The sequence below is a fragment of the Pristiophorus japonicus genome, chromosome 1 (assembly GCF_044704955.1).
Source record: "Pristiophorus japonicus isolate sPriJap1 chromosome 1, sPriJap1.hap1, whole genome shotgun sequence".
NCBI lineage: Eukaryota > Metazoa > Chordata > Chondrichthyes > Pristiophoridae > Pristiophorus > Pristiophorus japonicus.
The window spans coordinates 487,646,759-488,223,474 of NC_091977.1; the positions used below are offsets into that span (position 1 = coordinate 487,646,759).

The 576,716-nt window shown below is 45.5% G+C and overlaps 1 protein-coding gene, 1 long non-coding RNA gene and 1 other non-coding gene across 3 annotated transcripts; 2 read left to right on the plus strand and 1 right to left on the minus strand.

Moving 5' to 3' along the window:
* Positions 1-66,414: 66,414 nt before the first annotated feature.
* LOC139260261 (corticotropin-releasing factor receptor 2) lies at positions 66,415-270,266 on the minus strand. The gene is made up of 12 exons (XM_070876645.1): positions 270,149-270,266; positions 269,900-270,019; positions 188,613-188,698; positions 118,399-118,505; positions 116,661-116,778; positions 106,894-107,047; positions 106,520-106,580; positions 102,426-102,498; positions 93,736-93,821; positions 77,046-77,181; positions 76,827-76,868; positions 66,415-66,785 (listed from the first exon to the last, which is right to left on the minus strand). The coding sequence occupies exons 1-12, from the start codon at positions 270,264-270,266 to the stop codon at positions 66,645-66,647; spliced, it is 1,242 nt and encodes a 413-aa protein (XP_070732746.1). The 3' UTR covers positions 66,415-66,644.
* Positions 270,267-286,781: 16,515 nt separating this feature from the next.
* On the plus strand, positions 286,782-365,189 carry LOC139260269 (uncharacterized). Its single transcript, XR_011592755.1, has 3 exons — positions 286,782-286,860; positions 341,201-341,258; positions 365,129-365,189. It is a non-coding gene; the product is annotated as an uncharacterized lncRNA (long non-coding RNA).
* On the plus strand, positions 301,892-302,074 carry LOC139278697 (U2 spliceosomal RNA). The gene has a single exon (XR_011596337.1). It is a non-coding gene; the product is annotated as a U2 spliceosomal RNA (small nuclear RNA).
* Positions 365,190-576,716: the final 211,527 nt, after the last annotated feature.

The following is a 576,716-nucleotide window of genomic DNA, read 5'->3' on the forward strand; positions in this document are numbered from 1 at the left end:
CAGGCCAATATTTACCCCTCTACCAACATCACTAAAACAGATTATCTGGTCATTATCATGTTGTTGTTTGTGGGAGCTTGCTGTGCACAAATTCGCTGCTGCGTTTCCTACATTTCAACAGTGACTACACTCCAAAAAGTACTTCATTGGCTGTAAAGCGCTTTAGAACGTCCGGTGGTCGTGAAAGGTGCCATATAAATGTAAGTCTTTCTTTCTTTTGATGCTCTGGAATGAGTCATAAGAACATAAGAATAAGGAGCAGGACAAGAGTCAAACAAGGATGAGTAACCATTGAAAATAAAAAATCACCAACTAGAAAGACTTGAGGGCTGAAATTGCCCAGCAGCCCGTCCGGGGGCGGTAACCTTCTGGACTCGTGTCAGTTAACCCCGGGGCGGAGGTCCCGCCCCCGGCTCAAACATAAGAACATAACATAAGAAATAGGAACAGGAGTAGGCCATACGGCCCCTCGAACCTGCTCCGCCATTCAATAAGATCATGGCTGATCTGATCATGGACTCAGCTCAGCTTCCCCGCCTGCTTCCCATAACCCCTTATCCCCTTATTGTTTAAGAAACTGTCTATTTCTGTTTTAAATTTATTCAATGTCCCAGCTTCCACAGCTCTCTGAGGCGGCGAATTCCACAGATTTACAACCCTCTGAGAGAAGGAATTTCTCCTCCTCTCTCTTTTAAATGGGCGGCCCCTTATTCTAAGATCATGCCCTCTAGTTCTAGTCGCCCCCATCAGTGGAAACATCCTCTCTGCATCCACCTTGTCAAGCCCCCTCATAATCTTATACGTTTCGATAAGATCACCTCTCATTCTTCAGAATTCCAATGAGTAGAGGCCCAACCTACTCAACCTTTCCTCATAAGTCAACCCCATCATTCCCGGAATCAACCTAGTGAACCTTCTCTGAACTGCCTCCAAAGCAAGTATATCCTTTCGTAAATATGGAAACTAAAACTGCACGCAGTATTCCAGGTGTGGCCTCACCGATACCTTATATAACTGTAGCAAGACTTCTCTGCTTTTATACTCCATCCCCTTTGCAATAAAGGCCAAGATACCATTGGCCTTCCTGATCACTTGCTGTACCTGCATACTAACCTTTTGTATTTCATGCACCAGGACCCCCAGGTCCCGCTGTACTGCGGCACTTTGCAATCTTTCTCCATTTAAATAATAACTTGCTCTTCGATTTTTTTCCACCAAAGTGCATGACCTCACACTTTCCAACATTATACTCCTTCTGCCAAATTTTTTCCCACTCACTTAGCCTGTCTACGTCCTTTTGAAGATTCTTTGTGTCCTCCTCACACATTGTTTTTCCTCCCATCTCTGTATCGTCAGCAAACTTAGCTACGTTACACTCAGTCCCTTCTTCCAAGTCGTTAATATAGATCGTAAATAGTTGGGGTCCCATCACTGATCTCTGCAGTACCACTAGTTACTGATTGCCAACCAGAGAATGAACCATTTATCCCTACTCTCTGTTTTCTGTTCGAGGCGGAGCGCTGTCTCAGGGGCTCCACCTCGTTAGAGGCGCGCTCCCGAGGCATCAGAGCGGTGCTGAGGTCAGCGCCACAATGCCCCTCCCCTTCATTTAAAGTGGAGAGCTACTACGGACTCTGCGTGGGCCTTTGGTGGCCACCACGGGGCCATGAGGGCCAATCTCGTCTGGGTCAGCGGCCCGGCACGCAAAGAGGAGTGCCGTGCTGAATGATGGCGGCCCAGTCGTGACGAGGACTGCCATTATTGAGCCGATGGAAAAGTCGTCTAACAAAAAAAAATGTTGATTCTGGGCACACACAGCCTCCCCTTTAAGCATCTCCCCAGGCATATGTCAGCGCACCGCGCCAGTCCCATGTCCTGCGGGGCAATTTCCGTGACATGCACAGTGATGTCATCATTACTGGCTGTACGCCGGCCCGGGGTGTAAATTGCAGGGCATGCGCAAACTCCAAATTGACCCCAAAGTCTCGGGCAATTTCACCCCTAGCGCCACATGTCACCCGCCCTGAGCGAAAAGGCAATTGCGTTCCATTAGCGCCTACCGCCTGGGCTGGCAGGACCAAAAAAGGGGCAATTTTGGCTCCTTGATTTATACAGTCTCAGAAACTTGTCACAGCACTTCACTTACAATGAATTACATGGAAGAGCATTGACTGTTGTTAACCAGGGAAATGTAGCAGCCATTTTGCACACAGCAAGATTCCATAAACAGCAATAAAAACAGACGACCAGTTTCATTTTTTTTTTGTGGTGTTGTTTGAGAGAAGAATGTTAGCCAGGACACTGGGAGAACCTTTTGCTCTTCATCAAATACTGCCATTGGATCTGTTACATCCACGTGATTTACACAAACAAACAGACTTTGGGTTGTCAGCACATCCATTAGACGACATTCTGGGAAGGTTGATGAAGTTTGAAAGATATTATTTCTTCAATCTGTTTAGAAAGCTAACAATGTCGATAAGGAATGGGTTAAAGATAAGACAGCTGCCTGTCTAGGACTTGAAAGTCTGTGGGAAACTGTTGTCAACATCAAATGCTGTGGCATCGGTTTGTTTGAACTGTGGGAAAGAGGAGAGGAAAAATGTACCAGCAGCTTGTTTTTTGCCAGCGAGCATGATGTAAGAGCATCCATTCTAAAGTGAAAGGAGGAGACACTCCATGAGAAAGATCAGAAGAACACCAAGAAGGATGGCAACGTAGAATTAACACAAAGCAGAAGTATTTTGACCATTCCGAGTTTTGAGTTATACTACTGATTTAACGTTGTACATATCTCTATCTGTAAACCGTTGTGTTTTAATGTTAATAAAATGAATTGTTAGAAAAGCTTAAAACCTTGGTTGATCTTACCTCTGATTACCCTAAAGAGCAAATGCAGAGTTAAAAATACTCTACAGGTGTTTAAGCTGATTAAAGGATTTGATTTCTTCTGGTGTGAGAGTTTCAGCAATGTTGATTAAGGGATAAGTATTGGCCAGAACACCAGGGACAGGTCCTCTGCTCTTCTTCCAAATAGTGCCATGAAATCTTTTACATTTACCTGAGAGGGCAAACAGGGCTTTGTCTTAACTTCTCATCTGAAAGATGATACCTCCGACAATGCAGCACTCCCTCAATAGTTGCACTGGAGTGTCAACCTTGATTTTATGTTCAAGTCTTTGGAGTGGGACTAGAACTCACAACCTCTCACCAAGAGGCAAGAGTGCTACCACTGAGCTATGTCTAATATGGCTTAAATGGGTCGGATAGAATCCATGATGGGATAGGTGTGGAAGGAGATTGAATGGGCAGGTTAGAATGTATGACAAGGTAGGTGCGAAAGGAGATTGAACAGGCAGGGTAGACTGTACATGATCAATGGAAGGAGTTTAAATATGTGGCTTAGAATCCTTGATAGGGTCGACTGTAAATGGTCTGTGTAAGGAGGGAGCAAATGTGCCAAATGGCCGATTCACATTTCATGCTTTCTTGAACTCTGGAGTCAGTCAGATGGACTGAAAGAGTCTTTTCTGTTTTTTTATATTGCCACGTTCCCATGTTGCTTTTGATTTAATGAGACCTGTGATTTATTTTTATATACACTTGTTGTACATGGCATTATCATACATTAATCAGCCAAATTTGTCAGGCAATATGCTGATGTAATTGGAAAATGATTATTCTGCTATGATTGCTGATATTTCACATGGAAATTTAAATTCTGCTGTACTTCTATCTCGTTACATTCCCCTTCCCACTTCACTTTTAAAGGGGGCTGATTTTCATTGCCAACATAACAGGTTATTATACGAATATCGTGCTCTTCTGCTGAGCTTCACATGCAAGAAACGCATGTCGGCCATTTGGGTGCGCGTTTCCCATGATTTGCTATCCAATGGCATTGGCAGCCCTTGCCAAGTATCCACTCTGCCAGCTTGAGCCTGTACTGCATAGGGTGACAGGCTCTTCGATGGTCAGGGGTCATTATAGCGGAGCCCAATCCTGTGTCGTACCTGATATTTATACATGTGCTAGAGTCACCAGATAGCGATCAATAACAACAACAACATCAATATCATCGACAACAACAACTCACAACTTGTTTCCTACATTATAACAGTGACTACCCTTCAAAAAGTACTTCATTGGTGGTAAAGTACTTTGGGACAAGTAAAAGATGTTATGAGCAGTGAAGAAAGGCTTAGTCAAAGAGGTGGCTTTTAAGGAGCATATTAAAGGTAGAGAAGAAAAAGAATTTTAAATTTGTGAAGTGAGACATCATAAGCCAATGAAGGTCAGCAAACCTAGAAGTGATGAGTAAGCAGGATTTAGTGCAGGATAGGATACAAGCAGCAAAGTTTTGGATGAGCTTAAAATTATGGAAGGTGGGAGGAAGGAGAGTATTGGAATAGTCGAGGCCGGACGAAACATAAATGAGGGTTTCAGCAGCAGGTGGGCTGAGGCTGAGAGAAGATGGGTGCTGTTACTTAGGTGGAAGCATGTGTGATCAGAAACTCAGCATGGGGGCAAATAGGATGCCGAGGTTGCGAACAAGAGCGGGGAAGGGAATGGAGTTTGTGGCAGAGGTAAAGATAATGGCTTCAGTCTTTCCAATTTTTAACTGGAGGAAATTGTGACTCGACTAGGACTGCAGTCTGACAACACTGGGAGACTGGAGGACATAAGAACATAAGAATTAGGAGCAGGAGTAGGCCATACGGCCCCTTGAACCGGCTCCGCCATTCAATAAGATCATGGCTGATCTTCAACCTCAACTCCACCTTTCCGCCTGATTCCCATATCAATTGATTCCCCTAGAGTCCAAAAGCTATGTCTAAATTATCAGACTGCTTGTCCAACATCCAGTTCTGGATGAGCAGAAATGTTCTCCAATTAAATATTGGGAAGACCGAAGCCATTGTTTTCAGTCCCGGCCACAAACTCCATTCCCTAGCCACTCTATCCTTCTCCCCAACATCTGCCACACCCACTCATATCCGAACAATCATATATGATCGATGATTTCGAACATTGTCCTAGAAATAATGCTGGCCTAATGAAAATCATTGCAATGCAAATGTGTTGATGGTCATGAAATGTGATGTCTGTGATGATTTTGATAGCGGTGACCCTAGCAGCCCCTTCTCCTCTAATAACCTCATTTGTGTTTTGCAGTTCAGCCAGCAGCACGGCTCCAGGCAAGATCACAGAAGCCAGAGGTTGGGGGAAGGTGGGGGCGCAAGGCCCGACTCTCTGGACAATCCTACATCTGGTGCTGAGGAACTCCGATTCTTGTCCGTCAATCCGCTGGGTCTGTTGTCTATGGATGAAAGCGCCGACTTCGAGGAACCTGCATCGCCACGCTCCAGAAGCCATTCCACCCCAAGGCCATCTAGTGGTCCTCCGGTCATTCCCGCTTCCACTCTGGAGGTACCGGCCCCAAGCACCTCGCCACAGGGCAACCCATTTGTCCCCAGGACGCCGCGGACCCCGCGGAGGCATTGTGGACGCAGCAGGTCTGGTCCACAAGCGTCACATGAGAGCAGAGAGATGGTACAGTTGTCCAGGACGACTGTAGACATTGGTGACCAGCCCATCGAAGCATTGGGAGGCATAGCCCGATAGCTGCCCAACATTCCACGGATGGCGAAGGCCCTGGATGCGTTAGCCAGGAACACTGCTGGCACAGGCCTCCCAGTGGTCCCAGAGTATGGCACTCCACCCCAGGCTCTGCACCACCACTGCGAACGACAGATGAGAGCAAGGACCAAGATCCTGCTTCTGTATCAGAGAATGTTCCCCCCTTGGCACCTCCCGCTCCCGTACCCGCGCAACCACCGCCTCTGCCTTCATCCCCTGCAATGAGGCACCGCCTGAGGAGCTCCTTGGCCGGGCGCCGTGGAACGAGGAGGGGAAGGGGTAGAGGTGGGGAGAAGAAGGGGAGGGGGGAAGGAAAGTGAGGTGCATGTCCACAAGTGATGGCTGTGTTATATCTCCATCTGGGTGTATACAATTTGTTATAATGTATGGGGGAAGGGGACCAGCCTCCTGCTTTGCCTTTGTATTCTGTGTTGCTGGACATGTTGAACATTTGATTGATGTCAAAGGGGGAAATAGTGGGGCGTGGGCAGGGATTGGGTGTTTTTGCCTGTGATACTTATGATTTCAGACCAATGTTGGTATAAACATTTTTTTATTGATCATAACCTTGTTGCGCATTGTCTCAGATAGCTGGACCGTTAAGGTGATTCCTTAACATGAAAGGGTTAAATAAAACTTAACTTCAATCAATGTAAACTTTAACTGGCACCAAGGTGATGGGCACCATTGATGTCTGAGCTGCACACACACAGCAATGTATCAGGCTTTGTCACTCACAGCAACGTTCTTTCAGGTAAATCGTTCAGATATCAGCTCCTCATGTAAGAGCTTTGCAGCTATGTAGCCACCACAGGTCCTTTCCTGTGTTCTGGAGGGGTCGTGGGCATGGTTGCATAACCAGCCTGATTGTCTGGTCCTAGGTCAGACGTCCAGCCCCTCGTCGTCCTCTTCCTCTCTCTCCTAAGGTGGAGCATCAGTCCCTTCTGGCAATTCTTGGCTCCTTCTGATAGCCAGATTGTGCCGCATGGAGCACGTGACCACGAATTTACCTACTTGCTCAGGGTTGTATTGTAGCTGCCCTGCTGAGTGGTCCAGACATCGGAAGCACTGCTTAAGCACAGTTATTGTTTTCTGGACCACATTACATGTGTCTTTGTGGCTCTGGTTGTATCGCTTCTCGGCCTCCGTGTGAGTGTCATGCAGGGGGGCTCATCAGCCAGGTGGCTAGGCCATATCGGTTATCACCAAGCATCCAGCATTGTCCTTGTGGCTGACTCTGAAAGATGTCAGAGACAGTGCTCTCATGCAGGATGTGAGCCTCATCGAAGGTGCCTGGATACTTGGCATTCACTGCCATGAAGATCTGGTTATGGTCGACAACTAGTTGGACCTTCAGGGAGTGAAATCTTTTTCTGTTACGAAAAAACTCCGGGTCCTGAGAAGGTGATGTGAGTGAACTGTATAGCTCCCTGCACCCTGGGGAACTTAGCAATGCGGTAGAATGCTCCAGCCCTGTCAGCCCTCTGTGGTCATGGGGAAGCTGATAAAGTCCATCCTTTCGTGTACAGGGTCTCCGCGACCTGTCTAATGCAGCGATGGGTTGCATGGTGAGACAGAGGGCAAATCTCGACCGCGGAGGCCTGGAAGTAACCAGACGCATAGAAAGACAGTGCCTCGGTGACCTTGACCTCAACCAACATTGATCTCCTGATGTCAGGCTGCATTTGTGGCCTGATGAGCTCACAGATTTCATTGATCACCACCTTGTGGAAGCGCAGTCTCCAAAGGCAGGTGTGGTCGGACAGATTGAGGTAAAACCTCTTTTCCCTGTACATGTGGGGTGTGTATGGTCTGGCCCTCCTCCTCATTCTTGCATGTCTTAAATTGGGGACATAATGATGTGCATCACACATTGAGCCATCTTCACTCTGCAACATCTGCGTATTAATCGATGCAAACTGAGGAATGGCTGGCCCCATTGTAATGAAAGTATAATAGCGATTGATCAGAAGCAATAATTTCCTCACTAAAATACACCAAGAGTAAACCTCCAATAGTCCAGAGTCTGAAAATGTGTCTGTTGAGATGGTCACTTCACCTGAGAAGAACTCCAGAGTCAATGCAAACTCCCCCGAATTTGAATTAGCCTTTTGAATGAAGCGAACTGCGATTGTAAAAGTGGCTGAACCAGTCTGTTCGCAACATTGGTGTCATATTTGAACCTGAAATTAGCTTTCGACCACATATCCACAGCATAACTAAGACTGCCTATTTCCACCTCCATAACATCACCTGTCTCTGCCCTTACCTCATCCTCATCCGTGTCTTTGTTATCTCTAGACTTGACTATTCCAACGCACTCCTGGCTGGCCTACCACATTTTACTCCACGTAAGCTTGAGGTTGTTGTGTATCTGTAAAGCATGCACTCCCATGTTCCGCCACCAGGGAGCTCAACCCCTGAAGTCCCAAGGGATCCCAGCATCCCTTGGGAGCACTGTATATAAGGGGGCCCCTAAGGCCTGTTCCTCACTCTGGAGTGTCCGATTAAAGACTGAGGTCACTGTTACTTTAACCTCCCTGTGTGCAGCCTCATCTGTGTTCGGAACACAATAAGTGGCGACGAGAATACGAATCCAACGCAAAGATGCAGCAAACTGTGGGCATCCTGGAGAAGTTCTCGGAGGGTGAGGACTGGGAAGTCTATGTCGAACGGCGGGACCAGTACTTTGTAGCCAATGAGCTGGACGGAGAAGGAAGTGCTGCAAAAAGGAGAGCGGTCCTCCTCACAGTCTGTGGGGCACCGACCTACAGCCTCTTGAAGAATCTTCTGGCTCCGGTGAAACCCACAGATAAGTCATATGAGGAGCTGTGTACACTGGTTCGGGAGCATCTTAACCCGAGGGAGAACGTGCTGATGGCAAGATATTGGTTCTACACGTGCCAGCGATCTGAAGGTCAGGAAGTGGTGAGCTATGTCGCCGAGCTAAGGCGACTTGCAGGACAATGTGAGTTTGATGGCTACCTGGAGCAAATGCTCAGAGACTTTTTTGTACGGGGCATTGGCCACGAGACCATTCTACGAAAACTTTTGACTGTAGAGACACCGACCCTCAGTTAGGCCATTGCGATCGCACAGGCGTTTATGTCTACCAGTGAAAACACCAAAAAAATCTTTCAACACACCAGTGCTAGCAATGTTCATAAATTAACTGGAACTGTGTTCGCGAGCAGAAATGTATAGAGCAGAAACCACGAGTCTGCAACTGCCGGCAGGCCTCAGGTAACCCAGATGACTCAGAGTCCCCTACAAAGGATGAATGCAAGGCAATTCACACCTTGTTGGTGTTGTGGAGGCTTCCATTCAGCCTATTCATGCCGCTTCAAAGGGTATGTTTGCAAGAGCTGTGGAACAATGGGGCACCTCCAACAAGCTTGCAAACAAGCTGCAAGATCTGCAAAACCTGCTAACCACCACGTGGCAGAGGAAGGTCGGTCCATGGTGGATCAAAGCAATTTCGAGCCTCAGAGAGAGGAGGCAGATGCTGAAGTACATGGGATGCACACATTTTCGATGAAATGTCCACCTATAATGCTAAACGTAAAAATTAATGGCTTACCCTTGGCCATGGAACTGGACACTGGTGCTAGCCAATCCATCATGAGTAAAAAGATGTTTGAGAGACTGTGGTGCAACAAGGCACTCAGACCAGCCCTGAGCCCCATCTACATGAAACTGAGAACATACACCAAAGAGCTTATCACTGTCCTGGGCAGCGCAATGGTCAAGGTCACCTAAGAGGGCTCGGTGCACGAACTGCCACTCTGGATTGTCCTGGGCGATCACCCCACACTGCTTGGAAGGAGCTAGCTGGGCAAAATCCGCTGGAACTGGGATGACATCCGAGCGCTATCACATGTCGATGAGGTCTCATGTACCCAGGTTCTGAACAAATTTCCTTCCCTTTTTGAGCCAGGCATTGGAAACTTTTCTGAGGCGAAGGTATGGATCCACTTGGTCCCAGAGGCACGACCCATTCACCACAAGGCGTGAGCGGTACCTCACATGTTGAGGGAGAGAGTGGAAATCGAGCTGGACAGGCTGCAACACAAGGGCATCATCTCCCCAATGGAATTCAGCGAGTGGGCCAGCCCGATTGTTCCAGTACTCAAAAGTGATGGCACGGTCAGGATTTGCGGCGATTATAAAGTAACTATTAATCGTTTCTCGCTACAGGACCAATACCCACTACCTAAGGCAGCCGACCTATTTGCGACGCTGGCAGGAGGCAAGACATTCACCAAGCTTGACCTGACTTTGGCCTACATGACGCAGGAGCTGGAGGAGTCTTCGAAGGGCCTCACCTGCATCAACACGCACAAGGGACTGTTTATCTACAACAGATGCCCGTTTGGAATTTGGTCAGCTGCAGCGATCTTCCAGAGAAACATGGAGAGCCGACTCAGGTCGGTACCACACACGGTGGTCTTTCAGGATGACATATTGGTCACGGGTCGGGACATCGGCGAGCACCTACAAAACCTGGTGGAGGTCCTCCAGCGACTGGATTGTATAGGGCTGTGACTGAAGAGGTCGAAATGCGTCTTCATGGCAACAGAAGTGGAGTTTTTGGGGAGAAAGATCACGGCGGATGGCATTCGGCCCACAAACGCCAAGACAGAGGCTGTCAGGTATGCGCCCAGGCCACAGAATGTCACGGAGCTGCGGTCATTCCTGGGCCTCCTCAACTATTTTGGTAACTTCGTACCGGGGTTAAGCACCCTTTTAAAGCCACTACACGTGTTATTGCGCAAAGGTGAGAACTGGGTATGGGAAAAAAAACAAGTAATTGCTTTTGAGAAAGCCAGAAACATTTTGTGCTCCAACAAGCTGCTTGTATTATATAACCCGTGTAAAAGACTTGTGCTAGCATGTGATGCGTCGTCGTACGGAGTCGGGTGTGTATTACAACAAGCTAACGTTGCGGGGAAGTTGCAACCTGTCGCCTATGCTTCCAGGAGCTTGTCTAAGGCCGAGAGGGCCTACAGCATGATTGAGAAAGAGGCATTAGCGTGTGTGTTCGTGGTAAACAAAATGCATCAGTACCCGTTTGGTCTCAAATTTGAGCTCGAAACCGATCACAAGCCCCTCACATCCCTGTTTGCTGAAAACAAGGGTATAAATACTAATGCCTCAGCCTGCATACAAAGGTGGGCACTCACGCTATCAGCATATAACTATACCATCCGCCACAGGCCAGGCATTGAGAACTGTGCGGATGCTTTCAGTCGGCTACCATTGCCCACCACTGGGGTGGAAATGGCGCAGCCTGCAAACTTGTTGATGGCGGCGCAGCCCGCAGACTTGTTGATGGAGGTCATGGAAGCATTTGAAAATGATAAATCATCTGTCATGGCCCGCCAGATTAGGACTTGGACCAGCCAAGATCCTCTGCTGTCCCGAGTAAAAAAACTGTGTACTGCATGGGAGCTGGGCCAGCATCCCTGTTGAAATGCAAGAGCCAATCAAGCCATTCCAACGGCGAAAGGACGAGCTTTCGATTCAGGCAGACTGCCTGTTGTGGGGTAACTGCGTAGTGCTACCAAAAAAGGGCAGGGAGACGTTCATCTCGGATCTCCACAGCACACACCCGGGTAAAGTAATGATGAAAGCGATAGCCAGATCCCACGTGTGGTGGCCCAGTATCGACTCTGACTTAGAGTCCTGTGTACAGCAATGCAGCGTGTGTGCTCAGTTGAGCAACGCGCCCAGAGAGGCACCACTAAGTTTGTGGTCCTGGCCCTCCAGACCATGGTCGAGGATCCATGTCGACTATGCGGGCCCATTTCTCGGTAAAATGTTCCTGGTGGTGGTGGATGCTTTTTCAAAATGGATTGAATGTGAAATAATGTCGGGAAGCACCGCCACCGCCACCATTGAAAGCCTGAGGGCCATGTTTGCCACCCACACCTGCCTGACATACTGGTCAGTGACAACGGGCTATGTTTCATCAGTGCCGAATTTAAAGAATTCATGACCCGCAATGGGATCAAACATGTCACCTCGGCCTCGTTTAAACCAGCCTCCAATGGGCAGGCAGAGTGGGCAGTACAAACCATCAAACAGTACCTTAAACGAGTCACAGAAGGCTCACTCCAAACCCACCTGTCCCGAGTACTGTTCAGCTACTGCACGAGACCCCACTCGCTCACAGGGGTGCCTCCGGCTGAGCTACTCATGAAAAGGACACTTAAAACCAGACTCTCACTGGTTCACCCCAACCTGCATGATCAGGTAGAGAGCAGGCGGCAGCAACAAAATGTAAACGATGGTCGTGCCACTGTGTCACGGGAAATTGATCTGAATGACTCTGTGCTAAACTGTGGACATGGTCCCAAGTGGATCACGGGCACGGTGATAGCTAAAGAAGGGAGTAGGGTGTTTGTAGTCAAACTAGACAATGGACAAATTTGCAGAAAGCACCTGGACCAAACGAGGCTGCGGTTCACAGACTGCCCTGAACAACCCACAGCAGACACCACCTTCTTTGAGCACATAACACACACCCAAAGGATCAACGACACCACGCCGGACCAGGAAATTGAACCCATCATGCCCAACAGCCCAGCAAGGCCAGGCTCACCTAGCAGCCTTGCAGGGCCAACAACACACCAGCCCAGCGAGGGCACAGCCAACACACCAGAACAGATATTTGTATCGAGACGGTCCACCAGGGAAAGAAAGGCTCCCAACCGCCTCACCTTGTAAATAGTTTTCACTTTGACTTTGGCGGTGGGTGATGTTGTGTATCTGTAAAGCATGCACTCCCATGTTCCGCCAGCAGGGAGCTCATCCCCTGAAGTCCCAAGGGAGCCCAGCATCCCTTGGGAGCACTGTATATAAGCCGGCCCCTAAGGCCTGTTCCTCACTCTGGAGTGTCTTATTAAAGACTGAGGTCACTGTTACTTTAACTTCCCTGTGTGCAGCCTCATCTGTGTTCGGAATACAATAAAGGTGATCCAAAAATCAGCTGCCCGTGTCCTAACTTGCACCAAGTCCGACTCGCCCATCACCCCTGTGCTCGCTGACCTACATTGGCTCCCGGTTAAGCAAAATTCTCATTCTTGTTTCAAATCCCTCTATGGCCTTGACCCTCCCTAGCTCTGCAATCTCCTTCAGCCCCACAACCCCCTGAGATATCTGCGCTCCTCTAATTCTGCTCCCTTAAGCATCCCCCTTGTACTCAAACCCCTTGCAATAAAGGCCAACCTGCCATGTGCTTCCTAATTGCTTGCTGTGCCTGCATTCTAACTATTTCTGAATCTCTCTGAGCACCAACATTTAGTAGTTTTTCACCATTTAAAAAAATTCTGTTTTTCATTCTTCTTACCAAAATTAATACCCTCACATTTCCCCACATTGTACTGCAGCTGCCACATTATTGCTCACTCACTTAACCTGTCTATATCCTTTTGCAGGCTCTTTGGAGGAGAAATTCGTTTGCGCCTCTGTTGTGGGGTTATTCCAGGCCTTGAAAAAGTGCCTCCCATCCAAAAATGTGTGAGAATTAGTCGAAAAGCTGACCGGGGTGATAAATCAGCCATTGCACACCTGGGGGGGCGATAATGAAAGTTTGGTCATTACATTTTGCAGACCTGTTGTGTATACGCGGAACTCCGAATCAGATCCTGGGAAAAGCCGAGTCTTAAAAGCGCGGCATAGTAATGCACCCATTAAAGTTTTCAAAATCACTTGTTTTCAACCTGTACTGTTATATCTGTCTGCTGCTGCAAATTCGGAGGCTGAAGCATGTGCTCTGTGTAAACGTTACACTGACTGTGACCTCTGAGGGAAATGCTTCCTCATCCCTTTAAGTAGCCACCAGTTAACGACTCTGCAAGTCTGTACCCACTGTTTTTCCAGATGTTGTTATTGGTGGATGCTCAATGAGGCGCCGCACTGAATTTACCGACCGGGGCGCAAGTTTCTGCATTGCACGAGGAATACGTCATGATTGAGTGATTGTCAGCAGCCAGGCATTAATGGTTTGCGCCCCCAGTGAGCCTCTAATGAATTTTCGGTCGGGGCGCTAAAAGCTGCACTCCCGGTCGGTAACTTCTTGCACTCCCATTAACGCCCCTTCTGGCTGCTAACTGAGGCGTTAGACAACTGAAAATCCAGCCCACAGTGACCTCCTCACACCTTACTTTCCCACCTAGCTGTGTATTATCAGCCAACTTGGATATATTAAAGCTTGTAAATAGTTGAGGCCCGAGCACTGATCCTTACAGCACCCCATTAGTTACAGCCTGCCAACCGGAAAATGATTTCCAGTACTCTCTGTTTTCTGTCCATTAACCAATCCTCTATTCATGTTAAATATTGCACCCCCAACCCCATGGACCCTTATCTTGTGTAACATCCTTTTATGTGGTACCTTATCGAATGCCTTTTGGAAATCAAAAATACATCCACTGATTTCCCTTTATCTACCCTGCTAGTTGCATACTCATAAAACTCTACTAGATTTGTCAAACACAATTTCCCTTTCATAAAACCAGGTTGACTTGGGCTAATCATATGATTTTCTAAGTGCTCTGTTACCACTTCTTAATAATGGATTCCAGCAATTTCCCAATGACTGATGTCAGGCTAATTGGTCTGTAGTTCCCTGTTTTCTCTCTCCCTCCTTTCTTGAATATCAGGTTTACATTTGATACAATTCAATCCGCTCGCACCGTTCTAAAATCTAGGCAATTTTGGAAGATCACAGCCTTCATTATCTCTGCAGCCACTTCTTTTAAAATCCTAGGATGTAAGCCATCAGATCAAGGGGATTTGCCAGCTTTTTAGTTCCATTACTTTCTCAATTACTTTCGAACTGTCAACTGATATTAATATGGACACTGATTTAGTGATAAATTATTTGGAAAAAATTCTGAAGGACAGCATTAATCGTCATTTAGAAAGGGCACAGATTAATCAAGGGACAGCCAGCATGAATTGTTTAAGAGAAGATCATGTCTGACTAACAATTGAATTCTTTGAGGAGATAACAAGGAGAGTTGATGTGGGTACGGTATTTGATGTAGTGTATGTGGATTTTAGCAAGGCTTTTGACAAAGTCCTACATAGCAGACTAGTCAGAAAAGTAAAAGCCCATGGGATCCAAGGGAAAGTGACAAGTTGGATCCAAACTTGGCTCAGTGACACAAAGCAAAGGTTAATGATCGCAGGATGTTTTTGTGACTGGAAAACTGTTTCCAGTGGGGTTCTGCAGGGCTTAGTACTAGGTCCCATGCTTTTTGTGGTATATATCAATGATTCAGACTTCAATGTCAGGGGTATGATTAAGAAGGTTGCAAATGATTAAAAAATTGGCCGTATGGTTGATAATGAGGACGAAAGCTGTAGACTGCAGGAAGATATCAATGGTCTGGTCAGGTGGGCAAAAAAGTGGCAAATGGAATTCAATCCGGAGAAGTGTGAGGTAATGCTTGTGGGGAGAGCTAACAAGGCAAGAGAATACACAATAAAGAGTAGGATATTAAGAAGTGTAGAGGAACAGAGCGACCTCGGAGTGCATGTCCACAGATCTCTGAAGGAAGCAGGACCGGTAGATAAGGTGGTTATGAAGGCATATGGGATACTTTCCTTTATTAGCTGAGGCATAGAATAGAAGAGCAGTGAGGTTATGCTTGAACTGTATGAAAAACTAGTTAGGCCACAGCATAATACTGTGTACAGTTCTGGTCACCACATTAAAGGAAGGATGTGATTGCACTAGAGAAGGTACAGGAGAGATGTACGAGGATGTTGCCAGGGGTAAAGAATTTTAGTAATGAGGTAAGATTGGATAAGCTGGGGTTGTTTTCTTTGGAACAGAGGAGGCTGAGGGGAGATTTAATTGAAGTGTATAAAATTATGAGGGGCCTTGATATAGTGGATAGAATAGAGTGGTTAGTGATGGTCTGGAACTCACTTCTGAAAAAGTGGTAAAGGCAGAAACCCTCATCGCAGTTAAAAAGTACTTGGACATGCACTTGAAGTGTCGTAACCTACAAGGCTACGGACCAGGAGCTGGAAAGTGGGCTAAGGCTGGATAGCTTTTTTTCGCACGGCACAGACATGATGGGCTGAAGGACCTCCTTCTGTGCTGTAAATTTCTATGATTAATTATTTTACGTGCCTCACTCTCATACGTCCCTTGGTTCCCCACTATTTTTGGTACGCTTTTTGTTTCTTCTACTGTGAAGATGGATACAAGGGGGACGAAATTGACTATCACCCCAGTTGAGGGGTAACCTCTCCGGGGCACGACATTCAATGCCCGGCGCAGAAGTCCCTCTGGAGACGCCGCGTAGCGCTCCACGTAGTTCTTGGTTAGCGCCTTCGATCTCGCCCCGAAAGGAAGTTGAGCATGTGACTTTGCACTCCACTTCCTGTGAGGGGCGGTAACCCAAAGGGGAGGGATGCTGCAAGTTCTGCAGGCGCTTTTATGGCCGCCACTGGGCCACCAGGGATGGGAGGTGCTGTGGCCACAGCCCGGCAGTGAAACAGAGTGCCGTGCTGCATGATTGCGCCTGGCCCCCGCAACATCATTGGACAACGGCCTGACCGGTGAGGCGGAAAACAAAAATGGTGGCTTGTGGCGCAGTGCACCTCCTTTCCTGTCACACTCTGGTTCTTTTTACCTTAATCACTACACTAGTCCATTGCCTTAATTTTTCTGTTTAGATTTCTAAATTTCCCCTCACCTGACCACCCCTCAACTCTCCCTTTTTAGTTTAAAGCCCTATCTACAGCCCGAGTTATTCAATTTGTCAGTACACTGGTCCCAGCCTGGTTTAAGTGGAATCCGTCCCAACGGAACAGCTCCCTCTTTCCCAATACTGCTGCCATGCCCCATGAATCAAAACCCCTTACTCACACACCAGTCTTTGAGCCACTCATTTAGCTCTCTGATTTGCTTGTTCCTTTACCAATTTGCATATGGCTCAGGAAAAAATCCAGAGATTATTTCTTGTGAGCTTCTGCATTTTAATTTGGACGCTAATTCCTCAAACACTCAGCAGAACCTAATTCCTAGTTCTATCTATGTCGTTGGCTCCTACAGGACCACGACAACAGGAACCTCCCTCTCCCACTCCAAATTCTTCTCCAACCGCGAGGAGATATACTTAACCCTAGCACCTGATAGGCAACACAGCCTTTGGAACTCCCAGTCGTGGGTGCAGAGAACAGTATCTATCCCCTTGACTGTACTGTCCCCTACCACTACAACTATCCTTTTCATTGACCTTGACCTCTTGTGTGATGTTATTAAATCTCTTCCTGCATTTTGTACAGGTCCTCGGGGCGACACTGCTGGCATTTACCACAGTGGCTATCTGCTCCCACTGCAGTCTAGTCTGTTGCCTGGAAGACCTCCAGGCCCCCTGTGAAAACAGAACCTCTCTCCTGGAGTCGACCTCCTGGACTAAGGCCTCCAATGCTGCATCAGAGAACCTAGGTGCATGTTCTCTCCCCTGTTGTGCCATCATTATCACTTTCTTCTCCAACGCCCCAATTTAAAAAAGGAGGCAGACAAAAAGCAGGAAACTATAGACCAGTTAGTCTAACATCTGCGGTTGGGAAGATGTTGGAGCCCATTATTAAAGAAGCATTAGCAGGACATTTGGAAAAGCAAAATTCGGTCAGGTAGAGTCAGCATGGATTTATGAAGGGGAAGTCATGTTTGACAAATTTGCTAGAATTCTTTGAGGATGTAACAAACAGGGTGGATAAAGGGGAACCAGTGGATGTGGTGTGTTTGGACTTCCAGAAGGCATTTGACAAGGTGCCACATAAAAGGTTACTGCACAAGATAAAAGTTCACGGGGTTGGGGGTAATATATTAGCATGGATAGAGGATTGGCTAATGAACAGAAAATAGAGAGTAGGGATAAATGGTTAATTCTCGGGTTGGCAACAGTAACTAGTGGGGTGCTGCAGGATCAGTGCTGGGATCCCAACTATTTACAATCTATATTAACAACTTGGAAGAAGGATCCGAGTGTAACGTAGTCAAGTTTGCTGATGATACAAAGATGGAAGGAAAAGCAATGTGTGAGGAGGACACAAAACATCTGTAAAAGGACATAGACAGGCTAAGTGAGTGGGCAAAAATTTATCAGATGGAGTATAATGTTGGAAAGTGTGAGATCATGCACTTTGGCAGAAAAAATCAAAGAGGAAGTTATTATTTAAATGGAGAAAGATTGCAAAGTGCTGCAGTACAGCGGGACCTGGGGGTACTTATGCATGAAACACAAAAGGTTAGTATGCAGGTACAGCAAGTGATCAGGAAGGCCAATGGAATTTTGGCCTTTATTGCAAAGGGGATGGAGTATAAAAGCAGGGAAGTCTTGCTACAGTTGTACAGGGTATTGGTGAGGCCACACCTGGAATAATGCTTGCAGTTTTAGTTTCCATATTTATGAAAGGATATAGTTGCTTTGGAGGCAGTTCAGAGAAGGTTCAGAAGGGTTGATTCCAGGGATGAGGGGGTTGACTTATGAGGAAAGGTTGAGTAGGTTGGGCCTCTACTCATTGGAATTCAGAAGACTGAGAGGTGAGCTTATCGAAACATATAAGATTATGAGGTGGTTTGACAAGGTGGATGCAGAGAGGATGTTTCCACTGATAGGGGAGACTAGAACTAGAGGGCATGATCTTAGAATAAGGAGCTGCCCATTTACAACTGAGATGAGGAGAAATTTCTTCTCTCAGAGGGTTGTGGATCTATGGAATTCGCTGCCTCAGCGAGCTGTGGAAGTTGGGACATTGAATAAATTTAAGACAGAAATAGGCAGTTTTTTAAATGATAAGGGAGTAAGGAGTTATGGAGAACGGGCAGGGAAGTGGACCTGAGTCCATGATCGGATCAGCCATGATCGTATTAAATGGCGGAGCAAGCTTGAGGGGTCGTATGGCCTACTCCTGCTCTTATGTTCTTATGTTCTTATGTCCTCCCAGGTACTTCAATAGCCTGTTGCTGGCAGATGGCACTTCCTTTGTACGAGCTGCAGACTGCCTTTAGGTAGTGCCAGCTAGCTTTAACTGAAGCTAGCCTCGTATGAAGTTGGGCCCCCTGCAGAGTGTTCAGCCACTCAGAAGCACATTCAGCGCTGGTGTGAATATTACAATCATGCAGATCAGCAGGCAGCACGAAGTTTGTGTTCTGCCTGCAGTCCTCCGAATGGGGCGCGGGTTGAAAGCAGATTGAATCCCTACTTCCGTTTTCGAGCATTATCCAATTACTAGACCCATGTATTTAATTTTGATAAAGATGAAAGGGCCCTGACCAACAATGATATCTCTGCCCTTTGCTTAATGTTAGCAGTAAGTGCAGTTTAAATAAATAAAAAGCAGGAAATGAGAATTATTAGATTCAGTTTATGGGTCAAGTGACAAACCCTGAGGCTGAGTATTTCAATTGCAATATATTTGGAGACCTAAGTTCAAAAATAACTAAGCATCATGAATTAGACATGGCTGAATATAATATCATCAATGTCTGTAGGGGAATCCTGAATTAAGAAGTATTCATTACTTTTTAGTTCATTTGATTAATAAAAATTATAGGTGATCGTGTTCTCCTACTGGCTCACGCTACAGTGGGTTTTGTCAGTCACTTCATCAACCTGTGGTTCTCAATGCTGGATGTAATGCCCTGTGTTAACCTCACACAGCTGAGCATGCATTCAGCAGCTGCCTGGATCTCCCACCAGCGATATTTAAAGGGATCATCAACCACTCTCAGGTTAGTTGCTGATTAATTTCTAATGGCTCTGTGTAAATTTGTAGAAGTGTTTGCAGTTTCAAGAGTTATTTTTAAGTTGGTGAGGTGACAGGAAGTGGTGCTGCAATTGGAGAAGTCCTTGCTTCTGACTGCAAGGGTTCTGGGCAAACCACTTGCTTCCAATCATCGGTACTCTAGTTGTCATCCCCCTTGGCCTGCAGTGCGACAGGGAGATGGAGCAGAGGCAGCAAAGAAGAGGACAAGCTGCTCGCAGAGGGAGTAAGAGAATGGGTAGAAGGGCTCTGAGCAGGAGGCCTTACCCACCCTAGGGTCTTATCGCTTATCTCAACCTGAGCCAAGGGCAGTGTGCCTGCGCTTTACACAGTATGCTCACAGAACTCTGCCATCTCTTGCAACCAGACCTGCAGCCTCACACCAGGGCAAGGACAGCCCTGACAGTGGCTGTGACGGTGACTATGGCTCTAAATTTTTTTGCATCGGGATAGTTCTAGGCTGATGTCGGTGACATCTGTAATATCTCCCAGTTCGCCATCTGCTGCTACATAGAGAGGTGGCAGAAGCTCTTTATGTCAGGAGAGGGGACTTCATTGTCTTCTCTATAACCATAGAGAACCAGATGGAGCATGCACGTAGCTTTGCCAGGATAGTTGAGCTTTCCCGTGGTCCAACGCACCATCAACTGCAGGTATGTGGCTTTGCGGGCATCATATCTAAAGGCGAGATGTACCGCAACCTCAAAGGTTACCACTCGCTGAATGTACGGTTGGTGTGCGACCATGCACAGCACATCATGATGGCGAATGCCCCGTATCTTGGCAGTAGTCATGATGCTTTTATTCTGCGTCAGTCAGCTGTTCCCTCAGTCTTTGAGCCACCACGTCAAACCAGTGGTTGACTACTGGGCGACAAGGACTATCCGCTGATCATCTGGCTCATGACTCCGCTCTACAACCCAACCACATGTGAGCAGCATGTGTGCAATGTGGACCATGCTGCTACATGGAATCTGATAGAACAGACCATTGGAATTCGTAATCAATACCTCCACTGCAGGAGGGGGGAGAGGGGGAGGAGAGGGGGAGAAGTGGAGGAATAGGGGGAGAAGGTGGGAAGATGGGGAGAAGGGGGAAAGGGGGAAGGGGGGGAAGAGGGGGAGGAGGGGAGAGAAGAGGGGGAGAAGGGGGGAAAGGGGGGAGAGGGGTGAATGGGGAAAGGGGGGAATAGGGGGAGAAGGGGGAAGGGGGGAAGAGGGGGAGAAGGGGGGAAGGGGGGAAGGGGGAAGGGGGAGAGGGATGAAGGGGGGAAGGGGGGAAGAGGGGGAGAAGGGGGGAGGGGGAGAAGGGGGAGAAGAGAGGGGAGAAGGGGAGAGAAGGGGAGAAGGGGGGAAGAAGGGGGAAGAAGGGGAGAAGGGGGAAGGGGGGAAGAGGGGGAGAAGGGGGGAAGAGGGGGAGAAGGGGGAAGGGGGGGAAGAGGGGGAGAAGGGGGGAAGAGAGGAAGAAGGGGGTAAGAGGGGAAGAGGGGGAGAAGGGAGGGAGAAGGGGATAAGGGGAAGAAGGGGAGAAGGGGAAGAGGGGGAGAAGGGGGGAAGGGGGGAAGAGGGGGAAAAGAGGGGGAGAAGGGCGAAGGGAGGAAGAGGGGAGAAGGGGGAGAGGGGGAGAAGGGAGAGAGGAGGGAGGGAGGAAGGGAGGAAGGGAAGGAGGGAAGGAGGGAGGGAAGGAGGGAAGGAGAGAGGAATGAGGGAAGGAGAGAGGAGGGAGGGAGGGAGGAGGGGAGGGAAGGGAAAGAGAGAGGAGGGAAGGAGGGAAGGAGAAGGGGGGTTGAGGGAAGGAGAGAGGGGGAGGAAAGGAGAGGGGGGAGGGAAGGAGAGAGGGGGGGAGGAAAGGAGAGAGGGAGGGTGGAGGGAAGGAGAGAGGAGGGGAGGGAAGGAGAGAGGAGGGGAGGGAAGGAGAGAGGGGGGGACGGAAGGAGAGGGGGGGAGGGAAGGAGAGGGGGGAGAGGGAAGGAGAGGGGGGGAGAAGGGAAGGGAGAGAAGAAGGCTGAACGGCCGGGCCCAAGACCTCGGGCTGGATTTACAGGTAGGTGGCGTCGGGTCTTGGGGGGGGGGTCGCGGATGTCCGGGGGTGGGGGGGGGGGAGAGTTGTGGAGGTCCGGGGGGGGGGGGATAGTCGCAGAGGACCGGGGGGGGGAAGAGTCGCGGAGGTCCGGGGGGGGGAGAGAGTCGCGGAGGTCCGGGGGTGGGGGGCGGGTGGAGAGAGTCGCGGAGGTCCGGGGGGGGGTGAGAGCGGGGATCCGGTCGGGTGGGAGGAGCCTTATTCACGCAGCCACAGTGAGGCCTATCGGCCAGGTCGAGGGGCTGCGTGCTTCGGGCCCCTCCCACAGTTTTCGGCGCCTGGAGCTACTGCACATGCGCGCCCACTGTAGCGCGCATGTGCAGAGGTCCTGGCACTGTTTTCAGAGCAGGGACCTGGCTCCGCCCCCAACAGCTCGTGCTGCGCCATGCCCAGCTCCAGAGGACATGCAGGATGCTGGAGAATAGGTAAGTTTTTTTTAGGCGCACTTTCTGGCGCGAAAAACAGGCATCCAGGTCCGGGCTGCACCGTTTTAGGCGCCGCCCGAAACTTAGGCTCAGAGAAACATAGAAAATAGGTGCAGGAGTAGGCCATGTGGCCCTTCGAGCCTGCACCACCATTCAATAAGATCTTGGCTGATCATTCACCTTAGTACCCCTTTCCTGCTTTCTCTCCAAACCACTTGATCCCTTTAACCATAAGAGTCATATCTAACTCCCTCTTGAATATATCCAATGAACTGGCATTATCAATTCTCTGCGATAGAGAATTCCACAGGTCAACAACTCTCTGAGTGAAGAAGTTTCTCCTCATCTCAGTCGTAAGTGGCTTACCCCTTATCCTTAGACTGTGTCCCCTGGTTCTGGACTTCCCCAACATCGGGAACATTCTTCCTGCATCTAGCCTGTCCAGTCCCGTCAGAATTTTATATGTTTCTGTGAGGTCCCTCTCATCCTTCTAAACTCCAGTGAATACAGGCCCAGACAATCCAATCCCTCCTTATATGTCAGTTCTGCCATCTCGGGAATCAGTTTGGTGAACCTTCGCTGCACTCCCTCAATAGCAAGAACATCCTTCCTCAGATTAGGAGACCAAAATTGAACACAATATTCCAGGTGAGGCCTCACCAAGGCCCTGTACAACTGCAGTAAGACCTCCCTGCTCCTATACTCAAATCCCCTAGCTATGAAGACCAACATACCATTTGCCTTCTTCATCACCTGCTGTACCTGCATGCCAACTTTCAATGACTGATGTACCATGACACCCAGATCTCGCTGCACCTCCCCTTTTCCTAATCTGCCGCCATTCAGATAATATTCTGCCTTCGTGTTTTTGCCCCCAAAGTGGATAACCTACATTTATCCACATTATACTGCATCTGCCATGCATTTGCCCACTCACCTAATCTGTCCAAGTCACCCTGCAGCCTCTTAGCCTCCTCCTCACAGCTAACACCGTCACTCAGCTTAGTGTCATCTGCAAACTTGGAGATATTACACTGAATTCCTTCACCCAAATCATGGATGCATATTGTAAATAGCTGGGGTCCCAGCACTGAACCCTGCAGCACCCTACTAGTCACTGCCTGCCATTCTGAAAAGGACCCATTTATCCCGACTCTCTGCTTCCTATCTGCCAACCAGTTCTCTATCCACATCAGAACATTACCCCCAAAACCATGTGCTTTAATTTTGCACACCAATCTCTTGTGTGGGACCTTGTCAAAAGCCTTTTGAAAGTCCAAATACACCACATCCACTGATTCTCCCTTGTCCACTCTACTCGTTACATCCTCAAAAAACTCTAGATTTGTCAAGCATGATTTCCCTTTCATAAATCCATGCTGACTTGGACCGATCTTGTCACTGCATTCCAAATGCGCTGCTATTTCATCTTTAATAATTGATTCCAACATTTTCCCCACTACTGATGTCAAGCTAACCGGTCTATAATTACCCGTTTTATCTCTCCCTCCTTTTTTTAAAAGTGGTGTTACATTAGCTACCCTCCAGTCCATAGGAACTGATCCAGAGTCAATAGACTGTTGAAAAATGATCACCAATGCATCCACTATTTCTAGGGCCACTTCCTTAAGTACTCTGGGATGCAGACTATCAGGCTCTGGGGATTTATCGGCCTTCAATCCCATCAATTTCCCGAACACAATTTCCCACCTAATAAGGATTTCCTTCAGTTCCTCCTTCTCACTAGACCCTCGGTCCCCTAATGCATTATAAGTGTGCTATACCTATATAAGCAAGTGTTGTATACATAGGCAATTTCGCAGACCCTCCTAATACTGATTAGTTCACTACCTTCAGCATAATTCTGACCAATTTGCAACTCTTACAATTTATCCCTTACAATTCCCCCCTAATGGCCTTTGGCTATATGCCAAAAATAGGCCTTTTCCCAATTAATTCCTCATGGGTGAGCTTCCAGGGTTGTCCTTTCACTTGGGTAGCGATACTTCCCGAGCTGCAGGATCTACCTGTTGGTTTTCCCATCAAGGTTATACTAAGTAAGTCCTTTCTGCCGGACTGTCTGATTTCCCTTTATTCAATGTTTTAACTATTGTACGGGCTAGGGCCTGCCTCTTACGTCGGTTACACCTTTTTACTGGATAATACTAGCAAGATGAGTTCCCTTGCACTGCAACCAGTACATTTAGTCTGTAGTGTCCTTACACACTACTATAAATTCACACGAGGCACATTCTGCAGACAAGGTCACTCTGTGACCCGATCCTTTATTCACAGGACCAAGAAATTATGACCCTGCGTGGGACCTTCTTTTATATACCTGGATGACCAGGTGAGGAGTGTCTCCCACAAGTTCACCCCCTGTGGTCAAGGTGTGTATTTCTTAGGTGTACACAGTATGCTGTGTTGTTACATGAAGGTTACATACATGACATCACCTCCCCCCAACGTCTTATGGAGTCAAAGATTAATTCTTTCAGATGGTCAATGCTCTCTCGTGGAGCGCAGCAGTTGGGGCTCTGATTGTTGAGCCTTGGCATGCGTCTCTGTCACCTGTGGTGATTCCGGCTTGTCCAGGCTGGCCGCAAGGACTGTGCATGCTGCTGAAAGTTCTTGTGCTCGTTCACTGACGGTGGTTGGGCAGCATCTCATAATCTTCCTCAGGTTCTTCAGTATCCATGCTGAACCTTTTTTTTACTTGGTCCAGATGCTTGCGGCATATCTGTCCATTGTTAAGTCTGACCACTATGACCCTATTCCCCTCTTTGCCAATTACAGTACCCTCAAGTCACTTGGGCCCCAAAGCGTGATTAAGAACAAATACAGGGTCATCGATTTTTATACATCTCCCCTTTGAGTTACAGTCAAGACACTCATTTTGGGACTGGCGCTGGCCCTCAACAATGTCTGACAGGACTGGATGAATGAGGGGCAGCCGAGTTTTAAGTGTACATTTCATGAGTAGTTCCGCAGGCGGCACTCCCGTGAGCGAATGTAGTCGGGACCTATAGGCCAGCAGGAGGCGCGATAGGCAGCATTGAAGGAAGGGTCCTTGAATCCAGAGCATGCCTTGTTTTATGATTTGGATTGCATGTTCCACCTGGCCATTGGAAGCCGGCTTGAACGGTGCTGTCCTGACATGTTTGATGCCATTACCCGACATGAACTCCCGGAATTCATAGCTAGTGAAACACGGGCCATTGTCGCTAACCAGTATGTCCGGCAAGCCGTGGGTTGCAAAGACCGCATGCAGACACTCCACAGTGGTGGATGTCGTGCACGAATTCAATATGATGCACTCGATCCATTTCGAGTACGCATCAACAACAATGAGGAACATTTTTTCCTTGAACGGGCCCGCGTAGTCCACGCGAATATGTGACCATGGCCTGGTGGGCAAGGGCCACAGGCTGAGAGGGGCCTCCCTGGCGGCATTGCCCAGCTGGGCACACGTCGTGCACCTGCGAACACAGTGTTACAGGTCTGAGTCAATTCCCGGCCACCATACATATGACCGGGCAATGGCTTTCATTAGCACGATGCCTGGGTGCTCGCTGTGGAGTGCCATGATAAATGCTTCCCTTCTCTTCTGGGGCATGACTACCCGGCTGCCCCATAGTAGGCAGTCAGCTTGGATGGAGAGCTCATCCATCCGTCTGTGGAATGGTCTGACTTCCTCGGGGCATGTTCCGTGTGCGGGCGCCCAATCCCCAGTCAGGACACATTTCTTAATCAAGGATAGGAGGGGATCTCTGTTGGTCCAGATTTTGATCTGGCGGGCTGTGATGGGGGAGCCTGCGCTGTCAAAGGCATCAACAGCCATGACCATCTCAGCGCTTTGCTCCGCTGCCCCCTCAGTGCTGGCCAGTGGAAGCCTGCTGAGCGTGTCTGCGCAATTTTCGGTGCCTGGCCGGTGCCATATGTTGTAGTCATATGCGGTCAGCGTGAGAGCCCATCGCTGTATGCGAGCTGACGCATTGGCATTGACAGCTTTGCTGTCTGACAACAGGGATGTTAACAGTTTGTAGTCTGTTTCTAACTCGAACCTTCTGCCAAAAGGTACTGGTGCATTTTTTTCATCCCGTAGACACATGCGAGTGCTTCCTTTTCAACCATCCCATATCCCCTTTCTGTCTGGGAGAGCGACCCAGAGGCATAAGCCACAGGTTGGAGTTGGCCCTCATCATTACTCTGCTGCAACACGTACCCAACCCCAGAGGATGATGCATCACATGTCAAAACCAATTTCTTACAGGGGTTGTACAGGGTCAACAGCTTATTAGAACAAAGCAGGTTCCGCACCCAATTGAAAGCCCGTTCCTGACAGTCCCCCCAAAAACAATTGCAACCCTTATGCAGGAGCAAGTGTAGCAGCTCCAACAATGTGCTTAAGTTCGGCAGAAAGTTCCCGAAATAGTTCAAGGGTCCCAGAAATGAACGCAACTCCGATGTGTTGCCGGGCCTGTGTGCACAACGAATCGCCTCCATTTTTGATTTAGTAGGCCGTATCCCGTCTGCAGCAACCCTCCTGCCCAAAAACTCGACCTTTGGGGCCAAAAACACACACTTGGACTTCTTTAGTCACAGGCCTACCCAGTCCAGTCGGCGTAGCACCTCCTCCAGGTTGTGGAGGTGTTCCTCAGTGTCTCGATCCATGATAAGGATGTCGTCCTGGAATACGATTGTTCCAGGGATGGATTTGAGCAGGCTTTCCATGTTCCTTCGATAGATAGCGGCCGCTGATCGAATGCCAAACAGACACCTGTTGTAGACAAACAGCCCCTTGTGCGTGGTGATGGTGGTCAGTAGCTTGGATTCTTCGGCCAGTTCCTGGGTCATGAAGTGAGGTCCAACTTGGTGAACAGCTTGCCGCCTGCCAGCGTGGCAAAAAGATCCTCCGTTCTCGGAAGCGGGTATTGGTCTTGTAGTGACACTCGGTTGATAGTGGCCTTGTAGTCGCCACAGATCCTGACCGAGCCATCCATTTTAGGACAGGGACGATGGGGCTTGCCCAGTCGCTGAATTCAACGGGCAAAATTATGCCCTCTCTTAGTAACCTGTCCAACTCACTCTCAATTTTCTCTCGCATCACATACAGCACAGCTCTGGCTTTGTGGTTTACTGGTCTGGCATCCGGGGTGATGCGTATCACTACTTTGGTACCTTTGAAAGTCCCGACACCAGGTTGAAATAGTGACTCAAATTTCTGTAGGACCTGTGAGCTTGAACTTCGCTCCACAGATGAAATGGCGTGCACATCCCCCCCATTTCCAGTTCATCTCGGCTAGCCAGCTCCTCCCCAAAAGCGCGGGACTATTTCCCGGGACAATCCAGAGTGGCAGCCGGTTCTCTGATCCATTATGTGTGACCACCAACATTGCACTGCCTAGCACTGGGATGATCTCTGGTGTACGTCCGTAATTGCGTGTCAATGCGTTCTAGTTTGGGTCTGCTAGCTCTGAGTGGCCATAGTTTCTCGAATTGTTGGACACTCATAAGTGACCAGCTGGCTCCTGTGTCCAGCTCCATGCCATTTAATAGGACTTTTATCATCATAGGTGGCGTTTTGGTATATGAGCTGTGGATGTTTGCCACATGAACCCACTGAACTTCAGCATCCATTGCTTTGTCCCAAGCATCAACCTGCCTTGCAGACCTCTCTTGTGGTTCATCTGCCTCGTAAATTAGCCTCGCTGCGGGCTTCCTGCACATTCTGGCTAAATGTCCACTGAAGTTACAATTTCTACAGATAAATTGTTGAAACCTACAGGTTTTTGCAGCATGTCTGCCCCCACACCTCCAGCATGAGCTGAGATTCTTGTGAACAAAAGAGCTGTTACCAGGCATTCCTCTCTGATTGTCTCTTTGATTACTCTTGAGCACTCTGTTAGTGAGTGTCAATGGCCCCATCCCGGGACGTATTGTCCACTGTGATGGTGTAAATATCCGTTCAACCTGCCATTGTCTCTGTTGAGGACACATTCTAGAGCCTGTTGCTGCCTGAGTGGTATCGAATTGTCCTTGCCTGCCTGCGAGGTTCTGAGTCGCGTTTACAATGTTAAATCCCTGATCCATCGCCATGTTGGAAGCAGAATTGCGCGCGTATATTATCTTGGTTTCCTCCTCCCCCGCCGTGAAGCTTTGAGCCATCAACGTCGCCGCTTCCAAGGTCAAGTCCTTGGTCTCAATTAGCTTTCTGAAAATCCCGGCATGACCAATGCCCTCAATGAAGAAATCCCTTAACTTCTCCCCCCTGCAGGCATCTGTGAACCTACAGAGGCTGGCCAAGCGCCGAAGGTCCGCAACAAAGTCCGGTATGCTCTGTCCTTCCCGACGTCGGTGTGTATAGAATCAGTGTCGGGCCATGTGTATACCGCTCGCCGGTTTGAGGTGCTCACCGATCAGTTTGCTGAGCTCTTCAAAGGTTTTGTCCGCTGGCTTCTCGGGTGCGAGCAGGTCTTTCATCAGCGCGTATGTCTTAGGTCCACAGCTGGTCAGTAGATGCGTCCTTCGCTTTTTAGCCGCTGCCACTCCCAGCCAGTCCCTCATGACAAAGCTCTGCTGGAGCCTCTCAACGAAATCGTCTCAGTCCTCACCAACACAGTACCATTCCTCTGTGGTACCGGTGGCCATTCTCGTGAGTCGTTGATTCCCGTTTCTCGTCGCCAAATGTAGTGTCCTTACATACTACTATAAATTCACACGAGGCACATTCTGCAGACAAGGTCACTCTGTGACCCAAACCTTTATTCACAGGACCAAGAAGTGATGACCTTGCGTGGGACCTCCCTTTATATACCTGGATGACCAGGTGAGGAGTGTCTCCCACAAGTTCACCCCTGTTGTCAAGGTGTGCATTTCTTAGGTGTATACAGTATGCGGTGTCATTACATGAAGGTTACAGTTACATGAAGGTTACATACATGACATAGTCCAGCATAGTTCGTGTATGAATCCTTTCTAGCCAACATTTTCTCGGTGTTCGAATTATGCCCCGCCTGGGGTATCCTCTGTTTCTTCTATCTTTTCTCCACTTGGGGTTTTCTCTATTCTGCCCCACCTGGGATATCCTCTATGTCATCGAATGGTGTCCAATTCAGTCGAGTTTGTTCCTCTTTCAGTTCGAGTATCGGTTTTCCTTGTGGCCCGATGGCCTTCGCATAACCTCCTCAGATAATGTCTATCATTGTCCCATCGATCTTTCCTCTTTAAGCTCAGGGGTTATAATAAACCCATTTATATCTGTCTCGTCAAGCGGAGTAAAGCAGAAGTCAATATCCATAATGGTGCATGAGGTGTTCCTTTCTTCATTTCAGTTGCCGTGGTGCTCATACATCAATCTCCATTTCCTCGCGAAACAGTGATAATTTAGTAGTCCTGTGTTAGGGGGGTGATACTCAAGGTGCATCTGTCCACTTGGTCATATCCACAGTCATCTTTGGTTATTCGTAGTGGATCTCGACATAAAGCAACTTGGTTATTTTTATAACAATCATCTATGCTGAGACTCTTAGTACTGTTTTCTCTTCAGTTACATTTCTGGTTTGTCATGCAACCACACGCAAGTTTCTCCTACATTGTTTGTTTGCTACAGAGGATCTCCCTTTGTCACATCATACTGTGGTATAGATAATACATCAAGTGTTATCCAATCCATTCTGAAGCTGCTCTAAGTTATGTTGTATTCCACCTAGCAACCATGCTCCGTATCCTGTAGATAATAGTTCTGTCTGTATGGTTTTACTCATGTTTCGTTCTGCACCACTTATTGAATTTATAGTTCTAATTCCCTTTCTGTGCCATTACCCAGTTGTGCCTGTACCTTTTCAATATCCTCATCCCTTTTCAGCAATCCCTGTAAGGTTCATGTTAGGTCGTTAACTCGATCATCTATTGTGTGTAAGTCTATAATGTTTACCGTCGCAACTCCCGCCGGGTATCCCACCGCGTATCCTGCCGTGTATCCCGCCGCATATCCTGCCGTGTATCCTGCCACGTACTATTTCTAGTATCCCTCTTTTTCCCCAGTCTCGCTTTTTACCTGACCCTCTTTCCACATTAAACTTCATGGTTTTTGATTCAGGGCCTTTAAGTGCTCACCGGGTCAGGTTTCTATACAGATTTATAGTGTTTAAATTTAGGAAAACAATAATTATTCATTGACGTACCCCGAAGTATATCTTATCCTTGGTCTGCCTTATCAATCCCCCTTTTGTCCCAGCATTGATAGTTAGACACGTTTGTGGTGCTGGGGGTGTGGTGGTCAGACTCTGGTAGTGCTCACTGTTGCTAAAGTAATGGTTGGGGCCGTGTTGGTGGGTCTATCTCGGGGGATATCCCTCCACTGCCATTCATAGATGTTGAGTGAAATCTGTACCCCCTTCCCCCGGGTGCAGTATCTTTGTCCCTCCTGATTATAAAACACACTGCGGTCTTATTCCCACCAATTATGGTCCCGTATTACTGGCCCATCCCCAATGTTGTTTCGTTTCTTTGTTATGTTGTTTTATGCTGTTATTTAAGTCTACCGTTGCTACATCCGTCACCATCAGTGTTTTTGATTTTTCATTAAACTAATGTCGACCGAATCCCTGTAATACAGGCCTTGTCGTCCCTCAGCCTGTTGTCCTTGATATGAGGCTACGTTACCCCACATTGTTTCCACAAGCACTAGAGTCCTGCAAAAAAATAATATTTCCTGGTCGTCACTGGTTAGTTAGTGACCATGCTTTTTTAACTGGGTCCAGTGTTTCCACTTGCTGATATCCCTTATAACTACCATAACTTACCATTATTATCTGATAGGGTCCAGTCCATTTGGGGTATTTGGACCTTCTGGTTCCTTAGTGTCATTCGCTAAGTCCTTGATTATTTGCTGATCTCTAGCCTGTGCCTTTAAATCATGTAACTGCTTACAGAGTTCCATTACAAATTTCCATATCCTGTCTTTATATGGTACTACCTCCTCGCTTCCTGAAACCAAGGCTTCTGGCAGTCTCATTGCCCTTCCGGTCATTAGTTCAAAGGATATCAGTCCTGTCGTCCAACTAGGGGTTGCCGTGAGCTCCATTAGTACTCGGGGTAACATCTCTACCCACCATTTTACAGTTTCCTCGATTGTTTTAGCTAGGGCTACATTTAAGATCCTATTCATTCGTTCCACCAATCCAGAGGATTCCGGATGGTATGGAATATGGAACTTTTGCCTAATCCCTAGTAAAGCGCAGGCCTGTTTCATCACCTTCCCTGTGAAGTGGGTACCTTGATCTGAGTCCAGCTGCAGTGGCATGCCCCATCGGGGTATTATTTCTTCTGCTAGGACCCTGGCCATGGTTTCTGCTAAACAATTTCTAGTGGCAAAAGCTTCTACCCATTTCGTAAACTAGCCTATTATAACTAAGCAGTATGTCTTCCCCTTGTTGCTGGGTAACGGTCCAGTAAAATCTATCTGCAAGTTTTCCCAGGGTCCTTTCGGTCGGGGCTGATGTCCCATTCTGACCTTTACTTTCCCCCCTGGGTTGTATTTTGTGCATGTCACGCACCTTCTACAGTGATCATCTATATCTCTACCTATTCCCTTCCACCACCAGCATCTGGACATCGAGCTTATCATGTTGGTTTTACCTGTATGGACATACCCGTGATATTAATTTAATAGGCTCCCCTGGATGCATTCCGGGGAGTCACATGGCTGGTTAGGTCCACAAACACGCTAATGGATCTGTCCACTCCTTGCATGCTGGAAAGGGTGGGCTCCAAGCTCTGTGGAAAGCCCTTTGCAAGGTTAGTGCCAGACTCCTCCATGCTCCTTGGCACCGTACTCAGGCTTTCTGACAGCCCTGTCAATGTAGCAAGCATTTCATTGTGCATACCAATCATAGAATCAAAGAATGGTTTCAGCACGTCGAACCCATGTGGCTCGCTGCAAGAGCACGTCAGCTCGTCCCACTACCACACCCTTTCCCCATAGCCCTGCAATTTTTTTTCCTTCAGGTATTTATTCAATTCCCTTTTGAAAGCCATGATTGAATCTGCCTCCACCACCCTGATCTTGTTGTAAGGTTTTGACTCATTCTAGGCTGAGCCTGAGGAGAGTTTTTCTCCAGCGCTGACCTTGATCTACATTTGAACTCTCTACACTTTCAGGCTGTTCGTTTGCCTGGCTTACACTCAGACTTAAATTCTAACTTTCTCTTGGATTTGTTTCTGGTACATCTGTTGTAGGATTTTCTACGGATAGTCGTAACAAAACTATCTGACTCAGAATAAATTGAATCATCTCAACTTTCACTCCTTCGACATCTGTAGGTAAAATATGATCAATGTGAACAAACCTAACTTTTCCATGATCAAGCATCTTGACCAAATATGTGTCCACACCCCCATATCTTCACTACACTTCCTGGTAACCACTTTAAACACCTATGGTGATGGTTCTTCACTCTAATCTTTGATTTAACTTCACACTTCTCTCTCTAACTTTACCTTTATCATGACTCTCTAGGACAAAAATTTAGTCCCACCAGAAAGCTGGCGCTCCTACCTTTTTTAAAGAGTTTTTACTGCCGTTTCGGAAGAGGTCTCCTCTTTCGTGAAATTCACCTCTTTTTTTTTCTATCGGTCAGGAAGTTGGTCATAAAGGGGGTGGAAGTGTGGTGGTAAGTGCTGACGAGGGGCGGAAGTGAAGGCGGGACAGACTCTCCGCCGCTGTCACTCAGCAGCGGAGCGGTGATGACGCCATTGCGCGTCTACATCACCACATATCTCATCGCTGTTAAAGGGGAGAGAATTGGCAATCAGTCCCGATCGGACACTGGACCACCAGGGAGGGTTTCAGCCGGGCCAGTGGCCTGGCACCCAAGAGGGAGTGCCAGGCTGCCTGTTGGCGGCCCAGCTGACCCCGGGGGCACAATAGACCGGCCAACATGGAAGTCGGCCGGCAAAAAAAATAAAAAGACAACTTTGGTATTGGACCCTCGCCTTTATTGGCCACTACACAGCCAGGGCAGAGAGAGAGAATACAAGGCACGCCATCAGAAAAAGCTGTTGGGGGCATGGCTCAGCAGCAATAAGATTTTGCTCACTAAATTTCGCGGGAGGTGGGGGGTCCTGGCAATGCGCACACTGATGACGCACACACGGTCGGTTAACGACCGCCAGAAAACTCCCTGATCTGAATTTAGCTTGTGACGGCCATTTAACCAGAAATCGATGGCCAGTCGACTGAATTTCAGCCCGTCTTTCTGCCTTGATTGTTTCTCTTGTACTGACTGTGCCAAGTTTGGCTTTAACAACAAGAACCTAGTTTGTGGCTGCTACTTGAAAAACAACTCTGCCAGTTTTCTACTAGTAGTGGTATGAGGAGTATTCTGATATGTAATCAGAAAATTTGTCAGTTTGTGGTCCAACAACAACTGACGTTTCTTTGGATTTGGATCTAGCATTTGCTTGAGTACGTTTGATAATTTGTACTGTGCACTTTGCTACACCATTTGAATCAAGATGGTACAGTGGAACTTTGGTATGTTTCACACTGTTTCTGCTCATGAACTGTGTGAACAATTCTAAACAAAATTGCGGCCCATTATCAGACACAATTTCTTCTGGGAGGCGGTATGAAAAAGCAATCTTCACAAATTGTCTAGCCTTTTGCTTGTTGTTATCTTCTTCATTGGAAACACCTTTACCCACTTCGAATGACTATCACTATGAACAATTGCTATCCTTCTCGCTCATTAAAATCTACACATAACGTTTGCTACATCCTGGAAGGCCATTTCCATAACTGTAATGGTACTGATGGTGGTTTGTTGCTCACCGATTGACATGTTGTACTCTGACTGATAATGTACTCTATATCTTTATCTAAACCTGGCCACAATAAATAACTGCATGCAAAACTCTTGGTCAAGCACATTCCCAGGTGCTGATCCTGAAAATCACTTAACAGTTTAGACCAGAACATATTTGGGATAACCACGCTTGATCCCCACATGATACAATCTTTATCCATTGACAATTCATTCCTACAAATGAAGTATGGATGAATATCTTCCTCTGATACCTGGTTTGGTCATCCATTTGCTATGTAATCATACACCTTTGACATAACTGGGTCACGTTTGGTTGCTCTACCAATTTCTTCAGTTGTGGCTGGCAGCTCATCAATGTATGAGAAATGGAACACTTCTTTCCTATGGGTGTAACTTGTGATGGGGCTGTCAACCTGGACATAGCAACAGCATTAATGTGATCATCTAATCGTCTATACTCAATGTCATACATATATGCTGACAGAATCAAAGTGCATCTCTGCATTTGGGCTGCAGCTAAGGTTGGAACTGGGGACTTTGGTTAGAGGATTGCTGTCAGAGGCTTATGGTCAGTAACAATGGTAAACTTATGACCAAACAAGTATTTGTGAAACTTCTTGACCCTAAAAATCAATGCCAAAGCTTCCCTTTTGATCTGCGCACAATTCCGCCCACTGGCACTGAGAGTGCGTGAAGCAAAAGCACTTGGTTTCTCCTCCTCACTATCTACTACATGTGAGATCACTGCCCCAAATCCGTATGGAGAGGCGTCACATGCTAGCTTGATCTCCTAAGATACTTCATAGTGAACTAACATGGTACTCTCTACTAACTGTCTTTTACACTCTTTGAATACTGTATCACATTCTTTTGACCACTTCCAAAAGACGTGTTTTCGCAATAGCTCATTCAGTAGATGTAACATTGTAGCCAAAATTGGGAGGAACTTTCCGTAATAATTCAAAAATGATTGCAGTTCAGAGACATTCTTGAGTGCATTTCTGATTGCATCCAGCTTTTCCTTGGTTGGATGTTATCCATCTTTGTCTACTCTGTGCCCTAAGTACTCCACTGAGTTTTGAAACATTTCATACTTGTGAGCAGTCACTTGTACTCTGTGCTTCTCTAGCCATTTGAGTACTTCATTCAACACCTCATCATGGATTTGCCTGTTTGGTGCTAAAATGAGTATGTCATCCAAATAACAAACTACCTCTTGAATCCCTTGCAAAATGTGGTTCATCAACCCCTGGACTATGTCAGGGGCAGAAGACACTTCAAATGGTAGCCTATTGAACTGATGATTATTTATAGTTAAGCATGACTTGGATTCTACATCTAACTCAAGTTGTAGGTAGGCATTTGTCAGATCTAACTTTGAGAAGATCTGGCCACCTGTCAATGTTGTGAACAGATCTTCCACATTTGACAACACACTAAAATTACACTCTAGAACTTGGTTTACGGTTACCCTATAATCACTACACAACCTTACCTTACCATCTGACTTAGTTACAACAACAATGGGTGTAGCCCAATTACTTAGGTCTACCTTGGAGATAATGTTCTCAGTTTCTAGTCTTTTGAGTTCTTGCTCAACTTTCTCCTAGAGTGTGTACGGTAAGCAGTGCTTGCAGTAAACTGGTCTTGCATCCTTCTGCGCTCTGAGGCCTTGGTTCGGACTGCTGTTTTGCAGAACACCTTCGGATACTGCTTGATGACATCAACTTTCAATGCAAATTTTGTTTCCACACGAGAAATCTCATTTCAATCCAGCTTCAGTGATCCCAACCAATTTCTACCTATCAAGGCAAGCTTGTCTTCTGCCACTAGGATGAGAAGCAAGCTCTGAAATTGATCCTTGTATTTCACCAGTATGGTGATACATCCTACCACAGGGATTTGCTTTTCTTCGTAGCCTCGCAGCTCTACCTTCGATTTCTTCAGTCGAAAATTACGCAACTTGTTGAGATATAGCGATTCCGGTACTATGCTCATACATGCACCAGTGTCGATTTCCATGGTTATCCTGCTTCCTGCAATATCTACTTAGATGAGAATACTTCATGAATTGTTATTAGGTACCCTTGTGCTCCTGATGATGTGTGTGTCCAGAACCTCCTCGTCCTGTTGCTTCTCTTCAATGCGATATAGTCTCTGGCGATTTCTACTTATAGCATTGAACATCGATTTATCTTCAGTCGGCATGCCTTTGTAAGATGCCCAGTTTTCTTAGAGAAGAAACACCCTGCGTTCACATGTGGACAGCTTTGAGCAATGTGTTGTCCCAGACACCGATAGCACGACTTTAATGTATTGTTACCTTGGTCAGTTGCTGAGGCCTTGGGACCCAACTGCCTTTTACTTTTAATCTGCAGCCGATTCACCTCGGTTGTCTGACGACTAGAAATGGCACGAAATTCTCGGGAGTATTGGTCAGTCATATCCATCGATATAGCAATCTTCCAAGCTAAATCAAAAGTCAAGTTAGGGGTTGTCAACAATTTTCTTCTGATTGCTTCATTTTTCAACCCAAAAAGTGGTCACGCAATGCTTGGTCCTGAAATTTTCCGAAATGACAGTGAATGGATAGTTTTTTTTAAAGCTACAATGTACTCACTGATACCCCTGTCAATTAATTGATTTTGTATTCAAAATGATAACTTTCACAATTTCCAGGGGCTCAGGACTGTAATGCTGTTCTAACTTGGTTGGAATCTCCATCCGTGTAGTGACCTTGGCTTGATAGGAAGAAGCACATTTTTCAAGGTTTCATACACCTTGGGGCCTGCTTCAGTCAAGAAAATAGCCAGTTTTCTTTTTAGAACCATCTGGTTACTGTTTTCATCATCGGGATTTCGATGATACGATACACAATGAAAAACATTTCTAGCTGCTCCACATATGCTCCGAAAGTCTCTCGGTTGTGATGGAAGTCACCCAAGCACCCTATTATTCCCATAGGTGCGGCCATCTGGACTCTCACAGTTCAGCCAAGTGTGCTTGTAATTTACCTTGGATTTTTTTTAGCTGTTCTGCAAAACAAAGAACCTCTCAAAGTCTCTCTGTCAGTTGGCAGAAACATCCACCAACAAAAATTTCAGCTAGGGAATCCGGAAATCCTGTTCTCATTTGCTAATGTGATACATTCTTACGACACCACAAGTACACAAACACAAGATGGCTTCAATCTGTTATTATGTAATCTTGTCACATGACCATTTTATTATTGTACATCAGGAGTTGCATTACCATAGTAATCCACTAGGTGGAGCAGTAGTTCACTAGGTGGAGCTCTATTACAATGACGTTCAGCAATTTCCAGGAGCTCAGGACTGTAGTGCTGTTAGAACCGCCTTCAGTGGTGTGACCTTCAGCCTGACAGGAACAAACACATTTTTCAGGGTTTCATACACCTCGGGGCCTGCTTCAGTCAAGAAAATAGCCCGTTTCATTTATAAAATTGCTTGGTTACAGTTTACATCATCGGGGACTTCGACCATACTATTCATGGTGAAAAACATTTTTAGCCGATCCACATATGGTCCACCGGTCGCAATGGAACTCACCCAAGTGCCCTATTATTCCCATAGGCATGACAATCTGCAGTTCGTGTGGTGAAGGTATTCCCACAGTGCCGTTATGAAGGAAGATCCAGGATTTTGACTCTGCAGCGATAAAGGAACGGCAATATACTTCCAAGCCAGAATGGTGAGTGATTTGGAGGGGAACTTGCAGGTGATGGTGTTCACATGTGCCTGCTGCCATTGTCCTTCTAGATGGTAGATGTTGCGGGTTTGGGATATGCTGCCGAAGAAGCCTTGGCGAGTTACTGCCACGGTACTTCGATGATGGAGAGATTGAATGTTTAAGTTGGTGGATAGTGTAATAATCAAGCGGGCTGCTTTGTCCTAGATGCTTTCGAGCTTCTTGAGTGTTGTTGGAGCTGTACTCATCCAGGCAAGTGAAGAGTATTCCATCACACCCCTGATTTGTGCTCTGTAGATGGTGGAAAGACTGTGGGGAGACACTCACCACAGAATACCCAGCCTCTGATCTGCTCTTGTTGCCACAGTATTTATGTGCCTGGTTCGGTTAAGTTTCTGGTCAATGGTGATCCCCAGGATGTTGATGGTGGAGGATTCGGCGATGCTAATGCCATTGAATGTCAAGGGGCTGTGGTTAGACTCTTGCTTATTGGTCATTGCCTGGCGCTTGTGTGGCACGAATGTTACTTGCCACTTATCAGCCCAAGCCTGAATGACATCCAGGTCTTGTTGCATGCTGCTGCTGATGGCCCACAGTGCCTCATGGATGCCCAGTTTTGAGCTGCAATATCTGTTCTGAATCTATCCCATTTAGCACGGTGGTAGTGCCACACACTTTGGAGGATTTCCTCAGTGCGGAGACGGGACTTCATCTCATAATGACTGTACAGTGATCACTGCTACCAATGCTGTCATGGACAGATACATCTGCGGCAGGTAGATTGGTGAGGACAAGGTCAAGAATGTTTTCTCTCATGTTGGTTCTCTCACCACCTAGTACAGGTTCAGTCTGGCAAGTTATGTCCCTCAGGATTCGGCCAACTCAGTCAGTAGTGGTGATACCTAGCCACTCTTAGTAATGGACATTGAAATCCCCCATCCAGTGTACATTCTTTGGCCTTGCTAATCTCAGTGCTTCTTCCAAGTGGTGTTCAACATGGAGGAGTACTGATTCATCAGCTGAGGGAGGGCGGTAGGCAGTAATCAGCAGGAGGTTTTCTTACCAATGCTCGAACTGAAGCCATGCGACTTCATGGGGTCTATGTTGAGGACTTCGAGGACCACTCCCTCCCAACTGTATACCACTGTGCCACCACCTCTGGTGGGTCTATCCTGTCAGTGGGACAGGACATACCCGGGGATGGTGATAGAGGGGCCTAGGACATTGGCTGAAATATATGATTCCGTTGCTTGACCAGTCTGTGGGACAGCTCTTCCAATTTTGGCACAAGTTCCCAGAAGTGAGGAGGACTTTGCAGGGTCGACTGTGCTGGGTATGCCGTTGTCGTGTCCATAGCTGGTGCTGAGCGGTCTGTCCAGTTTTATTCTTATTATTGTTTTTTGCAGGGGGTTGTACTGCTGAGTGGCTTGCTAGGCCATTTCAGAGGGCAGTTAAGAGTCAACCACATTGCTGTGGGTCTAGAGTCATATATAGGCCAGACCAGGTAAGGATGACAGATTTCCTTCCCAAAAGGATATTAGTGAACCAGATGGGTTTTTACGACAATCCGATAGTTTCATGGCCACCATTACTGATATTACCTTTTATTCCAGATTTAATTAATCAACTAAATTTAAATTCCCCAGTTATAGTGGGATTTGAACTCACATCTCTGGACCATTAGTCCATGCCTTTGGATTAATAGTAACACAACCACTATGCTACCATTCCTAAAGAGGGAATTCTTGTCAGGGGAATAGGTAGAATTCTATCCTTTCACTTCTGAGATATGAGCTATTGGTTAGAATGCAATTTAGTTTGACATAATGGCAGCAGGAGAATGGGATTAGAATCATGGGGAGAGACTTGATGGACCAAATGGGATGCTTGTGCACTGCAGCATTCCATGATTCTATAGTGAAACATTTCTCTCTCTCTCTATGAGTTTCAGTTTGGGTAGTCTATAACCCCATTACTATTTGCGATTGCTCGACAGTGAAAACTACCCATAATTTAAGAACATAAGAAATAGGAACCGGAGTAGGCCATATGGCCCCTCGAGCCTGCTCCACCATTCAATAAGATCATGGCTGATCTGATCATGGACTCAGCTCTACTTCCCCGCCCGCTCCCCATAATCCCTTATCCCCTTATCGTTTAAGAAACTGTCTATTTCTGTCTTAAATTTATTTAATGTTCCAGCTACCATAGCTCTCTGAGGCAGCGAATTCCACAGATTCACAAGCCTCTGAGAGAAGAAATTTTTCCTCATCTCAGTTCTAAATGGGCAGCCCATGATTCTAAGATTATGCCCTCTAGTTCTAGTCTCCCCCACCAGTGGAAGCATCCTCTCTGCATCCACCTTGTCAAGCCCCCTCATAACCTTATACATTTCAATAAGATCACCTCTCATTCTTCTGAATTCCAATGAGTAGAGGCCCAACCTACTCAACCTTTCCTCATAAGTTCTCATCGCTGGAATCAACCTAGTGAACCTTCTCTGAACTGCCTCCAAAGCAAGCATATCTTTTTGTAAATATGGAAACCAAAACTGCACGTAGCATTCCAGGTGTGGCCTCAACAATACCTTGTACAGCTGTAACAAGACTTCCCTGCTTTTATACTCCATCCCCTTTGCAATAAAGGCCACGATTCCATTGGCCTTCCTGATTACTTGCTGTACATAGAAACAGAGAAACATAGAAAATAGGTGCAGGAGCAGGCCATTCAGCCCTTCTAGCCTGCACCGCCATTCAATGAGTTCATGGCTGAACATGAAACTTCAGTACCCCATTCCTGCTTTCTCGCCATACCCCTTGATCCCCCGAGTAGTAAGGACTTCATCTAACTCCCTTTTGAATATATTTAGTGAATTGGCCTCAACTACTTTCTGTGGTAGAGAATTCCACAGGTTCACCACTCTCTGGGTGAAGAAGTTTCTCCTCATCTCGGTCCTAAATGGCTTACCCCTTATCCTTAGACTGTAACCCCTGGTTCTGGACTTTCCCAACATTGGGAACATTCTGCTTGCATCTAACCCGTCAGAATTTTAAACGTTTCTATGAGGTCCCCTCTCATTCTTCTGAACTCCAGTGAATACAAGCCCAGTTGATCCAGTCTTTCTTGATAGGTCAGTCCCACCATCCCGGGAATCAGTCTGGTGAATCTTCGCTGCACTCCCTCAATAGCAAGAATGTCCTTCCTCAAGTTAGGAGACCAAAACTGTACATAATACTCCAGGTGTGGCCTCACCAATGCCCTGTACAACTGTAGCAACACCTCCCTGCCCCTGTACTCAAATCCCCTCGCTATGAAGGCCAACATGCCATTTGCTTTCTTAACCACCTGCTGTACCTGCATACTATCCTTCTGTGTTTCATGCACAAGTACCCCTAGGTCCCGCTGTACTACAGCACTTTGCAATCTTTCTCCATTTAAATAATAACTTGCTCTTTGATTTTTTTCTGCCAAAGTGCATGACCTCACACTTTCCAACATTATTCTCCATCTGCCAAATTTTTGCCCACTCACTTAGCCTGTCTATGTACTTTTGCAGCTTTTTTATGTCCTCCTCACACATTGCTTTTCCTCCCATCTTTGTATCGTCAGTAAACTTGGCTACGTTACACTCGGTTCTTTCTTCCAAGTCGTTAATATAGATTATAAATAGTTGGGGTTCCAACACTGATCCCTGCGGCACCCCACTAGTTACTGATTGCCAACCAGAGAATGAACCATTTATTCTGACTCTCTGTTTTCTGTTTGTTAGCCAATCTTCTATCCATGCTAATATATTACCCCCAACCCTGTGAACTTTTATCTTGTGCAGTAACCTTTTGTGTCAAATGCCTTCTGGAAGTCCAAATACACCACATCTACTGGTTCCCCTTTATCCACCCAGTTTGTTACATCCTCAAAGAATTCCAGCAAATTTGTCAAATATGACTTCCCCTTCATAAATCCATGCTGACTTTGCCTGACCAAATTTTGCTTTTCCTAATGTCCTGTTACTGCTTCTTTAATAATGGACTCCAACATTTTCCTAAACGCAGATGTTAGGCTAACTGGTCTATCATTTCCTGCTTTTTGTCTGCCTTCCTTTTTTGAATAGAGGCACTACACTTGCAGTTTTCCAACCTGCTGGGATCGACCCAGAATCCAGGGAATTTTGGTAAATTACAACCAGTGCATCCACTATCTCTGCCGCTACTTCTCTTAAGACCCTAGGATGCAAGCCATCAGTTCCAGGGGATTTATCTGCCTTTCATCCCATTATCTTTGGAGCTAGTTAAAAAAGAAAAAAGAAAGACTTGCATTTATATAGCGTCTTTCACAACCACAGGATGCCCCAAAGCGCTTTACAGCCAATAAAGTACTTTTTGGAGTGTAGCCACTGTTGTAAATGTAGGAAGCCAATTTGCGCACAGCTACCTCCACAAACATCAATATGATAATGACCAGATAAGTTAATACTCACTGAAAAGCCACATGATGACCAGTATAACAGATGTGCAATAGTTGGCACCCTTCTGGCATTGGAGGGATTATAATAATATTTACTGCTCACACCAAAACATTTTAAAGCACTTCACAACAAATTATTTCTTTGAAGTGCAGTAACCATTGATATTTAGGCAAAATAGCAGTACTGATTGAGGGAGGAATGTTGGCCGGACAGTTGGCTAGGTTGGGTAATATTGTTGGGCAAAGTTGTGCTTTATCCATTGCAGTGCTTTATCTGACTTTGGTGTTCTTGATACTGACACTGGACAGAAAACCATGATTTCCAGATATAAGCTTCCACCAGGCAAGCTCTTTGCTGGGAGCATGCATTCATAAAATCCCAACTGCTTCACTAATGTCCTTCAGGGAAGGAAACCTGCTGTCCTTATCTCGTCTGGACTATATGTGACTCCAGTTCCACACCAATGCGGATGACTCTTAACTTCCCTTTGAAGTGGTCTAGCAAGCCATTCAGTTGTATCAAAGTTTCAAGAACAAGTCCCACCACCACTTTCTCAGGACAACAGAGTAATAAATGCCAGCTTTGCCAGTGACGCCCACATCCTAAGAATTATTATTATAAATAATAATAATAATAATAAATACGAATTAACAACATCTGGGATGGTCTTGATAAGTTAGTGGAGACAAAACTCAAGTCATTCGAGAGCTAGTTAGAAACATAGAAACAGATAAAATAGGTGCAGGAAGAGGCCTTCGAGCCTGCACCACCATTCAATATGATCATGGCTAATCATGCAACTTCAGTACCCCATTCCTGCTTTCTCGCCATACACTTTGATCCCTTTAGCCGTAAGGGCCACATCTAACTCCCTTTTGAATATATCTAATGAACTAGCCTCAATAACTTTCTGTGGTAGAGAATTCCACAGGTTCACAATTCTCTGAATGAAGACGTTTCTCCTCATCTCAGTCCTAAATGGCTTACCACTTATCCTTAGACTGTGACTCCTGGTTCTGGACTTCCCAACAATGGGAACATTCTTCCTGCATCTAACCTGTCCAATCCCATCAGAATTTTATATGTTTCTATGAGATCCCCTCTCATTCTTCTAAATTCCAGTGAATATAATCTTAGTCGATCCATTCTTTCTTCATATGTCAGTCCTGCTATCCCAGGAATCAGTCTGGTGAACCTTCGCTGCACTCCCTCAATAGCAAGAATGTCCTTCCTCAGATTAGGAGACCAAAACTGTACACAATATTCAAAGTGTGGCCTCACCAAAGCCCTGTACAACTGCAGTAAGACCTCCCTGCTCCTATACTCAAATTCTCTCGCTATGAAGTCCAACATTTGCTTTCTTCACCGCCTACTGTACCTGCGTGCCAACTTTCAATGACTGATGTACCATGACACCCAGGTCTTGTTGCACCTCCCCTTTTACTAACCTGTCACCATTCAGATAATATTCTGCCTCCCTGTTTTTGCCACCAAAGTGGATAACCTCACATTTACCTACTGCATCTGCCATGCATTTGCCCACTCACCTAATCTGTCCAAGTCACCCTGCAGCGTCTTAGCATCCTCCTCACAGCTCACACTGCCACCCAGCTTAGTGTCATCTGCAAACTTGGAGATATTACATTCAATTCCTTCGTCCAAATCATTAATATACATTGTAAATAGCTGGGGGCCCAGCACTGAACCTTGCAGTACCCCACTAGTCACTGCTTGCCATTCTGAAAAGGACCCGTTTATTCCGACTCTTTGCTTCCTGTCTGCCAACCAGTTCACTATCCACATCAATACATTACCCCCAATACCATGTGCTTTAATTTTGTACACTAATCTCTTGTGTGGGACCTTGTCAAAAGCCTTTTGATTATCCAAATATACCACATCCACTGGTTCTCCCTTGTCCACTCTACTAGGTACATCCTCAAAAAATTCTAGAAGATTTGTCAAGCATGATTTCCCTTTCATAAATCCATGCTGACTTGGACCAATCCTGTCACTGCTTTCCAAATGCGCTGCTATTACGTCTTTAATAATTGATTCCAACATTTTCCCCACTACTGATGTCAGGCTAACCGGTCTATAATTCCCAATTTTCTCTCTCCCTCCTTTTTTAAAAAGTGGGGTTACATTAGCTATCCCCCAATCCATAGGAACTGATCCAGAGTCTATAGAATGTTGGAAAATGACCACCAATGCATCCACTATTTCTAGGGCAACTTCCTTAAGTGCTCTGGGATGCATACTATCAGGCCCTGGGGATTTATCAGCCTTCAATCCCATCAATTTCCCTAACACAATTTCCTGACTAATAAGGATGTCCTTCAGTTCCTCCTTCTCGGTAGACCCTCAGTCCCCTAGTATTTCCGGAAGGTTATTTGTGTCTTTCTCAGTGAAGACAGAACCAAAGTATTTGTTCAATTGGTCTGCCATTTATTTGTTCCCCATTATGAATTCACCTGATTCTGATTGCAAGGGACCTACATTTGTCTTCACTAATCTTTTTCTCTTCACATACCTATAGAAGCTTTTGCAGTCAGTTTTTACTCTCATATTCTATTTTCCCCTCCTAATTAAGCCCTTTGTCCTCCTCTGCTGAATTCTAAATTTCTCCCAGTCCTCAGGTTTGTTGCTTTTTCTGATCAATTTATATGCCTCTTCCTTGGATTTAACACTATCCCCAATTTGATGCTGTAATGAGGCAGGCTGTATTTTCCATGGAAGGATGAGTTAGATAATCATTTGTATATTATCAGTTTGCATAAGTTAGTCAGAAAAGCAGCCCATCACATCAAACCTATTTTTAAGGCATCCAACCATTTTATTAAGAATGGCTTTGAAGCGGAACTTTCACAAAAAATTGACAGAAGCTTTCAAATAATGTTAATAGAACACATTCATGACAAGCCATTCACTGAATAACATTGAAGTACGAGCTGTGACTCATTTGTACAATGTTTATGGAACAAAATCGCAAGTCTTCAAACAAATGTTTTTGCCAAGAACATTACGCTAAAGATAGTGAAATAGCGAAAAGGATTTGATACAAGTCTGCATTTATATTTATTGAAAATGAAACAAAACCAGAAATGATTGGCATAACATTCAGAAACATTGCAAACTCTTAAAGGAGCAACTATTTTTCCAATGTTCTCCCTTTCACTGCTAAAGGCATTGGACTATTCTGTGTTACAGATTTAAAGGCTCCGACAGACCATGGGTAATTCACTCAAGATCCCATTCTCCATTGATGAGTCTTGACAGGAATTGTTGAGTTGCTGGTTGACCATGGGGGGATGGGAATTATCAGAACCAAGCCTGCTTATGCACTTATTTGACACCCCTTTTCAGCAGGGGTTACTGAAGAATAATAAAAGATGGTAATCTTGGTGGTTTTACCTTAGCCCAGGACAGTAGGAATATAGGAACAGGAGTATGCCATTTAGCACCTTGTGCTTGTTCCACTATTCAGTAAGATCTTGGCTGATCTGCAGCTCAATTCCATTTAGCCATTTTTTCCTCCATATTTCTTATACCCTTATCTAACAAAAATCTGTCTATATCAGTACTGAAAATTTCCATTAACCCAGCATTCACAGCCTTTTGGGGAGAGAGTTCCAGATTTCCAATATCCTTTGTGTGAAAAAGTGCTTCCTAATTTCACTGCTAACTGGCCTAGCTCTAATTTTAAGATTATGCCCCCTTGTGCTGGATTCCCCCATCAGATGAATTACTCCCTATCTACCGCTTTAATCCATTTAATTATCTTAAACACCTCAATTCGACCATCCACCCAATCTTCTAAACTCAAGGAAATACAAGCCCAGTTTAAGCAACCTCTCTTCATAATTTAACCCTTTTAACCTGGTATCATTCTAGTGGATCTGTGCTGTACCCCCTCAATAATATATCCTTCCTGTGCGGTGCCCAAAACTGAAACCAGTACTCCAGATGGGCTCTGACCAAGGCTGCCTACAACTGAAGCATCAATGTCTCCTTGAGATAAAGGTCAACATTCCATTAGCCTTTTTGATTTCATTTTTTACTTTTGCAGTATGGACAATTATTACACCCTTGTTGCTACCCAAGACTAAGAAAGTCCCAGGTTCAACAATATGTCAATGAGTTACTACATTTAGCTAAACATAGGGAGAAATCAGCCAGGGCACAGATTCCCGAATGATGTCCAGCGACCTTGTTGAAAAGTGCACAAATCACAGGCTAGGCTAGCATCCAGCTGGATTGTAATGGCCTGCACAGCCAAATAGCTTGGCAACTGTAATGTATGCACCTGTGAGTATCTTAGCCAGTCACAAGTCTCAATAAAACCCTAGTCAGTTGGGTCTAGGTCATCCACGATGAGGTATGCAGTTGCAAGCCTAGTGGATGAACGATTCTCCGCAAGATCCTACAAATCCCCTGGGAGGACAGGCGCACCAACATCAGCATGCTCGACCAGGCCAACATCCCCAGCATTGAAGCACTGACCACACTCGATCAGCTCCACTGGGCAGGCCACATAGTTTGCATGCCAGACACAAGACTCCCAAAGCAAGTGCTCGACTTGGAGCTCCTTCATGGCAAATGAGCCAAAGATGGGCAGCGGAAATGTTACAAGGACACTCTCAAAGCCTCCCTGATAAAGTGCGACACCCCCACTGACACCTGGGAGTCCCTGGCCCAAGACCGCCCCAAGTGGAGGAAGTGCATCCGAGAGGGCGCTGAGCACCTCTAGTCTCAATGCCAAGAACATGCAGAAATCAAGCGCAGGCAGCGGAAAGAGCGTGCTGCAAACTAGTCCCACCCACCCCTTCCCTCAACGACTATCTGTCCCACCTATGACAAAGTCTGTGGCTCTCGTATTGGACTGTTCAGCCGCCAAAGAACATACTTCAGGAATGGAAGCAAGTCTTCCTCGATTCCGAGGGACTGCCTATGATAATGAGGGATGAACTGGTAATGTGTAGTGCGATTGTTAAACCTTTGTTAATAAACCAACTAGTTCTTAATAGCAATGTGTTGCTATGAATTGTTAGGCAAAGAACCCATGAAGCAAACACATTACAGCAACATTCATTGTTTTAGTTCACACATAAGGAATGTAGCTTGGATGAAGAATTGGAAAGCAGACAGCACCAACAAAACCACACCGCTGCAGGAAAAAGAATGACTCGCATTTATATAGCACCTTGCACGACCACCAGGTATCCCAAATCAATTTACAGCCAATGAAGTACTTTTTGGAAGTGTTGTCTTGTTGTTATAAGCTAGCTAAGCAGTCAATTTGCACATGGCATGCTCACACAAATAGCAATGGGATAATGACCAAATAATCTGTTTCAGACGTTGAGGGATAAATAATGGCTAGTACACTGGGGATAACTCTAATGCTCTTCTTTGAAATAGTGCCATAGGATCTTTTATGTCCAACTGACAGAGCAGAGACATCTCATTGCAGTTTAACATTTCATCCGAAAGGTAGCACTCCCTCAGTACTGCACTGGAGGGTCAGCCTAGATTTTTGTGCTTTGGGGTGAGATCTGAACCTCTGACACAGAGGAGAGAGTGCCACCACAGCTGACACTGTAAGCTTCAAAAGCTAGAAGGACTAACCTCTGGGAGGAAGTTGTGGCAGAGAGAAATGTAATTGGAATGCTATGCTGCTTGAAATTAATTTCTCTTCAAAAATAATTAAATTAACAGATTACCAACAGATTATTGTTAAAATTGCAATCTTAGTAAAGTTTCCCAGTATAATCTGGGTATTGTACCTGAGAATCCATCTTCCTAAGTCAAGATGACTCACTACCACATCAGGCAGTGCATTGACCCACTAATCCATCAGAGGAGCTTATAACAACAAGAACAATTTGTATTTATATAGCACCTTTAATGTAGTAAAACATCCCAAGGCGCTTCACAGGAGTATTATGAGACAAGAAATTTGGTACTGTGCCTCGAAAGGAGAAATTAGAGCAGGCGACCAAAAGCTTGTTCAAAGTGATAGGTTTACAGGAGTGTCTTAAAGCAAGAAAGAGAGGTAGAGGTGAAGAGGTTTTGGCAGGGAATTCATTTTGCTTAGAGCCTGGACAAGAGAAGGCACGGCCACCAATGATTGAGCGATTATAATCGGGATGCTTAAGAGGGCAGAATTAGAGGAGTGCAGATATCTGGGGGGGGTTGTGGGGCTGGAGGATTTTACACATTTAGGGAGGGGTGAGGCCATGGAGCGATTTGAAAACAAGGATGAGAATTTTGAAATCGAGGCGTTGCTTAACTGGGAGCTAATGTAGGTCAATGAGCACAGGGGTAATGGGTGAGCAGGACTTGGTGTGAGTTAGGACACGGGCAGCCGAGTTTTGGATCACCTCAAGTTTACAGAGGATAGAATGTGAAAGGCCAGCCAGGAGTGCTTTGGAATAGTCTAGAGGGAACAAAGGCATGGATGAGGGTTTCAGCAGCGGATGAGATGAGGCAAGGATGGAGACGGGTGATATTACGGAGGTTAAAATAGGCGGTCTTGTGGACGATATGGGGATGAAAGGTCATTTCATGGTCAAATATGACACTAAGGTTGCGAACAGTGTAGTTCAGCCTCAGACAGATGTTGGGTAGAGGGATGGAGCCAGTGGCTGGGGAACAGAGCTTGTGTCGAGGACCGAACATAATGACTTCGGTCTTCCCAATATTTAATTGGAGAAAATTTCTGCTCACCTGAAACTGGATGTCGGACAAACAGTCTGACAATTTAGAAACCATGGAGGGGTCGAGAGAAGTGGTAGTGAGGTTATGTTAATAAATTCAGTAGCTGTGAACATAAGAAATAGGAGCAAGAGTAGGCCATAGAGCCCCTTGAGCCTGCTCCACTATTCAATAAGAGCATGGCTGATCTTCAACCTCAACTCCACTTTCCAGCCTAACCCCCATATTTTGAGTGTGTCCAGAATAGTTTCTCCAACAATATGTCCTAGAGGCAATAAGCGGGCAAGCCATATTAGAATTAGTAATGTGTAATGAGCCAGATTTAGTTAACAGCCTAACTACGTGAACATTTATCCGATACAATGATCAAGTTCAAAGTAACGTTTGAAAGGGAGAAATGCGAAACAGCTACTAATTTCTAAACTTAGGTAAGGCGGACTCCAACGGAATGGGGCAGAGACTCTTCAAATTAAACTGGGAAAATTTGTTAATGGGTAAAATTACAGAAGATCAGTGGGAAATGTTTAAAAAATAATTTAATGTGATACAGAACCAGTTTATACCCCTGAACAACAGCCATGGACAACTAAAGAGGTAAGGGACAGCATAAAACTAAATGAAAGAGATTCAGAAATGCAAAAAATAGCACAGATCCTGATGAATTGGAAAGATACAACGCACAGCAAAGGGTCACAAAACAGACAGTAAGAGCTACAAAAAGGGAGTATGAAAAGAAACTTCTATCAAAATCAATACGAAGAATTTTTATAGTTACATTAGGAAAAAGAGGGTAATCAGGAGCAATGTTGGCCCCTTAAAAACCTAAAGTGATGATTTTGTCAATGACAATGGGGAAATGGCGGGTATGTTGAATAATTACTTTGTGTCGGTATTTACAGTAGAAGAAGAGGATAACATGCTAGAAATCTGAAACTACCATTGAATCAGGGACAGGATCTCAATAAAATTAATGAAGTAAAATAATGGAACTAAAGAGTGACAAATCCCCAGGGCCAGATGGTTTCCATTCCAGGATTTTAAAGGAAGTAGATGAGCACACTGCAGATGTACTAACTATAATCTTCCAAAGTTCTCTAATTCAGGAACCGTCCCTTTAGATTGGAAAATTGCGCATGTCACTCTGCTTTTTAAGAATGATGAGAGGTAGAAACCAGGGAATTATAGATCAGTTAGCCTAACATCTGTTGTGGGAAAATTGCGAGCATCTATAATTAAGGATAGGGTGACTGAACATTTCGAAAATTTTCAGTTGATCAGAGAGAGACAGCATGGATTTGTGAAAGGTAGGTCATGTCTGATAAACCTGATTGAATTCTTTGAAGAGGTGACTAAAGTAGTGGACAGGGGAATGTCTATGGATGTTATTTATATGGACTTCCAAAAGGCATTTGATAAGAGACTGTTGTCTAAGGTAGAAGCCCACAGAGTTGAGGGCAAATAATTGACCTGGTTAGGAAATTGGTTGAGCCGCAGGAGACAGAGAATAGGAATAATGGGTAGGTACTCAAATTGGTAGGATGTGACTAGTGGTGTCCCGCAGGGATCTGTGTTGGGGCCTTGACTTTTCACAATATTTATTAACATCTTAGATGATGGCATAGAAAGTCATATATCCAAATTTGCCGATGACACCAAGATAGGCGGCATTGTAGGCAGCGTAGATGAAAGCATAAAATTATAAAGGGATTTTGATAGATTAAGTGACTGGGCAAAACTGTGGCAAATGGATTTCGATGTAAGCAAATGTGAGGTAATCTACTTTGAACCTAAAATGGAGAGAACAGTAATATAAAAGCAAAATACTGCAGATGCTGGAATCTGAAATAAAAACAGAAAATGCTGGAAATTTCAGCAGGTCAGGCAGCATCTGTGGAAAGGAAGCAGAGTTAATGTTTTGTGTCGATGACCCTTCGTCAGAACTGGAGAATGTCCAGAAACACAGATTCTTAACAAGCACTGAAAGGGGAGGGGAAGAAAGAACAAAAGGGAAGGTCTGTGATAGGTTGGCAAACAGGAGAGATTAGAGAGACAAAAGGGATGATGGCCCAAATTCAAATGATAATGCCAGGAGTTGGAAAAACATTAGTCAAAATAGGGTCTGAATGGCGCGATAATGACCAACTGCCATTAGAGACAAAGATAAAAAAGAAAGAAACAGGCTCTGAGGGGGGTGGGGGAAGGGAGCCAAAGATTGGTAGCGGTTACGCTCTGATATTGTGGAACTCAATGTTGAGTTTAGAAGGCTGTAAAGTGCCTAAACGAAAGATGAGGTGCTGTTCCTCGCATTAAGCTTCATTGGAACAGTGTAGGAGACCGAGGACGGAGAGGTCAGAGTGGGAATGCAGTGGAGGATTAAAGCGACAGGCGACCGGAAGCTCAGGGTCACACTTGCGGACTGAATGGAGGTGCTCCGCAAAGCAGTCACCCAATCTACACTTGGTCTCCCCAATGTAGAGGAGATCACATCGTGAGCAGTGAATACAGTATACTAAATGGAAAGAATTACAAGTAAATCGCTGTTTCACCTGGAAGGAGTATTTGGGGCCCTGGATAGTAGGAAGGGAGGAGGTAAAAGGGTAGGTGTTGCATCTACATACCATGCCATACTTTCGAAATGGTAAATACCTAAAAACAGTAGATGTCCAAAGACACTTGGGGTTCAGGTACATAGATCATTAAAATGTCATGAAAAAGTAAAGAAAATAATCAAAAAGGCTCATGGAATGCTGGCCTTTATATCTAGAGGACTAGAGTACAAGAGGGCAAAAGTTATGCTGCAGCTATACAAAAACCTGGTTAGACCATAACTGGAGTACTGTGAGCAGTTCTGGGCACCAAAGCTTAGGAATGATATATTAGACTTGGAGGGAGTGCAGCATAGGTTTACCAGAATGATATCGGGACTTCAAGGCTTAAGTTACAAGGAGAGATGACACAAATTCCCTAGAATTTAGACGGTTAAGGTGTTTTCGGGATGTTACGGGGAACAGACAGGGTAGATAGAGAGAAACGATTTCTGCTGGTTGGGGATTCCAGGGCTAGGGGACATAGCCTAAAAATTAGAGCCAGACCTTTCAAGAGTGAAATTAGGAAACACTTCTACACACAAAAAAGGTTGGTAGAAGTTTGGAACTCTCTTCCGCAAACGACAATTGATGCTAGATCAATTGTTAATTTTAAATCTGAGATTGACAGCTTTTTGTTAACCAAAGGTATTAAGGGATATGGGGCAAGGGCACCTGCCTTTGGAGTAAGATTGCAGATCAGCCATGATCTCATCAAATGATGGAACAGGCTTGAGGGGCTGAATGGCATACTCCTGTTCCGAAAATTCTCTGTTTCCCTTAGAGTCCAAAAATCTTATCGATATCAGCCTTAAATATACTCAATGACTGAATTTCCACAGCCGTCTGGGGTATAGAATTTTAAAGATGCAAAACCGACCGAGTGAAAAAATTGGCCCTTATCTCAGTCCAAAATGGCCGACCTCTTATCCTAGGACTATGCTGTCCAGTGCTAGACTCTCCAGCCTCGAAGTACCTACCCTCCAGACCATACCTGGAATACTGTGCACAGTTTTGGTCTCCTTATCTGAGGGAATATAGAAACATAGAAATTAAGTGCTGGAGCAGGCCATTCAGCCCTTCGAGCCTGCACCGCCATTCAATAAGATTATGGCTGATCATTCAACCTCAGTACCCCTTTCCTGCTTTCTCTCCATACCCCTTGATCCCTTTGGCCATAAGGGCCATATCTAACTCCCTTTTGAATATATCTAACGAACTGGCATCAACAACTTTCTGCGGTAGAGAATTCCACAGGTTAACCACTCTCTGAGTGAAGAAGTTTCTCCTCATCTCGGTCCTAAATGGCTTACCCCTTATTCTTAGACTGCGAACCCTGGTTCTGGAACTCCCCAGCAATGGGAACATTCTTCCTGCCTCTAACCTGTTCAATCCCGTCAGAATTTTATATGTTTCTATGAGATCCCCTCTCATTCGTCTAAACTTCAGTGTATATAAGGCCAGTCTCTCCTCATATGTCAGTCCTGCCATCCCGGGAATCAGTCTGGTGAACCTTCGCTGTACTCCCTCAATAGCAAGAACGTCCTTCCTCAGATTAGGAGACCAAAACTGAACACAATATTCTAGGTGTGGCCTCACCAAGGCTCTGTACAACTGACCTCCCTGCTCCTATACTCAAATCCTCTAGCTATGAAGGCCAACATGCCATTTGCCTTCTTCACCGCCTGCTGTACTTTCGTGCCAGCCTTCAATGACTAATGTACCATGACACCCAGGTCCCGTTGCATCTCACCTTTCCCTAATCTGTCACCATTCAGATAATATTCTGTCTTCCTGTTTTTGCCACCAAAGTGGATAACCTCATATTTATTCACATTATACTGCATTTGCCCACTCACCTAACCTGTCCAAGTCACCCTGCAGCCTCTTAGCATCCTCCTCACAGCTCATACCACCATCCAGCTTTGTATCATCTGCAATCTTGGAGATATTACATTCAATTCCTTCAACTAAATCATTGATGTATATTGTAAATAGCTGGGGTCCCAGCACTGAACCCTGCAGCACCCCACTGGTCACTGCCTGCCATTCTGAAAAGGGCCCATTTATTCTGACTCTCTGCTTGCTGTCTGCCAACCAGTTTTCTATTCACATCAATACATTACCCCCAATACCATGTGCTTTGATTTTGCACACTAATCTCTTGTGTGGGACCTTGTCAAAAGCCCTTTGAAAGTCCAAATACACCACATCCACTGGTTCTCCCTTGTCCACTCTACTAGTTACATCCTCAAAAAATTCGAGAAGATTTGTCAAGTATGATTTCCCTTTCATAAATCGATGCTGACTTGGACCGATCCTGTCACTGCTTCCCAAATGCGCTGCTATTTCATCTTTAATAATTGATTCCAACATTTTCCCCACTACCGATGTCAGGCTAACCAGTCTATAATTCCCTATTTTCTCTCTCCCTCCTTTTTTAAAAAGTGGTGTTATACTTGCCATAGAGTCAGTGCAATAAAGGTTCACTAGATTGGGAGGGTTGTCCTATGAGGAGCGGTTGAGTAGCTTGTGCCTATGCTCTCTGGAGTTTAGAATGAGAGGTGATCTCATTGAAACATATAAGATTCTGAGGAACATTGACAGGGTAGATGCTAAGAGACCATTTACGACTGAGATGAGGAGGAATTTCTTCACTCAGAGGGTTGTGAATCTTTGGAATTCTGTACCCCAAAGGGCTGTAGATGCTAAATCATTGAATATATTCAAGGCTGAGATCGATAAGATTGTTGGAATCTCGGGGAATCAATAGATATGGCGATCCGACAGGAAAATGGAGTTGAGAACATAAGAATTAGGAGCCATGGGTGCTGAAATTCTGATGTCCCTGGTCCATACGAAGTTTCTACAGACCCGGGAAGGCATCGGAAAAACTGGTTTTCAGCATGCAATGCGCATGTGCTGAAATCCGGCTTTTCTAATCTGTCAAGTTTCTGGCGCACATATCTTGCCCAGCAAATGTCCTCAAAAATCTTGCACCTGAAAAAGCAGGCATATAGCCCACTTTTACAAGCACAAGTGTTTAAAAATACATTAAAACATTTTAAAATAGTTATAAAAACGCATTTTATTGTTAAAAACCCTCCCCACTATGGTAAGTTTATTTTAAGGCATAATTAAAAAAACTTTTTAAAAAGTCGGGAAAATATATTTTTTTATAAGAACTTTATTTTAAATGAATCTTAAATATGTAGTGTATTTTTCTATTTTTTATTGGTGTTTTGTGTTTTTGGGGGGTTTCTCATTCATAATAATGGGAACTCCAACTTACGGCGTTCCCATTATTATGAATGAGAAAATACTGTGCCTTGATTGGCTGCCCAGAGCCATGTGACTTCAGCTCCAACATACGGACGCCCCAACGTGCACGTGCACGTGCTCTGATGCGTAGGGAGTGAAGGCCTCAGGATCGAAAATTCGAGCGGGCGCAGCAGGAACAAGTAGGTGCGCATCTTCTTTTACTTTTTCAGTCGATTGCCCACGGGAAGACCTCAATCGGAATTTCAGGCCCAATATTATCTTATTGAATGATGGAGCAGGCTTTAGAGGCCAAATGGCCTACTTCCACTTCTATTTCTTATGTTCTTACAGGACAACCCTCTCCAGGAATCAATCTAGTGACTAAAACTATACACAGTATTCCAGGTGTGTCTCACCAAAGCCCTGTATAATTGCAGCAAGACTTTCTTACTCTTGTAGTCCAACCCCCTTGCATTAAAGACCAACATACCATTTGCCTTCCTAATTGCTTGCTGTACCTGCATGTTAACTTTCTGTTTCTGAGACCCAAATCCCTCTGAATATCAACATTTAATAGTTCCTCACCATTTAAAAAATATTGTTTTCTATTCTTCCTAACAGAGTGGATAACCTCACATTTCCCCACATTATATTCCATCTGCCACCATCTTGCCCACGTACTTAATCTGCCTATACACATTTGCAGACTCTTTGTCTCCTCCTCACAGCTTACTTTCCCACCTAGCTTTGTATCGTCAGTAAATTGGATACATTACACTCAGTCCCTTCATCTAAGTCATTAATCTAGATTGTAAATAGCTGAGGCCCCAACACTGATCCTTGTGGTACCCCACTACTAACAGTCTGCCAACCTGAAAATGACCCGTTTATTCCTACGCTCTGTTTTCTGTCCTTTAACCAATGTTTGATCCATGCTAATATATTACTCCCAACCCCATGATCTCTGATCTTAGCTGTGCAGAAGCTGTTCGGCAAGTGCCGATTAGGTGGCTTGGAACAGTCTTACTGAGCTGTACATGGCTCACCACTTTCACTCCCTCTCACATTTCCACTCACATTTGGTTGCAACACAGCAGCAACCAAACTCAATGCAAAATTCAAGGACAGTGTCTCATCTTTCTATGGGCATGCTGTAACCCTATGGTTTTAACATTGATGTCAGCAGCTTCAGACCTTAGCTGTCCCCCAAGTTGCTGCCCATTTGTCCTGTTCACATTCCATCATGCTCCCTTCCATTCAGGAGCTATTCAACTCACCTTTGCCCTTTCTCATGTTTTTAGTGCAGTCTGACAGAGGTGACTCTTTTGTATTAATCCGCACTCTTCACCTTGTTCCACTTAAAAAAAAACATTTTTATGCTATTCAATTCCTTATCAGGCCCTTTTTCCACTAGTATTTAATATATTTTACTGACATCCTTTATCTATTGCTCTCCTTTCTCCTCTTGTATTGGTTATTCCTACAAAGCAGCTTTAAAAACAAATCTCAGGGTGTGGGAATCACTGGCAAGACTGGTATTTATTTCCCATTCTTAGTTGATCCAAGAAGGTGGTGGTGGGACTTGATCTTAAACCATTGCAGTCCATGTGGCGAGGGTACTCCCACAACGCTGTTAGGTAAGATTGTGACCCAGCGACTATGTTATTCTTTGTAACGGTTTGATACAGCTGAATGGCTTTAAGAGTCAAACATGTTGGTATGGGACTGGAGTCACAATTAGACCAGTCAGCTTTCCTTCCCTAACGGACATTAATGAACCAGTTGTGTTTTTACAATATTAAGATAGCTTCATAAAAACAAAGGAAATGGGGTAGGCCATTTGGCCCTTCGAGCCTGCTCCCGCATTCAATAAGATCATGGCTGATCTTCTAACTCTACATTTCTCCACTATTCCCATATCCCAAATATCCAAATTTCTATCAATCTCTATCTTGAATATACTCAACGACTCAGCATCCACAGCCCTCTAGGGTAGAGAATTCCAAAGATTTACAACCCTTTGAGTGAAGAAATTTCTCCTCATCTTAATTCTAAATGGCCAACCCCCTATTCTGAGACTATGACCCCTAGTTTGAGATGTCCCAGCCAGGGGAAACACCTTCCCTGCATCTACCCTGTCAACCCTGTAAGAATTGTATATGTTTTAATGAGATCACCTCTCCTTCTAAATTCTAAGAAATATAGGTCTAGTCTTCTGAATCTCTCCTCATAGGACAATCCCCCATCCTAGAAATCAGTCCAGTGAACCTTCATTGCACTCCCTCGAAGGAAAACATGTCCTTCCTTAGGTATCCGGCCCAATGGTCACTGATAATCCGGAAGATTCAAATCTCATAATTGCAGTTTGAGAATTTGAATTCAGTTTGAAAAATCTGGAATAAAAATCAGATTGTTGTAAAACAAAGACTTGCATTTATATTGCACCTTTATCGACCTCAGGATGTCCCAAAGCACTTTACAGCCAATGAAGTACTTTTGAATTGTAGTCACTGTTGTAATGTATGAAACACGGCAGCCAGTTTGCGCACAGCAAGCTCCCACAAACAGTAATGTGATAATGACCAGATAATCTGATTTTATTATGTTGAATGAGGGATAAATTACAACAGTGACTACACTCCAAAAGTACACTCCAAGTCTTTCTTTTTTCTTTTATAAATATTGGCCAGGAGACCGGGGATGCCATAGGATCTTTTACGTCCACCTGAGAGAGCAGACGGGGCCTCAGTTAAACATCTCATCTGAAAGAAGGTACCTCTGACAGTGCAGCGCTCCCTCAGCTCTGCACTGGAGTGTCAACCTACAGTTTTGTGCACAGGATGGAAACCTGCCATCCTTACCTAGCCTGGCCTACACGAACGTGGTTGACTCTTAACCGCTCTCTGAACTGGCCTAGCAAGCCACTCAGTTGTATCAGGGCAACTAGGGATGGGCAATAAATGTGAGCCTTCCCAGTGATGCCCACATCACGAGAATGAATTTTTAAAAAGTGGTATCAGCTTTTTTTTTTAAACTGAATGCAAATTCTCAAACTGCAATGGGATTTGAACCCACACTGTCTGGACTATTATCCAGCCTTCTGCATTGCTAGTCCAGTAACATAACCACTACATTTACCCAACTTTCAAGTTGTAGAAACTTAGCTTGTACTCCCTTGAGTATAGGAGATTGAAGGGTGAGCTGATTGTGGTTTTCAAACTGTTAAAAGGATTCGATAGGTTAGATACAGAGAAACTCTTTACTCTGGTGGTGGAATTGGAAACGAGGGACATAATCTTAACATTAGAGCTGGGCCATTTAGGAGTGAAATAAGGTAGTACTTTTTTTACACAGAGTAATTTAAAACTCGGGAATTCTCGCCCCAAAAAGGCTATGGATGCTGGGAAAATTGTAGATTGATGGACTTTTGCTAGCTAAGGGTATCAACTAAGGCGAGTAAATGGAGTTGAGGTACAGATTAGCCATGATATAATTGAATGGGGAGAAGGCTCAAAGGGCTGATTGGCTTTCTCTTGTTGTATGTTTCTTTCTTTCTAGCTCCAAATGAGGGTCTCTACCCAAAATGCTAACTTATCTTCTCTCTTTTCAGATGCTGATAGAGCTGTTTGGTACCTCTAGTACCTTCTGTGATCATTTAGTGACACCCACCTGTTTGGAACTACCTTGACAACAGCTTAGTAGTTTTTGTTAACACCTAAACCATTATACCTGTTGCTATTGTAGCAACCCTACCTTTGCTGCTATTTAACAGCTTACCCCCACCATCTTTTTTTTCCTCCTGACGACATGCCCTCCAAAGAGCTGTGAAACACAAACATTCACCTTTTAACTTCCATCTTGTTTGCCATTAGACTTGTTATTCCCTCTCCCACTTTTTGAATATTCTACAGTGGGTAATATGGAAGATGTTTCCTTGGTGTCCGAGTCAAATGATCCCTGCTGAGAAACCTTCAGCAGCTTACTTATCTGAGGCAACCATTTTCTATTCTGCCTGGTGCAAAAAGCAGGGAAATATAGAAAATTGGCAAAAGAGAAACTCCTTGGAAACAAATCTGAGGATTAATCCGATACAAATGGGTTCAAATCATGCTGGACAACATTAGTTAATTGTATGACATTTCTTTACTCGTCTATTACAACCAATCACTAATATCGCACAGTGCAATTGAACTGGTAATTTAAAAACATCTCCACACTTGTTTGCTCTATAAAGAATATTAAAATCTTTCCATTATGAAATTTTTAAATACTTTATATTTTTATATGATTCACATATAGATTTTGCACATATATTACAATCAAAAATATATATCTGTCTCATGAGAGACCTCCATTCTTCCGTCTTCCTGATCACATGTAGTAAGGGCAAAGTCAAAATTACACAACAAACAAGTGGCTTACATGTCTCTCGAAAACACAATTGTAGTGAATAATTTGACTTTGACTGTCAATGTATAACTGGAGGATACAGATTTAAAATAAGCCAGCTTAGAATAAACGGTGGCTGGGAATTTCCTCGAAGCCACCTCCGCTATCTCCCCGTAACTTCGCCAAAAGTGGGCAGAAACCCCGCTTTCGTGCACAAGTGGGCTTTCCAGCAAAGACAATGGGAGAACAGGAGCGGCTCTGAGGAAATTCCTGGCCTTTGTTTTTCCACAGAGTAGCAGCATTATGTAACTGGACGCTCAGCAAAAAGCAGTTGAGGCTGTGTTGCTAACTCCTTCAAAAAGGATCTGGATAAATATATCATAGGGAATGTTATTGGTGGTACCAGGGATAAGTATAGACTGAGATGGTGAAATGCTCCTTAGAACGCAATGAGTACTGTGTTATTTGGTCAGGATTGAACACCAATCGGCTAATTTGAATGGTGAAGGTATGATTGGAGGGGTGGGAGGGGATGAATATTGTGAAATTGAACTTGATTATTTGGGGGTTGAGAGATATTTAATGTAGGAATTTCCTTCTGGAGATTAACTGGGTATGGTAGCATCCATAATACATGAATTCTACATGGTTTGATGAAAGTGCTGCCTTGAGGTGCAAATGACCTTTTTCCATTTGATAAGAAACCAAGTCAGGGTTACCCAACACCAGAGGTATTGAGAATCTGTTCATTTTTTTTTAACTTCCACTTTTTCGGGGGTGAATGTTTGTGCTTGTAAGGTCTGTATTTCAAATGGGAAGGAGCGTACTCATTCTTACATTTCCATCCAGAGCCAGGCAAGGATTACATTTCACCAATCATCACTATCGGTGATCACAAGCTTCAGACTGTGGACAGATTCTCCTACCTGAGAAGCACCCTGTCTAGCGAGGTCCATAATAATAGAGAAGCATCCTGCAGAATCACCAAAGACAGCTTAGTACCATGAGCACCTCTGTGACAAGAGAGGTATCAGCCTGCAGACCAAGCTCAAAATATACAGAGCTGCCTTTCTGACGACCCTACTTTATACCTGTGAAACTTGGACATGTCATGCCATATTAAGAAACTTAGTGGGTGGGGGTGGGGGGTGGGGGGAGAATTGCATCCCAATTCCTCTGCGGGGCGTGAGCGGGATGGAAACCTTTTTGCTCTGGGACAAAAATGGGTCGCTGCACATGGTGATGACGTTGTCATCGCTGGCACAGCAAAGTGGGGCGCTATCGGTTGCCACCGCCACTAAACTGCCGTGGAATTTACCGTGAGCCGTTAGCAGCGCTACGCTCAGGTGAAACATCATTTGCGCCCTGTTAGAGTCCCCGGGGCGCTCATGGGAGGCGCAAACCACCCCAATTTCTCCCCCTTAATCACTTTCACCTAAGCTGCCTGAGATGATTAATGATGATCAGATGGCAAGACAAAATGCCTGACACAGTTCTTCAAAAAGCTGACGTGCCAAACATAGATGTTCTGATCATGTGATGGGAATGTTTCATGAACGAATATCAAAGAAGATCTTTTATGGTGCATATATAATTGAAAAACAATTTTGTGGTGGTCAGCAAAAGCAGTGGAGAATATGTGGGCAAATGGAGTTGAAGTACAGATCAACCATGATCTAATTGAATGGTTGAGCAGGCTGGAACAGCTCAATGGCCTACTCCTATTTCAATGTAAAAGCGTGCCTGAAACAGTGCAAAATAGACATCCATTAGTGAGAACATGTTAAAGATAAGAAAGCGCAGCAAAAACCCATCCACCAAGGCACTCCTACTATGAGGCCTGTTGCATTGCTGATGCTCAATGTAAATGCCAGCTGAGAAAGTCTCGGCTGAAAAAAATCAAAATTCCCAACCTGTTGTATACGGGAGCCACTGTTCAAATTGTGGATGCTCATTCTGAGCAAAAATTGGTCTTATCGGTCTGCTAAAAATTAGTTGATATTCTGGCTGTATTCTTCGATATCAAAGGACGAACGATGAAAATTTAGAATGAGAAAAGAATTTTAAAATTGTCTAAAGGGGTTAAATGCCCTGCTCCTATGTACCTCTGTAAACTTGACCTGACAGTTGGTGTGAAGGCTTTGAGTGAACATGGAAATACTCCATGGCCAATACATTTGACATTTAGCTGGACAGCTTAACAGAATTATCCGGATACTCCATTATTTCAGATGGGGTATGCTCCTGCCTGGATTATGTTACTCCACACATGCTGTCAGAATCCCAGACCATATACACCATCCTTCTACATTAACACATTACTCTCCGGGTATCTGATGGTGGATTATGAACACCTGCTGCAATATCACAGTAGTGGATAGTATTCCACACTCCACCATTCCATTAGACAGCTGTATTTGGAAATAATGGATTAAGTATGTATGGACAGTTTTCACATCCAGACATACCAGACTGAAATAACCGATAGTATAAGAATTGATCAGTAATAACCGGCAGTACAAGAATTGATCAGTAATAACTGGTGGAAACAAAGAAACATAGAAAATAGGAGCAGTAGTAGGCCATTTGGCCCTTCGAGTCTGCACCGCCATTCAATATGATCATGGCTGATCCTCTATCTTAACACCATATTCCCACTTTTTCCCCATACCCCTTGATGCCCTTTGTTTCTAGAGATCTATCTATCTCCCTCTTAAATATATTCAGTGACTTGGCCTCCACAGTCTTCGTGGTAGAGAATTCCACAGGTTCACCACCCTCTGAGTGAAAAGATTTCTCCTCATCTCGGTCTTAAATTTCCTACCCCATATCCTGAGACTGTGACCTCTTGTTCTAGACTTCCCAGCCAGGGGAAACATCCTCCCCGCATCCAGTCTATCCAACCCAGTCAGAATGTTATACTTTTCAATGAGATCCCCTCTCATTCTTCTAAACTCTAGTGAATACAAGCCTAGTCGACCCAATCTCTCCACATACGATAATCCTGCCATCCCAGGAATCAGTTTGGTGAACCTTCGCTGCACTCCCCCTATGGCAAGTATATCCTTTCTTAGTTAAGGAGACCAAAACTGCACACAATACTCTAGGTGCGGTCTCACCAAGGCCCTGTATAACTGTAGTAAGACATCCTTGCTCCTGTACTCAAATCCTCTTGCAATGAAGGCCAACATACCATTTGCCTTCCTAACTGCTTGCTGCACCTGCATGTTTGCTTTCAATGACTGGTGTACAAGGACACCCAGGTCCCTCTGTACATCGACACTTCCCAAACCATCACCATTTAAATAATGGTAGTATAAGAATTGATCAGAAAAAGCCATGGGAAGCAAATAAGTTGGAAAACCATAAAACATGAATGGAGATAAGACAATCATAAAGCAGTATTGAAATCTACACTGCTCAGTCTAATTCCAAAGCAAATATGCAGCACAAGGAATGATTTTGGAATGGAGTAATCCTTAATGGCTCAGTTGGTATATGTGTTCCCATTGTCCATGTATAATCAAGCCAGCTAGACCAGGAAAGTCCCAAGTCCAATTCCTGGTTTGTGTTGAGTTAGCTGATCTTAGCTCGGCCCTTGATTGGGGTACTACATGGCCTCAAAATCGTTTGGATCATTTAAAATCAGCCATGTTCCTGATCACTGCCCAAAAATTCCGACTGGAAAGTGCACATAAGAAATGGATTAGCATTAGGTTTAGCTGTGATGCTTCTCACAGTTAAATAGCCATCAACATTTACTGTTTATTCTGACAGGTGAAGAACAGTCACTTAGGTGAGGTACTCGGTATGAGTCAGGCATGAGTCAAATTTTTTTAAAGATTATTGCTGCTGATGAGGTCACTTTGCTAATGTATCATATGAGTGGCCTCTTACTTTTGTCCAAATGCAGTCTTGAAAAATCTATTGAAGTCATGACCATTTTCCAGTAGCTTCTGCTGAAAAGTGTACTCGTGACCCCTATGCGGTCTGTTGATACTCATGACTGTGTCCACTTGGATGGCAACTGAACTAGTGCTACCATACCCTAGCTTGGGTCAGGAAGGAGGTTATTTTAAGAAAGGAAGGGATTATATTGAATAACAAAGGTTGGAGTGTGATCTTGGTACTCCAATAACATTGTCAAACAATTCAACCTTCACTCACGGTTATTTTCTTTGATTTTTGTTATGCATATATTTTCTTTGAGATCAAACCATCTGTATGAATCCTTTCTTCTTTTTAGGAGTTATTTTGAGCCTATTCATATTCTATTTAAAAAAACACAGCCACAATCTGATCAATTCTATATAATTAAATATTTTTTCTAATTTTTGCAGAGAAACATAGGCCCAGAAATTCGTCTCGGGCGGTGGCGCAAAATGGGTGTTATTGGATCAGCTGCCAGGTCCACAATGGAACTGAATATCAGGCACTGAGTATAACGGGCAACCGATCCATACTGCTGTTCTGCACCACCACCCAAGACAAATTTCTAGGCCATATATTTAGAAACACAGAAGTCATTCAGCCCCTCAAGCCTGTTATGTCCTTCCAATAGATCATGGCTGATCTGTACCTCAACTCCATTTATTCAAATTTGGTCCATATCCTTTGATACCCTTACCTAATAAAAATCAGTGAGGCTAACAGATCTTGATGTTATGATTTAAGTTTCAACTGGTGCTTAGAACAGCCCTCTACGTCCACAAAATTCAAACAGGACAAATCACCAATTACAAAATATAAACACAAATAGGACTGGGTTTCCAAGGTTTTGAGGGTCAGATGATCATGACCCAAGGTCACATGTGGTCTATTAGCTGCAGGTTGGATATTTCTCACCTATAACGCATCTAGGTTACACACAGTCCAAAATGTTCAATTCTACTCATTTAAATATTTATAAAGGCAACATGAAACTGTATGGACAATTCAACAGGATCTCTCTAAGCAGCTATTAACAGCAATCCCTGGCTAATATTCTTGCATAAGTTTATTCCTCCAGTGTTGTGGGGGGTGTCCAAGCTGAGGGGCCATAAATATAGGATAGTCACTAATAACTCCAATAATGAATTACTCAGAGAGTGATGACAATCTGCAACTCACTACCACATGCAATAGTTGAAGTGAATAGTAGAGAGGCCTTTAAGGAGAAGTTAGATAAGCATATGAGGGAGAAAGGAATAGAAGGATATGCTGACAGGGTGAGATGAAGCAGGGTGAGAGAAGGCTCATGGGGAGTATAAACACCGGGATAGACCAAAGTTGGGTCGAATGGCCTGTTTCTATGCTGTAAATTCGATGTAATAAATATGTTCAAGACTTTACTTTGTGTGATGAAGATGGGATTACCGTTTAAATTCTCATTGTGTTTTTCTAGCACTCAGTTATCTATAGTGATTTTCCTTCTCGTTTAGGGAAAACTTGGTGAAGGGCTGACAGCCCATCATGCAGAACATCATCAAACATGACCTTTTAATTGATTTTGGAATGGAGTGGAAGGTCAAACACTCGAGGAAACTGCTCTCTTCCTTCGATGCCCCCCAGGTATGGAATCATGACATTCTGCCACTGTAAGACATTTGGGCTAACTGCCCTGTCAAACAGAGGTGAAGGCCCATAGAGCCAGACAGCGGCAAGAACGAAAAAAGAAGACCGTACATTTATATAGTTCCTTGTCACATCCGCAGGACATTCCAAAGTGCTTCAGGTCCAGTTAATTAGTTTGAACCTTTATGTAGGAAAACGTGTTATCTGTTTGTGCACAGCAAGATCCCACCAACAGCAAATTAGACGAGTGACCAATTGATCTGTGTTTTAGTGGAGTGAATGTGGGAGAAATGTTGACTGGGACAGAAAACGAGATGACAATTACAAGTAATGAACAACGCATCCCAAACTTAAGTTTTTAATTTGTGTGTAGATTGGAGAAGAAAGGAAAGATTGAGTGAGAGGAGGTTCACTACTTGATGTTCTGCGAAAGAAAGTTAGAATAGGAGACAGTGATGAGTCCTAATTTCAACACAGCCAGGATGCAGGGGGCGAGAGTGTTTGCAGTTTTTAAAGTCACACTCAATCCCAGCACTTTGGGATGCCCTGAGGATGTTTAAATTAGCTTCAATAGGAATTGGCCGATTTCAATGTGGATCACTGGATTTGTAAAGTGTAGATGGGCACTGGAGCATGATCATAGTGCACTCAGTGTTAACCTTTGCAACGTCCCATCAACTCTTCATGAAACTGTGCTATAAATGTAAGAGAATTCTGCCTAAATATCCTGACAATGTGGGGCGGTGGCGCAGATATTGTTACAATTATTAACATATATGACAAGCCACTTTTAACATGTAGCAATGCTTAACTGTTTCGGGTTAGATACTTCAACGAGAGTGGAAATGACACTAAGCCATAAATGAGAAGCCGAAGCTCACATTACAAGATGTTTTGATAAGGCGTGAACTGCCTCTGTAGTAGTCACTTTTAGGGAATGGCTGTACAGCAGGTAGTCTTTATTCCCAGGTGATTGTTATATTTTTCTGTATCTTGTTAGCTGCCAGACCTTGGTGTGGTCATTTCATGCGTCCTCCAAACTGATGTTAACCAGGGTCTGATCATTTTGGCTAGGCCTCAACATTCAGTAACCGGATTGTGGATCAGTTCAGTTCAGTTGATCACATCCGTTTCAACATTGTGGTCAGGCCAATAGCTGTAAAAAATGGGTTCTAGCTGGGTGTTCCAGAGCTTGAAGAATCTAGTGATCCTGTGTCTTGGAACGTACAGAGACAGATCAACTCCAAATATTGACTCAGGTAGGTTAATTGATAATTAACCAACCATGGTACAGTATACGATATTACATATTACACTATTCATCAAAATAAAACCCATTGGATAGATTAGAAATTGTCTTCTTTCAGTGTTATTGTTTTGTGCAAGACATGTTGTAGTTAGCACTGCAGATGTGATGCACACTCTGCTCCTTCTTGGTTCATAGAACCCAATGACCCATCTATTTTCAAAGTTCTGGACCAATGATTTAACACCAAATTCGTTTCGCCCTGTAGGTACCATAGACAGGGTTTTGTTTCATTTCACTGCTGGATACATGTCATTTGATAGATCAGGTGTCGTTTTTATACATGGGTTTTGCTGCATCCAGCAGGCAGCTTAGACAGGATTTGTTGTATGGCTTGGGGGGTTGGAACAGATCTTCATTCCTTCAAAGCTTCTTTCAGTGACACTGGATTAATGTTCTGAACCTTGAGGATTCTTCTTGGTGACATCAGAAGCCAAGATTTGTTTTCTTCTGCTGCCTCCTTAATCTATAGATTCCCAGGTGACAATTCAAGGTAAGTTTTCATCGGGAAATACGAGAGATTGGTGATACAAGATGAAAGCCTTCTTTCTTGCCCTGAGACTGTGACACGCCCTAAGTCGGAGCTGGACAATAGAAATAGTTAATGTGCTGCAAAAGGCATCTCAGTCACCACAGGGTCGATATTAATGCAGCTTCACGCTCCCTGCTTTGTTATTTCTGTGCTGCATGCTGAGAGGAAAATTACAGTCTGCTCTACTCCTTGTTTCCCGTTTTGTTTCCTAGTGGTGAGTCTTGCACCTTCGGCTTCTCTAGTTCACCGTCGCATGTTTTAAATGTGCACAGCAATCCACAAACAAACAAATAACCTCAGTGTTGAAGGGTAACAGAGTGAAAAACTTAAAAAAAAGACGGCTCCGTTTCGTAGAGTCAGACACCTGTTGTCTGTTTTATGCTGTGAAAGCTGATTCTTGTAGGTGAGGTTGGTATGGACATAGCCCTTGCAACTCGTACTCTGAGAGCATGGTTGTCTTGCCATCGATGCCACCTCTTTCTTGTAGCCGAACGTACCTGAAAGCAAATGGACAATTTCATTCACATGTTGGCACAGCTTGACATTTTAGCTACTCGGCACTTAAAGGAACTTTTACGATTTGGTTCTTGGAACACTGGGTGTAGAGATCAATGCACATAACGCACAACCTGCATGATTTTTGTTGCATTCATACTCTGTTTATTTGGTACAGCTCACTGGACAGGCATTAGGACCCTGCGGGAGCTATTCACAGTTGCTGTACTCATGCTGGTTCATGCCAGTTTGGGGCTCCATTTTGGGTTGTTATATAAAGCACATGGTTTAAGTTACTTTTCTCCTGGCTCAGTTTGTCTGTTATTTATGCATACACAACAATTTTCAGTCTGTGCAAGCTCTATGCCGGGAAACCTAAATTGTAAAATTCACCCCTTTGTTTTTTTCCATGCAATTTTTCCATCTCTCCATCGTTGTCATCATGTTTCAACATGCCCTTCTTCATGTCTGGTGACTGGGTTTGGTGAGTCTGTTAACTGCACCACAGTCACTACAAACGTGGACTTTGTTTGTTATGTGATCCCATTCATCAGGTGGAGTGAGCTCACCACTTGCCCGATGAATTGCATTTGAGGCCTGAACCACTTTGATGGTCAAGGCTTTATTAAAATATTCTCAGCGAGCTGTCCATGCATTTTGACTTCTAACAAACAGCTCGGTCCGAGGTTGGGGGTGGGGATGGGAAACCAGCGGCTCTTGTGCGGAGCCAAGCTGGCAGTATTTAATTAAAGGGGGTCAGGTGATTGTGAGGGGAGGCTTCGGAAGGTACAGCAGCGGGTGAGACTAGGAGGAGCATTAAAGCTGTTCTTGGTTCCACAAATATTGTTAAAAGAACTATGGCGAGGAACAGGTGACTTTGGACCTATGGTTCCATAGCTCTCCACCACTGAGGGTTTCCTCAGATCATGTCTGGATCTGTTGATTAGTCAATGACTCCATTATCATTGTATCATGCGACTACCAGAACGGTAAAAGGTTAACTAGATGGACCTTGGCTTTTTTCGTGTAGCAATTCCTGGGTTCCTACCTTGGAGCCTTTAAGGAACACTGGTTAGGCCGCACTATGTTCAGTTCCACTGGTTGGGATTTGCGTAGCACAACAAAATTACATCATTAAAATGCAAAGGACTCAAATTTGCATAGATTAATGAAGCTCCTGCCTTTTTCAAGCGGGAGTGCTGGGTGACTAATTTTTAGCCGACTCCAAAATCATGACGGGCTGGTGTAAGCTGGAATGGAGTGGTGAATACTGCAGAGTGATTTTGGTCACTGCCTTCAGCTATCTAGGTCCTAAGTTCTGGAACTTCCTCTGTAAACTCCACCGTCTCATAAGAACATAAGAAATGGGAGCAGGTTGTAGGCTATACGATCCCTCGAGCCTGCTCTGCCATTCAATAAGATCATACCTGATCTTTGATCTCAACACCATTACCCACCCGATCATCATATCCCCTGATTCCCTTAGAATCCAAAAATGTATTGATCTCAATCTTGAATGTACTAAATGACTGAGCACCACAGCTAACTGGGGCAGAAAATTCCAAAGATTCACAACCCTGTGAGTGAAGAAATGTTACCTCATAACAGTCCTAAATGGCTGACCTCTTATCCTGAACCTCCTAGTTCTAGACTCTCCAGCCAGGGGAAACAACCTCTCAGCATCTACCCTGTCAAGCCCTCTCAGAATCTTATGGGGGCGATATTGGGCTCCTTTGGGCCTCTCGTTCGCGCCTCAGGGCAGCGCAAATGGGTTTGCGACCGCACGCGGCGAGATTTGCGGTTCCCGCTAAATTCGGTGGGAGTTTTGCGGCAGATGTACAGCGTTGTGCCCCGATCTCCTTTGCCCAGAGATCATGACGTCATCGCCGTGTGCATTGCCCCAAATGGGATGCTACCCAATTTCACCCCCTATATGTTTCGATGAGATCACCTCTCATTCTTCTAAACTCCAGAGAGTATAGGCACATTCTACTCAATTCCTGCTCGTAGGAAAGCCCTTCCATCCTAGGAATCAATCTAGTGAACTTTTGTTGCACCGCCTCTAAGGCAAGTATATCCTTCCTTAGTTACGGAGAACAAAATTGTACAAAGTGTTCCAGGTGTGGTTTCACAAGAGCCTTGTGCAATTGCAACAAGACTTCCTTACTCTTGTACTCCAATATCCTTGCAATAAAGGCCATGTGCCTTCCTAATTATTTGCTGTACGTGCATGTTAACTTTCTGGGGCGAAATTGGGTCACTCCCAGTTTGGGGATGGTAATCTAGGCGTCGCGGGACTTCCTGCACCCGACACAGAAATACTGCCCCAGCCTCGGAATTCAGGTTTCCGACGCTTACAGGAAGTGGTGCGCAATGCTGCGTGCTCCACTTCCTGTTGGGGCAGTGCCCGGGGGAATAGGCGGGCAGAATTATAGAATCATAGAAATTTACAGCACAGAAGGAAGCCATTTCGGCCCATCGTGTTTGCGCCGGCCAGCAAAGAGCTATCTTGGTCCGTAGCCCTGTAGGTTATGGCACTTCAAGTGCACATCCAAGTACTTTTTAAATGTGGTGAGGCTTTCTGCCTCTACCACCCTTTCAGGTAGTGAGTTCCAGAACCCCACCACCCTCTAGGTGAAAACATTTCCCTTCAAATCCCCTCTAAACCTTCTACTAATTACTTTAAAACTATGCCCCCTGGTTGTTGACCCCACTGCTAAGGGAAATAGGTACATCCTATCCACTCTATCTAGGCCCCTCATAATTTTGTACACCTCAAATAAGGTCTCCCCTCAGCCCCCTCTGTTCCAATCCAAAGAAAACAAACCCAGCCTATCCAATCCTTCCTCATAGCTAATATTCTCCAGTCCAGGCAATATCCTCATAAATCTCCTCTGTACCTTCTCGAGTGCGATCACATCTTTCCTGTAATGTGGTGACCAGAACTGCACGCAGTCCTCCAGCTGTGGCTTAACTAGTGTTTTATTCAGTTCAAGCATAACCTTCCTGCTCTTGTACTCTATACCTCGGCTAACAAAGGCAAGTATTCCATATGCCTTCCTAACCACCTTATTTGCCTGGCCTGCTACCTTCAGAGATCTGTGGATATGCATTCCAAGGTCCCTTTGTTCCTTTACACTTACCAGTGTTCTACCATTTAATGTGTATTCCTTTGCCTTGTTAGACCTCCCCAAATGCATTACCTCACACTTCTCTGGATTGAATTTTTTCATTTGCCAGTTTTCTGCCCAGCTGACCAGTTCATTGATATCTTCCTGCAGTCTACAGCTTTCTTCTTCATTATCAACCACACAGCCGATTTTTGTATCATTTGAAAACTTCTTCATTATACCCCATACATTGAAGTCTAAATCATTGATATATACCACAAAAAAACAAAGGAGCCCTGTAGCACCCCACTATAAACAGCCATCCAGTCACAAAAACACCCATCAATCTGCTTCCTGCCTCTGAGCCAATTTTGGATCCAACTTGCCAACTTCAATTAAAGGGGAGTGCCACTGCAATCCCTTTGGCAGCCGTCACTGGGCCACCAGGGATATCCTTGACCGGGCCATCAGCCCGGCAACCAAAACAGATTGGCGAGCTGCAGGAGGGCGGCCTGGTCAAGGTGAGGGCTGCCATTGTCTGGCCGACTGAAAAATATGGCGGCCCACGGTGCAAATGGCCTCATCTTTAAGGAGAGCCCCGGCAGCAGATATCATCCACCGGCGCCATCCTCCCCGCCCACCAGCCAATTTCCCTCATGTTGCGCAGAGGGGTCTGTGCAGGCAGTGAGGGATTGGCACGCACGGCGATGACATCATCGTCATGCGTGCGCCAGCCTGGGGCACGGCGCTAACAACACAACGTCCCCCAAACCTTTGGGGCAATTTCCCCGGAGGCACTATCGACCCCTCCCCCCGGGCGATAACCTTGTTGCGCCCCATTAGCGGTCCCCGGAGGCGGGAATGGGGCTATCAAAAAGGGCAATTTTACCCCTTTTCGATAATAGGATTAATGACATTAAGGTCCTCACTCTCATTAAACCCAACCCCACTATTTCTGTTGTGTATTTTGTGTCTTCTACTGTGAATCGCCAAGTCTAGATCCAAAAATGGAGCACAGGTCAAAAGCTACCCCAATAAATTCACAATAAGAACCATTTATGTTCTTTCAGCCTGGTAAAGCCAATATGGTCAATTTGTGGCCTTTACCCTCATTACTAAATCTAGTAGCTAGTAGATCAAAAATATAATACATTTGCGATTGGAAGCTCAGATACTTAGGTTAGCAACACGTCAATGACCACATACATAATTAATAATTCTTCTAACCACCACAATACTCTATTTACGTCAGGATAAGATGCTTCCTATACTGTATAAACCATTGGTGCAGAACACTGGCTAATGTGAAATATTGTTTTAGAGCCAGCGTGCTAGATTGGTTATACAACTTGAGGACAAAAGGTAGCAGTAAAGGGTATTCTAATCAATGATAAATGGAGTAGAGGACATAAGTACAACATTCACAATCTTCAATCAAGGTTAGAGAGTAGGAGAAACCCTATTTTCTCCACAAGACAGTAAATATGTGGAAAAGACTACCAGGATATTATTGGAATCACCCCTTTAAAAAGGTGTGATACACGATTGGGACCTCTTGATTTCTGTTGAGGAGGATTGAAGGTCATAGCGGGTTTAATAATACTGCTAGATATTTTTAGTAGAGGTAGAAGAAGGAACTTAATCTTCCTTAAAGTAGTTCAAAGATAAAGGTGGAGAAATTGCGTAGCGCCCTATTTGGGGAACTCTTTTGCAGTACTGCAAAAGTATCGCCAGGCACTATGCGAGGGATTCCGACACAAACTTCTGGTTTAGCACTCCAGGAAGGAAGTGGAGCTCTAACTGAAGCGCTACCACTTTCCTTGGAGTGCTAAAGCTGGCAAGAGGGGCTTACGTCTTCAAAAAATTCAATCAAGTTAGTCAGACACGACCTTCCCTTAACAAATCTATGCTGACTGTCTTCCTAATTCGAGATTTACCCTGTCCCGAGTTATAGCCTGCCAACTCGAAAATGACCTGTTTATTCCCACTCTCTGTTTTCTGTCCATTAACCAATCCTCAATCCTTGCTCGTATATTACCCCCAATCCTATGAGCCCTAATTTTGTTTAATTACCTCTAGTGTGGCACCTTATCGAATGCCATCTGAAAATCCAAATACATCACATTCACTGGGTCCCCCTTATCTATTCTGCTAGTTACAACCTCAAAAAACTCTAACAGATTTGTCATACGTGATTTCCTGTTCATAAATTTATTGACTCTGCCCAATCCTATTATTATTTTCTAAATGCCCTGTTACCACGTCCTTAATAATAAATCCTAGCATTTTCCCTACTACTGATGTCAGGCTATCTGGTCTGTAGTTCCCCGTTTTATTTCTCCCATCTTTCTTAAATAGTGGGGTTTCTACCTTCCAATCCATGGGAACTGTTCTAGAATCTGTGGAATTTTGGAAGATGATAAACCAATACATCCACTATCTCTATAGCCACCTCTTTCAAAACCCTAGGCTGTTAGCCATCAGGACCAGGGATTTATCAGCTTGCAGTCCCATTAATGGCTCCAGTACCCTATATTTTTTTTTACTAATACTAATTTCTTTCAGTTCCTCATTCTCGCTAGACCCTTCTTTCTTCACTATTACTGGGAGGTTTTCTGCATCTTCTTCCATGCAGACAGACACTTTGAGTGTGAAATTGCGTACCGTCCCGGTTGGGGCTGGTAACAGCTGCGAGGCGGGACTTCCTGCGCCAGGTGCAGATGTCCTGCCCTGACAGCTAAATTGGGCTTACTACCCCCGAGAGGAAGTGGAGCACAATATCTTGCACTTCACTTCCTCTCGGGGGTGGGTCCGGGGCGCGAACCAACACAAATTTTCCAGCGCTACGTGGAGGCACATATTGTTGGTGAGAAAACAGGGCCCTCCCCTTCCATTAAAAGGGAGGGCATGCTGTAGACTCTGCGGCCACGATTTTACTTACTGATCCGCGGGTTTAATGCAGAATTCAGACCGCTGTCAATCAGGGTCCACCTCCAAACCCGCACTCGCAGGGCTGGGAACATTCCAGTCTACATTAGGGAGAAAAGTACCATGGAGCGGGGTGCCGTAGCAGCAGCCTTACACAGAAGCGGAGCGCCGGGCTGCAACATCGTGGCACGGACTCCTTGATATGGCAAGGCAAACATTTTTAACATTTTTAGCGTCGCACCTCCCCATTAATTTTTGCCCCATGAGCGGCCAAAAGGGGTGGGTACCCAAAGCGGTACGCGCCACACGAAGCTGTCGTGGACATTGCCCACGGCAGCCTCACGGGACACTACCAAGTTTTCATTCCGGGGCGAAAACAGGTAGCTGTGCACGGTGATGACCTTGTCATTGCCGACGTATCGGCCCAGGACGCTACCGGTTAGCACATCATTAAACTCTCACGGAATTTCGCGGGATTCCCCCAGGGGCGTTAACTGAAGGTGCAAACGACTTGACTTTTTCCCCTCAAAAATGTGTTTAATTTCTCTGCTGTTTCCTTATTCCCCATTATAATTTCTCTTGCCTCAGCCTATAAGGGACCCACATTTACTTTCACTAATATTTTCCTTTTTACATACATATAGAAGCTTTTACAGTTTGTTATTATGTCTCTCGCTAGTTTACTCTCATAATCTATTTTCCCTTTCTTTATCAATTTTTTGGTCCTCCTTTGCTGAATTCTAAAATCCTCACTGATCTTTTTGGCAACATTATAAGCTCTATCGCGGTGCAACCCATCCACCTTGAACAGTTCCCTCCTGCCCTAGAACTAGTCACAATACCCCAGCAATCTGAAGTCCTCCCTCCTGGGCCATTTCTCCAGCCATGTGTTAATCTGTTTCATTCCTATACTCACGAGCGCGTGGCACTGGGAGTAATCCAGAGATTACTACCATTGAGATCCTGTTATTTAATTTCCTTCTGAGCTCCTGTAACTCTACCTGTAGGATTTCATAGAATCATAGAATGTTAACTGCACAGAAGGAGGCCATTCGGCACCTTTAAGCCTGTGCCAGCTCTTTGCAAGGGCACTTTATCTAGTTCCACTCCTCTGCCCTTTCCCCATAGCCCTGCAAAACAATTTTCCAGGTACTTATCCAATTCTCTTTGAAAAGCCATGATTGATTCTGCCTCCACCACCCTTTCAGGCAGTGCATTCCAGATCCTAACCACTCGCTGCGTCAAAAAGTTTTTCCTCATGTTGCCTTTGGTCCTTTTACCAATCACTTTAAATCTGTGTCCTCTGGTTCTCAACCCTTCCGTCAATGGCAACAGTTTCTCTCTATCTACTATGTCCAGACCTCTCATGATTTTGAGCACCTCTATCAAATCTCCTCTCAACCTTCTTTGATCTAAGGAGAACAACCCCAGCTTCTCCAGTCTATCCACATAACTGAAGTCTCTCATCCCTGGAATCATTCTCGTAAATTTCTTCTGCACCCTCTCTGAGGCCTTTACATCCTTCCTTAAGTCCGGTGCCCAGAATTGGACACAATACTCCAGTTGAAGCCGAACCAGTGTTTTATAAAGGTTCATCATAACTTCCTTGCTCTTGTACTCTATGCCTCTATTCATGAAGTTTGGGATTCCGTATGCTTTTTTAACCACTTTTTCAATCTGCCCTACCAACTTCAAAATTTTTTGCACATATACCCACAAGTCTTTCTGTTGATGCACACCCTTTAGAATTGTATCCTTTATTTTATATTGCCTCTCCTTGTTCTTCCTACCAAAATGCATCACTTTGCACTTTTCTGTGTTAAATTTCATCTGCCACGTGTCCGCCCATTCCATCAGCCTGTCTATGTCTATCACTATCCTCCTCACTGTTCACGATACTTCCAAGCCTTGTGTCATCTGCAAATTTGAAATTGTGCTCTGTACACCCAAGTGCAAGTCATTAATATATACCAAGAAAAGCAGTGGTCCTTGTACTGACCCCTGGGGAACACCACTGTGTACCCTCCTCCAGTCTGAAAAACCACCATTCACCACTACTCTCTGTTGCCTGTCACTTAATCAATTTTGTATCCATACTGCCACTGTCCCTTTTATTCCATGGGCTTCAACTTCAATCTCAACCCTTTTCCTTCCTATGTCATTGCCTCTCACCTGGATGGCAACTTTTAACTATTCCACTTCCCCCTTCAAAATGTCCTTCACCCTCTTAGTGATGTCCTTTACCCTGGCACCGGGAGGCAACGCACCATGCAGGACTCACGTCGGCTGTTGCAGAAATGACCAATGTTAATGAAAGTCAGAACATACTGCTCCAGAGCAAGATGGGCTCTGATGGGTTCACAATGTGCCCCACCTAGTGCTATAGACGGTGCTAATTAAATTTAAGGGGCACAGGGTGGTAGAATCGGTAGTGTGCTGGTCTGGATGGTTCAGTAGGCTTCATCCTGACCGTTGACCTCTGGCATCTAGATTTGAATCCAAGCCACAGTTTTCTCTTTCTACTGATAGTGTGGGGCCTATTTGAAATGTGTATGGTAAGTTTCAACCCAGCTATATTTGAACTGGAAGTTCTTGCTCCTTAGCATGTGATGCCTCCCTGTGCCATTCATCATTTTTTGCCACACTGTGTGGGTAGGCTTCCTATACTGCTCTTCAACTAGCGATAACATGGGACATTGCTCCATGTTCCAATACAAAATTTGCCAAGAAAAGTTCAAAGTCAGTGGGGTTTGAAAACAGAACCCATAACAATGGAATTTTGTATTGTGTCGGCACTAAAATATATGACATATATATGAGAACCAGCCTCCACTAATGGAAATGTATAATGTGCAAGTCAGTTCCCATTTTGCTTTCTTATTTTACATATTCCTGATCTATAAGCCCCGATTTTAAGCTAACCCAGCCGGTACCAATGGGATAGGTTCAGGTCGGACGCATGTTTTTGAAGTCAAAGGAGTGTAAAATCTGGAGGGTATAAAACGGACACCCAGCCTGTTTCCGCCAGACAGGTTGGGTTAAAATCGGGACTATAATCTTTGAAAACTTAGTGGGTAGTCAACAGTGAGAATGATTCATCTATTTAACACAGGCAAGATCTTGAAGCAACAAGCAGTAAATGTCAATTTGTGGTGCTTCAATGTTAGAAATAGCCAGGTAGGTCTCAAGAGATTTGTTCTGTCATTACATTTAGATTGCTTCTTGTGAATGTTCAGTAATATGATTTGCAAAATTGTAAGATACAGAATGTCATGAATAATTGTATTTTTTTCCTTTATGTAAATAGAGCTCTCAACCTCTCACTGGCAGATCATTGAGGTCCATGAAGTCTGTAACACTTCATTTCTAATTCATCATTTTTCCTTAGTGCACCTGAAATAACACAAAGTGGTTTTCACTGTTCTTAAGAACTTGATAAGTCAAGAATAAGCACTTTCCTTTTTTATCCTACCATAGATCAAAGTACACTGTCAAGGATGCCCTCCCTCCTGCATGCAACCTATGTTGAATCCAAGACTCATCTGACTCCTAATCTTATTTTTTGTTAGTACCTTCATATTGTGGACTTGCCCTCCCTCAGTCTTCCCCTTTTCCACACTTTTAAAACATAAATTTGATGTTAACTAACTACCAGCTGATATTTTTCCATCATCTTATCTTCTATTCTTTTCAATCTTACACTATGGCCATCGGCTGTCACCTATGTTTCAGAATAATTTTTAAAATTGTTCTAATTTAGTTGAAACGCATTTGAGCTCAGATATGACTGTTGGGTCATTACTGTGAGCAGACACACACGGACTGTGTTGCCTTGGTATTCCTTTGTATGCCATTTTATTACAGGCATTAAGTCGTTTATTGTAAGTGTGTTAACTCCTCTGTTTGGCATTTCAGTGAATTGAAAGGTTGTAGTGAAATGCTGCTTTAAAATTATTAATAGTCATTGCTCCAGTCAAACTATTTCAGAACAGAAGTCTGACTTACCTCACCATTCAGGAAGCAGTAAAACACAGACACGAAGAAACCCTGTAAAACACAACGGTGTCTATTTGAGTCCGAAAGCAAATTGTGACAGTAACTCTTTGCAAACATTTAAGTTACATAATGCTTCAGGAAAAGAAGATCGAATTTGCAAATTAAGCTGTCATATTGCATTAGGCCCACGGTTAATGAGCTGTCAGTTTATCTGGCTAGATTACCCACCTGAAAGGACTGCAGAAATGAATTGAAGTAGATGAAAACAATTTGTGAGATGTCATCTTCGCCTGGATTGACGAAGAACAGCATGTAAGTGATGCCAAGAAGGGGTAACAGAACTAAAGTTGCCTTCACTGCTTTCCTGTAGGACAGATGGTGAAAAGAGAGAATTAGTGTATTTATTAAAAATGAAGGTGAAACTGATTGATAAAATAATAATATATTTCTGGGCACAAGTCAGCTTGAATTAGTTGGGGTTGTGTAAGGCTGTATTAGATACAGTACGGAACAGTTTAGCTTAGCATTGATGCTGCAGTTACAGTGTAAATGCCACCTGAATCATACGCTATGGTCATGACAGGACAGCAGAACCAAGCTAACTGAGACTCCCTGGAGAAGAGAATCTCACTAAGCTTCGCCGGAGTCAGTTTGGAACTTGGAACCCGACTCCTGCTCCATATTTAGCGTTGGTGAGAAGTAATTGGTGCTTTTCACCCATACTAAATCTGTTAAGTGTGAATGCCCCTTTAGCTTGGCTCAGTTAGTAACACTCTCACCTCTGAGTCATCACACTACATAGTATTGCATAGGTTATATGGCACAGAAACAGGCCATTTGGTCCAACCAGTCCACGCCAGCATTTACGCTCCGCTCGAGCCTCCTCCCGCCTTTCCTCATCTAAATCTATCAGCATAACCCTCTATTCCCTTCTCCCTCATAAACTTGTCTTGCCTTCCCCCTAAATGCATCAATACTATTCGCTTCAACCACTCCCTGTGGTAGTGAGTTCCACATTTTCACCATTCTTCGGATAAAGAAGTTTCTTCTGAATTCTCTGTTGGATTTCTTGGTGACTATCTTATATTGATGATCTCTGGTTAGGCTCTTCCCCGCAAGTGGAAACATTCTCTCTGTATCCACTCTATCAAAATTTTCATAATTTTAAAGACCTCTATTAGGTCACCCCTCAGCCTTCTTATTTCAAGAGAAAAGAGACTCAGCCTGTTCATCCTATACCCTCGCATTTCTAGTATCATAGTTGTAAATCTTCTCTGTACCCTCTCCAATGCCTCTATATCCTTTTTATAATGTGGTGACCAGAACTGTACGCAGTACTCTTAAGAACCAAGGTTAGATACAGGTTTAGCATAACTTCCCTACTTTTCAATTCTAACCCTAGTGCCTGGTTTGCCTTTTTTACGCCCTAGCTAACCTGTGTTGCAACTTTTAGTGATTTGTGTATTTATAAACATAGAAACATAAAAACATAGAAATTTACAGCACGGACGGAGGCCATTTCGGCCCATCGAGTCCACGCCGACCAACCAAGAGCTATCCAGCCTAATCCCACTTTCCAGCTCTTGGTCTGTAGCCCTGTAGGTTACGGCACTTTAAGTGCACATCCTAGTATTTTTTTAAATGTGGCGAGGGTTTCTGCCTCTACCATCCTTTCAGGTAGTGAGTTCCAGATCCCCACTACCCTCTGGGTGAAGAAATTTCCCCTCATATCTCCTCTAAACCTCCCCCCAATTACTTTAAATCTACATCCCCTAGCTGTTGACCCCACTGCCAAGGGAAACAGGTCCTTCCTATCCACTCTATCCAGGCCCCTCATAATTTTATACACCTCAATCAGGTCTCCCCTCAGCCTCCTCTGTTCCAAAGGAAACAGACCCAACATCTCAAATCTTTCCTCATAGCCAAAATTCTCCAGTCCAGTCAACATTCTTGTAAATCTCCTCTGCACCCTTTCCAGTACAATCACATCTTTCCTGTAATGTGGTGACCAGAACTGCACACAGTACTCCAGCTGCAGCGTAACTAGTGTTTTATACAGTTCAAGCATAACCTCCTTGCTCTTGTATTCCATGCCTCGCCTAATAAAGGCAAGTATTCCATATGCCTTCTTAACTACCTTATCTACCTGGCCTGCTATCTTTCTGTATTCCAAGATCCCTTTGTTCCTCTACCCCACCTAGACTCCAAGTAATGTGACTTCTTTATTCTTCCTACCAAAATGTAATACCTCACATTTATCTATGTTGAATTTCATTTGCCCAGTCTGCAAGTTTATTAATGTCCTCCTTCAATTTGTTGCAGTCCTCCTCAGTACTGACTATTGCCCACAATTTGATGTCATCTGCAAATTTAGAAGTTGTGTTTATGATTCCAAAGTATAAATTGTGAACAACAGTGGTCCCAGCACTGATCCTTTAGAAACACCACTACCCATCTTTTACCCTACTCTCTGCTTTCTGTATTGATGCAAACTAGCTATCCATTTTGCTACTTATTCTCTGACTCCACATTCCCTGACCTTGTTCATCAGTCTATTATGGGGTACCTATTTGAAGTCCTTGTGAAAACCTAGATAAATTGCATCTACTGCATTACCATTGTCTACTCTCTGTTACTCTTCAAGCAAGACTTTCCCTTTTGGAAACCATGCTGACTATTCATTATTACATTTTTGGTTTCTAGATGTTTTACTATTTTCTCCTTTAGTAGGGATTCTATTATTTTTCCTTCCACCGATGTTAAGCTGACTGGTCTACAATTCCCTGGACATGTTCCATCCCCCTTCTTAAATATAGGTATTACATTAGCTATCCACCAGTCCTCCAACACTGTGTCAGTTCAAACCCCACACCAGGTTCTGTAGTACATAAAAACTAGGGTGACACTCCAGTGTATACTGAGGAAGAGATGCATGGTCTGAGGCATGGTACTGAAATAACACATTAAGCTGAGGTCCTGTTTGCCTGTATTGGTAGTTCACGTGGAGGGTAAAGGTCCTTTGGCCCTACATGACGAGCAAGGAGTTCTTGTTTTTTGGTCAGCATTTCTCCCACTACCAATGCCACCAAACAGATCATTCATCTCATGCCCAAGAATTTTAATTGACCACATTTAAATCTTTATCAAGGAAGGGCCGTAGAACAGCCAGACAGGTACGCAGTTATAGTGCTAATATTAGTGGACTAGTAATCCAGAGACCTAGATTAATAATCCGGTGAATGCAAATTCAAATTCTACCATGGTAAAAATTCTCGGCATCAAAAGTCGGTATAAGTAAAAGTGACCGTAAGCTTGTCGGATTGTGGTAAAAACCCGATTAATGCCCTTTAGAGAAGGAAACCTGCCATCCTCACCCAGTCTGCCAAATGTGACTCAAGTCCCACACCCAGTGTGGTTGACTCTTAAGTGCACACTGAAGTAACCTAGCAAGCCACTCAGTAACCATCACCTTCTCAGGGCAATAAATGCCAGTCTTGCAAGCGATGACAACATCCCGTGAATGAATAATAATAAAAAATATGTTTTCTTGTGTATTAAATGTAATTCTGATTTTTACTACTCTCTCTTTGCAGGGGTATAGGAAGCAATTTGGTTCCAAGATGAAACACCTTGGCTCAGAGCTTCTCCCACTCTGCTGCCGTAACTTTTCCAGGTGAAGCTCAAGCAGTGGAGTGAGAACAGCGTTGGCCCTTGTAATGGGAGATTGAATGGAGTTGATTTTCTGAGGAAGAAATCCAATAGCTAAGGCAGACAGATCTACAGTACTACAAATAGCTGTTGAGCATTGACTCGCCAGCCTACATCACTTATGATAGTCAATCTGGTGAACCTGTTACTGAGGGCTGGGATTCCACCCAGCTCCAGATAGCCTGGCAAGCTAATGCCATAACAGGTAAGGTGAGGAGCTATCAGTTTTCTGCACTGGTAAGCTTGTTAAACTTCAGCAGTACATCTGTGCCCACTTGAGAGTTCCTATGCCTTGCCAACCTGTGCCTAAGTTCTCTGGACTTAGCTAAGGGCGATGTGTCCCTTCACATGAGAGTGTACACTTTATATCGGACAAACATAAACTCCACTTATGTTCATTTTTTACGAGTTTGGTTTGAAGACCAAAATGGTATTGTGTTTTCATCTGTCTCTCGTGCATGAAGTATGAGTTTGCCCAATTGCTCTGTGCAAGACGTGAGTTCAATCTAATGGGCTGCTATTTTCCAATGAGGCAACCAATTCCTTAATACAGCAATTGTTTTTGATGATATCTCAAATTTTTCTTGCCAAAAATGTTCTAAGCCTATCTCCCTTAAATGTATTCAGTCAAATTAAATTTGCTGGCAGCTTTGGGTTGTGTGAAATGCCTGCTGTGCTAATATTTACTTGCATTTATTTTTCATGCTCATCAAGGTGAGGGATAGTACGGTTAGAAAATATAACAGTTTCTATTTAAGGCATATACGCCGGAGATTTCCTTCAGGTTCTCTCGATCATCCAGCAGAAGATCGGAAGAAACCTAGATAGACGCATAAAGGGGGCTTCTGCCGATCTTCCACTGAGCTTATGGCGCCCGTTTGGAAGACCCCCCCAACTTTAAAGAAATTCCCAGCACCATGTCAGCATCGAGCACTCCCAGAACAGGTATAGCATGGTCCGATGTAGAGAAAGACTCCTTCTACTCTGCTCCTACCAATGTATTTCAGTCCCAATCTCAGAAGAGTTCCTTGGCAGCATTCTTTTCCATTCTTCACGTCGACCATCCTGTCTGAATCACATTTCCAATTAGTGCCAGATTAAAAGCAGTTTTGTGCTGTAAACCTCTGGATGGTCCAATCTTATTTTATATAAGACTCAATACGCAGCAGAAAGAGAAGACTTTCATTTCATCCATGTGGCCAGATTTGAACTCAAGTCGCAGAAATAAAAGGCTAGCAACTAACCCATTGCTCCACCCTGTTCTGCCAAATTCTTAATGTAACATAGCACCCCTCATGAGGGTTGGCACAAATGAAAGTTGTTCATGGGCTGAAGCTTCCTTCAGTACACTGTCAACAAAACTGAAATCAGCCTTTTCGGTTTCCAACAGCACTGACACATCTCTAGATTGCTATTATGGACACAGTACTGTAGCAATTATTAACTTATAACTCAGAGGTCATGAGGTCAGCTCATGTTTATAAAGAAAGACTTGCATTTATATAGTGTCTTTTACAACCTTAGGATGGCACAAAGCACTTTATATAGCCAATTCAGTACTGTTGTAATGTAGGAAATATGGCAGCAAGATACCACCAACAGCAATTAAAGTGACCAGATAATCAGTTTTAGTGATGTTGGTTGAGGGATAAATGCTGGCCAGGACACCGAGAGAATTCCCCTGCTCTCGAAATAGTGCCATGGGATCTTTTGTGTCCATCTGAGAGGGCAGTTGTGCATCGGTTTAACATTTCCTTTGACCTTTGACAGTGCAGCACTCCTTCACTACTGCACTGGAATGTCAGCCGAGAATTTGCATTCAAGTCTCTGGAGTGGGACTTGAATCCTCAACCTTTTGACTCAGAGGCAAAAGTGCTACCATTATAGCATCTTAACTATCACCCCAAGGCACATTACAATGGGGAGAAAATGCTTGGAAAGATTAAGGAAGTGGACTGAATGAGACATGCTTTAAAAAGCCTTTGAAAGAAGGGAAAGAGGTAGCACAGCCGTAAGTTTTTTGGCTATATATAGTACGATGTTGCAGGGGCATAGTGGCTGAAGGCTGGCCTCTGAAGGTAGAGTTGCGAGAAGGGGGACAATCCAGAATCATGCTGGGCATACAGTTTGAGAAGATCACTCAGGTAAGGGTGATCAAAATTGTGACGTGATTAGAAAATAAGGACAAAGATCTTGAAGTTGATATATTGTGGTCAGGGAACCATTACAGTTTGAATGACAAATGTGTGGAACTTTGTGTGAGAGGAGTCAGACAGCAGAGCTCTGGGTGAAGTGAACATTGTAAAGGGTGAAAGAGGAGAGTGAGAAGGATGGAATTCTAGACATAAATCCTTGGGGTAGTCAAGGATCGTATTCAGCTTTATAGCAATGGAAAGTCAGGGAAACACAAGCGGGCAATGTTCCAGATGTGGAAAAATACAGTCTTCGTGATTGAGGAGATTGGAGTGAGAAGAGTAAAACATTGAGACTGCGTATTACCTGGCTTAGTCTAAGTGGAACACCAGGGAGTCTTTTTTAAAAATGTGTTCTCTGAATGTGGGCAACATTTTAATGCTCATCCGTAGTTGTCCTACAGATAAATAAGGCATTAAGAGGCAATCATGTCATGTGGAAATCAGTCATGTATAAGCTAGACCAGGTAGGGGTGGTATAGCCTCTGCAGTGTCGTTCCATAACTGCCTCCTTGGAAGATAGACCTCCCACATTCCTCTTTTCTTAGAATCATAACCATTCTAGAATATTCCAGCATAGAAAAAGAATCTAGTCTGCACAGGTGTTTTTCTCCAAAAGAACCACCTAGTCTAATCCCACTCATTTCCTCTTTTTCAAGCTGCCATCCAATTCCCCATGAACTGCTGTTGGGAAACATTCTGCTGCCACTATTGGCATTTCTCCATAGCACCATGTCAAAATTGATCATTCAACCAGGGCATGGGTTCTTCTGTGCAATATAGGTAGAATAAGTTTATGATTTCACTATACACACACACGGCAGAAATCTTCCCCTCTGCACAGGGAATCACTGGGGCAGATCTAGCATCCTACCACTCTCTCACTATGGCGACAATGGAGTTTCAATATACTCCGTCACCGTACCATCTTGCCCAGTTGCTTTTTAACAGAGAAATCTTCTGCAGAAATTAATGGGAGAAATCATGAGACATTATCGCTAAACTAAAACTCTAAACATAATGGACAAGCCCTAAATGGAGTCTATTGTTTGACTGAAAATTTTCTGTTACTTGGATGTTAAACGGATTGGCAGCACTAACAGAGTTCATTGGAAGGCAGTACATCATTTATAGTTCACATCACTCCCTCAAAAACATCTCATGTCTTTGAAGTGTTGATGCTTTTAATATTCTGCTGAGGTCAACTTATTCACACCTTAAGCGATTTACATAATACATTCAAACTTCAAGAGATGTACAAAAATGAGGAGGATCATTCAGAACGATGGCATGTTCAATATGAATCTCAGTCAACCTATGACTTTGCTCATCCTGCTGTGGACCAGCATGTGTTATATCTGGCTCCATTAACCTCATGAATATTTTTCATTAAATTGAATTTGCTGAGTACTGAATGTGCATTGCAGTTCTGACGTTGTGGGCATGTTTTCTATAAAGTGGAAATCTAAATCTCTGATAAGCATCACAACCAAAGAAAGGAGGGAGATTAAAATTAGGTCAATGAATGCATATGATTTTCCAAACTAAGGGATGGTATGAAATTCCCAATAACATGCTCAAGATCATTGCCATCACTAGCAAAGCCGGGATTTATTGCCAATCCCCTAGTTGCTCTGAGTAGCTTGCTGGGCCATTACAAGGGAAGGTAAGAGTCAACTACGATGGTGTGGGACTGGACTCACATATAGGTCAAACCAGGTAAAGACGGCAGATTTCCTTCCCTAAAGGACATTAGAAACATAGAAACATAGAAAATAGGAGCAGTAGTAGGCCATTCGGCCCTTTGAATCTGCACCGCCATTCAATATTGTCATGTATCCAGACATGTTTACTGCTTGTACTATTACATATGATGTGCCACCAGAGGGCACTACTATGGGAAACTTGTACATCAGCTGTCTGGTTACTAAGGTATACCACCAGAGGGCACTGCAGTGGGAGACTTGCAGGTTAACTGTACAGGTGTGCCAGGTCTATCATAAAAGGCAGGCCACCATGTGTGATCCTCACTCTGGAGTTATATTAAATGGACTAAGATCACTACAGTTCAAATGCAATACATTGCCTCATAGAGTCATTATCAGAGCATCCAAAGACATAACAATTGGCGACGAGATTACGGACTTTCACGCGAAAATGGCTAACCTTGGTACGTTGCAGCAGTTCGCCGATGGTGATGATTGGGACGCCTTTGCGGAGAGGCACGACCATTTCTTCATAGCAAACGACCTGGCAGACAACAATTCAGCCACACTGGCTGATAAGCTTAGAGCTATCCTGCTAACCAGTTGTGGGCCCAACCGTCTATGGTCTCGTCAGGGACTTGTTGGCACCAGAGAAGACTTACGAGGAGCTTGTAATGTTGCTCCGAGAACAACTCAAGCCCAAAGAGAACATCCTCACAACCAGACACCGGTTTTATACCCACGATGGCCCGAGGACCAGGAAATCGCGAAATATGCTGCAGACCTCAGGAGGCTGGCGGCACCGTGTGATTTCGGTGAACACCTCACCGAAGCGCTGCGGGATATCTTTGTCATCGGAATCGGCCACGAGGGCCTTCTTCACAGGCTACTATCTGTGGACACCACAGTCACACTGCAGAAGGCCATCACCATGAGCCAGGCATTCATGACCTCGACCTGCGGCTCGAGGCGGATGGCTCATCCTCAGGACTCAAACCCAGCAAGTACTGTACACAGATTGGCATCTTTTAGAGGCTGGACTGTAGAACGTGAATCTCCTCAGGGGAGAGAAAACAGGCCCCCAAGTCCCTTAACTCAGAGTCCTCCCATGGGAGCTAATCGAGTAGCATCATGCTGGCGTTGCGGAGAGAATCACAGGGCTCACCAGTGCCGTTTTAAGGACTGTGTGTGCAAAGGCTGCAGCACAAAGGGATACCTGCAGTGAATGTGTAAAAGAAACATGACTCACTGTGTTATTGAAGTATCTGCAGATGGCCAGGAAGCCAGCATGGATTATGAAACGATAGTCAGAGAGGCAGCTCAGCCCCACGATGAGGTGTAAGGTATGTTTACCTGCACCACAGAATGTTCCTCGTTGAGGATGGAAGTCGAGGTAAATGGCGTTCCAGTCTTCATGGAAGTGGAGACAGGGCGAGCCAGTCAGTAATGAATCAAGAAGCCTTTGAGAGGCTATGGGACAATCAAGCCGAACGACCCAAGTTGGGCCCGGTTCAGGCAAAGCTGCGCACCGACACCAATGAACTATCGTTGATAGTGCGGATGTAAAGGTACTCCATGATGGCGCGGTGCACAAGTTACCACTGTGGATTGTTGCAGGTGATGGACCAATGCTACTCGGAAGAAGGTGGATGGAGAAGATCCACTGGAGCTGGGAAGATTTCATCCCTCCAGCGATCGATGTTCCCTGCGCTCAGAGGCAAAACAAGCTCTCAACTGAGGTTGGATCCGGCACCAGAGAGCAGACCAGCACAGCACCCGAGGCACAGACCACTCAGCACGACTGCGTGGAGATGATCCAGCTGAGATGACACAAACGCATCTTCCAGGCTCCAGTGGCAGGACTCCGGAGGAAGAAAATTGGATCCAAAGGCGACTTCCCAGCTTCGGTGTCAGAACCAAGGGAGAAGAGGATCATAGCAGTCGACATCGTGGATAGAAGATGGCGCCCAAACCACGAGGTGAAGTGCTGAAGAAAAAGATGGCGGCGGCCAGACCACGAGATGCAGCGCTGATGGAGCAACATGTGGTACCAAGCGAAAAAGATGGTTGGGGTAAAGAGAGCAAAGCCCTCTTAAAGGAGGCCTGCAACACACCACAGTTAAAGGGACAGGTCCACATTCTCAATCAATGTAATAGCAACTGTGAGTTAAATGTAAAGCTTGTAATTGATGATCAGAGTTTTATACATGTAATAAGCAAAGAAAAGTCATGCGATTGCGATCGGAGCTACAGTTTATCTACAATGAGCAATGAAACATTGTGCGGTGTAGAATTTCAACTGAATTCGGTTAATGTAGCAGGCAAACACCCATCGGGAGCACACAGGTCCATCGAGCTACCCAATGCTGTAGCCTGAGTCTCTGGGACCAGAGTGATGCACCATGGAGTGTGGCCACAAGCAGCCAATATAGACAAGCTGCACAGCAAGCGATACCCTGCCCCTGATCGGCTACACCTATCAGGCACCCGATGGCACCAACTGCCACAAGCCTGAAAGAGCAAACCGCGCTAAGGCGCAGCCCCCAGACCCTATCGCCAGGCTACACCTGGGAATGAAGGGTCACCTACAATGGCTCTCCCAAATGGGACCAGGACCAGCCAGGATCCCAAACTAAATAACGCCCAAGCAAGCGAGTCAGCAGTTCCCTGTGCACTGCCAGATGACTGCTCCTGAGGGAGCAGCAGCGACCCGGGGCGCAAGGAAAGGACAGGGAGATCACAGGCATCTGTGAACCTGCCCGACGCTAGGAGCAACAGCAAAGGCCCCGAGAGCAGGCAACTTGAGCCAACCGGGTTCCCACTGCCAGCACTGGGCAACGCGTCGTCACCAGGCTACCTGGGCACCATCCAGCAGTTCTAGTATTAGTTTTTCCTCATGTACCAGTCCTGACACCAGTACTGATTCCAAGTATGTATCAAGAATGTACCTCACCAGTCAAATGTACTTGCCTCACAATTGAACCACAAATGTAATGATGTAAATGCAATTGTTTTTTTCTGGACTTGAATGTATATGAATGTAATGAGCCACTGGCATAATCCACATGTGGGGGGGGGGGGGGGGGGAAGAGAATGGAGTGGTCATGGACTCAGAAACAGAAACCACCAGCACCTCTACTGCCAACGAAACACCACCTACTCACCCAAGATGGAAATGATCCTCCAAGGGTCAACCAGATAGAGCTAAGCCCAGAGCACAGTCAATGCATGAAGGCGATTTGCACTAAGGACTTAGGGAAGAGTGATGTCATGTATCCAGAGATGTTTACTGCTTGTACTAGTACATATGATGTGCTACTAGAGGGTACTACTATGGGAAATTTGTACACCAGCTGTATGACCACTAAGGCATGCCACCAGAGGGGCACTGCAGAGGGAGACTTGCAGGTTACCTGTACAGGTGTACCAGGTCGAGTATAAAAGGCAGGCCACCATGTATGATCCTCACTCTGGAGTTATATTAAATGGACTAAGGTCACTACAGTTCAAGTGCAATACATTGCCTCATGGAGTCATTATTGGAGCATCCAAAGACATAACAAATATGATCATGGCTGATCCTCTATCTCAACACCATATTCCCGCTTTTCTCCCATACCCCTTGATGCCTTTGTTTCTAGAAATCTATCTATCTCCCTCTTAAATATATTCAGTGACTTGGCCTCCACAGCCTTCTGTGATAGAGAATTCCACAGGTTCACCACCCTCTGAGTGAAAAGATTTCTCCTCATCTCGGTCCTAAATTTCCTACCCCGTATCCTGAGACTGTGACCTCTTGTTCTAGACTTCCCAGCCAGGGGAAACATCCTCCCCGCATCCAGTTTATCCAACCCAGTCAGAATTTTATACTTTTCAATGAGATCCCCTCTCATTCTTCTAAACTCTAGTGAATACAGGCCTAGTCGAACCAATCTCTCCTCATATGACAGTCCTGCCACCCCAGGAATCAGTCTGGTGAACCTTCGCTGCACTCCCTCTATGGCAAGTATATTCTTTCTTAGGTAAGGAGACCAAAACTGCACACAATACTCCAGGTGCGGTCTCACCAAGGCCCTGCATAACTGTAGTAAGACATCCTTGCGTCTGTACTCAAATCTTCTTGCAATGAAGGCCAACATACCACTTGCCTTCCTAACTGCTTGCTGCACCTGCATGTTTGCTTTCAATGACTGGCATACAAGGACACCCAGGTCCCTCTGTACATCAACACTTCTCAAACCATTTAAATAATACTTTGTCCTTATGTTTTTTCTACCAAAGTGGATAACTTCACATTTATCAACGTTATACTGCATCTGCCATGTGTTTGCCCACTCACTCAACCTATCTAAATCACCTTGCAGCGTCTTTGCATCATCCTTACAACTCACAATCCCACCTAATTTTGTGTCATCAGCAAACTTGGAAATATTACATTTGGTTCCCTCATCCAAATCATTTATATATATTGTGAATAGCTGGGGCCCAAGCACTGATCCCTGTGGCACCCCACTAGTCACTACCTGCCACCCCGAAAAAGACCCATTTATTCCTACTCTCTGTTTCCTGTCAGTTAACAATTTTCAATCCATGCCAATACATTATCCCCAATCCTATGTGCTTTAACTTTGCACATTAACCGCTTATGTGCGACTTTTCCAAAGACCTTCTGAAAATCCAAATAAACTACATCCACTGGTTCTCCCTTATCTATTCTATCGGTTACATCCTCAAAAAACTCCAGTAGGTTTGTCAAATAAGATTTTCCTTTCATAAATCCATGTTGACTTTGTTTAATCCCGCTGATATTATCTAAGTGTGCCGTTATCACATCCTTTATAATAGACTCCAGCATTTTCCCTACTACTGATGTCAGGCTAACTGGTCTGTAGTTCCCCGTTTTCTCTCTCCCTCCTTTTTTAAATAGTGAGGTTACATTTGCTATAATGAACCAGTTGGGTTTTAAGACTTGGTTTGTGGAAGCATTTTTGCTGCCACCCGCTTTTTATTTCCAGATATTTTTAACGTGAATTCAACTTCTCAAACAGCTACTGTGGGATTTGAATTAATGTTCTCTAGAGTACTAGTTCAGCAGCAAGTGGCTATGATCCGGAATGCAGTGCCTGAAAGGGTGGTGGAGGCAGATTCAATCGTGGCTTTGAAAAAGCGAATTGGATAAGTACCTGAAGGAAAAAAATTTGTATGGTTACGGGGAAAAGGCTTACATAGAAACATAGAAATATAGAAAATAGGTGCAGGAAAAGGCCATTCGGCCCTTCGAGCCTGCACCACCATTCAATAAGATCATGGCTGATCATTCCTTCAGTACCCCTTTCCTGCTTTCTCTCCATACCCCTTGATCCTCTTAACCGTAAGAGCCATATCGAACAACCTCTTGAATATATCCAGTGAACTGGCATCAACAACTCTCTGCGGCAGGGAATTCCACAGGTTAACAACTCTCTGAGTGAAGAAGTTTCTCCTCATCCCAGTCCTAAATGGCCTACCCCTTATCCTATGTCCCCTGGTTCTGGACTTCTCCAACATCAGGAACATTCTTCCCGCATCTAACCTGTCCAGGCCTGTCAGAATCTTATATGTTTCTATGAGATCCCCTCTCATCCTTCTAAACTCCAGTGAATAAAGGCCCAGTTGATCCAGTCTCTCCTCATATGCCAGCCCAGCCATCCCTGGAATCAGTCTGATGAACCTTCACTACACTCCCTCAATAGCAAGAACGTCCTTCCTCACACTAGGAGATCAAAACTGAACACAATATTCCAGGTGAGGCCTCACTAAGGCCCTGTAGAACTGCAGTAAGACCTCCCTGCTTCTATATTCAAATCCCCTAGCTATGAAGGCCAACATACCATTTGCCTTCTTTACCGCTTTCTGTACCTGTGTGCCCACTTTCAGTGATTGATGAACCATGACACCCAGGTCCCCTTTTCCTAGTCTGCCGCCATTCAGATAATATTCTGCCTTTGTGTTTTTGCCCCCAAAATGGATAACCTCACATTTATCCACATTATACTGCATCTGCCATGCATTTTCCCACTCACCTAGCCTGTCCAAGTCACCCTGCAGCCTCTTAGCGTCCTCCTCACAGCTCACACCGCCACCCAGTTTAGTGTCATCTACATACTTGGAGATATTACACTCTATCCCTTCATCCAAATCGTTAATGTATATTGCAAAGAGCTGGGGTCCCAGCACTGAGCCCTGCAACACTCCACTAGTCACTGCCTGCCATTCTGAAAAGGACCCGTTTATCCCGACTATCTGCTTCCTGTCTGCCAACCAGTTCCCTATCCACATCAGTATATTACTCCCAATACCATGTGCTTTGATTTTGCACAACAATCTCTTGTGCGGGACCTAGCTATGAAGGCCAACATACCGCCTGCTGTACCTGCATGCCCAATTTCAGTGATTGATGAACCATGACACCCAGGTCTCATTGCACCTCCCCTTTTCCTAATCTGCCGCCATTCAGATAATATTCCGTCTTCATGTTTTTGCCACCAAAGTGGATAACCTCACATTTATCCACATTATACTGCATCTGCCATGCATTTGCCCACTCATCTAACCTGTCCAAGTCACCCTGCAGCCTCTTAGTGTACTCCTCACAGCTCACACCGCCACCCAGTTTAGTGTCATCTGCAAACTTGGAGATATTACACTCAATTCCTTCATCCAAATCATTAATGTATATTGTAAATAGCTGGGGTTCCAGCACTGAGCCCTGCGGCACCCCAGTAGTCACTGCCTGCCATTCTGAAAAGGGCCCATTTATCCCGACTCTCTGCTTCCTGTCTGCCAACCAGGAGAAAGGACGGGCAAATGATGTTGAGGTACAGATGAGATATGACTGAATTGAATGGTGGAATAGGCTTGAGGGGCTGAATGGCCTAGTCCTGCCCCTATGTTCCTAAGGATCCTTCAGGAAATTAATTTTGGAAATCTTAACCCAGTCCTTAAAATGGACAGCACAAAACAGCCTATAATTCGGCAGCTGATATGAAATTCTGAGGCTTTCTTTGAGAGTTGTAAGATGGCTGCTGCGGTAAATGAAAATGTCACATGGAGGGGTTGCTTTTTGAGGCTATGGCACGTTGCTAGGAAACAGTAGAAGAACTTTACAAAGTATCTAACCTGCACTGTTCCTCGCCTGTGATGACATTATGTACTTGTTGATGTTATAGAGTTGGATTTTTAGAAAGCGTTTGACAAGGTCTGTGGTTAATGGCCAAGGTAAAATATCATAAATAAAGTATGATGTTTGATGGATAGTTGGCTTAAAAACAATAAAAAGAGGGTAATCGTAAGTGCAAATTTTTCAAGATGGAAAGAGATTATGAGTGGGACATCCTTTCATAACTCAACTGCATTGCGGAGCCCTTGGTACTTCTAATATATAATAATGATCTGGATAAGGAAATAACAAGCGCTGATAGTACTGATAATAGAAACCAGAAATAAAAGTTGCATTCAGCTTCAGCACAGATATTAATCACCTTGATCAGTACAAACAAGTATACTCTAGGGATACAAGGTTTGCTGTACTTATCAATGGTTCCAATTTGTCACACCAAAGAGAAATTGGGCTCAGTGCCTAGATAATGGCTGCGATTTCACCAACGGTGGTGAGACTGGTGCGGCCGGCATTGGTGGCATGTGGGGAAGGCGCTCCCGGCTCCATCCACCCTCTCAACACAATCTTCTCTTGATGGGGCTTGTTAAGCCCACCTTCTGAGGTTCCCAGCCAATTAACAGGGAGCAGGTCTGACAAGCACTGCACAAAGGTGCACAGCTGCACCCGGGCTCTCCCGTGACTCCCTCCAGATGCTTATGGAGTGAGTCCCAGCATGAAGGGAGGTTCTCTTCCCTTCCAATGGGCAGAAGAGTACCTCCCAAGGACACCAACGCAGCCTGGTTGCACAGGAGGGCACAAGCAGGAATGTTGTCAGGAGGAACTGGCTGCAGTGGCGCAAACCTCTCAATTATTTCAGTACATCACGAAACATTACTGCAAAGCCACACTCAACCTCATCCTGCTGTGCCACTCATCACATCTCCATCACTCAGCCTTCCGTACCCTACCCCTGCACATCCTGACTCACAGCAGCTTACCTTGCACCTCTACCCAGCCCTCTCCATCTTCATTATCACATCCTCATCTCAATTGCCATCCCTCACACTCACCCTCATTCCAAGTGCAAGCATACCAACTAACAAAACACAAGGGTAGGCACTTGAGTATTTTAGTCAATGTTCATGTAGAGTTTCTGCTAATGTGTTGTCAAACATTGAAATCTTTCTTTTGAATAACTTTGTGTTCTTGGACTGATGTGTGCACCTTTGGAAGTGGCTTAATGAGTTGTAGTGAATGGTGAGACATAAGGGTACCCCCCACAATGGTGATGAGTGTGAAAGGAATGGCTTGGGCACTGCAGGGATGCTTTATGGTGCTGGTGTGGGGTAGTGCCAACCTGGTGCATAATGTGGCAGCCAGGGTGTACAGCCTTAAGTGAAGGAAATGTGGCCATAGTGAGGTCATCCCTGGTGTCCCAGGCAGCAATGTGGCTGGATGCTGATGCCCTGTGTCCTGTGCAGCATCAGGTGATTGCAGAGAAAGTTGGTGCTGTTGTAGGTGATACTGGTGTGTTTAGTGATGTTGGAGCTGATCGTGGTGAGATTCTGAGGACCAAGGTGAGATTTTTTCGAGGGCACTGATGCTGCTAGAATAGATGGCAGCTGAAGTTGATGACAGAAGCGATCTGTGGTGAGAGAGGTTGCTCCCAGGATGTGACAGTGGATAGAGATTTCACTGCAAACTCTTCTAAACTGCATGCAGCTCAAAAGTATCTTCCAAATCCTGAAGGCTTCATTCAGCTTCTGAGATTGGAAAGTGAATAGCTGTGAAATGGTAGCTTTTATACCACTTCTACAGCTGTCAACTAGTCAAAGCAATGGAGAGTCACTGAGCACCCGACACACTTACCTGGTGTGAAACCTGGGGGAGGACAAACTCATTAAAAACTTAGCAAAATGGTAAGTGCCGGGTAAAATTCATTTAAATTACCTTTAAAGTGCCTCTTGACAATCTTAATTGGCTGGCCCGTCGCTTGGTGTCAGGTCTGTGATCCGCAGACAGACCCGACACTTGAGAAACTGACAAGGAGGCGGATTCAGAGCAGACTTCCGACCCGCTGTCAATCACGGCCATTTTGACAGCGGGCCCGCCTCCAAACCCGCACTCGCAAGGCTGGTAAGATTCTGGCCAATGGCTGCCTTGGTTTGATTTACCTGTACTGCATTGTCTCGGATGTGGTCGATGCCCTCAGCTTAGTCATCAGGATCCTCACAATGTTGAAGAGAAAGACAAAATTAACCTGCTCAGAAAAAGATTGGCATAAGTACATCTTATACTAAAAAATTAAGGCCTTACACAATATGAATATTAGCATGTGAACCAGACTGTTTGCAACTTTGGTGTTGTATTTGACCCTGAGATGAGCACCCGCTTTCACCTCCACAACATTGGCTGCTTGCACCCATGCGTCAGCTCATCTGCCACTGAAACCATCATTCATGACTTTTTTATCCCTAGACTTGATTATACCAATGCACTCCTGGCTGGCCTCCCATTTTCCACCTTGCATAAAGTTAACGTCATCCAAAATTCTACTGCCCATGTCCTAACTCACACCAATTCCTGTTCACCCATCACCACTGTGCTCGCTGACCCAGTTGAGATTTTAAAATTCTCTTTCTTGTTTTCAAATTTCTCCATGGCCTTGCCCCTCCCTACCTCTCCAGCCCTAAAACCCTCTGAGATTTCTGTGCTCCTCCAATTCTGGTCTCTTGCACAATCCCGATTTGAATCACTCCAGCATTTGCGGATGTGCCAAGTCAGCTGCCAAGTCCGTAAGCTCTGGAATTCCCTCCCTAAACCTCTCTGTTGTTGTTGTTGTTGTAAGCACCTTAACTATCCTCAGGACATTCCAAAGCTTCATTACTTTCAATTGTAGTGACATTGGGACCGAAATTGCCCACCGCTGGCAACGGGGCGCACGCACCCCGTTTCTAGTGTTTTTACAGGCGCAGTGGATGAGGTGGCCTCTTGAGTGAAATTCCGCTCTTTGGCTTTTTTTTCCGGCGGTCCGGAAGTCGCTCATAATGGGGGCTGATATGCGGCGGTGAGCACACTAGAGGGGCGGAAGTTGGGCCGGGGTGTAGTGTCCACCTCTGTCACTCATCACAGTGCCACGTCGCCACAGCTGTCCCCTTCACTTAAAGGGGAGAGCCTTTCGATTTTTAAAGTTCGATCCACTGGGACACCAGGGAGCGTTTCGACCGGGCCAGCGGCCTGGCATCTAAGAGGGGGTGCCGGGCTGCCTGTTGACGGCCCGGCCGAACCCGGGGGCATAATTGTTGGCCTGACAAACCAGTCGGCCGACAAAAAAAAACATGGTGGCAGCGGCAGCAGATCCTCCCCTTTAATGGGAGCCGCACCGCTATGTTAGAAGGTCTCAGTCTCACTGCTTAGAAAAGCAGCTTTTGACACCGCCTGGCGGGAGGAAGATTTTCTCGGTGGAATTTCGCCGTTGGGGGGGGAACATCGTTGGTGCGCACTCTGATGACACACTTAGGATAGCTTGTCAGCACCGGAACAGTAAGGAATGGAGTGGGTCACTGCCGGGATACCGCAGGAGAGGAATTTTGATAATGGCGGCCAGTACACAAAAAATCGGTGGCCATTGCACTCCGCAGCGTGGCTGCTGCTTTCCGGTGGTAACAGGCCTTAAGGAAAGGGGCAATTTTGGCCCCATTGTGTTACAGCCAAATGCAGAAGTCAATTTACATGCAGCAAGGTCCCATAAACAACAAAGAAGTGGTGTTGCCTTGGGCCTCGTCAAAATAATCTGAGCAACCTGCTGATATCCACCGCACCTCCACAGGCAGCTCATCCGTCTGCAGTATTGGCCTGCTACTCCTGGCTCCACATCAACATTTTTATTTTACTTACCTTTTTTGGTGGTGGCCTCAGCTGCCTAGGCCCTAAGCTCTGGAATTCCCTCCCTAAACCTCTCCACACCTCTACCTCCCTCTCCTCTGTTACGTTGCTTCTTAAAACCTACCTCTTTAACCAAGCTGTCCTAATATCTCTTTATGTGGCTTGATGGCAAATGTTGTCTGATAATGCTCCTGTGAAGCACCTTGGGTTGTTTTATTACGTTAAAGGTGCTAAATAAATGTAATATTTATAAATAAAAGATGAAATAGCAGCGCATTTGGAAAGCAGTGACGGGATCGGTCCAAGTCAGCATGGATTTATGAAAGGGAAATCCTGCTTGACAAATCTAGAGTTTTTTGAAGATGTAACTGGTAGAGTGGACAAGGGAGAACCAGTGGATGTGGTGTATTTGGATTTTCAAAAGGCTTTTGACAAGGTCCCACACAAGAGATTGGTGTGCAAAATTAAAGCACATGGTATTGGGGGTAATGTACTGATGTGGATAGAGAACTGGTTGGCAGACAGGAAGCAGAGAGTCGAGATAAACGGTTCCTTTTCAGAATGGCAGGCAGTGACTAGTGGGGTGCCGCAGGGCTCAGTGCTGGGACCCCAGCTATTAACAATATCCATTAATGATTTAGATGAAGGAATTGAATGTAATATCTCCAAGTTTGCAGATGACACTAAGCTGGGTGGCAGTGTGAGCTGTGAGGAGGATGCTAAGAGGCTGCAGGGTGACTTGGACAGGTTAGGTGAGTGGGCAAATGCATGGCAGATGCAATATAATGTGGATAAATGTGAGGTTATCCACTTTGGTGGCAAAAACACGAAGGCAGAATATTATCTGAATGGCGGCAGATTACGAAAAGGGGAGGTGCAATGAGACCTGGGTGTCATGGTACATCAGTCATTGAAAGTTAGCATGCAGGTACAGCAAACGGTGAAGAAGGCAAATGGCATGTTGGCCTTCATAGCTAGGGGATTTGGGTATAGGAGTAGGAAGGTCTTACTGCAATTGTACAGGGCCTTGGTGAGGCCTCACCTGGAATTTTGTGTTCAGTTTTGGTCTCCTAACCTGAGGAAGGACGTTCTTGCTATTGAGGGAGTGCAGCGAAGGTTCACCAGACTGATTCCCGGGATGGCAGGACTGACATATGAGGAGAGACTGGATCGACTGGGCCTGTATTCACTGAGTTTAGAAGGATGAGAGGGGATCTCATAGAAACATATAAAATTCTGATGGGACTGGACAGATTAGATGCAGGAAGAATGTTCCCGATGTTGGGGAAGTCCAGAACCAGGGGACATAGTCTAAGGATAAGGGGTAAGCCATTTAGGACTGAGATGAGGAGAAGCTTCTTCACTCAGAGAGTTGTTAACCTGTGGAATTCCCTGCCGCAGAGAGTTGTTGATGCCAGTTCATTGGATATATTCAAGAGGGAGTAAGATATGGCCCTTACGGCTAAAGGGATCAGGGGGTATGGAGAGAAAGCAGGAAAGGGGTACTGAGGGAATGATCAGCCATGATCTTATTGAATGGTGGTGCAGGCTCAAAGGGCTGAATGGCCTACTCCTGCACCTATTTTCTATGTTTCTATGAACGTTGTTGTTATTGCTTTTGTTACAGTTGGAGAACACTAAAATCTCTAAATACAAAAAAAAGAATTAAAAAGTTAGTGGTGTTAGCTTTTAAATGAGTCACTAACTTGAAATAATTTTTGTTATTAAATTACAGTGAAGCAAATAAATTTCATGCTCAGATGCTCAGTTTTTTTTCCATCTCAGTCATCATTTATAAAAGCTTTTTCTGCTAAGGTCAATCCAAACGGATTTAGTGTCAATTAGAGTCTTTTGTGTCAATGCTAAGTAAACCTAGAAGTAGGGAAGAGGTTTTTAAATGATACTCCAATTACAACTATTTTATCCACCCTCACACAAAAAAGAATTATATAGGATTGCATAGGATATACGACACAGATATAGATTCGGCACAGCCAGTCCATGCCGGCATTTATGCTCCACTCGAGCCTCCTCCCGTCTTTCCTCATCTAAATCTATCAGCATAACCCTCTATTCCCTTCTCCCTCATATGCTTGTCTAGCCTGCCCTTAAATGCATCGATACTATTTGCTTCCACCACTCCCTGTGAACATAAGAAATAGGAGCAGGACCATTTGGCCCTTCGAGTCTGCTCTGCCATTAAATAAGATCATGGCTGATCTATGGTAGCAGGTTCCATATTCTCACTACTCTTTGGGTAAAGAAGTTTCTTCTGAATTCCCTATTGGATTTCTTGGTGGCTATCTTATATTGATGGCCCCCTAGTTATGCTCTTCCCCACAAGTGGAAACATTCTCTCTGTATCCACTCTATCAAAACCTTTCATAATTTTAAAGACCTCGATTAGATGACCACAACTGTACGCAGTGCTCTAAGTGTCGTCTAACCAAGGTTCAATACAGGTTGAGCATAACTTCCCTACTTTTCAATTCTAACCCTAGTTCTTGGTTTGCTTTTGTTAACGGCCTTGCTAACCTGTGTCGCTACTTTTAGTGATCTGTGTATTTGAGACCATTGTGGAACTTTGCCTTTTAAATCAAAGTTAATTGAAGTTTAAAGCTCAACAACTGAGTTTCAACTATTCCTCAGTTATCCATGAGCCTTCCGTAAACAATAGAAACACTGGGGAGACCAACTGTACAGAGTCACTGCACCCCAGCAAGGTCAACAAAATGCAGTCCATCATTGTAAATCGGCACAATGGTACTCCCTCCCACATTAAGCACAGATCTTTCTAAATGACAGCTCATCTCACCACTGTTCCATTCCACTAACTCAATGCTTTGTTCCATTCTGTCTGATTTACTGTTTTAATAAATCACATTGAAGAGCCAGTCAACATCTTTCTCAAAGACTTTCTGTCACTTATACATATACAACATCAATTTCTATAAGAATTTGTAAAAGAAAAGAGAGGGGAACTGAGTAGTACAGTGGACTACATACGGATTCAAATAAAATCCCTATTCTCTGAAGCACCCTCCTGGAATGAGGAATGCATAACCACAGGGGCAGTTTAAGCTAAAGCAGGAACATTTAAAAGTGAACTAGAGAGACACTTGAAGAAGAAAGATACTAAAGGGGAAGTACAGGGAATTGGGATTAGAGTAGATAGTTGAGTAGAGCTCGCACTGACACAGAAACAATGAACCTAACGCCTCCTTCTGTGCTGACATTTCAATGATTCACATCTATGTTAGGCTATGGAGAAATGGACAAAGATTCTTTTGCATGTTTCTTCCCCATGATCACGACGGGCATTCCTGTCAATAGCACAGGTGATGATGTGGAGGTGGCACCCAGGTGTAGTGGTGAAATGGTAATTCCAAGTTAGTGATGCAAAAGTGTGGTTAAAATGTTTTCCGTATAATTTTTCTCCTCTAACAATGGGCAGGTGGGTTGAGTTTTAGAATGGCCAACATAAAGAGAGCATCAGATGTCAGCTGGCAGTGCTTGATAATAAAATCAGTTTGTAGGGTCAGCCAGCCACTGTGTGTACTGCTCAGTTGTGATACCTTTTGAAGTGAAATAGGTTTTAACCCCTCGGGGTCCTATTCTTGCTTGGCACCATTCCGCTTACTCAGTGGGTGTCCCTTCCAGGGTACCAGTGTATGTCTGTTCCGCGGAGGAACAGGAGGAGAAGTGGAAACTGTTGGATGGCAGGCAACATTGCAGGAAGAGGGCTCCTATCCACATCTACCCAGCCAACCAAGTTAATTTTCCACAATGCAATTATTTGGACCTCACAGGCTTAGCTTCACAAGGGAGACTGTGGCTGAGTTGTGTAACAGTTGGGTAGTCATGGTGCTGCCAATGGCAGTGAAGGTCACAGCTGCCTTGAACTATTTCGCCTCAGCCTTTTTCCAGTGGGCCGGTGGGGGCATCAGTAACATTAATCAGTCTACAGTGCATCGCTGTATAAAGCAGGTGACTGATGTATTGTTTGCCAGAGCAAATTCCATCACTTTCCCCACAGGCAAGAGAGGACAAAGGGAGAAAGCAATAGTTTTCTTTTAAATGGAAGATTTCCCTTCTAGGTGTAATATATGATGTGCAAATGGCTCCACGTTTTCCAATAAACAGCAGTTCCCCATACATTCAACATTCTGCTTGTGTGTGACCACCAGCACAGATTAATGCACATTTCAGAAGCATCCTAATACCAATATATCATGGTGCTGCATGAAAGAAGGCTTGCCATGGTGACCATCAGCCAGAAAACCCGATTGGTCACACCTGCCAGATGTCACCAATCATGTCACATACTGTAGTACCTGGTAACAGCTACAGGATGTGTCATCACAGGATCATAGCAGGTCTATACTGCTGCTAATATATACCAGATAGCTGGCACAAGGTGCTTCCTTTCTGTTCATTTTTATCTGTCACTTCTTAAGGCCCTGTCCCTTCATGCCCTGTCAAAGGGTTAAGTATAATTGGGTTCTGATGACTTTCGAGACTTTCTAAAAGCTTTGAGAAATTTGTCCACCCCCCGGCCCCCGTTATGACAATCCCCTTAACAACACCACCAACTTGCATTTATTTAGCATTTTTAATGTAGAAAAATATCCCAAAAGGATCACTCAAAAATGAGGATGCTGAGTAAAAGAAGGAGAGTTGAGGAAGGTGATCAACAGTTTGCACAAACAGATGGGTGTTAAGGAGTATCTTAAAACAGGAGAGAGGTGAAGATTCAGAGGGGTTTGTGGAGGGAATTCCAGAGTGTGAGGCCTAGGCAGCTGAAGGCATGTCTGCCAATTGTGTGGTGAAGGAAGAGAGGATGCACAGAGGAAAGTGATTTGGATAGTTGTGGTTGTAGGGCTGGAGGAACGTACAGAGATCGAAAGGGGTGAGGCCATGAAGGGATTTAAACATGAGGATGAGAATTTTATATTTCGGGCCTCTTGGGTGCTGGGGGCTGGCCCGGCCGAAACCCTCCCTGGCGGCCCAGTGGCCACCAGGAAAGTGGCTGCAGAGTTCCTTTAATCAATGCTGCACCACACATATACCCCTCTGTCGCCTCCGATACTGCCCCGCATAATTTTTGGATTCAAACATCCCAATTCCGGGACATTTAGCTGCCCATCTCGCCAGGCGCTAAATTTTTATTTAATTCAAATTGTGCATCCCAAACAGACCACGAGGCTATTTCACCCCAACGGTGTCGGAAGCTCAACTTGGAGTCAACTAGGCCACTGAGATTGTGAACAATCTGGTTGAGCCTGAGACAGTGCTGGGGAGGGGTGATGGAGCTGTTGTAAGGGTATGGCGTTTATTCCGGGGGCTAAAGTTGATGGCTTCGGTCTTTTCAATATTTGCCATTCGCCTCCCAAGCTATTGTTTCAGTCTAAACCAAGCTGTTCCCAACTGGCTGTCCTATTCGACCCTGAGCTGCATTTCTGACCTGATATTCTCTCCAGCACAAAAACCATGGGCTTCCACCTCCATAACATCACCTGATTCACCTCTACATCTGCTGCTGAAACACACATTCATACCTTTGTCACCTTGACTCGACTATTCCAGTGTTCTTGTGTCCAGGCATCTACCCTCCACCCTTAATTCATTAACCTCATCTAAAACTATGCTGCCCGTAAACATATCCATTTAATTAAAATTTTCCTTTCCCATCACAAGTGTGTTCCATAAGAACATAAGAACATAAGAAATAAGAACAGGAGTAGGCCATACGGCCCCTCAAGCCTGCTCCACCGTTCAATAAGATCATGGCTAATCTGGACTCAGCTCCACTTCCCCGCCCATAACCCCTTATCCACTTATCATTTAAGAATCTGTCTATTTCTGTCTTAAATGTACTCAATGTCCCTACTTCCACAGTTCTCTGAGGCAATGAATTCCACAGATTTACAACCATCTGAGAGAAGAAATTTCTCCTCATCTCTGTTTTAAATGGACAGCCCCTTATTCTAAGATCATGCCCTCTAGTTCTAGTCTCCCCCATCAGTGGAAACATCCTCTCTGTATCCACCTTGTCAAGCCCCCTCATAATCTTATACGTTTCGATAAGATTACCTCTCATTCTTCTGAATTCCAATGAGTGGTGCACGCAGTATTCCAGGTGTGGCCTCACCAATACCCTGTATAGCTGTAGCAAGACTTCCCTGCTTTTATACTCCATCCCCTTTGCAATAAAAGCCAAGATACCATTGGCCTTTTTGATCACTTGCTGTACCTGCATACTATCCTTCAGATTGTCCTAGGGGCATAGGAATTTCTAGATGAATAAAGACCAAGGTTCATCTAGTGCACCTTGTACCACCCTGGTAGCGCTTGATACAATGATAATGGAGTTTTTAACTAATCATGGCAGTCAATGTCTATCAATTCACGTACAAACCAGAAATGACATGAGGAAAAACCCCAGTGGTGGAGAGCTTTGTGAACCATAGGTCCAAAGTTTCCTGTTCCTCCCAAGCATGCTACACTTACCACATGTCATGTCACAAATTATTTATATACTATATCCCAAAATGTTAATGTCCTGGTCTGTACCTTTGTGTGTGTATAACATAAATATGCTGATCCATGAAATGTGAGTCCTATTCGCACATTCAGGCAGTATTAACATTGCTTCATAACCTTTGAGGTACGACTTGCATCAATAGAGGAAAATCAGCAACTGAGTATCACATATGAAAGGGCTTTATTCCCCAGCACTAATTCCCTCATCTTGATGAGTACATGAGTCTCAGGGGGAAAAAAAACAATCAGAATTAATCTGTGCTGCACACTAACAATTATTGTACTTAACAAGAAATAATAGAACCAATTTTTGGAAATCACACTTCTGTCAGGACAAACATGGTGAGCACACCCACAATTTCCCTATACCAGCAGGTGAGGCCCCAAACAGGACTGCAATTCAATTAAATCTGCAATGCTGTATTTACACACTTACCAGCAGTACGAGTATCACTGGGCCCTGATAGATGTAGTCCATATACTTCCCTGGTGCTTTTCCAAACCAGCATCTGTAAACATCAAGACTCATGTTAATTGGCTTTGTTCTAGCACAACCACTGTGTTGGCAGTCTGAGTTATTCAGATGATTTACAGTAACAATTAAAAAAAATATATATGTGATACAAAGTTGAAGGCGATGGCAGAGAAAAAGCTCTAATTATTTTCTGTACTGTTACTTATTTAAGTACGTCATTATTCCCATGTACTTTAATTACAGAAGTGGGACCTTCTGTCGGTACTTTGCAGATGAGGCTAAAATGTTTCAAATAAATCCCCCGCACCATTCAATTACAATGGCTGGCAGTCAAGTTCCAAACCACAGTAACTAGACTCAAAAGCAACTAAACATTATCCAGAACTCCCTAATAACCTAATTTGTGAAGGCACCACCTAGTTTTGGGCTAAGCAAGAAAAGTCCCGGTCTGTGCTGTTAGATGATGTAAGTCAGGGCAGCAGTTGGGTTAATATGGTGGACCTGGAGTGCATTTGGGTTGAGCAGGGGAGAAGTCAGCTAGAGTCCCTGAATGCTCACATGTGCGCGTGGTGGGTGGAGAATAGGATTGGGTACAGTTGTTATGACCATCATGGTTAGTTAGCCTGACACTCGCTATCTGGGTTTGCACATGAAGAATCAGCAGTCGGGTGAGGTACCATGGTGGAACCATCCTCAAGTAATAGACAGCAACTGGGAGAAAACTGCCAAATAAAAATAAAACCTGATGATGCAAGAACAAAACTGACACTCATTAAATGAGCAGTTGGAATTACCAATGATTCCATTCTCTTCCCAGGCCACTGTCTCAGGTTGAACCAGACTGTTCGCAACCTTGACATCCTATTTAACCCTGAGCTGAGCTTCTAACCCCATCACAAAGACCACCTACAACTACTTCCATAATATCACCGTCCTCTGCCCTGCCTCAGACCTCAGCTGCAGGAACTTTCATCCTTGCCTTTGTCACCTCTAGACGAAACTGCTCCAATGTTTTCCGGCCTTGCCTTCAATTTTCTATTAACTTTAGCTCATCTACGACTCTGTTGCCCTAGCCGATCCTGCCCCAAGTCCTGTTCACTTATCATCCCATGCTTGCTGACCTACACTAGCTCCCAGTTTCCCAATTTAAGATTCTCATGCTTATGTTTAACTCCCTTCAATGACCTTGGCTCTCCCTATCTCTGTAACCTCCTTCAGCCCTGTAACCCCCCCCCTCTCCCCCACAATGATCTGTTCTTCTAACTCTTGCCTCTTGTGCATCCCTCCTCCCTTCGCCCCACCATTGTCAGCTGTCTGCACCCCACACTCTGGGATTCTCTGCCTAAACACCTCTGTCTCTCCACCACTTTGAGCAAGCTTTTGCTCACCCCTTCCTTATACCTACTTCTCTACCATCAAACCCCATCTCTCCCCTAACAGATTCATTGGCTGTTTATCTCATTGCTGATTGTGAGATGTAGCTGGTGAAGAATGGCAGTTATGCTTGGCTGTATAACAACAGGTGTACAACAAAATGTAATTCATTGCTTGGAGTGCAATAAGATGTTTAGATGATGTGATAAGGTGCTACATAAATCTAAGTTTTTAAATTACATATTTGGCATTTATCTTTGCAGAATACGGCTATCTCCTCTCAGTAATTTCAGTTGACAGGGTGTTTGACTATATGTGTGCATGTGTATGTACATTTATATGTATATGTGTATCTGTGCATGTATGTGTAAATGTAGCATTTGTGCATAGGGGTGAATATATATGTATATATGTACATATATCTTTGAATGCATATATGTCTCTTTGCCACTGGGCCAAAACCCTGGTACTTCCCATCTGACAGCATTAAGGGAATACCTTCACACGTGGACTGCGGTGGTTCAAAAAGAAAGCTCATCACCACCTTTCAAGGACAACTAGGGATGAGCAATAAATGCCAGCTTTGCCACATCCGAAGAACTAATAATTAAAAAAATGTATGTAGATGTGTGTAATCATGGATATGTGTAAATGTGCATGATTAAGTATACATCGATGTGCGTACGTGTCTGTGGACGTTAGTGTGCGTCTGTGTGCTGGAGGATGGGGGTCAATTTTCTATTCAAACTGAAGTCAGCCCATCAAGACCCAAACAAGGAGTGGCAGAACACATGTGTGCCAAACTGGAATTTTGACAGGTTGGCTGTTTTCAAAAAGAGACAAACACATTTTATTATCAACACTGGCATTATCTGCCCTGATGGTAAATGTGGAACTGAGCTCTAAACATTAGGAAAATCTCAGATTTGAGCGCTGATGTATACTGAGTTAACTAATCTCAGTCCGCATGCACACCCTTCTGACACTCAGGCCCCGACAAGATCAGCATGACGTAGTTTTTTGTGGGTGGAGGCTTTTATCCATCAATGGAGTCCTTGATTCTTCTACTGTCAGCATATCTCCGACCTGTAGAATTAGCTGATTGGGGTCTCAATGAGATATGAATCATGGTACCAGAGCCCTGAATGTCCTCGGATTTCCGGCCAATGAGCCGCCCAAACGTCATCAGACAAGCAGTAGATGTATGTGCATAAACGGAGGTTCCGCCACACTTAGGACAAAGTTACAGCAGCAGAATGTCCGAGGAATTTCACAGCAAAGGTTAGCGCAAAGATTTCTTTCGCAATCAGTTTAGAGTAAATAGCTCCAGTTAAAGAACCAGTGCCAACCGGTACAGCCTTTCTTCTAACCTGGGGAACATCTATAATTCTATATTCAACAGGTAGGATTTTCGACCTCAGCGCTCCTGGTATGTGCCAGGAAAAGGGGCAGCTCCAGCCGAATCATTTTCCGGCCATTCATTTTAATGTTCAGAATACTTACACTCACTGAGAAATACCTTGCTGACACTTACCCAGGAACATCCTGTAAATACTGACACTCACCTGGGAACATCCTGCAAATACTGACAGTAACTCAGGAACATCCTGTAAATACTGACATTAACTCAGGAACATCTTGTAAATACTGACAGTAACTCAGGAACATTTTGTAAATACTGACACTCACCCGGGAACATCCTGTAAATACTGACACTCATCCAGGAACATCTTGTAAATACTGACACTCACCCGGGAACATCTTGTAAATACTGACACTAACTCAGGAACATCTTGCAAATACTGATACTCACCCGGGAACATCTTGTAAATACTGACACTAACTCAGGAACATCTTGCAAATACTGATACTCACCCGGGAACATCTTGTAAATACTGACACTAACTCAGGAACATCTTGTAAATACTGACACTCACCCGAAACATCTTGTAAATACTGACACTCACCCGAAACATCTTGTAAATACTGACACTAACTCAGGAACATCTTGCAAATACTGATACTCACCAAGGAGCCTCCTGTAAATACTTACACTCACTCAAGGACATCCTGTAATACTGACGTACACCCAGGGTAGAGAATTCCATTATTTTGAACCAGCAACAATGAATTAACTAATGGCCATTTAGGCGCGAAACCAGAGGCTGGTAGCCAACTGTGGAACCAAACTGCAGTAAGGGAGTCCACGGTCTGTGTCCTCACAAACTCCACAGCCTGTCCTCATCCAGTTCCATAGGCCCTGTGTGCGCCACAGTGAAAACTTTATAAGCCTCATTGTCTAATTCCTCCATGGCCTCAACCAGCCCACCTTTGGAAACTCTTCTGAAGTAGGTTCCTGTCTTCGACAGTTTTCTTTCAAAAGCCACTTTACCTTTGGAGGTTTCTATTTTCTACGTTAAAGGAACTATATAACTAGACGTTGGTATTGCTGCTGCTACCTATTTCTTGGACTGTGCTTTTGATCTCCTTCAGTCATCCAGCTCTTGCTTCAAGATCTGACCAGATCTTGGAAGGCTGGAATGCACATTCTATGAAAGGAGGGAGGTTTGACAGATTCATTAGGTTTTTCTTTAACGCTTTTCTCACCTTAAAAAATAACCTAGAAACAAACAGTAATATAAAACTCACAAATTCACTTGACTTCTTAATGTAGTACTTACTGTTCATTTTCATAATATAACTTGCCTATGGCCCAGGCTACAATGATGGGACAGGGGATACCTGTGGAAGAACAATACCTCCGTGAGTTTAACTGAATGAATGCAGTTTCGAAAAATGGATTTTGGCTGTAAATTGATTAATTTTGTATATAGCAGAGCTCCTGTGACAATCGGAGGATGGGCTGCCTTACATAATAGATGTTATCAACAAAGTGTGATGTGGAAAGTGCGACAGGAAGTGTGCCAATTACAGAAAGTGCACGCCATGTGCAAACTAGATGTGTTTGTCTGTATATGTGTTTAAGAACTTAGGTCAACTGCATCTGTGTGATGATTGCTGCCTCAGTCAGACCTACAAAAAGTCCCTGACTTACACCATCCAATGAACAGGAATATCCATTTGCGCAGTTTGTCTGTGGAGTAGGTCATCACTATAGCTGTATGGAGATAGCACCCCTCCACAAACATCCAGAAGAAATTAGTCACCACAAAGTAGTTGAAGATAGTTGTGATAAGACGGCACCAGGGCTGAAAAAAAAGATTGAATAAGTAGTTACACACATATATATATATATAAAACAACAAGAATAACATCGCAGGGTAAATGTCGCAAGGCTTTGCTTTCGACATGGAAGCCCACTCAACCGAGCTGCAGATTGGAGAATCGGGCATGGACGTCAGCACGCTTAGTTTGCGGCACTCTCTGCAGTGCTGCAAACTGGGGGTGCTTATCTCCATGCCCCGTTCTCCAATATGTGCTTCTGTCGTGTAAGGTTCCCATGTCCGGAGCAAAGCCTGGCAATAGTTACCATCAGCTCCAGACCGCATTACAGCCTTGGTCCAAACATGGACAAAAGATCTGAATTCCAGAGGTGAGAAGAGAGTGACTGCCCTTGACATTAGGACAGCATTTGACTGAGTGTGGCATCAAAGAACCCTAGTAAAACTGAAGTCAATGGAAATTGGGGAAAACTCTTCGAGTGGCTGGAGCCATACCTAGCACAAAGGAAGATAGTCATGGTTATTGGAGGTCAATCATCTCAGCCCCAGGACATCGTTGCAGGAGTTCCTCAGGGCAGTGTCCTAGGCCCAACCAGCTTCAGCTGCTTCATCAATGACCTACCCTCCATCATAAGGTCAGAAGTGGGGATGTTCGTAGATGATTGCACAGTGTTCAGTTCCACTCACCACTCCTCAGATAATGAAGCAGTCCTTGCCCGCATGCAGCAAGACCTGGATGACATTCAGGCTTGGGCTGATAAGTGGCAAGTAACATTCACATCACACAAGTGCCAGACAATAACATAAGAACATAAGAAATGGGAGCTGGAGTAGGCCATTTGGCCCTGTGAGCCTACTCCACCATTCAACAAGATCACGGCTTATCTTCAACAAGCGAGAGTTTAACCACTGTCCCATGGCAGTCAATAGCATTATCATTGCTGAATCCCCCACCATCAACATCCTGGGGTCACCATTGACCAGAAACCTAATTGGATCAGTCACATAAATACTGTGGCTACAAGAGCGGGTCAGAGGTTGGGTATTCTATGGAGATAGTCTCACCTCCTGACTCTCCAAGGTCTTTCCACCATCTACAAGGCACAAGTCAGGAATGTGATGGAATACTCTCCACTTGCCTGGATGAGTGCAGCTCTAACAACACTCAAGTAGCTTGACACCAGCCAGGATAAACCAGCCCGTTTGATTGCCACCGCATCCAACATCGTAAACATTCTCTCCCTCCACCACCGGCGCACTGTGACTGCAGATTGCACCATCTACAAGATGCACTGTAACAACTCTCCAAGGTTTCTTCGGCAGCACCTCCCAAACCCGCAATCTCCACCAACTAAAAGGATAAGAGCAGCAGGCACATGGGAGCACCATCACCTCCAAGTTCCAGCATGTATTGGCCATCCCTAATTGACCTTGAAAAGGTGATGGTGAACCGCTGCAGTCCATGTGATTAAGGTACTCCCATAGTGCTGGGGAGGGAGTTCCAGGATTTTGACCCAGCGACGATGAAGGAACAGCAATATATTTCCAAATCAGGATGGTATGTAATTTGGAGGTGATGGTGTTGCCATGCACCACTGCCCTTGTCCTTCGAGTGGTAGAGGTCGCGGGTTTGGGAGGTGCTGCTGAAGAAGCTTTGATGAGTTGCTGCAGTGCATCATGTAGATGGTATACATTGCAGCCATGGTGCACCGGTGGTGGAGGGAGTGAATATTTAAGGTAGTGAATGGGGTGCCAATCAAGCAAACTGCTTTGTCTTGGACGGTGTCGAGTTTCTTGAGTGTTGTTGGTGCTGCACTCATTTAGGCAAGTGGAGACTATTCCATCACACTCCTGACTTGTGTCTTGTAGGTGGTGGAAAGGCTTTGGGGAGTCAGGAGGTGAAACATTCACCGCAGAATACTCATTCCTAATTGCCCTTGAGAAGATGGTGGTTAGCCACCTTCCTGAACTGCTGCAGTCTGTGCGGTAAAGGTACTCACACAGTGCTGTTCGGGAGAGTGCTCCAGGATACCCAGTCTCTGACCTGCTCTTATAGCCATATTATTAGTGTGGCTGACCCAGTTACGCTCTAGTCAATGGTGACCCCCAGGATGTTGATGATGGAGGATTCAGCGATGGTAATACCGTTGAATATCTATGGACGGTGGTTAGACTCTTGCTTGTTGGAGACAGTTATTGCCTGGCGTGAATGTTAATAGCCACTTATCAGCCCAAGCCTGAATGTCATCCAGAATTTAACTTTACAGGATGTCATGGTGGGATTTGAACTGATGGGGAAGAATTTTAACTCCAAAAAGAAGTTGGATTGGGGTCGGGTGGGAGGTTAATGCATTAAAATTCTGAATCACGACCCCGACCCGCCATTTCCAGTTTTAGCGGAGGCAGGACAGTGGGCGGGCGACCAACCTGCTCCCTGGAGATGGGTTGGCACTTTAAATATGATAATGAGTCTACGTGCCTCATGGCCTTCTGAGCACCCCGCTTCAGCCCTCAATCACCTTCTGACCTCTTCCTTCCGGCCCCGGTCACCTTTCAACCTCCCTCTCCAGGCCCCAATCACCTTCCGACCTGCCACCTTCCGGCCTCCAATCACCCTTCGGCCTTACGACCTCCGCCCCTCCAGCCCCTGATCATCTTCTGACCCCCCCACTCTGGTCCCCAATCACCCTCCTGCCTCCAAAACCCTCTCCTGCCTCCGATCCCCCCTCTGGCCTCTGTACCCCCACGACCCACCTGGTCCCTCCCCTCCCTTCTCTCTGCAGTGTGGCGCCACAAGCCTACCCGCCCAACAGCCAGCCAGCTTTTCTCTCTGGCTGACTGTGGGTGAAAAAATAGTGATTTTAAATGCTAATTAGGCCCTGCCGTTAAATTTGGCAGGGCCTGAGGGAAACCCATTTTCCCATGTTTCCCAACTGCTTTCCATCTCCTCCTGCCTTCAAATTAAATTTCCGGCCACGACCTCTGGGTTGATAGTCCAGTACCATAACCATTACATTTACAATATTATCACACTTAGGGTACAGATTTCCCCTGTATGTTAACCGTAATAAAATTCTAAAGCTGTTTTTTATGATTTGTCTTCAAGATAAAGTTGTATTTTTCCCCACATGTAGCTGAACACCAACCTTAGAAGAAAACGTACTAATCCAAGTCAATGTTTTCATTTCTCAAACCAGTCAACCAGTCAACCTCGTGGCTCCTTTGACATAGATTTACAATGTACAACACAGAAGCAGGCCATAGTGGGGAACCAAGGGGTTAATAAGAGTGGGGAACTTAAAGTAATTAATATCAACAGAGAAAAAGTACTTGAGAAACTAATGGGACTAAAAAGCCAACAAATCCCCTGGATCTGATGGCCTACATCCTCGGGTTCTAAAAGAGGTGGCTGGAGAGATAGTGGATGCACTGGTTTAGATCTTCCAAATCTCAAAAAATTTGAGAACAGTCCCAGTGGATTGGAAGGTTCAAAATGTAACCCCACTATTCAAGAAAGGAGGGAACTACAGGCCGGTTAGCCTGACATCAGTCATCGGGAAAATGCTGGAATCCATTATTAAGGAAGTGGTTACAGGCCACTTAGAAAATCATAACAAGATTACAACATGGTTTTATGAAAGGGAAATCGTGTTTAACAAATTTATTTGTTTTTTGAGGATGTAACTAGCAGGGTAGAGAAAGGGAAAGCAGTGAATGTAGTATATTTGGTATTTCCAAAAGGCATTTGAAAAAGTGCTACAGAAAAGGTTTCTAAGCAAGATAAGGGCTCATGGGGTTGGGGAAAATATATTAGCATTGATGGAGGATTGGTTAACAGACAGAAGACAGAGAGTAGAGATAAAGGTGTAATTTCCTGTTGGCAGGCTGTAACAAATAGAGTGCCGTGAGGATCAGTGCTTGGGCCTCAGCTATTTATAATCTACATGAATGAATTAGATGAAGGGACCGAGTGCAATGTATATAAGTTTTCTAATGATATAAAGCTAGGTGGGAAAGTAAGTTGTGAGGAGGACACAAAGAGCCTGCAAAGGGATATAGACAGGTTAAGTGAATGGGCAATAAGGTGACAGATGGAGTATAATGGGGAAATTTGAGGTTATTCACTTTGATAGCAAGAATAGGAGAACAGAATATGTTTTCAATGATGAGGAACTATTAAATGTTGGAAATACTCAGCAGGTCAGGCACCATGTGTGGAGAGAGAAACAGAGTTAACATTTCAGATCGATGACCTTTCATCACAACTTGAAAGAGTTAGAGATGTAACTGATTTCAAGCAAGTGCAGAGGCCAGGAAATAGGGGAGGGGAGGAAAGAACAAAAGGAAAGGTCTGTGATAGGGTAGAAGGCAAGAGTGATTAAGTGACAAAAGGTATGAATGTAAAAAGCGAAAGGAGATGGTAATGGGACAAGTAAAGAAACAAAGGATGGGTCTCGAAGAGGTGTAAATGGGAATGGCAGAATCATCAACAGCTGCCATCTGAAAAGATAGGAGCAGAGTCTGTATGTAAACAGTCTGTATGGTTTATATCTGAAACGTTAACTCTTTCTCTCTCTATACAGATGCTGCCTGATCTTCCAGCATTTTCTGTTTTTATTTCAGATTTCCAGCATCCACAGTATTTTGCTTTGTATTAAATGTTGGTGTTTAGAGAGATTTAGGTGTCCTTGTACAGGAAAATTAGCCTGCAGGTACAACAACCAATTAGAAAGGCGAATGGCAAATTGGCCTTTATTGCAAGGGGTTGGAGTACAAGAGTGAGCAAGGCTTACTACAATTGTATGGGGTTTTGGTGAGACCACACCTGGAGTACTGTGCACAGTTTTGGTACTTGCCTTAGAGTCGGTGCATCGAAGGTTCACTAGATTGATCCCTGGGATGAGGAGGTTGTTCTATGAGGAGAGATTGAGTAGATTGTGCCTATACTCTCTGGAGTTTAGAAGAATGAGAGGTGATCTCATTGAAACATATAAGATTCTGTGGGGATTGACAGGTTAGATGCTGAGAGTTTGTTTCCTCTGGCTGGAGAATCCAGAGCTAGGAAGTATAGTCTCAGGATAAGGGGTTGGCCATTTAAGACTGAGACGAGGAGTAATTTCTTCACTCAGAGGGTTAGGAATCCTTGGAATTCTCCAACCCAAAGGGCTGTGGATGCTGAGTCGTTGAGTATATTTAAGGCTGAAATAGATAGATTTTTAGACTCTAGGAGGATCAAGGGATATAGGATCGGGTGTGAAAATGGAGAAGACGTCGAAGATCAGCCATGATCTTAATGAATGGTGGAGCAGTTTCGAGGGGACGTATGGCCTACTCTGCTCCTAATTCTTATGTTCTTGTGCTCTTATTTGATCCAACTGGTCTATGGCGGCGTTTATGCTCCAATCGAGCCTCCTCCCATCCTTCCTAATAGAACTCTTATCAGTATAACCCTCAGTTCCCTTCTCCCTCATATGCTTATCTAGCTTCCCCTTAAAAGCATCTATTATTCATCTCAACTACTCCTTGCAGTAGCAATGTTCCACATTCTCAGCAGTTTCTAGGCAAAGAGGTTGCTTCTGAATTCCCTATTTGATTTCTTGGTGACTCTTTTATATCGATGGCCTCTAACTTTACTCTTCACCATGAGTGGAAACACTCTCTCTGTGTCTACTCCATTAAAACCATTCATAATTTTGAAAACCTCTATTAGGTCACCCCTCAGCCTTCTCTTTTCTTGAGAAAAGCGACCCAGCCTAGGAGCTTACTGCCAATTTTGACGATATTATAAGGAGTTTATTTATCACAGGCCCAATAGAAAATGAGTTGGGAGTGTATAAATTAATTTCACTGATCCCCTTCTAGCCTATAGAAACATAGAAACATAGAAAATAGGTGCAGGAGTAGGCCATTCAACCGTTCGAGCCTGCACCACCATTCAATATGATCATGGCTGTTCATGCAACTTCAGTAACCAATTCCTGCTTGCTCTCCACACCCCTTGATCCCTTTAGCTGTAAGGGCCACATCTAACTCCCTTTTGAATATATCTAACGAACTGGCCTTAACAACTTTCTGTAGTAGAGAATTCCACAGGTTCACAATTCTCTGAGTGAAGAAGTTTCTCCTCATCTCGGTCCTAAATGGCTTACCCCTTATCCTTAGACTGTGACCCCGGGTTCTGGACTTCCCAAACATTCTTCCTGCATCTAACCTGTCCAATCCCGTCATAATTTTATATGTTTCTATGAAATCCCCTCTCATTCTTCTAAATTCGAGTGAATATAAGCCTAGTCGATCCAGTCTTTCTTCATATGTCAGACCTGTCATCCCAGGAATCAGTCTGGTGAACCGTCGCTGCACTCCCTCAATAGCAAGAATGTCCTTCCTCAGATTAGGAGACCAAAACTGTGCACAATATTCAAGGTATGGCCTCATCAAGGTCCTGTACAACTGCAGTAAGACCTCCCTGTTCCTATACTCAATTCCTCTCGCTATGAAGGCCAACATGCCATTTGCCTTCTTCACCGCCTGCTGTATCTGCATGCCAACTTTCAATGACTGATGTACCATGACACCTAGGGCTCATTGCATCTCCCCTTTTCCTAATCTGTCACCATTCAGATAATATTCTGCCTTCCTGTTTTTGCCCCCAAAGTGGATAACCTCACATTTATCCGCATTGTACTGCATCTGCCATGCATTTGCCCTCTCACCTAACCTGTCCAAGTCACCCTGCAGCCTCTTAGCATCCTCCTCACAGCTCACACTGCCACCCAGCTTAGTGTCATCAAAAACTTGGAGATATTACACTCAATTCCTTTGTTTAAATCATTAATGTATATTGTAAATAGCTGGGGTCCCAGCACTGAACCTTGCAGTACCCCATTAGTCACTGCCTGCCATTCTGAAAAGGACCCGTTTATTCCTACTCTTTCCTTCCTGTCTGCCAACCAGTTCTCTATCCATGTCAATACATTACCCCCAATACCATGTGCTTCAATTTTGCACACTAATCTCTTGTCAAAATCTCTTGGGACCTTGTCAAAAGCCTTTTGAAAGTCCAAATACACCACATTCACTGGTTCTCCCTTGTCCATCCTACTGGTTACATCCTCAAAAATTTTTAGAAGATTTGTCAAGCATGATTTCCCTTTCATAAATCCATGCTGACTTGGACCGATCCTGTCACTGCTTTCCAAATGCATTGCTATTACATCTTTAATAACTGATTCCAACATTTTCCCCACTACCGATGTCAGGCTAACTGGTCTATAATTCCCTGCTTACTCTCTCCCTCCTTTTTTAAAAAGTGGGGTTACGTTAGCTACCCTCCAATCCATAGGAACTGATCCAGAGTCTATAGAATGTTGGAAAATGACCACCAATGCATCCAATCACTTCTAGGGCCACTTCCTTAAGTACTCTGGGATGCAGACTATCAGACACTGGGGATTTATCGGCCTTCAATCCCATCAATTTCCCTAACACAATTTCCTGACTAATAAGGATTTCCTTCAGTTCCTTCTTCTCGCTAGACCCTCGATTCCCTAGTATTTCTGGAAGGTCATTTGTGTCTTCCTTAGTGAAGACAGAACCAAAGTATTTGTTCAATTGGTCTGCCATTTCTTTGTTCCCCATTATAAATTACCTGATTCTGACAACAAGGGACCTACATTTGTCTTCACTAATCTTTTTCTCTTCACATATCTATAGAAGCTTTTGCTGTCAGTTTTTTTGTTCCTTGCAAGCTTACTCTCATACGCTATTTTCCCCTGTTAATTAAACCCTTTGTCCTCCTCTGCTGAATTTTAAATTTCTCCCAGGTTTGCTGCTCAGGTTTGCTGCTTTTTCTGGCCAATTTATACGACTCTTCCTTGGATTTAACACTATCCTTAATTTCCCTTGTTAGCCACGGTTGAGCCACCTTCCATATTAAATGTTGGCCAGGACACTGGGAGAACTCTCCTGCTCTTCTTTGCATAGTGCCATAGGGTTGTTTATGTTCACCAAAGTAGGCAGAGACTTGGTTTAAACTCTTATCCAAAAAATGACAGCTCACACAGTGCAACACTTCCTTAGTACTGCACTGAAGTGTCAGCAGAAATTATGGGCTGGATTTTCATGGGGAAGGTGGGTTGGGGGCAGGGGGCGCTCCGAGTGGGGGCAGGAAACTGGGAGAACGGGTTTCCCGCAGGCCCTACCGACAGAGTGCCAAGGCTGGATTTGCATCTGAAGCCTCTGTTTCCTGCCCGCAGCCAGCCAGCCTCTCCATCTAGGCTGCACAGAGGAGGGAAGGAGGGATTGGGGCCGGCTGAAGGTGACTGTGTTGCTGTAAATGGCATCTATGGGGAAATATAGTCAGAGCTTTAAAAAAAAATCAGATTCAAAAGTTCTCTTTTTAAATATGCACTATATCATTGTCAGATACTTACATGAAGATACAGTAATTCTGTTCAAATGAAGATTGAAAAAAATGTCACAATGGTTCACGGTGCCAGCCTCCAGAGGATCGGAGGAGGCAAGAGATCGGGGCCTTCGAGGGATCGGGGGCGGGGAGTGAGTAAGAGATCGGGACCTCCGGAGGATTGGGCTGGGGGGGGATATAAGAGATCGGTGCCATTGAGGGACTGGGGGTGGGGAGAGAGACAAGAGATTGGGGCCATTGAGGGACTGGGGGTGGGGGGAGAGACAAGAGATTGGGGCCGCTGAGGAACCAGGGTAGGGTGGGCGGTGGTGCAGGGGGGCGGGATGGCGGGGGGGGCGAGGGAGGCAAGAGATCGGAGCCAGCAACAGGAGGATCGGTTCGGCCTCAACATCATTGGTCGGAGGTGGGGGGTCTGGGAAAGCAATTGGAGGCCTCGTGAGGAGGTCTCTGATCATAGCAGGGTGTGTTAGGCAGGGACCCTGGATCCAGGAGGTAGTTGTAAAGGCATTCCTGGATGCAGCAGTCCCTGCCTTCCAGGGTTTTATGAAGAGTGTAAAACCCGACCAGATGCAGTTAAAAACAAAATGGAGGTTAAAGAAGAGACTTCTAGCCTCGTTGTAATATTGAAATTGATGTCCTGCCGCCTGGGAATGGGTTATCTGTGCACCCGTATCCCGCCACTCCCTGTCCCGCCTCTATTAAAACCAGAGCTGGGCGGGCTGGAGGTTGATTCAGGTCAGGATTCTGATTTTTAACAACTTAACTACCACACAATCCAAACCCACCCGTTTTTCAGGTAAAAAATTCCCCTCTATATGCTCAAGGGGGCCTTAAACCCACAACCATCTGACTCAGAGATGAATGAGTTGCCTTGAGCTAAAGCTCACACCTCCTGAGGCTCCATGGTGGCCCCAGGGCCTCACAACATCTGTCCTATTATTGTGTTTTGTGCTGATGAGGGAAAATGATCTACTCCAAGGTCTACAATAATGTGGCTATGGTCATCGGGAGGTCAGGAATCCGGGATGGTTGTTTTTTCCCTTTTCTAACGCAGTGACGAGGCCAATTGTGGCACTTCTACTACTGGCCCCTCCTGAGATCAGCTAACTTGGTAAAGACCAGTGATCGTCCTGGTCTGTAATGCCCAGTTACATGTTAGTCAGGCACTTACCAACTTAAGCCAATGACTGACTGAATTCTATTGCAAGAGCTTACCTCATTGTTCTCGTGTATCTGATGGTCGATCATTTGCAGCAGGAACCACATGGCGTTCCTCAGTATGAAAGTGGTTATCAGGTTCCAATGAATTATATTTCGAAGGCATCTGATGCTCCTGTGGCAGCCAACACAAAGAAAGAAGGAGCAATTAAACCAGTGCCAGGTTTCTTGAACACACGGTGTAAAGGTTAGGCATGGTTATTGAAATGGACAATATAAAATAGTTCATGAGACATTTAAAGGCATTTCTGAAGAGAGGTAAAATTGATGGATATGATGGAGGCTACATCAGTGAAGTTGAGCTCTCACAAAGTGGGGGTTTGCTGGGTTCAAAGGCCATTTCCCATTTTCTAATCTTCTGCTCTAAATGGATAAGTTGGATTTTTTTTGGCAGAAAAGCCATCATCCTGTTTTCACCAGATCAACCATTCCCTTCCAGTAAAACCCAATGACTGTCAACTTTAAATATCAAGTATTGGGAAAGTGGGTGGCGTAGTGGGATAACTAAACCTTGGTCGTTCATGTGTTGGGCTCCGGATTCAAGCTCAGCTCCGACTGATGGGATGACAATCTCTTCTCTCCGATGGCTGCGAGGGAGGTTGGGGAGAGGGCTTGTCAAATGAGCGAGGAGCAGTTCTAGAGGCCAAGGGAGGCTGGGGGTGGGCGGGGGCAGGGGTCTGGTGACTAAAGCCGCACTCTCCGACTGCCTCCTTATCAGTACGAACTACGAACAGTGGGCTGAAGCTGCCCAAAGTCCCCATCAACTGTTCGCACTGTTAACAACTACGGGAGGCAGTGGATTTCGGGCAGTTTCAATCAACTGGTACGTTTAACATGAGATCGAGTCAACCTCTGCTACAATCTCTTGGTTCTGCTTGTGTCTCTGTTGTTCTGATAATGTTGACTGGATGTAGCCATATGGGAGAAGAAGCTATCTGTTAACTTGTGAGATACAGATAATGAAGATCTATGTACATGAAATTAAATCATATTTCTGTGCCCAACTGCATAGTTACAGCTTGTACCAGCTTGGTCTCGCACTTGTTGAACTCTTTGATTTACTTTGTTGTACGAATGCAGCTGATAACTGAATTTAAAAAATTTAAAAGGCAGATCTCATCTGTAGTGAAGCTCACTCTCCTCAAGAAGAGAAAACGCATGAATGGCGCGATGATTGTGAATGTAAATCATTGTGGATGAGACTTATACAATCTTCCAGCACAGAGGGAGGTCATTTGGCCCATTGTGTGAAAAATCCTGTTCCCTGTCCTGGAAGGACAGAGATGCAGAATTAATTAATTGACAAGTTCAGTCGGGAATGGCTCTTCTCTCAGTAGAGGAATGCAGAATACAGGGACAAAGACGCATTTTCAACTAAGTTGGTTAAAAACAAATCTAGAAGTAAAATCTTCACACAAATGGGTGCAAGAGTATGGAATGCATCAACCCAGAAGATTATAGATACAGAATCAATTGAGCTGTTTAGAGGGGAGGTGGATAGTTACTTAGGAAGTAAGAGTATTAAAAAAAAGGCGATGGGAATTGGGATAAGTTGTGGCAGCTAACAAAATGCAGGGCAAACTGGATGAGATGAATTAATCTAATCCTGTTCTATGTTCCAATCATGTCGTCAGTCAGTGAGATCAGGTTAGGTGACTAATTGTGAACATTCTAACACACCTTGTTGTTGGTTATTTAATAAAGTAATTTCAGGTCCACAGTGAAGGTTACATACCTCAAGCACAGGAAGAGTATAAAGGCGACAATGAGGGCTCCAACGGAAATACAGTGACCCAGATAGTTGATGATCAGGGCGATCTTGTAGTGGAGCTGGTATTTCCTCTGAAAAAAAATGTAAAAAACAGTCTTTTTCCTGAAGTCATTTTTAATAAAGCTCTTGACCATTGTGGTGGGATTGGTCAGTGTGAGGAGCCTGAGGGAGCAACAAACTAGCAAGACAAGGCCCGAAACATTTTGACTCTCAGGACTTATTTAAATATTCAGGCTCTGTCTCTCGTCTGAATCAGGCAGGGATAATTTCTCTTGCTGGTGGTGATGCCATCATTGAAGCCCCGTGAGTCAGGTAAGTGATGAGGTAGAGATTCCAGAGGTGATCGGGGAGAGAGGGGAAATTCCGGGACAAGGGAAGCTCAAAGGAACACTCTTGCTCTTCCTTGCCCACAAGGATACTGAGAAAAACATTTTAAACTTACTTTTCTGGTCCTGCTTTGACCCTCAATCTAGCTTGCAGCAGGTTTAGCCTGGCGGGAATACCATCAATGATTCCCCCAGTCAAGCCCTGCCATCGGAGCCGAATCTGCATATTTAAAGGAGGACGCGCCGGTTTAGGGCAGTTTCCTTGCCTTGCACCAGTCAGATCAAGACGGCAAAGAGGTGGGTAAGACCCCATTCCATTTTAACTGCCCCCCCTGCCTGCCTGATTTCTGCTGGGCGGAGGAGTTAAAACCGTGGCATTAGTTTCTGTTGGAATCTCTTCTATGCATCTCTACCTGTGTTTCTTTCTAAATGTATTCATTCTTGGGTTGTGCCATCACTGGCAAGGTTGGCGTTAATTGCCCATCCCTTGTTTCTCTTGAGGAGTTGGTGATGTGCCTTCTTGAATCAATTTTTTCAATCAGTGTGTTTAACTGATTTGCACTAAAATTACATTGTGTGGTATTGATAAACATTAATCTGTTAATTTGAAAATTCTCTTTCCATTACTTTAACGAGGATGCTAATCTGTGTTAATCCCTTAAGTGTAATACCCCTGAGGGACAGTGACCACTCAATGACAATGTTTAACATAATCTGGTTGTCAGAATACTCAGGACTAGGAACCAGACACATAGGCCGGGATTTCGCCAACAGAGGCGAGTTTGATACGGGCGGCATTGGTGCAGTGTGTGAAACCCACTCCAAAGTGGAGTCCGCCCTCTCCCTTCAATCTTCCATGGCTGGGGCTTGTTAAGCCCGCCCTGCGGATTTCCCGGCCAATTAATTGGAAGCGGATCTGATGCTGTCATCTGATGACATCATCTGATTACGTCATCAGTCGCTGTCCTTAAAGGGACCATGCCCAACTTTTTTTTGACAGTTCACCTCTCAGCAAACTCTACTGCAAACACTGCACAAAGGTGCCCATCTGCACCCAGGCTCTCCCATAGCTCCCTCCAGATGCTTATGGAGGGAGTAACAGCACACAGGGAGGTTCTCTTCCATTCCAAATGATGGAAGAGACCTCTCAAGGAGACCAATGCAGCCTGGTTTTTCATTGCACATGAGGGCACAAGCAGGGATGTCGTCTGGAGGAGCTGGCTGCAGTGACGCAAACCTTTCAATAATCTCAATAAATCACAAAACGTTCCTGCAAAGCCACACTGAACCTCATCCTGCTGTGCCATTCATCACATTCCCCCTCACTCTGCCTTCCCTACCCTAACCCTGCACATCCTTACTCACACTTGCACCTCCACCCACCCCCCTCTCTCTATCTATCTACATTATCAATTCCCCATTTCATTAGCGACCACATCCTTGTCCAATCATACCAACCAACAACACACAAGGTTAGGCACTTGGGTCCTTTAGTCAACGTTCATGTATAGTTAATGTTGATGTGTTGTCAAGCATTGAAATCTTTATTTTCAGGACTTTGTTTTCTTGGACAGATTTGTGGGCACCTTTGGAAGTGCTTAATGAGTTGTCGTGAATGGTCAGACATTAGGGTACCCCCCCGCAATGGTGATGAGTGTGAAAGGAATAGGGTTGGACTTAGCAAGGTTGCTTTATGGTGGGGCTGTGGGATGGTGCCAACCTAGCGCATCATGTGGTAATCAGGGTGTACAGCGTTAAGTGAAGTAATTGTGTCCATGGTGAGGCCATCCCTGGCGTCCCGGGCAGCAATGCGGTCGGGTGCTGATGCCCTGTGTCCTGTTCGGCATCAGGTGATTGCGGAGAAGGTTGTTGTTGTTGGTGGTGATGCTGGTGTGTTTAGTGATGTTGGTGTTGGGGCTGATCGTGGCGGGATTCTAAGGACCAAGCTGAGATTTTTTCAACAACACTAATGCTGCTGGGATAGATGGCAGGTGAGGTTGCGATGACAGAAGTGCCCTGTAAATGGTAAGAGACAATGCTCCCAGGAGGTGACTGTGAATAGTGTAGAATTTACCAATATCTCGCAAAGATTCCTGGTACCTTTCCCCATGCAGAGAAGAATCCCTTTCTGGTCTTTTAAAATGAGTTTAAAGGGGTAGACAAAGCCGGCAGGGGATAAAAGTGGATGCATTCATGGGGACCCCCCCCCCCAGTGTTTGGACTCATAGGAAAGGGAATTCAAAATGGACCTAAATTGCTGGTCAGTAACACCCCAGTGGAGCACCAGGCATATGTACGGGCACACCTTGCAGCATTCGCCACCCACAAACATGACTGTGGCAGGGTAACGAGGGTGAAAGTTAGTATAGAAGGGGACCCCATGTCCTGACCACAAAAGCAATATAACTTCCCCAGGGAGGCAGAGGCAGACCTGACAACAGCGCTGGGATCACTGGTAGAGCAAGGGGTGTTAAGACCGATAGCTACCCATGTGAACTCTCCACTGTGGCTGGTTAAGAAACCGGACAACTCATGGAGGGCCACCGTGGACTATCGAGTACTAAATAAGAATATCCCTGCTGTGTGCACCCACCGTAGCAGCCGTAGCGGACCTCATAGGGAATATTCCAGCATCCGCGACCACTTTCATGGTACTGGACATTTCAAATGGGTTCTGTTCCATTCCTTTAAAACGGGAGGACCAGTACAAGTTCGCTTTTACCTTCAAGGGCCAACAAGACACGTGGAACTGTCTTCCCCAGGGCTTCCACAACAGCCCCAGCATTTTTCACCAATGCATGGTGAACTGTTTAAAGGGCTTTAGCAGACCCCAGCAGTTGGTGCAGTATGTGGATGACCTGCTCCTGTTTACCGATCAGGGGGAGGAGCATGGCCCACTGCTGGCTGAGCTGCTGGAGCTGCTAAAAGAAGAAGGGTTTAAAGTAAACCCCAAGAAGGCACAGATCGGCAAGAAGGAAGTCAAATTCCTGGGAAAGGGCCATAGACAAGATTAGAAGGGAGACAGTACAGGAGTTACCAGCCCCCAACACAGTGACAGGGATAAGATCCTTTCTAGGGCTCACCGGGTACTGTAGAGATTTTATTGAGGATTATGCAGCCACCGCAGCCCCTCTGCTCAGGCTCCTACACAAGAGTGTAGAGTGGGACTTGGATGAGGGTTGTGAGGCAGCATTTAATCAGCTCAAGAAGGACTTGCAGACCGCGCCAGCCTTAGGAGCGATAGATGTAGGAAAGGAGTTTTTCCTGGAGGTGGCAGCCAGCGGGGACAGCCTGAGCTCAGTGCTGCTTCAAGAACGGCACGGCCAGCTGAGACCGGTGGTTTACTCCTCCAGGATCCTCACAGATGTGGAGAAATGGTACTCCAACTGTGAGAGACACCTCCTAGCCACACATTGGGCAGTGAAAAGATCCTTGATCTTCACGGGAGGGTCTCCTCTAACACTCCTAACCCACCACACACCTACTCAGATGCTCCTAGATGGGAGGTTTAAGGATGGGACGGTGAGCAGTGCCCGCATTGCTCGCTGGACCCTGCTCCTCTCCCAGATGGACCTCAGAGTAGAAGGCCCCCGTGAGCCAAGACTCGCAGCCAACCTAATCTACCCAGGGAAAGCCCACAGGTGCTCCATAGAAGGGGTATGGGAGGTGAACATCGCCCTTCGGGCGGGGTTACACCCTACAAGCTGGGACATCTACGTGGACGGGTCCAGCACAGTATCTGCTGGCGAGCAACTCACCAGATGCGGAGTCTATGACCGAAGGGCAGTTATTGCCCTGGCAATCAAGCACCCCAGCACCATGAGCGCCCAGCATGCTGAACTGTCTGCCGTAATGTACATGGTGACCCACCCCGAGGAATTCCCTACCCCATACTCGATTTGCTCAGACAATATGTTCACCTGCAATTCATGTACGGAGTACCTGGCTATCTGGTCCCATCGCGGATACACGTACGCTGACGGGAGACCCCTGGCAATCAAGCCACTGCTGGAGAAAATCATGACAGCGGTGGGGGAAGAGGGAAAGGTCTACATACATAAGGTGAAGGCCCATTTAAAAACCGAACCCCGCGCAGAGGGAAACCAACAGGCTGACAAACTGGCCAAAGAAGGTGCCCGCACGCGAAAGTTCTGGGACCCTATGACACCGGCCGCATAGCAGCGGTCAAGAATAAGAACAGGGCAGCAGAGAGTACAGGGATAGCTTTGGCCCCGGACTTAAAAACAGTTCAGGCACAGGACCCGGTCCTGAAAGCTGTCCTGAACGCGCTAGCTAGAGGAGAGAGAGTAGAAGGTCCGTACGGCACAGCAGCCATTACCGTTAAGGAAGGCATGCTGTTTAAAGAGGGACAATGGGTCGTGCCACAGCAGCACCAGAGGGAATTCCTAAAACTGGCCCGTGAGGGTCCAGGAGCGGGACACCCCGGGCCTGAGACCACCTGGCAACGGGTGGAACAGGCAGGATGGTGGTCGGGACTCAGGGAGGGCGTCCGCGAGTTCTGTGCGAACTGCCTGGTGTGTGCTGCGAACAACCCTGACCCCCAGAAAAGGAAGGTGTCCCTAGGACACGTCAGCAGGGTAGAGGGACCATAGCAGTCAATCCAAATTGACTACATCGGGCCCCTACCCACCGCCCAGGGAGGCTGCAAATACTGCCCAGTCCTGGTGGACGTGTTCTCAAAATGGGTTGAAGCCATCCCCTGCCGAACAGCCACCGCACTAGGGACAGCTAAGATTCTAGTGAGGGAAGTGTTCTCCCAGTGGGGACTCCCACAGTATGTGGAGTCGGACCAGGGGAGCCATTTCACCGGGCAGGTAATGCAGGCAACCCTTAAGGTACTCGGCATTGAGGGGAAATGGCACGTTGCCCACAATCCACAGTCATCGGGTATTGTGGAGCGTTTAAACCGCCCCATTAAAGAAAGGCTGCGGAAGGAAACGGGAGACTCACCCCAAAAGTGTGTGGAGGTCTTACCGTTGGTCCTAATGGCGATCCGAGCCAGCCAGTCAAAGAGCATGGGGTATTCCCCATATGAGCTCATGACTGGCCGAATCATGCAGACCCCCACCCATGTCCTAGCCCCGGTGCTCACAGAAGGTCAGCTCAGAGAGGTGAACCGGGACCGGTTTGTCAGGAACCTGTTTGAACACCTCAGACAGATTCACTGGCAGACTGCTGGTAACATGGGCAGACAGCATCGGAGTAACCGATTGCTGCTAGAACCCAGCACACACCACGAATGGGAGATAGGGGACCAGGTCATGGTGAGGAACTATGCTCAGGTAGGGGTTTTTGAATCATTATATATGGGGCCATACAGCATTGTCGACAAGGCAAGCCCGATGGTCTATGCCATAAAGTTGCCCCGCCGTACTAAGTGGTTCCACATCAACCAGTGCAAGCTGTACAACCCAGGGTACAGCCAAGCACAGAGGGCAGCCGGGAGGGGTGAATCATCCTCAGGACAGGGACCCTCCGTTGGCCGCCCCCGACGGTGGAGGGCTCACAGGGAATGTGGCAGGCTCAGAAACCATGCCCATAGGGGCAATGAATTGCAGTACTGGAGGGGCTATCCCACCCATTGTTTGGGATTCGGACGCACCCCCAGTAACCCAAGCCCTGAGAAGGACCCTCCATACACCACGGCCAAAGATACCGTGGTCACCGGCATCTGAGCCTCAGCAATTCTACCCTAGGAGAAGGGCAGCCTGACAGGGAAGGCCAAAGGTCAGAAGTACAGCGGCCGCTCAGAGTAGGGACCCCCAGCCAGCCGCCTCCAGCGGTGAGGGACTCACAGGAGCAGTAGCAACAAGTTGTCCCAGAGACAAGGGTCTCCAGCTCACCGGCTGCGGGGAAACCCTAGCATCCAGTCGGCTATCAGGCCGCACAAGGCATGGGCCTGACAGGGATTAACCAGGCCACCCAGAGACGGGTGGCGGTTGTACATAGCTCCAATTATTAGTTTAAGGCAGCTGACTGCACCGTTTTACATTTTAATTTTAGTTTAGAATTGAGGGTGATGTTGCAGTAATGTTTAGGTGATTGTTTTGAGTTTGTCTTGTGTGTCAGCCAGCCTGAGAGCAGTTCTCAAGGGCAGGATCCAGACATTACCGGGTGATGGACAAACCTCAGGAGACCAATTGATGTTGTTTAATTTTAATCTATGTTCTTCCTTCTGTAATGTGGTTGTACGTTGCCTACATGCTGGTGAATATAATGTAATTGAAATGAAATGTAACTGTGCTGAAATGCAATTGTAGAGATTGAACCCCCTCCAAGCTGGGAGGGTGTAAATGTTAAAAGTTTGTACCTGTGAAGGAAAAAGTGTGTATCTATGGTGATGGTGCAGAAGTGTAATGCATATTTTGGGTATTAGTTTAGTTAATTTATGGGGAAGGTTATCTCTTGGGAGTCAGGAACTTTGCTCACCTGGAAGATGATACCATAAGTCATATGGTATCACAGGGGGGAATGTAGAATTTACCAATATCTCGCAAAGATTCCTAGTACCTTTCCCCATGCAGAGAAGAATCCCTTTCTGGATTTTTAAAATGAGTTTAAAGGGGCAGACGAAGCCTGCGGGGGATAAAAGGGGATGCATTCATGGAGACCCCCCCCCCCCAGTGTTTGGACTCATAGGAAAGGGAATTCAAAATGGACCTAAATTACAGAAGCCTGAGATCCCCTTAAAATCTATGGGAAGGAGCATATCAATTTTAAGATACTACAACATTTTGGCTGCGAAAAAGAGTTACCGAATACAGGAGGTGGGGCTAATCTCTGTGAAGCAAATTCGTGTATTAAGGATCCCAGACGGTCTGGGGGAACTATGCAACACCAATTCACCCCCAAGAGACAATCTAATTACCCAATCAAGCACAATGGAAATCATGGGCCCAACTAGATGGTCAGGAAACTGGACAATCCTAAAACAATACAAAATCAGTGATAGCACATTCTCACACCCTAATCGAGTTACACTGACAAAGGAGACATTTGAAAATCAATGGATAGAACAGTTTAAACAAAGCCCAAGAACTGATTTGGCGCAAAGATAAGGAAGCCTGTTTTAGTATAATTGAAGCCTGTTCTGGCAGTTAGGGGTGCTTCTAGAGACACTATTAAGTTAGCAGTCTCGTTGCATAAGTTCTACACCAGCCTCGAAAAGTAGGACCCCGAAACATTGGCGAAAGGAATCTCTAAAACCTAGAAGGACAGCACCACAACAGCAAACAGGCTTTGAAAACGACTATCGGAAAGTTTCTGACCATCGCGACCAATCAAACAGTCAACCGGAACCAACCTGACAAAACCGAAGAAAAACCAAAGATTTTTCCACTCTACGAGCTGGTCCTATGCTACCTAGGGGTACAGACTACAGAACGTGGACAACTAAGGCGAACCCCAGGAACAACTAAGGCAACTAAGGCAGACAGTGACTAGTGGGGTACCGCAAGGTTCTGTGCTGGGGCCCCAGCTGTTTACATTGTACATTAATGATTTAGACGAGGGGATTAAATGTAGTATCTCCAAATTTGCGGATGACACTAAGTTGGGTGGCAGTGTGAGCTGCGAGGAGGATGCTATGAGGCTGCAGAGCAACTTGGATAGGTTAGGTGAGTGGGCAAATGCATGGCAGATGAAGTATAATGTGGATAAATGTGAGGTTATCCACTTTGGTGGTAAAAACAGAGAGACAGACTATTATCTAAATGGTGACAGATTAGGAAAAGGGGAGGTGCAACGAGACCTGGGTGTCATGGTACATCAGTCATTGAAGGTTGGCATGCAGGTACAGCAGGCGGTTAAGAAAGCAAATGGCATGTTGGCCTTCATAGCGAGGGGATTTGAGTACAGGGGCAGGGAGGTGTTGCTACAGTTGTACAGGGCCTTGGTGAGGCCACACCTGGAGTATTGTGTACAGTTTTGGTCTCATAACCTGAGGAAGGACATTCTTGCTATTGAGGGAGTGCAGCGAAGGTTCACCAGACTGATTCCCGGGATGGCGGGACTGACCTATCAAGAAAGACTGGATCAACTGGGCTTGTATTCACTGGAGTTCAGAAGAATGAGAGGGGACCTCATAGAAACGTTTAAAATTCTGATGGGTTTAGACAGGTTAGATGCAGGAAGAATGTTCCCAATGTTGGGGAAGTCCAGAACCAGGGGTCACAGTCTAAGGATAAGGGGTAAGCCATTTAGGACCGAGATGAGGAGAAACTTCTTCACCCAGAGAGTGGTGAACCTGTGAAATTCTCTACCACAGAAAGTTGTTGAGGCCAATTCACTAAATATATTCAAAAAGGAGTTAGATGAAGTCCTTACTACTAGGGGGATCAAGGGGTATGGTGAGAAAGCAGGAATGGGGTACTGAAGTTGCATGTTCAGCCATGAACTCATTGAATGGCGGTGCAGGCTAGAAGGGCCGAATGGCCTACTCCTGCCCCTATTTTCTATGTTTCTATGTTTCTAAACCCCAGAGTTGGAACTGTCAAAAGGGGATAGGTGAGCATAGCCCCTGAACCCCCCAGAGCTATAACTTAGTAGTTAGGGGAATTGGGAGGGGGGGGAGGCTGGGCTAACTTGCGTAAATGTATCTGCATTCTCCTCTTTACCCCATTTAGAGTTTAAGCTGTATTCTTGTCCCCACAGGCTGTAATTTGACATTTTATTCAATGTGTTGTACCCCTCAGTGTGTATTGGTATTAATATTGTGTATGTTATTAAAGGTGTGCCTTTTTGCTTCTTTTTAAACACAATAAATCCATACCTGCTTCCTACCTTGAAACCGATTGTCTGTCCAAGTCTGTCACAGTCCTTTCATAATTCCAGTGTCAGGAATCAAGGGTGTGGGAGCGATTCGGAACTGCTCATATAAGGTCAGAAGGGAAAGCTGACCCCCTGAAAACCAGCCCTTACAATAGAGAGGTCACTGCAAACACTTTCAAATTGCATACAGCTCAAAAGTTGCTTCTAAGTCCTCAAGGTTTCAGATTCTGACATTTTAAAGTGAACAGATGTGAAATGGTAGCTTTTGTACCACTTCTGCAGCTGTCAACTAGCCAAAGTGATGGAGAGTCACTGAAAACCCGACTCCACTTCCTTGGCGTGAATCCCGAGGGACAGCAAACCTGTCTGCTTTTAAGCCTCTTAACTAGCATTTAAGCACCTTTTAATGACGTTGCCTGTCCCGCCGCTATCTATCGGGTATGCTATCCGAAAGCAGATCTGACAACTGGGAAACTCACATGGAGGCGGGTTCAGAGCGGGATCCGAACCTACTGTCAATCAGGACCATTTTGACAGCGGGCCACCTCCAAACCTGCACTCGCAGGGCTGGGAAGATTCCGGCCATAAATTTAAAAGGGCTTAATGAGGAATGAACTGAAACAAGTATATTGGGGAAGATTACAACAACACTTCAGTAGAAGACAAGTGAAACACCTTTAAAGCTATAATGCTAAGCCTGCAGAAAAATACCTTCCCTAAACAAACAAGCTCAGAATGATCAACCGTTATCCTAAAAATTAAAAGTATGATAAAAAGAAAAAAATGGCCTGTACAAATTCTGGAGGAAAAGGGGTCATTGAGATAAATATAAGAAAATCAAGAATTATGTTAAAAGGGTGCACAGAGAGACAGAGTCCGATTGAAAAAGCCAACAGTAGCTAAGGCTAAGCATAACAGCAAAACATTATTTTAGTAAGAGGACAGTCAGAAAGGATACACGAAGACTTGAAACTGAGGACAGTAATTATTCAGAATGACCACTTTCTCTTGGTATTCACAAGAGAAGACATAAGCAACATGCCCTCTCCAAACAAAAATATCCCAAGCAATATTCCCTCTCATTTTTAGTTGTACTGAGTGGGCCACAAACTCCTTTGAGCGCAACTTTTTTGTCCACGGGCAAATTTTACAAGAACAACCAAAACCACTTAAAGCATAAATACAGGCAGTTCAAGTAAATAAGGTTGATATTTATTGAACATGACTTACAGTTACATCATGCTGGAAATGTCTCCCGTCTGTCTTTCTCCATTTTCCAATGATGGAAAATTATGTCGCGGTTGACAAGGCACCTCTCCTCTGACAGATGGTATATGTGGCTTAGTCAATGCTACAGGAAGGTGTTCATTGGCCATGCTCCATATATATGATCAATAACCCAATCTGCATCATAAATTTGCCCGTCAGAAAGCATTAGGTGCTCATTGAGATTAAATCGATTGATCAACTTCACCCCAGACTGTGTGTGTTTATCTGGCCACGATGGGCTGTGCCCACTGGTTTTGTGATCTTTAGTTGTTCTGGGCCTTTATGGGTCATTCGGCTCAAAGTTGAGTCCTGGGGCATTGAGAGTGGCTGAATGGAGATAACTCCCGAGTTTCGCTGTAATCCAGGGCTGTCAACCAGACGCTGTAAGGGCCCGATCACCAGGGGCGGATTGGGAACTTAAACAGTCTTGGAAAATATTCTGAAAGTTGCCCTTGTCACCCAGTAGTCATATAACCTCATTGTCAGTAACCTTATTCCTACTTACTCAGTTATTGTGATGGTCATTTGTAGACAAATTGCAAAGAACTCAAGATTTTATAATAGTTTTATGAAATGTATTTATAAATACTGCTTACTGTACAATTGCATGTACTGCTTATTTACAAAGCAACTGGAAACATTAATTAAACAAAAATAGCACCATATATAAACACCAAACTGAAAATCAGTATGTATGACATTATCTGAAAATAATAATAATACAATTGTCAGGTTATTGTAGATACAGCTCCTTGCGTAACAATGAACTTTTCAATGATCCATTACAGGGTATCAATTATCAGGGTCCATACGATGTAGAATGTTGTCATAGATTTAATCATTATTTTCAACAAGGAAAATGTGTGCATCCGACTGTACAATACTAACTGTGACCTGTGCCACAGGGCTGATTAAACTGTGACCTGCAGAAATAGATGCTTAAAGTTGATAATTTTGCAAATGATGGATGGAGACTGTCCTCAATCAGGCGGAAAGGCTTCTTGTATCTTATCGACTTTATTCACCTGAGCCAAATGAAATGATTCTGCACCGATGGCTCTTAGAGCTTGGTTTTATTACACACATAATGCGTCTCCTTCCCTCACTGCCTGCTGTCAGTGTTGATAGTAATCTGTAATGTTTCTATCATTGAGTTGATTTTGAGCTATTTTCTTTTTAGTGATTGGATAGAAATCTCCAGTTGGGATTTTTGGTGTTTAATGTAAATGAGATGTTTCTAATTCGGCACGGGCTCGATGGACCGAATGGTCTTCCGTGCTGTAACCATGCTATGATTCTAAAAACCAGTTGATTTGACCTTTCTGGTTAAAATTGACACAGATCTTGTACACCTTTAGCTGCACGTACACCTTCCTTGCTCTATTTGCATTAACAGAAAGGAGACACCCAATTTTTCTGAACAAGCAAGGTCACTGCGAAGCGATTGGCAGCTCTACTTGTAAAAAATCGATGTTGGGAATAGAATACCATGCAGTTCTTCAAGTTAGATTCAAGTTTAGTAACAATGAGATTTGTGAAAAACGATGCCCCTTGGTTTCAGGGTCGGTTTAGGATGCATTCTGTGTAACAGGTACGTGCAAATCAGTTTTACTATTTTAAAAACATGTTGCCCCAACAAGATTTGGCACGTACTCAGTTTTCAAATGTACAATGTCGTTTTATTTACCGTGTTTGGATTTTATGCAAATATCTTTCAGCTGCCCCACTTTTTATTTGCCAAAGAAGGAAATCGATTGAAAGGGGTGAAGCGTTTGTGGACAGCTGCTACGTGCAGGTTACTGAGGGTTGAGGTTTGCTGCGTCTTCGCATGCGCTGTAACCCTAGCAGGACAGCCTAGAGATCGATCTGCAATTGTTTGAACCGTGTCCTAGCAACCGTGTGCATCCTGAGCAAGCTCCTGGCTGCTAGGGAAGGATGCAGACATTCCACAGATATTGCTACATGCTGCCGTTCTGCCTGGATACAACTTTCTGTCACTCGAGTCTTTGGCTCAATCCTCTGAACAGCACCACAAAGCAAAGCATAATTGCATCCAGGCATGAGCTGAAAGCACAATCAAATGAAATATTAATGGTACATGATTAATGCTTGTGTAAAGAAAAAAAAATGGTCTATTTTCCAGTCTTTATGGGACTATTTTTACACATATTCGCTGCCAGGACCACAAAAAAATTGGGTTGGAATGGATTAACAACCAGAAACGAATGGTGATGAATTGTTTTAACTGAGATTTACTTTGTTTAATTGACGTAAATTTGTGTAGAGACATGTCTACGTGCAAAGAAAATAAAAGGACAGGCGTTGGGATAAGGAGGCTGGTGCAGGGATGTGACATTATTCATACAGAAAATCTCCAGTAACGGCTTCTCTTCCCACTCCTGCACTGTTACCTCTGGTGTCCCCCAAGGATCTATCTGTCCTTGGTCCCCTCTTATTTCTCATCTACATGCTGCCCCTTGGCGATATCATCCGAAAATACGCAGTCAGTTTCCACATGTACACAGACGACACTCAGCTCTACCTCTCCACCACTTCTGTTGACCCCTGCTTGGTATTAAATTATCAGATTAATTGTCTGAATCCAGTGCTGGATGAGCAGAAATTTTCTCCAATTAAATATTGGGAAGACGGAAGCCATTATCTTTGGTTCCCGCCACAAACTGCGTTCCCTAACCACTGACTCCATCCCTCTCCTTAACACCAATCTGAGGGTGAACAAGACTGTTCGCAACCTAGGTGTCATATTTGACCCTGAAATGAGTTTCCAATCACATATCCACGGCATAACTAAAACCGCCTTTTTCCACCTCTGTAACATTGCCTGCCTCCAACCCTGCCTCTGCTCTTCTGCGGCTGAAACCCTCATTCATGCCTTTTTTACCTCTACACTTGACTACTCCAATTCATTCCTGGCCTGCTTTCCACATTACACAGTACGTAAACTTGAAGTCATCCAAAACTCAGCAGCCCGTGTACTAACTCACCCCAAGTCAAGATCATCCATCACCCCTGTGCTTTCTGACCTACATTGGCTCCCAGTTAAACAACACCTCGATTTCAAAATTCTCATCCTTGTTTACAAATCACTCCATGGACTTGTCCCTCCCTATCTCTGTAATCTTTTTCAGCCTCACAATCCCACAAGATGCCTGCGCTCCTCAAATTCTGGCCTCTTGAACATCCCTCATTATAACAGCTCAACCATCGGTGACCGTGCCTTCAGCTGCCTGGGCCCTAAGCTCTGGAACTCCCTCCCTAAACCTCAACACCTCTCTACCTCTCTTTCCTGATTTAAGATGCTCGTTAAAACCTACCTCTTTACAAAAGCTTTTGATCATCTGCCTTAATGGCTTGGTGTCAAATTTATCTGTTTGTCTGCAACACTGTTGTGAATGAAGTGCCTTGCGACGTTTAACTATGTTAAAGGCGCTATATAAATAAAAGTTATCATTATTTTTAATAATAATTTATCTCCCGGCCTTGATTCAAGTGCAAGTGTTCCAACCTGATTTTCTCACCCAGACCGTGAGCATGAGGAAAATAACCAGACCACCAGAATAGCCCAGAAGCTTGGTGATAAAGCAATGTTCAATCATTTGCCGATCTCATCTCTATGATAGCCTACACCTAGTTCCTATCGGTCCACCGGGAATTCTCCCACCACTCCAGCTCACAGCTCCTCCATTCACAGCTGCATTTCTCCCCTTTCGCTCTCTCCAGGCGCTCGGGCTTTGGCCGCTGGTTTTTAATGCTTGGGCCGTCCAGCTCACTATTGTGTGAGATACCTTACAGATTGCTGCGCAGCCATGCACCTTAGAGGAAAGATTGATCCCAAGTATAGTCCTGTTTGGTGTATATATGTGTTTGTGTCGATTTGTCGATATATATATATATGTGTTTGTATGTGTTTGCATATGTGTGTGTGTATTTTTCTTTCGGTCCTGAGATATGTGCACTGCTGGCAAGGCCAGCATTTATTCTCCAGCACTAATTGCACTTGAGAAGGTGGTGGTCAGCCAGCTTCTTGAACCCCTGCACTCCCTGTGGTGAAGGTTCTCCCACAGTGCTGTTAGGGAGGGAGCTCCAGGATTTTGACCCAACCACGATGAAGCAATGGTGATATATTCCAGGTTAAAAAGGTGCGCGACTTGGAGGTGATGGTGTTCCCATGCGCCTGCTACCCTTGTCCTTCTAGGTGGTAGAGGTCACGGGTTTGGGAGTTGCTGTTGAAGAAGCCTTGGCATGTTTCTGTAGTGTATCTTGTAGATAGTATGCAATGCAGCCACCGTGCGCCGGTGATGGAGGGAGTGAATGTTTAAGATGCTGGATGGGGTGCCAATCAAGCGGGCTGTTTTGTCCTGGATGGTGTTTAGCTTCTTCATTGTTATTGAAGCTGCACTCATCCAAGCAAGTGGGGAGTATTCCATCACACTCCTGACTTGTGTCTTGTAGATGGTGGCACGACTTTGGGGAGACAGGAGGTGAGACAATCACTGCAGAATACCCAGCCTCTGACCTGCTCTTGTAGTATTTATGTGGCTGGTTCAGTTAAGTTTCTGGTCAATGGTGACCCCCAGGATATTGATGGTGGTGGATTCAACGATGGTAATTCTGTTGAATGTCAAGGGGAGGTGGCGCGAATGTTATTTGCCACTTAATAGCCCAAGCCTGAATGATGTCCAGGTCTTGCTGCATGCGGGCATGGACTGCTTCTTTATCTGAGGAGTTGCAAATGGAATTGAACACTGTACAATCAGTAGCGAATATTCCCTTATGACCTTATGATGGATGGAAGGTTGTTGATGAAGCAGCTGAAGATGATTCTGAGGGATGAGATAATTGGCCTCCAACAACCACAAACATCTTCCCTCCCTAAACCTCTCCACCTCTATCTTTCTCCCCTCCTTTAAGACACTTCTTAAATGTACCTCTTTGATCAAGCTTTCGACCACCTGTTCTAATTTCTCCTTATGTGGCTCGGTGTCAAATTTTGTTTGATAACGCTCCGATGAAGCACCTTGGGAAAAGTTTTACTATGTTAATGGTGCTACATAAATGCAAGTTGTTGTTGTTTATATGTAAGTGTGTGTTTGCTTATATATGTATGTGTTTATGTTTATGTGTGTGTTGGATATATGTGTGTATGTTTCATTTGCTTGTGTGTGGGAGCAAGCAGTTGAGAGACAAGAAAGCTTGTTCAGCATCTGCCATGGATGCTGGTGAAAGTCTCGATTCTTCTGTTGTTATGTTCTTGTTGTCAATGGGCTTGTTATGTTGCTAGATGACAGAAATTGCTCAAGCATTGTGAAGCCCATTAGTAGATTTCGTGTTGATTCCTGCCAGCCGGTTGTGCTGCCACTGTTACTGAGCTAATAAGTGAGTCTCTGTATTTCTGTAGAATGAAAGTTTCTATCTGTAAAAATTATATTCTCTCTAAATTTATTGGGATACATTGTCTGATTAATGTTACGAAGGCTTAACACAGTCACATTATATTATCTAACCTGTTTCCAGTTTAGTGCCTTTGTAAAAATAGTCCACACAGAAAGATAATACACTAAGGGGCCAAATTTGGTCAAGGCCTCCGTCTGCCCAAGTGCCGTCCAAAGTGCTGTCGATGGCTGCCGAGGTACCGGACGGTACTTTGGGCGGGATATTCATCGCCAAGGTCCCTCGAAGGTCAGCCAGCGGCAAATAGATGACGTACGCCGCCATTCTCGGTGGCAGAGGCGCTTGCCGCCCAAGTGCCGCCGAGGATGGAGTCAGGCCCACGGAGGGTCGAACACCTGAAAAAAAAATTATCATTAAAAAAATGTTATAACTATCGGAAGACCTTTGGGGACTCCATCCAAGTAAGTCGCTATGGAAAAAAAAATATATAAAATGTTCACTAGGCTTTTTTTCAGGATCTTCATACTTACCGTCGGGGACAGACCAGCCCTCAGCCAGCGACCCACCCCCGTTCTGGCGCTAACTCCCGCCCACATGAATGTCGGAGCTCGGCGGGCGGGAGGTCAGTTGCGCCACTCAGCCGTCCGCTGACGTCAGCGGGCGGTTCACGGCGGCTCTCCCCTCCCGCCGGCTCCAGGCCACATCGAAAGTGGCGCTGGGCGGATGTTACAGAGGAATGTCGGCGGCAGTGGGCGGTACGTTGATCACTTTCGGCTCCTAAGTGTTCATGTGCGATTTTCGTGAATTGGAACATTCACCCGATTTCCACTCTATTCAATGTATTTTTTTGCTTTCTCTAGCCCAGTGATGCTCATACCATTATTATTCTACCACTGCTTGGGTTAAGCTCAGCAAGGTTGGCACAGACCAGACATTGAACTCTGCATTGTCCACTTACTAACTAAACCACTGAGTGACTCTCCCAATGAATTATTTTTAGGTACTCGGTGCTATGCCCGAGTCAAAAGGGTGAGTATTTTGCCAATTGCCAGTCATCTATGAATGCCTCTCTTGTGCCAGATATGAGAGTGGCACTGGTGACTGGTGGAGAAATTTACTGGGCTGTGGGGGAGGAGCAGGGGAGTGGAACTAATTGGATAGTTCTTGTAAACAGCCAGCAAAGACATGATGGGCAAATGGCCTCGTTCTGTGCTGTATGATTCTATGACTCTATGTTAGATTTTCCTTCCCTTCCAGTGGGGAGTAGCTCTGGACCTTCCTTGCATTTACATACTCTGGGGATGTTGAAATCTGGAATTAGTTGAGGCAGAGACCATTGCATCTTTTAAGGGAAGAATAGATTATTATTTGAAGTCGAGGAAGATACAATGACACAGCAGGCCAGTAGAATTAGTTTTGAGTTGTTATAGCAAAGAACTGGCACACATATGAGGCTGATTGAAAATATTCTGAGGAGCAATCACGGTTAAAGAGCTGGGGCCACAATGGGACAACTCCAGAATTTGGAGCAGGGTAGAGACCATGATAAAAAAAATGAAGGGAGGATATCTATGAATATATTGAGAGCATTGTAATTAAGCCATGATAGTAGGACAAGGTGGCACAAATTCAAAATAATAAAAGGCAGATTGAGGCCCCATGCCTGGAATTTCATCTTTACACAATGAGTCAACTCCTTGTGGAATTGAAATCCGGATAGAATAATGGAGTCAAAAACCCTAGAATCATTCAAAGAAAAAACTGGTCATCGACCTGAAACGGTAAGTTTGTTTCTCTCTCCATAGATGCTGTCTGACCTGCTGAGTATCTCCAACAGTTTCTGTTTTTATTTCAGATTTCCATTGTCCATGGTATTTTGCTTTTATATAAATATAGGCTCTTTCTTTCATCATATCACAAAATTGGTGACTTGAATACCAGGACAGCTTAGTGTTAAACTAGTTGGTAACAGATTAATCATGCTCTGCTACTTCCATGGAAACAGGCCCATTGGGATATACAGAGAAAAGAAAAGTTAAATTTTTTTTAAGCTAATAAAAACAGCAGTGTAAACTATTAATGTTTGTGTATTATTTCTCCTTGAATTATTTTATCTCGTCACATTTTGTTGAATGTTTGTGTTAATTGAACTGTGGCTGTCTATCCAAAAATAATATAACATTTTCCTCCTTTGTGCCTCCAGTGTAAGCACTGGGCACACCTAGGTCAATATAGAAAGAAAAAAAACTTGCATCTGTATAATGCCTTTCACAACGTCAAGCTGTCGCAAAATGCTACACAGCCAATGAAGGATCTATCTTTGGCCCCCTCCTATTTCTCATTTACATGCTGTCCCTCAGCGACATCATCCAAAAACAACACATCAGTATTCACATGTACGCTGGCAATACCCAGCTCTACCTCACCACCACTTCATTCGACACTTCCACTGTCTTTAAGTTGTCAGACTGCTTGTCTGACATCCAGTACTGGATGAGCAGAAATTTACGCTAACTAAATGTTGAGAAGACCGAAGTCGTTGCCTTCTTCCCCGCCACAAACTTTGTTCCCTAGCCACGGACTCCATCCCTGTCCTTGGCAACTGTCTGAGGCTGAACCAGGCTCTTTGCAACCTTGGTGTTGTATTTGGCCCTCTGATGAGCTTCCAACCACATATCCGCACCATCACTAAAACCACCTATTTCCACCTTCGTAACATCGCCTGACTCCACCCTGCCTCAGCACATATGCTGCTGAAAACCTCATCCATGCCTTTTTTACCTATAGGTTTGATTATTCGAATGCACTCCTGGCCATCCTTACACTTTCTACTCTCCGTAATCTTGAGCTCTTCCAAAACTCTGCCTCCCATGTCCTGACTCGCAGCAAGTCCTGTTCACCCCTGTGCTCGCTGATCTACATTGGCTCCCGGTTAATCAATGCCTCAATTTCAAAATTCTCATCCTTGTTTTCACATCCCTCCATGTCATCACACCTCCCTATCTCTCTAATCTCCTTCAGCTCTACAACCCACCAAGATATCTGCGCTCCCCAATTTTGGCCTCTTGAGTATCCCCGATTATAATCGCTCCACCATTGTCAGCCGTGCTTCCAGCTGCCAAGGCCGTCAGCCTTGGAATTCCAAACCTTTCAGCCTTTCTCTCTCACTTTCCTCCTTTAAGACACTTCTTTAAAACTGCCTCTTTGTCCAAGCTTTTGGTCATCTACCCTAATATCTACTTATGTGGCTCGGTGCCAAATTTTGTTTGATAATGTTCCTATGAAGTGCCATTTGGATGCCTTCCATGTTATTTTTGTTGTTGTTGAAGTGCACTGATCATAGAATCATAGAAATTTACAGTATGGAAGGAAGTCATTTCAGCCCATCGTGTCCATGCCAGCCAACAAAGAGCTATCCAGCCTAATCCTACTTTCCAGCTCTTGGTCCATAGCCATGTAGGGTACGGCACTTCAAGAACATAAGAAATAGGAGCAGGAGTAGGCCATTTGGCCCCTCGAGCCTGCTCCGCCATTTAATAAGATCACAACTGATCTGATCCTGGGCTCAGCTCCACTTCCCTGCCCGCTCCCCATAGCCCTTCATTCCTTTATTGTTCAAAAATCTGTCTATCTCCACCTTAAATATATTCAGTGACCCAACCTCCACGGCTTTCTGGGATAGAGAATTCCACAGATTTATGACCCTCTGAGAGAAGAAATTCCTCCTCATCTCAGTTCTAAATGGGTGACCCCTTATTCTTAAACTATGCCCCCTAGTTCTAGATTCCCCCATGAGAGAAAACATCCTCTCTGCATCTACCTTGTCGTGCCCCCTCAATATCTTATATGTTTCAATAAGATCACCTCTCATTCTTCTAAACTCCAATGAGTATAGGCTCAACCTGCTCAACCTTTCTTCATAAGTCAACCCCTCCATCTCAGGAATAAACCTAGTGAACCTTCTCTGAACAAACTCCAATGCAAGTATATCCTTCCTTAAATAAGGAGACCAAAACTATACGCAGTACTCTAGGTGTGGTCTCACCAATACCCTGCACAATTGTAGAAGGACTTCCCTGCTTTTATACTCTATCCCCCTTGCAATAAAAGCCAACATTCCATTTACCTTCCTGATTACTTGCTGTACCTGCATACTAACATTTTGTGTTTCATGCACAAGGACCCCCAGATCCATCTGTACTGCAGCATTTTGTAAACTTTCTCCATTTAAATAATAATTTGCTTTTTTCTTTTTTTGTCAAAGTGGATAACCTCACACTTTCCCACATTATACTCCATCAGCCAAATTTTTACCCACTCACTTCAAGTGCACATCCAAATACTTTTTAAATGTGGTGAGGGTTTCTACCTCTACCACCCATTCAAGCAGTGTGTTCCAGACCCCCACCACCCTCTGGGTGAAGACATTTCCCCTCAAATCCCCTCTAAACCTCCTACCAGTTACTTTAAATCTACGCCCACTGGTTCTTGACCCAACTGCTAGGGGAAATAGTTCCATTCTATCCACGCTATCTAGGCCCCTCATAATTTTATACGCCTCAATAAGGTCTCACCTCAGTCTCCTCTGTTCCAAAGAAAACAAACCCAGCCTATCCAATCTTTCCTCATAGCTAAAATTCTCCAGTCCAGGCAACATTCTCGAAAATCTCCTCTGTACCCTCTCTAGTGCAATTACATTTTTCCTGTAATGTAGTGACCAGAATAGCACACAATACTCTAGCTGTAGCCTAACTAGTACTTTATACAGTTCAAGCATAACATCCCAGCTCTTGTATGCTATGCCTTGGCTAATAAAGGCAAGTATTCTGTATGCCTTCTTAACCACCTTATCTACATGGCCTGCTACCTTCAGGGATCTGTGGACATGCACTCCAAGGTTCCCTTGTTCCTCTGCACTTCTCAGTGTCCTACCATTTAGTGTGTATTACCTTGCATTGTTAGCTCTCCCCAAATACATTACCTCACACCTCTCCGGATTTAATTCCATTTACCACTGTTCTGTCCACCTGACCAATCCATTGATATCTTTCTGCAGTCTACAACTTCTTCTTCATTATCAACCCCACAGCTGATTTTAGTATCATACTAGAATCATAGAATTATAGAAATTTACAGCACAGGAGGGGCCATTTCGGCCCATCGTGTCCGTGCCGGCCAATAAGAGGCTATCCAGCCTAATCCCTCTTTCCAGCTCTGGGTCCGTAGCCCTGTAGATTACAGCATTTTAAGTGCGCATCCAAGTATCTTTTAAATGTGCTGAGGTTTTCTGCCTCTACCATCCTTTCAGACAGTGAGTTCCAGACACCCACCATCCTCTGGGTGAAGAATTTTCCCTTCATATCTCCTCCAAACCTCCCCCCACTTTAAATCTATGCCCCCTGGTTGTTGACCCTTCTGCCAAGGGAAACAGGTCCTTCCTATCCATTCTATACAGGTACCTCATCATTTTATATACCTCAATTAGGTCTCCCTTTAGCTGAGGAAGGACATTCTTGCTATTGAGAGAGTGCAGCAAAGGTTCACCATACTGATTCCTGGGATGACAGGACTGACATATGAGGAGAGACTGAATTGATTGGGCCTGTATTCACTGGAGTTTAGAAGGATGGAAGGGCATCTCATAGAAACAGATCAAATTCTGACAGGACTGGACAGGTTAGGTGCAGGAAGAATGTTCCCGATGTTGGGGAAGTCCAGAACCAGGGGACATAGTCTAAGGATAAGGGCTAAGCCATTTAGGACCGAGATGAGGAGAAACGTCTTCACTCAGAGAGTTGTTAACCTGTGGAATTCCCTACCGCCAGTTCATTGGATATATTCAAGAGAGAGTTAGATATGGCCCTTACGGCTAAAGGGATCAAGGGATATGGATTAAACGCAGGAAAGGGGTACTGAGGTGAACGATCAGCCATGATCTTATTGAATGGTGGTGCAGGCTCGAAGGGCCGAATGGCCTACTCCTTCACCTATTTTCTATGTTTCTATGTTTCTGTTTAATGAAAACAGACCCAGCATCTCCAATCTTTCCTCATAGCCAACATTCTCCAGTCCATGCAACATTCTTGTAAATATCCTCTGCACCCTTTCCAGTGCAATCACATCTTTCCTGTAATGAGGTGACCAGAACTGCACACAGTACTCCAGCTGCGGCCTAAACAGTGTTTTACACAGTGCAAGCATAGCATCCTTGCTCCATGCCTCGACTTACAAAGGCAACTATTCCATATGCCTTCTTAACCACCTTATCTACCTGGCCTGCTACCTTCAGGAATCTGTGGACCTGCACTCCAAGATCCCTTTGTTCCTCTACACTTTTCAGTGTCGTACTAATTAATGTGCATTCCCTTGCCTTGTTAGACCTCCCCAACTGCATTACCTCACACTTATCCAGATTGAATTCCATTTGCCACTGTGATATATACCACAAAAAGCAAGGGACCTAGTTCTGAGCCCTGCCTACGAGCCAATTTTGGATCCAACATGCCACTTTGCCCTGGATCCCATGGGCTATTACTTTCATGACTAGACTGCTTTGTGGGACTTTATCAAAAGCTTTGCTAACATTCATATACACTACATCAGACGCACTGCTCTCATCGATCCTCCTGATTACCTCCCCAAAAAATTCAATCAAGTTAGTCAGACACGACCTTCCCTTGACAAATCCATGCTGACTGTCCTTGATTAATCCATGTCTTTCCAAATTAAGGTTTATCTTGTCCTTCAGGATTTTTTCCAATAATTTTCCCACCACCAAATTTAGGCTGACTGGCCTGTAATTACTCGGTCCACCCCTTTCTTCCTTTTTAAACAAAGGTACAACATTAACAGTCCTCCAGTCCTCTGACACCATACCTGTTGTCAGAGAGGATTGGAAAATGATGGTCAGAGCCTCTGCTACTTCCTCTTTTGCTTCTCTTTACAGCCTGGAATACATTTAATCCGGACCTGGGGATTTATCCACTTTCAAAGCTGCTATGCCCCTTAATACTTCCTCTCTCACTATATTTATCTCATTTAATATTTCACACTCCCCCTCTCTCATTGCAAAGTCTGCATCTCCCCTCTCTTTATTGAAAACGGATGCATAGTATTCATTAAGAATCCTACCCATGTCTTCTGCCTCCACACACAGATTTCCTTTATGGTCTCTAATAGGCCCCACTCTTTCTCTAGTTATCCTCTTGCTCTTAATGTATTTATAAAACATCTTCGGGTTTTTTCCTGATTTTACTTGTCTGCAAACCTCTTCATCATAGAAGGCCTTCATCTGCATATGTTTTAATCATGCCCCTTACATTCAAGTCTAAATTATTGATATATACCACAAAAAGAAAGGGACCTAGTTCTGAGCCCTGCAGACCCCCACTGGATACAGCCTTCCAGTCACAAAAACACCTATCAACCATTACCCTTTGCTTCCTGCCTCTGAGCCAACTTTGGTCCAACTTGCAACTTTGCCCTAGATCCCATGGGCTTTTACTTTCATGGCCAAATGCAATGTAGGATACTCAGCAACTAATTTGCAAACACAATGAGATAATGACCAGATAATCAGTTTAAAGTCTCATCCAAAAGACCGATATTGCAGCACTCCCTAAATTCTCATCATAGGCAGTCCCTCGAATCGAGGATGACTTGCTTCCACGTCAAAAAGTTCACAGGTGTTTCAATGAAGGACCCAAAATTCCAGGTCTCGATTTAAATCTTGATGGGTGGAAGATGCCTGTGCGTGGATTTTTTTTAACGTGTGGTGGCCATTGCACACCAACCACCACACAGGCTTGACAGAGCTAGGGCTTGGTCCAGTAACAAGGATTAACCAAGACGACTGGAGACCAGCTCTGCTGCACGGACCTAGTGCACACACATATCACAGCGTGTATTACTAAACCTATTTTCTGGAAATGGTTACCATTTTAAACCAACTTATGGAACTTTTACCTACATCATAAAGCTGCAACAGCAGCGCCACAGGAAACAAAACCTGGGCAAAATAGGCAAGATGCAAATTGCCCACTAAATGCTCAAAACGAAAAAAATCTTACAAGAACTCAATTTTCTTCACTTTGCCAAGACACTTAGAACTTCAGAAGCTTTATGCAAGAAATATTTTAGGCTGTGAAAGTCCAGACAGCCTCTTTCTTGAAGACACCTAAATAATACAGTGGAGTATCAGCCTCAACAGCGTCGGGAACAATATCCTCGTGGGGAGTTTTGCTAGTGCTGTTGGGGAGAGTTTAAACTAGCTTGGCAGGGGGATGGGAACCTGAGAACAAATTTAAAAGGGAAGGAAGTAAAGCAGAAATTGCATAGCAAGAATCTAAAAAGCGAATCTGTAAGACAGAGGAAACAAGGCTTAGTATGTAGTAAGCAAGGAGGTATATACTTTAATGCAAGGAGTATAGCAAATAATGCGGATGAGCTAAGAGCACAGGTAGACACTTGGGAGTATGACATTATAGCCATTAGAGAAACATGGCTGAAAAAGGGGTAGGTTTGGCAGATCAATATTCCTGGCTACAAGATAGAGAGGGGGGTAAAAAGGCGGGGGTGTGGGAGTCACGGTACTGATTAAAGAAACTATTACAGCAGTGAGGAGGATGATATGTTAGAGGGATCATCAAATGAGGCCATACTGACCATGTATTATAGACTCCCAAACAGTGGGAGGAAGATAGAAGAGCAAATATGTAGGCATATTGCTGTGAAGTTCAAAAACCATAGGGTAGTAATAGTAGGGGATTTTAACTATCCAAATATTGATTGGGACAAATTTAGTGTGAAGGGTATAGAGGGTGCAGAATTCTTGAAATGCATTCAAGAGAATTTTTTTAGTCAGTTTGTAGCAAGCCCAACACGAGAGGGGGCAGTCTTGGATTTAGTTTTGGGGAATGAAGCTGGGCAGATTGAAGGGGTATTAGTAGGAGAGCACTTGGGTGCCAGTGACCATAATTCAGTCAGATTCAAGTTGGTTATGGATAAGGACAAGGATAGGCCTGGAATAAAAGTTCCAAATTGGGGAAAAGCTAATCTTGCTAAGTTAAGGAGTGATTTGGCCATAGTGGACTGGAAACAGGTACTTGTGGGTAAATCAGTGTCACAACAGTGGGAGGCATTCAAGGAGGAGATCCGGAAGGCTCAGGCCAAACATATGCCCTTAAAGAAAAAAGCTGGGAAAACATAATTCTAGAGCCCCCTGAATGTCCAGGGACTTACAGGGGAGGATTAAGAAAAAAAGGGACGCTTATGTCACATACCAACGGCTAAATACCATAGAATCTTTAGAAGAATATAGGCAAAATTAAAAAGAATATTAGGAATGCTAAGAGAGAGCACGAGAAATTCTTGGCCAGTAAAATATATTAAGAGTAAGAGGGTAACTAAAGAAAGGTTAGGGCCTATTAGAGACCATGAGGGTAATCTTTGTGTGGAGGTGGAAGGTGTTGGTAATGTTTTTAATGAATACTTTGCATCTGTTTTCACAAAGGAAAGGGGCAATGCAGATACAGCAGGACTTAGGGGTACTTGTGCATGAAACACAAAAGGATAGTATGCAGGTACAGCAAGTGATCAGGAAGGTATCTTGGCCTTTATTGCAATGGGGATGGAGTATAAAAGCAGGGAAGTCTTGCTACATTTACATAAGGTATTGGTGAGGTCACACCTGGAATACTGCGTGTAGTTTTGGTTTCCATATTTACGAAAGAATATACTTGCTTTGGAGGCAGTTCAGAGAAGGTTCACTAGGTTGATTCCGGGGATGAGGGGGTTGACTTATGAGGAAAGGTTATGTAGGTTGGGCTTCTACTCATTGGAATTCAGAAGAATGAGAGGTGATCTTATCGAAACGTATAAGATTATGAGGGGGCTTGACAAGGTGGATGCAGAGAGGATGTTTCCACTGATGGGGGAGACTAGAACTAGAGAGCATGATCTTAGAATAAGGGGCTGCCCATTTAAAAAAGAGATGAAGAGAAATTTCTTCTCTCAGAGAAGTTGTAAATCTGTGGAATTCGCTGTCTCAGAGAGCTGTGGAAGCGGGGACATTGAATACATTTAAGACAGAAATAGACAGTTTCTTAAATGATAAGGGGATAAGGGGTTATGGGGAGTGGGCGGGGAAGTGGAGCTGAATCCATGATCAGACCAGCCATGATCTTATTGAATTGCGGAGCAGACTCAAGGGGCTATATGGCCTACTCCTGTTCCTATTTCTAATATTCTTATGTACTTATACTGCTATTGAGGAGGAGTGTGATATTCTGGATGAAATAAATATAGTGAGAGAGGAAGTATTAAGGGGTTTAGCAGCTTTGAAAGTAGATAAGTCCCCAGGCCTGGATGAAATGCATCCCAGGCTGATGAACGAAATAAAAGTGGAAATAGCAGAGGCCTTGACCAGCATTTTCCAATCCTCTTTGAATCTGGGCATGGTGCTGGAGGATTGGAGGGCTGCTAATGTAGTATCCTTGTTTAAGAAGGGAGAAAGATCCTATCAGCCTAACCTCAGTGGTGGGAAAATTATTGGAAAAAATCCTGAAAGACAGGATAAATCTACATTTGGAAAGGCAAGGATTAATTACAGACAGTCAGTACGGAATTGTTAAAGGAAGATCGCGTTTGACTAACCTGACTGAATTTTTTGAGGAGGTAACCAAGAGGGTCGTTGAGGGTAGTGCATACGATGTAGTATATATGGACTTTAGCAAGGCTTTTGATAATGTCCCACATGGTAGACTGGTCATGAAGGTTAAAGCCCATGGATCCAGGGCAAAGTGGCAAGTTGGATTCAAAATTGGTTTGGAGGTAGGAAGCAAAGGGTAATGATTGATGGATGCTTTTGTGACTGGAAGGGTGTTTCCAGTGGGGTTCTGCAGGGCTCAGTACTGGGTCCCTTGCTTTTTGTGGTATATATCAACGATTTAGATTTGAATATAGGGAGTATGATTAAGAAGTTTGCAGATAACACTAAAATTGGCTGTGTGGTTGATAATGAAGAGGAAAGTCATGGGCTGAAGGAGGATATCAATCTAGGGTCAGGTGACAGAGCAGTGGCAAATGGAATTTAATTCAGAGAAGTGTGAGGTGATGCACTTTGGGAGACTAATAAGGAAAGGGTATACACATTAAGCGGTCGGTCACTTAATAGTGTAAATGAACAAAGGGACCTTGGAGTGCTTGTCCACAGATCCCTGAAAGTAGCATGCCAGGTGGATAAGGTGGTGAAGAAGACATACGGAATGCTTGCCTTTCTTGGCCAAGGCATAGAATATAAGAGCAGGGAGGTTGTGCTTAAATTGTATAATACTTTGGTTAGGCCACAGCTGGAGTACTGCATGCAGTTCTGGTCGCTGTATTATGGGAAGGACGTGATTGCACTAGAGAGGGTGCGGAGGAGATTTACTAGGATGCTGCCTGGAATGGAGAATCTTAGTTATGAGGACAGATTGGATAGGCTGGGTTTGTTCTCATTGGAACAGAGGAGGTTGAGAGGAGACCTCATTGAGGTGTGCAAAATATTGAGGGGCCTGGATATAATGGATAGTAAAGGCTTATTTCCATTGGTGGAGGGGCATAGTTTTAAGGTGGTTGGTGGAAGGTTTAGAGGGGATTTGGGTGGGAGAGGGGGCTTCTTTACGCAGAGGGTTGTGGGGATCTGGAACTCGCTGCCTGGAAGAGTGGTGGATGCAGAAATCCTCACCACTTTTAAGAGATGGTTGAATGGGCACTTAAAATGCCGTAATCTGCAGGGTTACGGACCTAGAGCTGGTAATTGGGATTAGACCGGATGATCTTTTGTTGGACGGCACAGATATAATGGTAAGTACTGCAGGGAATCGAATACGGCCAAGGTGATCTCCTGGATTAGTTTCGATTGCCTGGATGGGTTGGAGAGGAATTTTCCCAGATTTTTTCTCCCTAAATTGGCCTGGGTTTTTATCTGGTTTTTGCCTCTCCCAGGAGATCACATGGCTCTGGTTGGGGTGGAGTGTAGACTGTTTCAGTATAATGGGTGTCACAGTTGTATGAGGCAGACTGGTTGATCTGGGTGCTCTTTGCCTTTCCGTCATTGTTCATAGGTTTATATGTAACCTTTAGGGCTGCTGACCAAGGGCCGTGTGGCTCTTCGTCGTCCGGCGTGGACACGATGGGCCGAAATGGCCTCCTTCTGTGCTGTAAATTTCTATGTCTCTATGTTTCTATGTCTATGTACTTAAGTTTCTGGAGTGGGACTTGAAGCTCACAGCCTTCTGACTCAGAGGTAAAGAGTGCTACCACTGAGCCACGACTGACATCTAGTATAGCACAGGTTAGATGTAGAGTAAGGATTCCTTCTACTCTTATAACGGGTCTTTACCTCAAATTCTGCTGTGAGCTGCACCCACTAAGAACTTGAGGGGAACTTTTTTCCAATTGGTGCTCCTGGTGCAGAGAGTCACTTTTTGGGAGTGCATATTGAGTACCCACGCTCTACCATTTTCCATCCAAATTTCTATACTCAAATTCCTAGTATGAACTCCCGGCAAGTGAAACTCTGATGTGGGAGTGTTAATTCATAAACTTACATTTTACATTGACATGGGCTCGCTCTTACTTGTTTAATTTAGGATCCCTGCAGAGGGAAGATTTTTTCAACCCATCAGACTGGGCTTGGTTCAAATAAAGAACGGGAAGAACCGAGAGACAACATTTGCCCAAACACAAATATTCTTTTTGAATTTAAGATAATTCAAAACTAAAAATACCCAGACCTTTTGGATAAGCGAGACATTTTTACCTAAGTGCCTAAGGATGCCTCTCAAGTAAGTTGGGGCATGTTCAATCACATCCTTGGGTTTATCCAAATCACAAACAATTGATCAAAACATTTATAATGTCTGTTAGAAGGAATTACTTTCATGTTGAGACTAGTTCTGTCATATTTTATTTCAGAGAGATTATGATGTGCTACATGAATTTATTCACATGCAGATTTATTCATGGATATGAGGTAAATTTCTTAATTACTTCTTCCTATATTTTACTGAGAGGCAGAGATTAGTCAACTTATGACAGTTATTTCAAGTATTTTCAACTGATCTGCATGTTTCAGTTCTTTAGGAAAAACATAAATAACCAAGCATAGGAACATAGAAATATAGGTACAGGAGTGGGCCATTTAGTCCCTCGAGCCTGTTCCTCCATTCAATTAGATCATGGCTAATCTGTGACCTAACTCCATATACCCACCGCCTTTGCCCCATATCCTTTAATATCTTTGGTTAACAAAAAGCTATCAATCTCAGATTTAAAATTACCAATTGACCTAACATCAATTGCCATTTGTGGAAGAGAATTCCAAACCTACCACTCTTTGCATGTAGAAGTGTTTCCTAATTTTGTTCCTGAAAGTCTGGCTCTAATTTTTAAACTATGCCTCCTGGTCCTAGACTCGCAACCAGCGGAAATAGCTTCTCTCTATCTAACCTATCAGTTCCCCTCAATAACTTGAAAACATTGATCAAATCACCCCTTAACATTCTAAATTTCAGGGACTACAACCCTAGTTAGTGCAATCTCTCCTTGTAATTTAACCCACTACTGCTACAGGTTGATACCTTGAGATCATTTGGACATCTTTGGTTATGCTTTGTTTGCACTGTGGCTTCCTATAGCATGTCTAGGTTTGGCAGATGGTTTGTTATATGAGGATATCTTCAACTGATGTTAAAATCACAGCAGTGGACTTAGTGCTGTTTTTTGTATCCTGTTGCCATCTTTCTGCCATCTGACTCAGATGGTAACCTTATGAATATATTTAAATCATTGCCTATTACATAGTTAGGACCCCAAAGCCATTTTTATGGCCTACTGGGCAGAGGGTCCACTGTGGAAGCTATGCTCAGTTGGCCAATAAGTGAAGGCTCTCAAAAGGAGGAATTCTCCTCTGGGCCACATAAAGATAATCTGGACTGCTGCTGCCCTGGGCTTCCCCTGCCCCACCTACAGTTGTGAACTCCTTTCAGGACTCACCTTTCTACAGCCCCAAATCCAGCGAGCTGCATTGGCACTCCCATTTGGGGAGGACAGCAAACATATATTGGAACTCAATCTAACGACATGGTAACTTGTGAGAGCAGAAAGTCGCAAAGGGATATTGATGAGATTAAGTGAGTGAGCAAAACTGTGGCAGATGGAGTTCAATGTGGGGAAATGTGAGTTCATCCACTTTGACCAAAGGAAGATAGATCAGAGTAATTTCTATAAATGGTAAAACTGTGAAGAAGCAGAGAGATTTAGGGGCCCATGCACAGAAATGAGTAAAAGCTACTGGACAGCTACAAAAAGTAATTAAAACGGCTGTTGGAATGTTAGCCTATATCTCAAAGGGTTTGAAGTACAAAGGGGTGGAATTTATGGTACAGTTGTATAAAACTCTGCTTAGACTGCATCTGGAGCACTGTGTACAGTTCTGGGCATTGCACCTCAGGAAGGTTAGCCTTGGAACGGGTGCAGTGCAGATTCACCAGAATGATACCGGGGCTGAATTAGGAGTACAGGTTACATGGACTAGGCTTGTAATCCCTTGATTATTGAAGATTAAAGAATGATCTAATTGAGGTGTTTAAGATGATTAAAGGAATTGATAGGTTTCGTAGAAATAAACTATTTCCTCTGGTGGGGGAATCCAGAACAAGGGCGCATAACCTTAAAATTAGAGCGAGGACGTTCTTCACTCAAAGCGTAGTGGAAATCTGGAACTCACCAAGAAACTGTTGTGGCTATAAAAACAGAAAATGCTGGAAACACTCAGCAGGCCAGGCAGCATCCGTGGAGAGAGAAACAGTTATCGTTTCAGGTCTGAGACCCTTCGTCAGAACTGGAAAAGTTAGAGATGTAACAGATTTTAAGCAGGTGCAGAGGCAGGAAAAGAGGGGAAGGGAGTAAAGAACAAAAGGGATGGTCTGTGAGAGGGTGGAAGGCAGGAGTGATTAAATGTTGCAAATGGGGATGGCAGAATCATAAACAGTTGCTGCCTGAAAAAATAGGGGCAGAAGTTATGGTCTGAAATTGTTGAACTCGAGTTGAGTCCAGAAGGCTGTAAAGTGCCAAATTGAAAACTGTTCTCGAGCTTACGTTGAGCTTTGTTGGAACAGTCTGGAGAGATCAGAGTAGGAGTGGAGCAGAGACAGGCAACCAGAAGCTTGGGATTACCCTTACAAACTGAACGAAGGTGTTCCGCAAAGCGGTCACCCAATTTGCGTTTGGTCTCCCCAATGTAGAGGAGACCGCAAAGTGAGCAGCGAATACAGTATACTAAATTGCAAGAAGTACAAGTAAATCACTGTTTCACCTGGAAGGAGTGTTGGGTCCTCTCTAGGACACCAACACAGCCTGGATGCACATTGCACAGGAGGGAAAAAGCAGGGATGTCATCAGGAGGAACTGGCTGGAGTGGCGCAAACCTTTCAATGATCTCAGTTGATCCCGAAACGGTACTGCAAAGCCACACTCAACCTCGTCCTCCTGTGCCACTCATCACATCCCATCACTCTCAGCCTTCCATACTCTACTCTTGCACATCCTTACTCACACCAACTAACCTTGCACCTCCACCAATTCCTCTCTCTATCTACATTATCACATCCCCATCTCACTAGCCACTGCTCACACTTAACCTCATTCTATTGCATGCATGTCAACTAACGAAACACAAGGGTAGGCACTTGAGTGTTTTAGCCAATGTTCATGTAGAGTTTCTGCTAATGTGTTGTCAAACATTTGAAATCTTTATCTTGGACAGACTTGTGTGCACCTTTGGAAGTGGCTTAGTGAGTTGTAGTGACTGGTCAGACATAAGGGTACCCATGAGTGTGAAAGGAATGGCTTGGGCATTGCAGAGATGCTTTATGGTGCTGGTGTAGGGTGGGGCCAAACTGGTGTATCATATGGCAGCCAGGGTACACAATGTCAAGTAAAATAAATGTGGTCATGGTGAGGCCATCCCTGGCATCCCGGGCAGCAATATGGTCGGATGCTGATGCCCTGAATCCTGTGCAGTATCAAGTAATTGCGGATATGGTTAGTGTTGGTGTTTAGTAATGTTAGTGTTGGGACTGATCGTGGTGAGATTCTGAGGACCAAGGTGAGATTTTTTCAAGGGCACCGATGCTGCTGGAATAGATGGCAGGTGAAGTTGAGATGACAGAAGCGATCTGTCAATGGTGAAAGAGGTTGCTCCCAGGAGGTGAGAGTGGATAGAGAGTTCACTGCAAACTCTTCCAAATTGCTTACAGCTCAAAAGTGTCTTCCAAATCCTGAAGGCTTCAGCTTCTGAGATTGGAAAGTGAACAGTTGTGAAATGGTAGCTTTTATATCACTTCTACAGCTGTCAACTAGTCAAAGCAATGGAGAGTCACCGAGTACCCGACACACTTACCTCGCGTGAAACCTGAGGGATGACAAAGTTGTTAAAAACTTGATAAAATGATAAGTGCCTGGTAAAATTAATTTAAGTTACCTTTAAAGTGTCTCTTAGTGATCTTAATTGACTGGCCCGCTGCTTGGTGTTGGGTCTGCGATCCGCAGGCAGACCCGACACTTTAGAAACTGACAAGGAGGCAGGTTCAGAGCGGACTTCCATCCCGCTGTCAATCACTGCCATTTTGACAGCGGGCCCGCATCTCAACCCGCACTCGCAGGGCTGGGAAGATTCCGTCTGTGAAGCATGAGGCACCAGGTAAAAAATTAACTCTCTGCCTTATTGGTCTCACTGAAATGTGCAAGTATCTGAGCTGCTGCATGACCTGCATGAGCATCCTCAGAAGGACTCAGCTCCTCCGAGGAATCACCATCAGTGACCTCCACCGACTTCTACTGTATGCCTGCCAGAGATTAAAAGATATGTATTGGTCCTGGCAAGGTAAGAATATGTGGCATATTATCATTATGAAGATATTTTACTCGTTGAAATTAAGTTAAAATGACTGAGTGCCGTATGATATGTGGGTGGCTTTTATTTAATTGCGTCACCAGGTAGTTGGGAGCTCCCCGTCTCCCCATCTCCAACTGCCAGGGATGACAAAACTCTACTGATCTCCAGTGCTTCCTATTCTGTGCTTGTCAGTTGCAAGATGTTTGGAGGGTCCCCTCGTTCTCCCCCTTTTCCTGGTGTTCTGTCCTCTCGTCTTCTGCAAGGAGGGTAAGAAGAGATGTATGAGTGAATATAATGGGATGTGTTCATCTGATAGATGGGGTGCATTTGGTGAGGGTGACTATGAGGGAGAGGTGTGACAATGCATAAGATTGACAGTGAGTGGGAGTGGTAGTGGTGGATGGATAGATGGTGATGGGAGGAAGTGCATAGAAAGAAAAGGATGGGTGCACCTGCAAGGTAAGTGGATGTGAGGAGGGATATGCTGGAGTAAAAAAGATTTGCATGTATATAGCGCCTTTCATAACTACTGGACCTCTCAAAGCGCTATACAGCCAATGAAGTACTTCTGGTGTGTAGTCACAGAATCACAGAATCATGGAAAGTTACAGTATGGAAAGAGGCCATTTCGGCCCATCGTGTCCTCACCGGCCGACCAGGAGCTATCCAGCCAAATCCCACTTTCTAGCTCTTGGTCCGTAGCCCTGTAGGTTACTGCACTTTAAGTGCACATCCAAGTATACTGTAAACGTGCTGAGGGGTTCTGCCTCTACCACCCTTTCAGGCAGTGAGTTCCATACCCCCACCCCCCTCTGGGGGAAGAAATTTCCTCTCCTATCTCCTCTAAACATACCCCAATTACTTTAAATCTATGCCCCCTGTTTGTTGATCCCTCTGCCAAGAGAAACAGGTCCTTCCTATCCACTCTATGCAGGCCCCTCATAATTTTATACACCTCAATCAGGTCTCCCCTTAGCCTCATCTGTTCAAAAGAAAACAGACCCAGCACCTCCAATCTTTCAACATAGCCAAAATTCTCCAGTACAGGCAACATTCTTGTAAATCTCCTCTGCATCCTTTCTGGTGCAATCACATATTTCTTGAATTGTGGTGACCAAAACTGCACACAGTACTCCAGCTGCGGCCGAACTAGTGTTTTATACAGTTCAAGCATAACCTCCGTGCTCATGTATTCCATGCTTCGACTTACAAAGGCAAGTATTCCGTATGCCTTTTTAACCACCTTATCAATCTGGCCTGCTGTCTTCAGGGATCTGTGGACCTGTATTCCAAGGTCCCTTTGTTTCACTACACTTTTTAGTGTTGTACCATTTAATATATATTCCCTTGCCTTGTTAGACCACCCCAAATGCATTACTTCACACTTATCCGGATTGAATTCCATTTGCCACTATTCTGCCCACCTGACCAGTACATTGATATCTTCCTGCAGTCCGCAGCTTTCTTCTGCATTATCAACCACACAGCCTAGTTTAGTGTAGTCTGCAAACTTCTTAATCATACCCCCAACATTTAAGTCGAAGTCATTGATATATACCACAAAAAGCAAAGGACCCAGCACTGAGCCCTGTGGAACCCCACTGGATACAGCCTTCCAGTCACAAAAACATCCATCAACCATTACACTTTGCTTCATGCCTCCAAGCCAATTTTGGTTCCAACTTGCCACTTTGCCCTGGATCCCATGGGCTATTACTTTCATGACCATTCTGCCATGTGGGACCTCATCAAAAGCTTTGCTAAAATCCATGTACACTACATCATACTCACTGACCTCATCGACTCTCCTGGTTACCTCCTCAAAAAATTCAATCAAGTTAATCAGACATGACCTTCACTTGACAAATCCATGCTGACTATCCTTGATTATCATAGAATCATAGAAATTTACAGCATGGTAGGAGGCCATTTCGGCCCATCGTGTCTGTGCCGGCCAACAAGAGGCTATCCAGCGTAATCCCACTTTCCAGCAGATTAATCCATGTCTTTCCAAATGTAGTTTTTTCCTGTCCTTCAGGATTTTTTCCAATAATTTTGCCACCAAAGTTAGGCTGACTGGCCTGTAATTACTCGGTCTATCCCTTTCTCCCTTTTTAAACAAAGGTGCAACATTAGCAGTCTTCCAGTCCTCTGGTAATGCACCTGTAACCAGAGAGGATTGGAAAATGATGGTCAGAGCCTCTGCTATTTCCTCTTTTGCTTCTCTTAACAGCCTAGGATACATTTAATCCGGGCTTGGGGATTTATCCACTTGCAAAGCTGCTAAGCCCTTTAATACTTCCTCTCTCATTATGTTTATCTCATCTAATATTTCACATTCCTCCTCCCTCATTGCAAAGTCAGCATCGCCCCTCTCTTTTGTGAAAACGGATGCAAAGTATTCATTAAGAATCCTACCCATGTCTTCCGCCTCCACACACAGATTTCCTTTATGGTCTCTAATAGGCCCCATTCTTTCTCTAGTTATCCTCTTGTTCTTAATGTATTATAAAACATCTTTGGGTTTTCCCTGATTTTACTTGCCAACATTCTTCCATGCTTTGCTTTCCTGATATCCTGATCTCCCCTGCACTTCTTATACTCCTCTAGAATTTTTGTAGTGTTGAGTTCTGGTATCTGTCATAAACTTCCCTTTTTTTCTTTATCTCACCCTGTATATTCCTTGACATCCAGGGGATCTAGATTTGTTAGCCCCACCCTTTTTTTAAGGGAACATACTTGCTCTGTACCCTCAGGAGCTCCTCCTTGAATGCTTCCCACTGCTCTGACACGGATTTACCATCAATAGCCGTTTCCAGTCCACTTTGGCCAAATCCCATCTCAGTTTAGCAAAATTGGCTTTACCCCAATTGAGAATTTTTATTCCTGGTCCCCTTTTGTCCTTTTCCACAACTACCCTAAATCTTAATGAATTATGATCACTAGCACCAAAATGCTCTCCCACTGATACTCCTTCCACCTGCCCCTCTTCATTCCCCAAAACCAGGTCTAGAACTGTCCCCTCCCTTGTTGGGCTTGTTACATACTGGCTAAATAAGTTCTCCTGAATGCATTTTAGGAATTCCACACCCTCTGTATCATTCACACTACAGTTTTCCCCATTAATATTAGGGTATTTGAAATTCCCCACAATTACAGCTCTATAGTTTTTGCACTTCGTAGCAATTTGCCCACATATTTGTTTTTCTATTTTCTTTTGACTGCTTGGGAGTCTAAAGTACAATCCCAGTAGTGTGATCGCCCCGTTTTTGTTCTTTAATTCAACCTATATGGCCTCGTTTGATGGCCCCTCTAACAGCTTCTCAGAGCTGTAATTGTTTCTTTAATCAATATTGCGACCCTCCCCTCCTTTTTTACCCCCCTCTCTATTCTGTCTGAAAACTCTGTAACCAGGAATATTGAGCTGTCATACCTGCCCTTCTTTCAGCCATGTCTCAGTAATAGCTATAACATCGTACTCCCAAGTGTCAATTTGTGCTCTCAGCTCATCTACCTTATTTCCTATACTCTGTGTATATACCATTTAGTATTGCCAAATTCCCCTGTTATCTATTTTCCAGCCCTTGTTTCCTCTGTCTTCCAAATTCACTTTCTACTTCTACTTCTCTGCTGCTCAATTCCAGCTTTGCTTCTTTCCCCAATGAATCTATTCTCTGGTTCCCATCTCCCTGCCAAGCTAGTTTAAACACTCCCCACTGTTGAATTTGTGGGAAAGTAGGTTTAACACGGCAGCGTGAGTGGGTGGGGTGATGCGCACAGTAGGATGTAGGTGAATGTGCCACTGTACTCATCTTTCCTGAACTACTTAGTACATTAAAATTCTTTCTGCACTGAATCCAGGAGTGTGGCATCAAGCTCCTGTTGCTGACCTCCTCCGTTACTTCCTACAAAGTCTTCTTGGTCTCAGCTACAGGCTTCTTCCTCCCATTGATAGGCAACTTGTCGGACTCTCTCGGACTCCTCAGAGTAACTGCAGCACATCACTGAAATGGGCGCAGTCTTTTCTTTAACTTGCATGAAGTCAGATTCGTCCCGCCAATCGGGCACTTGTCAATCGGAGTGTCCCTTTAAATACTGGAGTTGAGATCGCATCATGCGGGCCCACATCACGCCCGCTGCCGCTGATTGGACGAGAAACCCGGAAGTAAAATTATAAGGAAGTGGCTGAGTTAAAAAGCTATTGACAGACGCGGTGCACTTACTTCCAGGTTTCCCGTGCACTATCGGATCTCCGGCCCCCCCCTCACCAACTCCACAGGTCACAAAATTAAAATCAGGACATATGACTCTATGTCAACATCTTATTCAAAAGGCAGCACTTCCAATAATGCAACACTCCTTTTGTACTTCACTGGAGTGCCAGTCATTCCTTATATTGGGATCAAACTCACTGGATCAGAGAGAAGGGTATTACCACTAAGCCAAGCTGATACTGAAATAAAGTAATTCCTTGTCATACCTTGTTCACACACAGCACATTGTGTGGCTGTCCCATTACATTGCAAGAGCAATCCAAAACTAATCACAATAGAATCATGAAAGTTTACAGCACAGAATATGAAGCACTGTAAGCTAACAGACTGTAATTGTAAATATTATTTTTTCAGTTATTAATAAAACTTCATAATAAGTTGAGGTGATAATTATATGAAAAATGATCATGAATAGGAATATAGGTCCCAAGTTTGCACCCACGGTTAGAATGGCTCACCTCTGGGAGGTGTGCCGACTTTTTAGAACAGAAACACGTCTATTATTTACCTTCATATTCTTCATGTAGCAGCACCAATGTAGGGCCCTGGCATTGTGCAGCAGAATGCGTGGGAGGCGGAGCCAGGTCCTGGCGCTAAAAACAGTGCCGGGAGCTCTGCACATGTGCGCTAGAGTGTGTGCGGATGTGCATTAGCTCCTTGCCCTCAGATTCTGTGTGCGTGTGCTGCAGGCGTGTGGGAGGACCTCAAGCACGCCGCCCCTAGCCCTGGTCGAATGGGCTCCCCGCCATGACCTGCAAGAGAATGGGCGGCAATGTCCGTCATCGGAGACAGGAGATCCCGGTAACAGAAAGCCAAACAAAAGAGGAAGAAGGAGCAGGCAAAAGTGACCATCAAGAAGGAAGATGAATGAGGCCATCGAGTTTTCCTTGGGACTGTCTCAGAGATGTTCTGGGGGGGGGGCGGTGGTGCGGGGGTAGCAGGAAAGGAAAAAGATCGGGGGCAAAACGTGAGTAGGATGGGACCGGGGCTCCCCCCTCTCCCCCTCCTCCCCCCCTCTCTCCACCCTCCTCTCTCCCCTCCTCCTCTCCCCCCTCCTCCTCCTCTCACCCCCTCCTCTCCATCCCCTCCTCCCCTCTCCCTCATCAGCGGCCCGCTGCTTTCCCTTCACATAAAGGTACAACTTCTATTTTTTATTAGTTAATGATAGATTGATTGCTTATTACTTTGGTCTTGGTGCTTTAGGTGCAACGTTCCTTCTATTTACATTTGTTAACTAATTGCTTATTACTTTTTGTGCTTTATTTAGTGCTTTATAAGTCTTGGTGCTTTCCTTGTATTTTTTATTTGTTATTGAATGCTTATTGTTGTGCTTTGTTTAATGTTTAGTGCTTTAAATGTACTTATGCTTCTTTAATGTTGTTGTGAGGCTGTTTAGTGCTTTGGAAAATCCTCCAACTTCCCTTCCCGCCGCCCCCCCATCTCTGGCTACCTGCGCTTGATTTCTAAAGTGTCAGCAAGGTTTTTCTGAGCATACAAAAGTGGACACATACACTGGCCTAAGTTAGTTTGGAGCAACTATTGGCTGCCTAAACTTGCTTAAATGGCCAAAACAGACGTAAGTGGCTGGTAACGGCCCCTTTTGAAAAAAAAACTTAACTAAAAAGAAACTGAATTAACTCACTGAAACTGGAGCAAACTAAATGTAGAGAATTGCAATTTTTAAGATATTCCAAAAAAAACTAGTTGCTCCAAAAAAATAGGAGCAACTCCTGTGGAAACTTGGCCCCCTAGGAACTGGAGCAGGTCATTCAGTCATCAAGCTTGCTCTATCATCTTGTACTTATGGCAGCCCCTTATCTTTTGAATCTTAATCCTCTACATTTTTCATACAATGTATTAGTTATATATTAGGTCAATGTCTTCTTAATGCACTGGTACATGTTACATTGAAGCATCGTAAGAGATTTAGGCAGTAGAAGACAATGATTGATTTGTCCCATTCATCCAACCTTGCATCAAATCACCTTGATGCTTTTCTAAACCAGGAACTTGACTAGTCTCTTTCTGAACCCAGTCGGAGCATCTTCTTCTACCGCAGTTTAATTTTCATAATTTAAGAACGAAAGAAATTGCATTTATATAGTGTCTATCACAACCTCAGGACGTCCCAAAGCGTTTTACAGCCAATGAAGTACTTTTGGAGTATAGCCACTGTTGTAATGTAGGATACAAAGTATGACTGCCTAGCTTCAGCAGTGGGTATACCAACATATGGTCAGATGTACTGTTCAAGCTTGGCTAACCAGATATGATAAAAATTCAGTGTTCTCTTTTTCAGTTTGATTCATTATAATGAAGAACCCACTCAAGCTGGTAATGAAATTTAGAAACTGTCAGTTGTATAGCAATGGGTGAACACTAATTCTGCCTTTCAGTAATGCTACTCTGCCTGATCTGTGTATAGGCTTGGAGTGTCATGAAGCATTATGGGAATACTGTTATAATAACTCTCTGAAGTGTTCCCTTATTCGAAACTTAAATTGACATAACCGGATAAGTTAGAATGTTTAAAACACATCACTGTCACTGTGCTCTGTGTAGCATAGATTATTTTCCCTTTGTTTCAGCATATTTCCTTGTTGATTTTCCTATACATTTCCTGATGCTGTTCTCACGGCTTTTCTCTTTCTCATTCTTCCTCCTCCCTCATTCTTTTCTCTTTTCTTATTTCTTTTTTCTTTTCTTCTCTCTCTCTTCTCCTTTGGACAATCCTTTTCCTTTTGCTTTCCACACCCCTTTCCCTCTCTCTTTTCCTTCAGCTAATCCTCTCTTTTTAGTTCGTCACACACTTTTCCCTCTCTTTTCTCCTTTGACCATCTCCTCTCTTTGCTTACCACATGCCTTTATCTCTCTATTTTCCTTTAGCCATATCTTCTTTTGGTCCCCATATCCCTTTAACCTCTCTGTTCTCCTTTAGCCATTCTCCTATTTTACCCACACTATCTTTCCTCTTTTCCCCCCTTCTCCCTTATACATTCTCTCCTCCTCTCTCTTGGTCCCCTTTTCCTACTCTGTGTTTCTTTCTCTTCTCACTCTCCATTTTATTTTTTTCTTCTCTTTTCCATTTTCCCCACTCCAATTTTGGGGAGAAGTGTTCTTTGGTGTGAGCGACTTAATGAAATTGACTTTCTTGCCTTCACTTGGCCTGCCCAGTTTGCCAGAGCCCATTACTGATTAGATGGTGACCAATTATATCTTTATAAGGGAAACAAAGCAGTGCCTGTTGGAGGCTCACAACCTGTCTGTATCTGAAAATAATTGAGGCGTGTCTATAAACAAGTTCCTTAAACACAATGCTGGATCAGCCCAGCAACAAAAGTGTATTTTTAGGCACAGCTCTTGGAGCTGTGTACAATAAAGATGTGCCTGTAAATGGAAAATCATGAAGGTCATCAGTTTTCTGTGCTTCCGACCCTGTTTAAACCTTATTTTTTAGATACCGGGAGAAAAAATGCCTGTTATCTAGAAATGTAATAAAATCTGGTTCCCACTTTCCCTCACTTGCAGTGCAATACACATTCATAAGGTACCTCACAAGAGGCTTGTTAGAAAAAATACTGGTGTAGTATACATCAACAATTTGCATTTATATAGCGCCTTTAATGTAGTGAAACATCCCAAGGTGCTTCACAGGAGTATTATAGGAAATGCAGTAAAATAAGAAGAAAGTTGATTGATGGATCGAGAGTAGGGTAAATGAATGTTGTTTGGATTAGAGATGGGCTGAATGTGGTATATCCCCAGGGGTCAGTTCTTTTTGGGGTTTATTTTTGTTCTTGATATATATAGTTGATCTGGACTTGGGTATAGGGGGCATTGAGAGTTGGCAGTGCTGCCTGATGACATTGATTCATTTTGTCAATTCCTTTCATAATTTTGAAATCTTCAGTTAGCTCACTCTCAACCTGCTATTTTCCAAAGCAAACAAGCTTAACTTCCATAACCTTTGCTCATAACTTTGATTCTTGATACCTGAAACCATATTGATTACTGGTCCCTGTAGACCCTCAATGAAAGTGACATTTTTCCCACGATTTATGATCAAAACTACAAAAATTAAGCCAGATGAGTTCTGACTGATGTCGTACAGAGCAACATCTTTTGATATTCCATCTTGTGAGGCTGGGGCTAAACTTTGACTTTGATACTCATGAGTCTTTTGGTCTTGCGAAGGTACTGATAACACCTGGTTGCCCGTGTCTACATCCTTTGATTGTACAATCAGCTGCATTGTTCCCTTGACGAAATGTACCCATGAACTCTGATTTTTTTTTTTCTGTTCATAAGACTAGTTCTGTGTCCTGCATGGGCAAAGCAAAACATGCTGTTTAAAATATAACCGTTGCCTTCTACTCATCCATGCCCAAGAGCAATATCCTACAGTAAATAGCAGTGTTCCCCTAGCAACCACACAACCATTATTGAACTGGAGACTTAACCAGCCAATTAAAGTGGGCCCTGAAGCCACACCAGCAGAAACAACAGAGCCAATGATCTCTCTGCTTCTTTGAGAGAAGGTCAAAAGCTCTATGACATTATGAGCTCTACATACTGCATCACCTTAAGTCATGTTGAGTCTACCTCATTTTGAAATACTATTTAATGAACTCTTGAAGCTGAAAGTCTGTCTTTCGTATTATTTCTGTTCTGACCCATCGTTTACGAACATAAGAATTAGGACCAGAAGTAGGCCTTTTGGCCCTCGAGCCTGCTCCGCCATTCAATAAGATCATGGCTGATCTGATCACGGTTCAGCACCACTTCCCTGCCCGCTCCCCAACACATTTTACTCCCTTATTGCCCCAAAATCTGTCTATTTCCACCTTAAATATATTCAATGACCCAACCTCCACAGCTTTCTGGGGCAAAGAATTCTACAGATTTACAACACTATGAGAGATGAAATTCCTCCTCATCTCAGTTTTAAATGGGCGACCCCTTATTCTAAAACTAAGCCCCTAATTCTAGATTCTCTCATGAGTTGAAACATCCTCTCTGCATCTACCTTGTCGAGCTCCCTCATTATCTTATACATCTCAATAAGGTCACCTCTCATTCTCCTGAACTCCAATGAGTACAGGTCCAACCTGTTCAACCGTTCTTCATAAGTCAACCCCTTCATTTCAGGAATCATCCGAGTGAACCTTCTTTAAACTGCTTCCAATGCAAGTATATCGCTCCTTAAAAAAGGAGATCAAAACTGTGCACTGTACTCTAGGTGTGGCCTCACCAATACCCTGTACAGTTGTAGCAGGACTTCTCTGCTTTTATACTTTATCCCCCTTGCAATAAAGGTCAACATTCCATTTGCCTTCCCAATTACTTGCTGTACCTGCATACTAACTATTTGTATTTCATGCACAAGGACCCCCAGGCCCCTCTGTACTGCAGCATTTTGTAACTTTTCTCCATTTAAATAAAAAATTGCTTTTTGTTTTTTCTGCCAAAGTGGATAACCTCACACTTTCCCACATTATATTCCATTTGCCAAATTTTTGCCCACCCACTTAGTCTATCTATATCCCTTTGCAGATTTTTTGTGTCCTCCTCACAACTTGCTTTCCCACCCATCTTTGTATCATCAGCACATTTTGCTACATAACACTCAGTCCCTTCATTCAAATCATTAATATAGATTGCAAATAGCTGAGGCCCCAGCACAGATCCCTGTGGTACCCAACGAGTTACTGTTTGCCAACCAGAAAATGATCCATTTACTCTAACTGGCTGTTTTCTGTTAATTAGTCAATCCTATATCCATGCTAATATATTACCCCTAACCCCGTGAACTTTCATCTTGTGCGGTAACCTTTTATGTAGCACCTTATCGAATGCCTTCTGGAAATACAAATACACCACATTCACTGGTTCCCCATTATCCACCCTGCTCATTACATCCTCAAAAAACTCCAGCAAATTTGTCAAACATGATTTCTCCTTCATAAAACCACTAAATTTTGCTTTTCCAAATGTCCTGCTACTGCTTCCTGAATAATGGACTCCAGCATTTTCCCAACAACAGATGTTAGGCTAACTGGTCTACAGTTTCCTGTTTTCTGTCTGCCTCCTTTTTCATAAAGAGGCGCTACAATTGTGGTTTCCCAATCCGCTGGGACATTCCCAGAATCCAGGGAATTTTGGTAGATTACAATCAATGCATCCACTATTTCTGCAGCCATTTCTTTTAAGACCCGAGGATGCAAGCCATCAGGTCCAGGGGACTTGTCCACCTTTAGTCCCATTATTTTATCGATTACTTCTTCTTCATGACAGTGACTATTTTAAGTTCCTCCCTCCCTATAGCCCCTTGATTATCAATTATTGGGATGTTTTTAGTGTCTTCGAACGTGAAGACTGATACAAAATATTTGTTCAAATTCTCTACCATTTTCCTGTTCCCCATTATTAATTCCCCAGTTTCATCCTCTAAGGGACCAGCATTTACGTTTGCCACTCTCTTCCTTTTTATGCATGACAAAACTTCTGGAAATTTTTGAGGATGTTGCCAGCAGAGTGGACAAGGGAGAACCAGATGATGTGGTGTATTTGGACTTTCAGAAGGCTTTCGACAAAGTCCCATACAAGAGATTAATGTGCAAAGTTAAAGCACACGGGATTGGGGGTAGTGTGCTGACGTGGATTGAGAACTGGTTGGCAGACAGGAAGCAAAAAGTAGGAGTAAATGGTTACTTTTCAGAATGGCAGGCAATGACTAGTGGGGTACCACAAGGTTCTGTGCTGGGGCCTCAGCTGTTTACATTGTACATTGTAGTATCTCCAAATATGCAGATGACATTAAGTTGGGTGGCAGTGTGAGCTGCAAGGAGGATGCTATGAGGCTGCAGAGTGACTTGGATAGGTTAGGTGAGTGGGCAAATAGAAACATAGAAACATAGAAAATAGGTGCAGGAGTAGGCCATTCGACCCTTCGAGCCTGCACCGCCATTCAATGAGTTCATGGCTGAACATGCAACTTCAGTACCCCTTGATCCCCCGAGTAGTAAGGACTACATCTAACTCCTTTTTGAATATATTCAGTGAATTGGCCTCAACAACTTTCTGTGGTAGAGAATTCCACAGGTTCACCACTCTCTGGGTGAAGAAGTTTCTCCTCATCTCGGTCCTAAATGGCTTACCCCTTATCCTTAGACTGTGACCCCTGGTTCTGGACTTCCCCAACATTGGGAACATTCTTCTTGCATCTAACCTGTCTAAACCCAGCAGAATTTTAAATGTTTCTATGAGGTCCCCTCTCATTCTTCTGAACTCCAGTGAATACAAGCCCAGTTGATCCAGTCTTTCTTGATATGTCAGTCCCGCCATCCCGGGAATCAGTCTGGTGAACCTTCGCTGCACACCCTCAATAGCAAGAACGTCCTTCCTCAAGTTAAGAGACCAAAACTGTACATAATAGAAACATAGAAACATAGAAAATAGGTGCAGGAGTAGGCCATTCGGCCCTTCTAGCCTGCACCGCCATTCAATGAGTTCATGGCTGAACATTCAACTTCAGTACCCCATTCCTGCTTTCTCGCCATACCCCTTGATCCCCCTAGCAGTAAGGACCTCATCTAACTCCTTTTTGAATATATTTAGTGAATTGGCCTCAACAACTTTCTGTGGTAGAGAATTCCACAGGTTCACCACTCTCTGGGTGAAGAAGTTCCTCCGCATCTCGGTCCTAAATGGCTTACCCCTTATCCTTAGACTGTGACCCCTGGTTCTGGACTTCCCCAACATTGGGAACATTCTTCCTGCATCTAACCTGTCTAACCCCGTCAGAATTTTATATGTTTCTATGAGGTCCCCTCTCATTCTTCTGAACTCCAGTGAATACAAGCCCAGTTGATCCAGTCTTTCTTGATAGGTCAGTCCCGCCATCCCGGGAATCAGTCTGGTGAACCTTCGCTGCACGCCCTCAATAGCAAGAATGTCCTTCCTCAGGTTAGGAGACCAAAACTGTACACAATACTCCAGGTGTGGCCTCACCAATGCCCTGTACAACTGTAGCAACACCTCCCTGCCCCTGTACTCAAATCCCCTTGCTGTGAAGGCCAACATGCCATTTGCTTTCTTAACCGCCTGCTGCACCTGCATGCCAACCTTCAATGACTGATGTACCATGACACCCAGGTCTCTTTGCACCTCCCCTTTTCCTAATCTGTCACCATTCAGATAATAGTCTGTTTCTCTGTTTTTACCACCAAAGTGGATAACCTCACATTTATCCACATTATACTTCATCTGCCATGCATTTGCCCACTCACCTAACCTATCCAAGTCGCTCTGCAGCCTCACAGCATCCTCCTCGCAGCTCACACTGCCACCCAACTTAGTGTCATCCGCAAATTTGGAGATACTACATTTAATTCCCTCATCTAAATCATTAATGTACAGTGTAAACAGCTGGGGCCCCAGCACAGAACCTTGCGGTACCCCACTAGTCACTGCCTGCCATTCTGAAAAGTACCCATTTACTCCTACTCTTTGCTTCCTGTCTGACAACCAGTTCTCAATCCATGTCAGTACACTACCCCCAATCCCATGTGCTCTAACTTTGCACATCAATCTCTTGTGTGGGACCTTGTCGAACGCCTTCTGAAAGTCCAAATATACCACATCAACTGGTTCTCCCTTATCCACTCTACTGGAAACATCCTCAAAAAATTCCAGAAGATTTGTCAAGCATGATTTCCCTTTCACAAATCCATGCTGACTTGGACCTATCATGTCACCTCTTTCCAAATGCACTGCTATGACATCCTTAATAATTGATTCCATCATTTTACCCAATACCGATGTCAGGCTGACCGGTCTATAATTCCCTGTTTTCTCTCTCCCTCCTTTTTTAAAAAGTGGGGTTACATTGGCTACCCTCCACTCCATAGGAACTGATCCAGAGTCAATGGAATGTTGGAAAATGACTGTCAACGCATCCACTATTTCCAAGGCCACCTCCTTAAGTACTCTGGGATGCAGTCCATCAGGCCCTGGGGATTTATCGGCCTTCAATCCCATCAATTTCCCCAACACAATTTCCCGGCTAATAAGGATTTCCCTCAGTTCCTCCTCCTTACTAGACCCCCCGACCCCTTTTATAACCGGAAGGTTGTTCGTGTCCTCCTTCGTGAATACCGAACCAAAGTACTTGTTCAATTGGTCCGCCATTTCTTTGTTCCCCGTTATGACTTCCCCTGATTCTGACTGCAGGGGACCTACATTTGTCTTTACTAACCTTTTTCTCTTTACATATCTATAGAAACTTTTGCAATCCGTCTTAATGTTCCCTGCAAGCTTCTTCTCATACTCCATTTTCCCTGCCCTAATCAAACCCTTTGTCCTCCTCTGCTGAGTTCTAAATTTCTCCCAGTCCCCAGGTTCGCTGCTATTTCTGGCCAATTTGTATGCCACTTCCTTGGCTTTAATACTATCCCTGATTTCCCTTGATAGCCACGGTTGAGCCACCTTCCCTTTTTTATTTCTATGCCAGACAGGAATGTACAATTGTTGTAGTTCATCCATGCGGTCTCTAAATGTCTGCCATTGCCCATCCACAGTCAACCCCTTAAGTATCATTCGCCAATCCATCTCAGCCAATTCACGCCTCATACCTTCAAAGTTAGCCTTCCTTAAGTTCTGGACCATGGTCTCTGAATTAACTGTTTCATTCTCCATCCTAATGCAGAATTCCACCATATTATGGTCACTCTTCCCCAAGGGGCCTCGCACAACGAGATTGCTAATTAATCCTTTCTCATTACATAACACCCAGTCTAAGATGGCCTCCCCCCTAGTTGGTTCCTCGACATATTGGTCTAAAAAACCATCCCTTATGCACTCCAGAAAATCCTCCTCCACCGTATTGCTTCCAGTTTGGTTAGCCCAATCTATGTGCATATTAAAGTCACCCATTATAACTGCTGCACCTTTATTGCACGCACCCCTAATTTCCTGTTTGATGCCCTCCCCAACATCACTACTACTGTTTGGAGGTCTGTACACAACTCCCACTAACGTTTTTTGCCCTTTGGTGTTCTGCAGCTCTACCCATATAGATTCCACATCATCCAAGCTAATGTCCTTCCTAACTATTGCCTTAATCTCCTCCTTAACCAGCAATGCTACCCCACCTCCTTTTCCTTTTATTCTATCCTTCCTGAATGTTGAATACCCCTGGATGTTGAGTTCCCAGCCCTGCTCATCCTGGAGCCACGTCTCCGTAATCCCAATCACATCATATTTGTTAACATCTATTTGCACAGTTAATTCATCCACCTTATTGCGGATACTCCTTGCATTAAGACACAAAGCCTTCAGGCTTGTTTTTTTAACACCCTCTGTCCTTTTAGAATTTTGCTGTACAATGGCCCTTTTTGTTCTTTGCCTTGGGTTTCTCTGCCCTCCACTTTTCCTCATCTCCTTTCTGTCTTTTGTTTTTGCCTCCTTTTTGTTTCCCTCTATCTCCCTGCATTGGTTCCCATCCCCCTGCCATATTAGTTTAACTCCTCCCCAACAGCACTAGCAAACACTCCCCCGAGGACATTGGTTCCGATTCTGCCCAGGTGCAGACCGTCCGGATTGTACTGGTCCCACCTCCCCCAGAACCGGTTCCAATGCCCCAGGAATTTGAATCCCTCCCTGCTGCACCATTGCTCAAGCCACGTATTCATCTGAGCTATCCTGCGATTCCTACTCTGACTAGCACGTGGCACTGGTAGCAATCCCGAGATTACTACTTTTGAGGTCCTACTTTTTAATTTAGCTCCTAGCTCCTTAAATTCATTTCGTAGGAACTCATCCCTTTTTTTACCGATGTCATTGGTACCAACGTGCACCACGACAACTGGCTGTTCTCCCTCCCTTTTTAGAATGTCCTCCACCCGCTCCGAGACATCCTTGACCCTTGCACCAGGGAGGCAACATACCATCCTGGAGTCTCGGTTGCGGCCGCAGAAACGCCTATCTATTCCCCTTACAATTGAATCCCCTATCACTATCGCTCTTCCACTCTTTTTCCTGCCCTCCTGTGCAACAGAGCCAGCCACGGTGCCATGAACTTGGCTGCTGCTGCCCTCCCCTGATGAGTCATCCCCCTCAACAGTGCTCAAAGCGGTGTATCTGTTTTGCAGGGGGATGACCACAGGGGACCCCTGCACTACCTTCCTTGCACTACTCTTCCTGCTGGTCTTACATTCCCTCGCTGGCTGTGGACCCTTCTCCTGCAGTAAGACCAACTCGCTACACGTGATACTCACGTTATTCTCAGCATCGTGGATGCTCCAGAGTGAATTCACCTTCAGCTCCAACTCCGCAACGCGGACCGTCAGTAGCCGGAGGTGGACACACTTCCCGCACATGTAGTCGTCAGGGACACTGGTGTTGTCCCTGTGTTCCCACATGGTACAGGAGGAGCATATCACATGACCGAGCTGTCCTGCCATGACTTAACCCTTAGATACACTTAAATTGCCGACAACAATGTTAAAAGTTACTGACTAATAAAGAAAAAGAAAAACTACTCACCAATCAGCAGCCAATCACTTACCACGTTGGCTGTGACGTCACCTTTTGATCTCTTTCTACTTCTTTTTTGCCTTCTCTCCCAGCTGGAGCTGCACCGGTACGCCTCTCTCGACTCCCGCCTCTCTCGACTCTCCCCGGACTGCTGAGCCTTTTATAGGCCGCTGCCTCTCTCGTCTCTCGACTCTCTCGACGCTCCCCGGACTGCTGAGCCTTTTATGAGCCGCTGCCTCTCTGGACTCCCGCCTCTCTCGACGCTCCCCGGACTGCTGAGCCTTTTATAGGCCGCTGCCTCTCTCGACTCCCGCCTCTCTCGACTCTCCCCGGACTGCTGAGCCTTTTATAGGCCGCTGCCTCTCTCGACTCTCGACTCTCGACTCCCGCCTCTCTCGACGCTCCCCGGACTGCTGAGCCTTTTATAGGCCGCTGCCTCTCTCGACTCCCGCCTCTCTCGACGCTCCCCGGACTGCTGAGCCTTTTATAGGCCGCTGCCTCTCTCGACTCCCGCCTCTCTCGACGCTCCCCGGACTGCTGAGCCTTTTATAGGCCGCTGCCTCTCTCGACTCCCGCCTCTCTCGACTCTCCCCGGACTGCTGAGCCTTTTATAGGCCGCTGCCTCTCTCGACTCCCGCCTCTCTCGACGCTCCCCGGACTGCTGAGCCTTTTATAGGCCGCTGCCTCTCTCGACTCCCGCCTCTCTCGACGCTCCCCGGACTGCTGAGCCTTTTATAAGCCGCTGCCTCTCTCGACTCCCGCCTCTCGACTCCAGGTGTGGCCTCACCAAGGCCCTGTACAACTGTAGTAACACCTCCCTGCCCCTGTGCTCAAATCCCCTCGCTATGAAGGCCAACATGCCATTTGCTTTCTTAACCGCCTGCTGTACCTGCATGCCAACCTTCAATGACTGATGTACCATGACACCCAGGTCTCGTTGCAACTCCGCTTTTCCTAATCTGTCACCATTCAGATAATAGTCTGTCTCTCTGTTTTTACCACCAAAGTGGATAACCTCACATTTATCCACATTATACTTCATCTGCCATGCATTTTGCCCACTCACCTAACCTATCCAAGTCACTCTGCAGCCTCATAGCATCCTCCTCGCAGCTCACACTGCCACCCAACTTAGTGTCATCCGCAAATTTGGAGATACTACATTTAATCCCCTCGTCTAAATCATTAATTTACAATGTAAACAGCTGGGGCCCCAGCACAGAACCTTGCGGTACCCCACTAGTCACTGCCTGCCATTCTGAAAAGTACCCATTTACTCCTACTCTTTGCTTCCTGTCTGACAACCAGTTCTCAATCCACATCAGCACACTACCCCAATCCCATGTACTTTAACTTTGCACATTAATCTCTTGTATGGGACCTTGTCGAAAGCCTTCTGAAAGTCCAAATACACCACATCAACTGGTTCGCCGTTGTCCACTCTACTGGAAACATCCTCAAAAAATTCCAGAAGATTTGTCAAGCATGATTTACCTTTCACAAATCCATATTGGCTTGGACCTATCATGTCACCTCTTTCCAAATGCGCTGCTATGACATCCTTAATAATTGATTCCATCATTTTACCCACTACTGATGTCAGGCTGACCGGTCTATGGCCCCAAGTTTCCACATGATTTGCTCCTGATTTTTTGGAGCAACTGGTGGAGAACGGAGTATCTTAGAAATCGCAATTCTCCACATTTAAGTTTTCTGCAGTTCTAGTCAGGTAGAACAGTTTCACTTTTGAACAGAATTTTTTTTTCAAAAGGGGGCGTGTCCGGCCACTGACGCCTGATTTGAAAGTTTCCACAGTGAAAACGTACTCCAAACTAACTTAGAATGGAGCAAGTGAAGATTTTTGTCGGCTTGAAAAAACCTTGTCTACACATTAAAAAATCAGGCGCAGGTTACAAATTAGGCGTCGGGAACGAGGTGGGGGGGAGGGGGGGGGGAGGGGAAGCCATTACATTCGACAATAAATCCTTAGTTATACTTATACAAATATTATACAAATAAATCCAAACTGAATAAAAATTTATAAGCAAAGAAAAGATTAAATAAACCATGTTCCTATCTGTGTGAAAGTGCTTCAGGCAGGCCTTTCAGGCAGCCGTTTGCCGTCGGGACCGACCGATGGCAGGGGGAGAAAGCTGCTCAGTGCTGATCATGGAAGGGCAATGTGGTTTTAATAAAAACTGTAAAAAATTGAACAGCTACAAAGAATTTGAATTGGCTCAAACAAGTGCATGTGTCCCGTTTATCACAGTCTATCTTTAATTACAGAATGCACTCCCTCACCCTCACACACAGAAATATCAAGAAAATTAAAATATAAGCCTTTGCAAGGGTTCAATAAACACATTTTCACTTTTTCTGCAGTACTTTTTAAAATGGCCGAGTGCCAAAGTTTACTTCAGACTGCGCGTGTGCGAACGCTCCAACGCGCACGCGCAGGGTTGCCGGCACAAAAAAAACTCATTTAAATTGTACCCGCCCCCTCCTACTTACAAAATCGGCGCAAGTGGTAGGCTCCGCCCCCTGTGCGCCGCGCCAAGCAGACATCGAGCTGCAAAGCGTTCGAGAATAGCGCGTTTTTTTTCAGGCGCCGTTTTCAGTGCGAAAAACGGGCACCCAGCTCGGAGGGGCGCCTGTTTTGCCGCGTGTGGAAACTTGGGGCCTATAATTACCTGTTTTCTCTCTCCCTCTTTTTTTAAAAAGTGGCGTTACATTGGCTACCCTTCACTCCATAGCAATTGATCCAGAGTCTATGGAATGTTGGAAAATGACTGTCAATGCATCCGCTATTTCCAAGGCCACCTCCTTAAGTACTCTGGGATGCAGTCCATCAGGCCCTGGGGATTTATCGGCCTTCAATCCCATCAATTACCCCAACACAATTTCCTGACTAATAAGGATTTCCCTCAGTTCCTCCTCCTTACTAGACCCTCTGACCCCTTTTATATCCGGAAGGTTGTTTGTGTCCACCTTAGTGAATACCAAACCAAAGTACTTGTTCAATTGGTCTGCCATTTCTTTGTTCCCCGTTATGACTTCCCCTGATTCTGACTGCAGGGGACCTACGTTTGTCTTTACTAACCTTTTTCTCTTTACATATCTATGGAAGCTTTTGCAGTCCGTCTTAATGTTCCCTGCAAGCTTCCTCTCGTACTCTATTTTCCCTGCCCGAATCAAACCCTTTGTCCTTCTCTGCTGAGTTCTAAATTTCTCCCAGTCCCTGGGTTCACTGCTATTTCTGGCCAATTTGTATGTCACTTCCTAGGCTTTAATACTATCCCTGATTTCCCTTGATAACCACGGTTGAGCCACCTTCCCTTTTTTATTTTTACGCCAGACAGGGATGTACAATTGTTGTAATTCATCCATGCCATCTCTAAATGTCTGCCATTGCCCATCCACAGTCAACCCCTTAAGTATCATTCGCCAATCTATCATAGCCAATTCACGCCTCATATCTTCAAAGTTACCCTTCTTTAAGTTCTGGACCATGGTCTCTGAATTAACTGTTTCATTCTCCATCCTAATGTAGAATTCCACCATATTATGGTCACTCTTCCCCAAGCAGCCTCGCACAACGAGATTACTAATTAATCCTCTCTTATTACACAACACCCAGTCTAAGATGGCCTCCCCCCTAGTTGGTTCCTCGACATATTGGTCTAGAAAACCATCCCTTATGCACTCCAGGAACTCCTCCTCCACCGTATTGCTTCCAGTTTGGTTAGCCCAATCTATATGCATATTAAAGTCACCCATGATAACTGCTGCACCTTTATTGCATGCACCCCTAATTTCCTGTTTGATGCCCTCCCCAACATCACTACTACTGTTTGGAGGTCTGTACACAACTCCCACTAACGCTTTTTGCCTTTTGGTGTTGTGCAGCTCTACCCATATAGATTCCACATCATCCAACCAAATGTCCTTCCTAACTATTAGTCTCCTCTTTAACCAGCAATGCTACCCCACCTCCTTTTCCTTTTATTCTATCCTTCCTGAATGTTGAGTACCCATGGATGTTGAGTTCCCAGCCCTGATCATCCTGGAGCTACATCTCTGTAATCCCAATCACATCATATCTGTTAACATCTATTTGCACAGTTAATTCATCCACCTTATTACGGATACTCCTTGCATTAAGACACAAAGCCTTCAGGTTTGTTTTTTTAACACCCTTTGTCCTTCTAGAATTTTGCTGTACAGTGGCCCTTTTTGTTTCTTGCCTTTGTTTAATCGGCCTTGCTCTATTGCTTTTTACCTTTCTACCATCTGTTTCTGACTCCATATTACTTCGCCCTATCTCGCTGCATAGGTTCCCATCACCCTACCATATTAGTTTAAACACTCCCGAACTGCATTAGCAAATGTTACCCCGAGGACATCAGTTCCAGTCCTGCCCAAGTGCAGACCGTCCCTTTTGTACAGGTCCTACTTCCCCCAGAACTGATTCCAATGTCCCAGGAATTTGAATCCCTCCCTCTTGCACCACTGCTCAAGCCACGTATTTATTCTAACTATCCTGCTCCCTCTACTTTGATTAGCATGTGGCACTGGTAGCAATCCAGAGATTACTACCTTTGAGGTCCTACTTTTTAATTTAACTCCTAGCTCCCTAAATTCAGCTTGTAGGACCTCTTCCCGCTTCTTACCTATATCGTTGGTACCTACATGTACCACGACAACTGGCTGTTCACTCTCCCTCTCCAGAATGCTCTGCAGCTGCTCCGAGACATCCTTGACCCTTGCACCAGGGAGGCAACATACCATCCTGGAGTCTCGGTTGCAGCTGCAGAAACTCCTATCTATTCCCCTGACAATAGAATCCCCTATCACTATAGCTCTCCCACTCTTTTTCCCACCCTTCTGTGCAGCAGAGCCACCCACGGTGCCATGAACCTGGCTGCTGGTGCCTTCCCCTGGTAAGTCATCTCCCCCAACAGTATCCAAAACGGTATATCTGTTTTGGAGGGAGATGACCGCAGGGGACTCCTGCACTACCTTCCTGCTCTTGCCTTGTATCTTGGTCACCCATTCACTATTTGTCCTCACCCTTACCTGCGGAGTGACCAACTCATTAAATGTGCTATCAACAACATTCTCAGCATCGCGCATGCTCCAGAGTGAGTCCATCCGCAGCTCCAGTGCCGTCATGCAGCTGGACACACTTCCCGCACACATAGTAGTCAGGGACACTGGAAGCGTCCCTGACTTCCCAAATAGCACAAGAGGAGCATGACACAGGTCCGAGTTCTCCTGCCATGACTTAACCCATAAATTAATTTACTTACTAAAATTTACTTAAACACCAAACAGCTACTTATTGGTTGGCTGCCAATTAAACCAATCTAAAAGTCAGTCTAAAAGAGAGTTATACTTACCAGTCGAACAGCCAACCACTTACCAGCTTGGCTGTGACGTGGCAGATGAAGTATAATGTGGATAAATGTGAGATTATCCACTTTGGTGGTAAAAACAGAGAGACAGACTATTATCTGAATGGTGACAGATTAGGAAACGGGGAGATGCAACGAGACCTGGATGTCATGGTACATCAGTCATTGAAGGTTGGCATGCAGGTACAGCAGGCGGTTAAGAAAGCAAATGGCATGTTGGCCTTCATAGCGAGGGGATTTGAGTACAGGGGCAGGGAGGTGTTACTACAGTTGTACAGGGCCTTGGTGAGGCCACACCTGGAGTATTGTGTACAGTTTTGGTCTCCTAACTTGAGGAAGGACATTCTTGCTATTGAGGGAGTGCAGCGAAGGTTCACCAGACTGATTCCCGGGATGGCGGGACTGACATATCAAGAAAGACTGGATCAACTGGGCTTGTATTCACTGGAGTTCAGAAGAATGAGAGGGGACCTCATAGAAACGTTTAAATTCTGATGGGTTTAGACAGGTTAGATGCAGGAAGAATGTTCCCAATGTTGGGGAATTCCAGAACCAGGGGTCACAGTCTAAGGATAAGGGGTAAGCCATTTAGGACCGAGATGAGGAGAAACTTCTTCACCCAGAGAGTGGTGAACCTGTGGAATTCTCTACAACAGAAAGTTGTTGAGGCCAATTCGGTAAATATATTCAAAAAGTAGTTAGATGTAGTCCTTACTACTCGGGGGATCAAGGAGTATGGCGAGAAAGCAGGAATGGGGTACTGAAGTTGCATGTTCAGCCATGAACTCATTGAATGGCGGTGCAGGCTCGAAGGGCCGAATGGCCTACTCCTGCACCTATTTTCTATGTTTCTATGTTATATACTTGTCGAAATATCTGTTTTTGTATTTCTATCTAGTTTACTTTCATAATCTCTTTATTATTTTTATAATCGTTCTTTACTTTTTTTTAAATGTTTCCCAATCCTCTGGCCTCCCACTAATCTTGGTCACTTTGTATGCCATTGTTTTCAATTTGATACCATCCTTTATTTCCATAGTTAGCCATGGATGGCTATACCTTCTCTGAATGTCTTTCCTTCTCACTTTAATATATTTTGTCGAGAGTTATGAAATATCTCGTTAAACATCCACCACTGCTCATCAACCAACTTATATTTAATCTGTTTTCTCAGTCCACTTTAGCCAACTCTGCCTTCATACCTTTGCAGTCTCCTTTATTTAAGCTGAGGACACGGTTTGAGATCTAACTTTCTCACCCTTCAACTGAATTTGAAATTTAACCTGCTATGATGGCTTTTTCCTAGATCCTTTACGAAGAGTTAATTTATTCATTCTGTCTCATTACACAGTATCAGATCTAAGATAGCCTGCTCCCTGGTTGGTTCCGCAATGTACTATTCAAGGAAATTATCTTGGATACACTCTATGAACTCTTCCTCAAGGTTACCTTGGCCAATTCAGTTTGTCCAATCAATATGAAGATTAAAATCGCCCATGATTTCATGGCACCATGGCTGGTTCTGTTGCACAGGACGGCAGGAAAAAGAGTGCGAGAGCGATAGTGATAGGGGATTCAATGGTGAGGGGAATAGATAGGCGTTTCTGCGGCCGCAACCGAGACTCCAGGATGGTATGTTGCCTCCCTGGTGCAAGGGTCAAGGATGTCTCGGAGCGGGTGCAGGACATTCTAAAAAGTGAGGGAGAACAGCCAGTTGTCGAGGTGAACATTGGTACCAACGACATAGGTAAAAAAAGGGATGAGGTCCTACAAAACGAATTTAAGGAGCTAGGAGCTAAATTAAAAAGTTGGACCTCAAAAGTAGTAATCTCGGGATTGCTACCAGTGCCACGTGATAGTCAGAGTAGGAATCGCAGGATAGCGCAGATGAATACGTGGCTTGAGCAGTGGTACCGCAGGGAGGGATTCAAATTCCTGGGGCATTGGAACCGGTACTGGGGGAGGTGGGACCAGTACAAACCGGACGGTCTGCACCTGGGCAGGACCGGAACCAATGTCCAAGGGGGAGTGTGTGTTAGTGTTGTTGGGGAGGAGTTAAACTAATATGGCAGGGGGATGGGAACCAATGCAGGGAGATAGAGGGAAACAAAAAGGAGACAAAAGCAAAAGACAGAAAGGAGATGAGGAAAAGTGGAGGGCAGAGAAACCCAAGGCAAAGAACAAAAAGGGCACCTGTACAGCAAAATTCTAAAAGGACAAAGGGTGTGAAAAAAACAAACCTGAAGGCTTTGTGTCTTAATGCAAGGAGTATCTGTAATAAGATGGATGAATTAACTGTGCAAATAGATGTTAACAAATATGATGTGATTGGGATTACAGAGACGTGGCTCCAGGATGATCAGGGCTGGGAACTCAACATCCAGGGGTATTCAACATTCAAGAAGGATAGAATAAAAGGAAAAGGAGGTGGGGTAGCATTGCTGGTTAAAGAGGAGATTAACGCAATAGTTAGGAAGGACATTCGGTTGGATGATGTGGAATCGATATGGGTAGAGCTGCAGAACACCAAAGGGCAAAAAACGTTAGTGGGAGTTGTGTACAGACCTCCAAACAGTAGTAGTGATGTTGGGGAGGGCATCAAACAGGAAATTAGGGGTGCATGCAATACAGTTGCAGCAGTTATAATGGATGACTTTAATATGCACATAGATTGGGCTAACCAAACTGGAAGCAATACGGTGGAGGAGGATTTCCTGGAGTGCATAAGGGATGGTTTTCTAGACCAATATGTCGAGGAACCAACTAGGGGGGGAGGCCATCTTAGACTGGGTGTTGTGTAATGAGATAGGATTAATTAGCAATCTCGTTGTGCGAGTCCGCTTGGGGAAGAGTGACCATAATATGGTGGAATTCTACATTAGGATGGAGAATGAAACAGTTAATTCAGAGACCACGGTCCAGAACTTAAAGAAGGCTAACTTTGAAGGTATGAGGCGTGAATTGGCTAGGATAGATTGGCGAATGATACTTAAGGGGTTGACTGTGGATGGGCAATGGCAGACATTTAGAGACCGCATGGATGAACTACATCAATTGTACATTCCTGTCTGACGTAAAAATAAAAAAGGGAAGGTGGCTCAACCGTGGCTATCAAGGGAAATCAGGGATAGTATTAAAGCCAAGGAAGTGGCATACAAATTGGCCAGAAATAGCAACGAACCTGGGGACTGGGAGAAATTTAGAACTCAGCAGAGGAGGACAAAAGGTTTGATTCGGGCAGGGAAAATGAAGTACAAGAAGAAGCTTGCAGGGAACATTAAGACGGATTGCAAAAGTTTCTATCGATATGTAAAGAGAAAAAGGTTAGTAAAGACAAACGTAGGACCCCTGCAGTCAGAATCAGGGGAAGTCATAACGGGGAACAAAGAAATGGCAGACCAATTGAACAAGTACTTTGGTTCGGTATTCACTAAGGAGGACACAAACAACCTTCCGGATATAAAAGTGGTCAGAGGGTCTAGTAAGGAGGAGGAACTGAGGGAAATCTTTATTCGTCAGGAAATTGTGTTGGGGTAATTGATGGGATTGAAGGCCGATAAATCCCCAGGGCCTGTTGGACTGCATCCCAGAGTACTTAAGGAGGTGGCCTTGGAAATAGCGGATGCATTGACAGTCATTTTCCAACATTCCATTGATTCTGGGTCAGTTCCTATCGAGTGAAGGGTAGCCAATGTAACCCCACTTTTTAAAAAAGGAGGGAGAGAGAAAACAGGGAATTATAGACCGGTCAGCCTGACCTCAGTAGTGGATAAAATGATGGAATCAATTATTAAGGATGTCATAGCAGCGCATTTGGAAAGAGGTGACATGATAGGTCCAAGTCAGCATGGATTTGTGAAAGGGAAATCATGCTTGACAAATCTTCTGGAATTTTTTGAGGATGTTTCCAGTAGAGTGGACAAGGGAGAACCAGTTGATGTGATATATTTGGATTTTCAGAAGGCTTTCGACAAGGTCCCACACAAGAGATTAATGTGCAAAGTTAAAGCACATGGGATTGGGGGTAGGGTGCTGATGTGGATTGAGAACTGGTTGTCAGACAGGAAACAAAGAGTAGGAGTAAATGGGTACTTTTCAGAATGGCAGGCAGTGACTAGTGGGGTACCGCAAGGTTCTGTGCTGGGGCCCCAGCTGTTTACACTGTACATTAATGATTTAGACGAGGGGATTAAATGTAGTATCTCCAAATTTGCGGATGACACTACGTTGGGTGGCAGTGTGAGCTGCGAGGAGGATGCTATGAGGCCACAGAGTGACTTAGATAGGTTAGGTGAGTGGGCAAATGCATGGCAGATGAAGTATAATGTGGATAAATGTGAGGTTATCCACTTTGGTGGTAAAAACAGAGAGACAGACTATTATCTGAATGGTGTCAGATTAGGAAAAGGGGAGATGCAACGAGACCTGGGTGTCATGGTACATCAGTCATTGAAGGTTGGCATGCAGGTACAGCAGGCGGTTAAGAAAGCAAATGGCATGTTGGCCTTCATAGCGAGGGGATTTGAGTACAGGAGCAGGGAGGTGTTGCTACAGTTGTACAGGGCCTTGGTGAGGCCACACCTGGAGTATTATGTACAGTTTTGGTCTCCTAACTTGAGGAAGGACATTCTTGCTATTGAGGGAGTGCAGTGAAGGTTCACCAGACTGATTCCCAGGATGGTGGGACTGACCTATCAAGAAAGACTGGATCAACTGGGCTTGTATTCACTGGAGTTCAGAAGAATGAGAGGGGACCTCATAGAAACGTTTAAAATTCCGACGGGTTTAGACAAGTTAGATGCAGGAAGAATGTTCCCAATGTTGGGGGAGGCTAGAACCAGGGGTCACAGTCTAAGGATAAGGGGTAAGCCATTTAGGACCGAGATGAGGAGAAACTTCTTCACCCAGAGAGTGGTGAACCTGTGGAATTCTCTACCACAGAAAGTTGTTGAGGCCAATTCACTAAATATATTCAAAAGGGAGTTAGATGAAGTCCTTACTACTGGGGGGATCAAGGGGTATGGCGAGAAAGCAGGAAGGGGGTACTGAAGTTGCATGTTCAGCCATGAACTCATTGAATGGCGGTGCAGGCTAGAAGGGCCGAATGGCCTACTCCTGCACCTATTTTCTATGTTTCTATGACTTTTGAAACACTACGGAAGACTGTCTTGGACATGTTTTCAAGACTTCACCAACACTCTATCAACATTTATTCTGGAAATTTTCTGAGGACCTAACCTACAATAGTAAGTGTTATGCTACTGTACCTTATTGGACACCTTATAGGATTCACCAGCAGAAAGGGAGTGCTTGGTCATCAGCATTTTGCGAGGGGTTCCCCTGCAGCAGGAATGGGAAGAGGACATGAGGCCAGGCAGAGCAGCACCAGCTACTGCAGGAGAGAGGGACAGGAGGGACAGGAGGGTGAGGTGGAATCCTTCCCCCCTGCAGGTACAGGACATCCCTCCTCCACCAGGCCCTCCAGTGCCGCATATGAGAACGTGTGCACCCTCTCACTTGGTTCCTGAGACATCCTGAAATGTGCCGCTCTTAGCCAATGCACTCCATACCTTCAGTGGAAGTGGGGGACTAGATTCCACATACACTGCTCCACGACAATTGCGTCTAATCAGCACTTGAGTGCTAAATCTTCAAATGTCTGATTTAGCACATTAAGCAAGTTCAAATTATGGTAATTGTAATGTGTTCATGGGTTCTTTGCTTAATAATTCATAGCAACCCATTACTTTTAATAACTAATTGGTTTATTAACAAAGGTGTAACAATCACAATCCACATTATCAGTTCCATTCACTCGGCTCACATAACTCACTGCATAACTCACTGTGGACGACCTAGACCCAACTGACTGGCATTTTATTGAGTCTTGTGAACATCAGGTAATTGGCTAAGCCACTCACAATGCAACAGCTCTGCAAACCTGTGAGCATACACACAGGAGCATACATTAAAGTAATCAGCAATTAGGACCAAAATTATATTCGATATCGAAGCTTTCAAACAACGTGTCTTATTAGCACAGCACCCATTTAGAACTTGTCTTCACCCTTTCACAAAAAAAAACCCTTAGGTCTGATCTTTAAACAGTAGGTGCACCTCACATTGTGATACACAAGTGACTTCATCTCAGACACATACCGGCTTATGCACCTAATTCATGGAAGTAAGATAGCTTGTCTGGGGTCAAAAGTATTTGTCAAAAGTTCACCTTTTCTTTTCAATGCCACACCTACTCATGATAGACAGACCTCATTAGATAGATTTCTTTCAGAAAATAATATTTAGGGATGAAGTATTTGAGTAATTTGATGGATGGTATGTGCTAAGTGTAGCTAGCTTGGGAGGAACAGGTGACTTTGCAGGGAACAGGGGCTAGAACCTTATCGCCGAAAAATGGGTGTTATTTCCGGCGTTGGCATTAAAAAAGGGTTTTCAGATCGCCGGCTTCTCATCCAGTTTACCTAGTTTACATTTTTGAAAATGGGCATTACTGTGAGCGTAATCAAATGGGCGGTAACGTTAAATTTTTTGACCGTCTGCCGTAAAGTGTTGCCGTCCTTAGCAACGCATGGCAATGCAAGATTCCTGCCATTCTGGAGGTCAAGGGTCACCATGACATGCACAGAAGCGGAGACAGAGAGAGAGGGAGCTCAGAGGGACTGAAGGCGTGGCTGGGTGTGGTGTGGCTGCTTTGGAACGAAGGAGGGAGAATTTATGGCTTCACAGCAAGTAGGCAAACAAAAATTAGCTATTACCAGCCACATATTTGACCGAATCTGCCCTATAATGGAGAGAGAGGAGAAGGCATCACAATACACTGTGGAGACTGACTCTGGAGAGATGAGCACATTGGCAGAAGAGCCAGGAGGTTCTCGGATGAGGCAAATGCCACCCTCCTGCAGGAGGTTGAGCTACACTAGGGTGATTTGACACAGGGAGGGTGTGGGAGGCCCACCCCAATGGTATACCACAGGATATGGACCGAGATACCAGAGGTGGTCTCGTTGGCGCCCAACGAGGTGCGTGAGGGCAACCAATGCCGCAAACGATGGAACGACCTTGTGGGATCCGCAAGAGTTAGTATTACGTTGATTTACATGTACTTATGTATTTATATAATTTGATTTGTAACAGTCATGAGTGACTATCAGCAGCTATGAGGTCTTGCACTTTTACCGGGAATGTCTTTACTCAAAGCTTGTTGTTGTAGAGATTAGATATATATATATAAAACTAGGCATTAGGCACCTGCTGGATATTTAAACTCATATAAGACTAAAGGTGGCCACATACAAAATGGCTGCCCAGGCATGATGGGAAATCAGGTAGTCAAGCTGTGAACTATTGACTGAGCTCTGACTGAGCAATAACCCTGTGAGGCCCACTACCAGGAATGCCTTGGAAGCAGGATAAGAATAATAAACCAATTAATTCCCCAAGAAGAAAGAGATAAGAGAGAAACTATCTCCTGTAACAAGGTCATTAATCAGCCCGAGCTGACAATAACCGAACATGTAGTTCCTGAGACACCAGGAGAATTCTATTGGGTTAAAAGAACCTATATGTAATCTATAATCGTTGTGACTGGATTGTGTCCAGCCGTGATGGGCTGAGTAACTGTATTGAACTGTTGTAAAACATATAAAAATCCATGTAACCCTTTGTTCTGCGGAGAGAAGCCTGGATTCAGTCCTGAGACTTCCTCCCCGCTGAGCGTTAATAAAGGCCGCATCTGCCGTTGGAACTGACTCTGAGTGTTGAGTGATTCTTCTAAGAAAACATTCACGCTAACAGTGGCGTAGTCGACGGGATTTCCCGGAGTCGCTAGACGCCCTTGGAAAAACCCGGGTGAGTATAAAAAACAATTTTTAAGTATAAAGGGTGCGAAAGGTGGAAGCTGGTTGATCGACACGAGGAGGTGGTCTAATATCTCAAACGCCTAGCCTGAGCCTGAATTAAGAGGACTTTTGTCCCACGTGACGGCCAGGAACCAAGTAGGCATAGGGAACACACTTGGACCGTGGGTTCGTGATACCGAGAGACATCTTCCGGACCCAGTAGTGCAATTTGAAATACCCCGGGGTAGAACCAAGCGGTGTACAGTGGCTAACGGAATCCAAATCTGTGAACAGGGTCGGAACAACGGGCCGAGCGGTGGTAGGTAGTCGTTAAGGAGGTGTAGAGCACTGCGGGAAATTGCTTAAACGCGTTTTAAGAATTGTATAAGTTTGTGTAACAGCAGAACCTGTGACCTGACAGTAGCTAGGAGACGGTCTACTCCAAGTTACGCTAGGAAGGAAGCGGACCTTTGAGAGTAGATTCCTAACGGTTCTAGTCCTACCCAGGAATGGCCATGAAAGCAAGTAAACTCGAGTGGGGACCAGAAGGGTCCCTTACCTGCCATCTGGCGGAAAAGCAAAAGAAACTAATGGAGAAAATGATTAGAGCAGGGTGGGACCTGCCAGCAGCACAACGGGAATGGTGGGTGAAGGAACGAAAAAAAAAAAACAATACAGGTAGTCCACTACAAAAGTTATGTGAGGAATTATTTAGATAAAACTACGAATTCCCTGAAAGGTCATGGATCCAAAAAATTAATAGGAAAGAAGAGAGACTGTTGTAAATGTCTGGTCGTTGTGTGAGAGTCCCTGTGTGATTTTGTGACTGCGGAATGAATTTTTCTGAAAGCCTGGTTGGAAGAGGAATGCAAGTGTCTGTTTATTTTAGCTAACCCTTTGTAGTGTTGTCCTGCATGTGGGAAGTTTTAAGACATTTAAGTTAGAAACGCAGGTGTGGATTTATTCGGATGATAAGTTACGGAGCTAGGAAAGTAAACAAACGTATAAAGGATAGGTTTGTTGAGCAAAAGATTTATTTGACACGCTCACTTACTTGCCGAAAGAAAACATGCAATGATCAGGTCAAACTTCTGGGCGAGTGGCGAGCTATCTGCAAAGGTGCAAAAGGGACTTTTGGAAAATGTTAAAAACAGCAAGCTTTAGTAACGACTTTGAAACTGGAGCATTTTGAGATAACGAAAGGCAGCCCTCAAACTCTCAAAGCTGGACTCCATTTCAGTTATGGAGAAAAAGATAAAGACGCCACTTTGAAAGTAAACAAATAATTTTAAATTAACAACTTTATGGAGTTACGAACCCTCCGTGTAAAATACAAGACCTAATTTGAAGAAAGAAAAAAAAAGATGTAACGGACTAAATGGAAAAAGACATAACTTACTAAATACTAGTTGATGTTTGCTGTGAAAAAGATATTGGTTTAATTAGAAGAAAAAAAAAATTGGAAGAGGTAAAAAACACTCTACATGGATTCGAATATTAAATTATGAGAAAGTTTCAATGCAGTTTGAAAAGATTTCCAAAATGGACAGTGTTTATCAAGAAAAGTCCTGAACAGTCTAAACAAGCAGGAGGGTTTTGAAGATAACGAGGAGAAAGAGAGAAATTTAAAAAAAAACAAAATTGAATTTCAGTGAACAAAATTGCTATTGTATGTGTGGCCACTGTGGTCTCGTTTTAAAACAATTAAAAAAAAAAAATTCTTTGGCAAGTACTTGAATTAGAAATTAAGAAAACATTGGAGTTTACTCTAATGATTTATGCTGTTTAACGGATTCCTAATTTCAAAGCCAGTTTTGAAGGCACAAAGACTTTTTTTTTTCAGATGATTACGTGAAGTCACGTAATGACATCAGGTCTTCTTACAAACCTGGAAAGGAGTTAACCCTTTCCATTGACAGCCGTTTTATACTGAACATTATTAATTTGGATTTCTTAATAGAAAAAAAAGACTCACCTAACAGAGGAAACAAAAATAAAAACAGAACTAGCTTATGTAATAATACTTGCCTGATACAATAAAGAAATAGATACTCAATAAAAACAAATTGAAGAGTTAAAAGCTAAGATAAACAGGCTGGAAGAGATAACGGGACTAGACGGATAGTGCAGTGCGCAGCCATAGCACCATCACCTATGGCAATAGAGCCAATGTACCCCACGGTGGGTAGGTGTAGTCCACAAACCCAACCTAACGGTAAAGCAGACAGCAATGTTTGGAGGAATAGCTTCAGGCTTGGTCATAATAGGAGTTTGGGTAATATTTAAGTGGGTAAAGACACGGGCGCACGCCCTACAGATTCAGCTCGAAATGGTTCGATTGTAACCTTGTGCTTCTGATTTTGCAGGGTGACCAGGACACTCGTAGAGCAAAAAAAACTTAACCCCTGGTGACGACCAGGCCGTCTGTTTAAAATTACAGATAATACTTACCGGAATGGGAATACGAACGGCGCTACTCGTAATATGGATAGCCCTGCGACATGCACGTACCCTGGGCAACACCGACGGACAGCAGAGCACGCTGGAAATAAACAACTACATGAACTATGGAGTCTTGTTTAATTTAACCGATGGAATGTGCATCCCAGCAGCCAAGGACTGGAGCAAGGACAGGACTTATTTTAATGCATGGTTACAAGTGAATCCTAATAAGAATCCTAATAAGAATAAGAGTATGTGTACAGTGCTCCACGGGTATAAGGAGCAGCTGCATTAAATGGAGGGATGTCAAAGGGCCCGATGAATGTACTTTCGGCATAATTTGCGCGCCTCCGGGACAATCCCAGCAATCGGTCATCCGCAAGAAGGGAATGGGGCTGTGTGGGTATTACAAGGAGGCGGGGGCGGCTGCAATATCATTGTATATATGTTTCTCACCCCCTCCGACACCGCGCCCCATAAAAACCACCCCATAACTACTAAGGGACCAGAAAATAGGATTGTAATGTACAACGAAGGGGAATTATTGTATGATAATGTTAAACATGAAATTGTGCCAGTTCTGATCAATATCTCAGGCATCCAGATGCCGGAATACTGCACCGAACAGGCAAAGAAGATGTACAATGTTTTAAGTAAAGTTGTAATGCAGCAGGCTGCCGATGCAATGGGTGCCAGTAGATTCTGGGGACAGGGGTTAGCCCCCAGGATGAAGAGGGAAATAGTTAATGATGTTGCCACCGTTTTCAATACAGGGACCTCCGTAGTAAACTCGATAGATATACAAGGGTTAAATGAGAGGGTGGAACAGCTTAGAGGGGTGATGAAGGGGTTATTAGAGAGGGTGGAGCAAAATCAGGAAGACCAAGCCAACCTAGGAAAGGAGGGTGCCGAAATCCAGTTGGATGGCATCTCAGTCCTGGAGGCTCATGCCAAAACTATCAATCACCTCATTGATAGAGAAAAAGAAGATACGGGAAAGCAAAGACAGGGGCAACTCTGTCATGCTTATGGTCTGTGGATGGTGGAACAGATCCGCCACAATCTCAACCAGATCCAACGCGGGGAAGTACCCGATTGGATAGACAGTTCACATTTAGCTCAGTTGGCTAACCAAAGGGGGACACTGGATAATTGTACTCTGAAGGGACTGACCCGGGTATACCCAGCAATTCCAGATTGCCAGATGGGTAGGACCACTGGGATAGGGATAGTCTTGATGATCCCTATAGCCACGCCGGACTCAAGGCCATTCCCCCTATACCAACTAGAGAATATCGGAGTAATACGGGAAAATGTCTCCATACGCTACTACCTGACCACCACCTCTGCCGTTCGTCGAAACAACAAACTTACCGGGATTTCCCTAGCAGATTGCAAGCAAAAGGGGGAAATCACAGTATGCCCTCACCCGGTGGGCCGAGGTGAGCTAGACGAGTGCGAATTTAACCAAACCGACGGGTGTGTACTAGAAATAGTGCCCGCACACAGGCACTTCGCGAGGGCAGGCTACGGAGGGAAGGGAAGATACTGCGTCTCTACCACAGAGCGTTCATACCAGTATAATGACCTGCAGTGCCCTATACCACAGCCAAACTTTTGCTTTACACCACTACGACCTGTCGCGATCGGGCAAGCGCATATCACCCAGGTTAGGCGCCGGAAGCCTGAAGTTATTGAGGTAACCGATCAGCTCCATGATCATTTGTAGGATTATGACGAGCCAGATCAGGTCCCTATCCTACATCTAACCGAAGTATTACGAGAATTGAGGCTCAGAGTGGGTCAATCCGTAAAGTTATATCACCAACTGCAAACTAAAATCAAAGTACTGGAAGAAGATATCGATGTAGACTTACAAAGTCAGAGTTGGTGGAGAAAGGTCTTGGACTGGGGAATAAATTTCACACATACTGGTAGGGATACAATTGATCTTAGCGATAACATGGGGCATAATGGCCTGCCAGGCATGTAGACACCACGCACAATGAAGAGGGACCAAGGACCGATTCCCGGATACTAAACAAGCCTGTCTAATAAAGGGGCAGGAGGATTTGGCCTTTGTCAATTTGATTTAAGCAACCGGGACTCCTGAAACCGCGTGACTGGCCAGCACGTTGAGGCAGGGAGTACTGGGCCGTGCACAAAAATCTAGTAAAGGTCGAACGGTCGGTTAAAAGGGGACTAGGACTAGTCCCTTTACCGAAAGGGGGAATTGTTGTAGAGATTAGATATATATATATAAAACTAGGCATTAGGCACCTGCTGGATATTTAAACTCATATAAGACTAAAGGTGGCCACATACAAAATGGCTGCCCAGGCATGATGGGAAATCCGGTAGTCAAGCTGTGAACTATTGACTGAGCTCTGACTGAGCAATAACCCTGTGAGGCCCACTACCAGGAATGCCTTGGAAGCAGGATAAGAATAATAAACCAATTAATTCCCCAAGAAGAAAGAGATAAGAGAGAAACTATCTCCTGTAACAAGGTCATCAATCAACCCGAGCTGACAATAACCGAACATGTAGTTCCTGAGACACCAGGGGAATTCTATTGGGTTAAAAGAACCTATATGTAATCTATAATCATTGTGATTGGATTGTGTCCAGCGTGATGGGCTGAGTAACTGTATTGAACTGTTGTAAAACATATAAAAATCCATGTAGCCCTTTGTTCTGCGGAGAGAAGCCTGGATTCAGTCCTGAGACTTCCTCCCCGCTGAGCGTTAATAAAGGCCGCATCTGGCGTTGGAACCGACTCTGAGTGTTGAGTGATTCTTCTAAGAAAACATTCACGCTAACACCTGTGGTCACGGTGTTCGTCTTTAGGTAAAGAATGATAATAATCATAATAATCATGATTACATCTGTCGGTTATGTGTTGTATTAGTCTCTGTGACAGTACCTAACAATGATATCACGCAATGATCCCATGCCATGTCGTCCTGTCACCTTTTACAGAAGAAGCTATCGACGATGAGGTCTGTGCAGAGGCGAACGGGAGGTGGGGCCACCAGTCCGCAGTGACATCACAGAGATGGAGGAGCGAGTGCTAGCACTCGTGGGGAAGCACCCCCGGACAGCCACGGACGCATCTGCAGACCCTGAAGTGATGCCACGTGAGTAAAGCTTACACCATTGCATCATGTTATGTCTATAGATGCCACACCCACTCACATCCGAACAATCATATGTGATAGATGATTTCTAAAAGTGTCATAGAAATAATGCTAGCCTAATGAAAATCATTTCAAAGCACAATGTGTTGATGGTCATGAAATGTGATGTCTGTGATGATTTTGATAGCAGTGGTGCTTTTGTCGTGCATATGCTGTGTGTAGCGCTGGACTCACCTCGTCACCCTAGCACCCCTTTCTTCTTTAATAACCTCATTTGTGTTTTGCAGCTCAGCCAGCAGTGCGGCCCCTGGCAAGACCACAGAGGCCAGAAGGTGGGGGAGCGGGGCGGGAGTCGGCAGACAATCCTACTACATCTGGTGCTGAGGAGCTCCGATTCTCGTCCATCAATCCACTAGGTCTGTTCTCGACGGATGAGAGCGTGGAAGAACCTGCATCGCCACTCCAGAAGCCATTCCACCCAAGGCCATCTAGTGGTCCTCTGGTCATTCCCACCTCCACTCTGGAGGCACCGGCCCCAAGCAACTCTCCACAGGGCAGCCCATTTTTCCCCAGGACGGTGCCTACCCTGCGGAGACCTCGTGGATGCGGCAGGTCTGTTCCACGAGCACGGCATGACAGCGGAGAGATGGTACAGTTGTCCAGGAGGACTGTAGATATTGGTAACCAGCTCATCGAAGCTTTGGGGGGCATATCCCGACACCTGGCCACCATGAGTACATTCCGTGCATGGCGGAGTCCCTGGATGTAATAGCTAGGAACACTGCTGCCACAGGCCTCCCAGTGGTCCCCTAGCATGGCACTCTACTCCGAGGTTCCACACCACCACTGTGAACGACAGATGAGAGCAAAGACCAAGATCCTGCTTTTGCATCAGAGAATGTTGCCCCTTCGGCACCCCCCGCTCCCATAACCGTGCAACCACCGCATCTGTCTTCATCCCCCCCAATGAGGCACCACCTGAAGTGCTCCTCGGCAGGTGCCGTGGAGTGAGGAGGGGAAGGGGTAGAGGTGGGGAGAAGGAGAGGGCGGAATGAAAGTGAGGTGCAAGTGTACAGATGATGATTGTGTTATATCTCCATCTGGGAGTATGTAATTTGTGGCAATGTATGGGGGCTGGGCACCACGCTCCTGCTTTGTCTTTGTATTTTGTGTTGCTGGACATGTTGAACATGTGATTTATGTTAATGGTGGAAAAAGTGGGGTGTGGGCGGGGGTTGGGTGTTATTGGCTGTGATACTTATGATTTCAGACCAATGTTGCTATTAAACTTTTGTTATTGAACATAACCTTGCTGCGCATTGTCTCAGATAGCTGGACCGTTACACACTGGTGATTCCTTACCATGAAAGGGTTAAATACAACTTTACATCAATCAACGTAAACTTTAACTGGCACCAAGATGATGGGCACCATTGATGTCTGAGTTGCACACAAACAGCTGTGTGTCAGCGTTGTCACTCACATCAGCGCTCTTTCAGGCAAATCTTTCCGATAACAGCTCCTCACGTAAGAGTGGGATTTAACAAATGCCAGGCACACCATTGGTGTTCGTTCTGGTTAATTCCACTTTTTGTGGGCAATTTTTTGAGTGAGCGATATTCTGGGCAATATGTGTGCGAGGTAGTGAAATTGACGATGTGCGATCTCCATGGCCGCTAGTTTGGGTAAATATGCTCTTTACGACAAAAAACCGTGGGTAGGTGGTAATATTGAATCTCGGCGTTAATTCCGTACAGAAAGTAACGCTGGGTGATATTATGGCCGTTGATTTCGCCCATTCTGCTGATTCCGCCCAAAAAAAGTGGGCAGGCGGTAATATTTTTTCCTGCCGTTAAGCACATGGGGAAAGTAACGCTCGGTGATAAGTCTCCTAAAAAAGCACGGCAGTTTCCATTTTGTGCCAAAATGGGTGATATATGGGCGTTATACATCATTTCAGTGGTAAAATGAGCATTAAGTGGGCGTTAAGCATGCAAAAAAAGTGGAGGTTCTAGCCCATGGCTCCCAAAGCTCTCCACCACTGAGGGTTTTCTCGTGTCAATTCTGGATCTGTAGACTAATTGATAGAGATTAATTACAGTTATTAGTCAACAACTCCATTGTCATTATATCATGCGACTACTAGAATGATAGAAGGCAAACTGAATGAACCGCTGTCTTTCTTTGTCTCGCAATTAATATGTTCCTATGAATTGGGTCCTCAGAGACCAAGCTTCCTCACCTGAAGATCCATGGGGTGTCCTTTATGAGGACTGTAACAACTACAATTATGGGAAGGTGATGTATTTCCAGCATGGGGTGCATGAAATGTTAGGTCATGCTCAGCACTCTGCTCTTCAATCACAGCCCTTCTGCAATAGGAGATGGGAAAGGTGAGGAGGCGGGGGGTGGGGTGGGGTGAACGGGAGGAAGAATTGAGCACTGAACTCTTCCTCTGTTGGCAGTCAGCTCAACAGTGGAATAGATGAAGGTTGGGAGCGGGTCACCCAACCCCCTCCTTGGCTGTAGATGTTGGGCAAGGTCTGCAGGTGATCCGGAAGTTATAATGACAAGAGGGATATGTATCCTTACATAGAAAAAAACAGATACATATGGTTTGAGGTAAAAGACAGTGCTACTGTTAACAATGACTTAAGAACATAAGAACACAAGAAATAGGAGTAGGCCAAACATCCCCTCGAGCCTGCTCCACCATTCAATAAGATCATGGCTGATCATCGATCTCATGACTTTTTATAACTAGTAGACAAGACTAACCTTTTCCTCTAAGATGGGCTCACAGTGGGAGTAATTGATTCTAGAGGCCCATGTTCCATTTTCGGTACATTCTCTGTACACACTTCCTATAAAAGCAAAACAAAACAAACACTTGGTCAGGTCTTAACTGTGAAATAAAATCTTCATGAAAATAAATTGGTTGCAAAGCAAAAAAGGGTTCATTGTGATAGACAAAGGGTATGCTTCTTTTGGTAAATTTAAACATTTTGAAGTGTGTATTCACTATTGTGATGTAGGAAATGCAGCAGCCAATCTATGCACAGGAGGCTCTACAAACAGCAATGAAATAAATTACAAGGTCATTTATCTTCGGCATTGGTTGAGGGATTAATGTTGGTCAGGACTCCAGGGAGAACTCCCAGCCTCTTTTTCGAATAGTGCCATGGTAACTTTTACGTCCACCTGTGATGCCAGATGGACCTCAATTTAGTGTCTCATCTGAAAGACGGCACCTCTGACAGTACAGCACTCCCTTAGTACTCCCTTAGTACTGCACTAAAGTGGCAGCCTAGATTATGTGCTCAGTTCCTGGACTGGGGTTTGAACTCAGAACCTTCTCAGCTACCACTGAACAAAGGCTGACACGTCTACCTGGTTTGCCTCATTAATGTATAATTTCTTCAGAAAAATGAGTGATGATCGGCAACCCTATTTTCTTTTCCATAAGAAAATCTGTAGGAGCGCAAATGGAACGGCCAATTCGCTATCGGCTATTTTGCACTGCCACCCAAACCAAATCTTTTCTTTGACTCTTTTCAACCTTTAACCATGGCCCTTCACGCCGGTGGACTTGTTCACTTTGTAAGTGACAAATAAGTAGAGGTAAAAAAAAAATTTTATTTCTTAATTTTTCTCAAAAGCAATGTAGAAATCTTGAGCTAAGCAGAATTTTCATCACGGCATTACATTTCTCTGAGAATGAGTGCTTATCAGGATTAAACTACTTATATTTCACGCAGTAGACTGTTCTTCATAGATACCCTACTGATCACTGCACTTTATAGTAGAGCTTAAATTAATTCATGCTTTGAAAACATTTCAAATTCTATTGCAACAGGAATATGGCAAAGCATTGAAGAAGCCAATGATTCTAGGGCTGACTCCACCTGAGAGTCAAAGAGCCATGGCAGCCGAGGTAAAATGATTGGCATCAATCAGCATGTTACTGCTCAGAAGATTTCCACAGTTTTCTCTTTGTAGCATTATGGCAAACTAGTGTATAAAGATCACAAATGGGGTCATTTTCAATTTCACTACCTGAGTACTAATTTGGCAGAGTGGATCGCCCACTCTTTATAGAACCTGCTCCATTTTTGTTCCACTGATGAAACGAAAATCGGGCAAGTTCTACAATGGTCTAATTACCCCTGGATTTATAATTCAGTCAGGTTTCTCACCCTTAATTGCCATCCAGCATCTCCCTCTGGAAAGAGTAAATCTCAGGATAGGTCGCGATTGGATTCAGCTGTGTGTGCTGATGCTTACTGTCAAGCCTTACAGATGACGAGTTGCCATTTGAATGCCATACTAGAAGCTAGCAGCTGTGAAGCCGCCCTTCCATTAGTAGGCAGAACAGAGAGAAAAAAATTCTCCACAGAAATGAGGGAAAGCGTCATAGTATTCCTTTAAACTCAGTGGATCAATGGAGCACTTCACAATGCATCAAACGTAATGCCTGCCGGCTGTTTCTGTCAGTGCACATAACCTTTACAGCTCTACAAGGTCCCAATTCAGTGACCCAAATGCAGTTAAATACAATATTCTATTGACTAAGACTTTCAGTCATCCATAATGTCAATTAAGCTTTGCCGAGCATATGACAAAGTTAAATCTAAATTGTACTTTGTCCATAACTAATGATGGACAATCAAACAACGTCACATTGGAGGTAGAGTACATGGCCCGCTGGAGAATAAAGTAGTTTTTTGGGCTCACGATATTTGAAATGGCCATTTTGGAAGAGGTAGCAAAGGGCTTCCAAATGGCCTGGAGGCTGCACCAAGTGCGAGTCAGTGCTTTTGAGTGGTGGGGGCAATCAAAATAGCCGAGAAAAAAAATTGCTGCTTTAACTTTTTTTAAGGGGTTAATTTTAACCTAACCAGCCTGGCAGAAAACTGATGGGATTGGATTGGCATTTTACATCCCACCCAATTTTACATTTTATTGAAGTCACCCGCTTAATGTCCGATGATGCTTTGCTTTGCCTTGCAAGGCACCAACAGAAAGAAAGACTTGTATTTATATGGTGCCTTATATCTCATATTTGGGCGTGCACTGACTATTGTTATGCAGTAAAAAGCAGCAACCATTGTGTACACTGCATGATTCCATAAACAGTGCTAAGCTGAGAAATCAGCGAATATGTATTTTTGATGCTGTTGATTAAGGGCTGAATGCTGGCCAGGAAAAGAGGAGAGCTTCCTGCTCTACTTCCAATACTGTATAATTTTTTGGGCACACGATATTTGAAATGGCCATTTTGGAAGAAGTAGCAAAGGAATTCCCAATGGCCCGGAGGCTGCACCAAGTGCGAGTCAGTGCTTTTGAGTGGTGGGGGCAATCAAAATAGCCTAGGAAAAAAATTGTTGCTTTAACTTTTTTAGAGTATTTAATATCTACCTTAATAGGTAGACAAGGCCCTGGTTTAAAGTCTCATGTAATCACCACCACCTTTTGGCAATGTAGCACTCCCTCAGTAGAGCACTGCAGTGTTAGTCTAGATTGTGTACTCAAGTCCTAAACTCATAACACAAAAATAAATCAAGTATCGGGCCTATCCATGTTCACCCTGTCATTAGAGAATGCAACCATGTACACCACTCGTCTTTAACGGGTATGATCTGATAGCCATTACAGAGACATGGTTGCAAGGTGACCAGGACTGGGAACTAAATATTCAGGGGTATTTGGCAATTCGGAAGGACAGACAGAAAGAAAAAGGAGGTGGGGTAGCTCTGTTAATAAAGGATGGGATCAGTGCATTAGTGAGAAATTATATTGGCTCAGAGGATCAAGAGGTTGGGTGGAGATAAGAAATAATAAAGGAAAAAAGTCGCTGGTGGGTGTAGTCTACAGGCCTCCTAACAGTAGCTATACGGTTGGACGGAGTATAAAACAAGAAATAATGGAGGCTTGTAAAAAACGAATGGCAATAATCATGGGTGATTTTAATCTTCATATTGATTGGACAAAGCAAATTGGCCAGGGTAGCCTTGAAGAGGGGTTCATAGAGGATATCTGAGATAGTTTCCTTGAACAGTACATTGCGGAACCAACCAGGGAGCAGGCTATCTTAGATCTAGTACTGTGTAATGAGGCAGGATTAATAAATGATCTCATAGTAAAAGATCCTCTCGGAATCAGTGATCATAATATGGTTGAATTTCAAGTTCAGTTGGAGGGAGAGAAAGTTGATTTTCAAACAGTGTCCTAAGCTTAAATAAAGGAGACTACAAAGGTATGAGGGCAGAGTTGGCTAAAGTGGACTGGGAAAATAGACTAAAGAATCGGATGGTTGATGAGCAGTGGCAGACATTTAAGGAGATATTTCAGAACTCGCAACAAAAATATACCCCAATGAGTAGGATAGACTGTAAGAGAAGCGATAATCATCTGTGGCTAACTAAGGAAATAAGGGAGGGTGTCAAATTGAAAACAAAGGCATACAATGTGGCCAAGACTAATGGGTGGCCAGAGGATTGGGAAATTTTTAAAAGCCAGCAGAGAACGACTAAAAATATGATTAAAAGAGGGTAGATTATGAAAGTAAACTAGCACGAAATATAAAAACAGATAATAAGAGTTTCTACAAGTACATAAAAAGGAAAGGAGTGGCAAAAGTAAATGTTGGTCCCCTGGAGGATGAGACTGGGGAATTAATAATGGAGAACAGGGAAATAGCAGAGACATTGAACAAATATTTTATATCGGTCTTTACGGTAGAAGACACTAAAAACATCCCAATAGTGGATAATCAAGGGGCTATAGGAAGGGAGGAACTTAATACTATCACTATCACTAATGTAGTATATTGGTAAAATATTGGGACTAAAGGCAGATGTCCCCTGGACCTGATGGTTTACATCCTAGGGTCTTAAGAGAAGTAGCAGCAGAGATAGTGGATGCTTTGGTTGTAATCTACCAAAATTCCCTGGATTCTGGGGCGGTCCCAGCAGATTGGAAAACTGCAAATGTAACGCACCTATTTAAAAAAGGGAGACAGAAAGCAGGAAACTATAGACCAGTTAGCCTAACATTTGTCGTTGGGAAAATGCTGGAGTCCATTATTAAGGAAGCAGTAGCGGCACATTTGGAAAAGCATGATTCAATCAAGCAGAGTCAGCATGGTTTTATGAAAGGGAAATCATGTTTGACAAATTTGCTGGACTTCTTTGAGGATGTAACGAGCAGGGTGGATAAGGGGGAACTAGTGGATGTGGTATTTGGATTTCCAGAAGGCATTCTATAAGGTGCCACATAAAAGGTTACTGCACAAGATAAAAGCTCATGGGGTTGGGGGTAATATATTAGCATGGATAGAGGATTGGCTAAGTAACAGAAACAGAGAGTCAGGATAAATGGGTCATTTTCCAGTTGGCAAACAGTGACATAGGGATCAGTGCTGGGTCCTCAACTAGTTACAATCTATATTAATGACTTGGAAGAAGGGACTGAATGTAATGTGGCCCAAGATTGTTAATGATACAAAGATGGGTGGGAAAGCAAATTGTGAGGAGGACACAAAAAATCTGCAAAGGGATATAGACAGGCTAAGTGAGTGGGAAGAAATTTGGCAAATTGAGTATAATGTGGGAAACTATGAGGTTATCCACTTTGGCATAAATAATAGAAAAGCAAATTGTAATTTAAATGGAGAAAAATTGCAAAGTGCTGCAGTATAGCGAGATCTTGGGGTCCTTGTGCATGAAACACAAAAAGTTAGTGCGCAGGTACAGCAAGTAATCAGGAAGGCAAATGGAATCTTGGCTTTTATTGCAAGGGGGATAGAGTATAAAAGCAGAGAAATCCTGCTGCAACTGTACAGGGTACTGATGAGGCCACACCTAGAGTACTGTGTACAGTTTTGGTCTCCATATTTATGGAAGGATCATCATCATCATAGTCAGTCCCTCGGAATCGAGGAAGACTTACTTCCACCCCTGAAGTGAGTTCTTTGGTGGCTGAACAGTCCAATATGAGAGCCACAGACTCTTGTCACAGGTGGGACAGATAGTCGTTGAGGGAAGGGGTGGGTGGGACTGGTTCGCCGCACGCTCTTTCCGCTGTTTGCGCTTGATTTCTGCATGCTCTTGGCGTTGAGACTCGAGGTGCTCAGTGCCGTCTCGGATGCACTTCCTCCAGTTAGGGCGATCTTGGGCCTGGGACTCCCAGATGTCAGTGGGGATGTTGCACTTTATCAGGGAGGCTTTGAGGGTGTCCTTGTAGCGTCTCTGCTGCCCACCTTTGGCTCGTTTGCCATGAAGGAGCTCCGAGTAGAGCACTTGCTTTGGGAGTCTCGTGTCTGGCATGCGGACTTTATGGCCTGCCTAGCAGAGCTGATTGAGTGTGGTCAGTGCTTCAATGCTGGGAATGTTAGCCTGAGTAAGGACGCTGATGTTGGTGTGCCTGTCCTCCCAGAGGATTTGTAGGATCTTATGGAGACATCTTTGGTGATATTTCTCAGCAACTTGAGGTATCTACTGTACTGTACTCCATGTTAAGGAAGGATATACTTGCATTGGAGGCTGTTCAGAGAAGGTTCACTAGGTTGATTCCGGAGATGAGGGGGTTGACTTATGAGGATAGATTAAATAGATTGGACCAATACACACTGGAGTTCAGAAGAATTAGAGGTAATCTTATTGAAACTTATAAGATAATGAGGGGGGCTCGACAAGGTGGATGCAGAGAGAATATTTCCACTCATAGGGGAAACTAAAACTAGGGGACATAGGGCTCAATTTTCCCGAGTGATTTGCGCCATTTTTTTGGAGCAGGTTGCTCTTTTTGGCCTAAGTTGAAAAACCACAGTTTCCCCAATCAATTTGCACCAGCATAACTCAGTTAATTATGTTTTTTTTTGGTCAGTTTTTTTTTAGCCAAAGGGGGTGTAACCAGCCACCTACGGCAATTCTGGCCATTTAGGGAAGTTTGGCCAGCTCAGAGTTACTCCAGTTCATCTTAGGCTAGCGTATGTGGTCTCTGTAGAAAAACTTTCTGGAGAATTAAGGAAATTGGCGCAGCAGATGCCCGGACACACTAAAAGAATTGAAAAACACATAGCAGCAACTTACCTGCAACCCTGTCCGGTCCCATTCTCTTCATAGACACACACACGAGAGAGAGAGAGAGAGAGAGAGAGAGAGGGAGAAAGAAAAATCCGAGGACCGAGAATGGGACCGGACCTGGAGAATGGGGACCAAGAATGGGACTGGACTGCCAAACCCTTTGGGCGGGTTGAAGGTAAGTTGCTGCTAATTGTTTTTCAATTCTTTTAATGTGTTGGGAGCTGGCTGTATGCTTAATTTTGCAGCCTGAGCTCGCATTGTGTCCCTGGTTACAATCTTTTTGGCACAGATCAAGGCTCCACCCCCAAAACTAAAGGTCGGGTTACGCCACGCCAAAATGAAGAAATCCAACGGGGAAACTAAGAATATATTTTTTTGCCGTACTTAGTCCGTGCTTAGGGGAAAATTGATCCCATAGTCTTAGAATAAGGGTCCGCCCATTTAAAACTGCGATGAGGAGAAATTTCTTCTCTCAGAGGGTTGTAAATCTATGGAATTCTTTGCCCCAGAAAGCTGTGGAGGCTGGGTCATTGAATATATTTAAGGCAGAGATAGACAGATTTTTGAGTGATACGGTAATAAAGGGTTATGGGGAAAGGGCAGGTAAGTGGAGTTGAGTCCATGACCAGATCAGCCATGATGGAGCAGGCTCGAGGGGCCAAATGGCCTACTCCTGCTTCTATTTCTTATGTTCTTATGTTCAACCAGTACTACTGCTAAATTCTTCTGAGAAAACCCGTACCAATTTCAAGAAAAATACCGGCAAATTCCTCCTCGGCTATTTAAGGCAATCATTTTAATGATTCCAGGGTTTTTTCCCCCTCCACTATTGTTTCCATTGCGTTAACTCTTTGTATGAAGAAAAAGATTCCTGATAGCAATCTTAAATTTTCCTTTAATACAAAAGCAAAATACTTCGAATGCTGGAAATTTGAAATAAGAGCAGAAAATGCTGGAAATACTTAGGTCAGGCAGCATCTGTGGAGAAAGAAACATAGTAAACATTTCAGGTTGATGGATGACCTTCAGTCAGAGCAAGACCTGAAATGTTAACTCTGATCCTCTCTACACAGATGCTGCCTGACCTGCTGAGTATTCCCATCATTTTCAGTTTTAATTTAACATTCTCCTTTAAATGTCTAAAACTGTGTTCCCTTGCCTTACCTGTGTAATTTAATTTGAAATAATATTTCAGATTTACCTTTTTCATTCCTTAAATTATCTTAAATATCTTTAAAAGGTCACCTCTAAGATGCATCCTTTACAGGCTGAAAAACATGTTTTCCAGCCTTTCCTCTCAACTCAGACCTCGAACACTTGGGATTGGCCTTGTATGTAAAATTCGATAGAGTTCTGGAGATTTGACTCCTTTGCAGAATCTGTCCTTTGGAATTTTTTTTAAGTTAGAAAGAATCCTTGAGTTGACAAATGGGGCATAGTCAGCAGAAGGAAAAGGACTAAATGGTCTATACTTATTCCAATGGGCGCCTTTTTCTCCAGTTTTCCAAAGGTGCCTTGTCTAAATGGCATTTTCAAGTGTGGGCCGAGGCAGGGAAAGATAAAGTTTACAAAATTTGTTCTTCTGATGCAGGGCCTCAATGAGAGGAGCGATTATCGGGAAATCTTGGGCACGCTCTTCAAGATTTCCAATTCATTAATTTTAATGGTTAGAAAATCGCAGCGAACTCATGTGTGAGTCCTGATATGTGAGGCTCTACACAGAAATGAGCAATCGTAAAAGTTACCCTCGAGTGTTGACAGGCTAATTGACCTTGGACGTTGACACAACAAGCACACACAACACAAACACATACTTTCCTACTCTAAAATGTTCAAATTATAACAATTTATTGTAGAGGCACCATAGCTTGAAATAGTTGAAAGTCAACTGTCTCGCTGAGAAGTGACAAACTCATTGGCAAGCATTAGCCCACACATCATTATTCGATATGGAATGAGTAGCTTAACCACGTTCACCTTCCCTACTTAAGAATTATTTCTGAAACTTGCAGTTTCTCCTTTCCTCTCCTTTTCATGCAGAATTATGTCAGCTTCTGTCAGTTTGTAGTGCTCCCACCTTATTTGACGTTTTCAAGACTGAGCTTTGAAGATTTCAGTTGGGAAAGGGCATCAAGGGATATGGACAAAAGGCAGATAAATAGAGTTGAGGTGCAGACCAGCCATGATCTATTAGATTGGTGGAAAAGGCTCCACTGCAGGATTTGAGCATATAATCCAGCATTTCAATGTAGTACTGAGGTGTGTGTTGCCAGAAATGCAGATTTTTGGATGAAATGCTAAACTGAGGCTCTGTTGCCTGTTCAGTTAGATGTAAAAAATCTCTCAGCACTATTCAAAAAGGACTTGGGGCCCAAAATTGATGCATTCACCGGCCACTGCCGCCGACTGCTGCCCACTGCCACCGTCATTCCTCCTCGGGTTCCGTCCAGTGCCAATTTCGATCTGGGCTGGAGCGGACAGGAGGGGAAAGCCGCCGGGAATCCGTCAGCGGATGGCCGAGTGGCATAAGTGGACTCCCACCCACCAAGATGCCAGATTGGTGTGGGCAGTAGTCTGCACCAGGACAGGGGTGGACCGCTGCGAGGAGGCTGCTTTATCCCCGACGGTAGGTATGAAGAGCTGACAAAAAAGGCGAGTAAACATTTTTAAGTTTTTTTTCTTTACAGTGACTTACCTGTATGGGGTCCCCTGAGGGTGTTCCGATGATTTTTTTTTAATGTTTTTTTTTTTTGCAGGTCTTCGACCCTCCATGGGCCCAACTCCATCCTTGGTGGCACTTGGGCGGCAAGTGCCTTTGCCGCCAAGATTGGGAGCTCCTGCCGGCTACCGCCCAGATTGGTGGCATAAGTCCCTCATTTGCCACCCGCTACCCTTTGAAGGAACTTTTTTGATGAAAACCCTGCCCAAAGTACCGTCGGGTACCTCGGCGGCCATTAGCGGTCCTTTGGGCAGCACTTGGACGGGCAGGGGCCTTCACCAAATTTGGGCCCTTGGTCCAGGTCCTGTGTTCCAAATCAGAAGTTTGTGGGTTCAAGTCCCACTGTAGCACTTGAGCACACAATCCAGGCTGGCACTTCACTGTAATACTGAGAATACTGTGTCTGGGCAGAATGCCAAAGAATTGCTCCAAAAGCTATTCCCAGTTGCTGTAAATGGTACTTAGATTTTCCACACACTTCAGGCTCACAAGCTCCTCACTTCTGCCTGTCTCATCTATCCTGGCAGTAGCTGTACCTTATAATTCAGTGTCTACCTTGGCCCTTGTGTATTGTGAGCGTGAAAGCAAGAAATTCAGGGGTCAGCACTATTCCCTCAGCCAAGGTCGCCAAAGATAGATTAGTCCTGAATTTCCACATAATTTTTGGCACTTTTCTGCGCAAACTTTGGAACTCTTTGGAGTGGAAATTTGGCCCCGCCTCTGTTGCAGTGCTAATCCTGGCGGGGCGGTAAATTTTGCGCCGGGAAATAGTTTGCGTCTCCAACTGCAAAATTGACCTGCTGGGCCTTGAGTGTGGAGCGGAGAGCTAAGGGAGGTGTTCCACACCTCTTTTATAGGTGGTCCCACTAGGGGGCGCTGTGGGATGCTACGGGTCGGGCAAGTTTCAAATTTTGAGCCGGTGTTGCAACCAGTGGCGTTGCACACTGTCTCGCCTCTCCCAGGTGGTACTGCCCCACGCCCCTGCAAACACAGCACCAAATGTCCCAGCGGATTTTTGTCTTGGACAGCAAAATGGCATGGTACATATTTCCTCCAGATTTACACCCAAAATTTGTCCCCAGACCCCGAGTTTCCTAATGCAAGTCGGCCCTTCTCACAATCCATGTTGAGTCCCAAATGACGATATTTTATTTCATTACGATATATTAAAAGGGCCAGTGAAACTGCACTCCTGAAATTCAATAACAGAGGGAAGGTAAGGTGTGGAACTATTGTTTATTGGGGAATTATGTTCACTCATACCACAGTTGGATGAGTCAATCTAAAGGCACTGTCTGGGGTGTCTCCTCCTTTCCACTTCCTCTTTTTCTGCCTCCCCTGCACCTCCTCCTCAGCCTTTCGCTGCATGCCTGGTGTTAAGGGCTGTGCCCTCATGATGGGAGAGGTTGTGGAACATGCAGCAGACCACAACGAGGCACCCTGGTGCAGGGCTCCTCCAGAGCGGTCCTGTCAGCAGAAACATTGTTTAAGGAGTCCAATAAGAGCATAAGAAATAGGAACAGGAGACGGCCATTTGGCCCCTCACGCCTGCTCCACCATTCAATAAGATCATGGCTGATCTGATCATGGACTCAGCTCCACTTCCCTGCCCACTCCCCATAATCCTTTACTCCCCTTATCCCTCAACGATCTGTCTATCTCCGCCTGTTCTGCCCTATCAAATTCTGTGTGGCAGCATGGTTCTCGTTGTGCGTATGCTACCAACAAGTGGTTGGATTGCGTAGCAGAGTGATGGGCCAGGTGACCAGCAGATAGTTCTTGTTGCACAGAAGCCAGCTAATGGTTTGCCTTGGTGGTGCAAAGACTGAGAGAGCAGCGTACTGGAGCAGAATAAAAGCATCATGATTGCTGCCAGGATGCCGGACATTCACCATCATGATGTGCTGAACACGGTCACACACCAACTGCACATTCAGCGAGTGGTAACCTTTGCGGCTGTGGTACATCTCAGTATTTAGACACAATGCCCGCAAAGCCACATGTGTGCAGTCAATGGTGTTCTGCCCCTTGGGGAAGCTCATTATCCTGGCAAAACCACATGCACGCTCCACCTGCTTCTCTCTGGTGAGAGAGGAGACAGTGAAGTCCACTCTCCTGACATAATGAGCTTCTGTCACCTCACTTATGCAGCAGTGGACAGCAAACTGGGAGATGTTACAGATGTCGCCTGCTCCAACCTGGAAGTATCCCGACGTGAAGAAATACGAGCCATGGTCACCTTCACAGTCACTGGAAGAGCTGGTGTGTGGCTGCAGTCTGCTTGACAGAGGTGACAGAGTTCTGTGAGCACCTTCTTCGTAAATTGCCCTCGGAAGACCATAAGTGGGTATGGCCTCATGCTGAGAGCACTTCTCCCCCTCCTCCTCTCTCTGAGAGCAGCTTGTCCTCTTCTTATCTGCCTCTGCTCTATCTCCCTGTCATGCTGCAGGCCAAAGGGGATGCACTAAAGCAGCCATGACTGGGAACAAGTGGTCTGATCAGGACCTTTGAAGTCAGCAGCAAGGACTTCTCCAATTGCAGCACCGCTCCCTGTCACTGCACCAACTTTAAACAACTCTAGAACGCTGCAAACATTTCCACAAACTTACACAGAGCCTGTAGAAATTAATCAGTAACTGAGCTGAGAGTGGTTAATACTAAAGCAAAATACTGCGGATACTGGAATCTGAAATAAAAACAGAGATGGCTGGAAATCTCAGCGGGTCAGGCAGCATCTGTGGAGAGAAAAACAAAGTTAACATTTCGGGATGACGACCCTTTGTCAGAATTGACGAAGGGTCGTTGACCCGAAACATTAACTTTGTTTTTCTCTCCACAGATGCTGCCCGACCCGTTGAGATTTCCAGCATTCACTGTTTTTTATATGAAAGTGGTTAATGATCCCTTTATATAGGAAAATAGGAACTGGAGTAAGCCATTTACACCTCGAGCCTGTTCCACCATTCAATGAGATAATTGTTGATCTGCGACCTAACTCCATATCCTTCAATACCTTTGGTTAACAAAAATCTATCAATCTCAGGTTTAAAATTAACAATTAATCGAGCATCAATTGCCAATTGCGGAAAAAAGCTCCAAACGCCCACCGCCCTTGGTGCATAGAAGTGTTTCCTAATTTCACTCCTGAAAGGGCTAGCTCTAATTTTCAGATTATGCCCCCTCGTCCTAGGCTCACCAACCAGTGGAAATAGATTCACTCTATCTACCCTATCTGTTCCCCTTAATATCTTGAAAATTTGATCAAATCACCCCTTAACCTTCTAAATTCCAGTGAATATAACCCTAGTTTGTGTAATCTCCCCTCGTAACTTAAGCCTTGAAGTCCTGATATCATTCTGTTAAACCTATGCTGCACTCCTTCCAAGGACAATATATCCTTCCTAAGGTGTGATGCCCAGAACTGCTCAGCCTACTCCAGGTGTGGTTGAACCAGGGCTTTGTATAGCTGCAGTATAACTTCTACCCCTTTGTATCCTATTCCTCACGATTTAAAGGCCAGCATTCCATTAGCCTTTTTGATTATTTTCTGGACCCCAAAAGGGTCCAAGTTGAAAGATCATTATAGATTTTAATGGTCTATGCACCTGAACCCCTATGTCTCTTTGTATCGCCACTGTGTTTAGCTTTTCATCATTTAGAAAAGTTCTATCCTTTTTAGGTCCAAAGTGGATGACCTCACATTTGCCAGTGGAGGTCCAAAGAGACCATGGGGACTTAGATCATTGAAATCCATTTGTCATAGTTTTGGCCATTCATTTAATCTATCAATATCTCTATGTAATTTTATGCTTCCATCTACACTGCTTACAATACCGCCTATCTTTGTGTCATCGGAAAATTTGGATATATGGCTTTCTATCCCATCATCGAAGTCGTTAATAAATATGGTGAATAGTTGAGGCCCCAACACAAATCCTTACGGGACACCAATAGTCAATTAGAGTACCTGCCCATTATCCCTACTCTCTGTCTCGTGCCGCTCAGCCAATTTCTTAACCAGGTCAATAATTTGCCTTCAATTCCATGGGCTTTGACTTTAGCTAACACTCTTTTAGGAGGGACTTTATCAAATGCATTCTGTTCCATATAAATACCATAGACATTCCTCTACCCTCTTTTTCCTAATATAATTTTAAACAAATTTTGTGTTGATTTTGATATCCCTTGAAAGTTGCTTTTCATACTCCCTTTTTGTAGCTCCTATTATCTGTTTTGTCACCCCATGTTGTTCTTTGTATCTTTCCCATTTTCCAGGATCCATGCTATTTTTTCCATTTTTTATGCTTTTTCTTTTAGTTTTATGTTGTCTCTTAACTCTTTAGGGGCTAGAACCTCCACTTTTGTGCTTAGCGCCCAAAAATGGGCGTTATTTCCGGCGTGGGCATTAAAAAAGGGTTTTCAGATCGCCGGCTTCTCACCCATTCTCAAAGCACCTAGTTTACATTTTTGAAAATGGCCGTTACCGCGAGCGATATCAAATGGGTGGTAGCATTACATTTTTTTGACGTTCTACTGTAAAGTGTGGCTATCCTTAGCAATGACATGGCAACGTTTAATTCCCGTGATTCAGGAGGTCAGGGGTCATCATGACATGCGCAGAAGAGGAGACAGAGTGAGAGGGAGCTCAGAGGCACTGAAAGCGTGTGTGATTGTGGTGTGTGCTTGTCTGGTTATTGTGGGAGCACGACGAGATTCACCAGTAGCAAAATGCCTACTAAGCACCAAGAACATTGTTGGCACCGAGTTTTTGTCCAACAAAAAAGATATAACATGGAAGGGATGGAGGAGGATCTGGAGCTGGTAGCCAGGAACACTGCTGCCACAGGCTCCCAGTGGTTCCTGAGCGCTGCACTCCACCCCTCGGTTCTGCAACACCACTGCGAATGGCAGATGAGAGCAAGGACTAAGATCCTGCTCCTGCATCAGAGAATGTTACCCCCTCGGCACCCCCCGCTCCCGTACCCTTGCAACCACCGCATCTGCCTTCATCCCCCCCCCCAATGAGGCACCGCCTGAGGAGCTCCTCGGCCAGGCACCGTGGAACAAGGAGGGGAAGGGGTAGAGGTGGGAAGGAGAGGGCGGAAGGAAAGTGAGGTGCTTGTGCGCAGTGCTGTGTTATATCTCCATCCGGGTGTATGCAATTTGGTACAATGTATGGGGGCTGGGGACCACGCTCCTGCTTTGCTTTTGTATTCTGTGTTGCTGGACATGTTGAACATGTGTTTGATGTCAATGGAGGAAAAAGTGGGCTGTGGGTGGGGGTTGGGTTTTATTGGCTGTGATACTTATGATTTCAGACCAATGTTGCTATTAAACTTTTATACATAATCTTGTTGCGCATTGTCTCAGATACCTGGACCGTTACACACTGGTGATTCCTTACCATGAAAGGGTTAAAGACAACTTAACATCAATCAACGTAAACTTTAACTGGCACGAAGGTGATAGGCACCATTGATGTCTGAGCTGCACACAAACAGCAGTGTATCAGCATTGTCACTCACATCAGCGCTCTTTCAGGCAAATCTTTCCGATAAGAGCTCTCACATAAGAGTGGGATTTAACAAATGCCAGCCACACCGTTGGCGTTCGTTCCGGTTAGTTCCACTTTTTGTGGGCGGTTTTTTGAGCGAGCGATATTCTGGCCGATATGTGTGCGAGGTAGTGAAATTGACGAAGGGCGATCTCTGTGCCACTAGTTTGGGTAAATATGCTCTTTATGACAAAAAAACAGTGGTGGGCGGTAATATTGAATCTCGGCATTAATTCTGTGCGGAAAGTAATGCTGGGCGATATTCTGGGCGCTGATTTTGCCCATTCTGCTGATTCCGCCCCAAAAAAGTGGGCGGGCAGTAATATTTTTTCCCGGCGTTAAGTCCATTTGGAAAATAACGCTCGCCGATAAGTTTCCTAAAAAAGCCTGTCAGTTTCCATTTTATGACAAAATGGGTGATATATGGGCGTTATATGTCATTTCAGCAGTAAAATGGGCGTTATGTGGGCTAGTGCTGTTGGGGAGGGGTTAAACTAATATGGCAGGGGGATGAGAACCTATGCAGGGAGACAGAGGGAAGTAGAATGGGGGCAGAAGCAAAAGATAGAAAGAAGAAAAGTAAAAGTGGAGGGCAGAGAAACCCAAGGCAAAAAGGGTCACATTACAGCAAAATCCTAAAGGAGCAAAGGGTGTTAAAAAGACAAGCATGAAGGCTCTGTGCCTCAATGCGAGGAGTATTCTGAATAAGGTGGATGAATTAACTGCGCAGATAGCAGTTAACGGATATGATGTAATTGACATGGCTCCAGGGTGACCAAGGCTGGGAACTCAACATCCAGGGGTATTCAACATTTAGGAAGGATAGGCAGAAAGGAAAAGGAGGCGGGGTGGCGTTGCTGGTTAAAGAGGAAATTAATGCAATAGTAAGGAAGGACATTAGCTTGGATGATGTGGAATCTGTATGGGTGGAGCTACGGAATACCAAAGGGCAGAAAACTCTAGTGGGAGTTGTGTACAGACCACCAAACAGTAGTACTGAGGATGGGGACAGCATCAAACAGGAAGTTAGGGATGCGTGCAATAAAGGTACAGCAGATATCATGGGCGACTTTAATCTACATATTGACTGGGCTAACCAAACTGGTAGCAATGAAGTGGAGGAGGATTTCCTGGAGTGTATTAGGGATGGTTTTCTTGACCAAGGAACCAAATAGAGGGCTGGCCATCCTAGACTGGGTGATGTGTAATGAGAAAGGTGAGGCCCCTTGGGGAAGAGTGACCATAATATGGTAGAATTCTTTATTAAGATGGAGAGTGACACAGTTAATTCAGAGACTAAGGTCCTGAACTTGGGGAAAGGTAACTTCGATGGTTTGAGATGTAACGGGGAAGGTGGCTCAATCGTAGCTAACAAGGGAAATTAAGGATAGTATTAAATCCAAGGAAGAGGCATATAAATTGGTCAGAAAAAGCAGCAAACCTAAGGACTGGGAGAATTTTGTAATACAGCAGAGGAGGACAACGGGTTTAATTAGGAGGGAGAAAATAGAATATGAGAGGAAGCTTGCTGGGAACATAAAAACTGACTGCAAAAGCTTCTATAAATATGTGAAAGGAAAAAGATTAGTGAAAACAAATGTAGGTCCCTTGCAGTCAGATTCAGGTGAATTTATAATGGGGAACAAAGAAATGGCAGGCCAGTTAAATAAATACTTTGATTCTGTTTTCAGGAAGGAAGACACAAATAACCTTCTGGAAATATTAGGGGACCGAGGACTGAGGAAGGTGGAACTGAAGGATATCCTTATAAAGCGGGAAATTGTGTCAGGGAAATTGATGGGATTAAAGGCCGATAAATCCCCGGGGCCTGATAGTCTGCATCCCAGAGTACTTAAGGAAGTGGCCATAGAAATAGTGGATGCATTGGTGATCATTTTCCAACAGTCTATCGACTCTGAATCAGTTCCTATTGACTGGAGGGTAGCTAATGTAACACAACTGTTTAAAAAAGGAGCGAGAGAGAAAACGGGTAATTATAGACCTGTCAGCCTGACATCAGTAGTGGGGAAAATGTTAGAATCAATTATTAAAGATGAAATAGCAGCGCATTTGGAAAGCAGTGACAGAATCGGTCCAAGTCAGCATGGATTTATGAAAGGGAAATCATGCTTGACAAATCTTCTGAAATTTTTTGAGGATGTAATCATTAGAGTGGACAAGGGAGAAGCAGTGGATGTGGTGTATTTTGACTTTCAAAAGGCTTTTGACAAGGTCCCACACAAGAGATTGGTGTGCAAAATTAAAGCACATGGTATTGGGGGTAATGTACTGATGTGGATAGAGGACTGGTTGGCAGACAGGAAGCAGAGAGTCGGGATAAACGGGTCCTTTTCAGAATGGCAGGCAGTGACTCGTGGAGTACCGCAGGACTCAGTGCTGGGACCCCAGCTATTTACAATATACATTAATGATTTAGATGAATGAATTGAGTGTAATATCTCCAAGTTTGCAGATGACACTAAACTGGGTGGCGGTGTGAGCTGTGAGGAGGACGCTAAGAGGCTGCAGGGTGACTTGGACAGGTTAGGTGAGTGGGCCAATGCATGGCAAATGCAGTATAATGTGGGTAAATGTGAGGTTATCCACTTTGGGGGCAAAAACACAAAGTCAGAATATTATCTGAATGGCGGCAGATTAGGAAAGGGGGATGTGCAACGAGACCTAGGTGTTATGGTTCATCAGTCATTGAAAGTTGGCATGCAGGTACAGCAGGCGGTGAAAAAGGCAAATGGTATGTTGGCCTCCATAGCTAGGGGATTTGAGTATAGGAGCAGGGTGGTCTTACTGCAGTTGTACAGGGCCTTGGTGAGGCCTCAACTGGAATATTGTGTTCAGTTTTGGTCTCCTAATCTGTCATCCTGAGAGAGGACAGAAGGTTTGTGCTCCCTGGAGCTACTGCCACTCTCCCGGGTGGCGCTATTGAGGGAGTGCACGAAGGTTCACCAGACTGATTCCTGGGATGGCAGGATTGACATATGAGGAGAGACTGGATCAATGGGCCTTTATACACTGGAGTTTAGAAGGATGAGAGGGGATCTCATCGAACTGTATAAAATTCTGAAGGGACTGGACAGGTTAGATACAGGAAGAATGTTCCCGATGATGGGGAAGTCCAGAAGTAGGGGACACAGTCTTAGGATAAGGGGTAGACCATTTAGGACTGAGATGAGGAGAAACTTCTTCACTCAGAGAGTTGTTAACCTGTGGAATTCTCTGCCGCAGAAAGTTGTTGATGCCAGTTCAATGGATATATTCAAGAGGGAGTTAGATATGGCCCTTATGGCTAAAGGGATCAAGGGGTATGGAGAGAAAGCAGGAAAGGGGTACTGAGGGAATGATCAGCCATGATCTTATTGAATGGTGGTGCAGACTGGAAGGCCTACTCCTGCACCTATTTTCTATGTTTCTATGTTAAGCATGCAAAAAAAGTGGAGGTTCTAGCCCTAGACGTCCATAGCTGTTTCATTTGGGAAATAGAACTCTTGCACCTTAGGGGTATCAACTGGTTCTGTATTGCATTAAATTCCTTTTTGAACACCTCCAACTGATTTTCTGGCACTTTTCGCATTGACAGATTTTCCCAGTTTACTCTGTTTCATCATATTGACGTCAACCTTACCTAAATCTAGAATCTTAGTAGCTGCTTTGCGTTTCTCCCTTTCAAACTCTACTTTGAACTCAATCATGTTAGGCAGTTAACTAAATCTGGCTCATTACTCATTACTACATCTAATATGGCATGCCCCCTTGATGGTTCTATTGCTGGCATGTTTAGCTGTTAAGACAGGGCATTATTCTCAGTGTTGAGGACGAAAATGGCAGTGTTGGCATCAAATCAGCATTGCACGCTGATTGACATCAGGATCTGTGTTCTCTACATACTTCTCGTGCAAGATACGTCCAGCATGGGCCACACTAACATTGTGCGTGCAATGCTCGACCCAAAGCTGCCCCCATAGCGCCCAATCAAATTTCTAGGCTATTATGTTTATTCAGAGACACCACAAAGTGGCATGGTACAGGAAATGGAAAATATAGTCGGGTAGTGCTCATCTCCTGGAGGTGGGGTATATTGCTGGGGGAGACTTTTACTTTTGGTCTAACCTGGATGTAAATCTGTGATACTGCGTAACTAAAACAATTCTATTCCTCAGCACTAATATCCCTCAATTTAGTGAGCAGAATATTTACAAAACAAAAAGATATAAATAACCCTACTGTAATAGCTAGAACAGAATAAAACTGAAATATTCATCACTCTATTTTTGTTTAATCTACAAGATTTATGCAGACCCATGACAACCATTTGGATCTCATCTAAACATCACATGGCTCCTGTCTTCAATGTTTCGTCTTTTACCATTCCTGATTCCACACTTGTCTGCTTCCTGTTTTCAAATTGGGGCTATCATAAAATCATAGAATGGTTACAGCACAGAAGGAAGCCATTCGACCCATCAAGCCTGTGCTGGCTCTCTGCAAGAGCACCTCAGCTAGCCCCACACCCCCGCCCTTTCCCTGTAGCCCTGAAAATGTTTTTCCTTCAAGTACTTATCCAATTCCCTTTTGAAAGATAAGATTGAGTCTGCCTCCACCACCCTTTCAGGCAGGGCAATCCAGATCATAACCATTCGCTGCGTAAAAAAAAATGTTTCCTCATGTCGTCTTTGGTTCTTTTGCCAATCACCTTAAAATGTGTGTCCTACGGTTCTCGGCACTTCCACCAATGGGAACAGTTTCTCTCCATCTACTCTGTATAGACACATCATGATTTTGAACACCTCTATCAAATCTTGTCTCAACCTTCTCTGCTCTTTGAAGAACAACCCCAGATTATCCAGTCTATCAGGTAACTGAAGTCCCTCATCCCTGCACCCTCTCTAAGGCCTTCACATCCTTCCTAAAGTGCGATGCCCAGAATTGGACACAATACTCCAGTTGAGGCCGAACTAGTGTTATATAAAGGTTCATCATAACTTCCTTGCTTTTATACTCAGGGTTATATTTTCGAGTTTTTGCGAAAACAGTAATTTTATGCCAAAATTACCGTTTTCACTGCACTACCGTTTTCAGGCCTCACTTTCAGCCTTTACTCATCGACAAAATCGGTGTTGTTACGGCAACTTTAGTCCGAGGCCAGTAGTGCTGTGAGAGAGGCCTTGGGAGGGGGGAATAACAAAAAAAATTGCAAAAAACATTCACAAAACATTCAAAAAACACTTACCTACTAAATCGCTGCAAAATAATTAAAAAATAAAGACTTTAACTTGCCGTTTTGTATGTCATTATACTTACCGCTGCTGGAAGGGCTGTACTGACAGGTTTGACCCTGTCGTGTTCCAGGCATGGCGTACAGGTCCAGAGGGAGCTGAAAGTACGATGGCAAATCAATCGGCGGCGTTGCACGTCATTTCACATCGGCGCTCCTATCCCCGGCGGTACGTGAAAGCGCTGCCGCAAAGAGTTCACCGAGGATCCCGCCAACCGGGTTTTCGCCACAGAGGGTCAAATTGCGGCGAAAATCCGGTTGCAAAGTCGCTGAAAATCTCAGACTCTAGGCCTCTATTAATGAAACGCACAATTCCGTATGCTTTTTTAATGCTTTCTCAACCTGCCCTGCCACCTTCAATGATTTGTGCACATATATCCCCAGGTCTCTCTGTTCGTGCACCCCCTTTAGAATTATACCCTTTAGTTTATATTGTCTCTCCTCGTTCTTCCTACCAAAATGTATCACGTCACACTTTTCTGCATTAAATTTAATCTGCCACATGTCCGCCCACTCTACCAGCCTGTCTATGTCCTCTTGAAGTCTATCACTATCCTCCTCACTGTTCACTATACTTCCAAATATTATGTCATCTGCAAATTTGAAATTGTGCCCCGTATGTCATTCTGTATGTGCCCTGTATGTGCCCTATATGTCAAAGTCATTCATAGATATCAAGAAAAGCAGTGGTCCTAGTCCCATCCCCTGAGGAACACCACTGTATACATTCCTCCAATCCGATAAACAACCGTTCACCACTACTCTCTGTTTCCTGTTACTTAGCCAATTTCATATCCATGAACGTTCTGGCAAGCCTATTGTGTGGCACTTTATCAAATGCCATTTGGAAGTCCATGTACACCACATCAACCGCATTGCCCTCAGCAACCCTTTCTGTTACCTCATCAAAAAGCTCAATCAATTAATTAAACACGATTTGCCTTTAACAAATCCATGCTGGATTTCCTTAATTAATCCACACTTGGCCAAGGGACTATTAATTTTGTCCTGGATTATCATTTCTAAAAGCTTCCCCACTACCGAGGTAAAACTGATTGGCCTATATTTGCTGGGTTTAAGCTTACACCCTTTTTTGAACAAGGGTGTAATATTTGCAAAGCTCCAGTTCTCTGGCACCAGCCCCATTTCATAGAAACATAGAAAATAGGTGCAGGAGTACGCATTCGGCCCTTCGAGCCTGCACCACCACCCAATATGATCATGGCTAATCATGCACTTCAGTATCCCATTCCTACTTTCTTTCCATACCCCTTGATCCCTTTAACCGTAAGGGCCACATTAACTCCCTTTTGAATACATTTAACGAACTGGCCTCAACCACTTTCTGTGGTAGAGAATTCCACATGCTCACAACTCTCTAAGTGAAGAAGTTTCTTCTCATCTCGGTCCTAAATGGCTTACCCCTTATCCTTAGACTGTGACCCCTGGTTCTGGACTTCCCCAACATTGGTAAAATTCTTCCTGCATCTAACCTGTCCAATCCCATCAGAATGTTATATGTTTCCATGAGATCCCCTCTCATTCTTCTAAATTCCATTGAATATAAGCCTAGTCGATCCAATCTTTCTTCATTTGTCAGTCCTGTCATCCCGCGAATCAGTCTGGTGAACCTTCGCTGCACTCCCTCAATAGCAAGAATGTCCTTCCTCAGATTAGAAGATCAAACCTGTACATAATATTCAAGGTGTGGCCTCACCAAGGCCCTGTACAATTGTAGTAAGACCTCCCTGCTCCTATAATCAAATTCTCTTGCTACGAAGGCCAACATACCATTTGCCTTCTGCTTTCCAAATGCGCTGCTATTACATCTTTAATAATTGATTCCAACATTTTCCCCACTGCCGATGTCAGGCTGACCGGTCTATAATTCCCTGTTTTCCCTCTCCCTCCTTTTTTAAAAAGTGGGGTTACATTAGCTACCCTCCAGTCCATAGGAACTGATCCAGAGTCTATAGAATGTTGGAAAATGACCACAATGCATCCACTATTTCTAGAGCCACTTCCTTAATACTCTCGGGTGCAGACTGTCAGGCCCTAGGGATTTATTGGCCTTCAATCGCATCAAATTTCCTAACACAATTTGCTGATTAATAAGGATTTCCTTTAGTTCCTCCTTCTCGCTAGACCCTCAATACCCTAGTATTTCCAGAAGGTTATTTGTGTCTTTCTTAGTGAAGACAGAACCAGAGTATTTGTTCAAGTGGTCTACCATTTCTTTGTTCCCCATTATAAATTCACCTGATTCTGACTGTAAGGGACCCACATTTGTCTTCACTAATCTTTTCCTCTTCACATATCTGTAGAAGCTTTTGCAGTCAGTTCCAAGGAGGTTTGAAAGCTTATGGCCAGTACCTCTGCATTTTCCACCTTTACTTCCCTCAGCATCCTAGGATGGATCCCATCCGGTCCTGGTGACTTATCTATTTTAAGTGCAGCCAGTCTTTCTGGTATCTCCTCTTTATCAATTTTTATCCCATCCAGTATTTCAACTACCTCTTCTTTCACTATGACTTTGGTGCATCTTCTTCCTTGGCGAAGACAGATGCAAAGTACTCATTTAGTACCTCAGCCATGCCCTCTGCTTCCATGCGTGTGTCTCCATTTTGATTCCTAATCAGCCCCACCCCTTCTCTTACTACCTGTTTATTATTTATATATGCCTATAGAGGACTTATGGATTCCCTTTTATGGTAGCTGCCAATCTATTCTCATAATCTCTCTTTTATGTTAATGCAATATTATATTCATTGACAATAGCATAGAGGAGGATTACTGGATTATATCTACTGTGTCTCGCTCTCTCTCAAACGAGGAATGAGGCAAGCTTGTCCATTGGTGGGCTTGGTATTGGACTAAAGAAATAACATGCATTTATATAGCGGCTTTCATGACCTCACAATGTCCAAATGCGCTTTAGAGCCAATAAAGTACTTTTGAAGTTTAGTCACGATTGACTAGATAATCTGTTTTAGTGATGTTGGTTCAGGGATAAATATTAGCCAGGACACCGGGGAGAACTCCCATGCTCTTCAAACAGCGCCAAGGGATCTTTTACATTCACCTGAGAGTGTATACAGGGCCTCCATTTAATGACCATCTGATTTACTTTTGGGAGCCATTAAAGATAAGCAGGATCCCATTAAGGTTGAACTGGCTCTAAGATGACATAACTGGTCATAACCCTCTGTTGCATACACAGTAATGCAATAACCAAAGCAGGAAGATCCACAGTACTCCAGAGCAGTTAATGATTGTCCAGCTGTCTGGCTCACCAGTGGAACTTGGAACAACAGACCTCCCAGGGGGTTTGGAATTTTCCCCCACTTAGCCTTAGCTAACCCCGCAAGCCCTAGTGCCCCAGTGGGTAGGTGGACAATCAGGGGGTAGTAGCTCTGAAAAATTGTAGCTGGTTAAAGCTGCTAAAAGTATCCTTATTCACTCTCAGGAATCCCTAAACCTGCACCTACGTTCTCTGGAATTGGGTTAGTCGGATGTGTCCCCATAATGTGCACTCCGTATTGAACAAACAGAAACCTGACAGATGGGTGTACATTTCTTACGAGTTTGATTTGGAGACTCTTGAACATGATGGTGCGTTTCTGTGCATGTCAGACACCTGGCTAACCTAGAAATAGTAAGTGCATTGGTGGTCATTTTCCAACATTCCATGGACTCTGGATCAGTTCCTATGAATTGGAGGGTAGCTAATGTAACCCAACTCTTTAAAAGCAGAGGGAGAGAGAAAACGGAATTATAGATCGGTTAGCCTGCCATCAGTAGTGGAGAAAATGTTGGAATCAATTATTAAAGATGTAATAGAAGCGCATTTGGAAAGCAGTGACAGGATCGGTCCAAGTCAGCATGGATTTATGAAAGGGAAATCATGCTTGACAAATCTTCGAAAATATTTTGAGGATGTAACTAGTAGAGTGGATGAGGGAGAACCAGTGGATGGTGTGTATTTGGACTTACAAAAGGCTTTTGACAAGGTCCCACACAAGAGATTAGTGTGCAAAATTAAGGCACATGGGATTGGGGGTAATGTATTGACGTTGATAGAGAACTGGTTGGCAGACAGGAAGCAAAGAGTGGGAATAAACGGGTCCTTTTCAGAATGGCAGGCAGTGACTAGTGGGGTACTGCAAGGTTCAGTGCTGGGATCCCAGCTATTTACAATAACATTAATGATTTAGATGAAGGAACTGAATGTAATATCTCCAAGTTTGCAGATGACACTAAACTGGGTGGCGGTGTGAGCTGTGAGGAGGATGCTAAGAGGCTGCAGGGTGAATTGGACAGGTTAGGTAAGTGGGCAAATGCATGGCAGATGCAGTATAATGTGGATAAGTGTGAGGTTATCCACTTTGGTGGCAAAAACAGGAAGGCAGATTGGTGACAGATTAGTAAAAAGGGAAGTGCAATGAGACCTGGATGTCATGGTACATCAGTCATTGTAGGCATGCAGGTACAGCAGGCAGTTAAGAAAGGAAATGGCATGTTGGCCTTCATAGCAAGAGGATTTGAGTATAGGAGCAGGAAAGTTTTGCTGCAGTTGTATAGGGCCTTGGTGAGACCATACCTTGAATATTGTGTGCAGTTTTGGTCTCCTAATCTGAGGAAGGACATTCTTGCTATTGAGGGAGTGCAGCAAATGTTCACCAGACTGATTCCCGGGCTGGCAAGACTGACATATGAAGAAAGATTGGATCGACTAGGCTTATATTCACTGGAATTTAGAGGGGATCTCATAGAAACATATACAATTCTGATGGGATTGGACAGGTTAGATGCAGGAAGAATGTTCCCGATGTTGGGGAAGTCCAGAACGAGCGATCACAGTCTAAGGATAAGGGGTAAGCCATATAGGACCGAGATGAGGAGAAATTTTTTCACCCAGAGAATTGTGAACCTGTGGAATTCTCTACCACAGAAAGTTGTTGAGTCCAGTTCGTTGGATATATTCAAAAGGGAGTTAGATGTGGCCCTTACGGCTTAAGGGATCGGGGGTATGGAGAGAAAGCAGGAATGGGGTACTGAAGTTGCATGATCAGCCATGATCATATTGAATTGTGATGCAGTCTCGACGGGCCGAATGGCCTACTCCTGCACCTATTTTCTATGTTTCTATGTTTCCATGTTGGCTAGCCTGGGTCTTTTGTGTCTTGAGAAGACTGTGGGGTGATTTGATAGAAGTATTTACAATTATGAGAGGTTTTGAGAATGTGGATTCAGATGAGCTTTCCAAAATTCAAGACAATACAGTGCTGATTTCAAATTAAGGGTGACAAAGGTAAATGAGAAATCCAGACAATTTATTTTTCAGTAAAGGATGACAAGCATGTGGAACAGACTCTCAGCAAAAATGGTGGGCACATGAAACATGACATGGTTCAAAACAAGATGAGTTAAGTTGCTACCAGCACAGAGGATTCAGGTTTATTAGATTTGGAAATAGATCGTGGTAAACTGGTAGGATTTTGAATAGGAACTCTGCTGCATGTATCCTAACTTGCAGCAAGTCCTGTTCACCCATCACACCTGTGTTTTCTGACCTACATTGGTTCCCAGTCCGGCAATGCCTCAATTTTAAAATTCTCATCATTATTTTCAAATCCCTCCATGGCCTCGCCCTTCCCTATCTCAGTAACCTACTCCAGCCCAATAGCCCTCCAAGGTCTCTACGCTTCTCCAATTCTGGCCTTTTGAGCATTCCCGATTTCATCACGCAACCATTGACAGACATGCCTTCAACTACCTAGGCTCTAAAATCTGGAATTTCCTCTCTAAACCTCTCCTCCTTAAAGACGCTCCTTAAAACCTACCTCTTTGACCAAGTCTTTGGTCTAATATCTCCTTATATGGCCCAGTGACAAATTTTGTCTGATTATACTACTGTAAGGGGCTGTGGAACATTTTACTATGTTAAAGACACTATATGCAAGTTGTTGTTGTAGATGGACTAATGATCTACTCCTGACTGAAATTGTTATTTGATACTAAGTTATGACTGAGAGTTATAATTAAAAAGAATGAGACAGATTTCATGCTAATTGACACATATGGAATGGGGCTCACATTTCAGATTGAGATGTATTGGATTAGGTTAGGTGTCGAATTCAAAATGACTGGATTTCATTCTGCATGAGTAACAGTTGATGCATCTGTCAGAAAATCTCAAATCAGGCCCAATCTCAATCTTTCTGAGCCTTGGATTCATTTTCCTTCACCAGCAATTTCTACAAATGTAGGAATAGAACATGGGAATGTAAAAAATTCAGAAGAGACCATTGCTGCCCATCAGACGAGTGCCATAGTCCAAAAAATCCCATACAATACTTATTTTCTTATTCCTCTCAATCACTTTTTTCTACCAAGTATCTGTCCAGTTCCCCTTTGAATTTGTCAACACTATCTGCTTCCATTGTCTCACTGGGCAGTATGTCCCACATATTCACAGACCTTCATGTGTCGTTTTTTAACCTAAACTGTATGTTCAACTTCCTACTTCTGAGCTGGTGGTTGTACCCTCTCCTTATTGAGTTTGCAATTATGTCAAACATATTATTTGGCTTCAGTGGCATTACAACCCTTCCATACCACAGTAAGATCTCCCCGCGTCTCTTCTTCTCCAGTGTAACAATGCCCCACTACCACAGCCTTTAACTAGAGCTTTGACTTTTTGCAGTTCAATAGCTACAAGCCTTGAAAGTTAAATAGGCACCATGTTCCTCAAAAAAGTTTGGCAAATATTTGTTTTTGTTTGTTTGTAAACACATGATGTGATGATAAATCATGCATGCTCCCTCATGGTACTCTGAAAAATGTCATGGTCAGCTCTCCTGCCTTCCAGACCAACAATTAAGTTTGTTAAATATTTATTATTAACTATTTAGTGTTATGGATCTATATTCACCAGGGACTGGTTGATACTGTCCAAAATCATTCCACTTATAGGAGACAAGTTTCGGCCTGAGTTGCTACTGTTTTTTTGGAGCAACTGGTTTAGAATGGAGTATCTTAGAAATTTGAATTCTCGGCATTTAGTTTGCTCCAGTACTAGTCAGTTAGAACAGTTTCACTTTGGAACAGAATTTTTTTTTCAAAAGGGGGCGTGTCCGACCACTTACGCCTGTTTTCAAAGTTTAGGCAGTGAAAACTTAATCCAAACTAACTTAGAATGGAGTAAGTGAAGATTTTTGTATGTTCGAAAAAACCTTGTCTACACTTTAGAAAATCAGGCGTAGGTTACAAATTAGGCGTAGGGAACGGGGGGGGGGGGGGGGCGGGGTTTAAAGGGAAGTTTACAAACATTAACACTTCAGTTTTACAAATAAAGAGCCATCATCAATAATAAATGATTAAATACATCAATAAATCAACCAATAAATCAATCAAAAAAATTAATAAAAAATAAAAAAAATTTAAAAAATCAATAAATAAAACATTTTTTACTTACCGACTGCAGCACCGGAAGCCCTCCAACAGCATGCTGGGATGGCCCCCTGAGTGTGTCTCTGTCAGTGTCTCTATCTCTCTGTCTGTCAGTGACTGTGTTTCTGACAGCGAGGGGAGGGGGAGAAGTGGGGTGAGAGGGGGAGGTGGAGAAGGGGGGTGGGGGGGGAGGGGGAGAAGGGGGGTGGGGGGGAGAAGGGAAGGAAGGAGGAGGGAGGTAGAGGGGGGTGGGGTGGGGGGTGGGGGTAGAGGGGGGTGGGGAGGAGGGGTGGGAGCAGGAGAGGAGGGGTGAGGAGAAGGGGGGAGGGGAGAGGGGGGAGAGGGGGGGAGGGGAGAGGGGGAGAAGGGGGGAGGAGGGGAGAGGGGGAGAAGGGGAAGGGGGGGAGAGGGGGAGAAGGGGGAGAGGGGGAGAAGGGAGAGAGGAGGGAGGGAGGGAAGGAGAGTGGAGGGAGGGAAGGAGGGAGGGAAGGAGAGAGGAGGGAGGGAAGGAGAGAGGAGGGAGGGAGGGAAGGAGAGAGGAGAGAGAGAGGGAAGGAGAGAGGAGGGAGGGTGGGAAGGAGAGAGGAGGGAGGGAGGGAAGGAGAGAGGAGGGAGGGAGGAGGGAGGGAAGGAGGGAGGGAAGGAGAGAGGAGGGAGGGAAGGAGAGGAGGGAGGGAGGGAAGGAGAGAGGAGGGAGGGAGGGAAGGAGAGGGGAGGGAGGGAAGGAGAGAGGAGGGAGGGAGGGAAGGAGAGAGGAAGGAGGGAGGGAGTGCGGGAGGGAGGGAAGGAGAGAGGGGGAGGGAAGGAGAGAGGAGGGAGGGAGGGAGGGAAGGAGAGAGGAGGGAGGGAGGGAGGGAAGGAGAGAGGAGGGAGGGAGGGAGGGAAGGAGAGAGGAGGGAGGGAGGGAGGGAAGGAGGGGGGGGGAAGGGAGAGAAGGAGGCTGAACGGCCGGGCCCAAGACTTCGGGCTGGATTTACAGGTAGGTGGCGTCGGGTCTCGGGGGGGGTCGCGGAGGCCCCTGGGGGGGTGGGTGGGTGTGCGGAGAGTCGCGGTGGGGGGGATGGGAACTGTCGCAGGCGGGGGGGGAGTCACGGAGGTCCGGGGGGGGGGGGGAGAGTCGCGAAGGTCCGGGGGGGGAAGAGTCGCGGAGGGGGGGGGGGAAAGAGTCGCAGAGGTCGGGGGGCGGGGGGAGAGAGAGTCGCGGAGGAGGGGGGGTGGAGGTCGGGTCGCTGGGGGGGGGGGGGGGAAGAGCAGGCCCAGTGAGGCCATTCGGCCAGGGCTAGGGGCTAGGTGCTTCGGGCCCCTCTCACAGTTTTGGGCGCCTGGAGCTACTGTACTTGTGCAGAGGTCCCGGCACTGATTTCAGCGCAGGGACCTGGCTCCGCCCCCCCCCACAGCTCATGCTGCGTCGCGCCCAGCCGCAGAGGGCCTGCAGGGAGCCGGAGAATAGGTAAGTTTTTTTAGGCGCACTTTCTGGCGCGAAAAACTGGAGTCCAGGTCCGGGCTGCGCCATTTTAGGTGTGGCCCGAAACTTGGGCCCATTGTAACATAGGAAATCTAGCATATGATTCTAAAGGGGCCAGATAAAGCTGATCATGACAAGCTGTTTCATATTGTCCAGAACATTTGGACTATGCTTGAAGGAGGATAAATTCAAAACGAATCTGCGGAAACAATATTTCAGTGAGCGAATGATAAACCTAAGCAACAATTTCTCTAGGGTGATGATGGAAGCAGTTAGTGTTGATTCATTCACATGCAAATTAGATAGATTTATTTCAGAAAATAATATTTTGAGATAGAGTAGATCAATAATGTGAGGATGACATGTGATAAGTGTGGCATGCTTGGGATAAACAGGTGACTTTAGATCTATGGTTCCTGAAGCTTTCCACCACTGTGGTTTTCCTTGCCTCATATCTGGGTTGGCTGTAGACTAATTATAGAGATTGATTGCTATGATTAGTTAACAATTCCATTATCATTGTACCATCTAAATACCAGGACAATAGAAGACGAAGTAGACGGCCCATAGTCTTTGTTCAGCTAGCAATTCCGATGCTCAGAGGAACTACAAATGTATTGTACTCAGGTAATTCGCCCACTGAAGAACTGCCATAGCTAATCGGCCCAGAGATAGATGATAGTTTGATCGCCCATACTCCCATAACAAACAAGAGCCTTCAGGGTTTTCTGAAGTACTAAAGATCCTCTTGTAACAACATTTTGTAAGGATGTCACAAAATTCATGCCGATTTGTGACAGGCAAAACAATAACAAAAATCTTCACAGAGTCATTACACGTACACGTACAACGCCTAATGCAAGTTTTTTTTCAAACATACATGGGTAGAAATTGGACCTTGCTGCAGCCATGTTACAAGAAAAATGAGAGTAACAAAACCTAATTTTTGTACAGACATTCTAAGTATGCCTGAAAAACATCTGACCCGAAAGTGGGTCAGCTTTCATGTGTTCAGGGTGGCAGCCTAAAACAGGCTGAGGGGCCTAATGCCTGTTGTGGGCCCCCTCAGGTTTTCCAGACATGGATGCGGCCTAGTTAGTGGCAGCGATGGTGCAGGCAGGTGCTGGCAGCTTGCCCAAATTATTGAAATGAGGCCCAAGGCCGAATGTCGGGCTGGTCTCGGGACTCCTGAAAATGGGTCCCCCAAAAATAGGCCCAAATGATTTTGTGCCTCACAATATCTTCACCACCAATAATCTGAGCCAACTTAAATTCCATAAAAATATGGCAGGGAATGCAAATATATCAGTTTAATTGCATGGGTTATTATCGGGGCTGTAGTTCAATACTACATGTTTTTACTTACCTTTCTGGTAGCAGCCACTAACTAGGCCGCATCCATGTCTGGAAAACTAGGCCCCTCATCAAAATATGCATGGGATCTAACGCCTGGATTCTGGGGGGGTCCCAGCAGATTGGAAAACTGCAAATGTAACGCCCTCTTTAAAAAAGGAGGCAGACAAAAAGCAGGAAGAAGACCAGTTAGTCTAACATCTGTGGTTGAGACAATGTTGGAGTCCATTATTAAAGAAGCAGTAGCAGAACATCTGGAAAAGCAAAATTATGTCAGGCACAGTCAGCATGCATTTATGAAGGGGAAGTCATGCTTGATAAATTTGCTGGAGTTCTTTGAGGATGTAACAAACAGGTTGGAAAAAGGGGAACCGTGGATGTGGTGTATTTGGACTTCCAGAAGGCATTTGACAAGGTGCCACATAGAAGGTTACTGCACAAGATAAAAGTTCACGGGGTTGGGGGTAATATATTAGCATAGATAGAGAGTCTAACTAACAGAGAACAGAGAGTCAGGATAAATTGTTCACTCTCTGGTTGGCAACCAGTAACTAGTGGGGTGCCGCAGGGATCAGTGCTGGGACCCCAACTATTTACAATCGATAATAATTACTTGGAAGAGGGGGCTGAGTGTAACAAAGCCAAGTTTGCTGATGATACAAAGGTGGGAGGAAAAGCAATGTGTGAGGAGGATACTAAAAATCTGCAAAAGGACATAGACAGGCTAAGTAAGTGGGCAAAAATTTGGCAGATGGAGTATAATGTTGGAAAGTGTGAGGTCATGCACTTTGGCAGAAAAAAAATCAAAGAGCAAGTTATTATTTAAATGGAGAAAGATTGCAAAGTGCTGCAGTACAGCGGGACCTGGGGGTACTTGTGCATGAAACACAAAAGGATAGTATGCAGACACAGCAAGTGATCGGGAAGGCCAATAGTATCTTGGCCTTTATTGCAAAGGGGATGGAGTATAAAAGCAGGGAAGTCTTGCTACAGCTATACAAGGTGTTGGTGAGGCCACACCTGGAATACTGTGTGCAGTTTTGGTTTCCATATTTACAAAAGAATATACTTGCTTTGGAGGCAGTTCAGAGATGGTTCACTAGGTTGATTCCGGGGATGAGTGGTTTGACTTATGTGGAAAGGTTGAGTAGGTTGGGCCTCTACTCATTGAAATTCAGAAGAATAACAGATGATTTTATTGAAACATATAAGATTATGAGGTGGTTTGACAAGGTGGATGCAGAGAGGATGTTTCCACTGATGCGGGAGACTAGAACTAGAGGGCATGATCTTAGAATAAGGGGCCACCCATTTAAAACAGAGATGAGGAGAAAGTTCTTCTCTCACGGGTTGCAAATCTGTGGAATTCGCTGCCTCAGGGAGCTGTGGAAGCTGGACATTGAATAAATTTAAGACAGAAATAGACAGTTTCTTAAACGATAAGGGGATAAAGGGTTATGGGGAGCGGGCGAGGAAGTGGAGCTGAGTCCATGATCAGATCAGCTATGGCGGAGCAAGCTCGAGGGGCCGCATGGCCTACTCCTGTTTCTATTTCTTATGTTCTTATAATAGTTACTGTAGAGGCATTCAATCAATCCATCGAACTATACTGGCAACTCTACTAAATACAGCAAAATAATGAGAGAAAACTATCCGAACATATCAACATTGAGACAGATGCATCTAAATGTACCAGTACCTGGACAGAAATGGAGCAAAATGTGGAGACAAAAGAGTGGTCTGCACAGAGTGGACTAAATCAGAGTGCAGCCTAAACAGAGTGTAAAAGTTGGGAATTTGGAGATACTGGGAATTTGGTGTAGAGGGGGAAGAAGGTACCGTTTTTTGCAGTGGAGATGGTGTGCCACAACAGCATGATGTGGGAGTTTGCGGAGAGCATTGCAATCCCAGAAAACCAGTTCTGCAGTAAATGTCTGAAACTCGAGGAACTTCACCTCAGAGTTGTTGAGCTGGAGTTCAAGGTGCAGACATTGCGGGGCATCAGGGAGGGGGAAAAGATACCTGGACACTTTGATCCAGGAGGGAGTCACATCCCTTAGGTTAGGTCGTGGTGCAAATGTGGTTAGTGGTCAGGGACAGGAGGATATGATTGTGAGCCAGGCAGGTAAGGGGACCGCAGGTGCAGTGCTTGAGGAGCCTCACCCTTTGCCCTAATCCAACAGGTACAAGGTTCTTGCTGCCTGTGTGGCTGAGGGCAATGTCTGCAAGGTGGATAACCAAACTGACCATGGTACTGTGGTACAGGAGGCCATTCAAGTGGGGAGAGTGAAAACAAAAGTTGTAGTGGTATGGGACAGTACATTCAGGGGGATAGCTACTGTTCTCTGCAGCCGTGACCATGCGTTCCGAAGGCTGTGTTGCCTTCATTAGTTGAAACTCCTATCTGCTGTCCTAGTTATTTCATTCGCTGGGATTAAGGATATCTCCTTACAACTGGAGAAGGACCTGGAGTGGGAGGGGGAGGATCCAGTTGGTATGATCCATGTAGGAACCCATGACATAGGACATCGAGGAGGCGGAGCGGCAACGTGGGCAAGCCTATAAAAGGTCAAAAGTCGCCGGAAGACCAGCTGGTGCAGGGAGAGAAAGCAAAAAAGAAGTAGAAAGAAATTGAAGGGTGACGTCACAGCCAAGGAGGTAAGTGATTGGCTGGTGATTGGTGAGTAGTTTTTCTTTTTCTTTTTCTTTATCAGTAGATAACCTTTAGCATTGTTGTTGCCAAATTAAGTTAATCTAAGAGTTAAGTCATGGCAGGAGAGCTTGGACACGTGTCATGCTCCTCCTGTACTATGTGGGAAGTCAGGGACGCTTCCAGTGTCGCTGATGACTACATGTGCAGGAAATGTATCCTGCTGCAGCACCTGATAGACCGCATTGCGGCACTGGAGCTGCGGGTGGATTTACTCTGGAGCATCCGCGATGCTGAGGATGTCGTGAATAGCATGTTTAATGAGTTGGTCACACCGCAGGTAAAGGGTACACAGCCAGATAGGGGATGGGTGACCAACAGGAAGAGCAGTGGAAGGAAGGTAGTGCAGGGGACCCCTGTAGTCATCCCCCTGCAAAACAGATACACCGCTTTGGGTACTGTTGAGGGGAATGACTCATCAGGGGAGAGCAGCAGCAGCCACGTTCATGGCACCGTGAGTGGCTCTACTGCACTGGAGGACAGGAAAAAGAGTGGGAGAGCTATAGTGGTAGGGGATTCCATTGTAAGGGAAATAGATAGATGTTTCTGCGGCCGCAATCGAGACTCCAGGATGGTATGTTGCCTCCCTGGTGAAAGAGTCGAGGATGTCTCGGAGCAGCTGCAGGACATTTTGAAGAGGGAGTGTGAACAGCCAGTTGTTGTGGTGCATATAGGTACCAACGATATAGGTAAAAAACAGGATGAGGTCCTACAAGATGAATTTAGGGAGCTAGGAGCTAAATTAAAAAGTAGGGCCTCAAAAGTAGAAACTCAGGATTGCTACCAGTGCCACGTGCTTGTCAGAGGATAGCTCAGATGAATATGTGGCTTGAGGAGTGGTGCAGAAGGGAGGGATTCAAATTCCTGGGGCATTGAAACCGGTTCTGGGGGAGGTGGGACCAGTACAAACCAGACGGTCTGCACCTAGGCAGGACTGGAACCAATGTCCTAGGGGGAGTGTTTTCTAGTGCTGTTGGGAAGGGGTTAAACTAATATGGCAGGGGGGTGGGAACCGATGCAGGAAGAGAGCGGGAAGTAGAATGGGGGCAGAAGCAAAAGATAGAAAGAAGAAAAGTAAAAGTGGAGGGCAGAGAAACCCAAGGCAAAAAGTAAAAAGGGCCACATTACCGCAAAATTCTAAAGGGGCAAAGTGTATTAAAAAGACAAACCTGAAGGCTCTGTGCCTGAATCCGAGGAGTATTCATAATAAGGTGGACAAATTAACTGCCCTGATGGCTGTTAACGGATATGATGTAATTGGCATCACGGAGACATGGCTCCAGGGTGACCAAGGCTGGGAACTCAACATCCAGAGGTATTGAACATTCAGGAAGGATAGACAGAAAGGAAAAGGAGGTGGGGTGGTGTCGCTGGTTAAAGAGAAAATTAATGCAATAATAAGGAAGAACATTAGCTTGAATGATGTGGAATCAGTATGGCTGGAGCGACGGAATACCAAAGGGCAGAAAATGCTAGTGGGAGCTGTGTACAGACCACCAAACAGTAGTGGTGAGGTTGGGGACAGCATCAAACAAGAAATTAGGGATCCGTGCAATAAAGGTACAGCAGTTATCATGGGTGACTTTAATCTACATATTGACTGCACTAACCAAACTGGTAGCAATGCAGTGGAGGAGGATTTCCTGGAGTGTATTGGGGATAGTTTTCTATACCAATATGTCGAGGAATCAACTAGAGGGCTGGCCATCCTAGGCTGGGTGATGTGTAATGAGAAAGGACTAATTAGCAATCTTGTTGTGCAAGGCCCCTTGGGGAAGAGTGACCATAATATGGTAGAATTCTTTATTAAGATGGAGAGTGACACAGTTAATTCAGAGATTAGGGTCCTGAACTTAAGGAAAGGTAACTTCGATGGTATGAGACGTGAATTTGCTAGAATAGACTGGCGAGTGATACTTAAAGGGTTGACGGTGGATAGGCAATGGCAAACATTTAAAGATGACATGGATGAACTTCAACAAGTGTACATCCTTATCTGGAGTAAAAATAAAATGCAGAAGGTGGCTCAACCGTGTCTAACAAGGGAAGTTAAGGATAGTGTTAAATCCAAGGAAGAGGCATATAAATTGACAAGAAAAAGCAGCAACCCTGAGGACTGAGATAATTTTATAATTCAGCAGAGGACAAAGGGTTTAATTAGGAGGGGGAAAATAGAGTATGAGAGGAAGCTTGCTGGGTACATAAAAACTGACTGCAAAAGCTTCTATAGATAGGTGAAGAGAAAAAGATTAGTGAAGACAAACGTAGGTCCCTTGCAGTCAGATCAGGTGAATTTATAATGGGGAACAAAGAAATGGCGGACCAGTTAAACAAATACTTTGGTTCTGTCTTCACGAAAGAAGACACAAATAACCTTCCGGAAATACTAGGGGACCGAGGGTCTAGTGAGAAGAAGGAAATCCTTATTATGTGGGAAATTGTGTTCGGGAAATTGATGGGATAGAAGGCCGATAAATCCCCGGGGCCTGATAGTCTGCATCCCAGAGTACTTAAGGAAGTGGCCATAGAAATAGTGGATGCATTGGTGATCATTTTCCAACAGTCTATCGAATCTGGATCAGTTCCTATGGACTGGTAGCTAATGTAACATCACTTTTTAAGAAAGGAGGAAGAGAGAAAATGGGTAATTATAGACCTGTTAGCCTGACATCAATAGTGGGGAAAATGTTGGAATCAATTATTAAAGATGAAATAGCAGTGCATTTGGAAAGCAGTGACAGGATCGGTCCAAGTCAGCATGGATTTATGAAAGGGAAATCATGCTTGACAAATCTTCTAGAATTTTTTGAGGATGTAACTGGTAGAGTGGACAAGGGAGAACCAGTGGATGTGGTATATTTGGACTTTCAAAAGGCTTTTGACAAGGTCCCACACAAAAGAATGGTGTGCAAAATTAAAGCACATGTATTTGGAGTAATGTACTGACGTGGATAAAGAACTAGTTGGCAGACAGGAAGCAGAGTCGGGATAAACGGGTCCGTTTCAGAATGGCAGGCAGTGACTAGTGGGGTACCGCAGGGCTCAGTGCTGAGACCCCAGCTATTTACAATATACATTAATGCTTTAGATGAAGGAATTGAGTGTAATATCTCCAAGTTTGCAGATGACACTAAGCTGAGTGGCGGTGTGAGCTGTGAGGAGGACGCTAAGAGGCTTCAGGGTGACTTGGACAGGTTAGGCAAATGCGTGGCAGATGCAGTATAATATGGATGAATGTGAGGTTATCCATTTTGGTGGCAAATACACGAAGGCAGAATATTATCTGAATGGCGGCAGAATAGGAAAAGGGGAGCTGCAACGAGACCTGGGTGTCATGATACATCAGTCATTGAAAGTTGGCATGCAGGTACAGCAGGCGGTGAAGAAGGCAGATGGTATGTTGGCCTTCATAGCGAGGGGATTTGAGTATAGGAGCAGGGAAGTCTTACTGCAGTTGTACAGGGCCTTAGTGAGGCCTCACCTGGAATATTATGTTCAGTTTTGGTCTCCTAATCTGAGGAAGGACCTTCTTGCTATTGAGGGAGTGCAGCGAAGGTTCACCAGACTGATTGCCAGGATGGGAGGACTGACATATGAGGAGAGACTGGATCAACTGGGCCTGTATTCACTGGAGTTTAGAAGGATGAGAGAGGATCTCATCGAAAGATATAAAATTCTGACGGGACTGGACAGGTTTGAGGCAGGAAGAATGTTCCCGATGTTGGGGAAGTCCAGAACCAGGGGACATAGTCTAAGGATAAGGAGCAAGCCATTTAGGACTGAGATGAGTTCTTCACTGAGAGTTGTTAACCTGTGGAATTCCCTGCCGCAGAGAGTTGTTGATGCCAGTTCATTGGATGTATTCAAGACGGAGTTAAATATGGCCCTTACGGCTAAAGGGATCAAAGGGTATGGAGAGAAAGCAGGAAAGGGATACTGAGGTGAATGATCAGCCATGATCTTATTGAATGGTGGTGCAGGCTCGAAGGGCCGAATGGCCGACTCCTGCACCTATTTTCTATGTTTCTATGTTTCAGAACCGGCTCAAAGAGCCAAATAGCATATTCCTGTTTCTATTACTTATGTTCTTATGTTCTTAAAACTATCTCAACATATCTGGAATTGTATCATAAATACAGCAAAATCCAGAGATAATTTCAATTAAAAATACCACCAACTGTACTAAATATAGCATTAACACAGACAAACTAAGGTAAATATTCCAGCAACTGTGTTCAATGTACAAAAATAGAGTCAAATCCAACTAATGTTTGCATCTGTAACCAAATGTAACACAGAGACAAATGTGTCCAATTGTACACAAATAAGCAGATAACAGTTCAATGGCCGCGATTTCGCCAATGATGCGAGTTAAGGGCGGATGGAATTGGTGGCGTGTGGGGAACGCCCTCCCAGCTGCAGGCCGCCCTCTAAAAGCAATCTTCTGATGATTGGGCTTGTTAAGCCCGCCCTGTGGGGTTCTCAGACGATTAACAGGAAGCTGGTTTGATGATGTCATCTGAAGATGCGTTATCAGCCAATATTCTTAAAGGGACCATGGCCAACCTTGTTTTGACAGTTCTTTTGTCAGTGTTCTCCAACATTGAGCTGCTGCAAACACTGACAAACATTGCACAAAGTTGCAAGGCTGCACCCAGGTTTCCTCCAGATGATTAGAGGAAGTCCTCTACCCTTCTAATGGGCGGAACAGACCTCCCCAGGACACCAATGCAGCCTGGTTGCACATTGCACATGTGGGCACAAGCAAGGATGTCATCAGGAGGACCCGGCTGCAGTGTCACTAACCTTTCAATAATCTCAGTAGATCACAAAAAGTTGTTGCAAAGACACATTCAATCTCATTGTGTTATTCCACTCATCACTCCCCATCACTCTGATGTCCCTACCCTACTCCTGCACACCCTTACTCACACCAACTATCCTTGCACCTCCACCCATCCCTCTCTCTCTATCTACATTATCACTTCCCCAGCTCAGTAGCCACTCCTCACACTCACCCTCATTCTGTTCCAATCATACCAACTAACATGCAAGGTGTGATATATTCACAGAGCACAAGCACACAAAGCTTCCTAAAATGAATACAGCTTTGGAAGTCTCTGGAACTTCCTGGTTCTTCTAAGCTGACTGCTTATTCCCTTTAGTTGCAGTAACACAACAAGTCCACATTAACAGTGTGAAGCTACAACATTACAAGCTTACAGACATTACACAAGGGTTTTAGTCAATGGTCATCAGGTGCAGTGTCCAGAACCCTCGGGACCGAGGCCGTTCCGGATTCTGTGTTTTTCCAGACTTTGGATCGTCTTTCTGACGTCACAAATCCGGAAACACCCGAGCCCAGGTTCGGGTATTTCCGAATTTCAGAACATCAGAAAGGGGGTGTGGCTCGCCGAGCAGCTGTTCAGGCTGCCGGCCCCGTCGATGAGGTCGTCGGGTGGGGCCCCGCCGAGGAGGAGCTGTTCGAGTGGGGCCCCGATGAGGAGGAGCTGTTCGGGTGGGGCCCCGATGAGGAGGAGCTGTTCGGGTGGGGCCCCGATGAGGAGGAGCTGTTCGGGTGGGGCCCCGATGAGGAGGAGCTGTTCGGGTGGGGCCCCGATGAGGAGGAGCTGTTCGGGTGGGGCCCCGATGAGGAGGAGCTGTTCGGGTGGGGCCCCGATGAGGAGGAGCTGTTCGGGTGGGGCCCCGCCGAGGAGGAGCTGTTCGGGTGGGGCCCCGATGAGGAGGAGCTGTTCGGGTGGGCCCCGATGAGGAGGAGCTGTTCGGGTGGGGCCCCGATGAGGAGGAGCTGTTCGGGTGGGGCCCCGATGAGGAGGAGCTGTTCGGGTGGGGCCCCGATGAGGAGGAGCTGTTCGGGTGGGGCCCCGATGAGGAGGAGCTGTTCGGGTGGGGCCCCGATGAGGAGGAGCTGTTCGGGTGGGGCCCCGATGAGGAGGAGCTGTTCGGGCGGGCCCCGCCAAGGAGGAGCCGTTCGGGCGGCCAGGCGAGGTAAGGGCAGCGACGGCGAGGCGCGGGGCGTTGAGGCGAGGCCTGAGGTCAGGTAGTGGTGTGACCTCGAGGTCAGCAGGGTCGGTGGGTCCGGATTCTAGAACATTTACCGATTCCAGACGACCCTGCCACCAATCGGTCCGGAGTCCGGATTCTGGAACATTCCAGATTCCAGAACTCCAGATTTTGGTCGCTGCACCTGTATAGAATTTCTGCTAATATATTGTGAAACATTGAAAACTTCATGTTGAACATTTTGTGTTCTTGGACAAATTTTTGTGCACCTTTGGAAGTGGCTTTGTGAGTTGTCGTGAATAGTCAGTCATAAGGGAACCTTGCACAATGGTCATGAGTGTGAAAGGAATGGCTTGGGCATTGCAGGGATGCTTTATGTGATGATGTGGGGTGGTGCCAACCGAGGGCATCATGTGGCAGCCAGGTTGTACAGCATTAAGTGAAGTAACTGTGGCCATGGTGAAGCCATCTCTGGCATCCCGGGCAGCAATGTGATCGGGTGCTGATGCCCTCGGGCTGAAATTCAGGTGCACCAGAAAGCTGGCGCCCTAATGAGTTTTTAACTGGTACTTACCGCTGGAACTCTTAATGCGGTGAGTAGATCCATTTTCAGGACTTTGAATTGGGGCAGGCCTTAGACTCAAAGCCAGGCTGACTGGCTGAAAATGGGTGGGTTGGGCCATCCGCCGCTGTCACCCAACCATATCGGAGGACACTCACTGACGTATTTCCCTCTTTCTTGCAGGAGAAGATGTCACACAATAGGCAGCATCAGCAGGCAATTGGAGGAGGACAAGTGCACCTGCATGTTTTAAGCCCCAAGAAGGAGACAATCCTGGCAACCATGGGAAAGGGCATCGCTGAGGCCGTGGCCACTGGCGGCACTGTAGGCGTCGATGATTGGGGTAACAGCATACCTAATCCTCCTTCTCTCTTCCCACTTCTCCCTTCTCCCTCATCCCATCATCTCTTATGACTCACAAGCTGAGGATGGTGTAAGCACATATTTCTTACTCTCTCCTCCCCCTTATAACAATCTAACCCTTGACCCTTTTTCACTTTCGAATCATAGAATCAGCTTAGTGACTGCCACTGCGTGTACTTTAGAGGATAGGACAGAGGCGGGATTTGTACATGGTGAGTCACTGGGCCCAAGTGCGCAGGAGCCACGGCACGGGGAGAAGGCGAGGTCACACTCTAATTCTGATACCAAGGAGTCAGATAATGACTTTGATTGGCTCAGCTGCAGAAGAAGGCTCAGGGACGCACACAACCAAATGTTTGGTGCACTGCGAAGCCTACCAGAAAACTTGTGCATAATGTCAAGGAACATGGAGGATTCCACCTCCAACTTGATGCAGCGCTTTGTGCAGAGTTTTGAGCCAATCCTTTCTAACATGGAACGCATGGTCACTTCCATCAGTACACCTGTGGAAGCCACCATGATTCAGCGTCTGATGACTGATTTTATAGTTTCCATACAGCACACAAACTCCGTCGGGAGTGCACACATTTGGACATCATTATAGAGCTTAGGTGGCTGCATAGCACTTAATAAACGGGCGCTACTCAGCCCAATTAAATCCATTTATAGAATCGTACAGCACATTCAGTCCACCAGGTCTGTGTCAGCACTTTGAAAGATCCTAGTCCCACACTTCTGTTCTTTCCCCACAGCAAATTTGTCCTTTTCAAGTATTTATTCAACCCTTTTGAAAATTAGTGTTGAATCTGCCTTTCAGGCAGTGCATTCCAGATCATAACAATTTGCTGCGTAAAAAAAAAAAGCACCTCATTTCCTCACTGGTTCTTTTGCCAATTATCTTAAATCTGTGTCTACTGGTTACCAAGCCTCCTGCCAATGGAAACACTTTCGCCTTATTTACTCTATCGAAACACTTTGGTGAGAAAGTTAATTTGAGGCGAAATAGGTGTATTCCAGGGGTTGTTCAGATGATTTCTGGTCCTGTACATTTCCATATTCCTATGTTCCTAATGCATCTTTGCATTCCTTTATCGTCTCCTTTTCGATTGCATCCCCTAGAAATACAAGTTGTTGTTACTTCTACTATTAACCATCCTCAGCTGGCTTTTCTGTAAATCACATTCTGACTTTTTGATTCCTTTTAGAACTTTTCCCTCAGCCTTAATTTTAGCCACCATGACTGCAGTCTCATCAAGAGCAAAGCCGATCATTTATTTTTTATTTTAGCAGGCTCTTGAGACCAGTTATTCTGCTGATGTTTGACTGAATAGACTCTTGCTGCTCCAAGAACTGGAGCTAAATAGCTTAAAAGCTTATCTCATTGATTTACAGGACTTTACTAAAAATTTAAAAAAAACATGGAAATAATGCTTGAATGTCACTTTAACTGTGGCCATATTATTTCCCGAACCTGTTGGATATCTTTAATCCTCTCAGGCATTAGATGTATTTTTTTCCTACTATATTCCATCCCTAAACCTCTCCGCTCCCTCCTTAAATTTCTCCCTCTCTCCTCTTTTAAGAGCCTCCTTAAAACCTCTTTGACCAAGATATTGGTATCATGTCCAATATCTCGTCCATTGTCTCGGTTTCAACTTTTGTCTGATTATACTGTACTACGTTAAAAGCACTCTATTAATGTAATTTTGTTGTTGCTGTTGTATTCCGACACTGCCCAGTACTTACTTGATATCACAACATTTTAATCAGAAGCCCGTCACAAGGTAGGCACACAGGAACATGTAGGAGTTTGGGTTACATTGCTACAGTCCCGAATTCTCTGACCTGTGATCGCATTCCGCTGGGAGTAGAGAAATGTGGAATCGCTGCTGTGGGGTCAGCTGATCGTGTGCCATTCCTTTTACATTTGCAGTTTTATTTACAAATTTAACAGAATGCCCATGCACAATTTTCAGGCAAGTAATTTGGGCAGGTTGAGCAATAACAAAATGTTATCAATTTATCAACTGGTGCCGAGGCCTACAGCAGAACGCTTCATGACATTAGTGTTACGTCGCACAACTGTGAGGTCATGATCTCCACCAAAATGAGGAAAGCAGCTCTCCTCTGAGTGTGCTAGTTCCCAGGACTTAGGCAGTGGAAACAGGAATGGAGACCCATATCACCAGGGCCTAGAATTTCCTCAGCTGCTGTTACTAGACCAGATGTGCGATGAAAGCCCAGTTTGCACACCTAAATGGGGTTTCTGTTGCACTTCCGGTGAAGTTACAGCAATGGAGTAAGTGCAGCTCTGAGGAAACTCTGGGACCGGGTCCCTACCTCATTTTCTGGGGCATCCCTGGAATGGGTGGGAGCATCGAACTACCAGATGTAAATGACGTGGGAGTCAGGTAATACCTCCCATACTATTTTCAAGCCTTCATGTTTGGCGGACGCCAGGGTTGCAAAATGCCCATGGAGACCAGGTGTTAGGCGCTGCTTATTCACATCATTGGACCTGTACAGGGGCAACCAGCAGCATTCCTCGGGCCTCAGCTAAGAATTTTTAAAAACAGTTTCATTAGCAGGCACAGCGGGATGGCACAGCGGTTTGGCAACAGGCCTCCATTTCACCCCGAGTTGCACTGTTACAGGCCTGTGAGGATTGCAGCAATTCACATCCTACCACCTGCTACTGTGAGGGAGAGCCAATTCCCGGCAGTGGTACAACAGAATTCTGGGCATTGAACTACAGAAAGGACATATTGCAGACCAGACCAGAATGAAGTTGGGGTTTAGGGGATGAAATTACGAAGACAGGTTGCTAAAACTTGGCTTATATTCCCTTGAGTTTAGAAGATTGAGGGGTGATGGAATCAAGGTATTTAAAATGATAAAGTGATCCAATAGTACATATGAAGTGAAACGATTTTTTCTGTTGAGGGAATCCAGTACAAGGAAGCATAATCTTAAAACTAGAGCCAAACCAGTCAGGAGTGAAATCAAGAAGCACTTTTTTATGCAGAGTAGTGGAAATCTGGAACTCTCTCCCAAAAAGGCTGCAGTTGCTTGGACAATTGGAGCTTTCAAGACTGAGATCAATAGATATTGATCTCAAACTTTTCCAGTTCTGACGAAGGGCCACAGACCTGAAACATTAACTCTGTTTCTCGCCACAGATGCTGCTTGACTTGCTGAGATTTCCAGCACTTTATGTTTTTATATCAATAAATATTTGTTAGGTTAGGGTATCAAGGGATGTGCAGCTAAGATGGGTAAATGGAGTCAAGGTACAGATCAACCAGATCTAATTAAATGATGGAGACTTGAAGGACTGAATTGCCTACTCCTGTTCCCAATGTTTCTATATTCCATCATGCCTGTGCCAGCTTTCTGAGAGTGCTATCCCTTTTCAGGAAGGCGAATGGAATGTTGGCCTTCATTGCGAGAGGGATGGAGTACAAAAGCAGGGAGGTCCTTCTGCAACTGTATAGGGTATTGGTGAGGCCGCACCTGGAGTACTGCGTGCAGTTTTGGTCACCTTACTTAAGGAAGGATATACTAGCTTTGGAGGGGGTACAGAGACGATTCACTAGGCTGAATCCGGAGATGAGGGGGTTACCTTATGATGATAGATTGAGTAGACTGGGTCTTTAATCGTTGGAGTTCAGAAGGATGAGGGGTGATCTTATAGAAACATTTAAAATAATGAAAGGGACAGATAAGATAGAGGCAGAGAGGTTGTTTCCACTGGTCGGGGAGACTAGAACTAGGGGGCACAGCCTCAAAATACGGGGGAGCCAATTTAAAACCGATTTGAGAAGGAACTTCTCCCAGAGGGTTGTGAATCTGTGGAATTCTCTGCTCAAGGAAGCAGTTGAGTTAAGCTCATTGAATGTATTCAAGTTACAGATCGATAGATTTTTAACCAATAAGGGAATTAAGGATTACGGGGAGCGGGCGGGTAAGTGGAGCTGAGTCCACGGCCAGATCAACCATGATCTTGTTGAATGGCGGAGCAGGCTCGAGGGGCTAGATGGCCTACTCCTGCTCCTAATTCTTATGTTCTTATGTTCTTATGTATCTCATCGAAATGTATAAAATTCTGATGGGACTGGACAGGTTAGATACGAGAAGAATGTTCCCGATGTTGGGGAAGTCCAGAATTAGGAGACACAGTCTAAGGATAAGGGGTAAGCCATTTAGGACTGAGATAAGGAGAAACTTCTTCACTCAGAGAGTTGTTAACCTGTGGAATTCCCTACCGCTGAGAGTCCTTGATGCCAGTTCACTGGATATATTCAAGAGGCAGTTAGATATGGCCCTTACGGCTAAAGGGATCAAGGAGTATGGAGAGAAAGCAGGAAAGGGATACTGTGGTGAATGTTCAGCCATGATCTTATTGAATGGTGGTACAGGCTCGAAGGGCTGAATGGCCTACTCCTGCACCTATTTTCTATGTTTCCCTGTTTCTATGTTTCTATGTTTGCTGTAGCAGAGCATCTAACAGTTAGATTTGCTCCACAACCTTTAGCTCAAAAGTTAGTGAAAGTGCAAGCTGATAACAGTGCAGCAAGGGAAAACAGGGAATTTGCGACCTGAGTGAAAAGGACAACCAATGAAATTTAAGGATTGGGAAATAAACAGCGGAAAGACTGAGTAGGAGGGTGAATTAAAGGGAGCAAATTCAATGGTAAATCAGGCACAGAAAGAGAAATAGAGAGGGGAAAAAAGATTGGATTGAGAGAGAAAAAATACTTATAATAGTAAATTTTCAGTGCCAGAGAGATTGATTGTCAATCATTAACACTCATCGCATCGTTAAAAGGATACTTATGCTTGTAATTACTTTCCTTAAATATCTGCAACAGTTTTAATTCATGTATACCGTGCAAATACAGCAACTTCATGACATTCAATGCATGTCAGTGGTGAGGTCAACAGCAAAATACCTTTGTTCGGAACTTATCTGAACGCTAAGGGAGTCAAGGGTTATGTGGAGCGGGCATGGAAGTGGAGTTGAGGCCAAGATCAGATCAGCCATGATCTTATTGAATGATGGAGCAGGCTCAAGGGGCCAGATGGCATACCCCTGCCCTTATTTCTTATGTTTTTATGCTCTTATAGGAAATTGGAGCAGGAATAGGCCATTCGGCTCCTCAAGCCTGCTCTGCCATTCAATAAGATCATGACTGATCTTCTACCTCAAGTTTGTTGTGAAGCTAATGGCAGAGGCATGCAGCTCAGACAGAAACTTTTGGATATTTGTATTTAACCGTGCATCTGCTCCTCGCCTGAAGTTGCTGTACCATTCTCATCATGATTATTTTGACAGCAATATCTGGCCCGTCGTCTTTCATGGCCTCAGGACATCCCAAAGTGATTAATGTTCAATTAATTACTTAGATATATACTTGAAAAGGAAAAATTTGCAGGGCTATAGGGAAAGAGCAGGAGAGTGGGACTAATTGGATTGCTCTTTCAAAGAGCTGGCACAGGCATGATTGGCCGAATTACCTCTTGCTCTGCTGTTCCATTCTATGATTCTAAGTGTTGTCATTGATATTTTTCAGGTGAAAGTGGCAGTCAATATGCGCACAGCAAGGAACCAACAAATATTACCGAGGTGAATAGCCAGCTAATTTGTTTCGGTGGTGTTGGTTAAGGGATGAATGTTGGACACCATGAGAACTCACTTGCCCTTGATTAAAGGAGTGCCATGGCATCTTTACGTCCACCTGAACAGACAGACGAGCTATCAGTTTAATGTTTCATCCAAACGACTTCACTCCTAACAATGCAACAATTCCTCGGTGCTGCACTAAAATCTCAGCCGGGATTATGGGGTAGGATTTCTGCAGCAGTTTCCATGCATTTTTGCAGCCGATCAGGAGAAATACCCTTCCCCTTGGGAATGAAAGCTGCAGGTGCTAAAGTCCTCGTGCTGGGTTTCAACCACATGATCTCCTAACTCAGAGGTGATAGTGCTATCAACTGAACCAAGCTGATACATCCAAATTATTGATCTTAATACTTTCAATATCAGAAGAGATTCTGCATTGTGAATGATTGTAATGTGCTGGTTTGCAGAGACTGTTCTGGCTCGAGAAGTCTGGCAAGTAAGATGCATATTGGTTTTTTTTTGGTATGAATGATAGGTTACTTTACGACACAATAGATTATCAGGAAGAGTGTTTGACAACAGGTAACTCCTATGAGTTTTGTTGATGAATGTATCTGCTGTGAAAACATGTCATACTGTAATTATGGAGGTGAACCACTCAGAAGCAAAAGGAAACGATATTGTAAAAAAAATGAAAGGCTTGCATTTATATATCGTATTTCACAAACTGAAGACCTCCCAAAGCGTTTTACAATCAATTAAGTACTTTTGAAGTGTAGTCACTATTATAATGTAGGAAACTCAGCAGCCAATTTGTGCACAGCAAGGTCCCACAAACAGAAATGGGACAATGATCAGATGATCTGTTTTGTTTAGTGATGTTTATTAAGGGATAAATATTGACCAGGATACTGGAAAAACTCACCTACCCTTCTTTGAATAGTGCCATGGAATCTTTTAATTCCATCTGAGAGGACAGATGGGACCTCAGTTTAACATCTCATCCAAAAGGCGGAAGTCGATATCATGGACTTGTTATTGTCTTCTACACAGTGCCTTGTTTTCAGCAACTGGCATCATCTCAGCTGTGTTGACACGTTACAGTTACACAATGATCAGACACCTACATTTCATCAATTACCAGAACTGGGAGTCTCAACAAGCTATCAAGAGCCATTGAAAGCCCTCGAATGTTAATGACTTTAAATGTTAATGCCGTGATGACTAAGAACATTTTGTGGATGACACAATTTGCAGAATGATGAATGGTGAGCACAGTTGTATCAATTTTCATTTCTCCTCTTCTGAAGGAGCTGACTTTTGCTGGCCTACGGTTCTGTGGGAGTCATCAGCCTTCTGATATCTCACCCAATTGGCCATTGATCATGTACAGTATGAGCTTTGACAGTGTGTGTTAGTGGGCTATTTTACCATCGGGAAATATCACGAAGCAGACATACACACTATCAAGTACAGGTTACTGAATGGTGATCAGAAGCTGGGACACTGGTTGATTTTTCCATTCATTGGCCAGAAACGTTATACCCAGTGTTGGTTCTCCCTCTATAAGAATTACTTTAGTTCGGTCACAGTCCACCTATAAATGGGACAGCCATGAAATGATTTTTAAAATATTAGTTCCGGGCTATGACCCTGACCAGGACAGGCAGGTGGAGCGCAACACTGCTGGTTGGTTGACTGATATGGCCATAGTTACTACGGGTAAGATCGACCATGCGGCAGGGTCTTCAGTATGTATAGGGCATGGAAACTCTGAGAATCACCACCAATTTCTCTGATCTTTAGAGTCACCACTAATTTCTCCTGGTGGCCTTGCTGAATACTGCCTGGATATCCCTTCTTGGTACTGGCGGACTCTCTTTTGATAGCGAAGATCGTTATAGGAGCCCACCATATATGCAAACAAACCCTGGCCCATAACAATGGATGAGGGTGTTTATGGGGTTTAGGTAGCATAAGACCATCCCATCCTGCAAGTTCTGAAATTGACCTTTATATTTCACCGGTATGGTGATGCGACCTACCACAGGAATTTTCTCTCCCAAGTAGCCTCGCAGCTCTATCTTGGATTTCTCCAGTTGGAAATCACACAATTTGTCATGATATAGTGACTCCGGTACTACACTCACGGATGCACCCATGTCAATTTCCATTGTATCTTGAATCCCGCAACATTTATGTGGATTTTGATGCTTTCCGAATCTCTGTTCCGTTAATCTCGTGCTCCTGATGACGTGTAACTCTAACATCTCCTCGCCTGTTGTTCTTCTTCCATGCTTTGTAGTCTCTTTGGATTTCTACTCATAGCTTTAAACGCTGGATTCATAGCTTTAAAACTGGTTTACCCTTCAGTTGGCATGCCTTCGCAAGAAGAAACACTCTGCATTCACGTATGGACAACTTTGAGCAATGTGTTTTCCCAGGCACCTATAGCACGACTTCGATGCTCTGTTGGAATTTCCAGTTTCTGAGACTTTGGGACCCCACCGTCTTTTACTTTGAACCTGCAGGTGATTTACCCCTCGGTTGACTGACGACCGTAATTATTATTTAATTCTCGGGAATATTGTTCGTCCATGCCTATCGACCGCGCTGTCTGACAAGCAATCTCAAAAGTCAAGTCATCCATCGTCAATAACTTCCTTCTGATCGCATCATTTTTCACTCCACAAACAAAACGATCCCATAGTGCTCGGTTTTGAAAGTTTCCAAAATTACATTGCATCGACAGCTTTTTTAATGCTATGATGCAATCACTGATACATTCATCAGCCTTTTGATTCCAAATCCCGAAACGATAGCTTTCAGCAATTTCTACTGGTTTGGGGTTATAGTGCTGCTCCAGCTTTATTAAAATCTCTTTAAGCGTTGTGTCCTTTGGCTCGTCAGGCACAAGCAGATTTACAAGGTTTTCATACCATGTCGAACCTGCCACCGATAAGAAGATCGCTTTCTTATGTTTCAACCAAGCCTGGTTCTGGACTGCATTGTCTGGAACTTCGATTATGTTATTTGCAGTGAAATACATTTCTAGCCGATCCACATACGCTTTAAAATGTTCCCGCTCGTGTCTATATTCCCCCAAATGTCCCAATACACCTGCGGGTGCTGCCATTTTAATCTCTAGCTGTTCACACCGTGTGCTGTATTTTACCTCGGATTTTGTAGCTTTTTTCCAAAGACAGAAACTTCCAAAGTCTCTCTGTCGGCTGGCTGAATCCTTCCCTAACAAATTTTAAGCTTTAAATCATCCGAAAAATCCCATCTCAGTCGCCCAATGTGCAGAACACAGCTTCCTAACATGGCAGGCAGCTCTCTCGGAAGTCTCTGGAAATCTGTCTGGTTCTGTTTATTATTAACCCTGCATTTGCAGTACATAATACATCCATACCCAGTGTGGAGCTACAAACATTACAACCTTGAAACATTACAATTCTTAAATTCATATTGCTAAACATCCTTAAATTCACATCGCTATATATGTACATCTGCCACCCGTCTCCGGGTAGTCAGGTTAATTCCTGCCTTCTCTCTTTCTTCTTCTCCCGCTGGGCATCCAGTGAGGTCGGTGATAGTTCGGTCTGCACCGCCTAACCCTAAGTACCCTGACCAGATGTGGGTTTGAGTCCCACACTATCGGGGGAACGTCCCCTCCGGTGCTGCAGCACACCGCTCCTTTGGGGGTGGCTGCCTGATTCCTTTCTTCCCCTGGGGGTTCTGCCTGGTCGAGGGCTATGGGCTGGGGACTCTCACTTGGTGGCTGTTCCACTGTTATCTCTTTTGGGGGGTCCCTTGTTGTTTGAGGTTACTGGCTGGGTGCCCCTGCTCGCAGCTGGTCTCTGACATTAGGTGCCCTTTTGTGGCTGGTCCCTCTCCCGGGGCTGAACCATTCAAATTGGAGCGCTGATGACCACGGTGTCTTTGGCCATGGTGTGCAAGGAGTCCTTCTTAAGGCTCCGGCTGCTGGGGGTGCGTCTGAGTCCCAAATGGGACAGCTCCTCCGATAACACAGTTCACCGCTTCTCTCGGTATAGTCTGTGGGTCTGCCACGTCCCCTGTGGGATTTCCACAGTCAGGGGCTGTTGGCTGAGGGTCCCTGTCTTTAGTGCGGTTCACAGTTTTTGGCTGTCCCTTACGTTGAGCTGCTGCCCCTGGGTTGAAAAGTTTGCACTGATTTATGTGGAACCACTTTGTTCGGCGGGGCAATTTTATGGCATAGACCATGGGGTTTGCCTTGTCGACAATGTGGTACGGTCCCATGTATAGTGCCTCAAAGACCCCTACTCTAGCGTAGTTTTGTTGTTGCAGTACTATCCATTGCTCCCCCCTGAACAGCATGCCTTCTTTAATGGCAATTACTGCGGCGCTGTATGGGCCGTCTATCCTTTCCCCTTTAGCTAGCATGTTCAGGGCAGTTTTGAGGACGGGGTCTTGGGTCTGGACCATTTTTAGGTCCGGGGGCAAAGCTATCCCTGCCTTCCCTGCCGTCCCTATCCTGCCCCTGACTGCTGCGATGGGTCCTGGCTTGTACAGATCCCAGAGCTTGCCTGTGCAGGCCCCATGCTTGGCTACCATGTCAGCCTGCTGGTTTCCCTCGCTACGGGGTTCTGTGGTGGAATGTGCCTTCAACTTATGTATGTAGATATTCCCTTCCTCCCCTATGGCTTTCATGGTCTTTTCCAGAAGGGGCTTAATTGCCAGGGGTCTCCCGTCTGCGGTGGGACCAAATAGCCAGGTATTCCATGCACGAATTGCATGTGAACATACTGTCCGAGCAAATCGTGTATGGGGTATGGAATTCGTCGGGGTGTGTGACTACATACACCACCGCAGACAGTTCAGTATGCTGGGTGCTCATAGTGTTGGGGAGTTTAATTGCCAGGGCAACGCCTGCCTCGGAGATATAAACTCTGCAGCCTGTGAGTCGTTCACCCGCAGATACTGTGCTTGAACCGTCCAGATAGATCTCTCGGCCTGTGGGGTGTAACCTAGCCTGAAAGCCTATGTTAATTTCCCATACCCCTTCTATGAAACACCGGTAGGCTGTCCCTGGATAAATCATGCTGGCTGCGAGTCTTGGCTCGCAGAGACCCTTTACCCTTAGGTCCATTTGAGAGAGGAACAAAGTCCAACGAGCAATGTGGGCACTGCTTACTGTCCCGTCCTTAATTCTCCCGTTCAGGAGCATTTGGGTGGGCATATGGAGGATAAGGAGTGTGATAGGGGACACCCCCCCGTGAAGATCAGTGATCTTTTCACAGCCCAGTGAGTGGCTAGGAGGTGCCGCTCACAGTTGGAGTATCCCCTCTCCACGTTCGTGAGTATCCTGGAGGAATAGACCACTGGTTTCAGCTGGCCGTGCCGCTCTTGGAGCAGTACTGCGCTCAGGCTGTCCCCACTGGCTGCTACCTCCAGAAAAACTCTTTACACCCATCTATGGCCCCTAGAGCTGGTGCGGTCTGCAGATCTTTCTTGAGTTGGATAAATGCTGCCTCACAACCTATGTCCCATTCCCACTCCACTCCCTTGTATAGGAGTCGGAGCAGAGGGGCTGCTGTGGCTGCATAATCCTCAATGAAATCTCTGCAGTACCCGGTTAGTCCTAGAAAAGATCTTACTCCTGTTACTGTGCTGGGGGCGGGTAACTTCTGCACTGCTTCCCTTCTAGCTTTGTCAATGGCTCTCTCCCCTGCGCGCACAGCCAGTCCCAGGAATTTTACTTCCTTCAGGCCGATCTGTGCCTTCTTGGGATTTACTTTAAATCCCTCTTATTTTCGCAGCTTCAGCAGCTCAGCCAGCAGTGGGCCATACTCCTCCCCCTCATCAGTGAACATACTGTACTAATTGTTGGGGTCTGCTGAAACTCTAAACAGTTGGCCATACACTGATGGAAAATACTGGGGCTGTTGTGGAAGCCCTGAGGGAGACAGTTCCAAGTATATTGCTGTCCTTTAAAGGTAAAAGCAAACTTGTACTGATCTTCCCTTCTTAAAGGTATGGACCAGAACCCGTTGGAAATATCCAGCACCATGAAGGTGGTCGCAGAGGCTGGGATACTTCCAATGAGGTCGGCGACAGCAGCTACAGGTGGGGATGTTACAGTTGAGTACTCTATAGTCCACCGTAGCTCTCCAGGAGTTGTCCGGTTTCTTAACCGGCCACAATGGAGAGTTCACATGGGTAGCTATCGATTTCAATACCCCCTGCTTAACCAGCGAACCCAAGGCTGTTTCCATGTCTGCCTCCGCCTCCCTGGGGAAGTTGTACTGTTTCTGCGGTCGGGTCATGGGATCCCCATCTATGCTAACCTCGACCCCATTTATTCTCCCACAGTCGTGTTTGTGAGTAGCAAAAGCTGCAAGGTTTTTCCTCACATACTCTTGATATTCTACAGGGGTGTTACTGACCAGTGATTTAAGGTCGTAATCCTCCTTTGGTTTCATGGTGCACACCGTCCTTTTTCCTGTTTTCCTGGGATAACCATCACTTCACTCTCCTGGCCCGTACAGACTGACCCCCAAAGACAGTGGTTTCTTACATCCACTAGGATCCCGTGGCCTAGGATGAAGTCAGCCCCTCAGATCTCTCTCCCTTCCTGCTCCCATTTCATCAGGACACAAGTCCACTTAGAGTGGAGTGTACCTAAATGAATGGAAGTGGAACAGAGAACGAGCCAGTCTGTTCAGTGCCTGTGAAACCCACCAAGCTGTAGGAGACCCCGTTAGACAGAGGTGAGGTGGCGGAGTTAGCTGCATAGACAAGGGTGCTTGAGGCACTGGTGTCCAGCAGGTAAGTCCCTTTCACCTTTTCCACCTCCATCTGTACGGTCGGTCTCTGCCACGCATCATACTCGAGGGTATACAGGTGAACAGGCTGTGCCTGCCCTAGTCACGGTTTTGGTTAGCAGGGAGCTGATGGGATTTCGGTACCCGTGGCAGTGGCTACCTTTCCTGGGCCATCTAACATGGCTCGGAGCGCAGTTAAAAAGGTCTCAAACGAGTGGGGAGGGACTGGCTTATCGCTCTGTCTTTTGGGCAGGGGCTGGAGAATTCTTTCCTGCACTATTCTTCCAAGGATTTTTATAATCCCTTCTCCAGTGCCCACTCTTTCCGCACCCAAAGCAGGTATGTTTTGTATCGGAGGAGTTGCCCCCCTCATGGCGCCATTCCCTCTCGTCTTGGTTAGGTCGGATTTCGTGAACCCTTCCCTTTTGTGGGTGCTCTTCTGTCCCTCTGCCCTTTCTGTAAGCTAGGGTCAGTTGCCTAAGCACTCCCTGTTCTGTGGCTTGGGGATCTGGGGATCTCTGGGGTCGAACCAGGCCTCAGCCTTGGTTCTTATTCTGGGTAAGCTGTTAGCTACTAGGCTTCAGAGCCAGTGTGCTAATTTGTCCAGGTTTAAGTGATCCCTGTCTATGTCCCCACTACAGGCGCTTTTGTACACCGGCCACAGTCGGTCTGCGAAAGCCTGTGGGGTTTCTCCTGTGAGCTGTACCGTTTTCTTTACTCGAGAGAAGGGACTCCCGTCATTGCAGCCCATAGCTTCTAAAATGTCTTTCTGGACGGCAGCAAGTGTTTTCTGTCCTCTTTTGCTCTCAGTAGAGAGGGAATGGTACAGTTTGCTGTCTAGAGATAGGAGAAGCAAGCATCTTTGCCATTTCTGCATCATCGCACCCATTAATATCCCCTGCCTGTTCCACTTCCACAAAGTGAACCGAGGGGTCTCCCTTTGGAGTTTGCTTTTCCAGGTGGCTTATCATAGCCCTAAGCTGGTGGGGAGTGTGGGGGACCACAAACTGACTTTCCAGGGGCCCTGGACCCCCGTTAAGGGTGGGCAGACCAAACTTCTGTTGCCGGACCGGGCACATTGGCCCTGGTTCTGGCTCTCTCTGTTCTGGCTCGCCTCCCTCTCCTCCCTGCGGCCAAGCCGAGATGAAACTCGATGCTACAGGTGGTGGTGGTTCACTATCCCTGTCCGCCCCGCAACTGATTTGCCCCTCCTGCTGCTGAACCGGTGTAGTCACCGGTGCCACAGGTAGTGGCCAGGTAGTTTCTTCCTTCTCTTCCAGGTTTACCTGGGGCATACCCGGGCTTATTAGGCATACCATGCCTTTTGCCTTGGACAGAGCAAGGTTTAAACTTTTAATTTGTTGCTGGCAGGGACCGTGGTCTCCCGATTCAAACCCAAAAGATGTGCAAGCAGATACTTTATACGCTGCTTGCACATCTTTTAATCTTCTCTTGAGCTCTTTTACTTGTCGGGTGATGTGAGTGCTTTCCCCCCTCGGTGACTTTTCATTACTTTTGGCTTTGGTAACCTGACATTGAAAATAGTCCTGACTGTTTTTAAACCTTTCCATTATTTGGGTCCTTTCCTGTTTTAGCTTACGGAGTTCTCCTGATAATCTTTCTTCTGACATAACCCTTTCCTGATCGTTCTCTGCGCATTCCCATAACTCTGCCTGTAATGTTTCATTCATTCTGTCTAGCAGTTGGACCTGTCGCTGTAGACAGACCAATCAAATTGCTTTCTCTACTGCTTCTTTGTGATCTTTACTTGCTGTCCACTGGGCTGCAGCGTCAGCCGGACGCTCAGCGCGCAATAGACTAAGCACCCATTCCTTAGTTACACTGACCTTCTTATACACATAGGAGGAAATCCTCTCTTCCATTTTGGTTCTTTGCCCCAAACCAGCACTCTCCACATCACACCCCGTGTACCAGAGTCCTGCCACGGTCACCATTTTGTAAGGGGGGGTTGGTGTGCTGTGTGTTTGTGGTCTCTATGAGGGGGTCAGGTTCCCTTCTGACCAACTTGAGCGGTTCTGTACTCTGGATTTATTTGGGGGGGGGTGGGGTGACAAAAGTGCAGAGGACACTGGTTTGATGCAAAAAACTTTGGTTTTATTACAATCAAAGTAATACAGGCTTATTATTCTAATAAGAAAATACACGGCCAAACTTACAATCACTCTAATAAAAAACAATACAAGGAAAGGTACAAGGTCAAACTTAAAATCACTCCAATAAAGAACAATACAAGTAAAGGTACAAGGTCAAACTTAAAATCACTCGAATAAAGAACAATACAAGGAAAGGTATAAGGTCAAACTTATAATCACTCTAATAAAGTACCATACACTACACATTCAAAGGGGATTTCAGTAAAATTATACCTCCCACCTCCCAATACCTAATTCTAGCTAGGTTAGGCTCCAGGGCAGGGACTTATGCTTACCAATCTTTTTGATATTAATGGTAAATTGTGATGTTCTTCCTTCCTTCAGGACTTCCAAGACTTCGAGGCTGGAGAAGTTAGTTTTACAACTGTCGCGTTGGTTTCTCTCCTTGTCTTGATGAGGTAGTAGCAACCATCTCTCTCCTCTCTCTCTCTCTCCTCTCTTCTCTCTCCTCACTCTCTCTTCTCGTCTCACCTCTGTTACAAACAGTGGCCAGTTATACGATTTCAGTGTTCTAATCTTGCCGCCCAATCTGTTCACAATCCTTTGTATAATTTTGGTGGGTTTGGTTCTTCTTTGTAATATTTTGTCGGGCTCGTTAAAGTTAATATGTCTTGAGTGGGTTGATGTTCGAAAAACTGTTTCTTGATGGAAATATTAGCTTAGCAATTGCAATGTCCTTTTGTGCTTAGTCTTTCGCATACAGGCTGGATTGGGCCTCTTTTAATGTGTATGCTGAAATGGTTTGTCCAGACCCAAGTTGATGGGGAGCCACCTCTGGGTGATTTTGTGATGGTATTGTCTCTTGTGGAAGAAGATTTCCAAATACTCATTCTTCCAGACAGGTTACCTCAGTCCTCACATCCAGATAGTCCTAATAATCAAGTGGGCTTCTATTGTTCCCTAGGTCCGCCTACAGACTTGAATTTGTCTTGTAAAAGTTCATAATTCTATTAAAGTTCGTAGTTTCTTCCATAAGCACTTTAGAGTTCCAAACTTTTCGGTAGATAGTCCCAAATTAAATTTCCTTTCGAATGAGCCCAAACACAGGGTGGTTCTGGTGAATGTTTCTCTCTGCAATGTTCTCCACTTGTCTGGATGAGTGCAGCTCCAATGGCACTGAAGAAGCTCAACACCATCCAGGACAAAGCAACCCGCCTGATTGGCAACCCATCCACCACCTTAAACATTCACTCCTTACACCAGCGGTTACTGTAGCTGCAGTGTGTACCATCTGCAAGATGCACTGCAGCAACTCGCCAAGGTTGTTTTGGCATCACCTCCCAAACCCGCAACCTCTACCACCTAGAAAGACAAGGGCAGCAGGGGCATGGAACACCACCACCTTCAAGTTCCCCTCGAAGTCATACACCATCCCGTTCCTTCATCGTCGCTGGGTCAAAATTCTGGAACTCCCTCCCCAACAGCATTGTGGGGAGTACTTTCACCACATGGACTGCAGTGGTTCATGAAGGTGGCTCACCACCACCTTTTCAAGGGCAATTAGGGATGGGCAATAAATGCTGGGCTTGCCAGTGATGCCCACTGCTGAGATGGAGGAGGAACATGGTTGAAAGTCCATTGATGTTGCAATGCAGTTTCTTTTTATGACTATCTGAAGCTCTTGCTATCGTACAGGCCACCATGTTTATAATAACTTTTATTTATTTAGCGCTTTTAACGTAGTAAAATGTCCCAAAGCGCTTCACAGCAAAACAGATCAATTTGACAAGATCCACAAAAGAAGAAATTAAGGCAGACATCCAAAAGCTTGGTTAAAGGAGTAGGTTTTAAGGAGCGCCTTAAAGGAGAAAAGAGAGGTAGAAAGGTGAGGAGGTTTAGGGAGGGAGTTCCAGAACTTAGGGCCCAAGCAGCTGAAGGCACAGCCACCGATGGTTGAGCAGTTTTAATGAGGGATGTTCATGAGGGCAGAATTTGAGGAGCACAGACATCTTGTGGGTTGTGAGGTTGAAAAAGATTACAGAATTAAGAAGGGGCAAGGCTATGGAGTGATTTGTAAACAAGGATGAGAATTTTGAAATCGAGGGATTGTTTAACCAGGAGCCAATGTAGGTCAGAAAGCACAGGGGTGATGGGTGATCGTGACTTGGTGCAAGTTTGGACACGGGCTGCTGATTTTTGGATGACCTCAAGTTTTTGTAGTGCAGAATGTGGGAGGCCGGTCAGGAGCGAGTTGGAGTAGTCAAGCCTAGAGGTAACAAAGGCATGAATGAGGGTTTCAACAGCAGAAAAACTGAGGCAGGGCAGAGGCGGGCATGTTACGGAAGAGGATATGTGGCTGGAAACTCGTTTCAGGGTCAAATATGACACGTAGGTTGTGAACAGTCTTGTTCCCCCTCAGATTGATGCTAGGGAGAGGGATGGAGTTAGTGGTTAGCGAACGCAGTTTGTGATGTGGACCAAATATAATAGCTTCGGTCCAGATCCTTCATGCACAGCCGAGGTTTCAGAGACACGGCACTCTGCCTCCGAGTCGGCTGTAGTGCGGACGAGACTGTCATCTATCTCCTTCAGGATTGCCCCTTTGCAAGGCAGATCCGGAAGGAGATGCAGTGGTTGCTGTCGAGATTCATCCTAAGCAGCTCCGTAACACAGGACTCTGTGCTCTGTGGACTGTTCCCAGGGGTGCACGCCGAGCCAGACATCTGCTGCTGGAGAGCCATCAACTCGGTGAAAGACGCACTTTGGTCCCGAAACTTGCTGGTCTTCCAGAGCAAGGAGATGTCCACGGCCGAGTGTTGCAGACTGGTGCAATCCAAGGTCCAGGAGTACGTACTGAGGGACGCACTAAAGGTTGGTGCAGTTGCCGCAAAGGCACGATGGGGAAGAGCCACAGTTTAAGGCCCTTCCGCCACGGTAAACCCAGGGGATGGAACAGACGCCCCTCGGGCTGTACTTGTTAATCTGCTTGTATACATCGAAAAACACCTGTGTTGTCTCTGCACTGCTTAGTAACTTGTAAAGAAATGTAAATGTATTCGCATCCGTTTCGTGTACTACTTTCATCTGCAGAGTGCTACATGTAACGTGATTCGTGATCGGTATTGAAATGTATCCTGGAATGTAATGTAAACCTGTTCTTATCTGCTCCATGTAATACCCTTATTTGCACAGTACTACATGTAATGTGATTTGTGGATTATACTAAACTGTACCTTGAAATGAAATATATGCTAGTGCATTGTATGGAACTGCTGTCAGCATCCAAATTGCATGGAATTGCTGACCGCAATGTACTGAACTATTTTCCAATGTCTTGAATAAAGTATATTTCTGAAACAAAAAAAATATATATTTAATTATACTGCAGGGTGTAGCTACAGCAATTGAGCCACTCTCTTTCTTTCCCTCCCCAGTCTCTCTCTCTCTATTCCCTCAGTCTCTCTCTCTATCCCTTAGTTTCTCTCTCTCTCCCTCCCCAGGCACTCTCTCTCTCTCTCCCCATAGTCTCTCACTCTCCCCCAGTCTCTCTCTCTCCTCCAGCCTCTCTCTATCCCCACAGCCTCTCTCTCTCTCCCCCAGTCTCTCTCTCTCTCCCCCAGTCTCTCTCTATTCCCCCAGTCTCTCTCTCTCTCCCCAGTCTCTCTTTCTCTATCCCCCCAAAAGCCCGAGAAGCAGCTCCAGCAGCAGCTCCACATGATTCGTGGTTCGACCCCACTTCCGGCTTCCTCGTATGTCGCATTGTGCATGCGCAACCGAATTGAGCGCCCATGCGCAAAAGGGGGGAGGAATCTAATGCGCGCATGCGCAGAAGGACACACAAAAAACAGTGTAACTATTTGTACTGCACTTTATTGACAGGCATGCGTCTGTCAAGCTCCCCCCCCACCCATGCTGCGCCTGTCAAGCCCCGCCCCTGTCAAGCTCCGCCCTCCCCCCTCCCGGTCCCGAATCATTCCCTCCACGTGGTGCCAAGAAGCAGGACCTGAGGCCCGAGATTCCGTTGAAGCCCCGACTCTCTCCCCCCCCCCCCGACTCTTTCCCCTCTGATTCTCTCCCCCCGACTCTCCCCCCCCCGAATCTCTCCCTCCTGACTCTCTCCCCCCCGAATCTCTCTCCCCCGCTCCGACTCCGACCCCTCTCAGGGGGCCAAGAAGGCCAGTGTGCGGCCGAGAGTGGAGGCTGTGGGATGAGAGCGGTGGCGAGAGGCCAAGAGCAGCGGCGGGGGGTCAAGAGTGGCGGCCATGGGGCCGAGAGGGAGGGGGAAAGAGAGAGAGAGAGAGAGAGAGATAGAGAGAAAGACGAGAGAGGCTGGGGGGAGAGAGAGAGGCTGGGGGGAGAGAGAGAGACTGGGGGGAGAGAGAACGACTGGGAGAGAGGCTGGGTGGGGGGGGCGGTGAGAGAAGTTTGCAGATGATAAAAAAATTGGCCGTGTAGTTGATAATGAACAAGAAAGCTGCAGACTGTAGGAAGATATTAATGAACTGGCCAGGTGGGCAGAACAGTGGCAAATGAATTCAATCCGGAGAAGTGTGAGGTAATGCATTTGGGGAGGGCTAACAAGGCAAGGGAATACACATTAAATGGTAGGACACTGAGGTGTTGAGGAACAAATGAACCTTGGAGTGCATGTCCACAGATCCCTGAAGGTAGCAGGCCAGGCAGGTAAGATGGTTAAGAAGGCATATGGAATACTTGCCTTTATTAGCCGAGGCATTGAATATAAGAGCTGGGAGTTTATGCTTGAACTGAATAAAACACTAGTTAAGCCGCAGCTGCATGCAGTTCTGGTCACCGTATTATAGGAAAGATGTGATTGCACTAGAGAGGGTACGAGGATGTTGCGTGGACTGGAGAATTTTGGCTTTGAGGAAAGATTGGATGGGCTGTGGTTGTTTTCTTTGGAACAGAGGAGGCTGAGGGGAGACCTGATTGATGTGTATAAAATTATGAAGGGCCTGGATAGAATGAATAGGAAGGAACTATTTTCCTTAGCAGAGGGGTCAACAACCAGGGGGCATAGATTTAAAGTAATTGATAGGCGATTTAGAGGAGATTTCAAGGGAAATGGTTTCACCCAGAGGGTGGTGGGAGTCTGGAACTCATCACCTGAAAGGATGGTGGAGGCAGAAACCCTCACAACATTTAAAAAATACTTAGATACGCACTTAAAGTGCAGTGACCTACAATGGCTGCGGACCAAGACCTGGAAAGTGGGATTAGGCTGGATAGGTCTTTGTCGGCCGGAATGGACACAATCGGCCGAATGGCCTCCTTCCATGCTGTAAATTTCTATCATACTATGATTCTATGACTCTACCCAAGTGCCTTTAAAAAGAACATGCTAGATTCTTTGCCAGTACAATACGCCTTTAATATTAACGTCCACCTCTTGATTATTTGTAAAATCTACTCTGGTCACTTTAATTATAGATTAGCACAGTCAAAATATGTCATTACATGTTTAAAAATAAGCCAAACGACCCTCAGGAAGTTTCACACCCATTAGTCTTACATAACTCAGGCTCTCCACTCGGATTATATGGACAGAAAGTGCATTAACCCTTCATAAGCTTCGATTGTTTTGTGTATTGTTCAGTTCATTATAGGCTCTGCATTTATGGAAAAAAGATCAATGGAGCTTTTATTAGCCTGAAGAAAATTAATTAAGAATGGATTATGGAGGGATTTCTTAGGTATTGTAATTGGCTGCCATATCCCTTCAGCCAATAATATTCTGGGATACAGTATATGAGTAATTTGAGACAGGACATTTGGTGAGCGCAGCAGGCTTGGGATGAACGGGTGACTTTGGACCTGTGTTCCCAAAACCCTCCACCATTGGGGTTTTCATTGTGTCTGGGTCTGTTGTAGACTAATTGATAAGAGACTGTTTACTATGATTAGTCAATAACTCCATTACCATTATATCATGTGACTGCCAGGATGGTAGAAGACGAACTCGATTGGCCTTGGTCTATATTGTTGTCCAGCAATTCCTATGTTCCTGTCACTTCAGTTTGTCGGCATATTCACTGCAGAACAATGTGTTGCTCACTTATCATCTCCTCCACAGTCCCTCTAGTTAGGACTTTCTTTTAGTCCATGAGAATTAATAATAAGAAAAGACTACTGAGTCCAACAAACCCATTCTTTCTTCACAGATGAACCCCATTTACCCACTGCCTTTGTATCATGTCCCTCATTTTATGCAAAACTGCATCTAATATCTTGAGCCTATTATTGAAATGCTCATTGGGGCTGATTCCATAATGGAGCACTCCTATTGAACAGGTACAGAAGGTTTGGGCCTGCATAGTCACAGGTTGCAGCCGGTGATTTCCCGACCAACATGCCTTGCGAGTGTTAATCCTCACTGGCACTCACTTGCTGAATCAACCTTATACTGTCCACTTCCACCGCACTTGGCTCAGTTGTGGCTTCCTTCGTGATCAAATAGCTCACTGTCTAGATTGCACATGAAGAATTACCCTCTTGGGTGAGGAGCCGAGAGGCTGGTCATTACCTGTTTTCCAGCAAGAGGCAATACTTCAGGCGAGGAAGAGGAAAAAAAGCAAGAATTCTTTCTTTACCAAAAAACAGAAAGAAGTAAACTCGGTGAGTGTAATGGTGGAGGTTGTGCATAGGGATTAATGTAGAAGATGGATTAAGTGCGTATATTGACACATCAGCTGAAAGTAAGCAGTACCTTTGGTTTCTTTACTGTTGGAGTAGAACAAAAGGGGCCACAATCTCTCTGCAGCACAGCAAGCACATATTAAAAACCCTGAAAGCATATCTACTCAGCACTCTCATCATCATCATCATAGGCAGTCCCTTGGAGTCAAGGATGACTTGCTTCCACACTAAAAATGAGTTCTCAGGTGACCGAAGAGTCCACTGCAGAACCTATAGTCTCTGTCACAGGTAGGGCAGACGATGGTTGAAGGAAAGGGTAGGTGGGGTGCCTCGGTTGCCGCACACTCCTTCTGCTGTTGACGCTTGGCATCAGCTTGCTCTCGGTGAAGAGACTCGAGGTGTTCAGCACGTTCTCAGATGCTTTTTCTCCATTTTGAGCGGTTTTGGGCCAGGGATTCCCAGGTGTCGATGGGGATGTTGCACTTTTTCAACGAGGCTTTGAGGGTGTCCTTGAAGCGTTTCCTCTGCCCACCTGGGGCTCGCTTGCTGTGACGGACCTCTGAGTAGAGTGCTTGTTTTGGGAGTCTCGTGTTAGGCATGCAGACGATGTGGCCCGAGCAGCGGAGCTGATCAAGCGTGGTCAATGCTTCGATGCTGGGGATGTTGGCCTGAGCGAGAACACTGACGTTGGATTTGCAGGATCGTGGGGAGGCATCATTGGTGGTACTTTGCATACTCTTACTGTCCTCCTTCCATCTTTCCGCAGGACCTCCCTCCCTGGGTTTCATAGGACTCAATGGCGGCCTCACAAACTCGCTGTTGGCCCGTGCTGCGCCGCTCCTGGGCCACGACACTGCTGTTAGTTCACGTTGCTCCACTCCTGGGCCACAACCCTGCTGCTTGCCGCTCCCGACCTCCGGGCCTCGTCGACCGCAAGACCTCCCGCTGCTCGCCGACTTCCGGGCCTCCCGCTGCTCGCCGACCTCCGGGCCTCCCACTGCTCTCCAACCTCTGTGCCTCCCTCTGCCGCCCGACCTCCGAGGCCTCCCGCTGCTTGCCGACATCCGGGCCTCCCGCAGCTCGCCAATCTACGGGCCTCCCGCCGCTCGACGACCTCTTCTGGCCCTCCCCACTGCCCACCGACCTCTTTTGGGCCCCAACGCTGCTCGCATCAAGGGACACCAACCATTCCGTTACCTGGGATGACATGACGTCCGATTTGCCATCCGCTTTGCCTTCATCGCACTCTCAGGGTGGCTCACGCTGTTCCCTCCGGTGACTGAGCTGCTCCTCTTTATCCCCGCTGCTCCTCCAATAGTGTTCCCAGGGTCGGGGGGTCAGCGCTGTGTGCTGGGGCTGGACTGCTCCTCTTCCATTATAAAGTCTTTAACCGTCGAAGTACTGTTAACATGCGTCCAATTCACAGTGTTTGACAGTAACAACAGACATGTTGGTTTTCTTCTTTGCTGTGGCTGGGTGCACGCTCAGTTCTCAGACACAGTGAAGAGGAAAAGGTAATGGTGACTCCTTATGTCTCCGCACCGAATACCTGCCCTGGGATTTCCAAAATAGGTGGTAAGCCAGTAAGCCAGATTAGTGAGGTGGTATTCTGGCCCTGCTACCTCACCTTCCTCTTTGTCTGCCCATGGACACCCAAATGCAGGTGTGCACCTCCATAAAGCTAACAATGTGGCTTGCACCAGGACCCTCCGCAAACTGAAAGGTTATGCAGGGATTCTGGAATACCTCACTGATTCAAGGTGGATACGGATTAGTGAATTTACCCTCTCTTCCTTCTCCCCACCCAACTCCATACGATCTTCAGGCCTCAGGGCCATCATCTATTGTTCATCAGGCCGATTAGGCCTGCGGCTATTCTCCTGTTTCCATTCTCCACTGATAGCACAAGACCCTATCAGGGGTGGGCCTGTGCTAGGAGGGAGCTTGGACAGGGAAGACTCAGAGGTTGTCCCTTTGTTAAATCTAAAATATTCCTGCACTTAAAATTACAAAGCAGAGCCAGATACTTGCTTGAGTTTGATCAAGCACACTTGCCAAGAAACGAAGCAATATGGAAACCCTATACATCAGCTACAAGTGATAGTTACCTGCCACATATTCCATTTACTTCCAGCAGGTCTTGATATCTCTGATGACTGAACACCTGCTTCACCTAGCTTCCAGCAACTGCTGTAAATTAAATGCAACATTAGACCCTGCTAACATCTTCCCATTAATCACATCGCCTCCCCCTTCCTTCCTCCCTCTGTGAGATGACAGCCAGTAAATGAATGTCGATGTAACTTCAGAATGCCTGCCTTGTTTCACTGCGGTTAAACTGTGTGGCTGAGGGAAACAGTTGTCATTTCAATCTTCCGAGGGGCCCCTGGAGAACGTTGTAAATGGAGCTTATCAGCTATCAGTACATATCTGGGCAGTGAAACTGACTGAGAATTGGAAAGCGCGGACCATGCTCGGGAGATGTGTAAAGCAAATCAACACTTGGATGGAGATCAAAAGAAAAATGAAAAAAGTAGTGCAGATATGTGAATAACTGAAGCAAATTTACCACTTATTACAATCAATACAGGACACTGCACATTAAACTCAAATTAAGCCCAATTTCAGTTGTTATGGAGGTTAACTACAACTCCTCTGGGAATGAGCCGTCTAGATCTTTATCGCAAACCAAAATTGAATCCAAGAAGTTATTTCTAACAACAGAGCTTTCTGTTGTAACTTCAAAGTCAAGAGCACTTGATTGCAAAACAGCTCATTGAATCTTTTGTAACTCATTACGAAGGCTACAAATTGCATAGCGGTAGACAGGACTGTCTTGGTTCTGATGCCACTTATGGTGGAATAGCCCAATGACAAACAGCATTTTTGCTTATGCCTGTGCCTTATAACATAGAAGCATTAGTTATTAAGATCAGTCATGTTTTGAATTGATGTAAATCATCGCAAGATCACAACACAGACGTAGATAAGGATGCCCATTTGTCTTAATTCATCCATCCAGAAAGATCCCCTAGTTCCCCTTATTACTGCATGCAATTAAATAATTCCAGCGGTTTTGCCTCCACAACCCAACATGGAAATGCATTCCATGTATTGATCACTATTTTTGTGAAGTAGAAGCTCCTGATATCAGTCCTAAATTTGCCTTTCACTTGTTTGTTTCTGTGTCCTAATCAAATAGTTTAGTTTAATGTAATTTTCTGGAACAACATTTTCCATACCATTTTCTATTTTATAAACCTCTGCAAGGTGATCGCAACAAGAACAACTTGACTCGATATAATAGCATTAATGTAAAAAATCATTAGAATTGCAAGATAAAGAAAGACAAAGGTCTATCTAGTTCATCTTCTACCAGTTGTGAATGGGGGTGAACAATTAAACAACTAATGGGAGAAGGAGGCTCCATGAACATCCCCATCCTCAATGATGGCAGAGCCCAGCATGCGAGTGCAAAAGGCAAGGCTGAAGTATTTGCAACCATCTTCAGCCAGAAGTGCAAAGTGGATGATCCACCTTGGCTTCCTCCTGAGGTCCCCACCATCACAGAAACCAGTCTACAGCCAATTCGATTCACTCCACGTGTAATCTAGAAACGACTGGATACAGCAAAGGCTATGGGCCCCAACAACATTCTGGATATCGTGCTGAAGACTTGTGCTCCAGAACTAGCTGCATCTCTAGCCAAGCTGTTTCAGTATAGTTACAACACTGGCACCTACCCGACAATACAGAAGATTGCCCATGGTTTAAGGCGATTGTCAAAAGAACTATAGGTGACATAAGGAAAAACATTTTTACGCAGCGAGTGGTTAGGATCTGGAATACACTGCCTGAAAGGGTGGTGGAGGCAGACTCAATCGTGGCTTTCAAAAAGGAACAGGATAATTACCTGTAGGAAAAAAAAATGCAGGGCTACGGGGAAAGGGCGGGAGAGTGGGTCTAGCTGAAATGCTCTTGCAGAGAGTGGGCACGGGCTCGACTGGCTGAATATCCTCTTTCTGTGCTGCAACCATTCTATAATTCTATGATTCTATGAAAGTCCTATCCACAAAAAGCAGGATAAATAAAATCCAGCCATTTACCACCCATCAGTATATTCTCAATCATCAGCAAAGTGATGGAAGTTGTTGTCGACAGTACTATCAAGTGGCATTTACTCACCAATAACCTGCTCACCGATGCACAGTTTGGGTTCCACCGGGACCACTTAGCTCCAGACCTCATTACAGCCTTCGTCCAAATGTGCAGAAAAGAGCTGAACTCCAGAGGTAGGTTAGAGAGACTGGCTTTGACATCAAAGCAGCATTTGACCATATGTGACATCAAGGAGCCCGAGTAAAACTAAAGTCAATAGGAATCAGGAGGCAAACTCTCCACTAGCTGGAGTCAGACCAAGCACAGAGGCAGATGGTTGTGGGTGTTGGAGGTCAATCATCTCAGCCCCAGGACACTACTGCAGGAGTTCCTCAGGGCAGTGTCGTCAGCCCAACAGTTATCAGCCGCTTCATCAATGACTTTCCCTCCTGCATAGAGTCAGAAGTGGGGATGTTCGCTGATGATTGCAGTCTTCAGATCCATTCGCAACTCTTCAGATAAAGAAGCAGTCCATGTCCGCATGCAGCAAGACCTGGACAACATTCAGGCTTGGGCTGATAAGTGGCAAGCAATATTTGCACCACACAAGTGCCAAGCAATGACTATCTCCAACAAGAGAGAGTCTAACCACTAGACATCAACAATATTACCATCGCCAAATCTCCCACCATCAACATCCTGGGGGTCACCATTGACCAGAAACTTAACCAAGCCATAAATACAAGAGCTGGTCAGCGGTTGGGTATTCTGCGGTAAGTGTCTCACCACCTGACTTCCCAAAGCCTTTCCACCATCTACAAGGCACATGTCAGGAGTGTGATGGAATACTCTCCACGTGCCTGGATGAATGCAGCTCCAACAACACTCAAAAAGCTTGACACTATCCAGGACAAATCAGCTCACTTGATTGGCACCCCATCCTTTACCTTAAACATTCACTCCCTCCACCACCATGCACCATGGTTACAGTGTGTACAAGATGCACTGCAGCAACTTGCTAAAGCTTCTTCGCCAGCACCTTCCAAAGCCGTGACTTCTACCACCTCGAAGGACAAGGACAGCAGGCATATGGAGCACCACCACCTGTAAGTCCCCCTCCAAGTTACACACCATCCTGATTCGAAAGTATATCACCATTCCTTCATTGACACTGTGTCAAAATCCTGGAACTCCCTCCCAGACAGCATGGTGGGAGTATCTTCACCACACGGACTGGAGCTGTTCAAGAAGACGGTTCACCACCACCTTCTCAAGGGCAATTAGGGATGGCCAGTAAATGCTGGCCTTGCCAGCGATGCCCACATCCCAGAAACAAATAAAAAGAAATCCTGATAATTACATGAAACAATGATAATAGAGTTGTTGACCAATCAGGGCAATCAATCTCTATTAATTAGTCTACAACAGACCCAGACACATGAGGAGGAAAACCCCCAGTGGTGGAAAGCATTGGGATGCATAGGTCCAAAGTGACTCATTCCTCCCAGATATGCTACCTATCGCGTGTCATGTCACAAATGACTCATATTGTGTATCCCAAAATACACCTATTGATGATCCACCCCAAGGTGCTTCATAAATACAGTGGATGTTAATTGGACGTTGATCCAGGAAGGGACAACTTGGACTAGAAATCATGGTTTTAAGAAGATTGTTAAAGATGGAGAGTGCTGAGCAGAGGCAGTAAGGTTTAGGGAGGGATCGCCAAAGAGTTGGACTGAGATGGCCACAGGTGCTATCACCACTGGTGGGGTAAGGAGAGGGGGATGCTAAGAAGGCCAGTGTCAGAAGAATTGAGTGTTCAGGAGGATGTATTTACCAGAGATTGCTGAGACAGTGTGGCGCCAGGCCGAGGAGGGATTTGTAGATGGGGACATGAATTCTGCATTGAATGTGTTGTGGGGACAGGGAGCCAATGTCAGTCAGAGAGGAGGAGAGTGTACTTAAGAGTTTTGTACAAGTTACATTTTATGAAGGATGGAGGATGGGAGGATGGCAAGGAGAGTGTTAGAATAATCAATGCTGGAGGTGATAGAGACATGTATGAGGGTTTCAGCGGTAGAAGAGCTTGAGGTAAGGTTGGAAAGAAGAAATGTTACAGAGATAGATTTAAATGCTGCACTCTACCGGGGAAGATAAGTATCATTATACATTGGGGGCGGCAGCAGGGCTCTGACATTGCGGGGAGGTGGTCTGACCTTGTACTGGGTGATTCGGCCATCGTGGGGGATGTGGACATTGTTGGGTGGGGCGGGGGGAAGTGAATCGGGCATTGTGGAGTGAGGGGGTGAATCGGACTCATTAGAGGGGTGGGGGGAGGGGGGCAGTTTCGGCCGAACACAGGAAGGGTGGGAGCTGGCTAATATCAAGGGGTTTGGGTTGGGCTGATCGCAAGGGTCCAATTACGTGAAGTTAAGCTTCTTTGGCCTGGGTGAAACATTCCTGCTCTTTCCAGTCCACAACCAGTGCAGTAATCGCACTTACCCCATGGATCCGGGATTTCTCGCTTCCTTTTATCTACCGGGGTTCCCGAGGCCCGGGCCCCCATGCAATAAAACTAAAAATACAGATAGAATAGAGGTCCGCAGCTGCCTTAAAGGATTTTACTGACTGACCTACCTTCTGGGAGTGGGTTCGTCACCCGTCACTCTTCCCCCGACCTGCCTCCGTTAAAAACTGGAAGTGGGCAGGCTGGGGTCGAGTTTGAGAAATAAAAATTTGTACCTTCCCACCCACCCCCAACTACCCATTCTTTAGGGTTAAAAGTCCCCCTGTTACCTCTAAAAAATACTCCACATCCTATTTTTAATTCTTCTTAGCCAATCGTGCGTTCGGGTTTCACTTTTCTCAAAATCCAAATAAACTCTAACACTAGAAGCTGCACGATCTATTTTATCTGTAAAGTGATTAAATAATATCCTGCGTCTTGTGTGTGCCATCCATAGGGACAAGTTATAAATGGTATCTCCATGGTTACAGCTCCCAAAGCCCGATAGTCATTAGAGCCTAGTAATTACTATTGCTGATATTTGATTATATTTTGTATTGTTGAACACCATTAACGAAAGAATGAACTTGCATTTATCTGGCACCTTATCATATCCACAATGTTTAGAATCATAGAATATGCCCATTGTGCCTGTGCTGGCTCTTTGAAAGGGCTATCCAATTAAACTCACTCTTTCCCCATAGCTCTGTATTTTTTTTTCGATGTAACTATTTGTACTGCATTTTTTTTGACAGACAGGCCACAAACCCCGCCCCCTGTCAAGTTCTGCTCCCTCCCCCGCCCCCCCCGCCACTTCCCGGCCCAAATCATTCCATCCACGTGGTGCCGAGAAGCAGGAGCTGACTCTCCTCCCCGGCTGGCGTGGGGCTGAGAGTGGCCAGCGGGTGGCGGTGGGGCGGGCGGAGAGCACCCAGCAGGGGCGGGGGGGGGGGCCGAGAGCACTCAGCGGGCGGGGGGGGGGGCCGAGAGTGGCCAACGGTGGGGGGGTCGAGAGCAGAGGAGGGGGAGGGGGCCAAGAGCACCCAGCGGGGACGGGGCCGAGAGTGGCCATTGGGGGGTGGGTCCCGAGAGCAGCCAGCGGGGGGAGGGGGGGGGTGGTACCGAGAGCCGCCACCAGGTGGTGGGGGGGGAGGGGGGTGTACCGACAGCGGCCAGCAGGAGGGGGGAGGCTGGCTGAAAGCGCCCAGCGGGGGTGGGGGGGGGGGTGCTGAGAGTGCACTGCAGGGTGGGGGGCCAAGAGTGGTCAGCAAGGGGGGGGCCGAGAGCAGCCAGCGGGGGGGACATGAGAGTAGCCGGCAGGGGGCCGATAGTGACAGTCCTGGGCCCGAGAGTGACAGAGGGGCTGATAGCGAGAGAGAGGCCAGAGGCGGGAGAGAGAGCGACTGGGAGGAGAAGAGAGAGAGAGACTGCGGGGAGAGAGAGAGGCTGGGGGGAGAGTGAGAGAGGTTGAGGGTAGAGAGAGAGACTGGGTGGGGAGTGAGAGGCTGGGGGGAGAGTGAGAGAGGCTGGGGGGATAGTGAGAGGCATGGTGGGGTGTGGGAGAGTCACGGGTGAGGTTTGGGGGAGACGGATCACGCTCTTCCAACCCCCTACAAAAGACATCGTTGGACTGGATGATGTCCAGAAGTCACAACATTGTCACTATTCAGCCTGACATCGGTAGTGGGTAAAATGATGGAATCAATTATTAAGAATGTCATAGCAGCGCATTTGGAAAGAGGTGACATGATAGGTCCAAGTCAACATGGATTTGTGAAAGGGAAATCATGCTTGACAAATCTTCTGGAATTTTTTGAGGATGTTTCCAGTAGAGTGGACAAGGGAGAACCAGTTGATGTGGTATATTTGGACTTTCAGAAGGCTTTCGACAAGGTCCCACACAAGAGATTAATGTGCAAAGTTAAAGCACATGGGATTGGGGGTAGTGTGCTGACATGGATTGAGAACTGGTTGTCAGACAGGAAGCAAAGAGTAGGAGTAAATGGGGACTTTTCAGAATGGCAGGCAGTGACTAGTGGGGTACCGCAAGGTTCTGTGCTGGGGCCCCAGCTGTTTACACTGTACATTAATGATTTAGACGAGGGGATTAAATGTAGTATCTCCAAATTTGCGGATGACACTAAGTTGGGTGGCAGTGTGAGCTGCGAGGAGGATGCTATGAGGCTGCAGAGTGATTTGGATAGGTTAGGTGAGTGGGAAAATGCATGACAGATGAAGTATAATATGGATAAATGTGAGGTTATCGACTTTGGTGGTAAAAACAGAGAGACAGACTATTATCTGAATGGTGACAGATTAGGAAAAGGGGCGGTGCAACGAGACCTGGGTGTCATGGTACATCGGTCATTGAAGGTTGGCATGCAGGTACAGCAGGCGGTTAAGAAAGCAAATGACATGTTGGCCTTCATAGCGAGGGGATTTGAGTACAGGGGCAGGGAGGTGTTTCTACAGTTGTACAGGGCCTTGGTGAGGCCACACCTGGAGTATTGTGTACAGTTTTGGTCTCCTAACCTGAGGAAAGACATTCTTGCTATTGAGGGAGTGCAGCGAAGGTTCACCAGACTGATTCCCGGGTTGGCGGGACTGACCTATCAAGAAAGACTGGATCAACTGGGCTTGTATTCACTGGAGTTCAGAAGACTGAGAGGGGACCTCATAGAAACATTTAAAATTCTGATGAGTTTAGACAGGTTAGATGCAGGAAGAATGTTCCCAATGTTGGGGAAGTCCAGAACCAGGGGTCACAGTCTAAGGATAAGGGGTAAGCCATTTAGGACCAAGATGAGGAGAAACTTCTTCACCCAGAGAGTGGTGAACCTGTGGAATTCTCTATCACAGAAAGTTGTTGAGGCCAATTCACTAAATATATTCAAAAAGGAGTTAAATGAAGTCCTTCCTACTAAGGGGATCAAGGGGTATGGCGGGAAAGCAGGAATGGGGTACTGAAGTTGCATGTTCAGCCATGAACTCATTGAATGGCGGTGCAGGCTAGAAGGGCTGAATGGCCTACTCCTGCACCTATTTTCTATGTTTCTATGTTTATGTTTCACTTCAAACTCAATAAACCTGTTAACAATCCATACACAATGCCTGCCACATCTATGGTGGTGGTGGTGGTGGTGGTGGGGGGGGGGGGTGAGCGGAGGGGGGAATGGATGCACTTGGACTGGGGTAAGGCACTTTGGCTGGGGGAGGGATGAACTTGGACTGGGGTAAGGCACTTTGGCTGGGGGAGGGATGAACTTGGACTGGGGTAAGGCACTTTGGCTGGGGGAGGGATGAACTTGGACTGGGGTAAGGCACTTTGGCTGGGGGAGGGATGAACTTGGATTGGGGTAAGGCACTTTGGCTGGGGGAGGGATGAACTTGGACTGGGGTAAGGCACTTTGGCTGGGGGAGGGATGAACTTGGACTGGGGTAAGGCACTTTGGCTGGGGGAGGGATGAACTTGGACTGGGGTAAGGCACTTTGGCTGGGGGAGGGATGAACTTGGACTGGGGTAAGGCACTTTGGCTGGGGGAGGGATGAACTTGGACTGGGGTAAGGCACTTTGGCTGGGGGAGGGATGAACTTGGACTGGGGTAAGGCACTTTGGCTGGGGGAGGGATGAACTTGGACTGGGGTAAGGCACTTTGGCTGGGGGAGGGATGAACTTGGACTGGGGTAAGGCACTTTGGCTGGGGGAGGGATGAACTTGGACTGGGGTAAGGCACTTTGGCTGGGGGAGGGATGAACTTGGACTGGGGTAAGGCACTTTGGCTGGGGGAGGAATGTACTTGGACTGGGGTAAGGCACTTTGGCTGGGGGAGGGATGAACTTGGACTAGGGTAAGGCACTTTGGCTGGGGGAGGGATGAACTTGGACTGGGGTAAGGCACTTTGGCTGGGGGAGGAATGTACTTGGACTGGGGTATGGGACTTTGGCTGGCCCTTGCTGTCTTCTGGGGAGCTCTGTCCTCTGTCGCTTCAAGAAGTCAAAGTGGATCGAGTTACAATTTGCAAAGTCAGTGAGACCTTGGGATAGGCGGTTGCAGTTACACATTCCTGTGAAATTTCAGGGTGTGGCTTATCCTCCAAGGGGACCAATCATAGACAAAGGGTGGAGCATGGTGGCCATTTTTGCAGTACAAATCAGCTCGTCCTTTTATTGCCCTTCAAGTATTTATCCAATTTTCTTCTGAATATTACTCTCGAATCTGCTTCCACCACCCTTTCAGACAGTACATTCCTGATCACAACCTGCTGTATAAAGAAAATGTTCGCATGCCGCCTCTGGTTATTTTGACAATCACCTTAAATCTGTAACTCTCCTGCCATTAGAAACAGTTTCTCCTTATTTACTTTATTAAAACCATTCTTGATTTTGAACACCTCTATCAAATATCCTTCTCTGCTCTAAGGAAAACACCCAGCTTCTCCAATCTCTCCACATAACTGAAGTCAATCATCTTTGGTACCATTCGAATAAATCTACTCTGCACCCTCTCCAAGGTCTTGACACCCTTCCTAAAGTGTGGTGCTCAGAATTGAACACAAATCCATCTGAGGCCTAACCAGTATTTATACGTGAAGCATCCTCAGTCCTTCACAGAGACTGTTGCTATGGAGGCAAGTGTGGTAGCTAATCCCACAATTATAAATGAAATGAATGGCTAGTTAGTTTGCTTTTTGGCTGAGCAAAGAATGTTGCCCAAAGACACTGGGGGATCTCAGTCCACTTCTGCAAGTCGATCTTTTACATCCATCTGTGCAGGCACAGCCTTGGTTTAATGTCGCAACTGGCAAAACACATTCCCCTGCCAATGCTGCATTCTTTCACCACTGCAGTTCTTGTGGTGGGACATGAACCTGCCCAATCAAAAGGCAAAGGTATCACCACTGAGTCAAACTGACAGACTGAGGCATAAGATGTCCAATGCATCTACTAATATCAACATCAGTGCATTCTAAGCTCTATCACCCCATACTTGGCCCTAACAATAAGATTTACAGACAAAAGTAATGAGTAATTGCTGCATCAAGCACAGGCAAAACAAGACATGACTTATCTTGCTTTGATTCGCTTCAACTGAGATTGAACTCAATCTCTAATCCTGTAGCCTGCTGCTACCAAGCACTTACTACGACTGCAAGGTGATATTTTGCTCTATATGAATCTTTTCCGCATAGACAATTTCTATTTTCCACTAAACATTAGTGCAATATTTTTGGCCCTTTATTCTTCTGTTGCATAAAACTGAGTTATTTTCCTTCCAGTTCTCTTTACCTCCTGACAGCACTAATTATTACTGGGGTAAAATGTCAGTTTCGTTCCAAAGACAGAATACATAATCTAGGCTGACACTGCAGTGCAGTACCAAGGGAGTGTTGCACTGTTGGAGGTGCCGTCTTTTGAATGTGGTGTTAAACCGAGGCCTCATCTACCTCTCAGGTAATGCAAAAGATCCCACACCATTATTTGAAGAGCAGGGAGCTCTCCCAATATCCTAGCCAATATTCATCGCTCAATCAAAACATATTAACTGATCATTCATCTCATTGTTGATTGTAGGACCTGGTTATGCTCAAATGTACAGAGCAACACTAACTACACTTCAGATGTTTTATTTCAATTTTGTTCATTGTTGGGATATGCCGTCACTGGCAAGACCAGCAATTATTGCCCATCCCTAGTTGCCCTTGAGAAGGTCGTGGGCTTTCTTCTTGAACCGTTGCAGACCATGTGGTGAAGGTACTCGCACACTGCTTTTAGAGCTGAAGTGCTTTGGGCCGTATTATGGATCTGAAAGGTGCTATATAAATGCAAGTCTGTTTGTACAAGTCACATGGTGCTTGCTGCCCTCCACTGCTTCACTCAAGTAGCCATCCACCATATGCGAGTCAATACAGTGTATCAGCAGTTTATTCAACTGGGGGGAGCATCACTGCTGAGCATGATCCTGTTCTCACCCAACATCCAAATGCAAACTTTCCAGCAGGAGTCATTGGATAGAAATCAGGAGCAGGAACCCAGACTGATTTTTCCACTCGCTAACCCATCAACAAGATGCATTTGTTTTGCACCATTAATGTAGCAGAATATTCTGAGGCAAGTAATTTTTTAATAAAAGGAACAGATGTCAAGCCATCTCATTGTACATTACTTATAGGATTGTTGGTACAGGTAAGCAAAAGACTGGTTGAAAACACAGCCCTGAGGCGTGGAGGGAGCGGGAAGGCCAAAAGTGGCCAAAGAACCCGGCGAGGGTGGAGACATGGAAGTCCTACCAAATTTAACAGCACAACCTAATTTTATTTCTTTTTTTCCATTTCCCACCTGGCAGCCAGCCAAATAAACTGGCTGGCCAGCTGCTGTGTGGGAAAGCAGGATGCCATAGCCGGGGACCATTGGGACAGTTCCTGTGATCGCAGCAGGGGAACGGGCTGCAGATGGGGCTTGTGGGGGGTAGGGGGAGGCAATTGCCGATCGCGGCAGGGACTAGAGCAACACTTTCAGCAGAAGGAAGGCTGAAGGCTTCCTGGAGGGGCCATGGCTTTTCCTGGACCACAGAGAGTGTTATAAAAGGCATCTCCAGCCTCCATTCTCCTGCCGGGTTTCCCGAGCCCTGGGAAACTCGTGTGGCAGCAATTAAATTTAAATCAAGCTTCCAATTGCACTATGAGAGCCTGATTTCAATATGTTAATGAAGTGTCACACCTCTCCAAGATGGATCACTTGCATGCCATGCTATCCTCCATCATAAAAATGGTGGCAGGCGCAAACGCACGGGTTGGGGGTCGCGGTTTCTGTTTTTTAGTGTTTAGCCCGCCCTTTGACCTCCTCCCACTCATTAATATATTGAGCCCCATAGGTATTAATAATACTTTTAAAGGAAGTGAGAGAACTAGAGAGGTTTACGGAGAGCGTACTTAACAGAAAAACTGAGAGAGCGCAAGGCTATGACACCAATAATGGAGCAAATGGGGATAAGGATTACAAAAAAGGCCAGGAGCGCTGAAACTAATTGTTCCATCCCAACTGGGACCTTGACTGGGATCAGCCAGCTCAACACAGATCTTTCAGTAGAAAACTCCTGGACATACACGAGTGACCTCCTTGAGTGCTACAAACTCCTATAGAGAATCAATCTAGGACCCTCCTGGTTTGCATGGGTCACAGCCACACTGGTCGGTAAGCAAACAACTGAACAATAACAACAATTTGTATTTATATAGCACCTTTAACGTAGTAAAACATCCCAAGGCGTTTCACAGAAGTGTTACAAAACCAAAAAAAAATTTGACCCCGAGCCAGATAAGGAAATTTCGGCAGATGACCAAAAACTTGGTCAAAGAGGTAGGTTTTAAGGAGCGTCTTGAAGGAGGAAAGAGTGGTAGAGAAGCGGAGAGGTTTAGGGAGAGAGTGCCAGAGCTTAGGGCCTAGGCAGCTGAAGGCATGGCCACTGATGGTTGAGCAGTTATAATCAGGGATGCTCAAGAGGACAGAATTTGAGGAGCACAGATATCTTGGGGGATTGTGAGGCTGAAGGTGACTACAGAGCTAGGAATGGGCGAGGCCACGGAGGGATTTGTAAATAAGGATGAGAATTTTGAAATCAAGACGTTGCTTAATCGGGAGCCAATGTACGTCAGCGAGCACAGGGGTGATGGGTGAGCGGGACTTGGTGCGAGTTAGGCTGCCATCAAAGATCTCAATACAGTTTAATCCTGATTATTTGATGTCTTTTGCATGAATAATAATTGAATTATGTGATCATTTGAGTTAACTATTTTCAAATTGAAACAAGTCAGTTGTATAAACCTTTTTCATAGGGGCATTTGTTTTTTTGTCACAAATAATACATTTAAACACTTCACATTTCCTTTGTATTTTCCACTCTAGCGTTATGTTCCTGTGCACACCTCCAGTCCTCCAACACTGACCTACTTCTCATTTTCTGGTCCCTCCATTCCACCATCAGCGGACACTCCGTCAGCCACCTTGTCCCTCCCTCTGTATCTTCTTCTTGTCACCTCTCGCCCAGCTTTCAAATATCTCCAAGTGACCTTCCTCCTCTTCATCAATGTTTCTGACCCTTTTGACCCAAATTCCTTTACTTTCCTCCACTCAGTATTCATTTCCCTGTAAAGCACTCTTTGCTTGTAACGAGAGCTATAGAAATGTCAGCTGTGGACGGCCGTGCTGTGCAATGGATTTTTTTCCCCTTAAGGCACGCACCTTTTTATAGTCCCTTCAGACTAATGGTTAACTACAATGCAAAGTTCACCTTAGAACAACTGATACCTCAGTCTGAATACCTGTCCAATGAATATTTCTGCAGTATGAGCTGGTTTTAAGCTCCTTCCTCCTATGTCTCAGTTGGTGAAAGGAGGAACTAATTGAGTAGACTAGGAAGGTCACAGGTTTGATTCTCAGTTTGTGATGTTTAGTTAATCTCAATTAAGTGCTACATATATTCTCGGTCCCCTGAGCCCAGGAAAAAAATCAGCCAGATGTCCCACTCCTGATCATTATCCAATAGCCTCTGCTGTATGTGGATATTGGATGAAAACAGGATCAAGCTCAGCTGTGATGCCATTCCCCCAGACTTGAACAGACTGCTAACCTCAAGCTCAGATCACAAATATCGAATGGGTACAGAAGTGTACTGGCTAGTAATTCAGAGAACATGAGTGCAAATCCCTCCAAAGTCATTTGAGAATTTGAATTCAGTTTTTTTTAAATCTGGGAATAAAAAGCCTGTATCAGTAAAAAGGACATTGAAGCTGCCAGATTGTTGTAAAATCCCAATTGGTTCATTAATGCCCTTTAGGGAAAAGAACCTGTTGTCCTTATCCTGGTCTGACCTATATGTGACTACAGTCTCACATCAAAGTGATTTACTCTTAACTGCCCACTGAAGTGGCCAAGCGAGCCACTCAGTTGTATTGCCTCATGCGGAGCATAATCACTGGCATGGACCTGTTCGGCTGAATGGCCTGTTTCTCTACTGTAAATACTATGCAAGACCGCTATACTGTAACGGTTTAAGAAGCAGGCCCACTACTACCTTTTCACGGCAATCAGAGATGGACAATAAATACTCGTCTTGCCAGTAATGCCACATCCCGAGAATTAATAATTTTTAAAAATATCCATGGGCAATATATGTCACCCATTGAGTATACCTCAGCAGGAGTCAACATCTTCAGGAGAGGAGAAAATTGGCAAAACAAATTAGTGAGCAGGATTTAAAGGGGCAGTCCACTTCTTAACAAAAATCTATCCATCTCAATTTTGAAGATTTCAATTGTCCCAGTATTGTTCAAATGAGAGTTAGATTGCCTGTTCCACAACATTCTCTAGCCCAGTACTGGGGGAAGGACTTTGAACAAATGGCAATGCCTCTAGAATGAAATGATAGATTATGTAGCATTTTCCTTGTGATAGTGAACCCGTCTCCATTTTCTCCCTAACCATCCAGCTGAACTAATTATGTCTGGCTCAATTATCACAGCAGTCTGATAGTTCCATCGCCCATTAGACAGCACAGAAAATCTGCAGTACACCGAGATCCCACATGCAATGTAATATTCAGATTTTTATTGTTGTCCTAATTATAAATATGTCAAATCAAATGTGTTGTACCAAGTGTGACTGGAGATGTAATGATGTTATCACCATAGTGGTTGCATCCTTGCGGACTTCAAATGATCGGGTTTTTTTAAAGTGATGCTGGGGTTGGATGCAGCTCCACTAGGTTATTTGAAATGTCTAGAGGGCACTTTTTGAAAATTTAAAATCAAAGAACGAGCTTAGATGCCAGGAAGTAATGCTTTTCACAGAGAGTTATCACCATCTGGAATAAACTGCCAAGACATGCATTCAGTAAAAAGTTCCTGCAGTCTTTACAGCAGATACTTGATGAGAGACTAGCACATTTCCAATTATAGAGGGTAGGCTGTTAGTTATTTGTGATTCCGAGGAGCTTTGGACAACCGATATGTCCTTGAGCTTTGCTTGATAACCTTGGTGAATCAGATGAACCTGTTAGAGCTATTCCTGAATTGGCCTTATGTTTTTGTTTCCTCTGTGTGTTTGGTCTCTCAAGTAATTACGTAGTATGGGGAGGGTAAATGGTGTGAATGGTTGTATTGTTATTTTAAAGGGATGGGTATGATAAGACCATATGGTCTTTATTCATTATTATGCAATTGGTCTCGGCACCACTAGCTTGGGGGAGTTGAGGGAAAAATCAGCCAACCATGTTAATCCTGCTATAAAGTGTGTCTGGAGCTCTCTCCCCCAAAAGGCTGTTAAGGCTAAGTCAATTGAAACTTTCAGGACTGAGGTTGATAAATTCAACCATTCACACCCCATCTCGACTTATCTTTTGTTTCCTAACTTGTGCCATTACAATCTCATTCTTGCCCATCATCTCTTTTGTCTCTTAAATCACACTTGCCTTCCACCCTATCTCAGACCTTCCCTTCTGTTCTTTCCTCCCCTCCCTCTTTCAGTGCCCCTGCACTTCTTTAAGAATCTGTTACATCTCAAACTTTTCCAGTTCTGACGAAGGGTTACAGATCTGGACAGAGTGGATAGGAAGGGCCTGTTTCCCTTGACAGAGGGCCAACAACCAGGGGGCATAGATTTAAAATAATTGGAGGGAGGTTTAGAGAAGATATGAGGGGAAATTTCTTCACCCAGATGGTGGTGGGGGTCTGGAACTCACTGCCTGAAAGGGTGGTAGAGGCAGAAACCTTCACCACATTTAAAACATACTTGGATGTGCGCTTAAAGTGCCGCAACGTACAGGACTACGGACCAAAAGCTGGAAAGTGGGAATCGGCTGGATAGCTCTTGGTCGGCCGGAGCGGACATAATGGGCCAAAATGGTTTCCTTCCGTGCTATAAATTTCTATGATTCTATGATTCTAGACCTGAAACATTAACTCTGTTTCTCTCCACAGATGCTGCCTGACCCTCTGAGATTTCCACCCTTTTCTGTTTTATTTCAGATTCCAGCATCCGGAGTCATTTGCTTTTGATAAATTTTTGTTAGGTAAAGTATCAAGTGATATGGATCAAAGCTGGGTAATTGCGGTTGAGGTACAGATCAGCCATGCACTAACTAAATGGCAGATGAGGCTTGAGGAGCTAAATGCCCTACTACTGTTCCTATGTGGAGATCGAACGAGGACAGATCAGGCTCGATTGTAATGTAGCCCTGTTGAAATAGCCTGCCAATACTGAGTGTCTTGGCTCACACATCCAGGAGATATTGAAGTTAATTATATAGCATTGTGTTATTTGGCTCTTTTAGTTTATCTTACGAGAAAAAACCTCAGTCCCTCCATCACTGCATCCTAAACAGTGGTATTAAATTTACCTTTCATCAGTCTGAACCCACACACCTGGTCCCATAATCACAGTTTCATTTGAAGTACTATTGTAGATTCACCGGAGGGAGGGGATGAAATTGAAGCATAAAATGTGCTCATAGCAAACTGGCAGCCTGTTTTACAACGTGCCCGATTTTCATTTTCATTTATGTCAATGAAAGTAAAATCGGGCACACTGTATAAAATGGGCTGTGGATTCGCGACTGGCAGAGACCAATTTTATCCTGACTTTTGTATGCCAGTTACTATCTTGTATGATGTGCCCCCTCATTCTTCTCCTTTATGAGCTTGAAGAACCCAAGATTTTCGAGACTTTACTGATCTTCAATGCTCTGACACTGGGAAGTCTAATGTTTTGTTCAGGGCAACCAGAATGTAATTGTTGTTTTGTCAGCAAACTTTGCAAATTTTACACTTCTGCTCAAAATTCTAATAAAATGAGAACTGGTGTATGATATTTGTCTCGTGATGTTATTTTCGAATAAAATAAAAATAAAAAGCAGTCCAATAGCTACACTATAATGTGACTGCATCAGCACCCCATAATAGACATTATAGCCTAGTATATAATTGCGCCGATATTAGAACAGGAATTTACTCTCAATTACTGCCCCTTCTCTCTGTTCCTCTCTCAATTTCTCTCTGCCAGTCTCAATCTATGTATCACTCCCTTGACTTAAAGATCTCACTCTCATATGAATTTCCTCCGTCGGCTATTTTAATGTAGTCATTCGCTCATTTAAATAAAAGCCTGCATTAAAGTAGCAGGCAAAGCAACATCATATAAAAGTGGTAACTGTTTACCCATTCATTTCTAGGGTCACATCTACTGCAGTGTTGATCTTTCATGGCCCCAGTTTCTTACTGTACGTGCCACCTTTAGTGTCACTGTTGTTGCTCCTGGTGGACCGCTACAGTGTTGTAACCGTGCCAATGTTCTTGCCTCGAAATGCACACATGGCAAATTGTCTTGGCTGGTGAGTAATTAGCCTCTCGATGCCCAACAGGAGTTGGCAATTTGCATCCTTGTCCATTATCATCCAAACACACTCAGAATTTACGTTAAAGGGAAACCATCACTGTCCAACATTGGGAGCAGCTTGCAAATATCACACACAAATGACATGCTGACACTTTCATGATACAGTGCACATAGAATCATACAGCACAGAAGAAGGCCATTTGGTCCATCGTATCTGTGCCGGTTCTTTGAAAGAACTATCAAAAGTCCCTAATTGTCATCCCCCATCACCCCCCCTCCCATCCCCCCACTCTTACCCCATTGCCCTAGTAATGTTTCAAGTAATATACCTAATTCCCTTATGAAATTTACTGTTGAATCTGCTTTCCCCAGCCTTTCAGACAGTGCATTCCAGATCATAACAACCTGCTATGGTTAAAACAAATCTCTGCTCATCTCCCTTCTGGTTCTTTTGCCAATCATCTTAAATCTGAGTCATCGACCCACCAGCCGTTAAAATAATTTCTCAGTATTTACCCACTTGCCATGAAAATTGTTTCTCAGTATTTACTCTTGTGAAAAGACATCATAATTCTGAACACCTGCGTTAAATCGTTATGAAGCATTTCTAAGTGCAAATCACATCTTCACATTTAGATAGTAAAAGCACAGAAAAACCTTTGGCAAACAAACTTTGGGGGCGACGTCGCCCCTTTAAGTGAACCAATAAAAGAGGATTCGGTTCCAGCCCATTGATTTTCAGTCATTTTAACGGACAGCATATCCTCGGGAAGGAATTATACCTTTCAGCAGCACAGAGAGCAGACCATCTGGATCTCGCTTTCCCTCCTCCCTTAAAGCGGCACTACCCATTCACTCGTTACCAACTCGAACTTTACACTATTTTCATATTTAAAAACACAAAATGTCGTTTTCACAAACTGAATTTACACAGATTCAGAAACATTACAGTGGAAGACATCATTAGCTGCAAGCTCAAAGCGAACCCCGAGAAAAATCTACATTACTCATAGAAATTTAAAAGCATTAAAAAAAATCTCCAGTTCTGACTAAGGGTCATCGACACTTAACTCCGTTTCTCTCTCCACAGGTGCTGCCTGACCTGCTGAATACTTCCAGCATTTTCTGTTTTTAAATTATATATTATTTTTTAAACTGTGCTGTTAACGGAAGGACGAGCCAAGATGGAGCATGAAATCATCACAATCTACATGAGTCTACACATTTGCATTTAGAGAGCATTATGTTAATGAAAATTTCTGTTACTTCACAATCTTTTTAAACAGTTCTTACTTGTGGTATTGTACTTGATCCCATTGAAGAACTCGGGACAAGGTCTCGCCACAAGCTGTCCCGCTGTAGTCCTCGGCCAGCAAGTTCCTATTTGATCGGTTGTTGAGTTGCAATACACACCTTTGGAGGAGGTTATAAAAATAAACATATAGAATTAAAAGGAGAAAGACTAACAGGAAGAAAAAAATATATAAGCTGAAAGTCCACAAGTTAAATCTACAATTTCTTGCCCGGGTCAGACTGTCTTACCCGTGAGATCCACAAAAGGGACAGGATCCGTTTCATAGAAATGGTCCTGGAAAGCGTCTATCAGGCTGCAGTTGGGATCAAACTCGTCGATGATGATCTGAAAGATTGTAGAGTCCATGGTGCAGCCGGTGTGTGTGTGTGGGGGGGGGGGGGGGATTCCTTTCGTTGTTGCAGTTACAGCGGCTCCCTCCTTCTCCCCTCTCCTGAGATGTGCGAGAAGCCTCTTGGTTTAAAGCCTCACCTCTCCGTTGGATTCGCAACACTCTTTGGCCAATGGGAATGCTGCAGCTGCCTACGCCTTACCAAATATATCGCTAATTTGAGTTTTTTCGCACTATGAATTTCAGCCTCTATATTCACCTATCGACACGTCAGTCCATCCCTTATCTTCCTTAAACATATTGTGTATTCCTTGGTCTTTCCGTTTCTATCTCTTTCAGTTCTCCCTCTGTCTCCCTCTCTCAGGCTCCCTTTCTTAACCCCTGTCTGTTTCTTTCTCTCTGTCTTTGTTTTGCTCCCCTTCACCCTATTTGTTTATATTTGTTTCTTTCTCCCTCACTTTCTTCACTCTCTCTCAGGCTTTCTCTATTTCCTGATTCTGCTCTGGCTATTACTCTATTTTTCAGTCTCTCAGTTATTGTCTCCGCTGCTGTGTCCCATTGTCTCTTTGTCTCTTGCTCTCTCTATATTTTTCTCAATCTCTTTTTCCTGGTCGTTCCTCTCTGTTTTAGTTTAGGTCTCTATTGCTCTCAATCTGTCTCTTGCTCTCTCAGTGTCTTGCTGTCTATTACTCTGTCAGTACCTCTTTGCCTCTTATTCTCCCAGTATCTCTGTCTCACTTTTGGTATCTCTCTGTCTCTTGCTCTTTCTTGGTGTCTCTCTTTTAGTATCTTTGTCTCTTGCTGTCTTGGTATATTTCTCTCCCTTGCTCTCTATCTGTATCTCTGCCTCTTACTCTTTCTCAGTATCTCTCTCTTTCTCTCTCTATTTCAGTATCTCTGTCTCTTGCTCTCAGTATTTTTCTTACTCTGAGTCTTTGTCTCTTTCTCTTGCTATCTCTTGTCTCTGTCTTGTTCACTCAGTATCTCTGTCTCTTGCTCTCTCTCAGTATCTCCCTCCTTGCTCTCTATCTGTGTAGCTCTGTCTCTTGCTTTATCTCTGTATAGCTCTCCTTACTCTATCTGTATCTCTCTCTCTGTCTCTTGCTCTATCTCTGTATATCTCTCCTTGCTCTCTATCTGATTCTTTCTCTCTGTCTCTTGCTTTATCTCTGCATATCTCTCCTTGCTCTCTATCTGTATCTCTCTCTCTGTCTCTTGCTCTATCTCTGTGTCTCCCTCCTTGCTCTCTCTTGGTATCTCTCTCTCTTGCTCTCTATTTGTATCTCTCTCTCTCTCGGTATCTCTGTCTCTTGCTCTGTCTCAGTATCTCTCTGTCGCATGCCGTCTGTCAGTATTTCTGACTCTTACTCTCTCTCGGGATCTATCTCTTGCTGTTTCTCGATATCCCTCTGTCTCTTCCTCTATTCTGTTAGCTCTCTGTCTATCCCTTTCACTTTAGTAGTTGCACTCTCATCACTGCCCCCACCTGCTATTGGTAACAGTAATTATGATTGCTAACCCGTGTTACAGACCATTTCCTAAGCAACACAAAGCCAGCAAAGCACTGGAGGCTGCTCTAAAGCTTCACATTCAGCTTGACTGATTATTTAAAAACAAAACCCATTGTGTGCTGCTTACAGACTAGAAATATAAATCTATTTGGAATGAGGTCTCGATACCTGATGCCAGAAGGCTGCTCTAGATTTAAGCTGAATCCAGTATTCCATCTCCAGTCCTTCACAGTAGGAAAAGCATTGGTTGGAGTATAACATTTATTGTGGGAAAAAAGAACAATAATTTATCAGACTCAAACAGAACCAGGGTACTGGATTTGTGAAGCCTCCATTGGAAGGAATGCCTTTTGGGCAAACCTCCTGTTGTTTGTTACAGCAAGCCAGCTGGCTATTTCACCCAGATAACAAATACAACTTAACTCCGACAAACACATCACAGACCTGTCAATAACATTACAATTGGATAAGAGATCATTCCAGGCTGATAATTTATACACAGTTTAGTAAATGGTGTTGAGTGCTCTGATTTTCTATTTGGTTTAGGATTACCACACAAAATACGTTAATTGGACCAGCTCTTGAAAATTGGATCTTTGGGTTAGAATGGAATTTAACAGTGTGTCAGCCGTGGCTCAATTGGTATAACTCTCGCTTCTGAGTCAAAATATTGTGAGTTGTGAGCACAAAATCTAGGCTGGTACTTCAGTGTATTATTGAGAGACTGCTGCATAAGAACATAAGAACATAAGAATTAGGAACAGCAGTAGGCCATCTAGCCCCTCGAGCCTGCTCCGCCATTCAACAAGATCATGGCTGATCTGGCCGTGGACTCAGCTCCACTTACCCGCCCGCTCCCCGTAACCCTTAATTCCCTTATTGGTTAAAAATCTATCTATCTGTGACTTGAATACATTCAATGAGCTCGCCTCAACTGCTTCCTTGGGCAGAGAATTCTACAGATTCACAACCCTTTGGGAGAAGAAATTCCTTCTCAACTCGGTTTTAAATTGGCTTCCCCATATTTTGAGGCTGTGCCCCCTAGTTCTAGTCACCCCTACCAGTGGAAACAGTCTCTCTGCCTCTATCTTGTCCACCCCTTTCATGATTTTAAATGTTTCTATAAGATCACCCCTCATCCTTCTGAACTCCAACGAGTAAAGACCCAGTCTACTCAATCTATCATCATAAGGTAACCCCCTCATCTCCGGAATCAGCCGAGTGAATCGTCTCTGTACCCCCTCCAAAGCCAGTATATCCTTCCTTAAGTAAGGTGACCAAAACTGCACGCAGTACTCCAGGTGCGGCCTTACCAATACCCTATACAGTTGCAGCAGGACCTCCCTGCTTTTGTACTCCATCCCTCTCGCAATGAAGGCCAACATTCCATTCGCCTTCCTGATTACCTGCTGCACCTGCAAACTAACTTTTTGGGATTCATGCACAAGGACCCCCAGGTCCCTCTGCACTTCAGCATGTTGTAATTTCTCCCCATTCAAATAATATTCCCTTTTACTGTTTTTTTTCCCCAAGGTGGATGACCTCACACTTTCCGACATTGTATTCCATCTGCCAAACCTTAGCCCATTCGCTTAACCTATCCAAATCTCTTTGCAGCCTCTCTGTGTCCTCTACACAACCCGCTTTCCCACTAATCTTAGTGTCATCTGCAAATTTTGTTACACTACACTCTGTCCCCTCTTCCAGGTCATTTATGTATATTGTAAACAGTTGTGGTCCCAGCACCGATCTCTGTGGCACACCACTAACCACCGATTTCCAACCCGAAAAGGACCCATTTATCCCGACTCTCTGCTTTCGGTTCGCCAGCCAATTCTCTATCCATGCTAATACATTTCCTCTGACTCTATCTATCTTCTGCACTGTTGGAGGTGTTGATATTCGGATGCGACATTTAAGCTCTCTCAAGTGGACATAAAAGATCACATGGCACTATTTTGAAGAAAAACAGGGGAGTTCTCCCTGGTGTTCTGGCCAATATTTATCACTCAACCAACACCTAAAAGCAACTTATCTTGTCATTACCAAATTGCTATTTCCGGACCTTGCTGTGTGCAAAAAGTCTGCCACATTTTCCTTCATTACAACAGTGATGACACTTCTGAAAAGGAATTAATTGGCTGTAAAATGCTTTGGGATATCCTGAGGTCTTTCTTTTAACTGGAATGAATGGCTAGTTTCTGTGATGATTTACTGAGTAAATGCATCATGTTTGATGTGAAACTGTGCATACAAAGCAGCTGGACCCCAGGTTTGATTGGGCAATAGGAAGGAATATATGATGTACACAATTTGATACAAATTTATTTGGCATACTCTTATGATGTACACAATTTGATACAAATTTATTTGGCATGCTGTCAGGGGATGAATTCAGAGCATAATTTATTTGTTACCATTTTGATTTTCTATGCAGATCTGTAGGTTAGGAAACACTCATAATGTGATGTCTACAAGACTGCTGTCTGCCCTTGAGTCCCAAGGATTCTGACCAGGGGAGGGAGTTAACAGAGTGGCTATTTCGCACCTACGGTTCAAATTGCAGGCAACATCTTTATCCAGGATGGATGTCAAGTTAACAGATCTCAGTTCTTCTTAGGCAGACCCTCGTACTGAGGATGACTTCCTTCCACACCAAAATGTTCAGTCAGGTCCTGAACTACATGTTGAGGGTGGAAGATGCCTGTGTGTGGATTTTTTTAACGTGTGGTTGCCATTGCACACCAGCCACCACGTAGGCTTGACAGAGCTAGGTCTTGGTCCAGTGAAAGAATGAATAGAAGAACCCTCAAAACCTTCCTGAGTAAAGCAATCCAGGGAACCGGACAGGCATACTCCACATCAGGAAGTCTTGCTTTCTTTCTTACCTATATTCATATTTAAGGAATGACCACTTGGGGGAGATATTGGATAACTACTGGGGTACGCAGAATCCTTTATTTATATAGCACCTTTCATGTAAGGGATATGCCTGAAAATGCTTCGTAGTTAGTCATAAGAAACACAAATGCTGAGCCAGGAAGGGAGAGATCAGGAGGGGTGACTAGAAACTTGGTCGAAGAGATAAGCTTTGAGAAATGCAGTGAACCAAACTGTGCTGAAGACAGACGCTTTGCCAAAATGCACTGTGCTAGTTTACATTACTACCACATTGTGCTACCAGGCGATGGTGTCACTTTTGCAGATGGCTGGACTGGCTGCAATCTGCAAAAGTGATACCATCGCCTGGTCGGCACAATGCAGTAGTAATGTCCCTCTTTAGTGATGTTAAAGAACTAGTTCATTCTGCTAAAAAAAATTAACTGTGGGAGAAAGTGGCTGTTTGTATTAAATGGAAGGACTGGTTCCCTGCAATACGACTCAGATAAGTGATGACTAATGAGTCCAATATGCCCTGAAGTGGCTGCAACACTAAAAGGATTTCGATCAGCATCTGTTAATTTTCACTCTGACACCAAATCCAACCTGATATCATAATGCGATTTAAAATAAACAACAGCAAACAGAATGTAGGACATAAACATCTTAAAGAAATATATCCAGAGATTGGGAGACACTTCAGCAGATGATGGTAGATAGGTAGTAACAAAATAGCTCTGTATATAGATAGAGAAAAGATAGAGAGATAGATAGATATTGATAGAGGTAGATTGGTAGATAGATAGGCAATTAGAAATAGATAAAGATAATTCGATAGCTAGCGATATAAATATAGAGCGATAGATAGGTAGATAGAAATAGATAAGTAGATAAATAGAGATATATATAGAGCAATAGTGAAAGATACAGTTGGAAATAAGCACAATTTGCAATGGATATAGAATAAAAAGAGGTAGAAGTAGATGCCAATAGAATCCTAGAATCATTGAATGGTTACAGCACAGAAGAAGGCCATTCGGCCCATCGATTACATGCCAACTCTCAAATAGTCCCAATCCCCTGCCCTTTCCCTGTAGCCCTGCAATTGTTTATACTTCGGATACTTATCCACTTCCCTATTGAAAGATAAGATAAGATTGAGTCTGCCTCCACCACCCTTTCAGGCAGTGCATTCCAGTGCTTAACCACTCTCTGCGTAAAAAAGTTTTTTCTTATGTTGCCTTTGGTTCTTTGCCAATCACTTTAAATCTGTGTCCTCTGGTTCTCGACCCTTTTGCCAACGGGAACAGTTTCTCTCTGTCTACTCTGTCCAGACCCCTCATGATTTTAATCACCTCGATCAAATCTCCTCTCAATCTTCCCTGCTCTAACGAGAACAACTCCAGCTTCTCCAGTCTATCAATGTAACTGAAGTCCCTCATTCCTGGAATCTTTCTTGTAAATCTTTTCTGCACCTTCTCTAAGGCCTTCACATCCTTCCTAAGTGTGGTGCCCAGAATTGGACACAGTACTCCAGTTGGGGCCAAACTAGTGTTTTATACAGGTTCATCATAATTTCCACACTTTTGTATTCTATGCCTCTATTTATGAAGCCCAGGATCCCATAAGCCTTTTTAACTGCTTTCTCAACCTGTCCTGCCACCTTCAACGATTTGTGCATACGTACCCCAGGTCTCAATGCTCGTGCATCCCCTTCAGAATTGCACCATTTAGTGTATATGTCCTCTCCTCATTCTTTCTAGCAAAATGTATCATTTCACACTTTTCTGCATTAAATTTCATCTGCCACATATCCACCCATTTCACCAGCCTGTCTATGTCTTTCTGAAGTCTATCCCTCTCATCCTCACTGTTCACTATACTTCTGACCTTTTGAAATTGTGCCCTGGAATCATTCTTGTCCATCTTTTCTGCACATTCTCTAAGACCTTCACATCCTTCCTAAAGTGTGGTGCCCAGAATTGGACACAGTACTCCAGTTGGAGCCAAATGTGTTTTGTACAGGTATATAATAAAGAAACATAATAGTGGTACATAATTGATTGATTGATACAAGCAGATATAGGTAGATACAGGTAGAGAGTTACATAAATAGAGAGACACATATACAGAAAGCTGGATAAAACTTTTTAACAGTAAGATGGATACGGTTGCCTAGATTGAGTTGGAGATAAATGGATATAAATAAAGCTGTGTACAGTTAGACACAGAAAGCAAAACATACACAGAAAGATACAAATAAAGCTTCAGAATAGATAATTGGCTATAATCACATATAGATAGATGTAAAAGTATTGGCATAGGCGGTCATAGAGACATACACAGAAAGATTGAGACACAGATAATTAGATGAGATAGATATTAGTAAATGTGCAGAAATAGATAAATGGGAGATCCAGAAATAAATGGACAAATAGCGAAACAGAATTAAAGGTACAACAGATAGACATATAGAGCTGGAGAAAAAGATACAAAGATAAGTATATAGACCTGGACAGAGGCAAATTGATATATAGAGGATGATAGCAATATATACAAATTAGGTTATGTATGGAAATAAGCAATGACTGCATCAATATACCAAAACAAATAGGTAAACAGATAGTTAAATGTAGCGGGATGAATAAAATGTATACAGATTGACATCGTGGACCATTTCCCATACCTCGGGAGCCTCTTATCAACAAGAGCATACATTGATGATGAGATTCAACACCGCCTCCAGTGCGCCAGTGCAGCCTTTGGCCGCCTGAGGAAAAGAGTGTTCGAAGACCAGGTCCTCAAATCTACCACCAAGCTCATGGTCTACAGGGCTGTAGTAATACCTGACCTCCTGTATGGCTCAGAGACATGGACCATGTACAGTAGACACCTCAAGTCGCTGGAGAAATACCACCAACGATGTCTCCGCAAGATCCTACAAATCCCCTGGGAGGACAGATGCACCGACATTAGCGTCCTTGACCAGGCCAACATCCCCAGCATTGAAGCACTGACCACACTTGCTCAGCTCCGGTGGGCAGGCCACATAGTCCGCATGCCAGACACGAGACTCCCAAAGCAAGTGCTCTACTCGGAACTCCTTCACGCCAATCAAGCCAAAGGTGGGCAGAGGAAACATTACAAGGACACCCTCAAAGCCTCCCTGATAAAGTGCAATATCCCCACCGACACCTGGGAGTCCCTGGTCAAAGACTACCCTAAGTGAAGGAAGTGCAACTGGGAGGGCGCTGAACATCTCAAGTCTCATCACCGAGAGCATGCAGAAATCAAGCGTAGGCAGCGGAAAGAGCGTGTGGCAAATCTGTCCCACCCTCCCTTACCCTCAACGACAATCTGACCCACCTGTGACAGGGACTGTGGTTCTCGTATTGGACTGTTCAGCCACCTAAGGACTCATTTTAAGAGTGGAAGCAAGTCTTCCTCAATTCCAAGGGACTGCCAATGATGATGATGACAGATTGAGCTATAGAGAAGTAGACACATAGCGATAGAGAGATAGATACAGGAGGGAGCCTCATCTGTACATGTCAGGAATTTAGGTGTGTGCAACACAACTTTCCAACTGTCACTTCAGTGGTCAGAAAGTTGCCGGAATTTCTGCTATGGAAACCCTATGAGGGTCTCTAGCGACATCAAAAAGTTGGAAAATTACCCGAGAAACACATGAAGGGAGCAGAGACTGATAGGAGCTTGAATATGTGTGTGACAGAAAGAGAGAGAGAGAAAGTGAGGAAGAGACAGAGACACAGAGAGAAAGTGAGAGAGGCAGATAGAGAAAAATTGAGAGAAAGAGAGACAGAGAGAGAGATGGTAAATTCCTGATGCAGCTAGCACCGTCAAAATTAACTGTTGCCATAGCAAACACTGATACAGGCATTCTGTCACATGCTGGCTGGGTTGTTGGCACGTCTTGTCCCTTCGTTCTATTATATTTAATAGTTCCACTATCTGTAGGAACCAGCAGAATGAGCGAAACAACTTGCTTCAATTACTCCCATTACCATCTCCTTTTGCTTTGTACAATCATATCTTTTGTCATTTAATCAATCCTGCCTTCCACCCTATCACAGACTTGTACTTTCCTCGCGTCCTTCTTTCCCTGGCCCTGCACTTGCTTAAAATCTGTTACATCTCTACATTTTCCAGTTCTGACGAAAGGTCATCGACCTGAATTGTTAACTCTGTTTCTCTTTCCACAGATGCTGTCAAACCTGCTGAATAATTCCAGCATTTTTGCTTTTATTTCAGATTTCCAGCATCCGCAATATTTTGCTTTTGTATTACTGCTTCATTTGCGTCTATTTTCTGATGATCCAAGGTGATTTCATTTATTAACCCCATACAGATAAGAGCTAATGAGTTTCTTCTTTGATTAGCCTGCCTCAGTCAGGCTGGCGGTTTACAGCAGCTTACCATAACTTCAACCAAAGCATTACTCTTTTCTGCTTGTCACAGTGCTGTAATGATTTTTCCAGTCTTTGGACTCAGCACTTGAAATTGCAAAGAAGGCTGGGCTGGTTTTACCATGAAACTGCAGCCCGATATTTGGAATAAGCAATGAGTAGCTGTGCCGAGCCGAGTTATGCAGACCAGGATGGATCCAGGGTCAACCTCGAGTTGTGCTAAGTTAACATGTCTCAGGTAAAGTCTCTACAAATGGCCTCAGTGCAGTCATCAAGTGTCTGCATGCAGCAAGACCTGGACAATAATTCAGGCTAGGGTTGATAAGTGGCAAAGTAACAGTCACGCCACACAAGCGCCAGGCAATAACCATCTCCAACAAGAGAGTGTCTAACAACCTCCCCTTGATATTCAACAGATTTTCATTGTCCAATCCCACACCATCAACATCCTGGGGTTCACCATTGACCAGAAACTTAACGGGACCAGCCACATAAATGCTGCTCTAAACCATCCAGGACAAAACAACCTGCTTGATTGGCACTGCATCCACCACCTTAAACATTCACTCCCTCCACCACTGGTGCCCCATGACTGCAGTGTGTACAAGATACACTGCAGCAACTCACCAAGGCTTCTTTGACAGCAGCTCTCAAATCCGTGACCTCTACCACCTCGAAGGTCAAGAGCAGCAGTCGCCTGGGAACACCATCACCTCAAAGTTCCCCTCCAAGTCATAGAAAGTTCTGACTTGGAAATATATCGCCATACCTTCATTGTCGCTGGATCAAATTCCTGGAAATCCCTCCCGAACAGCGCTGTGGGAGTACCTTCACCACACAGTCTCACCAATGCAAGAAGGCGGCTCACCACCAAATACTCAAGGGCAATTAAAGATGGTCAATAAATGCTGGCCTTGCGAGCGATGCCTACATTCCGTGAATAAATTTACAAAATGGTATTGCTGGCATAAGGAAATTAAAAATCATTCAGGGTCCCTGCACCTGCTCCCTGTCCAGTGATACCCATGTGTGGGAGCAGGGTTACTGACTAGTAATTGAGAGCAGGGGTCAATGGATAGAGATCAGGAGCAGGGGGAACTGGATAGAGATCAGGATCAGGGGTCACGCAACGTTCACTGGTTAGTGATTGGGAGCACGAGCCACTGGATAGTAATTGACAGCAGGGGTCAGTAGGTAGTGCTTGACATTAGGGATCACAGAAGAGGCCAGGAGCAGGGGTCAAGAGATTGTAACTGGATGCAAAGGTCAATGGATAGTGATTGGGAGCAGAGGTCACTAGATATTGATTGATCAGGGGTCACTAGAAAGTGATTGGGAGCAGGGGGTCACTGAATAAAGTTGAGGAACAGGGATCACTGGATCAAAATTAGGAGCTGGAGTAACTAGATGGAGATGGGGAGCAGGGGTCATTGGATAGAAATCAGGCGCAGAGGTCACTGGATAGAAATCGTTAGTAGGGTCACTGAATAGTTATTGGGAGCAGGGTCTTTAATCAGATATGAGCCACAAAATATGAAATACTGGGAGATGTCTACTTGTCAGCTTAATGACTCTGATCCATTTCCTAAGGTTAATTATAATTGCATGCACTGATCTTCTCTTCAGTACAATCTATATATTATACAAATATATATAAAATTGTATATATGGACAATATATGGGGCTCAATTTTGCCCAAGCCCATTTTTTGCGTATTGCCAGAGTTCCGCCCATTTGTTTTCTAGGCCAGAAATGCGGCAAAAATATTTGTCCAAAGTTTCCTTGCTGTATTTTTCAAATTTGGCGATGTGCAGCCTGTCCAGTCACCTGGCATGCGCAGAAAAAAAAGGAAGTTTTTGCCGTGGTCCCAATAGGCGCGTATGCGCAGTACAGTTCTGGGTCTGCAATCGGCCATTTTTAAAGAGCCAGTTGTGTGTGTGAGAACGTTGAGTGCTGTGTGAGAGCATTGGAAAAATCAGAGCAGCAATACAAGATGCAACGGGGTGCAAAGACCAAGAATTTCTTACAGGATGAAGTGGAGGCACCAGTTACTGTGATTGAGGCCTGATGGCACGAGCTGAACAGTAGCAGAGGTCACATAGAAGCTCCACACAAAGAAATGAAGAAACACTGGAGCCAAGTTACAGAAGATTACTGTGCAATGGTGACCACCACGAGATCTGGAGGCCAGTGTAAAAAGAAGTGGCAGGACCTTGGTCAAGTAGTTAGTGTAAGTAATATTTTCATTTATTCAATGGAATTGCAATTGTAAATGTGATCAGCTGCATATGTCCCACCCAGCAGAAAGACACCCTCTCTAAAATGTTGCATTTTCATCTTTGCAGAGGAAGGTGGCACATAACAAAAGGGAAAGAACGCGAACAGGAGGAGGCCCGGCAAATCTATACCTACTGACACCCCTTGGAAGAGAGGGTCACTGCTTTGATGGGTCCTGCCTTTGGAGAAAAGCAACCACCACTGCACAAGCTGGACCCATACTCGAGGGAGACGGTAAGTCCTGCAAATTCCACAGTCTGGCTTTGCTAAATGTTAAGTACTGCACGGGCTAGCCATGCTTTGATTCCTGGGGACGTCTCTGTCAGCTACGCTTCGGTTGATGCAATGTGCTATCATTAATCGTGGTCCTTCAAATCAGCCTGCTGCCTGCGCTGTGTGAGCCTACTCATGCTATCCACCCTGCCCCCTCCTCTGCTGTTATCCATTTGTCTGTTCTGTTATATTTTGCAGAACTTGAGGCCAACCCTGATGATGCAGAAGATTCAGACGTGGACGAGCCTGAAGAGGACCACATCGTACAATCCCACACTCCAGACCAAGAGCATGGGGGTGAGAGTGAGGGGGAGGGGAGGGGATGGAGATGGATGAAGCCCCCACTGTTTTACTGATTTTGGAAGAGGTGCAGGTGCCGCCCATTGAGGTGCCAGCTCCTTCCGTGACTAGTGGTTTGAGTGTTGATGGGACATTCCATGGTTTCCTACTGTCCGAGGATGAGGGTCCCAGTGGTGGGGTGCAGCGAGGCACACCCAGGGCCCCACCGTCCGAGGCATTGGGTCCCAGTGGTGAGGTGCAGTGAGGCACACCCAGGGCCGCACCGTCCGTGGTTTTGGGTCCCAGTGGTGGGGTGCAATGAGGCACACCCAGGGTCCCACTGTCCGAGGCTGTGGGTCCCAGTGGTGGGGTGCAGTGAGGCACACCCAGGGCCGCACCGTCTGAGGTTTTGGGTCCCAGTGGTGGGGTGCAATGAGGCACACCCAGGGCCGCACCGTCTCAGGCTGCGGGTCCCACTGGGATGCTGCGAGCCACACCCGTGGGAAGGAGGGGAAGGAGAGCTCAACCATGCTCTCCTGAGGTGCAGGATCTAACAGATGTGCTTCAGATGATGACAATGAACTTACGCGATCATCATCAGTTGGGTGGGTGATGAGGTAACGGGACTGTCGAGAGAAGTAACAGCAATCTCACGAGAAATGGGAACGATGTCTGGGACCATGAGGGAATATCTCAGTCAGCTAAAACCATGTCAGTGACAATGAGAGAAGGAATGTCACAGGTAGCTGATGGGCTGCCAGTGAACATCAAGGAGGGAATGTCAGAGATGGTGCAAACACTATCAGTGAACATGAGGGAGGGAATGTTGCAGATAGTTGAGACACTTTTGCTCAACATGAGGGAGAGAATGTTGCAGGTCGTTGAGACACTGTCAGGGCGCATGAGGGACGACATGTTGGAATCAGCTGCTGCAATAAGGGAACACACCCAGACCCCACGCCCATTGACAGAATCAACTGCCACTCCCACGCCAATCCCCACACCAGCCTCTGAAGAGCCCCAAGTCGGGTATCTCCACATTGCTGCCTGGGCCTTCCACATTGCTGCCTGGGCCTTCCACATTGCCACCTGGGCCCTTCACATTGCCACCTGCCCCCCTGCCTCGCCCCCCCCCAATAGGTGAGCGCTACCCAAGATCTTAGAAAGAATAAGCTTGGTACCAACTCCAGAAACGCTGCGCCACGCCTGCGGGCAGGGGTGGTGGAATCACCAAGAACAAACGCGGCGGGCGGTCTTAGAATAAAGTGGAGGAGAGATGGGTGCAGCCTTCTTTTGCTGCTGCTGCTGCTGTTGTTGTTATTATTGTTACTGTTACAACTGTTCTCAATTTAAAAATTTCTTGTAAGTTATGTAAATTTACAAGTTTAAAAGTTAGTGAGTGATCTTAAAGTTTTTAAGTGATCTTAGAGTTTGTAAGCAATCTTAAAGTTTGTAAGTGATCGTAACTGAAAACTTTAAAGTTTGATACAAGAATAATTTTTATTAAAGTTAAGTTAAGTACAAAGAACTGTTTGTTAAACTTTTGAATAAAATATATTTTACATTAAAACTGAATCATTTCCATTATTTGCTCGATTATTAACAAAACATTTGAAGTGAACAAGAATAATTTCCATCATTTGTTCCATTAGTACAACACAACATTACGGAACAGATCCAAACATGGTAAACATGGTCCATGTGAAATAGTTGTCGCTGAGCCTTCAGGCAACAAATCGTTCACGGATGAGCTGCTGGTGCAAGGCTCGAACAATCGTTAAAGGGGCACGATGGCCCGCCCTCCTCCACCGTCGTGCTCCAGGTTCAGGTAGTTGCATGGCTTCCTCATTCTCGTCCTCGTCCTCCTGCTCATCATCTGCATCTTCCTCATCATTATCATCAAACACTCTCACCGGAGGTGGATCTTCCCCTATTGGCTGCTGCTGCCTCATGATGGTTAAGTTATGCAGCATGCAGCCCTCAACAGTGAACTGACCGACAATCTCAGGGGAGTACAGCAAGTAGCCTCCAGAATGGTCCAGGCATCGGAAATGTTGTTTCAAGATGCCAATGGTCCTCGCTATGATGCTGCATGTTGCAATGTGCGACATGTTTTATTCCCGGTCAGCTTCCGTCCGGGTTACGCGTAGGGGCATCATGAGCCAGGTGGCGAGGCCATACCCTTTGTCTCCCAGTAGCCAGCTCTGCCCTTCTGGCTGCTGCTTAAACATGGCTGATATAATGGTCTCGCATAGGATGAATGCATCATGGGTGCTCTCAGGGTATCTTACATTGACTGACATGATGCGATGCATGTCATCACACACGAACTGTACATTAATGGAGTGGAATCCTTTTCTGTTCCTGTATATCTCAGAATCCTCCAAAGTTGCTCACAAGGCGATGTGAGTACAATCAATGCAGCCCTGTACCTTTGGGAAGCCAGCAAACCTGGAGAAGCCCACAGCCCCGTCACGTATTGCCTGGGCGGTCATGGAAAACATTATGTAGTCATTCCTCCAGGCATATAGTGCAGCTGTCACCTGCCGAATGCAGACATGTGTTGCATGTTGAAGAATGGCGCACATATCCCCAGTTGTAGCTTGAAACGATCCAGAGGCATAGAATGAAAGTGCAGCTGTAACCTTCACTTCAACTGAGAAAGCAGTCCTCCTGACGCTTCTAGGTTGCAGGTCTGCTTTCACCAACTCACAGATCTCAGTTACAACTTATTTGAGGAAACGCAGCCTTTTGACACAGTCTGCATCTTTCAGGTGCAGAACGCCTGTCTCGATATATCCCACGTGGGTAAGGCCTCTTGCCCAGCACCCTATGTGCTCTGAAGTTCCTCATGCAGTGACATCAAATCATTTGTCTCCTCCATAGCACCAGGATGCAGAACACTCACATAAGGTATGCCATTGTCACTATTGCCTCTATGGTTAAATTTTATCTTTGCAAGAAGCCCAAAAGACAGGAAGGCAGGCAGGACAGGTTCTTTGTTGTCTCTCCCCAAGGTTTATATGGACCACACCGAGGTCTCAGCAGTCTTCTGACTTCTGCCCACCCCACTCCCGGGCTCATTGCAGTTTTGTGATTTCTCCACCCCAGGGCTCATTTCTTGCCTAGTGCAGTCTTCCAATCACCACCTCCGACCCCCCACCACCCACCCCCGGGCTTGTTTTGCAGCCGAGCCCCGAGTCCCTGTGTCCGGGCACAGGGCCGATTCTGCCGGCCGGCACTACAACCCTCCAGCCCTGTTTGAAGATGTTTGGTGGTGACGTGTGAGTAAAAAAAAGAAAACTTCAGAATCCATGAAACTTCCATGTACTCAGTTGAAAGATAAAAAAATGTCATCTTTATTATGGATATTTAAAGTGTTTTTGACTCCCTCTAAAAACTTCGATGAAAACGATGGCGTCTTTCAGTGTCGATTTCTCAATGTGCACTGCTTTCTGTTAACTCACCAGAAGGTTTTTCGAGAGTGGTCAGATATGCCGACCTAGCAGAATTTTAATTTTGGCCAAACTGTGAAAAATCATCAAAACTGGCGCAGACATGGGAGAATGCCCCGCCCCCAGGACATCAAAAAAAAACTAACGTTAAAAAAATCGTAACTAACTCAGTTACGCCAGTGCAGATTCCTGGGAGAAACTTTGATTTAAATACCTACGCCAAAAAAATGGCGCATGCCAAAAAAACGGCGCAAATGACCCGGGAAAATTGAGCCTATGGACAATCTGGACAAGTTGAAAAACACAATTTAAAAAAAATATTTTCGATGTAAAAAAAATCGAGAAAGTCAATTTACAGGAAAGATCATTTTAAATCAGCGCTAGCTTTTCCCCCCCTTAAAATCCCCTGGAGCACAAGAAAAGGCATAGCCGTGCATAATATGGATTTCCTATGAAGCCAGGAAATGCTATTTAGAATTAAATTATTCATTACTATTAACTGAATACTTGAAATTTAAACAGATCAATTTTTAAAATTGAAAGGTCACTGGACTGTGGTCAACAAAAACTCAACAATCAACAAATTAAACTTGCAACAAATCGATGTATAGGAAACTTTCGTTTAGCCGGATCGCTCGGGGATTCGGCAATTCCGGGTAAACGAATCTTCTGATAGGGCGAGTTTACATTTTAAAGTTAATATTTGTATAAACTGTATATTTAATAACTCATTGGAAATCAAAATTCCCACGGGTATGTTAGTGATCGCCTACTTAATAGTCACTCCATCTGAAGTAACTAATTGCAAGAAGAGTTCTGAGTGGTTTCAATATGAGAATGTGCGAGGCAAACGGTTCATGCGTGACAATCATTTCTGCAGAAGTAAAGGGGTCGAGTTGCCATTATGCATGTACTTCCCCTGGACTGTAATCACGGAGGGATGAATGCCTCACTGGGACAGTTGCAGGTGGCCTCGAGGAGGAGATTGTCTAGCTCCGGGGTTCCGGAGTGCGCTCTCCGGGCTGTGTTCTGTGTCTGGAACTCAGTGCCGGCACTGCCCCCGTTCCCAACGTCAGCGGCAGCCGCGAGAGACAGCGGCTGCAGCATCGCGCAGACACACACACACCAGCAAAGCAAGGGCAGAGGAGGGTGAACTTGTGTATTCAGTTTTTAGATTTTTACGGTAGATTTTCTGAGTCCTTGCTCATGGTGAGTGTCACGTTGTGCAATTGTTAGTGATTTTGCAACAGGAGGATCTGGATATGATATATGTCGAAGTGTTGCGTGCAGGGCCGCCAGCCGGCGAGAAGTGGCGACGCAATATTTTAAATTCCATTACGGCGGGTTTTCCGTTAAATCTGTATCCGGCTAAACGAGAGTTTCCTGTATTATAATACTGCCTGACCTCCTGTGGTGTTGCTCATGGTGAGTCACAGTATAGCGTGGTTTTATAATTGGGAGATTATCAACAAAGTGTGACGGTGAAAGCGTGATGAGAAAGTGTGACAGGTAATGAGTGCAACATTTAGACTTTTTAATAAATCACAGATTTAGTCATTTTCAACAAATTTAAAACCGCCAGACAAACAGTAATAGATATCAGAAACAGCATGGATCTTTTAAAAAAATAAATGTTTCAGTTTCTTTACTGAGATGGTTAACTTTTGCTAATGTGATCAGTCATAGAATCACAGAATTTTGCAGAAGCAGGAGGAGGCCATTTGTCGCGTCAGTTCTTTGTTACAGCAGTCCAAAACTTTTTCCACTCTATGCCTTCTCCCCAGAGCCCTGCATCTTCATTGCACTGATATGTTTGCTTTGGTGACCTTTATCTCAAGGGGGTTGGAATACAAACTGGAGGAAGTTATGCTGCAATTGTATAGAGCCTTGGTCAGACCCCATCTGGTGTATTGCATTCAGTTTTGAGCACCACAGCTCTGGAAGGAAATACTGGCCTTGGAAGTGGTGCAGCGCAGAATCACCAGAATGACATCAGGGTTTTGGGGGTTAAATTACGAGGACAAGTGGCATAACCTTGGCTTGTTATATTCCCTTGAGTATAAAAGATTGAAGGGTGAATTGATCGAGGTGTTCAAAATGTTAAAAAGATTTGATAGGGTGTAAACGACACCCATGTTCTCTATCAGCTGAAAGGGACTGGCTTATTCAATGTTAAGTTTTGCACATCTGAAAATGGATGCCACACCCCTTAAAGGGGTCGCATACCCAAAAAACAAATAAGAGAAAACATTGTACTGCACTCTTCAAAACAACTGTTTCCTCTGGTGGGGGATTCAAGAACAAAGGGATATAAACTTCAAATTAGGGCTAGTCCATTCAGGAGCAAAATCAGGGAGCAATTTTTCATACAAGGTGTAATTGGAATTTGGAGCTCTCTACCCTTGGCTGTGGATTCTGTGATAATTGGAGCTTACAAGACTGAGACAGAGTTTTGTTAGTTAAGGGTATCAAGGGATATGGAGCAAAGGCAGATAATTGGAGTTGAGATACAGATTAGTCATGATCTCATTGAATGATGGAGCAGTCTCGAGGAGCTGAATGGACTACTCCTGTTCCTATATTCTTATGAATTGCAGGACAAAGGAACGGTACACCTAAAGCTTGCAATTAATAAATAATGATGAATCAAGGCTCCATGAACATTCGCATCCTCAATGATGGCGGAGCCCAGCAAGTGAGTGCAAAAGACGAGGCTGAAGCGTTTGCAACCACCTTCATCCAGAAGTGCCATGTGGATGATCCATCTCAGCCTCCTCCTTCGGTCCCCACCATCACAGAAGCCAATCTTCAATCAATTCAATTCACTCCATGTGATATTAAGAAATGGCTGAGCGCACTGGATAAAGCAAAGAATATGGACCATGTCAACATTATGGCTGTAGTGCTCCAGAATTAGCCATGTCTCAAGCCAAGCAGTTCCATTACAGCTCATCATCATAGGCAGTCCCTCGGAATCGAGGAAGACTTGCTTCCACTCTTAACGTGAGTTCTTAGGTGGCTGTACAGTCCAATATGAGAACCACAGTCTCTGTCCAATACAGCTCTTGGTAGTCTGTCGTATCCAACAAAGACGTTGATGTGCTAATCATCAATGGCATGTGTCTTCAAGTGACTGTATAGGCCAATTCTGGATGCACATAGTCTCTTGCACATCGGACAAGGGAAGTTAGATGTGCCTGATGCTGACAGTACTGCCAACTGATGTTGTTTATCTCTAGTGTCCCGCAGGCGTTGACATCGGCTTTCTTCGAAGGTCTGGCAAGCAGTCCTCATGAGGGTTTGCCACTGGATTTTATTAGTTGCTGTATTCTCAAGGTCCTTTGGTCGGATGCCACAGTACTGGAGGTTAGCCTTGATGCAGTCTTTGTAGCACTTGTGAGGGGTGCCCCTGGTGTCTTCGACCTTCACAGAGCTCGCCGTGAAGAAGCTGACGAGGGATCCTTGACTCATCCATGCGGATGACATGACCGGCCCACCGGAACTGGGCTCTCTTGATCATCACCTCGATTCTAGTTGATTGTGCTCTCTCCAGAACCTCAAAGTTTGACACCCAGTCTTGCCAGCGTATGTGGAGTATAGACAGGCATCTACCCGACAATGTGAAAAACTGCCCAGGCATGTCCTATCCACAAAGAACTGGACAAATCCAATTAAGCCAATTACCGTCCCATCACCCTACTCTCAATCACCAGCAAAGGGATGGAAGGTGTCGTTGACAGTGCTATTAAGCAGCACATACTCACCGGTTTGGGTTTGGCCAGGACCACTCGGCTCCAGAGCTCATGACAGCCTTGGTCCAAACATGGACAAAAGAGCTGAATTCTAGAGGTGAGGTGAGAGTGATTGCCCTTGTGATCAAGGCTGCATTTGACCGAGCATCAAGGAACTCTAGTAAAATTGAAGTTAATGGGAATCAGGAGGAAAATTCTCCACTGGCTGGAGTCAGGCCGAGCACAAAGGAAGATGTTTGTGGTTGTTGGAAGCCAATCATCCCAGCCCCAGGACATCGGCGGGAGCTCCTTAGGGCAGTTCTAGGCACAACCATCTTCAGCTGCTTCATCAATGACCTTCCTTCCATTAGAAGTGGGGATGTTCACTGATGATTGAACAGTGTTCATTTCCATTCACAACTCCTCAGATAATGCAGCAGTCCATGCCCGCATGCAGCATGACAACATTCAGGCTTGGGATGATAAGTGGCAAGTAATATTTGAATCTCACAAGTGCCAAGTAATGACCATCTACAAGTCAGAGGTTAGCCACTGCCCCTTGACATTAAACAGCATTACCATCACCGAATCTCCCACCATCAAAAATGATGGCGGGAGATCGAGGCCCTGATAAAAGGACGCGGGGAGTCGGAGGAGCAGCACACGCTGGGAGATCGAGGCCCTGATAAAAGGACGCGGGGAGTCGGAGGAGCAACACATGCTGGGAGATCGAGGCCCTGATAAAAGGACGTGGGGAGTCGGAGGAGCAACACATGCTGGGAGATCGAGGCCCTGATAAAGGGGCGTGGGGAGTCGGAGGAGCAACACATGCTGGGAGATCGAGGCCCTGATAAAGGGGCGTGGGGAGTCGGAGGAGCAACACATGCTGGGAGATCGAGGCCCTGATAAAGGGGCGTGGGGAGTCGGAGGAGCAACACATGCTGGGAGATCGAGGCCCTGATAAAGGGGCGTGGGGAGTCGGAGGAGCAACACATGCTGGGAGATCGAGGCCCTGATAAAGGGGCGTGGGGAGTCGGAGGAGCAGCACACGCTGGGAGATCGAGGCTGAAAATAAAACAAAGAACTAAAAAGAAATTGAAGTGTGACATCACAGCCAAGTGGGTAAGTGATTGGCTAGTTGATTGGTGAGTAGTTTTTCTTTTTACTTTATCTTTTTTGTTTTTCTTATCAGTAAGAAACCTTTGGCATTGTTGCCAAATTAAGTTTATTTAAGGTTTAAGTCACAGCAGGTGAGCCCAGACCCGTGTCATGCTTCTCCTATGCTATGTGGGAAATCAGGGACGCTTCAAGTGTATCCAGCTGCAGCTCCTGTCAAACCGGCACTAGAGCTGCGCATGGATTCACTCTGGAGCATCCGCAATGCTGAGGATGTTGTGAATAGCATGTTTAGTGAGTTGGTCATACCGCAGGTAAAGGTTACTAAGGCAGATAGGGAATGGGTGACCATCAGACAGAGCAGGAGTAGGAAGGTAGTGCAGAGGTCCCCTGCGGTCATCTCCCTCCAAAACAGATATACCGCTTTGGGTACTGATGGGGGAGATGGCTCATCAGGGGGGAGCAGCAGCAGCCAAGTTCATGGCACAGGAGGGCAGGAAAAAGAGTGGGAGAGCTATAGTGGTAGGGGATTCTATTGTAAGGGGAATAGATAGGCATTTCTGCGGCCACAATCGAGATTCCAGGATGGTATGTTGCCTCCCTGGTGCAAGGGTCAAGGATGTCTCGGAGCGGCTACAGGGCATTCTGGAGGGGGAAGGTGAACAGCCAGTTGTCGTGGTGCATATAGGATAGTTAAGATGAATACATGGCTTGAGGAATGGTGCAAGACGGAGGGATTCAAATTACTGAGACATTGGAACCAGTTCTGGTGGAGGTGGGATCAGTACAAACTAGACGGTCTGTACATGGGCAGAACAGAAACCAATTTCCGAGGGGGAGTGTTTGCTAGTCCTGTTGGGGAGGGTATAAACTAATATGGCAGGGGGATGGGAATCTATGCAGGGAGACCGAGGGAAGTAAAATGGGGGCTGAAGCAAAAGGTAGAAAGGAGATAAGGAAAAGTGGAGGGCAGAGAAATCAAAGGCAAAAATCAAAAAGGGCCACATTACAACATAATTCTAAATGGACAAAGAGTGTTAAAAAAACAAGCCTGAAGGCTCTGTGTTGTATTGCGAAGAGCATTCATAATAATGTGGATGAATTAACTGTGCAGATAGCTGTTCACAACTGACGGCTACATGTGCGGGATATGTGTCTTGCTGCAGCTCCTGACAGACTGCATTGCAGCACTGGAGCTGCTGGTGGATTCACTCTGGAGCATCCGTGATGCTGAGGATGCCGTGAATAGTACATTTAGTGAGTTGGTCATACCGCAGGTAAAGGGTACACAGACAGATAGGGAATTGGTGACCAACAGGAAGAGCAGTGGAAGGAAGGTAGTGCAGGGGTCCCCTGCAGTCATCCCCATCCAAAACAGATACACTGTTTTGGCTCCTGTTGGGGGGGGGATGACTCATCAGGGGAGGGCAACAGCAGCCAAGTTCATGGCACTATGGGTGGCTCTGCTGCACAGAAGGGCAGGAAAAAGAGTGGGAGAGCTAGAGTGGTAGGGGATTCTATTGTAAGGGGAATAGATAGACATTTCTGCGGCCGCTATCGGGACTCCAGGATGGTATGTTGCCTCCCTGGTGCAAGGTCAAGGATGTCGCGGAGCGGGTGCAGGACATTTTGGAGGGGGGGGGTAACAGCCAGTTGTCGTGGTACATATAGGTACCAACGACATAGGTAAAAAACGGGATGAGGTCCTACAAGACGAATTTAGGGAGCTCGGAGTTCAATTAAAAATTAAGACCTCAAAGGTAGGAATCTCAGGATTGCTACCAGTGCCACATGCTAGTCAGAGTAGGAATTGCAGGATAGCTCAGATAAATACGTGGCTTCAGGAGTGGTGCAGAAGGGAGGAATTCAAATTTCTGTGACACTGGAACCGGTCTGGGGGAGGTAGGACCAGTACAAACCAGACGGTCTGCACCTGGGCACTTCGGAAGCAAGGTCCTAGGGGGAGTGTTTGATAGTGCTGTTGGGAAGGGGTTAAATTAATATGGCAGGAGGATGGGAACCTATGCAGGGAGACAGAGGGAAGCAGAATGAAGGCAGAAGCAAAAGATAGAAAGAAGAAAAGTAAAAGTGGAGGGCAAAAAAATCCAAGGCAAAAAGCAAAAAGGGCCACATAACAGCAAAATTCTAAAGGGGCAAAGTGTGTTAAAAAGACAAGCCTGAAGGCTCTTTGCCTCATTGCGAGGAGTATTCGTAATAAAATGGACGAAGTAACTGCACAGGCAGCAATTAATGAATATGATATAATTGACATCATGGAGGCATGGCTCCAGGGTGACCAAGGCTGGGAAGTCAACATCCAGAGGTATTCAACATTCAGGAAGGATAGACAGAAAGGAAAAGGAGATGGGGTAGCGTTGCTGGTTAAAAAGGAAATTAACGCAATAGTAAGGAAGGACATTAGCTTGGATAATGCGGAATCTGTACGGCTAGAGCTGCGGAATACCAAAGGCAGAAAATGCTAGTGGGAGTTGTGTACAGACCACCAAACAATAGTAGTGAGGTTGGGGACAGCATCAAACAAGAAATTAGGGATGCGTGCAATAAAGGTACAGCAGTTAACATGGGCAACCTTAATCTACATATAGATTGGGCTAACCAAACTGGTAGCATTACGGTGGAGGAGGATTTCCTGGAGTGTATTAGTGATGGTTTTCTTGACGAATATGTCGAGGAACCAACTGGAGGGCTGGCCATCCTAGACTGGGTGATGTGTAATGAGAAAGGACTAATTAGCAATCTTGTTGTGCGAGGCCCCTTGGGGAAGAGTGACCATAATATGGTAGAATTCTTGATTATGAAGGAGAGTGACATAGTTAATTCAGAGACTCAGGTCCTGAACTTAGGGAAAGGTAACTTCGATGGTATGAGACGTGAATTGGCTAGAATAGACTGGCGAATGATATTTAAAGGGTTGACGGTGGATAGGCAATTTAAAGATCACATTTCAACAATTGTACACCCCGTCTGGAGTAAAAAGAAAATGGGGAAGGTGGCTCAACCACGGCTATCAATGGAGATTAAGGATAGTGTTAAATGCAAGGAAGAGGCATATAAATTGGCCAGAAAAAGCAGCAAACCTGAAGGCTGGGAGAAATTGAGAATTCAGCAGAGGAGGACAAAGGTTTTAATTAGGAGGGGGTAAATAGAGTATGAGAGGAAGCTTGCTGGGAACATAAAAACTGACTGCAAAAGCTTCTATAGATATGTGAAGAGAAAAAGATTAGTGAAGACAAACCTAGGTCACTTGCAGGCAGATTCAGGTGAACTTATAATGGGAAACAAAGAAATGACAGACCAGTTGAACAAACATTTTGGTTCTGTCTTCACGAAGGAAGACACAAATAACCTTCCGGAAATATTAGGGGACTGAGGGTCCAGTGAGAAGGAGGAATTGAAGGAAATCCTTATAATGCGGGAAATTGTGTTAGGGAAATTGATGGGATTGAAGGCCGATAAATCCCCGGGGCCTGATAGTCTGCATCCCAGAGTACTTAAGGAAGTGGCCCTAGAAATAGTGGATGCATTGGTGATCATTTTCCAACAGTCTATCGACTCTGGATCAGTTCCTATGGACTGGAGGGTAGCTAATGCAACACTACTTTTTAAAAAAGGCGGGAGAGAGAAAATGGGTAATTATTGACCGGTTAGACTGACATCAGTAGTGGGGAAAATGTTGGAATCAATTATTAAAGATTAAATAGCAGCACATTTGGAAAGCAGTGACAGGATCGGTCCAAGTCAGCATGGATTTATGAAAGGGAAATCATTCTTGACAAATCTTCTGGAATTTTCTGAGGATGTAACTAGTAGAGTGGACAAGGAGAACCAGTGGATGTGGTGTATTTGAGCTTTGAAAAGGCTTTTGACAAGGCCCCACACAAGAGATTCGTCTGCAAAATTAAAGCACATGGTATTGAGGGTAATGTACTGACGTGGATAGAGAACTGGTTGGCAGACAAGAAGCAGAGAGTCGGGATAAACGGGTCCTTTTCAGAATGGCAGGCAGTGACTACTGGAGTGCCACAGGGATCAGTGCTGTACAATATATATTAATGATTTAGATGAAAGAATTAAGTGTAATATCTCCAAGTTTGCAGATGACACTAAGCTGGGTGGCGGTGTGAGCTGTGAGGAGGACGCTAAGAGGCTGCAGGGTGACTTGGACAGGTTAGGTAAATGGGCAAATGCATGGCAGATGCGGTATAGTGTGGACAAATGTGAGGTTATCCACTTCGGTGGCAAAAACACGAAGGCAGAATATTATCTGAATGGCAGCAGATTAGGAAAACGGGAGGTGCAACAAGACCTGGGTGTCATTGTACATCAGTCATTGAAAGTTGGCATGCAGGTACAGCAGGCGGTGAAGAAGGCAAATGGTATGTTGGCCTTCATAGCTAGGGGATTTGAGTATAGGAGCAGGGAGGTCTTACTGCAGTTGTACAGGGCCTTGGTTAGGTCACACCTTGAATATTGTGTACAGTTTTTGTCTCCTAATCTGAGGAAGGACATTCTTGCTATTGAGCGAGTGCAGCGAAGGTTCACTCGACTGATTCCCAGGATGGCAGGACTGACATATGAAGAATGACTGAATCGACTTGGCTTATATTCATTAGAATTTAGAAGAATGAGAGGGAATCTCATAGAAACATGTAAAATTCTGACGGGATTGGACAGGTTAGATGCACGAAGAATGTTCCCGATGTTGGGGAAGTCCAGAACCAGGGGTCACAGTCGAAGGATAAGGGGTAAGCCATTTAGGACCGAGATGAGGAGAAACTTCTTCACTCAGGGAATTGTGAACCTGTGGAATTCTCTACCACCCAAAGTTGTTGAGGCCAGTTCGTTAGATATATTCAAAAGGGAGTTGGATGTGGCCCTTACGGCTAAAGAGATCAAGGGGTATGGAGAGAAAGCAAGAATGGAATACTGAAGTTGCATGATCAGCCATGATCATATTGAATGGTGGAGCAGGCTCGAAGGGCTGAATGGCCTACTCCTGCACCTATTTTCTTTGTTTCTATATTTCTATGTTTCTATGACCAGATACTTATCTGGACCAGCCACATAAATACTGTGGCATCAAGAGAAGGTCAGAGGCTGGGTATTCTGCAGTGAGTGACTCACCTTGTGACTCCCCAAAGCCTTTCCATCATCTACAAGGCGCAAGTCAGAAGTGTGATGGAATATTCTCCACTTGCCTGGATGAGCACAGCTCCAACAACACACAAGAAGCTGGAAACCATCCAGGACAAAGCAGCCCGCATGATTGGCATTGCATTTGCCAGCTTAAACAGTCACTCCCTCCACCACCGCCGTATCATGGCTGCATTGTGTACCAGCTACAAGTTGCACTGCAGCAACTCGCCAAGGCTTCTTAGTCAGCCCCTTCCAAACTCATGACTTCTACCATCTAGAAGGACAAGGGCAGCAAATGCATGGGAACACCACCATCTTCAAGCTCCCCTCCAAGTCATACACCATCCTGACTTGGAAATATATTGCCATTCCTTCATCGGTGTTGGGTCAAAATCCTGGAAAACCTTCCCTAATAGCTGTGTGAGTACCTGCACCACACAGATTGCCGCTGTTCAAGAAGGCGGCTCACCAACACCTTCTCAAGGGCAGTTCGGGATAGACAATGAATACTGGCCTTGCCATTGATGCCAACATCCCGTGAATGAATTTAAAGAAATATTGTCTTATAAGACTAAAATATTTCACAGTGTATTAGTGCAGTGACTTTGTTTTGTCGGCGACTGTAGTGGGTATTCTGCACTAGCAAAGAGATGATGATCATTTACATAGAAACATAGAAAATAATTGCAGGAGTAGGTCATTCGGCCCTTCTAGCCTGCACCACGATTCAACATGATCGTGGCTGATCATTCACCTCAGTACCCCTTTCCCGCTTTCCATTCCCCTTAATCCTTTTAGCTGTAAGGGCCATATCTAACTGCCTCTTGAATATATCCAATGAACTGGCATCAACGAATCTCTGCGGCAGGGAATTCCACAGGTTTAGATGAGAAGAGACTTCTTCACCCAGGGAGTGGTGGACCTGTGGAGTTCTCTGCCACAGATAGTTGTTAAGGATGTCAATAGTAAGAACGTCCTTCCTCAGATTAGGAGACCAAAATTGAACATAATATTCCAGCTGAGGCCTCACCAAGGCCCTGTACAACTGCAGTAAGACCTCCCTGCTCCTATACTCAAATCCCCTAGCTATGAAGGCCAACATGCCATTTGCCTTCTTCAGCGCCTGCTGTACCTGCATCTCAACTTTCAATGACTGATGAACCATGACACCCAGGTCTCGTTGCACCTCTCCTTCTCCTAATCTGCCACCATTCAGATAATATACTGCCTTTGTGTTTTTGCCCCCAAAGTGGATAACCTCACATTTATCCACATTATCCTGCATCTGCCATGCATTTGCCCACTCACCTAACCTGTCCAAATCACCCTGCAGCCTCTTAGCTTCCTCCTCACAGCTCACACTGCCACCCAGTTTAGTGTCATCTGCAAATTTGGAGATATTACATTGAATTCCTGCATCCAAATCATTAATATATATTGTAAAGAGCTGGGGTCCCAGCACTGAGCCCTGCGGCACTCCACTAGCTACTGCCTCCCATTCCGAAAAGGACCCGTTTATCCCGACTCTCTGCTTCCTGTCTGCCAACTAATTCTCTATCCACGCCAGTACATTACCCCCAATACCATGTGCTTTGATTTTGCACACCAATCGCTTATGTGGGACCTTGTCAAAGGCCTTTTGAAAGTCCAAATACACCATATCCACTGGTTGTCCCTTGTCCACTCTACTAGTTACATCCTCAGAAAATTCCAGAAGATTGGTCAAGCATGATTACCCTTTCACAAATCCATGCTGACTTGGACCGATCCTGTCACTGCTTTGCAAATACGCTGCTATTTCATCCTTAATAATTGATTCCAACATTTTCCCCACTACTGATGTCAGGCTAATTGGTCTATAATTTCCTGTTTTCTCTCTCCCTTTTTTAAAAAGTGCTGTTACATTAGCTACCCTCCAGTCCATAGAAACTGATTCAGAGTCGATAGACTGTTGGAAAATGATCACCAATGCATCCACTATTTCTAGGGCCACCTCCTTAAGTACCCTGGGATGCAGACAATCCGGCCCCGGGGATGTGTTGGCCTTCAATCCCATCAATTTCCCCAACACAATTTCCCGCCTAATAACGATATCCTTCGTTCCTCCTTCTCACTAGACCCTCAGTCCCCTAGTACATCCGGAAGGTCATTTGTGTCTTTCTTTGTGAGGACAGAACCAAAGTATTTGTTCAATTGGTCTGCCATTTCTTTATTCCCCATTATTAATTCACCTGAATCCGACTGAAAGGGACCTACGTTTGTCTTCACTAATCTTTTTCTCTTCACATATCTATAGAAGCTTTTGCAGTCAGTTTTTATGTTCCCGGCAAGCTTCCTCTCGTACTCTATTTTTGCCCTCCTAATTAAACCCTTTGTCCTCCTCTGCTGAATTCTAAATTTTCCCAATCCTCAGGTTTGCTGCTTTTTCTGCCCAATTTATATGCCTTTCCTTGGATCGAACACTATCCTTAATTTCCCTTGTCTACCACGGTTGAGCCACCTTCCCTGTTTTATTTTTACTCATGACAGAGATGTACAATTGTTGAAGTCTATCCATGTGATCTATAAATGTTTGCCATTGCCTATCCACCGTCAACCCTTTAAGTATCATTTGCCAGTCTATTCTAGCCAATTCACACCTCATGACGTCGAAGTTAGCTTTCCTTAAGTTTAGAACCATAGTTTCTGAATTAACTGTGTCACTCTCCATCTTAATAAAGAATTCTACCATATTATGGTCACTCTTCCCCAAGGAGCCTCGCACAACAAGATTGCTAATTAGTCCCTTCTCATTACACATCACCCAGTCTAGGATGGCCAGCTCTCTAGTTGGTTCCTCGACATATTGGTCAAGAAAACCATCCCTAATACGCTCCAGGAAATCCTCCTCTACTGCATTGCTACCAGTTAGGTTAGCCCAATCTACATGTAAATTAAAGTCGCCCATGATAACTGCTGCACCTTTATTGCACACATCCCTTATTTCTTGTTTTATGCTGTCCTCAATCTCACTACTACTGTTTGGTGGCCTGTACACAACTCCCACTAGCGTTTTCTGCCCTTTGGTATTCCGCAGCTCCATCCATACCGGTTCCACATCATCCAAGCCAATGTCCTTCCTTACTATTGCATTAATTTCCTCTTTAACCAGCAACGCTACCCCGCCTCCTTTTCCTCTCTGTCTATCTGTTAATCTGTTTTTGGTTGGATTGGATGAGGGAAGAATGTTGGCCAGAACTTGAGAAAAACCTCATTCATTTTTGAACAATGCAGTGGGAATTGTGCTGTCCTGCTGAATCCTCAGAAAATGAATACCTTGGATTAATGCCTCAACTGAAAGACTCGTAACTAATGCAGAATTATTTAGCCAGTCATGTTTTAAATGAAATGTGCAGTAAATATGAAGTGAAATATACATAGAAACATAAACATGCATAAAACTGGTCAAGTTTTTCAATCTAAAATCTGGGCTGTAATTTAAGGACATACATAACAGTGATGAAATACACATGTATATCTATACACTGCACACACCTGAATATACACATCCATAGGCACATTATGGGCTGAAAACTGCCCAGGAGTTGCTCCGTTTTTTTCGGACCAACTTGATTTTTCTGGAGTATCTTAAAAATCCCCATTTTGCACATTTAATTTGCGCCAGGGTAAGTGAGTTAGTTAGGATTTTTTTAGTTTAGTTTAGTTTTTTCAAAAGGGGGCATTACTAGCCACCTACGCCCATTTTGGCCATTTAGGCCACTTTGGACAGCTAATAGTTACTCCAAACTAACTTAGGCCAGTGCATGTGGCCAATTGTGACCACACAGAAAACCTTTGTGGAGAGTTAAGAAATCAGTGTAGGTAGGTACATCGGAGGCCAGCAGAACTTAATGACTTGACTAAAGAATGTGAATAGGATCAAACAGCTATACAGGACATCATATGACAAACTTCCAAAGTTAATTTATATACAACAGAAGAATTCATGGAACCTTAAACGACTAAAATAAAAGAAGTAGAGACAAAACATATTTACATAATTTTTTCAAAATATCCAAATAAAAATTAGAAATACCTCCTGCTTGTAATTCTTACGTTCTTATGCTCTCCCAGCCGCCTAAGCTCACCCACCATCATAGAAATATTTTATACCATATAGCCAGGAAATGTACTTTGTTTTATGCTTTTAAATATTTTGAAAATTCAAGCAAAGTTATTCCACCAAATGTAATGTCCAAGAATTGATTATGATGTATTTGAAAGTATTTTCTATTAACATGGTTAGGAAAGTATTTTCATCAACAGGGTTAAGGAAAGTCTTGAGTAAGCTCATTAAAATTACTGGCTACACAGTTATCACCCGCCCCCACCCCCAACCCAGGGATCAGAATTCCCCCCCAGGATCAAAACTCTTCCAACCCCGACCCAGGAGCAAAACTCTTCCCCCCCGGATCAAAACTCCTCCAACCCCGGATCAAAACTCCCCCCACCCCGGGATCAAAATTTCCCCCCCCTCCGCCATCCCCGCCGCCCCGGCTTGGGCCCCGCACCAACCTGCTTGTTTTAGCCTTCTAGCCCGGTAAGGCAGCGGGCCGGCCTGTGCGGCAGGCCACTCGGCCCGGGATAGGGCCGGTATACATCGGGTCCCAAACTGCAGCATGCACACAGAGGCTGGGGCCAGGAGCTACTGTGCATGCGCGCGCACTCCAACGCGCATGTGCAGAGCTACCGGCACTGTTTCTGGTGCAGGGCCCTAACTCCACCCCGCAATCTACTGGCCATGCCACGCCAAGCCCCAGGAGAGGCAACACAGTGGCCAGAATCAGGGGAGATTTTTTTTGCCGCCATTTTCAGCCCACAAAGTGCACCGAAAAAAGGGGTGAGCCAAATTTGAGCCCATTGTGAGGGCAGCAGAGGCTGCTGAAAAGATGTGACAATTATAGACAGCACCAAACGAAAGGGGCATAGAGTTGTAGAATAAAGGGATCTTTGGACCTCATCACTGCATTCTAGGAAAACCTGAAGGGGGAGTCACAGAATTCTGGGAAAATAGGTCCCACAGATAAAAAACTGGACAAGGGCCTGTTCCACATACTTACCGACAGCCAACATTGGAGCTATGAAAGTCAAGGGAATCAGTTTATTTGAGAAACTAGCCATGCAAGCCACGCCAAGGACTAGATTTTACACTTTTAAGCATATCGCCCAAAAATGGGCATTATTTCCGGCGTGGGCGGTAAAAATGGGTTTTCAGATTGCCGGCTTCTCACCCATTCTCAAAGCACCTAGTCTTCATTTTTGAAATTGGGCGTTACTGCGAGCGATATGAAATGGGTGGTAGCGTTAAATCTTGATGACCTTCTGCCGTAAAGTGTCGCCATCCTTAGCAACAGCATGGCAACGCTCGATTCCCGCAATTCAGGAGGTCAAGGATCATCATGACATGCATAGAAGAGGAGACAGAGAAGGAGCTGAGAGGGACTGAAGGTGTGTGTGGGTGTGGTGTGTGCTTGTTTGGCTGTTGTGGGAGCCATGAAGGAGATTCACCAGCAGCAAAAAGCCAACTAAGCACCAAGAACATAGTTGACACAGAGGTTTTGTCCAACAAAATGGAAGGGATGGTGGAGGCCCTGGAGCTAGTAGCCAGGAACACTGGTGGCAGAGGGCTCCGAGTGGTCCCAGAGCGTGGCACTGCATCCCAAGGTGCCGCACCCCAATTGCCAACCACACATGAGAGCCAGGAGCAACATCTTGCTTCTGGCTCGGAGCACGTTCCCACCTCGGGACTGTCCTTTCCCGTATCTGTCCAAGCAGCAGTTAAGCTGTCATTCCCCCGCACCACCCTCCCCCCCCCACCCCGCCCCAATGAGGCATCACCTGGGGAGCTCCTCGGCCAAGCAGCTTGGAGTCAGGAGTGAAAGGGGAAGGGGTAGAGATGGGAAGGAGAATCGGGGGTGGGGGAGGGTTGGTTTTTACAGAAATACTGATGATTTCAGACAACTTTTCAGTTTAAATGTTTTTTATTTAACAAAACCTTGTTGCGCATTGGCTCCGATAGCTGCACCGTTATACACTGGTGATTCCTTAACATTAAAGGATATAATTACACTTAACTTCAATCAACTTAAACTTTAACTGTCACCAAGGTGATGCCCACCATTGTTGTATGACCTGCACACCCAGCAGTGTGTCAGGCTTGTAAATAACACCAACGTTCTTTCAGGCAAAGTGCTCATTGATGAGCTCCTGATGTAAGGCTCTTGCAGCTATCATGCCACCATGGGCCCTTTTATGCGGTCAACAGGAGGGCGGGGGCATGGCTTCAGCATCAGCCTGATTGTCTGGGCCGATGTCAGCGTCCGCCTCCTCGTCCTCCTGTTCCTTTCTCTGCTGAGATGGACTGGCAGACTCATCAGGCAATTCTTGTCTAGTCCTGATAGCCAAGTTGTGCAGCATGAAGCACAACACCATGAATTGAGCTACCTGCTCTGGGTGGTATTGGAGCTCACCTCATGAGTGGTCCAGGCATCTAAAGCGCCACTTCTCGGCCTTTTGGCTAAGATCAAGTGTAGTATCTGTTCTTAACAGTTTAATATCCCCTATGGTATTGGACATGATATTGAATTGATTTTTGGACAGGGAGCTGGATTAGGGGCATGCCCCGTCCACTCCATGCACCGACCTGGTATTGCAATATTTCCAGGAACGGTGCAACTTCGCCTCTCGGCCTTTTGGCCTAAGATCAAACACATTGGCGCAAAGTGATCTTTGGCGTTAGAGTTGATCTGGAACGAAATTGGATTTAAAAAAAAAAATCTAAAGCGCCACTTAAGCACTCCAATAGTTTTCTCCACGATATTGCGAGTGGATCTGTGGCTCTTGTTGTATTGCCTCTTGGCTTTGGTGGGTTATCAGCAAGGTGGCGAGACCATATCCCTTGTCACCAAGCAGCCAGCATTGACCTTGGGCTGATTGTTAAACAAGTCAGATGCATGCTCTCACGCAGGATGTGAGCATCATGGATGCTGCCCGGAAATTTAGCATTCACTGCCATTATAATTTGCTGGTGGTCGACAACGAGTTGGACATTCAGGGAATAGAATCCCTTGTGGTTCTTGAAAACCTCAGCATCCTGAAAAAGTGCCTGCATCGCGATGTGCATACAGTCTATTGCTCCCTGCACCTTGGGGAAGTTTGCAATTCTGGAGAATCCTGGAGCCCTCTCACTCTGTGCTTCCCTGGTCATAGGGAAGCTGATCAAGTCCCTCCTGCATGCGTACAAGGCTTCAGTGACCTGTCTAATGCAGCAATGTGTGGCATGCTGTGACAGACTGCAAACGTTGCCAGCTGAGGCCTGAAAAGAACCCGACGCATTGAACGACAGTGCCACGGTGACTTTGACATCGACGGACAATGCAGTACTGATGGTGCTGGCAGGCTGCAGATCTCCATTTATCAGCTGGCATAACTCAGTGATAACCTCTTTGTGGAAGCGCAGTCTCCGAAGGCAAATGGTGTCAGGCAAGTTGAGGTAAGACTGCTCGTCCCTGTACTTGCGGTGGGTATAACATCTGGTCCTCCTCATTAATCTAGAACGTCTTACATTGGGCACATAATGTTGTGGAGCATACCTTCAGCCATCTCGAGTCTGCAGCATGCAAACTGGTCATCAAGAGAGGGTGAGAATGGACAGGCCCCATTGCAATAGCTCTCTGTTTTCCACCGATTGGTCACAATCAATGAACGTCCCGACGAAGACACTTATTCAATTCCAATCGGTCACAGTATGGTCAAGATGTTTGTACAGATGTTCACATCAACTCGAATGATCTCCAGAGTACATCCGAACTCTCCCGAGGTTGAAGCACAGCAACCTTTTAAAGAATGCGACATGTGATCTAGAACATGGCGTCCATAACACTGTGATTATTTCAGAACAGTTCCACTTTTTCCAGATGTTTTTTTGGGCGAGCGATATTGAGGGCGATATGTGTGCGAGGTGGTGAAAGTGACGGTGGGCGATCTCCTGGGTGTTAGTTTTGCCAAATGTGCTCTTTATGACCAAAAAAAATGGGCGTGCGGTATTATTGAATCTCGGCGTTAATTCCATGTGGAAAGTAACGCTGGATGATATAATTGGCGTTGATTTCGCCCATTCTGATGATTCCGCCTAAACAAAGTGGGCGGGTGGTATTATTTTTTTCCCAGCGTTAAGCACATGGGGAAAGTAATGCTCAGCGATAAGTTTCCGAAAAATGCCCGTCAGTTTCCATTTTGTGGCTAAATGAGCAATTTATGGGCGTTATATGTCATTTCAGCAGTAAAATGGATGTTAAGTGGGCGTTAAGCATGCAAAAAAAGTGGAAAATCTAGCCCCAAGAGCTTCTAAGAAGACATCAAAATGAGGTTCAAACTGAATAGTAAAAGTTCCAAGAGTACGTTGACAACACATGGGCATACTCTATCATCTACACTTATCTTAAAGAATAGTGCAAAAGGTTACTCACTGTGCTTAGATATTTGGAACCAAGGTTCAAATCCAATCTAGACCAATGGTGTACAAGTCTCAGTTGCGTGTTTGAAATCTCAATATAGTGGTTGCAGACTACAAAACTACATCTAATTTAACACCAAAGTGGTCACAGCTGGGAATTGGAGAAATATCAGACTGATCCTCTTGTGAGGCTGGAGTAGAGGGAGCTTTACTTTGTGTTTAACCCTGCTACGCCTGGCCTCGTCTGAATGCTGACACCAGCAAAATGTTTCCTCATGTTGCTGAGCACAAAATTAAAAAGTGAAACATAAATCAATGCACAAATGGGTTTAAATAATCAGCAAACTCAAAGTCACCTTGTTGTTAGAAGCATTTGCAATAAATCAGTGCATGATCAACATTACAGTCTAACCAGGAGCTTTGTCGAGGTATGGAAGTGCTGGCAGTGGGACAGCCCCAAAGTAGCTTGAGGAATCAGACCTTTCTAAGTATGGACCTGGATTCTTTGTTGGTTTCTTTGTCAGAATGTGAGACTTACACCCACCATATAGTGCCATGAGATAAATATATTGCTCAAATGGGCTCACCAATCAAAATGTTGATGCCCCCCAATATCCAACAGAGAATATTACGGTGAAATTTTCAGTGTTAATGTGTAATTGATATAGGAAGGCAACCTGTCATTAATTCTAAAGTGTTATAAATCCATTTAATTTTACTGTTAATGCGCATAGGCCTATTTATGTTGGCAAACACAATCTACGTTTGATTGTTATTAATACTTGTTTTCATTTTCTTACTAAAACAATAACTTACATTCCAGGATCTCTGCCATATTCTCTGTAACATCCATAAATAACACCAAATTATTTTAGCTGCTTGATGTAACTACCGAATAAGGCATAATTGAAAATGATCAAAAACGAAGGTAAGCGTATGGGAGTTCTTTTCTGTTCAAAGTACTTTCTAGCTCCACATGAAAAATTAGAATGGGAAACATCATGTTTCTAATTGTAGGGCTGCTTGAAATGGAAGGTGATCCATTTTCTAATTACTAATGTTCTTCATCTTGATGAGCTTAAAATACATGAATTAATATTACATTGGGATTCTTTGTTCTTTTTCCCCACAATTTACTGCTTTCTCGAAGTGCCACGTGCTAGTCAGAGTAGGAATCGCAGGATAGCTCAGATGAATACGTGGCTTGAGGAGTGGTGCAGAAGGGAGGGATTCAAATTCCTGGAATATTGGAACCGGTTCTGGGGGAGGTGGGGCCAGTACAAACCGGACGGTCTGCACCTGGGCAGGATCGGAAGCAATGTCCTAGGGTGATTGTTTGCTAGTGCTGTCGGGGAGGGGTTAAACTAATATGGCAGGGTGATGGGAACCCATGCAGGGAGACAGAGGGAAGTAGAATGGGGGCCAGAAGCAAAAGATAGAAAGAAGAAAAGTAAAAGTGGAGGGCAGAGAAATCCAAGGCACATTAGAACAAAATTCTAAAGGGGCAAAGTGTGTTAAAAAGACAAGCCTGAAGGCTCTGTGCTTCAATGCGAGGAGTATTCAGAATAAGGTGGACAAATTAACTGCGCAGATAGCAGTTAACCGATATGATGTGGGGTACCGCAGGGCTCAGTGCTGGGACCCCAGCTATTTACAATATACATTAATGATTTGCATGAGGGAATTGAGTGTAATATCTCCAAGTTTGCAGATGACACTAAGCTGGGGAGAACGCTAAGAGGCTGCAGGGTGACTTGGACAGGTTAGGTGAGTGGGCAAATGCATGGCAGATGCAGTATAATGTGGATAAATGTGAGGTTATCCACTTTGGTGGCAAAAACATGAAGACAGAATATTATCTGAATGGCGGCAGAAAGGGGAGGAGCAGCGAGATCTGGGTGTCATGGTACATCAGTCATTAAAAGTTGGCATGCAGGTTCAACAAGCGGTGAAGAAGGCAATGGGGGCAGAAGCAAAAGATAGAAAGCTAGGGGATTTGAGTATAGGAGCAGGGAGGTCTTACTGCAATTGTACAGGGCCTCAGTGAGGCCTCACCTGGAATATTGTGTTTAGTTTTGGTCTCCTAATCTGAGGAAGGACATTTTTGCTATTGAGGGAGTGCAGCGAAGGTTCACCAGACTGATTCCCGGGATGGCAGGACTGACATATGAGCAGAGACTGGATTGACTGGGCCTGTATTCACTGGAATTTAGAAGGATGAGAGGGGATCTCATAGAAACATATAAAACTCTGACGGGACTGGACAGGTTAGATGCAGGAAGAATGTTCCCAATGTTGGGGAAGTCCAGAACCAGGGGACATAGTCTAAGGATAAGGGGTAAGCCATTTAGGACTGAGATGAGAAGAAACTTCTTCACTCAGAGAATTGTGAATCTGTGGAATTCTCTACCACAGAGAGTTGTTGATGTCAGTTCATTGGATATATTCAAGAGGGAGTTAGATATGGCCCTTACAGCTAAAGGTATCAAGGGGTATGGAGAAAAAGCAGGAAAGGGTTACTGAGGTGAATGATCAGCCATGATCTTATTGAATGGTGGTGCAGGCTCGAAGGGCCTCTTGGCCGACTCTTGCACTTATTTTCTATGTTTCTATGTTTCTATGTTTCCTGGTGAAGGATTTTATGGACAGTATCTGAGCAAAGTGGCAATGTCAATCAACTTTTTTACTCTGGAGATTATTACAGCCCTTTCACAAGTTTATGATAGGAATTGATGAAGCAGGCCTTTAGCCCATCCAGATTCAGGTGTCGACCATGGCACAGTGGTGGAATTCTCATGTCTGAATTAGGAGGCCGTGATTTCAAGCCCCACTCCAGGCTCACACTTCCATGCAAAACTGAGGAAGTGTAGTACTGGCAGAGATGTGGTCTTTTGGATGAGACGTTAAACTGAGGCCCCATCTGCCCTCTCAGGTGGTAAAAGAGCCCATGGCATTATTCTTCCTGTGTCCTGGACAACTATTATCCTCAACCAACATCACTAAAACAGATTAGGGGCGAAATTGCCCTGCGCCCCGTTTGTAGGTGGTAACCTTCCGGGGCCGGGACGTTTATCACCCTGCCCGGAAGTTCCACCCCCGGTGCAGAATTCAGCCCTTCCCTCCCTCAATGTAGGCGGAGCACTATTGGAGGCGGTCTGTGTCCATGGAAGGGTGCTCCCAGGGGCGCTGCATTCAGCGGTGCAGATGCTCTGTGTAGCACTGACACGGCAGAATGCTCCTCCTCTTCAATTAAAGGGAAGGGCCACTGCAAGCTCTGCAGTCCCTCTGACGGCCACCTGGGATGCCCTCAACTGGGCCAACAGCCCGGCACCCATAACCGAGTGCCGGGCTAAAGGATGACGGCCCGGTCGAGGTGAGGGCCGCCATTGTCGGGCCAACAGAAGAGTCAGCCGACAGAAAAATATGGCAGCCCATGGCGTTAAAGGCCTCCCCTTTAAGGGGGCGCCCTGGTGACGGATGTCTGCCAGCTTTGCGAGCCATGAAGCTGGCGGTGACATCAGCCAGCGCCATCCTCACCACCCACAGGGCAATTTCCGCCGTGGGCCGCAAAGACGTGAATGCGGGGCGGTGAGGGGTCGGCGTGCACGGCAATGATGTCATCGCATGTGTGCACCAGCCCGGGGCGTAAATTACAGGGCAATTTCCCCAGAGGTACTAGCGACCCCTTCCTTTGGGTGATAACCTCGTTGTGCCCCATTGACGCCCCCTGGAGGTACTAATGGGGCTATAAAAAAGGACAATTTTGCCTCCTTTATCTGGTCATTACCTCATTTCACTTTGTGAAACCTTCCTGTGTGTAAATTGGCAGCTGCTTTACCTACATTACAACAATGTATTTAATTGTTTGTAAAGCACTTTACAATGTCCCGAGGATATAAATGCAAATTATTTCTTTCTTTCACCCATCCATAAAATGACTGCAGCTTAACTATCAAAATGCCCAGCTGTTTCTTAAATGATTCCAGAGTTCTTTCCTCCTCCTTTACTCCACACAAATTTGACTTCACGATATTCTTTCTCTGAAGAAATCATCTTGACCATGGTCTTAAATTCAGCTTACACCATTAAGCTAGGAGCTAGAAATTGTGCAGAGCCCCGTTAGTTGCGATAACTTTTTAGGGAGTGCAATAGTATCGATGGGCAAAAAAGATTTGCTGCAGCCGAGAACTTTTGCTTTCGTGCTCCAAAAGGGAATTGGAGCGCTAAAACAAGCGCTACCACTTTCCTTAGAGCACTAAAGTGTGTGAGAGGGGCGGTAGCAGCAGAGTGCTGAGCAATGTTTGGTGCAGCACTGCCGTTCTTACAGCCTCCTTCCCTCGCTTAAAGGGAAGGGCCAATGATAGGTTAAATGAATCTTCATGCTGTCTCTGTTGGGCCACGGCATCTGCGCTGCGTGCATAGCAGCCCCAAGCAATCAGGAGGCACCAGAATGGGGAGATAAATCAATTTTGCCTGAGCTGACCACCACTGCCTTTAATTAGCGTTCCCAAATGGCCAGCCGAGGTGACAACGCCTCCTGTGGCTGCCGTTGTTAATGCCCGGCGATGTTGCAGGGGGCGGGAGCGAATATTACAACCGGGGCGATAATAGGACTCTATGCACCGATGACATCATGATCTACGGGGCGCAAGAGAGCGTGGTGGTAAGTGTTAGCAAAACCACCAGGGAAGTTCGTGAGTGTCGGTGAATTCGCCGCACCTGGTCGGTAACCCTTTAGTGCCCTGTTACCGTCCCCGGCAGATGCTAATGGGAGGCACAAACCAGACCAATTTCTGCCCCCTTGTATCGAAACTTGGATCGAGCATGGTTACACCACACTTGGAATATTGTATGCAGTGCTGGTTGCTATATTATAAAAAGGGATATAGATGCACTGGAGAGGGTGCAAAAATGATTTTCAATGATGACACCAGAACTGCTAGATTATACCTATTGCAAAAGCATGTAAAAAGACTTGAGGGGTGACCTCTTTAAATTTATGAAAGATTTTGATAGGGTAGGTAGAGTGTTTCCACTTATGGAGAAGAGCAAAACTAGAGTTCATCAATATAAGATAGTCACCTAGAAATCAAATAGGGAATTCAGAAGGAACTTCTTTACTCAGACAGTGGTGAGAATGTGGAATGCGCTACTACAGGGAGTAGTGGAGGCGAATTGTATTTAAAGGGAAGCTAGATAAGCATATGAGGGAGAAGAGTGTTATATATGACTCCAGGATATAGTCAATGTATTCACTAAGGCATATGAAAGCATGGGCCTTATGCTTAACATCCGTAAGATAAAGGTCCTCCACCAGCATGTCACCGCCGCTCAGCACTGCCCTGCAATCATCAAGATCCACGGCGCAGCCCTGGACAACGTGGACCATTTCCCATATCTCGGGAGCCTCTTATCAACAAAGGCAGACATTGATGCGGAGATTCAACATCGCCTCCAGTGCACCAGTGCAGCCTTCGGCCATCTGAGGAAAAGAATGTTTGAAGACCAGGCCCTAAGCTCATGGTCTACAGGGCTGTAGTAATACCCGCCCTCCTGTATGGATCTGAGGCATGGACGATGCATAGAAGGCACCTCAAGTCGCTGGAGATATATCACCAACGATGTCTCCGTAAGATCCTGCAAATCTCCTGGGAGGACAGGCGCACCAACATCAGTGTCCTCGACCAGGCTAACATCCCCAGTTTTGAAGCACTGACCACACTTGATCAGCTTCGCTGGGCAGGCCCCATAGTTCGCATGCCACATACGAGACTCCCTAAGCAAATGCTTCATGCGGAGCTCCTTCATGGTAAACGAGCCAAAGGAGGACAGCAGAAACATTATGAGGACACCCTCAAAGCCTCCCTGATAAAGTGCAACATCACCACTGACACCTGGGAGTACCCTGGCCGAAGACCGCCCGAGGTGGAGAAAGTATATCCGGGGTGGTGTCGAGCTCTTCGAGTCCCAACGCAAAGAGCATGAAGAGGCCAAGCGCATGCAGCGGAAGGAGCGAGCGGCAAACCAGCCCCACCGACCCTTTCCCTCGATGAATATCTGTCCCACCTGTAACAGTGTCTGTGGCTCTCGTATCGGACTGTTCAGCTATTAGAGAACTCACTTTGGGAGTGGAAGCAAGTCTTCCTCGATTTCGAGGGACTGCCTATGAATGAAAGAGGACATGTAAACCTGTAAATACCATGTTTAACCACCAGAGGGCTCTTCCCCTGGAGTCCCAAGTGATCCCACAATCACTTGAGAGCACCTGTACATAAGGAGGCCTCACAGACTGGAGAGGCACTCTGAGACCTGTAATAAAGGACTACGGTCACACCTTACTTTGAGCTTGCAGTATCTGGTCTGATTCTTTATTCAAGACATAACAACTGGCGACGAGATACAGATGACAAACCCCAATGCAACAATGCAGAGAACCATGGGTATCCTGGTGAAATTTTAGGAGGGAGATGATTGGGAAACCTTCATAGAGCGACTCAACCAATACTTCGTGGCCAACGAGCTGGAAGGAGAAGCGACCACTGCCAAACGAAGGGCGATCCTCCTCATCGTTTGCGGGGCACCAACGTATGGCCTCATGAAAAATCTGCTCGTTCCAGCGAACCCAACAGAGAAGTCATACGATGATTTGTGCACACTGGTCCAGGAGCATCTAAACCTCGGTTCTACACGTACAAGAGGTCTGAAGGCCAGGAAGTGGTGAGCTACGTCACTGAGCTAAGACGTCTTGCAGGACATTGCGAATTTGAAGGACACTTGGAGCACATGCTCAGGGACTTCTTTGTACTTGGCATTGGCCATTAAGTAATACTTTGCAAACTTGTGACTGTAGAGACCCCAACCGTGAGTAAAGCCATAGCAATAGCCCAGGCGTTCATCGCCACCAGTGACAATACCAAACAAATCTCTCAGCACACGAGTGCTGCTGCAAGTACTGCGAACAAAGTAATGCTGTTTTCGAATTGTAATGTACAGGGCAGGACTTACATGCCTGCAGCTGCATGCCTGCAGATGTTTCAGAGTCCGCCATCAAGAGTGGTGAATGCAAGGCCATTAACACCTTGTTGGCGCTGCGGGGGTGATCATCGTTTCCATTCATGCCGCTTCAAAGGATACATTTGCAAGGGCTATGGAACAATGGGACACCTCCAACGTATGGGCAGGCGAGCTGCGAACCCTGCTAATCCTGCAAACCACCATGTTGCAGAGGAGGACAGATCCACGGTGGCTCACGACAAACCAGAGCCTCAGACTGAGGAGGCAGAGGTATATGGGGTGCACACATTTACCAAAAAGTGTCCCCCGATAATGCTGAAGGTTGAATTAAATGGACTCCCGGTGTCAATGGAGCTGGACACAAGCCAGTCCATAATGAGTAAAAACTTTCGATAAATTGTGGTGCAGCAAGGTCTCAAGGCCAGTCCTGACTCCCACTCGTACTAAACTGAGAACGTACACAAAGGAACTGATTCCCGTAATCGGCAGTGCTACCGTAAAGGTCTCCTACGATAGAGCAGTGCACAATTTACCAGTCTGGGTGGTACTGGGCGATGGCCCCACGTTGTTCGGCAGAAGCTGGCTAGGAAAGATACGCTGGAACTGGAACGACGTTCAAGCGCTCTCGTCGGTAAACGACACTTCATGTGCCCAGGTCCTAAACAAGTTCCCCTTGCTGTTCGAACCGGGCATCAGGAAGTTCCAAGGAGCAAAAGTGCAAATTCACTTGATTCCGGGGACACGATCCATCCATTACAAGGCAAGAGCAGTACCTTACATGATGAGAGAGAGGGTGAAGATCGAGCTGGACAGGCTGCAACGAGAGGGTATCATTTCGCCGATCGAATTCAACGAGTGGGCCAGTCCGATTGTTCAAATCCTCAAGGAAGACGGCACTGTCAGAATCTGTGGTGATTACAAAGTAACTATCAGTCGTTTCTCCCTGTAGGATCAATACCCACTACCAAAGGCAGATGACCTATTTGCGATGCTGGCGAGAGGAAAAATGTTCACGAAGCTGGACTTGACCTTGGCCTACATGAGGCAGGAGCTGGAGGAATCATCAAAGGGCCTCACCTGCATCAACTCGCACAAAGGTCTCTTCATTTACAACAGATGCCCGTTTGGGATTTGATCGGCTGCAGCGATATTCCAAAGGAACATGGAAAGCTTGTTGAAGTCGGTCCTGCGCACTGTGGGCTTCCAGGATGACATCTTGGTTAGAGTCAGGACACCGACTGCAGAACCTGGAGGCGTTTTTTAGTCGACTCAACCATGTGGGGCTCAGGTTAAAATGCTCAAAGTGCATTTTCCTGGCCCCTGAAGTGGAGTTCCTAGGGTGAAGAATCATGGCGGATGGCATCAGGCCCACCGATTCGAAGACGGAGGTAATCGAGACGCACTGAGGCCACAGAACGTGATGGAGCTGCGGTCATTTCTAGGACTCCTGAACTACTTTGGTAACTTCTTACCAGGTCTTAGCACATTGTTAGAACCACTGCACTCTTTACTGCGTAAAGGAGATGAATGGGTATGGGGTAAAAGCCAAGAGAATGCCTTTGAGAAAGCTAGGAAACTGTTATGTTCAAACAAATTGCTTGTGCTGTACGATCCATGTACGCGTTTGGTACTAACATGTGATGCGTCGTCATACGGTGTCGGGTGTGTATTGCAACAAGCTAATGAATTTGGGAAATTGCAACTGGTTGCTTATGCATCAAGAAATCTGTCTAAGGCTGAGAGGGCCTACAGCATGATTGAAAAAGAAGCGTTAGCGTGTGTTTATGGGGTATTGAAAATGCATCAATATCTGTTTGGGCTCAAATTTGAATTGGAAACCGACCATAAGCCACTTATATCCCTCTTTTCTGAAAATAAGGGGATAAATACGAATGCATCGGCCTGCATCCAGAGATGGGCATTCACTTTGTCCGCATACAACTACGCCATCCGCCACAGGCCAGGCACAGAAAACTGTGCTGATGCTCTCAGTAGGCTGCCATTGCCCACCACGGGTGGAGATGGCACAGCCCGCAGATTTAGTTATGGTAATGGAAGCATTCGAAAGTGAACAATCACCTGTTACCGCCCAACAGATTAGAACCTGGACGAGCCAGGACCCTTTACTGCCCTTAGTATAAAGCTGTGTGTTCCACGGTCGTTGGTCCAGTGTCCCGTTAGAGATGCAGGACGAAATAAAGCCGTACCAGCGGCGCAGAGATGAAATGTCTATACAGGCAGACTGACTCCTATGGGGTAATCAGGTAGTGGTGCCAAAAAAGGACAGGGACACCTTCATTAGTGACCTCCACAGCACCCATGCAGGCATCGTAATGATGAAAGTGATAGCCAGATCCCACGTGTGGTGGCTCGGTATCGATGCAGACTTAGAGTCCTGCGTACACAAATGTACCACATGTTCACAGTTAAGCAATGCACCCAGGGAGGCGCCACTAAGGTTATGGTCCTGGCCCCCCAAACCATGGTCCAGGGTCCATGTTGACTATGCAGGCCCATTCTTGGGTAAAATGTTCCTAGTGGTTGTAGATGCATACTCCAAATGGATTGAATGTGCACATCTGCTGCCACCATTGAAAGCCTCCGGGCCATGTTTGCCACGCATGGCCTGCCTGTCATCCTTGTGAGTGACAACGGGCCGTGCTTCACCAGTGCCGAGTTCAAAGAGTTCATGACCCGCAATTAATCAAACATGTCACATCTGCCCCATTTAAACCAGCGTTCAACGGTCAGGCAGAGCGAGCAGTGCAAACAATCAAGCAGAGCTTGAAGTGGGTAACTGAAGGCTCACTGCAGATTCGCCTATCCCGAGTCCTGCTTAGTTACCGCACAAGTCCCCACTCGCTCACTGGGGTTCCCCCCGCTGAACTTCTCATGAAAAGGACACTTAAGACAAGGCTTTCATTAGTCCACCCTGATCTACACGAACAGGTAGAGAGCAGGCGGCTTCAACAGAATACATATCATGATCGCGCAAATGTGTCACGCGAAATCGAGATTAATGATCTTGTATTTGTGTTGAACTATGGACAAGGTCCCAAAGTGGCTCCCCTGCACTGTTTTGGCCAAAGTGGGGAGTAGGGTGTTTGTGGTCAAACTTTCAAATGGACTCACCTGCAGGAAACACTTGGACCAAATCAAACTCAGATTCACGCACTATCCAGAACAACCCACCTTTTTCGACTCTCCAACACACATACAAGTGGCAACTGACCCAGCGGTTGACCACGAAACAGAACCCATCAACCGCAGCAGCCCAGCAGGAATCACCATGCCCAGCAGCCCAGCAAGGCCAGCTGCACAGCAGCCCAGCGAGGGCCTAACAAATGACTCACTAAAACCAGCATTTGCACTGAGACGATTAACCAGGAAGAGGAAGGCCCCAGATCAACTCACATTGTAACTAGTTACACTATTGACTTTGGGGGGCGGATGTGTTGTTTTCTATGTAAACCTGTAAATACCATGTTTAACCACCAGAGGGCTCTTCCCCTGGAGTCCCAAGTGATCCCACAATCCCTTGGGAGCACCTGTATTTCAGGAGGCCTCACAGGCTGGAGAGGCACGCTGAGACCTGTAATAAAAGACTATGGTCACACCTTACTTTGAGCTTGCAGTATCTGGTCTGATTGTTTATTCAAGAGAATAGAGGGTTATGGTGATAGGTTTAGATGAGGAAGGATGGAAGGAGGCTCGAGTGGAGCAGAAACGGTGGCATGGATTGGTTGGGCCGAATGGCCTGTTTCTGTGTTGTATGTTCTATGTAATCCTATGTAATTATATGTAACCTATACTAATGCCATGGTTTAGTTCAAGGCAGTTCTCTAGATTTAACTTTTACATAAGAACATAAGAGTATAAGAAATTGGAGCAGGAGAAGACCATTTGGCCCCTCGAGCCTGCTGAATAATAGCTGCCTCAAGCCATTGTTATGTTGTGTCCCCTGAATCTTGAAACCATGTCCACTTGTTCTACTTCTTATATTCCACTCAGATCAATTTTTATTGATTCCTTTCATGATTTGAATTATTTGTATCTAATAGACCCTTTATTCAGTGAATACTCTAAGGGCTAGAACTTCCACTTTTGAGCTTATCACCCAAAAATGGGTGTTAGTCTGGCATGGGCGGTAAAAAAGGGTTTTCAGATCACCGGCTTCTTGCCCATTCTCAAAACACCTAGTTTACATTTTTGAAAATGGACGTTACCGTGAGCGATATCAAATGGGCGGTAGCGTAAATTCTTTTTGACCTTCTGCCGTAAAGTGTGGCTGTCCTTAGCAACGGCATGGTAACGCTCAATTCCCGCGATTCAGGACGTCAAGGGTCACCATGTCATGCGCAGAAAAGAAGACAGAGAGAGAGAGAGAGCTCAGACGGACTGAAGGCGATGCTGGGTGTGGTGTGGCTGCTTTGGGAGGAAGGAGGGAGACTTTACAGCTTCACAGCAAGTAGGCAAACAAAAAGTAGCGTTACCAGCCACATATTTGACCGAATTTGGCCTATAATGGAGGGAGAGGAGGAGGCATTACAGCAAGCTGTGGGGACTGACTCTGGAGAGAGCAGTGAGGTGGAAGAGGAGCACATTGGAGGCTGCAAAAGAGCCAGGAGGTTCTTGGACAAGGCAAATGCCTCCCACCTGCAGGAGATCGAGGTCACACTGGGGTGATTTGACACAGGGAGGGCATGGGAAGCCTCCAGAGAATATGGATCGAAGACTTACCAGAGAATATGGATCGAAATAGCAGAGGTGGTCTCATCGGCGACTAACGAGGTACGTGAGGGCAACCAATGCCGCAAACGATGGAACGACCTTGTGGGATCCGCAAGAGTAAGTATTACATTGATTTACATGTAATAAGCATTTATATAATTTGATTTGTAACAGTCTTGATGACTATCAGCAGATGTGAGGTCTTTCACTTTTACCGGGAATGTTTTACTGAAAGCCTGCGGTCACGGTGTACGTCTTTAGGTAAAGAATGATAATAATCATAATAGTCATGATTACATCTGTCGGTTAAGTGTTGTATCAGTGTCTGTGACAGTACCTAGCAATGATATCACGAGGCGAACGGATGGGGGGGCCACCAGTCCCCAGTGACATCACTGAGACGGAGGAGCGAGTGCTTGCACTCATGTGGAGCAGCCCCTGGACAGCCACGGACGCATCTGCAGACCCTGAAGTGATGCCACGTGAGTAAAGCTTACACATTGCATGATGTAAAGTCAATAGATGCCACACCAACTCGTATCCAAACAATCATATATGATAGATGATCTCTAAAAGTGTCATAGAAATAATGCGGGCCTAATGAAATTCATTGTAATCCACAATGTGTTGATGGTCATGAAATGTGATGTGTGCGAGGATTTTGAGAGCGATGGTGCTTTTGTCATGCATATCCTGTGTGTAGCGCTGGACTCAGCTTGTCATCCTAGCACCCCCTTCTCCTCTAACAACCTCATTTGTGTCTTGCAGCTCAGCCAGCAGCACGGCCCCAGGCAAAGCCACAGAGGCCAGAAGGTGGGGGTGTGGGGCAGGAGTTGGCGGACGATCCTACTGCATCTGGTGCTGAGGGCTCCGATTGTCGCCCGTCAATCAGCTGGGTCTGTTCTCGACGGATGAGAGCGCGGACATCGAAGAACCTGCATCGCCACGCCCCAGAACCCATTCCACCCCAGGGCCATCTATTGGTCCTCTGGTCATTCCCGCCTCCACTGTGGAGGTGCCGGCCCCAAGCACCTCTCCACAGGGCACCCCATTTGTCCCCAGGACAGCACCGACCCTGTGGAGGCCTCGTGGATGCAGCAGGTCTGTTCCACGAGCGCGACATGACAGCGGAGAGATGGTTCAGTTATCCAGGAGGATTGTAGACATTGGTGACCAGCTCATCGAAGCTTTGGGGGGCATATCCAGAAACCTGGCCACCATGACCAAGTACACTCCGCACACGGCGGAGTTCCTGGATGCGATAGGCTAGAACACTGCTGTCAAAAGGCTCGCAGTGGTCCTCGAGCGCGGCACTCCACCCCTAGGTTCCTCACCATCACTGCGAACAACAGATGAGAGCAAGGACCAAGATCCTGCTTCTGCATCAGAGAATGTTGCCCCCTCGGCACACCCCCACTTCCATATCCGTCCAACCAATGCATCTGCCTTCATCCGCCCCAATGAGACACCGCCTGAGGAACTCCTCGACCAGGTGCCGCAGAGCAAGGAGGGGTAGAGATAGAGGTGAGGAGAAGAAAGAGAGGGGGGAAGGAAAGTGAGGTGCATGTGCGCAGGTGATGGCTGTGTTATATCTCCATCTGGGTGTCTGCAATTTGTTGCAATGTATGGGGACTGGGGATCACGCTCCTGCTTTGCCTTTGTATTCTGTGTTGTTGGACATGTTGAACATTTGATTTATGACATTGGTGGAAAAAGTGGGATGTGGGCAGGGATTGGATAATATTGGCTGTGATACCTATGATTTCAGACCAATGTTGGTATTAAACTTTTGTTATTGAACATAACCTTGTTGCTCATTGTCTCAGATAGCTGGACCCGTTACAAACTGGTGATTCTTTACCGTGAAAGGGTTAAATACAACTTAACATCAATCAACGTAAACTTTAACTGGCAGCAAGGTGATGAGCGCCATTGATGCCCCTGAGCTGCACACACACAGCAGTTTGTCAGCATTGTCACTCACATCAGCGCTCTTTCAGGCAAATCTTCTTGATATCAGCTCCTCACGTAAGCGTGGGATTTAACAAATGCCAGCCACACTGCTGACGTCCTTCCTGGTTAGTTTCACATTTTGTGGGCGCTTTTTTGAGAGGGTGATATTCTGAGTATGAGGTGGTGAAATTGACAGTGGGCGATCTCCATGCCCGCTAGTTTGGGTGAATTAGCTCTTTATGACAAAAAACAGTCGCCGGGTGTTATAATTGAATCACGGCGTTAAGTCTGTCAGGAATGTAACGTTGGGCAACAATATGGGCGTTGAAATTGCCCATTCTGCTGATTCCGCCCCAAAAAAGTGGGCGGGCGGTAATATTTTTTCTCGCCATTAACATAGAAACATAGAAAATAGATGCAGGAGTAGGCCTTCGAGCCTGCACCACCATTCAATAAGATCATGGCTGATCATTCACTTCAGTACCCCTTTCCTGCTTTCTCTCCATACCCCTTGATCCCTTTAGTCGTAAGGGCCATATCTAACTCCCTCTTCAATATATCCAATGAACTGGCATCAACAACTCTCTGCGGTAGAGAATTCCACAGGTTAACAACTCTCTGAATGAAGAAGTTTCTCCTCATCTCAGTCCTAAATGGCTTACCCCTTATCCTAAGACTGTGCCCCCTGGTTCTGGACTTCTCCAACATCGGAAACATTCTTCCTGCATCTAACCTGTCCAGTCCCGTCAGAATTTTATATGTTTCTATGAGATCCCCTCTCATCCTTCTAAACTCCAATGAATATAGGCCCAGTCGATCCAGTCTCTCCTCATATGTCAGTCCAGCCATCCCAGGAATCAGTCTGGTGAACCTTCACTGCACTCCCTCAATAGCAAGAACGTCCTTCCTCAGATTAGGAGACCAAAACTGAACACAATATTCCAGGTGAGGCCTCACCAAGGCCCTGTACAACTGCAATAAGACCTCCCTGCTCCTATACTCAAATCCCCTAGCAATGAAGGCCAACATACCATTTGCCTTCTTCACCGCCTGCTGTACCTGCATGCCAACTTGATGTACCATGGCACCCAGGTCTCATTGCGCCTCCCCTTTTCCTAATCTGCCACCATTCAGATAATATTCTGCCTTCGTGTTTTTGCCACCAAAGTGGATAACCTCACATTTATCCACATTATACTGCATCTGCCATGCATTTGTCTATTCACCTAACCTGTCCAAGTCGCCCTGCAGCCTCTTAGCATCCTCCTCGCAGCTCACACCGCCACCCAGTTTAGTGTCATCTGCAAACTTGGAGATATTACACTCAATTCCTTCATCTAAATCATTGATGTATATTGTAAATAGCTGGGGTCCCAGCACTGAGCCCTGCAGCACCCCACTAGTTATTGCCTGCCATTCTGAAAAGGACCCGTTTATTCTGACTCTCTGCTTCCTGTCTGTCAACCAGTTCTCTATCCACATCAGTACATTACCCCCAATACCATGTGCTTTAATTTTGAACATCAATCTCTTGTGTGGGACCTTGTCAAAAGCCTTTGGAAAGTCCAAATACACCATATCCACTGGTTCTCCCTTGTCCACTCTACTAGTTACATCCTCAAAAAAGTCTAGAAGATTTGTAAAGCATGATTTCCCTTTCATAAATCCATGCTGACTTGGACCAATCCTGTTAAGGCTATTGGGAAAATAACACTCGGCGATAAGTCTCCTAAAAATGCCCATCAGTTTCCATTTTGTGCCAAAATGGGCGATATATGGGTGTTATACGTCATTTCAGCTGTAAAATGGATGTTAAGTCGGTGTTAAGCATGCAAAAAAAGTGAAGGTTCTAGCCCTAAATCTTTTTAAAGCTTCAACATCACACTTATGTTTCAGAATCATCTTAATTTCTCTTCTCTGCTTTTTTAAAAATCTTAAGTTTGTGTGCCTTTCAGAGACCAGAAATGGAGACAGCAGCACTGATTTCCCCCAACTGGGTCCTCTCAACATTAGAACATAAGAAATAGGAGCAGGAGTGGGCCATACCACCCCTCGAGCTTGCTCCGCCATTCAATAAGATCATGGCTGATCTGATCCTGGCCTCAACACCACTTCCCCGACGCTCCCCTTAACCCTTGACTCCCTTACCTTTCAAAAATCTGTCGATCTCCACCTTAAATACATTCAATGACCCAGCCTCCACAGTTCTCTGAGGTCGAGAATTCCAAAAATACACCACCCTCTGAGAGAGGAAATTCCTCCTCGTTTCTGTTTTAAATGGGCGACCCCTTATTCTGAAACTATGCCCCCTAGTTCTAGATTCCCCATCAACCCTGTCAAGCCCCCTCAGAATCTTATACATTTCAATACGATCACCTCTAAGTCTTCTAAACTCCAATGTGTATAGGCCCAACCTGCTCAACCTTTCCTCATAAGTTCACCGCTTAATCTCAGGAATCAACCTAGTGAAACTTCTTTGAACTGCCTCCAGTGCAAGTATATCCGTCCTTACATAAGGAGACCAAAACTGTACGCAGTACTCCAGGTGTAGTCTTACCAACGCCATGTACAGTTGTAGCAGGACTTCCCTACTTTTATACTCCATCCCCCTTACTATAAAAGCCAACATTTCATTTGTCTTCCTAATTACTTGCTGTACCTGCATGCTAACTTTTTGTGTTACATGTACAAGGATCCCCAGATCCCTCTGTACCACCACAGTTTGTAATCTCTCCCCATTTAAATAATAATTTTGCTTTTTTATTTTTCCTACCAAACTGGATAACCTCACATTTTTTCACATTATATTCCATCTGCCAAATTTTATCCCACCCATTTAGCCGATCTATATCCCTTTATAGATTCTTTGCATCCTCCTCACAACTTGCTTTCCCATCTATTTTTGTATCATCTGCAAATTTGGCTACATTGCACTCGATGTCTTCATCCAAGCCAGTAATATAAATTGTAAATAGTTGAGGCCCCAGTACTGATCCCTATGGTACTCCACTAGTTACAGTTTGCGAACCTGAAAGTGACCCATTAATCCCGACTCTCTGTTTCTGTTAGTTAGCCAATCCTCTATCCATGCTAACATATTACCCCAACCCCATGAGCTCTTATCTTGTGCAGTAAACCTTTGTGTGGCACCTTATCGAATGCTTTCTGGAAATCCAAATACACGGCATCTCCTGGTTTCCCTTTAACCACACTGCTCGTTACATCCTGAAAAAACTCCAAGAGATGTGTCAAACATGATTTACATTTCATAAAACCATGCTGATTTTGCTTGACTGCATTATGATTTTCTAAATGTCCCGCTACTACTTCTTTAATGATAGATTCCAGCATTTTCCCAATGACAGCTGTTAGGCTAACTGGTCTATAGTTTCCTGCTTTCTGTCTCCCTCCTTTCTTAAACAGGGGCGTTACATCTGCAGTTTTCCAATCCGCTGGGACCTCTCTAGAATCCAGAGAATTTTGGTAGATTACAACCAATGCATTCACTATCTCTGCAACCACCTCTTTTAAGACCTTAGGATGCAGGCCATCAGATCCAGGGGACTTGTCCACCTTTAGTCCTATTAGTTTACCGAATACTTTTTCTTTAGTGATAGTGATTGTTTTAAGTTCCTCCCTCCCTATAGCCCCTTGATTATCCACTATTGGGATGCTTTTAGTGTCTTCTACCGTGAAGACCGATACAAAATATTTCTTCAAAGTCTCCGCCATTTCCCTGTGCTCCATTATTAATTCCCCAGTCTTATCCTCTAAGGGACCAACATTTACTTTAGCTACTCGTTTCCTTTTCAGATACCTGTAAAAGCTCTTACTGTCTGTTTTTATATTTCTTGCTACTTTACTCCCATAAGCTACCTTCTCTCTATCATTTTTGTTGTCATTCTTTGCTGCTTTCTAAAAATTTCCCACTCCTCTGGCCTTCCACTCTTCTTCGTAACATTGTATGCCTTTGTTTTCAATTTGATACCATCCTTTACTTCCTTAGTTAGCCATAGCTGGTTCAACCTTCTCTTAGATTCTTTCTTTCTCACTGAAATGTAATTTTGCTGAGAGTTATGAAATATCTCCTTAAATATTTGCCACTGCTCATCTACCGTCTTATCCTTTAATCTACTTTCCCAGTCCACTTTAACCAGCTCTGTCTTCATACCTTTGTAATTATATTTATTTAAGTTCAGGACACCAGTTTGAGAACTAGCTTTCTCATCCTCAAATTGAATTTGAAATTCTACCGTGCTATGATCACTCTTCCCCAGAGGATCCTTCACTACGAGATCATTAATTAATCCAGACGCGTTACACATTACCAGATCTAAAATAGTCTGCTTCCTGGTTGGTTCCACAACGCATTGTTCCAAGAAACCATCCCGCATACACTCTATGATCTCTTCCTCCAGCCTACCTTTGCCAATTTGATTTGTCCAATCAATATGAAGATTAAAATCACCCATGATTATTGCCCTTCCTTTCTTGCAAGACTATTATTTCTTGATTTATACTTGCCCCACAGTGTGGCTACTGTTTGGGGGCCTATAGACTCTCATCAGTGACTCCCTACCCTTATTATTTCTTATCTTCATCCAAACTGATTTCTATATCTTGATCATCTGAGCCAATATCATTTCTTACCACTGCACTGATCTCATCCCTTATTAACAGAGCTACCCCCACCTCCTTTTCCTTTCTGCCTATCTTTATGAAATGGCAAATACCCCTGAATATTCAGTTCCCATCATTGGTCACCTTGCAACCATGTCTCTGTAATGGCAATCAGATCATACCCATTAATTTCTACTTGTGCCGTCAACTCATCTATCTCATTACGTTGAGATGCTGCGCGCGTTCAGATATAGAGCTTTTAATTTTGTCTTATGTTTATATGCTCTGTCCCTTCCTGTCACATTCTGGTTATCATTACCCCTATTGGTACCCTGCACTTTTGCCTTCTCCTTTCTCTTTTTACATTTCTGCTCATCGGAACCCTCGCCCGCACTATTTAATTTAAAGCCTTATCTACAGCCCTAGTTATTCGTTTCACCAGGACACTGGCCCCAGCCTACCTGAAATGAAGCCCATCTCAATGGAACAGCTCCGTCTTACCCCAGTATTGGTGCTAGTGCCCCATGAATCGAAACCCATTTCTCTCACACCAATCTTTGAGCCACCGTTTATCTCTCTGATCTTATTTACCCATTGCAAATTTTCATGCCATTTACTATCTTAAGTACTATTTGACCCTCAGTTGCCTCCTCTCAAGACTGAAAAGCCTGAGTTCCTCCAGTCTTTTTTCTTAGGTCAATTATTAGTCTTTTAACTGAAATCTTAAAGATAAAAAATGAAAATTTCCTACCCTATTGGAATATTGGGGATCGTCTCTTCCAGACCACCGCTGAGGAGAAGACCACTGCTCCCATACTGGCCCTATTCAGTTTACTGAGAGCAGCCATGAATTTAAACCATCCTGGGATTCAATGTGGATCAGCCATTCCCAGATATATCCAATCTCACGAAAACATGCAGCCAAGCTAGATGTGGCTAATTGCATTTTTGATTAGTAAATGAAAATTGAGCAACAGACATCGTCATTGGACATGTGACCTCAATACTTATATTTGGACGACATATACATGTGAACTGTTGTGTATCTGTAAAGCATGCACTCCCATGTTCCGCCAGCAGGGAGTGCATCCCCTGAAGTCCCAAGGGATGCTGGGATCCCTTGGGAGCACTGTATATAAGCCGGCCCCTAAGGCCTGTTACTCACTCTGGAGTGTCTTAATAAAGACTGAGGTCACTGTTACTTTAACCTCCCTGTGTGCAGTCTCACTTGTGTTAGGAACACAACAACTGGCGACGAGTACACGAATCCAACGCATAGATGCAGCAAACTGTGGGCATCCTGGAGAAGTTCTCAGAGGGTGAGGACTGGGAAGCCTATGTCGAACGGCTAGACCAGTACTTTGTAGCCAACGAGCTGGACGGAGAAGGAAGCGCTGCAAAAAGGAGAGCGGTCCGCCTCACGGTCTACGGGGCACCGACCTATAGCCTCATGAAGAATCTTCTGGCTCCAGTGAAACCCACAGATAAGTCGTATGAGGAGCTGTGTACACTGGTTCAGGAGCATCTTAACCTGAGGGAAAGCGAGCTGATGGCGAGGTATCGGTTCTATACGTACCAGCGATCTGAAGGTCAGGAAGTGGCGAGCTACGTCGCCGAGCTAAGGTGACTTGCAGGACAATGTGAGTTTGATGGCTACCTGGAACAAATGCTCAGAGACTTTTTTGTACTGGGCATTGACCACGAGACCATCCTACAAAAACCTTTGACTGTTGAGACACCAACCCTCAGTAAGGCCATTGCGATTGCACAGGCGTTTATATCCACCAGTGATAGCACCAAACAAATCTCTCAGCACACAAGTGCTAGCAATGTTCATAAATTAACTGGAACTGTGTTTGCGAGCAGAAATGTACAGGGCAGAAACCACGAGTCTGCAACTGCCAGCAGGCCTCAGGTGACCCAGATGACTCAGAGTCCGCAACAAAGGATGAATGCAAGGCAAATTCACACCTTGTTGGTGTTGTGGAGGCTTCCATTCAGCCTATTCATGCCACTTCAAAGGGTATGTTTGCAAGAGCTGTGGAACAATGGGGCACCTCTAACGAACTTGCAGATGATCTGCAAGCTCTGCAAAACCTGCTAACCACCACGTGGCAGAGGAAGATCGGTCCATGGTGGATCAAAGCAATTTCGAGCCTCAGAGAGAGGAGGCAGATGCTGAAGCACACCGGGTGCACACATTTTCGACGAAATGTCCACCTATAATGCTAAACGTAAAATTGAATGGTTTACCCATAGCAATAGAACTGGACACTGGCACTAGCCAATTCATCATGAGTAAAAAGATGTTTGAGAGACTGTGCCACAAAAAGGCACTGAGACCAGCCCTAAGCCCCATCCACACGAAACTGAGAACGTACACCAAAGAGCTTATCACTATCCTGGGCAGCGCCATGGTCAAGGTCACCTATGAGGGCACGGTGCACGAACTGCCACTCTGGATTGTCCCTGGCTGTGATGGCCCCACACTGCTTGGAAGGAGCTGACTGGGCAAAATCCACTGGAACTGGGATGACATTCGAGCGCTATCACATGTCGATGAGGCCTCATGTACCCAGGTTCTTAACAAATTTCCTTCCCTTTTTGAGCCAGGCATTGGAATCTTTTCTGGGGCGAAGGTGCGGATCCACTTCGTCTCAGTGGCATGACCCATTCACTACAAGGCACGAGCGGTACCTCACATGATGAGGGAGAGAGTGGAAATTGAGCTGGACAGGCTGCACTGCAACGCGAGGGCATCATCTCCCCAGTGAAATTCAGCGAGTGGGCCAGCCCGATTGCTCAAGTACTCAAAAGTGATGGCACGGTCAGGATTTGCACCGATTATAAAGTAACTATTAATTGTTTCTCACTACAGGACCAATACCTGCTACCTAAGGCAGACGGCCTATTTGCGATGCTGGCAGGAGGCAAAACGTTCACCAAGCTCGACCTGACTTCAGCCTACATGACGCAGGAGCTGGAGGAGTCTTTATAGAAACATAGAAAATAGGTGTAGGAGTAAGCCACTTCGAGCCTGCACCACCATTCGATAAGATCATGGCTGATGATTCACCTTAGTACCCCTTTCCTGCTTTCTCTCCATACCCCTTGATCCCTTTAGCCGTCAGGGCCATATCTAACTCCCTCTTGAATATATCTAACAAACTGGACTCAACAACTCCCTGCAGTAGAGAATTCCACAGGTTAACAACTCTGTGTGAAGAAGTTTCTCCTCATCTCAGTCTTAAATGGCTTACCCCTTATTCTTAGACTGTGACCCCTGGTTCTGGACTTCCCCAACATCGGGTAAGCATCACACCAAGCAGCATTTTACTCACTGAACCATACTTGGGGAAAAAAGTACATTTCTTTCTACATCCAGAATGATTTCAAATTCAAGTTTTTATCATGTTGGATCACAAAAAGAAACTCTGCACACAATACCGAATATTATACGAAGTTGCGAGTCGAGCCATAAAGATGCATTATGCAGGTTAACATATAATCAGTGTTTCATCAGCTGAGAGTGCTGTATGTCCATCAAAACTGGTTACTTAGCTTCCTTGATGGCTCAGTAACTGAGCACCTGAACCATACAAACCAGGACGACTCCAGGTTCAAGGTTCAAGGTTCACTCCCCATTCTGTGCGGAGTTAGCTGACTTCAACCATGGTGGTAACAGTGACTATGGCATTCACAGCTTGGAGGAGGCACGGTGGAATGGTCCCCACTCCAGATCACTATCTAATGAATCATGCTAGAAAAGCCCATGAGTGGCTGGCGATTGAGGACATGATTGGGCTTTGTTGTGGTAATCTGGATAGCACATGAAAGGCCCAAACCTTTAATCGTTAAGAAATTGCTGGATGCTGTGATAGGAAGGGCACTGCATTTTTTAATTTTAGATGAATGAGCCAGGAAGGACTAAACTATCTTCATTAGTATCTTGCGATTTTGTAATGGCTCCCACAATGGAGTAGCCTGCCGATCACTCATCGTCAAGCTTCAAATAAGAATAATGTTCACTTGGGTGAAGTACTACCAGGAAATACTGATGCCAATGGAACTGTACTCCAGCAAGGAGCTAACACTTTCAGGAGAAAACGGGGTGGGAAGAAAATTCATGAGAAAATTCACAAAAACAAGCTTGTTACTTCGATATATAGTCTGTTGTACCAATTAAAAATACCTTGTGCTTGAAAGATATTCATTAGAAAAATATATAGACTAATTTAATTGTGACAAATCAAGGCATTATGAAATTTTCAAAATATTTAACCACTGTATTTTAATCATTTTCAACAATATGTAGATAAAGCCTATTATTATATTTGTAATATTTTAAATTTTATATTGAAGATAAACATTTAATTAAGCAAGTAAATAACAAGCATTTTTTATCCACAGAGTTTGGGGGGGGGGGGGAGGTAGGGAATCAAAATTTATCCCAATGGATACAAGAGAAAATAATTATCCTTATCTTCAGCCAGCAGACATTTTTCAGCATGTAGATCAGGATTCAGCCTTAATGGTAGTGTGAGATAAAGTACTTCTGACACTTTCTATGATATAGCCACTGAATGTTCAATATTTTGACCAGAATGCTGATCACCTTACAACTCTGCTATTAACACCCCTGTGTATTTTTAGCTTATTTATTTTTACGATATTTGAGGCATGATAGGAGGTTAAGAGGGTAAAAAAGGAAGATGACTTCGGTGTTTCGAGGTACTGGGAAGTCAGTCACGGTCATTTATAGGTCACGATAATACAAATGAGTGTTTTTGAGTTCACTTAGTTTGAAGGGCCTCACCTGCATCAACACACATAAGGGACTGTTCATCTACAACAGATGCCCATTTGGAATTCGGTCGGCTGCAGCGATCTTCCAGAGAAACATGGAGAGCCGACTCAAGTCAGTACCACACACGGTGGTTTTTCAGGACGACATATTGGTCATGGGTCGGGACACCGCCGAGCACCTACAAAACCTGGTGGAGGTCCTCCAGCGACTGGGTCGTGTAGGGCTGCGGCTGAAGAGGTCGAAATGCGTCTTCATGGCAACAGAAGTGGAGTTTTTGGGGAGAAAGGTCACGGCGGACGGCATTCGGCCCACAGACGCCAAGACAGAGGCTATCAGGAACGCGCCCAGGCTAGAGAACGTCACGGAGCTGCGGTCGTTCCTGGGACTCCCCAACTATTTTGGTAACTTCCTACCGGGGTTAAGCACCCTCTTAGAGCCCCTACATGTGTTATTGCGTAAAGCTGAGAATTGGGTATGGGGAAAAAACCAAGTAACTACTTTTGAGAAAGCCAGAAACATTTTATGCTCCAACAAGTTGCTTCTATTGTATAACCCGTGTAAAAGACTCGTGCTAGCATGTGATGCGTTGTCGTACGGAGTCGAGTGTTTATTACAACAAGCTAACATTGTGGGGAAGCTGCAATCTGTTGCCTATGCCTCCAGGAGCTTGTCTAAGGCCGAGAGGGCCTACAGGATGATTGAGAAAGAGGCATTAGCGTGTGTGTTCGGGGTGAAGAAAATGCATCCGTACCTGTTTGGCTTCAAATTTGAGCTGGAAACCGATCACAAGCCCCTCATATCTCTGTTCGCTGAAAACAAGAGGATAAATACTAATGCCTCAGCCCACATACAAAGGTCGGCACTCGTGCTATCAGTGTACAATTATACCATCCGCCACAGGCTAGGCACCGAGAACTGTGCAGATGCTCTCAGTCGGCTACCATTGCCCACCACGGGAGATGGAAATGGCGCAGCCTGCAAACTTGTTGATGGTGGCGCAGCCCGCAGACTTCTTGATGATGATGGAAGCGTTTGAAAATGATAAATCACCTATCACGGCCCGCCAGATTAGGACCTGGACCAGCCAAGATCCTCTGCTGTCCCGAGTAAAAAACTGTGTACTGCATGGGAGCTGGGCCAGCATCTCCATTGAAATGCAAGAGCTAATCAAGCCGTTCCAGCGGCGAAAGGACAAGCTGTCCATTCAGGCAGACTGCCTATTGTGGGGTAACTGCGTAGTGCTACACAAAAAGGGCAGGGAGATGGTCATCTCGGATCTCCACAGCACATACCTGGGCATAGTAATGATGAAAGCGATAGCCAGATCCCACGTGTGGTGGCCCGGTATCGACTCTGACTTAGAGTCCTGTGTACGGCAATGCAGCTTGTGTGCTCAGTTGAGCAACGCGCCCAGAGAGGCATCACTAAGTTTGTGGTCCTGACCCTCCAGACCATGGTCGAGGATCCATGTCGACTATGCGGGCCCGTTTCTCGGTAAAATGTTCCTGGTGGTGGTGGATGCTTTTTGAAAATGGATTGAATGTGAAATAATGTCGGGAAGCACCGCCACCACCACCATTAAAAGCCTGAGGGCCATGGTTGCCACCCACGGCCTGCCTGACATACTGGTCAGTGACAACGGGCCATGTTTCACCAGTGCCGAATTTAAAGAATTCATGACCCGCAATTCGATCAAACATGTCACCTCGGCCCCATTTAAACCACCCTCCAATGGGCAGGCAGAGCGGGCAGTACAAACAATCAAACAGAATCTCAAACGAGTCACAGAAAGCTCACTCCAAACCCGTCCGTCCCAAGTACTGCTCAGCTACCGCACGAGACCCCACTCGTTCACAGGGGTGCCCCTGGCTGAGCTACTCATGGAAAGGACAATTAAAACCAGGCTCTCGCTGGTTGACCCCAACCTGCATGATCAGGTAGAGAGCAGGCGGCAGCAACAAAATGTAAACGATGGTCGCGCCACTGTGTTATGGGAAATTAATCTGGATGACCCTGTGTATGTGCTAAACTATGGACATGGTCCCAAGTGGATCGCGGGCACAGTGATAGCTAAAGAAGGGAGTAGGGTGTTTGTAGTCAAGCTAGACAATGGACAAATTTGAAGATAGCACCTGGACCAAACGAGGTTGCAGTTCACAGTCTGCCCTGAACAACCCACAGCAGACACCACCTTTTTCGAGCCCACAACACATACCCAAAGGATCAACGACACCACGCCGGACCAGGAAATTAAACCCATAACGCCCAACAGCCCAGCAAGGCCAGGCTCACCCAGCAGCCCTTCAGGGCCAACAACACGCCAGCCCAGCGAGGGCACAGCCAACACACCAGAACAGACATTTGTACCGAGGCGGTCCACCAGGGAAAGAAAGGCTCCCGACCGCCTCACCTTGTAAATAGTTTTCACTTCAACTTTGGGGGGGTGTGATGTTGTGTATCTGTAAAGCATGCACTCCCATGTTCTGCCACCAGGGAGTGCATCCACTGAAGTTCCAAGGGATCCCAGCATCCTTTGGGAGCACTGTATATAAGCCAGCCCCTTAGGCCTGTTACTCACTCTGGAGTGTCTTAATAAAGACTGAGGTCACTGTTACTTTAATCTCCCTGTGTGCAGTTTCATCTGTGTTAGGAACATAACATGAACTTTAACATTTTTGTGCATTTGTTGGTAAAGTGGTAAAATGAAAAGCAGAGTGTGTGAGTATTTTTTGATTGTTGTGTGTGCTTTACTTTCTTGGGGCTCAATTTTCCCAAGCCCGTTTTCTGGCGTATTGCCAGAGTTACGCCACATATTCGAGGCCAGAAATGAGCCAGAAATATTTTGCCAAAGTTTCCCCGATCTATAATTCGAATTTGGCACTGTGCAGCATGTCCAGTCGCCTCCGAGGGGGGTGGGGTGGGGGGAGTGGAGCCTGCTGTCTGCGCCAAAAAACAATGCCATACCTTCTGAGCAAAAAAGTTACATTTTTGACATCGTTCCAATGGACGCGCATGCTCAGTACAGCTCGGATTTGGCAATCAGCCATTTTTAAAGAGCCCGTTGTGTGTGTGTGAGGAGTGCTGTGAGAGCATTGGAAAAATTGGATCTGCAGCAACACAAGATGCAACGCGGAGCAAGGACCAAGAATTTCTTACTGGAAGAAGTGGAGGCTCCAGTTACTGTGATTGAGAACACATGGCAGGAGCCTGATACCAGCAGAGGTCGCATAAAAGTTCCACCAAAAGAAATGAAGAAACGCTGGAACCAAGTTGTAGAAGATTACTGCGCAGTGGTAAACACCTCAAGATCTGGAAGCCAGTGTAAAAAGAAATGGCAGGACCTTGGTCGAGTAGTTAGTGTAAGCAATAATTTAATTTATTCAATGCAATTGTAAATGTGACCAGCTGTATATGTCCCACCCAGCAGAAAGACACCCTCTCTAAAAAGTTGTCTTTCCATCTTTGCAGAGGAAGGTGGAATATAATAAAAGGGAAAGAACTTGAACAGGAGGAGACCCGGCAAATCTGCACCCACTGACACCCTTGGAAGAGAGGGTTGCTGCTTTGATGGGTTCTGCCTGGGAAAAAAACAATCAGTACTGCACAAGCTGGGTCCACACTCAAGGGAGAGGGTAAATCGTGCAAATTCATCGTAGTCCTTCAAATCGACCCGCTGCCTGCCCCCTCCTCTGCTGTTAACCATTTGACTGTTCTGTTATCTTTTGCAGAACTTGAGGCCAACCATGACAATGCAGAAGAAGATTGAAACGAGGATGAGCCTGAAGAAGAGAACATCTTCCAATCCAACCCTCCAGACCAAGAACATTGCAGGGGGGGGGGGGGTCGGAAGGGGAGGGGCTGAAACTGGATGAAGCTTCCACTGTTGTACTGAATTTGGAGGAGGTGCTGCTCATGGAGGTGACAAGGTGACAGCCCCTTCCGTGACTAGTGGTTTGAGTGTTGATGGGACATTCCACGGTTTCCCACTTCCGAGATTGGGGGTCCCAGTGGTGTGGTGCAGCAAGGCATTCCCAGGGCCCCACCGTCCCAGGCTGTGGGTTCCAGTGGTGTGGTGCGAGCCACACCCATGGGAGGAGGGGAAGGAGAGTTCAACCACGCTCTCCTGAGATGCAGGATCTAACAGATGTGATTCAGATGATGTCATAGAGTGCGGAGAGCATTGACGTTACCCGATAACTCCTGGACACCATCAGTGGGGTGAGTTATGAGGTAGCGGGACTGTCGGGAGAAGCAACAACACTCGCATGAGAAATGGGAACAATATCCAGGACCATCAGTGAGGGAATAATGGCCATGAGGGAAGGAATGTCAGAGGTAGTGCAAACCACATCACTGGCTATGAGGGAAGGAATGTTGCCGTTGAGTGTTGGTGGGACATTCCATGTTTCCCACTTCCAAGATTGCGGGTCCTAGTGGTGAGACACTGTCAGGGTGCATGAGGGACGGCATGTTGGAATTAGCTGCTGCAATAAGGGAACACGCCCAGACCTGCGCCCATTGACAGAATCAACTGCCACTCCCACTCCCATCCCTACACCAGCCCCTGAAGAGCCCAAAGCTGGGCCCTCCAACTTGCCACCTGGGCCCTCCAACTTGCCGCATGATGATGACGTTCCCCCAACCCTCAAGAAGTGCGCAGTACCCAAGATGTTACATAGAAACATACAAACATAGAAAATAGGTGCAGGAGTAGGCCATTCGGCCTTTCGATAAGATCATGGCTGATAATTCCCTCAGTACCCCTTTCCTGCTTTCTCTCCATACCCCTTGATCCCTTTAGCCGTAAGGGCCATATCTAACTCCCTCTTCAATATATCCAATGAACTGGCATCAACAACTCTCTGCGGTAGGGAATTCCACAGGTTAACAACTCTCTGAGTGAAGAAGTTTCCCTTCATCTCAGTCCTAAATGGCCTACCCCTTATCCTAAGACTGTGTCGCCTAGTTCTGGACTTCCACAACATCGAGAACATTCTTCCCGCATCTAACCTGTCCAGTCCCGTCAGAATCTTATATGTTTCAATGAAATCCCCTCTCATCCTTCTAAACTCCAGTGTATAAAGGCCCAATTGATCCAGTCTCTCCTCATATGTCAGTCCTGCCATCCCGGGAATCAGTCTGGTGAGTCTTCGCTGCACTACCTCAATAGCAGGAATGTACTTCTTCAGATTAGGAGACCAAAACTGAACACAATATTCCAGGTGAGGCCTCACCAAGGCCCTGTACAACTGCAGTAAGACCTCCCTGCTCCTATACTCAAATCCTCTAGTTATGAAGGCCAACATACCATTTGCCGTCTTCACCGCCTGCTGTACCTGCATGCCAACTTTCAATGACTGATGAATCATGACACCCAGGTCTCGTTGCACCTCCCCTTTTCCTAATCTGCCGCCATTCAGATAATATTCTGACTTTTTGTGTTTTTGCCCCCAAAGTGGATAACCTCACATTTACCCACATTATACTGCATTTGCCATGCATTGGCCCACTCACCTAACCTGTCCAAGTCACCCTGCAGCCTCTTAGCATCCTCCTCACAGCTCACACCGCCACCCAGTTTAATGTCATCTGCAAACTTGGAGATATTACACTCAATTCCTTCATCTAAGTCATTAATGTATGTTGTAAATAGCTGGGGTCCCAGCACTGAGCCCTGCAGCACTCCACTAGTCACTGCCTGCCATTCTGAAAAGGACCCATTTATCCCAACTCTCTGCTTCCTGTCTGCCAACCAGTTCTCTATCCACAATCAGTACATTACCCCCAATACCTTGTGCTTTGATTTTGCACACCAATCTCTTGTGTGGGGCCTTGTCAAAAGCCTTTTGAAAGTCCAAATACACCACATCCACTGGTCTCCTTTGTCCACTCTACTAGTTACATCCTCAAAAAATTCCAGAAGATTTGTCAAGCATGATTTCCCTTTCATAAATCCATGCTGACTTGGACCGATCCTGTCACTGCTTTCCAAACGCGCTGCTATTTCCTCTTTAATAATTGATTCCAACATTTTCCCCACTACTGATGTCATGCTAATCGGTCTATAATTACCCGTTTTCTCTCTCCCTCCTTTTTTAAACAGTGGTGTTACATTAGCTACCCTCCAGTCCATAGGGACTGATCCAGAGTCAATAGACTGTTGGAAAATGATCACCAATGCAGCCACTATTTCTATTACCACTTCCTTAAGTACTCTGGGATGCAGACTATCAGGCCCTGGGGATTTATCGGCCTTCAATCCCATCAATTTCCCGAACACAATTTCCCGCCTAACAAGGATATCCTTCAGTTCCTCCTTCTCACTAGACCCTCGGTCCCCCAGTACTTCCGGAAGATTATTTGTGTCTTCCTTCGTGAAGACAGAACCAAAGTATTTGTTCAACTGGTCTGCCATTTCTTTGTTCCCCATTATAAATTAACCTGAATCTGACTGCAAGGGACCTACGTTTGTCTTCACTAATCTTTAGAAGGAATAGGCTTAATAGGAATAGGAATAGGAATAAGCTTGGTATCAAGCCCAGAAACACTGCGCCACCGCCTGTGGGCAGGGGTGGTGGAGTGTCCAAGACTAAGCACAGCGGGCGGTCTTAGTCTAAGAGGGATGAGGGATGGGTGCAGCCTTTCGTTGCTGCTGTTGTTGCTATTATTGTTACTGTTGTAACTGTTCTCAAATTAAAAGATTTTTGTAAGTTATGTAAATTTACAAGTTTATAAGTGATCTTAAAGTTTTTAAGTGATATTAAAGAGTAATCTTAAAGTAAATTTTGATGCAAGAATAATTTTAATAAAGTTAAGTTAAGTACATTGTAAACTTTTGAATAAAATATATTTTACATTAAAACTGAATCATGTTTCATTAATACAACACAACATTATGGAACAGCTCCAAACAGTAAACATGTCCATGTGGAATAGTTGTCGCTGAGCCCTCAGGCATCAGTAAAGCGTTCACGGATGAGCTGCTGGCGCAAGGCTCAAGCAATCGTTAAAGGAATACAATGGCCTGCCCTCCTGCACCATCGTGCTCCGACCTCAGGCACTTGCATGGCTTCCTCATCCTCATCATCCTCCTCCTCCTCTTCCTCCTCCTCCTCCTCCTACTGCTAGTCACCTGCATCTTCCACATCATTATCAAAAGCCATTCTCACTGCAGGTGGGTCTTCCACTACCAGATGCTGCTGCCCCATGATGGCTAAGTTATGCAGCATGCAGCACACAACAGTGAAGTGACCAACAGTCTCAGGGGAGTACAGCAAGTAGCCTCCAGAATGGTACAGGCATCGTAAATGCTGTTTCAAAATGCCAATGATCCTCTCAATGATGTTGCGCGTCGCAATGTGTGACATATTGTAATGACGGTCAGCTTCCTTCCGGGTTACGCGTAGGGTTGTCATGAGCCAGGTGGTCAGGCCGTACCCTTTGTCCCCCAGTAGCCAGCTCTGCCCTTCTGTCTGTTGCTGAAACATGGAAGATATAATGCTGTCGCGTAGGATGAACGCATCATGGGTGCTGCCAGGGTATCTCGCATCAACTGACATGATGTCGTCACACACGAGCTGCACATTAATGGAGTGGAAGCCTTTTCTGTTCTTGTACATCTCGGAATCCTTCAAAGATGCTCGCAAGGCGATGTGGGTACAGTCAATGCAGCCCTGGAGCTTTGGGAAGCCAGCAATCCTGGAGAAGCCCACAGCCCTGTCATGAATTGCTTGGGCGGTCATGGGGAACTTGATGAAATCATTCTTCTGCGCATACAATGCAGCCGTGACCTGGTAAACGCAGGCATGTATTGCATGTTGAGAGATGGCGCACGCATCCCCAGTTATAGCTTGAAACAATCCGGAGGCCGAGAATGAAAGTGCAGCTGTAACCTTCACTTCAACTGACAAAGCCGTCCTCCTGACGCTTCTAGGTTGCAGGTCTGCTTTCACCAACTCACAGATCTCAGTTACAACTTCTTTGCAGAAACGCAGCCTTCTGACACAGTCTGCATTACTCAGGTGGAGGTACAAACGCCTGTCTTGATATACCCGAGGTGGGTAAGGCCTCCTGCCCAGCACCCTACGAGATGTTCCTGATGCGATGATGTCTAATCAATTGTCTCCTAAGTAGCACCATGATGCAGAAGGCTCGCACAAGATATGGCATTGTCAGTATTGCCCCCATACTTAAATTTAACCTTTCAAAGAAGCTCAAAATTTACAGGAAAGCAACATAAGAGAAAGAAATGTTGGCCAAACTGCAAATTATTGAAAAAACCGGCGCAGACATGACGTCAAACAAAATTGACCTAGAAAAATCGTAACTAAGTCAGTTACGCCGGCATAGATCGCAGGGGGAAGCTTTGAAAAAATTAAATACGCCAACAAAAGCAGCCTGCTCAAAAAAAGGCACAAATGACTGGGGAAAATTGAGCCCATTGTTGCTGGTTCTTGGTTATCTGCTAAAATGGTGTATAACACCAGTGAAATGTAGAGGCATCATTTTGATGGTCAAAGTACCACTGCCGAGGAGTTGCACTAAGATGAATTCAAACTTTGGTCATCATCATATCATATTTTCACAATCTTCCCTGCCGCAAGGCTACACATGATTTGGCATTATCATTGTATTTGACAAGGTCAGTAGGACCTAGACAGGAATTGACAGCAGAGCAGATGGTCCATCATTTGTGACTCGCCACCACAGTCGCACGTCACCAGGGTCAATTTTGATTTTTGGATCATTACGGCAGCAAAGAGACCCTTGCAGTTTTGACGTTTGGACTGCGTTTAAGTTGGGTAGGTAAGCTGCAGGGCGCCAAACAGTTGTCCCCACACAGCTCATCAGATTGAAGACTGGAAATTGGACTAGTGCTGCTGCCAGCAAGCAAAGTTGCTGGAGGGGGCATTGGGGAGGAGCCGTGATCGCCAAAGGTGGGGTCTTCAGGTCGGCAGTGGCCCAGATTATTCTTGAGGGCCCCAGAAGTGCACTCATGCTTCTCTGAGGCCCACAAAAATAATTGACCACGTATCTTTCGTGGACCTCTTTTCTTCCATCACCCATAGGACTAATCAAAACCTGCACAGTGTACGCATCGCTCATTTCCTATCTAAAATGGTAATTGGGCTCCTTTTTATGTTATTAGACCTCAATTTCCAAAATAAAAGAGTCTATTGCATCAATCAGCCGGATAAACCTTTAAAATAGAGCTGGTCACGTCTTCAGTGCTAAAGGTGCGAGAAGTCGACTGACCTCATTTTGAGGCCATTATTGCCCTGTTCAAGCCAGGTGAAGGCATTCAAAATCAACCCCACTCTGTTACTGTCATTGAAACCTGTTTCCACATCACTACGTTTGAACGACTCGGACCAGTGCGTAAGTGGTTGAGGCATTGCCAGATTGGCCACAGTTCAGAGGCTTCAGCTGGGAGATGGTGATTGGGTTCGATATCCAGACAACGTGATTTGTTCTGTATAAGCATTGTCCAGGTGATAAGTCTCCACTGTTTCAGACTAAAGTCAAAACATGCTTCCTGCACTCCATCAACTCTCTCGACTTCCTCTTGGAGAGAGTTGATGGAGTGCAGGAAGCACGTCTCGACTTCAGTCTACTCTGAGCAGGATGGTGCTGAAACAATGGATGGTGAGGATCATTAGATGGTCTCTTTCTTTCAGCTCTGGCTACGGTTGCTCTTCGTATGTCTAGAGATGCAATACCCGGCAGCCAGTAAAGATCATCTACCTTGGTAGGTTTAAGGCAGCCAGTAACGCAATAGCAGTGGACATTAAGAACTGAGTTCAATTTGTTTGCTTGGGCGCACATTCCTATACAGAGCAAACATATTTGGCAGCAGAAAAACAGAGTGCTCGAGCTGTAGTCCTGATAGTGTTTATATTAGTGCCAGATTTTGAGTGAGGCAGATTTTCTCGGATGTTATTCTAAGCTCCAACTTCAGCTTTGGTCCTGATTATGTGTTCCTTGTAACACAAAATGTGATCCAGTGTCACCAAGGTCGACAGGGTTTATTGCCGTATCACTTAATATATCATTCCCGGTTGGCTTCTCTATTATGAAGGAAGAACCCACAGAACTGATTCTTATCCAGATTGGCCTCCAGTTATTTGAAAGTGTAGTTTTATGTCAGGCCAGCTAGGACGTCACTCAGAGTTACATTGATTCTATCAAAAGTTTAGCTTTGACCAGGAACACAAAGATCCTCTGCATATAGGAATCTTCTGGCATCAGGATGGATATATTGGTCATTGGATAGAGTAGCATTGATGCTAGCACGCTACCTTGAGGATCCCCTTCCATTGCCTGCGTAGCTGCATTTTCTAACCACATAGTTTCACGGAAAATGGCAATTCGTTAATAAAATTCTGATAAACTCTGTGAGATAAACATCCTTCATTATATTGAAAACCGTCCACACAAGTATGCAGTGATTAACAGTGTCATAGGCAACTGACAAGTCAACAAAGGCAGCTCCAGTTGTTCTGCTTTGTTCAAATGCATTGACCTAGATATTCCGCAGTGACGATAGCAGAGGGCCTCAGCTAAGTAAGGAAGTGGAGTGGGAGGTGCGACTGGGGCGGGCTGATTGGGCCGGGAAGGTAGCAGTGGTCAGGGGAAGGAGTGATCATTGAGAGGTAAGTAATGGTGGCCGGGAGTGGGAGATTGGTGACGGCAGCGGCCTACGTCCTTTTAATGTTGGGTCAATAGGAGGACTCCTGCTCCTCTGGTTCCACCTTCCGGTAAATATATTTAAAAAATTTAACTTGTTGATTGCGGCCTCATAGGTGATGTATTTAAGGTCCACCTGTTAAGCCACTTGTAGGCCTGGTTTCACTAGGTGCAGCCGGCACTGGCTGCCTCAGGGCAAACTAATCTTGCATTGCTGCCTCAAACAGGTGTTAGGCCCTTAATTGCATATGAAAAGGGCCTAATGCCAATTTTTTGGCCTTTACCAATATGGTGGACACCACACTTCTGGCTCCTAATGAGCATATTCTTCTTGACTGCCATATTGGAGGTTTAGGAGACCGTTTTTATCTCAAAAAACAGGCGCTGCATAGCCAAATTTCTAGGCCACTGTCAATATGCTAGATCAGCATATACAGGGCTTTGCAGGCCAGAAACATGACTGTTCTGCAATAAACTGCTGTTCCATATGGGTTCAAAATGAGATGTTGAAATAACTTATATACATGACAAAATAGCAAAATAGGGCTGAAGTTCTTTTGGGCTTGCAGGGTCTTTACCAGGTTTCAAAACGAATCTTGCACTATGCCATATTTTGAAGACGTGGCAATGCTCTGAGCATAAGCTGAACAAATCAAGCTGCCAATGAAATGCTTTCAGTCCAAAGTGTTTGATCTGCTTACATCGGATGTCATCGAGGCCAGCTGCTTTATTGTTCTTTAATATCTTGAGTTATAGACATCATCTATGAGTTTACACATGGTAAATAGTCCAGTAAACCCAGGGTTAGATATTTGAGAATCAAAAGCTCTTGCTAATTTGGTCCTATTACCACTACAGTTGGAACTTTCTTGGCTATTTAGGAGAAGCCTAAGGAGGAGTGGAAAATCTACTCTGCAGTGACGTTGAAGTATGTGTTCAGTTTTGTGGAAACAGTGCTGAACACAGGTTGAACCTCTCTTATCTGGAGCTCCCTTATCCGGCACCACCCAGACGCCGGATGGCGCATGCACAGAACGCGACCGTCAAAATCCTACTCACCAATATAATCTTTCTCCTCAATCGGCTGCCTCCTCCTCGTTGCCCTGCTGGAACTCCTGCAGCCACAGTCCGTGGGCCAACCACTCCTCCCCACAGCACTCCCTCCGGGGGGGTCTTGGCCTGCCGGGGCCTGCCGGCTCTTCAGGGAGCACCGGCTCTTCGGGGTCCACCGGCTCTTTGAGGCCCCATGCACACTAATTGGCTGACTGACTGACTGACAGTCGGCCCAGCCAATCAGAGCACACACACACTTACCCCAGCAACAGCACTTAAAAGCGCAGTCCACCCAAAAACATGACCTCATCCGGAAAAATCCCTCGTTTGGGACAGGCCAAGTCCCGAGGGTACCGGATAAGGGAGGTTCAATCTGAACTCATATAGTCCTCCAAGCTTTCTTGCTGCTGTGAATCCTATCAGTTGATTCAATAATAAAAAAACAATGTTTTTTTTTTAAATAGTGGGTGTCACTGGCAAGGCCAGCATTTATTGCCCATCCCTAATTGCCCTTGAGAAGATGGTGATGAGCCACCTTCTTGAACCACTGAAGTCTGTGTGCTGATGGTGCTCCCACAGTGCTGTTAGGGAAGGAGTTCCAGGATTTTGACCCAGCGACGATGAAGGAATAGCGATATACTTCCAAATCAGGATGGTGTGTGACTTGGAGGGGAACATGGAGGTGTTGGTGTTCCCATGTGCTTGCTGCTCTTGCCCTACTAGGTGGTAGAGGTCGCGGGTTTGAGAGGTGTTGTCGAAGAAGCCTTGGTGAGTTGCTGCAGTGCATCTTGTAGATGGGACACACTGCAGCTACGGTACGGCGGTGATGGACAGAGTGAATGTTGAAGGTGGTGGATGGACTGTCAATCAAGCGGGCTGCTTTGTCCTGGATGGTTTCGAGCTTCTTGAGTGTTGTTGGAGCTGCATTCATCCAGGCAAGTGGAGAGTAATCCATCACACTCCTTACTTGTGCCTTATAGATGGTGGAAAGGCTTTGGGGAGTGAAGAGGTGAGATACTCGTCACAGAATAACCAGCCTTTGACCTGCCCTTGTTGCCACTGTATTTATGTGGTTGGGACAGTTAAGTTTCTGGTCAATGGTGATCTCCAGGATGTTGATGGTAGGGGATTAGGCGATGGTAATGGCCATTGAATGTTAAGTGGCGGTGGTTATACTGTCCCTTGTTGGAGATAGTCAATGCCTGGCACTTGTGTGGCGCAAATGTTACTTACCACTTATCAGCCCAAGCCTGAATGTTATCCAGATCTTGTTGTATGCGGGCATGGACTGCTCTATTATCTGAAGAGCTGCAGATGGACCTGAACACTGTGCAGTCATCAGCGAACATCCCCACTTCTGACCTTATAATGGAAGGAAGGTCATTGATGAAGCAACTGAAGATGGTTGGGCCTAGGATACTGCCCTGAGAAACCCCTGCAGCGATGTCCTGGGGCTGTGATGATTGACCCACAAACATCTTCCTTTGTGCTTGCTATGACTCCAGCCAGTGGAGAGTTTTCCCCCTGATTCCCATTGACAGGGGGGAAACTCCTGTCAAAGTTTTACTAGGGCTCCTTATATCGCATTTATATCGCGTCTTTAACGTAGAAAAACATCTCAAGGTGGTTCAAAGGAACATAATCAGACAAAATTTGACACTGAGTCACATAAGGAGATATCAGGGCAGTTAACAATAACCTTGGTCAAAGAGGTAGGTTTTAAGAAGTGTCTTAAAGAAGAGAGAAGTAGCGAGGCGGAGAGGTTTATGGAGGAAATTCCAGAGCTTAGGTCCTAGGCAACTGAAGACACAGTCGCCAATGGTGAATCGATGATAAGCGATGCTATTAACATATCAAAGGGGTTTGTTTCGAGGTATTCTATGTAACCCTAATATGACTATTCTATGTAACCCTAATATGACTCTTTAGCTTTATCAGATCATCCCGGGATATCACTTGTACGGTATCCGCGGAATATATTTTTGCGAGCACGCTTCCGTATCAATTCTACAAAGCAATCACAGTTCCCCGGTGTCACAATGTCATCTTTTAATGGCCGCATCCAGTTCAACCAGGTAATCTTTCGAATCCACCTTCTTAAAATTAGAATGATGATGAAACAAGGTGGTCTTCGAGGGACAGCCACATTGATAGTTTGATTTTGGCAAGGACTCTAAAACATGGATTGCTAATAATATTGCTGACAAATACTAAATTGGAGTTGAATCCATGTCTCCAATGATTATTGGTGAATGAGTTGGGAAACTCTGGGGTCATGTATAAGGAACAGCTAATTTGTTTTTGTCCAGGCTTCAACCAAGTCATCAACTTCATTAGTCTCAGAATGGTTCCATTGCTATTAAAGCCACCACTTATAACATGAACTGTGTTGTTGGTGAGGTCAACTGTGTAAGCAAATATGGTGTTGGATGGTTTATATACAAAATTGATTCATATTCCATTGAATCTTAATGTTATTTTCTTCAGGCACTTTGGTGAAAGAGAAAGACTGCAATGTTTTGCACTGAATGGTGGTAAATGTTTGGTAAGTAAATATACTTGTGAGGTTCATTTATTGTATTGTATGGCATTTATTAGTGTATGTGGGCTAAAACAGTGGCCCAAAAATTGTGGTTGGAGGCTTCCTGCGGGCGGACGCCTCCGACCGAAAATGTTTTTCTGAAAGTACCTGGTGGTCCTGGAGGAACGTATATTTATGGTCCGAGGCCTAGATGCACAGCCCAGTGTATGGGCTCATGCATCCCAGGAATGTAAGCGCAACCTGCGATCACATGGGCCTGGACCACCAGTCACAATGTAATATTCTCATTGATAATAATGGGAACTCCGTTTGTACAAGCTCCCATTACTTTCAATGAGAATACTGCCAAAAACACAGAAACACAACACAATAAATAAAAACAATACCTCAGATATTTAAAATTAATTGAAATTGAGAAATTTAGAAAAACATTTTTTTTTGTGAATTTTTTTGAATATGTTTTAATATGGTTAAAAATAAACTTGCCTTAATAGACAGGGATTTGAATGTAAACATTAGTGATAAAATTTAATTTTTCTATTTTATAAAACTGCTTTAAGCAGGCATCAGAGTTTGAAGGACATTTTTTGGGCAGGAGTTGGGCAAATAGTCCAAATATCTGCCCTGCGAAAATCTGTCTCCCAGGGATGCATGCGCTCTTTCAAACAGATCACAAATGCTGGCTCTTGGCGCATGCGCATTGTACGCCGAGAACCGAAACTAGCGAGGCCTCTTCGGGTGCGGGCGCACATTGTATGCTCCTGGAGAGGCCGCAATTTACAATCGAGTGTCTCCTTAGCCAGACCTTTGGCTAGTCAGTGATTTTTATTGGACAACGCTGAATGGAAAGAGTATCTCCAACTGCAGCAGTGCTCTTCCAGTTCTCTCTGCAGCTATCTTGTGGGCTCTGTGAGTGAGATTTCCGATTGAAAAAAAGAAAGACCTTTCATGACCTCAGGACGTCCCAAAGCACTTTACAGCCAATGAAGTACTTTTGAAGTGTAGTCACTCTTGTAATGTACGAACCGAGTCAGTCAATTGCACACAGCAAGCTCCCACAAACAGTAATATAATAATGACTAGATAATCTGTTTTGTTATGTTGCTTGAGGGATAAATATTGACCAGGACCTCTGCTCTTCTTTGAAGTAGTAGCATGGGTTCTTTTATGACCACCTGAAAGAGCAGATGGGGCCTCAGTTTAACCATCTGAAAGATGGTACCTTCAATAGTGCAGTATTCCCTCAGCACTGCACTGGAGTGTTAGCCCATAATTTTGTGCTTGAGTGGGACTATGAACCCACAACCTTCTGACTCAGAGGCAAGAGTGCCACCCATTGAGTCATGAGATTAAGCGCTAGTTAGAGGTAATCACGTGATATGGACCAATTCCCATGAACTGTGGCTATGGTGATGTTTGAATGCTGTACTCTGTACTTACAACTGGCAGATTACTCATGGTGGATTTACATTAGGGACGATTCGACTGCCAACTAAAGTCAATTAAGGAATATTGTTCATTTAAATGAACTTGCCAAATGCCGTTCATTTAAAGTGATTCTCACTCACTCAGTTTAAAAACATAACTTATTCTGATCTTATTTGACTTAAATATGAACACAGCTCCATTTGTTTAAATGGGGCTTGTGATCTGTCTCACTCTTTTTTTAATCATAATTATCACTGCTAACAAATCCCAGACTCAACAACCATGAGAGAAGGCAGGGCTGGCCATATTAGACACCATAAATAATGTAAAATGTACCTGTAACATTGTATAAGGATGATAAAGCCTCGCAATACTGTTCCAGCAGAGATGTGAGCAACGATGAAAAACAGGGCAGGACAACCTGTGAAAATGAAAATAAAGTAAAATCTGCTTACATTCAAATTCAAATAGAAGAGGGAATTAGGCATGGCAGTGAGTAAAATATACATGGAACAGCATTCCTCCCTCCTTGTACTACCCACTTTGTCCTCAGTAACTGTTAAGGAAGAAAGAACTTGCATGTATAAAGTGCCTTTCACGACCACAGGGCATCCCAAAGCACTTCACAGTTAATTAAGTATTTTGAGGTACAGTAATTTTTTAATGCAGGATAGCATGACAGCCATTTTTCACACAGAAAGATCCCACAAACAACAATGAGATAAATGACCAGATTATCAGTTTTTTTTAGTGATATTGGTTGAGGAATAAATATTGGTCAGGACACTGCTCTTCTTCGAGTAGCAAGGCTGTATCATCACACCAATGTTCTACTCAAACTTCCTCGCTGCAATGCTTCATCTCACCTTTAACAAGCTCCCCGCTGGAGTGGAGTTAATGTACAGGACAAGCGGGAAATTGTTTAACCTCTGACACTTCCAGTCCAGATCCAAGGTTGTTTCAACCTCTGTCATTGAATTACAAAATGCAGATGACGCTTGTGTTTGTGCACACTCGGAGTCCGAACTCCAAGCTATCGTTGACACCTTCACTGAAGCGTACGACAGTCTGGACCTTACATTAAACATCAGTAAGACAAAGATTCTCAACCAGCCTGCCCCTGCCACACTATACTGCTCCCCGATTATCAAGATCCATGACGAGACCTTGGATAATGTGGACCACTTCCCATACCTTGGGAGCTTACTATCAGCAAGAACAGACATTGGTGACGAAGTCCAACACTGCCTTCAATGTGCCAGTGCAGCCTTCGGCCACCTGAGGAAAAGAGTGTTCGAAGACCAGGATCTCAAACACGGTACCAAGGTCATGGTCTACAAAACAGCAGTGATACCTGCCCTCCTATATTCTTCAGAGACATGGGGCCAAAATTCTACATTGCCATTTTTTGGCGTTATTTCCAATTAATGGACATTTTTTTAGTCCGAAATAACGGCAAAAAAATAAGGCTGAAGTTTCAGCAAAATTATTTTTCATTTTGGCGCAGCGCAGAAATAGCTCCATTTTTTAGGATGGAGCGAATTTTTTTCATTGGAAAAATGACGCCTGTTCTGCGCATTTTGGTTTCCAGAGAAATATTTAAAGGGTTGATGGTGGATAGGCAATGGCAACCATTTAAAGATCACATGGATGAACTTCAACAATTGTACATCCCTGTCTGGAGTAAAAATAAAATGAGGAAGGTGGCTCAACCGTGGCTAACAAGGGAAATTAAGGATAGTGTTAAATCCAAGGAAGAGGCATATAAATTGTCCAGAAAAAGCAGCAAACCTGAGGATTGGGAGAATTTTGTCACACAACAGAGGAGGACAAAGGGTTTAATTAGGAAGAGGTAAATAGAGAATGAGAGGAAGTTTGCTGGGAACATAAAAACTGACTGCAAAAGCTTTGCTAGATATGCAAAGAGAAAAAGATTATTGAAAACAAATGTAGGTCTCTTGCAGTCAGGTTCAGGTAAATTTATAATGGGGAACAAAGAAATGGCGGATCAGTTAACCTTGGTTCTGTTTTCACAAAGGAAGACACAAATAACCTTCCAGAAATACTAGGGGACCGACGGTCTAGTGAGAAGGAGGAACTGAAGGATATCCTTATAAAGTGGGAAATTGTGTTGGGGAAATTGATGGGATTGAAGGCCGATAAATCCCCAGGGCCTGATAGTCTGCATTCCAGAGTACTTAAAGAAGTGGTCATAGAAATAGTGGATGCATTGGTGATCATTTTCCAACAGTCTATCGACTCTATCGGATCAGTTCCTATGTAGCTAATGTAACACCACTGTTTAAAAAAGGAGGGAGAGAGAAAATGGGTAATAGCCTGACATCAGTAGTGGGGAAAATGTTGGAATCAATTATTAAAGATGAAATAGCAGCGCATTTGGAAAGCAGTGACAGGATCGGTCCAAGTCAGCATGGATTTATGAAAGGGAAATCATGCTTGACAAATTTTCTGGAATTTTTTGAGGATGTAACTAGTAGAGTGGACAAGGGAGAACCAGTGGATGTGGTGTATTTGGACTTTTAAAAGGCTTTTGGCAAGGTCCCACAAAAGAGATTGGTGTGCAAAATCAAAGCACATAGTATTGGGGGTAATGTACTGACGTGGATAGAGAACTGGTTGGCAGACAGGAAGCAGAGAGTCGGGATAAACGGGTCCTTTTCAGAATGGCAGGCAGTGACTAGTGGAGTGCCTCAGGGGTCAGTGCTGGGACCCCAGCTCTTTACAATATACATTAATGATTTAGATGAAGGAATTGAGTGTAATATCCCCAAGTTTTCAGATGACACTAAACTGGATGGTGTGAGCTGTGAGGAGGATGCTAAAAGGCTGCAGGGTGATTTGGACAGGTTAGGTGAGTGGGCAAATGCGTGGCAGATGCAGTATAATGTGGATAAATGTGAGGTTATCAACTTTGGGGGCAAAAACACGGTCAGAATATTATCTGAATGGCGGCAGATTAGGAAAGGGGAGGCGCAATGAGACCTGGGTGTCATGGTTCATCAGTCATTGAAAGTTGGCATGCAGGTACAGCAGGCGGTGAAGAAGGCAAATGGTATGTTGGCCTTCATAGCAAGGGGATTTGAGTATAGGAGCAGGGAGGTCTTACTGCAGTTGTACAGGGCCTTGGTGAGGCCTCACCTGGATATTGTGTTCAGTTTTGGTCTCCTAATCTGAGGAAGAATGTTCTTGCTATTGAGGGAGTGCAGCGAAAGTTCACCAGACTGATTCCTGGGATGGCAGGACTGACATATGAGGAGAGACTGGATTAACTGGGTTTTTATACAGTGGAGTTTAGAAGGATGAGAGGGGATCTTAAAGAAACTTACAAGATTCTGATGGGACTGGACAGGTTAGATGCGGGAAGAATGTTCCCAATGGTGGGTAATTCCAGAACCAGGGGACATAGTCTTAGGATAAGGGGTAGGCCATTTAGGACTGAGATGAGGAGAAACTTCTTCACTCAGAGAGTTGTTAACCTGTGGAATTTCTCACCGCAGAGAGTTGTTGATGCCAATTCATTGGATATATTCAAGAGGGAGTTAGATATGGCCCTTACGGCTAAAGGGATCAAGGGGTATGGAGAGAAAGCAGGAAAGGGGTACTGAAGGAATGATCAGCCATGATCTTATTGAATGGTGGTGCAGGCTTGAAGGGCCGAATGGCCAAATCCTGCACATATTTTCAATGTTTCTATGTTTCCATGTAACGTGAGGCACAATGGGAGTGAACGAACTTTCTCTCTCCGGTTCTCAGACTTGGGAGGAAGGGAATGTGAGCTGAGAGCTGCTTTTATATAATTGTGCAGAGGAAGTTTTACTCTGTAGCTAACCCGTGCTGTGCCTGCCCTCGGAGTGTTTTGATGCCAGGCTCTGCCGATGGCTCGCAAATGTCCCTATCCCTGGCCAAATGGCCCGCCACGGTTACCACATCCCTGCCCAAATGGCCTGCTGTGGCCGTCCCTCTCCCTGGCCGAGCCATTGGAGGAATCAGTTGCCTTCAGTCCCTGTTGAGAGGTGAATTGGTATAGGAAGTATTAAACTGTATCAACACAATTACATAGCACAGCTAATGCCATCAGCTACATACAGAATTATTTTGTAGAGTCAGTGTTTTATCACAGTAAATATTAAATCCTAAATAAAATGACTTTCTTTTATAATGAAGTAATACAACAATAATATTGCATCACTTCATTCAATTGGAACATAATAAATACAGATCGACACAACAAATCAATCCTAAGCCCAGGGGTAATGGCTGAGGTCCCCCCGTTAATGCCGATTTCGATTGGACTACAACTTGGTAAGGCAAGGTTTTAAAAAGTGGTCCTTAGCGCTGTCCTTAAAAAAATTCTTATTGGCGAAACTCGCAAAAACGAGCAAAAATGCCATTATGGGTGGGTTTGACCCGAGTGACGTCAGAAAAACGGTACTTAAACAAATGGCCGTTATCTGTTGAGGACAGCATGATACCATTGGCGAAACTAGCAAAATTGTCTTAAATTAAGTTAGCTCCAAAAAACAATGTTAGCTCCAAATAAAATGGAGCTAAACGGTGGCGAATTTTGGGCCCATGGTCTATGCACCACAAAGCACTGGAGAAGTTCCACCAACACTGCCTTCGCAAAATCTTGCAAATTCAATGGCAGGATAGGCGCAGCAACATCAGAGTTCTCTCTCAGGCCAACATCCCCAGCATCAAGGCATTGACCATGCTCGATCAGCTCTGATGGACACATTGTCCACATGCCCGATACTAGACTCCCGAAACAAGTACTCTATTCCGAGCTACATCATGGCAGGCGAGCCCCAGGAGGGCAGAGAAAACGCTTCAAGGACACCCACAAAGCCTCCTTGAAAAAATTTTACATCTCCACCGACTCTTCGGAATCTCTGTCCCAAGACCGCTCAAAGTGGAGAAGCATCCGAGAAGGCACCAAACACTTTGAGTCTCTTCGCCGGGAGCACGCGGAAGCCAAGTACAAACAGTAGAAGGAGCGTACGACAAATCAAGCACTCCACCCATCCGTCCCTTCAATCACCGTCTGCCCCACTTGTGACAGAGACTCTAGATCTCGCATTGGTCTCATCAGTCACCTTAGACCTCAACTCCGGGGTACTGCCTAAAAAGAAGAGTGACACGGGATCTTTTACATCTAACTGAGAGGGCTGGCAGAACCTCTGTTTAACGTCACATTCGAAAGACGGCACCTTGGACAGTGCAGTACTTCCTCAGTGCTGCACGGGGAGTGTCAGCCTAGTTTAAGTGCTTAAGTCTCTGGAGTAAGATTTGAACACTTCTAAGAGGTTAGAGTGCAACCACTTAGCCAAGGCTTTCAATTCTTTTTAATTTAAGCACATTTTAATTCTTGATCTTGCTTGCGTCTGAGTTAAAGGAATACCATAGAATATTCCATAAAGGATTGGAGAGGGTGCTCTGACACTGCAACAAGAATGAGCCTAAATCAGTTAGGTAAATTGGAAACAGTTCCAACTGTTGGATTATTAAATTAGACCTCTGGATTACTAGTCTAGTAACATAACTACTGTTGTGTATCTGTAAAGCATGCATTCCCATATTCCGCCACCAGGGAACGCTGTATATAAGCCGGCCCCGAAGCCTGTTACTCACTCTGGAGTGTCTTAATAAAGACTGAGGTCACTGTTACTTTAACCTCCCTGTGTGCAGTCTCATCTGTGTTAGAAACATAACAACTGGCAACGAGTACTCAAATCCAATGCAAAGATGCAGCAAACTGTGCGCATCCTGGAGAGTTCTCGGAGGGTGAGGACTGGGAACCCTATGTCGAACGGTTAGACCAGAACTTTGTAGCCAACGAGCTGGACGGAGAAGGAAGCGCTGCAAAAAGGAGAGCGGTCCTCCTCACGGTCTGCGGGGCACCGACCTACAACCTCATGAAGAATCTTCTGGCTCCGGTGAAACCCACAGATAAGTCGTATGAGGAGCTGTGTACACTGGTTCAGGAGCAGCTTAACCCGAGGGAGAGTATGCTGATGGCGCGGTATCGGTTCTATACGTACCAGCGATCTGAAGGTGAGGAAGTGGCGAGCTATGTCGTCGAGCTAAGGTAACTTGCAGGACAATGTGAGTTTGATGGCTATCTGGAGCAAATGCTCAGAGAATTTTTGTACTGGGCATTGGCCATGAGACCATCCTATGAAAACTTTTGACTGTAGAGACACCGACCCTCAGTAAGGCCACTGCGATAGCACAGGCATTTATGTCCACCAGTGACAACACCAAACAAATCTCTCAGCACACAAGTGCTAGCAATGTTCATAAATTAACTGGAACTGTGTTTGCGAGCAGAAATGTACAGGGCAGAAACCATGAGTCTGCAACTGCCAGCAGGCCTCAGGTGATCCAAATGACTCAGAGTCCGCAAGGCAATTCACACCTTGTTGGCGTTGTGGAGGCTTCTATTCAGCCAATTCATGCCGTTTCAAAGGGTATGTTTGCAAGAGCTGTGGAACAATGGGGCACCTCCAATGAGTTTGCAGACAAACTGCAAAACCTGCTAACCATCATGTGGCAGAGGAAGATCGGTACATGATGGACCAAAGCAATTTCGAGCCTTAGAGAGAGGAGGCAGATGCTGAAGTACACGGGGTGCACACATTTTCGATGAAATGTCCACCTATAATGCTAAACGTAAAATTGAATGGCTTACCCATAGCCATGGAACTGGACACTAGCACTAGCCAACCCATTATGAGTAAAAAGATGTTTGAGAGACTGTGGTACAACAAGGCACTCAGAACAGCCCTGAGCCCCAGCCACACGAAACTGAGAAAGTATACCAAAGAGCTTATCACTGTCCTGGGCAGCACCATGGTCAAGGTCAAGGACCTAGGAGGGCATGGTGCATGAACTACCACTCTGGATTGTCCCGTGCAATGGCCCCCCCACACTGCTTGGATGGAGCTGGCTGGGAAAAATCCACTGGAACTGGGATGACATCCGAGTGCTATCACATGTGGATGAGGCCTCATATACCCAGGTTCTTACAAACTTCCTTCCCTTTTTGAGCCAGGCATTGGAAACTTTTCCGGGGCGAAGGTGCGGATCCACTTGGTCCCAGAGGCACGACCCATTCACCACAAGGTGCGAGCGGTACCTCACATGATGAGGGAGAGAGTGGAAATCAAGCTGGACAGGCTGCAACGCGAGGGCATCATCTCCCCAGTGGAATTCAGCGAGTGGGCCAGCCCGATTGTTCCAGTACTCAAAAGTGATGGCACGGTCAGGATTTGCGACGATTATAAAGTAACTATTAATCGTTTCGGGGGTGGAAATGGCGCAGCCTGCAAACTTGTTGATGGTGGCGCAGCCCGCAGATTTGATGATGGTCATGGAAGCGTTTGAAAATGAAAAATCACCTGTCACGGCCCACTAGATTAGGACTTGGACCAGCCAAGATCCTCTGCAGCCCCTAGTAAAAACTGTGTACTGCATGGGAGCTGGGCCAGCATCCCCGTTGAAATGCAAGAGCTAATCAAGCCATTCCAGCAGAGAAAGGACGAGCTGTCCATTCAGGCAGACTGCCTGTTGTGGGGTAACCGGATAGTGCTGCCCTAAAAGGACAGGGAGACGTTCATCTCGGATCTCCACAGCACACACCCGAGTATAGTAACGATGAAAGCGATAGCCAGATCCCACTTGTGGTGGCCCGGTATCGACTCTGACTTCGAGTCCTGTGTACGGCAATGCAGCATGTGTGCTCAGTTGAGCAACGCGCCCAGAGAGGCATCACTAAGTTTGTGGTCCTGGCCCTCCAGACCATGGTCGAGGATCCATGTCGACAGTGCGGGCCCGTTTCTTGGTAAAATGTTCCTGGTGGTGGTGGATGCTTTTTCAAAATGGATTGAATGTGAAATAATGTCGGGAAGCACCGCCACCGCCACCATTGAAAGCCTCAGGGCCATGTTCGCCACCCACAGCCTGCCTGACATACTGGTCAGTGACAACGGGCCATGTTTCACCAGTACCGAATTTAAAGAATTCATGACCCGCAATGGGATCAAACATGTCACCTCGGCCCCGTTTAAACCAGCCTCCAATGGGCAGGCAGAGTGGGCAGTACAAACAATCAAACAGAGCCTCAAACGAGTCACAGAAGGCTCACTCCAAACTTGCCTGCCCCGAGTACTGCTCAGCTACCGCATGAGACCCCACTCACTCACAGGAGTGCCCCCGGCTGAGCTACTCATGAAAAGGAAACTTAAAACCAGGCTCTCGCTGGTTCACCCCAACCTACATGATCAGGTAGAGAGCAGGCGGATGCAACAAAATGTAAACGATGGTCGCGCCACTTTGTCACGGGAAATTGATCTGAACGACCCTGTGTATGAGCTAAACTATGGACATGGTCCCAAGTGGATCGCGGGCACGGTGATAGCTAAAGAAGGGAGTAGGGTGTTTGTAGTCAAACTAGACAATGGACAAATTTGCAGAAAGCACCTGGACCAAACGAGGCTGCGGTTCACAGGCTGCCCTGAACAACCCACAGCAGGCACCACCTTTTTCGAGCCCACAACACACACCCAAAGTATCAACACCATGCCGGATCAGGAAATCAAACCCATCACGCCCAACAGCCCAGCAAGGCCAGGCTCATCCAGCAGCCCTGCAGGGCCAACAACACGACAGCCCAGTGAGGGCACAGCCAACACACCAGAACAGACATTTGTACCGAGGCAGTCCACCAGGGAAAGAAAGGCTCCCGACCGCCTCACCTTGTAAATAGTTTTCACTTTGACTTTGGCGGGGGAGTGATGTTGTGTAAATGTGAAGCATGCACTTCCATGTTCCGCCACCAGGGAGCGCATCCCCTGAAGTCCCAAGGGATCCCAGCATCCCTTGGGATCACTGTATATAAGCCAGCCCTTAAGGCCTGTTACTCACTCTGGAGTATCTTAATAAAGACTGAGGTCACTGTTACTTTTACCTCCCTGTGTGCAGTCTCATCTGTGTTAGGAACACAACAACTACCACACTAACATATCCAGAATATTCCTGCAAGTATGAAAAGATGAAATAGTCTAGGAGCTAGAAATTGTGTAGCGTCCCATTTGGGGCAATAACTTTTCAGGGAATGCAAAAGTAGCACCAGACGGAGAAGATTTTTTGCTGCCGGGATCTTCCACTTTAATGCTCCAAGAGGGAGATGGAGCGCTAACTCAAGCGCTATCACTTCCCTTCGAGCACTAAAGTCAGTGAGAGCGACCGTAGCGGCCGAGCGCTAAACAATGTTTTATGCAGTGTTGTCGTTTTTGGAGGCTCCTTCTCTCGCTTAATGGGAAGGGCGAATGTTGGTTTAATTTAATCTTCATCCTATCTCTGTGGGACTACGGGACCTGCGCTACGTGCATAACAGCCCAAGCACTTTAGGAGAGTGCAAGGCTGATGAATCGCAGGGCCCAACAAAGACAAAAGACACCTGACTGAGGAGATTAATAGATTTTACCCTGCCTGACCACCGCTTCCATATAATTAGCACTCCCCAAGCGGCCAGCCAAGGTGACAACGCCTCCTGCTGCCGCCGTTGTTGCCGCCCGGCGATGCTGCAGGGGGTGGGAGTGAATACTGAATCCGGGGCAGTAATGGAGCGCTACGCACTGGATGATGTCACGATCTATGGGGCGCAAAAGAGCGAGGTGGTAAATGTCACCACCAGCGCAAAACTGCCAGGGAAATTCGCAGGTATCGGTGAATTCACTGCGTCTGATCGACAATCCCTTTGCAGTCCGTTATTGGCCCCCTTCAGGCACGAATAGGAGGCGCAAACCAATCCTATTTTCTCCCCCCTAGTAGTTCTGATTTAATTTTGAACACAGAATTTTTCCTTGAAATTAAACGGTCCGGGTAGAATCATAATCTTATCAATTTATCTCTCACTTCAAAATCCCCCACACTGTCGTTCCTTCGATAACAACCTGCATTATATAGCGCCCTTAACATAGTAAAGTATCCCAAGGCATTTCTGTGTCCTCTGGTTACCAACCCTCCTGGCAATTGAAGCAATTTCTCTTTATCTACTCTATCAAAACCCTTCATAATTTTGAACATCTCTATTGAATTTCCCCTTAGCTTTCTCTGCTCTACTGAGAACAATCCCAGTTTCTCTGGTCTCTCCTCATAACTGAAATCATTCGTCCTTGGTATCATTCGAGTAAATCTCCTCTGCATCCCCTCCAAGGCCTTGACATCCTTCCTAAAGTATAGTGCCCAGAATTTAACACAATACTCCAACTGTGGCCTAACCAATTATTTGTAAAGATTTAGCATAACTCCCTTGCTTTTATAGTCTAAGCCTCTTTTGATAAAGTCCAGGATCCCATATGTTTTTAACAGTCTGATCAACTTGTCCTGCCATCTTCAAAGATTTGTGTACCGGCACCCCTAAGTTTCTCTTCCTGCACCTCCTTTAAAATTGTACTGTTTAGTTTATATTGCCTCTTGTTTTCTTCCTTCCAAAATGTATCACTTCACACTTCTCTGCAATAAATGTCATCTGCCATGTGTCTGCTCATTACACCAGTCTGTCTATGTCCTTCTGAGGTTTGTCACTATCTTCCCCACTGTTTAATACATTTCCAAGTTTTCTTTCATCTGCATACTTTGAAATGATGCTCTGTATACCCAAGTCCAAGTCATTAATACATAACAAAGCGAGCAGTGGTCCTAATACCAACCCCTGGGGACATCACGGTATACTTCCCTCCAGACTGAACAAATAGCCATCCACCACTACTCTCTGCATTCTGTTAAAGTAAGTCATTGAATTTCAAAGCTTTGAGACGTTTTGAGCTGATAAAGTGCTATATAATCATTATCATAGGCGTGTCGAAATCTTGACCTCCGAAAGAATGACTCCGACACTTACAGCTCCAGCAGAAGTTTCTTTAATTTACTTGCTAGCAAGGGGCAGGTCACACTCAGTCAAGGGCTAAGTGATGGAACACCTCCGCAATGGTACAGTTTCACAAGATATTTATACAGTAAAACCCAAGTTATGGCCTCTCCCTGTGTATTGGCTCTGTCTCGCAGTCAGTGAATACAGATAAAGAGTTAATTACTACATCCTTGTCCTGACATGGTTTGCAGATATTTCCTTTTGTCAGGGTTATTAGTTGGCCAGCCAGCCATTACTCCATGAGAGTGTGGTAATGAGCTATTACCTGTCTTGCATTGTATCAGGATTGTTCAGTTTCCTAGTCAGTTATCTGTTTGCATCAAATGGATGAGGTCTCTACAAGAGATAATGGCTGGTGGTTTGAGTACTTCGAAAAGGGTGGGGTGGCATGGAACTTGTGTTGTATAGACAATAGGAGAGCACCATGGGGGGGGTACTTGTCTCAGCATGACTTGTCTCCTAGCTGTCTGATGGCCATCAGCCATCTCAAACCAGGTTTAGCTGTTTATGCAAGCTGACTGTTTTTATGCAGAAAGTTCTGGAAGGACCAGGACTCCATTTTGTTATATATATATTGCAAAGGGCACACAAATACCGTATGGTATCAGCTTAGATAAAAATACATTTCCACATTCCCCCATTTTGTCCTTCACAAGGACAACTTAATCCATTCTGATCTTGTACAGTCTCTCCATTTCCATTTCCACACAAGAGTCTTCAGCAGTTGTTGCTACCATAACTCTAGCCGTGGTCTCGGTAGGTAACATAGTTTTTCCCACCCTGGCACAGCAACACCTAACGACGACAAATAATAGATACAGGGCGAAGACTATCAGCAGGAATATTATCAAACCCTGTACCACAGATTTCCCTAGGGATCCCAACCATCCCGATGCCCAACCCCACAAGGTGATACCGTCCTGGCCAACTGTCTGTTTATACTCTATTACCTTTTTCCTGATGTATTCAGCTAGACTGCCGATTTCTTCTGATTTATCTGGGATATACGTACAGCATTCTCCACCTATTAATGCGCATGTCCCTCCCTCCTTGGCTAGAAGATAATCTAAGGCCATACGATTTTGGAGAGCCACTGTTCGAATAGCTACCATTTCATCATTTACCCCTTCAAAGGCTTGGGAAGTTGCGTTGGCTACTGATTCGACTAAGTTAGCCAGTTCCCGTAACTGCCATTCGGTTGATGCTATTCCATAGGGTGGCACCATTACCTTGAATATTCCGTTTAGCCATGTCAAATCCCGTTTAAATCTATGACTTCCATAGGCATCCCTTAGAGTCTTTATTGATCTGATAAAGGGTACCACATATCCTAAGTAACAGGACCCTGTCCAGTTGGCTGGTAACTATGGGTAGGCTTTATGGCCACAAATAAAGTAGGTGCAATTATAGGACGTCAGCTCCTGGTCCTTTCGCGCCATCCATACTCGAGTGGTCTCACCTTCCCACCCTTCACCTGGGGCTTTGTTATGGAACATTGTCCAGCCAACAGTTGCTATCTTTCTCCCATCAGTGGGATTAGTTGTGGCTTGCCATTTAGTCATTTGGGAACACTTGCTGCATCCCATTTCTGGTCCTTTAGTCTCATTACTCACTAGGCATATTACACCTTCAGGATTTCCTATTCTGGGAGTAATGCTTAGGAAGGGAGGCTGATGGTTATTATCATAATTGGGCTGGTACCATCCCTGGAAGGCTGTAAGTTTATACCCTGCCAACCTCCATTCTGTTTGCTCCTTCGTTTCCGGCCCCTGAGTTAGGTTTGTCCTATTTTGCACTATCAACCATTCTACCATTTCTGATTCGTTAAAGGGGACAGACCTCAGGGGAATACCCCCTTCGGAGTGGACAGGTATATGGGAACATATCCAACAACTCGACAAGTTTCTTTCTTAAGCATACTTATGACTCAGTGCCATAAATACGTTTACTTGCAGTTCCCTTCGGTGGTGGGTCTGTACCCCTGGGGTAATCAATAATGCAAAGTAGAACCCTGTCAAGCCCAGCACCATCAGTCCCCATAGTCCATACAGTTCCTTATTCAGTCTTCCTTTTTCTGTTCCTCTGGTTCCTTCTTCCCTTCCTCCTGGTCAGGTGCCCGTTTGCAATGGGATGCATGAATCCATGTTGGTCTTTCCTTTACCTTGATTGCAGTATTGGTCGCCAGCAAGACCTGGTATGGTCCTTCGAATCTTGGCTGTAGACTGCTTTTTCTTTTAAAAATCTTGATGTAAATGAATTCCCCTGGCTCCAGGTTATGACACTTCCCTTCCGCTGGCTTGACTTGAGCTTCCTTTACCTGTGAATGAAAGCTGGAAATACATTTGGTTAGTGCAATACAATAATTCAACATATTTTCCTCCATTTTGTGGATGTCCATTTGTTTTGCAGTAAATGGTGCTGTAAAAGGTAGTTGTTGGGGACGTCCCATAACTATCTCATGCGATGACAGGCCTGTTGTTCTGTTGGTTGCAGATCGCATTACCATCAAAGCTAAGGGCAGCAATTCTGTCCATTTCAGTCCAGTGTCATTGCATAGTTTTGCCAGCTTATTTTTAAGCATTCCATTATATCTTTCAACAAGTCCAGCTAATGGTGGATGATAACTGCAATGAAAACGTTGATTAATCTGCAAAGTTTTACGCATTTCTCTTATAACAGTTCCCGTGAAATGTGACCCGTTATCACTAGAAAGCTTAGCAGGGATTCCGAAGCGCGGTACGATTTCCTTTAACAAACATTTAGCAACAGTAGTGGCATCGGCCTTTTTACATGGAAAGGCTTCAATCCATCAAGAGAACACATCTACAATAACTAATACATACTTGAATCCCATACACATAGGTAATTCAATAAAATCCATTTGTAAAAGTACAAAAGGCCCCACTGGATTTGGGTGGGAGGCAGATTCTACCTTTTCCGTCTTACCTGGATTCATTGTCTGTCAGGTAACACAATTTTCACAGATTTGTTTTGCAATTGCCGAAATACCTGGTGCATACCAAGTTGCCAAAATATAATCTGCCATTGGGGGATTTGCCTGCATGTGTGAATGTATGAACACATCGGGCAATCCATGGAAGTAAGGATCTGGGTGCCACCACGCGGCCGTCGTGGTGAACCCATATTCCTTCTGGATTTTTATAACATTGATCCTTCATCCAGGTCACCACCTCCTCCGTACTGGCCTGTGTCTGAAAGGTCAGCACGTCATTAATAGTAGGTGGTGGGTCTGAGCAATTATAAGGTTCGGATTTGATAACAGTTCAACTTCATATTTAGTGGTTCTTGCGGAGGTTAGGTGTTGGGTGGCACATTTAGTAAGTAAAATCTCGACAGAGTGTGGGATGTATAAAACAGTTTGATGATTTAGAGTTATTGTCTGAGCCTGTTGCATAGCATAATAAGCTGCTGCCAGCGAAGGAAGACATCCTGATAGTCCGCGTGCCACTGGGTCTAGTTGGGTACTGAAATACACTACCGGTCGCTGCCTGTCCCCATGTAACTGAGTCAAAACAGATTGTGCAAAACCCGACTTGTGATGCACAAATAAATTGAATAGCTTAGTGTAATCTGGTAATCCCAAGGCGGGTGCTGAAGTGAGGGACTGTTTAAGATTCTGGAAAGCATTCCGGGATACTTCATTCCAAATCCTTCTTTAAGCATTGTGAGAATATGGTAGATTCATTCACAGCTCGTAGGTCTTGGACAAACTTCCATTTGTCACTATTGGGCTTCTGAACCGGAAGAATCGGTGTGTTATACGGACTTCTCATTTATGCTTATAGTGATTCACAGATCACAGAATGTAAAGTACTTGTTTTATAATTTTATTAAAAGGCTTCCAAACCCAAGATTTTTCCAATACACCCAAAATGTTGATCAAGGAGATCACCTGAAATATTTCAAAATCCCAATTCAAATATTGTACTGCCACTCTTTATCTAAAAAAATCCTCTTACTGAGCTAGAAGCTTTTGTACCAAGATTTTACACCAAGGACAATGAGAGTGTACTCCCACAGCCTGCACCTCGAGAGACCCACAAAGGCTTTTTTAAAAAAAAAGGCATTACAACTTCCCAAGGCATTACAACTTTTAACCACCGGGACCATGTCTCAACAAACCTTTGTGCATTTCCTAGCTCCGTAACTTCTCATCCGAATAAATCCACACCTGCGCTTCTAACTTAAAATGTCTTAAACTTCCCACATACAGGACAACACTATGAAGGGTTAAAAAACTTCACTTTGTTTGAAAAAGTGGGTGGAGCTAAAACAAACAGGCAGCTCCACAACCTTTCCAAACAGGTTTCCAGACACAAGAAAAAACACAGAAGCACTCTCATTCAAAGACAAGACATTCACGCACTCTCATTCAAAGACAAGACATTCACAAAAGTCTCTCTCCATTCAATAAAGCTTTTTTTTTTGGCTAGCTTTATTTTTTTTGAATCCATAAGTCACTATCAGGTTCTCTTTTTTTTTACATTTGATTTACTTCCTCTGTTAATTTTACATGGGCTTGAAGAATCGGAACCCAGGCCTTTTCTATTACTTTCCTTTTTTTTCCCTCTTCTACCTGGATCTCTGTTTATAAGACACTCCTCTAGACATGTTGTTCTCTCTAAATTAAATGAACCATCGGGTGGAAATGGCCTGTTTTCACCCTTAGTCCATTTTACCCATTCTCTTAGGTGGTGAATTGAAGACTGACCACAATTCTGGAGCATAAAATGGGCTGGAGTCCCTTTTGGTGGTGGTTTACTTGCTCCAGCCCCCATTCTGGATGATTAAGATTTTCCACACTTTCTGATCTCACAATCCTTTCGGCCAACCGAGTTCTCTACGCCCACTTCTCCTGGCCGTTACGTGGCCTGAAAAGGCTCTTAATTTGGGCTCAGTCTGGGTGTGTGAGATATGTTGACACAAACCAACCATAGTTGATCAATCAGTTACTGTTTCTTTTCTTAATCAATCCTTGTGTTTTTTTTTTTCGGAATCACAATTTTCCCGAGTGACTCTTCCCATTCCTCTGATGGCAATGTCGCACAAAGGTATTGCACACAATAGTATAACAAGGACAACTAGGACAAAGAATATTCACGCGAGTACACAAATCATAACCTTACACTCTATCGAAACAAATAATTAATTCTCAGTCTACGTTGTATGCCACTACAGACCGAGTCCTTAACTTATCCTAATAAAACTTATAAAACTAATAAAACTTATGGTTCCATACCCTAACTCTTATCACATAAGAACCTTTGATCGATTGCACTTTTCTTTTTTTTTTCCAACTCTTATCACATAAGAACCTTTTCCTAATTAAAAACAATAAAACTCTTATCACATAAGAACCTTCGATCGATTAGCGCTTTTTTTCCCCAATCTTATCACATAAGAACCTTCAGGAAGCTTTTTCGATCGACTAGCGCTGTTTCTATCTTACCTACTGAAACCTTCTCCGGGCTGTTTCGAGATTTTTTTCAGAACCTGTTCTCTTCTGCTTGCGAGCTGAGAAAGAAGTGGTTATAAAAAATAACGTTAGCTTTTAAATGTCGAGTCTTGTAGATTGCAGTACCTCCCCTGTGGACAACAGATTACATATGCGATTCAACAGTGAAGAAACCTCTTGTGAGCAAAAGGCTCACCTTGTTTTGGCCACTGAAGCCTTTCACTGGAGAGGCACTATGCCTGTATCCGTTTTACTCACAGGACAGAGAGTATGCATCTCGGTGGAACCGCCAAGAAGTAACTGTCGCAATCTCGACCTCCGAAAAGAATGACTCCGACACTTTCAGCTCCGGCAGAAGTTTCTTTAATTTACTTGCTAGCAAGGGGCAGGTCACACTCAGTCAATGGCTAAGTGAACACCTCCGCAATGATACACGAGATATTTATACAGTAAAACCCAAGTTATGGCCTCTCCCTGTGTATTGCTCTGTCTCATAGTCAGTGAATACAGATAAAGAGTTAATTACTACATCCTTATCCTGACATGGTTTGCAGATATTTCCTTTTGTCAGGGTTATTAGTTGGCCAGCTGGCCATTACTCCATGAGAGTGTGGTAATGAGCTATTACCTGTCTTGCATTGTGTCAGGATTGTTCAGTTTCCTAGTCAGTTATCTGTTTGCATCAAATGGATGAGGTCTCTACAAGAGATAATGGCTGGTGGTTTGAATACTTCGAAAAGGGTGGGATGGCATGGAACTTGTGTCGTATAGACAATAGGAGAGCACCATGGGGGGCTACTTGTCTCAGCATGACTTGTCGCCTAGCTGTCTGATGGCCATCAGCCATCTCAAACCAGATGCTGTGAATGACGTGAGTATCACGTGTAGTGAGTTGGTCTTACCGCAGGAGAAGGGTCCACAGCCAGATAGGGAATGGAAGACCAGCAGGAAGAGTAGTGCAAGGAAGGTAGTGCAGGGGTCTCCTGTGGTCATCCCCCTGCAAAACAGATACACCGCTTTGAGTACTGTTGGGGGGGGATGAGTCATCAGGGGAGGGCAGCAGCAGCCAAGTTCATGGCACCGTGGCTGGCTCTGCTGCACAGGAGGGCAGGAAAAAGAGTAGGAGCGCGATAGTGATAGGGGATTCAATGGTGAGGGGAATAGATAGGCATTTCTGCGGCCGCAACCGAGACTCCAGGATGGTATGTTGCCTTCCTGGTGCAAGGGTCAAGGATGTCTCGGAGTGGGTGCAGGACATTCTGAAATGGGATGGAGAACAACCAGTTGTCGTGGTGCACATTGGTACCAACGACATCGGTAAAAAAAGGGATGAGGTCCTACGAAACGAATTTAAGGAGCTAGGAGCTAAATTAAAAAGTAGGACCTCAAAAGTAGTAATCTCAGGATTGCTACCAGTGCCACGTGCTAGTCAGAGTAGGAATCGCAGGATAGCACAGATGAATACGTGGCTTGAGCAGTGGTGCAGCAGGGAGGGATTCAAATTTCTGGGGCATTGGAACCGGTTCTGGGGGAGGTGGGACCAGTACAAACCGGATGGTCTGCACCTGGGCAGGACCGGAACCAATGTCCTAGGGGGAGTGTTTGCTCGTGCTGTTGGGGAGGAGTTAAACTAATATGGCAGGGGGATGGGAACCAATGCAGGGAGACAGAGGGAGACAAAAAGGAGGCAAAAGCAAAAGACAGAAAGGAGATGAGGAAAAGTGGAGGGCAGAGAAACAAAGGCAAAGAACAAAAAAGGCCACTGTACAGCAAAATTCTAAAAGGACAAAGGGTGTTAAAAAAACAAGCCTGAAGGCTTTGTGTCTTAATGCAAGGAGTATCCGCAATAAGGTGGATGACTTAACTGTGCAAATAGATGTTAACAAATATGATGTGATTGGGATTACGGAGACGTGGCTCCAGGATGATCAGGGCTGGGAACTCAACATCCAGGGGTATTCAACATTCAGGAAGGATAGAATAAAAGGAAAAGGAGGTGGGGTAGCATTGCTGGTTAAAGAGGAGATTAATGCAATAGTTAGGAAAGACATTAGCTTGGATGATGTGGAATCTATATGGGTAGAGCTGCAGAACACCAAAGGGCAAAAAACATTAGTGGGAGTTGTGTACAGACCTCCAAACAGTAGTAGTGATGTTGGGGAGGGCATCAAACAAGAAATTAGGAGTGCATGCAATAAAGGTGCAGCAGTTATCATGGGTGACTTTAATATGCACATCGATTGGGCTAGCCATACTGGAAGCAATACGGTGGAGGAGGATTTCCTGGAGTGCATAAGGGATGGTTTTCTAGACCAATATGTCGAGGAACCAACTAGGGGGGAGGCCATCTTAGACTGGGTGTTGTGTAATGAGAGAGGATTAATTAGCAATCTCATTGTGCGAGGCCTCTTGGGGAAGAGTGACCATAATATGGTGGAATTCTGCATTAGGATGGAGAATGAAACAGTTAATTCAGAGACCATGGTCCAGAACTTAAAGAAGGGTAACTTTGAAGGTATGAGGCGTGAATTGGCTAGGATAGATTGGCGAATGATACTTAAGGGGTTGACTGTGGATGGGCAGTGGCAGACATTTAGAGACTGCATGGATGAATTACAACAATTGTACATTCCTGTCTGGCGTAAAAATAAAAAAGGGAAGGTGGCTCAACCGTGGCTATCGAGGGAAATCAGGGATAGTATTAAAGCCAAGGAAGTGGCATACAAATTGGCCAGAAATAGCAGCGAACCCGGGGACTGGGAGAAATTTAGAACTCAGCAGAGGAGGACAAAGGGTTTGATTAGGGCAGGGAAAATGGAGTACGAGAAGAAGCTTGCAGGGAACATTAAGGCGGATTGCAAAAGTTTCTATAGGTATGTAAAGAGAAAAAGGTTAGTAAAGACAAATGTAGGTCCCCTGCAGTCAGAATCAGGGGAAGTCATAACGGGGAACAAAGAAATGGCAGACCAATTGAACAAGTACTTTGGTTCGGTATTCACTAAGGAGGACACAAACAACCTTCCGGATATAAAAGGGGTCAGAGGGTCTAGTAAGGAGGAGGAACTGAGGGAAATCTTTATTAGTCGGGAAATTGTGTTGGGGAAATTGATGGGATTGAAGGCCGATAAATCCCCAGGGCCTGATGGACTGCATCCCAGAGTACTTAAGGAGGTGGCCTTGGAAATAGCGGATGCATTGACAGTCATTTTCCAACATTCCATTGACTCTGGATCAGTTCCTATCGAGTGGAGGGTAGCCAATGTAACCCCACTTTTTAAAAAAGGAGGGAGAGAGAAAACAGGGAATTATAGGCCGGTCAGCCTGACCTCAGTAGTGGGTAAAATGATGGAATCAATTATTAAGGATGTCATAGCAGCGCATTTGGAAAATGGTGACATGATAGGTCCAAGTCAGCATGGATTTGTGAAAGGGAAATCATGCTTGACAAATCTTCTGGAATTTTTTGAGGATGTTTCCAGTAAAGTGGACAAAGGAGAACCAGTTGATGTGGTATATTTGGACTTTCAGAAGGCTTTCGACAAGGTCCCACACAAGAGATTAATGTGCAAAGTTAAAGCACATGGGATTGGGGGTAGTGTGCTGACGTGGATTGAGAACTGGTTGTCAGACAGGAAGCAAAGAGTAGGAGTAAATGGATACTTTTCAGAATGGCAGGCAGTGACTAGTGGAGTACCGCAAGGTTCTGTGCTGGGGCTCCAGCTGTTTACATTGTACATTAATGATTTAGACGAGGGGATTAAATGTAGTATCTCCAAATTTGCGGATGACACTAAGTTGGGTGGCAGTGTGAGCTGCGAGGAGGATGCTATGAGGCTGCAGACTGACTTGGATAGGTTAGGTGAGTGGGCAAATGAATGGCAGATGAAGTATAATGTGGATAAATGTGAGATTATCCACTTTGGTGGTAAAAACAGAGAGACAGACTATTATCTGAACGGTGACAGATTAGGAAAAGGGAAGGTGCAACGAGACCTGTGTGTCATGGTACATCAGTCATTGAAGGTTGGCATGCAGGTACAGCAGGCGGTTGAGAAAACAAATGGCATGTTGGCCTTCATAGCGAGGGGATTTGAGTACAGGGGCAGGGAGGTGTTGCTACAGTTGTACAGGGCCTTGGTGAGGCCACACCTGGAGTATTGTGTACAGTTTTGGTCTCCTAACTTGATGAAGGACATTCTTGCTATTGAGGGAGTGCAGCGAAGATTCACCAGACTGATTCCCGGGATGGTGGGACTGACCTATCAAGAAAGACTGGATCAACTGGGCTTGTATTCACTGGAGTTCAGAAGAATGAGAGGGGACCTCATAGAAACTTTTAAAATTCTGACGGGTTTAGACAGGTTAGATGCAGGAAGAATGTTCCCAATGTTGGGGAAGTCCAGAACCAGGGGTCACAGCCTAAGGATAAGGGGTAAGCCATTTAGGACCGAGATGAGGAGGAACTTCTTCACCCAGAGAGTGGTGAACCTGTGGAATTCTCTACCACAGAAAGTAGTTGAGGCCAATTCACTAAATATATTCAAAAGGGAGTTAGATGAAGTCCTTACTACTCGGGGGATCAAGGGGTATGGCGAGAAAGCAGGAAAGGGGGTGCTGAAGTTTCATGTTCAGCCATGAACTCATTGAGTGGCGGTGCAGGCTAGAAGGGCTGAATGGCCTGCTCCTGCACCTATTTTCTATGTTTCTATGACTGTTTTTATGCAGAAAGTTCTGGAAGGACCAGGATTCCATTTTGTTATATATATATTGCAAAGGGCACACAAATACAGTATGGTATCAGCTTAGATAAAAATACATTTCCACAGGCGGTCCCTCGAACGAGGATGACTTGCTTCCACGAGTTCACAGGTGTTTCGATGAAGGACCCGATGTTCCAGTCCTGAACTCCAATTGAGGGGGTGGAAGATGCCTTTGCGTGAATTTTTTTAATGTGTGGTGACCGTTGCACACCAGCCACCACACGGCTTGACAGAGCTTGGTCTTGGTCCAGTGGCAAGGATTAACCAAGACGACTGGAGACCTGCTCTGCTGTAGTTATATAATATTGCAATATTGATTGGTTGTTTATAGACCAATGCAATATAAACAACGGACAGTAGGTGTCAAGTTTCTCAGCAACATTATAACCAACATCACTGCCATTGCAGTAATAATTGTATTTAAGTAGGATGGGCTAGTTTTAATTTACAATATAGAAATTTAATTCATTACAGGTCATGGCCTGCGCTCCAAACTGCGCACCCTTTACTCATTTTTGTTTTAAGTTTAAAATGCAAAAACATTTTGTGTGTAGCACATATGAAAAGTTTTTTAAACATAAATTGGTAGCTTACGCACTTCATTGACCATTCAAGACATATAGACATGTGCATGTGTGTGTATGTCTGTGTGCATTTAAAATGTTGATGTATGTATATCACAGACTTGGTCCCAGGTAAATCATGTTCACTCAATTATACAGGGCACAGACACAACAGTATTAGGGATTGTCAAGAATGCTGTTTAAATATGGGACCAAGATTGAAAAATTAATTGATTTTTTATTGGAATGGAGAAACAGAATCAGCACAGAAATATATTTTTAACCCAATCATAAATGGTCTGATTAAACAGATCAATGGCACCTCTTAAACCAACCCCATTTTATTTATTGAGAGCTTTTTCAATCAATTTCTCTCAATGCTGTCAGTTTCTTAGCGACTGTACTAAATTATGAGATACTTTAATTTTTCTCTTTCGTAGAATTGATTTGCAGGATTTAATAAAAATGAATCGGTTATAAAAAGTAAAATAGTTACTGAAATAAATTGTTTTATGTGAATCAAATGCAAAAAAAAATTCCAGCACCCTTAATTTTACTTACATTTTTCAAAATGTTAATGAGGGAATTTTCTTTTGATGTTATTTTTGTTTTTGACTAAACTTTCAATTGCAAGAATGTTTCCCGGCCTCTGAATGTCATAATGACTTTTTCAATATGTTCTCTTCCAGTACTCTGTTCTCCTGATGCACTGACTCACAGGAGTTTGATTCCACAGCTACCAGATTCCCTCCAGATTTTGCCCCTTGTGGTCATTCATTCAACATCAGCTTAAACAGTGAGTGTTGGCAAGACATCCCATCATGGTTTGTCGGGGGAGCACATCACAGGAGAGCTCTATCCTCTCCTCATCCAACTTCCTTTTGTGTGAGCCCTTCCACTAATGGTCGCTAAGACTGGAAACTCTGGCAAGATTTCCCCTTCCCCACATAAGTAGACTGAAGTTCATTTTGACTTTCAATGGAAAGGAACATTGGGCAGTGGGTGTATAACAGACAACTTATCCGCCACTGCTGAAGGTAAAAATTACACCCAATCAGGCCCAATGGCCTCCAATTGTTCCAAATCAGACAAACGCAGAGCATAGTAAAGGACTGATTCAAGGACCTGCACTGGTTGGCTTAGTTTCACTCTACAAAGAAAGACTTGCATTTATTTAGCGCCTTTCACTACCTCAGGATTCCCCAAAGTGCTTTATGGTCAATGAAATACTTTTGAAGTGTCGTCACTGTTGTAATGTTATAAACGCAGCAGCCAATTTGTACACAGCAAGGCCCATAAGCAGCAATAAGATAAATGACCAATTTGTCTGTTGCGTTTCATACATTACAACAGTGGTTACACTTCAAAAAGTACTTCATTGGCTGTAAAGCTTTTTAGAACTGTTATGTCTGTAATGCACTTATGAATGACTCCACGAAGCAATGTGTTATACTCAAACTGTAGTGACTTTGATCCTTTATTCGTAACTCCAGAGTGAGGCACAAGCATGGTGGGCAGCCTTTAATACTGGGTCCTGTACACCTATGCAAATGACTCTCAGGTCTCCCACCGCAGTGCCCTCCAGTGGACAACTTTTGCCACAGGGGCAGGAAACCGCAGTCTCCACCAGTTGCACCCTCTAATGGTGCCAGCATTTATGCAACTATATAGTGACTACACAGAGAGTATATCTATAGTTGGCATATATAAAAAGAACGTCCGGTGGTCATGAAAGATGCTATATAAATGCAAGTTTTTCTTTTATCGCCACCACGATTCATATATCCACCACCATCTCCACTATCTGTACCACCATTTCCACCACCTCTACCACCATCTCCACCATCTCCACAACCACCTCCACCATCTCCAGAACCACCATCATCATCTCCAGTATCTCCACCAAGATTACTATCTGCACCACCATTACTATCTACACCACCATCTTCACCACCACCTGCACCATCTCTAGCATCATCTCCACCATCTCCACCACCTCCACAACCACCTCCACTACCATCTACGAAACCTTCATCATCATCTCCACCATTACCATCTTTGACATTTACACCATCTCCTTCACCATCTCCTTCACCAGCACAAGCCGAATCTCCACCACCACCACCATTTCCACCATCACCATCTTCAGCACCATATCCATCACCTCCACAACAACAACGACCTCCAACGCCATCTCCAACACCACGACCACCGCCATCTCCACCATCTGCACCACTATCTCCACTACCATCTCCACCACCTCCACCACCATCTCCATCTCCGCCACCATCTCCATCACCATCTCCATCTCTACCACCATCTCCATGACCACCTCCACCACTGCCTCTTTCACGAGCACAAACCCCCCCACCACCTCCATCACCACCAACTCCACCACCATCTCCACCACCATCTCAGCCACCTCCACCACGAACTCCACCAGCACCTCCATCATATCTCCACTACCACTTCCACAATCTCCACCACCTCCAAAACTAAAACCACCTCCTTCAACAGCACGAACACCAACACCACTACCTCCACCACCATCACTTCCACCATTTCCAATGAGGGGAGGAAAGATGGTTGTAAAGATGCTTTGTGCCCTCAAAAGAAAGCAACAGAAAAGTCACTCAATGCTGGCATTCAGAAGGAGGACTTTCATTTTTTTTTCATTTAAACACATAATTGAATTATACAACTAACAAAGCCAGACTATTTTCTTTGTTATATTTGATTCATAGTACAATAACGATCCTCAGCCTTGGGGGATTGGTAGATGTGCTTTCCAAAGACAATTCCTGAGGCCATTGTCAAAACTATTGAGACTCCCCAGCAAGAAAATATGACTGGCTTCCATCCAATGTTAATGTACATGTATGCTTTTTTCTGCTTTTTGTTCAGTTGAAAGCAAAGTGTACTCATGAAGTTGCACATTCTGGAACTGCCAGCAGTGCTGTTTAGTGCTCCAGTTATATTTAGCTCATTATTCATTTCCATCTTTGTTTTTAAGCATTTTGGGCTGCAAGGCTTTCAGGCCACTGAAACCAACACTTACACACTGGCCCGCACTCTGCTGGTCCCCGCTCTACTCATTCTCTCCCTGCTGTTCCTCTCCCTATTGTGCAGCTACCACCGCATCATCTGCTACGCATCGCAGCGTGTACTGAGGAGCAGTACTGAGGGAGCGCTGCACTGTAGTAAGCGGATTCGGTCCAGGATTGTAGTGGACCAGGTGCGGGGAGGCCATTCGGCCCAGGATTGCAGCAGGCCAAGGCATTCGGACCCCCGGTAGCGTCCAGACCTCTCCCCGGCAGCGTCCAGACATCTCCCCAGTGGTGTCCAGGCGTTTGGGCCCCCTTCGGAGACGACTGCAACTCTACTTCCCCGCAGTGCTCCAGGTGTGGTCTAGCCAGGGCTTTGTACATCGTGGGAGTACATTCAGCACTCTGGGTCCCTTCGGCCAGCCGGCCCGGTCCAACGACGTACTCCGGATCCCTTCAGCCAGCCTGCCTGACCCAGCCTCGCACTCCAGGTCCCTTCGGCCAGAGGGCCCGGCCCAGCCTCGCACTCTGGGTCAGCTCAATCAGTCGGCCGGGCCCAATGACGGACTGTATCTGCTCTAAGTCGCTAATGGTGAACACTAACTTTTAAACAAATTGATTTACATTTTAGACTTTTTTATCAACTTTTAACCAACTCTTAATCTATTTATTAAATCTCCAATCAACCTGTGTAACTTTTAAAAAAAAATAATTTGGAAATACTTTTAAACTCTTAAACTTTTAAAACATCTTGGAAACCTTTGGGGAAATTTTTAACTTTGGAAGAAACTGTACAAAACACCTCTCGGAACCCCAGCGGACAGCTGACCTTCCTAATGCCTGCTCTCCAACAAAGCCTCGGGCCATCTACCATCAATGGTGCTATTCAGCGCCGAGCTTGGGGCCAACACCTCGCCGTAAGCAATTGGGCTTATACAGCAGTGCCTGGTCTCCAGTCGTCTTGGACCCCCTTGCCACTGGACCAAGACTTTGCTCAGCTAAGCCCGTGTGGTTGTCAGTGTGCAGCGGCCACCCCACGTTAAAAGAACTCACGCACAGGCAACTTCCACTTCGCTAATATGAAGTTCGGGACCTGGAACGTCAGGACCCTCATGGACAATTCCAAAGCAACAGGCCGGAATGCTGCACTGCCATAGTTGCCTGGGAACTTAGACGTTTTGACATTGACATCGCTGCCCTAAACAAGATCCAGTGGGCAGGGGAAGGCCAGCTCAAGGAACATGGTGGAGGTTGCACCTTTTTCTGGAAAGGAAAACCAGTGGAAGAACACCGCCTTCGTGGAGTCGGCTTCGCTGTCAAAAATGAGCTGGTCGACCGCCTCAAAGACTCCCCCCTACGGGGTTAACGAACGCCTCATGACCCTTCGCCTTACCTTATCCTGGAACCAATGCGCCACAGTCATCAGTGCGTATGCCCCAACACTCGATGAAATGGATGAGGCTAAAGAGGGTTTTTATTCCAACCTCGAGACATCCCTGTCGCGCGTCCCCATGGGCAACAAATTGATCCTCCTCGGTGACTTTAATGCCAGGGTCAGCAAAGACACAACCCTCTGGGGAGGCGTGATTGGCAGAGAGGGGATAGGGAAAGCCAACTCCAGCGGTACTCTACTCCTGAGAAAATTTCGAGAACACGAACTCCTCATCATCAACACCCTGTTCCGCCAGAGGGACAAATACAAGGCATCATGGCAACATCCTCACTCCAAAAACTGGCACCTGCTCGACTATGCCAGGGATCGCAAGGATGTGTGCATCACTCGCATCATGACAGGAGCTGACAACTGCTGGATGGACCATTGCTTAATCCGATCCATCATCAATATAAACATAGCCCCAAAGCAGAGGGGACAGAAGAAGCAGTGCCGCAGAAAAGTTAATGCCGGGGCACTTAAAGACCCAGCTAAGAGAGCCCTATACAGCCAGTGCCTCACAGCTAACCTGGCGTGCCTTGATGACCCTGAGATGCTGAATGCCCACAGCGCTTGGTCTGCGCTCCAGCTCTCCATAACCAGTGCCTGTGAAGAGACACTTGGTCACTCAACCAGAAAACACCAGGACTGGTTTGATGAAAATGATCAGGAGAACCAAGAACTAATAGATCGTAAGTGCAGAGCATTTCTGAGCCTCAAGCAACACTCCAACTCGGGAGCTGCAAAGCAACATTACAGGCGGCTCAAGGCTGAGGTCCAACAAAAAGCCCAGGACCTAAAGAACAGGGGGTGGATGGAGAAAGCACAGAAGATACAACAACTGGCCGACAGCCACGATAAGCGAGGATACTTCATTGCAGTCAAGGCCACCTACGGTCCAAACTCCCAAGGCCCCACCCCATTCCTGGCAAAGAACAGGAAACACTCATCAAGGGCACTGAGGCTGTCAGGGCCCGCTGGAAGGAGCACTTTGAAAATCTCCTCAACCGAGACTCTGTCTTTGACTCGAGTGTTATCAACTCCATCCCGCAGCATGCGACCCACCACCACCTCAGTGAAACCCCAATGTTGCACGAGGTAGGCAAAGCCATAAAACAGCTCAAGAATAACAAGGCTGCGGGTGCAGATGGAATTCCTGCTGAGGTGCTAAAATAAGGCGGAGAGGCGCTGTTAGCACAAATACATGACCTTATCTCTCTCTTTTGGAGGGAGGAGAGCATGCCAGGAGATCTCAGAGATGCAGTGATCATGACCATCTTTAAAAAGAGGGACAAATCCGACTGCGGCAACTACAGGGGAATCACCCTGCTATCAGCCACTGGGAAGGTTGTCACTAGAGTTCTCCTCAACCATCTTCTCCCTGTGGCCGAGGAGCTCCTCCTGGAATCACAGTGTGGATTTCGTCCCCTACGGGGCACAATGGACATGATCTTTGCAGTGCGACAGTTGCAGGAAAACTGCAGGGAGCAGTGCCAGCCCTTACACGTGGCCTTTTTCGATCTTACAAAGGCCTTTGACACTGTCAACTGTGAGGGCTTATGGAGTGTCCTCCTCCATTTTGGATGCCCCTAAAAGTTTGTCAACATCCTTCGCCTGCTTCACATCGACATGCAGGCCATGATCCTTTCCAGCGGTTCCATTACAGACCCAATCCACGTCCGGACTGGTGTCAAACAGGGCTGCATCATCGCTCCAACCCTCTTCTCAATCTTCCTCGCTGCCATGCTCCACCTCACAGTCAACAAGCTCCCTACTGCCATGGAACTAAACTACAGAACCAGTGGGAAGCTGTTTAACCTACGCCGCCTCCAGGCCAGGTCCAAGATCACCCCAAACTCTGTCGTTGAGCTGCAGTTCGCGGACGACGCCTGCGTCTGCGCACATTCTGAGGCTGAACTCCAGGATATAGTCAATGTATTCACCGAGGCATATGGAAGCATGGGCCTTACGCTTAACATCCGTAAGACAAAGGTCCTCCACCAGCCTATCCTCGCCGCAAAGCACTGTCCCCTAGTCATCAAGATTCACGGCACGGCCCTCGACAACGTGGACCACTTCCCATACCTCGGGAGCCTTTTATCAACAAGAACAGACATTGATGTGGAGATTCAACATCGCCTCCAGTGCGCCAGTGCAACCTTTGGCCGCCTGAGGAAAAGAGTGTTCGAAGACCAGGCCCTCAAATCAACCACCAAGCTCATGGTCTACAGGGCTGTAGTAATACCCACCTCCTGTATGGATTAGAGGCATGGACGATGTACAGAAGACATCTCAAGTCGCTGGAGATATATCATCAACGATGTCTCCGCAAGATCCTGCAAATCCCCTGGGAGGACAGGCGTACCAATATCAGTGTCCTCGCCCAGGCTAACATCCCCAGCATTGAAGCACTGACCACACTCGATCAGTTTCGCTGGGCGGGCCACGTAGTTCGCAGGCCAGACATGAGACTCCCTAAGCAATTGCCCTATGCGGAACTCCTTCACGGCAAATGAGCCAAAGGTGGGCAGTGGAAACATTACAAGGACACCCTCAAAGCCTTCCTGGTAAAGTGTGACATCACCACTGACACCTGGGCGTCCCTGGCTGAAGACCACCCTAGGTGGAGAAAGTGCATCCAGGAGAGCGTTGAGCTCTTCGAATCTCAACGCCGCAAGCATGAAGAGGTCAGGCTCAGGCAGCGGAAGGAGCGTGCGGCAAATCAGACCCACCCCACCTCCCTTCCCCAACGAATGTCTGTCCCACTTGTGACAGGGTCTGTGGCTCTTGTATTGGACTGTTCAGCCACCAAAGGACTCACTTTAGGAGTGGAAGCAAGTCTTCCCCGATTCCGAGGGACTGCCTATGATGCTGATAATGGTAGCCGGAATCGGCCATGATCTTATTGAATGGCGGAGCAGGCTCGAAGGGCCAAATGGCCTATTCCTTTCTTATGTTCTTATGTTCTTATGAATCTCATGACTTGTGCTGCATGAGCATTCTTTCTATTCCCCGCCGACATTATGCCTGAGGTTTCGCAATATTATGGAAAAACACTAGACTTTTTGACTTTTATGCGATCGACCAGTGGAGCGCACTGGTCAGCCAATTATTAACCAGGAGAACTCTTTGCACTTTTTCAAAAGGTGCAATAGGATCTTTATTGTCCGCATAAATAAGTAAGTATAAGGTCTTCAGGTTAGAATCTCATCCAAGGAAGGAAAACTCCAAAATTGCTCCACTGGAGTTATAGGCTAGAATCCTGGATTAGTGCTTGAACCCATAACTTCTAACTCAGAGAAAAGAGGTTTTTTTTTCAATCTCAGGAGTGAACATCACTGGCAAGACCAGCATTGTTGCCCATTTCTAGTTGCCTTTGAGGAGGTGGTGGTGAATTCCAGAATTTTGAAGTAACGGTGATATAAATCCAAGTTGGATTGGTATATAACTTGGGACAGAACTTGGAGGTGATAGTGTTCCTATGCCCTTATCCTTCTAGGTAGCTCCCTGACTTACATTGGTTTGCGGTCCTTTTTGTCACCATGTCATCCATTTTTGTCTTATTGTGCCTCAGCGAAGAATCCTGGGACATTTTTCTATGTTAAAGGTGCTACGTGAATGCAAGTCATTGTTATTTTTGCTGCGATAACGGTAGCAGGAACTCAGTCTTACCAATCCCCACCATTTGCATATTTGAGTGGCTGCATTTAAATTCCATGAAAACAGCCGGTGTATTTTCCATATTTTATATATTAGTAACAATGCACAGAAGGTATGGCATTCCATTCTGGTGACCAGCGTTGCTAAGGATAGATGGGGGAGTGGTTTCAATATTAAATGTCCTACAAGTTAATCATAGGGTGATGTGTTGCAGCCAGCCAGGTTTCCAACCGTAACATTTTAAACAAATACTCAAAGACCTCTTCAGCTGACCTTGAGGCAACTGGCTTCTTTTGCTTCCTGCAGGCTCCTGAGGATGTATATCAGCAATTTACATGGGGTTTCAATGCAGCCACTCAAAAGTGAAATGCCGGGGATTGGTACAACAGATTTCCTGCTGTGCACCTGTTATGGCAACACTAACAATGCCTTGCCTTCACATAGCGCCTTTATCATCTTACATTCACTTAGCGCCTTTAATATTGGAAAACCTCCGAAGGCACTTCACTGAGGCGCAATCAGACAAAAATGGATGCCAAGGTAAAGAAGCAGTGACTTACCTGCATTCTCCCAAGGCAGGCTCCCCGAATACCTTAGGAGCTCACTCATCAATATTTAATTGGCTGACCGATGAAATTATGTCATGCCATCTCATAAAAGTCATGGGCCGGTGTGCAACTACCCTGCTCCAACTTTGCATGATTACCATTGAGGAGGACAATCAAAACATACATCTCTGTGAGTATTGTCTGTTTCATATTTATCAGTTGCTTATCCAGAACCATTTTCTACCTTGAACTTCTGTGACTTTTAGTTACATTGGGAGTCTCTCATGTGGAATTTTGCTAAAAGATTTATGATAGTTTAAGTAATTTATATATATTTTTATTCTTTTTTTAATTATTTGTTCCTGGGATGTGGGCATCACTGGCAAGGCCAACATTTATTGCCTATCCCTAATTGTCCTTGAGAAGGTGGTGGTGAGCCACCTTCTTGAACTGCTGCAGTCCTTGTGGTGAAGATACTCCCATAGTACTGTTATGAAGGGAGTTCCAGGATTATGACCTAGTGACAATGAAGGAATGGCGATATATTTCCAATTCAGGATGGTGTGTGACTTGGAGGGGAACTTGCAGGTGATGGTGTTCCCATGTACCTGCTGCCCTTGTCCTTCTAGGTGATAGAGTTTGTGGGTTTGGGAGCTGCTGCCGAAGATGCCTTGGCGAGTTGCTGCAGTGCATCTTGTAGATGGTACACACTGCAGTCATGGTGTGCTGGTATTGGAGAGCATGATGTTTAAGGTGGTGGATGGGGTGCCAATCAGGCAGGCTGTTTTGGTCTGTATGATGCTGAGCTTTTTGAGTGTTGTTGGAGCTGCACTCATACAGGCAAGTGGGGAGTATTCTATCACATTCCTGACTTATGCCTTGTAGATGATGGAAAGGCTTTGGGAAGTCAGGAAGGGAAACACTCATCACAGAATGCCCAACCTCTATCATGCTCTTGTAGCCACAGTATTTATGTGGCTGGTCCAGTTAAGTTTCTAGTCAATGGTGACCCCAGGATGTTGATGGTGGGGGATTCGGCAATGGTAATGCCATTCAATGTCAAGAGACGGTGGTTAGACTCTCCCTTGTTGGAGATAGTCATTGCCTAGCACTTGTATGGCGCGAATATTACTTGCCACTTATCAACCCAAGCCTGAGTGTCATCCAGATCTTGCTGCATTCAGGCATGGACTGTTTCATTATCTGAGGAGTTGCGAATGGAACTGAACACTGTGCAATCATCAGCGAACATCTCCACTTTTGATCTTATGATGGAGGGAATGTCTTTGATGAAGCAGCTGAAGATGGTTGGGCCGAGGGCACTGTTCTGAGGAACTCCTGCAGCGATGTGCTGGGGCTGAGATAATTGACCTTCAACAACCACAAATTTGTGCTAGGTATGACTCCAGCCAGTCCAGAGCTTTTCACCGATTCCCATTGAATTTAAATTTACAAGGGCTTCTTTTTGTCACACTCGGTCAAATGCTGCCTTTATGTCAAGGGCAATCACTCTTAGCTCACCTCTGGAATTTAGTTCTTTTGGACCAAGGTTGTACTGAGGTCTGGAGCCAAGTGGTCCAGGTGGAACCCAAACTGAGCATTGGTGAGCAGGTTATTGGTAAGTGCTGCTTGATAGCACTGATGATGACACCTTCCATCACTATGCTGATGATTGAGAGTAAAATAATAGGGTGGTATTTGGCCAGATTGGATTTGTCCATCTTTTTGTGGACAGGACATATCTGGCCAATTTTTCACATTGTCAGGTAGATGCCAGTGTTGCAGTTGTAGTGGAGCAGCTTGGCTAGAGGCACGGCTAGTTCTGGAGCATAAGTCTTCAGTGTGATAGCTGGGGTGTTGTCAGGGCCCATAGCCTTTGCTGTATTCAGTGCGCTCAGCCATTCCTTGATGTCATATGGGGTGAATAGAATTCTTGATGTCATATGGGGTGAATAGAATTGGCTGAAGACTGGCTTCTGTGATGGTGGGAACCTCAGGAGAGCGGATGATCCTCTCGGCACTTCTGGCTGAAGATGGTTGTAAACACTTCAGCTTTGTCCTTTGCAAGAGTGGCGCTGTAAGATTCTTAAAAAAAATCATGGTTTCTCAGTTTATTCTTATTAATCTCAGCTGGCTGATTCTTATTGAGGCATTTTTAAGGGTATAGTAGCCAAGTGATTGTGGAACTAGCCTATTACTGGAAAGCCATAAAGTCAAATTCCACTATGGCAACTTATGAATCAAATCTAGCAATTTGTGGGCTGGCACTGAATAAAAGCACCATTAGAGCTGCTGGATTGTTCCAAATACCCAAGTGGTTCACTGCTGTCCTTTAGGGAAGGTACCAGTCACCCCTACCTCATCTGGTCTACATGTGACTGTAGCTCCACACTATGTGCTTGACTCTTCCTGTCCTCGGGGCAACTGGGGATGGGAAATAAATATGGTTTTATCACCATTGCCCGTATCAGGTGGGATGTTAAACTGAAGAATTCTGTTGAACTGAGAGAGCCTGTTTCATAGCTGCCATCCCACTGCCTGAAACAAGCAGCTTAAATTCTGTTCATTAAACAGTTTTAACTAATATCCAAAATATATACTACTTTTACTCGTGAAAGGAATATTTTAGACAGCAATTAAATTCATATATCTGAAATAAATGTAATAATTAAATTAAACCAGTTCATTTGCATTTACACTACAGGTTTAATTTGAATCAATAATACTCTATATTTGCTTAATTTTTTTCCACATTTTTTTAACTCGTTCCTATGCTGTACTGAAGTTCGAATGATAGGTGCCATCTGCTAATTAACCTGCGAATGAACTAATTCAAGTTTTGTTTTCCTTCTTGTGATCAAAAATACCTTCGAAGATTTTGGGGTGTGTTATGTTCAGAATAAATCCACAGGACTATATCGCAAGCTCAAACTGTTGGGACCTTGGTCTCTTTATTTCAGACTCTAGAGTGAGGAAGCAGCATGGTGAATTACCTTTTATACCTGCTTGCCCCAGGTGACCCTTAGGTCTCCCACAGGTATGCCCCCTAGTGGCAAGTCTTACATACATACATAACATCACTCCCCGCCAAAGTTTTATTGTGCAGGTTATTTGCAAGTTGAGGCGATCTGGTGCCCCCCACCTCCGGGTCGATCACCTGGGTTGAAGTCTTGACGTGGTGGGTTCGTCCTTGTGGTTGACGGTGAAGTTGATTGTGTTGGTGGGTCACAGGGGGCCAGGTCCTTACAGTGTAGTTCCTGGTTATCTGTAGTTCGCCGTTGGTCTCGTCCCACTGCTTTACTCGTTAGCCCGGTACATGGTTTCACAATCAAACACTCCGTTTTCATCACATACACTCCATTCCCTGCCTTGGCTAATGTGGTGCTAGCGGCCTGACTGGGGCCCTGAAGATGGTCTTATTCTGATGTCGTGTGGAGGGGCCCTACACTTATGGTGCATTCTATGCTGATGGCATGTGGAAGGCTTGGTTCTGAGTGATTCAGTCTGGTGATTGCGTAACACCCAGGATAGCCGGGTCTGTGGGGAGTCCACTGTGGCACGCGTTGTGCTAGGTTTAGTGATTTGGGTGCTGACCCTGAGGTCTGGTAAACCCAGGATGACCGCAATAGCCTTGAGACTTTCAGTAGTGGCGGGAGGCCTAGTGGTCCCTGTGGACATTGGGCCATAGTATGGGGGCCCCGGACCACCGACTGCGTGTAGCCACCCTGCCTTGCTTTGCAACGTTGGGATGGGTCTATCGTCTTTGCGATGGATAGGTTGCCACATCCCGTCTAGCAGTTCACCTTTGGCAGGCGGTAACATGTGATCCTGGCTGGTCCAGGTCCTAAGCTGGGGGGCCGTTACGGTTGACCCCTCGCTTTCTAGCACATCCATGACCGCAAGTGGGTCTGCAGGCTGCACCGTTTCCACCCCGGGGTGGGCAATGGTGACCAACTGAGAGCCTGGGTGCCGTTCTCTGTGCCTGGTCCATGGCGGATCATGTTACAGTGCACAGACAGTGTTGGACATTCTCGAAACAACGCATTGACAATGGTGCCTCTGCTCTCCCCAGCTCGTGGGATGAGCAGCTTGTCTGACTTGAGCATATATTGGAACATTCTTTGGTACGTCTCTTTGGTTCTGTGAACACAGGCTGCTGCTCTGTTTAACTTATTTGATACATGTTCAATCGTTTGGGGCTCGCCCGCTACTTTGGCTTGCTGTACAACACACCCAACCCCGTGCGGTAACATCTCACTTGCTACGAATGCTTTGTTAAGATACATATACAACTGGTTGAGGTTCGCCCGCTACTTTGGCTTGCTGTACAACACACCCGACCCCGTGCGGTAACACATCACTTGCTACGAATACTTTGTTAGATACATATACAACTGGTTGAGGTTCGCCCGCTACTTTGGCTTGCTGTACAACACACCCGACCCCGTGTGATAACACATCACTTGTTACAAGTACTTTGTCAGATACATATACGACTGGTTGGGTGTTCGCCCGCTACTTTGGCTTGTTGTAAAGTACCCCCAATCCCATAAAATGGTACATCATTGGCCACGAAAGACCGCTCCATGGGTTACATGGTGCATACAATTTATTTGAGCGTCTTGGATTCCTGGCCTTCATCGCAGCCGCCGCTTTACCTTTGCCCCAAACCCAGTCGTCTTCCTTGCTGGGCGACACGTTGCTCCGTTCCGTTGCGGCGACCTTCTGTGGTCTGGACACTCTCTCGTCCCATGGTCTGGATGCTCTCTCGTCCCATGGTCTGGACGGTCTCTCGTCCCATGGCCTGGACGCACTCTCGTCCCGTGGTCTGGACGCACCTTCGTCCCGTGGTCTGGGCGCACTCTCGTCCCATGGTCTGGACGCACCTTCGTCCCGTGGTCTGGACACCTTTTCGTCCTGTGGTCTGGACGCCCTCTTGTCCATGTCCGAGCTGCCGACTGCCGTGATCTTCTTCCCCAGGTATTTTGCCTCTGGCGTCGGGAAGACACATTCGGATTGTTTCGGCCGGAGTCCCACTCCGCATGGTTGACCTGGAGCCTCTTCCATCGTCGCGAAGGGGTCTTCGGCTTCGGGTGGTGGATATCGTGTCTATATCTCTGCTCAGTTGAACTTTACCTTCTCGTGATTGTGATGAGAGGCCTGTGCCTCGGGGATCTGCATTTCGATGCCTGATTCAGCTAGAAGAGGGACTCTGCTCGGCCTTTGGGAAAGGGAGGCCTCATTCGCCGGAGAGGGTACGCAGAGGTCTTCCCAGTTCCATCTTCCCCATCCACCTCCTGCCAAGCAGCGTTGGTCCATCACCTGAAACAATCCACAGTGGTAATTCATGCACTGCTCCCTCATGGAATACTCTTATATCCGCACTACCAATAACTGGTATCAGTTCCTTGGTGTAGGTGCGCAGCTTTGCCTGAAACAGGATCGGCTCAGGTCGCTTGGCTTTGTCGCTCCACAGCCTCTCGAAAGCCTTCTGACTCGTAACTGATTGACTCGTCCCCGTGTCTAGTTCCATGGAGACTGGACTGCCATTAAGTTCAACTTTTAACATTATCGGAGGGTTTTTGGTGGTGAAGGTGTGAATCCCATATACTTCCTCTTCATCCTCAGGTTCAGTTGCCTCTTCTGCTCGTTCATCGTTATCCTCGCTGGATTGGTCATCTTCTCCTGACTCTGCCACGTGGTGAGTCAGAGATCGTTTGCACATTCGCTGGAGGTGCCCCATTGTTCCACAGCCCTTGCACACATAGGACTTGAATCGACATTGATGGGCTCTATGGCTACCCTTGCAGCACCAACATGGTGCTAATTGATATGCATTCATGCCCCACGGCGGACTCTGAGTCACTCTCAGCCTAGGTCTGGCCTCTGCAACCATGTGGGCCCTGCCCTGTGCCATTGTGCCTGCTGCAAACATTATTTTGTGCACGGTGCTTGCTGGTGAGCTTTCATTCTGTGAAGATATCTGTTTTGTGTTATCGCTCATGGATATGAAGGCTTGGACTATCATGATGGCCTTGCTCAGATCTAGGGATTCGGCAAACAGCAGTTTACGAAGGATGACCCTGTGGCCAATTCCAAGCACGAAAACGTCACACAACATTCCCCCAAGGATCCTGCAAAGTCACACTGCCCCGCAAGGCGTCTTAGGTCGGCGACAAAACTTGCCACTGTGGAAATATCAGAAAGAATTCACGATTAATAAGAATTTAATTCATGCTTGAGGGTTAAACCAGTAGACTCAGCGTCTCTTGAACTGAAAACAACAGGCACTTCAGAGGAGATGAAGATAAAAGCTGCCGAATAGTAAAGTCAAATTCAAAGGAGGCACCATGTGTAAGAGAGTGTGTGTGAATAGGAATGTCAGTTAACAGGGTTTGACCAGTTAATGGTAGGGAAATATAAGGACTGGGCGGTGACGATTGCCGGTCCAAGTTTCAAGGAAGGTCAGACCTTCTTTGAATACAACAATGAAAAGGGAAAAATGAAACAAAAAGATTTTAAATATTCTCTGATGGCAGCCTGTTACTCCGAACTAATGAGTAAGCGAGCATTAACGCACAGTCAGGGTCAGACCCAACACCAATTGCAGTCTGAGTTAGACCAGCTCCGCAATCAGGTTAAAAATTTGCAAAAGGAAAATGAGGAGTTACATAGTGATAAAAGATTACACACTCTCCATATGGCCTCTAGTATGACTGCTGTCGATGCAAGTAATCAAAAAGTACACCAAATGCAGCAATAATTAGACGAGTCCACAAGGGAGGACTCTAATGCCCTCGAGGAAAAGTGTCAGGGTTTGAGATCAGCCCTAAAAGTCATACAACAGTCTCACCAGTGGGGAAACTAAAATGAAATGGATCTTACCCACTGTCGTCAGGAAATAGAAGTATTAAAGTCACAATTATCTTCACACAAAGGCATAATATGCACTTTCTCAGACGGAGAAGGAGAGGGTATCGACTACTCAAGTCTAGCCAAGGCGGCCCAAAACGGTGAGAGGGACCGATTAAGAGAAGGGGACTATGGCTCCCCTGACCCAGCATGATACGATCCCCCGCCACCCTATAGAAATGATAAAGGTCCTATTGCTCCAGAGGAGCCGCAACCCCCGCAGCCCATGAACCTATAGTCACTGTTCGGACACAGGAAAGGACCAACGGTCAAGCGGCAGACGCTGTGCCCAATGGACCTATCAATTATGCCACCCCTTTTTCCCTCTCCCAATTGAACGATATTGCCAATAACGTACCCAAGTTTGATGGCAAGACTGATTATGAATTATGGATGGCCGCAGTTCTCCAGGCCTCCGAGACTCAGGGGCTAGATGAGGAAGAGCTGAGGAAACTAGCTGATAAGCTCATAATAAAGGATGAAACTGAGTACTGTGAGCAATGAGTAAGCGTGACCTTAGCTCCTTTAATTAAACTCCAGAGTGCAGGTACTGCGTGGATGACCTGCTTATATACAGTGCTGCCAAGGGATGCTGGGATTCCTTGGGACTCCAACAGGTAGGCCTTCTGGTGATGGTGTGATGCAGGTTACAAGGGGTTAAATACATAACATCACTTCCCCGTGAAGTCAACAGTACACTTATTTACAAGCTGAGATGATCTGGGGCTTTTCGCTCCCTTGTCGATCGTCTCGGTACAAATGCAGGTGTAGGTGAGTTGGTTAGTTCTTCACTGGGCTGCTGGGCAGCCGGCCTTGTCGGGCTGCTGGGGATGGTGAGTTCAGCTTTGTGGTCAACCATGATGTCGGTTGCCACTTGTGTGTGTGTTGGAGGGTCGAAGTTGGTGGTGTCCTCTTCGGGTTGCTCGTAGCGGTTAGTGAACCGCAATTTGATTTGGTCCAAATGCTTTCTGCACGTTAGTCCATTGGCCAATTTGACCGAAAACACTCTACTCCCTTCTTTGGCTATGACCGTGCCAGCGAGCCATTTGGGACCATGTCCATAATTGAGTACAAACACAGGGTCATTGACCTCAATATCGCGTGACAAGTTTGTGTGATCATGGTACATACTTTGTTGATGCCGCCTGCTCGCCACGTGATCGTGGAGGTCAGGGTGGACAAGAGAGAGCCTTGCTTTGAGCGCCCTTTTCATGAGCTGCTCGGCTGGGGGAACCCCAGTGAGTGAGTGGGGTCTGTTGCAGTAGCTGAGCAGAACTCGGGACAGTTGGGTCTGCAGGGAGCCTTCTGACACACGTTTCAAGCTTTGCTTGATGGTCTGAACTGCCCGTTCTGCCTGGCCGTTGGATGCGGGCTTGAACGGGGCAGATGTGATGTGTGGGTCATGAATTCCTTGAATTCAGCACTGGTGAAACACGGCTCATTGTCGCTGACTAGAACATCAGGTAAGGCCATGTGTGGCAAACATGGCTCGTCGGCTTTCGATGGCGGCGGTGGACATGCTTACAGATATTATTCCACATTCAACCCAGTTTAAATAAGCATCCACGACAACCAAGAACATTTTGCCTAGAAATGGGCCCGCATAGTCAACGTGGATCCTAGACCACGGTTTGGGGGGCCATGATCACAAACTAAGCAATGCCTCTCTGGGTGCATTGTTCAGTTGAGAGCAAGTGTTGCACTGATGCACGCACAACTCTAAATCTGAGTCGATACCGGGCCACCACACATGGGATCTGGCTATGGCTTTCATCATTACAATGCCTGGGCGGGTGCTTTGTAGGTCACGAATGAACATTTCTCTGCCTTTCTTGGGCAAGACCATGCGATTACCCCACAAAAGACAGTCCGCCTGCAAGGACATTTCGCCTTTGCGCCTGTGGAACGGCTTAATCGTCTCCTGCATCTCTGCTGGGACACTGGACCAGCTCCCATGGAGGACACAGTTTTTTTTACCAAGGACAGTAAAGGATCCTGGCTGGTCCAGGTCCTGATCTGGCAGGCCGTAACGGGTGACTTTTCGTTTTCGAATGCATCCATCACCATGAGCAAGTCTGCAGGCTGTGCCATTTCTACCCCGGTGGTGGGCAATGGTAGTCTACTGAGAGCATCAGCGCAGTTCTCTGTGCCCGATCTATGGCGGATTACATAGTTGTATGCCGACAGCATGAGCACCCATCTTTGGATGCGGGCAGAGGCATTGCTGTTAATCCCTTTGCTCTCTGAGAATAGTGATATGAACGGCTTATGGTCAGTTTCAAGCTCAAACTTGAGGCCAAACAAATACTGGTGCATTTTTTTCACCCCGTAAACGCAAGCCAGAGCTTTTTCCATCATGCTGTAGGCCCTTTTGGCCTTAGACAGACTCCTGGACGCATAGGCAACCAGTTGCAAAATCCCCGATTCGTTATCCTGTTGTAACGCACACCCGACCCTGTATGACTACGCATTGCAAGCTAGCACAAATCGTTTACATGGGTTATACAGAACAAGCAGTTTGTTTGAACATAACAGATTTCTGGCTTTCTCAAAGGCAGCCTGTTGTGAATTCCCCCATACCCAGTCATCTTCCTTGCGCAGTAGCACATGTAGGGGTTCTAGCAAGGTGCTTAACCTGGGTAGGAAATTACCGAAATAGTTGAGGAGTCCAAGGAACGACCGCAGCTCCATCATGTTCTGTGGTCTTGGCGCGTTCTTGATGGCCTCCGTCTTGGCGTCAGTGGGTCTGATGCCGTCTGCTGCGATTTTTCTTCCCAAGAACTCGACCTGCGGTGCCAGGAAAACACACTTCGAGCGTTTCAACCTTAGTCCCACGCGATCTAACTGACTTAGAACCTCTTCGAGATTCTTCAAGTGTTCGATGGTGTCCTGACCTGTAACCAGTATTTCTTCCTGGAAAACCACGGTGCGAGGAAGCAACTTTAGCAGGCTCTCCATGTTCTGTTGGAAAATGCCGCGGCCAACCGAATCACGAACGGGCATCTGTTACAGATGAACAGACCTTTGTGCATGTTGATGCAGGTGACGCCTTTCGAAGATTCCTCCAGCTCCTGCGTAATGTAAGCCAAGGTCAGGTCCAACTTGGTGAACGTCTTCCCTCCAGCCAGGGTTGCAAATAGGTCGTCTGCCTTGGGTAGTGGGTACTGGTCCTGTAGCGAAAAACGGTTAATCGTTACTTTATAGTCCCCACAAATTCTGACCGTGCCATCACCTTTAAGTACCGGGACAATCGGACTAGCCCACTCGTTGAATTCCGCTGGCGCAATGATGCCTTCTCGCTGCAGCCTGGCCAGCTCAATTTCCACTTTCTCTCACATCATATACGGTACCGCCCGAGCCTTGTGGTGGATGGGTCGTCTACCGGGAACCAAATGGATCTGCACTTTTGCCCCGGAGAAACTTCCAATGCCTGGATCGAACAACGATGGAAATCTGCTCAGAACCTGGGCACATGAGGCATCATTGATGGACAAAAATGCTCGGATGTCGTCCCTGTTCCAGCAGATTTTTCCCAACCAGCTTCTGCAAACAGTGTGGGGCCATCCCCTGGCACGATCCATAGTGGAAGTTCGTGCACTGCTCCATCGTAGGAGACTTTGACTTCTGCACTGCCAATTACAGGGATCAGTTCTTTGGTGTAAGTTCTTAGCTTGGTGTGAATGGGGCTGAGCTTGGACCTATGCCTTGTTGCACCACAGCCTGTCGAAGGCCTTTTTGCTGATTATGGACTGACTCGCACCCGTGTCCAGTTCCATGGATACTGGAATTCCGTTCAGTTCAACTTTTAGCATTATTGGTGGACATTTCGTGGTGAAGGTATGTACCCTGTACACTTCTGCCTCCTCTGTTTGAGTCTGTAGTTCAGCCTGATCCACCGTGGATCGATCTTCCTCTGCAACGTGGTGGTTTGCAGAGTTTGCAGCTCACCTGCACATTCGCTGGAGGTGTCCCAATACCACAGCCTGTGCATGCATAGTGCTTGAGTGGCATTGATGGGCCCGATGATCACCTCCACAATGCCAACAAGGTGTTAACTGCCTTGCATTAATGATTGATGGCAGATTCTGGGTCATCTGAAGTCATGCAGTAGCCGGCATGTACGTTCTGCCATGTATATTCCTGCTCGAAAACGACATTACTTTGTGCACAGTACTAGCCGAAACCTCATTATGCTGCGAAATTTGTTTGGTGTTATCGCTGCTGGACATAAATACCTGGGCTATCATAGAAACATAGAAACATAGAAAATAGGTGCAAGAGTAGGCCATTCAGCCCTTCGAGCCTGCACCACCATTCAATAAGATCATGGCTGATCATTCCCTCAGTACCCCTTTCCTGCTTTCTCTCCATACCACTTGATCCCTTTAGTCGTAAGGGCCATATCTAACTCTGTCTTGAATATATCCAATGAACTGGCATCAACAACTCTCTGCGGCAGGGAATTCCACAGCTTAACAACTCTCTGAGTGAAGAAGTTTCTCCTCATTTCAGTCCTAAATGGCCTACCCCTTATCATAAAACTGTGTCCCCTGGTTCTGGACTTTCCCAACATCGGGAACATTCTTCCCGCATCTAACCTGTCCAGTCCTGTCAGAATCTTATACGTTTCTATGAGAGCTCCTTTCATCCTGCTAAACTCCAGTGTATAAAGACCCAGTTGATCCAGTCTCTCCTCATATCTCAGTCCAGCCATCTCTGGAATCAGTCTGGTGAACCTTCGCTGCACTCCCTCAATAGCAAGAATGTCCTTCCTCAGATTAGGAGACCAAAACTGAACACAATATTCCAGGTGAGGTCTCACCAAGGCCCTGTACAACTGAAGTAAGACCTCCCTGCTCCTATACACAAATCCCCTAGCTATGAAGGCCAACATACCATTTGCCTTCTTTACCGCCTGCTGTACCTGCATGCCAACTTTCAATAACTGATGAACCATGACACCCAGGTCTCGTTGCACCTCCCCTTTTCCTAATCTGCCGCCATTCAGATAATATTCTGCCTTCGTGTTTTGACCCCAAAGTGGCTAACCTCACATTTATCCACATTATACTGCATCTGCCATGCATTTTCCCACTCAGCTATCCTGTCCAAGTCACCCTCTTAGCGTCTTCCTCACAGCTCACACCGCCACCCAGTTTAGTATCATCTGCAAACTTGGAGATATTACACTCAATTCCTTCATCTAAATCATTAATGTGTATTGTAAAGAGCTGAAGTCCCAGCACTGAGCCCTGCGGCACTCCACTAGTCACTGCCTGCCATTCTGAAAAGGACCCATTTATCCCAACTCTCTGCTTCCTGTGTGCCAACCAGTTCTCTATCCACGTCAGTACATTACCCCCAATACCATGTGCTTTGAGTTTGCACATTATGTCTTTGTCGTTATGGTTTTGCTCAGATTTGATGTTTCAACAGCCAATACTTGGCGAAGGTTTACCTCATGACCAATGCCAAGCACAAAAAAGTCTCTCAGCATTCATTCTAGGAATCTATCAAATTCGCAATGTCCTGCGAGGTGCTTTAGTTCAGCGACGTAGCTCGCCATTTCCTGGTCCTCTGACCGTTGACACGTGTAGAAGCGATATCTCACCATCAAAACGCTTTCCTTAGGATTTAGGTGCTCCCAGACCAGCGTACACAATTCTTCATAGGATTTGGTTGTTGGTTTTACTGAAGCTAGAAGATTCTTCATGAGGCCATAGATTGTTGCCCCACAGACGGTGAGGAGGATCGCCCTTCATTTGGCAGCGTTCTCGTCCCCTTCCAGCTCATTGGCCACGAAGTCTTGGTCAAGTCTCTCCACGAAGGCTTCCCAATCATCCCCTTCTGAGAACTTCTCCAGGATACTAACTGTTCTTTGCATTTTCACGCAGTTGTTCGTTATCTCGTCGCCAATTGACAAGCTCATATTAAAGGATGAAACTGAGTACTGTGAGCAAGATTAAGTGTGACCTTAGCTCCTTTAATAAGACTCCAGAGTGCAGGTACCGCGTGGGTGGCCTGCTTATATACAGTGCTCCCAAGGGATGCTAGGCCCTCTGGTGGTGTGATACAGGTTGCCAAGGGTTAAATACATAACACTAGCGACCCGTTATATTCGGGGCAATGCCCCAAACTCAGAGAACAGGGCAGGGCACCCTAGTTGAAATGTGATTGCAATTAAGGAGGCGGCGAGAGTTAGCGGCAAGGATCCCGTTATGGGACTAGCAGAATTTATTCACAACGCTTGTGAGTGGTTTTCTGTAACCTGATGGGAACATTGAACTACGCCAATCTGGACAATGGTCCTCGTGCCACATGGTTTAAGTCCCTCATTTCCCATGCCTCCGAGTCTGATAGAAGGGCAGTTAGGCTCTTCGACTTTACTGATGATACTCATAATGAAGCCTGGATCTTGAAATGCATGACCAGATCTTGACAGGACGATCAAAATCCACCCTGTTCCCAACCAAAAGATAGAGCCCATGCTTTCCGCTTCGGCCCAGATATAGCTGACCCGCCAGCATGGAGGACTGAGGGACATCCAAGGTATCCGTCAGCAAAATAGGGAAATAGGGGATCTGGGCCACCAAGGGGGCCCTGTTATAATTGTGGAAAGATGAGGCATTGGCAAAGGGAGAGTCAGGCGCCAAAAAGTAACTGGCCCGGCGCTGTGGGAGGCTTCGGGAGAATGGCACCTTCCATGAGCGACAGGGACTCAGGCCGGGGGACCACCAATGACGGGATCTGACATCAGAGGTCATGTGCGAGGTGGCCCCCTCCCATGAGCGAGCTGGACTCAAGCCCGGGGACCACCAATGACGGGGCCCGACCTCAGAGGTTGTGTGCGAGGCAGGAAATGACAATCATGGATGGCCTATAGGTGTCGTAGGAGGTCGCGACACCACCTTTTTATGGGATACAAGCGGATCCAGAACGTGTCTGGGAAACTAGCACCCTCTCTTGCACAACGACTTAACTAATCAAGAAATTCTCTTTAGCAGTCATGAGCAGACCGCTACAATCATTAAGTCATTGGAGATTCAATTGGGAAGTTTTAAATTTAAGCATGCCTGCCTGTTGGTGCCACAGATGCAGGGGGAATCAGCAATAATTGGTATTGACTTCATGAGAATATATAATTTGACTAATGACCCAGCAAACCGCTGTATTTGGAGAAAGTGCGAAACTTGTGTTGACGGATTAATACCCACGGGGATGTATGACGCATGCGTATGCTGCATGAAAACTTTTACTTTTGTTCCTTCTACCCTAACAGACGACCCGGAAATACAGCACATGTTAACCCAAAACTCAAATGTTTTTGCCATCCACAAACACGAGTGTGGCCGGATGGCAGGACCGGTCTCAGTCATGGGACCCGAACCCCCACCCCAGAAGCAGTATAAAATTCCCATAGAGGCAGGAAAGGACTTGGATAATATTATTCACAGTCTCTTGAATCAAGGCGTGCTCCGACCCATTGCTTCTACCAATAACTCACCCATTTGGCCCGTTCAAAAACCCAATAAATCATGGAGAATGACTATAGATTGCCAAGCCTTGAATAAGGTTACGCCGTCCGAGGCACCCACTGTTGCCACTGTCCCTGAGACCGCTTTACAACTCTCCCCACCTGCGAGAATCTTTACTGTCCTGGACATCAATAATGGGTTTTGGTCCGTTCCCTTAACAAAAGAGTGCCAGTACAAATTTGCTTTTAATCACAAAGGACAGCAGTATATTTGGACCCGGTTACCTCAAGGGTTGAACAACATCCCCTCGATATTCTCAACCCTACTAGCCAATAGTTTGAAGGAGTTTTTCCCAGCCTTCAGCACTCGTTCAGTACATAGATGATATCCTCCTCCAAACTGACACCATGTGGGAACACAAGATCCTGTTACAAGAACTATTGGAAACCCTCCACCAGATCGGGGTAAAAGTGAACCCTAGAAAGGTGCAGCTTGTGAAACGGTCAGTGCATTACCTAGGAATGCACGTCACAGAGGGACTAAGGGAAGTGACGGACGAACGAAAAAGGTCCGCCTCCAAGTTGCCTGTCCCCACAGATGTAAAATCCCTCTGGTTCTATCTGGGGATCACTGGATATTGCCAGGACCACTTTGAGGGCTTCTCTTTACTGACAAAATCATTATATGACTTATTAGAAGGGAGCGGCATGGGAATGGTCCCAACCACATACGAATGCTTTTAACCAGCTAAAATTAGCTTTGATTCAAGCCCCCTCCCTTCGCAGCCCCAACATGTCCCTGAGTTTTTATCTAGAGACTGCCGCCTGTGAGGCTGGCTTATCAGCGGTATTATTACAGGATCACTCTGAGAAGCTCCAGCCTGTTGGTTACGCGTCTAGAGTTATGACCCCAGTTGAGTTAGCGTTCTCACTCTGTGAGAAAAACTTACTCAGTGTGTTTTGGGCTGTGCACAAATTCTCTTCAATTGTCGGACTTAACCCTTTGATTATCCTAACCACACACACGCCTATTAAAATGCTTATGGATGGTAGCCTTAAAGATGGCTCGGTCAGTTCACAACGAATAGCCAGATGGACATTACTCCTACAAGGGAGGGATATCCATGTTAAATACCAGCCTAAATTGATGAACTTAGCGCAGAACATGTACCCAGGGGACCCACACGAATGTAAAATGTTGTCATCAAGCGACCTTGATGGCCCTTTTCAGACAAAATTTAGGGAGGGTGACGGCAACCAGAAAATAAAAACCCACGTCTATGTGGATGGTTCATCAGCTGTGGTTAACGGACAACAATGTACTGGATTTGGGGTGGTAATTATGACTGAGGATGGGAAGAGTTATAGAACAGACCCCTGTAAAATTGGACGGACATAAGGGAGCGCAAATAGCCAAATTAAGTGCCATTGCCTATGTAGTAATGCACCCCGAATCATTTCCTCCACCAGTGGTAATCCATTCAGACAGTAGTTACACCTGTAACAGTTTGACAGACTTTTTGCCCATTTGGCAAACTAGAAGTTTTACCTTGGCAGAAGGAAAACCACTAACAACTGGCCCGATCCTCAAAGTTATCTTTGACGCAGCCACCAAGAAGCAGGGACAGTATATAATCAAGAAGGTCAAAGCTCATACAAAAACCACTCCACTAGGGAACCAGTTAGCTGATGGGACAGCAAAGCAAGGAGCCATCGACGGCTACCCATGGGACCCCCTACCAGGGAGCACGAATATACCAACAGAAATTCTTTCGGCTGTCAAGGTATCCTCCAAGACATTTATAGATTTAAAGGAAAGTCAAGGTACAGATCCAGACTTAAAGGCTATTCAGTTGGTAAAACCCTATCCTAACTCCAACATTCATCATAGAACAGGCCTAACCTTGCATCAAGGTGTGGTGCTGAAAGAAGGAAAATATGTTATCCCAACGATAGAGAGGGCCGAAATAATTTACCAATTCCATGATGTGGGAGGGCACCAGAGAACAGACAGAACTGTGGCCAAAATAAGGGACGTGTGTTTGTGGCCAGAGATACAACCAGATGTAGAGAAGTATATCAAAAATGGTTTAATCTGTGTGCAAAATAATCCGGGGATGTACAAAAACCAGGCCAAGTTGGGACACACTCGACAAGGGAAGGGCCCTTGAACTCAACTCCAGACAGATTACGTAGGCCCATTACCCCCTTGCCCTGGAGGAAAGAAGTACATCCTGGTAATTGTAGATGTGTTTTCAAAATGGATTGAGGCCTTTCTGACTAATAACAATTCAGCTGCCACCACCGCAAAAATCCTAATGGAAGAAGTGTTCTCCCGATGGGGATTGCCGGAAGATATCGAATCAGATCAGGGGACCCACTTTACAGGAAAGGTTATGCAAATGGTCATGCAGTTAGCTGGGGGTAAAACAGAAATTCCACGTTGCATACCACCCAGAGTCCAGTGGAATAGTGGAGAGAATGAACAGAACCTTAAAAACTATGATGCGGAAAATGGTCCAACAAAATCACACCTGGAATCAGGCACTCCTCTATGTATTAATGGCTATCCATAATATGGTATCTGCATCTACCAGCTATTCACCACATGAATTAATGACTGGGAGAATTATGAGAGGGGTTGAAGCCTTCATGGGATTAGACCCAAATGAAATCCAGAAAACCTCCTTGTTCTCCGAGAAATACATGTCCAATTTGGTAAAACACTTGGAAGCTGCCAAAATGGCGGCTGCAGTAAACATAGGAAATAGGCATCAAAAGAGCAAGACTTACTATGATGGGAAGGCCCATCCCTGGGAATTAAAGATAGGGGATCAGGTGATGGTCAAGTTCCAAAGGGAAGGAACATTTTTGACCCCTAAATATATTGGACCCTTCAGTGTCATGGAAAAGGTTAGCGCCTCCGTGTATAAGATTATGAATGGACAAGGGAAATACCGATGGCACCATATTAACCAGTTGAAACCTTTTGGGAAAATGGGCTCCTTCCATATGCACCATGTTACGCAGCGGAGGATGATGCTGAAGGTGCAGCAACGCCGGGCTCCCCGTGCTGGGAGCTCTCGAGCCGGCGAACATGAATAGGCCTGGCTCAGACCCAGAAAGGTCACAAAGGGGGGCAGAGCCCAGCATTGAATTAGGATCCAACTCTGATGATTCAACTGAAGACCTTGCCCAGGAAATATAGAGGTTGTTTTTGGAACCTCCCAAGATGGCTCCCCGAATTCTGTTTTTAATCCGACCTGTTGCCTGGACTAGACACCATCCTCTACACCCGTCTAGTCCAGGGCGAACCAAATGGTTGCGTCGGTTATCCAAATAAGATGGAACTGTAAATAGGAGCATATAGGACCCTTGATTTTCTTTTGGTTAAAGGTTAGACCCTGGATCCAAAAGTCAGGACGTTGGAAGAACCCGAAAGGTGCAGAGGAAATAGAACATGAAGGAGATCCTGATCCTCATCCTACTTGGAACAGTTGAGAGCAGGCCAGTCAACCTATGCTCCAACAAGCTAAACAGCCATGATGGTTGGAAGGTGATCATAGAAGGTAGCCAACTACCAATGTGCTTCACTTGCCTAGAAGAGCCAAGTATGCTACAGTTACACAAGAGCATGCAGGACATTAGGAACCAACAAGGATTAAGCAACCCCTCATGCCTACTTTCATGGAACCAGACACATTTGTGTCATAACTTCACCACCAACACTTTAGCGCAACCAGTGATGGTGCTGTGTGAAAGGGTGAAAGACTGTGTAAACATGTCCTGTTATAAAATTCTCAATTACGATAATCATAGAATACCTCCGCCGAGGGGCTGCACGGATCTGGGAAAATGGCAAATAGAGGTATGCAACCCCCGGCAACTACCATTCTGGCCCCGGTTACACCCACACCCAAGGTTTGGGACTGCCCCAAACACGAGCTGGGATCCAAGGGAGGAGTAATATTAAGAACCACGACTAAAGTTGTTTATGATAATGTACAATATGAATTAATATCTATAGTACTGAATATAACTAATCTATAATTGACCAATTGGTGTCCGGAGGGACTTGACTTCGATGTTGCTCAAGAAAGAGGTAGGAGGGAATCAGGGAAATGAAACAAAGACAGCTAGGAAAAGGAGTAAGAGGGAGTTATTGAATGATGTACGGACAGTCTATGGAGCAGGAATGGCCAACATAAATACTCTAGATATAACTAATTTGAACTCCAAGGTTTTAACCTTAACCCAGCAAGTCAAAACATTATTGGAGGAACTGAATAATAACCAAAGACAGGAGTCACAGGCAGGACAGGAAAGTATAGAGATCCAAACACAACAACAAACACTGTGCATGACATGTGGCAATTAGATGTTGGACCAGTTGAGAGAAAATTTAACGCTGGCAAAATGCGAGGTAGTGCCCACTTGGATCAACAATACTCAAATCCGGGATCTGATAAAGCAGAATGTTCCTGCTGCTATCAGTGTCTGTGAACTACGAAAACTCAGCAGGGTATGGTTCAGTGAGGAATGTACAGGCCCCCGTGGAAGTACTGCTGTAGGGATGGTGATCGGAGTCTCCATGATAGGACACCAGGAAGGGATGCCGTTATTTGAGGTCCAAACCATAGGCACTATACAAAAAGGAGTATGGGTGGCCATGGCAGGAATGATGCCATATGCTGTGAAGCAGAATGGTACTTTAATGGGAACTGCATTGGAACAATGTGCCACTACGGAAAGGACAGTAGTATGCCCATATAAAATTTACCTGACCCATACCGTGTGATGTGGATTTAAGTGAAGCATGGCCGTAAATTGCTCCTTGGTTATGGAGAACGCGATTCACAAACCTATCAGCGCCTACATCGCTGACGGAACATATTGTTTTACCACCACCGAAACTAGTTACCATTATGAAATAAGGACTGCCCTATTCAAAACCCAATCTTCTGCATGCACTCGCCTAGCTCATTGAATGTATTCAAATCACAGATAGATAGATTTTTAACCAATAAGGGAATTAAGGGTTATGGGAAGCGGGCGGGTAAGTGGAGCTGAGTCCACGGCCAGATCAGCCATGATCTTTTTGAATGGTGGAGCAGGCTCGAGGGGCTAGATGGCCTACTCCTGTTCCTAATTCTTATGTTCTTATGTTCTTATGATATCGATGAGAATAGGGAATGGGGAAATTATCACCATCCAGAGGCATGCAATTGTCAATTTTAATGTATCAATAGATCTGAAGAATCGCTTGACAGAATATTTCACAAAAATCGACATCGATATCCAGTTAGAAGAAGAACATTTAATGGAAATTAGACATAAGCTTGATCTTGTTCATAAAATCTACAAAAGAGTAGAAATGAATACCCAGGACATTGACCGAAAGATCAAACAAATCAAAATCAATACTTGGTGGGACGATCTTTGGAATTGGGGCGAAAATGTGAACATACACCCCTGGGTTAGACTTGTATTGCACCTGGCTGTAATCATGAACGTTTTGGTGTTCGTATACCTATGTATTACCGGGGTTAGCATGATACGACTAGTGAAAAGATTAAAGTTCCAAGTCGAGTCAGTGGAAGTGTATCAAGCATTGAGACAGTCTCAACAGAAATGGCAGTCAAAACCCAAGCCAACAATGAAGGAAATGGACAATGAATACAATGGTATGAGGGTGTAAAGAGGAAGAAGGGTCTGTAACAGGAAAAGGGAAAGATGCGGATGGTATAGAGGTAGGGCGATGATCTGATATGAATTATGAAGAATCACTAACCTGAAGAATTTGGCCAGACCCGAAACCATGGTGATCAAATCATTTGTTCAAATGATAATGATCAAAGGGAGGAATGTGGAAACATCAGAAAGAATTCACAATTAATAAGAATTTAATTCATGCTTGAGGGTTAAACCAGTAGACTCAGCATCTCTTGAACTGAAAGCAACAGGCACTTCAAAGGAGATGAGGATAAAAGCTGCCGAATAATAAAGCCAAATTCAAAGGAGTCACCATGTGTAAGAGAGTGTGTGTGAATAAGGAATGTCAGTTAACAGGGTCCTTATAAACGCTAGTGAATGAACAAAAGGTCATTGCAGGAATAATAGATGTAGGCCAAATGGCAGGGGGAAGTTACCTTAGCAGAAACACACTGTAGGAAACAGCAGGGGGTGGGAAGAGATGAAAAGACTTAACTGATCAAGATATGGGACACACACAGTAACGAAGACATCAATTTGGTAATAGCTCATGGAGGCAAGACAGGGTTATGATAACAGAAGGATGTATATGTACAAAGATGAAATGTCAGCAGAATCTGTCGAAACCGGCACGTGTTTAGCTGAGAGAAGAAAGGGTATAACTAAACACAAGGTTTTGAAGGAAGTTAGCGAGAATCTAGGAACAACACTCGACAGCAGGAGCAGGAAACTCGGGTAGAATTTCTAAGTTGAAGTCGGATGGAGACTGATCACCTTGGACCGAATCGGATAATATCTATATAGGTTGTGAGTCCTATATTCTGTAATCCATATAGGTTGTGAATCCTATATTCTGCAGTAACTAATGAGCAGTATTTGTTAGAGCATTTATTAAAGATAAGTTGGCTTGTGAATCTATTGTCATAGTCTTTTGTTCAGGTTAAACTTACTGTGGGAACCCTGAAAGGAAAATTGCGAACCTATTTGTTCGATCTTTCGAACAGCTAGCGAATTCAGCGCAACACCACATTCTAGCCCTCAGAGTGACGGTGCGTGTAAAAATGGTATCTGGCCATCAGGATGCTTTCCTTTGGCTTGAGATATTCCTTAGCCAGCGTACACAGCTCTGTGTAAGATTTGTCTGTTATTTTGACCGGCGCCAGCAAGTTTTTTAGGAGGCCATATACCGATGACCCACATATGGTGAGGAGAATTGCCCTGCGCTTGGCCTCCGTCTCAGCCTTGTCCAATTCGTTGGCTACAAAGTACTGGTCGAGGCGCTCAACAAAGGCTTCCCAATCATCACCCTCAACAAATCTTTCAACCAACGACAGCCATTACCGCGTGAAAGTTCCTGATCCATTACTCATCGTCAATGTGTTATGTTCAGAATTTGTTGTGACCTTGGTTTCTTTATTTCAGAGTCTAGAGTGAGGAAGCAGCATGGTGAGTCACCTTTTATACCTGCTTGCCCCAGGGTGCACAGATGACCCTTAGGTCTCCCACAGGTGTGCCCCCTGGTGGCAAGTCTTTTATTTGGGTAAGGTCTACATACATATATAACAGGGTGAAATTCCTCTTGATAATAATTTTCATCAAGAGTCACCCTGAGAATAAATCAGGATTCCCCATTTTGTATTCATGTTGACTTTCATTGGTAAAGTTATCAACAGGAGAAATTGGACGCTATTACAGGTAGATCTCATGCTGCGCAATGTTACTAATGGACTGATTAACTGGTATGTATGAAATTCCTTTGACTGCTGTTTTTAACAAAAGAATTAGCCTCTTTAAAATAAATGCATTAATGCCTTCATTAAAATTGCTGATATTGTACAAAGCAGCTTCAGTTGCTAATCCCAAGTCCAGATTGGACCCGGTATAACCAGATAAGCCGATAACTAAGTAACATTGTTAGAATATACATCAACCTTTTAAGTTCCTTCTATTTCTGCTTCAGGTCTGCAAATAAACAATTTTAAGAATAGAAATTACTAATAATGATGAATGAACATAAATGGCAAGCTGATACAATAGTCCTCTATCTGCTATTTTGACATGTTAACTAATTAATTTTACTTCAGTACCACCTCCTTTAAAATAGCAGAACTCTTCTATTAACCTGTTTCCATTCACCCATCACCCTTATGCTCACTGATCTACATTGGCTCCCAGTCCAGCAACACCTAGGTTTTAAAATTTTCATCCTTGTGTTCAAATCCCTCGATGGCCTCACCCCCTCCCTAGCTCCGTAATGTCCTCCAGCCCCACAACCCTCTGAGAATTTTGTGTTCCTTCAACTCTGGCCTCTTTTGCATCCCCAATTCCTTACCCTACCGTTGGTGGCTAAGCCTTCACCCGTCTCGACTCTAAGCTGTGAAATGCCCTCCCTACACCTCTTCACCTCTCTCTGCTTCCTTGATGCTCCTTAAAACCTACCTCTTTGACCAAGACCTGACCTAATATCTCCTTCTTTGGCTTGCTGTCAATTTTTGTCTCATTACGCTCCTGTGAAACACCTTGGGATATTTTACGATGTTAAAGGTATTATATAAATGCAAGTAGTTGTATACTTTACTCCCTTTCAGATGCTGTATACTTCCAGAATTTTCTGCTTTTTTTTTCCAGATATTCAGCCTTTCCATTTTTCTTTCATTTTTGATCCATGTGATTTTCTAAACACATCAATTTAACAGTTAATCAGCTTAAAGACAGCTTGGATTTAGGTATTTGACACAAAGGGTGAAGAATGCCTGGAATGGCCCACCAAGAGAAGTAATGGGGACTGATCTATCAACAAGTTCCAGGACGTAAGACATGTATTATGCAGTAAGACATTTGCTGGGATCGGCCAGTCACAATGCAATAAACCTTTCCAGACCAGTACGTTTCTGTTTTCTATGCAACACTTGATCAACCTGCTATCATGTTCTTACAATCATTAATCCTTCATTGGGGTATTAACACATAACGAGGGGTTGCATTTATACAACACATTTAACAAATTAAATGTGGTGAGGGGGAAAATGGACACCAAGAAACAAATTAGGTCACAAAGCCCACTACTGGTGTCCATCATGATGATTGTTGTCAGTCAATTAACTATCACAAAACTAAACCAAACCGGTCTTACTGCTAGCTCCCCTGATTGCTCATTTACTGAGCTCCCTGCTCAGTGTGTTACTAAGCCATGCAAACTAGGATGGTCTTAATTTCAATCTCTGATCTGTGCTAATTCCAGCTAGAGCGTAATAATGACATTACATCGGAACATAGGAACAGGAGTAGGCCATTCTGCCCCTTGATCCTGTTCCGCCATTCATTGAGATCATGGCTGATCTGCGACCTACCTTTGGTTAACAGAAAGCTAGCAATCTCCAATTTAAAATGAACAATTGATCTAGCATCAATTGCCATTTGCGGAAGAGCGTTCCAAACTTTTACCACCCTTTGTGTGTAGAAGTGTTTCCTAATTTCACTCCTGAAACTGGCTCTAATTTTTAACCTATGCCTCCTAGTCCTAGACACACCAACCAGTGGAAATAGTTTCTCTCTATGTACCCTATCTGTTCCCCTTAATATCTTGAAACCTTTGATCAAATCACCCCTTAACCTTCAAAATTCCAGTGAATACAATTGTACTTTGTGTAATCTCTCCATGTAACTTAACCCTTGAAGCCCTACATAAATCAATGGAATTCTCTGCCCCAGAGAGCTGTGGAGACTGGGTCATTGAATATATTTAAGGCAGAGATAGACAGATTATTGAGCGATAAGGGAATAAAGAGTTATGGGGAGCGGGCAGGGAAGTGGAGCTGAGTCCATGATCAGATCAGCCATGATCTTACTAAATGGTGGAGCAGGCTCGAGGGACCAGGTGGCCTACTCATGCTCCTATTTCTTATGTTCTTATGTCCTTATATTCAACACAGATCCCTGTGGGACACTAGTCATCTCCTGCCAATTTGAGTACCGACTGCCTGTCTCCTGCCACTCAGCCAATTTCCTACCAGGCCAATAATTTTCCCTCAATTCTGTGGGCTTCTACCTTAGTTAACAAGATCTCCTAGGCTGGAGAATGTGGAAGAAAGATAAAAAAGAACTTGAATTTTTATTGCGCCATTCATGACCTCAGCACATCCCAAAATACATTAGAGTCAGTGAAGTACTTTTGAAATGTATGCAATGTTGCAATGTAGGAAAAACAGCTGCCAATTTATCCATAGAAAGGTCCCACAAATAGCAATGAGATTCGAATCATATCAACACATCACTTGTCAAAATTAGTGACTAAATTAAGCATTGACTTTTCTGGCTGCAGTTTCTCAGCAGGTAAGAACAAATATGCATTTCCAGTCAATACAGATATTAATACTTGTCAGGGCAGGAGGGAAGGGGGAAAAGTTAAGTTTGTTTTGAAAAAAGGACCTGTGAATCTTAGAAGAATAAAATCACCAATCCCATGCTCCAAAATGGTAACTGCATTTGAAGGAAGTGAGGCGTAGCAGACAGCGCTATGACACTATGACAAACTCAGCTCCTGGAGTAGGTTGGGCCTATACTCATTGGAGTTCAGAAGAATGAGAGGTGATCTTGTCGAAACATAATGAGGGGGCTCGACAAGGTGGATGCAGCGAGGATATTTCCACTCATAGGAGAAACTAAAACTAGGGGGCATCATCTCAGAATAAGGGGCCGCCCATTTAAAACTGAGATGAGGAGGAATTTCTTCTCTCAGAGGGTTGTAAATCTGTGGAATTTTCTGCCCCAGAGCTGTGGAGTTTGGGTCATTGAATATATTTAAGGCAGAGATAGACAGATTTTTGAGCAATAAGGGAATAAAGGGTTATGGGGAGCGGGCAGGGAAGTGGAGTTCATGATCAGATCAGCCATGATCTCATTGAATGGCGGAGCAAGCTCGAGGAGTCAAATGGTCTACTCCTGCTCCTATTTCTTATGTTCTTATGTTGATCAATCCACCTTTTTCTCGCTGGTCGATGAACTTATCCTGTTTTATCAATGGTCCTACTGAATTAAGCGACTGGGTAGGAAGTGCTGGTTTGTCACTATGATAGAGCTGAGCCCCGGCACCATGAGCGTATGAGTTCTCCCCAGTTTTGGAGATTGGTTTCCACTCAACTCCCGGAGGTGTCCGAGAAAAATCAGTTATCGCCAGGGGCAGAGTTTGCCTTGCAGAGACCCAGAGCAAAGGCTCAGTTTGGTGCCCTACATTTTACTGGATAATGATACACAATACTGCCTGCATAAGCTGGTGCCAAACCCACACACGTTCACACCCAGACATTCACACACACAGTTGCACGCATGCAAACACAAGATTGTGAAAAGGTATGTTTGCAATAAGTAATCTAAAAATAGTTAACAAAATGGCTCTCGAAAGGGAATTCGTACAAGTACCCGAAGGAAGAAAATAATTTCAGGGCTACGGGAAAGGGCGGGGGAGTGGGACTAGCTGAAGTCCTCTTGCAGAGAGCCGGCACGGGCTCGATGGGCCGAATGTCCTCCTTCTGTGCTGTGAGCATTCTATGATTGTATGAGAAGCCATGGATAACACAAGATTAAATGGCAGCCAAGTGGACAAACTGAAAAACGTTCATTCTTTTTCTAATTGTTACAGTTGTTACAATCGAGTAGATGCTCGATGTAGGTGTGAAGTTGCGAAAGATCGATACAGTCCGGATGTGGATTTGCCTCAAATCTTAATCCGGATCCCTTCCTCACGGTCCTCCGCAAGCGTTTGAAAGTTGGAAATCGTAACACTTTTAAGCCAGAATCAGCCGTTTAAAAAACAACACGCGTTTCCGAGAAATGACACCCCTTGAAATCACGCCGTGCGATATTACGGCGTAAACTAATAGTGCGACCCTTTTAAAATCCGTTGTCCGCTATTTAACAAAGCCATCAACCCATTCGAATTGAATGGATAAAACCTTTACAATAGGGGCAGAGCAATTCGAGACCAATGTTGTGAGTGCCTGATCACATTATAACTATCAGTCTCTTCTTATTAACTCCTTAAACATCCGAATCTCTCAACATGCTCTTAATTGTAATCAATACAGTCAAACTAATAAGCATGAGGTAGAAATAATGTTCTATGCATAAAGATTGACTGAGATACAAGGAGAGAATTAGATACAAATAGATATTTACATATAAATCGTATCTGTCTACATAGCATCAGTCACTGCACTCCACAAGTAAATCCCTTTTGAGAAGTATGGACGCGATCAGACTGCAACGATTCAAATACATTTTAAATCCGTTTATAGCACACGGTTATGATGACTGGTCTTAAAAACGTGCATCCTGTTTTTTTTTAAGTTGAAAGAGATCACCGAACACACACACGCACACACACACATACAGTCCCATTTAAAATGAAACTTACATGAAATAGTAAAGTCCAGAAAATCGCCCTCTGCAGAACCATGTTGTTAGCCAGTTTTACTAGATCTCTTTGCTTGTCCCATACCCAGTTAAAACATTTTTAATATCTCATTTTCTGCCGCCGGACTTTGGGTTTTTATAAATTCCTGGTCAGATGAACGAAGTGCGAGGCAGATTCTCCCGGGACGTGATGGTGAGGTTTAGGTCACTCGCAGCTCCTGCAACTTTTTTGGTGTTGATAATACAAACACACACACACGACTGCAACTTTTCCTGGCCGACCCTTTAAAACAATCAGCCTCCCTTGATCCTGCGAGAACATCCCAGCTTCTCTCTCCCACCCACGCCGCCCCCTTTCCCCTCTCCCTCTCCTCCCCTCAGTTCGAGGATAAAGAAGCCCCTGTTTAAGCCTCTGCCTCAGCGGATCCCCAAAACAGTCCTGTGCGGGACGAACGTGCTTCCAAATTGAACCCATCACACGGGCTTGGGTTAGCCTTACAGTACTCTTTCCCGCGGTGTGTTGCCATGGATCAGGTTTGTGTGTTGTGGGAAGGGACACAGGATTGTGACACAGGAGATGATCAGTGACTCTTAAAAAAAACAGCCCTACACAGTACCCATTCTTTATATGGCACAGCATTAGACAGATCCCATATTCCACTTCCATTCTGAAATTAAAAAAAAGGTTAATGCAAGGATAAATGACACATCTGTTTATTTTCAATACTAATTGGTGCACTATGTCACAAGGGGCAGCCCGAGATCATATTCCACAGACAATGACTGTCCTGCTATCTATATCCCATTCTGACTGTCCTAAAGCTGCCGTGTTGGATTTCTGAATCTTAGTCCATAGAGGTCTTTAAAGGGGCACAGACACCGCATAGGGGTAAGAAAAGTGCCACCAAAGCTTTATTTTTTTAGAAAACCCACTTGTTTTCGAAGCCCTGATGTAACTGATGTCGAAGACGCAGCATTCATATGGACTGGTTGGGCCGAATGACCTGTTTACATGTTCGCATGTTGCGATTTATGTATTGGAGCTTGTGACTGGGCATAATCATGGTACAACTCTTCTTGTAGGGTTGCTTCTTGTTACCAAGTCCAAGACTTGGGAGCAGGATCGGCGCGTGACAGAAGGTGGGATAATGAATTAAGTCTTGAAGTTTATTTTGTTGCTCATTAATATTCATTAAAACCTCACAAAATTTATAAGAACATAAGAACATAAGAAATAGGAACGGGAGTAGGCCATACGACCCCTCGAGCCTGCTCCGCCATTCAATAAGATCATGGCTGATCTGATCATGGATTCAGCTCCACTTCCTCGCCCGCTCCCCACGACCCCTTATCCCGTTATCGTTTAAGAAATGGTCTATGACCCAACTTCTACAGCTCTCTGAGGCAGCAAATTCCACAGATTTACAACCCTCTGAAAGAAGAAATTTCTCCTCATCTCAGTTTTAAATGGGCGGCTCCTGATTCTAAGATCATGTCCTCGAGTTCTAATCTCCCCCATCAGTGGAAACATCCTCTCTGCATTGACCTTGTCAAGCCCCCTCATAATCTTATACGTTTCGATAAGATCACCTATCATTCTTCTGAATTTCAATGAGTAGAGGCCCAATCTACTTAACCTTTCTTCATAAGTCAACCCCCTCATCCCCGGAATCAACCAAGTGTACTTTCTCTGAACTGCCTCCAAAGCAAGTATATCCTTTTGTAAATATGGAAACCAAAATTGCACGCAGTATTTCAGGTGTGTTCTCACCAATACCTTATACAGCTGTAGCAAGACTTCCCTGCTTTTATACTCCATCCCCTTTGCAATAAAGGCCAAGATACCATTGGCCTTCCTGATCACTTGCTGTACCTGCATACTATCCTTTTGTGTTTCATGCACAAGTATCCCCAGGTCCCGCTGTACTGCAGCACTTTGCAATCTTGCTCCATTTAAATAATAACTTGCTCTTTGATTTTTTTCTGCCGAAGTGCATGACCTCACACTTTCCAACATTATACTCCATCTGCCAATTTTTTGCCCACTCACTTAGCCTGTCTGTGTCCTTTTGCAGATTTTTTGTATCCTCCTCACACATTGCTTTTCCTCCCATCTTTGTATCATCAGCAAACTTGGCTACGTTACACTCAGTCCCTTCCTCCAAGACATTAATATAGATTGTAAATAGTTGGGATCCCAGCACTGATCCCTGTGGCACCCCACTAGTTACTGGTTGCCAACCAGAGAATGAACCATTTATCCCGACTCTCTGTTCTCTGTTAGTTAGCCAATCCTCTATCCATGCTAATATATTACCCCCAACCCCGTGAACTTTTATCTTGTGCAATAACCTTTTTTGTGGCATCTTGTCAAATGCCTTCTGGAAGTCCAAATACACCACATCCACTGGTTCCCCTTTATCCACCCTGTTTGTTACATCCTCAAAGAACTCCAGCAAATTTGTCAAACATGACTTCCCCTTCATAAATCCATGCTGACTGCCTGACTGAATTATGCTTTTCCAAATATCCTGCTACTGCTTCTTTAATAATGGACTCCAATATTTTCCCAACCACAGATGTTAGACTAACTGGTCTATAGTTTCCTACTTTTTGTCTGCCTCCCTTTTTAAATAGGGGCATTACATTTGAAGTTTTCCAATCTGCTGGGACCTCCCCAGAATCCAGGGAATGTTGGTAAATTACAACCAATGCATCCCCAATCCCTGCCGCTACTTCTCTTAAGACCCGAGGATGCAAGCCATCAGGTCCAGGGGATTTATATGCCTTTAGTCGCATTATCTTACTGAGTACCACCTCCTCAGTGATTGTGATTGTGTTAAGTTCCTCCCCCCCTATAGCCCCTTGACTATCCACTGTTGGAATATTTTTAGTGTCCTCTACCGTAAAGACTGATACAAAATATTTGTTCAGAGTTTCTGCCATCTCCATGTTCCCTGGTCTCGTCCTCTAATGGACCAACATTTACTTTAGCCACTCTTTTACTTTTTATATACCGGTAGAAATTCTTGCTATCTGTTTTTATATTTTGTGCTAGTTTACTTTTATAGTCTATCTTCACTTTCTTAATCATTTTTTTTTTGTCGTTCTTTGCTGGCTTTTAAAAGCTTCCCAGTCTTCTATCCTCCCATTAGTTTTGGTCACGTTGTATGCCCTTGTTTTTAATTGGATACCGTTCGTTATTTCTTCAGTTAGCCACAGATGGCTATTTTTTCTCTTACACCCTTTTCTCCTCACTGAAATATATTTTTCTTGAATTGCATTGCACTGTCACGAAACTGATAAGGCATGAAATTCCTCTCCAATACTTTAATGGTTATGGTAGGCCATTTATTTTAAACAAGAGTACACTAGTTTAGTCATTATGGTACTGGGCTAGCAGCCCAGAGGTATTGGGGTAGAGTTTCCGCTTTGGGTGTAATCGGCAATCGGGGCGCAGATTGTGCTGAAACATGCCCGAGTGTTCCGAAGTGAAGTTATGGTTCAAGTTTCTGCTCAAACTCATTTATATAGTCACAAACGTGAAGCCTTCCATGAACCAGAGCAATTGGGCATTATTTTAGAATGCAATTGTTTATTTGTTTTCCTTGCGTTAAAAAATATTCCTTGATATAGTTAAGTATTTTATTAATACAGCTGAAAATGGGTATATTACAAAAAAATAAGCATTTTTAATAAGAGTGTGTAATTCACCACCTGTGAGTGACCCGATTTTAAATAACTGAAAATGACGTTAAAGATCTATATTGAACTATTTATTAGTTTCATAGGTGTACACTGGTTCGTTTCTTAGTAAATTAAATATATTTTATATTTAAAGCTTTTAAAAGGTTCCTATTAGTGCTCTTGCATATTAAAAACAAACTTAATATTAAGAGCCTCCTCGAAGGGTCTCAAACTAGCACAATTAGCAGAAAATCGCCATGGTGATGAATTCAATCTGGGGGCGTGGCCAGTTTTGAGGGCGGGGCTGGCTTCCAGCGCGATGTTCTTTAAACCAGTTCAAAAGATTGTGGGAACTCAATTTGCCCTGGACATAACTTGCACTTGAAATTCCGCAATCTTTTGTGTTGGTTTGGCCGATTTCGGGTGAACCATGCTGGAAAAACCAATGCAAACTTTCGTTCCAAGTTTGAATCTCATTAGGAGATTAATGATTTGGATGATGGAATTGAGTGTAATATCTCCAAATTTGCAGATGACACTAAACTGGGTAGCGGTGTGAGCTGTGAGGAGGACGCTAAGAGGCTGCAGGGTGATTTGAACAGGTTAGGCGAGTGGGCAAATACATGGCAGATGCAGTATAATGTGGATAAATGTGAGATTATCCACTTTGGGGGCAAGAACACGAAGGCAGAATATTATCTGAATGGCGGCAGATTAGGAAAAGGGGAGGTGCAGCGAGACCTGGGTGTCATGATTCATCAGTCATTGAAGGTTGTCATGCAGGAACAGCAGGCGGTGAAGAAGGCAAATGGCATGTTGGCCTTCATAGCAAGGGGATTTGAGTATAGGAGCAGGGAAGTCTTACTGCAGTTGTATAGGGCCTTGGTGAGGCCCCACCTGAAATATTGTGTTCAGTTTTGGTCTCCTAATCTGAGGAAGGATGTTCTTGCTATTGAGGGAGTGCAGCGAAAGTTCACCAGACTGATTCCTGGGATTGCAGGACTGACATATGAGGAGAGACTGGATCAACTGGGCCTGTATTCACTGGAGTTTAGAAGGATGAGAGGGGATCTCATAGAAACATATAAAATTCTGACGGGACAGGACAGGTTAGATGCAGGAAGAATGTTCCCGATGTTGCGGAAGTCCAGAACCAGTGGACATAATCTTAGGATAAGGGGTAGGCCATCTAGGACTGAGATGAGGAGAAACTTCTTCACTCAGTGAGTTGTTAACCTATGGAATTTCCTACCGCAGAGAGTTGTTGATGCCAGTTCATTGGATATATTCAAGAGGGAGTTAGATATGGCCCTTGTGGCTAAAGGGATCAAGTGGTATGGAGAGAAAGCAGGAACAGGGTACTGAAGGAATGATCAGCCATGATCTTATTGAATGGTCATGCAGGCTCGAAGGGCCAGATGGTCTACTCCTGCACTTATTTTCTATGTTTCTATGTTTCTAAGACACAGAAAGAATTAGTAAAATGGGCTTGTGCTTTAAAAGCGGAGCTTTTGATGTCTAGTTGATATTATAGAAATTTGCAGATGGTTCACTCAGAAACTGGTAACCCTACTCCACTCCTTTGTCAACCAGACACTGGGCCCAACTTCCCCCACAAAGGTAAAACGGCGCAGCTCCGAGCCCCCCACCGACATTGTAGAGCAAAAGCAGCGCCAAACAAAATACTTGCAATTATGGCCGATTCTCAGGCCGTCTGTCGAGGTGGCATGGCGCAGAACACCGAGAGGGGGCGGAGCTAGGTCCGTGCTGGCCGCGCAGAGCCGGCAGGGGGGCGGGGCCTGATCGGAGTGTCTGAGAGTGCCGGTAGCACGCACATGCTCATAACATTGGCAATCGGCCATTTTTAAAGGGAGAACCTCTCACTTAGTTTTGGATGCCTGATTGATGTTTTGAAAGCTATGGAAATGTTGTTTGGAGTACTCTGCAAGAAATCAGCTGCTAAACCTCCACAAGGAGTGCTGCATAGGTGAGATTCATTCATTGTTGCAAGCAAAATAAGGACTTTGTGTTTTGAAAAATCACTGAGTGTCAATTCAATCGAGCAATGCAACACCGTGCCCCAAGAACGAAGAATTTCACACATCAAGAAGTGGAGGTACTAGTGAATGTAATCGAGGAAAGATGGCAGGAGCTGGATACGAGCATCAGAGGTCGCACAAAAGTGCCACCCAAAGAAATCAATAAACACTGGAACAAAGTTGCAGAAGATTACTGCGCAGTGGTGAATCACAAGAAATGGAAGGCAGTATAAACAGAAATGGCAGGACCTTGGTCAAGCAGTTAGTGTAAGTAATATTTTCATTTGTCAATGGAATTGCATCTGTAAATGTGACCATCTGTATATGTCCCACCCAGCAGAAAGACACCTTCTCTATCAAGTTATGTTTGCATCTTTGCAGAAGAAATTGGCCCACAACAAAGAACTCGAACAGGAGGATCTGCACCCACTGATACCCTTGGAACAGAGGGTCACTGCTTTGTTGGGTCCTAGCTGGAGAAAAGCAATCAGTACTGCACAAGCTGGGCCCACATGCGAGGGAGAGGGTAAGTACTGAAAATTACTTGTGGCTCTTCAAATCAACCTGCTGCCTGGCCTGCTACATGTGAGCCTACTCATACCACCCATCCTGCCCCCTCCTCTGCTGCTAACCATTTGACTGTTCTGTTATATTTTGCAGAACTTGATGCCAATCCTGAAGATACAGAAGAAGATTCAGATGCCGGCGAGCCAGACCAACTTTGTAGTGGGGAGGGAGTGGCCATGGAGAGGTATAAAGGGGAGAATCTTGAACTTGCGTTGCCAAGCACTTCCATGATTTCTGGTTCATCATTCCATGCGGCCCAGTCCCTGCATAGTGCTTTAGAGTCTGGTTCGACATTCAGTGGTTTCAGCTCATCACAGTCCCTGCATAGCGCTTTAGGGTCTGGTTCGATATTCTGTGGTTTCAGCTCATCCCAGTCCCTGCATAGTGGTTTAAGTTTTTGTCCGACATTGGATGCTTTCCAGAGGTTGCACCTCCCAGTGCTGCTGGAATGCAGTGTGGATCACGCAATGCCCCACTGTCCAAGGTTCTGAGTCCCAGTGTTTCTGGAATGCAGTATGGATCACCCAGGGCCCCACTGTCCTAGCCTGCGACTCCCAGTGCTGGTGGAATGCAGCCTGTAACCCCCATGGCCACACCGTCCCAGCCTGCGCCTCCGACTGGAGGGGTTCTGCGAGACAGACCCAGGGCGAGGCCAAGGAGAAATGTACCATGCTGTCCTGAGCTGGAGGGTGCAACAGATGTGGCTCAGGTGATGGCATTGGGTGTGGAGACCAATCAGCTTACCCAATCACTCGTGAACACCGTCAGTGGGGTGGGTGATGAGGTTACGACACTGACGACAGAAATAGCAATACTGTCATGGGACATGAGGGAGGACATTTCAGAGGCAGTGGGAACGACGGCACAGGCCATCGGGGAGGGAATGTCACAGGCAACGGAAACAACGGCACAGGCCATCAGGGAGGTAGCTGCTGCAATAAGGGAACACAGTCAGGCCAATCCACTGCCACTCCCACGGCAATTCCCGCAGAAGTCTCTGTAGAGACCTAACCCGTAACCCCCCCACCCAACCACCACCACAGAGCCCCCCCACCCCCACACCCACCCCCATGAAGCAGTGCACATTCACCGAGATGTGGATCTGAGATGGGTGCAGCCTTTCTTTGCTGCTGTTGTTTTTGTTTTGTTTTTGTTGTTGTTGTTGTTGATTTTACTCTTGTAACTGTTTTCAAATGTAAATTGTTTTGTAAGTGATGAAACTTTACAAGACTATAAGTGACCTTAAAATATTCAAGTGACCTTAAAGAGTCATATTAAAGTGCAGTTTGATAAAAAAATTATTTTATTACACTAAAGTGAAGTACATACTAAAATTTTCAATAAAATATTTTTAAAGTTGAAACTGAATCATGTTCCATTAACACAACACAACATTTAGGAACAGCTGCAAAAAATAAACATGTCAAAGTGGAACAGTTGTCGCTGAGCCCTCAGGCATCAGTAAAGCGTTCATGGATGAGCTGCTGGCGCAAGACTTGAGCAATCATTAAAGGAACATGTTGGTCCGCCCTCCTCCGACGTCGTGCTCCGGCCTCAGGCACTTGCATGGTTTCTTGATCCTCGTTATCATCCTCCTCCAGCTCTTCCTACTGGTCGTCACCTGCATCTTCCACATCATTATCATCAGGCATTCTCACTGCAGGTGGGTCTTCTTCTTCCACTATCAGCTGCTGCTGCCTCATGATGTCTAAGTTATGCAGCATGCAGCACACAACAGTGAAGTGATCGACCATCTCAGGGGAATATTGCAAGTTGCCTCTGGAATGGTCCAGGCATTGGAAACGCTGTTTCAAGATGCCAATGGTCCTCTCTATGATGCTGCATTTCTTAATGTGCGACATGTTTTATTGATGGTCAGCTTCCGTCCGGGTTACGCATAGGGGCGTCATGAGCCAGGTGGCGAGGCCGTACCCTTTGTCTCCCAGTAGCCAGCTCTGCCCTTCTGGCTGCTGCTCAAACATATCAGATATAGCGCTGTCGCGTAGGATGAACGCATCATGGGTGCCGCCAGGGTATCTTGCATCGACTGACATGATGCGATACTTGTCATCACACACGAGCTGCACATTAATGGAGAGGAAGCTTTTTCTATTCCTGAACTGCTCGGTATCCTCCACAGGTGCTCGCAAGGTGATGTGGGTACAATCAATGCAGCCCTGTACTTTTGGGAAGCCAGCAATCCACCCCCCCCCCCCGCCAAGCCTGTAGAGTTCAGCCTTCTCCCTCCCTCCCACCACCACCCCTCCCCCACCAGCCTGCCGCGATCTCCGTTGATACTCCTCCCTCCTGCAGCCCCGGTATGCCGCGTTCTCCCGATTCTTGCCTTGGCTGAAGGGCTTGCCAGTGTCCCGCACCTTGCTCTGGCCGAACGGACTCCCGCATGGCCAGCCACTGCATAGTTCAATTTAAGGTAGGATTTGATTCAGTATTTTTATTTGTTAACTTAATTCTTTACTTCACTTGTTTATTTTTTATTGAATGGTTATTACTGCTTGTGCTTTGTTTAATGCTGGGTGGTGCTTGAAATGTTGTTACTTGCACCGATTCCTTAACTGTAACTAAGGTCTTTCTGTGCGAACAAAAATGGACACATACGCTGCCCTAAGTTAGTTTAATACAACTTTCTTCTGGCCAAATTGGCATAAATGGTGTAAGTGGCTGGGAACGCCCCCTTTTGAAAAAAAAAAGGACCTAACAAAAAATCTAACTAACTCACTTACACTGACGCAAATTAAATGGCCATATTTGCAACTAAAAAGATACACCAGAAAAATCAAATGACACCAAAAAAAACGGTGCATCTCATGGGGAACTTTGGGCCCACTGTCCCTTTAACAATAAAGAGATTGTTTACTGGAATGTTTGTAACTGTTGTCACATCCTCTACATTCCCAGCTATTTAGAATGTAATATTCACGTGTCAACCATTTTCTCAGAGTTTTGAGCAATCACCACTGTGTTGAGACGAGTGCATGCCCAGATACTTTAAATGTTGCAATTGCGACTTTTAAACAGCTACACTTATGCAAGCCCTGTCATTAAGGTGTCAGCAGTGGCTCAGTGGACAGCACTCTCACCTCTGAATTAGAAGGTTGTGGGTGAAAATATTACTCCAGGGAAACATAGAAACATAGAAAATAGGTGCAGGAGTAGGCCATTCGGCCCTTCAAGCTTGCACCACCATTCAATAAGATCATGGCTGATCATTCACCTCAGTACCCCTTTCCTGCTTTCTCTCCATACCCCTTGATCCCTTTAGCTGCAAGGGCCATATCTAACTCCCTCTTGAATATATCCAATGAACTGGCATCAACAACTCTCTGCTGTAGGGAATTCCACAGGTTAACAACTCTCTGAGTGAAGAAGTTTCTCCTCATCTCAGTCCTAAATGGCTTACCCCTTATCCTTAGACTGTGTCCCCTGGCTCTGGACTTCCCCAACATCGGGAACATTCTACCCACATCTAACCTGTCCAGTCCCGTCAGAATTTTAAATGTTTCTATGAGATCCCCTCTCACCCTTCTAAACTCCAGTGAATAAAGGCCCCAGTCGATTCAGTCTCTCCTCATATGTCAGGGAGGTGCAGTCTTTTGGATAAGATGTTAAACTGAAACCCTGTCTGCCTTCTCAGGTGGACATAAAAGGTCCCATGGCACTATTTTGAAGAAGAGCAGTGGCGATCTCCCCAGTATCCAGGCCGATATTTATCCCTCGACCAACATCACTAAAAAAAACAGATTATCGCTCCTCCTTCAGAAAGGTTTCACCCAAACAGATGTAATAACCAGAGCAAAACAAACGCATTATTCACTGGCTTCCACGTGGGCCGAGCAAACACCGAGCTGCAAACCAAATGTCATTATCTGAATGAAAGCAACGGGTTACAGATGGCTACCCTTTCCAAGCTAACATCTATGTTCACATCCAGACTCGGGGTACTGCCCCTTCAGGCATTTGGGGCTTTATTTTCGCCACCATTGGGTGCTGTTTTTTTGGGGTCTGCTGTTTTTTTTTAGAGCAATCTTAATTTTGCAACTTTCCTCAAAGTTTGTATGCCGGCGGCGATGGTCAGCGCCTGATCTTTGTACGCCAGATTTTTTGGCGCAAGTCTGATTGAAAACTGATTTCCGTGCCGTTTTTGGCTCTTTTTGGCCATGTAACCGATTTTCGGCAACACCGATTTTTTTCAGGACAGCGCACAGTGGCCTTAAGAACCGATCAGAAAAACCCTACGTTAACTTAAGGAAATCGGCACTGAGTATACTTCTGAGGTTTTGGAGCAAGGGAAGAAGACAATTTAAAACACAAAGTCATGATGATTTTTGCAGAGGGAACTCGGAAAATAACTCAGAAAGTAAATTTTTCCCACAGAATGTTAGAAATTAAATTTTTTCCGTATTATGTGAGAAGGCAAATTGTGACTTCACCTCACCACAGAATCTCTGCTCACGGGACTCCAGACATGGGTCCGAGGAGTGCCCGCCGGCCAGCAGCAGGATCGCTCCCTTGGTCGGACACAAGCACAGGAGCTCGGCGCTTAGATTTCACCCCCCAGCCCGCCACCCCCCCCCCACCCCCCCACACCGGGCTCAGTTTGTAAAGAAGCTCAGGGGGGGGGGGCGGGTGGAATACAAGCACCGAGCTCATGTGTTTCTGTCCGGCCGAGGGAACGATGTACTCCAGCATGCACTCCGAACTGTGCATCAGAGATGGCACAACACAGCAGCAAACATATGCATTTCAGCAAAAGATCTTAATGCCATAAATCACTGTGCGTCGCGTCTCCATAGAGACAGAGCTTAGTGTTGCGCATAAGGATAAGGGGTAAGCCATTTAGGACCAAGATGAGGAGAAACTTCTTCACCCAGAGAGTGGTGAACCTGTGGAATTCTCTACCACAGAAAGTTGTTGAGACCAATTCACTAAATATATTCAAAAAGGAGTTAGATGTAGTCCTTACTACTAGGGGGATCAAGGGGTATGGCGAGAAAGCAGGAATGGGGTACTGAGGTTGCATGTTCAGCCATGAACTCATTGAATGGCGGTGCAGGCTCGAAGGGCCGAATGGCCTACTCCTGCACCTATTTTCTATGTTTCTATGTTTTCTATACGTGCAGACCAGGGTGTGGTCTATTCTACTAGGGCGGCACCCAGCAAAGGTGTGTGAGCTGTGCTTCAGTAAGTACTGTCGCACTATAACAAGAATAACAAAATTAAGAATAATAATTATGGGTGCAAAGATTACTATGCCTCATGTAATAAGGTTGGTTTACATGTATGCCATGCAGAGGCGACGGATGATACGATGCCACTATCACAGAAACCAGATCGCTCGGGCATTAATGGCGAGGAGGCCATACCCCGATTAAATCTACAGGGACAGACACTCATACCTACACCTGAGTAAGACAAACAGCATTCACAGGCTGCGATTTAGAAAGGAGGTCATCACCGAGATCTGCCAGCTAGTCAGGGCAGTCATAGAGACAAGAAGTGGCAGGAGGACTGCCCTACCTGTGGAAGTGAAGGTTCCTGCAGCACTTGCCTTCCATGCTTCTGGCTCATTTCAAGCAACAACTGGGGACATGTGCTGCATCTTGCAGCACGTTACACATTGCTGCTACACTGTATGTCAAAAGGGACCAGTTCATCAATTTCCCGATAACCACACAGGCAATGCGAGACAGGGTTATGGGGTCTGAATTGCTGGCTTCCCAAAGGTACAGGGTGCGATCGACTGTACCCACATTGCCTTGAGAGTACCTTTGGACGACTCCAAGGTTTATCGTATCAGGAAAGGGTTCCATTCCCTAAATGTGCAGCTCATCTGTGACGATCTGCATCGGATCATGGCAGTGGATGCCAAATATCCAGGTAGCATCCATGATGCTTTCATCTTACGTAAGAGCATTATGTCTATGATGTTTCAGGAGCTGCCAGAAGGGCACAGCGGGTTGCTTGGGGACAAAGGGTATGGGCTCGCCACCTGGCTTATGACTCCCCTACGCAATCCCCGCACTGAGCCAGAGCGTCGCTAATACATGTCGCACATAATGACATGGAGCATCATAGAGAGGACAATTGACATACTGAAGCAGCATGTCTGATGCCTGGACCACTCTGGAGGCTACCTGCAATATGCCCTTCACCACGTCGGTCAGTTCACTATCGTGTGCTGCACGCTGCACAACTTGGCCATCATGAGGGGCATGGCCCTGGACATTGAAGATCCTCTTGAGGGGAGAAGGGGGGGGTGGAAGAGGAGGACAAAGAGGCTGACAACGAGGAGGAGGAGGAGGAGGAGGAAGAGCAGCAGTAGGAGGACGAGGACCAACAGCAGGAGAAGGAGGACGAACCCATGCCATCACCTCAACCCGCAGAACAACGGCGGAGGAGGCGGCCTCCATGCACCTATAGCTATAGCTAGAGACTTGTGTCAGCGGCTAATCCGTGATCGCTTTGCTGCCTGAAGGCTAAATCGCCCGACAGTGTTAACTCTTTGCACCTGTTAGTGTGAAAAAATAATGTACATAATAATGTACGTAATGTTATGTTGGTTATATTGCTTTAATTCAAAAAATAATGTGCAGGATTCTGCTTAAATTTAAAAAATAATTAGGTGTATTGAACATTTGTACAGTTTTGCTTAGAAACATAGAAACATAGAAATTAGGTGCAGGAGTAGGCCATTTGGCCCTTCAAGTCTGCACCGCCATTCAGTAAGATCATGGCTGATCATTCAACCTCAGTACCCCTTTTCTGCTTTCTCTCCATACCCCTTGATCCCTTTGGCCGTAAGGAAGATATCTAACTCCCTTTTGAATATATCTAACGAACTGGCCTCAACAACTTTCTGCAGTAGAGAATTCCTCTCTGAGTGAAGAAGTTTCTCCTCATCTCGGTCCTAAATGGCTTACCCCTTATTCTTAGACTGTGACCCCTGGTTTTGGAACTCCCCAGCAACGTGAACATTCTTCCTGCCTCTAACCTGTCCAATCCTGTCAGAATTTTATATGTTTCTATGAGATCCCCTCTCATTCTTCTAAACTCCAGTGGATACAAGCCCAGTTGATCCAGTCTCTCCTCATATGTCAGTCCTGCCATCCCGGGAATCAGTCTGGTGAACCTTCACTGTACTCCCTCAATAGCAAGAATGTCCTTCCTCAGATTAGGAGAACAAAACTGAACCAATATTCCAGGTTGGCCTCACCAAGGCTCTGTACAACTGCAGTAAGACCTCCCTGCTCCTATACTCAAATCCTCTAGCTATGAAGGCCAACATGCCATTTTCCTTCTTCATCACCTGCTGTACCTGCATGCCAACCTTCGATGACTGATGTACCATGATACGCAGGTCTCGTCGCACCTCCCCTTTTCTTAATCTGTCACCATTCAGCTAATATTCTGTCTTCTTTTTCTTGCCACCAAAGTGGATAACCTCACATTTATCCACATTATACCGCATATGCCATGCATTTGCGCACTCACCTAACCTGTCCAAGTCACCCTGCAGCCTCTTAGCATCCTCCTCACAGCTCACACCGCCACCCAGTTTAGTGTCATCTGCAAACTTGGAGATATTAATTCAATTCCTTCATCGAAATCATTGATGTATCCTGAAAATAGCTGGGATGTACAATTGTTGAAGTTCATCCATGTGATCTTTAAATGTCTGCTATTGCCTGTCCACCGTCAACCCTTTAAGTCTCATTCACCAGTCTATCCTCACCAATTCACATCTCATACCATCGAAGTTACCTTTCTTTAATTTCAGGGCCCTAGTCTCTGAATTAACTGTGTTACTCTCCATCTTAATGAAGAATTCGACCATATTATGGTCACTTTTCCCCAAGGGGCCTTGCACAACAAGATTGCTAATTAATCCTTTCTCATTAGAATTATGTTGTACTGTGGTCCTTTTTGATTTTTGCCTTTGATTTCTCTGCCCTCCACTTTTCCTTATCTCCTTTGTACCTTTTGCTTCTGACCCCATTTTACTTCCCTCTGTCTCCCTGCATAGATTCCCATCCCCCTGCCGTATTAGTTTAAACCCTCCCCAACTGCACTTGCAAACACACCCCTAGGACATCGGTTCCGGTCCTACCGAGGTGCAGCCCGTCCGTTTTGTACTGGTCCCACCTCCCCAGCACCCGTTCCAATGTTCCAGAAATTTGAATCCCTCCCTCTTGCACCATTCCTCAAGCCACGTATTCATCTTAACTATCCTGCTATTTTTACTCTGATTAGTACTTGGCACTGGTAGCAATCCTGAGATTACTACCTTTGAGGTCCAACTTTTTAATTTAACTCCTAGCTCCCTAAATTTAGCTTGTAAGACCTTATCCCATTTTTTACCTATATCGTTGGTACCTATATGCACCACGACAACTGGCTGTTCACCCTACCCCTCCAGAATGCCCTGCAGCCACTCCGAGACATCCTTGAATCTTGCACCAGGGAGGCAAATGTTTGACAAATTTGCTGGAATTCTTTCAGGATGTAATGAAGAGAGTGGATGAAGGGGAACCAGTGGATGTGGTGTATTTGGACTTCCAGAAGGCATTTGACAAGGTGCCACAAAAAAGGTTACTGCACAAGATAAAAGTTCACAGTGTTGGAGGTAATATATTAGCATGGATAGAGGATTGGCTAACTAACAGATAACAGAGAGTCGGGATAAATGGTTCATTCTCTGGTTGGCAACCAGTGACTAGTGGGGTGCCGCAGGGATTAGTGCTGGGACCCCAACTATTTACAATCTATATTAACGACTTGGACAAAGGGACTGACTGTAACTTAGCCAAGTTTGCTGACGATACAAAGATGGGACGAAAAGCAATGTGTGAAGAGGACACAAAAAATCTTCAAAAGGACATCGACAGGCTGTGAGTGGGCAAAAATTTGGCAGAGTATAATATTGGAAAGTGTGAGGTCATGCACTTTGGCAGAAAAAAAATCAAAGAGCAAGTTATTATTTAAATGGAGAAAAATTGCAAAGTGCTGCAGTACAGCGGGACCTGGGGGTACTTGTGCATGGAACACAAAAGGTTAGTATGCAGTTACAGCAAATGATCAGGAAGACCAATGGTATCTTGGTCTTTATTGCAAAGGGGATGTAGTATAAAAGCAGGGAAGTCTTGTTACAGCTATACAAAGTATTGGTGAGGCCATACCTGGAATACTGCATGCAGTTTTGGTTTCCATATTTACGAATGGATATACTTGTTTTGGAGGCAGTTCAGAGAATGTTCACTAGGTTGATCCCGGGGGTTGACTTATGAGGAAAGGTTGTGTAGGTTGGGCTTCTATTCATTGGAATTCAGAAGAATGAAAGGTGGTCTTATCGAAACGTATAAGATTATGAGGGGACTTGACAAGCTGGATGCAGAAGCTGATGGTGGAGGCTAGAACTAGAGGGCATGATCTTAGAATAAGGGGCCGCCCATTTAAAACAGAGATGAGGAGAAATTTCTTCTCTCTGAGGGTTGTATATCTGTGGAATTCGCTGCCTCAGAGAGCTGTGAAAGCTGGGACATTGAATAAATTTAAGACAGAAATAGACAGTTTCTTAAACGATGAGGGGAGAAGGGGTTATGGGGAACGGGCGGGGAAGTGGAGCTGAGTTCATGATCAGATCAGCCATGATTTTTTTGAATGGCGCAGCAGGCTTGAGGGGCCATATGGCCTACTCCTGCTCCTATTTCTTATGTTCTTATGTTAATATCTGCAAAACATAACAGAGCAGATGTTTAGTTAGCAGCAGAGGAGGGGGCAGAGGTGACAGGGTGACATAAGTATGCAGGTCACATAGCGCAGGTTCTTTTCTAAGACCCAGACTGTGCAATTTGCATGGCTTACCCTCCCTCGGTAACCTGGGCCCACAGTCCACATTGGTGGTTGATCTTCTCTTGTGAGATTTAATCATATCAGTGATCCTCTGTTCCACAGCTGTTCGTTTCAGCCTAATGGCGCACCTCCTCCAGTTTTTGATCTATCTCGGTTGATCTATGACACCTTCCTCTGCAAAGATGAAAATATAACTTTTCAAGAGAGGGTCCTTCTGCTGTGCTGGCCACACACACACACACTCATATTATTCACATTTACAAATGCAATTGTCGTACATAAATAAAAATCTTACTTACAGTATCTGCTTGGCCAAGGTCCTGCCACTTCTTTTTGATCTGCATGCCACTTCTCGGGGTCATGGCCACTGCATTAAACTCTTCTGCAACTTGGTCCCAAAGTTTTGCTAGTAGAGAGAGTTTCAGTTTCTTTTGTCCCATTCTTCCTTTGTTCTCAAGCACATCCCACCTCCTCTCAATGATGCCTACCAGGGACTCAATTTCTTCTGCTAGAAATCTCTTGGCCCTTCCCCTTCCCTTGGATCCATCTTTTACAGCTAATATCCAGATCCAGTTCCGATCCCAATGTGTTATCACAAGCTCTTGATCCAGACCAGGAAGTTCACTGTGGATGCGTGGATACACCCATCACGTGGCCATTTTTTATTTTATTTTTTTCCGGCGCATGCTCACTGACTTTTTGGCCTACACTTGAAGCTCCATCCCTAGATTTAACTTCGGGTACTGCAGCGCCAAAATTAAATGTTACTTTGGCAGAGGTTGTATTTTTTTTTTTCAGCACATTCGGGCACAAAAAATCGTCCGCACATCCTCCTGGGCTCCAAAAATTGGCAAAGAGGAAAGTCGAACCCTTGGATTGTACATTGCTGAATGTGTTGGCTGAATCCACCTGTTCCATCACAACTTGGGGCTCGCTATCAAGAAGTTAGCAGCAATGAATTCAACACTAGTGAATCTTTATCACATTGCTGTTTGTGGGAACATGCTGTGTGCTAATTGGTTGCTGTGTTTCCTACATTACAACAATGACTACTATTAACGTTAGTGGTATCATAATTTTAATAGAACATAATTGGAAAACTAACATTAAATTTAATTACCACAGTTTTACTGGAACTAATTGTAATGGTTAAATAAGGATGATTTTACAAAAGCAAAATACTGAGGATGCTGGAATCCAAAATAAAAACAGAAAATGCTGGAAATCTCAATGGGTCAGGCAGCATCTGGGGAGAGAAACAGAGTTAACGTTTCAGATCGATGACCCTTCGTCAGATAATTTTAATCTTTTGTAGAATGTTTGGTAGCCTTGTGAATATTACTAATTATTTAGTCATCTGGGTTTTTTGGCCTGAGCTCAGTACAGTGTTTTGGGTGCACGCATTGTGGGACTCCTGGAAGGCTGCAGTTGACAGGACTTTACATAGTCTGTGACTTTAGATGGATGAACACTTCACCTGGAGTTCTCTAACTCCATTTCTCTTGTCCATTTAGAAGTCTATTCAAGTTGTTGGCTCTCTGGGATACTTCGGCATCAGAGACTGTATCTCCTTGAGCTTCAACAATGGCCACAGCTGAGCCGCAGGAAATTAGTGTAAATCTACAGTGAGTATAGGGTGGCCAGGTGGGCCTGCATTAGAGAGCGTGGACTAGCCAGATTGGGCTGTTGAAGAAACTAAAAGCAGTTCAAAAAATAGGGGCTAGCTTGGTTCTGGAGCTATGGTTGGATATTTTGGAGAGTAGAATTGGGCAAAGCACCAAAGCTTGAAAGTAGATACATCAAGACTTAGAGATTACAATAAAGACTTGAGTATAACTAATTGAAGTTGGAACATCAACTTCAGAAATAAGTGCAATAGTTTCTACAGCAGGCTTTTATTAATTCTGACCTGCTACTAACCCCAGGCAATCAGTCACTGATCCACAGTTGTGTTTGAACATGTCTACTCCAAAGGATAAAATCATAAGCAGGCATCAAATGAGCTTCCCCACAAATCATGCAGTCAGCTCCATCACGGAGTTCACCTACCCCACTCTTGTTGTTTCTAAAAATCAAATCAAGCAAATTCCAGGATACAAATTGAAGTTTCCATCCTACATACACAAACACACATACACAAGACCAGTTGTCATCCTTGGCATGACATTTCCATGGTTCCAACACTGAGGAACTATCATGTTCCAGATAGCTTTTGATGATCTCTGAACTTAACCAACAATTTTGCACTCATCCAAATCTCCATTTTTTTTAAAGACATTAACTTGCACATCATTCATTGGTAATCTAGGCCACAGATTCAGGAAAAGGAGACATTCATTTTGTCCATCAAACCAGCTCCATACTGTTATTAGTCTTGGCAGTTCTACCTTTCTATTCACAATTCTCTGTCTTTGGTCTATATCCCTTAACGCTTATTTCCTAAGTAAGTATATAGCTTCCTTTAAAACAACTCAATTGATTTTGAATCTATTGCCTGTCACATTCTCACAATTCTTTGCAAGATATTTTCCCTAGATTCACTTTCAACGAGGCTAGCTCCAATTATAAGATTATGGGATCAAAATTTGGTACCGCCATTTCTGAGGCGTTGTCACCTCATGAGAGAACTATTTAACATCTCGCTTCAGGCGCACTCCCCAAACATGACATTCAGCGTTGACGCCTAAAGAATTGATAGGAGCATTAAATCATGGCGTTGCACATTTACCTGGATGCGCTATGCTATGCTAAGTGGGCCGTTAAGCGTTGGCTCAACATCAGAGACTTAGACATAATTTGGAGCCGCTGCACAGACATAGTGGCACCACCTGGATTTAATTGAAACGTTGATTGGCCGGCTCAATGCCTAGTGGCTACATTCGCTTCCTACTCATTCAGAAGTGAGCATGGCAGATCCAGCAGCACCAGCTTCTCAGCGTGCCATCGGTTCTCGGACACCGCCCTGGATGCACTCCTTGATGCCCTGGAGAGGCGCCTGCTACCAACTGTCAGAGGCCTATGGAGGCAAAGTTCACAACAAGTTTATTCGATTGAAACGGTGGCCACGACAGCCACTGAATATGTACAAGCGTGGAAGGACATGATGCAGCTGGTGAGGGTGAATATCTTACCTTTGAACCTTCAAGATGCTAAGCTCTGATCGCACCGTGTACTGTCTCAATGTAGTGTCTGGGAATCCATGCTCTAAGTAGGTGAGGCTAGATGGAAGGTTCCCATTTGAAGCCTCACCCACTGCAAGGGACTGCATAAGCTGTTACCCTTGCTACACGGTTCTGCAGACCCACCCCTCATGTTGTTGACTCTTCAGTCTTCATAAGCATCTCAAAGATGGTAGCCTCCCCATTATTGTTAGGTCCTGGCCCACAAATTCAAGCATTGCCACAGCAAGACCACGCAGCAAATGGAAGTTATATTGAACTGTGAAGACTCTCATACAGTAACATCTACTAAACTATGTAAGGCACTTGGGGCACACTGATAGAAAGCCTCTAACTCATACATTCTCTTTCATCTCACAGGACAAGCTCATCAACAAATGCAGGGAGCAGATGAGGACCAGAGGAGGGGCCTCTGACCTGCAGGTACTGACTCTCTTTGGGGAACGCGTCTCGGCCCTGATGGCCATTCAAGTTGGTGGCATGGCAGTGGATGTGGCCGACCCCCCTGGAGACAGTAATAGTATGTTGAGTTCCCTTGCCACATCCACCAGGACACTTAGGCCTGACCCCAAGCTCTTTGCATGAGACTGCCATTCTTGAATGCGTTTCCCACTCCTGACACCCTGCCCTGTAGCTAACCACTCTTCTCTGGCTTTGTGCTTTCAGATGATAACTCAGACGGCCAGGGGCCTGCTCGTCAGCCTTCCACTGCGGGTGACGGTGGAGAAGACGAGGAGGTGGAGGACACCTCTCTGGATGTGACCGAGGATCCAGCATCCTCACTGAATGGGGCCAGCAGCTTTATGTCGGAAGGCGTGGTCAGGGAGATGCAGGTGAGTGATGCTCCATGGGGGAGGGGCGATCAGGGGGCCAGCTCCCCGGAGGTGAGTGCACACCTGAGTGATGCTCAGCAGCACTCTGATGATCAGGCTGACTTCGAGGATCTCGCCAGACAGTCATTGCAGATGCACAGCGATCTGCTGGATGTTTTGTCAAAGGTGCCCGAGAGTGTCGATGCACTTGCTTTGAGTGTGGTGGAGGCCACTTTAACAATTGCCTCAGCGGCCCATTGAGCCGATCCTTGAATGATACCAACGGATGTTGGATGCTTCAACTGACCATGGGGTCCCAGACATGGTGGCACGGGCTATGGCTGATGTAGCAGTAGCCATTGAGCACCTGGCCGACGCTATGGTAGGCCTGCAGACTGTCATGTTGTCAATGCGTGGTGACATCAATCAGCTCCGTGGTGTGCTGCAGTCGCAGTCTGCCCTGATGCAGAGCCAACCTGAATCCACACAGGACTGACCGCTGCCATCGTGTCTGGGGCCCCATCAGTTGCACGGGGAACTAATGTTGGTGAAGCATGACAGCAATCTGTTCTCAGCCAGATAGCTGCAGATGCTGAGGCTCTGCCCTGGCAGAGTAGCAATCTGTCAGGTCCATTGGAACATGATATCCTCGCTCAGAATGACATCATTCCGCTCTTACCCCTGCCGCTCTCTGCAACCCATCCATCACAGAGTGCTGCCATCCATGCTGAGGTGATGCAGTCCACAGCCGGGCCTTTCCAGGGACCAAGGTGGTGCAGAACATACTGTTAGGCCATCAGCTGTGGCAGCGGTGCCAACACAGCGACCTTCTGCCAGTCTTGCTGCAGGCACTGACACCCCATTAAGGAGGAGCAGTAGGCCTGGGAAGGGGAAGAGGGAAGGGGTGGGAAAGCACTGAGAAAGAGCCTGTAAAGATGTGTGTGCTAGTGGACAGAAATGGTCACCTTGCTCTAATGTGAAGTAATGTATATAGTTGGAGTTGGATGCGTCAATAAGGAATTCTGTAATGCTGTCCAGAGATGTTGTCCTTGGTCCATGATGAAGTAGTGTGAAAAGCTGCACGTGCATGTGGATCATAATGTTTCAAGGGGACAGGACTCAATTATTGCTTGCTGTGGATGATGGCGTCCTTTACAGCACACAATGGTGTTCTGTGTCAATAAAAATTTGTTACAGTTGTCCCAATCTTGTGTCGCCATTTGTATGCACCGAGGCTTGGATGGTGGGGCGCGATGTCTTCAGCAATGGCAAGGTGAAGAGGCTGGCCAGGTGAGGCGGGCCCGCAATGCCAGACGAGTGCAATCGATGGCTCCCTGAACCCTGGGGAAAGCTGCTATCATGGCAAAGCCACGGGTGCGCTCATCCTGGTCTTCCCTGGACATGCTGAACTTGATCTAGTGTATTCATTTGCTGTAGAGAGCGTTGGTAACCTGGCGAATGCAGCAATGTACGGCAACCTGCGAGATGTTGCATATATCGCCTACAGGAGACTGGAAGGAGTCGGTACCACAGAAGTTGAATGCTGTTGTCACTTTCACTGCCACTGACAGCGAGGTCCTGCTGCCGATGTCGGCTGCCAGATATATCTGCAGAAGATTAAAAAGCTCCGTGACCACCTCCTTGAGGAACTTCAGCCTTCTTAAGCAGTGCTCCTCGGACAACTCAAGATAAGAGTAATGCACGCAGTCAACCCTGCATGTGTACAGCCTCCTGCCCCGCCATCTGGGTTGCCTCCTCTGGGGAGGATCCACACTTGCCCTAACCTGTCTCTGCAGCCAGCGCCTTTCAAGTCATCGCCGCAGGACGACGTGGTGTGCGATCACTGCCCCCATAACTTTGAAGAGGTTACAGCAAAATCCAACATTCACTTTTTTCTGACATGCAACCCAGCAATGTGTCTGAGATATGAATAATCATTCTGATGAGCCAGCAGCAGTGCGACACCAACACCCGACTGTCTGTGCGAGCATCAAACGCAGCACTGACCGAGACCGCTGAGCCACGGCTGCAACTCTCTTTAAATAATGCCCCGGATTATTTTCTCCGCCTTGTGCAGTCCAACCTTTTCAGACGTCATGGACGACAGCCGTTAAGTGAGGTGGCAAAAGTGAATGTGGCGAGAATGGCGCCAAAGAGGCATTGCACGCGTACCGATGTCATGATTTCCCTGGCGATGTTTGGCGATACGTCAACTGTTTACGCCCTTAATTTTGCATCAGGCATGAACAGCAACGAGCGCCACTCCCAACTGCCTAACTCCCAGTTAACACCTAACACCAGCGTTATCTGCAGGCGTCAGCAACCGAATTTCGACCCCTATGTCTTATATTTATGACTATTCGTCGAATCTGAATTCTTACTCGAGGCTTCCTAATGTAATACTTATGCACCCAAGTTTTATATTTAAAGTGTCAATTAAATAATTTACTTCTGAATATTGACTATGATACTGAGAGTCATCTAACAGAAAATAGTTGGATGGTTGATCTGTCTAAAGCACTGAGCAGCCCTTCCATCTGCGATAGAATTTGTCCTGAGACTTATGTAGTATTTTCAAGCACTCTAATAATGACTCCACGAGGTAAGGGTATGGTAATTGAACTGTAATGACCTTCGTCCTTTATTGCAGCTCCTAGAGTGAGGACACCAAGAGGTGAGCTCCCTTTTATACTTGGTTACCTGCAGTGTACAGGTGACCCTTAGGTCTCCAGCAGTAGCACCCTCTGGTGGTACAGGTATGGTGTATACAGGGTGAAGGTACATTCCGTGGTCTAGTGTTACAGTACACACATTAACATACATATATAACAACACTCCCCCCTAAGTCTTTCCCAAGTCCTTATTGCCATGACATGAGGAGGTGATCAGTGCTGGACAATGGGATGTTGTGGTGAGGGTTGTGTGGGTGCCGGGTGTGATCCATGTGTTCATGGCTGCATGCATCCATCTCCCCCCCCCCCACCATACATGGACCATGTGGGTATGTCACTGTTGGAGGATTCCTCAGTGGTGGAGCAAGTACATGTTGTTATGGGTAAGGTACATACATTGTTGATTGGGTGGGTGAGGGCGTTTGATGGTGGGCAGAGCCACAGGGTAGTGTGGCCTCCTTGTCTTCCATTGGAGGCTATAGAGTCACCCTGCTGCCCTTCATGGTGGTGGAATTCTGGTCATCCCAGGTCCAGTTGGGAAAGCTGAGGGGTACTGGCCTCTTGCTCCCAGTGCTGGCCCTGGTGGCCAGGGGGGGTAGGGCCAATCTGGGGCAGGTTGCCAGTGGTGGTGGCTGTGCTGTCCATTGACTGCTGTCCCTGCAGTGGATATGCTCCCACTGGGTGTGTGTGAGCCCTCCCTGGGGCATCACATTGGTCCCGGAAGCGCAGGCTACATGATCAGGTAGCCCGCTGGACCTGGGTGTTTCCCACGGGGGGGTTTCTTTGGCATTGTCAGTATACATGTAGAACCCGGTATCATTTCTCATTCTATCATTAGCGCGCATGATACATTGGCTCCGACCGCAACTAGCCAATTCGACATTGTTATTTCTATTTACACTTTCACATTTGTCAATTACAACGCTTTCTTGTGTACTATCAGTATCTCTGTGCATGGTTACATTTGTCTCGTTAGCATTACTAGTATCACTGTTCAACAGTACAATTTTGTCACTTACATCACTTTTTGGAGTATTAGTTACATTTTTCTCATTAGCATTACCGGCATCACTGTTCAATAGTACATTCATATACTGCATTCATTAATTACACTTTTATTATTAGTGTCACCGGCATCGCTGTGCCAAGAGTGGAACTGTCCCTTTAATTGTTTTGGGTGGGCGGTCTCCTTTAAGAGAGCCTTGTAATCTTTACCCCAATCCGGTTCGCTGCTCGGTAACACGTGTTGCTCCCTCAACGCTGCCCTCGTGGTCTGGTCACGGCCATCTTGATTTCAGGTGCTTCGCCTCGTGGTGCGGGCGCATCTTCTTTCTCTCCACGAGGTAGGCTGCGGTGATCCTTTTCTCCCCAGGTTCTGCCACGGACGCCGGGAATCTAGCTTCGGTGACGATCTTCTTCCCTCAGAGTCCTGCCACTGGAGCCCGGAAGGTGAGGTCTGGTCATTCAGGTTGGATCATCTTACCGTTGAGTTGTGCAGTCTGTGTCGTTGTCGCGCAGTTGAGTCGGACGGTGAGATTTTCAGGTGCTGCGATGGATCCACGTTTGGGGCCGCATAGGATGTCGATCGTCGGGGCCTGGAGGCCTTCGTCGCTCCAACAGATGTGGATTTGCTTCATCCATCTTCTCCCCAGCAGCATTAGACCATCACAAAGGAAGCTTGTGCAACGCGCCGCCATGGGACACCTGGACCGCCACGCTGCCAACAACTGGGCTGGTGCCTTTTGTGTAGGTGAGCAGCTTCGCCTGGATTGGGGACATTTTGGGTTGTTTGGCGGGGTTGTCCCAGAGTTTCTCAAAGGCCGTCTGATTTATCAGCGACTGGCTCCCCCCTGTGTCGATCTCCATCGAGACTGGAACACTGTTGATTTCCACTTCCATTTCCCATGGGGAACTCTCAGTGGAGCAGGTATACACTCCGTACTCCTCTTCCAGGGGCTGAGCCGCTTTGTCTTCATCAGCGCTGGAGCCCGGGTGATCGGCCAACTCTTCAGCGACTCGGTAAGTAAAACTTCTCTTACACATTCGCTGAAGGTGACCTTTAGTGTTGCAGCCTTTGCAGGTATAGTCTTTGTATCGGCACTGGTGGGCCCTGTGGTTTCCTCCACAGCGCCAGCACGGGGCTAGCTGGCTGGCTCCATGTGGCGGACTCATGATTGCGGGACTCGGGGCAGCAGTCTTGCCTCTGAAAGGCACCATTCGGTTCACTGTACTCGTCGGGTTGGAGTGCTGGGTGTGAGTCATCATCCGTTTGGAGTCGCAGACTGAAATCATGAAGGCCTGGCTCACTTTGATTGCCTTCTGCAGGGTGACTGTAGTGTCCGCAGAGAGCAGTTTATGGAGGAGGCCCTCATGGCCGATTCCAATAACGAAGATGTCCCTTAGTGCTTTGGTGAGGTGGTTGCCAAAATCACATGGTGCAGCCAATCTTCTCAGATCTGTAGCATATTTAGCAATTTCTTGGCCTTCAGGCCGCCAGTGGGTGTAGAACCGATGTCTGGCTGTAAGGATACTCTCTTTAGGTTTGAGTTGTCCTTGTATTATAGTTACGAGCTCCGCATAAGTCTTGGTTGTCGTCTTCGCTGGGGCTAGCAGGTCCCTGGCGAGGCCGTGGACATTGGGCTAACAACTGCTGAGCAGCATGGCTCTGCGCTTGTCCACCAGCAAGGTCGGTGACTCCCCAGCCAGGTCATTCGCAATGAAAAAGTGTTCTAGCCTTTCCACAAAGGCATCCCAATCTTCCCCATCAGCAAATTGTTGGAAGTTGCTTAGGTTAGGCATATTGTGCATGGAAATTCGTAACCTCGTCGCCAGTTGTAGTATATGCAAGCACTCTAATAACGACTCCACGAGGTAAGGATATCGTTCTTGAACTGTAGTGATCTTAGTCTGTTTATTGCAGCACCTCGAGTGAGGATACCAAGAGGTGAGCTCCCTTTTATACTTGGTTATCTGCAGTGTACAGGTGATGCTTAGGTCTCCAGCAGTAGCACCCTCTGGTGGTACAGGTATGTGTCTACTGGGTGAAAGTACATTCAGTGGTCCCGTGTTACAGTACATACATTAACATACATACATAACAACTTATATAACATGAATCATTTCACATCATGAACTGGACAGACTGATGTAAAACAGCCTGGCATGACCTGCCCAGCTCCCTACCAGGCCTGTCACCTGATAAAGGTTGAAGATAACAATATCTTGACCATGCATGTCATTTTAAGTTGACAGTCGATGTTGCAAACCACATATTCAGTTTGTACACGAGAAAATATTTTTACACTGGGATTGGATGCTGTTAGATGTTGGCAGGACCAGGTCTCTGCTGTTTTCTGAGGGCTTCAGCAGCTCTGCTGCCCGAGTTATGGCAAGAGACTGATGGAATGTGCAAATAATTTCAGGGCCATGATCAGTGAGGTTTGCTCCAAATCTCTTATTTGCTGTTAGGTATTTTTTTTAACAGTGATTTCACCTAAACATTTTTACTTCCAGTAATACATTATCTGTGGCCACTGGGAGAAAGACGTTTTAAAATAAAAAGGAAAATAATTAATTCCCAAATAGCATGAACAGCAGTTTTCAATAAAATTGAATAAGTCTCCTTTCCTTTTAAGGCAAATCAAAAAAGCAAAGAACAGAAACTGTCAAATATTCACCCTGAGAAAAAAAAAACATCTGGGTGAAATTTTGTCAGCTGGCGGAAAGTAGGCAGGAAGTTAGTGGGTCCAATGGCTGCTCAGAGGAGTCGGCAGGGGAGTTGTCCCAATTGCCGGGTTGCCCTCATTTGCATGGTTCAGACTAGCTGTCAGTATGAGATGTGCTCCCCATAGGCAGCTCACCAATTAGGAGTTGAGAAATCGTACACCACTGCAGACTCTTAAAGGCTTACAATGGCTAAAACAAAAGGTGCCTTTTTTTGCAGCCAAGACATGAAAGCAACACTATGGAGTTGGAGAAAAAGTGCCTGGTGGGCAAGAAGTGATCCAGAAAGGCCCTCAGGTTTTCAGTTGCAGCCATGGAGATGCTGATGGAGCAGGTTCACAACAGAAAGGAGATCCGCCTCTGCAAGAATACATGGTTATTATTGTGTTCCTGACACAGATGAGACTGCACACAGGGAGGTTAAAGTAACAGTGACCTCATTCTTTATTAAGACACTCCAGAGTGAGGAACAGGCCTTAGGGGCCGGCTTATATACAGTGCTCCCAAGGGATGCTGCGATCCCTTAGGACTTCAGGGGATGCGCTCCCTGGTGGCGGATCATGGGAGTGCATGCTTTACAGATACACAACATCACTTCCCCCTCCAAAGTCAAAGTGAAAACTATTTACAAGGTGAGGTGGTCAGGGCACTTTCTTTCCCTGGTAGACCGCCTCGGTACAAATGTCTGTTCTGGTGTGTTGGCTGTGCCCTCACTGGGCTGTCGTGTTGTTGGCCCTGCAGGGCTACTGGGTGAGCCTGGCCTTGCTGGGCTGTGGGGCGCGATGGGTTCAATTTCCTGGTCCGGGGTGGTGTCGTTGATCCTTTGGGTGTGTGTTGTGGGCTCGAAAAAGGTGGTGTCTGCTGTGGGTTGTTCAGGACAGTCTGTGAACCGCAACCTCGTTTGGTCCAGATGCATTCTGCAAATTTGTCCATTGTCTAGTTTGACTACAAACACCTTACTCCCTTCTTTAGCTATCACCGTGCCCGCAATCCACTTGGGACTATGTCCATAGTTTAGCACATACACAGGGTTATTCAGATCAATTTCCCGTGACACAATGGCGCGACCATCGTTTACATTTTATTACTGCCACCTGCTCTCTACCTGATCATCCTTTTCATGAGTAGCTCAACTGGGGGCACCCCTGTGAGCGAGTGGGGTCTCGTGCGGTAGCTGAGCAGTACTCGGGAAAGGCGGATTTGTAGTGAGTCTTCTGTGACTTGTTTAAGGCTCTGTTTGATTGTTTGTACTGCCCGCTCTGCCTGCCCATTGGAGGCGGGTTTAAATGGGGCCGAGGTGACATGTTTGATCCCATTGCGGGTCATGAATTCTTTAAATTCGGCACTGGTGAAACATGGCCCGTTGTCACTGACGAGTATGTCAGGCAGGCCATGGGTGGCAAACATGGCCCTCAGGCTTTCAATGGTGGCGGTGGCGGTGCTCCCCGACATTATTTCACATTCAATCCATTTTGAAAAAGCATCCACCACCACCAGGAACATTTTACCGAGAAATGGGCCCGCATAGTCAACATGGATCCTCGACCATGGTCTGGAGGGCCAGGACCACAAACTTAGTGGTGCCTCTCTGGGTGCGTTGCTCAACTGAGCACACACGCGGCATTGACGTACACAGGACTCTATCTCAGAGTCGATACCGGGCCACCACACGTGGGATCTGGCTATCGCTTTCATCATTACTATACCAAGGTGTGTGCTGTGGAGATCCGAGATGAACGTCTCCCTGCCCTTTTTGGGCAGCACTACGTGGTTACCCACAACAGGCAGTCTGCCTGAATGGACAGCTCGTCCTTTCACCGCTGGAATGGCTTGATTAGCTCTTGCATTTCAACGGGGATGCTGGACCAGCTCCCATGAAGTAAACAGTTTTTTACTAGGAACAGCAGAGGATCTTGGCTGGTACAAGTCCTAATCTGGCGGGCCGTGACAGGTGATTTATCATTTTCAAATGCTTCCATGACCATCAACAAATCTGCGGGCTGCGTCACCATCAGCAAGTTTGCAGGCTGCGCCATTTCCACCCCCGTGGTGGGCAATGGTAGCCGACTGAGAGCATCCGCACAGTTCTCGGTGCCTGGCCTGTGGCGGATGGTATAGTTATATGCTGATAGCGCGAATGCCCACCTTTGTATGCGGGCTGAGGCATTAGTATTTATTCCCTTGTTTTCAGCGAACAGGGATATGAGGGGCTTGTGATCGGTTTCCAGCTCAGATTTGAAGCCAAACATGTACTGATGCATTTTCTTTACCCCGAACACACATGCTAATGCCTCTTTCTCAATCATGCTGTAGGCCCTCTCGGCCTTAGACAAGCTCCTGGAGGCATAGGTGACAGGTTGCAGTTTCCACACAATGTTAGCTTGTTGTAATACACACCCGACTCCGTACGACAACGCGTCACATGCTAGCATGGGTTATACAATACAAGCAGCTTGTTGGAACATAAAATGTTTCTGGCTTTCTCAAAAGCAATTACTTGGTTTTTTCCCCATACCCAGTTCTCACCTTTACGCAATAACATATGTAGGGGCTCTAAGAGGGTGCTTAACCCCGGTAGGAAGTTACCAAAATAGTTGAGGAGTCCCAGGCACGACTGCAGCTCCATGACGTTCTGTGGCTTGGGCGCGTTCCTGATAGCCTCTGTCTTGGCGTCTGTGGGCCGAATGCCGTCCGCCGTGATCTATCTCCCCAAAAACTCCACTTCTGTTGCCATGACGACGCATTTCGACCTCTTCAGCCGCAGCCCTACGCGATCCAGTAGCTGGAGGACCTCCTCCCGGTTTTGTAGGTGCTCGGCGGTGTCTCAACCCGTGACCAATATGTCGTCCTGAAAAACCACTGTGTGTGGTACCGACTTGAGTTGGCTCTCTATGTTTTTCTGGTTGATCGCTGCAGCCAACCGAATTCCAAACAGGCATCTGTTGTAGATGAACAGTCCCTTGTGCGTGTTGATGAAGGTGAGGCCCTACGAAGACTCCTCCAGCCCCTGCATCATGTAGGCCGGTCAGGTCGAGCTTGGTGAACATCTCCCCTCCTGCCAGCGTCGCAAATAGGTCGTCTGCCTTAGGTAGCGGGTGTTGGTCCTGTAGCGAGAAACGATTAATAGTTACTTTATAATCGTCACAAATCCTGACCGTGCCATCACTTTTGAGTACTGGAACAATCGGGCTGGCCCACTCGCTGAATTCCACTGGGGAGATGATGCCCTCGCGTTGCCGCCTGTCCAGCTCAATTTCCACTTTCTCCCTCATCATGTGAGGTACCGCTCGCGCCTTGTGGTGAATGTGTCGTGCCTTTGGGACCAAGTGGATCCGCACCTTTGCCACGGAAAAGTTTCCAATGCCTGTCTCAAAAAGAGAAGGAAAGTTGTTAAGATCCTGGGTACATGAGGCCTCATTGACATGTGATAGTGCTCGGATGTCATCCCAGTTCCAGCAGATTTTGCCCAGCCAGCTCCTTCCAAGCAATGTGGGGCCAATCCAGAGTGGCAGTTCGTGCACCGTGCCCTCGTAGGTGACCTTGACCATGGCGCTGCCCAGGACAGTGATGAGCTCTTTGGTGTACGTTCTCAGTTTCGTGTGGATGGGGCTCAGGGCTGGTCTGAGTGCTTTGTTGCACCACAGACTCTCAAACATCTTTTTACTCATGATGGATTGGCTGGTGCCAGTGTCCAGTTCCATGGTTGCGGGTAAGCCATTCAATTTTACATTTAGCATTATAGGTGGACATTTCATCGAAAATGTATGCACCCCGTGTACTTCAGCATCTGCCTCCTCTCTCTGAGACTCGAAATTGCTTTGATCCACCATGGACCGATCTTCCTCTGCCACGTGGTGGTTAGCAGGTTTTGCAGAACTTGCAGCTCATCTGCAAGCTCATTGGAGGTGCCCCATTCTTCCATAGCTCTTGCAAACATACCCTTTGAAGCGGCATGAATAGGCTGAATGGAAGCCTCCACAATGCCAACAAGGTGTGAATTGCCTTGCATTCACCCTTTGTTGGGGACTCTGAGTCATCTGGGTCACCTGAGGCCTGCTGGCAGTTGCAGACTCGTACATTTCTGCTCGCAAACACAGTTCCAGTTAATTTATGAACATTGCAAGCACTTGTGTGCTGAGAGATTTGTTTGGTGTTATCGCTGGTGGAACATAATCACCTGTGCTATCGCAATGGCCTTATTGCCCGTCGGTGTCTCTACAGTCAAAAGTTTTCATAGGATGGTCTCGTGGCCAATGCCCAGTACAAAAAGGTTTCTGAGCATTTGCTCCAGGTAGCCATCAAATTCACATTGTCCTGCAAGTCGCCTTAGTTCAGCGATGTAGCTTGCCACTTCTTGATCTTCAGATCACTCGGACGTGTCGAACTGACACCTCGCCATTAGCAAGCTCTCCCTTGGGTTAAGATGTTCCCGAACCAGTGTACACAGCTCCTCATACGACTTATCTGTGGGTTTCACCGGAGCCAGAAGATTCTTCATGAGGCTGTAGGTCGGTGCCCCGCAGACCGTGAGGAGGACCGCTCTCCTTTTTGCAGCGCTTCCTTCTCCGTCTAGCTCGTTGGCTACAAAATACTGGTCTAGCCGTTTGACATCGCTTCCCAGTCCTCACCCTCTGAGAACTTCTCCAGGGTGCCCACAGTTTGCTGCATCTTTGCGTTGGATTCGTATACTCGTCGCCAGTTATTGTGTTCCTAACACAGATGAGGCTGCACACAGGAAGGTTAAAGAAACAGTGACCTCAGTCTTTATTAAGACACTCCAGAGTGAGTAACAGGCCTTAGGGGCCGGCTTATATATAGTGCTCCCAAGGGATGCTGGGATCCCTTGGGACTTCAGGGGATGCACTCCCTGGTGGCGGATCATGGGAGTGCATGCTTTACAGATACACAACAGTTATCATAGCAAACTGATGAAGGAGCATGACAAGACACAGCAGAACACATGAATGCCATATACATTTTCGACAGTACCCACCTGGATTGCCAAAAGAAATTTAATGACTTCTCCAGAAGTGCCAAGACAAGAGCAAAATACTGCAGATGCTGAAAATTTGGTATAAAAACAGAAAAATGCTGGAAATACTCAGCAGGTCAGGTGGCATCTGTGGGGAGAGAAATGAAGTTAATGTTTCAGATCGATGACCTTTCGTCAGAGATCTGACAGCAGGTTGGGAAGCCACTGAGTCTGAGCTCATTAACTCTCCCACCATTGACAAAGCACACATTGGACTTTCCCTATGTCAGCTCTGCCAGTGCTGAGCAGCCCCGACATGCAGTGGTGAGGGAGGCAATTAAAATCATTAGTAGCTTGTTTACAGCCACTTATCAATGTTTTTTTTCCCAGCTTTTTGGATTTCGCAGGTCACCCACCAGTTTCCCTCTTTGCCTGGACCTTGTCTGTGAAGTTGAGGTGGGTCAGTGGCCATTGAATCAGCTGATGAGTTGACAGCTTCTAATGTCAAGTCAAAGCTCCCAGCTGATTGAGATATGTTCTCTTAATCACTAACATCTTTAAACTGCATTTCCACTACAGATTCAGGATTCTGCAAGTTTTTACACAAGTCTCTATCCCGTTTGAGCTCATTACCTCCCCCACCATTGACAGGTCACTTCTGACATCTCTACTTCACCTGCCCTCTATTCCATCAACATGGGTGCCCTTGAAACTCTCTCACCTTGGTGCTCAGAATCCCACCACAATAATCCCCAACACCAGCAGCACCAACAGCACCAACCTTCTCTGCAATCAACTGATGCTGCACAGAACACAGGGCATCACCACCCGACCACATTGCTGCCCAGGAGGCCAAGGATAGCCTCACCATGGCCAGATCTACTTCACTTGATGCTGTACACCCTGGTTTTAATAAAAGTTTTAGGGCTCGAACTTGGTGAAGGCCTCCGCCCACCCAAGTTCCGCTCAAAGAACCGCTAATGGTTGCCGAGGTCCCTGGCCGTCCTTTGGGTGGGATTTTCATCACCCAGTCCCCTCGAAGATCGTCGGGTGGCAAATCCATGACATTCGTCGCCAATCTTGGCGGCAGCCGGCGGGAGCTCTCATTCTCGGCGACAAAGGCACTTGCCACCCAAGTGCCGCCGAGGATGGAGCCAGGCCCAGGGAAGGTCAAAGAACTAAAAATAAAAAGCATCAACATCAAAATAAAACATCCGACGACCTTCAGGGGGCCCCATCCACGTAAGTACTTGTAAAGAAATAATTTAAATAAACTTCACCAAACTTTTTTAATACATCTTCACATTTACCGACAGAGCTGCCTGCACTCAGCGGTCCACTGCTATCCTGCTGCCGATTCCAGCCGACTCCCACCCACATGAATATGGCATCTCAGCGGGCAGGAGTGTACTTACGCCCATCGGCTGTCCGCTGACGTCGGCGGGCGCTTTCCGGCGACTCTCCTCCTGCCTGCTCCAGGCCACAATGAAAGTGACACTGGGCGGTTCGACCGGAGGAGTGTCGGCAGCAATGGGCGGTAAGTTCTCCAATTTCAGCCCCTTAATGTTTGACACCACATTAACAAAAATTTTACATGAACATTGGCTAAAACACCCAAGTGCCTACCCTTCTGTGTTATTAGTTGGTATAATTTCACGAGGATGAGGGTGAGTGTGCCGGGTGGCTAGTGAGATGGGGAAGTGATAATATTGATAGAGAGGGATGGGTGATGTTGCAAGGTAAGTTACTGTGAGTAAGGATATGCAGGAGTAGGGTAGGGAAGGCTGAGTGATGGGGATCTGATGAGAGGCACAGCAGGATGATGTTAAGTGTGGCTTTGTACTAACGTTGTAATAAATTTAGGCATGGTACCTTGAAGGAAACTGGATGACGATGCGTTATCAAATGGGCTGGGGAAATTTATTTCAGAGGCCAGGATAGAGACAGCAACGCGGTCGGGACCCGCCACCGAAGTTGCCCGCCACAGACCTGCCGAGGTTCGTAAAATCGCGGCCAAACTTTCCATCCATTACTGTCCCATTTTTGTGCACAAATGGGGTGGTAAAAAAACAAAAATTTCCCTCTTTGTGTCCTCAACACTTGTGGTCTCCCTTTATGATTTATCTGGGGTAATGCATACAACACAGTTTCATTTCTCCAGTTCAAGTGAAGGAATGTCAAGTACACCTACAGGTTAAGTTACAAGCCAGTGTCCCATTGCACTTTCAGTGTCATTACTTGCTTTCAAATGCCAAAGCCTTATATTCAGGGCAGTTTCAGAGATGTTCAGATGATTTTGGGGGCCATTTGAGTATTTTGCAGCGATTGCTCAGCCTTTGTTAGTTCACATGGTTGGCATTTATGCATTCTTACACCCATCACTTCATTTACTTGTACAGGTAGCACCTTCTCCAAACCTGGAACTTGGGATTTTTATGATCAACCATTTTACTTTGGCCATGACTCTAGGTTCCTTGCTGCCCTAGGCCTGAACTTGCATCTTTATCAAGTTTCTCTCCTATCTCACCCCATGTCCACTCCGAGCTAATTTTTTTCACGGATCCATCTCCTGCTCTCTCGATCCTATTCCGACTGACCACACCAGTTAATTTCCTGGCCTCCATAATAACTGATATTGTAAACAGCTCCCTCTCCTCAGGTTCTGTCCCATTTCTTTAAAATCTGCCATCATCACCTCCTCCTCAAAAAACCCACGCTTGACGCCTGTCCTTGAAAACTACTGCCACATCTCTAACCTCCCTTTCCTATCCAAAGTTCTTGAATGTGTTGTCATCTATTAAATCTAAGCCCATCCTTCCCACAACTCAATTTTTGAACCTCTCTAATCAGGTTTCCGACTTCCTGCCACAGCACTGAAACAAATTATATCCTATCTGACTGTGGTAAACAGTCCCTCTCATCCTGCTCAACCACGATGCAGTCTTTGACTAAGTTTACCACAATAACCTCCTCCAACGCCTCTCCTCAGTTGTCCAGCTGAGTGTGACTGCCATTGTCTAGTTCCAATCTTACCGAACCAGTCATAGCCAGAGTAACTCTTGCAAAGGTTTCTCGTCTCGTCCCCGCATAATTACTTCCAGAGTCCCCCAAAGATTTATCTTTTGCCCGCTCCTATTTCTCAGCTACATGTTGCATCTAGGTGACCTCATCCAAAGACATGACGTCAGGCTCCACATGTACCCTGCCTACACTCAGGTCTACTTCACCACTATTGTGTTCCTAAAACAGATGAGGCTGCACACAGGGAGGTTAAAGTAACAGTGACCTCATTCTTTAATAAGACACTCCAGAGTGAGGAACAGGCCTTAGGGGCCGGCTTATACATAGTGCTCCCAAGGGATGCTGGGATCCCTTGGGACTTCAGGGGATGAGCTCCCTGGTGGCGGAACATGGGAGTGCATGCTTTACAGATACACAACAACCACCACCTTTCTCAACCTAACCCACTGCTTATTTGTTGTCAGACTGCTTGCCTGATGTTTGATGAGCCGTGACTACCTCCAATTGGAAGTTTGGAAGTCCGAAGCAATTGCCCCAGCCACAAACTCCGTTCCTCGCCACCAATTCCAATCCCCTCCTTGGCCAGTGCCTGAGGCTAAACCAGACGTTTGCAACTTCAGCACCCTATTTGGCAGTGAGTTGAGCTGCTGACCCCATATCTTCTCCATCACATAGATCGCCTACTTCCACCTCCATGTCTGCCCCTGCCTCAACTTATTTGTTCCTGAAACCCTTTTTCTTGCTTTTGTGACCTCCAAACTAAACTATTCCAATGCTCTCCTGGCTGGTCTCTCATCTTTCACCCTCCATAAACTTGATCTTATCTTAATATCTGCCATCTGTATCCTAACCCCCCGAAAAATCTCCTTCGCCCATCACTCCTGTGCTCACTAGTCTACATTGGTCCACCAACACATCGATTTTTAAATTCTCATCCTTGTGTTCAAATCTCCTTCTTATCTCTGTAACCTCTAACAGCCCTACTATCCTCCAAGAACTCTGCATTCCTCGAACTCTTGCCTCTTGTGTATCCTCCACTCCCTTTGATCTGTCATCGGCGACCGTGACTTCAGCCGTCTAAGCCCTAAGCTCTGGAATGCCCTCCTTAAACGTCTCCACCTCTCCAACTCTCTCTCTTTAAGATATTTCTATAAACCTACCTCTTTGACCAAATATTTAGACATCTCTCTGAATATTTCCTTCCTTGGCTTTGTGCCAATTTTCATCTGATTACACTCCTGTGAAGCAGACTGGGATGTTTTACTGTTAAAGATGCTATATAAATAAAAGTTACTGTTCGAAGATCCTCAGAAAGCCTGGAGAGGAAATCAACAACATGATTTTTTTGAATTGGAGTATTTCCTTGGGAGCTCTCTCAGTTTGCTGTTGCGAAATATCAGCAGAAACCATGGGGCTAGACTTTCCACTTCACATTGCTGGGCTAGTGCCCATATATTGCCCAAAAAGGGCTGATATTGCCCAAAGATGGAAAGTTGGACACATCGCCGAACTTATCGCTCAGTTGATTGCCCGGCCCAACTTTCGGCTCACATCGCCGAGGTGATCGCCCACACATCGCCCAGCCCAACTTTCGGCACATCGCCGGCACATCGCCGGGGCTGATCGTTCGGCGAGAACATCGCTGGAGAATAGCTACTATTTCCTGGCCTTCCACACAGATCTCGGCACTACGGACGCCATTTTGAACATCGGAGGAAGAGAGGAGGCCTCTTAAACATGGCATGGTTGGAGACGGAGATTTCACGCAAATCTGCTGCGTCGCCTTTGCTTGGCGAGCAGACACCCGGGATAATTCCTGCATGAACCCCACAAACACCTGGAGCTGCTCGGGCTGGATCGTGACAGACTCCTCGCAAAGTCGTGCCAGCCTCTCCAAGAGGTCATCCGGGGTAGGCCTTTGCTCAAGCCGCAGACCCGGCCTCTGTGGAGTCTGCGACGGCACCAATTGCACCTTGTCGTTGCTAACTGCATGCTGCTTGGTTCCGGTACCTCCTCAGTTGGGATCCCCATCATGGCCGCAGGTTCCCCAGACAGAGGGATGCAAGGGGCATCCTTCTCGTTTCCAGGTATTCCTCCTCCTCCTCTGGCTCGGTGGTCTCCTCCTCTTCACCACCCGTGGTGAATGACACATGCAGGGGGGCAGGTCCATGTGAGGGTGTGTCCTCCCGTTGCGCCTCTGGAGCTGGTAAAGCTGCAAAACACAATTGAGATTATTCGAGTAGAAAGCATTGTTGCGCCACGCTGGCATACGTAGGAGGAGCAGCACTAATCCCATAAATGTGATCGAGAAACGTTACATATTAATGCATCATATGGTGGTATCTATATGGAATTCACTGCGCCAGAGAGCTGTGGAGGCTGGATCAGTCGCAGATAGACCGAATCATGAGGGAGTGAGGGTTTATGGGGTGCGAGGAGAGAAGGGGGCAGATGGCCAGATGGCCTGCTCTTATGTTGTCAACCTGAGCGTGGCAGAGAGTCGCACAGAGGCTGCATGCATAACATGACATCATTTGTCTATGATATGATAATGAAATGATGTCACATAGCTTTTATACTGCTTGACACATTACTGCATGAAATGGTCCGGCAACGCCACGGGTGGTGACCTCTCGACCGTGGGCTTCCACTAGTGCTGCAGCACGTTCCTCCAGGTCGCTCAGTGGCTGTATTCTCGCAGGGCCTCCCCCTGGTGCACCTCTGCTGTGCCCGATTATTAGATATCTTCCTCTGCAAACGTGAATAGAGCATAGCATAAGCTACTTGACTAGGTTATGTCATTTATGCACAACAGTTTCAAACGTTATATGCTAATAGGGGTTATGACCTCAATTGATGCATGGTTATAACAAAGATCGGTGTGTTTAGAGGCTAACGGTTGCCATATACACCTCTCTCGAATACAATCTACATTGAAGTCGGCAATGACAGTATCTAATGTCCAAAAGTGTCCCATGCCAGACAGTGAGCAAAAGCAGCTCTCCCCCAGTCCATGCTGGGTCCCTGTGTAAGTGGCAGCAGCCAGAGAGACTTAAAATGGGCACAGGTTCATGGCCCTGTCCAGTTCTTAGCGGGGATGATATATGTTATCTAAGTTAGAATAACAAGCTTACATTCAATCCAGGAGAATTACCATTATAATGATTATTATAGTTCTAATCATTAAAATATAAACTCGTACTTACTCTTGCTGAAGCAACGAGGCTGTTCCAGCTTTTGCGGCACGGGTCGGAGCCCCTGGGCTTGTGGGACACAAACGAGATGACATCGGCTATCTTGCACCATAACCTGCAGTATGCCCGTGGTGCTGGTTTCCAACCACGCTCCCTTCCTGGTCAATTGGGCCCACCAGGAGTGCACCTCCGTCACGAGGGCCTCATTGGCCTCCTCGGAGAAGGGTTTGTATCTTCCTTCCTTTCTCTACATTGCTCCCACTTTCATCGCTGTCAGACATTTTTCGCTGTCTTTCTTTCTCTCTCTCTTTTCTCTCACCTCTCTGTCTCTGCCTTCCTCCTCGCTCTCTGTCTCTCTCTCTCTCTCTCCTCTCTCGATCTCTCTCCCCCTTCTGCGCATGTGTGGATGACCCCTGACCTCCCGAAATGCGGGAAAACATGGCCACCAAAAAAAAAAATTGCGCATGCACAGAAAGCCGTTGCTAGAAAAGCTTTTGCCTTCACCATCACTGGGCTATCGCTGGGCGATGTCACATCGCTGGGCTCTCGCTTCGCCCATTTCACATCACTGGCCTATCACTGAGCCGAAAGTCGCGATCCAAAAAATGGGCGATGGTCCAACGATCATGAAGGCTGCAACATCGCTAAGGCTGGAACATTGCCCATTTTTTGGGCCCGAGCGAACAAAGTGGAAAGTCTAGCCCCATGTTTCTGTGGTGTATCTGGAGTTTCTGACATAGTTAAGATGGCCGATGGGGAGAATCCCGAAGGGAATTTCTAGTGCTATAAGTCTATTATGCATCATGATGTCTCTCTTGCCTGTATTAATGCACATTTTAATCTGGCCTTAGTTGCAATGCACTAAGTTGCTACAGGGACTAATAGAGACCATGATTGGATTTATCATTACTACCGTTGAACAGAAAAGTGGCATATTGTTGCATTAGAGTAAGAAAGGAGCTATAAAGAATTCTCAACACTACAGCATAATTGTGCTTCACCAGAATATGGAAGAGACAATGGATCCATGTTATAATGATGAAGACAGTTAAGCAGGGAAGTATGTGCGTTTTAACTCCAAATGCCCAACAGTTGACCTCTAAGAAAGTTTCATCAGTGTTCATGATGAAAAAAGTGATCTGAAAAAAACAAAAAATAACTTGTATTTATGTAGCACTTTGGATGTCCCGAAGCACTTATAACCGAAAATATTTCTGTGAAATGCAGTCAGTCTTATTATATAGACAAATATGGCAGCCGCTCTGCACAGAGCAAGATCCCACAAACAACTGAGATGAATGATCGTTTTCTGGTAGTTATGGTTGAGGGACAAGTATTGGTCAGATCACTGGGAGAACATAAGAACATAAGAAATAGGAGCAGGAGTAAGCCATTTGACCCCTCGAGCCCGCTCCGCCATTTAATAAGATCATGGATGGTCTGATCATGGACTCAGCTCCACTTCCCTGCCCGCTCCCCATAATCCTTTATTCCTTTATCACTCAAACATCTGTCTATCTCCGCCTTAAATATATTCAATGACCCAGCCTCCACATCTCTGGGGCAGGGAATTCCACAGATTTACAACCCTCTAAGAGAAGAAATTCCTCCTCATCTCAGTTTTAAATGGGCAGCCCCTTATTGTGAGACTATGCCTCCTAGTTTTAGTTTCCCCTAGTTTTAGTGGAAATATTCTCTCTGCATCCACCTTGTCGAGCCCCTCATTATCTTATATGTTTTGATAGGATCACCTCTCATTCTTCTGAACTCCTATGTGTATAGGTCCAACCTACTCAACCTATCTTCATAAGTCAACACCCTCATCTCCAGAATCAACCTAGCGAACCTTCTCTGAATGAAATTCTCAACAATGCAAATATATCCTTCCTTAAATACCGTGCCCAAAACTGTACACAGTACTCTAGGTGTGGCCTCACCAATACAGCAGGACAGCTCTGCTTTTATACTCTATCCCCCTTGCAATAAAGGCCAACATTCCATGGGCTAGATTTTACACTTTTGTGCAGATCGTCCAAAAATGACTGTTATTTCCGGTATGGGCGGTAAAAATGGGTTTTCAGATCGCCGGCTTCTCGCCCATTCTCAAAGCCCCTCGTCTCCATTTTTGAAATCGGGCATTACCATGAGCGATATGAAATGGGCGTTAATGTTAAATTTCTCTGACCTTCTGCCGTAAAGTGTCGCCGTTCTTAGCAACAGCATAGCAACGCTCAATTCCCGCGATTCAGGAGGTCAAGGGTCATCATGACATGCACAGAAGAGGAGACAGAGAGAGAGGGAGCTGCGAGGGACTGAAGGCATGTGTGGGTGTGGTATGGCTGCTTTGGGAGGATGGAGGGTAAGTTTAGAGCTTTAGAGCAAATAGGGAAAAAAAAATTAGCTGTTACCAGCCACATATTTGCCCGAATTTGGCCTATAATGGAGGGAGAGGAGGAGGCATCACAGCAATCTGTGGAGACTGACGCTAGCGAGAGCAGTGAGGTGGGAGAGGAGCACATTGGAGGGCACAAAAGAGCGAGGAAGTTCTCAGACGAGGCAAATGCCTCCTTCCTGCAGGAGGTCGAGTTATGCTGGGGTGCTTTGACACAGGGAGGGTGTGGGAAGCCCACCCCAAAAGTCTACCAGAAGATATGGACCGAGATAGCTGAGGCGGTCTCGTTGGCGATCAACGAGGTGTGTGAAAGCAACCAATGCTGCAAACGATGGAACGACCTTCTGGGATCCACAAGAGTAAGTATTACATTTATTTAATTTGTAACAGTCATGAGTGACTATCAGCAGGTGTGAGGTCTTTCACTTTTACTGGGAATGTTGTAGTCAAAGCCTGCGGTCACATTGTACGTCTTTAGGTAAAGAATGATAACTAACATAATAACCATGATTATATCTGTCGGTTATCACGCAATGATCTCATGCCATGTCGTCCTGTCACCTTTTACAGAAGAAGCTATTGACGATGAGGTCCATGCAGAGGCGAACGGGTGGGGGGCCACCAGTTCCCAGTGACATCACTGAGATGGAGGAGCGGGTGCTCGCACTCATGGGGAAGCACACCTGGTCAGCCAAGAAGCATCTGCAGACCCTGAAGTGAAGCGACGTGAATAAAGTATCCACCATTGTGTGATGTAAAGTCAATAGATGCCACACCCACTAATATCCGAACAATCATATATGATAGATGATTTCTAAAATTGTCCGAGAAATAATGATGGCCTAATGAAAATCATTGCAATGCAAATGTGTCGATGGTCATGAAATGTGATGTCTGTGATGATTTTGATAGCGGTGGTGCTTTTGTCGTGCATATGCTGTGTGTAGCGCTGGACTCGCCTTGTGACCCTATCACCCCCTTCTCCTCTAATAACCTCATTTGTGTTTTGCTGCTCAGCCAGCAGCGCGGCCCCAGGCAAGACCAAAGAGGCCAAAAGGTGGGGGCGCGGGGCCGGACTCGCTGGACGATCCTACATCTGATGCTGAGGAGCTCCGATTCTCGCCCGTCAATCTGCTGGGTCTGTTCTCTATGGATGAGAGCGCTGACTTTGACGAACCTGCATCGCCACGCTCCAGAAGCTATTCCACCCCAAGGCCATCTGGTGCTCCGCCGGTCATTCCCGCCTCCACTCTGGAGGTACCAGCCCCAAGCACCTCGCCACAGGGCACCCCATTTGTCTTCAGGACGACGCCAACTCCGCGGAGGTTTCGTGGACACAGCAGGTTTGGTCCACAAGCACCACATGAGAGCGGAGAGATGGTACAGTTGTCCAGGAGGACTGTAGACATTGGTGACCAGCTCATCGAAGCATTGGGGTCATATCCCGACAGCTGGCCAACATGACTGAGTAGGTTCCGCGGATGGCGGAGGTCCTAGAGGCGATAGCCAGGAACACTGCTGGCTCAGGCCTCCCAGTGGTCCCAGAGCATGGCAATCCACCCCTAGGTTCCACACCATCACTGCAAACGACAGATGAGAGGCAGGACCAAGATCCTGCTTCTGCATCAGTGAATGTTCCCCCCTCGGCACCCCTGCTTCCATACCCGTGCAACAACCGCCTCTGCCTTCATCCCCCCCAATGAGGCACCGTCTGAGGAGCTCCTTGGCCAGGCACCATGGAGCGAGGAGGGGAAGGGTTAGAGTGGGGAGAAGAAGGGGAGGGGGGGAAGGAAAGTGAGGTTCATGTTCACAGGTGATGGTTGTGTTATATCTCCAACTGGGTGTATGCAATTTGTTGTAATGTATGGGGGGAGGGGACCACCCTCCTGCTTTGCCTTTGTATTCTGTGTTGCTGGACATGTTGAACATTTGATTGATGTCAATGGTGGAAAAAGTGGGATATGGGTGGGGGTTCGGTGTTTTTGCCCGTGATACATATGATTTCAGACCAATGTTGGTATAAACATTTTTTTGTTGAATATAACCTTGTTGCGCATTGTCTCAGATAGCTAGACTGTTACACACTGGTGATTCCTTAACATGAAAGGGTTAAATAAAACTTAACTTCCATCAATGTAAACTTTAACTGGCACCAAGGTGATGGACAGCATTGATGTCTAAGCTGCACGCACACAGCAGTGTGTCAGTGTTGTTACTCACAGTAACGTTCTTTCAGGCAAATCGTTCAGATGTCAGCACCTCACGTAAGTCTTGCAGCTGTGTAGCCACCATCCTGCGGTCTGGATGGGACCGTGGGCATCTTTGCATAGCCAGCCTTATTGTCTGACCCTAGGTCAGCGTTCAGCCCCTCATGCCTTCTGGCAATTCTTGGCCCCTCCTGATAGCCAGATTGTGCAGCATGGAGCACACGACCATGAATTTACCTACTTGCTCAGGGTTGTATTGTAGCTCCCCTCCTGAGTGGCCCAGACATCTGAAGCGCTGCTTAAGCACAGTTTTCTGGACCATATTGCGTGTGTCTCTATGGCTCTGGTTGTATCGCTTCTTGGCCTCAGTGTGGGTGTAACACAGTGGGGTCATCAGCCAGATGGCTAGGCCATATCGGTTATCACCAAGCATCCAGTATTGTCCTTGTGGCTGACTCTTAAATATGTCAGAGACAGCGCTGTCACGCAGGATGTGAGGCTCATTGAAACTGCCCGAACATTTGGCATTCAATGCCATGATGATCTGGTTGTGGTCGACAACTAGTTGGACCTTCAGGGAGTGAAATCCTTTTTACGAAAAAGCTCTGGATCCTGAGAAGGTGCCCACATGGCGATATGAGTGCACTGTATTGCTTCCGGCACCCTGGGGAACTTAGCAATGCGGTAGAATTCTCCAGCCCTGTCAGTCTGAGCCTCCGTGGTCATGGGGAAGCTGATAAAGTCCATCCTTCGCGCGTACAGGACCTCCGTGACCTGTCTAATGCAGCGATGGGTGGCACGGTGAGACAGAGGGCAAATCTCGACCGCAGAGGCCCGAAAGGAACCGGACGCGTAGAAAATCAGTGTCGCGGTGACCTTGACCTCGAGCGACACTGATGTCCTGATGGCAGGCTGCATATGTGGCCTGATGAGCTCACATATTTCATTGATCACCACCTTGTGGAAGCGCAGTCTCCGAAGGCAGGTGTGGTCGGATACATTGAGGTAAGACCTCTTTTCCCTGTATGTGCGGGTTGTGTATGGTCTGGCCCTCCTCCTCATTCTTGCATGACTTAACTTGGGCATATAATGATGTGCATCACACATTGAGCCATCTGCACTCTGCAGCATCTGCATAATAATTGATGCAGGCTGAGGAAAGACTGGCCCCATTGCAATGAAAGTATAATAGCGTTTGATCAGAAGCAATAATTTCCTCACTAAAATACACCTAGAGTAAACCCCCAATAGTCCAGAGTCTGAAAATATGTCTGTTGAGATGGTCACTTCACCTGAGAAGAACTCCAGAGTCAATGCAAACTCCCCCAAAGTTGAAGCAGCCTTTTGAATGAAGTGACCTGCGATTTAAAAAATGGCAGCCACACGGCTGGCTTTAGTTCAGAACAGTTCCACTTTTTCTGGGAGGTTTTTTGGGCGAGCGATATTGTGGGCGATATGTGTGCGAGGTAGTGAAAGTGATGGTGGGCGATCTCCTGGGCATTAGCAAATGTGCTCTTTACGACAAAAAAAAAGGGCTGGCGGTATTATTGAATCTCGCCATTAATTCCATGCGGAAAGTAACGCTGGCCGATATTATGGCTGTTGATTTCGCCCATTCTGATAATTCCACCCCAAAAAAGTGTTCTGTTTTCCCGGCGTCACGCACATGTGGAAAGTAATGCTCGGCGATAAGTTTATGAAAACTGCCCGTCAGTTTCCATTTTGTGGTTAAATGGGTGATATATGGGCATTATATGTCATTTCAGAGATAAAATGGATGTTAAGTGGGTGTTAAGCATGCAAAAAATGTGCAAAATCTAGCCCCATTTGCCTTATGATTACTTACTGTACCTGAATACTAACTTTTTGTGTTTCATGCACAAGGACCCCCAAGTCCCTCTGTACTGCAGCACTTTGCAATTTTTCTCCATTTAAATTAGAATTTGCTTTTCTATTTTTTCTGCCAAAGTGGATAACCTCACATTTTCCCACATTGTATTCCATCTGACAAATTTTTGCTCACTCACTTAGCCTGTCTGTATCTCTTTGCAGATTTTTTGTGTCCTCCTCACAATTTGCTTTCCCCCCCCCATCTTTATCATCAGCAAACTTGGCTACATTACAATCGATCCCTTCATCCAAGTCACTAATATAGATTGTAAGTAGTTGAGGCCCCAGCACCGATCCCTGCGGCACCCCACTAGAAACATAGAAACATAGAAAATAGGTGCAGGTGTAGGCCATTCGGCCCTTCGAGCCTGCACCACCATCCAATAAGATCATGTCTGATCATTCACCTCAGTACCCCTTTCCTGCTTTCTCTCCATACCCCTTGATCCCTTTAGCCGTAAGGGCCATATCGAACTCCCTCTGAATATATCCAATGAACTGACATCAACAAATCTCTGAGGTAAGGAATTCCACAGGTTTAACAACTCTCCAGTTCTGGACTTCCCCAACATTGGGAGCATTCTTCCTACTAGTTACTGTTTGTCAACTGGAAAATGACTCGATTATCCTGACTCTCTGTTTTCTGTTTGTTAGCCAATCCTCTATCAATGCAAATATATTACCTCCAATCCTGTGAACTTTTATCTTGTGCAGTAACCTTTTATGTGGCACCTCATTGAATGCCCTTCTGGAAATCCAAATACACCACATCTACTGGTTCCCCTTTATCCACCCTGCTCGTTACATCCTCAAAGACTCCAGAAAATTTGTCAAACATGATTTCCCTTTCATAAAACCACGCTGCTGACTCTGCTTGATTGATTTATGCTTTTCCAAATGTCCTACTACTGCTTCTTTAATAATGGACTCCAGCATTTTCCCAACCACAGATGTTAGGCTAACCAGTCTATAGTTTCCTACTTTCTGTCTGCCTCCTTTTTTAAATAGGGACATTACATTTGTGATTTTCCAATCCACTGGGACCTCCCCAGAACTCCTTGCTCTTCTTCAAATATTATTATGGTATCTTTTATGTCCACCTGAACCACTGGAACAGGAACACAGGATTTCTGTTTAATATTTCACCCGAAGGATGACAACTCCAACAGTGCAGCATTCCCGTCGTACTGCAATTAGTGCAATTAGTTAATCTATCAGAAAGCTATGACCTCAACAGGGCTGTAAATCTCTTAACTAGAATGCCAGATGTATAACTGAGGGAAAACTGTCACTTAAAGTTAAAGTGACTGCTGCACTAATCTTCTACTCAATCCTTCCAGTAGTTCCCCACTTTGTCAGTGAGGTAATAGGTGTCCTCTGTCACCTCATATCTCTATACATGGGAGCCGAAATCGGTGAATTCCCAATCAGCCGGCCAATTAGTGCCCTGTGAAGGGGATAGCGTGGTGATGCACATGCGTCGTGACATCATCTCTGCTCCACCGCTGAGTGACAGAGGGAGTGACTCAGTCCTGCCCCTCACCAGGACTTACCGCTGCACTTCCACCCCCACTATGACCGACTTCCGGTCTGACGTGAAAAAAAGGTCAAAGTGGAGAAAATTGCCCAGAAGGCCACCTCATCGCATGCGGCGGTAAAACCAGATAAAAAATCGTAGGTGCTCCAGCTTTCTGGCATGCCTGAATTTCGGCCCCATCAAGTTCAACATCAGCATGCAGCACCATCTGGAGACCCACGCCCACGTTTATCTGTAATATGCCATTCCTTGAGTAAAACACACCATTGCTTACACAAAATTTGCCATTCTAGCACCCTAAAGCCATGCCCTTCCTTTTATGAATTGAAAAGGTTACTGCTCCCTCACAAGTCACAGGTAGTGGGAGAATATTGAGAAAATCAAGGGATTCTGCAAATTTTCAATGGGAAGACAGAATGCAAGGCTGAGTCCTGCAAAACTTGGATGATCTGCGCAAATGACAACTCTGCAGAACCCTCAAACATCTCAAGGAAGAGCTTATAGCAACATTCATTCACAAGAAGGAAATAGAGTAGACTTTTGGCTCATTAAAATAGCCTTTCCAATATTTTGACCTGCTGCTGCCTGTAGTATGATCCTCAGCCCGACTTGGCTATTCATCCCATTGCTATTTATGGGAGATCAGTGCACTCAAAATGGCTGACATATTTGTTTATATAATAACAATTATTGTACTCCAAAATTAGTTATCTGTATGAGGCACTGTGTTGTTTGTGAGAGACCAGGTAAGCCATTTAATAAATACAAGTATCTTATCCTCATTCTAAATATTAATTCATAACATATATTTATAGAACCACTTACACATCCAAATTTAATTAACATAACAAACATTTCCTTTGTATTGCATTATTATCTTTAAGTTCAATGAATCCTAAAACAACTTTTAATAGCCTCTGAAACAAAATATGTTGCTAAGTTACATTAATAGTATGAAACAAATTTTATTCAGTTAGTTAAGATTCAATCCACTCTCAGTATATGCCATTCAGCCCCCAGGAGTGTGATATACTGTAACCAACAGAGCTCTAACATGCATGTTGTTTTGATTGCCCCTCTAATACTCCTGATGTAACATGGAATATAATATAAAATGGATCGCTCCTAGCTTTCTCCCACATCACACCATGAACCACACTCTTTATGACTAGTCTATTAATACAACAGGCAGATGTCTTTGGAGTTGAACTGCTTCCAAGATCATATGGTTGCCAATGAGAGATTGGAACTGAGTCATTTCCCTGTCGCAAATTTAGTATTCTGTTACTTGAGCCAGGTGTAGTGTTTCAGAGTGCTTTGATGATTGGCTTATTGGTAGGACATGAAGGAATAGTCCTGCTACTTGTGCTGGGATGTTTCTTTCTTGGCTCCAGGTAACTCTGCTCTAACCAGTTGGTTGTTACTAGCTTGATGGAAAGCAAAAAAACCCATCAGTGCCTGGTACTCGTAAACTTTGCACTGATTTCGCCAAGATGAACTCAAGATAGGCCTATGAACACCTAGGGATCCCCAATTCTTGACTATTGTTAATTTAGCCTAAACTTTCTGTGGTGTGTTCTCCTCATAGGAAGACAGTATGAAGTCCATGTCAGACAAACAGAAACTAGTCAAGGATTTCTTAGAAGTTTAGCTTGGAGACTTCGAATCATGATGATAGAATCCCACAAGTGTCTGAAACCCAGCTGATCAAAAAACATAACAGGCATTGTTTGTGACAGAGAGACCTTATCCTTGTATCTAACTTATTCAATGTTTGACATGGCAGTGCTTGATATTGATGGATAAGGTGAAAGATTAACTTCACTGAATTTCATAGCAAGTGTTGCCTGATAAATGAACAGTTTCCAATGTAACTCAAGCCAGCTCTAAAGCACTAAAATCACTACTCCCTCCTCCAGTGGCATAGCAAAAGCCCCGCTGGGCTCCAAGTTTCCATTTCATTACTGGAAAGCAAAATTAAAATGTATCAAAGTCAAAGCTCAACAAACTAGCTTGCTTCCATGGAACTGGTCCAAGTTTAGATAAACTTTAATTCAACTTCTCCCATTCCTTGCTCCAGCTGTTGCCTTAGAAACAGAAACCTTTAACCACCTTATTACCAATCAGTGCAAAATGTATCTAATAATCCCATTTGAAAACAATGCATGTTAATAACTTGCAATGTCAAGGCCCTGAAATGAGAATGTTTAATACTGGTAGAATAATGACCAAAAGTGTTTGTTTGAAATTCCTCTCTCTCCACTTTTTTAATGAAGACTTTAGGCTCTTTAAATGAGTTGACCTCTCTTGTTAAAAGAGCTGGACTGCAGATGAGTAAGTTTCCATGGCTTAATTTTCAGTGCCTGTTTCTCCTTTTCTTTCACATAGAAATACGATTGAATTTGATGCTTCTGGATATTAGTTTCCCTCATTCCATCATCATTGCCTTTTAGACCATTAATATTTTCCTGGGATTTTTCCAATTGAAGCAGCTAAATGAACAGTTGGGGCAACAGTAGAGATATCACAGCTGGCCTCAGTGATGCTCCTCATTACTTTACATAACATTAATCACTTCTCTGTCTCCATTTCTGGGGCTAGGCTTTCGACCAGTATCCACTATAAGCCCACTGACTCCTACAGCTACCTGGACTACACTTTCTCCCACTCCGCATCCTGAAAGGACTCCATTCCATTCTCCCAGTTTCACCGTCTCCATTGCATCTGTTCTGACATACTAGTACCTCTGACATGTCTTCCTTTTTCCTCAATCGAGGATTTCCCTCCACTGTGGTTAAAATGGTCCTTGACCATGTCGTTCTATTTTCCACACCCCGACTCTCACCTCTTCCCTTCCCTTTCAGAACCATGACAGGGCTCCCCTTGTCCTCACCTTTCATCATCATCATCATCATCGGCAGTCCCTCAGAATCGAGGAAGACTTGCTTCCACTCCTGAAGTGAGTTCTTTGGTGGCTGAACAGTCCAATACAAGAGCCACAAACTCTGTCACAGGTGGGACAGACAGTCGTTGAGGGAAAGGGTGGGTGGGACTGATTTGCCACACGCTCTTTCCTGCGCTTGATTTCTGCATGCTCTCGGCGTTGAGACTTGAAGTGCTCAGCGCCCTCCCGGATGCACTTTCTCCATTTAGGGTGGTCTTTGGCCAGGGACTCCCAGGTGTCAGTGGGAATGTCTCACTTTATCAGGGAGACTTTGAGGGTGTCCTTGTAACGTTTCTGCTGCCCACCTTTGGCTCACCATTCACCCTACCAATCTCCACATTTAATAGATCATCCTCCTCCATTTCCGCCACCTCCAGTGTGTTCCCACCACCAATCACATCCTCCTCTCCCGTCCCCTTTCAGCATTCTGAAGGGACTGTTCCCTCCACGATACCATGGTCAATTCCACAGTCATCCCCAGCACCCCCTTCCGTTTCCATGGCACCTGCCCGTGCAAGCGCAGGAGATGCAACACCTGCCCTTTTACCTCCTCCCTTCCCACTACTAGGGCCCAAAAAGGTGAAACAGCGATTTACTTGTACTTCTTTCAATTTAGTTTACTGTATTCGCTGCTCACGATGTGGTTTCTCCTCTACGTTGGAGAGACCAAGTGTAGATTGGGTGACCACTTTGCTGAACACCTCCGTTCAGTTTGTAAGTATGACCCTGAACACCTGTCACGTTAATTCTCCACTCCACTCTGATATCTCCATCCTTGGACTCTTCCACTGTTCCAGCGAAGCTCAACATGGTTGTGCCTTCAACTGCCATATCTTCAACTGGAATTCTCTCCCTAAACCTCTCCACCTCACTACTTCTCTTCCTCCTTTAAGACGCTCTTTAATACCTATCTCTTTGACCAAGCTTTTGGTCATCTGCCCTAATAGCTCCTGTTGGGGCTCGGTGTCAAATTTTTTTGACAACACTCCTGTGAAGTGCCTATGTTAAAGGCACTATATAAATACACGCTGTTACTGTCGTTCAAGCACATTGAAATATTTTATAGATGTGATAAGGTACATCTATAAATATTTCACAGATGTGCAAGAAAGCCCTTCTTCTTAACCATTGACACCCGCTGGAAGAACAATTGTAAGGAAGTTGAATGAATATGGGATTGCAGTCAGCTATGACAGTGCTGACAATCGAATGGGTTGCCAACACTCACTGTCTAAAGTCACTCACTAGGCATAACTTTCTGAGCTGCTGCTGAGTCTGGAATGGTACCTCAGCATGGTTTTGGCTGGGTTCAATCTTCTGAGCAAGTGTTATAGTGTGCCTGAGTTTTCCCCGATAGTTGCAATCAACAGACAAGACTCGTTGCTGGCACTTATTCATGTGGCATTACATTAAAAATATTGTTTACTTTCTCTTTTTTAGAATACAGCAAGGGGCGATGAGGATAAAGATTTGGGGCTGGATTTTGGGTTTTTCGGATTTCAGGGCGTTAATCACGATGGGGCGTTAAAGTTAACACCTGAAAATAGTTTGCACCTCCAACTGCAAGTATCGGTGAAAATGTAAGTTGGAGGAGCGTTGGCGTTAAGTCAGGCATTACACAAATGACTTTGTGTGCCTGAGCCGAAGCTTGCGGCGGTAAAGAAGTTTCATTGTTGTTTAGTGCCCTGCAACATAACGTTGTATATTGTATGGTCTTATTTGGGGGGGGGGTGTTTGTGACTTTGTTGCAGTATAATTTATGATATTTTCCATTGGTGTCGTGTGCATCATTCTAACATTTACCGGAGATGTGCCTTTATGAGGGCACATAGCCTGTCCAGCATTAGCTCCATCCCTCAGTTTTCTCCATTTAGGAGAGCTGGTCCATTATGAGCTGGCAACATGCGAGTGTTGGTCCAGCAGCATCTCCTCTTCATCGTCCTCCCCCTCCTGAGATGGGCATGCAATCCCCACTGGCAATGGCTGGCCCCTCATGATGGCCAAGCTGTTCAACATGCAGCACACCACAATGAATTTGCAAGCTGCATCATGAGTGGTGCAGCATCGGTCTGCCTGTAGGAGATGGCATATCTCTGTCAGCACTTCCTTTCGGAAGCACAGCTTCTCACACACTGCTCCTCAGAGGGCTGGAGGTCTGAGTGTTGGTGCCTGTAAACCCTTGCGGGGTAAGCTCTCCTCCCTGGATGTCTTCAGCCACTCATTATCCATGGGCTGACATGGCCAAGAGTCCTTCCTCTAGGCCAGCAATCTGCCAACTTGCAATGTCACAAGTGCTGGTCTGTGCATCAAGTAACAGAGCGTAAAAAACAGCCATTTTTTAATGTTTTCCTTTTACTGTACCACCCTCCACTTTCCCACCTTCCTGCTGGATATTCCCCCTCTTTTGGTAAAGTTGGACAGTTTGGGTTGTAGAGGTGATAGGAAGCTAAAATTACCGTCAACCATGTTATATGTTATGGGGAACGGTAGCATAGTGGTACTGTTACTGGACTAGCAATCCAGAGGCCTGGAGTAATAATCTGTGGGCAAGAGTTAAAATACTACCATAGCAGTTAATTAAATAAATCTGGAATTAACAAAAAAGCTAGTATCTGTAATGGTTACGATGAATTTACCAGATTTTACCAGAAAACCCCATCTGGTTCACGAGTGTCCTTTAGGGAAGGAAATCTGCCATCCTTTCCCGGGCTGGTCTTTATGTGACTCCAGACCCATAGCAATGTGGTTGACTCGTAACTACCCTGGCGGCTCACTACCACCTTCTCAAGTGCAATTAGGGATGGGCAATAAATGCTGGCCTTCCTGGTGATGCCCACATCCCATGCACAAATAAATAAAAGTTCTGTCCCTGCAATTGTAGCTGATGTGTTAAATAAACTGGTTAATGTCTCTGCTCATATACTGGAGAGAGAAATTTGGTATTAGCGAGTTGTGTTCCTAAATATTGACAATGGTGATTTTTACTCAGCAGTTACCAATTCCTTCCCCCAGAAAAAGAAAGTGGGCGTTCTGCTTACTGGTTTTATACTTCGCCAAACTGACAGCTGGTAAAACTGAGCCAATAAAAGAATTGAGATAAATCAATTCAAATGGCAATTGAGAGTGGGACTTCCAGAACTGCAGATAGAGAAAAATGAATATTCCACTGCTAACACTACAGACTTACTTGCTGGGTGTTTAATTACATGGTGGCTCTCCTTCTGTTTGAAGAAAATTCATAATGAAGGCTGGAGGTCTGAGGTGATTGAAATATCAAAGCAACGGCAGCTTGAATTTGTACTCGTACAACAGAATTACAAGGGGGTGGAGATAGTGGCTGAAAGACCAGCCTCTGATGAAATAGAGGGAGCAGGCAATGAGCAGCGGGTCGTATGGGGAAAGAACAGTAATTCAAGAGTTACAGAAGTACAGGATGTGGGCCAAGATTTATGGGCAGAGAATTTCACTTGTATAACGACAGTGACTGCACAAATTAATCACACATGAAACTCCTTGGGACATTTATCAAAGATGTGATAAGACACTATACGAATGAAAGTTCTAGCTTTCAATGGTGTGCGGCTGTTGAGAGCTTTGAAGATGAGGGCAAGGATCTTGAAGTCAAACAGCAGCAAATTAAGTAAATGAACTGGTAGTGGGGAAAAGACTATGAGGTTATTAAAGTAAGGAAGGAAATGATCGAAGTGGACTTCATGCAAAAGCAAGCAAGGAGAACCAAGGGACGTGCAGTGTTGGCAATACTTGTGATTCAATCAAGAGTCATGTAAATTGCAGAAGTTTTTTTAATACCCATAATTCATGTGGGAAATTAAAACATTGCTCTGCATGTTTAAATTTCCCATGTGAGTTGTGAATGTTTTTTAAAAATGTGCAAATCCCACAATTCTTCATGAGGTTTGGCAATACTGAACATGACCATAGCAACCACTGAATTAAAGAGAGTGAACAACTCAAATTCCAGTTTTACAACATGGAACTCTTAAACTTAGATTTGTGTTCAGGTGTTTTTCCCAATTTACTTCTAGGCCACAGGTTTGCTGAACCTTTCCTCAGGACCTTAGGTGGGCTAAGTAGAGCCCATCAAGTAATGAAACAAACAGCAAACATTGTGTTTGTAACAAACCTCTGGAACAAACATTATATTATGTATGTTCTAGTTACTCTCAACATCATCATCATCATCATCATCATCATCATCATCATAGGCAGTCCCTCGGAATCGAGGAAGACTTGCTTCCACTCTTAGGGTCCAAGTTTCCACATGATTTGCGCCTGATTTTTAGGAGCAACTGGTGGAGAACGGACTATCTTAGAAATCGCAATTCTCCACATTTTTTTTTCTGCAGTTCTAGTCAGGTAGAACAGTTCTACTTTGGAACAGAATTTTTTCTTCAAAAGGGGGCATGTCCGTCCACTGACGCCCGATTTCAAAGTTTCCACAGTGAAAACGTACTCCAAACTAAGTTAGAATGGAGCAAATGAAGATTTTTGTAGAACTGAAAAAACCTGTTCTACACATTAAAAAATCAGGCGCAGGTTACAAATTAGGCGTCCAGAACGAGGTGGGGGGGGGGGGGGAGGGGGGGGGGGGAAGGGAAGTCATTAAATTCTACAATAGATCCTTATTTATACTTCTACAAATATTATACAAATAAATCCAACCTGAATAAACATTTATAAGCAAAGATTAAATAAACCATCTTCCTATCTGTGTGAAAGTGCTTCAGGCACGGAGGATGCTGCAGTCAGCCTGAGGCGCCCGTTCTTCCCGTGGGGGGGGGGGGAGGAGGAGGCGCCCGTTCTTTCCCGCGGGGGGGGGAGGGGAGAGGAGACGCCCGCTCTTTCCCGCGTGGGGTGGGGAGAGGCGCCCGTTCTTCCCGCGGAGCGGGGGGGGGGGGGCGGAAGGAGACAGTGAGAAGGCTGCAAGTGCTGATGTGCTGATGGCAATGTGCTTTTATTAAAAAAATGTTCAAAAATTAAACAGCTACAAAGAACTACAAAAATGGCCGAGTGCCAATGTTTTTTTCACACTGAGCATGCGCGAACGCTCCAACGCGCACGCACAGCGTTGCCGGAAGGAAAAAAACTAATTTAAATAGTACCCGCCCCCTCCCACTTACAAAATCGGCGCAGTGTAGGCTTCGCCCCCCTAGGCGCCGCGCCAGGCAGACAAGGAGCTGCAGAACGCTCCAGAATCGCGAGGTTTTTTTTAGGTGCCGTTTTAGGCGCGAAAAATGGGCGCCCAGCTCAGAGGGGCGCCCGTTTTTTATCGTGTGGAAACTTGGGCCCTTAAAATGAGTCCTTAGGTGGCTGAACAGTCCAATATGAGAGCCACAGTCCCTGTCACAGGTGGGACAGATAGCCATTGAGGGAAGGGGTGGGTGGGACAAGTTTACCGCACGCTCTTTCCGCTGCCTGTGCTTGATTTCTGCATGCTCTCGGCGATGAGACTCGAGGTGCTCAGCGCCCCCCCGGATGCACTTTCTCCACTGAAGGGCTGTCTTTGGCCAGCGACTCCCAGGTGTCAGTGGGGATGTTGCATTTTTTCAGGGAAGTTTTGAGGGCAACGTGGATCATTTCCTACACTCTCAACAGAAAGACGTTGTATCACATAGGGGTGAGGATACTGGCACAGATCCTCATTCTACACAACTGTGGATTGAAAAGTTGGACTCAGAGGCCAGTGGTCTGAATGACTGCAATCCCAATTTTCTGGTCAATAGTAATGATCCTCCTCAAAGAACAGAGCAGATACAGACTGATGGGTGAGCTCCTTGTTGTCAGGAAGGCCCCATCTGGTACCCTGCCTCTCACAGGTATTGCTGTGCACAAATTTCTCCAGCAACAATTTTGTGAAGCTAGTGTCCGATTTAACTGGCAAGCACTGTGAAAGACTAGCTGTACAGCTTTGATTTTTAGAGGATGAAGAGTGTACTGGTGGCTTGGGTAACAAAGGAAGAAAAGAGAGAGAGAAGGGATAACTTTGACTTCTGGTGATCATGTAAAACAGATGATTCCAGCTTGGCCAGTCTTTGTACATCGCTCCCAATTTTCGCTTCCATTAAAAATGGAAATGAAAATCGAAACTGTTGTACAACAGGCAGCTGATTCAATATTGCCCAATTTACACTAATGCCCAAAGTTAAAAATAACCCCAGAGAGCAACGTGTTATCTTGCCTGCCCTGGTCAGATAATAATGAATACCTGGGAATCATTATAGGACAATAAAGAAAAATGTGTCTATTTTATAGCTATCAATCTTGAAGTCACCATTGGCTATGTTTTACATAAACATAAGAACATAAGAATTAGGAACAGGAGTAGGCCATCTAGCCCCTCGAGCCTGCTCCACCATTCAACAAGATCATGGCTGATCTGGCCGTGGACTCAGCTCCACTTACCTGCCCGCTCCCCGTAACCCTTTATTCCCTTATTGGTTAAAAATCTATCTATCTGTGACTTGAATACATTCAATGAGTTAGCCTCAACTGCTTCCTTGAGCAGAGAATTCCACAGATTCACAACCCTCTGGGAGAAGAAATTCCTTCTCAACTTGGTTTTAAATTGGCTCCCCCGTATTTTGAGGCTGTGCCCCCTAGTTCGAGTCTCCCCGACCAGTGGAAACAACCTCTCTGCCTCTATCTTGTCTATCCCTTTCATTATTTTAAATGTTTCTATAAGATCACCCCTCATCCTTCTGAACTCCAACGAGTAAAGACCCAGTCTACTCAATCTATCATCATAAGGTAACCCCCTCATCTCCGGAATCAGCCTAGTGAATCGTCTCTGTACCCCCTCCAAAGCTCGTACATCCTTCCTTAAGTAAGGTGACCAAAACTGCACGCAGTGCTCCAGGTGCAGCCTCACCAATACCCTATACAGTTGCAGAAGGAACTCCCTGCTTTTGTACTCCATCCCTCTCGCAATGAAGGCCAACATTCCATTCGCCTTCCTCATTACCTGCTGCACCTGCAAACTAACTTTTTGGGATTCATGCACAAGGACGCCTCGGGGAAACCCCCTCCGTGCCTTTCAGTTCCGCGCGGAGGGGTTTCCTGTACGGGCTGCTCCTGCACACCCTCAACTTTGCCATCCTCGCCTGCCGTCCGGACACGCCATGGCGCACCATCTTGCCGTCCGGAGGAGGCGGGGGTCCCCGATGGAGGGCACTCTACGCAGGGGTCCTCCCACTATTCATCGGGGACTTGGCCTGGAGGGTGGTGCACGGAGCAGTGCCGTGCAACAAATTTTTTTAAGCCGGTTCACGGACTCCCAGGCCACCTGCAATTTCTGCGGTCTGGAAGAGTCCGTGTTCCATGTTTTTATGGAATGTACAAGGTTGCAGCCCCTGTTTTATTATTTGAAGGGGCTGCTCCTGAAATTCTGGCTGCACTTCAGCCCCACTCTCCTGATCTTTGGGCACCCTGTGCGGAGGGGAGTGGGTAGGTCCGAAGGCCTCCTCGTAGGACTGCTCCTGGGCACGGCCAAGGGTGCCATCAGCCGGTCCAGGCAGCGGGCGGTCGAGGGGGTCGTCCAACCTGACTGCCTGCCTCTCTTCCGCTCTTACATCCGGTCCAGGGTGTCCTTGGAGATGGAGCACGCGGTGTCCACCGGTACGCTCGCGGCCTTCCGCGAGAGGTGGGCACCGGAGGGACTGGAGTGCATCATCACGCCCGGCAACCAAATTTTAATTTGATTTTACGTTTTAAAGTTTATTTTGTTTTAATTGCCGGTGCTTTTAGTGTCCCCTTCCCTTTTTTTAGGGGGCACTGGAAAATTGTGATTTTAGTGCCCAAAAAAAAAAACCAAAAAAAGAAAAACACAAAAAAAAAACAAAAAAAAAGGGGGAAAAAAAAAGGGCCTTGTAAATGTCTGGAGTGTCACCCAGGTCGGGTGGCACCGTTTAATGTTTTTTTGTTTTTCAGTTGAACTCCAAAAAGAGTTTCATGCACAAGGACCCCCAGGTCCCTCTGCACCACAGCATGTTGTAATTTCTCCCCATTCAAATAATATTCCCTTTTACTGTTTTTTTTTCCCAAGGTGGATGATCTCACACTTTCCGACATTGTATTCCATCTGCCAAACCTTAGCCCATTCGCTTAACCTATCTAATTCTCTTTGCAGCCTCTCTGTGTCCTCGACACAACCCGCTTTCCCACTAATCTTTGTGTCATCTGCAAATTTTGTTACACTACACTCTGTCCCCTCTTCCAGGTCATCTATGTATATTGTAAACAGTTGTGGTCCCAGCACCGATCCCTGTGGCACACCACTAACCACCGATTTCCAACCCGAAAAGGACCCATTTATCCCGACTCTCTGCTTTCTGTTCGCCAGCCAATTCTCTTTCCATGCTAATACATTTCCTCTGACTCCGCGTACCCTTATCTTCTGCAGTAACCTTTTGTGTGGCACCTTATCGAATGCCTTTGGAAAATCTAAATACACCACATCCATCGGTACACCTCTATCCACCATGCTCGTTATATCCTCAAAGAATTCCAGTAAATTAGTTAAACATGATTTCCCCTTCATTAATCCATGCTGCGTCTGCTTGATTGCACTAATCCTATCTAGATGTCCCGCTATTTCTTCCTTAATGATAGTTTCAAGCATTTTCCCCACTACAGATGTTAAACTAACCGGCCTATAGTTACCTGCCTTTTATCTGCTTCCTTTTTTAAACAGAGGCGTTACATTAGCTGTTTTCCAATCCGCTGGTACCTCCCCAGAATCCAGAGACTTTTGGTAGATTATAACGAATGCATCTGCTATAACTTCCGCCATCTCTTTTAATACCCTGGGATGCATTTCATCAGGACCAGGGGACTTGTCTACCTTGAGTCCCATTAGCCTGTCCAGCACTACCCCCCTAGTGATAATGATTGTCTCCAGGTTCTCCCTTCCTACATTCCCGTGACCAGCAATTTTTGGCATGGTTTTTGTGTCTTCCACTGTGAAGACCGAAGCAAAATAATTGTTTAAGGTCTCAGCCATTTCCACATTTCCCATTATTAAATCCCCCTTCTCATCTTCTAAGGGACCAACATTTACTTTAGTCACTCTTTTCCGTTTTATATATCTGTAAAAGCTTTTACTATCCGTTTTTATGTTTTGCGCAAGTTTACCTTCATAATCTATCTTTCCTTTCTTTATTGCTTTCTTAGTCATTCTTTGCTGTCGTTTAAAATTTTCCCAATCTTCTATTTTCCCACTAACCTTGGCCACCTTATACGCATTGGTTTTTAATTTGATACTCTCCTTTATTTCCTTGGTTATCCACGGCTGGTTATCCCTTGTCTTACCGCCCTTCTTTTTCACTGGAATATATTTTTGTTGATCACTATGAAAGAGCTCCTTAAAAGTCCTCCACTGTTCCTCAATTGTGTCACCATTTAGTCTGTGTTTCCAGTCTACTTTAGCCAACTCTGCCCTCATCCCACTGTAGTCCCCTTTGTTTAAGCATAGTACGCTCGTTTGAGACACTACTTCCTCATCCTCAATCTGTATTACAAATTCAACCATACTGTGATCACTCATTCCGAGAGGATCTTTTACTCGGAGATCGTTTATTATTCCTGTCGCATTACACAGGACCAGATCTAAGACAGATTGCTCCCTTGTAGATTCTGCAACATATTGTTCTAAGAAACAATCCCGTATGCATTCTATGAATTCCTCCTCCAGGCTACCCTGGAGGAATTTAATGAATACTGCAGAGCTTGCAGGAACTAGGGTTTCCCAGTATTCTCCCTTCCTATCCTGAATTATAATTCCATGAATTACAGTAGAGGACAGTAACAATATCCCAACAGTGGATAGTCAAGGAGCCAGAGGGGGGAAGGAACTTAACATAATCCCAATCACTAAGGAGGTGGTACTCAGTAACATAATGGGACTAAAGGCAGATAAATCCCCTGGACCTGATGGCTTGCACCCTCGGGTCTTAAGAGAAGTAACGGCAGGGATTGTGGATGCATTGGTTGTAATTTACCAAAAGTCCCTGGATTCTGGGGAGGTCCCAGCAGATTGGAAAACTGCAAATGTAACACCCCTATTTAAAAAAAGAGACAGACAAAAAGCAGGTAACTATCGACCAGTTAGCCTGACATCTGTGGTTAGGAAAATGTTGGAGTCCATTATTAAAGAAGCAGTAGCAGGACATTTGGAAAAGCATAATTCAGTCAGGCAGTCAGCATGAATTTATGAAGGGGAAGACATGTTTGACAAATTTGCTGGAATTCTTTGAGGATGTAACAAAGAGGATAGATAAAGGGGAACCAGTGGATGTGGTGTATTTGGACTTCCAGAAGGCATTTGACAAGATGCCACACAAAAGGTTACTGCACAAGATAAAAGTTCACGGGGTTGGGGGTAATATATTAGCATGGATAGAAGATTGGCTAATGAACAGAAAACAGAGCGTCAGGATAAATGGTTCATTCTCTGGTTGGCAATCAGGTGCCGCAGGGATCAGTGCTGGGACCCCAACTATTTACAATCTATATTAACGACTTGGAAGAAGGGACCGAGTGTAACATAGCCCAGTTTGCTGATGATACAAAGATGGGACGAAAAGCCATGTGTGAGGAGGACACAAAAAATCTGCAAAAGGACATAGACGGGCTAAGTGAGTGAGCAAAAATTTGGCAGATGGAGTATAATGTTGGAATGTGTGAGGTCATAGAAACATAGAAACATAGAAAATAGGTGCAGGAGTAGGCCATTCTGCCCTTTGATACTGCACCACCATTCAATAAGATCATGGCTGATCATTCACCTCAGTGCCCCTTTCCTGCTTTCTCTCCATACCACTTGATCCCTTTAGCCATAAGGGCCATATCTAACTCCCTCTTGAATATATTTAACAAACTGGCATCAACAACTCTCTGCAGTCGAGAATTCCACAGGTTCACAACTCTCTGAGTGAAGAAGTTCCTCCTCATCTCGGTCCTAAATGGCTTACCCCTTATCCTTAGACTGTGACCCCTGGTTCTGGATTTCCCCGACATCAAGAACATTCTTCCTGCATCTAACCTGTCCAGTCCCGTCAGAATTTTATATGTTTCTTTGTGATTCCCTCTCATTCTTCGAAACTCCAGTGAAAACAAGCCCAGTTTATCCAGTCTCTCCTCATATGTCAGTCCTGCCATCCCGGGAATCAGTCTGGTGAACCTTCACTGCACTCCCTCAATAGCAAGAACGTCCTTCCTCAGATTAGGAGACCAAAATTGAAAATATTCCAGGTGAGGCCTCACCAAGGCCCTGTACAACTGCAGTCCGACCTCCCTGCTCCTATACTCAAATCCCTTAGCTATGAAGGCCAACATGCCATTTGCCGCCTTCACCGCCTGCTGTACCTGCAAGCCAACTTTCAATGACTGATATACCATGACACCCAGGTCTCGTTGCACCTCCCCTTTTCCTAATCTGCCGCCATTCAGATAATATTCTGCCTTCATGTGTTTGCCACCAAAGTGGATAACCTCATATTTATCCACATTATACTGCATCTGCCATGCATTTGCCCACTCAACTAACCTGTCCAAATCACCCTGCAGCCTCTTAGCATCCTCCTCACTGCTCACACCGCCACCCAGCTTAGTGTCATCTGCAAACTTGGGGATATTACACTCAATTCCTTCATCTAAATCATTGATGTATATTATAAATTGCTGGGGTCCCAGCACTGAGCCCTGCGGCATCCCACTAGTCACTGCCTACCATTCTGAAAAGGATCCGTTTATCCCAACTCTCTGCTTCTTGTCTGCCAACCAGTTCTCTATCCACATCAATACATTACCTCCAATACCATGTGCTTTAATTTTGCACAATAATCAATTGTGTGGGATCTTATCAAAAGCTTTTTGAAAGTCCAAATACACCACATCCACTGGTTCTTCCTTGTCCACTCTACTAGTTACATCCTCAAAAAAAATGCACTTTGGTAGAAAAAAATCAAAGAGCAAGTTATTATTTAAATGGAGAAAGATTGCAAAGTGCTGCAGTACAGCGGGACCTGGAGGTACTTGTGCATGAAACACAAAAGGATAGTTTGAAGGTACAGCAACTGATCAGGATGTCCAATGGAAAGTTGGCCTTTATTGCAAAGGGGATGGAGTATAAAAGCAGGGAAGTCTTGCTACAGTTGCACAGGGTATTGGTGAGGCCACACCTGGAATACTGTATGCAGTTTTGGTTTCCATACTTACGAAAGGATTTACTTGCTTTGGAGGCAGTTCAGTGAACGTACACTAGGTTGATTCCGGAAATAAGGGGTTTGACTTATGAGGAAAGGCTGAGTAGGTTGGGCCTCTACTCATTGGAATTCTGAAGAATGAGAGATGATCTTATCGAAACATATAAGATTATGAGGGGTCTTGACAAGGTGGATGCAGAGAGGATGTTTCCACTAATGGGGGAGGCAAGAACTAGAGGGTATAATCTTAGAATAAGGGGCCGCCAATTTAAAACTGAGATGAGGAGAAATTTCTTCTCTCAGAGGGTTGTAAATCTGTGGAATTCGCTGCCTCAGAGAGCTGTGGAAGTTGGGACATTGAATGAATTTAAGACAGAAATAGACCGTTTCTTAAACGATAAGTGGATAAGGGGTTATGGGGAGCAGGCAGGAAAGAGGACCTGAGTCCATTGGATCAGCCAAGATCATATTAAATGGCGGAGCAGGCTCGAGGGGCCGCATGGCCTACTCCTCCTCCTATTTCTTATGTTCTTATGTTCTTATGAATGCTGGTCACTCACCAGTACCTTGTCCTTCACACTGAGGATGCTCGCCGTTGTGTTGTGCGGCACTACCACCGTGCTAAATAGGTTAGATTCAGAATAGATCTAGCAGCTCAAAATGATGTTGTGGGCCATCAGCAGCAGAATTGTATTCCACCACAATCTGTAACCTCATGGTTAACGGCCTTTCCATCATCTACAAAGCACAAGTAAGGAATATGATGTAATACACTCCACTTGCCTGGATGAGTGCAGCTACAACAACAGCTACAACAACGCTCAAGAAGCTCAACACCATTTAGGACAAAGCAGCCCACTTGATTCCCACCCCCATCCACCATAGAATCATAGAATGTTTACAGCATGGAAGAAGGTAATTCTGTCAGTCGAGCCCGTGCTGACTCTCAGGTAGTCCCACTTCCCTGCCCTTTCCTTGTAAGATAAAATTGAGTTTGCCTCCACCACCCTTTCAGGCAGTGCATTCCAGATCTTAACCACGTGATGCGTAATCAAGTTTATTCTTATGTTGCCTTTGGTTCTTTCGCCAATTACCTTAAATCTGTGTCCTCTGGTTCTCAACCCTTTTGCCAATGGGAACAGTTTCTCTCTATCTTTCCTGTCTCGATCCCTCATGATTTTAAACAACTCTATAAAATCTCCTCTCAATCTTCTCTGCTCCAAGGAGAACAACTCCAGCTTCTCCAGTCTATCAATGTAACTGAAGTCCCTCATTTCTGGAATCATTCTCGTAAATCTTTTCCGCACCTTCTCTAAGGCCGTCACATCCTTACTAAAGTGTGGTGCCCAGAATTGGACACAGTTCTCCAGTTGGGGCTGAACCAGTGTTTTATATAGGTTCATCATAATTTCCACACTTTTGTACTCTATGCCCAGGATCCCGTAAGCCTTTTTAACTGCTTTCTCAATCTGCCTTCCCATCTTCAATGACCCCCAGATCTCTTTGTTCATGCTCCCCCTTTAGGATTGTACCATTTATATGTCCTCTCCTCATTCTTTCTAAAAAAAATACATCACTTCACACTTTTCTGCATTAAACTCCAGGGGGTTGACTTATGAGGAAAGGTTGAGTAGGTTGGGCCTCTACTCATTGGAATTCAGAAGAATGAGAGGTGATCTTATCGAAACATATAAGATTATGAGGGGGCTTGACAAGGTGGATGCAGAAATGATGTTTCCACTGATGGGGGAGATTAGAACTAGAGGGCATAATCTTAGAATAAGGGGCTCCCCATTTAAAACTGAGATGAGGAGAAATTTCTTCTCTCAGAGGGTTGTGGATCTATGGAATTTGCTGCCTCAGAGAGCTGTGGAAGCTGGGACACTGCAAAATTTGAGACAGAGATAGACAGTTTCTTAAACGATAAGGGGTTATAGGGAGCGGGCAGAGAAGTGGACCTGAGTCCATGATCATATCAGCTATGATCGTATTAAATGGCGGAGCACGTTCGAGGGGCCGCATGGCCTACTACTGCTCCTATATCTTATGTTCTTATGTTCTTATGCTACGTGTTCACCCATTTCACCAGCCTATGTTTTCCTGAAGTCTATCTCTCTCCTCACTGTTCTCTAAACTTTCGAGTTTTGTGTCATCTGCAAATTTTGAAATTGTGCTCCGTACGCATACGTCCATGTCATTAATATATATCAAGAAAAGCAGTGGTCCTAGAACCAACCCCTGGGGAACACCACTGTATATCTTCCTCCAGTCCGAAAAACAACCATTCACCCCTGTCCAATTTATTAATATATATCAAGAAAAGCAGTGGTCCGAAAACCAACCCTGACCATCATGTCTGCAGTGTGTTCCATTGACAAGATGCACTGAAGTAACTCCTGAAGGCTTCTTCGACAGCACCTCCAAACCCACAACCTCTACCATCTAGAAGGGCAAAGGCAGTAGGCGCAGCTCCAATTCACACACAATATTGACTTGGAAATATATCGCCATTCCTTCATTGTTGCTGGGTCAAAATCCTAGAACTCACAGCACTCTGGGCGTGCCTTCACTACACGGACTGCAGCTTCCAGAAGTCAGCTCACCACCACCTTCTCAAGGGCACCTAGGGATGCGCAATAAATACTGGCCTCGCTGGCGATGCCCACATCCAGCAAATGAATTAAAAAACCCTGAAAATACTCAGCAGGTCAGACAGCATCTGTGGAGAGAGAAACAGTGTTAACATTTCAGGTCGATGACCTTTCACCAGAGCTAAATATGCATATCATTGTCAGGATTGCTATGTGTTTTCCCACCTAACAATAGTCACACTGCACTTATGTGAATGGTTTTGAGAGGTATCTGATAGATGTATTAATATGCTTTACAAATGGAAGTTTTTCATGCTTTTACCACCGGCACTCACCTCATCTGAGGATGACGACGTAACTTTCTTGGGGTTTGACAACTCCGAGGCTCCTGGGACTAGTGGCATGCAGCAACACAGTTCTGGGGTCGAATCCTGTATGCCATCTCTCCGGAGGGTGAGTCTGTTGACAGACAGGCAGATGTGGAACTGGACATGGTGGGAATGTCTATGAAGAGCATCTAGCTCACCCATCAGATCCTTGATGTAGGATTCCCGCGAGCATCGACAGTCTCACTGCAAACATTACGGAGGTAGGGTTGCAGATTGTGGGTGCGAGCCATGAAATATGCGAGGCCATCAGTGCCCACACGAGGCTGGTGGCCTCCAGCAGTGACACTGGCATCCCGGAGAGTGTGGCGTGAAGCCTTTGGGAATATGGTGCATCACAGGCACAAGCTCTGCTTCAGCTTGGGCAGGTGATGCAGTCCATAAACCCTTCCGCCATACTCTCTGCGTTCCCCGCTGGCACACCTAAACCCAAACCAACACCGGTGAAGAGGCTCGCCAGTCAGAAGCCGGGCCTTTCACACCAAGAGCTGGTCTAGTGTGTCCCCAGGCAGCGTCTCCAATGTCTCTACCCCCAACACAGCAGCGCTCTGGCAACCTTGCTGCACGCCATCTTGCTGCCACTTTGGGTCGGAGCAGCAAGCAAGGGAGGATGGTAAGGGGAAGGAGGGGAAAAGTTGGTGATAAAAAATAGTGGGGCCAGGGTTGTTGCATTATGTTGTTGGTGCTGGATACATCCTATGTTTTATTATTATGTTCTGATTTATGTTGTTCATAATATTGTTGTTGTTGTTGAATTATCACACTGCTGGATGCAGCTAATTTATGTTAATTTATTAAAATTTCACAATTAAATTTACAAAGTTGACAAAGTTTACAGTGTTTAATAAATTATTTTGTTCATCTTAACCATTCCTGTGTAGTCTCTCATTTGCAGAATATCATCATAAGCAGCCCTTCGAAGCGAGGATGACTTGCTTCCACGCCAAAAAGGGATGAGTTCACAGGTGTTTCAATGAAAGACCTAATATTCCAGGTCCTGAACTACATCTTGAAGATTGCAGAATAAGAGGGGAAATAGTCAATGTGGTGGGAGAGAGTGGCCAAGCAATGGCCAAACGTGCCATTCATTCTTCAGGCAAAGCGTTCAATTATGAACTACTGACATAAGGCTTTTGCAGTAGCAAAATCTCCACGATGCCTCCCCTGTGGTTGCAATGGGGGTGGTGGTGGTGGTGGCATAGGTTCCTCACCAGGCTCCTCTTCCACATCTTCCTCCTCTTTTTCCTACTCCTCCCACCCCCCCCCCCCACCTCCTGAGGTAGACCTGCAATCCCCATTGGCAAATCCTGTCTCCTCATGATGGCTAAGTTGTGTAGCATGCAGCACACCACAATGAACTCTGAGAGCTGCTGAGGGGAGTGTTGCAAATCATCCAAAACCTACAGCCCTCTCATTCTGGGTCTCCTTGGTCATTGGCAAGTTTATGAAGTTCATCCTACGTGCGTACAGTGCAGTAGTCACCTGGCAAATGCAGCAATGTGTAGCTTGCTGCGAGATGGAGTGTAGGTCCCCTGCTGATGCCAGAAAGGAGCTGGAGGTATAGAAGGCAAGTGCCACAGTCACCTTCACCTCGACTTGCAGGGCAGCCCTGTTGCTGCTAGTAAGCTGTAGGTCTGCCTGTATGAGCTCTGTGACCACCTCTTTTCGGAAGTGCAGCCTTTTGATGCACTGTGGCTCAATGAGTTGGAGGTATGAGCGATGTTCCCTGTAAACTTATGGGGGTTAAGGTTTCCTCCCTATACATCAGTGACCTCTTCGGTTATGTTGAAAATGATCATCAATAAGCCTTCTTCCAGCTTGGCACTGTATGAATATAGCGGCCAGGATTACTGGCTCCCGACATAGCATAGCCCCTATCTTTTAAAATGTCATGTCCTTTAAAATAAACTAGAAACTCACATAAACTTCACAATCAAAAGTACACAATAAGGCAGCGTCCTTCTCCCAATGCTTTTAATCACTCACAGCTGCGACTTTTTCCACCGTTTTCAAGATGGCGCCGTTTGCGCCCTGGGTCCGACTTGTTTTTGTTGGCGGGTTCCTGGGCAGACACTAAAAAGGGCGAAACGCTCAAAAGTTCTGCCTGGGGCGCTAGCACAGCGATGCGTGACTATTTACATCATCCAAACGGTCAAAACAGCGGCGGGGCGCTAAGTTTTAGCGCCACGCAAAATATTGTCGAAAATTCTGCCTGGGCGCATAATCTTGTGTGCCTCGGTTCACGCCCAAAAAAATCATTTTTGCATCCTGCCGAGGCACTAGATGGGGCGCAAATCAACCTAAAATACAGACCAAAGTGTTCTTTAGACTGGTTGGAGATTTTTGAGTTTGCTGAAGAGAGGTCGAGGTTCATTCTGTAATTCTTGCGAAGTGATATTTTAAGTAGAATTCATTTGTAACCTCAATTGCTGAAAGAATTTGCAAGCATGTTTCACATTATCTGCTGGCCTCCTGAACTGCTGAATTTTTTTCTGTCTCAATTTTTCTCTGAGGTATTTTCAGAAGTTATCTCATTGCAGTATTTTACAGATAATTGAAATTGTGCACGACGAGATGAGTAAATTGTGTTTCAGGCCCCGGTTGAGGTACATAAAATATTAAGTTGTTTGATAAAATAAATTCAGAATGTTTATTAAAATAGGGCAGAGTTGGTAGACCAGTAGTCATAAATATAAATAAGTGAAAATTAATTTAAGTCAGATATCAGATGGAACTTATTCACGCAAAGGGTCATAAGTGCTGGAAATAATTAGGCACATATATTAGGAAACACAAAGGGCTAAAAATTCTTTTGCCCCTGCGAACAGATGCGGGGATCGGGATGCGTGATCAATCCATGCCCATTCAGAGGAATGCAGCAGCATGCAAACTTTGCATGCTAACTTTGCGCTGCCTGCTGATTGGCATGATTGTGGCCTTCATCCGAATGTGCTGCTGAGTTACTGAACGCTCCACAGGGGGCCGAGGTTCGTGCAAGGGTATTGCCAATTAAAGCTAGCCTGCACTTCTGAAATGCAGCCTACACCTCATTAAAGGAGGTGCATTCTGCTTGCAGCAAATCATTCAACTGGCTAGGGAAGAGAGTGAGAGGAGAAAATAAAACTATGATGACACAACGGGGAAAAGAGTATGCTCCAAGGTTCTCCGATGCAGCACTGAAGGGCTTGGTGCAGGAGGTCCTGTTTCCACAGAGAGCCAGGAAGCCCTTCAGGCAAATACATAAAATCCATTGGGAAGATAGTTGTTGTGGTGAATGCCAGCAATATAGCCCCAAGGACCTGAACAAAGTGTAGGAAGAAGATTAACAACCTCACACGAGTGGTCAAGGTCAGTGGATTAATTTTCAAGTGCCATATCCCACCAAACAGCCTCACATCCTGCTCAATGCACTACACCTCTACCACTCACCGACCAACAATCGTTACCAAACATTATTCATACCTCATATTTATAGCTACAACTCACCCTTACACACTTACTGCCACTGCAAGCCTAACACCCACATTATACAGCATGCACACACTGTCGCTGCAGCTGCTGGGAATTATGAGGCCTGGGATCCATGGCCGGACACAGTTCAACCTGAACAGAAGGTGACATCAGAGGCTTCCAGCTTTATTATAATATTTGAATCACTGTTGTGGCTTTTATTTCAGCATTGTGGCCAAGGTGATAGGTATGAGGGGCGCGTTGGCTAAGGTAGATTGGGAAACTACATTAAAAGGTATGACGGTAGACAATCAATGGCTAGCATTTAAAAAATTAATAAATAATTTACAACAAACATTCCTTTAAGGCACAAAAACCCCACAGGAAAAGTGGTCCAACCATAGCTAACAAGAGAAGTTAAAGATAGTATTAGTTCAAAGGAAGAGGCTTATAATGTTGCCAAAAGGAGCAGTAAGCCTGAAGATTGGGAGGATTTTAGAATTCAACAAAGGAGGCCCAAGACATTGATAAAGAAAGGGAACATAGAATATGAGAGTAAACTAGTGAAAGGCATAACAACTGACTGTAAAAGCTTCTAGAGGTATGTAAAAAGGAAACGATTATCAAAAGTAAATCTGGGTCCCTTACAGACAGAGACAGGAGAAATTATAATGGGGAATAGAAACATAGAAAGATAGAAATTAGGTGCAGGAGTAGGCCATTCAGCCCTTCGAGCCTGCACTGCCATTCAATAAGGAAATGACAGCAAAATTAACCAAATACTTTGGCCCCAAGTTTCCACACACGGCGAAAAAGGCGCCCCTCCGAGCTGGGCGCCTGTTTCTCGCGCCGAAAACGGCGCCTGAAAAAAAACGCAGTATTCTCGAGCTCCTTGCAGCTCGATGTCTGCTTGGCGCGGCGCACAAGGGGCGGAGCCTACCACTCGCGCTGATTTTGTAAGTAGGAGGGGGCGGGTACAATTTAAATGAGTTTTTTTGGTGCCGGCAACCCTGCGCGTGCGCGTTGGAGCGTTCGCGCATGCGCAGTCTGAAGTAAACATTGGCACTCTGCCATTTTTAAAAGTGCTGCAGAAAAAGTGAAAATTTGTTTATTGAACCCTTGCAAAGGCTTGCATTTTAATTTTCTTGATATTTCTGTGTGTGAGGGAGTGCTTTTAGCAGCACTGCTGAATAAATCACCTGCTGAATTAATGTTGGCTCTTTAACTAGTGTTACTGCAGCAACTGTGCATTTTATTTCAGCCTTTACAACTCGTTACCGTTTCAATCTCCACCACTCATTCTGTAATTAAAGATAGACTGTGATAAATGGGACAAATGCACTTGTTTGAGACTATTCAAATTCTTTGTAGCTGTTCAATTTTTAACATTTTTTAATAAAACCACATTGCCCTTCCATGATCAGCACTGAGGCTGCTTGCTGCTTCTTGCCCCTGCCGTCGGTCGGGACCGACACCACACAGCTGCCTAAAAGGCCTGCCTGAAGCACTTTCACACAGGTAGGAACATGGTTTATTTAATCTTTTCTTTGCTTATAAATTTTTATTCAGGTTGGATTTATTTGTATAATATTTGTATAAGTATAACTGAGGATTTATTGTAGAATTTAATGACTTCCCTTCCCCCCCCCCCCCCCCCCCACCTCGTTCCCAACACCTAATTTGTAACCTGCGCCTGATTTTTTAATGTGTAGACAAGGTTTTTTCAAGCGTACAAAAATCTTCACTTGCTCCATTCTAAGTTAGTTTGGAGTACGTTTTCACTGTGGAAACGTTCAAATCAGGCGTCAGTAGCCGGACACGCCCCCTTTTGAAAAAAAGATTCTGTTCGAAAGTGAAACTGTTCTACCTGACTAGAACTGCAGAAAACTTAAATGTGGAGAATTCCGATTTCTAAGACACTCCGTTCTCTACCAGTTGCTCCTAAAAATCAGGAGCAAATCATGTGGAAACTTGGGGCCTTTGTGTCTATCTTCACGGCGAAGACGCAAAAAACTTCCCGGAAATAATGGAGAACGAAGAGTCCAGTGAGAATGAGGAACTGAAAGTGTTATGTATTTAATCCCTTGTAACCTGCATCACACCTGTCCACCAGAGGGCCTACCTGTTGGAGTCCCAAGGGATCCCAGCATTCCTTGGGAGCACAGTATATAAGCAGGCCACCCATGAGGTACCTGCACTCTGGAACCTTAATAAAGGAGCTCAGGTCACACTTGCTCATTACACACAGTACTCAGTCTAACCATTTATTATGAGTGTAACAGAAAGAAATTAGTATTAGTAAAAAAAATAGTACCGGAGAAATTAATGGGACTGAAAGCCAATAAATCCCCTGGACCTGATGGCCTACATCCAAAGAGCTGGCTATAGAGATAGTGGATGCATTGGTTGTCATCTTCCAAAATTCCATAGCTTCTAGAACGGTCCCCGGGGATTGGAAGGTTGCATATAACCCCGCTATTTAAAAAAAGAGGGAGATAGAAAATGGGGAACTACAGACCAGTTAGCCTGACATCAGTAGTTGGGAAAGTGCTACAATCTATTATTAAGGATGTGGTAACAGGGCACTTAGAAAATAATAATAGGATTGGGCAGAATCAACACGGATTTATGAAATGGAAATCATGCTTGACAAATCTGTTGGAATTTTTTGAAGTTGTAACTAGCAGAATAGATAAGGGGGAACCAGTGAATGTGATGTATTTGGATTTTCAGAAGGCACTCGATAAGGTGCCACACAAGAGGTTATTAAACAAAATTAGGGCTCATGGGATTGGGGGTGATATACTAGCATGGATTGAGGATTGGTTAAGGGACAAAAAATAGAGAATGGGAATAAATGGGTCATTTTCGGGTTGACAGACTGTAACTAGTGGGGTAGCGCAAGGATCGGTGCTTGGGACCCAGCTATCCACAATCTGTATCAATGATTTGGATGGAATGATCAAATATAATATATCCAAGTTTGCTGATGATACAAAGCTAGGTGGGAATGTAAGTTGTGAGGAGGATATCGGGGATATAAGCAGGCTAAGTGAGTAGGCAAGAGCATGGCAAATGCAATATAATGTGGAGAAATGTAAAGTAATCCACTGTGGTAGGAAAAACAAAAAAGGAGAGTATTTTTTAAATGGTGAGAAATTGGGAAATGTTCGTGTTCAGAGGCCCCTGGATATCCTTGTACACAAATCACTGTAAGTTAACATGCAGGTACAGCAAGCAATTAAGAAAGCAAATTGTAGGTTGGCCATTATTACAAGAGGATTTTAGAATAAGGATAAAGATGTCTTACTGCAATTATATAGGGCCCTGGTGAGATCGCACCTGGAATATTGTGTAGTTTTGGGGGGCCAAAATTTCTCCCACCGGAAACGCAGCGCACTTTCCGTGTTTGAGCTGTTTTCACCGCCACGGTGGATGCGGTGGCCTCTTGCACGAAATTCCGCTCGTTGGCTTTTTATTCCGAGCGGACTGGAAGTCGGTCATAATGGGGGTGGAAGTGAGGTGGAGAGCGGAAGGTTGGTCACCAGAGGGGCGGAAGTGGGGGCGGGCAGATTGTCTGCCGCTGTCACTCACCAGCGTAGCGCTGATGAAGTCATCACGCTGGCGCGTCACCAAGTCTCTCCCTTTCACTTAAAGGGGAGGGCCGCCGCGAACTCTGCATTTATTTTAGTTAGGTCCACTGGGCCACCAGGGAGAGTTTTGGCCTGGTCAGCAGCCTGGCACCCAAGAGGAGGTGCCAGGCCGGATGTTGGCATCCCGGCCGAAACTGGGGGCATCATTGTAGGCCCAACCTGGCAGTCGGCCGACAAAAAAAAATAAGATGGTGGCCACGGCAGTGCATCCTCCCATCTAATGGTGGCTGCACCGCCATTTTACAAACACTGCAAACACCGTATACCGACAGAAAAAGCTGTTGCAGGCACCGAGCGGTGGCAGCAAGATTTTCTCTGTGGAATTTCACATTCAGGGGGAACATCGGAGGTGCACGTTCTGATGACCCACTTAGGATGGATCAACATCAGCGGGGTGAAGTGGGGGGAGCGGGTCACTGCCGGGATACCGCGGGAGAGCAATTTTCGAAATGGCGGCCATTCTACGAAAAATCGGTGACCATTGCACTCTGCCGCGTGGTAACAGGCCTTAAAGAAAGTGGCAATTTCAGCCCCTTGGTCTCCTTAGCTAAGGAAGGATATACTTGCCATTGAGGGAGTGCAATAAAGGTTCACCAGACTGATTCCTGGGATGGGAAGATTGTCCTATGAGGAGAGATTGAGTAGACTAGGCTTATGTTCTCTACAGTTTAGAAGAATGAAAGGTGATCTCATTGAAACATGCAAAATTCTTATTGGGCTTGACAGGGTAGAAGCAGGGAGGATGTTTCCTCTGGCTGGGTGGAGGGGTCTAGAACCAGGGGTCACAGTCTCAGAATAAGGGGTCGGCCTTTTAGGACTGAGATGAGGAGAAATTTCTTCATTCAGAGGGTGGTGAATCTTTGAAATTCTCTACTCCAGAGGGTCCTGGAGGCTTAGTCATTGAGTATAGTCAAGATAGCGATCGATAGGTTTGTGGATATTAAGGGATTCAAGGGATATGGGGATAGTGCAGGAAAATGGAGTTGAGGTAGAAGATCAGCCGTGATCTTATTGAATGACAGAGCAGGATCAAGGGCTAATGGCCTACTCCTGCTCCTATTTCTTATGTTCTATATTCTTATGTTCTAAGAGGACACTGTGATGGTCAATAACAGAGGGAAGGAAAAGTATGGACTATTGCTGAATGGGGAATTGTGCCACAAGGCTTAAATAAAAGCCACCAGGAAAGACATATGCCAATCCAACTTTATATATTACTCCATAACAAAGTCAGGTAATCATCCTTGTGCATTCCATGGGCAGATTTGTTGATCACGGGCAGCCCAGGCAGAAAGGGACTTTTTAGATTGCCTTCTTCTTTCCACTTCGTCCTCTTCCACTACCTCCTCCCCTTCCTCTTCCTCCACCTTCTCCTCTTCCTCCTCCTCAGCTGGTCACCGTATGCATTGTAGCAAGAGCTCTGCCCTCACACCAACGGCACATATAATGAGTGATAACTTTTGAGGTTGCGGTACAGCTCAGGATTTAAATGTGGCACCCGCAAAGCCACATGCGTGCAGTCGATGGCACCCTGCACTAGCCCACTGTTCTGGCAAAGCCATGTGTATGCTCCACTTGCTTCTCTCTGGTCAGAGAGAACTCCTCTCTCCTGGCATAAAGAGCATGCAGTAGTGGACAGCGAACTTGCGATGTTACAGATGTTGCTTGCTCCCCTCCTCATCTTCCCTCTATGAGCAGCTTGTCCTCTTCTTTGCTGCCTCTGCTCCATCTCCCTGCTGCCGTCCAAAAGCACCCATGAGAGTGAGCAAATGGTCCGACCAGAACCCTTGAAGTCAGAACCAAGGCCTTCTCCACTTGCAGCACCACTCCCTGTCACCTCACCAACTTTAAACAACTCTGCAAAGCTCCAAACACTTCCACAAACTTACACGGAACCAATAGAAATTAATGAACAATTAACCTGAGAATGGATGCTGGTTCCTTTAAATATCATTGGTGCGGGGTCCTTGGGGTATTGCGAGAAAGCAGGAATGGGATACTGAAGTTGCATGTTCTGCCATGAACTCATTGAATGGTGGTGCAGGCTAGAAGGGCCGAATGGCCAACTCCTGCACCTATTTTCTATGTTTCTATGTTTCTATGTTTCTTGCTGCTGCTGAGCGCATGTTCAGCTGTGCAAGATGAGCCAATTTTCCTTTTGTCAGCCTTGATTTTTCTTGTGTTCCTATGTGAACAAGGCTCCAGCACTGAGGATGAAAATAACAACACAAGCATCAAATCAACACTGATTGACGTTACGATCTGCTTCCGGCACACACTCCTAATGCCTCCCTCACCAAGAAAGCGTGGCATGGACCAGAGTGTATGTGCATGGCAGGCACACCATTTCCATCACAAAACAGAATAAAATATTGAGTGCTATGGAGCCAAAGGATGTTAGACTGTGAGTGTAAGATACTAGAGGGACGAGCCTCGATGAGACAATTTTCCTTTTGTCAGCCTTGATTTTTCTTGTGTTCCTATGTGAATTAGTTTTTGACACAATAAAATAGAAACATAAAAATTAGGAGCAGCATTAGGCCACCTGGCCCGTGGAGCCTGCTCGAACATTCAATATGATCATTGCTGATCTCTGACCTCAATTCCACTTTCCTGCTTGATCCCCATATCCCTTGATTCCCCTAGAGTCAAAAAATCTATCTATCTTAGTCTTGAATAGTTTATGACCTACCTTGCAACATGAAACATACCTCAACTAAAGTAACAAAGTTAAGTTTGGATGAAGAAGTCTCTTCCACCCAGTTGATCACATCCTTCCAGAATACCAAGTATTCTCCCATTACAGCACCCGTTTCTTAAATGAGTCCAGTATTCCAGCTTCAACCATTCATTCCAGCTGTTACATGTTGACACTCATTATATGCAAAAACAACATAAGGTGCAGTGTACAGGGTACAGATATCAAACAAGATTTAAAAAATGGCTTGTAGATGATCCAGTGGATTGATTCTAGGGAATGGTCGTCGTGTTGCTATGCATTGCTTTAGTTATCCATTGAGTTAGTGGCTGGCAACTTTTGGCTATGCCATTATGGACTAGAAGTCGTCATAATTTTTAATGCAGTTAATTTTTTTACTGGAAATCAAGAACTGAGTATGTCCCATTCTTGATTGTCTCATGTCTCATGTTTGGATTTCCAGTAGGCATTCGATAAGGTGCCACATAAAAGGTTACTGTACAAGATAAAAGTTCATGGGGTTAGGGGTAATATATTAGCATGGAAAGAGGATTGGCTAATGAACAGAAAACAGAGAGTCGGAATAAATGGGTACATTTCCGGTTAGCAAACAGTAACTCGTGGGATGCCGCAGGGATCGGTGCTGGAGTCTCAACTATTTACAATCTATGTAAATGATTTGGATGAAGGGACCAAGTGCAATGTAGTCAAGTTTGCTCATGATACAAAGATGAGTAGTAAAGCTAATTGTGAGGAGGACACAAAAAATCTGCAAAGGGATATAGACAGGCTAAGTGAGTGGGCAAAAATTTGGCAGATGGAGTATAATGTGGAAAAGTGTGAGGTCATGCACTTTGGCAGAAAAAATAGAAAAGCAAATCATAATTTAAATGGTGAAAAATTACAAAGTGATGCAGTACAGAGGGATCTGGGGGTCCTTGTTCATGAAACACAAAATGTTAGTATGCAGGTACAGCAAGTAATCAGGAAGGCAAATGGAATGTTGGCCTTTATTGTAAGGGGGATAGAATATAAAAGCAGAGAAGTCCTGCTACAACTGTACAAGGTATTGGTGCGGCTACACCTGGAATACTGCGTACAGTTTTGGTCTTTGTATTTAAGAAAGGATATACTTGCATTGGAGGCTATTCAGAGAAGGTTCACTAGGTTGATTCTGGAGATGAGGGGATTGACTTATGAAGATAGGTTGAGTAGGTTGGGCCTACACTCATTGGAGTTCAAACGAATGAGAGGTGATCGTATCGAAACATATAAGATAATGGGGGGGCTGACAAGGTGAATGCAAAGAGGATATTTCCACTCACAGGGGAAACTAAAACTGGGGGACAAAGTGGCCGATTTTCATCAAGGCTTCCGCCGTCCAAATGCCGCCCAAAGTGCCGCCGATGGCTGCTGAGGTACCGGATGTTACTTTGGGCGGGATATTCATTGACGAGTTCCCTCGAAGGTTGGAGGGTGGCAAATGGATGACAGCAGGCGGGAGATCTCATTCTCGGTGGTAGAGGCACTTGCCGCCCAAGTGCTGCCGAGGATGGAGTCATGCCCACGGAAGGTCGAAGACCTGAATAAAAAAATCACCAATAAAAAATTTAAAAACTATCCCAAGACCTTCAGGGGACCCCATGCAGGTAAGTCGCTGTTGAAAAACATTTTTTAAATGTTCACTTACCTTTTTTTCAGGTTTTTCAGACCAGCCTCCAGCCAGCAGTCCACCCCCGTTCTGCTGCCGAGTCCTGCCAACTCCCGCCTGCAGGAATCTTGGAGCTCAGCGGGCGGGAGGTCCGTTGTGCCAGTCAGCCATCCGTTGACGTCAGCGGGCGGTTCCCGGCAGCTCTCCCCTCCCGTCTGCTCCAGCCGACTCCAGGTCACCACCAAAGTGGCACTGGACGGATCTTGACGAGGAATGTCAGCGACAGTGGTCGACAGTCGGCGGCAGCGGGCGGTGAGATGATGAATTTCGGCCCCATTGTCTCAGAATAAAGGACCGGCCATTTAAAACCGAGATGAGGAGGAATTTCTTCTCTCAGAGGGTTGTAAATCTATAGAATTCTCTGCCTCAGAGAGATGTGGAGGCTGGGTCATTGAATATATTTAAGGCAGAGATAGACAGATTTTTGAAAGATAAGGGATTAAAAGGGGTTATGGGGAGTGGGCCGGGAAGTGGAGCTGAGTCCATGATCAGATCAGCCATGATATTAAATGGCAGAGCCGGCTCGAGGGATCTAATGGCCTACTCCTGCTTATATTTCTTATGTTCTTATGGAAGAAATTAGTAATATAGGTCGATAATATAATAATGCATGAACTTTGTGGAAACAATTGGGGGCAATTTTAACCTAACCCACCCAGTTAGGTGGTTAACTGAAGTCAATGCAGAATAATATTGGTCAGGGTGTAAAACTAACATTCCACCTGATCCCATGGGTTTCGCACCCAGTGAGTTATGTTAAAATAAAATCCAATATTTCAGTGAGCGAGTGGTCAATCTATGGAATAAGTTTCCTCGGGAGATGGTGGAAGCAGTTCATATAGATTCATTCAGATGCAAATTAGATAGATTTCTTTTAGAAAATAACATATTGGGATCCAGCACATGAGTAATTTGAGATATGACATGTGTTAAGTGTAGCATGCTTGGATGGAACAGGTAACTTTGGACTTATGGTTTCCAAAGCTCACTATAGAATCATAGAAGTTTACAGTTTACACACCACAGGGGCTCTCCCTGTGTCATTTCTGGGTCTGTTGTAGATTAATGTATAGAGATTGATTGCTTTAATTAGTGAACAACACCATGAGATTACTACATTACAACAGTGGCTACACTTCAAAATGTACTTTATTGGCTGAAAAGTGCTTTGGGAGATCCAGTGGTCATGAAAGGCGCTATATAAATACAAGTCTTTCTTTCTTCTTTCTTTCATTATCATTGTATCATGCGACTACCAGGATGGTGGAAGGCAGACTGGATGGACCTCGGTCTTTTTGCATATAGCAATTCTGATGTTCTTTATTTAGCGCCTTATCATGACAAAATATCTCAAAGCACTTTACATAATGGCTTACTTTTGCAGTAATGTTATCTAAGCAAACACAATAGTCACTCTATGACAGAAACATCTTACAAACAACAATGAGAAGAAGGAACAGTTTATTTGTTTTAGTTGTACTTTGGAAAGAATATTACACAGGAGACTCTCAATTCCTCTCAAATAGAGCCATGAAATTTTTATTGTATACCAAAACTGTCAGAACAGAATCTCAGTTTAACATCTAATTCAAAGAACGGTACCTCCATTAGTACAGTACTCCCTTGGTGCTCTGTTGAAATGTCTGCATGAATTAAGATCACAAATCATTGGTGTAGGTTAATATTCAGGCACAACTGTAAGAAGAATATCAACTGAGCCAAGCTAATGCCTTTGTGTCTATACTCCATTACTTAAGCTTTAATAGCAATATCTTGATGGTCTCCATTCATGACTATGACAGTCTTTTTAATTTATTGTATATTTTAGTGTTCACTGAGGCAAGGAAAAAATAAAGCTCGGGAATGGGATAGTTTCACCATTTCATGCACTGAGGCCGGAATTTTTAGTTTTTGACCTGCCGGGAGAGGGGTGGGGGGGGGCGGTGGCGGGGAAGGAAGAGGAGTGGGGGTCCAGTAGAATGCAGAAACCTGGGCATCCAAAGGTTTTGCTGAGAGGTTGTTTCCCTTGGCTGGAGTGTCTAGATCTAGGGGGCACAGTCTTAGGATAAGGGGTCAGCTATTTGAGACAGAGATGAAGAGGAATTTCTTCACTCAGAGGGTTGTGAATCTTTGGAATTCTCTGCCCCAGAGGGCTGTGGATGCTGAGTCTCTGAATATATTCTTCAAAGCTGAGATAAATAGATTTTTGGAATCTAGGGGGAATCAAGGGATATAGAAATCGGGATATGGAGATCGGAAAGTGGAGTTGAGGTTGAAGATCAGCCATGATCTTCTTGAATGGCAAAACAGGCTCGAGGGGCCGTATGGCCTACTCCTGCTCCTATTTCTTATGTTCTTATGTTTTAACTCCACAGCGTGCATGTGATGTCACGGACATGTTCCCCACCCGGAAGTCAGCCTGATTGACAATCTGGCTTCCAATCAGTCAGGGAAGAGGCTGCAACCATAGGTAGGTGCAACCTTCGACCGTGGGCAGAGTCCGATCCCAGGGAGGGAGGGGTGTAGTTTGTATGGGGTGAGGGGCTGATTGTGGGGCAGCTTTGGGGGTCGGGGTGAAGCATTCCTACTCCTCCCGGCCTGCAAGGATTGCTCTCTGAGGCTGTGCTCGCCTCGCTGCAGCTGCTGGGAATCACGAGGACTGGGATTCCTGACCGACTACAGCAGGTTAAATCAGAGGCTTCCAGCCTTATTATAATATTTAAAGTGCCAACCTACCTCCTGGGAGCGGGTTGGCTGCACATGCCATTGTCCTGCCTTTGTTAAACCCGGAATTGGGCGGATCGTATGCGGGTTGCGGTCGGGATTCACATGTTTTTGGGAGTAAAAATTTCCCCCACCCCTCCAAGTGTCCGTGTCTAGTGTTCCCAGATCAGATACAGCATCGGCTAGCATCAGAAGCTCCCTGCACTCCATCCCACAAATTGTCTCAGCAGAAGAAGGCTTCCTACTGCATCAGTGGGACCTGTTCATTTGTTACACCAGATATTCATCTCTGACTGAGCTAGTACCACATTAGGGGCCGTTTAGTACTGTTGGCCCCAACCTGCATTATTCAATGTGGCAAGTCTGCTGTTGAGTGGAGGATTCAAAGGCTCTGGAGAGATAACAGAAATAACCAGAAGCTCCCCAGTGGTTCAGTGAGCAAATGCAAAACACATGGTAATGACTGATGCCTGGTTTGTGCAGATCACAACCAGGTCTTGGTCACATACCAGGCTTCAGGGCTTGAAATAGGAATGCTCAGGATGGGAAAGGATCATATAGATCAACTCAGATTACTGCATCCTCACCACAATGGTAAGCAAGGACGTTAGCTTGGATGATGTGGAATCTGTATGGGTAGAGCTGCGGAACACCAAAGAGCAGAAAACACGAGTGGGAGTTGTGTACAGCCCACCAAACAGTGGTAGTGAGGTTGGGGATGGCATCAAACAGGAAATTAGGGGTGCGTGCAATAAAGGTACAGCAGTTATCATGAGTTACTTTAATCTACATATAGATTGGGCAAAACAAACTGGTAGCAATACAGTGGAGGAGGATTTCTTGGAGTGAATAAGGGATGGTTTTCTAGACCATTATGTCGAGGAACCAACCAGAGAGCAGGCCATCCTAGACTGGGTGTTGTGAGGATTAATTGGAAAGCTTGTTGTGTGAGGCCCCTTGGGGAAGAGTGACCATAATATGGTAGAATTCTTCATTAAGATGGAGAGTGACACAGTTAATTTAGAGACTAGGGTCCTGAACTTAAAGAAAGGTAACTTCGATAGTATGAGACGTGAATTGGCTAGGAGAGACTGGTGAATGATACTAAAAGGGTTGACGGTGGATAGGCAATGGCAGACATTTAAAGATCACATGGATGAACTTCAAAAATTGTACATCCCTGTCTGGAGTAAAAATAAAATGGGGAAGGGGGCTCAACAGTGGCTAACAAGGGAAATTAGGGGTAGTGTTAAATCTAACGAAGAGGCATAAAAATTGGCCAGAAAAAGCAGCAAACCTGAGGACTGGGAGAAATTTAGAATTCAGCAGAGGAGGACAAAGGGGTTTAATTAGGAGGGGGAAAATAGAGTATGAGAGTAAGCTTGCAGGGAACATAAAAACTGACTGCTAAAGCTTCTATAGGTATGTAAAGAGAAAACGATTAGGTCCCTTGCAGTCAGAATCAGGTGAATTTATAATGGGGTACAAAGAAATGGCAGCTCAGTTGAACAATTACTTTGGTTCTGTCTTCACTAAGGAAGACACAAATAACCTTCCGGAAATACTACGGGACCGAGGGTCTAACGAGAAGGAGGAACTGAAGGAAATCCTTAATAGTCAGGAAATTGTGTGAGGAAAATTGATGGGATTGAAGGCCGATAAATCCCCAGGGCCTGATAGTCTGCATCCCAGAGTACTTAAGGAAGTGGCCCTAGAAATAGTGGATGCATTGGTGGTCATTTTCCAACATTTTATAGACTCTGGATCAGTTCCTATGGATTGGAGGGTCGCTAATGTAACCCCACTTTTTAAAAAAGGAGGGAGAGAGAAAACAGGGAATTATAGACCGGTTAGCCTGACATCGGTAGTGGGGAAAATATTGGAATCAATTATTAAAGACATAATAGCAGCGCATTTGGAAAGCAGTGACAGGATCGGTCCAAGTCAGTATGGATTTATGAAAGGGAAATCATGCTTGACAAATCTTCTAGAATTTTTGGGGGATGTAACTGGTGGAGTTACAAGGACAAGGGAGAACCAGTGGATTTGGTGTATTTGGACTTTCAAAACGTTTTTGACAAGGTCCCACACAAGAAATTAGTGTGCAAAATTAAAGCACATGGTATTGGGGGTAATGTACTGACGTGAATAGAGAACAGGTTGGCAGACAGGAAGGAAAGAGTAGGAATAAACGGGTCCTTTTCAGAACGGCAGGCAGTGACTAGTGGGGTACCGCAATGTTCAGTGCTGAGATCGCAGCTATTTACAATATACATTAATGATTTAGACAAAGGAATTGAATGTAATATCTCCAAGTTTGCAGATGACACTAAGCTGGGTGGCAGTGTGAGCTGTGAGGAGGATGCTAAGAGGCTCCAGATGACTTGGACAGGTTAGGTGAGTGGGCAAATGTATGGCAGATGCAGTATAATGTAGATAAATGTCAGGTTATCCACTTTGGTGGAAAAAACAGGGAGGCAGAATATTATCTGAATGGTGACAGATTAGGAAAAGGGGAAATGCAACGAGACCTAGATGTCATGCTTCATCAGTCATTGAAAGTTGGCATGCAGGTACAGCAGGCGGTGAAGAAGGCAAATGACATGTTGGCCTTCATAGCGAGAGGATTTGAGTATAGGAGCAGGGAGGTCTTACCGCAGTTGTACAGGGCCTTGGTGAGGCCATACCTTGAATATTGTGTACAGTTTTGGTCTCCTAATCTGAGGAATGACATTCTTGCTATTGAGGGAGTGCAGCGAAGGTTCACCGGACTGATTCTCGGAATGGCAGGACTGACACATGAAGAAAGTCTGGATCGACTAGGCTTATATTCACTGGAATTTAGAAGAATGAGAGGAGATCTCATAGAAACATATAAAATTCTGATGGGATTGGACAGGTTAGATGCAGGAAGAATGTTCCCGGTTTGGGGAAGTCCAGAACCAGGGGTCACAGTCTCAGGATAAGGGGTAAGCCATTTAGGACCAAGATGAGGAGAAACTTCTTCACTCAGAGAGTTGTGAACCTGGAGAATTCTCTACCACAGAATGTTGTTGAGGCAAGTTCATTAGATATATTCTAATGGAAGTTAGATGTGCCCTTACGGCTAAAGGGATTAAGTAGTTTGGAGAGAAAGCAGGAATGGGGTACTGAAGTTGCATGATCAGCCATTATCATATTGAATGGTGGTGCAGGCTCGAAGGGCCAAATGGCCTACTCGTGCACCTATTTTCTATGTTTCTATGTTATGCAGAGATTTACACAAGAAAGGACGTGTTATTGCGGCTTGGGTGAGGACAAGTTCAGGTTCGACTGAGGCCACTTCTCTCCCCATTCCAACAGCTGAGTCACTAGATGACACTCACTGTAGGATCATGTGTGAAGTGTGTCCTTTTAGCCTAGCAACTGGAGGCCTGTCACTGTCAGTCGGAAGGAGCTGTCTCTCAATAGGAGTGAACAGCCACAGGAGAAAAAAGAAGAGAAAATAATCATTTTCTGTGACGTGCAGGTACCAGTGAATAGAATGCCCCACTTTCATGGATGCCTTTTGGCCCTGCTTTTGAGTTCAGTAACAATGCTTGCTTTTATTAAAACACAAAGTCCTGCCAATTGATGCCACGGACCATTCCTGGTCTGTTTACTGAAGTGTTTATTTTCAATTAAAATTTAATACATTGCACCAACTACAAGGATACTAGATGACTTTGAATGTTTGAAAACATTTAAATGTTTAAAGCAGGCTTGCTAATTAATGCTCTGAGAAGACCAGTGAGGTTTAACAAACTGGAAGAATTAGAAGATCATGAATGAAAGGGCCATGAATGTTAACGGTATGAAAGTTGATCCTTTCCGTCCCATTTTTTTCAGAAGGATTCCTGGTTGAAGCCAACTAATTAAGACCAGGTTAACTAAACTGGAAGGCTGGTTTTTAAATCAGGCATGATTGTTTCCCAATGTAGTGAAAGAAGCTGCAGATATATACAGTGGATCACTATGACATTGCTTGAGGTTACTCAGGAAATACGTTGATCTGAAGGGAGGCTGCACAAGCTATCAATGGGAAACTTGGGGACCGAAATTCATCAACTCACCGCCCACTCCTGCTGATTGCTGCCCACTGCCACCGACTTTGCTCTTGCAGATCTGCCCAGTGCCACTTTGGAGGTGGGCTGGAGCGGGCGGGAGGGAAGAGCCGCCGGAGTGGCATAACTGACCACCCGCCGGCCAAGCTCCCATATTGTGGTGGGCGGGAGTCGGTGGGACCACTGCGAGGAGGCTGGTCTGACCCGACGGTAATATGAAGATCGTTGAAAAAAGGTTAGTGAACATTTGTTATTGTTTTTTCCACAATGCCTTACCTTGATGTTTTTTTATTATTGATTTTTATTTTTAGGTCTTCAACCCTCCCTGGGCCCGATTCCATCCTTGGCGGCACTTGGGCGGCAAGCGCCTCTGCCGCCGAGAATGAGACCTCCCGCCCGCTGCCGCCCAGATTGGCAGCATACGTCGTCCAATTGCCGCCCGCCGACCTTTGAGGGACCTTCTTCATGAATGTCCCACATAAAGTATTGTCCGGTATCTCAACGGCCATCGGCAGCACTTTGGGCGGCACTTGGGCGGACGAAGACCTTGATGAAAATCGGCCCCTTGGTGTGTGAAGTTCATCTTGGGGTGAACTTCTGGCAGAAACTATTGGTATTCTTGACAGTGATGCCTAGTGCAATTGGTTGAAGGAACCATAATATGTGGTCAAGACCAAAGCTTTCGAACGATATAGTAATATATATTTTTTGTTGATTTTATTTCATGGAAAGATAAAATAATAAGTTATAAGAACATAAGAACATAAGAAATAGGAGCAGGAGTAGGCCATACGGCCCCTCTAGCCTGCTCCGCCATTTAATACGATCATGGCTGATTCGATCATGGATTCAAGTCTTCTTCCCTGCCCGCTCCCCTTAACCCCTTATTCCCTTATTGTTTAAGAAACTGGCTATTTCTGTCTTAACTTTATTAAATGTCCCAGCTTCCACAGCGCTCTGAGGCAGCAAATTCCATAGATTTACAACGCCCTGAGAGAAGAAATTTCTCCTCATCTCAGTTTTAAATGGGCGGCCCCTTATTCTAAGGTTATGTCCTCTAGTTCTAGTCTCCCCTATCATCCTCTCTGCATCCACCTTGTCAAGCCCCCTCATTATCTTATACGTTTCGATAAGATCACCTCTCATTCTTCTGAATTCCAATGAGTAGAGGCCTAACCTACTCAACCTTTCCTCATAAGTCAACCCCCTCATCTCCAGAATTAACCTAGTGAACCTTCTCTGAGCTGCCTCCAAAGCAAGTATATTCTTTCGTAATTATGGAAACCAAAACTGCACGCAGTATTCCAGGTGTAGCCTCACCAATACCCTGTATAACTGTAGCAAGACTTCCTTTCTTTTATACTCCATCCCCTTTGCAATAAAGGTCAACATTCCATTGGCCTTCCTGTTCACTTGCTGTACCTGCATACTATCCTTTTATGTTTTATGCACAAGTACCTCCAGGTCCCGCTGTATTGCAGCACTTTGCAATCTTTCTCCATTTAAATAATAACTTGCTCTTTGATTTTCTTTCTGCCAAAGTGCATGACCTCACACTTTCCAAGATTATACTCCATCTGCCAAATTTTTGCCCACTCACTTAGCCTGTCCTTTCGCAGATTCTTTGTGTCCTCCTCACACATTGCTTTTCCTCCCATTTTTGTATTGTCAGCAAACTTGGCTATGTTACACTTCCTTCTTCCAAGTCATTAATATAAATTGTAAATAATTGGGGTCCCAGCACTGATCCCTGTGGCACCCCACTAGTTACTAGTTGCCAACACGAGAATGAACCATTTATCCCTACTCTCTGTTTTCTGTTTGTTAGCCAATCCTCTATATTACCCCCAACCCCGTGATCTTTATCTTGTGCAGTAACCTTTTATATAGCACCTTGTCAAATGCCTTCTGGAAGTCTAAATACACTACATCCACTGGTTCCCCCTTTATCCACCCTGTTCGTTACATCTTCAAAGAATTCCAGCAAATTTGTCAAACATGACTTCCCCTTCATAAATCCATGCTGACTCTGCCTGGCCAAATTTTGCTTTTCCAAATGTCCTGCTACTGCTTCTTTAATAATGGACTCCAACATTTTCCCAACCACAGATGTTAGGCTAACTGGTCTATAGTTTCCTGCGTTTTGTCTGCCTCCTTTTTTAAATAGGGGCATTACATTTGCAGTTTTCCAATCTGCTGGGACCTCCCCAGAATCCAGGGAATTTTGGTAAATTACAACCAATGCATCCACAATCCCACACTACTTCTCTTAAGCCCCTAGGATGCAAGCCATCAGGTCCAGGGGAGTTATCTGCCTTTAGTCCCGTGGGGCTAGAACCTGCACTTTTTTTGCATGCTTAATGCCCACTTAACACCCATTTTACCACTGAAATGACATATAGCGCCGATATGTCGCCCGTTTTGGCACAAAATAGAAACTGGCGGGCATTTTTCAGAAACTTATCTCAGAGCGTTACTTTCTCTATGTGCTTTATACCGGGAAAAAATATTACCGCACGCCCACTTTTTTTGGGCGGAATCAGCAGAATGGGCAAATTCAACTCCCATAATATCGCCCAGCCTTACTTTCTGCATGGATTTAACGCCGAGATTCAATATTAATGCCCGCCCACAAGCGGCTATTAGATTGCCCACCTTCAATTTCACCACCTCGCACACATATCGCCCACAATATCACTCGGCCAAAAAACCGCCCAGAAAAAGTGGAAGTAACTGGAACGAATCACAGCATTATGGTCGTCATGTTCTAGATCACATGTCGCATCCTTTAAAATGTTGCTGTGCTTCAACCTCGGTACAGTTCGGATGTACTCTACTGGTCATTGGAGTTGATGTGAACATCTCTAAAAACATCTTGACCATACTGTGACCAATTGAAGTTGAAGAGGTGATTTCGTCGGGGCATTCCTTGTTTGTGACCAATCGGTGGAAATCAGGGAGCTTCTGCAATGGGACCTGCCTTTTCTCACCCTCTCTTGCTACATGCAGCAGACTCGACATCACTGAAGAAACGCTCCACTGCGTTATGTGCCCAATGTAAGACGTGACAGACAGATGAGGAAGACCAAACATTACATCCCCCGCAAGTACAAGGAGAAACTTTCTTACCTCGACTTGCCTGACACCACCTGCCTTCGGAGACTGCGCTTCCACAAAGAGGTTATCACTGAGGTATGCCAGCTGATAAGGGCAGATCTGCAGCCTACCAGCACCATCAGTACTGCACTGTCCGTCGAGGTCAAAGACACCGTGGCACTGTCGTTCTATGCCTCGGGTTCTTTTCAGGCCACAGCTGGAGACATTTGCAGACTTTCTCAGCATGCCACACATCGCTGCATTAGACAGTTGACTGAAGCCCTGTAAGCACACAGGAGGGACTTGATCAGCTTCCCTATGACCAGCGAGGCACAAAGTGAAAGGGCTCTAGGATTCTCCAGAATTGCAAACTTCCCCAAGATACAGGGAGCAATAGACTGTATGCACATTGTGATGCTGGCACCTTTTCAGGATGCAGAGATTTTCAGAAACCGCAAGGGATTCCACTCCCTGAACGTCCAACTGGTTGTTGACCACCAACAAATTATACTGGCAGTGAATGCTCAATTTCTGGGCAGCATCCATGATGCTCACATCCTGCGTGAGAGCACTGTATCTGACTTGTTTAACAATCAGCCACAAGGTCAATGCTGGATGCTTGGTGACAAAGGATATGGCCTCACCACCTGGCTGATGACCCCCCTGTGTGACACACACACCGAAGCCGAGAGGCGATACAACACGAGCCACAGAGCAATTCGCAATATCATGGAGAAAACCATTGGATTGCTGAAGCAATGCTTTAGATGCCTGAACCACTCAGGAGGCTAGGTCCAATACCACCCTGAGCAGGCAGCTCAATTCCTGGTGGTGTGCTCCATGCTGCACAACTTGGCTATCAGGAGGGGACAAGAATTGCCTGATGAGTCTGACAGTCCATCTCATCAGAAAGATGAAGAGGAGGATGAGGAGACAGACGCTGACATCGGCCCAGACAATCAGGCTGAAGCTGAATCCATGCCCCTGTCCCCCTGTAGACCTCATGAAAGGGCCCATGGTGGCATGATAGCTGCAAGAGCCTTACATCAGGAGCTCATCAATGATCGGTTTGCCCAAAGAATGTTGACGTTATTTACAAGGCTGACACACTGCTGGGTGTGCAAGTCATCCATCAATAGTGGGCATCATCTTGGTGACAGTTAAAGTTTAAGATGATTGAAGTTAAGTGTGATTATACCCTTTGATGTAAAGGAATCACGAGCATCTAATGGTGCAGCTGTCTGAGCCAATGTGCTACAAGGTTTTGTTAAATAAAAAACATTTAAACCGAACATTAGTCTGAAATCATCAGTATTTCTATGCAAACCAACCCTCCCTCCCCACTTCTTCTCCCCACCTCTAACCCTTCTCCTTCCCCTCCTGACTCCAAGCCACCTGGCCGAGGAGGTCCTCAGGCGATGCTTCATTGGGCGGGGGGGCGGGGTGGGGTGGTGACAGCCGAAGCACTGCTTGGACGGATATGGGTGAAGACGGTCCCAAGGTGGGAACGTGCTCTGAGCCAGAAGCAAGATGTTGCTGCTGGCTCTCATGTGTGGTTGGCAATGGGGGTGTGGCACCTTGGGGTGCAGTGCCATGCTCCGGGACCACTCGGAGCCCTCTGCCACCAGTGTTCCTGGCTACCAGTGTTAATTCCTGGATTCTTTTACCTCAATCTGGTTCAGTAAAATTACTGAGTCGAATACCTCTTGTGCTTTGAACAAAGCAGTCTTTATTACCGGCCAGTAAGACCTATCAGACAGAAGATATACTCTCTGGATAGAGCGTACACACTCCCTACGGATAGGTGAAGTTACATCGTAAAGCGTTAACAGTTATACAGTTTTGAAATCAGATAACAAAATACAAATGGATTGACAGTCTAACTCAGTCACTCATTAGTCAATCTATATGAGATGTTCTTCTTGAAAGCTTAAGTATTGCCTCCAAATGTTTCAATCTAATGGTGTGACTATTTACTGAGACCTTGCAATTCTGCAGATGTATTTCATGTTACAATTATATATTATTGGCAGGATTAGTGACTTGAAACCTTGAGACAGACTGTTAGCTATGCTGATGTTGCACTATTTGCAATCTGACATTCTCCCAGCTATTCTTCCATGGCTTATACATTTTCATATATCCCGTTTACTTTACTGTCCTTAATTCCATATATTCCGTTCAGATATCCACATCCCCCCTTTTATCATTCTATGATAACATTTAGGATCATTCTATGAGTATTGCATTGTTGAGTAGTTCTCTAGTTTGTTGGATCATAACCCGGGAACCCTTGACCACAAGAGGGTCTGCTAACCTTGTCATTGCTTTACAGCAGAGGTTAAGGCAACCAACAATCAAACAGCAGGTAATTATTATGATGAGAACAATTGCCCCATGTATTAGATAGGATCTCCAAGATCCACCCAGAAACCAATCAAACCTGCTAAGTTCTTTTGCTGGTGTGGATAACTTTTTCACCTCCCTCCTTATGTGATCGGCAAGGTGGGTTATGTTTTCTGAACTATCAGGAATGTAAGTGCAACATTCAGATCCTATCAGGGCACACGTTCCCCCTTTCTCAGCTAACAGGTAATCGAGGGCCATTCGGTTTTGTAATGCTACGGTCCTTATCGCTACCATTTCAGCTGTGATGCCCTCCAGAGCCTCAGCAGTGCGGTGAGCTACCTGTTCCAATATCGTTTCTTTGAATCCATCTAACAGTCTCAGTTAGGGTCAGGGGAACGGTGCGCAAAGGAATTCCCCCTTTGGAATGTATAGGGATATGTGAACACACCCAGCATCTAGTGAAGTGCCCTTTTTCCGCATAAACGTAAGACATATACAAAAAGGTGTTTACATGGAGCTCTCGCCTTTGTCTTCCTTCCCGTGCACCAAAACTGTCATATATCAACACTATTATGCAGACAGTAGCATACAGACACAATCTCATCTTATAAATAGTCCAATTATTTAGCTGATAAAAAGAGTTCTGTTTTCACGTTTCCCTTCAGGTCTCCGTCAGTGTATTTGGTCAAACTGATCCTCCTTCAACTGCCTTGTTCAGCTATAGGGAGGAGGAGATCTGGAACAGAAACAGGAATTAGACTAACCAGCAAAATTTGTTTAAATGGTGATGAGCTTGCAGTGGTGCAGGTGAACCCAGGCATTTTTCCCCTCAACCTTGGCTGCAGTGGGGGTAGTGAGTGACACCTAAAAAGGCCCCTCCCATTGTGGCTCTAATCCCTTCCGAATCCATACTTCCCTGGTGCCACGAGGGACAATTCGGGTAAAACTGGGAGGTCGAGGTGAGCATCTTGAACCTGGTTGTGAACTAGTCGCAGAGCCTGAGTCAGAGAAAGAACATAGGTGGTCATCAGTCTAGCTGAGATCTCATATCTAGGAACAATTTCCCTCATTAACACCTTAACAACAGTCTGAGTCTTATTGTCCAGGTTAGGGTAGGCTTCAATCCATCTGCTAAACACATCTACTATTACTAACACATATCTGTAACACTGAACTTTTTGCAACTCAATGTAGTCCAACTAAAATGTCTCAAAGGGACCTTCGGGTAGGGGCGTTTTACCCCAATCACAGGGGACTCCCTTCCCTGGAATATGTTGCTGGCCAATCAGGCAATGACTACTGATGTTCTGGGTGAGCGCCTGGAGTCTAGGGTGCCACCAAGTAGCCAAAAGTGTGTCACTCGTGGTCCTTGCTCCACAATGAGTAGCAAAATGCAGACATTCTATAACCCATGAAGCCAACTCGTCAGACATGCAAGTCTGTTCCGCGGGAGTGGTCCAGAGTTTAGAAACATTGTCATAAGTACATGCATAATATTTCCACAACAGTTTATCTTTTTCAGGAGCGTCCCCCTGTGCTTTTATAACATCTTGGATGGTTGGCATTGGTTTTTCCGAGGCTAACTTATCCTTCGCAGGATTTTTAGTCTGACTCATAATTTTGGGCACTACCATCTGTTGGTCATGAGAGGCCTGTTTGGCCTCTTGGTACAATGGCAATGCGTTTGGGGAACATGAGGGCTTGCAACAAATCAGATACTAGCTGTTTGAGATATCTCATTCCCTTGTGAGGTTAGGAATCCCCTATTTTTCCATAATTGTCCGAAATCATGCGCCACCCCAAAGGCATACCTAGAGTCGGTATAGATATTGACTTTGAGATCTTTGGCCAAGATACAGGCTTGGGTGAGGGCGAATTGTTGAGCTTGTTGAGCAGAATAGGCGGTTTCAAAGTGGCAGATTCCAAGACCTGATTCTCCTGGTTTACTATGGCGTATCCTGAGATTCGTGTATCTTCTGGATTAATAGAAGTACTTCCGTCAACATACATAAACAATCATGACTGGGTTCTTCCTCATCTTTGGTTGGCTCAGTAAGAATACAGTCTGGATCTTCCATTGGTACATCAACTAAATCTTCCCTGACTGATGTGGCCTCTTAAATTAAAGATAAACAATCATGACTGGGTTCTTCCTCATCTTGGGGTGGCTCAGTAAGAAAACAGGCCGGATTAATTGCAGTACAGTGCCGAAAAGTCAGTTTAGGATTGCCTGTGATTTCAGTGGGTTCTGTCGGATAGAGGGCCAGTCCACATTGCCCTGCAGTGGGATCTCAATTAATGGGAGTATAACCCACTTGGGAGGGGTCCTCTGCCCACACATGAGGATCCACATAGTCGGGTATGTCCGAGCCAGTATGATGCCATAGAGTTGTTAATACTTTCTCGGGGTCCCCATTAAATTGGACTGTTCGGCCATGTTTTACGATTTGCACATCCCGGCTGGTAGGGTCAGCCTCATCTATGGCCTTGTGTACCATAACTCCCAAATCTTTAGCATGGTGAGGGGCTAATACTTCACGAGCAATATGCGGTGCCATTGTTAGGGGCTGTTTCCACAGATTCTTATCCACTTCCACAAAATCTGCCTCTCTTTCCAGTCCAGTCACTCTAGCCCTTAATAGAATTCCCTTCACTTCCCCTTCGTGATCCTGATAAAAGTTCTGCAGGACCTGATTCTTTCCACTGGGATCGTATGCTAGGGTCACGTGACAGGGTGCCTGCGGCAGGTCCAGAGACCACCACTGAGGGGTTCTAGTGGTATAATACTGCCGCTTAAGGGTTTCCTGTTTTACAATAATCCCGTTATCTCCACACTCCAAATGCAACTGGAATTTGCAAAGGAGGTCTCTAGCCATCAAGTTACAGTCCAGATTGGTTGTGATAACAACTCGATGTTCCACCGATTCTTCCTGGTAACCCATTTTAACCGGTTCTGACACTGGGAATGTCGAGATTTGTCCCAGGAATCCTGAAAGTTCCTGTGTTTCAGTAGAAGCAGGGAGTTTAAGCTTTGATTGTACAGAAGACATGAAGGCTCCCGTATCTATCAAAAAGGGTTGCCACTCATTCAGAATGGGTTCGTCGTCCGGGGAGGATCCCTGCACAATCAAGCTGCGTAGTCAATCGGGGGACAATTGACCAAAGGGGTTGTTCTGGGAGAAGTTAGTGTAAGATCCTCCTCTCCCCCCTTGCCCCCCTGTTCTTCCTCCTCTTCCTTTTCCATGCTGACGGTAGGGGCAATTTTTATTCCAATGTCCTTCCTGCCCACAATTAAAACAGTCAATTCCTCTTACCCAGTCCCGGCCTCTTCCCATACCATGCCGGGGACAATAGGGAGGTTTATTAGCAGGGCTCGGGCCGTTTGGTTGTTTAGTATAACCGTATCCTTGCTTATCCATCCAATCCTGTATGCAACACTGCGGTTCTATTGATCCTTCCTCCCGAGATGGCTCTTCCTTTCTAGTCACGTATTCAGTTTTGACCCGGGTTGGGGGCGCACCTCCCCCCTCCCCTTTCTTTTTCTGCCAATAATATCTAACTGCCCTTTCCATCTGTCCGGATAGCGTGAGCAATCAAATAGTTGTTTGAAGATCACAGACATCTATAGAGAGGTGGTCTGCAGCTTGTTGTGCATCAGGGTTTGGCATTGGTCTGACAGGGAATTGGTGTCGGGACTTTGGGATCTTGGAAATCATTTCTAGGCCGATGGATGTTTCAGAGCTGTCTGACTGCTTGACAGTTCTGCGTCTCGATCGGCGGGGGTGTTTGCTATGTCTTTCACAACTTGGACTGGTTGACTAGAAGATTTACGGGACTGTTTGTGATGTTGAGATATAGTTCTGCCCTTTCGAGTGTGAGATCTGGTCCTTTCGGCTATATTGCTTGTAAACTGGGGATCCGAATCGCTATCAGAGGATGAGGAGTCAGTTTGGGTTTGTTGCTTTGGTGATATGTGGTTGTTCCTAACTCTTTTTACCGGAGTGTTAGGTGGAGGGTGTTGGGAAGAGGACTGGAGCAAGAGGCCAGGGGGTGCGGGAGGCACCGTTGGGCGCTGAGTCAGTGGCCACTCATCAATTTCATCATCAGCCTCGGTTAACACAAAGCCAGCCATTTTAACTTGTAGTTGATCAATACCTTTCTCAGAGGTCCCAGAGGATCTCTTAGCAAGTTTCTCGTGCGCACATTCATTCTTTTTTTTTTAAAGACGTCTACAGTTTTAACATGTGTTCCCTCTGTCAATGCAAGTCCTAATTTAATAGCATTGTTTGCCAACTCGATAGAAGTGATGCATCTTTTAATTTCTGACAATAATATCGCCAGGTTGCAATTACATTTTTTTTTTTATCCCCTTTTCCTCGTCCCCTTCTCCAAATTAATCCCTGTGCTTTTTTTTTTACCTCTACGCTTCTAGTGTCACTGGTCATCCCCTAATAATTTGTTCAGGGCTCCTGATAATTTTCTAAAGTCATCAGCTCTTTCAGGGAATTCCTCACATAACTTTTGTAGCGGACTACCCGCATCCGTGGTTTTATCTAACTGATTTCCCATTTTCACACTGCCCCTCGTATTACTGTGTCGCTACGCGTTCGTGTCGTCGTGCAATTTAAACAAACTTACAAATAGACACAGACTTTACAGAACTAACACGGACTTTAACTAACTCCAAATCTAACACTTACCCGCATCACCGCACGGTCCGCGTCGCCGCACGATCTTAATACTAAACTACCACGTCGCCTCGCAGTTCACGTCGCCGTGCAATCCGCGTTGCCTCGCAGTTCACGTCGCCGCGCAATCCGCGTCGACCCGTGGCTCGCGTCGCCGCGCGAGTTAAGATACTTTAACTTTACTTCAAACACTTACCCGCATCGCCGCACGGTCCGCATAGCCGCGCGATCTACAAAATAGACAAAGACTTCTAACACTTACCCGCATCACCGCACGGTCCGCATAGCCGCACGATCTACAAAATTACCCGCATCACCGCACGGTCCGCATAGCCGCGCGATCTTAATACTAAACTTAAAACTCTAAACACTTTAAGACTTACAGACTTACTGCCATTAGCACTGACTTTCGCGATTCGCGTTGCTGCGCCTCTGCGTCACTACGCGTCGGCGTCACTACGCGTTTACGTCACCGCGCGTCTACGTCACTGCGCGTTCGCTTCACTGCGCGTTTACGTCGCTGCGCGTTCGCTTCGGCCCTTCCTTCCGAGTTGCTGCGGGGTTTTTTTTTTAAAATTCAATCAGAGCCTAGACGGGCCAAGTGATATACAAGGTCGACGTCGTACCTGAGTTGAACACCTATCTTCTATTTAAATCCCCATTTTATTCCTTGTGAGCCTAATTTCTAATTTTGATTTCTTATGAGCCTCAATTAATTTTTTTTTTAGTCTCCAAATTTCCCTATCCTTTCGCGTTACTGCGCAGTTTAAATTCAATCAGTCAATGAAAGCCCTAGTTTAATGGAGTTTTTCTGCCAATTGGACAGGAGTGATTTTATATTTTTCATAATTTAAAATCTCAGAACATTTTTTTCTTTCAGCACCTATTTAGTACGTTACTTTTTTTTATAACTAGAGAGAAGTCTGGCACGTAGGCTGTGGACTGCTTTTCGTTATCTCAATTGTTCCAGCCTCAAGGTCGTGTTATTTAATATAATTTTTTTTAAATCCTTTTAAATCCATCTCAGTTGTTTTGCTGTGCCTTCTCTGAATGTTTTCTTTCAACAAGTTTTTCTTTTTTTTTAACCACCGGGACCATGTAATTTTTCTCTTTTTAACAAATCTATCCTTTGGGCATTTCCTGGCTCCGCAACTTATCATCCGAATATACGTAATTCAATAAGGTTCACACTCTTAAACTTCCCACATACAGGACAACACTACGAAGGGTTAAAACAAACTTTCATTCTGTTTGAGATAAAACAAACCACAACTCCCCGGCTTTTTTTTTACAGTAAAAGTCACAGAAGCATTTCTCATTTAAACAGACATTCACAAGAGTCTCTTTTCTTTCCTATTAATTTTTTTTGGATCCATGATTGATCATCTATCCCTATCTAGCTCTAACTATCTTTCCAAGTCGCCGCTTGGTTTGCATCATCGCACAATTTCCCTATCTCTATCCCTATTCTAAGTTTGAAAGGTATTCACCAGATTGTCCTGGATCTCGTTCAGACACTACCTGAGAACCAGCGAGTGGCTAAACTTTCCTCAGACTTTTGAAACCGGGGGAAACTGGAGCAGTATTGAAATCATACTCACTCCAGTGGCCATTTCCCCCTCGTCTCGTCCAAGGCTAGTCTGGCTCTTAATTCGCAAGTTTTCGGCAGTCGTCCGTTGAGATCCCACTTCTGACACCAAATGTTAATTCCTGGATTCTTTTACCTCAATCTGGTTCAGTAAAATTACTGAGTCGAATACCTCTTGTGCTTTGAACAAAGCAGTCTTTATTACCGGCCAGTAAGACCTATCAGACAGAAGATATACTCTCTGGATAGAGCGTACACACTCCCTACGGATAGGTGAAGTTACATCGTAAAGCGTTAACAGTTATACAGTTTTGAAATCAGATAACAAAATACAAATGGATTGACAGTCTAACTCAGTCACTCATTAGTCAATCTATATGAGATGTTCTTCTTGAAAGCTTAAGTATTGCCTCCAAATGTTTCAATCTAATGGTGTGACTATTTACTGAGACCTTGCAATTCTGCAGATGTATTTCATGTTACAATTATATATTATTGGCAGGATTAGTGACTTGAAACCTTGAGACAGACTGTTAGCTATGCTGATGTTGCACTATTTGCAATCTGACATTCTCCCAGCTATTCTTCCATGGCTTATACATTTTCATATATCCCGTTTACTTTACTGTCCTTAATTCCATATATTCCGTTCAGATATCCACACCAGCACCAGGGCCTCCTCTATGCTTCCATGTTATATCTTATTTGTTGGCCAAAACTCGGTGCCAACTATGTTCTTGGTTCTTAGTAGGCTTTTTGCTATTGGTGAATCTCCGTCGTTCTTCCCACAACAGCCAGACAAGCACACACCACAGCCACACATGCTTTCAGTGCCTCTGAGCTCCCTCTCTCTCTGTCTCCTCTTCTGCACATGTCATGATGACCCTTGACCTCCTGAATCGCGGGAATTGAGCGAATCCATGCCGTTGCTAAGGACGGCCACACTTTAGGTCCAAAAATGTTAACACTACCGCCCATTTGATATCGCTCGCGGTAACGCCCATTTAAAAAAAAACTATGTGTTTTAAGAATGGGCGAGAAGCTGCCGATCTGAAAACCCTTTTTTAATGCCCACGCCGGAAATAACGCCCATTTTTGGGCGATAAGCACAAAAGTGGAGGTTCTAGCCCGTGATCTTACTGAGTACCACCTCCTTAGTGATTGCGATTGTGTTAAGTTCCTCCCCCCTATAGCCCCTTGACTATCCACTGTTGGAATATTGTTAGTGTCCTCTACGGTAAAGAATGATACAAAATATTTGTTCAGAATTTCTGCCATCTGTATTCTTTTTATGTTTATGATGTGTATTCTTTCAAGAAACTTGGTGATTGTTTGCTGCTACACTGGGGAGGTGGGGAAGGATTGGCCATGGTAGAATAGTGGCGATGAGAACCTTGTTTAATTTTATGGCATTTTGATGAATCAATTTGGGTATCAGAGGTTAAGTGGGGTAGAATCCATAATAGAATAGATTGTACATGGTCTGGGGAAGGAGCTGGCTTGATGGCTTCTTTCATTCTATGCTTTGATCTCCCTCCAGAAATGCTTTAGTAGTGGAAATTGAGTATACTTTTCTGTTTGTTCCTGAACAGATTCTGACAGATAGCGAGACCTGTAATATTTTTGGGGCCCTCAAAAATACACCAGCCCACAGCTGCTGCATTTGAGGCCCCCCTCAGAATTGAACCCCCCCCCACCTGACAGAGATCTGACCTGCCTGCCGCCACAGCATAAGAGCCAGCCAACTTCCCATACTCCCATAACCGGCAAGATGCAGCACTTAAGAGAAGCACTTAAGTGAAGCGCAAACCCCAATTTGGTTCAAGCCTCAGGTTGGCATGAAATGGCAGGCGGAGCAATCACTCTGTTGATCGTGCCTGTTCTGGGCAGGAATCTAATTTGTCAGTCTCAATATATATCACCCAAAGTGGCTCGGCAGTACCAGCGCTGACCAAGCTGACTGAATTCTGACACATTTAGCTGTCAGACTGGACTTGCATCAGGTAATGAGGGAATAATCTATTTGACCTCATCCTCACCAACCTACCTGTTGTAGGCATATCTGTCCAAAAAGTTATTGGTAGCAGTGACCACTGCACAGTCCTTGTGAAGACAAAGAGGGTGAAATTTGGGCTCCTTTGCACCTCCCGTTAGCACTTCCGGGGGTCGATAATGGGATACGAATGGCTTTGCGACCGGGCATGGTGAGATCAGTGACTCTCGCTAAATTTAGCAGGAGTTTTGCGGCGGCGATACAGCGTTGCACCTTGATCTCCTTTGCCTGGAGATCGGAAGTCATCGGCGTGCGCATCACCCGGTGGTGCACTGGAGCTGAAATTTTGTTCCACTTTCTGCAATATCGCCGGGCGAAAACACTGACAGCGGCAGTAGGTGTGCATCAGGCAGCTGGTCACTTCGGGGACGATGCTTAAAGGCGAGGTGGCTGAGGAAAGGAAAAAATAAACTTACCTTCTCTCTTGCAGGTTTTTTCGCGGGTTCCTGCCCACGACCAATCAGCCTGGTGCTCTGCTTGAGTCCTGGGCTGATTGGGCGGGCTCGTGGTTACCGTTGTGGAGAAGGTAAGCTTTTTTTTTCTTTGCAGGGCCTGGAGCGATGGCCCTTCCCTTTAAGAGAGGGAAGGAGCCTTCCTATGCAGCAGCGTTGAACCACTCACCTGCTGCTGATTATGCTCCAGGAAGGAAGTGAAGCACCTGATTTAGTGCTCCACTTCTTTCCTGGAGTGCAACTGCTAATATTTTTTTAAGTTTGAAACCATTAGCGCCTGGGGCTAATTTTTTTAACTTTTAAACGGGGCACTCCTGAATTTCTCCCCCAACTTCTCATCTCCACAGTGCAGATGCCCTTCATCATGTACAACATAGGAATAAGAGTGGACCATTTAGCCTTTCGAGACAGTTTCGCCATTCAACAAGATCATGGCTGACCCGAGACCGAACTCCATATACCTGCTTTTGGCCCATATCCTTTAATCCCTTTGGCTAACAAAATCTATCAATCTCAAATTTAAAATGAACAATTGATCTAGTATCTGTGGCCATTTGTGGAAGAGAGTTCCAAACTTCTATCACCCTTTGTGTGCAGAAGTGTTTCCTAATTTTATTCCTAAAAAGACTGGCTCTAAATTTAAACCAGCGGAACTAATTTCTCTCTCTACTCTATCTGTTCCCCTTAATATCATGAAAACTTTGTGATCATATCACCCCTTAACCTTCTAAATTCCATGGAATACAACTTTAGTTTGTGCAACCTCTCCTCGTAGCAATAACAGCAACTTGTATTTATAACACCTTTAATGTAGTAGAACGTCCCAAGGCAATTCAAAGGAACGATATCAAACAAGATTTGACACCGAGCCACATAAGATATTAGGGGAGATGGCCAAAATCTTCGCCAATGAGATAGGTTTTAAGGAGCATCTTAAAGGAGGAAAGACTTGAGTAGTGTGGCACCATTGCTATTGCTCACTCCTCATCACCAAAAAGCCAGGAAACCAACACCGGGAATACCTTAGAATGAGGCACCAATCTAATGGAGCTAAATACATCATTGCTTGCAAGCTAAATACAGAAAGCATTCAATTTTATACAGTCTTAAGCAATGTTATATAGCTCTGCCATTTTCAGTCGAGAATGGTGGGTGGAAAATGAAGTAAGTAGCAGGAAAAGGATCCTCCATGAACATCCCATTCTCAACTATGGTGGTACCAACCCATTATCCCATCTGTACAGAAATAAAGCACTAGCACTTCTGTACTCCATTATTGCATTCACAGAGGTACCTGAGTACCCTAGTGGCAGTATACTAATGTAGATGGACATGTATACTAGTAACGATTCAATATAATCTCGTGTTAAAAAAGAATGAAGTAAGGACTCAGGCAGACTGGACCCCTTCCAGTTAACAGAACCAGGATAGACTCCGCTGCCCTTTCACTACTTGTGTTTGCATTGCTTGAAACTTGAAATAGTCTCATGGCCTAATGGTACCAGGCAGTTTTGAATTATTCATTGTCTGAGTCGGTGGCAATTTCTAACGAGAATTAGTTGGGCAAAGCAGAGCATGCAGCTCCTTAACCAAGTCTTCCTCATCCTCTTCATCTATTTAATTTTAATGAACTTAGTTATTTAACTTAATTAGTGCCTTGGCTGTTCTAGTCTCCAGTCTGTACACATGTTTTATTGATAAGGCTTTTAATAGTTTCTTTTGTCAGTTCCCATGTTTTAATAGTCTCGTGTAGCAAGTTCTCAAGTTCAATAATGGAAGTTTTGTGGAGTCAGTTGAACAAACAACAGAGCTGCTGATGTGCCAACGGTAACTGGCACAGTTATTTTGCCTGAGGATGTTGAGAATATTTTGGGGCATTTTTGCACAGTTTTAGCCCAACTATTGCTAAAGAAAAGAATGCTTACATTTATACAGTGGTTTATTGAAATGTATTTGATTCATGGGTTCTTTGTTTAAGAATTCATAGCAACACATTTTATTAAGAACGAGTTGGTTTATTAACAAAGGTTTAACAATCACACTACACATTTCCAATTCATCCACTAGGCTCACAACTGCATATCTCATCGTGGATGACTTGGACTCAATTGATTGAGGTTTTATTGAGTCTTGTGAACATCACATGACTGACTACCTCTCAAAATGCAACAGCTCTACAACTATTTTGTTGTAAACATTAATCAAGTGCCCCCTGATTAAAGTTGGGGGGGGGGGGGATCACATTCTAAAAACTTTTCAAGTGTCCCTTGTTTTTTTTTGAGTGCACTAAAAACACAAATTATACATGTGCCCCCTAGTTAAAAGGTGGGGTGGGGGGGGGGGGGGGGGCACTAAGACCAGCAACTTAAACAAATTAAACTTTCGACATTAAGATCAAATTAAAATTTGGTTGCCGGGGGTGATGATGCACTCCAGTCCCTCCGGCGCCCACCTCTCACAGAAGGCCGCGAGCGTACCGGTGGACACCGTGTGCTCCATCACAAGGGACACCCTGGCTCGGATGTAAGCGCGGAAGAGAGGCAGGCAGTCGGGCTGAATGACCCCCTTGACCGCCCACTGCCTGGACCGACTGATGGCACCCTTGGCCGTGCCCAGGAGCAGTCCTAAGAGGAGGCCCTCAGACCTACCCGCTCCCCTCCGCACAGGGTGCCCAAAGATCAGGAGTGAGGGACTGAAGTGCAGCCAGAATTTGAGGAGCAGCCCCTTCAAATAATGGAACAGGGGCTGCAACCTCGCACATTCCATAAAAACATGGAACACGGACTCTTCCAGACCGCAGAAATTGCAGGCGGCCTGGGAGCCCGTGAACCGACTTAAAAACTTATTATACGGGACTGCTCCGTGCACCCCACCCTCCAGGCCAAGTCCCCAGTAAAGAGTGGGAGGACTCCCGCGTAGAGTGCACTCCATCGGGGACCTGCGCCTCCTCCGGACAGCAAGATGGTACGCCATAGCGTGTCCGGACGGCCGGCGAGGATGGCAAGGTTGAGAGTGTGCAGGAGCAGCCCGTACAGGAAACCCCTCCGCGCAGAACTGAAAGGCACGGAGGGGATTTCCCAGAGGCGGCTCAAGTTGTGAGGCGCTGGCTCCCGAGGGAGGTTTGCAACAGCTCTACAACTCTTTTGTTGCAAACCAATAAATAAACAGTTAAATCAAGTGCCCCCTTATTAAAGTGGGGGGACACTCCAAACACTTTTCAAGTGCCCTATTTTTTTTTTTGTGTTTTCAACAGCTCTACAAACCTGCATACATCACACTTATCAATTCACTGCATGCAATGATTGCTGTTATTTGGACAAACATGGCAGCTGATATGCACCAATGTATTAGAGTCAATAATGGCATGCACAAATAGCCAGGGAATCTATTTTGGGTGGTATTTGTTGAGGGTGGAATATTGTCCAGGACACTGCAAGATCTCTCTGCTCTTCCTCAGATTACAACGTGGGATCTTTAACATCTACCTGGGCAGGTTAAACTTCTCATCCAAAAGGCAGGACTGTCGACAATGCCACCTTCCTCAATATTGAACTGGAATGTTAGAAAGAAAGACTTGCATTTATATAGCACCTTTCATGACCTCAGGATGTCCCAAAATGCCTTACAACCAATGAAGTACTTCTGAAGTGTAGTTACTGTTGTAGGAAATATAGCAGCCAATTTACACATAGCAACATCCCACAAACAGCAATGTGCTAATGTCTAGAAATTCTGTTTTTTTTAGTGATGTTTGTAGGCATTTAAATATTGGTCAGATTACCAAGGAGAACTCCCCTTCTTCGAAACAGTGTCATGGAATCTTTTACGTCCACTTCCGACAGTGCAGCATTCCCTCAGTAGTGGCCTGGCGTGTCAGCCCAGAGTTTGTGCTCAAGTCTCTGGAATGAGACTTGAACTGACAACCATCTGACCCAGAGGTGAGAGTGCTACCACTGAGCCACGACTGATACGTATGATTAGTTCAGTTTAGATTATAGGGCAAATTCACTGATCCCATACTCCCTGACAGGCAGCTGCACTCAAAGAGAGTGTGTTGGAAACTCGGCACTACTGAGCTGGAGTCCTGTCTTTCCCCAGTGCTTCCTTTGCATTTCTGCACTGGGACTGTGGGACTAATGAATTTAATCCCTACATCCTCAAGTTCTGATCTCACAAATTTCTGATTGAGCAGTGAGAGTGCTACCAACGGAGGCAAGCGAACACACTGTACACCAATCTGTTTCCTTTTTCAGGGTAGTTTACTGCCAATGAAAAGCTGATCTCTCAAAACAATATAGCCCATAGTAATGTCAGCTAACAATGTAACAACACGAAATGAACAACTTGACTCTTTTTCTGACTTTCTTTGGTGAATATTGTGCTTAACAAGGCAGCGGATGTAAATGTTGAGGAATGGAACATGGTCCCATTTTGTGTACTCAATATCAACATCAAGCACTCCCAGATCCCGTATAGCACCGTGAGAAACTAAATAAAACTCTTCCTACTTTGCTCTAACAATGCGCGCCAGCCCCAGTTTAAGTAGAGTACCCATGGCTGCATCTGTGTGGAAGTTTTCTACTTTCCACTTCAACCATCCTATTGGCCATTCATTTACTAAGCGTCACTTTTCGAGACAAGGCTGTAGGTTTTTATTGGTTCAACTTCCTTGCAGTGTTTCCCATGAATGGATCAGCTCTGCCTCTGAAGAAAATGAGGTGGCCCAAGTCTATCTGCACTAATTTGTGTACTAAAACCTATTAAAAATATGACAAACCAGGTACATACAATTATTTAAACTCACTACCTTCTGTCTCAGAGGCGAGAGTGCTACCACTGAGCCAAGGCTGGCACACAGCAAAAGGGCATCGAATCAATCTAGCAGTGATGGTGGTTACATTGAACCAAATAACATCAAACATGTGGGGTCAGTTATACATGAAGCATAGAAAAAGCCAGTTGCATGAGCAAACAATTCTCTGCCTATTTAGATTGAACCAGTTTTATAAATAATGCATCCATAACATTACACAATCCCACACTGGGGCCAAGTTTCGGCCTGAGTTGCTCCTATTTTTTTGGAGCAACTGGTTTAGAACGGAGTATCTTAGAAATTTGAATTCTCGGCATTTAGTTTGCTCCAGTTCTAGTCAGTTAGAACAGTTTCACTTTGGAACTGAATTTTCTTTTCAAAAGGGGGCGTGTCCGGCCACTTATGCCTGTTTTCAAAGTTTGGGCAGTGAAAACTTACTCCAAACTAACTTAGAATGGAGTAAATGAAGATTTTTGTACGTTCAAAAAAACCTTGTCTACACTTTAGAAAATCAGGCGTAGGTTACAAATTAGGCATAGGGAACGGGGGGAAGGGAAGTCATTAAATTCTACAGTCAATCCTTAGTTATACTTATACAATTAATATACAAATAAATCCAACCTGAATAAAAATTTATAAGCAAAGAAAAGATTAAATAAACCATGTTCCTACCTGTGTGAAACAGCAGCAGCCTTTGAGTTGCTGTGCTTCAAGCAGGCCTTTCATGTTGGAGACAGGCAGGGGTGTGGCGTCAGTGTCTTGACGGCAGTCCCAACAGCGGCAGCAAGCAGCCTTTGAGCTGAGCTGCGGTGCTTCAGGCAGGCCTTCATTCTGTTAGTGGCTGGCCGACAGCCGAAGAATCAACACCGGACGCATGCAGCTTTTCAAGGGGGTTGAGGCCATTCAGCCACGCTTAAGGGGCTGTGTCAGTGGCTCGACGGCAGCCAAAGATACAGCAGCAGCCTTCGAGCTGTGAGGGGGACTGAGGCCATTTGGACAGGAAGAGGCAGCCACATCGACAGTTTTATACTTAAATTTGCATAATGGGTGCTGCATTGTCAACACCACGTATTATGCAATGGTTTGCCATCAATTCACTGCATAGGAGAGAATTGATTAGAGCTCACTGCACCAGGAACGTCGTAGCCCGTAGGTTGGTGGGCAGGAGACCTTACCCACGTCGACAATATCGAGCCAGGCGCTCGTACCTGGACATGAGCGAGGCTGATTGTGTAAAAAGGCTGCGTTTTCGCAGAGAAGTTGTCGTTGAGATCTGTGATATGCTGAGAGCAGATTTGTAGCCCAGAAGCAGAACGCCATCTGCCCTGTCTGTTGAAGTGAAGGTAACAGCTGCACTTTCTTTCTAAGCCTCGGGATCGTTTCAGGCTACAACTGGAGATGTGTGTGCCATCTCTCAACGTGCAATACATGCCTGCATTTACCAGGTCACGGCTGCACTGTATGCACGAAGGAATGACTTCATCAATTTCCCAATGACCGCACAAGCGATCCATGAGAGGGCTGTGGGCTTCTTCAGGATTGCCGGCTTCCCAAAGGTACAGGGCTGCATTGATTGTACCCACATAGCCTTGCGAGCACTTGTGGAGGATGCTGAGCAGTACCGAAATAGGAAAGGTTTCCACTCTATCAATGTGAAGCTCGTGTGTGACGACAAGCAGCGCATCATGTCAGTCGATGCGAGATACCCTGGCAGCACCCACGATGCGTCAATTCTATGTGACAGCATTATATCTGACATGTTTGAGCAGCAGCCAGAAGGGAAGAGCTGGCTACTGGGAGACAAAGGGTACGGCCTGACCACCTGGCTCATGATGCCCCTACGCGTGACACGGACAGAAGCTGACCGTCAATATAACATGGCGCACATTGCGACGCACAGCATCATTGAGAGGACCATTGGCATATTGAAACAGCGATTCTGATGCCTGAACTATTCCGGAGGACAGTTGCTATACTCTCCTCAGTCACTTCACTGTTGTGTGCTGCATGCTTCATAACTTAGCCATCATGAGGCAGCAGGAGCTGGTAGTGGAACCAGAAGACCTACGTGAGGGTCCAGTGCATGATGATAGTATTACGGAAGACCAGGATGTGGATGATAACGACGATCAGGAAAGCATGCAAGTGCCTGATGCCGGAGCACGAGGTCGGAGGAGGGCCGTCCATCGTGCCCCTTTAACAATTGCTCGAGCCTTGCGCCAGCAGCTCATCCGTGAACGCTTCAACTACTGATACCTGAGGGCTCTGCGACCACTTTTGCGCATGGACATGTTTATTCTTTGCAGTTGTTCCTACATTGTGTTGTGTTAATGGAACATGAAACAGTTTTAATGAAAAAATATTTTATTGAAAAGTTAACGTCACTGTAATAAAATATTTGTTGTATCAAACTATACGTTTTAATATGACTCTTGAAGATCACTTAAAAACTTTAAGATCACTTATAAACTTGTAAAGTTACAAAAGTTACAAAACAATTTCTATGTGAAATATTTTACACTCTAAGATCACTTAAACATCAAGATCACTTTTTAGATGCAAAATTAAATAAGTTACAGAATATGAGAGCATTTACACTATAAGATCACTTGAAAACCCTGAGATCACTTATATGTTCTAAAGTTGCAAAACTTACAAAACAGTTTCAATGTGAAAAATCTTACACTCTGAAGAACACTTAAACTTCAGGATCACTTTTTAGGTGCAAAATTAAATAAGATACAAAAAAATGTGAGAGTATTTACACTATAAGATCACTTAAAAACCATAATTAGTCGGGAAATTGTGTTGGGGAAATTGATGGGATTGAAGGCCGATAAATCCCCAGGGCCTGATGGACTGCATCCCAGAGTACTTAAGGAGGTGGCCTTGGAAATAGTGGATGCATTGACAGTCATTTTCCAACATTCCATTGACTCTGGATCAGTTCCTATGGAGTGGAGGGTAGCCAATGTAACCCCACTTTTTAAAAAAGGAGGGAGAGAGAAAACAGGGAATTACAGACCGGTCAGCCTGACATCGGTAGTGGGTAAAATGATGGAATCAATTATTAAGGATGTCATAGCAGTGCATTTGGAAAGAGGTAATATGATAGGTCTAAGTCAGCATGGATTTGTGAAAGGGAAATCATGCTTGACAAATCTTCTGGAATTTTTTGAGGATGTTTCCAGTAGAGTGGACAAGGGAGAACCAGTTGATGTGGTATATTTGGACTTTCAGAAGGCTTTCGACAAGGTCCCACACAAGAGATTAATATGCAAAGTTAAAGCACATGGGATTGGGGGTAGTGTGCTGACATGGATTGAGAACTGGTTGTCAGACAGGAAGCAAAGAGTAGGAGTAAATGGGTACTTTTCAGAATGGCAGGCAGTGACTAGTGGGGTACTGCAAGGTTTTGTGCTGGGGCCCCAGCTGTTTACACTGTACATTAATGATTTAGACGAGGGGATTAAATGTAGTATCTCCAAATTTGCGGATGACACTAAGTTGGGTGGCAGTGTGAGCTGCGAGGAGGATGCTATGAGGCTGCAGAGCGACTTGGATAGGTTAGGTGAGTGGGCAAATGCATGGCAGATGAAGTATAATGTGGATAAATGTGAGGTTATCCACTTTGGTGGTAAAAACAGAGAGACAGACTATTATCTGAATGGTGACAGATTAGGAAAAGGGGAGGTGCAAAGAGACCTGGGTGTCATGGTACATCAGTCATTGAAGGTTGGCATGCAGGTACAGCAGGCGGTTAAGAAAGCAAATGGCATGTTGGCCTTCATAGCGAGGGGATTTGAGTACAGGGGCAGGGAGGTGTTGCTACAATTGTACAGGGCCTTGGTGAGGCCACACCTGGAGTATTGTGTACAGTTTTGGTCTCCTAACCTGAGGAAGGACATTCTTGCTATTGAGGGAGTGCAGCGAAGGTTCACCAGACTGATTCCCGGGATGGCGGGACTGACCTATCAAGAAAGACTGGATCAACTGGGCTTGTATTCACTGGAGTTCAGAAGAATGAGAGGGGACCTCATAGAAACGTTTAAAATTCTGACGGGGTTAGACAGGTTAGATGCAGGAAGAATGTTCCCAATGTTGGGGAAGTCCAGAACCAGGGGACACAGTCTAAGGATAAGGGGGAAGCCATTTAGGACCGAGATGAGGAGGAATTTCTTTACCCAGAGAGTGGTGAAACTGTGGAATTCTCTACCACAGAAAGTTGTTGAGGCCAATTCACTAAATATATTCAAAAAGGAGTTAGATGAAGTCCTTACTACTAGGGGAATCAAGGGGTGTGGTGAGAAAGCAGGAATGGGGTACTGAAGTTGGATGTTCAGCCATGAACTCATTGAATGGCGGTGCAGGCTAGAAGGGCCGAATGGCCTACTCCTGCACCTATTTTCTATGTTTCTATAAGATCCCTTATAAGTTGTAAAGTTACAAAACTTACAAAACAATTTCAATTTGAAAAACGCTACTACAGCTACATCAAGAACATGAACAAAAACAGCAAAGAAAGGCTGCAACCATGTCTCATCCATATCTCAGTGAATGTTCACTTCTTCATGGGGGTGTCATTTGATTGGCTGGGTGTGAGCCCTTATTGCAGCATCTACCTCAACCAGGCCCTGATGGCCTGTGCCGTCATTTGCATGCCCTCCCTGACGGCCTGTGCCGTCGATTGCACTCCCTCGGACATTCCCTCCCTAAGTTCCCGTGTCATTACTGCTATTTCTCCCGTCAGGACCGTCAACTCTTCACCCACTGCACTGTTGCCACCGATGAGTGATCGGGTAAGCTCATTGGTCTCCACACCAAATGCCACAACCTGAGTCGCATCTGTTGCACGCTGCATCTCAGGAGAGCGTGTCTCCAATCTCCTTCTCCTCTGCCTGGGTCTGCCTTGTGGCACCACTACACTGGGAGGCGCGGGCTGGGACTGTGGGACGCTCTGTGTTCCAGACAGCAGAACTGGAGGGAGAGGCTTGGGCTGGAATAGTGGGCTGCTCTGTGTTGCAGGCGGCAGAACTAGAGGGAGAGGCTCGGGCTGGAACGGTGGGACGCTCGGTGTTCCAGACGGCAGTACTAGAGAGAGAGGCTCGGGCTGGAACGGTAGGACGCTCTGTGTTGCAGACGGCAGTACTAGAGAGAGAGGCTCAGGCTGGGATGGTGGGGTGCTCGGTGTTCCAGACGACAGCACTCGAGTGCGAGCCGTGGGCTGGGGTGTTGGACGAATGGGTGTAAACTGCTCCATGATATCAGCAGTAGCACTGGGACCCGCAGCGTTGGAATCAAAACCATAGTAGGTGGAACAAGAATCTATGTGAGAGGGAGGCCCAGGCTCGGACGGTATGCACTGACTGTAGAATGCTGCATTATACCAGCAGCACCACTGGGACCCACAACATCGGAAGCGAAAGCATGGAAGGTGGAACCAAGACCTATGCTAGGGGTTGAAACTCTGATGCCCCTTGATGGGGGCTCATAAACATTAATTTGGAAGCTCTCCCCTGCAGACATTTCAGTCATCGCAGCCATCATCCAGTCTGGTTCGTCCGCAGCTGGTTGTACTGGTTCCTCAGGATCCTCAGGCTTGGCAGCAGCAGCATCGTCATCATCATCAGCATCATGTTCTGCAAAATACATCAGAACAGTCAAATGTTTAACAGCAAGGGAGGGGGCCAGATGGGTGGCATGAGTACTCTCACACATAGCAGGTTAGGCAGCAGGTTGATTTAAAGGGCCACGTTGCATTTTCAGGACTTACCCTCTTCCTCGCGTGCGGACCCAGCTTGTGCTGTACTGATTGCTTTTCTCCATGTACGACTCATCATAGCAGCTACCCTTTGTTCCAAGGGTGTCAGTGGATGCAGATTGGGCATGCCTCCTCCTGTCCGAGTTGCCTCCCTTTTGTTGTGGGCCAATTTCTTCTGCAAAGAGTAAAATATAACTTTTTACAGAGTGTGTCAGTCTGCAAGGTGGGACATACAGATAGCCAGGTTACAATTACGATTAAATTAAAAATGGGAAATATTACTTACACTAACTACTTGACCAAGGTCATGCCATTTCTTTTTACACTGGCTTCCAGATCTCATGGTATGCACCACTGCGTAGTAATCTTCTGCAACTTGGTTCCTTCATTTCTTTTGGTGGCACTTTTATGCCACCTCTGTTGCTGGTATCCAGCTCCTGCCATCTCTGCTCAATTACATTGACTAATATCTCCACTTCCTCATGCAAGAAATTCTTTGTTCTTGGTGGACGTTGATCCATTAAAAAGTTGAATTGGCACTCTTATTTCTCAAAACACACAATCCTTAATTTGCATGCACCAATGCAGCACCGGTTCTGCAAGTTTAGCAGTGAAAAGCTGAACTCACTAATTTCAGCAGGTGATTTATTCAACAGTGCTGCTAAAAGCACTCCCTGACACACAAAAATATCACAAAAATTAAATTATAAGCCTTTCCATGGGTCCAAGAGACAAATCTTCACTTTTTCTCCAGTCCCTTTAAAAATGGCCGAGTGCCAATGTTTGTTTGACACTGCGCGTGCACGCACGCTCCAACGTGCACACGCAGGGTTGCCGGCACGATGTTGGCTCATTTAAATTAGACCCGCCCCCCACTGCTTACAGAATCGGTGCGATTGTTTGGCTCCGCCCCCCCGCTGTGAAGTGCGCGCCGCGCCAAGCTGAGATCGAGCTCCGAGGAGCCGGAGAATCTCGCAGTTTTTTTCTTGTGCACTTTTAGGCGCGAAGAACAGACATGCAGTTCGGGGCTGCGCCATTTTCGGCACGGCCGGAAACTTGGGGCCACTGTGTCTATCTTCCATAACAGTTTCTGTCAGCTAAGTTGCTGTAAAGATACCTTTCCTCAGTAATACGTAATTAGAACATTAACTAGCACACAAGATAACGTTGTGTGGTTCCAGGTCAAAGGAATCGCTGTTGAAATTACTAATGTTTGAAGCTGGTGCAAAAATGGGTCCAGATGAAGGAGGCCCTTTGCCAACCTTACCGTCTTTCCATTACAGCGTTATAGTTCAGCTGAACAGAAAAACAGGATCTTAGTTTATCGTCTCATCCGAAGAATGACACCTTTGATGATGCGACATTGAATCAGTATTGTACAGGAGTCTCAGTCTAGATTATGGGCGAAGGCCCTGGAGTTCAAGTCAACCTTATAACCCAAAGGCAGAAGTGCTACCAACTAAGTTAAGTCTACGCTAATGGGCCCAATTTTGCAGTAGAAGCAATGTTGAGGCTAACAGTGCTCATCGTTATTAACATGTAAATCGGACAGCAGCTTCCAGTGACTGCACATGTGTAGTTAAATGTGTAAATCGGGAAGTTGCTGCACGAGATGCCCTGCTCTTCCAAAAGCTGTGCAATAATGGTCTCTCACAGAGAGACTCACCATTGAAATACATGGAACGGCGTGATGTTGCTGTCATCATCATAGGCAGTCCCTCGAATCGAGGATGACTTGTTTCCATGTCAAAAAGTTAACAGGTATTTCAAAGAAGGACCTAAAATTCCAGGTCCCGAACTAAATCTTGAAGGGTGGAAGATGCCTGTGCTTGAATATTTTTAACATGTGTTGACCGTTGCACACCAGCCACCACACGGGCTTGACAGAGCTTGGTCTTGGTCCAGTAGCGAGCATTACCCAAGATGACTGGAGACCTGCTCTGCTGCACAGACCTAGTGCGCACACATATCGCAGTGTGGGTTGGCCCATGCTGCCCCTGGGCTCTCGCCTCTTCTGGGCCCCAAACTCATGCCTCTCCTGGGCCCCGATCACGTCCCTCTACAATCTCTCGCCGCTCCTTCGCCCTGACCTCGCCACTCCTGCTGTAGCTGCCCATGCTCCAATCACCAACCTGGATCTTGGTGATGTCCCTTTTCACTGCTGTTGCTCTCCTGCTCCAGCACGTGCTACTCCCTGGAGTGGTACGCCGCCACACTGCTCCTTCCACTCCCCAGCCTGCTCCAATGGTGCTCGCAGGCCGGGAGCCACTCAGCCTGCTGGGCTAAGCTGCCAAGCTGCACCTTCCGCTCCCTGGCCTGCTCTGATGGTGCTCGCAGGCTGGGGTGCTGTACCTACTTGATATATATATACATTAAACTCACCAGAAAAAGTTAGGGCTTGTCCATTCCAGTTAAAATAAATTCTTAACAGCGTGTTAAGTCTTAATTACTGCCAAACAATCTCTGGCACTGAAAATTAACTTTAACAAGTCGGGAGTCACATTCCTTCAGATTTTAAGTACTGTTGGAGATTTTTTAAAACTTTGTCTTTTTATTATTTTTACATTCTGCCTCTTTTATCTCTCTCTTAATCCAATCATTCTTTCACTCCCTTTACTTCACTTTCTGTGCCTGATTTGACACTGAATTAAATATTCTAATACACTTCCTGGTTCAGACTCTGCGCTGCTCATTAATGATACTTCATTCTGATTGGTTAAGGAGATACACAGTTGTTTGCCCAGTTCATACAGGCCCGAGATGCTCTGTAGAGGGCGCTGCACTTTTTTGATAGTTGGATCACTAGAACATCAAGTGCAAAAGCCGATAAAATGTCAATGGACAAGTGCAAATGCAACAAACAGCACCACTGACCACAAAATCTGTCCCATTGTTTCTGGATATTGTTCAACGATGAGCAACAGTCCTAACATATATAAAATTCACTTCCTTGTTCTTGAAAAGGAGATTGATATATGGGGAGGATTTAGAAGAGAGCATCACAGAATATTGTGGTACTCAAAATATAGATTTGATGGACAAACTTACAGCATTGGATGTTCTCATTGAGCAATAAAGATGAAAGGAGATGTGGAACAGAGCATTGAAGTTTCAAAATACATGAATAATTCACTCACTGCAAACAGGAATGTGTCTTTATGTCATGTATGTATGCTTGGGTTTACTAGCCACCAGGTGGCGCCACTGTCGGAGGTCATTGGGCTATGCGCATGTGTGTGCAGCCCAGGTATAAAAGGCCAGCCATCTTGTAATGTAATCACTTTGGGTCCTAAGAAAATAGAGCCAGGTTTGTACCTGTTCGGAGTTTACAGTATTCAGTCTATTGAGTTATTGTGTACACAATATTTGGCGACGAGGTAACAAGAACCTTCGCATGCAAAAATGAGCGCAATTGCAATTCATGGAGGGAGAAGATTGGGCAGACTTTGTAACCCATTTGAACCAGTACTTCGTGGCCAACAAAATGGAGGAAGAGGCAGACGCAGTTCGGTGCCGGGCAGTCCTCCTCACGGTTTGCGGTCCGAAAATCTATGGACTCATAAAGAATCTCCTCTCGCCCTTAAGTCCAATGGACAAGGACTATGAAACATTGTGTGTTCTAGTATGTGACCATCTCAAACCAGATGAAGGCATCATCATCTCAAGATATCGATTCTATATGCACGTTCGTTCTGAGGGCCAGGATGTATCAGAAGTCGTTGCCGACCTAAGACGTCTAGCTGGACCATGTAAATTTGAAACTGCATTGGCAGACATGCTGCGAGACTTCTTTGTAATCGGCATCAACGATGTGATCCTGCGTAAGCTACTGGCGGCGGAGACGCTGGATTTGAGCAAGGCCATCATGATTGCCCAATCATGCATGACGACGGACAAAAGCTTAAAGCAGATATTGAAAAATCAGAACTCGGCAAGTACTGTAAACAAGATAGTATCGTTGTTTGGCAGGGCCTAACCGACTGTGTACGTGAAACCTGTGGCTGCTCCAAGTCTGCCAACGGGAATGAATCCGATATCACCATGTTGGCGTTGTGGGGGAAATCATCGGCATCATCAGTGTTGGTTTAAACAGTATATTTGTGAAGGATGTTCGAGAGTGGGTCATCTCCAGCGCATGTGTCCGCAACTGAGCAAGCGTGCTGCGACACACCACGTGGAGGTTGATGACCAGTCTGGCGCGGATCCGGATATGCAACCTGAGATACCAGAGGAGGAAGTGTATGGACTGTATTCGTTCCTAACAAAGAGCCAACCTATAATGATTGATGTAAAACTTAATGGTGTGCCAATATCAATGGAATTGGAGACGGGTGCGAGTCAATCAATAATGAGCCAGAGGACTTTCGACAGACTGTATGATACTAAGGCTGTGAGGCCTAAGATGAGTCCAGTCAATGCCAAGTTGCGTACGTACACTGAAGAACTCATAACGGTGATTGGCAGTGCAGTAATCAAGGTGTCATATGATGGTGCAATTCATGATTAACCTTTATGGATTGTTCCAGGCGATGGTCCAATGCTGTTCGGCAGGAACTGGTTAGAAAAAATCAAATGGAACTGGAACGAGATCAAAGTGCTGTCGGAGGAGGATACTCCATGTGCTCAAGTGCTGAGCAAGTTCCCCTCACTGTTTGAACCAGGCCTCGGCAATTTCATGGGAGCCAAGGTGCAGATCCACGTGGACTCGGATGCAAGACCCGTCCATCATAAAGCTCGAGCAGTTCCGTACATGATAAGGGACTAGGTCGAAATCGAACTGGACAGACTCCAGCGTGAAGGGATCATATCACCGGTCAGATTTAATGAGTGGGCCAGCCCCATTGTTCCCATGCTGAAAAGTGATGGCACTGTTAGGATTTGTGGAAACTACAAGGTTACGATCAACCGAATTTCGAATCAGGATCAATATTCGTTACCGAATGCTGATGACCTGTTTGCAACGCTAGCCGGGGGGAAGTCGTTCACAAAACTGGATCTGACATCGGCCTACATGACACTGAAGTTGCATGTTCAGCCATGAACTCATTGAATGGCGGTGCAGGCTAGAAGGGCTGAATGGCCTACTCCTGCACCTATTTTCTATGTGACACAGGAGCTAGACAGCACGTCAAAGAAACCTACGTGCATCAACATTCATAATGGACTGTTTAGCTACAACAGGTGCCCTTTTAGAATTCGCTCGGCTGCAGCCATATTTCAGAAGAACATGGAGAGTCTACTGAAGTCCGTCCCCAGAACCGTCATGTTCCAAGATGACATGCTGGTCACAGGTCGTGACTCCGCCGAACATCTGAACAACCTGGAAGAGGTTCTACATTGTCTGGACAAAATGGGACTCGGACTGAAATGCTCAAAGTGCATCTTCATGGCACCGGAAGTCGAATTCCTGGGGAGAAAAATTGCTGCTGACGGTATCAGGCCTACGGACTCGAAAACTAAGGCCATCAAAACTGTGCCCAAGCTTCAGAATGTGACAGAGCTGCGTTCGTTCCTTAGTGTACTCAACTACTTCGGTAATTTCTGACCTAGATTGAGCACCTTATTAGAGCCACTGCACATGATGCTAAGAAAAGGCAATAACTGGGTTTGGGGTGTGTCTCAAGATAGAGCTTTTGAGAAAGCTACTAATCTGCTTTGCTCTAACAAGCTGCTGATACAGTATGATCCGTATAAGCGTCTAGTATTGGCCTGTGATGCTTCGTCATATGGAGTTGGTTGCGTGCTCCAACAAGCTAATGAGTTGGGCAAATTACAATCTATTGCATATGCTTCAAAAAGTTTGTCAAAGGTGAAAGAGCCTACTGCATGGTAGAGAAAGAAGCACTAGGGTTAAAAAGATGCATCAGTACCTGTTTGGTCTTCGGTTTGCACTGGAAACAGATCACAAGCCACTCATTTCATTGTTTTTGGAAAACGAAGGTATCAATACCAATGCATCGTCCCGCATCCAAAGGTGGGCGCTAACATTATCTGCCTACGATTATGTCATTCGCCATAGTCCTGGCACTGAGAATTGTGCCGATGCATTGAGCCGTCTGCCATTGCCCACACCGGATGTGGAAACGACACAACCGGCAGACCTACTGTTAGTCATGGATGCTTTAGAAAGTGAAGGAACCCCTGTTGTGGCCCAACAAGTTAAGACCTGGACCATCAGGACCCGATATTATCATTTGTGAGAAGTTGTATCCTTAGTAGTGATTGGTCTGCCATACCCAGGCAAATGTGTGAGGACAAAGGGTTTGATTAGGACAGGGAAAATGGAGTACGAGAAGAAGCTTGCAGGGAACATTAAGGCGGATTGCAAAAGTTTCTATAGGTATGTAAAGAGAAAAAGGTTGGTGAAGACAAACGTAGGTCCCCTGCAGTCAGAATCAGGGGAAGTCACAACGGGGAACAAAGAAATGGCGGATCAATTGAATAAGTACTTTGGTTCGGTATTCACTAAGGAGGATACAAACAACCTTCCGGATATAAAAGGGGTCAGAGGGTCTAGTAAGGAAGAGGAACTGAGGGAAATCTTTATTAGTCGGGAAATTGTGTTGGGGAAATTGATGGGATTGAAGGCCGATAAATCCCCAGGGCCTGATGGACTGCATCCTAGAGTACTTAAGGAGGTGGCCTTGGAAATAGCGGATGCATTGACAGTCATTTTCCAACATTCCATTGACTCTGGATCAGTTCCTATGGAGTGGAGGGTAGCCAATGTAACCCCACTTTTTAAAAAAGGAGGGAGAGAGAAAACAGGGAATTATAGACCGGTCAGCCTGACCTCAGTAGTGGGTAAAGTGATGGAATCAATTATTAAGGATGTCATAGCAGTGCATCTGGAAAATGGTGACATGATAGGTCCAAGTCAGCATGGATTTGTGAAAGGGAAATCATGCTTGACAAATCTTCTGGAATTTTTTGAGGATGTTTCCAGTAAAGTGGACAAGGGAGAACCAGTTGATGTGGTATATTTGGACTTTCAGAAGGCTTTCGACAAGGTCCCACACAAGAGATTAATGTGCAAAGTTAAAGCACATGGGATTGGGGGTAGTGTGCTGACGTGGATTGAGAACTGGTTGTCAGACAGGAAGCAAAGAGTAGGAGTAAACGGGTACTTTTCAGAATGGCAGGCAGTGACTAGTGGAGTGCCGCAAGGTTCTGTGCTGGGGCCCCAGCTGTTTACATTGTACATTAATGATTTAGACGAGGGGATTAAATGCAGTATCTCCAAATTTGCGGATGATACTAAGTTGGGTGGCAGTGTGAGCTGCGAGGAGGATGCTATTAGGCTGCAGAGTGACTTGGATAGGTTAGGTGAGTGGGCAAATGCATGGCAGATGAAGTATAATGTGGATAAATGTGAGGTTATCCACTTTGGTGGTAAAAACAGAGAGACAGACTATTATCTGAATGGTGACAGATTAGGAAAAGGGAAGGTGCAACGAGACCTGGGTGTCATGGTACATCAGTCATTGAAGGTTGGCATGCAGGTACAGCAGGCGGTTAAGAAAGCAAATGGCATGTTGGCCTTCATAGCGAGGGGATTTGAATACAGGGGCAGGGAGGTGTTGCTACAGTTGTACAGGGCCTTGGTGAGGCCACACCTGGAGTATTGTGTACAGTTTTGGTCTCCTAACTTGAGGAAGGACATTCTTGCTATTGAGGGAGTGCAGCGAAGGTTCACCAGACTGATTCCCGGGATGGCGGGACTGACCTATCAAGAAAGATTGGATCAATTGGGATTGTATTCACTGGAGTTCAGAAGAATGAGAGGGGACCTCATAGAAACGTTTAAAATTCTGACGGGTTTAGACAGGTTAGATGCAGAAAGAATGTTCCCAATGTTGGGGAAGTCCAGAACCAGGGGTCACAGTCTGAGGATAAGGGGTAAGCCATTTAGGACCGAGATGAGGAGAAACTTCTTCACCCAGAGAGTGGTGAACCTGTGGAATTCTCTACCACAGAAAGTAGTTGAGGCCAATTCACTAAATATATTCAAAAGGGAGTTAGATGAAGTCCTTACTACTCGGGGGATCAAGGGTTATGGCGAGAAAGCAGGAAGGGGGTACTGAAGTTTCATGTTCAGCCATGAACTCATTGAATGGCGGTGCAGGCTAGAAGGGCTGAATGGCCTGCTCCTGCACCTATTTTCTATGTTTCTATGTTTCTATGAGACCAAATCTTACATCCGTCGCAAAGACAAACTATCCATTCAATTAGATTATATTCAGTGGGGTAATTATGTTGTTATGCCGAAGAAAGGCAGAGAGAAATTTGTGCATGATCTACATAGCACACATCCCGATATTGTCATGATGAAAGCCATTGTATGGTGGCCTGGAATTGACTCTGATCTGGAATCAGGTGTGCATCAGTGCAACACTTGTATGCAGCTAAGTAAAGCACCAGCAGAATCGCCGCTGAGACTGTGGTTGTGGCCATCTAAACCATGGTCCAGGATCCACATCGACTTTGCAGATCCCTTCCTGGGAAAGATGTTCTTACGTGTGGTGGATGCTTATTCCAAGTGGATAGAGTGTAAAATCATGTCATCCAGCACATGCACAGCTACCATTGAGAGCCTTCGTGTCATGTTTGCTACGCATGGTCTGCCTGACATTGTTGTAAGTGACAACGGATCTTGCTTCACCAGTGTGGAGTTTCAAGAGTTCATGAAACTCAATGGTATCAAACATGTGAAGTCAGCACCATTCAAACCCGCATCCAATGGACAAGCAGAGCATGTGGTCCAAAAGGGGCCACATTACAGCAAAATTCTAAAGAGGCAAAGTGTGTTAAAAAGACAAGCCTGAAGGCTCTGTGCCTCAATGCAAGGAGTATTCAGAATAAGGTGGACGAATTAACTGCACAGATAGCAGTTAACGGATATGATGTGATTGGCATCACGGAGACATGGCTCCAGAGTGACCAAGGCTGAGAGCTCAACATCCAAGAGTATTCAATATTTAGGAACGATAGACAGAAAGGAAAAGGAAGCGGGGTGGTGTTGCTGGTTAAAGAGGAAATTAATGCAATTGTATGGAAAGTCATTAGCTTGGATGATGTGGAATCGTTATGGGTGGAGCTACAGAATACCAAAGGGCAGAAAACGCCAGTAGGCGTTGTGTACAGGCGATCAAATAGTAGTAGTGAGGTTGGGGACAGCATCAAACAAGAAATAAGGGATGTGTGCAATAAAGGTACGGCAGTAATCATGGGCAACTTTAATCTACATATTGATTGGGCTAACCTAACTAGTAGCAATGGGATGGAGGAGGATTTCCTGGAGTGTACTAGGGATGGTTTTCTCGACCAACATGTCGAGTAACCAACCAGAGAGTTGGCCATCCTAGACTGGGTGATGTGTAATGAGAAGGGACTAATTAGCAATCTTGTTGTGCGAGGCCCCATGGGGAAGAGTGACCATAACATGGTAGAATTCTTTATTAAGATGGAGAGTGACACAGTTCATTCAGAAACTAGGGTCTGGAACTTCAGGAAAGGTAACTTTGATGGTATGAGGCGCGAATTGGCTAGATTAGACTGGCAAATGATACTTAAAGGGTTAATGGTGGATAGGCAATGGCAAACCTTTAAAGATCATATGGATGAACTTCAACAATTGTACATCCCTGTCTAGAGTAAAAATAAAACGGGGAAGGTGGCTCAACCGTGGCTAACAAGCGAAATTAAGGATAATGTTTGTCATGTATTCAACTGTCATTGTAAACCATGTATTAGCTGACCTAAATTGTATACCTTGAGAACACTGACCACAGGGGGCGAACTTGTGGGAGACACTCCTAACCTGGACTTTCCGGTATAAAAGGGGAAGCTTTACCCACCGTCTGCATCTTGAGGTCTTGGGAATAAAGTTAACCTCTTTTCTCAAGTATGGGCCTCGTGTGCATTTATACTGTATAGTAAGGATATATTAGTGTTAAATCCAAGGAAGAGGCATATAAATTAGCCAGAAAAAGCAGCAAACCTGAGGACTGGGAGAAATTTAGAATTCAGCAGAGGAGGACAAAGGGTTTAATTAAGAGGGGGAAAATAGAATACGAGAGGAAGCTTGCCGGGAACATAAAAGCTGATTGCAAAAGCTTCTATAGCTATGTGAAGAGAAAAAGATTAGTGAAGACAAACGTAGGTCCCTTGCAGTCGGATTCGGGTGAATTTATAATGGGGAACAAAGAAATGGCAGACCAATTGAACAAATACTTTGGTTCTGTCTTCACGAAGGAAGACACAAATAACCTTCCGGATGTACTAGGGGACCGAGGATCTAGTGAGAAGGAGGAACTGAAGGATATTCTTATTAGGCAGGAAATTGTGTTAGGGAAATTGATGGGATGGAAGACCGATAAATCCCCGGGGCCTGATAGTCTACATCCCAGAGTACTTAAAAAAGTGGCCTTAGAAATAGTGGATGCATTGGTGATCATTTTCCAACAGTGTAACGACTCTGGATCAGTTCCTATGGACTGGAGGGTAGCTAATGAAACCCCATTCTTTAAAAAAGGAGGGAGAGAGAAAAAACTGGTAATTGTAGACCGGTTAGCCTGACATCAGTAGTGGGGAAAATGTTGGAATCAATCATTAAGAATGATATAGCAGCGCATTTGGGAAGCAGTGACAGGATTGGTCCAAGTCAGCATAGATTTATGAAAGGGAAATCATGCTTGACAAATCTTCTGGAATTTTTTGAGGATGTAACTAGTAGAGTGGACAAGGGAGAACCAGTGGATGTGGTGTATTTGGACTTTCAAAAGGCTTTTGACAAGGTCCCGCACAAGAGATTGGTGTGCAAAATCAAAGCACATGGTATTGGGGGTAATGTACTGACATGGATAGCGAACGGGTTGGCAGAGAGTTGTGATAAACGGGTCCTTTTCAGAATGGCAGGCAGTAACTAGTGGAGTGCCGCAGGGCTCAGTGCTGGGACCCCAGCTCTTTACAATATACATTAATGATTTAGATGATGGAATTGAGTGTAATATCTCCAAATTTGCAGATGACACTAAACTGGGTGGTGGTGTGAGCTGTGAGGAGGATGCTAAGAGGCTGCAAGGTGACTTGGACAGGTTAGGTGGGTGGGCAAATACATGGCAGATGCAGTATAATGTGGATAAATGTGAGGTTATCCACTTTGTGGGCAAAAAAACAAAGGCAGAATATTATCTGAATGGCAGCAGATTGGGAAAACGGGAGGTGCAGCGAGACCTGGGTGTCATGGTTCACCAGTCATTGAAAGTTGGAATGCAGGTACAGCAGGCGGTGAAGAAGGAAAATGGTATGTTGGCCTTCATAGCTAGGGGATTTGAGTATAGGAGCAGGGAGGTCTTACTACAGTTGTACAGGGCTTTGGTGAGGCCTCACCTGGAATATCGTGTTCAGTTTTGGTCTCCTAATGTGAGGAAGGATGTTCTTGCTATTGAGGGAGTGCAGCGAAGGTTCACCAGGCTGATTCCAGGGATGGCTGGACTGACATATGAGGAGAGACTGGATCAATTGGGCCTTTATACACTGGAGTTTAGAAGGATGAGAGGGGATCTCATAGAAACATATAAGATTCTGACGGGACTGGACAGGTTCGATGCTGGAATAATGTTCCCGATGTTGGGGAAGTCCAGAACCAGGGGACACAGTCTTAGAATAAGGGGCAGGCCATTGAGGACTGAGATGAGGAGAAACTTCTTCACTCAGAGAGTTGTTAACCTGTGGAATTCCCTGCCGCAGAGAGTCGTTGATGCCAGTTCATTGGATATATTCAAGAGGGAGTTAGATATGACCCTTGCGGCTAAAGGGATCAAGGGGTATGGAGAGAAAGCAGAAAAGGGGTACTGAAGGAATGATCAGCCATGATCTCATTGAATGGTGGTGCAGGCTCAAAGGGACAAATGGCCTACTCCTGCACCTATTTTCCATGTTTCTATGTTCCCAAACCATCGAGCAGAGTATGAAACATGTAACCCAAGGTTCACTGCAAACTCGCTTGTCCCGCATATTGCTTAGTTACAGGACAAGACCCCATACGCTTAACGGGGTCTCCCCTGCTGAACTATTGATGAAGAGAGGTCTCAAGACCAGGCTCTCTCTTGTCCACCTTGACTTGAATAATCGTGTCGAATACAGATGTCAAAGACAGCAAGGGAATCATGATTGCGCTACTGTGTCGCGCGACATTTCTATCAATGATCCTGTGAATGTACTGAATTATGGTCAAGGTCCCAAGTGGATCGCCAGTACTGCTACGGCCAAGGAGGGTAACAGAGTGTTTCTTGTCAAGCTCAAGAATGGGCAGACATGCAGAAAACATGTCGATCAGATAAAGCTGAACTATTGATGAAGAGAGGTCTCAAGACCAGGCTCTCTCTTGGCTGATCATACACTTCAGTACCCCATTCCTGTTTTCTCTCCATACCCCTTGATCCCTTTAGCCATAAGGGCCACATCTAATTCCCTTTTGAATATATCTAATGATCTGGCTGCAACAACTTTCTGTGGTAGAGAATTCCACATGCTCACAACTCTCTGAGTAAAGAAGTTTCCCCTCATCTCGGTCCTAAATGGCATACCCCTTATCCTTAGACTGTGACCACTGGTTCTGGTGTTCCCCAACATCGGGACCATTCTTCCTGCATCTAACTTGTCCAATCCCGTCATAATTTTATGTTTCTATGAGATCCCCTCTCATTCTTCTAAATTCCAATGAATATAAGCCTAGTCGATCCAGTCTTTCTTGTTATGTCAGACCTGTCATCCCAGGAATCAGTTTGGTGAACCTTCACTGCACTCCCTCAATAGCAAGAATGTCCTTCCTCAGATTAGGAAATCAAAACTGAACACAATATTCAAGGTGTGGCCTCACCAAGGCCCTGTACAACTGCAGCAAGACCTCCCTGCTTCTATACTCAAATCCTCTCGCTATAAAGGCCAACATGCCATTTGCCTTCTTTGCCGCCTGCTGTACCTGTATGCCAACTTTCAATGACTGATGTACCATGACACCCAGGTCTCGTTGCACTTCCCCTTTTACTAATCTGTCACCATTCAGATAATATTCTGTCTTCCTGTTTTTGCCACCAAAGTGGATAACCACACATTTATCTACATTATATCACATCTGCCATGTATTTGCCCACTCACCTAACCTATCCAAGTCACCCTGCAGCCTCCTAGCATCCTCCTCACAGCTCACACTGCCACCCAGCTTAGTGTCATCTGCAAATTTGGAGATATTACATTCAATTCTTTCGTCTAAATCATTAATGTATATTATAAATAGCTGGGGTCCCAGCACTGAACCTTGCGGCACCCCACTAGTCACTGCCTGCCATTCTGAAAAGGACCCGTTTATTCTTACTTTTTGCTTCCTGTCTGCCAACCAGTTCTCTATCCACATCAATACATTACCCCCTAATACCTTGTGCTTTAATTTTTCACACTAATCTCTTGTGTGGGACCTTGTCAAAAGCCTTTTGAAAGTCTAAATACATCACATCCATTGGCTCCCCCTTGTCCACTCTACTAGTTACAACCTCAAAAAATTCAAGAAGATTTGTCAAGCATGATTTCCCTTTCATAAATCCATGCTGACTTGGACCGATCCTGTCACTGCTTTCCAAATGCACTGATATTACATCTTTAATAATTGATTCCAACATTTTCCCCACCACCAATGTCAGGCTGACTGGTCTATAATTCCCTGTTTTCTCGCTCCCTCCTTTTTTAAATGTGAGGTTACATTAGCTACCCTCAAGTCCATAGGAACTGATCCAGAGTCGATAGACTGTTGGAAAATGATCACCAATGCATCCACTATTTCTAGGGTCACTTGCTTCAGTACTCTGGGATGCAGACTATCAGTCCCTGGAGATTTATTGGCCTTCAATCCCATCAATTTCCCTAACACAATTTGCTGACTAATAAGAATTTCCTTCAGTTCCTCCTTCTCGCGAGACCCTCGGTCCCCTCGTATTTCCGGAAGGTTATTTGTGTCTTCCTTAGTGAAGACAAAACCAAAGTATTTGTTCAATTGGTCTGCCATTTCTTTGTTCCTCATTATAAATTCCCCTGATTCTGACTGTAAGGGACCTACATTTGTCTTCACTAATCTTTTTCTCTTCCCGTATCTGTAGAAGCTTTTGCAGTCAGTGTTTATGATCCCAGCAACCTTACTCTCATATTCTATTTCCCCCCTTCTAATTAAACACTTTGTCCTCCTCTGCTGAATTCTAAATTTCTCCCAGTCCTCAGGTTTGCTGTTTTTTTTGGTCAATTTATATGCCTCTTCCTTGGATTTAATACCAACCCTAATTTCCTTTGTAAGCCACGGTTGAGCCACCTTGCCCGTTTTATTTTTACGCCAGACAGGGATGTAAAATTGTTGAAGTTCATCCATGTGATATTTAAATGTCTGCCATTGCCTTTCCACCGTCAACCCTTTAAGTATCATTCGCCAGTCTATCCTAGCCAATTCATGTCTCATACCATCGAAGTTTCCTTTCTTTAAGTTCAGGACTCTAGTCTCTGAATTAACTGTGTCACTCTCCATCTTAATGAATAATTCTACCATATTATGGTCACTCTTCCTTAAGGGGCCTCACACAACAAGATTGCTAATTTATCCTCTCTCATTACACAGCACCCAGTCTAGGATGGCCAGCTCTCCAGAGCGTTCCTCGACATATTGGTCTAAAAAACCATCCCTTATACACTCCAGGAAATCCTCCTCCACCGTATTGCAACCAGTTAGTTTAGCCCAATCTATATGTAGATTAAAGTCACCCATGATAACTGCTGTAGCTTTATTGCACACATCCCTAATTTCCTGTTTGATGCCATGCCCAACCTCACTACTACTGTTTGGTGGTCTGTATACAGCTCCCACTAGTGTTATCTGACCTTAGGTGTTCTGTAGCTCTACCCATATAGATTCCACCTCATCCACGCTAATGTCCTTCCTTACTATTGCGTTAATCTCCTCTTTAACCAGCAACGCTACCCCATCTCCTTTTCTTTTCAGTCTATCTTTCCTGCATATTGAATACACTTGAATGTTGTGTTCCCAGCCTTGGTCACCCTGGAGCCATGTCTCCATAATCCCAATGACATCAAATCCATTAACAGCTATCTGCGCAGTTGATTCATCCACACTATTATGAATGCTCCTCGTATTGAGACACAGAGCCTTCAGGCCTGTTATTTTAACACACTTTGTCCTTTTAGAATTATGTTGTAATTTGATTTTTGATTTTTGCCTTTGATTTTTCTGCCCTCCACTTTTAATTTTCTTCTTTATACCTTTTGCTTCTGACCCCATTTTACTTCCCTCTGTCTCCCTGCATAGGTTCCCATCCCCCTGCCCTATTAGTTTAAATCCAAGGCTATCGATTCCAATCCTGCCCAGATGCAGACTGTCTGGTTTGTACTGGTCCCACCTCCACAGAACCAGTTCCAATGTCCCAGGAATTTGAAGCCCTCCCGCTTGCACCATTCCTCAAGCCACGTTTTCATCTTAACGATCCTGCTACTTCTACTCTGAGTAGCATGTGGTACTGGTAGCAATCCTGAGATTAATACCTTTGTGGTCCTACTTTTTAATTTAACTCCTAGCTCTCTAAATTCAGCTTGTAGGACCTCATCCCGCTTTTTACCTATATCGTTGGTACCTATATGTACCAGGAGAACTGGCTCTTCAGCCTTCCGGATATAAAAGGGAGCAGAGGGTCTCGTAAGAAGAAGGAACTGAGGGAAATCCTTATTAGTCGGGAAATTGTGTTGGGGAAATTGATGGGATTGAAGGCCGATGAATCCCCAAGGCCTGATGGTCTGCATCCCAGAGTACTTAAGGAGGTGGCCTTGGAAATAGTGGATGCATTGACAGTCATTTTCCAACATTCCATAGACTCTGGATCAGTTCCTATGGAGTGAAGGGTAGCCAATGTAACCCCACTTTTTAAAAAAGGGGGGAGAGAGAAAACAGGGAATTACAGACCGGTCAGCCTGACATCGGTAGTGGGTAAAATGATGGAATCAATTATTAAGGATGTCATAGCAGTGTATTTGGAAAGAGGTGACATGATAGGTCCAAGTCAGCATGGATTTGTGAAAGGGAAATCATGCTTGACAAATCTTCTGGAATTTTTTGAGGCTGTTTCCAGTAGAGTGGACAAGGGCGAACCAGTTGATGTGGTGTATTTAGACTTTCAGAAGGCTTTCGACAAGGTCCCACACAAGAGATTAATGTGCAAAGTTAAAGTACATGGGATTGGGGGTAATGTGCTGACTGGATTGAGAACTGGTTGTCAGACAGGAAGCAAAGAGTAGGAGTAAATGGGTACTTTTCAGAATGGCAGGCAGTGACTAGTGGGGTACCGCAAGGTTCTGTGCTGGGGCCCCAGGTGTTTACAGTCTACATTAATGATTTAGACGAGGGGACTAAATGTAGTATCTCCAAATTTGCGGATGACACTAAGTTGGGTGGCAGTGTGAGCTGCGAGGAGGATGCTGTGAGGCTGCAGAGTGACTTGGATAGGTTAGGTGAGTGGGCAAATGTATGGCAGATGAAGTATAATGTGGATAAATGTGAGGTTATCCACTTTGGTTGTAAAAACAGAGAGATAGCCTATTATCTGAATGGTGACAGATTAGGAAAAGGGGAGGTGCAACGAGACCTGGGTGTCATGGTACATCAGTCATTGAAGGTTGGCATGCAGGTACAGCAGGCGGTTAAGAAAGCAAATGGCATGTTGGCCTTCATAGCGGGGGGATTTGAGTACAGGGGCATGGAGGTGTTGCTACAGTTGTACAGGGCCTTGGTGAGGCCACACCTGGAGTATTGTGTACAGTTTTGGTCTCCTAACTTGAGGAAGGACATTCTTGCTATTGAGGGAGTGCAGCGAACGTTCACCAGACTGATTCCCGGGATGGTGGGACTGACATATCAAGAAAGATTGGATCAACTGGGCTTGTATTCACTGGAGTTCAGAAGAATGAGAGGGGATCTCATAGAAACGTTTAAAATTCTGACGGGTTTAGACATATTAGATGCAGGAAGAATGTTCCCAATGTTGGGGAAGTCCAGAACCAGGGGGTCACAGTCTGAGGATAAGGGGTAAGCCATTTAGGACCGAGATGAGGAGAAACTTCTTCACCCAGACAGTGGTGAACCTGTGGAATTCTCTACCATAGAAAGTTGTTGAGGCCAATTCACTAAATATATTCAAAAAGGAGTTAGATGTAGTCCTTACTACTAGGGGGATCAAGGGGTATGGCGAGAAAGCAGGAATGGTGTACTGAAGTTGCATGTTCAGCCATGAATTCATTGAATGGCGGTGCAGGCTCGAAGGGCCGAATGGCCTACTCCTGCATCTATTTTCTCTGTTTCTATGTTTCTATGTTTCCTCCAGAATGCCCTGCAGCCGCTCCAAGACATCCTTGACCCTTGCACCAGGAAGGCAACATACCATCCTGGAGTCTCGTTTGCGGCTGCAGAAAGGCCTATCTATTCCCCTTACAATAGAATCCCATATCACTACAGCTCTCCCACTCTTTTTCCTGCCCTCCTGCGTACCAGAGCTACCATGGAGCTGCTGCTGCCTTCCCCTGATGAGCCATCTCCCTCAACAGTACCCAAAGTGGTACACGGATGAACCAGAACAGTCTGAGGAAGACACAATCAGTGACTAACCAACCTATCCTCAGTCATCAGAGGACTCCGCTGCCATCAATGAATCTGGACTTTCACTTACTGTCATGGTCAATGAATCTGGACTTTAAATCCCTGATGTGGTCATTGCCACTCCCATTAGATCAGCTACCCAGACCCCAGTCACAACAGACTCAGAACGCTCGCTCAAGGCTGGAGTTGAACTGAGACATTCAACTCGGGAAGCCCCGGACCATCTCAGTTTGTAAAAAGACCGTTACTAATATTTTAAAGGGAGATATTGTCATGTATGTATGCTTGGATTTACTAGCCACCAGGTGGTACCACTATCAGAGGTCATTGGGCTGTGCGCACGTGTGTGCGGCCCAGGTATAAAAGGCCAACCATTTTGTAATGTAATCACTTTAGGTCCTAATAAAGTAGAGCCAGGTTTGTACCTGTTCAGAATTTACAGTATTCAGTTTATTGGGTTATTTCATACACAACACTTTATCTGCCCAATATTTGGGTAAGTGTACCTTGGGAAGTCATAAAATGAACATGACTATGGTTTCGGCTATAATCTCATGGTAATAAACTCATGTTAAGAGTGGAAGCAAGTCTTCCTCAATGATGCGGGAAGTGTATCCGCCTCCAGCTCCTGACGGACCGCGTTGCGGAGTTGGAGCTGAGGGTGGATTCACTCTGGAGCATCCACGATGCTGAGAATGACGTGAGTAGCACGTGTAGCGAGTTGGTCGTACCGCAGTTAAAGGATCCACAGCCAGATAGGGAATGGAAGACCAGCAGGAAGAGCAGTGCAAGGAAGGTAGTGCAGGGGTCCCCTGTGGTCATCCCCCTGCAAAACAGATACACTGCTTTGGGTACTGTTGGGGGGGATGACTCATCAGGGGAGGGCAGCAGCAGCCAAGTTCATGGCACCATGGCTCGCTCTGTTGCACAGGAAGGCAGGAAAAAGAGTGGGAGAGCGATATTGATAGGGGATTCAATTGTAAGGGGAATACATAGGCATTTCTGCGGCCGCAACCGAGACTCCAGGATGGTATGTTGCCTCCCTGGTGCAAGGGTCAAGGATGTCTCAGAGCGGGTGCAGGACATTCTAAAAAGGGAGGGAGAACAGCCAGTTGTCGTGGTGCACATTGGTACCAACGACATAGGTAAAAAAAGGGATGAGGTCCTACGAAACTAATTTAAGGAGCTAGGAGCTAAATTAAAAAGTAGGACCTCAAAAGTAGTAATCTCAGGATTGCTACCAGTGCCACGTGCTAGTCAGAGTAGGAATCGCAGGATAGCACAGATTAATACGTGGCTTGAGCAGTGGTGCAGCAGGGAGGGATTCAAATTCCTGGGGCATTGGAACCGGTTCTGGGGGAGGTGGGACCAGTACAAACCGGACGGTCTGCACCTGGGCAGGACCGGAACCAATGTCTGAGGGGGAGTGTTTGCTAGTGCTGTTGGGGAGGATTTAAACTAATATGGCAGGGGGATGGGAACCAATGCAGGGAGACAGAGGGAAACAAAATGGAGACAAAAGCAAAAGACAGAAAGGAGATGAGGAAAAGTGGAGGGCAGAGAAACACAAGGCAAAGAACAAAATGTTCCACTGTACAGCAACATTCTAAAAGGACAAAGGGTGTTAAAAAAACAAGCCTGAAGGCTTTGTGTTTTAATGCAAGGAGTATCCGTAATAAGGTGTATGAATTAACTGTGCAAATAGATGTTAACAAATATGATGATTACAGAGACGTGGCTCCAGGATGATCAGGGCTGGGAACTCAACATCCAGGGGTATTCAACATTCAGAAAGGATAGAATAAAAGGAAAAGGAGGTGGGGTAGCATTGCTGGTTATGGAGGAGATTAATGCAATCGTTAGGAAGGACATTAGCTTGGATGATATTGAATCTATATGGGTAGAGCTGCAGAACACCAAAGGGCAAAAAACGTTAGTGGGAGTTGTGTACAGACCTCCAAACAGTAGTAGTGATGTTGGGGAGGGCATCAAACAGGAAATTAGGGGTGCATGCAATAAAGGTGCAGCAGTTATAATGGGTGACTTTAATATGCACATAGATTGGGCTAACCAAACTGGAAGCAATACGGTGGAGGAGGATTTCCTGGAGTGCATAAGGGATGGTTTTCTAGACCAATATGTCGAGAAACCAACTAGGGGGGAGGCCATCTTAGACTGGGTGTTGTGTAATGAGAGAGGATTAATTAGTAATCTCGTTGTGCGAGGCCCCTTGGGGAAGAGTGACCATAATATGGTGGAATTCTGCATTCGGATGGAGAATGAAACAGTTAATTCAGAGACCATGGTCCAGAACTTAAAGAAGGGTAACTTTGAAGGTATGAGGTGTGAATTGGCTAGGATAGATTGGCGAATGATACTTAAGGGGTTGACTGTGGATGGGCAATGGCAGACATTTAGAGACCGCACGGATGAACTACAACAATTGTACATTCCTGTCTGGTGTAAAAATGAAAAAGGGAAGGTGGCTCAACCGTGGCTATCAAGGGAAATCAGGGATAGTATTAAAGCCAAGGAAGTGACATACAAATTGGCCAAAAATAGCAGCGAACCCGGGGACTTGGAAGAAATTTAGAACTCAGCAGAGGAGGACAAAGGGTTTGATTAGGGCAGGGAAAATGGAGTACGAGAAGAAGCTTGCAGGGAACATTAAGACGGATTGCAAAAGTTTCTATAGATATGTAAAGAGAAAAAGGTTAGTAAAGACAAACGTAGGTCCCCTGCAGTCAGAATCAGGGGACGTCATAACGGGGAACAAAGAAATGGCAGACCAATTGAACAAGTACTTTGGTTCGGTATTCACTAAGGAGGACACAAACAACCTTCCGGATATAAAAGGGGTCAGAGGGTCTAGTAAGGAGGAGGAATTGAGGGAAATCCTTATTAGTCGGGAAATTGTGTTGGGGAAATTGATGGGATTGAAGGCCGATAAATCCCCAGGGCCTGATGGACTGCATCCCAGAGTACTTAAGGAGGTGGACTTCGAAATAGCGGATGCATTGACAGTCATTTTCCAACATTCCATTGACTCTGGATCAGTTCCTATGGAGTGGAGGGATAGCCAATGTAACCCCACTTTTTAAAAAAAGAGGGAGAGAGAAAACAGGGAATTATAGACCGGTCAGCCTGACATCGGTAGTGGGTAAAATGATGGAATCAATTATTAAGGATGTCATAGCAGCGCATTTGGAAAGAGATGACATGATAGGTGCAAGTCAGCATGGATTTGTGAAAGGGAAATCATGCTTGACAAATCTTCTGGAATTTTTTGAGGATGTTTCCAGTCGAGTGGAGAAGGGAGAACCAGTTAATGTGGTATATTTGGACTTTCAGAAGGCTTTCAACAAGGTCCCACACAAGAGATTAATGTGCAAAGTTAAAGCACATGGAATTGGGGGTAGTGTGCTGACATGGATTGAGAACTGGTTGTCAGACAGGAAGCAAAGTGTAGGAGTAAATGGGTACTTTTCAGAATGGCAGGCAGTGACTAGTGGGGTACCGCAAGGTTCTGTGCTGGGGCCCCAGATGTTTACAGTGTACATTAATGATTGAGACGAGGGGATTAAATGTAGTATCTCCAAATTTGCGGATGACACTAAGTTGGGTGGCAGTGTGAGCTGCGAGGAGGATACTATGAGGCTGCAGAGCGACTTGGATAGGTTGGGCGAGTGGGCAAATGCATGGCAGATGAACTATAATGTGGATAAATGTGAGGTTATCCACTTTGGTGGTAAAAACAGAGAGACAGACTATTATCTGAATGGTGACAGATTAGGAAAAGGGGAGGTGCAACGAGACCTGGGTGTCATGGTACATCAGTCATTGAAGGTTGGCATGCAGGTACAGCAGACGGTTAAGAAAGCAAATGGCATGTTGGCCTTCATAGCGAGGGGATTTGAGTACAGGGGCAGGGAGGTGTTGCTACAGTTGTACACGGCCTTGGTGAGGCCACACCTGGTGTATTGTGTACAGTTTTGGTCTCCTAACCTGAAGAAAGACATTCTTGCTATTGAGGGAGTGCAGCGAAGGTTCACCAGACTGATTCCTGGGATGGCGGGACTGACCTATCAAGAAAGATTGGATCAACTGGGCTTGTATTCACTGGAGTTCAGAAGAATGAGAGGGGACCTCATCGAAACGTTTAAAATTCTGATGGGTTTGGACAGGTTAGATGCAGGAAGAATGTTCCCAATGTTGGGGAAGTCCAGAAGCAGGGGTCACAGTCTAAGGATAAGGGGGTAAGCCATTTAGGACCAAGATGAAGAGAAACTTCTTCACCCAGAGAGTGGTGAACCTGTGGAATTCTCTACCACAGAAAGTTGTTGAGGCCAATTCACTAAATATATTCAAAAAGGAGTTAGATGAAGTCCTTACTACTAGGGGGATCAAGGGGTATGTCGAGAAAGCAGGAATGGTGTGCTGAAGTTGCATGTTCAGCCATGAACTCATTGAATGGCGGTGCAGGCTAGAAGGGCCGAATGGCCTACACCTGCACCTATTTTCTATGTTTCTATGTTTCTATGAGATTCAACACCACCTCCAGTGCGCCATTGCAGCCTTCGGCCGCCTGAGGAAAAGAGTTTTCGAAGACCAGGCCATCAAGTCTACCACCAAGCTGATGGTCTACAGGACTATAGTAATACCTGCCCTTCTGTATCGCTCAGAGACATGGACCATGTGCAGTAGACACCTCAAGTCGCTGAAGAAATACCACCAGCGATGCCTCCACAAGATCTACAAAGCCCCTGGGAGGACAGACACACCAACATTAGTGTCCTCGCCCAGGCCAACATCCCCAGCATTGAAGCACTGACCACATTTGATCAGCTCCGCTGGACAGGCCACATTGTCCGCATGCCAGACATGAGACTCCCAAAGCAAACACTCTACTCGGAACTCCTTCATGGCAAACGAGCCAAAGGTGGACAGAGGAAACGTTACATGGACACCCTCAAAGCCTCCCTGATGTCGTGCAACATCCCCACCGACATCTGGGAGTCCCTGGCCAAAGACCGCCCTAAGTGGAGGAACAGCATCCGGGAGGGAGCTGAGCGCCTTGAGTCTCATCGCCGAGAGCATGCAGAAAACAAGCGCCAGCAGCAGAAAGGACGTGCGGCAAACCTGCCCCACCCTCCCTTACCCTCAGCGACTGTCTGTCCCACCTGTGGCAAGGACTGTGGCTCTCGTATTGGACTGTTCAGTCACCTAAGGACTCATGTTACGAGTGGAAGCAAGTCTTCCTCAATTCCAAGGAACTGCCTATGAATGAAAATAATAGAGATGTATTAACAGTAAATAAATAAGTGAACAAAAGCAAAGAAAAACAGAAGATTTACAATAATTACAAACTTGACTATTCCCCCTTGGAAAACAGGAAAAAAAATTCACATCTCCTGTGTCAACATTTTATCTAAAATTGAAGCAAGGTCCCTCGTCATAACCTTATAAGAAAGTTTGTTATCAGCCTTTCACCAATCTACCTATCTCTCTCCATGATGGATTCAGAAGGACTGGTGAGTTGGAGCAATTAAGCCCATACATTTCAAAATATTTGATGTTTGATTGGAACAAAACCATGAGGGCTTCTTCACTACCGGAATGGGTGGACAATCAGCGTGCTCAGCCGATCGGTCGCCCTAAGGTCAAAAGCAAGCTCGAAGAACCTATATCGCACCTTTTGCTGTCTCAAATGCTTCACAAACTTGAACTGTATAAAACACTAGTTAGGCCACAGTTAGAGTACTGCGTGCAGTTCTGGTCACCACATTACAGGAAAGATGTGATTGCACTAGAGAGGGTACAGAGGAGATTTACGAGGATGTCGCCTGGACTGGAGAATTTTAGCTATGAGGAAAGATTAGATAGGCGGGTTTGTTTTCTTTGGAACAGAGGAGGCTGAGTGGAGACCTTATTGAGATGTATAAAATTATGAGGAGCTTGATAGAGTGGATAGGACAGACATATTTCCCTTAGCAGAGGGGTCAACAACCAGGGGCATTAGATTTAATGTAATTGGTAGGAGGTTTAGAGGGGATTTAAGGGGAAATTTCTTCACCCAGAGTGTGGTGGGGGTCTGGAACTCACTGACTGAAAGGGTGGTAGAGGCAGAAACCCTCACCACATTTATAAAGTCCTTGGATGTGCACTTGAAGTGCCGTAACCTACAGGGCTGCGGACCGAGAGCTGGAAAGTGGGATTAGCTGCATAGCTCTTTGTTGGCCAGCGCAGACACGATGGGCTGAAATGGCCTCTTTCCGCACTGTAAATTTCTACGATTCTATGAATAAGTTTTGGAATGCAGTCACTGTTATATTGACACATATACAGCAGCCACATTGTCCTACAAACATCAAATGAGATGACTAACCAGCTGAGTACAACACTGATATATGCAGCATTTTACAGTACTGCAGTATTTATGAACTCAATGCTTGTAGAAGGACTTGAATTCACAACCTTCGAACTCAGAAGCAAGAGGCTAACTTCTAACTCAACCAAGCTGATGTGTTTGCTAATGGGTCTGGTGAGGAGCCTTGCTGTATTCAAATAAGGAATATACAATGAAGCCTTTGGTAACACAATGCCACAATCACTTGAGTGATCACGTCCATTGCTAAAATCAGAATGGAAACTATAATACCAATCTCTGAATCATGTTGCAAAATTAGACAGTGAAGCAAATGTCAGCTTGCTGAGATACTTAAATTTCTCCCCCATTCTTAACTAAAGAATCAAGTTCTATTTTTAAAGGAGTTATAGGAAATCTCTGGGATGTATAATGAGGGGGATAAAGTATAGTTGAGAAGATGGCCAAAAGTCTTATTCCAAGCATCTGCTGATGAAATTCTTGATCCAAAGCTGGTGAGCTGCATTGGGTAATTAGTCCTCTGGTCTCATTGCAGTGAAATTGTTGCCGACTATCAGCTAGATAGTTACCTGTGGGACCAGTAATTTTACAGTGAGCACATTTGCTTCAGAATTATGAGCCCCATCTCAAGTTTGAGATAGTAATCCAGGCTGACACTCCAGTACTGTACTGAGAGTGCACTTCATTATTGGAGGTCCTATCCTTTGGTTGAGATGTTAAAATGAGATCTCATCTACCTGCCTGTTCAGTTGCATGTTGCCCTCGCATGGGCCACGGGGCAATTTCACCCCAAATTCCCTGGAATCATTTAAGCAGCAGTTGGATTGATGATGGGAGGGACCAAATGTTCCTTCGAGATGAATACGCCAGTATACAGCAAATGGTCGTCCTGATCTGTGACTATCTGACGATCTTGTGATTCTGGAGTGCAACAATAGCATTAGGGAGCTTTTCCCATCTACCAAGTGCCTGCAGGAACTTAGAAAAGTACACACTGGAAAGGAAACTGCAGTACACATGGCCAATTCCAAAGAATTAATACCCCTCAAAACGGGCAATTTCAGAATGGCCACCTGTTATACACCCTGACCAAATGAACTCAGTGGAAAGGGAAATCGCATGGGGTGTATAACGGGGCAGCCATCGCGATATCGTTCATTTGTTTTCTTATGTGGCTCGGTGTCAAATTTATTTGTTTTGTCTTATAATACTTCTGTCAAGCGCCTTGGGATACGTTAAAGGCACTATATAAATGCAAGTTGTTGTTGTTTTATACTCCTGCCTACGTTGAAAGTTCCACCTATTATTGTAGACAGATCTGTCTGCACAGGGTAGGTACTATTGAAAGAAAAGCAGTGTCTTGGCTAACATACCTCCCTGAACCAATACAACTAGAATACAAATTAACTGGCCATTCATCTCATTGCTATTGATGCCCACACTGCGATATGTGTGCGCACTAGGTCCGTGCAGCAGAGCAGGTCTCCAGTCGCCCTTGCCACTGGATAAAGGCCTAGCTCTGTCAAGCCTGTGTGGTTTAATGGTCACTGCGCATTAAACGGTCACCAGCAGGCATCTTCCACCCCCTCAACTGAAGTTCAGGGCTGGAACATCGGGTCCTTCATTGAAACATCTGTGAACTCATATGGAAGCAAGTCATCCTCGTTCGAGGGACCGCCTATGATGTTGATGATGATGATTTGTTGCTGCAGAATAACGGACACGTTTCCCTATGTATCAACAATAAGTGCATTTAAAAAACATTCATTGTATGATGCACTTTGAGTGCAATAAAGAGCATTGATATTTGCAGTATTAAAATGTGGGGCTACGGGTCAAAGTTTGTGTTGTCATGTTCTATGGTACACCAGACTGGAGCATGAACTAGCTGTTCCATTCTGCTGGTCCTTGCACAACTCTATTGGAATTCAGTTCCAATGGGAAAAAAGTCTTTCCAGAGCCCTTGCTGTTGTTTTCATTGCTTTAACAATTGTGCATGGGGTTTTACACAGTGAGTTCATTCTAACAACTGGGATTAATCAATTGATGGATCACATCTGTCAATATTCCAGTCACTTCTAGCCAACCTCTTGCTGATCTGATCCTAGCAGGGGAAATATGTGCCTGCATGTTGTAATAGTAACACAATTTCCTCTATTGCAATTCTTTCAGTCCAGTGTAATTGAGCGGCTTCAAGATAAAATGTAATATGCTTTTTGGTTAGGTCATGGAAGGGACTATGGAAGGCGATCTGAAGGCATCACAAACCTGCACTATCCATTAAATGTAGCCCAGGGGGTTAGGGGGGGGGGCGGTGTGGGGTGGGCGGGAGGGGGAGGCGGTTGGTTCCCAATCACTGTGCCTGCTCAGACCTGGGCGTGAGGTCTTTGTCAGTGAAAGTGAAGGTTACAGCTGCACTTTTATTCTATGCACTCAGATTCTTCCAAGCTACAACTAGGGATGTGTGCGCCATTTCTCAACATGCAACACATGTCTGCATTCGGCAGGTGACTGCTGCACTACATGCCCGGAGGAATGATTAGATAAAGTTCCCCATGACCGCCCAGGCAATGCGTGACAGGGCTGTGGGCTTCTCCAGGATTGCTGTATTCCCAAAGGTACAGGGCTGCATTGGTTCTACCCACATCGCTTTGCGAGCACATTTGGAGCATTCCGAGATGTACAGGAACAGAAAAGGCTTCCACTCCATTAATGTGCAGCTCATGTGCGACGACATGCATCGCATCATGTCAGTTGATGTAAGATACCCTGGGAGCACCCATGATGCATTCATCCTACGTGAGAGCATTATATCTGCCATGTTTCAGCAGCAGCCAGAAGGGCCAAGCTGGCTACTGGGAGACAAAGGATACAGCCTCACCACTGGCTCATGATGCCCGTATGCATAACTGACTGGGAATAAAACATATCGCACATTGCGATGCACAGCATAATAGAGAGGACCATTGGCATCTTGAAACAATGTTTCTGATGCCTGGACCATTCCAGAGGCTACTTGTTATACTCCCCTGAGATTGTCGGTCAGTTCACTGTTGTGTGCTGCATGCTGCATAAATTAGCCATCATGAGGCAGCAGCAGATGGTAGTAGAAGAACCACCTGCGGAGAGAGTGGGTGATGATAATGATGAGGAAGATGCAGATGATGAGCAGGAGAACGAGGACTAGGAAGCCATGCAAGTACCTGAACCCGGAGAATGATGGCGGAGGAGGGCGGGCCATCGTGCCCCTTTAACGATTGCTTGAGCCTTGCGCCAGCAGCTCATCCGTGAGCACTTTGCTGCCTGGAGGCTCAGCGGCAATTATTCCACATAGACCATGTTTACTGTTTGGACCTGTTCTGTAATGTTGTGTTATGTTATTGAAAAAAATGATGGAACTGATTCTTGATTACTTCAAAATTGTGCTAATAATCGAATAAATAATGGAAATGATTCTTCTTGAGTTCCAAAAGTTGTGTTACTAATGGAATAAATAATGTAAACGATTCAGTTATAATTTAAAATATATTTTATTCAAAAGTTTAACAAACATTTCTTTGTACTTAACTTTAATAAAAATATTCTTGAATCAAACTTTAAAGTTTTCAGTTAAGATCACCTGCAAACATTAAGATCATTTACAAACTTTAAGATCACTTACTAACTTTTAAACTTGTAAGTTTATATAACTTACAAAAAACTTTTAATTTGAGAACAGTTACAAAAGTAACAATAATAACAACAACTTCAGTAAAGAAAGGCTGCACCCATCTCTCCTCCACCTTATTCTAAGACCGGCCACCGTGCTTGGTCTTGGTGACTCCATCACCCCTGCCCAGAGGCGGTGGCAAAATGTTTCTTGGGTTGTTACCAAGCTTATTCTTTCTAACATCTTGGGGTAATGCGCACCTGTTGATGGAGGGGGGGAGGGGGGCGGGCAGGCAGCAATGTGGAGGGCCCGACTTGGGGCTCTTCAGAGGCTGGTCTGGGGATTGGAGTGGGAGTGGCAGTTGATTCTGTCAATGGGTACAGGGACTGGGGGGGGTTCCCTTATTGCAGCAGCTAACTCCAAAATTCCTCCCTCGTATGTCCTGACAGTGTCTTAACTACCTCCAACATTCCCTCCCTCATATTCACTGACAGTGTTTGAACTACCTGCGAAATTCCCTCCCTCATGTTCACTGACAGTGCATCATCTACCTGCGACATTCCCTCCCTCATGTGCAGCGACATGGTTTCAGATGACAGAGATATTCCCTCCCTCATGTTCCCGGACAGTGTTTCCATTTCTCGTGAGAGTGTTGTTACTTCTTCTGACAGTCCCGATACCTCATCACCCACCCCACTGATGGTGTTCAGGAGTGATTGTGTAAGGTCAATGCTCCCCGCCCTCATTGCCATCATGTGAACCACATCTGTTAGATCCTGCACCTCAGGACAGGGCGATTGAGCTCTCTTTCCCCTCCTCATCCTGGGTGTGGCTCGCAGCATCCCAGTGGGACTTGCAGTCTCAGACGTTGGGGCCCTGGGTGTGCCTCGCTGCCCCCCACCACTAGGACCCGCAGCCTCGGATGGTGGGGCCCTGGGTGTGCCTCGCTGCACCCTACCACTGGGACCCGCAGCCTCGGATAGTGGGGCCCTGTGTGTGCCTCGCTGCACGCCATTGGAATCCCCAGCCTCGGACGGTGGGAAACCATGGAATGTCCCACCAAACACTCAAACCCCTAGTAAGGGAAGGGGCTGGCACCGCAATGGGTGGCACCTGCACCTTCTCAAAAATCAGTAAAACAGTGGGGGCTTCATCTATCCCCTCCCACTCCCCCTCTCCCTCCCCCTCAGCCGCATGCTCTTGGTCTGGAAGGTGGGATTGGAAGATGTTCTCCTCTTCAGCCTCATCCTTGCCTGAATCTTCTTCTGTATTGTCAGGGTTCACCTCAAGTTCTGAAAAATATAACAGAACAGACAAATGGTTAGCAGTAGAGGAGGGGGCAGGGTGGGTGGCATGAGTAGGCTCACACAGCATAGACAGCGGGCTCATTTGAAGGACCACGATGAATGATAGCACATTGCATCAACTGAAGATTAGCTGACAGAGACATCCCCATGAACCGAAGCATGGCTAGCCTGGGCCGTACTTAACATTTATCAAAGCCAGACTGTGGAATTTGCAGTACTAGCTATATCACCAACGATGTCTCCGCAAGATCCTGCAAATCCCCTGGGAGGACAGGCGCACCAACATCAGTGTCCTCGCCCAGGCTAACATCCCCAGCATTGAAGCATTGACCACACTCGATCAGCTTCGCTGGGCAGACCACATAGTTCACATGCCAGACACGAGGCTCCCTAAGCAATTGCTCTATGTGGAGCTCCTTCACGGCAAACGAGCCAAAGGTGGGCAGCGGAAACGTTACAAGGACACCATCAAAGCCTCCCTGGTGAAGTGTGACATCACCACTGACATCTGGGAGTCCCTGGCCGAATATTGCCCGAGGTGGAGAAAGTGCATCCGGGAGGGCATTGAGCTCTTCGAGTTTCAACGCTGTGAGCGTGAAGAGGTCAAGCTTGGGCAGCGGAAGGAGCGTGTGGTAAATCAGTCCCACCCCCCCGCTTCCCCCGACAAATGTCTGTCCCACCTGTGACAGGGTCTGTGGCTCTCATATTGGACAGTTCAGCCACCAAAGAACTCATTTTAGGAGTGGAAGCAACTCTTCCTCGATTCCGAGGGACTGCCTATGATGATGATGATGACTTACCCTCGCCCTCGAGTGTGGGCCCAGCTTGTGCATTGCTGATTGCTTTTCTCCAGGCAGGACCCATTAAAACAGGGACCCTGTGTTCCAAGGGTGTCAGTGGGTGCAGATTTGCCGGGCCTCATCCTGTTCGAGTTTTTTCTCATTTGTTGTGTGCCACTTTCCTCTGCAAAGATGAAAATATAACATTCTGCAGAGGGTGTCTTTCTGCTGGGTGGGACATATACAGCTGGTCACATTTACAATTGCAATTCCATTGAAAAATGAAAATATTACTTACACTAACTAGTTGACCAAGGTCCTGCTACTTCTTTTTGCATTGGTCTCCAGACCTCAGGGTGGTGACCATTGCACAGTAATCTTGTGCAAGTTGGTTCCAGCGTTTCTTCATTTCTTTGGATGGAACTTTCATGTGACCTCTGCTGGTGTCCAGCTTCTGCCATCAGGCCTCAATCACAGTAACTAGTGCCTCCACTTCACCCTGCAAGAAATCCTTGGTCCTGGTGCCGCGTTGCATCTTGTATTGCTGCTCCGATTTTTTGAATGATAATTACAGTTCTCACACAGCACTCAACGCTCTCACACATGCAACTGGCTCTTTAAAAATGGCTGATTGCAGACCAGGAGCTGTACTGCGCATGCACACCGCTGGGAATCACGTCAAAAACGTCCTTTTTTTACGTGCATGTGCAGAAGGGACGGCATTGTTTTTTTCGGCACAGACAGTAGGCTGCACTCCCATCCCCCCCCGAGGCTACTGGACAGGCTGCACGGTGCCAATTTTGTAAAAAACAGCGGGGAAACGTGTCACATTCATTTTTGAAGTAGTTCTGGTCTAAGAAAATGGGCGTAACTCTGACAATACGCCAAAAAATGGCTTTGGGAAAAATTGACTTATTTTGCTATTTTTATAAATCAAACTTAACCACTGGTTTTCTGTTTCGAAGAAGATACCTTCGCTCTCGAACAGAACTTTCCAAATGTGGTGTCAAACTTTGACTCATTCCAGGCTGAGCCTGAGGAGAGTTTTCTCCAAGGATAATCCTTGATTTATATTTTGACTCTCTACAACTTCAGACTGTTTGTCAGCCTGATTCTGACTCTGACTTAAATTCTGACTTTCTCTTGGATTTGTTTCTTGTACATTTGAAGTAGGATTTGCAACTGGTACTCTACTTGTAATAAGACCATCTGATGAATTAGAAATAATCAAATCATTCCAACTTCCAACTCCTTCCTCATCTGTAGGTAAAATATGATCAGTATGAACAAACCTAACCTTTCCATGAACAAACATCTTGACCAAATATGTGCGAGGGCCACATATCTGCACCACTCTTCCTGATAACCATTTTAACCATTTATGGAGATAGTTCTGCATTCTCACCTTCTGATTTAATTTCACACTTCTCTCTCTTATTCTACTTCGATCATAATTCTCTTTCTTAATTGTTTGAAGCATTGCAATGAGGAAGATTGAGAAGAGCGTTGGTGTGATGACGTAGCCTTGCTTGACCCTGGTCTGAAATTGTATTGGGTTTGTGGTGGATCCATTGGTAAGAATCACAGCTTGTATGTCATCATGAAGCAAGCAGAGGATGGTGACAAATTTTTGAGGACAACCGAATTTGAGAAGGACGCTTTCTAATCCCTCATAGTTGATACAGTCGAAGGCTTTTGTGAGGTCAAATAAAGTAATGTACGGAGGTTGATGCTGCTCCCTACATTTTTCATGTATTTGTCGCGCGGTGAAGATCATGTCTGTTGTGCCCCTTAGCGGGTGAAATCCGACTCTGGACGGAGCTTTTCAGCCAATGGGAGGAGATGATTGAGTAGGATTCTTGCAATGATTTTCCCTGTGGCAGACAGCAGGGAAATTCCTCTGTAATTACCTCAGTCGGACTTGTCACCTTTCGTGAAGATGGTCACGATTACGGCATCTCTGAGATCCCCTGGCATGCTCTCCTCCTTCCTTATACAAGAGATGAGGTCATGGATTCGCACCATGTATTTCTATGCTATGCTTTAGTACTTAGTTGGGAATTACATCTGTTCCTGAGGCCTTGTTGTTTTTCAGTTGTCAGATGGCCTTTTCAACCTCATGGCAGGCTGGGATTGTGCCGAGATGGTGACAGGTAGCATGCTGTGGGATGGAGTCAAAGACACTTACATTAAAGTCAGAGTCTTGGTTGAGGAGATCATGGAAGTGCTCCTTCCAGAGGGTATGAACTGCTTCTCTGTCCTTGGTGAGCACCTCTCCATTCTTGGCTCTCAGTGGAATAACACCTTAGTGCTTGGGCCATAGGTGGTCTTGACTACACTAAAAAAATCCACACCATCATGATTGTCAGCTAGTTGCTGGATTTCCTGTGCTTTTTTCACCCAGCATCTGTTCTTTAGGTTCTGAGTTTTTTGTTGGAACTCGACCTTCAGTTGTCTGTAGATCTGCTTTCTTTCACTCGAGTTGTGGTGTTGTTTCCAATTCAAAAATGCCTTGCGTTTGCGGTTTATTAGCTTCTGGATCTCCTGTTCATTCTCATCGAACCAGTCTTGATTTTTTCTGGCAGAGTAACCAAGAGTCTTTTCGCAGGTGCTAGTTATGGTGGATGTGAGGGCAGACCAGGCACTATGGACACTCTGTGGCTCCGGTTCATTAGAAATCGTCAGGTTGACTGTGAGGCGTTGGCTTAATAGGGCTTTCTTTGCAGGGTCTTTGAGTGCTTCAGCGTTGATGTTTTTGCTGCAGCATTTCCGTTGCCACCGCCATGTTAAGGCTACGTTGATGAAGATAACTGAGCTGATCAGGCGGTGGTCAGTCCAGCAGTCATCAGCTCCTGTCATGGCGCGAGTGATGTGGACGTCCTTGTGGTTCCTCACTCGGATGATGATGTAGTCTAGCAGATGCCAGTGCCTAGAGCGAGGGTGTTGCTAGGAGATCTTTTACTGTTTATGACAAGACTATGTTCTGAGCATTTCGTCAGGAGAAGGGTACCATCGGAGTAGGTTTTCCCTAACCCTTCCCAGCCAATCACCCCTCTCCAGAGATCTGTGTCCTTTCCAACTCTGACATTAAAGTCATCAAAGAGAATCAGCTTGTCACCCGTTGGGACTCAGGACAGGGATTGTTCAAGGCTGAAGTAGAATTCTTCTTTGGCCTCATCTGCAGCTTCCACAGTTGGCGCATATGCACTAATGACCATAGCAAACTGGTTCTGGGTTAGAGTGAGCCGAAGGGTCATGAAGCATTCGTTTATCCCATAGGGAGAATCTCTAAGATGCCAAACTAGCTCATTTTTGATGGCAAAGCCAACCCCATGGAGACGGCACTATTCTGTTGGTTTGCTTTTCCAGAAGAAGGTGTATCCAACACATTGTTCCTTGAGCTGACCCTCTCCTGCCCGCCATGTCTCGCCCAGGGCGGCGATGTCGATGTTGAAGAATCTGAGTTCCCGGGCAATGAGATCTGTGCAACGTTCAGGTCTGTTGCTGTTGGAGTTGTCCATGAGGCTGCTGATGTTCCAGATCCTGAATTACATTTTAATGGGTGGAAGATGTCAGTGCGTGAATTATTTTAACTTGGGGTGGCCGTTGCACACCAACTACCACACAAACTTGACAGAGCAGGGTCTTGGTCCAATGGCAAGGGGATCCAAGACGTTTGGAGACCAGGCTCTGCTGCATGGGCCTAGCACACAAACATACATACACATGTTCCTACTGACCCCTTCCCTCCCTCCCTCCCTCAGGTCCTCTCTACATAAACTTGAGGTCATCCAAAATTCCAAGTCCCGTTCATCCATCACCCCTGGACTTGTTGAGATACAGTGGCTCCTGGTTAAACAACACATCGATTTTAAAATTCTCATACTTATTTTCAAATTCCTCCATGGCCTCGTCCTTCCCTATCTCCTCCAGCCCTACAACCCTCTGAGATATCTGATCTGCTCCAATTTTTGCCTCTTGAGCATCCCTGATTTTAATTGCTTCACCATTGGTGGACATCCCTTCAGCTCTCATGGCTCTAAGCTCTTGAATTACCCCCCTAAACATCTCCGCCTCTCTACCTCGCTTTCCTTCTTCAAGACACTTCTTATATCTCTTTGACCAAGCTTCTGCCCTAATATCTCCTTATATGGCTCGGTGTCAAGTTTTCTCTTATACCGCTCCTGTGAAGCACCTTGGGATGTTTTACTACGTTAAAGACGCTATGTAATTGTACGTTGTTGTTGTTGTTGACACATGGGTTGGAATTGCTGTCTGCTATTTTATTAAAAGTGTCAAACTAGGATTAGACACGTCAGTTAAAATTGCATGCAGTTGAGTTTTGTAAAAATACATGAATGCATTAATTGCTAGTATCACATAGCATGTTTTCAACCTAAAAAACCCGCAGTGAAAACGTGTCTGTGAAGGTGCCCTTTGTTCCCTACTTCAGTGGTTCTCAAACTGGGGTTGATGGACCAATGGGGATTCGTAGAGACTTTCTAGGAGATTGCCAGTTACAGAAAGTTAGTGGTCAGTTTAGCTTGTGATGTTACGGGAGCAGCTATGCTCTCCCTGAAGCCTCAGGGAGTTGGAGAGCAATTGCCAGCATGGACACGATGGATTGAAATGGCCTCCTTCCATGCTGTAAAGTTCTATGATTCTATGATTTTCCTGAAGTTGCCACATTACTTTGTATGTTCCAAGAGATAGCATTACTGGGAGGTGGAGCAGGAGCATGCGAGGTTATTTTGTCTGAGAGTCTCTAGCTACTGATAGTCTTTTTCTACATTTGTATGTGCAGACTGGGGATTGTCTCTGGGCCCTATCTTCTCCAGTGCCTTTAGAAAATAGGTACAGGAGTAGGCCATTTGGCTCTTCGAGTCTGCACCGCCATTCAATACGATCATGGCTGATCACTCCCTCAGAACCCCTTTCCTGCTTTCTCTCCATACCCCTTGATCCCCTTAGCCGTAAGGGCCATATCTAACTCACTCTTGAATATATCCATTGAGCTGGCATGAACAACTCTCTGAGGCAGGGAATTCCACATGTTAACTCTCTGAGTGAAGAAGTTTCTCCTCATCTCAGTCCTAACTGACCTACCTCTTATCCTACGACTATGTCCCCTGGTTCTGGACTTCCCCAACATTGGGAACATTCTTCCCGCATCTAACCTGTCCAGTCCCGTCAGAATCTTATACGTTTCTATGAGAACCCCTCTCATCCTTCTGAACTCCAGTGAATAAAGGCCCAGTTGATCCAGTCTCTCCTCATATGACAGTCCAGCCATCCCCGGAATCAGTCTGGTGAACCTTCGCTGCACTCCCTCAATAGCAAGAACGTCCTTCCTCAGATTAGGAGACCAAAACTGAACACAATATTCCAGGTGAGGCCTCACTAAGGCCCTGTACAACTGCATTAAGACCTCCCTGCTCCTATACTCAAATCCCTTAGCTATGAAGGCCAACATACCATTTGCCTTCTTCACCACCTGCTGTACCTGCATGCCAACTTTCAATGATTGATGAACCATGACACCTAGGTCTCGTTGCACTTCCCCTTTTCCTAATCTGCCGTCATTCAGATAATAATCTGCCTTCATGTTTTTGCCCCCAAAATGGATAACCTCACATTTATCCACATTATACTACATCTGCCATGCATTTGCCCACTCATCTAACCTGTCCAAGTGACCCTGCAGCCTCTTAGCGTCCTCCTCACAGCTCACACCGCCACCCAGTTTAGTGTCATCTGCAAACTTGGAGATATTACACTCAATTCCTTCATCTAAATCGTTAATGTATATTGTAAAGAGCTGCGGTCCCAGCACTGAGCCCTGCGGCACTCCACTAGTCACTGCTTGTCATTCTGAAAAGGACCCGTTTATCCCGACTCTCTGCTTTCTGTCTGCCAACCAGTTCTCTATCCATGTCAGTACATTACCCCCAATATCTTGCGCTTTGATTTTGCACACCAATCTCTTGTGCGGGACCTTGTCAAAAGCCTTTTGAAAGTCCAAATACACCACATCCACTGGTTCTCCCTTATCCACTCTGCTAGTCAAAAAATTCCAGAAGATTCGTCAAGCATGATTTCCCTTTCATAAATCCATGCTGACTTGGACCGATCCTGTCACTGCTTTCCAAATGTGCGGCTATTTTATCCTTAATGATTGATTCCAACATTTTCCCCACTACTGATGTCAGGGTAATCAGTCTATAATTACCCATTTTCTTTCTCCCTCCTTTTTTAAAAAGTATATCCTTTCTATAATATGGCGGCCAGAATTGAATGCAGTAATCCAAGTGTGGTCTAACCAAAGTTCGACACAAGTTTAGCATAACTTCACTACTTTTCAATTCTATCGCTCTAGAAATAAACCCTAGTGCTTGGTTTGCTTTTCTTTATGGCCTTGTTAACCTGTTTTAGCGATTTGTGTATTTGTACTCTGAGATCACTTTTCTCCTCTACCCCACCCTCATCCTCCAAGTAATAAGTGACCTCCCCATTCTTCCTACCAAAATGTAATACCTCACATTTATCTGTGTTGAAATTCATTTGGCATTTATATGCTCACTCTGCAAGTTTATTAATGCCCTCCTGTAATTTGTTGTAATCCTTGTATTGGAGTATTTAAAATAAGCACTCAACACCAGGTCTGGGTTCGAAGATTCAAGTAATTTTTATTTTGCCTGCTGGTTGTCTGTAGCCAGGCTTTCCCAATGATACAAAGTTCCAAGCAACCTTTTATAAAATTAATGATGCATGTCAGCCTCATGCACGGCCCCTATGCTGTTTAATTGGCCCAAAGCCCTCATGCACATTGTTGATTAACTAATTCCCTTTCAAGTCACACAATCAGTCGCTTATGTCTCATACCAGATGGAGTTTCTCCAATGTGTCACTTTTGACCCTTGCCCTGTTTAACTGCCCCTCTGGGCCTCCGGTGGTTCAACAGATTGGCTATTTGTAATTGTCCTCAGGTTACACAGCTTGTAAAGTTGACCAGTACGAAAGCCCTTTTTAGTCCCGAGACCCATTCTTAACTCTTTAATTATAGCAGAGCTCGAAAGCCCCACTTCAGTCATCCCTTTTTGTACTTGGCTCCCCAGCCCAAGATTGCCAACCTAATTCTAATTCATCCTGTATCCCCTGCTCTGTTTTGTGGGGATCAGCCATGTGATTTGGGGTACTCGGGCGTGACATACGTCTCAAAGTATTTCAAGGTACGAGACTAACAACTTTCGCTATTCTATAATCAAAGCTTTTGCTTTCCTTCTCTGTTGCCTCTTTCTGCATGCCATGCATAACCCAATTCCCCAGCTAGCCATAACTGTATGACCACCAATACGTGAGTGGCTGTACGAATCCATAGATGGATATTCATATTCATTCCCCAATTCCATACATGTTCCCACCATTGAGTGTCTTCCAGGGTTTCTTCAATGTCCTTTGAATGCTGTATAGAATCTTCCAGTATGCTTTTCTCAATGTCCGTTTTCAATTGCGTCAAATGTTCTTTGAGACGGAGAATGTCTTGACAACATGATATCTCATATTGTTTCATTTCATCATCCCATCTCGGGTTGTTTAAAGTGATGTTCTCAACATGTTCCTCTCTTTGTGGGAATAGCTATCGATGGCCTATTTTGATCACAGTTTTAGGCGTAAAACAAATTAGTTTGCTGGATCGCACATTCAGCACTACCATATTCGTAATTAATTTCTTTGGTGGATATGCAGTACGTCCCGTCATCCCGGGCTGCCACTTCAGTCCCTCCATGATTAAGGGGATTAATCTCCAATGTGCAATTAACCGTCTGAGTGAACCCGCACGTTGTGCGTTGCCCTCCTTCCATGGGGTATGCGCACACTACCACATCCAAATATTGAGTGCAACCATCGGTTTGCACCCCTTGAAATGTGCCACTGAGTTTTACCGCATAAGGGGGCGTATCGTGGAACCGAACCCGGGATTGGCCTTGTATTTCGTCTATGTTCTGTACTGCCCACAGAGGTTCGGCATCTGTAGCCTCCATCTGGGGGATAACTAGAACCATACCTATCAATTTCCAATTCTCTGGTAATTATGGGCTCAATTTTGGCCGAGCCCATTTTTCGGCGCACTTACCGGAGTTGCGCCGCTTATGTAGGTTCCCAGATGCGGCGGAAAAAAATGTTGGAACTCTGACCGCTGTCTGGCCTCTTCACTGCAGTCGTGCAGCATGACCAGTCGTTCTGCGGTGGAAAATGTGCCGGGATGTCTGGACATGCACAGTGGTGATTCGTGATGTCTGCGCATGCGCAGTAGCGCTGCGAGTCTGCAACAACAGTCCCAATTGATGTAGGTTTCTCTGTCAGTTTGAGAGCGTGGCGATGTTCTTCCTCCATGTATTGCTGGGCTCCTTCAGGTTAAATTCTCTGCATTTATTCTGCCTCCTTTGTTGGGCTTGGGGCGGGCAGGAGAATTGATAGAAATCACCGGCAGGCAGGCGCACTAAGAGATCGATTGCACCGGGAGGCCACTCGGTCAGGGCTAGGGGCAGCCAGGAGAACTGATAGAAATCACCGGCAGTTCTCCTGCCCACCCCTAGCCCTGACCGAGTGACTTCCCGGTACTTTGTCCTGCCCTTAACCCAGGCCGAGTGGCCTCCCGCACCGGCCCACTGCTTTCCCGGGCTGAGTGCAGAAAGGTGAATTGCAGTTTGAAGATGAAAGTCGGACTTCAATTTTTTATTTCTTATTGAATTATTAGTATTTTTTGTTTTCAAACATCGCTAAGGGTAAGGCTTGATTGGTTTAGATGCAGTTCCGCTCCGCTTCCCGCCCATATCCAAGGCCGAATGGCCTCCGATGTACCTACTTGCGCCTGTTTCTTTAACTCTCCGCAAGGGTTTTCTGAAGTGGCCACATAAGCTGGCCTATGTAGAAATGGAGTAACTATTAGCTGGCCAAAGTTGCCTAAATGGGCAGAACTGGCATAGGTGGCTGGTAACGCCCCCTTTTGGGAAAAAAAAACTAGCCTAAAAAAACGTAACTAAGTGAGTTACGCTGGTGCAAATTGATTGGGGATACTGGGGATTTTTAAGTTACGCCAGAAAAAGCAGATTACTCCAAAAAAAACGGAACAACTCAACTGGCCAAAATTGAGCCCATAATTACTTGGGGAAGAACACTTGTGTTGTCTTATGAACATCGCAAAGTGTAATACCGTCCTTAGTCCATTTGGACAACTGCTCATTACTTACCCAATCGGGTATTTTTCCCTGTTTCATCTGATTTACATTGTATCGGATGTTCCCTAGTAACCATGTGCCATACATTACACATCCAAGTTCTTTATGTGTTTCTTGGGTTAGATCATTTAGTCGCACACTTATCTTATTGATAGTTTAGGCATGAGGCTCTCGCATTTCCTCGACTTGCAGCATTTGTCTGGCGACCTCATCCCCTGTTTCTGACAACTGCGAAGTCAGATCATTTCTCTTTAGTAAAAGGGTTCTCAGACATTGGGCTAAGTCATAAACTTCTTGGTCTATACTGGCTATGTCAAATGTGTTAACAGTTGCCACCCCCACCGCATACCAATAGTGTGCGTCGGTTGTGATTAGACAGTAGATAACATAAAAACCACACATCGTCTCCTGGTTCAATGTCGGACTATCTCGATCATATGTATCGCAAGTATCATCTCAGCGTCCAGCCCTCTGTTCCCCATTTTGCTTAATGCCCATTGTACTTGGTCCTCAATTGGCCCAATTAACTATCCAAATTCATTATATCTTCCCTTTGGCAGTTACGCTTTTAACTCTTTTCTTATAGTGATATTTACTTGCCTACGCAAATAAATACTTAATGAAACCCGCGGGCCTAAGTCTCACAGTTTGGACTGGGGTAAAACAAAAAATTCCCGTCATGATGGGACAAGTCAGGTTGGTACCGTACTGGTATTCCCAGTGTATGGTGCTGACACAATATGCACCCTTCCCTCTTTATACAGATTATACGGGAAAATGCTGTCCTGCAATTACTACCATGGTGCAGTTCCATGTTATCCCATCCACCCGGGTTACATTTTCTCAGGCATGATTGGGTTATACCATATTATCTCTAACAGGGTGATGTCATTCTGTTCCCATAAATGACACACCTGCACCAACCTTCTGACTTGGCACAGTGTCTTAGTAAGTTGATAAGTGGACATTGCCCTAGATCTTGATCAGTTACCGAGAAAGAAAGCTTTCCCTCTGCAATATGCTGCAGGTTTCCTTGGGCTTGTTCCACTAACCAAGATCCATACATTACTTTGAGCCATTACGTTGAAAATGATTTGTTCCCCTTCTATAGTCAGGTTTAACCCCCTTTTAGCATTAAACCAGTTGCAACATATTAATCAGGCCTCACCGCCTTCTGAAATAATTCTCCCAAATAGTCTCAGCACCATTCTTGTCAAAGTATGATCAAGCCCATCACTCTCCCTGAATTCAGTGCAGGTTGTACTGGCCCTCTGCCAAAATCCCTTGACCATTCTCCCATGTAGCCGCGCTGTTTTAGGCTTGCACCACCCACTTTGGTCAGATTCAATATTACAGGTATCACTTCGTGATGCACATCATGATACAATATCATCTGAGTTGAGAGTACGATTAGCCCATTTGTTGGCCCTGAGATGTGTTCATGACAAGCAATCGGTTTTCCCCACAAATCTGTTTGTTTATTGGAGAACACCTCTTTGGATGAGTCGTTTGTGAACTCTGCTGTTTGTACAACCGCGCTCCCGTCCTTGCACCCCTTGATATAATGGGCGGTTACTTTGGTAAGATTACCATGCCACTGTAACTGTTCCCCTATCCTATGCCCTTGGCCGTCCCTACTTCTACCATTCACGATATGTCTCTTACTACTTTGTGATATTGGCGAGGTTTGCGAGGCACATCTGTGGACAAAAGGTGGTTTCAGATCTGGGACCTGAGGAGATTCTTTCAGCTTCCGTGTCCTGTCCACTTCCCTTTGAATCATACTGTACCTGATTAGGCACCCCATTTTCCTCATTCCCCTGGAGAAGACGAATCCAGCTCCCCATGTTCATAACTGTCTCCTCTTGTCTCGGTACCTGCTGGTGAACTGAAAAAACTTAATCTGGTTAATATAAAACCATTTAATTCTCCTAGGTAACCAGGCTGCATATACCATGGGACTAGCTTTATCAACGATATTATATGGTCCCTTGTACCGGAGTTCAAAATTTCCACCCTAGCATAGTTTTGTTCCATTACCTGGCCCTCCACCTCCCACTTCTGAGATTTACTCAGGGCTAGATGTAGTTGGTTATGGTGGTGTGCCCAACATCGCCTCTTCCCGATGGTCACTTACTTAAAACAAAAGAAACAGAGAACCTCTGGTGATTCTCTTCAAATTAAGAAAATTTCCAATATTCAAAAGGTATCGCCCACTGAATTAAAACAGAGTTCACAGTTGCCTGTGAAAGAGTTAACTTCCTTTGTTTCAAAAGCCGACAAATACAGACACCATTACTCAATGTCACCTTCAGTCCCACAGCCTGCAGTCTTTTCAGTTTAAACTCGCCAGTTAAAAATCTCTTACTTTTGTAAAATCTCTGTGCTTTTAATCTCAAAATAAAAATTCAGAAAAACAACTTCACACACAATAGCATTTCATCCTTTTCTCCCCAGTTATACATTGGTCAGAATTTTTTAAAAGCCGTACCAATTATTGATGTGAAATGTCTTATGTCTGGAACTAAAGGCTTTCCACACAATTTACATCAACCAGAATTTTATCATGGCCATAATAAAAGTCTGATTTTTAATAGGTTAATTAACCTCAGTAATTCCAATCATAAACTTCCTAATGCCACTTGGAAAAGGGAGAAGAGCCATGCCACACAAAGGAATATGCCTTCCCAAAAACTTTAAACACTAAAGAAAATCACCAGAACAGTAAGAAAGAAACATGATCTTCTCTTTTCTCCTTTTTATTTCGTCATAACTATCCATATTCCTTAAACCCTTAATTCCTTTCAATTTCTGATCCCTGTATGCTTCAAGTGCACATCCAATTATCTTTTAAATTTGGTCAAGCGTTTCTGCCTCTACCACTCTTTCAGGCAGTGAGTTCCAGACCCCCATCACCCTCTGGGTGAAGAGATCTTATCTAAACCTCCCCCCAATTACTTTAAACCTACGTCCCCTATAGGTTTTAGCACTTTTCTCTGCTATATGCCTCCAATTTCATGGTTTGAATTCACACTAAATATCACTCTTTTTTAAGAAGATTCCTTCCTGCTTTTTTTAAAAAACAATCACCATGGCAACTAACTGACTCTTATCTCTTGCAGTACAAAGGGACTTCTCTCTCCACATTCCACAGATCACTTTTGTCCGAGTTTGTTGCAGTTATAACAGACTTTGGGTTTTCCTACCACCCCCACTGTTTCTAATTAATGGGGGCTGCTGGCAGTTGTTCCTTTTCGTGTGTCCTCATGGGTGCTGTCGCTATCACACCTACTGTCAGTTTATTTTGTCGCTTTCTCAGTCAATAGTCTAGTCCGTCTACTTAATTCATAATACGCGTGAGTGACTAAAACGAGAGCTTTATCCTCCTTTTCTTTCTTTTCCGACTCCCACCATTTTCTTTGTTCAGTGGATGGGTTGTCTGGTTTCCAATTTTGTTTAATCATTGTTTCGATTAGTTTTTGATTTTTGTCTGCTAGGTACCGTGTCAGAGACCCCTCTGGTCCCTACTCGAGTGTCTCACTTCCCATGGTTATTGGTTGTCAGCAATACGTCCCTTACTTACTCTCCCTGAGCGATACTAATACTTGCAACCCATTGGTTGTCAGCGGTATGTCCCTTACTTACTCCTCATGAGTGAGACTGTTATTTGCAAACTATACCAATTATCAATTGCAATGTTACACAGGCACACTTCTATATAGCTGTTCATAAGTGTTTTACCTGGGATCTTCCACTGACTACTTGAAGTCTCGGACAGACCTGCAGATTCGGATCTCTCAGGCAGCTGACACCAGACAGATTTCTGCCCTTGTCCTAACTGTGTGTGGTAAATAAAACGTACTCACGTCTTGACATGGCTTCCATCTGCTGGTGTCCACTGTCCGCTTGAGATCCTACCGACTACGCCAATTGTAAACACTCTTAAAATAAACACCAGGTCTCTGTTCAAAGATTCAAGTAGTCTTTATTTTGCATCAGTGGGGAGCCTGCCTGCTGGTTGTCTGTAGCCAGGCTTCTCCAATGATACAAAGTTCCAAGCAACCTTTTATGATGCACTTAATGATGTATGTCAGCCTCGTGCACATCCCCATTTAATTGGCCCAAAGCCCGCATGCACAATTGTTGATTGATTAATTCCCTTTCGTGTCACACAATCATTCACCTATGTCTCATACCAGATGGAGTTTCTCCAACATGTCACTTTGGACCCCTTGCCCTGTTTACCCTCTGGGCCTCCTGTGGTTCAACAGTTTGGCTATTTGTAATTGTCCTCAGGTTACACAGCTTGTAAGGTTGGCCAGTACAAAAGCCCTTTTTAGTTCTGAGACCTATTCTTAATCTTTTAATTATAACAGAGCTCGAAAGCTCCACTTCAGTCCTCCTCAGTGTTGACAATCCCCTCCAATTTGGTGTCATCGGCAAATTTAGAAATTATGTTTTGATTCCAATGTCTAAATCATTAATATAAATTGTCAAAAGTGGTCCCCAGCACTGATCCTTGTGGAATAACACTATCCACCTTCTGCCACTGTGAATAGCTACCCTTTACCACTACTGTCTTTCTGTCTTAAAACCTGCTAGCTATCCAATCTGCTATTTGTCCCCTTAATCCGCATTCTCTGATCTTATTCATCAGTCTATTTTGTGGTACCTTATCAAAGGCCTTTTGAAAATCTAAATAAATGACAGCTACAGCATAACCCTTGTCTACTCTCTCTGTTATCTCTTCAAAAAATTCAATGAAGTTGGTCAAGCAAGACTTTCCCTTTTGAAATCCATGCTGACTGTTTGCTTCTAGATGTTCTTATATTTTCTCCTTTAGGGACTCCATTATTTTTCCTACCACCGATGTTAAGCTGACTGGTCTGTAGTTCGCTGGACATGTTCTATCTCCCTTCTTAAACATAAGAATGGATTGGTGGTGGTGAGTGGATTTGTGGTGGTGATTGGAAGGGGCCTATAGATGGGGTGGGCTACATGATCTAGAGGAAGGCCCAGGAAAAAACGGCGTTACATTTTCCGGGCATACGTCTCCCACATTCTGGCGGCTTCCATACGGCCGCTGCCTTGCTCGGTGCACCACCTGGTGTGGGCACAGCCCGCTCCGCACAGGGCTGGGGTCTGCGTATTGGCATTTAAAAAATCTGCTGCTGGAGGATGAGCAATTCTGGGATTGTGGGAATGGCTGAAGGTTCTGCTGCAACAGCTCCTCCACTTGCTCGCTAAAGAAGCCCTCAGCACCAAAGGGCACCTGCAGTAGCTGAAAGAGCCCCAAGTTGTAAGATCCACCGGATGATAGACCCTGCACCTATATTGAGGGCACCCACACAGCTTGCTGCTACAGTAAACGCTCTCTGAAGGTGGTCCTCACTCTGTGACAGAGATTGCTCCCTCAACTCACCTGCTCAGCATTAAGCTGCTGGTAAGTAAAGCTGGCCCCGGTGGTGGCAGGGAATTCAGGATATGCACCAAACCCTGCAGGAAGATCCTCCGGACCCCAAATGTGGGTGAACTGGGACTAGTTTCACGAGGCAGTAACCTTCCTTCTGATGCCTTCACAACTGAAGTTCATCAAATGCCAGTAAACTGCAAGTTGTGAAAGCAGGATGACGGAGGCACTATGGTTGCTGTCTACCTTGGCCCTAACTGGAGGGCGCATATTAAGTCCACCCAAACTGTCCTGGAAATTGTTAGAATGAATACAGCAACAGCCTGAGGCATTTGCAAAACCCCAAGTAAAGACTCAACCCACCAAGTGAAGGGACTTCCGAAACCCACAGTTTCAGACTCCAGGTCACCCTTGTGTGAAATACATGAAAAAACCTAAATGACTGGAGGTCGTGGTCCGACTCAGGCTCCCAGCTTGGCTTCCAAAGGTGGGATGCCTCTAGGAAGCCTCCCTGGCCTGAACTGACAGAGAACGTTGATAGTGAGGCCCTTGTAACAGAGATGAGGGCCTCACTATTAACTTTCCCTGTTGGTTCAGCCCGAGGAAGCTTCCCAGAGGCATCCCGCCTTCGGAAGCGATTAGTTACGAGTTCATGAATACAAAGGCCGATTGAGTTAGACCTTCCAGACATGAGCTCCAGCATGTCGGGGGTGGTGCTACTGAGGCACACATATCCTCCCTGGGAGTGAGAGCCCTTGGAACCTAGATGACCCATAGGAATTGGGAGAGATCCTGGCACCAGTATGCACGGACACCTCTGAGCCAGCTGGTGCCAGAGGAGGACGCTTCCTCTTAATTCTGGGAAGTCTCGGTACATATTTGTTCTGGGTTTTACCCAATGGCGTGAACAGGAATGGCAGAGACTGGCTGACAAGTGGCCTTAACTAGCCTGTTCCATTCTACACCATCGAGGCAATAACCAGAGCGCCCCCACTTGAGTCCCAAGGTGGACCCCTGGCCGGCATTGCCGAACTAAGCTTGGAGTTGGAGCAGGGTTGGAGCCAATGCAGGAATATGAGGGCTAGATGGGTCTGTGGGGAGGTGTTGGTTATTGGCCGTTAAATTAAAAACAAATTAAAAGATGTTTGTCACTGAGAAATGGATGGGACACAGAGGGATGGAGTGAGGAGAATTTCAGTTTCACTGCTCCCCTCCTTTTTGGTATCTCTGCTGGCATTGATTTGATTTCTGTCATGATATGCTCTCTCTTGTGTGTCTGATCCACTTGTCTTTGTGGTTTTGTTACACACAACTTCCGTCTGCAGGTAGTTTCATAAAATGGCCCATTACCTCTCTCTCATCCTGACACAAACCGTGTTCCTCTAGCAGAAGAAGAAATTACAGATAAAGAAAAATAACTGGATCACAACAAGACAACTTCAGGTACTGTAGAGCTACCCTAGTATAGTAAATCATTTAAGCTGTAAATGCTTAATGCAGATTCTGGGTGTTCGAATGCAATAACAGGTTTCCACATGGTTATGAACCAGAGAATTAGGTGCGTAAACGATGGGCAGAGATGGCATTGCTGGCCTTCTCTGTGCCCCTTTCTCTTAGTGGGACCCCGTTAAATTTGTGATTATTGCTCACCCTGAAGACTATCCTAAGCAATGCCATGGGAGATCTACTAATGATAAGTACATTTACAGAATAGGAAGTGAGCACCAAACTCAAGGGCCGGGAGGAGCTCATCAGTGAGGGACCTGAGAGTGAAGCCTAGTAACCATCTGTAAGCAGGTTGCAGGCCCCAGACGACCTATTAACAATGCAAAGAAGATTTACCAATAACAAAATGAACTGTTTCAATCTACAGTGCATCAGTATCACTGTATCTATTAAACTGTTCATATTTCTTGTTATGAATTTCACAAATGATGATTCAAGATCAATAGGTTAATACCAACCTTTCAAAGCTCACAACCTTCTCTCTAATCTGCTGCTTGATGATGTTTTCTTTGTTTGTGTTCTCTTCATCAAGCAAAGATGTTGTGATATTGCAGCCGACCACATTCACTCCTAGATAGATCAGCCAGTTAGTCACAGTCAGTGCAGCTCCCTTTCCTTCAGTACAGCATCTGCTGTCTCAAGTTGCCCCAATTTACAAACCTATTGTGATGTCTGATCTCACTGTGTTGCACAGTGTAGGGTCAGGCTTTCCCTGTGATGTCACGGTTTGACCCATCCAGTTAAAGGGGCCTCAGCTTGATGCAACTGTGTTTGGTCAAAAGCCCTTGGGCTTTATGTTACAATGATTGGATGTGCTAAAATGCAACAATAGCTTTACACTTGCTTATGAACCAGAGAGTCAGGTGTATGGGCAATGGGCAGTGGTGGGATTGTTTGCCTTCACCATGCCCCCTTCTCAGAGTGGAGCCCAGTTAATTTTGAGACTATTGCTGTCCCAAGCATTGCCATGAGAGATCTACCAATGACAAGTAGTTTTCTACATTTACAGAACAGGGAGTGGGCACCAAACTCAAGGGCTGGGAGGAGCTGGTCGGTGAGGGATCTGAGAGTGGGGCTCAGAAACCATCTATAAGCAGGCTGCAGGCCCCAGACTACACATTAACAATGCCAAGGAAGATCTATCAACAAGAAAATGAACTGTTCCAACCTATTGTGCATCAGTATTATTGTATCTGTTAAACTGTTTATATTGTTCGTTATGACTTTCATAAAGGATGAAACAAGATCAGTAGGTTAATACCTACCTTTCAAAGCTCATAACCTTCTCTCTAATTTGCTGGTTGATGATGTTTTCATTGTTTGTGTTCTCTTCATCATTCAAAGATGTTGAGACATTGTAGCCAGCCACATTCACTCCTGGATAGATCAGCCAATTAGTCACAGTCAGTACAGCTCCTGTTGTGTATGCAATAACTGTCAGACTGAGTACTGTTTAACTCCAAGATGTATGACTTTGGCTCTGCTTTATGAAGGCCCAAAGTGACTAATATACAAAATAGCTGGCCTTTTATACTTGTGCGTGCGTGCAGTCCAATGGCCTCCAACAGTGACGTCATCTAGTGGCTGGTGATCCCAAAAGTACATACATGACAATACTCCCCTCTGACAAAATTGAGACAGTCTGGTGTTTTAAGCTCCCGGGTTGACCGTCTCAGTTCAACTCCTGCCTTGGGTAAGTGTTCATCGTCTGTTGTGACTGGTGGTTGGGTGGCTGACCTGGTGGGAGTGGCAGTGGCCATGTCAGAGATTGAAAGTCCATTTTCATTGAACATGTCAGTGATTGAAAGTCCCAATACACTGATGACCACTGAGTCCTCTGATGACTGGGGGTAGGTTGGTTGGTCGTCGATTGTCTCTTCCTCTGACTGTTCCGGTTCTTCAGTGTGCCGCAGCTTTGTCTGATCCATATGTTTCCTGCATGTTTGCCCATTTTTGAGCTTGACAATAAATAATCTGTTGCCCTCCTTGGCCATGACAGTACCAGCGATCCACTTGGGATCCTGACCATAATTCAGACCATATACAGGATCATTTACAGAAATATCACGTGATACAGCTGCACGATCATGATACCCTTGCTGACTTTGTCTTTTATATTCAACATGATTATTCAAGTCAGGATGTACAAACATAGAAATATAGAAACAAGAGATAGCTTGGTCTAAAGACCTCTCTTCATCATTAGTTCAGCCGGCAAGACCCAGGTAAGTGTGTGTGGTCTTGTCCTGTAACTCAGCAGTATGCATGACAGGCAGGTCTGCAGTGACCCTTGGGTAACTCGCTTCATACTCTGCTTTATGATTTGGACAGCACGTTCTGTTTGCCCATTGGATGCAGGTTTGAACGGTGCTGACCTTACACATTTGATAACATTGAGTTTCATGAACTCTTGAAAATCCTGACTGGTGAGGCACGATCCATTGTCACTAACAAAGTGTGTCGCGAACATGGCACTGAGATGTGCTGAATGACATGATTGTACACTCTATCCACTTGAATATGCATCCACCACAACTAAAAACATCTTGCCCAGGAAGGGACCTGCAAAGTCTATGTGGATCCCGGACCATGGTTTGAATGGCCATGACCACAGACACAGCGGCGATTCCGCTGGTGCTTTGCTGTACTGCATACAAGTGTTGCACTGATGCACATGTGATTACAGCTCAGAGTCAATTCGCGGCCACCATACATGAGACCTGGCAATGGCTTTCATCATTACAATGCTGGGATATGTGCTATGTAGCTCACGTACAAATTTCTCTCTCCCTTTCTTGGGCATAAAAACACGATTGCCCCACAGAATACAATCCAACTGAATAGACAGTTCGTCTTGCGACGAATGTATGGTTTGGTCTCCTCGCACATTTGCTTGAGTATGGCAGACCAATCACCTTTGAGGATGCAACTTTTCACCACCGATAAAATCGGGACCTGGCTAGTCCAGGTCTTAGCTTGTTGAGCCGTGACAGGTGTTCCCTCATTCTCAAAAGCAATAGGTTCGCAATTGTGGCGTTTCCACCTCTGATGTGGGCAATGGCAGACAGCTCAAAGCATCGGCACAATTCTCGGTGCCAGGCCTATGGTGAATGACATAATCATAAGTGGATAATGTCAGCGCCACCTCTGGATGCGGGATGAAGCATTGGTATTGATACCTTTGTTTTCAGAGAACAGTGAAATGAGCGGCTTGTGATCTGTCTCCAGTTCAAGCCGAAGACCAAACAGGTACTGATGCATCTTTTTAAACCCCATACACACAGGCTAGTGCTTTTTTTCTGTATGATGCTGTAGGCTGGTTCTACTTTAGACAAACCTTTTGAAACATACGCGACTGGTTGAAGTTTACCCGACACATTAGCTTGTTGGAGTATGCAACCAATTCCATATGACGAAGCATCACAGGCCAATACTAAACATTTACATGGATCTTAATGTACCAGCAGTTTGTTAGAGCAAAGCAGATTAGTGGCTTTCTCAAAAGCTCTGTCTTGAGACGCACCCCACACCCAGTTGTTGCCTTTTCGTAGCAGCATGTGCAGTGGTTCTAATAAGGTGCTCAATTTAGGTTGTTGAGTAGTCCCAGAACGAACGCAGCTCCGTCACATTCTGTGGCTTGGGTGCATTCTTGATGGCCTTCATTTTCGTGTCTGTGGGCCTGATGCCGTCAACAGCAATTTTTCTCCCCAGGAATTCGATCTCTGGTGCCATGAAGATGCAGTTTGTGGAATGTCCTCTGGCTCATTATCGATTGACTCGCTCCCGTGTCTAGTTCCATTGATACCGGCACCCCATTAAATTTCACGTTGATCATTATCGGTTTGCTCTTAGTTAGGAACAAGAACAGTCCATACACTTCCTCCTCTGATATCTCGGATTGCGTATCCGGATCCGCACTAGTCTGACCATCATCCTCCACGTGGTGTGTCGCAGCACATTTGCTCATCTGTGGACACTTGCGCTGGAGATACCCCACTCTCAGATAGCTTTTGCAACTATATTGCTCAAATCGGCACTGCTGGTGCCGGTGATTTCCCCCACAACGCCAACACGGAGAAATCGGATGCAATCCCACTGGCGAACTTTGGGCAGCCACAGGTTTCACGTACGCAGTCGGGTAGGCCCTGCCATGTGCCACTCTGCCGAACGCCGAGTCAATCGTATTTACAGTACTTGCCAACCTTCGATTTTTCACTGATACCTGCTTTAGACTTCTATCCGTCGTCATGCATGACTGAGTGATCGTGATGGCCCTGTTCAAGTCCAATGTCTCCACTGCTAGTAGTTTACACAGAATCATCTCATGGTTGATGTCGATAACAAAGAAGTCCCGCAGTATGTCTGCTAACACAGCCCCGAACTTACACGGTCCCGCTAGACGTCTCAGGTCGGCAACGAATTCTGCTGGATTCTGGCTGTCTGAGCGAACATGCGTGTAAAATCTGTATCTCGAGATGATGATGCCTTCGTCTGGCTTAAGGTGATCCTGTACCAGTGTACACAATTCTTCATACATCTGCTCTGTTGGACTCACAGGCAGGAGTAGATTCTTTATCATACCATACATTTTTGGACCGCAAACCGTGAGGAACACCATCCGGTGCCGATCTGCGTCGCCGACCTTCTCCATTTTGTTGGCCAAATGGCTCACAAAGTCTGCCCAATCTTCTCCTTCCACGAATCGCTCCAACAATCCAATTGTGCTCATTTTTGCATCCAAAGATTCTTGTTGCCTCGTCGCCAAATGTTGTGTATGAAATAACTGTTAGACTGAGTACTGTTTAACTCCAAGAGGTATGACCTTGGCTCTGCCTTATTAAGGCCCAAAGTGACTAATATACAAAATGGCTGGCCTTTTATACTTGGGCTGCACACACATGCGTGCAGCCCAATGACCTCCAATAGTGACGCCATCTTGTGGCTAGTGATCCCATAGTACATACATGACAGCTCCCTTTCCTTGACTTAAACTGGTTGTTCCTCAAGTTGTTCCAGTTTACAAACCTAATGGGCCTGAAATCCCGGTTCTGGTCTTCCCACGGGCATTCACAAGTAAATAAGAAAAAAGAACCGCACCTACCTGTTGCTCCTCCGTACTCCAGCAATCCTGGTCTGAGGCCTTCTCTTCCCGCACGTTCACGTCTTCGCGATGCTGAGGAGAAGCTGGAGTCACATGGCACTGGATAGCCAATGAAGGTACTGTAACCCCCCCAAAACACCCAAACCCATTATAAAAAATTAAAAAAACACCTCACATATTTAGCATTAATTTAAATTAAAATTAATGAAATGTGTTAGAAAATTTAGATTTTTTTGTGTAATTAGGCTTTAAACTAAACTTACCTTAGTCGACAGTGATTTAACAAAAAAAATGTGTTTTTAAATTTAAGTTTTATATGTTTTTTATATGTTTTAAAACTCTTACCAGACGCAAGAGTTTGAAGGACATTCGCAGGGCAAGAGATGGGCAAATAGCCCAATCTCACCCGCGTGAATGTCCTTCTGCCGAAGATGCGGAAGTTCTGTCAAGCTAAAACTTGACAGATCAGAAAAGCTGGTTTTCGTCGCGTTCGCATTGCGTGCCGAAAACCGGCTTTTGCGATGCCTTCCCGGGTCCATACGCATTCCGTATGGATCCAGTGAGGCTGCAATTTCAGGACTGATCCCACTGGTGTCAGGCTTGCCCTGAGATGTCACGGTTTGACCCATCCAGTTAAACCTTGCTGCAACTGTGTTTGGCCAAAAACCCTTGGGATTTAGGTTACAATGGCTAAATGCGCTAGAATGCAATAACAGCTTTGCACTTGGTTATGACCCGGAAAAGAGGGTGCATGGGCGATGGGCAATGATATGCTTGTTTGCCTTTTCCGTGCCCCCATCTCTGGGTGGAGGATGATTCTAGCATTCTAATGTCCTTCTGAAACAGCATTTCTTGGGCTTAGAGTGCTGTAGAGCTAGACACTCAGATCAACGGTGGTGCAGCATACCATTGATCAGGACACACTGATGCTGTATTGGTGCCAGAGAGATGGAGGAGCTGCTCAGAGCTGCTGGGGTGAAGGCTGAGAACAATTCTTGCTGGGCACTACGTATTGTTGGAGCCAGCACTTTTCAATAAGACTTGCCTGACAAAAGGCCACGGGGGATGAACCAGTTCCTTTTATCTCTGTAATGTAGCTGCAGGTAGCTGGGAGTAAATGTCTGCCTGAGACTTTAGAGTGGGGCCTAGTAAGAATTCACATCTGTTGAGCATCTGCCAGACTATGCAGAGCAATGCCTTGGGAGATTTACCAATGATAAGTGGTTGTCTACTTTTATTTTTTCGGGAGAGTTCGAGAGCGGGAGAGTCCATGAATTCAGGAGGTCGGGAGTTCGGAGGTCCGAGAGGTCGGGAGGTCGGAGGTCCAAGAGGTCGGTGAGTTCGGGAGGCCAGGAGTCCGAGTGTTCGGGAGGCCATAGAGGTCGGTAAGTTCGGGAGGCCACAGAGATCAGTGAGTTTGGGAGGCCAGGAGTCCGAGAGTTCGGGAGGCCACAGAGGTCGTTGAGTTTGGGAGGCCACAGAGGTCGGTGAGGTCTGGAGGTCAGGAGTCCGATGTTCGGGAGGCCACAGAGGTGGGTGAGTTCGGGAGGCCAGGAGTCCGAGATTTCGGGAGGCCACAGAGGTCGGTGAATTCGGGAGGTCAGGAGTCTGATGTTCGGGAGGCCACGGAAGTCATAGAAACATAGAAACATAGAAAATAGGTGCAGGAGTAGGCCATTCGGCCCTTCGAGCCTGCACCGCCATTCAATGAGTTCATGGCTGAACATGCAACTTCAGTACCCCATTCCTGCTTTCTCGCCATACCCCTTGATCCCCCTAGTAGTAAGGACTACATCTAACTCCTTTATGAATATATTTAGTGAATTGGCCTCAACAACTTTCTGTGGTGGAGAATTCCACAGGTTCATCACTCTATGGGTGAAGAAGTTTCTCCTCATCTCGGTCCTAAATGGCTTACCCCTTATCCTTAGACTGTGACTCCTGGTCTGGACTTCCCCAACATTGGGAACATTCTTCCTGCATCTAACCTGTCTAAACACGTCAGAATTTTAAATGTTTCTATGAGATCCCCTCTCATTCTTCTGAACTCCAGTGACTACAAGCCCAGTTGATCCAGTCTTTCTTCATATGTCAGTCCCGCCATCCCGGGAATCAGTCTGGTGAACCTTCGCTGCACTCCCTCAATAGCAAGAATGTCCTTCCTCAAGTTAGCAGACCAAAACTGTACACAATACTCCAGGTGTGGCCTCACCAAGGCCCTGTACAACTGTAGCAACACCTCCCTACCCCTGTACTCAAATCCCCTCGCTATGAAGGCCAACATGCCATTTGCTTTCTTAACCACCTGCTGTACCTGCATGCCAACCTTCAATGACTGATGTACCATGACACCCAGGTCTCGTTGCACCTCCCCTTTTCCTAATCTGTCACCATTCAGATAATTGTCTCTCTGTTTTTACCACTAAAGTGGATAACCTCACATTTATCCACATTATACTTCATCTGCCATGCATTTGCCCACTCACCTAACCTATCCAAGTCACTCTGCAGACTCACAGCATCCTCCTCGCAGCTCACACTGCCACCCAACTTAGTGTCATCCGCAAATTTGGAGATACTACATTTAATCCCCTCGTCTAAATCACAGAACCTTGCGATACCCCACTAGTCACTGCCTGCCATTCTGAAAAGTATCCATTTACTCCTACTCTTTGCTTCCTGTCTGACAACCAGTTCTCAATCCATGTCAGCACACTGGGAGGCCACGAGTCCGAGAGTTTGGGGGGCCACAGAGGTCGGTGAGTTTGGGAGGCCACAGAGGTCGGTGAGTTCAGGAGGCCACAGAGGTCGGTGAATTTTGGACGCCAGAGAGATCGGTGAGTTTGGGAGGCCAGGAGTCTGAGAGTTTGGGGTCCACAGAGGTCAGTGAGTTCGGGAGACCACAGAGGTCAGTGAGTTCAGGAGGCCACAGAGGTCGGCGAGGTGAGTTGCTAAGTATCTCTCTTTTCTCTATTTCTTTTTAATTAGATTTTAAACGAGTTAAGACTAACTAGAGGGATGGCAAGGCAGCTCAGTACCGTGGAGTGCACATCCTGCGGCATGTGGGAAGTCCTGGATGCTTCACGCAGCCTAGACAACCATGTGTGCAGGAGGTGTCTCCAGCTTCAACTATTTGAGCTCCGCATTTCGGAGCTGGAGCGGCAGCTGGAATCAATACGGTGCATCCGTGAGGCTGAGAGCTACGTGGATAGCACGTTTCACGAGGTGGTCACCCCGCAGCTTAAAAGCGTGCAGGCAGAGGGAAAGTGGGTAATCACCAAATGAAGTAAGAATGCTAGGCAGGTAGTGCAGGAGTCCATCTCGCTTTCAAACCGATATTCACTTCTGAGTATCGCTGAGGTCGATGATGTCTCTGGGGAGTGCAGCCAGAGCCAATTTTAAGGTACCACAGGTGGCTCAGCTGCATAGCGGGGAGGGACGAAGAATAAAAGAGTTCTGGTGATAGGGGATTCTTTACTTAGGAGAATAGACAGGCATTTCTGCAGCCGTTGACGTGACTCCCGAATGGTATGGTGCCTCCCTGGTGTTAGGGTCAAGGATGTCACAGAGCGGATGCAGGGCATTGTGAGGGGAGAGGGTAAACAGCTCGAGGTCGTGGTCCATATCGGGACCAACTACATCGGTAAAAAGCGGGATGAGGTCCTACAGGCAGAATTCAGGGAGCTAGGAAGAAAATTAAAGGGTCGTAATCAAAGGTAGTAATCTCCAGAATACCACCGGTGCCACGTGCTAATGAGTACAAGAATAGAAGGATAGAGAGGATGAACACATGGATGGAAAGTTGGTGTAGGAGGGAGGGCTTTTAATTCTTGAGGCACTGGGACCACTTCTGGGGGAGATGGGATCTGTACAAACCGGACGGGTTGCACCTCAACAGCGCCGGAACCAATATCCTCGCAGGGAGTTTTGCTAGTGCTGTTGGGGAGAGTTTAAACTATCTTGGCAGGGGGATGGGAACCTGAGAACAAATTCAATAGGGAAAGAAGTAAAGCAGAAATCGGATAGCAAGAATCTAGAAAGCAAATCTGTAAGACAGAGGAAACAAGGCTTAGTAAGTAGTAAGCAAGGAGGTCTTCCTGTGCTAAATGGTATATACTTTAATGCAAGGAGTATAGTGAATAAGGCGGATGATCTAAGAGCAATGGTTGATACTTGGGAGTATGACATTATAGCCATTACAGAAACATGGCTGAAAGAGGGGCAGGTTTGGCAAATCAATAAACCTGGTTACAGGATTTTTAGACAAGACAGAGAGGGGGACAAATATAGCGTGAAGAGAATAGAGGGTGCAGAATTCTTGAAATGCATTCAAGAGAGGGGGTGGTTTTAGATTTAGTTTTGGGGAATGAAGCTGGGCAGGTTGAAGGGGTATTAGTGGGAGAGCACTTGGGTGCCAGTGACCATAATTCAGTCAGATTCAAGTTGGTTATGGATAAGGACAAGGATAGGCCAGGAATAAAAGTCCCGAATTGGGGAAAAGCTAATTTTGCTAAGTTAAGGAGTGATTTGGCCACAGTGGACTGGAAACAACTCCTTGCGGGTAAATCAGTGTCGGAACAGTGGGAGGCATTCAAGGAGGAGATCCGGAAGGCTCAGGCCAAACATGTGCCCTTAAAGAAAAAGGGTGGGGAAAATAATTCTCGAGTACCCTGGATGTCTAGGGACTTACAGGGGAGGATAAGGAAGAAAAGAGACACTTATGTCATATACCAATGGCTAAATACTACAGAATCTTGAGAGGAATACAGAATGTTAAGAAACAAAATTAAAAAGGATATTAGGAATGCTAAGAGAGAGCATGATAAATTCTTGGCTAGTAAAATTAAGGAAAACCCTAAGATGTTCTATAAATATATTAAGAGTAAGAGGGTAACTAAAGAAAGGGTAGGGCCTATTAGAGAGCATGAGGGTAATCTTTGTGTGGAGGTGGAAGATGTTGGTCAGGTTCTTAACAAATACTTTGTATCTGTTTTCACAAAGGAAAGGGGCAATGCGAATACTACTATCGAGGAAGAATGTGATATTTTGGATGAAATAAATATCGTGAGAGGAAGTATTAAGGGGTTTAGCAGCTTTGAAAGTAGATAAGTCCCCAGGCACGGATGAAATGCATTCCAGGCTGTTGAGCAAAGTAAAAGAGGAAATAGCAGAAGCCTTGATCATCATTTTCCAGTCCTCTTTGGATTTGGGCATCGTGCCGAAGGATTGGAGTACCCTTGTTTAAGAAGGGAGTGTAATGTCCTTACACACGACTATAAATTCACACGAAGCACATTCTGCAGACAAGGTCACTCTGTGACATGAACCTTTATTCACAGGAAAAGGAGTAATGACCCTGCATGTGACCTCCCTTTATATATCTGGATGACCAGGTGAGGAGTGTCTCCCATAAGTTCACCCCCTGTGGTCAAGGTGTGCATTCCTTAGGTGTATACAGTATGCTGTGTTGTTATGAAGGTTACAGTTACATGAAGGTTACATACATGTCATCACCTCCCCCCAACATCTTATGGGGTCAAAGATTAAGTCTTTCAGGCGGTCGACACTCTCTCGTGGAGCGCCGCAGTTGGGGCTCTGGTTGTTGAGCCTTGGCATGCGTCTCTGTCATCTGTGGTGATTCCGGCTTATCCGGGCTGGCCGCAGGGAATGTGCATGCTACTGAATGTTCTTGTTGCTCGTTCACTGGCGGTGGTGTGGGCAACATCTCATGATCTTCCTCAGGTTCCTCAGTGTCCATGCTGAACCTTTTTTTTACTTGGTCCAGATGCTTGCGGCATATCTGTCCATTGGTAAGTCTGACCACTATGACCCTATTCCCCTCTTTGCCAATTACAGTACCCTCAAGCCACTTGGGCCCCAAAGCGTGATTAAGAACAAATAAAGGGTAATTGATTTCTATACATCTCCCCTTTGAGTTACGGTCATGGCACTCATTTTGGGACTGGCGCTTGCCCTCAACAATGTCTGACAGGACAGGATGAATGAGGGATAGCCGAGTTTTAAGTGTACGTTTCATGAGTAGTTCCACAGGCGGGACTCCCGTGAGCAAATGCGGTTGGGACCTATAGGCCAGGAGGAGGCACGATAGGTGGCATTGAAGGGAGGGTCCTTAAATCCGGAGATTGCCCTGTTTTAAGATTTGGACCACTCGTTCCGCCTGGCCATTGGAAGCCGGCTTGAACGGTGCTGTCCTGACATGTTTGATGCCATTACCCGACATGAACTTCCAGAATTCATAGCTAGTGAAACACGGGCCGTTGTCGCTAACCAGGATGTCTGGCAAGCTGTGGGTCGCAAAGACCGCACGCAGACTCTCCACAGTGATGGATGTCGTGCATGAATTCAATATGATGCACTCGATCCATTTCGAGTGCGTATCAACAATAATGAGGAACATTTTTCCCATGAACGGGCCTGCGTAGTTTCCGTGAATATGTGACCATGGCCTGGTGGGCCAGGACCACGGGCTGAGTGGGGCCTCACTGGGGACATTGCCCAGCTGGGCACACGTCATGCACCTGCAAACACAGTGTTCCAGGTCTGAGTCAATTCCTGGCCACCATACATGTGACCGGGCAATGGCCTTCATTAGCACGCTGCCTGGGTGCTCGCTGTGGAGTTCCCTGATGAATGCTTCCCTGCCCTTCTGGGGCATGGCTGCCCCATAGTAGGCAGTCGGCTTGGATGGAGAGCTCATCCATCCATCTGTGAAACGGTCTGACCTCCTCAGGGCATGCTCCGTGTGCGGGCGTCCAATCCCCAGTCAGGATACATTTCTTAATCAAGGATAGGAGGGGATCTCTATTGGTCCAGATTTTGATCTGGCGGGCTGTGATGGGGGAGCCTGCGCTGTCAAAGGCTTCAACGGCCATGACCATCTCAGCGCTTTGCTCCGCTGCCCCCTCCGTGGTGGCCAGTGGAAGCCTGCTGAGCGCATCAGCACAATTTTCGGTGCCTTGCCGGTGCCGTACGGTGTAGTCATACGCAGCCAGTGTGAGAGCCCATCGCTGTATGCGAGCTGACACATTGGCATTGACAGCTTTGCTGTCTGAAAACAGGGATGTTAACGGCTTGTGATCCGTTTCTAACTCGATCCTTCTGCCTAAAAGGTACTGGTGCATCTTTTTCACCCCATAGACACATGCGAGTGCTTCCTTTTCAACCATCCCATATCCCCGTTCTGCTTAGGAGAACGACCTGGAGGCATAAGCCACAGGTTGGAGTTGGCCCTCATCATTACTCTGCTGCAACACGCACCCAACCCCATAGGATGATGCATCACATGTCAAAATCAATTTCTTACAGGGGTTGTACAGGGTCAACAGCTTATTAGAACAAAGCAGGTTCTGCGCCCGATTGAAAGCCCGTTCCTGGCAGTCCCCCCAAAACTAATTGCAACCCTTAAGCAGGAGCACATGTAGCAGCTCCAATAATGTGCTTAAGCTCGGCAGAAAGTTCCCGAAATAGTTCAAGAGTCCCAGAAATAAACGCAACTCCGATGTGTTGCTGGGCTTGGGCGGACAACGAATCGAATCCGTTTTGGATTCGGTAGGCCAGATCCCGTCTGCGGCAATCCTCCTGCCCAAAAACTCGACTGCTGGGACCAAAAAGACACACTTGGACTTCTTTAGTCGCAGGCCTACCCGGTCCAGTCGGCGTAGCACCTCCTCCAGGTTGTGGAGACGTTCCTCGGTGTCTCGACCCGTGATAAGGATGTCGTCCTGAAATACCATTGTTCCAGGGATGGATTTGAGCAGGCTTTCCATGTTCCTTTGAAAGATAACGGCCGCTGATCGAATGCCAAACGGACACCTGTTGCAGACAAACAGCCCCTTGTGCGTGGTGATGGTGGTCAATAGCTTGGATTCTTTGGCCAGTTCCTGGGTCATGTAGGCTGAAGTGAGGTCCAGCTTGCCACCTGCCAGCGTGGCAAAAAGATCCTCCGCTCTCAGAAGCGGGTATCGGTCTTGTAGTGACACTCGGTTGATAGTGGCCTTGTAGTTGCCACAGATTCTGACCGAGTCATCCGTTTTTAGGACAGGGACGATGTGGCTTGCACAGTTGCTGAATTTAATGGGCAAAATTATGCCCTCTCTTAGCAACCTGTCCAACTCACTCTCAATTTTCTCCCGCATCACATACGGCACAGCTCTGGCTTTGTGATGCACTGGTCTGACATCCGGGGTGATGCGTATCACTACTTTGGTACCTTTGAAAGTCCCGACACCAGGTTGAAATAGTGACTTAAATTTCTGTAGGAACTGTGAGCATGAACTTCGTTCTACAGATGAAATGGCATGCACTTCCCCCCATTTCCAGTTCATCTCGGCTAGCCAGCTCCTTCCCAAAAGCGCGGGACCATTTCCTGGGACAATCCAGAGTAGCAGCTGGTTCTCTGATCCATTATGTGTGACCACCAACATTGCACTGCCTAGCACTGGGATGATCTGTTTGGTGTACGTCCGTAATTGCGTGTCAATGTGTTCTAGTTTAGGTATGCTAGCTCTGAGTGGCCATAGTTTCTCAAATTTTTGGACACTCATAAGTGACTGGCTGGCCCCTGTCTCCAGCTCCATGCGTACCGGGATGCCGTTTAATAGGACTTTCATCATTTTGGTATATGAGCTGTGGATGTTTGCCACATGAACCCACTGAACTTCAGCATCCATTGCTTTGTCCCAAGCATCAACCTGCCTTGCAGACCCCTCTTGTGGTTCATCTGCCTCGTAAATTAGCCTCGCTGCGGGCTTCCTGCACATTCTGGCTAAATGTCCACTGAAGTTACAATTTCTGCAGATAAATTGTTGAAACCTACAGGTTTTTGTAGCATGTCTGCCCCTGCACCTCCAGCATGAGCTGAGATAATTGTGAACAAAAGGGCTGTCACGAGGCATTCCTCTCTGATTGTCTTTTTGATTACTCTTGAGCACTCTGTTAATGGGTGTCAATGGCCCCATCCCGGGATGCATTGTCCACCATGATGGCTTTAATGTCCGTTCAACCTGCCATTGTCTCTGTTGAGGACCCACTCTAGAGTCTGCTGCTGCCTGGGTGGTGTTGAATTGCCCTTGCCTGCCTGCGGGATTCTGAGTCGCATTTACAATGTTAACTCCCTGATCAATCGCCACGTTGGAAGTAGAGTTACGCGTGTATATTATCTTGGTTTCCTCCTCCCCCGCCATGAAGGCCTGAGCCGTCAACGCCGCCGCTTCCAAGGTCAATCCTTGGTCTCAATTAGCTTTCTGAAAATCCCGGCATGACCAATGCCCTCAATAAAGAAATCCCTTAACTTCTCCCCGCTGCAAGCATCTGTGAACTTACAGAGGCTGGCCAAACACCGAAGGTCCGCAACGAAGTCCGGTATGCTCTGTCCTTCCCGACGTCGGTGTGTATAGAATCGGTGTCGGGCCATGTGTATACTGCTCGCCGGTTTGAGGTGCTCACCGATCAGTTTGCTGAGCTCTTCAAAGGTTTTGTCCGCCGGCTTCTCGGGTGCGAGCAGGTCTTTCATCAGCGCGTACGTGTTAGGTCCACAGCTGGTCAATAGATGCGCCCTTCACTTGTCAGCCGCTGCATCTCCCAGCCAGTCCTTCATGACAAAGCTCTGCTGGAGCCTCTCAACGAAATTGTTCCAGTCCTTACCTACACAGTACCGTTCCTCTGTGCTACTGGTGGCCATTCTCGTGAGTCGTTGATTCCCGTTTCTCGTCGCCAAATGTAATGTCCTTACACACAACTATAAATTCATATGAGGCACATTCTGCAGACAAGGTCACTCTGTGACCTGAACCTTTATTCACAGGACCAAGGAGTGATGACCCGCACTTGACCTCCCTTTATATACCTGGATGACCAGGTGAGGAGTGTCTCCCACAAGTTCACCCCCTGTGGTCAAGGTGTGCATTTCTTAGGTGTATACAGTATACAGTGTTGTTATGAAGGTTACCGTTACATGACGGTTACATACATGACAGGGAGAAAGGGATAGACCGAGTAATTACAGGCCTATCAGCCTAACCTCAGTGGTGGGAAAATTATTGGAAAAAATCCTGAAAGTCAGGATAAATCTACTTTTGGAAAGGCAATGATTAATTAGGAACAGTCAGCGTGGATTTGTTAAGGGATGAATGTGTTTGACTAACCTATGAATTTTTTGAGGAGGTAACCAAGAGGGTCGATGATGTAGTGTATATGGACCTTAGCAAAGCTTTTGATAAGGTCCCACATGGTAGACTGGTAACAAAGATTAAAGCACATGGGATCCAGAGCAAAGTGGCAAGTTGGATCCAAAATTGGCTTAGTAGTAGGAAGCAAAGTGTAATGGTCGATGGATGTTTTTGTGACTGGAAGGATGTTTCCTGTGGGGTTCCGCAGGGTTCAGTACTGGGTCCCTTGCTTTTTGTGGTCTATATCAATGATTTAGATTTGAATATAAAGAGTATGATTAAGAAGTTTGCAGACGGCACTAAAATTGGCTGTGTGGTTGATAATGATAATGGATAGGCTGGGTTTGTTCTCATTAGAACAGAGGAGGTTGAGAGGAGACCTCATTGAGGTATACAAAATATTGAGGGGCCTGGACACAGTGGATAGTAAGGGCCTATTTCCATTGGTAGAGGGCTCTATTACGAGCGGGCATAGTTTTAAGGTGGTTGGTAGAAGGTTTAGAGGGGATTTGAGGGGGGGGCTTCTTTACGCAGAGGGTTGTTGGGATCTGGAACTCACTGCCTGGAAGAGTGGTGGATGCAGAAACCCGAATCACTTTTAAGAGATGGTTGCTTGGGCACTTAAAGTGCCGTAACCTGCAGAGTTATGGACCTGGTAATTGGGATAAGGCTGGATAACCTCTTGTTGACCGGCGCAGATATAATGGTAAGCACTGCAGGGAATCGAATAGTCCAGGTAATCTCCTGGACTAGTTTCGATCATCTGGATGGGTCGGATGAGAATTTTCCAAGATTTGTTTCTCCCTAAATTGGCCTGCGTTTTTATCTGGTTTTTGCCTCAGCCAGGAGATTACATGGCTCCAGTTGGGATGGAGTGTAGAATGTTTCAGTGTAAGGAGTGTCGCAGTTGTGTGAGGTGGACTGGTTCGGCTGGGTGCTCTTTGCCTTTCCGCCATTGTTCATTGTTCATAGGTTTATATGTAACCTTCAGGGCTGCTGACCGAGGGCCGTGTGGCTCTTTGTCGGCCGTTGTGGACACGATGGGCCGAAGTGGCCTCCCTCTGCGCTGTAAATTTCTATGTTTCTATGTTTCTATTTCTATATTTCTATTTACAGAGCAGGGACAGAGCACCAAACTCAAGGACTGGGAGGAGCCATGCAGTGATGGATCTGAGACTGAGGCTGCAGGGCCCAGACTACCTATAAGCAATGCCATGAAAGAGCTACCAATAACAAAATGAACAGCAGAGGAGGACAAAGAATTTAATTAGAAGGGGGAAAATAGAGTATGAGAGGAAGCTTGCTGGGAACATAAAAACTTCCATAGATATGTGAAGAGAAAAAGATCAGTGAAAACAAACGTAGGTCCCTTGCAGTCAGATTCAGGTGAATTTATAATGGGGAACAAAGAAATGGCGGACCAGTTAAACAAATACTTTGGTTCTGTCTTCACGAAGGAAGACACAAATAACCTTCCGGAAATACAAGGGACCGAGGGTCTAGCGAAAAGGAGGAACTGAAGGAAATTCTTAATAGTCAGGAAATTGTGTTAGGGAAATTGATGGGATTGAAGGCCGATAAATCCACGGGGCCTTAAAGTCTGCATCCCAGAGTACTTAAGGTAGTGGCCCTAGAAATAGTGGATGCATTAGTGATCATTTTCCAACAGTCTATCGACTCTGGATCGGTTCCTATAGACTGGAGGGTAGCTAATGTAGCACCACTTTTTAAGAAAAGAAGGAGAGAGAAAACGGGTAATTATAGACCAGTTAGCCTGACATCAGTAGTGGGTAAAATGTTGGAATCAATTATTAAAGATGAAATAGCAGCACATTTGGAAAGCAGTGACGGGATCGGTCCAAGTCAGCATGGATTTATTAAAGGGAAATCCTGCTTGACAAATCTTCTAGAATATTTTGAGGATGTAACTGGTAGAGTGGACAAGGGAGAACCAGTGGATGTGGTGTATTTGGACTTTCAAAAGGCTTTTGACAAGGTCCCACACAAGAGATTGGTGTGCAAAATTAAAACACATGGTATTAGGGGTAATGTACTGACGTGGATAGAGAACTGGTTGGCAGACAGAAAGCAGAAAGTCAGGATAAACGGGTCTTTTTCAGAATGACATGCAGTGACTAGTGGGGTGCCGCAGGGCTCAGTGCTAGGACACCAGCTATTTACAATATACATTAATGATTTGGATGAGGGAATTGAGTGTAATATCTCCAAGTTTGCAAATGACACTAAGCTGGGTGGCGGTGTGAGCTGTGAGGAGGACACTAAATCATCATCATAGGCAGTCCCTCGGAATTGAGGAGGACCTGCTTCCACTCCCGAAGTGAGTTCTTTGATGGCTGAACAGTTCGATACAAGAGCCACAGACCCTGTTACAGGTGGGACAGACATCAGTCGGGGGAAGGGGTCGGTAAGGCTGGTTTGCCGCGCGCTCCTTCCGCTGCCTGCGCCTGGCCTCTTCATGCTCCTTATGTCAAGACTCAAAGAGCTCAACGCCCTCCCGGATGGACTTTTTCCACCTCGGGTGGTCTGCGGCCAGGGTCTCCCAGGTGTCAGTGGTGATGTCGCACTTTACCAGGGAGGCTTTGAGGGTGTCCTTATAACGTTTCCGCTGTCCTCCTTTGGCTCGTTTACCATGAAGGAGCTCCGCAAAAAGCATTTGCTTAGGGCGTCGCATATCTGGCATGCAGACTATGTGGCCTGCAGCGAAGCTGATCGAGTGTGGTCAGTGATTCAATACTGGGGATGTTAGCCTGGTCGAGGAGACTGATGTTGGTGCACCTGTCCTCCCAGGGGATTTGCAGGATCTTGCGGAGACATCGCTGGTGATATATCTCCAGCGACTTGAGGTGCCTTCTGTACATCGTCCATGCCTCAGTCCCATACTGGAGGGCGGGTATTACTACAGCCCTGTAGACCATGAGTTTAGTGGTAGATTTGAGAGCCTGGTCTTCAAACACTCTTTTCCGTAGGCGGCCGAAGGCTGCGCTGGCGCACTGGAGGCAGTGCGGAATCTCCGCATCAATGTCTGCCTTTGTTGATAAGAGGCTCCCGAGATATGGGAAATGGTCCACGTTGTCCAGGGCCGCGCCGTGGATTTTGATGATTGGAGGGCAGTGCTGTGCGGCGATGACAGGCTGGTGAAGGACCTTTGTCTTACGGATGTTAAGCGTAAGGCCCATGCTTTCATATGCCCCAGTGAATTCATTAACTACATCCTGAAATTCAGCCTCAGAATGTGTGCAGACGCAGTCATCATCCGTATACTACTGCTCAATGACAGAGGTTGGGGTGAGCTTGGACCTGGCCTGGAGGCGGCGTAGGTTAACCAGCTTCCCACTGGTTCTGTAGGTTAACGCCACTTCAGCCGGGAGCTTGTTGACTGTGAGGTGGAGCATGGCAGCGAAGAAGATTGAGAAGAGGGTTGGAGCGATGACGCAGCCCTGTTTGACCCCGGTCCGGATGTGGATTGGGTCTGTAATGGATCCGTTGGTAAGGATCATGGCCTGCATGTCATCGTGAAGCAGGCGAAGTATGTTGACAAAATTTTGAGGGCATCCGAAATGGAGGAGGACGCTCCATAGACCCTCATGGTTGACAGTGTCAAAGGCCTTTGTAAGATCGATAAAGGCCATGTATAAGGGCTGGCGCTGCTCCCTGCACTTTTCCTGCAACTGGCGCGCTGCAAAGATCATGTCTGTTGTGCCCCGTCGGGGACGAAATCCGCATTATGATTCCAGGAGAAGCTCCTCGGCCACAGGGAGATGACAATTGAGGAGAACGTGAGTGACAACTTTCCCAGTGGCTGATAGCAGGGAGATTCCCCTGAAGTTGTCGCAGTTGGACTTGTGCCCCTTTTAAAAAATGGTCACAATCATTGCAGCTCTGAGAACACCCGGCATGCTCGCCTCCCTCCAGATGAGAGAGATGAGGTCATGTATCCGCGCCAACAGCGCCTCTCCGCCATATTTTAGCGCCTCAGCAGGGATTCCATCCGCACGCGTAGGCTTGTTATTCTTAAGCTGTTTTATGGTTTTCCAACCTCGTGCAACGTTGGAGTTTCACTGAGCTGGTGGCGGGTGGCATGCTGCGGGATGGAATCGAGAACACTCGAGTCAAAGGCAAAGTCTTGATTGAGGAGATCTTCTAAGTGCTCCTTTCATCGGGCCCTGACAGCCTCGGTGTTCTTGATGAGTGTTTCCCCGTTTTTGGCCAGCAGTGGGGTGGAGCCTTGGGAGTTTGGACCGTAGGTGGCCTTGACTGCAGTGAAGAATCTTCGCATATTGTGACTGTCGGCCAGTTGTTGTATCTCCTGTGCTTTCTCCATCCACCACCTGTTCTTTAGGTCCCGAGTTTTTTGTTGGACCTGAGCCTTGAGCCGCTGTAATGTTGGTTTGCAGCTCCCGAGTTGGGCTGTTGCTTGAGACTCAGAAATGCTTTGCACTTGCGCAAAAGATCCTCTCAGTAAAAGATCCTCTCGGAATGAGTGATCACAGTATGGTTGAATTTGTAATACAGATTGAGGGTGAGGAAGTAGTGTCTCAAATGAGCATACTATGCTTAAACAAAGGGGACTACAGTGGGATGAGGGCAGAGTTGGCTAAAGTAGACTGGAAACACAGACTAAACGGTGGCACAATTGAGGAACAGTGGAGGACTTTTAAGGAGCTCTTTCATAGTGCTCAACAAAAATATATTCCAATGAAAAAGAAGGGTGGTAAGAGAAGGGATAACCAGCCATGGATAACCAAGGAAATAAAGGAGAGTATCAAATTAAAAACCAATGCATATAAGGTGGCCAAGGTTAGTGGGAAAATAGAAGTTTGGGAAAATTTTAAACAACAGCAAAGAATGACTAAGAAAGCGATAAAGAAAGGAGAGATAGATTACGAAGGTAAACTTGCACAAAACATAAAAACGGATAGTAAAAGCTTTTACCGATATATAAAATGGAAAAGAGTGACTGAAGTAGATGTTGGTCCCTTAGAAGATGAGAAGGGGGATTTAATAATGGGAAATGTGGAAATGGCTGAGACCTTAAACAATTATTTTGCTTCGGTCTTCACAGTGAAAGACACAGAAACCATGCCAGAAATTGCTGGTACAGGAATGTGGGAAGGGAGGACCTTGAGATAATCACTATCACTAGGGGGGTAGTGCTGGACAGGCTAATGGGACTCAAGGTAGACAAGTCCCCTGGTCCTGATGAAATGCATCCCAGGGTATTAAAAGAGATGGCGGAAGTTATAGCAGATGCATTCGTTATAATCTACCAAAATTCTCTGGACTCTGGGGAGGTACCAGCGGATTGGAAAGCAGCTAATGTAACGCCTCTGTTTAAAAAAGGGGGCAGACAAAAGGCAGGTAACTATAGGCCGGTTAGTTTAATATCTGTAGTGGGGAAAATGCTTGAAACTATCATTAAGGAAGAAATAGCGGGACACCTAGATAGGAATCGTGCAATCAAGCAGACGCAGCATGGATTCATGAAGGGGAAATCATGTGCAACTAATTTACTGGAATTCTTTGAGGATATAACGAGCATGGTGGATAGAGGTGTACCGATGGATGTGGTGTATTTAGATTTTCCAAAGGCATTCGATAAGGTGCCACACAAAAGGTTACTGCAGAAGATAAAGGTACGTGGGGTCAGTGGAAATGTATTAGCATGGATAGAGAATTGGCTGGCTAACAGAAAGCAGAGAGTCGGGATAAATGGGTCCTTTTCGGTTTGGAAATCGGTGGTTAGTGGTGTGCCACAGGGATCGGTGCTGGGAACACAACTGTTTACAATATACATAGATGACCTGGAAGAGGGGACAAAGTGTAGTATAACAAAATTTGCAGATGACACAAAGATTAGTGGGAAAGCGGGTTGTGTAGAGGACACAGAGAGGCTGCAAAGAGATTTAGATAGGTTAAGCAAATGGGCTAAGGTTTGGCAGGTGGAATACAATGTCGGAAAGTGTGAGGTCATCCACCTTGGGAAAGAAAACAGTAAAAGGGAATATTATTTGAATGGGGAGAAATTACAACATGCTGCGGTGCAGAGGGACCTGGGGGTCCTTGTGCATGAAACTCTTTTGAGTTTACCTGCGAAAACATAAAACATTAAACGGTGCCACCCGACCTGGGTGACACTCCAGACATTTACAAGGCCCTTTTTTTTTTTTCCCCCCCTTTTTTTTTTGTGTTTTTCTTATTTTGGTTTTTTTTTTGGGCACTAAAATCACAATTTTCCCCAGTGCCCCCTATAAAAGGGAAGGGGGACACTAAAAGCACCGGCAATTAAAACAAATTAAACTTAAAAACGTAAAATCAAATTAAAATTTGGTTGCCGGGCGTGATGATGCACTCCAGTCCCTCCGGTGCCACCTCTCGCGGAAGGCCGCGAGCGTACCGGTGGACACCGCGTGCTCCATCTCCAAGGACACCCTGGACCGGATGTAAGAGCAGAAGAGAGGCAGGCAGTCAGGTTGAACGACCCCCTCGACCGCCCGCTGCCTGGACCGGCTGATGGCACCCTTGGCCGTGCCCAGGAGCAGTCCTACGAGGAGGCCTTCGGACCTACCCGCTCCCCTCCGCACAGGGTGCCCAAAGATCAGGAGAGTGGGACTGAAGTGCAGCCAGAATTTCAGGAGCAGCCCCTTCAAATAATGGAACAGGGGCTGCAACCTCGTGCACTCAATAAAAACATGGAACACGGACTCCTCCAGACCGCAGAAATTGCAGGCGGCCTGGGAGTCCGTGAACCGGCTTAAAAATTTGTTGCACGGCACTGCTCCGTGCACCACCCTCCAGGCCAAGTCCCCGATGAATAGTGGGAGGACCCCTGCGTAGAGTGCCCTCCATCGGGGACCCCTGCCTCCTCCGGACGGCAAGATGGTACGCCATGGCGTGTCCGGACGGCCAGCGAGGATGGCAAAGTTGAGGGTGTGCAGGAGCAGCCCGTACAGGAAACCCCTCCGCGCGGAACTGAAAGGCGCGGAGGGGATTTCCCCGAGGCAGCTCAAGTTGTGAGGCGCCGGTCCCCGAGGGAGTTTCCGGGGTTTGGCGCCGATGAGGAATTCCGTCCGGACGGGGGTCAGTTCGGACGGGATCTCCCCACGTGCTTGAGCCTCCTCGATGCACCTAACGGAGTCAGGGCCCAGAGCTGTTTTTAGCGACTCGATGGCATCGGCTGCGTGGCGGACGTTGGCAGAATTTAGGCGCCGCGCCAGCATGTCTGGCGCCATCCAGCCCGCTCCTCCGCCATCGAGCAGGTCCCTGACCCTGGTCACCTCACCAGCCACAGCCCTCTCTTCCGACCGCCACATAAAACCTCGGCCGTGGAGGTACGGATTCCCGAGCAGCGGTTCCTGCAGGACGGCCGCCACTCCAGCCGGCGGAGAGCTGCGCTTGGTGGAGACTTTGTTCCAGACCCTGATGAGTTCCCTGTAAAAGACAGGCAGCTCTCGGAGGGTGGTCCTGGCACCCCCCAAGTTCACAAACAGGAGCTGCGTGTCATAATTGAGGTCGCGCTGCTGGCGGAAGAAATACCTCGCCAGAGCACACCACCTAGGAGGGGGCTCGACGTAAAGGTATCTCTGCAGGGTCTGAAGACGGAAAGTCGCGAGCTGGGCGCTGACGCACACCAACGACTGACCGCCCTCCTCAAGCGGGAGACTCAAGACCGCAGCAGAGACCCAGTGCTTCCTGTTGTTCCAGAAGAAGTCCACCAGCTTCTTCTGTATCTTGGCGACAAACGCAGGGGGAGGGGTCAAAGTGACCAGCCGGTACCACAGCATTGCGGCCACCAGCTGGTTTATGACTAGCGCTCGACCCCTGTAGGACAGCACTCGGAGCAGTCCTGTCCAGCGCCCTAGGCGAGCGGCGACCTTGGCCTCCAGCTCCTGCCAGTTCGCCGGCCAGGCTCCCTCGTCGGGGCTAAGGTAGACTCCCAGATGGAGGAGATGGGTCGTGCTCCAGGCAAAAGGCCTGAGCTCCTCCGGCAGGGAGTCCACCCGCCACTGACCCACCAGGAGTCCGGAACATTTCTCCCAGTTGATCCTGGCGGAGGACGCGGCCGAGTAAATCTCCTGGCACTCACGCATCCTCCGCAGGTCAGCGGGATCCTCTATCGCGAGGAGCACGTCATCGGCGTAAGCCGAGAGGACGACCTCCACGCCCGGCCCTTGCAGAGCCAGTCCCGTCAACCTCGTCCGCAAGAGGCGCAGGAAAGGCTCCACGCAAACGGCGTATAACTGGCCGGACATGGGGCATCCCTGGCGCACCCCTCTCCTAAAGCGAAGGGGCGCCGTCAAGGACCCGTTAACCTTAATCAGACACTCCGCGGCGGCGTACAAAAGTCGGATCCGGGCGACGAAATGCGTCCCGAATCCGAAAGCGCGCAGAGTTCCGAGCAGATAGTCGTGATCCACCCTGTCGAACGCCTTCTCTTGGTCGAGGGATAGGAAGGCGACCGACAGACCAGCCTCCTGGGAACAATGGATGAGGTCCCGGACCAGATGGATGTTATCGTGGATTGTCCGGCCCGGGACCGTGTAGGACTGGTCGGGGTAGATCATGTGGTCCAGCACGGCACCAAGGCGAGCAGACATCGCCCTGGCGAAGATTTTGTAGTCCGTGCTGAGGAGGGAGACCGGGCGCCAGTTCTTAAGGAGGCGGAGATCGCCCTTCTTAGGCAGCAGGACGATGACTGCCCTGCGCCAAGAGAGGGGCATCTCCCCGGTCGCCAGACTTTCCCCCAGGACCCGCGCGTAGTCGCTCCCCAGGACGTCCCAGAACGC

What these genes read in the sequence shown, in the direction of transcription:
- LOC139260261 (XM_070876645.1), bottom strand. Translation starts at nt 270,266, where the DNA reads ATGGACTCTACAATCTTTCAGATCATCATCGACGAGTTTGATCCCAAC. An exon ending in ATACTCTTCCTGTGCTTGAG is followed by an intron (nt 116,779 to 118,398) that starts GTATGTAACCTT and finishes TGGCTGCCACAG; the next exon opens with GAGCATCAGATGCCTTCGAA. An exon ending in AGATACACGAGAACAATGAG is followed by an intron (nt 107,048 to 116,660) that starts GTAAGCTCTTGC and finishes CTTTTTTTTCAG; the next exon opens with CCCTGGTGCCGTCTTATCAC.